The sequence below is a fragment of the Passer domesticus genome, chromosome 10 (genome assembly GCF_036417665.1).
Source record: "Passer domesticus isolate bPasDom1 chromosome 10, bPasDom1.hap1, whole genome shotgun sequence".
In the NCBI taxonomy this organism is placed as follows: Eukaryota; Metazoa; Chordata; class Aves; order Passeriformes; family Passeridae; genus Passer; species Passer domesticus.
Window position 1 is genome coordinate 26,817,569 of NC_087483.1, and position 538,727 is coordinate 27,356,295.

Consider the following 538,727-nt stretch of genomic DNA (forward strand, 5'->3'; position numbering starts at 1 on the left):
GTTGCCAGTAGATTTTAGCAACATAGTAAACAATTTCACACAATATTCAGAATCAGAAAGGATTGGGGTTAGATCAGTTTGCCCTCTCTTGATTCCTGCCGAAGCTCGAGCCTCAGATACACTGGTAAATAAAATGCATGCACAATACACATTAATTTGAATGCTCATACTGTGCATATTTATCATAAACATATTTCTTTAATGAAGGGAAACCTTTTTAAAAACTGCAAATTATTTTCAGCTTGTTACAGGTTATTCCTACTTGAAGTAAAACAGTGAATTAATTCCTAAGCTTCTGGGGGAAACAAAATAACTATCAAGCAGTCAGAATCCTTTTTATTCTATTTTTGTCTTAATGACCGTAGAAGGTGAAATAGTAATGAGTGGATCTTTCAAACTGCATTTCATACTAAAATAAAGATGTGAATTACCTTTACATATGGAGAGGAACATCCCACCCATATAACCTATTCCTAATACATTTTTTTTTCTCTGTAATTAGAGAAACTATTCTGACAAAAGGTAAAAAAGGGGAGGGGAAAAACACCAATCCTGGCAGCAATGTTTCCTCTCTCCATTCTTCCTCCCTAAGTGAAGATAAATAACCATCTGGATCATTGTACTGCCTTTGTGACAGGTGGTACTCAGTTATGTTTCTCATTTGATTGGAAAGTGGTAATGGCTCTTTAGCAGCTCTTTCTTTTGCTAATATACTTCGCCTGAAATAATTTACTCTTAAGTTAATTCATTTGAAATATGATCCAAAAAGATTCATTGTTATTGGGACGCATTCTTCAATTGCAACATAATCTCTTTTTTTTTTCTATTCAAATTAGAAAAAAAGTACTCTAATAATTGTTTCACTAATATAACTTCTCACATTGTTCAGCCAAAAGAAGTAATGCCAATGAAATATGTCTGTGTCCACAGCCCAATCCTACAACTCCTATGACACAGGGAGACAATCTGTGTTAGTAACGAGCACCAAATATTTGTTACTTTCTTAATTTTCCCCAAAATGGATCCTCTACCAAAGATCATTAATTTTGTGGTATTCTGACTCTAAGCTAGGCCTCTGACTTTTGCTATAAGGTCAATATTAGAAAATACTATTTTAAAATCTAAACTAAAATCAAGATGTGTTAGAAACTCTTAAAATAATACACATAATTAATCATTATATTAGTTTACTAATTATTAAGATAGCTACTCTTTCTACTCTTATTTTTCAAGTGAAATAAATTCCTCAGACATATCATCCATCTAATCCTGCTTTGTAAATAAAATATGTTGAATCAGGCCCTGATTAGTCACTGACCTAAATAATCCTTCAAAAAGATTAAGCTATCTTAATTTAAAACCTGCAAGGGGATACAATATATTGTTTTTTCTCAGTTACTCTAACAGCAAACTATAACTAGACATGTATCTTTCAGATGTAAGACAACATTTATCTAAATTAAGCTTCAAGTGGTTGGAATTTCCCACAAGTCTTACTTTGAGGCCAAGAAGTCCTCTTGCATGAGGAATGGTTTCCTTATATAGATAAGGACTGTGTAAATATTTCTCTTCCTTTATGGTGCTTCTGATTATCTGTTCCTAATCCTCTGCACCACTGTCATGGCTCCTCTGAAGTTTCCAGTTTGCAGGGAACACCACAACATTACAAAACTTGCCCTACAGTGTAGCATTAGGAAGCCAGACCATCTGCCTTTGACCTCTGGATCATCCCTGTTTTCCACTTCATGAACCAGGATTGTTCCCTTGAGCACTGCACTGCGAGGAGAGCCCCTGACTGGGCACCTGCAGGGTCAGAAGATGGCTCTGGGGAGAGATGGAGGAGGCTGGCTGCAGTTTGGTTTGTTTGCAACACCTGAAATTTGCAAGTACATACTCTAGTAAATGCTACAAAGCATTATATCTACTTTCAGCTTTTAAATCCTAGTCATGTTCTTTGTCTGGTGCTTGCCTTAGACTGTAATCACTTCAGCAGAGAATTTATCAGCCTCCATAGCAGAGCAGACTGATCATGTGGCCTTACTGTGGTTGAGCCAAAGGCACAAAACTTTGGACAGAAGCTTTTCTGTAGGTATTCGTGAAGCCATAGAAATAACTATATCCAATTCTTGAACAGTAATATTTTGCACAAATACCTTAGACACCAAAGCTATGTGTGTTAGTCCCAGAAGCAGAAGCACTAAGCTGTGTCATGCTGTACCCATTTTTCTCATTACATCTTGGGTAAAATGCATTGTCCCAGCTGCTGGGATTTTCAACTTTGTCTTGAACTGCAGGCAACTGAAGAGATTGTTTGCAACACTACTTCAACTAAATCAATTACTCCTGGCAGAAAAACCACACACCTCCTCAGGTTTTCCAAATACAAAGTTCATTCAAATCACTTCAACTCTAAATAGAGAAAAAGGAGAGAGGAAAAAAACTGCATGGAAAATTATCTTTTAATTACAATTTTGAAAACAAAGCTACAAAAATTACAAATATTTCCATAAAAGTCCCAGTCTAGACTGCATATAACCCTGAAGTTTCTCAGTAAATCAAAACAGTGCCACAGGTAATTTATGGAGCTGACAATCTAACTCCCTTTCTATCCATCACTTTTGATAGGAACCCAAACTGGTATCATGGAGTTTGCTTAGCAGGTAAGATCATTTTCTCCTCTTTTGGGAGCATCTCTGAGATACCAAATAAAATTGAATGAACTTTACTTACTATAATTTCTAAGCACACATTCATTACACCCTAAGCAGCCTTTTTGCCATACACAAGATTTTAAAAACAAATACTTCAGGAACTGTATCACAGGACAATTGTTCATTGTAAGCATGATTTACTGTTTTCATTATTTGCAGTGCTGTACTAGATTTTCACATAAACTAGATCCACATGTAGTGCATTACTAATAAAGATGACAGTGTTTGCTTTAAAAACGCTTCTTTTGTTTCAAAATACCACCTTTATCAGTTTTGCTGCTCTAACCCCCTACATAAAGAGGAAAACCTTTACTGTGTTTATACTGATCTACTAATGAAATAGAAATACATGTCCTCCTTATTTTTCTACATGCTACATTTCCAGACAAAAAAATCTTACCTGAAATCCAGAATCCAGGATCTTGACTGGCTTGCCATTTCACAAGAGCAGCAGCTGGCATAAACTGGCAGAGCTCCAATACAGTCAAATGGGGTTTATGAGATGAAAGTGCATTCCTTACTGAAGTAGCCAACTCAATTCAAAAGCAGGAATTTAAAAAGGAACTATTTGAAAAGAATAGCTACAAAGAAGTAACTATTCTTTTTAAAGATAAATACTGTAAAGCTAAGCTTTTAAATTCCACAAAGTGAACAAATTCATCCATGTTCCCCAGCAGGCAGGTAGTGGGGACACAGAAAGGGAAAACTTCATTGAAAGACTAACCTCACAGAAGCCAGTGATACCAATTCCTTGGTTTTGTAAAAATTTTGCCTCATTAAGAAAACACCTCGGGCGTAAAGAGTAGTGATCAGTGATTAAAAATCTAACTGCAGACAGTTAGTGTGTAAGTGACTCTCATTTCCAGCCAGTCACTTTTGGTGTGGATCCCGTGTCTTATGCTTCAAGTGTTTAACATTGATGACCTCCATGATGGGATAGAATGAGCCCTGCTGAGGCCCATGGAGAGTTCATGGCAAAGTGGAGGAGTGGGCTGACAGAAACCTCATGAAATTTAGTAAGTGCAGAGTCCTGGGATGGGTCAGCTTTATAGGGTGGGTGGGCAAAATCACAGCCAGCAAGCGCAGGAATGGGATTATACCCCTTGGCACTCACAAAGCCACATCTGAAATAAAAATGCTCTGGTTTGGGGCCCCAGTACACAGAGGAAGATCAACAAAATGTCTGTTCAAGTTATATACTTACAGCATTGTCAGACTAAATTTACAAAAACAATATATGTTTTATATACAGGAAAAGGCATTTCTCAGATATAATAACTCACATCTCCCTAAGGTAAACATTTAAGATGATTCATGACCTAGGAGCACCTGTTCCTGTCCAAAGACTTCAAAAGGATTTCACACAAATTTCTCAGATACCTTTAGCCACATTTGAGTCATCTAACACTGTCAGAGTAACCTGCTCTAAGCTGTCCTGCATTACGCATGAAAAAAGAAAAATTACTTACAAAGTAAATAGCAGCATAATATCTGAACTCCAATTGTTTATCCAAATTCGACCAAAGGTAAACACACCAACCGCAGAACTTATGCTTATGATAAGAAGCTTTAAACTCAAGTACCCCTGTGCTTTCCTCCTTGAGATTAATAAATATAATATTAAAATTCTGATTATAAAGAGAAAACTGAGGAGCACTAACATGGCAATATTCATAAATTATTTTTGTGACATTAAAAATATAGATAAAATGGTTTATATGAAGTTTTACTAGAGCAGTAGAGAGCTCCTATCCAAGTTCTGAGAAATCTTATCTATATGTCTATGGACTTCTAAGACAGTGAGTGTAGGGTTTCTGTATCTCATTTATTTATAGGGTATTTAAAAACCATCAATAGATTTTTTTTTTAAAGACAGATGCAATTTAGTACATGCAATGTCTTTACATTTCTGCAAATACCCCATTATTAGTAGATTTGTAGCTGTCAGGACACAGCTGCAAATCCACTCCATAGCCACTGCATTACACCCAGCAATGCTCTAATCTGAGGAGTCATTGCCTGCTCCTAAAAATCATGGCCAATGCGTTGACACAGGTGAAATATTTTACCACCTGCCAGCAGGACCAGAAGCCACCAAAGCTTCCAGAATTCCTCTAATACTCCCACTGCACACATGAAAACACATTAAAGTGAAAGTGTGAGGTTATCAGGACCACCTGAAGCATCAAACATAAATATCACACTGAGACAACTGCACTGTTGCAAACATGCCTTGAGGCACTGCCACATAATTCAGTCTTGGCGCCAGGCTGCATGTGGAGAAAATAGGGATGGACTGATTAAAGCCTTGATCAAAATTATGACATAAACTGTGCTTGACATCTCAAACAGAGACTGTGGGAGGCTAGTATCTAAACTGGCTAAAGGAACAAAGATGGCTTCTTATCTCCAGTGGTTCCCACTCTGACATGTCCATATCAGAAGAAGATCATGGCACAATTTCCCCCCCCCGCCCAGTGTCCTCATTCCCAAAAAGAGGAAACTGCCATGAGGAAGCATGGTATTGCATCACAGGCAAGCTCAGGTCTTGATCCCAGTTACCTCAAGAAGCACTTATAACAGAGAGACTGGAAAGTGCATAGAAGTCAGAGCCTTCTCAGGAAAACAATTGTTTTGCCCTACCCTAAGAATCAATGGTCATCAGGATAATCCTGCAGGTCTCAGCTGTAAGATAGTCACATCTCTAATGTCTGACCTCACACCTGGACCACTTTTGCAAAATCTAAATTTTGCTTGAAGTTTGCTGCCTTTTGCTAGACCTCATGAAAAGAGCATGTGTTCAGCAGGTGAACATTTTGTCTACCACACTGAGAGGTGTTTTCCTTCCATACAGACTTATGTTTCTCAGACCAAGCTACAACTACACGAATCATATTCAGGGTTTGCAGAAGGTTAACATGTTTAGGGGAAGAGCACTTTTTTGTATGCCAGTGCATTGGAGATAGTTTATATTTTACTATATTTCTACAGTTTCAGAAAATATAACTCTATTTCTGTCACTGCAGCACATTCAATCACATCTGATCCACACCTAAATTACTAAGATGGCAGGGGAACTGCAGTAGCACCAAGCACACTGTAAACCATCCCTCTCTGGAGGAATTAGTCTAACTTCCATTTCCCTGATAGCTACCATGACAGCCTAACTGATTAGCAAGTCCCTGTAAGATCTTCCGTGATTATTTATGTTTTGAGATCATTCAAAAGGAGCAAACACAATGAAGATCACTCTAATGCATTTCCACATGATTCTGTAGGTCATCTTCAAAAAACTCCAAAAAATTACTGAAAAGGGTTTTAGCAATTCAACATGAAAGCTTTGATATTTCCTCATTATGAGAAAAATTATAAGGATGTGACAATATGTAATCACATATTGTAATATTTTATTCAATACTGAAGTTGAATAACAAAATTTAAACAGGTTTTCTAATAGATAAAAAGAAAAACTGCTTGTATGACAAAGGTAAATCTAGCCCAAGATACCCTTGTGAGTAATTGTCAAAAGTTCTGCCATTTCTTTTCATTTGTGCGCAAACCCTCGGGTGAGTACATTTTCACCTTAGCTGCTTGCTACTGTTTGTCCAAATCACAAGGCTACCATCAATCAGAAAATAATATAATTTAATGCCTACAGGTAGTAAAAAACAATTTAATGGAAGACATTTTTCTCTCCCTTGTGAAGTGCCTGTAATAAATTGCCCATTTTCCAGGCAGGACAATTCAGGAACATATCACCAGGCTGGTTTAAATACATGAAAACCTTCCACACTGTAGTAAACGCCTGCTGGGGATATTAAATAGAAGGAGGTAAGGAAGATTTTCCAACTACCAATGAATTTGCTGTCAAAGAAGAAAGAGTCCATTATCCAAATTTTATCTGTAGAAAAAGCATGAAGAACTCCAAGACATAGAGATATGGCCACCATCTATGGTCATTTAACACAATCATGATTACATCACAAAGAGCAGCTTGTCTCAATTCCCGAAATGTACTTTGCACAGCTTTTGGTAACTGTGCAAAGCCACAAATCCTAGAGCAAAGAGCTTTAGAGTCATGTCAAAAGGCAATTCCATATTTGTCTGAAAGTCCACATACCGGTGAATTATCTGAAACAAGAGATTCAGAGCTACAAGAATAAGTTGGTTGTGTAACCACAGATGGAGGCCTGACAAGTTCAGAACACTTGACAAAAGGGTCCTTGCAGTAAATCTCATCTGTCATTGCATACAGTCAAGATTATTTTAATAGCTATTTATTTTTATAGATATATGTGTCTATATATACAGATTTTTCTTTCATTACTGAAAATTGCCATAAAAACGTACAATCTTTGCAGTGTATGAATGCAAGAGATCAGATTAACTGTTGTTCTTCCATGGCATTATTATGGGAGGTTTCCAACAGAAAGCATATTGGTCACTGGTTGTGCTTGTGATATTTGCTAATTAGTGGCCAGACACAGCAAAGAAGGTGTCAATGTGCAGCAGGCTCATTCCATACTGCTGAATAAGTTGCAGAATTCTGAAGTCTCATCTTCCCCTATCTCTAACACAGAGCCAGTGAAAAAGTTAACACAAAATATGAGCTGAAAGACCCTGGAGTAAGCTGAAGTTGGTTTACTCTTCCCTGATAAAAATCAGTCCAAGACAGCAATACTTTTTAATTACAAGTCCACCTCAAATTTAGACATAAAGTTAAGGGTTTTTCTCTCAAAGTGTATGTAGTTAATTCTGGAAACTGTTAACTTTTCCAGATGATGCCAGACCTTATCCAGCTGACCCAGTTTCACTTAAATGAAAGAAGTTCTTACCTGCCTCAAAATGGTGTGAAGAAGCAAGGCAGTGCAGCAGGACGCAGATGAAAGGTGACAAAAAGTATTGCATGCCACTAACCATCACTCCCTGCAGACTTAAAATCCTTCTGTAGCTAACAACTATCTGCCAGGTGTGAAGAGAAATGAGGTACCACTCCAATTAGTAATACACAGTCTGATTAGTAACTAAATTAGTAAAGAATGGCACTTGTATACACAAATAAATAACTGAAGTTTGATGGAGTAAGAAAAACAGTAAGATACTGATATTACCGTGTGTCCTGTCCCACTTCAGACAGGATTAGAAGACAAAGCCACTCAGAAATTGATTAAGTGCACTGAGATTAAATAAGTTTGAATGGCTGCAGTGTCACAGGAAAAGATGGAAAAGCAGGAGAGGGATAGAAGCAATTTCTATAGTTAGTTTCCTTTGCCTCTTGAGTTTGGTGCAATCAAGTCACACCTTGAAACAAGACCATCACACTATGCCTAAAACTGATGGTTTTCCCCAGAGTTCCACTTTTAAGCATATATTACAACTGCACCTCCAGAATTTCAGTCAGAGGTGGGAATTTAGTCTTGCTTTCAGCACAGTGATTGAAGTCCATGTGCCAAATCCAGCCCTGCCTTAAGCACCAGTAAAAACTGTCAAACACAAAATGCAGCTGTCTAAGGTCAAGTCCCAGATGTTTTGTTCAAGTAAAGCACAGATGATCTTGACCTCAAGAAAACTGAAGCAACATTCATGTCATGGACTAGTCAAAAAAACAGGGTTCGTACAATAAAAGCAGGAGCTATTTATTTTTGAAGGAAGATTAAAAGCCTTTGATCAAACTGTACCTTTTAAGCAGATCGGAGCTGGGTCTCAGATAACTTTAATTTGTAAAAAAATTTCCCCAGAAACATAGAGTATTGCAAAATATGAATTGTTGATCACAAGTAATTTTTTAAAAAAACATGATGGTTGTTTAACACTACTTACAGCATTAGGCTTTTCTCCATGTTTTCTCTGTGCTAAACAAACTGAGAAATTTTATTTTAATTTCACATTGGTATAGGATTTCCAGAAGAATGGCTTGTTTTTAATATACTGCACCTGCATGAAGCTAAGAATTAAGATCAACATATTTAAAAAAAAAAAAAAAAATTCTTCAGCAGCTCCAAAATGATCCCTTAGCAAAACTTAAGATAAATTTCTCCTCAAAAGTAGTTTGAGAGGTAACATGTATAAGATATGTAGGACATGCCTGTTACAGGGTTGCATCTATAAAACCTCCCTTCCCAGCCATACAAAAATCAGTCTCAGCTGTTACCTAGTCGTTTGCATCCTCCTGATTTAAGACCTGTTTTGGGATACCTTGTGTTGCCGGTGCCGTGGGCTTTAGTGCCACTCAGTGTTCAAATGGCACAACTGCAGCGAGCTGCTCCACCAGGGCACCCAGCAGCTTGATACGAAGAGGAGTGATATTTTACTAATTCACGGAGAATAGCGGGTTTTAGAAAAGAGGCTAATCCCTCATTTGAGCTCCTCTTTAGCCTCAATGCTTCTGTTTAAAAGCCGCAGTGGGATTTTCAGAGGAAATGGGCATTCAGCCTGAAATGGTATGTCATGGCCATGAAAAGTAAAGAAATTGTCAGCAGAGAGTAGGGGAGAGTGAAAGAAGTTTGCAGGACACAGGAGACAAGACAAAGCTAGAGGAAACAAGAAGAGACATTCAGCAAACACATGCAAGGAAGAGAAGGACCAAGTGAACACAGAGAGAATGGGACAATGTAAAAAAGTATTAGAAGTCAGGTAAGCTGTTACTGCTTTGTGGCTCACCTGGGCAAAAACTCATCTTCACCAAAATACATGTCTTAAATTTAACCTAAGAGATGGAAGCAATCCCATATAGCATATTTCTTTATTCTGCCTCTTTCTCCTTCCTGATTCACATTAATTATTTTTGTTATTTTAGGATGGGTATTTTCTTTTTTAAACATTAGAAAACCCTCAGATAATACACTTTTGAAACACCTTGCCAAAACAAGGGCTCTGCTATCAATACCCTTTCTGAATGAAAGGCAATCCAACAACTAGCTGAGAAAAAAAAATTATCAGTTCTATCAACAGTAATTTCCACAAAAACAAATTTCTTACAAGTTTCCATAACATAAATAGAAGTTACAATCAGACAAAAAAATATTTTATCCCAGGCCAATAAATATCCAAAAACTAAAATCATGAACAGAAACTAAATCTGAGTAGGAGTTCCTGCTTATTGCAAAAGAAAAACATTATTTGTCCAAACAAAACAAGATGAAGCTAAGAAATGTCCTGAGAATCAAGCAAGCCAAGGTAACCATAACACACCAGAAACATTTTGCACAGGGATGCTCTGACTGCCCATGGTGGGATGCTGTCACACCCTGCCCTGCCATCCTCACCTGACCTACACGAACACTAATGCTGGCAAGTGGCAAATCACCAAAGGGCTGCACTGTGAGAATTGTTATTTATCACACACAACAGCTAGCATGCAGCATCACAATAAAGACAGTTCCTTTAAGAGATTAAGCCCTCAAAAAAATTACCAATCTCAGAAACATGGAAGAGCCCAAAGTCCCCCTCGGCTGGCCTGAGGACATCACGTGTCTGCCAGAGGAGATGGGCTGCTGCAGTATGGCATCACAAAAGGGTGCTGAAGGAACACAAACTGTTTGAGGCTTGCATTCTCTTTTCTGCTTGAATTTATGTAAAATTTCTAATGAATAGAAGTTAATTAGCTACACTTAAGACTGATATACAACTACAGCCATAGGGAATAAACAGGTTCACCAGCTGCTGTATTACTTTAACTACACTGTAAATTGCTGCATGCTATTAACATGCTCTCCTGGCTTCAATAAAGAAAATCTTATTGAAATCAGTAGCACACATTTCCTATTTCAGTGAGACATTGCAAAATTAAAATGATATGTAGTAAAAACAATATGTGTGAGCCACCTGCTTACTGTATGATAGAATAGATTGGCATAGAATGACAGCTGCTGCACAGCCAACATTTCAGATACTGTACTACCTTGCCAACTGGACTTAAATTCACACACGATTTCCTTGACTAGCACTGAATGAATTTTTGCTGCTATAAATATGCATTGGCAATTGTGATGAATCATCCTGGGTACTAAGGGTCATTGTTAATTCAAATACATCAAGAACCATATCCAGTGCAAAAAGCCTCCAGAACAAATATTGATGAGTCCGGACTGTTTTGGTGACCTACACGTAAAGAACAGGTCTTGACCCACAACAAAGGGTAATGAAGCCTGCAGGGCTTGCTGGATGTTCATAGCACAAAATGCTCAATGTTAAAACCAAAATACTAATCAATCATCACATGGCTCCTCACACTAGCTTGGAATCCATGAGAATTACCATCATCAAGACCTTACAGCCTTATTTAGGCAACTAGATTCACATTCAGAGAGCCTAAACTCCCTAATTTCTTACACTTATCCTAGCCTTTACTGCATCTACATTTTATTTTTAGCCGACTCAAGGCAGGTCTCAGCTCTACCCCTGAGCTGGGCTGTCTGAATCCCTTTTCAGACTCATATGGTTCTCAGCACTGCTCAGTCACAGGAGCTTAGTGAAAGGCAGGCTCCTTGATGTTGCTTCTAATTCCCATTGATTTCAATTAGAGCCATGTGTCTAATTATGTTTGCAGATCCGTTTTTGCTGGTTTTATATTAAGGGGATGCCTAGAAACAATAAACGTTTCTTTTAATCTAACTTTGTCTGCTGGCAGCTGATGTCTCAAGTCAGTGCTGACAGGAGCTCTAACAAGGAATCTTGCATTAGATTCCCCTGATAATAAAATCTTGTTTGCATATATAATTATAAATGCTCTGAGTTGGAATAGGAAATAATTTTATAGGGATTAATATGATTTACAGTTCTACAACAAGCAATAATACAGTAGTGTTCATAAAAGGGCAGGTTTGGGGTAAAATCAGTAATCTATTTCAACCAATTCAAATGCCAATATCCCATCTGCTAAGTCTCTTTATTTTATATCAGTCTGCCATTTTCTCTTAGTGGTAGCATCAATAAACATTGTTGGTAATCATCTGCTTGTGCTCTAATGTGGCATATTCAGTTTCATTGAACAAAGCCAGGCTGAAGATCCCCGAAGGAAAACAAAAGTGAGTTGTTTAGATATGATTCAGACCCATGTCTCTGATTTAAGAATGACTCAAGTTGCATAATCACCAAACCTGAACATAAATAGGTTTTATGATATACAAAGCTAAATGCTAATAACAGCTGCTTTATTTATTCCAAAGAATTATCAGTTAAATGGGGTTCTTTTCTTCATTTTGCCAAATGCAGTGGAACATTTAAAAAAAGCCATTAATTTGAGGAGTTCACTAAAAATAGTATTTTTAGTGTCTGATGATGTATAACAGGATTCCAGCTGGAGAATACTACTTTGGTTTACAAAAGCATTTATTTCTCTTTCCCTGATTTCAGATAGATTTGTTATCCACAGAGACAAAATGCTGAATACCTAAGCCTAGATTCAGGCTCCCCTTAGCTGGCATTTGCCCTAAAATTCCCAAATGCATCTAGCATACTCACAGTCTGCAGCCAGAGATAACCTAAAGCAAGATTACGAAGATGTGCTTTGTTTCTCTGGCACTGTAAAATTACAGTTTGAATACTCTAATTAATCACAGCCATTCATAGTTACAATAGGCCTGATAATCAGTAGTGAAGGGAATTATAATAAGCCACTTACTTTGAGAAACTTGGAGATGATAAGCCCTGGCTTGCACAGTAACTTCAAAGCCTCACAGGTATTGAGTTTCCATCACGATGTTTGGGTTTCTAACAGGAACAAATCAACAACAAACTTGAGTCCTTCAGCCTTAAAAGGCTTATCAGTAAGACAGAGAGGATCTAAAACTGTCCAGTTATGAGAGCAACCTGATACACATCTTAACATAAAGATGGAATACCAGCCTGGAAAGGAACCTTCAGGAATCAGCTATGTTTTTTTGACACTGCTTGCTTCTTCAATCAAACTTCCTCCATTTAAAAAGCAATTTCCAAAAAAATCTGTATTCTCTGATATGAAAATGTTCCCTTACAGATTATTGTCAGGACAGGTAGTTTTTCTCATGGCCCACCAGGCCCTCAACAGACCCATGCTCCTGGAGGATACAGAGCTCAGCACCAGTGAGGAGCAGGAGCTCCAGGGAGGCTGGAGCAGGCTGTAACCTGCCAGTTCTGCCATGAGGACAGACCTTGTAAAAGATTCTCATGCCTGTCAGCTAATACTGCACCCTGCCCTGGCATTGTAATGGAAATGGCTGTGCTTTCTCAAGGCATCTCTGACATGAGACATAAAACCACACATGTTTGTCATTTCTATATTTAACATACCGATGTTGAGCTTGGGGAGGAAAGAATAGCTTCTGCTAACATATATCAGAAATGTCTTTTGAGAGGTGGCATGTGAAACCATACCCCCAGAAAAGATGTCTAGTTACTACTAAAAATTCTGATGCTAGCCCTGCTCTCCCAAATTACTAGAAACTACTTTTCAAAGATAAGACTGCAAAAGTACAAATACTATAAGTTTACAAATTATATTCTTGTACATTTGCACTGTATATTTGCACGGTCACTGATGACAAAAAAAATCCATGACCTCAGCAAAGAACTACTGCTAAGGTATCAAAATCACCTGAATAATCTATTACATTTATTCTTCAAATAATATTATTTGCTGTGGTATTTATAGAGTGACTAACACTTACATGTTAAACAAGCATCTTGTTGTCTAAGATGCTTTTATGCACACATAAAAGACTAGACTAGACTTTTATGCACACATAAAAATAAAAAAAATACCAACCATTGGAAAAAAGCAAATTTATTAGTGACATTCAAGTATTGTTCATACTATGTAATTAATTCTGTAGGTGTGGCTTGACCATATACAACATAATAGACTATTTGGAGCACAGGCACTGGCAAGCCTGCTGCAGTCTCGGCTGGCCTGCTGCCTGGGCTATAAATTTTTTGTGCAAGAAGTAAATTCTGCTTTAGGACATTACTTGGGCCTGAGATTTACTATTCTGCAACATCACCTACACCAATGTCCACACACAATGGCACAGCTGCAGGAAACGGGGCAGCAGAGAGAGCCAGCCTGGCAGCAATCCCCGCCGGAGGGACCGCTGCCGCCCAGGGAGACTCCAGGAGCCACCAAAGGGAATGACAGTTCATGCCAGAAAAACAGCAGCAGCACATTATCCCCATCCTCTCCCTGGTGAAATGAATAGACCATTAGAAGCCAAAAAAGAAATCTATGTTGAGATGCTGCTAACGTTCTAACAAAGTGGCACAAACAAGTTACACCTCTAACAACTCACCTTCTTCCTACTCTAGGTATTTATAGCAATCTCTCAAATTTGACTGATATACCATAGTCTATTAATTGTGCTGATCCCCCCACCCCTCGCCTCCCCAAAAAAAAAGCAGGATAAACAAGGGGCAAAGTGAAAATTTTAAAATAGAATTTCCTCGCCTCAGTTTATTTAAGTTAGATATTTAGGACTGAGCTTATCAAGCCAACTGGTGGGCATCCTGCACATGGCATAACACCTAGCACCAGCTTCCTGCGTGTGCTGAATCATGGCAACTGATTTTACAGGAGCCGGTGCTACATTCATGTACCACAGAACAGAAACAAGCTTTTTATTATTACAGTCTCTTAATTAGTAAGTTGTTAATAAACTGAGTTAAAAACAACAAAACAATTGACTGATTATTAAATGACCTTAGAATAAAATGTGCTGTTACTATACTTGAGCTAGAACAGCTCAAGTAAATATCTCCAAAAGAAAAAGCAAAGTCTTCTATAACAGAAACCAATTTGATATGGAAATGGGTCAACAGTTGCTTAAGATGTAGCACAGTTTTGATTTGATCTGCTATATTTGGACTCTGTAAGAGGCGCTTCCAGTAACATCGGTATTGCTTATACATGAGACTTTTGCATAATCACTGTATGAAGCATTAGAATTCTTCAAACCGAGAATGATTTTCAAAACCATTATATATATATCTATGTTAATAATGTGGATACGACAGTATTTGCTGAAGAAAAAGAACAACTGTTTTCTAAAACAATTAGGATTCATGATGCATTGCTTGGCACACTATTGTTCGAAAGCCCACACGGTCCTTATCCAAAGGAAGCCCAGATGCAGCTATGGGCACCAAGTTATGCTTAGCATTTAGCACAGAATACATGCTGGTCAAACAAGTAGAAATATAGAATAATTGGACATCTATTTGTGTTACAAATTAAATCCTTTTTAATTTGTAGCAAGCTGTTTGGTATATTGTTGCTTTTCAGATATGATCACAATTTGAGTTGTTCTTAAGGAAACAATCAGATTTCATTTTAAGACTTTCAGATTTTTTACTTCCACATATCTCAGCTGTTAGCTTTCTAGTCCACCTTGTTATTTCTGTGGAGCCCCTGGTAAACTTTGTGTCACCAGAAGAACTAATCTGATTTCACTCCTGAAAACTATGAAAGATCATTTCACCATATTTGCTACTGTGTTAGGGAACCTACCCCAGCCAGCAGGGGATGTTCCTTCTTCTTGTCAAGCTTGGCCTCCATTCACACTTGCTACAGATAAAATTGTGTTTCTTCTTCTTTGCCCTTGCATTCTGACCTTGGGAAGAAGAACACACATATGTAATATCTTCCTTTAAGTGCACAGTAAAAGTGCACAGTTCATTTTCTGAAAACAAAGTGCAGCCATTAAATCAGCTATTGCCTCCTACAGAGTGATCAAAGGAATTTGACCTTGCCATAGATGAGGTCCTAGCAGCCCTCACAGCCACAATCTGCTGCTGGGCATGGGTAACCTTATAACCAAGAATTATACTTGACCATTTTCAATTTATCTGTGTGTTTGACTTCGAAAAAGAGCGCATTCAGAAAATATTATCATATGTCATAACATAAGCATATTATCTCTGCAAAGACACAATGAGTTACTGTAGCCATAGTAAGCCAGAGGTTTGCTGAAATCAAAGGGAATTGGGAATGCTAGATCTTCACAGAGACAACAAAATTAAACAAAAATGCACCAGGCTATTTGTCATGAATAATAGTGCCTCTAAAATCAACATGAATTATAATTACATGGGTTACTAACCTTTACAGAGTCCACATGAATATCCATTGGATTCCCGTGTCCATTCAGCATCTTAAATGCCAATAAAGATGATATTCTGGGAACAAAAGTCTCTACAATACGTGTCTCCACCAGGGTACAGCCCACTCTGTTGAAGCATATTTTAACCTAATAATTCCTATAGCATATTGCAATTTTTAGACTAACTGCTATTAGTGAAAACCCAACTATTCAATCCTGTGTCTGGCTCTGTAACAGATGTCATACATATTGTTTAACAAGTAGTTCATGTCTCTTGACACCATTTTGCCACTTGTAAAATAAGAATGCTATGAGATCATTGAATGGTAGACATTATAGAAGTAGAAAGCATTGACTATTATTTGTTGTTTTATTATTATTTAATGTAACATATGGATGCAAAATTCTGGCTTGTTTGACCAGGAAGACAGCCCTATATGTTTAAAATTAAATTAGCATAGAAAAAAATTAAGCAAACAGACTATCTCAAACAGGAAATGAAATAAACAGTATGGAGCTCTTTAAATACATAACAAGTAATCAGCAAAAGGGCTGTGAACGGAACCTGAGTGGGAAGCTTGTGACCAGTGAGGCTGATACTGCTGGAAGCCTGAATGAAAGTTAAAAGGCTCCATGACTAGGCCAGACTATACAGGCAATTAGAAGTGCTGAATGTTGCCAAGGCATCAGGCCAACAAGAATTACAACTCAACAAACTGAATGAAGGAGAGTGGGGGGAGGAAAAAAAAGAAAAAGGAAAAAAAAGGAAAGGCTTTAATTAAATATTTGAGATCTCACAAGGGATGGGGAAAGTGCCAGGTAACTGGAAGATGGTTAACTAAACAGAGGGGGTCTGTTCACTCATTAATGCGTGGGGGAATTTACAAGTGTAACTTCTACTACCATTAATTGGAGCTACAGTAAATGAGTGATGCCAGTGCATACTGGTGGGGCAAGATTCTTGTTACCTAGTTTGGTCTTACCTGGTAAGGGCTCATCGAAGAGTTATGGGATGATTTATGGATCTGAATGAAAAAAGTCACCAAGATAGAACTTGTAGAAATAAAAACTTCTACTACTTTGAGTACAGGGTGGTACTGGAATAATGAGATATTTTCTTAAGAACTTCTCCTAGCAGTGTTTTTTTAGAATTGTGCAAACATTTACTCTACCCTGCACCTTGGAAAACCAAAATAACTGTGCGGGACATGTGTCAGGTTTAGAGTGCATTAAAAATCTTCATTTCTGCAGTTGCTTGTCAGAAGGGTCACCAGTTGGGATGAATTGGTTGTGCCTCTGCTGAAATGAAACAGGGAAATTAAGCCAGCAGGACACTCACCTGCAGAGAAAGAGCCAGAAAAAAGAGCACAGAGGTACTTGTGAAGGGACCCAGCACTGGGGAGGGTGGGGTAAGAACCCCAAGTGTACTCTGTCACCAATGGACCCATTTTAGAAACTCTGTAGATGCAATTACTTCAGGTAAGCTTATATGTATTTTTATGTAGCTCCAAATTCCATGGCTTTGACAAGACCTATCACATGACAAACCTTAAATGCATGTTAGTTGTAATCATTTTGCTGTCCACTGTTCCTCCATTAAATCTGAAGTTTTTTCAAAACAGAATTTTAAACTTCATTGTTCCTATAGCACTACAATGAAGGCAGAAATTACTTACCAGCTAAGCAGAGATTTGTATTTTTTTCAGCCACAATCAAAGAAACTTTGGGGTATGTAAAGTATTCTATATTTTCAGAGCTCATGAATGAAAACGACAAATAAAATTTTAGTAACTCTTTCGGATACATTAAATAGAGAAATAAGGGCCAGGAAGCTCAGGTCATGGTCCTGTGTAGGTTGTTTTGTCACTATTTCTAAGTGAAAAGGAGAAACCATCAGAGTTTCAGGGCATGGCATTTAAAAAGGCAGAATTCAGCATCTGTTCTCCACGTGAGATGGAATGGTTTAGAATACCATGGGATGGTTTAGAATAAGGAATCTATTAAAAAAAATTATTTTAAAAGCCACATTAGAAAGGCTATAAGCCTTCACAGTCTTAATTTACTAATGCTTTACCAGAAAAGCAGTCAGGTAGCCACCTTGATAAGCCCAGTGTTACTTAATCTTGGACTCCTATTTCATTATAGGAATAACAGAGTACAGGAGAGCATTAGAAAAATAAATTTAAATTATTACTACAACCAACAAGGAATGAGAAAGATAGCCATTGAAGTGTTTACAGTGCTTGAAGACAAATTTCCAGTCACCTCCACAGTATTTACCTTACAAAAAGAAGTTGCCAAGAACTATTCACTCTTTTTTTCTTGCCTAACCTCATGGAAATATAGACATCTGTAAAGGACAAAACAGATCCACATTTACGATTGCTATGAAAGAGAGCTTATTTCAAAAGTACATCCTTTATGGCCATAACAGAATTAAATACTAGATAAGTATCAATTTAACTATTATTTTCATACAGAGCTTAAATGCTGACACAAGAGCCAGTCAATCTTACTAGTCAAATCTGATAAATTTCTTAAGATCAAGATGGGAAAAAATGGAAAATTTTCACATTAAGGTGGTGGGCTATATTGTAGCTTAATTTATAATTTCCAGGCGTATAAGGCAAGCATAGACAGACCATATGTCTTTTCTTGGCCTTTAAATGCTCCTATTTTCCACTAGACTTGCCTTTTTCTCCATCTATTGGCAACCATACCATTTGCTATTCAGGTGATTGGCTGTAATGAGCCAACTCCTGTTTCCATATGAATAACCACTTTTTTCCCCAATTACTTAAGCTGCCAGCAAGTCACTGGTGTCATGTTCTTTGATGCAAATCTGACTGTCAATAGAGAACAGGACTACATAAAGGAAGAATTTATGATGATACCTTTAGCTAAATATTTTTTGTAAATGCTATTCAGTTTAGCTTCCAAGGAACATGGGCAGCAATGGTCCACAGTAAGAAGTAAGGATATCTTTAATTGGCTTTGTGCTCCACATGCCCTTGTAATCAGCCTTCCCATATGGTAGTCTGAAATAAATTTATCAATCTCAATTTATGTATTTATGTCACTTTAAAAGGTCCATTTTAGTCAATATCAAAATCTATAAAATGTCACATTTAATTTTAAAATTGTAATTAAAAGAGTTAGAGCACCGAATATATAGTTTGATATTTGCAATTTTTTTAAATAAGCAGATACACAGAAAAGCATGGGAAAGGGGATTTTTCTGAGGCAAACGAACACCAGATATTAACAATACAAGAACTAAATATTAATTTTAACTTACTTTTTTTAAAAGGTCATTTTTTATTAAATCATTCTTAAGTGGGCTTGGATATTTTTTCAGTTAAAGGGAAACAGCTTACATTTTGCAAGCCAGGAGGCCTTTTTCTTGAAATGCACCGTGATAAGTGTGATCATGGGGTAAGGGGCAGATTCCTTGCTAGTGTTGGCACTCCTGACTGCAAGCACCATGTTTGACAGTAAATAGCTACATACTAAACTATTTTCCATTTTACAACTTGCAATATTAAAATTCTAATACAGAACAATAAAAGCAATGTTACCCACTATTCAAAGCTTTTTCCATTTACTGCCTACCTTCAAACCTGTATCATTTCAGGATGCCTCTCCAGATCTCTATCAAGTAGATTTTCCACATGTTGTTCATTTTTTCCAGGTGATTCCAGTTACACACCATTTTAAGCATCTCAGTAATTTTGTGAACACCTGCTTCTGCAATATAGACACCAACAGCCAATCTTAAAAGAAAGACAAATTCAGTACATATTTAAAACTTCTATTGGTCCTACAAACCTCTGATTCAGTTCTGCATGTTTCCAGGTCCCTTTACCTATTGAATAATTAGCTCCTGTAGTAACTTCTTTTGTAACAGCAGGTGTCCTTAACAACCACTGCTCTTTTGTTGAAAGGGTTTCTGGATCCATTTTTTTATCATTGGAAACACAATAACAAATTATTCTTTACATAAGGTTGACAGCACTTATCACAGAGCTGAGACAAAACAAGAAGCCAGCAAAGAGAAGAGAGGTAAAAAGCAAAAATATTTCTTTAACAGTCAGCTAAGAAGTAGATTATCTTTAATTGTGCTCATTTACAAATGGGAAAGGTCCTGTCTAATATCTGTAAGCAAAAAGAGAAAATACATGCTAAGCCTAAAATTCATTAGTGAAATATATTTAGTACCAAATGAAACAAAACAGCAATGTTAAATTCAGTGGGCTTAATTAACCTCAAAAATATAAATATCTTTTTAAGTTTAAAGTTGTTGTTTAATGACAGCCTGGTTTTATTATTATTATTGGGCTAAAACCTGACTTTAGGAGCGCTCATATAAAATCAGAGCAGCTCACAAGTTTCTCAAATTACTCAAGACTAGGACTGGATTAGACTGCACTAATCAGGGTTTTGAATAACACATAAACAAAAATATATGACAGTTGTAATTCATTAACTTTGGTACAGAAGTTAATTAGAATTTGTACAAATAATTTTGATGGTTTTTTCACCAATGCTTTTTCAAAGGTGTCTTAATACTGTTGCCCATTATAACATGTATATACTCAAGCAAATCTGGCTGCCACAAACTCTAAAGGAGCACTGCTGATCAGAACAAGGGCATTTAGGCCCTGGAAGCAACAAAGAGGTGCTGATTTGATTTCCCAAAGTTAGGGTACCTGCCTGCTCTCTGGCTACGTAAATGCTTTCAAATCTTTTAAATTCTAATGGACTAATGCAAGGCACAGACTAGCTGGTGCCTACATTTGAAATCTGCTCTCAAACCTCATTTGCAGATTGGCCAGATGGTCATTAGTGTGGAGGTGTTCTCCAGGCAGACTTGCTTTCAGGGCAGGGTTTTTTAAATTTTGGAGGGGGTTGGGGAAGCAGAAAAGGAAATCTTTTTTGGGGTTTGGATTTTTTTTTTAATTTGGGGGGGAGGGTTGTTGGCTTTTTGTTTTTCAGTTAAGATAGTAACAGCTAGGAAAGGGTGAATAAAAGCTGAGCTACAACAGAATATTCTCTAGTTTGGTGTATTTAAGAAAGTGCTTGCAATTTAATCCAGAGAGACCAATAAACAGAAGACTAAAATAAAAAGGCAGAAGGCTGCAGTGTCAAAGTGCTGTTAAAGTACATGAGAAAAGCAATTCACTTGGGGTTCAATGTAACACTTCTAATAATGAGCTTCCCATATTTAGACACAAGAGATAGCAAACTCAAACCCCCTGGAAAGGATACAATACAGTTATACAACAACATAGCAAACTGTATTTGTTTTGTTATTACTACCTATGCACCCTATGGTTTCTTTAGGGAAGATGATATGATATCTTTATACCATAGTGTGTAAAACAGTCTGAAATCTCTCTTTGACACCAGTAATGCACTAAAATCCTTCCTAAATATTGAAAGACCTCCAACTTGATGCTAGGCTTGATCTTACTCATCACTAAAAAAAATAAATGTTTTGTTACTGCATTTCTCTCTGAGAGGTTTTCAAAATCCTTCCAGTCAGTACATGAGATAGGATACATATTGTCGGGGATAAGTTGTTAAAGTGAATTTGAAATGTGCTTCTCAAAATATCGTTTACACATTTACCAGATGGTAAAATAAACATGTAAATTGTTATCGAGTATACACCAACTTTATACTACAATTTTACCCACTGTAGAAATGGTGTAAAAATGTTGAATATAGTGTTACTTGTTCATTTAATAGTTTATTAACATTTTAAATACATTTGGAGAATAGGTTTGCTTTCAAAGAAAAAAAATACTTACAAAAGCAGCATTTCAAGCCATTAATCAGACCAAATTAATGTACTGACTTCCACATTTATCATTTACCTTATCAATAATATAATTAACATAATTATAATTGGTTTCCAAGTATTTGCATATGCATAAATGTTGCATTTGTTTAATGGTATGGGTTTTAAAAGATAAATTTAAGTTGAACACAGGGCTAAAAAAGGAGTTTTAAGTGTAGCTACCACCATCTTAGTTACATGATATGTGTTTTGGGGTTGTCCTGGATTTGGGCTCAGGTATTGGCCTGAGAGTTGTTGTGGGTCCCCCCCAACTGAGGATATTCTATGATTCTGTGATTCGTAAGTAGCTGCTATTAGACCAACAGATCACTTTGTCACTGGAATTTCCTCTTTCAAGACCCACCCTACACATTCAGAAATAGAAAGATGTGAATACTTTATGTATGACAAATTAGAAGGCGTGTGCTAACAAACCCTCTCTCAAAGAAGACTGAAATGCAACTGTTTAGCAGTAGGCAGGAATTAAAATCTTCAGCTCAAGGACTAACCCTTGTCTTTCTCTAAAATGTGAGGTTACATGCATGTAATCACTAGCTAATGACCCTGATAGAAGACAACAGACAAAGGATTTTGATGGTAGACTGTGGCTTGTACTAGTTATGATTGGTCTCTCCTTTTGTAATTCTATTTCTACCAGCCCAGCTCATCAATTACACTGTGCTATAGCATTTTCTTTCTCACATTTCAGACTCTGCCAGCTCCTTTTTTTAGAAAAAGGATTTTATTATTTTGCTGTGTTAGATTTAGGATCTTTCCTCACCTATGATGACATGTATTGACTCAGCATGTTTTCAGTCTTATGCCCCCAGCAGACTCTGAATTATTTACTGCTTACGTATGAGCATATCAATTAGTCTTCAAAATATCTAATGACTGCTTTGGTCAATCCACAGTAGGGGCTTGGCTTCTCACGCATCTTGTTGGAATTGTTTTTTTCAGAGGCTTTTCACAGCACCTAAATTCAGTCTGACACCAGCCACGAAGCTCCTGTTTACTATTGCATAGTGGCTTTACTATCATATGCCCTCAGCAGTAAGGTGTTATCACATAAATACAAAAGATACATAATTCTCAAAAGTACTAGCACAGAGCTAGCTTAAGAGATAAGTTGACCTTATTAATGAATTTTGGAGGAATGTGCATATCTAACAAATATCCTCTATTAGTAGGTGCCACAACATAAACTCTTAACCGAAATTATCTTTAAATAGTATCACCCCTATACAAGGAACTACCAGAAAAGTGATAGACAGTAGACTTTAACAAACCTGTCTGGTTTTCTGACTCATACTAAGACAGTCTGTAGTTTAAGATTCAGAGGTCAAAACCTGCTCCACACTGGGTGCTTTACCAGTGCTCCAGAAGAATCTTCCAGAGAATGCCAATTGCATGTGAGCAGGTTTTAAACACCACTTGGAACATCCTGCTCTACAGAATCACAGAATCATCAAGGTTGTAAGAAACCTTCAAGATCATCTGCTGCAACCACCAACCCAACGCCACCATAATCACCCCTAAACCATATCCCACATCCAGAATTCCCTTGAACATTTCCAAAAACAATTCCACCACCTCCCTGGGAAACTTATTCCAATGCCTAACCACTCTTCCAGTGATGTTTTTCTTTTCCGATACCTAATCTGGACTTTCCCCAGTACAAAGTAAGGCCATTTCCACTCATCCTTTTGCTTGGGACATGACAAAAGAGGCCAACACCCATCTCACTACCACCTCCTTTCAGGCAGTTGTAGAGAGCAACCTACCTTTTGGATTATACTCTGCAGATGAAGTATTTTGCAAATATAAACAAAAAATTTTGATGATATCGAAAAGACAGCAATAATAAGGGTTTCATATGTTAATAAATTATAATTTAACTTCATTAAATACCCCAGAATCTCTGGAAAGGTCTGGTTTAGAAATCATTCAGAAGATTCAATTCAGGCAGAAACATAAATTCAAACTTGAAGAAATAGTCTAAGTGGGATAGGGAGAAGATGGATGTACATGGACAGGAGGTGTTCAATAGCACACAATTACCAGCATACTTCTATTATGAATTAAGAAAAATATGGGGAAGCTTAAAAGTTTGACTACCAAAATCCCTCATACATTCAAGGCATGCATTGGCTTTGGTGTACACACAGGTACTAGAGACTGAAACACTAAACATGAGAGGGAGCTGCCGAAGAAAGCAATGTCTTCAAAGCCTGAGCCATGGAGAACCAAACACCTCTGCCAACTAACTTCGAAGCAGAGCCTGAGCCAACACTTCTGTAAAGACAGGGTGAGCACTGAAAACTTGTAGCATATGCTGCTATTTACATAACTAATTGTAGCATGCACAGTCAAAAAACAGCCTCTAGCTTTAGCATATACATGCAAAATAATTGATTTTATTATGTACAGAAAATTAGAAGCTGTCAGAAACAAAGCCACTAGTAACAGCCGCGAGGAAGAATTTCGAATTTTCATCGCCTAGATTGCAGAGGCTAGTCTTCACACAGTTGTGAGGTTTACAGCTAGAATATAAATCTAGACAAGATTCTGTGACAGCTGATACCCTATCCAAGCTTTCGGTAAAACTGACATACACACACCATAGACTGATGGTGGAGACACTCAAGAAAAATATTCCCAGTCTCAGACTCGCTGTGGTTTGTCATTGCAGGCATTGTATTACAAGATTAAACTCTGCAGAGGATATTGCAAATATAATAATAACAACCTAATCTTGCACAAAATAAAAATGAAAAGAAATATGATGGCAGGGAATAAAAGCACTAGCTGAATTGCTCCTGAATCTCTGATGAATAATAAGAGGACACCAAGATGGGAAAAATACAGAAAAAAAAAATGCATTACACTGACTATTTTTCTATGGGGGGAAAAAAAAAAAAAAAAAAAAAAACAAAAAATGTGAACCTCAGTGTTTCTCAGGCAAAGCAGCGCATATGTATAACCAAAAAAATATGCATAATAGTTATAGAATGTTCTTCTATCATTCATAAATAATATTATTTGAAACAATATTTAATCCTATAAATTAGTTCTATATTGGCTTAACATGATGCACTTTTCTTGCAATTACAGAGTTGATGACAATTTTTCACAAGTTTAAACATTTTTATAAAATAATAAATTTTAAGTAGGTTATTTTAAGATATCCTCTTGCCAGTAACCTTTTTGAAAATGGTGTTAAAATTCTAAATTTTTTTAGTCAAAAAACTATTGCAAATCAAAGTTAGATCAGCAGAGGCCCCATAAATTATAATGCAACCTCCATAAAAATAGGACTTCACCTGTTACATGCTGTTGAAGAAAAAACTCAGAAACGGATGCTGATTGTACAACTAAAAATGCTAAAAACGTTTTACATTGCAGATTCTTATAAAACATGTCATGTTAAATGTTTTATATGAGATAAACCCTTTACTATCACCAAAAAAGATGTATGTAAATGTAAATTTAGAAGTTTGGGTACAAAAGAGACCAGCCTTGCATGGATCTTCTCCTCTTCAGTAATCCCGAGCAAGGCTTTCCTGGTTTGAGCATCCTCCACAGAAGGAGTTGCAGGAGAAAGCACTCGTCTGCATGCTCTGGTTCTAAACACAGCAAGCCACGGAAGAGCCAGTGAAGTGCCCCCCAGTAAGGAAAAGGATGGTGGAGAGAAAGGCAGGGTCTGGAGCTCCTGGGAAGCTTTGGAGATCGAGCAGGGGAAGGCACCAGAGGCTGCCTGGGGACTACTGATGTACGTGCACCAGCTTGGAGCTCTGCTGCTGCACCGCGCAGGAATTCAGCGATCGCATGCATTATCCTAAACCACTCTGGGAGAGCAGGTTTTGGGTTAGCGATAAGCCCGTCTCCTACCTGCCTGTGAAAGGGATCACCAGCTTCCTGCTGTCCTGCCCTTGCACCCACCAGCCTGGCAGCCTTTCCCATGCAATAGCACCGTCACCATCCAAGTGACTTCAGAGAGCTGAGCTGACAGCAAAACAACCCTCGTGAAAAGGGTTGAGTACACAGAACTACACTTGAAATCTCCTAGATCCTTATCCTGAGGCAACTGTAGATATTAAAACAAAGTCAAAATTAAATATAGCTACTGTTTAGCACATTGTGTATTTAGCACAGGCATTGCCCTTGTCCCTCTATAACTGGGAAATGTGACCGCAGTGACAAAACTGCATTTTAATTACCAGGAGGGAAAAAAAACCCCAAAACCCACAACAGAGAGTACTGCCAAAGCAGAAGAGACTTGGGCCCTGATCCTACAAAGACTTATGTGCATATATACACTAAACTTTACACTGTTACAGGGCAATAATTTGTGTTGTTCCTCCAGTTACACTGTATTTGGAAAATAAACATATACCAGTAATGGACTGCTCTGGGGTTTGGCCTTTTCGGTTACATCTGACTAAATGGCCTGTGGAGCAATATAGTCCTGAAGAAATCTTACCTGCACATGCCATTAAAATAAATTACATTAATTTTTATAGGCCCATATTTTATTTCTGCCATTACATTTCACATTACTTCAGTTTACATTTGCTTATACAAATCAATCCATTTGCAATTTAAAAAAAACACTATTTAAAAGTAATTTTTATTTATACAGTGATGTGAAAGAAGTTATAAGTGAACAGTGTATAGAAATACAGAAACTGAAGCACTGAAATATTTAAAAACACAATACTAAATGTTAACATCAGAGGGTTTTTTAGTATTTAACACAAAGAAAAAATGAGCTACACTAGATAACACTTCAAAGAAGGTGAAAAGGATTTGGGCGTTACAAAATCCTAAACACATAAGAATTTAAATATCTGGTTAACTCCTTTCCACTCAATTTCTGAGCAACACGTTTAAATTGAAATAAGATAGTTGGCCTAAATATTTCCCCCAAAAGAGGGCAAGTTCTTGTATTACACACACCAAACAATTTGCTTTTGATTCAATCATTAAGAAAATTTAATGATCAGAATCAACCTTGAAAATAAGCAGAAGGAAACTTCAATTATTCTTACACTCTAAACAGTGAAAAATAAAAATGTAAGTAGAGTAAGATATCCGTTGATGATTTCATTATTATGTCACCATGGGAGAAACAAATTTGTATATTGGTTTGTATATCAATTAGTACTTGGTCCTGTTCTTTCCACCAAGCAGCACCTGCTTTGGATAGTATCTAAACTACAAGAGGAGACAATCAGATTGTTTCAATACAGAGCAATATTGAACCACTGAAGCCATGTCATTATGAAATGACATAACTATACAACAGATGAGGATTTAATCCATGTTGTTCTGACCTAACTCTGCAACAAATGCCATGCTCAATGCATAACTGAAATAACTGCTCAATAATGTGCCCAAGAATAGTCATTTAGAACCACAAGCAATGGACATTTTTCAGTGAGATTTTCACAGTTTCTAAACACGGGTGACTAAGCCACTTGGAGATTTTTGAAAATGTCCCTACCCTCATCATTCGTGCACGATAGGTTCCATAGGAAAGTCAGGAACCAACAATAGAAATAAAAGCCCTTTACCTCTTCCTCAATACCCTGCACCTAATTCAAGGGAAAGGTTCCGTCTCCTAATGTAAGAGTAAACTGAGCTTCCAGCAGAGAGTTCACACAAAGCTTAAAGTAACACCTATGTACAAACCCCTCGTGTTCTAGAAGTATAGTGGGAAAGCAGTGGCAGTGTGGGGAGAGGGGAGATGCCTCGAGGGTTTGCCGAGGGTGCTGCAGTGCCAGGAGCGGCTCTTTCTCTGTCACTGCACCACAGACCTCAGCTGGTGATGTGCAGGCACCGATCGCAGAGCAAGAGGCAAAGCAGGAGGTGCTCCTGCCAGGCCCTCGAGTGGACTTCCCAGACAATGCAGGATGAGCCACAAATTTCCCCAGGGCCACAGAGCAGCCACCATATTTCTGCAGTGTCTCCAGCAGGAGGTCTGGGACTGAAGGGTGAGAGAGCAACACCGAGCTGGAAGTCAAAAATGTGACATAAAACATTTCCACAAAGGGAAACAAGCTTTAATCAGGGTGTTGATCGATCATAAAATACATATTTTAGCTTGCATTTATGATTTCAGTTTAATTCTTAGTGGGTGGGTGGGTGTCTTCATCTAAACTAGGACACCTTTCAGCAGCATAAAATTTCTCTCAGCTCAAAATATCAATGTTGCTCTTTCACCCTTCAGTCCCAGACCACTATCTGCTTTCTGGATAAACAAAAGCAGCCAATCTGTAACCAAATATGGTTAAAGAAAGAAGCTTACTTACAAAACCGAATTCCATAGCATGGCCCACAGAAACTGACATGACTTTTAGAAAGTTTAATTTATGTGCCAGTGCCATCAGTTTAAAAAAAATTACTCAAACAAGCCAAAAAATTATATTTCAAATGACTGAAGTGGGAGCTTGGATGATGTGCTTTGGTAACTCATCAATGTTTCTACTATATTAAAAAAAAATCAAATTATTAAGTGTATCCTAAATCAGTCAGTCACTTCAAGGTACACGACTATCACAATTATTGAAAAAGGCCTTGATCCTGAAAACATTTATGTCTGTGAATTTTTAGACAAGTGAATAGTCTTTGTAGGACTGACCTCTTACTTTACGTTGTTCACACATATGAACTTGTATGCACGATCAGAGACTAAGGCAGAAATACACATTTACAAGCTATCAACATTTTACCTAAAATGTCTCTTAAAACAGATTCAAAGTCATTACCAGCTGTTTCTTATTTAAAGCTTAGTATCTGTGTAATAGTATAGACAGTTTTACACAGAAATATCTGAAGTTTTTCATCCTGTTTGCCTTCGGTTTAAAAAAAAAAAAAATTGTCCTAAAAAGTCATCTTAAGACCAAGAAGATCATTCATACTCATATCAGCCCCACAGAATTAGAAACACTCCAACTATGAAAAATCACAGTGATAGCATGAATAAAACATCGCTGGTTTTATTGTGTAATATATTTTATAAGGTCAAAAGTTACATCTAATCAGCAATGGCAGCCTTGGATTCTAATGGATTCATAATTATCCTACATCCAAAAAGTAAAATATTACATATGTTCAAAAATTTTAGAGTTAAATATATATATTTCAAAAAATATCTGGCTTTTTCAGACATAAACATTTGAACAAATGGGCTTCAAGGGACCATGCTCTGAAATAAGCAATGCTTTTGTTTGCATTTTCAGATTAATACGCATTCTGATAAAAGCATGAAACGTTACCAGTGAGCTGTGCGCCTCTCCAGACCTACCACAAATATATTATCTGGAAAGAGCTGGGTACTGAATGCAAACAGTCTGCTGCCTTCCCTCTACTTATCACTCTGCTGTTTCAATATTTCTTCTTTGACTTTGCCCCCGTATCTTAGCAAGTGACACATTCCCTACTGAAAACCACATTTATGACAGGTTTTAATACTTGGAATGAAAACTTGTGTCCATTCTGCGCAGAAAGTACCTGGAAAGTGTACTTTCATGCAAAATCCTTTCTTTCTGCTTTTCCCAATACACACACATTCTTTTTTTGTATCACAGAGATTTTAAAATTGTCTTATGCAATTTAAATAAGATTTCCAAAAACAGTAACCTTTTTACAGGGAAAAATCAGAGCATTTCCAGTTGACAAAGTAATTTGTGAGGGCCATGCAAAGCACCTGAAAAAACAGACTGCAATGAAAACCATTTTAGCTATAGCAACAGCACTCACTGCATAATGTTAAAAGGAAAATCATGCAATTAGGTCTCTTATCAGAAAATTCAGATTATGCCATGTGGGGGAATAAAAAAATAAATCATTGTTCACCGCATCTCCCTTGAGCACTACCTAGAGGAGGGGAGTGATGACCAGACAGTGAAAATTAAGAAGAACGTGTCCCACCTTACGCCTATTCTGCCAATCTGTCTCAGTTGTTCTTCTAGCTCCATAGGTTTACATGATTTTTTTCCCCTAATTTTTTCTTTTTTTTTTTCTTTTTTTTTTATGCTGACAAGTAATACAAGACAGATTCTTGCCTTCTTAGGATCTTGCAATCTAGTTTAGACATAGCACGTCAAGTGGTGATGAAAGAAGGTTAGGGTGGGTTTGAAAAGATGAGGATTCCAACAGTAAACGATGCAGAGACATCAGTTTGGTAATGTACACATGTTTTGCATGATTCATTGGACCAAAATGGCCAAAGGAACTTAAAAAGCTGTCAAAGGCATCTTTACCTCTGACCTACCTAGTCATCCATCTGCTTCCTCATACTGTCAATCAAAACCCTCCCATCCTTATCACTATTCTATTACACACATTTTCCACAACCATTTCTCCTCCAGCTCTTAAAAAATATCTTAGCAAACATTTCAATCAGTCATTAAAAACCTTGTTAAAATATGCAATGTGTCATCAAATATGCATAGCGTACTCGTGCAAAATCTGTACAGCGTAAATCACTGTATTACATTTGATATAGTATTAATGTGAAACATCATAGAAAGTATTACCAATAGGAACTTTGAATTACTTTCTACAGATTGAAGCTTGATTTTGTGTTGTATTAAATAAAGAAAGGGCAATTATATGTATTGTTTTACACAATAACTAAATTAAAACCCATTCAACATGCCTAGAATAATAATACAAACTACATTTAAATTTCGTGCAATTAATTGCTGTTCTAACAAATTCATACACGGGGGTTTGCTTCAACTAAACTGCACACGCTTCAATTTAAACATGCCAGGTCAAAACCCGCGCATTCGCTTCTCAGTGAACGCAAACAATTTAACGGGTTGGTAAACAAATGTTTAGCAAATATACAGGTGCACCTCTAAAAATGTTATTCTAAAAATTGTAATAGTAATAAAGTGACCTACCGACAGGAAATAGCCTGTTTAACTTCTGCAGCCCTTATATCTTCCAGTCTCTTGCACAAATAGTTATGGACTTATCCTGTCGAAATAGTTACGGAATAACATCAGCCACTCACGGACAGGAAAGAATTTTGTTCAGACCTGTCACACGTTACGTATTTATTCCAGACCCGCTGGATCACCCCGCCAAATAAAGCCTGGCGGAACCTCCCCGAAGAGCGGTCTGCCCGGGGTGACCGCCGGGCGGGCAGCAGCCCCGGCACGGCGGCGGCACAGGGGAGCGGGCGGGGAGCGCCGCGGCGCCTCGGGCCGCTCCCTCTGCCCTCATGGGGTTCAGCGCAGCGGGACGGGCAAGGGGCGGCTTTTGCTGGCCGAGAGCGGGGAAGGAGGCTCGGGAACATGCCATGGGTTATTTAGGGTGCGGGAAGCCCCGGGGAGGGCGCCGGGACAGCCCCTGACGGCGGCGCTGAGGGGGCAGCTGGGCCCGCGGGAGGCGGAGAGGTGCGGGCGCTGCGCGGGGACAGCGTGCGGCGCCCCGGCCCCCGCCGCCTGCGGAGAGGCGGCCGGGGAAAGGCGCCCACCGCCCGCGCTTCTCCGAGGGGCGGTCCTGGGGACACTGCCCCCACGGCCCCTCTCCGGGTGCGGCCCCGGGGGCCTTGAGCCCGACGGCACCGCGGGGCGGGCACCGCTCCCCGCAGCTGGCACAGGTCGCGGCCGCGCGGCCCCTCGAGGGCGGCCGAGGCGCTGAGGGCGCAGGGCTGCGCTCGGGGCCCGCACCTTGGCGGGGGTGGAGGGGACGGAACGCAGTTGGGGCGCTCAGGTGCCCCCGCCAATACCGCGGCAGGACAGAACACCTCTGACAGCTCCACACCGCGCTTACCCCAGCGCGGAACCAAGAGCAAGCCCGGCCTGCTGCCCCCCAGCCCCTGCGGACTCGGCCCACGCAGGTGCCGGGCCGGAGCCTGTCCTAAAGCCCACAGGTGGCTGTCTCTGAAGGGCACAGAGTCCCGGGAAGGTGGCAGAGGCTGAGGCAGTGCTGCAGGAGTGGGGGCTCGGCTCCCGCGCGTAGGGCGAGCTGCTCCCCAGAAAGGCGGCCCGCCCTGGGGCACTGTGGGCTCCGCCGGGGCAGCCCCCGCCCTGGGAAGGCGAGGGCAGGCTGCGGGCGGGCAGCGTTGCCTCCCTCGCCTCTGCTCCGCCGGCGATGGCACCCCCCGCCCCGCGCCAGGCACCTCTCCCGCCTGCAAAATGCTGTCAGGGTTTTTAAGCGTCAAACACAGGGATAATTATAAACCTCTGAAAACCGACGGGGTTACATCTCCCTCTTTCACCCACTGCAAACCTCCACGCTTGGCCACGCGGTATAAGCGCTGTCCCCTACGCTCTTCCACACCCCCAAAAAAAGGACAAACGCGGGACGAGCGGACCAGCTCCGCCAGGGAGAGCAGGGCGGGACTCTCGCTCCAGAGCCACGCGGCGGCCCGAGAGCGAGCGAGCCCGCCGGCCTCTTCCCCGTGTCCCACCCGATCCCTTGCTTGCAAATCGGCGAAGTGCTTTTTCCAACACGACGTTCACGTTTTGCCAGGTTTATTTTACTTGTTATACACAGACGATACAAACGGGCAAAAACCGAAACATTTCTCAATGGAGCATGTACTGGTATAAATTATTCAGTTCCACAGACGTAACAGAACAAATATAAAAATCACAACATTCGATTTACAGAAGAGTCAAAAATATACACACGTTTATGACCCTGAATTTCTATTAGGAAATTTCCCCGTCGAGTGTAATCTAGACTGAATATTTAGCCCGATGCATATTTCAGTTCGTAATTGTTTTGTTTTTTTTCTTCCATATAAAAATGCGTTAATTGTATAGATTTGCTACTCAAAATTCGAAGACTTATTATTCTGCTTCGCCGGGGAGGGAGTCCTGGAGGGATATTACTTCTCCTTCAATAGTATAATAAGAGGTTTACAAGAATGATCACTCTTACTTTCGATGTGCATTTTATTCCCCAGGAAGTCAGATCTCGGTTAGCTACTTTATGAAAAAGTCAATTCCAAAACTAAATGCAGTAAAATATACAACTCACAACTCATCTTCACTGGACTACACTATGGTTACCAACAATTCAGTCGTCTATATCTTTTTTCTTTTTTTTTTTTTTTTTTTTTTTTTTTAGATTATTCATTACAAAGATTTACAGCAATATAAAGAAAGACGGGGGAGCTGCAAAGAAATTTGAAAATAGTTTGTTAGCATATTTGGCACCTGCAGGGACCAGTAATGGATTTGGCACTTGGGGGCAGGGGAAGGGGGATTCCACAAAAATAATAATATTGCTGATCTCGAGCTATTCCTTTCAAAGAAAAAATAAGAGGCAGTTAATTTTGGTTCCGAAAGGCGTTATGCTCCTTTAATCGACTTTCCTATGAGACGTATTTCTGTTCTTTTGAAGGGAAAGCTGAGCTATTCCTTAGCTGTGTTAGCCCAGGGCACCACGTAATTATTTCATGCGAGGAATTGGAGAGAAAGTGAGAAACCCATTACCCGCTGCTACAGCTATGGACCACTGACATTTCCAGAGGCATTTAGGAAGAGTGTTTACCTGGGGAGGGGCAGGAGGAAGAGGAAGCAAAGAGCGGGGTAAAGAAATTTAAACAGGATCTAAGTTTTGTGACTTAACAATGAAAACAAAACAAAAAAAGAAATCCAAACAAATAAATAAACCGAACCAAAGGAAAGTAATCTGTTACAATAAAATAAATACTATGTACAGGCATTTCACAGGCTGTTTTCCCCACTATTACTGTTTCCCCTAGAATCCATCCGTGGTAAAAGGAAGGAAGCGCTGTACGGTTTGAGAGTCTAAGCATCCTACTGATCAGTGGGTTTCGGTGCGGCAGTGCCCCCCGCGCCCCCGGGGCGCCGCCGGACCGGGCCGGGCCGGGCGGGGAGCGGGGCGGGGAGGCGGCGGCGGCCGCGGCCGCGGCTCAGCTTGCCTGCCTGCCTCCCTGCCGGGCCGGGGCACGGATGGGGCAGCTAGGGGCGGGGGTCAGTGCGCTAACGCGGAGGAGTTATTGTGCAAAAGGACGGCGGGCCGGCGGCCGCGCCTAGCTGTGCGAGTAGAAGCCGTAATAGCCGATGTCCTTGGCGCAGGTCTTTTCGCAGTCCCGCTGGGTAAGCACCTCGCTCTTGAGGGGCGAGGAGCTCTCGGACACCGGGGTGTCCGAGGGAGAGATCCGCCTCCTTTTGGCCTGCTCGTAAATCCCAGAATCGGAGGAGTCGATGGACTTAATAGACGACGGCGTTTCGATCCAGCTGGAGTCGGACAAATCTTTGGGCTTGGAGTCCTCGGCGCCCGGCAAGGGGGACCGCTCGGGGGCCAGGCTCTCCGCCTCCTCCCCCAGGTAGGGGTTGCCCGCGGCCATGCGCGCCGCCGCCGCGCTGTTGGGCCAGCAGGAGAGCACGGAGCCCGACTTGCTGCAGTACTGCGGGGGGCTGCGGGCCCCCCAGCCCGAGGGGTCGGCGTAGTAGCCCAGCGGCCGCCCGGCGCAGCCGGCCGCCTGCAGCGGCAGCGCCTTGACGCCCGCGGCCGCGTAGGACAGCAGCGTGGCCGCGTTGCCGGCGAAGTCGGTGGCCGTGTCGTAGGCGGAGGCGGCGAAGTCGAGGCGGTTGTTGGCGGGGGCGACGAACCAGCGCTGCGGCGAGGGCGCCCCCGGGTCCTCGGCTTGCTGTGGGGAGAGCAGCCCGTTGGTGTGGGGCACGCTGCGGTCGGCGCCGGGCCCGGGGCCGGCTCCTGCCCCGGGATGGAAGCGGGACTTGGCGTAGTTACTCACGAACTGGTCCTGGAGGAAGGAGCCGGCCATGGCGTAGCGGGCCCCGGGCACGATCTGCGAGCGGGGCGAGTCGTTGGGGGAAGGCGTCAGCCGGTCCATGTCGCAGCCCGTGTAGATCCTGCCCAAGAGAAGGGGAGAGAGCTGGGTGTCCGCCGCAGCCCGGCGCCCTCCTCGGCGCGGCACCCGGCCGAACGCGGCCCTCGGGGGACGAACGGGACGGCGCCGTCCCAGCGCGCTCCGGCCCTGCCCGGGAGCCTGAGCTCCTCTCCGGGCTTGGCCTCTGGCATCAGCAGAGGGCCTTTAACGGGGAACAGGAAAGACGGGGGCAAGCATGGAGAACAAATCTTTCGGAACCGGTTGGCCATTCCTTGACGTGGCTGAGATCCCTCTCTCCGGTCCGAACCCTCAACCCAAAAGCGTGGAATCCCGCGCGGTGACACATTGACCGGTCCCACCACACGTGCAACAGGCAGCCAGCCCGGTCATTTGCCGCGAGCAGCATGAGTGGCAGACTACGGAATTCTATCGGCTGTTTAACACTTATTATTGGGAGTCACAGACGAACCATCAACATTTTACTGAGTTTAAATTAAGCTAATCTTTAAACACCTACTGTAGGAAATGTAAAGCCAGACACTTCCAGTGTTCCCTGCTTGGCCTATATATAATTCTCCCATGCTGGGCTGCAATTTGCGATTATAAAAACTTTAATGGATGAATAACTACTATCTGTATTTAATTCAGGCTAAAACTGTGCTTTAATTAACCCTCCACGCCTCCTGGAATTTCTTATCCAAAATAAACTTGGCCCTTAAACAAATCCAACGTGCTAGACAACATTGAAGCTTCCCCCTCCCCCCCGTCTCCTTTCAAGTGACGCCCTATAAAGTTTTTTCCTATCAATAAGAGAAAAGCACTTTTGGCTGGGGCCGGAGGCCTTTCCCAAGGCCGCACATACTCTCGCAGAGCTCCGGGAGAGCAGGCAGGCTCGGCTGCCGCCCTCTGTGGCACCAGGGCCCGCCGCTGCCCTCCCGCTGGCAGACCTGCTCCCCGCCACAGCCTCGGCGACCCCCGACCCTTGGGGAAAGCGACCGTGCCACAAGCTGCTCCCTGGGGAGAGCTGGAGCTCGGCCCCGGCCCATGTCGCAGCTCTGGGCGTCGTTTCCGCCCTTGCCCTGCAAGCCTGCTGCTGGCGGTCCAGCGGAGGGGCTGAAGCAGGCGCTCAAGACACGCACGGGGCGAGGCGCTCGAGGCCAACTGAGGCCGCTCCCGGCCACAGTTTGGAGAGGATAAAGGTTTTCCTCCTCAAAGCCGGGGGCCCGTCCCACAGACCAGAGCTTGCAGCGGGACGGGGGAAATCCCTGCCGTCTGCTCCTCCGGGTGTACGGGCAGCCCTGCGGCCGCCAGCTCCCGCTGCCCCAAGCTGGGCAGGGGGATGCCGGGCGGGCCGTACCCGGGCCAGGGGAAGCCTGCCCGCAGGGCCTGCAGGCCGGGATAGCCCCGTTTTTGTCCCGAGGGCCGCGAAAGGCGGCGGCGGGGGCCGGGTGTTGATGCCGCCCCGGAGCCCGGCCGGAGGGGCAGCAGCCGCCTGCGGCGTGGGCGTCAGGGCAGGGGGGTCAGACCGCTGGGAACGCCTGGAGGCGGACGGGCAGAGGCAGAACAGGGACAAACCGCAATTAAAACTTCCGAGGCTCTAGCTCCACCCAGAAGGGAGAAGGGGGAAAAAAATTCAACCCCGACGAAGAATAAAACGAGACGGAGCCATTTCCCTCCGGACCCCGGCTCTGCGGAGCTCGGAATGATGCAGACCCGGCGGGTTGCCGGGGACCGAGCCCCTGCTGCTCCGGTGCTTCTTTCGGAGCCCTGACGCGCAAGTGAAACGGAAGCTTGGAAAGAGGCGCCAAGATACGTGCCAGGAAAAACCAACAACAAAACCGCCGCAAGTGCCAAAGCGAGATGCGGACTCTGGTGCGGGCAGCGCGGCCCCAGGGCTGCGCAGGGCCTGGCCGCAGGGTCAGCCCCTGCGCGGGAGCGGGCGTGTGCTTCCCTCCCGGAGGGCTCTAGAAAAGCCTGACATTACACATCTCGGTGTGAAATGAGCCAGCCCTCATCCTAAATCTCCCCCCTTTGACATGTGTGTGCAGCCGGCAGAAGGGTAGTAAAAATCCGGTTTACTTACGTGTCATAATTGTCTCGGAATCCTTTTGCGAAAGGGTTGTGATCTATTTTCAGCTGTGTGATCTAGGGAAAGAGAGGAGCAGAGCACACGTTGTGAAAGCCTGAAAAATATACCCCACTGCAGCCAACATGTTTTTAAAGGACCAATCTTTACTCTAGTCAATCATACTGCCTTTAAACCGTGAAAAATCAGCTCTGGCATGCTTATAGACATCACAGTCTAATTTTAAGATTTACGTTGTTGTAAAAAGTACGAAAAAAATCAATATTTAACCCCATATTTTGAGGCTTGTTCATCATTCCTAGTGCATGGGTATGAATATACTGAAATCCAGAAATTAGGCAGAACGTACCGCAGAACGGTAACTAGGAGTTTGCATTTGCATCGAGCAAAATAATTAAAGCGAGAATGTGGACTGAACATATGTCATTTGAAAAGGGGGCACCAGTCTGTAGCAAAGCCAGACCACTCCGAAACGCATCCAGGCATTAACGAGCTTTTAATTTGAGGAAGTTGCTCCGTCACCCCCGGCGCAATCAATGAGGATGTTAATTGATCTTTGCAGACTTAAAGCTTAAGCTAACAGCTTAACAGCTAACTAAGCTGTTTCCGACTGGGAGATAAACGCTGCGGGCCAGCGCCCAGCCCCGGGCGGAGGGGCAGGATCGCGCCCGTCCTGGCGGGGAGGGCGATGCCCCTGCGGGCACCCGGAGGGGGCTCCTGAGGCGAAGACGGCCCGAGAGGCTACGGCCGGCCTCGGCAGGGCCAGGAAGAGCTGGCACAACGTGGGGAACAGGGAGCCCCATCTCCGGGAGCCGCAGACCCGGGGCAGGATGGGCAGAGCCGGGCCATCCCTGCTGGGCTGCCTTACGGGGAGCGGGGGGACCGCGAGGGGAATAAACCAGGGAGATCTTTACATCGGTGTTCTGGTAGGCGGTGACGGCAATGAACTGCGTCTCGGGGAACGTGAATGTCTGCACTCTGCCCGGCTGGTTGGTATCCTCCGTCCCGTCTTCGTTCACCTCCACCACATGCAAGCGAGGTTGGTACTTGTGAAGGGACTGCAAAACCACCATCTGTCAGGCATGGCAAAAGGAGGGAGGGGGACGCGGGGAGAAAAGAAGAAATTAGAGCGAGAAGGACGAGGAGAGCGATGTCCGCTGGCCGCCGCCTCCCCGGGACGGTGGCGGACTTCCCCGGCCGCAGCGGACAGCGGTGTCAGCTCGGGCAACGCGCTCGGGGCCGACGAGGCCCGTGGCAAAATGGAACGGGAGGACTTGCTCACCACCACCCCCCTTTTCACCTAACGACACGATCTAAAAAATAAATACACGTCCTTTCGGAAACGGCATTTTAACTGAAGAAATAAAAATAATTCTGGCAGCGTCTGCGTTCCCCCACTGACCTGCCCGTTGTTGTTTGATGCTCCTTTATTGTTTGTAAGTTTTAGTTTCCCAAAGGAGATTTCCTGACGCATCCAGTGGGCTCCCGTGTTGGGGGAGTCGGGATGCATATACACCCGGTTTCCTAAGCAAAACAACAAAAAACAAAACCACATCACAGTTCTAGCCTGTACCCCGGTTCTGCTGCTACATCCGCACACAAGGGTGAAGAACCCCGTTAAGTGGACAGTATTTTACTGCCAAAACTCCCTTAATTTTAAACGAAAAGGATTTAAACAGCTTTTTCCGAACACCTTTTACTTTCTCCTCCACCCTCCTTTTTTTTTTTCTATTTAAAAAAAATCGTTGGCCCATTTGCGTTTAAGAAGTCGCCAGAGCCAGTCCGCAAAGGCATTAATTAATCATTCTCACCTACATATGTGTCGGAAAAAGTGTTAATTGGAGGAACTTGCCTTGTACATTGGTGTCCGCCTTGCCGCAAGGAACCCATTTGCCTCCCTGAAATCTCCAGTGATTGGGGTCCGCCAAAATTACATCCACAAAAATATTGTAGTGAGCCGTAGGGTCGAGACCAGAAATATTAAAGCTTAGGAAAGGGAACATGCGCCTATAAAAAAAAAAAAAAGGAAAAAAAAGAAAAGGGAAAAAAAAGGAAAAAGAAAGGGAAGAAGGAAAGCAAGCCATCGGCAGCGACAGGCACACGCGGAGCACCCAGCCGTTGTGCTTTATCCTCACGGCTCCCGATAGCGACTGGGAAATAAAAATCAAAAGAAGCCCCCTCCCCGGAGTGCCGAGCTTTCCGCGGGGAAGGGCTGAGTGCCGCGGGCGCGGGAACTTGAGGGCAGGCAGAGAGGGCTGCCCCGGCGGGGACCGGCTCCGGCGGGGACCCGCACCGGAGCTCCCGGAGACCGGGGCAGGGGCCCCGCTGACGGGGGGACGGCTCCGCCGGGGCGGCGGAGGCTCCGGGCGGCTCCCCCGGCGAAGTCCGCGGCTCAGCCCCGACACCCAGAAAGGTCCGCGCGGTGGCTTACCTTCCCTGCTTCGTGATGATCATCTCCGTCTGGTGCCGGTGAAATTTCAGCCAGAGTGGCCTATTGCACAGGTAGACCTGAGCCTTGCCGGGAACCAGCCCCGGCTGGGTGGAGGAGAACTGGTAGAAAGGTGCCCCTTGGTAGGAATGGCCATACTGCTGGGGGTACGGGTAGCCCGCCGTGGGGTAGCCTTGCGGAGAAGAGTTGGACAGGAGGCTGTTATAAGCTCCGTTGGTGATCACAGGATGATGAGCCATGTAGCGGCTGGGGCTGGCGATGGAGAAGGCTGGGTGAGCAGGTCCATGCTGGCTGGGATAAGGGAACATGGTACTAGGAGCAGAGGCAGCAGACTGGGGCTGGCTGGACTGAGAGAGCAGATAGCGATCTGCAGCAGATCCATCGAAACTGTGACGAAGCTCAGAGACCCCGTCCAAGACGGGAGAGAGTTTATTTCTCTGGACGTCCCCTGGTGTGTCCTTGGAGTCAGGAAAATTGTCTGTATCTGACTGATTCGTCATCCCCCTGGTAATTTTTTTCAAAGGTGAACTTCTCTCCAGGTTGTCAGTGGTCGAGATAATGGGATGATCATGCAAGGCAAGCTCAGATCCGCCTGCATGTGGGTAACTGCTGCTCACATTGAGAAATTTCTTGGAGAGCATGATAGAGGGAGAAAGACAATGCTCCAGCTGCATAGCTCTAGCACCACAGTAATAACCCTTCAGTCCCTGGATCTGAAAGGGCTTCCTAGTATCAGAAGCTAGACATCCTGGGACCCACACTAGGCAGAAAGCACTTCATCTACCAAATGCTTCCCAAACGTTTGATTTACTTTTTTTTTTTTTTTTTTTTTTTTTTTTTTTTTTTTTTCCTCCCTTCCCAGGGAGAAGAGATTGGCCAATTGACACTATGCAGCAATCAGGAAAGACTCACTTTTGATCTTGCTGCTTGTGGAGAGGATGAAACGGCTTCTGCCATTGGTTAACCGCTGACAGTAATTTAATTAGATAGACATTAATTAGGATAATCACCTGGCTCCTGGTCGCGACGATCATGGCAAATTGAAGGAGATGATTTTATTGTGAGATAGAAGGAAGGGAAAGGGGGAAGGGAAGAGTGTGTTTGCTGTGAGAGCTCATTATTATGTGACCTTTCTAGCTTTTTTTTTTTTTTTTTTTGACTACGGCTGGAAAATAAATCCGAACCCTGCGATTCCCCAAATATTGCGCGCGTGTACCCCACCTTTGTGCGTCAGGGAGCAGAGCGGGTCCTGGGCGCTTTGGGGAGCGATGGCGAGGGGAGCGCGGGGCTGGGCGGCCGCTGCCCTCAGCTCACCCCCGCGGTTTGTCCCCAGCGGGGCGCAGTCCCTCTCCCCCAGCTCTTCTGAGCGATCCCCGGTGCATCGCCCCCACCCTTCCCACCCGTGCCTGTTTCGCGGGGGAAAATACACCCTCCGTCCCCGCTGACAGTGGCCGCGTATCATCTCTTTTAACTTCTGAAATAATCATAAGCCCCACAGCCGAAGTGCCCTAATGTATTTGCCGCGATGTTTACGGGTTCTTTAGTAAATAAATATTTTATCTGGGAGCCGTAATGCAGGAGATTATCAGCAAAACAGCGTGGAAGGCGTCCACCTCCCCATCCGTCTCCGGATTTCTTTGCTCTCGGTGCCTGCTTTCCCTCAGTGACTCGGTCCCGCGGGCAGCTCTCGGGAGGAGCAGATTTCTGGCAGCACCCTTGCCAGGGGTCGTGGCCCGCCCCGGCCGCGGGGTCGATCGGAGCTGGGAAACCCAAACCTTGATGGCTCTGCGGCAGGAGCCGCCGGCACCCTCTGCCCAGGGGGGTCTCGGCGGGAGCCGCGGCCCGGCTGCGCTGCAGGCGGGCGGGGGCCGCGGGGACTCCCCGGGACCGGGGGCAGCGGCCGAGCCTCGGCTGTGGAGAGCGGGACCCTCCGAGGCGCAAAGACGCGCCTGAAGAGTTGAGGGGGCCCGCTCGCCACCCCGCCTTTGCCAAGCACCAGTCTCAATTTCTCTTCCCAGGGAAGCCTGCCTGAGAGTTTAAAATCACACGGTTTGTTTTTCGGTTTTTTGTGGGCTTGGGTTTTTTTGACCGGGCAGGATCTCTCCTGTTCCAATTTTCTTAATGTTGTTCTCTTCGTGGTTTGGACTTCAGGTATTTTACAGACTGCATCTCGTCCCAGGTGACATCAGCAGCCGGCTTCAAATTTCACTGACAGATAATGCAGCCTGAACCACCACATAATAAAACCGAACCACAGCATAACTGCCTGAAGCCAGCCTGAAACTTTGCAAACTCAAATCCGGAGAAGACTAGAACCAGGATGACTTGACAGAATGTGTATTTCAATGCTCTCAAATCCCGTGGCCATTTATTTTTCTGTTGCTTAACCGTGAGCTACTTTGGTTATTTGGTATTTCATAGATGCCGACATACACACACACACTCTCTGCAAAGAAATTTTTCTAATAAGACAATTTATGAAGCAAAAACCAAGCAGTTCACTGCTCTGCTCGAGTGGTTCAGCGCATGCAACTTTCATACACCACCTTTTTTCAGTGTTAAGAAAACGGTTTCATTATTATCAGTTCTAACTGATGTTTCCAACACTTGTTTCACCAGTGCTCACCCTTCCCTTTCCCTGTTTGCAACAACAGAACAGTAATGGACTTATACAGGCAGGAGATGGACCAAAATGCAGATAAACCCTCGGAAACGCTGCCCTGAATTACAGAGCTACAGCCATATAGATGCAGAGCTGCAATGAATTCAGTGGTATACTGCCAATCACATGGAAGTGCTAATATATGCCAAAAATCTTCAGTGCACAACTCCTAAACTGGTATAATAGGGGGGATATGCAATGGCAGGTGGTGTTACAGAATCGTCATAGAATGGAGTGAGGTTTGCTAATACAATATGCCCGTCCTTCACGCTGACAGGTGACAAGGGGTCATGCTGCTAATGAAGGTCTGCTCCATTGCGGCTGGAGGCTCAGAAGGTGGCTGCTTGAAAATCTCTTTCTTCCTCCAACATCGTATACGGCCTGCTGCTTTTCAGGTTACGGCATACACGCAATTCTTCCAAATCCTCTGTGTAGCTCCTAAAGCGCTGGACAAAAATAAGGAAGGATGCCCCAAAACCCTGCCTTTTTATTATTCATGTAACATCTTGGGAAATGGAAAATTGTGTCTCCAAGTTAAACTGAGGAGTGAATAGAATGCAGGGTACCACAGCACAAGCTTATACTACAGGAGATCTGCGTCTCCAACAGACTCCCTCCAGCTACCCTCTGCAAGATGTACATTTGTCAAAATTAATTTAGAATATGTAAGACTCACTGGTTTGTCTCCCTGCTTACACCAGCCTCTCACGCATGTATACACTGCAGCACTGCGCTAGCTCCTCTCCTGTTCTGCAGTGCCATGTTACCCACGACCTGCCAAACTCTGTCTCCCTCGTGGTGTTACACGTGTGTGTGGGAGTAGAGAGCGGCAGGGATGCAGAGCCCCCCTGGCAGACGAGCCCCAGGGCAGCTCCCTGGATCAGCTCCTGCCCCAGCTCACCCCGGGCGTGCGCACCCGGCAATGCGAGGCCCGAATGCAGCCCTCCTCAACCACCCGCAGGTTTGCAGTGGGAATCTCCAGAAAGAACTCCCATTTAACTACACGCAGGCAAATGTGGTTTGGTATGTCTCCATTTTCCCAGTCTGATATTCCACTGCCTACTGTGGGGGCAGAGGGAAGGCCATAAGGAGGGCAGCTGCAAAAATCTGCATGTTTCCCTCTGAAGTAAGTGCATGCTAAATATACTTTGAGAGAGAGTTAGTCTAAAATAGTAAATTAAAAGGCCTCAATAAGAAATTTCAAACAAAAGAAAAATATTTGAATGGTAAAGTGTAAGTAAATATGGGCATAAGCCAGAAAATAAGAAAATTTAAGGGTTATTTCCTTAGTATGCAAATAAGAAGTCAGTTTTTTAAAAATTATCTTCAACAAGAGATGCAGAGAGTTTTGAAATATTTGCCTGCCACTACTGTTGCTCTTTATTAAAAAAAACCCCAAACCAACAGTAAAGAGAAAACTTCTGCCCAGACAAAAGAATCAAATCAGCCTAAGCAACATCCAACCCTTGAAAAAAAGAACCCTAACGAAAAATTCCAATCAGTCCCTGCCCAAAACCCAGTCACTCCCCAAACCCAGATATTTGGCTTTGCCTGCTTCAAACCAAGCAAACCACTTGCCTTCCTGCAAGTGTTGCCCTCTCCAGTCAGTAGAAATGGTTTTAAATGTCATATTCTAGTTGGGACTCTTTCCACATATTTATATATATGGACATCTCATGTTTGTTCTCTCACAGGAGGGTGGGTTCATGTAACCTAGAACAGCCTCTGTCACTTTAATGTTTATTCTCAGAATACTGCTATTTATGACAGCGCTTGTGAGAGTTCTGTGATTCAGTTATCAGCAACTGAATTAATTTCCCTAAGGTCAGTTGTCTTGTGTAGATATTAGGGTTTGAATAATATTCAAAGGAGGAATTTTCAGCATTTTTGGTTTTGTACATCCTCAGAATTCAGCACTATGATTTTTTGGTTTAATCTCCATGAGAATAACTGGTAGTCAATGGGAGCCAAATTCCAGTAGAGAATTTTTGCTTTGCTAGTAATTAGTACCTCAGTAGTTTTACAGTGAGGGGAAACAAATGTTTACTAATGCTTTTTCTAGTTTGTTAATTTCCACTGTCCTTTCTCAAAAAATACTGTCCAGAACTTAAGACAGATTGGTAAATGTATTTTTATTATGTTGCAACAATCAAAATATATATGTACTACCAATCCCACCCCCCCCCCCCCAAAATATTAAATGAAAACATACTCAATTTTTTCCCACATTGTGTTCTTGAATGCTTTGGAATCTGTGAGGACCCTGACAAAAGAAACTGAAGCAAATGCACAATTAGAGACTGAGAGGTGTTACAATGCTGCACTTACATTGCAAATGAAGTCAGATGTCTCCGTTTAATCAAATAGAGCCTCATCAGTCTCTGTTTTGTATTAGAAACAATAAACAAATAGACACAGAAAGTATCACCAACGGTAAATCAGTTATTTAAATACAACTGTATCCAACATAGCAGCTAAACACTGGACAATGTTTGAGGTCATCAGCACATCCACATGTTCTTCTAAATGACGTTTAGGGTCCTGAAATACAAAGGATACCATGAGAGGAATGACTGAAACACGTCTCTGAAAGACTTAATTTACTTCAAGTCTATTTAAGATGTCTATGAGTTAATAAACACAGGCCAGTAATGCTCCTAAATTTTCCATTCTAGGAAGACTGAGCAAGTAACTGAATTTCCATGAACAAATTTTTTTACTTCATACTAACAGTTAAGTTGAAGATAGGCTTAGGAAGTAAATTTCTATCCAGCATAACAAGAGTAATCATGGCAGCTGCGAGTCAGTTTTAAGGACAACACACAACATGTGTATTTTACTCTACATCTCACTAAGGCCAATATTTTATTCTTAATTCTGGTGCATTGCAATTTGTTTTCAGATCTTTGCAAATGTGTGTTCTAATCCTGTGAAGATCCAAGCATCATCTAACACAGTCTTTGAATAGTTGCACTGACTGCAAAACAATTAGTGTATCCATACCCACAGAAACATGAAACATGAACAATGCCCTGTCAAATGCTCTAAGGAATTGAATGTTAAGCCTGAGTAGTTTTCTGAAAATACATATTTTTACACACTATTACTCAACTGATGTAGGCATTTGTGGGCATCTGCATGCAACAATAAGATTATTTCTGGTTGAAAATCATACCCATGCACTTCAGCTTCACCACTGATATGAAATATTTAATCTCTAAATACTGCAAAAATATCAGGCACACCTCAAAAAGATGTCTAAACTTTATTATAGCATTATTGTAGTTATTTTTGTGTGCAAAGACATTAAAATATAGAAGACAATAATGCATGGGAGTTGTAACTTCTTTAAAGATGGAATTATGTCAAAATGTAATGAACTCATCTAAATTTATATAGAAGAGTGCTACTGAATCTATGTATGCTGCCCTTCTTAAATAACTCCTTTTCAAAGATCAGACAGTTCTCAAATATTTTTTTGGTTCCTAACAAATTATACACCTAATAACATAATATCCCTACTGTAAGTGGCTGCTTGTTTACAAAGCTTTTTATCTAAGTTACATAAAAAACCCCACTTAAAAATTACTTCACTGAACGATTTTTTTAATTTAAAGGAAACTTAAAAATTTCATCAGGAAAAATTTCTTTTCTTTTTGAAGAACTGTATCAAAATAGAGTTTTTTTCACATATGCGTAACAACTAGTGAAGCTTAAGTTCTGTTTGAGATGACATCATAACCCCTAAAATATAACCCTTCTTACATATTTTATATGTATATATTTATGTATGTGTAGGTGTGCATAAACTCCATTGTTCTGAATGCTACAGAAATACATGAGTGACTGAACAATAGTGCAGATGTGTTATGACATTGCTGCTAGAAGCTGACACATAAGAGCAATCCAGAATCTTTTAAATTCTTCTACTGCTGCTAGCAATACAGTAAGTACTGGTTCTTTAAGGACACACTAGGTATTTTAAAAGCTATTTCTTATAGTTTTCATTGCCCTTCTTGAACACAAGTGCTTACAAATTTCCTTTGCTCTCCTCTTGCTCACAAGAGCACATTTCCTCAACCTTTATGTTGAAATCAAATGTAGAAACAGCTTTTTGTCTTTAAAAAGACATTCTATCCTAACGTTGCAAAGGGATGGAATGAATTGAGTGGGTGTTTTGGGTTTCAGCTGTGGTCCTGAACAGTCTTCCTCAAACACCAATACAAAGGAACTCAGCCTACCTGCCAAGTGTGTCTGAGAGCTAAGCACTGACAGTGTGTTCATGAACTGAAGACAGGGGTGAGCTGGCTCTTTACACGATAATGTACATAATAGTGTACAAACACACCACCCTCACCTCTGTTTCCATGATCACCATTTTTTAACTATCTCCACAGTTTGGGTCTCTCTGACTCAGACTTGGATATCTTTATGTCTCTTAGAAGAAGTTAAAACAAATGAAGAAGGAAAAGGGAAAACTACTAAATTTCAACACTGTTCCTCAGCATATAATAAAAACACATATTGAACACGGCTTGCAGATATTCTGCCAATTACCTACTGACAAAGGCCCTGTTCCTTGTACCTCCAACAAAAATTAATTTATTATTTGAAGCATTGAGAATATCATGCATGTAGAACTAAAATCACCTCCGCACATGTAAAAAATTAGTATTTAGAATGAACGAAGCATATCATTCCACCTCACTCTAATTCATCACACCTCACCTGCTTGCCAACATTTTTTATTGCCAGCTGTTCAGGTGTCATCTTATCTTCTTCTTCAACAGCCTGTGAAAGAAACACAGAAAAGGTCAGTGTTTCAGATTTCATTTACTTTTCTCCCAAGCCACAGATTCTCAAAATACAATTCTGTTCCTTAAAAAAAAAAAAAAAGAAAAAGGAAAAAAAAAATCAAACAGCAACACATTTCAGAAAGTCAAAAGGAAAGGTACTTCAGCTTTTCAGCAGACGTTTTAATTACTGAGTGTTAGTGCAAAAGATCAAGGCAAATACTTATTAATGGTTTTATTGTCACATATTTACCAAAATGTTAGTAAGCAAAAATCTTAAATGAGCAGTATCAATAGTTGAAGATAGTTGAAAACAGTTAAAATAATAAAACTGAACAAAACCCAGCATTTCTATACTGTTTCAACTACTGGAGATTTGATCTCAATAAACTACTGTACTGTTTAAAGTCACTTATTTTAATATCTTTTGATACTGTTATGTTGCCTTCAAATACAGTGTCTTCATAAAGTTCATCCACTCACTTAACTAGTGAATGTAATACTGAATTTTAGTTGTAGGGACTACTAAGGAGTTAAAAAAAACCACTTGTTAAGAAATACTAACATGATTATTACTCAGAATGCTTGTTCAGATGTAGTATTTGTAAGAAATATTTCTAAGCGCGTCAGTATTAAAACAGTATAAGCAGGTGTGATTCCTCTTACTTAAAACACCAATAACAAATTTCTTATCTAAACAGAACATTGAATTGGGCTCTGGAATGCATTCTAAATACTTATAGCCTATCTACTAGACTGATACAGAAAAATAACCTTTACTCTGCCACAGTGATCAAACAGTCCTTGACTGACTGAAGGATTGGAACATTTGACTAACTGCTCATTTTGATCTACAGAAATCTTATATTGTTGTCACTAAGTAAAAACACAAAATCACTATGATCACTCACATTTCAAAGCAAAGCATGTAACTAAACACTTTGACAAAAGTTTAGGGCAAAAAGTCTGGTGGCAGTGCCTGAGGAGCTAATCTGATAACGTCCCACAGAAACCATACATAGCTGATTAGTACAAACTACAGTCATTCTGAACCAAGCTTGTGATAATCAATTCTTCTGAAATTAGACAACTAATTCCTTCACTTCATAAACACAGCTACACTTATACTATCATTATGGGATATGAATACCTTGTTATAATTCTTAGCTAATTCTAACATCTCCTTCACTACTGTTTCATTGAGTTTGCAATGTTCACTGTAGTCCTGAAGTGTCAAACCTTCCATCCAACTCTTCTTATGCAAATTTAGCAGCATCTGCAAGACAAAATCTCTTTAGAGCATTCACCACAAAATACTTCCAGAATCCTATGAAGATCTCTTTGACAGGCAACCGATTTATAGTAAGAAGAATATTTTAAAAATTGATCTTACAATGTCAGTGCTTAAATAGAGGAAATACAATGATAAACTACTCTCCTAGAGTAGAAGATAGATTTGCATACTTTTTAAAGATCGAACTTCTTGAATCCTAAATATGAAAACGAGGCATGAAAACATGGGTCACATTTACTTTGACAGGAATACATAGATTTGTTTTCTGTGACTTGTTACTTTTGCTGCAGGTTAAGAATGCACAATTGCCTTGTAGAAGGGCTAAGAGAAAACCGAATACTTTAGCTGCCATACAGTTGAATAGTTGAAGTTTTTGGCCTCTGCCAAATTTGAAAAATATTTTAATGTTTGGATTAAATTCATAAAGTAGTTACAGAGGCTTCATTGATTATCTGATCTGTATGAAAGCAACTGACAGTTATGATAAAACAGACTTTGAAAGTGACCAAAGCATGACTTGTGTGTCTTTGCCTCAAACAGAATGAGCAAGCATAAAAACCACATAAAATGTGCAGAGATTTGATAGTGATAAATGCAGACACTATTACATATATTTGAAAGGTTATTTGACACTTTCATGTCATCTTGAAAGAGCAAAGGAGCAGCTACAATAGTAATTTCTTTATTTTCGTGAATAAAGGAAGTGTATTTTTTTGGATCTCCTGCACACTTGATGACTATAGGGAGGAACCTTTCAGCAAACAGTTTCAGCTTGCCTTCAATTTGTGAACATTTACTAGACATTTCTGAGAACTGGTAATCCCTGTAATTGCTATCACCTGAATAAAAGTACCTGTTTCATCCTCTGTAGAGCTTCCAAGGCAACCTGGCTTTAGAACATGTGAACTGAGTAGAAACTTTGTGTCATAATTTGTGTTAGCAAGATCTTAGCTGTTGACAGAAGGAGTCGTAGGCAAACTGCATATGGACAGTTTAGCTAGGCTATCTTGATTTTAAAATTAAGGTTTGGTGTGATGAGCTCCAAATCTAATACATGAAGTATGTACTTTTCTTACTACAGATGGAGATAACAGATCACCACCATCCTGAGGGGGGTTTGAGATATGTATGAAGCTGCTTTATGAAAGATGTGAGAGAGAGTTGTTACCTCACAGATCAAAGTCTTCCTAACTTGGTCAAGATTATTCTCCTACTTGTAAAGGTAATAACTCACTTATATAAAGCCATTGATGAAAATACACACTTGGAACTTCAGACAAGACTGGATTTGGCCAATTGTTGCATTTGACTGGAAACAATAAGCCCCTGGAAGCCTCATGGACATTTCCTGAGAGAGCTGGTTTTGCTCAATCAGTTACTCTTTTCAGTAACAGTGAGGTCTTGAAAGTCTAATACTGCACTAAAAACAGTTGTGCATTTCACACATTCTTTCCAACTCCTTAATTTGCACACATACTCCTCCACTATTTGAAACTGCATTTTTTCTTGTTACTTGTAACTCAGAAAGTCTGAATTCTGTGATAAAACTATTCTGACCATTTCATCATAAGCTTTGAGATCAATTTACAACCCTAACAAGGCCATGAAAATGCACAGACATATCAGAGAACATACACAGAGGATAGAATCTGGCTTTTCAAGAATTAACTTCTGTAGATGAATGTAAGCTCTTTTTCTTCCTTTTTGTTTTCCTGGTTGAGACTCTCAAGCTACATTTTGCATGTAACCTGAAGAAGTTTGATGCAAAAATAGCAAAAAACATTTGTTGTCAGTAACTCCATAATACTCCTTCTTGTAAATGCAGGACATCTACTGCATTTAATGCAGGACATATACTGCATCTAATACACTACTTCCTGATATTCAGTGATGTCTTGGGGAGTTGCAATCATACCAACTGGAAGCATATTCTGTCAAAGTGATTACAGCAAATAAAACCCCAACATCCCTTGGTTATACATTCCATTTTGGAAAACACAGTTAAAAATTCTCACAGTTTCAGGAATTACAGCCTGTGAAAACTGAAGGCAGATAGTATGTCTTTCAGCTTCATCACTAAAAACTTGAAACTATGTACAAACTTAGGTACAGAGAACAGCACGACAACTTTCCGTAAGGTGGACAGAAATGTTGTCAAACTATTCATATGCTCATTAGAATGTGGTTTTGGTAAGTTTCATCACAATGACTGTTCATTCAAGTGCTTTCTTGAAGAGAAGCCACCTATTGCAGGAGAGTTAAAACAATTACTGAAAGTAACAGCTGTTGAAATCAGAATATTCCACAAAATTTAAATAGTTTGTATAATGCTTGTGGTACTCTGAATTAGAGCTGAAACAATTACCTTCTGTTCTAGTTCATTCTTCCTGTAGTTGATGGTGATGGAATAGTAATGTCTGTTTAGTCCATGGATTAGTGCCTGCAAAATTTAGGGGAGAAACTGAATTAAAATCACCCACCGCTGAAATGAAGAAATATCCGAAGGAGAAAGCTCATTTCAATATAAACATCTTTAAACACCACTCAAATAAAAGAAAAAAACACCAAGAAAAAAACGCAGAGATTACAAGGAGATATGAAGTAAATATACCTGGTTCTATTTCTCTTTTTGTATTCATTAACTGACAGTTATGTTTTCTATTTCTAAACCACAGATTTTTTTTCACACAATAGCAACTATAATAAGAAAAAATGGTAACTGCCTTCAAACATTTGACCGATACATATGCACAAACATATTTCTCTCAAATCCTTCCTCTCTCAATAAATTTGGTTATCACTCCTATTAAAATATTCTGCTACAAACAAAAGACTATTTGCCATCTATTTATTTATAACCACTGTCAACATTCCCAAGTTCATTCTCCAGAGTACAACATGAAGAGGGATTAACTGAAGGAAGCAAAAACCTCAGCTAGACAATGTGTATCAAATTAACCTTAGATATTGAAACTAATTTTATTTTTAAACTATAAATGAAGGAAAAAAACCCACCTTTTTCACTTAGTATTTCAGCACAACAAAATTATCTGTATGAAAGCTGAAAATGTTTTCATACATACATTTTTAAGATTTCTATTGCAAACACATATACAAGGATAAAAAACAACTCGAAAAGTTGCTCGAAAAGCAAGAATTAGCACTTACATAAAACCATTACTTCTGCAACTTACTTTAATTAAATAAGTAAAATACAGGTTTTATTAGCAATAATAGAATTTATAGTTTAAACTATTAACAGTAAGTAATTTCCACTGCCATTTTCTTATCCCACTCAAAGTGACTGCATATGAGGTTTTGGTGTTTGTGTATAAACTCATGTGTAGATATTTAGGAAGTTTTCTCAAGTTCTTAAAATTTGACAAATAGGTTTGCCTTCTCCCACTATCCTCTCCAATTCCTCCCCCCTTCCAAAAACTACCCTTTAAAAGAGTGGGCAAATGTAAAAGGTAAACAACTGCAAAAAAGCTGTTGATAAGGGAACTCAAGAAAAAACAAACACACAAAAAGGGAGTGAAGCCAAGGCATGTACTACTCTGTTCTTCTTCTTCTTGAGATTTTAAGTAATGTCTTGTAATTCCTGTTTCTAGCCCAGCTGAAATCAGTGTTTAGTTTGCTTCTGCCCTTAGCTGGGTCAGAATTTTATTAAGGCTTAAAATAAAAGTAAAACAACACTGCAAGAGCTCTTGCAGCTTTAGGAACAGAGTACCATTTAAAATTATGATTTTTATCATAACAGTGACATTTGCAACAGCTCATTGCCAGCTTGCAAAAAATCAACACAAACAAAAACTATCCATTTTAATAACAGAAACCCGAAATCCCATGGCCAAAATATGCCACGCTGTAGTGACAGTGATCTTAAAATAATGAAGCCGAACAATACTGTAGGGGTTTCCAAGGGAAAGCATTACACATGGTCTAGAAAAGCTCAGTTAGAAAAGCCTTGAAACATGCAAGCATGGGCTTGCCTACATCCAATCAAGAGTATTAGCTGCTTATTTCATACTCATTATTGTTCGCAGTTTTGACCAATTCAAAATTCAAAAGTAAAACACAGCCTCCTGAAACAGACACTCTTTAATTTTAAGATGCCTTAATGCTAGCATTTTTATTAACAGCAAAGAGTTTCAATGTAGTAGCAACAAAAAAAACAACTTATCTTTCACCAGATAGGGTATGGTGGTCTAGGACCTCTCAAAGGATGGCCCTCTCAGAGCACAAATTCAGCCATTATTTCAGTTCTGCTCTGACTAGTGGATGGTCTTTTTCTTGGATGTTTACCTAGCAAAATATTACTTCTATTGTTTAAGTAATGGAAACAAAAGCAGGAACTGGGCTTCATGGTTTCAAGGACACATGCCTTTAGAATACATACTAAGGAGAACAGTTTTTTAAAGGAAAAAACAGTGAGGCAGAAGAATGACGGGGATAAAAGCATTAATCACTCCAGAGTATACTGGAGTGATTAATGCTTAGATAGAAGCTATTTCTCAAAATAGATAGAATAGAAGCTATTTCTCAAAATAAAGGCTTGCTTCAGGCTTGAAACTTTTGTCTCTTTAGTGAAAGTCAACTTCAGAAATCAAACTTTGAATATTTTAGTTTCACAAATGTGTATTCAAAAGAAACATTACAGCAGAAGCCAATCAAGCACCCATTTTATCCATTGAATATCCTCCTCCACCATTTTTTCAGTAAATTACTGCATTACATAAAAATCAGGGATTAATTATTTAAGACACAAGGTTTAATCTAGATTACATAATAAACAAGAACCTCTATAAACTTATAGTAAAAAGAAAAGAGAGAACTTTTTCCATAATTTATTTGTGAGTAACTTGAAGAAAGATGAGATGTTGATAAGCAGCAGTTTTTCAGCAGGACTGAAAACAGCACTTGTCTTGCATCACATGTTATGCCATCGATCGTCACTTTAAAGAGTTTGCATTTCCATAAATTTATACTTCAGTCTTTGCTGTACACATTAAATACATGCATTAACACCTAGGTAGCTAATTTAGGACTCAATTTTAAACCCCTCACATACATATGTCCATTGATGAATCACATCAATTATAAATGCACGTGGAAAAATGCAACAGAGAGAACAATAAATAATTTGTAACCTACTGTTTTAAGTACCTTTCCCAAAAATTGATAAATAAATCTTGCAATTTACAGGACTAGCAGCACTAGGTTTACCTGGATAGATGGCTTGTTTAGGTGACCCAGATTTGAAGTTGTTTGTCGTGGTTCATGTCCTAAGACCATCATATTAGCATTGATCAATCTGAAGGCATCAATAACAACCTGTAAAAACAAGATGTCAAGTCAATTCTTTTTAGAAAATGCAACTAATAGAGCCAAGCAACAGTGGACAAGGCACAATCAACTCTCATCTGTTTTTGGCCTTTATCCAGAAAATCATTTAATTATAATATTAATAAAAAAGAACCTCCTGCTGGCTATGTGATCAGCACACTACACTGCCTTGTATTGTAAGGTGACACCAATTATTACGTTTTCCATGGAACTGTAAGTTTTCTATACATTATATCACCATATAATATTGAATTTTATGTACACTTACTCTAAGCCTCAAAACTATGCATATGTTTGTCACCTAAATCTTATCCAATCAAAATGAATGACAGAGAGAGACTAAAACTGAAAGTGAGCACAAGCTAAGGGACCAAGTCTAAAGCCCAGTCCTGTCACATCAATTATACTACCACAATACTTGAAATGACAACAAAATTATAGCCAGCAAGGAACTTGCCCCATGTATTCCCTTCTAGTCAGATGCTTTTTACTTCTTGTGACTACGAAAGGGTCTATAAACTGTCTGGTGGATTAAAAAGTCCTTGTCAGTGTCATGCTCAGGAGTAAAAAATAGAGTAAAAGAAAACCAAGGTCATTTATGATTTAAAGGTACATGGTAGGCAGTATTCAGTGCTATTTTACTGAAAATAATGTAAACCCATCACTGATTCTTACTCTGTCCTGTGCTGAATTTGTCTATGAAAATTTTTGCAAAGAGAAATTCATGGTCCCATGCAATAAAACTCCCACCCTTGTCCAGAACCTATAGGAGCTGAAACAGACCTAAGAACGTACCAACAGTACACTCAAACCCACTCCTACTGTGTCCTGACCAGCACAGGATTGTAACTGCAAGAATAATTCTTGTTTATGTTCCAGTCTTTTAACTGGCCCAGTGCAGGTACAGCCTTGCACGTCCACTAAAGCAGTACCAGGCAGACTTTGCAGGCATCTTGTCTGCATATGTTTGGAGAGTTATTAGCTTAAATCTCCTTTTAACAGCTTTTCTATAATAATTTTTATTCTTTTCTTCTCTGTAGTATGAGTTGGACAACAGATGCATTTACATGGCTGGTTTGATATTTTGAGGAATTAGACTTGAACCTTGTTTAAGCTGAACAAACAAGAAATCAACCACTGTCACTGAGTCTGCACAGAAAGTGACAGTCTCCCACTTTGTTCCAGCATTTTCCTCTCCATTTACACAAATATTAATAACTAAATAATCTGTAGTTTTTAGGATTAGAAGAAAACACATTGAGGGTTTTCATATGGAAATGAAATTAACTGGCAAGTATTTACAATGAAGAAAAATCATCAGGTGTAAACAGAAAAACCCCACAAACTTATCACCAGTTGTGATTTACTTTTGAGACCCAAGAGAGACAGTGGTGTTGACTGAGTGCCATTAAGGGCTATTGCTTGGTCTCTCAGCTGCTGGCCAGATCCACCTGCACATGCCATGTTTCCAAATTGCTTGCAGAAAACCTTCCAAAAAAGATCTTCTTTATTAACAATGTTCAGTTGTGACCCAATTAAAGTGAGTTACCAGTGATTTTTTTTTCTTGACAACAAAAAACCTACAATTCAGATTTAGAATGCAGCAGAAGTGTGCTATCTGATATCAATGCTACAAAAAAAGGAATTACATTTAGAATAATTCTCAAAAATATCTAAACCAGTTACTATATATCTATACATTCCTTCTCATAACATAAGAAGTAATTGGGTTTTTTTCATTTTTTACAATTTTTCTCTATCTTAGAACACTTGTGACAAGCTTTTGTATGTATTTTTGTACTCCATTTTAACCAGATGCTCTCATTTATCAACATCTGGAAATGCCCAACCATAACAAACAGGCAGTATAAATAAAAAAGTCAAGCAAAGCAAGGCAAAAAAGAACCCCCAAAAAAGCACACCAGCAGTTCTCCAGAGAGTATCTAGATAATGGAAAAAAACCTAAGCAAGCAAAAATGTACCCTGAGGAGGAAGAAATGTGAACTTGGCAGCATACTAGAATGACAAGGAGTTGCTTTATAGCTTATTAACAGCCCCGCTTCTAGACCTGAATTTAACTGAGAACTTCACTAGACAACATTGAGCTTATCCAGAAAGAATGGCATTGTCCAGCATGGATTTGTTTTGGGGCTTGAACCATGTAAAATTTAAAAAATTATTAAACTTTTTTTTACAAGGAAATTCAATATTTTGGTTCGTGTTTTCAAATTAGCTCAATTTCACATTAAAATATGAGAACAAGATCCTGAATTATTTATGAGCGATACTGAATATTGCTCAAACATCTTAATTCTGACCAGAAGTAACTTTCATTATGTTTAGGGTATAAGCTGCATGGGAATACACTGCACTCTCTATCTGTCCTCCTAAAGGAATGACATGCAAGTATTTCCTAAGCAGAATAAACATAAATCTAACAGAAAGCAGTATGAAAAACTGAAATCACAAATACCAAATATTATGCTTTTAAAAGGGATAAAATTACAATTCCTACAATCTCAGAGGGATACAAAAAGTAGATGTGCAAATGCTATTTTTTGTCTTAGTTGCACTCTGATGACCAATGGTAACTAAATACTTTAACTACACTAAGATTAAAGGAATTTGCTGCTATCACTATAGCAACCATCTTAAAGAAACTAACATGCTCAGCAACCTGGAGGCTAAATTTAGACCTAATACACAATAAAAACATAAATAAACAATAAATTCTACGTATTCATTTCTATGAAATGTAGTTGCTTTTTTCATAGTGAGCATAAATCAGTCCTGCCTTTAGAGGATTACATAAAAATAAATAGACTCATTAATGTCCAGTGTACTAATGAGCAATGGGTGAAGTAGGTGTTAATTATGCCACAGTAAGATCCATGAAAAAAGCCCCAGTGAGCACTTGGAGGTGTGTACAAGCTGAAGTATCCTCTCTATATTTGTGTATTTCGAAGTACAGAATGATGCAGACTGATGACAGAAACATGATCACCCCCGATTCTATGATGGAAACTTCAGACACAGTATTTTGAACAAAGAACTTCTAAGGATTAATTAAACCCAGCACGAACCACCATTCCATTGCTTAGATTTTTGTTGTAAAAAGTCAGTATTTCCCAACCAAAAAATTTAAGCTTTCATTGTACTTAAATTATTTATACAATATAATACAGCTTGTACTCTTCTAGTAAAAATTTGTTTCCAAGCTTCATGCTAAATTCCTTTCCTAAAAAGACATTAAAAAGTTAATCAGAAGTCTATGTTATTGGGATGTTTTCCAGAAATTTGAAGGTAATTTTTTTTCAAATGCACTTCCATAGTGCAACTCTTTCACCACTCTGACCATTTAATTTTTCCTTGTGTAAGTGTCTCCAGACTTTTCAGAGGTCATTTCAACAGCAGACAGCTTATAACAAAACCATTAGCAGTTTGGCTAGCTTAAGGAAACCTCTTACTTTCCTTTTTTGTTTATTATCACTGCATGAATCTGCAGCATATGAGAGTTTATAATTTCTCAGGCTTGTTAAATTCATGTTAAAGGTCTGTTTTCTTGTTGAATAAATTTTGTTCATATAATGCTGCCTATTTCATATACTGAGTCTTTAATAGCACCTTTGGTCTATGCGCAACTCACAGATCAAAACAGAGGACTAAAATAGGGGTTGATGATGCTATTTACATGTGTGATTCCTGCTGTCTTCTTGTTAGTAGCTTTAATATAATAGAAGACCTTGTCTGTTTTGTAATTAACACATCTTTACTGGAGAGATATTTGGAAGTGATTGCTGTGAATATACTGGTTAGTAAAATAAACACAATCACACACCACTTTCTGTTATCAGACAAATTTGTGAATTGTACACATTATACTCCAGATCAACAAACTGTGATATAACAGCCAAGTAGAAGACACATTTATATAACCCTTTATTTTTCTGAAAATATGTATTCAATCTGACCTTGCAAATATAATTAGCTTGTGGGATGTGTGGATTTCAGTACCATGGATGCTTTACTAATTGCAGTTCTTGGAAATAGATACTAAATATTTGGAAGCTGCCAATACAAAATAAAAACTGCATCTTTTTGTACATCTGTCTTAGCTTCAAAATGCATAATAATCTAAAAAACAATAACTATACAGTATTTTTTTAGCATTTGCCTGGGGTCAACAGCCCATTCTAGAGTCCATAGAATGTATTTTTAGAAAGAAAATTTGCAATTATGTCCTGTGTAAATTTCAGAACAGCTATAATGAATATGATTAAAATTTACTCACAGTCTAAAATGATCACTGGACACCTCAACTCCTAGACAGACAAAAATCTGGCCTCTTATAGTCTCCACGCAGTTATTAAAAAATAATGGCTTGATGAAAATTTAGGGTATTCAGTAGCCAGACTTTTTAAGCTTCTCTTCAAAGTGTGAATGCCATCACTCTTTAGTTTCTTACTATCAGATACTGATAATACTTGAATATTATCAGTTAATCTAAAACAGTCATCATAACTTTGTGGGGTATTTAAAAAAAATTAATTCAAGAGTACTTTACACACTTGATTCTTAAATCCCTCCAATATTAAATATCCAAATAATAATGAATGAAATAGCTTCATTTTTCAAGTCCCACTATATTTTAGTGGTAAACTTCAGTTAAGCATAAGTCAGCCTTTATTGTTTAAATTTTTTTAAAAATCTAACATCAATATTTTTCCAGTGAAGAATCTATGGCATATGGTGACTATCTTTAAAAATGCATTGTATCCTTGGAATTCAAATAGCGATGTATTGTTTATGAACAAACATACCAGTGCTTAAAGACAACTGCAAAGGACAGAGTGAGGTTCTGCCAGGTGTGGAAAAAGAAGTAATGTCCCATCTAAAATCTCTTTTATCACCTGCAACTGACCTGTTATCAACTGCTTAGTTTGTTTCTAGATTCTTTAAAAATGAAATGGAACACGTGACCAGAGAAGTGCAGCTCAGGTTTATGACCATTTCGTTATTTATGCTGCCATGCACTGTTAGACAGCTACAAGTGAAGAACATCTTCTGTCCCCTGCAAGCCCACAACATAAAAAATTCAAAGAAATCGTACTTTTTATGCCATTTCCAATGAAAAGCACTAAGAACTGAAACTGACTCATGCCAAATGCATATCACTGAATTGCTGTGATTGTGAGTTTGAAGTTTGCAACATGGAAATTATTTATAAAATGTCAATTTTAGCTCTGGAAAACATATTCCTAGGAGTATGTGCATTTTCCTTCTCTATCCTTGGAGAATTATTTACTTGTGGTCAAATCTGCAGTACAACTTCAATATCCATACTGGAAGGGGAAGAGAACTACAGCATAATACATTTATCTTGACAAGTGAGGGCATGCATCCATAACTCCCCTGTAGCTGAGCCACAAGTTTTAAAGCTATATGCTTTAATGAAGATAAATGGACTATTCTACATCCACCACAGCAAAAGGAAATTAAACATTTATTACTTTTCAATTAAGTCTTAAAACTTTCTGTTTTAGGGAACGGCATGAACTCAAGTAACCTATGTAAATGGTTTTGTAGGTAAACATACAGGACTTAATTAAATCATAAGCCCAAAGGATATTACAGAACAAATTTTGGAACATTAGGATTGATACTAACAATTTCAGCACTCCATTAAAAAAATAGGAGGTAAAATATGCAAAATACGTTAATCTGGATATGCATAACCACTCTAGAAAATGTAAGAAAACAGTGGTGCACTGACAGTAATAAAACTATGTAGTTTATGTCTAGGTTTACACAGCCTGAACTGAAAACACCAAGTGATCCACACTGTCATGCAGACACAATTCAGCTCCCACAAATATGATTCTCCAAGCAAAAGAACATCAATCTTTACTGAATCAACAGTGATCAAACCCAGCACAAACATACAACTTCCTTACTCTCCAAACCAGGCTCCTATTGAAACCACAATGTTTCTGTCCAGTCAATGGCAAGAAATAGGACATTACTGTGAGAGTATCTAAATGGGCTTCCCACTGTGCATAATGTCCAGAAATGTACTCTTGATACGTCAATCACAATCACATACTGCAAAGTTATGGTATCCATTTTAGAATTTTTTCATTTACAATACCAAAGTACTAGCAAATCCAGTTCTAACAATGAAAGTTGTTCCAGGTATAAAAGATTCTGACAAAACTGTAGGTATCACATTTTAAAATACATTTTATTCTAAATGCTATCTGTATAATGATTCACAATAAATAGACGTCTATAATGATTCACAATAAGCACATCTCCAAAGTAGTGACAATACAGTCAATTCACTGTTTTGTTTAGTTGTTTTTAACTACTTTCAACTGTGTTACTTATTTTTAACTGTACCCTAAAGACTCATGAATTCACTTGTGTCTAGGGAAGACTAAGTCAAACTAAAGATCAAGACAAGTGCATGAAGTGGGGAGGAGAAGTTAGGTATATTAAAAAAGTCTTGTTAGGTGGCTCCAATCTGCTTACACTTATCACAAGCTTAATTCTTAATGGGCTATTTTAAATTTCAGACATTACACTAGTGTCTCCACACATCTCATTTCAAGGATTGCTCTTTTTCTACCTTTCTACCTAAAAACAAAGCCTCTTTAAATCCGGTGGTTAATTCAAACAAAGAAGGGAAAAAGACAAGTTCAAAGGAAAAATAATAGCACTTTGATAAAAGAGTGCAGGTTTAAAACCATGCAATATTTCAAAAAACTGGTGTAAAACATGCTCAGCTGAAGAAAATCTTATAGCTAGATGGTAATTCAAATATTCAGGAAATTAATTGTTAAATCGCTGTCTGCTATTGGTTTCAGTGTTTTAGACTAACAAGTAATTACCAAATTATGAAACCATTCACACACAAATTTGTCTTCATAAACTGGAAAGATCTGCAGCACAAAAACGGAAGTCACCAATCTGAAACAGTGTAACACACAGGCAATTTAATCTAAACTGGAACATAAAAGTAGCAAAAGAGATCAAAACTACTTGCAAATCACTATTTTTATGGTCAGCATGCAGCAAAATGACTATTATTCTGAAGAGTAAAAAAACTGGAACCAGGTATTAACAAACCTGTAATGCTCATATCCATCAGTAATTATGCAAAGGTTGTCACTTAGATTTACGAGTACCAATAGACAAAAACGGGGAAAGAGGTTGCTAAAGTAAGTCCTCCAGCTCTCCTTAGGGTTTTCATTTTCTATAAGGAGGGTAAAACAAGCATCTATCTTTCTCTCCCTCCAGCATGACAACAGTAACTTTTTTCATACTTCAAAAACTACTAAAATAACAAATGATAAAGTTCAGCACATTTTTTAGTACTTTTTGAATAAAATTCTAAAGATCTCATAAGCTGAACAAAAGAAAGCAATTTTCAACTACCAATAAAAGGAAACTGCATGCACAAAATGGTTTCAGACTACAGCCCACATTCTGACTCTTTGAAGTAAAAAAACCTTTCAATTCCAGAAGAGGTTGCTTGGACCACAGAACAAGGTTCTTCAATGATGTATGTGGCAGGAGACAGTAGTAATCAACTGAAAAGAGCAGCTACTGACAATATGCATAAAAAGGGAAAAAAACAACTGCAAGAAAAATAAAATATTGGAACAGGAATTGGCATAAGGCTGTTGAATCTCAAGACTCAAGTGGAGAAAACACTAAGTGAGATGACCTGAACTTAATGCTGAAACTGTGCTCACCACAAAGTAGGGCTAGATGATCTACAGAGATCAACTAGCATGACTTTGATTTACCAGGCTACCCAAAGGTACATATTTATTTTCTTTTAACATCTGAATGAGTTTAAGATAAGGATAAAGTACCACAGCAAAATCCTCTTATGAATGTGGCAGGATCTGGTTTTAAGCACAAGATTAAGATGCATAGCATATTTATCTGTCTGACGTGACTGAAAGAGAATTTATAAAAAAAGTTACTGCAAAGACAACTATTTTCCTCAGCAGACAATTAAAATAGAATTTTGCCATAAACCAACAGATCTTCCTACAAATACTTCAGACAGTGCCCTGATAGAAAAAAAAATATGGCTTAACAGAAATGAAAGTTTGCTGTATGAGTATGAGATTTTGCTACCAATCCTGCTAAATACCACAAGTGCCAAAAAGTTTCTCAGATGTACAAAATGGACTTCTGACAATTTTGGATATTTTATAGATCCTTATGCAAGCAATTATTAATCAAGGGAAACCAGTTAACTCTCTCAGAAGAACAAAACATTTTAAATGGTGACTTTGTTATAATAAAGATGACAAGTTTAAAACAGGTCAAAAAAGAAAATACCACCTTTTTTTTTTCATTTAACAATACAGTGAGTGCAAGGCAGTAAGTTAATGCCTTTGGAGTTAAAGCTACTATGTTACAGTGGGTTTAGTATAGTTATATTTTCCTTAAGAGGTGATGAACAGCTGCTAAGTTAAGGTCCAAAAAAACACATTTATTTTTAACATTTGGCAAAGGTTTATGGTTCTCTGTACAGACATTTCAAAGTGTATGTTGGAAATAAATATGAAATGTCAATATTTAGCTTTATTCCAGATCTTTAATGAAATTACTGCTTCTGTGAAATATTCTAAATATGTATTACAGCTTCCATTGCACAGACTGGAAAACTGGAGGGGATAAAAGAAAAGTTTATTAGTAAGTATAAAATGAAACAACAGCTAGCCAGGTTGCCCCACTGGCCATATTTCAGCATGTTTACTTTTACTTCATTCAAAGAAAGCAAGCTAAAAAAAAAAAGTCAAAACAAAGCTTTTCCTTTCTGGGTTCTGAGACCACTGATCTTCAGTTAAAACTCACTGCTCTGTTGTAAGTTTATTTTACAGACAACTAGAGCAGTATTAGCCTAAATATTGCAAAATACGGTACACAGTCATGAAAAAACCTAATTTGTGTGCAAGAATATGTATGTAGAGTAGTAAGATCAGTATTTGGAATTACTTGTCCTTCATGTATCCTGCTATATTTATGCAAAAATATCTCAGTCCTAAAATGTTATTAATGCAGTTGGCATTTAATCCACAGATCTATATGAGGGGTTTATTTTTATATAAGGATTTTCTTTTTTTTTTTTTTTTTTGCTCATTGGCTTTAAGACATAAAATGAATGGTTTGGGTTTTTTTTAATTGATGAGAATTACAGGTATATTTATTTTTAAACTGCAATCATACATCCCTGTGCTATGTAGAAAACGTGTATGGAGACAAGGCAGTTAACAAAGAAGTTAACAAGTTTTCATTTTCTACAGTAACAGGGCAAACTGCTTTTTAATGTTTTAGCTAGTCAAGGTGAACCTGAGATTCCTCATCAGAATTCACTGCAACTTCCTGACACATGAAAATAACCTCTGCCCCAGTTATTCTTCACTAGCACAGCCATGACTGCTTCACTGACCATAAACTATGGCAATTTATATGGGCATGGACCTGCCCTGAGGCAGCTTTAAAATTAGCTAATGTGCTATTTTGGGCTTTGCTTTTAAATACATCTAATTTCAGACAAAACATGCCATATTAAAATCTTCTCTACCACATGTTCACTATATTTTTTTTGCCAGACAGTCCTGCTAGTATAAGGTATAATGAGTAATGATCTTGGACTCATGTAGCTAAAGCTGACCAGTATAATGGTTACTACACCAGCAAAATTACCTCTGCAAGTGGCTCTTCATGCTGGCAAATGCAGATACTTTCCTGAAACAGGCTGAGCTCGAGCTCTGCAGCACACAAAGAGGCTCTGGGTGCCTTGGTAAGTTAGCCAGGCACATGAAGCACTGGAACCTCACCTAAGAAACCCCCTTGAACAATAACATATCTGTTCTCTCAGTTCATTGACAATCCAAACACTTTTTAGTGTAAGTGATCTTGCCAACAGGGATCATAAAACTCGAACACATTCCACATCTTCCAAATCAAGAAGTTAATTACAAGTGATATTCATAATTTGGGAGATTCTTTTTATTTCTAAGCTTTAAAGGATGCACTTGCCAGAAACATGACAGATGTAAATTTTTTTTAACATGAAACCTGAGAACGTAATTTAATCTGACTGTAGCAGCTAAAAATGTGTATGAAAAACAAACATTACAAGACTTCCAGTAATCTCAAGTACTGGCAGCAATGCCATAAGAGCAGCTGTAACTGAGAAATGCTTAGATGGACAAAAATTTATTCATATTCAAAATAAATATGCCAAGGATTACTTTATTGAAGATCTCAAAGATCGACAACTATGTCAAACAACAGTGGCAATAAAATTATTATAAAAAGAAGCACTTAGTGAGCAAGTGTGCGGTGTGACTTATTGGGAGACTTTCCTTCTTAATAGATTTAATAGCTACTGAGGTCTAAATTAATTGCTAATAATACTCTTGACAATTATATTTTGACAAAACAAAAAGAATCCTATTTCAACATTTCGACTGCAGTGGGAAAATAAAAGTTCTAAGAAAAATAAGTTAGGAATAATTAAGTGTTCTATTGCATCTTACACTCCCCCCTACCCCAAGACTACCTGTTTTTTCTTTCTTCTCTTAAAGCAATTAAAAAAGGAACAAAATTTATACAGATGTCTAATACCTTCCAAACAACCAGAAGCTAATAATTATTTTTTGCCTGTTACATAAACGTATTTGCTATAAAATTAAGAATTTTAAAAAAAAGAAAAAAACAACTGAAAAAGCAACTGTAGCTTCAGAACATTCTGCTATGAAATTAAGTGAACTCATAGCGTTTGGTATCTTTAATAAGATCTGCCTCACAGGAAATATGCTACTACAGTTTTATAGAAGATGAACACTTTTGAAATATTTATAAATTTACATGAATATCATCCATATATACCATGACGCATTTCAATAATTATTCTACAGTACAATGGGAGTGCATGCTCAAACAAAACACCTCAGCAGTATTTTAAAGCAGTAAACCACCTAGCCAATTTCTGTACGTTCTGTAGTTTTTCTAATCCACTCTCCCTGTGGTTGAGCAAAATCGAATTGCCTCTCACATTTGCAGACAGCTCTGTGAAGGTGATAATAGAGCTGCTCCCTGCTGTCATGAGGCAGGAAATAGGAAAATGGCATATGGGGCTAGAAAGAAATAAAAAGAGAACTAAACAAGAACAAAAGAGATTTCAACAAAGGACAACTATAACCCAATATGCTTTGCAAGTTAAAATCTCTTTTCATAATGATTTAACATACTTAATCATTTATCTGCGCACTTCTCAAAAATTCAAATGCTTGATATCAGCTTCTCTGTAAAGTTTTATTGCCCAAAACATTTGGAATAGAAATTTTAATAAAAATCATCATATGCAATGCCTGCAAATCAACGCATTCTCAGTACCCACATTAAGGGGCTGAACCTATTCCAATCTGTTAGTAATTGATCTCAGAATTTGTAGCCAAAATTTAACATATAAAACAACGTATACTTGGATTATTAGTTGTAAACCTGTTGAGTGACACCTGAATAGCAAAATATTAAGAGAGGATTATGATCGTTTATGTGTACTGATAGTATCAAAGATTTCTAGCCTGTTTAAGGACTACTTATGTAAGCTGCAGAACAAACTGGAAGTGATCTTTTAATTTACAGTGAAATTTTGGTTTTAATTTTTTTTTTTTTTGAGACAGTATGGGCCTCCAAAAATCAAGTACTTATACATATTTACAGTGCTTCTGTATTAAATCTTACTGAAGTACCTTAAATATAAAAAGCAAGCCTACTATACCTTTCCTTTTACACTCTGTATGGGATCCACCACCACAGCAACAGCTCTTTCTGATAAGGCTTCAAAGCTCTGTTGAGTATTGATATCTACACCAGACAACCAACAGCCAAAGCCAGGATGACTGTGATACCAACCAACTACCATCTCAGGTCTGAAACAAAGAGGACATTGAGATTTTTAAAAATATAAACACTTATCACAAGAAGAAACAGGAACATATCAGGGCATAAATTACGATGAGCCTGTGAAAAAACCACCATTAGTAATATTTAAATTACCATAGTATGGTGAAAACATGGACATGAATAAATGCGACAAAAGAGGGCTATCATTAAGGGATACATATTAGCAGTGGTAGATCATGCTTTCAGTTTTTCACCCTGTTACCACACCTTCCCTGAACCAGTTTTTACCCTTTCAGCACTTGAGTAAATATCTACTCTTTAACTCCTTGGCGTCGAAGGTTGAATTTTCACGGCAGAAAGTCCATTTCAGACATGGACAACGGGAACCAACGGTGGGAAAGGATTAAATATCAATTAAACCAGCAGTAGAACTAGGAACTCAGTCAAAAAGCAATTTGCACTGTTCTGTTCAGCTGCTGAGCCTTTTGCTAACATTAATTTTGAAGTTTTTCCCACAGTAAAAGAATTTGAGCAAGCAGACGACAACTGTTGAGAGGTAGGAGTGAAATAAAAATTTGTTTAAATACTAGGATCTTTTGCAAAATTATTTTCCATTTCTTTTCATTAAAATTGCTCATGAGTAACCTACAATTTCAAAAATTTAAAAAATTTTATTTAAAGGGTTAAATTAAAAAATCAATCATTTAAGCAGGTGCTGTGTAGTAATCGCCAATGCTAAACTGAGCAGCATTCTAATCTTTCTGGGTGATAATCAAAGCTGTAGGTTTAACAGGAGTGACAATCTCCTGACAATTGAAATGCATGAGGGGGACTGAATTACATGCTATGCTACTCACCTAATTTTTGGGGCAATTATTTATTTTTAAACATTATTAATGGCCCTTAGATCACAAGTTTTGCAGAAAGGCAGCCGTTTCTTCTAAAAACCATTGAGGGAGTACTTGTGACTGTCAGCCCTCTTTCCAGTGCCTTACCTTCCCGTCTGTTTCAGCATATCCAACATTTTTGCTTGAAATACTGGATCAACTGCCTCCACACTGACACCCTAATTTAAAAGACAGACAAAAATTATAGTAGCTGTACATGAAGCAATATTATTAAAAGACAGAAAAAAATCATAGTAGCTGTACATGAAGCAATATTATCTTTTAACTTGTAACTTCACACAAACAAAAATATTCATAAGCATCTGTTTAAAAAGGCAACCTGAATACTTTAGTACTACATGACAGAACACCCTTAAATGCAAAATGTAATTTTTAGAAATGTATTTCAATGTGATTTTTTAAATGCTGAAAGATTATTCTGAATTGCTATTTAAGTAATCTTTACTATGAATAAACATGATTAAATTGACATAGGAATTCACCTTTTTCTCCTCTGTTTGGTCTGCAAACAGTGGCCTGTTGTTTGTCCCAAGTTCAGCTCTACACGTTTTATTCAAGATAAATATCACATAATGACTTTCTGCAGATTTTTATATTATGCACATGAATAAACTCAGGACAAAAGAATTTGAAAATTTCATTGAGTGCAGCCCTGAGTTGAGACAGGAATTATCCCATGCCTGTTTCAAGAATGTTTAATTCCAGTTACACAAAATAAAGCACCATAAATTCCAATCATGCCCCTTGACTCTTCACCTCTTTAATCTGTTCATAAAATATATATTCTTACTCAAAATTTAAACACTTCTTTTTTTTTTAAATCACAGAACTAACATTTAAGAGACATGCAACTAAGATCTGTTTAAGAGAGCAAGTTTGAAGTATATAGCACCATCACAATTAAGGACATGACACACTTCTAATCAAACTTTTTACATTTTGAATATTTCTGCTGGCTCATAGTATATGAGTTCTGAAAGCTATCAATTCGTAAGTCTTATAAGTCATGTAGTACACTATATATACACAAAAAGGACATAATATCTGCATATATTGCTATAAACATTTAAGTACTAGCCTTCACTCAAAAAGAAGTTTTGACTACATTTCTTTTTACTGAAGCCCTTTAACCATTAGACTTGTTTGTATTATAACTCACAGCTTATACCTTCAGATTGCTTCAATGAGGTAAAGCACAAAAACCTTTTAAAAAATAAATTTACCCTAAGGAAAAAAACAAACAAACAAATAAAATTATCAAGGTCTAGATGTGAAGTACTCACCGTTCCAGACTGTGGCATTGCAAAAACATCAATCACTCTTACAGTATAATCATCAACAAATTCCCCAAGCATCAGACCCATAACTTCCATAGGGACACCAGCACGACCATGCTTCAACATCTGGAATTAAGACCAAATGACACCATATGTTTAACAGAAGGTTAAAATCTGATTTGAGGTAGTTTTTTCAGCCTTTGTTGATCTCTAGCTAATTTGCAACTTGTAGCACTTTTGGAAAATGAAACAAACTATAAAATAGCAAAAACAAACCAAACAAAAGAGAACTAATTAAAATAAGTTTCTCAGGGCTCCAATCAGTATTAATTTGTTTTTAAAATAAGTCTGACCAGCACTTAGGCAACACGAGTCCATTAACTCTGGACTGCTGCCAGGTGCTCTAAGTCCAGCATTATACTCAGACATAGTATGTACACAGAACACTTACTTTCAGCAGTGCAAGTGAAGAGATATAAACCTGTTCCGCTGTATCGACTGCAGGAGCATCTGTTGGTGGCCCCTATAAAAAGAAGAAACAATTACTTTCACGATCATTGTTATTCTGCAATTTCTAAATATTTTCTTTTGTTTTGCATATTGCAAAACTTATAAAAATGCATATGTAATTGTGACTTAATAAGTTAGAGGTAGTTGTTACAAACAAAATAAAAAATTGCATACCCAATCCCCAAACCCTACTTTACAGCACTGTCATTAACATTATTTTGTAATAGGTCACCCAGTCATCATCCTGTCACCCCCCCCACCCCAAACAACACAGTCTAAAGAGCAACCTTATCAGAGCCAGTCAAATATAAAGCAGGCAAGTGTTACACTGGATACAAACCTGTTACAAGCCATTCAGCTAAGAGTCAGATAAGTTTCCATTAGTCAGCCTTGCTGCAATGCTAACCTTCGTCAGCTGTAAAATATGGCCAGTTCTCCAATTAACTATGTGTTTCTTACAGTGGTGTGAATGTAAATGCTGCTGGGCTAGCATGATTAACTGGCACCAACACAAACAGCAATTTCCCTTTGCTTCATCAGCTTTCAGCTAAAGAGGACTTGCAGATAAAGGCTATGGGAGTACTTTGCAGATACACTGGTACAGTGAGAGAAAAAACGGACCTCTGATCCCTAGGTGGAAAAGCTGTGAACAAAATACTTTGCTCTTTGCCTTATGAGTAGTTATTCAAAAATTAGCACAACTGTCCCAGGTGTGAATGATTGGTTGAAACAGGTTCCGTGTACTGTTGAAATTGAAAAACACAGGAGGCAGCAGTTTAAATGTCCCTTTCTTGAGGAACAAGAGAAATATTGCTGTTATATACAGAATTCTACATGAGTGTACCTCGTTACAGCAAATTAACAGCAGATTCATTACTTTATTACCAAATTTCCACTGAAAAGACAGTTCACTTCTACATAAGGTGATGCAAACTTAGAAGGGAAACAAAGCAACTATGGAAAAAAAAAGATACTCCACATCAAGTTAAAAGAGGAAAAATGGTGCCTTTACCAAACACTTTACAGATTTAGAACTTTGATTCCATAGTTATAAGAAAAACTGTGGAAAATAACTTTTGAATAAATTCTTAATTTTTCACTTCAAGTGAAAAAATTCAACATAACATGCATCCACATGACATCAAACAAGATACAGCGATCAACACAAGCCCTTACTTCCTGAAGATAAAACCGAATATTTAAGTAATCAACACAGTTATGGTTTTTTCCCCCTTAAAGTCAATGAATCTATGAGTTCTACATCCAAACTTTGCATTTTGAAACTCACATATATGCATGGATCTGTCAACCATACCCACTTCCTAAAAGTTTCAAACCTCTATTTCCAACTTTAATACTGCTGACCATCATCTCTCAATATCTGCCTTTCCTCACTTCTTACACTCACTCTTCTGCCACTTTGGTCTTTTCATCAGCCATCTTCCAGCAGGTTTCCCTGCTTTTCACCTTCCACAGTATTCTCACCAAAAATCCATTTTTCATCAACCTCACCCCTTCATCAAGTATTTTCCTGGCCTAGCCCCAGACCAAAAGTTAGATGCTCCAGTTGAGAAGTGCTCCTCTAGCACCCACACTGAAACACTCTAAAAGCAGTTCTTCAGAACATTTCCCAGAACCAGATGGACAGAGCACCTGCATCACTTATCCCGATTTTTCTGCAATTAAATTGACTGGCAAAGCTTCAAATGCCCAATCATTTTGCAATGCTGTTCCCATGTTTTTTTTCTCCATAAACATGTCAGTTTACTTTTTAAACTCTATCTCTCCCATTTTAAGTCTATTCACTTAGAAGTGTTCACTTAAAATTTGGAAAGCACAAAGACTCATGTTTCCACTTAATCAGTGCAAAGAAAAAAGCCCAGGTAACCTGAGTTTTAATTTTAAAAGTAACTTTCTAGTTTCTTAACAAAACCCTTTTTCATATGCAGTGCTCTCCCAATTTTCCACCAGTTGTAGACCAGAGATGGTCTGAAGGGAAGATAAAAACAACTAGTAACCTTGTGCTTTAGGAAGAGCCCTAATACCCATGCTGTGATCACCAAATGATTTCTACATTTGTTCCAGATTTTGTTTAACATTTCACTGTAAGCAACCATCCCATTAAACCATTCAATAATTTTTAAAATAAAGACTAGAGTAATAAAAATCTTCCTCAGATTAGCACAAAGAGTTCCATGATTTCTGGAAGGCTAATCTTGCTGTTTGACTGAAAGCAGCTTCTCAAAAATCAGGAGGCTTGAACTCAAGCTTACTCCACAGATTATGGCTCTTGGATGAGCTCTCCTCTATGAAATTTCTAGTGTTTGTTAAAATCACACTGATACCTGTCCTGCACCTGAGGCATTAATCAAAGCTCTGTCCTCTATATAGCTGCCTGTGCCCTCAATTTATAAAAGCTTATTATTCAAAATTTTTCTCATTTTAGAGATCAGTCAGTAGATTCACCATGTACAGGGAGAAAACAAATATTAATACATTTTGTTTCTGTAACAAGGCAAATGAATAGCCTTTAGTTTAACTGAAGGTAGGAACTAAAGCAGGATGTTCCTTATATTTCCTTATGATTTCTATATTCCTTGGAGCATCCAAATGCTCATTTACCTTGATGATGGTGCAGAAGAGGGCATACCCAATATGATACTTCAACAAATCTTTAGGCATTCTATGAGATAAAATAGGAGTTCTTTTCAAAAGTTACGTTGAATTCTCATTGCCAGCACCCACAGTCAACAATCTATTTTCAGCATAGGAAACTCTGCTAATTAATAAAGGAATTCTTCATTGGTGCAAGCCAACTTGCTTAACTTTTGCTATTTTTTTAAAGCCATAGTATCCACTGTGGAGGATTTTACATACTAAATGTGTTTAAATAGATATAAAATTTACTACATTAAGGATTAGGAGGGATCAACAGCATACTTCACTGCTTCATTTTAAGCACATGCAAGACACAGTAAAAATATCAAACATGAGTTTCCACTCTTACCATGCAGTTCAACCAATTTACCTGAACTTGTAAAAATTAGCTAATGGTAGTACACAAGGCAGGTTTGTTAACTCTCAGTCATCTTATAAATACACAGCACATACCAAGTATTTCCTTGGTCATTGATGCTTCTTTGTGTGACCTCACTATCTCCTTTCCATCTGCTCTGTTCTTCTTATAGATTTTAATTACCAGCTAGATTATGGGAAAATTTAAGTCCTCATTGCATCGTACCAATTATGTGTATTAATTTTCATGTTAATATTCCTTCTTTTGTTTTGAATACCAATTACAATGAACTGCTCAAAAGAGTACTGAAATTCAGGAATTCTGAGGAGGAAATAATCTGTAGGTCAAGTTTCACATTATTTTTCTACCAAAGATAAACTGCCAAATATTTGTATTTCTACAGAAAATTCTAAATCAAAGTCCATCAAATTCTTAACATAAAACCTTCAAAGATTTAACAGATAAAGTCAAATAGAACTTCGGTCTTCCAAGTAGTTTTCTTGACTTTAGATAATTTGAAAACAGAGATATTTGGAAACTGGAACCAATATCTTCTATCTCTGATCACCTCCATTTCCACAAATGGCTGATAATGTAACACAGCCCTGGAGTGACAGCCCCAGCTTCCCTGTGTTAGTTACACAGTATGTGGGAGCCACCTCTGAGTTACGTGTTTTGAGATCTCTTTGGCCTGATTCTGGTAGTCTTTCACAAAAGTTTACGCATTTCTTTCATCAAGCAAAGAAGAAGAAAGATTTTATTAGCTAATCTCTACATGGAGGCAAATATTTTACACTGACCCTCCACAGCATGTGCTATTACCACTGTTCATAAACTTCACTGCCTGCCAACTTTAACAAAGAAGCACCAACCTCATGAAGCAGAGCACCAAATTAAATTAACTGGTATCAGGAACCTAGACAAGAAAGTGTTTGCGTCTGCAATGCAAAAGAGCTGTTAGTGTTCTTGGTTACATTATCATATTCAAAGGGCAGCTTTCTCATTGCATAGTTTTGGAAGACTGTCCATCTCACTGCAAAAAAGTGAATATTGCATACCGACAGCTTTATTGGAGTCTTTCTTGGAGAACTAGAGAAAAATTACATTTGGAAAAAGCAAGGAATACTGAACATTATTTTTCCCAACTATGCATGTATAAGCTGGATACAGTAATTATTAAAGAACTGCTGTAAAAAATTGTTGTGTGTTATTGAAAAATTGATGCTTCTTCTGAATCAACTCTATGCTTCCAGTCACTGAAATGATCTGCCTGATGGCCACGTCATAAAGCCAACCAAGCTTCAGGATTGTTTTTGTTTAGAATGGCAGAATTCCAAGTTCAATAATACTTGATAACATTAAGTTATCAAGTATTAAGACCACTATTCAAATTTTTTTTTTTAGTAAGACTTGTAAGGGAAAAATAATTGCATGCAAGTTATGGACAGAAAATTACGTTGTAATATTAAATTATGCTACTATTTTTGTTTCAAATAGTTAAAGAGATGATCCAATATAAAAAGCAGTCCTTTACTTGGGTAACCCTTGTTGACGAAGTGTTAAAGGCATTTGCCATTCTTACAGGATAAAAACTAACGCCTTGAAGTGTTACCTACTCAGGCCTTTTAGCAAATTTGTTAACACTTTTAGGTATATTACTTCACCTTTCTCTTAGTGTGAACTGATATAAATTATTTAGCCAATTTTATTATTAAATGTGAACTAAAGTGTCATTTTAGAGCACTGCTCTTTATTTGTACTATTTTAGATTTATTTAAATAGTTACAGAAAGCAGACTTGATTAATTACACAAGGAACTGAGAAATATTCCACAAATGGATACACTTTCCATTGTTTAAATGTATCTTAAACACTGCCCTGGTTTCATGTTAATAGCAAAAAGATGATTTTGAAATACATCATACCTGTTTCTAAAAAACCCAGTTTTGCAGTAATAAAAATCCAAAGGCAGTGAACTTAAGTGCTGTAAAGCATATCTCAGCTTTAATGCACCAAACAACATATTACTGTGTAAAATAAAAGAATAATTACTACTTCCATTTATTTTTGTACCTGGAACAATTTAAGCATAAACATAGGACACAAGCAAACAATGACTGCTATCATGTTTTATTTCTTTCCCAGTAAGCTAAGAAAGAACCTTTTAATAGTTTAATTTTGTGAGTATTAAACAACTAGTGTGAAAAACAAGCTGCATGTAAACTATTTCTACTGCCTCTGCTTCAATGACTAGCTGAGGCAACCTGTTATAGGAGGTGTTAATTGGCAATAGGAGTACAAGTCAGAAGCATGTTCCCCATCGTCCTAACCCAGCAAGGCTAGGTCATTAAAGTGGAAATGAATTCTTTCATGCCGACTTAACCCTTTCACTACATATTTTCAGCTGTTATATCCAAAGACAATTGAGAAAGATCAGCTAAAAAAAAAAAAAAGACAAAAAGTCCCCTTGGAATACTTTTGAATTTATTCATCCCACAATTTTTCTTCACTACCCCTCTCTACCTCCTCCAGAACAAGTGTTACAGGTAAAGATGACATTTTATTACATAGGTAAAGGGGAGAAAGGCAACTGAGGTATAAACACAATGACAATAATTATAAAATAATAATTTATTATATTAAAAGATACATGGAATGATGAGGCACCTAAAGTGAGCTTAAAGCTGCTATGTTGTGAAGGTAAATTCAACTTCCTGTGTACAACTTAGTACAGTGGGAAAAAACCATTACAAAATACTAGCTGTAGAGAGGACAGACATGAGCAAGTGTGCAAAGGAGGTAGAGGTGTTAATGATATTAAGGCCTTAAAAGTTCACCAGAGTACCACTGCTCTTCTCTACTTTTTGCCAGTAAGTGGTACAACCTGCTGAGATATTGATATAAAGAATAAGAAATTTCTTAGATCAGCACAGTGTTTTTTACACATTGCGAAGCCTAAAAATCTAAGCAGAGTTGGGATTGTGGAACCATTTGCTTCTTGTACTGAGACAATACAGTTCTGGAAATTACCAACTCATGTTCCATCAGTGGAAGTGGCAAAGGGAGTAAGAACCATTGAGATCCCAGAATATCCTAACAACTTTGTCATGACAAGCACTAGAACCATGTATTGCATTTTCTGCAGTACAGGAAGTTAACATGATCAGTCATGACAGAGAAAATTACTGCGGTCATACAAAAATATTAAAAAATCAGTGAGCTCAATAAAAAAGGGGAAAATAGATTACTTTGCATTGTGAATCACACACTAAAATTAGTAGCAATTTGAAATTTTATTGCTATTTTCAAGCTATTACACACACAATTTTGTAGTTAGTTCCACATCAACAGGATTAGATTTTGAAGCTACCATTATGTCTAAACAGTTTGTATGTTTAGGTCCATTTTTATACCAATTATAAACAAGCATGCATAACAGACCACAAAATACTGTAAGTCTCAACAAACAGCCTAGATTTCTCGAAGGATCACATTGTCTTGTTACACCATATGTCAGATGAAATAAAAATTGCAGTAATATGTTTAGTCTCAGAGACTCCAAAATGGAATAGGGATACTAAGGAAGTATTGTGACATCAACTGCTACCTTAAATTGAAAAGTCTCTGAAAAAAAACCCACCTTAACAGGCTAGATAAAAACTATCTCAGTATGTTTTACAAAATTCTGTCTCCTAAAAAAAGTTTACCCAGGTTCACATTTACAACAGAACTCCACGAACAGCAATATAGATGGACTTGAAATATATAACATTTCCCATCTCCCTTCCTCTTCAAAACCAAAATTACAAAACACAGAACTTTGTATAGCTTTGAGCAGTTGGTTCAACGGGTTGGGATCATAAATTTGCCAACACCTCTTTGGTGCAGAGCCAGAATTTTACTGCTTAGCTTTCTGCTTATTTAGGATTTTAGTTTATATAGGGTGGTATTCTGTGGTTTTCTTTTTTAGTGTGTGTGGGGTGGGTTTTAGTTTGGTATTTTGCTATGGTTTTGGTGGAGGGATTGTTTCTGGCTTTTTTGGTTGGTTGGTTGTTTTTTTGCCTGTTTTGGTTTTTGGGTTTTTTTTGTTGGTTTGTTTGTTATTTGATTGTTTTTAACTAAGCAGAACTTCAAACAAAAATAGTCTCTAGTTTAATGAGACACAGAACATTATTATTATTATTATTAGAAATAAATGTTTACTACTCTATATTAACATGAATTCATGATATAAAATTACTTACATATATAACCTTGATACAATTTGCAGTAGTCAGACTTCCCACAATGTTCCCAACACAACTGTTGTATGAAATGGCTGCTTAAGTGTAATCTAGGTCAGTGTTTCATCTATCTCGACCCCATTTAATCTACACATTCATTGAGACCCATAACTCAAAGGGGAAGGTGTGCTGCATTGCTGGTCAATATTCCTTATCAAGCATAAGGACAATTTGGACTGAATGACCTTTAAATGTCCCTTCCAACACAAACCTCTATGATTCTATTACAATGCCATAGAAAAAACCCGTAAGATTAGGGACACAAAAGAAATTCTCAGTAACACTGTACATCATCTTTTTGAAAAGAGCTATTGTTTTTCACAGCCTCAATCTATTGGAAATTAAAATAAAATACAGAGGTCAATTTCATTCCAGAAAAAAGCCAGGACTAACCTGTTATCTACTCCCATCAGCAATACAGAAGTTATCGGGATTTAGAACTGAGAGCCTCAAGGCAGATGATGAGTCAAGCACCTGTAATTTTGTCTGTCTCCTGTACTCTTGTTTCAATGCAGATTTTTAATTACCTTATTCTAAACACAGTTCTGCCAAGAAGGCAGGATAGCCCTCAGCAGGTTCTGCCTAAGCTCACCCTAAAGTACACTTTGTGAAGCAAAGCAGTTCAAGTTATCTCCTCAATATGAAGAAGAATACACTGGGTTCTATATGCCAGTAGGTCCACTGCTGTGAAGAGCTGGTCCTCTGGGTACAGGCAGGTGAACTGGGAGACTCAGTGGCAATACACAGCAAGGTCAGCTGTTTGCAATACTTGAAAAAAAACAACTGACCAGCCAACAGCCACCACCCCCCCCAACCACACCACTGTAACACAAAACCACTTCAAACTTCGTAGAAAAACTTAGAGGACTCTTCTACACAGCAGGAAAAAAAGAGAAACCCTCGCTCAAAGGTGCTGCATAGTAGCATTGCAACATAATATTCAATTGCATGGGATTTCAGAAAGAAGATACAATTTCCAAAAGAAATAAATTCATCACTATAGGGTGGCTGTTTCCTGCTTGCAGAAAGGAACATTACAAGAGAATAGGTGCAACGCCAAATGCACAAAGATATCTCTTCTTTACCCTTTCTTCCCTATGTTCTTTCTCATTATGGCTACACTCATTTCCTTGCCCAAGCTCCTTTGTCTCTTTTGGAGAAAGTCAAAAGTCAGCTGGACTACACTGGCAATTAAATTGAGGAGAGAGAATCTAATTGCCTAATTATTAGAAATACAGAAGTTTAAGATCTGAGGCCAAGAAGAGGCAGCTCAAAATGTTCTCCTGAGTAAAATAGCAGATCAGATCAAACTGTAATGCTCGGACACAATCCACTAACTTTTTTAGTTTTATGTCTGTTTGTGATTAATATGTAACACATATCTGTAGTGCAGCCATCCTACTTTAAGACAGCCTTTATAACACAAATTACACACCAGGTTTAAGTAAAATTATGACTTCTCCTAAACCAGATCTAGGAGGTTTCTCTTTTCCTCTCCCAATTAGCTCCTTAGGAGACAAATCATACAATGACTCAACTGTACTTCAAATGTATGAGAATTATACTCTGCTGTGCCACCCCCAGCAACTTTCAAACAAGCCTAACGTGATCCATGGAGTTACCATTTCCAGCAAAACCAGACCCAGGCCCTACCTGGACCCTAAATCTGATAGGAAGCTTTCATTGAGCAGCCCTGTACTAAAACACTAAGCACTGCAGTAAAACATTCATCCCAGACAGTGAAAGTAAGTGAAACAGCACAGTTTGTTTTCTTCTCCTTAAAACAAAATAATATATTTTGTATATAAAAACTGATGCTGAGACTTTCTGAGGAAGATAATACAGGTAATTAAGTTTTCTGAACTTAAGATTTCATGGTGGATATTTTTAATGGATGAAAAATGTTTGTCATTGAGAATATTTTTTTTATTCCTTAAATGGGTTGACAGCTTCCAGGGAAAAAAAGTAGAACTGGAATAACTCCCCCAAATTGTACACCATCTCATCTACTGGGAATTACATTTGAATACTAGAAATAGTAACATTCTTCATACTTGAGAACTTTGCTGGAAAATGTCTCAGAAGCAATGGCACAGGAACGATGCACAATTTTAAGAGCTATAATACAGACTTATTCCCCTGGCAAAATATTATCAAAAGATGTATCTGAAGCTTCAAATACGTATGAGAAGCAGACAACAGTGTACCACCACAATTCAAACTGCATAAAGCATACATACCCAGGAGACACAGAAAGGAGAAAGCCACACAGCTAAACCAATACTGAGATACCAGAACGCTCTACAGCTTTACAATGAAAAAGGTACTTAATTAAAGACAACACATTTACACCCTTCAAATTAAAACACAAGCTGTTTCAAGAATCAATGAACCAAAATAATTTTCAGTAAGAGGGTAAGGTACTGCAGTTTTTCCTGCTTGGGTTGTTGGCGTGGTTTTGGGTTGTTTTAGGTTTTTTTTTTTGGAGAGGAGGGATGGGGTTGCCTGGGTTTGTTTTGGGTTCAAAGTTTTTTATTGTTGATGGATGCTTTTGTTTACATATGGAAGATGTAAGATGCAAGAAAAAGTCATGTACTCAAATGACACATCAGCTTAATGAAGCACCTCAAGGAAATTTGCATCTAATTCTTAATTGGGAATGATCTACACAGAGCTTGACCCTCCTCTGTCTGCCAGACCTTCCACTCCTCTTTGGAAGCCCCACAAAAGAGTGCACTGTGCTGTCCTCCAACAACCACCCTGACTAGATCAGCACACAAAGCAGAACTTTAGATCAGCAGCAGGTCTCCCAAGCTCCAATGGTGCCACAGATTTACTAAACAGGAAAAGCATGTTCTAAAAACCCCAAGATCCTATGAGGGGAAAAAGGTTCCACAGCACCAAGCAGTGCAGTATTTGAAACCTCCTAATCAAAGTGACAGTTTTCAAGTGCCATTTACAATGCCCTAATCTGGAAACATCCCAGCTAACCCATCTGATCAACTATTTCACAGATGGAAGCACTTGATGGCTAATTGGCAAGTCCATGATTCAAATAAAATAGCTATCTGCACTTCTTTTTCTATATTCCAAGTCAAGGTGTAAACACTCCTTATAAGACACAGGTCAGCTCTCTGTCTCCCCCTCCCTTCCCATTGGAATTTTTCCCCTTCCCCTCTGTCATCAAATATGTTAATTCAAAAATACATAATCAGTTATATTTTATTGTACTAGAACAGTTGTCGGCACTAACAGAGCAGTGTAAATGAATCTTTCAAAAATGTAACAAGCAATGAAAAATTACTTTAAAAGCCTCTTAAAAGTGTTATTATTCCACTGCTTTGTATCACATCTGGATTCAGAAAAACAGACAACATGTGCTAGTGTGGACAAGAACTTGCTGAACTCGAATTACTAGTCTGCAAGTGATGGGGAGAAAAGCTTGGCTACAATTGCACTTAATTTGCTCACACCCTTTGCAGTGGGATTGCCTAATAGAGGCATATGTGGAACTGATTTCACCAGCAAACAATAGTTCAGCATACAAAATGAAGAGGAGTGTTGCTCCAAATTCCTGCCTGCTACATAAGCAGAATGCTTTTACGTACCCCACAAACCTGTTCACTTGTCTGCAGCAAATGTACAATGCAAATCAAAGTACTAAACCACTAGTGAAATTCTGTGGTAGGCAGTATTCCAGAGGGACAAACAGAAAAGAATGATTCAGGAAAGAGAAGACAAGTAGAAAAACTCAACATGACAAGGGGCAGAAGGGGAGAGAGGAGACTATGTAAGTGAAGAACAAGGGCAATGCCAAAATCTCAATTCCCATGAACTACAGGAGTGAAATTGAAGTCCTAAGATTTTCTTTGTGACATCACAACCCTTTCAATCTTTTACATCTTTTCTAAAAGGCTTCATTCATTTATTTATTCATTCATCTTATGCATTTATCACAAGAGCATAAATTGAAGACAAACCAACTTATGAACCAGGTACAACACCAGTTAGGTAAGACACAATTTCTGCATGAAGCAGTGTTCCAAAGGAGGTCACACTTCTGGCACCAAGTTCAAAACTAAACACAGGTACCTTGCTATAACACAGTTAATGACCAACCACACTGTCAGAAAATACTGTGAATGGCTTATGTGATGCCAAAAGTTGTAAGAATCTCTTCCCTTCTCTTCTCTTTTCCACCTCCTGCCCTACTAAGACAGCCCTTTGTCCACCTATGCTTAAAAGAGAAGGAATGCCTCAAGATTTCTAAGTCATATGTCACTGGAAAGAAAGTTTATTGTTGAAGTATCAGTTTAAGATTACTTCCTTAAAGATTTGTTTATTAGCCATTTGAAGACAGGCTTAAGGTAGATGGGATTTAGCACTGACCACCTCTGGACACCTGAAGGCCAATCAACCCCTCAATAGCAACCTGAATGAGGAAGTAAGGAAACAGAACCACAAATTCAGAACAGCAGTTCTCAAGTGTAATACACTACACCAAAAGATTTGAAAAGCATATTGCAAACACACGAATTTGAAGTGCATTTGGGACAACATATCTGAGTTTGGAAATTTAGGAGACCAAGAAAACCTAAATGAGACAATAACCAGAAGAGGTAATTTTGCCAAAGGAAAGAGCCAAGTAACTGCTGCCGAAGAAGCTCAAGCAGGTCACTGAGAAAGAATGCCTTGGCAGAGATCAAACAGGAACTGTGTGCACCAAGCATCTGCCAGTACTTTAACATCACTTACAAAGCAAATCAAACAGACTCTTAGCAGAATTTATGCGATGCATTCCTCTTGCTAAGCAGACCCCAAACTACAAGCAAAAGCAATCTCCAAACTAAGTGATAAAATTACTTTGAAAATGCCTCTTTTTCTACCAGACTATATATACAGATGATTCTTATGCTGGTAATGGCTCAGTCAGATGTTTTTACTATGTTCAACCTTTAAAACAACTGTGACACAGCAATAAGAACAAAAAGCCTTGTACTATTGCTTAAAACACTCTAGTGCAAACAAATGGTAATAATTTTGCTTTCTAGCATTACAAAATACATCCAAGAAATACCTTTCTCCTCTCTTGTATCTCAAGGACACCTGATTCATTCTGGATTATCTCTCAATCACAATTATCATCAACTGATACTCAGAATAGTGTGTTTGAAACACACTATGTGTCCTTTGAAACACACTATTTTAAGGACATTAAAATATTCTATTTGAAAAGCCTTCCTGCTGATTCAATAAACCAAAAGACTACAAATGTAGTCAAGACATCCAGTTCAAGCAGCAACTTGAGTAAAGAGCAGTTCAGTTTTATGCCTTTTTTTAATCCAACATATACTCATCAACTCATTTAAGAGACAATTCCATATTTAAACAAACACAGAGCAGCTTTGCAGGCCAAAGCTACCAGAGGAGTTCAGCAAGCTTCCTCTGAATGTTATGTTCCATTGTCTGCCACAGTTTTCTAGCAAGCTTCAAGTTAAAGATGAAAAATTCAGAAAACAGCAGAGAGTTAACAGTAAATTTGAAAAACAGCTTTGATAAGCGTCAAGTTCAGAGAGGACTAAGAAGTGAAAGCTTGAGAGATTAGACTGCACAGATGTTAAAAAAATGAAGAGTCATGAAGCAGGCTGGCAGCTCAGAGGAACAAGAGAAATAACTGTTTAAGAAAGTGAAACTAAAAATAACTGAGGGCGGCTTGAAGATTCACTAAGAGAACGTGAATAGAATTTTAGCTATAAAAAGGGGAAAAAAATTATGCACCAAAAGTTACAGCTTATTTGGCAAAATATCTAGAGTCTGTAGATCAGCCTAGAATATTTCACCAAATGCTTCAGTATTAAACTACTCCTGTAGTTATAGTTTATGTAGTTATACCGGACATAAACACACTATACACCAACAAAAGAAGCTTTGGGTTTGGCAATTTCAACCATCCCAGAAGAAACCCTGGACACACATCCTGAAGCCCAAGAAATACAGAACTGATTGCTCCAGAACAAGAATCTGGATTCTTGACTTAGAAAGAGACCAGGAGGTAGATGAGGAAACAGAGAAAGGCCAGCTACTGCAGCCAACCAAAGGAGGAAATTACACTGGAGCCCATTCCTTAAGGAAATAATTCTTCCTACAGACCTCAAACAAATACATTCCTAATTATTTTTTCCCCTGTATCCACAGTAATCAGCACAATGTAACAAGATCAACTTGATTTTATTTTTGAAGACTGCTGGCCATGTCAGTTGATCAAGGAAAAAAGCACTAGGACTTGCTGTAGAGGGAGGAGAAGCCATACAATGTGAATAGGTCTCTCACTGGAACAGGACAGCTGCCAGGGAGGCCTTCTTGCTGTGAGTAGTTACAGAAGTGAGATCAATCAACAAGAGGAGACACAATAAAACATACATACAGGTAGCTACAACTACCCACAAGTGATAAACTCAATTCAAATTACCTCTTGAAATTTACATATACTTCAGTATCTTATAATGCCCCATTTACGATGTGATCCAAGAAGTGAAATACGTAATTTATGAAAGAGCAGTGGAAGTGCTTGGCCATTTAGAATAAATACCCTTCATGTTCTGAAATTCCATATTATTGGAAACTGTATTTTTAAAAAATGTATTATGTGTTTCCAGTGCTATTCAATACAAATTTTAAAATGCTCAGACACAAAAAGAAAGGTTTAGAAACATTCTGTAAACTTATGGCCAACACACATACTCATATTTAAAAAAAAAAAGGCCAGGTTATAACAAAGATATGCATACATTTATAAAATCTGAGTCAAAGATTATTACTGTGAACTCTGTTTTTTTGATGCTGTTTTAAAAATATGACAGTATAATAGAAGAAGTACTCCAGAATTTATTCATTTTAAAGAAAAGATTGACAAGCTATATACTAACCTGTCCCAGCCCAGGCATACCTCCTCCCAGTCGCAGAAGTCTATCCATATTTCTAGAAAAACAGAAACAAAGGAAAAATGTTCCCAAGCTCGAAATGTTTACTAAATTGTTATCTATATAATTCACCTTCAGTCACTCAGTATGTCAAAAATATTGGTGGTAATTACAACACAACATCAGACTTCCTGTTAATTAACACCACATATTAATTCAAGAAGCTGTCTTCCATGCTAATTAACAGACTTTGCTTTATTGCTTTGGTTTTGGGTTATCCCCATTTCTGAAGATGAACACTCTTGTCAAACTTCTCAAAACTTTCCCATCAGTCAATTAATTGGGGGATTTTGGTTATTTATGATCAGTACCTACAGCCAGAAAGTTCCTAAAACTTATTAGATATACAATTGAATTTACTTTCATTTGCTCAGAAATCATCAATAAAAATCTTAAAGTAAGGATTTTAGCATCCTCATTAGTAAGTTCCACGCTAATTAACTTACAGCTTGTCAGTTATCATCAAAACTACATGTGAAAGACACTAAGCAGATTATGGATCTCTGAATTAGCATCAAAAGCTTTTTTTTAATGAACTCATTATACTAAAAGAAATACTGTAAAGTAAACATTTAATGTGTATATAGTTAGAAGACTAGTGACAGTACAGTCATTTAATACATTCCCAGTCTTGCATGTGTCACTGCTTTAGTGCAAGATTATTCCAATCAATGAAACGTCTTCCTTAAAAAAAAAAAAAAAAGCATCAGTTTTTGTGTCTTGTAACTTTCAAGGGGGTGATCTTCAGGAATAAAGGCTGCTAAGGTGCCCAACAAAAAAAAATTACACTGCTGTTTCTTCCTCTACAGTTTCTTCACTTTCTGCTGTTGAAAAGACATCTACTATATCATAGTGGATACCTAGGTACAGGTCCTGCTCCAGCTTTTAACAGAACTTTATCATGCTTACTTGGCTTGTTCAACTTCTTAGCTCTATATAACAAAACTTATGGATAAAATAAAAAAAATTCTACTGAACATTAATTTTTAAACAGCTGTTTTCACCAAATCAAGCAATTTCCAAGGCTTCCAGAAACCAGAAAATTTTATTGGCTTATTTTATTTTTGAAATAGAAGATACAGCATCAAAAATTATGGTCTTAATTGGACAAGTTTTAATACAACACAATAAAGCCTGTTTAGGCTTTGAAAGCAATTGAGAACACAAAGTATGATTTCCAAAATACATTCATCCTCCAAGCAGATGTCACATTACACATAAGAGAATTATATACATGATTTCAGATTTATTAATTTAATAGCCTTCTTTTGAAACAATTATGCAAAAGAACTTGAAAAATATATTTGCTTTGTATATGAAAAAACCTTCATGCTGAAGGTAAAGGTCACCATGATTTTCATAATTTCTTCTGATATTTGCTAGAATTTTTACTGGCTAAAGACTAACAAGTTTTATTTCTGTATAAGGTTAAAACAAATAGTTTAAGCTTCTAAAACAAAGAAGCAGCATTTTACTTCCTACTTTAATAACTTCATAGCAATAGCCAAGATACATAGATCAGAAATACCTGCCCTATTTGCTAAATTCACTTTCCCAGTTCAGTGAGCTATCAGACTATTTGTTTAATATATCATTTAATTCACTCTCTTGATTTTGTAGAACCTGCAAATCCAAAAAGTGCAGCCTCACCTAGCAGTAAGTACTTTCTTAAAGCTCCACTGGCAACATATAAATTAAAAAGGAGTTTATTAAAGGGTCAGTGGTTATGCTTCACTTCTTCACTAAGTCATTTTCACCAAGCTTCTTTTTTAGAGGCAAAAACTGCACACAACGTATATGCTTTTCTATCCTGAACTACAATAAATTCCAAACCAAGTTGGAGGATTTCCTTGGAAAGGTTAAGTTGCTGTTTAAAGATATTATGTAAGCATATGTTAAATGGCTTCAATAAAACAGTCACAATGTTACCACAAATTAACGCCAACTACAGTTCATGTTACTCCTCTGTGGTAGATCCTCCTCCATTGAAACCCACCCAATGATTCATCTCCCCTGACACTAAAGAGGGCTAGAGAGTAACTAAGAAGTATATTTAAGCTACTAAAACAATTATTTTAATCCATCATGTTTGCTCGTTTATTTTAAGAAACTTTCAGTCTCTACACTGGTAATCCTAAAACTGGTCGTTCTGACAACTACAGCAACTTCCATAAACTGATGAGGTACATTAGCTATGCACATTTAACAAATAATAAATAAATAACAAAACCTATAAAGTAAGTGAAAAGCAATAGCTCAAACTAATCAATTAATATTTTATTTACACAGTTTATTCCAGTTTCTAACCAAACAGTATAGTACATTTATAAAAGCCATATATTTTGCCATATCAGAGTTGGATTAGACTAAAGTGTTAAACAAACTGACTATTTATCAGCATAACCTTACAACAAAATCTCACTGTATTACAGACACCTAACATTTCCCACAGAACAGTCATTGAACTGATATACTCAAGATTTTCAAGACAGCAGCACAGACAGAAAATCTGCAAAACACAGTTCTAGATGCACTGCAAATTATTTCTAGCTCCATGACATGATTCTGGTTAGAGTTTTGGCAGTTAATGCTTCACTTGCCTATTTGTAACTGAATATGCTTTAGTAGGCTATAGTCCACATGAACCTAAACATGTTTGTTTACTGAGATGCATAAACATCTCAAAAAATTTAAGTTAATGAAATACATTCACCAAAACAGATTTTAATTTTTGTTAACCCATCTAAATATCATTTCAGCCATAAATTCCATTTCTCAAATAATGCTTTTGTAAACCTTAAATAGCTGAAGGGAAATTTTTAGACATTAATGAAACTAATTTTAGCCTTTACAAATAAAACAACTATACATTTCTAACCTGGTGCTCAGCAAGAGGTGCTCACAGAACAAACTTGGCAGCAGCTCTCACTTTTTGTCTGTAAAGATGACACCAGTAGGCCTCTTTCCTGTAGAAGGAAACTGGAAGAAGAAAGGTGGAAACCCAGTAAAATTCAGAAACCATGGCACAGTTAAAAAAGAAATGTTACACTGATAAGCTGCAAAAGGACAAGGCACCGTTGAAGAATAACCCAAAGAATGCTTACTGGCCTTTTTTTTCCCTTTTACCATACAATGTAAAATACCATGATACCATGGTATTTTATAAATACCATGCCATGTCTCACTCAAATATCCATAATACTGCAAGAAGCTTCCAATTTTCTCAAAAATTTTTTAACATTAAATTCTCAAAATATTTTAATAATTAATTTAAGCAATTTAAAGCTAATTGTTAATTTTAAATGCTGTTAGAAAGTGAAACCATGGTCTTTTTTCACTATTTTAGAAGCTCTTGCTGTAGCTAAGATGCCCTAAGCACCAAGGGTAAGAGCAGTCTGTGGGTACAGAAAGCTTTCCTGTTTATTTCTGCAAGAGTGGTTGGTGTGACTGGAAAAGTGACAAAGATTTTTAGGTTTGCCCGAATTCAGGTAGAGAAAGGCTGCTTTACATTCAATTTAGGAGTTAAAATTCATGTTACCCTCCTCCCTGAGAACACTGCCCATTAATTGCCTCTACTCAATCATTCATAGAGCAGTGTTTTGAAACAGATCTGTGAAATGATCTGTGGCTGTGATTTGATAGACTTTTTTTCAATGTCAGTGTTAACATAAGGAGCAATGAGGAAGCTGCTGCTGCTCACCAACTTGATGCTGCTTTCTCAGTACTGCCAGGACAGCCATTTGTGCAGCCCTGCAGCAAACTGAGAGGCTATCAAAAACGCTGGGTTTAACCCTGTTCACTTCTCTTGAGAGGCTTCACGCGGCATCCCAGAAATAGTTGTCTTGGCATAACAGAAAAAGAGGTCTTGGAAAAGCTGATTGCTTGTAACACTAATACAGGCTCCAGAAGACATTTCTGTCAAATCATTCTTTAAGCTAAAGCTGCTCAAAGAATGTCTGTGGGTTTTTGGGGTTTGTTTCAGATTCTGTCAGGGTGGGGAGTTTTTGTTTAGTTTTTTTAGTAACTGAAGCAGTTTAATGAAGACCCTTTTGAAGCTTATCTCAAAGTAGTACAAGAGCAGAGGAGGATGTGTTGACCTTCCCAGAAAGTTGGAAGAGAAAGAGCAAGTCAGAGTTTCTCAGAGCTAACAGGCTGGGGTGGAAATCACTAACAAGCTGAACTGAGAGTTTACTGTCCTTCTGCCAGCTTTGCAGAAGGAAATGATCCAGGAGAGACCAAAAGAGCCAGCAGCACAGGCTACAACAGAACTGCAGCTGCTTCTTCAACTGGGCCTGAGTTATCCACCTTTAGCCACCTGATCATCCAGTGGTCTTGCATTCCCTTCCCCACTTGCTACAAAGATATGAAAGAAACAAATCTCTGTGGGCTTGTTCTGTTCCCCACTAAGGCACAAAAGGTAACCTACAGCCGAGAATCTTACTTCTGCTACAAAGTGCAAAAAGCTGGGCTGATTAGCAACTTCTCTGTTTGTTTTTTTTCCCCTATATTCACGCACACACACACATAGTTACATTATATATAAACATATAAATAAAAGACAGAAAAGTAAACAAACAGTTCACAGTAAATCTCACCTCTTTTCCTTCCGAAGTTGGCAAAAGGTATTTTGATTGTTTCCTTCTGTCTGCAAGGAAGAGTTAACAGTCTCTGTTTAAAGTGTAACTTTAAGGAAGCAAATGTATCAAATAGTTCTGCATCAGAAAAATACAGAAGGACAGTTACAAGAAACTTGGATTTTGGTGCATTGCAGGATTTGGATGAATGCACTCATGACTGAAATCAATATGGTCACTAAAGGCTTAAACAAGAAAATTAAATAGCTTCTCTGTGTATGTATGTCCATGATTGGAAACACCATAACTAAAATAAGCTTGGTCATTGGATGCTATTTAAAAATCCAAACTTGCATCACTGCAATTTTTATTTAATTGTCCTTACCTCAAAAGGGAAAAATAGTTGATATTAATCATGTAGTGAGAGTATACACAGAGCATCTCAAAACTGATCTGAAACCAGAAATTTTAAAACCCACGTCTAATATTTGCTCCTAATAGTACTGTTAGGTAATTGTAATAATTGGAAAGAGTTGTCCATTTGGAGAGCTCTGGTTCACCACTCAGTTGTTCGTTGGTATTTTCTAGTCACTTAAATTTTGACTTTTAATAATGAAAACATTTTTTCTTAGGTAGGAGAGGGATGAAGTTATACAAAAGGATCATGCACAAATGTGTATACACATATAGGTATAAACCAATAGCTACTGTGTTTATACTTGGCATGTTGCAGCATGTATTTTGAAATCAACTTGAAACAGTCTTAAATTACTCTACCTCCTTGCATGAGACACATGAGTTTCACACTACAGTGCACTATTTTTATCTAGCATTAACACTCCACAATGTGATCCCTCAATGAAAGAGGGTTCTCCTGCTTTGGCAACTTTTGAGTTAGTAGAGAAATAAATATCAAAATCAGCTTTGACATGCATAGAAAACAATGGCTACTAAACTGTCCTATTAGTGGAGGGAGTATCAGGCTACACACAGGTGACAGCAATTTACTTTGCAATTTGTACACTGAGAGACTCAATGCAAATAATTTCATCTTCAGTAACTCAGTTTCTCCACCTGAGACATACATAACAAGCTTTGTACAAGCACTTCCACATCTCCTGTTACACACAGCAGATGATCAACAATTTTATCAGAAGTGCTCAGAAGTGGCTCAAGGTTTTTGGTGCAACTGCAACCACTTCAGCTTCACTAGGGATGATAAACAGCTAGAGAGGTAAATCAGCTGAGAAATTGTGCATCGCAGAAAAACATTATTTCACCAAGAAAAAAACCTCACTGCAGTTAAAGGCATCAAACCTAAACATGTGCAAAGGAGGGGAGGGGGTAGGTTAGTCTGCCTATCTTCCTATACATTTTGTATGTAAAGGAGAAAAAAGTAGATGTTACCATCAATTCTAAGTAATCTGTTCATTAAAGCTAGAGTTTAATCATGTCATGCATGAATGCAGTCTCAGTAGTGCAAGTCCAGAGTTACAGGACTCTTGTTTTGCTTCTATAATGTGCTCAGTTCCATAAAGCCAGACCCTGTTTCTGGACCACATAGAAGTCAATCTCAACAGACCCAAGATGGACTAGGTGGTTTGCAGGTCACTTTCCCAGACTCTGCTTTCTGACTTCCAGAAGTACAGCAAACCTAATTCTATTGCTGAGCTGGAGTTACTTCAGTAACACAGATTCAAACAGACTTCTTAAAAACAACTGAAATACATTCACATAAAACTTACAGAAAAGCAAGGATTCATTAACAAGCTGCACCACCATAGAAACCGACAGTATTAATTTTAATTTTATGTAGTACGTGAAGTAATGGCCTTCTCTGAAATCTCCAGAAAGGCAAGCAGACACACAACTACTGTGGAACTATGTAGTAGTCCAGCAAATATTCATCATACCAGCTCTCTGTTATTCAGTGTCCGTGACACCAGCCCTTTCCCACCACCCTAGATGTTACAAGGTACTTACAGGTACCATCAGTTTCAACTCCACAATTTTGTCAGGAGTGAATAACTTCCAAGAAAGCTGACAAACTGATTTATACACTGGCATTACTTAATACTATTTTTACAGTATTCTCTAACTTGTAATGCTGTAAATCATAGTTTTCAAATGAATATCACTGAAATGGCATGTTACAACAGATGATGGAGCACAACATTTCCCATTAAGCTACAGGCTAAACCCTGTCATTCAAAGTCCCACTAAGTGATTCAGAAGCAATTCATATGCTAGCCAATTTTTGAATTTCTTCACAAACAGATATTTTTCACTGTCTCAATATGGTCATGAACAGCAAATGCTCTGCCTCCACAGAATCTTCTTCCAAGTTTAGTCCCCACCTGAGGCATACAGGACACCTTGGACTCCCAGGGCTGACAGCATTTAGATGAACACAAATCTGTCAGACTTTTCAGCTTTCCTAGTACCATTTCAGTTCTATATAGCTTTGAGATACTTTTTAAAAAGAAGTTTTGTGTAAATGTAATTCACAATCCCTGTTGGCTGTTTTTCCACAGTACACCGAAAACAACTGCAACTTTAAGACATGACGCCAGCACACTGTTTACAAGTATCCAACTATATGACACAAATCTGTTACAGAAACATGGCTTAAGTCAGCTGCATACTAGAAATAGCGCTGTTGATTTTTGATTATCGCTCCTTTTCCACTTAATTCTGCTTCCTTCCCCTTCAGGTATCCCAGCCAGAGCTCTGCCTTCACTTCCCTCCGTGCCCTCTAACTTCAGCTGCACTGCCGGGGATCGGGGCAGCGCTGCACTCCGGGAGCAGCAGCGCTGCTGTCCGTGCGGTGCCTCTGACGGGGCACCGAGCACCGCTGCCGCCCGCAGCACGAACCCGCCCGGCGCTGCCGAGCACGGGCGGCCGCTGCGGGCCGGGCCCTGGGGCCCGTGCGGCGCCGAGGCCCGTCCGGCTCCAGCGGCTGGGCCCCCGCCCTGCGCCGCTCCCCGGCCCCTCTCGCCGCCTCACCCCGGCCCGTTCGCAGCTGCCCCCGCTGCCCCGAAGCGCTCGGACTTCCCAGCGGAAAGGCCAGGGCCCAGCGCTCCCCGCCCGGGCCGGTGCCGCCCGCCAGACCCGCCCTGTCCCGTCCCGTCCCGTCCCGCTCCCGCCCGCACCGCCCGCGGCCCTGCCCGGCGCTCGGGCCGACTCCCGGGCCGCGCTCCCGCCGCCGCCGCGCAGAGGCCGCCGCGGGGCCCCTCAGCACCCTGGCGCGGAGGCGGCCGGGCCCTCACCTGGGCCGGAGCCGCTCGGGCCGCGGTGAATCAGCCGGATCTCATTCAAACCGAGCCCTTCCCGGTTCACAGGGCACCGGCAGCGGCTTCCGGCCCCGCGGCCGGCGGGGAGGAGCTTCTGAGAGTGGAGACCTCCGCAGGGGCGCGGCCTCGGCGTGGAACGGGCCCCAGTGGAACGGATTAAACTGCTGTACTGTAAAGTGCTGTAGGTTAACTTTGTCCCTTTGCAGCCGAATGTCACCAGTGCTGAAACAACGACACGATAGGATGGGAGAAGAACCAACAACTGAGTCATTAAATCAGTAAAAGAATGATTACCGTAATAGGAACAGTATTACAAGCACTCCTCTCAAAAATTGTATTATAGAAAATAAGAGTATTTAGAGAAGAGAAATATGAGTGACCATATGTGTAAAACCAGCACAAGCAGAAATGGAAAAGCATAGAAATTGTGGCCCAACAAAAATAACAGGGACATAATCACATAAAAGCATGGATGCTGATGAATGGTGCAAACTTTTCTGGTGCAAAGAAAGAAGCACATTGGAATTTCTATTATCCTTATGTTAACCCCGGAGCAAAAACTGTGGTAAATTAGAAGAGGAAAACACAAAGCCAAAGGAGTACATTACCAGACAGCCCGTGAACAAGTTAGGGATCTCAGTACCCCGTATGAACTTATTAGGCCTAACGCAATAAAAGTTCTTCGAAGTTGATTTATACATAGTTACTGAAATACTGCAAGTCTTTCAGAAAGTATTGGGACAGCTTAAGAACCTATACAGGCAGTTTATTAGGACTCTATACAGTTTCTGCCATGAATGACCAAGAAGAGTGTCATGGTTTATTTGAAATCTCCTTTAAACACCAAGAATTTAATATTAGAAGATGATCAACATTTTCTTCTCACAGATCAACTACATGAAGCCTGTGAAAAGGTACTAAGTTGTAAATTATATGGGAATAACCTCAGACAGCTATAGTCACCACTTCCACAACACTGCAGCAGACACAGATATCTTAGTTTTTTATACCATGAAGTATAAAATTAATCCCAAGAAAGAGAAAAGGAATTACCTTTTCTTGAGGAATTAGCTTATGATATTCTGCTTTTTTAAGAGGGGCAACATTTTTGAAAAACAAAATAATTTTCTCTTCCATTTTGTTTTCAGGCTAGGCTGAGGGAATCTCAGGAGTCAGAATTTCCAAAAGATTCTTAAAAAACTAAAGGTTTCAAATGTGGTTTAAATTGTGGGTCAGTAATTTCTTTCTCACGTTACTAATGCAAAACCTATTAGTGTAATTTATTGGTGCACTCATGGCCAAATTACTCAGAAACAAAGAGTAAAACCTGTGTGTGTCTGTCTGTATGTATATGTTTATCTGGGTATGCTTGTCTCAAACAGAAGAAATCTTGCACCCTGCCCCTGGCAAACCTTAGCTCCTATAGCTTAGCTCCTTGAGACTGTATTTTGAGATTTGTGCATGTCTTGATGCTCTCAGAAGTCATTATAATTATGTGGTCAAAGATTTTTCTTTTGGATTAAATTAATGGGGTGAAGTATTGATTCAGTGAATTGAAATGCATTATGTATTTTGCTGGTTTGTGCCATGATTTTGAGAGCAATCCTTTTATTCCTCCATGTTCACGAGCATTCTGACACCTTAAGGAGCAATACCCATTATGTTTGGGTTCTCACTCTGCAGTTATGTGTCTATAAGGTACCCTGCATTTCTGAAAAAAAGAAAGAAACACAAATATTTATTTGTGAAAAGTAAGCATTTCTCTGGGTTGATGTGTACAATAAGGAAAAACAACATAGTTAAAGCTTTATATTATGCCTATACCCACTGACTTAAATGAGCAATGGCATTTCAAACCATTTGAAGATTTGGCCCTTCTTTGAAATACAAAGTGAAACAGACTTTCATTGTTATTCCTAATTACATTTCAAGTCATAGTATTGACTTTTTAAATATATACATTTATTGAAATTTTATAAATAAATATAGTTACAGAAAAAGAAAAAAATGAGAAAATAGGAGAAATATTTACACTAGAAAGTATAGTGAATTAATTGGATATATAGAGGCAGTATCATGATTGGAACTTATGACAGATGGTATTTTATATTTTTATATAAAAAGATATATTCTTAATCGTATATGTCAAAGAAAAGAGACCATATGTTGTTAAACACTTCCAAATTGTCATTTAATCTGAAGGGCACTCTCTCGCCTGCTACCGAATCCCTCATTGTTTTGGTCTAACCAGTGCTAATCTATAGAAGATTTTATTTATTGATTTGCAGTAATGCAATGCAAGAAAATGTTCGAGGTTTGTTCCCTTTTTTCTTACTTGAATGGCTCTCATAAGTGGTAAAAACTAGCTTTGATTGGACCCTTACATTTTTCCTGGTTTCCCCATGGTAATCTATCCTTATTTGTAGGGAAGTGATCAACAGAGATCAGACTTGCTTAAAGAGCACATCATTTTTTTCCTATCTCCTGGTATATAATTTTCCCTTCATATCTGTTTGTAATTGGATTAAAGCAGCAATATTTCTGAGGCTCTGTAATTAAATAATGCAATTTTACATGGCTAAGTGGTAAAATTTAATGGTGTGTAGAATGTGAAGAATGCACTGAGAGATTGGACACAATTTTCTGGCAAATCATTTATGTAGAGAGTGCTGTTTGTTCTAGGACAGGAGGAATTCTCCAGGACTGAGTTATAATATTAAAAAAACCTCAAAATCATCAACACCAAAAACCCCAAACAAACCCAACAGAAGATACAGTTTCAGAAAGCCTGGTGTTAGTGTACCTGATGCACTGTGGGTTAAGCAAAATATTGGACTTGTGGATATTTTTGTTTACTGTGTTTAAACATGTAGAGCAAAGCATGGGAAATGATTATACTTCAAGGAGTACAAGAGCTGGCATTATGTTTGTGAGAGGGTAATAGAGCCAGAATCACACTATTTTATTGATTGATTTAGAATTACGTTTGGTAGTTATACACTGAAAAAGTAATGAAGGAATAATAGCATTTTAAACTGCAGCCTTTCACCCTGGGAATGGACTGGAACTCTGTCTTGGCAAACCTGTAATGGGGAAATGGTTTCTTCTGTTATCCTTGGCAAGCACTCACTCTGTTAGAAGTGCTGATGGTGACCTCTGTGACATCCCCAACAGCTTGTACAATGCTTGATCAACTCCTTGCTGCATGCAGAGTAATAGCAAGTCTTGTCACAAACAATGAATAAAATTTTACAGGATTAGTTAAAGATAGTATATGAGGGAGATTACTTTTTTTAGACTCCTCAACAATTCTACAATCAGCTGCAGAAGGCTGTTAGAAGCTCAAAAGAGGCTTCATTAATCATGAAACATATGATTATTGAAAACCTGCAAACAAAACTATTTGCATCTCTTTCAGAGCACAGACCTGCCCATTAAAGTATGACAAGTAAAAAGTCATTTTGAGTGAGAAGAATGGTAACAATGTATTTGGATATAATCCATCCCAGTTAAGAAGGGAGAGGATATTAGGAAAGCAAACATTCCTTACAGCAAGCCATAAACAGCCCCAGCCCCCCTCCACTTGGTGCCAAAAGATCTTGTTTATATTGGAAATTTCACCAACCACAAGTTTCACAGGCAGTCCTAAAGGAAACTGGACTTTTGTCTTTTTAAGTCTATATAAAGTGATGGCTGAGTTGTGAGAACTATCTACAAACCATCTGGAGAAGATAAGGCCAAGAAAAAAATCAGTCTTGATGGAAATGCTTGTGTTGGGGGTGTCTATGGAAAATTTTTATGAGGAAACAGAGAAGTGGGTTTGTGTCCTTGGCAATTGCAAAGGTGCTACTCTGTGAGAGACAGTTTATTTAAATAACTGTGTAGAAGACTGTAAATTGAAAACTGTAAATTAAGAGAAAGGTGGTATGTAAAGTGGACTTGCTGTGGGTTTTTTTCTGGATTGCTGTGGGATGGAACAATACTACATGTTTTTTCCCCTCCCTTTTATTCAGTGGGAGACTTTCCCCTTATTTGTGACACAATAAAAGTTAATTTTGTGCTTCCTTTAGTACTTAAGATATTTCTAATTTGGCTGAAACATTACTTTTATAGAATTGCTGTGTAATTGGTATAATACTTCTCACCAATTTCAGGTAGTGAGAGCCAAACAACAAAGACAATTTCAATTATTTCTGTGGTTATGTCTGTGTTAGGGAGTAGTACAGACTAGAAGGAGTAAATGTGTGGGACTAAATTGATATGATACATTTTTGTTAGCATTTTCTACTTTGGACAGCTCTACTTGTATCCCAAGGATGAATGCCCATTTGCCACCAAATTGTATCAAGCATGTTTCTGCTCTGCCATTTTTCTATGAGAGAATCTACTTCCAGCACTCCCAAACTTTGGTTTGCTGCTTTGAGGGTTTTGTTTTAAAGGCACACTCTGGATGCAAACTTAAACAATCATGTGGATACATGATACATATAATCTTTTTTTTTTTTACAAGAATTAACCAACAATGTGTAAAGATAACATGGCAGAAAGCTGGAGAAGAGTGAAATAAAATTGAAGAAGGTGAAGTCCTCCACACTGCTACACATGGCATGCCCAAAGCTCTGGGTATATACAATATGTTCTATGGAGAGCCTGAGGGACCTGTAAACTGCTAGATAAAAACCCATTCAGTGAATATTTTGATCCTCACAAGAATGTCACTTGGGAAAGGCACATTTTTTACAAGAAACCAGCTGCCAGATGAGACCATTGACCATTGTTAAGATCTTTAAAATAAAGCCAAGTAATGTGAATTGGAGCAGTTAACAGATGGATGAATTACTTGTGATATAAGTGATAACCAAGTCAAAGCAAGGTGAGAAAAGGACTTGACATTGCAAAGAACAGCGGATATTTGCAGGGCTAGTAAAGACTGCTTCCCAAATAAAAGTGTTAGCTAGTGGTGAAAGAACTGGAGTGTATCTAATTAAAAATGCATACCAAAGCATAAAGAGAGAATACAAGGGTAAACAAATGGCAGAGACCAGACTTGTTTTCAATAGATGTAAAATCAATCACAACATGGTGAAAAGGTCCTACACAAGAGGTTCGGTGTCCTGTATACAATGAAAGCAGCCATTTTGCCAAAATTAAATTGCTTTCGACTCAACTTATAAAGATCTGCCTGAGGAAAGCTATCTGTGACTGTGCTGCTGGAGGATGTAACAGATGACAATGGTGATTACAATGGCTGATTTAAAGGATAGTAGGGTTGATGCTATTCTATAAAATCAGATTTTCTGCTGGGCCAGAACATTTACTTTTGAAATTACCTCATAAACAGGATTGCAATTTGCAGATTTTGAAAATTCTCTGATGATACAAAAGTAATGAAGAATTCCTAAATAGCTTCATTCCACAGAGTTCTACATAAATCAATCTATACAGATTACATTACTCTACTAATCACAGAGATATAGCAGAGAATAAAGTATTTGCAGTTTTGGTGCCTTTACAAAATGAAATGTGTTCATAATTTGTAATTTACCCTGTTACTCGGGATGTGAGAAACCTGGACTCTCTATTTAAATAGAAACTGGAGGTGACTACAAAATAATGTATCTAATTTCGACATTAAATTTGTGACTTCTATATAGTCTCCAGAATTATGAAAGTTATCAGTCAGATATATTGACTCTTCTCTTCAGGATGGTTTTAGTTCTTGCAGCCCCTCAAGATACACACCATGGTATTTTTTCCTCTGTCTCTTTTTTCTGTCATCCTTTGTAGAATTCTCTACTGTCCTTATAAACATTAAATCATTATGGAGGCCAGTTATATTTGGAATTTTTCTGACATAATACAAATTATTAATAGCTAGCTAAGATTAACTAGATATTTCTCCTCCTTGATTGGCTTAGAAAAGTAGCTATTTTATTGATTAAACCTATATGTCATACTTCAGCCAGTGCAGCTTTTTGGAGAATGAGGCATCGGTAGAAGGAAAAGGAAAATAAAATGTAACTTAATTGTTTTTTGGCTGTGCACAGTCTGTGGAGTTGTGATCATGCCTTTTTCTTCGTGTTGATCACAGAAAAAATACTAGAAGTAGATAGAAAAGATTAGTTTCATTCTTGTAGTGCCCAAATTTTTAGAAATGTAATTCTTCTTGACTTTATTACACTGAATCTACAAACACTGAGAGAAATATAATTTGGATAGGCACAGTACTTGCAAATGCCAATAAACTGTTCAGGTAAGGCTATATCCTTATTTTAGTTATATTGGCTATGTGCCATAAATAAATACAGTAGTGATTTCTCATCTCACTAGCTTACTTGATTCTGTTGATTAAAGGCTATAAATTGACTTTAATTATATGTTGTAACAGTTGGTATTTGGAGACCTAAATATTTGGGTCCATGTGGTGCAGTTTTAGTCTCCATTGTAGAAGGGATCTGGAGAAGGTTTTAGTACTGCCCAGATTTCTAATTTCAACTTCGTTTTTTTTCTTTTTTTAATTAATATGCCTCCAGGGTTTTTTATTCATTTAGGGTCATGGTTCTTTTAGTTTGACTACTAAACACTTTTTTTTCTCTCTTATTCCAGGTCCAGAGATCATTTCTAGCACCAATTGAACCTTTTCTCTGCAAAGGTAGGATGTGAAAAATGCAATGCATTCCAGATTTTTTTTTGCTAAGATGATCGAAGAGTGAGACATTTTATCCATGCAGAAAAGGTGGATGCAAATATTACACTTGCATACGCTATTGCTTTATAAAATGATTTACAAATTTTTTTTTAATTCCTGAGAACTGATGAGGCAACTGTCAGTATCAGGTGCTTATTGATTTGTTGGCATCATTGATTTGTTCTTTGAATACTTTATTAAATTAAATTTAGTTAAATTAACTTTTAAAAATGAAATTTAAACTTTATTTTACTTCACTATTTAATATTTAGTTACTCTGCTAAAAAGAGTAAATACGATTCCCTTGTTTATGCTTCCTGTTTAACTCTTAATTTCCACAGCACTGTCTAAGTTAATATATTTTGTTTCATGGATAAAAATTAGTCTAAATTCAGGTAAGAACAATCTTCAAGGCATAAGTAAATACAAAAGCTTTTTGTAATTCAATAAAAATATTAATGAATAATAAATAAGGAAAAAGGAGTATTCACTAGGTCTTATAAACTGTTGTATTGCTGGTATTTAGGTTGCTGGGTTATTAATGTAATCCAATACACATTTTTTAATTTTGAAGAAAGTGGATTTGAATTATTATAGTAGAGAAATATCGTAAATTGTCTTGAGACCACCAATTTTTCTACCTACCTGATTAAGTCAATGTAACTGGTTTAATACCCCAGATCACTTAATCCAATTACATGAATGGCCAGTTACTGAAGTCCAAGAAACTACTTCAGGATCTGCTATCTAGTTTTAGTCACATTCAAACTTGATACTAGCCCAAACCTTAAAGTTTGCTTTCTTCTTTTATTTCCATCTATTTATGTCAGTATACGGCAGTAGTTTTCAGTCTCTTTTGAGTTGGGAAGTCATAAAAATTTCAGTGGACAAGGAATTGCATGGAAACATAGTTTGAGGACAAAGAACACTCCACAGACACTTTTTTAGCATAGTCCACAGGTCACAAAGTTAACATCAGCACTTTAAAAATTCTTTGGAGTATTTGACTAGTTTGCATGTATGTTTAATATATCCTGAAATATAATATGATTATTTATATGGCATATTTGCAGTAGGGAATTTGGGGTGGAATAAATGTAGTGGTGATGATCTTGATAATCTTTTTGTAATAGCAATTATACTCCCTAGTAACTACCTCATGCCACAGAACCTTATACTACTTTTGTGTATTTTAGGAGCTTGGAGTTTTTGAGTAGTGTTTGTATACTTAAAACTTACACTGTTGTCCTTTTGTGGTACCTTTCTCAGTATTAGTCCAACAAGCCAATACAATTGTCTGCTCCTTTCAGCTTAATTTTACACTCATTATTGAGAACCTTTACTTTCTCCACAAAAGTTAGATATAGAAATTAATTAAATTACACATTTCCAGTTTACCTGAAAAATATGTTTAAACAAGAGCCATAATCTCCTCTAGCTAACAATGACATATATATTTACTATTTATATTTATAACAATTTATATTTTCAGGAACTGTGGATAGCCTCTAAAAAATCATCAATCCTTTGTTGCATATTTCTTTATGAGCACAGATGCTTACAACGTCTATCGAGTGACTATAAATAACATCATTTTTAATTAGAAATGCGCTGATTTAAAACTGCCTGCTCATCTTAGCTCCATCTTTCAGGTAACTGGAGCTGCTAATTACTTTCAAAAACCCAGGTCAAATGGTCAGTGTCTGAATTCATTAACCACTCAGCAAAATAGCTCTCTGCCTCTAAAAAAGAGGAAAACTTTACAAATATTTTTAAAGGTCAAATATTGTGCTCCACTTTACCCATTGACTTTGTTCTCGGTAATAGATCTGGGATTTTGTAGTAGCAGTAATACACAAATAGTTAATATTGTTTAAATAAGTGGTAGGTAAACCAGCTCTGTTCCTTTGTAATGGAAGACAGCAAAATATACTGTTAATGGTGTACATAAGCAGTAACCTTTTAAGATCTCCATCCGTCTGAAAAACATTCAAATCCAATTTTCCAAACTTTCTTCATGCAATCTTTTATGGTTTTATTTCTCAAGTAAGTAAGAGAAAAATAATTACCAGTAATGATCATCACATATAGACTATCACATAATGTGTTCAAATAAGCATTAAAATTTTGTCTAAAGCTCAGGTGTTTAAAATAATTTCTTCTGACCACCTGTGTGGGACTCAATTTTTAAGGGAATGTTTTCTACTTTTAATTTTTGAGAAAACAGCTTGAAGCTGTCATAACTTTTATTTTGCTGGCAATATGGAAATTGTCCATTCTAGATCTTATACTTTTATGTGACTGATATTGTTATGCACACAAATATTTAAGGAACAATTTTATAAATGCAAGCCATTCTAACTGTCTTGAAGCATAAGAATAGGGTCTCTCACTGTGTGAAAACTAATTGAAAATACTTTTGATATTGCAATAAGTTTTCAAACAACCATTATACTTAAAGCTGGTGAGCTATTTACATTACCAATGTGGTATAGGCCTTTAATTTTGTGGTGCTTCTTTCATGTCTTCATCTCCTGAACATTTGTTAAACTTTCTTCACTGCTTACCAGTAAAGTTCTAGCTAGTTTAGATACTTCTCTTGTAATTGAAACTTGATTTCAGATATACTGGGCTGATGTGGATTATATTCATGTCATCAATACAATAATGTAAGGTCTGCTTGTGTGTAGTTATTATTATGTGCTGTTATGACGTAGTTAAGTTTTGTTTCTCATTGGTTCTAACATTTTTACTACACAAATAGAAAAAAACCTTAATATCAAGTCTTTCTTGTGACAGAAGAAGGAGCTATCTCTTATATTTTGAATGAAGTGGTATTTTTATGAAGGAAGAATGCACTCTACCTAAATTTGGACATTCAGATATTTTGCCTTTTGAGGTCTTTTTCATTTTAGTGTAGTTGATGAAGGAGGGTGCTTTTTTTCCCCCAGAAGCTGAGTGCTAAATATACTCTTTCCTAGAGCTTACTGAAGAACAATAGTTTTGGGTTTTTTTGTACATTGACTGATGCCAGTAGGAGGGGAAGGCATTTATTATTACACAGTATTGCACACAAATTTATTTCATGTTTTCATGAAGTATATATTTACATTTCTTTAAAATAAATGGTTCAGGTACATCCTCAAACACAAGGAAATTCTGTGAACAATGCTATATTTCCCCTCTGAATTACAAATGTATTCTATGTGACTGAAGCCATCCTTGTATAAATTATTCTACAATGCCCAAGGAACAAAAATCTTAGAATCATTTAGGTTGGAGAAGACCCCTAATATCGAATCCAACAGTTAACCTAACACCTTCAACCCTAAACCATGTCCTCAAGTGCTACATCAACATGATTTTTCATCAGTGATTCCACCAATGCCCTGGGCATCCTATTTCAGTGCTTGGCCACGCTTTCAATGATGACATTTTCAATGATGATATTTTCCCAATATCCAGTCTAAACCCTCCTTGGCATAACATGAGACCCGTGTTTGGTCGTATTGGTCTATATTTGGTCACTCTTGGTGTTTTAAAACTCAGGCATTCCAGAGTGGCATGATCATGTCAGCTGACAGTCCTCTTATTTTAGACCAGAAGTGCCACCACCTTTCAGAAGAGCACACAGTAAAGGTCTTGATTTTAAATGGTCATCAAAATTTTATGGCATTTGGTGTAGTAGCTGAACACAAAATTCTGCTTTAGTTAATTCTTCATCTAATTCATTATTAGGTTATTTGTAATTTCAACTAACAGCAAGAAGAACTTCTTGGATAAATTTTCCTTTTTGTTCGTTAATCTATTGCAAATAATGGCTGTTGGACAAGTGTGCATCTATATAGACAAAACCATCCATCTATGGAACAGCATGTAAAAAAACCCAAATTATCTTCAATTTGGATTTTTAAAAAAAGAGATTGCAAATTCACTAGTATTTATTACCATTTACATTAAATATCTATGCTAGCTGCATGCATTTGTTCTGCAAATGTTGGTGGAAAATAAGGCCATGCATATTCCTACAACAAAGCTGTTCATTGTATAATTTAGTTTTTAGCTGACTCTGAACTTACTGCAGGTGAAAATAAGATGATCCAGATCTGTCAGCACTGATATACATGTAGGTGGTTCCATTATTATAATTTGTGAAAAGCTCACAAGCTGTCTTTGTGAGGGTGCTTATATAGAGTAATGTATTAAAAAGAGCCAAGATGTTCTACCTTATGATGGCATTGCAGTTGTGCAGTTTGTGTAAAGTAATCAAGTCTTTCTAAAACACACATGAAAAGTATTTGAAGAGGAAAATTGATTAATATTCTTATATGGTTATGTGTGTAATGGTATGGTTATATGTGTAACTTCATACTTTAAGAAAGAATTTCCTGCTTTTTATGGGACAGATATGTTCCAATCAAATGAACTGATAAGTATTTATAAACTAGATGCTCTTTTCATGAGTTGTGAGTACTACAAGAATAACACCACTATTCTTATAGAGAACATAGATGTTAGAACTGCCCCTCTCTTGAATGAAGAGTTGTTGCATTAATACTGGTAAAATTGCTGAACTTTCTCCACTGTTTTGAGAAGACCACCCTGCTTTTTTCCATATTTTCTTAAATTTTGCTTTCTATTTTTGTTTAAATTTCCAGTGATGAGCTTGTATATGATGTGTAACAGGTATTATAACCAGTCTGCAACTGATGAAAATAATTTATTGGGAGGAAAAATTACTTCAAATATCTACTTCTAATAAGCTTATTAAAACATTCTTAATGTATAAAAATAAAATAATATAATGTAGCTGGATATAATCCAGTACTTTATAAGATGAATTTCAGTCCTCCCTCCTTCCTCTCCTCCATGTTCAGAACAGTAGCAAAATGATGTTATGAAGTTTTATTGAGACTGGCTGATATACTTAGAAATAAATAGAGGAGCTTTTGGGCTCATGGTGATTTCATAAATAATTCAGCTTCACTTAGTTTCAGTGAGCAAAAAGAAAGAAAAATTCTGAAATTACACCAATTTAAGATTGTGCTCTTGTAAGTCAGTAGGTATGTAATTTTGGAGCTCTCTGTGGGATCCACATATGAATCTATGTTTGAGCTTAAATAATAGAAAATTACCAGCTCTATGATGCAATAATTTTTTATGAGAAAAGAGTGAGCTCACCTAAAATCTGCTAATCCTGTGAATGCTTGACTATATTCTCTACTTCAGTCACATGATTACGGACAGCTTTGGAAGAATAGAGCAGTCCTAATCTGAAGAAATCATTTGATGGGCACTTGAACAAGCAGGGTATTCCATCTCATACGAAATGAAGGGCAAAAGTGTATTTTATCTATCCCTGAAAACAAAATTCCTGCCCTGAAGCATAGTCAACTATGTAAAAAATGAAGTATTGTGCGGCCCACTTTATCTATTGGAAATCTGAGCATAGGAACCATCAAATTTTTGTACAAGTAGCAGCTCTGCTTTTCTCTTCTTAAGTTCTGGCCAGTGTGCCATTTTTGAAATATTCAAACAAAGAAACCACAAACCGCTAGTCACACCACAATACCAGCTTGTGTTTACATTTTCAGCTCTCCAGATCATGATCCTATTGAGTGCACATAGAGCGAGTGCGTGTACACGCGCCCATCCACCATCAGGAGAAACGAAACTGTAAACACAAGCTGGTATTTTGGTGGGGGCACACTAATATGGCGGTTGGTGGGGTCGGAAGGTGGAGGGTGAATTATGGATCCAGAATTTCCTTGTATTTTTAAGTCAGGCTGCTTGCAGTATCTGCTTTTCAAAGTGAAATGTTTGGTTGTTTTATAAGACTAAGGCCTAGTTTCATTAATTCTGGAACTTGAAGGATGATGGATGAAAGCGCTAATGCATGACAGATTTAACTGGACAACGACTTACAAACTGCATTACAGGGAGTCCTGGTTGCTTGAGTGGAGGGTGGGCAAGAGTGATCTCACAGTTATTACCATTTATGGAATTCTTTGCTGAACTAACTAGTGAATCATCTTGCTTAATATTAAACGAAACATTGGAGACATTGTTAAAAATAATGTGGTGAGACCAAAGTGACTAAATTTGCAGAATAAGATACATATTTGAATATAAACTCTTAAAATATAGAGCACTTGATGGGTAAACTGAGGAAATGAAACATATTCAATTAGACACCTCTCAGAACTTCTACATTTTATTTGTTGCTTAATTTAAATATGCCTGCAAGTCCCTAAACTTTTTTTTTTTTTTAGTCAATGAAGTGGTATTATTTAATTAAAACTAGAATGCCTCAAAAAAGTTTTTATCTGGAGAATACTTGTTTTTGCTGCTGACAGATCAGCTGTTGCCATTAATCTTTATGGAATTCTCCATTTGTGGCTATCTGAAGTTGACAGGTCTTCCTTCCTGGCCATTTGCAGCCGCTTTCGCTTGTCTGCTCCTCCAAGAAGAGAATTGCTGAAAAAGTTAGATTGCTGTTTTGAGAAAACAGGATGCTGGAATGCACGATCAAGTCATGGCCTTAAGGAATAGAGAGAGACAAGAATAAAAGGGAGACTGTTGTCTTCAGAAGGAAAATAATCTCCCTCTAAAATCTAAACAGTTCAATAGCTTCTCCCAGTGTGAAAACAGCATGGCCTAATTTTCAGTCCTGCTCTTGTATTAGCACGTTGTGTTAACAACAGCCTTTCTGAGCTCACTATTTTACGTGCTATGTGTTGTTCTATCCTCCATAGCAGACATTCTAAAGAACTACTAATTAAATCACAATCACAGATACTAAAATAGTTCCCATATAAACTAATTGAAAATTTAAATCTTAATAAAATGCAGACATAATATTTTTATCTCAAAAGCCATAAATCCATATTTTAGCTGCAAATTTGATTGCTTAGCACACAATGCCCATATTTATCTGATCCTTAAAAAAAAACAAAGTATGTTAGAGGGAACAACACAGTACTGAAAAAAAACATATCATAAGCTTTGTTGTGAACTGTCTACACTTTATAGAAATTACATAACATCTTTGTTCTTAGTACAAGTCTGGTTAAATAGAGTAGAAGAAGACTGTGTACCTGCACTTAAAGAACTTCTGAAATTTGATATGTATGTATTTTGAGCATTTGAAATTACTAACTGAGGAAGACTAAATATAATAATTTCTTATCCTTACAATAATGTGATCATTTTGGAACAATGATATTCAGAAGACTGTAATTCAACCACAAGGTCTGGAAAGGTACCACAAAGCTTTGAAAAAAAATTAAACATCAGGCTGCTTAATGCAATTAAGTAAGTCTGAAACTGAGATTTATTATCTACCCCTTTAGATAGTTCACAGAATATCAGAGAGAGATTAGAGAAAGAGCCAAAAAGGGACACATTTTCATTCCTACTGCTGTCACACCTGTACTATTAAATCACTGATATTTTTTAAAGGTAAGCTTTAAGTTGTTTGTGTGAAAAATCATGTTTTGATTTGATTTAATGGAAACTGAGATTCTCAATGAAATCCATCACACAATATTGAGAAATTTTCAGTAAAATCATGATGGTTAGCAAACAGTTGAAAACTTAGTGAACTAAAGCTGAAGTGGAATGACTTGGTAGGTGGTGGGAGGTTTCATCTCACACTCTTACCTGAATAAATGGATAATCTATTGTTTTAGCAAGGTTTTTGGTGTGGGGTTGTTTTTTTTTTTTGGTTTGGGTTTTTTTACATTGAGATCCTTGTTCTTTCATGCTGAGAGGCAACAAGATATGCCCATCTAGACTTGCTACTTGTTTCTGTGGACCTTTTATCTCACTCTCTATTCATGGTCAGGAAACTCATCCAACAGCAAGAAAGAACTAATGTTTCAAAAAAGCTGCATAGCCTCAAAGATGAAAAGTTTGTTCTTTGGTTGGGCAGAGCAGTAGAGCTGGAGTGGTTGTTTCTCCCACATCAGCCTGAGTATGATGAGTGGGTCTTTCTGTGCCATGTCCCACTGAGCTCCATCAGGCAACCCATCAGTACTGCAAGGAGATGTAGTTATGAGAGATCTGCTCAGTGTTTTTCCCAGACCTTATGAGAAAATTAGTTAGCAAGAAGTGATGAATACAAATACTGGTAATGTTTCTCCCATAAGCATTTTTCTAGTGGTAGGTTTTTTACTACATTTTCCTCTAAAATTTTCTTACTATGAAATCTTGTTTATCCCATCCATAATCTTCTGATTTACGAATTAATAAATTTTTCTTTCAAAAATCCTAAATTATTATGGTGTCATATGAATGAACATTAGCCTAAAACATTAGTACAGCTGAAATAGTAACTATAACTGCATAGCCATTAGTATTAAGTAGTTGCAGTCCTGTCTTGTAAGGTTCTGTTTCAATACAGAGGAGAAAAAAAATAAATTAGGAAGATTCCATTTCTGAATGCCACATCTGAGGAAACTGGCTGAGATCAGTCACTCTTTAATTCTGGTTTAAAATGCACAGAGATAAAAAACCTAATACTCAGCTAATAGGAAGATAATTCCTAGAACTGATATGCAATTGAATGATTGGTGTAAATAGGAACAGTGTAGCCAGATCCCACTTGTACACACTTCTAACTTCTGTCAACATGCTGCTATGACAGTTTTGCTTTAGTTATTAATATTAACAATTATTAGCATAATTTTAAAGTGTCAAACAATGGATTGTTTTTCAGATTTACTATATATATGTGTGTTGCATATATTTTGATGCAATGTAAAGAAGAAAATTGCTTCAAAGTTTTATCTCTTTACATAATTTCAAATTTTATATTAAAATTAAACAGCAGTACTGAAAACATTAATGAAGTATTTAAATAATATATAGTAAATAGTTTCATAATGTATAAACTGATTTTAACATGATACCATGCAATAAAATATTACTTCCTGAATTTTTTAAATGGAAAATTTATTCCAGAGAGAGCTATTCTTTTAAAAGGCATTTACTGACATTTCAAAGTAATGTGATACATATTTACACATAGTAAAGAGTAAAAAACTTTTAAAATGCATAGCTTTGCTTTTACAGTCCAATGTTTTTAAAATATTCTTTGAAGGGTCAGATTAAATCTTGCATAGGTAAAACTCAGTTCAGCATCGAGTATAATCAACTGGTAGACTCACGTGTTGTATGCCAAGTGGCTGAAAATACATTACATGAAGTTTCTATTACTATTACTATCACTGTAAATGATGTGCTTGTTGGGTTTCTTTTTCTTGGAGGAGGAGTATGAAATGACTCGCCTTATGTTTGTTTTGAGGAAGTTCCTTCAGAATTAGATCTTATTTACAGTAAATCCAAGCCTGTGGTTCCACTGAAGCTGAAGCCAATCTAAATGTTGATTGCTGCAAACCCTACTTTTGGCCATATGTTACCACCGCTTTCCCTTGAGCTCTCTTTGCTGTGCTCTTCTCCAGCATTTTCACTGGCACCTTCATTCATCTGACTTTAAACTGAATGTCTTGTTGCTCAGGGGCTTTCTTCTAGTATAGCAAAGTATATTTTATAAGATTTTTTTTATGTCTCTTTGACTTCTCTGTGGAGTCAAATTATTACCTCTGCCAGGGAGGATGGAGCCCGGTTTGGGAACAAAACAGAAGCTGGATAATTTCTTTTTATAGTGGATTGATTTTAGACCAGCCTAGTTGTATTGTCAGGCTTCACCCTGAATAGAATTCTGCCATGAAACATCTCATCTCTGTGGGAAGGCAGTGGGGGGACAGTGGCCTCCATACTCGGATGCAAGAGAGAAGCCAGAAACACTTGGCTCAAAGCACAGTGGCAGCTCAGATGCAGAGCAGTTCAAAGTGTCATGAAACTGCACCTTTAACTAATGAAATTGTATAGTTGGCTCCATCATGCAAAGGATATGTTAGATTTTAATTTAAAACAATGTCGTGTTTATAATTAAGCAGAAATTGTGTAGTAATGTTTAAATGTATTAATTTAGGATGGCACATTAGAACAATTTGAAATCAGTTGTAACATTATTCAGTTTTTAAATTATTGTACAATAATTGCTATTATTATAAATAATGTTTTGTAAATATTTAAGAATGGAAATCTGAGCCTGCTTTCCTTCAAATCCATGGAAGTTCTGTTTCCCAGAGAAGGATTAGACATACTCACAAATTCCCTAAAACTCATGAGTGACAGCGTGTTAGTGTGGACACCTAACTATATGTTATAGCAGTATATCCCCTCAGATTCTAAACATTTAGGTCTTCCATCAAAGCTGTCCTCTTATTTAAGAATGTCCTGTTATTGCATCAATTGTTCCTAGACTAACAGTGCTTCTAAAGTGATACACAGAGCCTTTTAAAATTTTGATAATTAAAGACTTATTTCCAAAGTATGGCAAGAAATAGAAAAGTCGCTAGCTTAAATAGTATCGTATTAGATGTGCGGTATTTAATCATTTAAATTATCCTTAAGCATTGTATCTAAATAGTATTAATGAGGTTAATATCCATAAGAAGGCAGATTTAGAATCTCATTGCTAAAACTGGTCAAATAATTCATAATGAATTATTCACCTTGTTTTTTTCATGAACTCTTGGTGAACAGATTGTGATTTTCTCAGAAGGATTAATTATTCAAAGTTATTCACCAAAAAACTTAATAGTTCTTGGGCTCAGTTTCTTGGTGAGCAATATATTGTGAACATCTGACCAGCTCCAGTATTTCAGATAACACAAAAGCGGATTTTTCCTGCTGTGACCTTTCCCGATCAGTCAAGGACCCTCTGAGATGAAATGTTTATGATACCTTTTTTCTCATACCGTATATGGAACTGTCCCTTTAAATCTGACAAACAGTACCAGTCTTACAACTAATACAATATTGTTCTTGCCTTTCAGTTACTAAGTACTGTATGCTGTATTATGCCTTTACCTAATTTTCCATTACTTATTCTTGGAGGGTTGATTAATTGTCAGTTATATATTGTATGGATGATGTGGGTTTATATATTGAAAGTGTTCTTACAATTATTGCTGAAAATGTTCTGTACAAGTGAATAATATTGCAAATTGCTTATACAAACCAAGTGAATTAATTTTAATGTTTTAATATTATATAATCTAATTTGCTTAGTATTCGGGGGACATTTTTTCCCCACCTGTAGTGGTTTATATCCATAGGCACATTGTTTTCTTCATCTCTTAAATATGGAAGTTATCAATCTCCACTGTGATCTCTTCACTTTCTGCAAAGGCATCTTCAGTGAAATGGCTAGAATTGCTGGAATAGCTACAGGTTAGCCAGGGTTAGTAAGGTTTTGCAAATATTATTTAGAAATGCTGGTTCTGTCCCCTGAATTACTTTCGTGTATAGTTTTCTTTCTTTTTCTTTCTTTCTTTCTTTCTTTCTTTCTTTCTTTCTTTCTTTCTTTCTTTCTTTCTTTCTTTCTTTCTTTCTTTCTTTCTTTCTTTCTTTCTTTCTTTCTTTCTTTCCTTTCTTTCTTTTTTCTTTCTTTTCTTTCTTTTTCATCTCTCTCTCTTTCACAGGAAAAATCCAATTCTGATTTACTCTGTCTCACTGAAGAGCAACACAGCCTTTGGAGAAGGCAATATTCTAGAGAATGCCTTGTGGCTCTTCTTTTACAGAATTCTCCCATAATTTTTTCTTTTGCTTTAACTTTAATAAGCAATTTAGTCTACAGTGTTCAAATCACATCCTTCAAGTGCAACAATATAGCATCACCTTTTAACATTAAAGACTATATTAGTAAAATGTTTAAATATTGTAAGAAAAGCAAAAGGAATAAAACAAAGTCTTTTGCATTGGTCTCTCAAACTGAATGGAAATAGACAGCATAAGAGCCTGCTGGCTTTGTGACTCTTCTTTTACCATCATATTTAAGAGACTTCTTTTCTTCTTCAATCTTTGCTCTTCACAGCTTCTCTTTAGTAATGTCTGGAGAATGCATTTGTAAAAGTGCATCCGATTTTCTCCTGCCCCTAAGAACAGCTGTAAAAGTTGAAGGATTGCTTTCTGCAGCACAAAATTGATACAGCACAAAAATTTGATGGACAAAGTTCTGAAATTCACTGCGCATTTCTTTATTTCCTATTGTCTCAGGACCATGGAAAATAGTCCAATAATGAAATATTAGAATTCTTAAAGTGAAAAGCTGTTCAATTGACATTAAAACTGGTTTCTTATAGTTCTGTTTCCTGTATTGCCCTAGCCACTCCCCTCTCTTCAGTATCCCAAGTGATCCTTAGGTTAGTTCTATATCCTAAGACCTCCAAGACATGTCCTGTTCCTTTAATGGAACATCCCCAGAATGTTTCTGGCTATTCCCTTAACCTCTAGTTTTGAATTCTGGCCTGCTAGCTAGGAAAGAGACATCACATGGTGAGGCAGGTCCAGCAGCTTGTGTAGGTTTTTTGATCAACCAACTGCTGCCTGATAAAGGTTGGCTTCTTTATACCTTTCACATAGTAGTAACAAAGCTTGTTCTTATTTACAAAAATGAAAAAAAATAATGTGTTACCTTAACATGTATTTTTCAGTCAAATTGTTTGAACTTTGGTAACAAATTAAAAAATTTTCAAGCACAGGCCATAAACCCACTTTTTCCTTTTTTGTCTGGAGATGAGAATTAAAAAAAAACAAAACCAAACTTGCAACATTGTCTCCTCAAATGAGATAAATGAACATATAAAAGTGTATGAGCAGAGTACTCAGAATTTTTTTTTTAATTCCTCTTTGCGCGGTTGTGTGTGTGTGTATCCGATGCAAATGTTCCCAGATATCAATTATGTGGAAACCATACCCAAAGTTGAGAGAGAGAGGTTGTGTTCTGCAAGCCCAGATGTCAGCAAACTCTCAAAGCAGTGCATGCAGTTGTACAGCACCACATGTTTTCCAGTATGCAGTTTTAATTAAGTGAACGCAGGATGGAGGTCCAAACCCTCTTCTCCTTAATAATGAAAATAACCATATTCTTTTTGTTCTGAATTTCCTGGATACAGTAGACTAACATGACACTGTAAATATCAGAATTATTTTGATTAGGTTATGCATTAAGGTTTGAAATTATGTGTTCAGTGTTATCTATGCCTTGTGTTTTAAATTTAGCTGATGAATGAGATTTATGCTAACATTAAAACAAGTAGCAAAGGATTTGTGTGAAGGCAAAATTTTTTATTTATATATACACAAACATATATATTCATGTAAAGTTGAAGGCCATTCTTTATTCAAACTGAAACTTGAAAAGCAAATTATTTCATGGGAGAAAGTATTGGGTCCTATTATATTTTTTATAAACTTTGGCATAGTGGCATGGGTTAATAGTAGGAAGCTTTAAAACAAACTAAAGCACTTTTGAAAGATGACTGTTCTATGAATTTGTGAGACACTGGAGAAAATAAAGGAGTGAATTGACAAAGGTGTTGCAATCTGGAAAAAGACATCACAAATGACAATCCAAACAAGCAGGGAGATGGTAATCCATCTGAATGTAAATACTGCTTGATGGATATCCTACACGCGGATTTTCCTGTCTGTGTCCGATTGAATTTATATTTTAGTCAAGCTAGTCTTCTAGTCTTCCTTTTGCTGTAGTCGACTTCAGGTGAGGATTTGTATCGTTCTGCTTTTTGGAACCTTGGTATTTCAGGGCAAATCGTCCTTCTCGAAGATCTGACTTTTTAAGGATCTGTGAATATAAATGGGTATATTTTCCAGTTCCTGCTGAAAACCAGAACGGATGGATCTTTCATAGCCCCGCTTTCCTCTAAGTTGTGTGCGATGTTGATTTGATAACGGAAGAGAAGAATTAGCGTCTAAATCTGAACGTACATTCCTTGTCGGAATGCCCGGGCGCAGCTTGGCGAGCCGCGGAGGATCTGTCTGGAAAGGAGGGACGGAGGGAGGGCTGCCCGCAGGGACGGAGGGAGGCGCAGGCGGGCGCGGGGCTGCGGCGGGGCCGGATCCGCGCGCCTCGAGCGGCGCCGCTCGCGGCTCCTTCGGCAGCGCCCGCCGGGCCGCGCCGGAGCCGGCGGAGCCGAGCGCCGAGTTCCCGCTGCCGCGGGAATTACCGAGCCCGGGAACGGAGAGGGATCAGGACGGGAGCGCCGGCGGCCGCGGGAAAAGGCGGCAGAAGTGGCGGTGCTCGGAGGCAGGCTCCCGCCGCACGGCAGGCGCCGCACGAACCGCGCCACGCAAATCCCTTCCTGAGGCTCCTGCCTCTGGAGAGGAGCAAACTTTCTGGCCTGCCTTCGTGGAGAATCCTAATCCTAAAGACGCTGAGATATTTAATCGTGAAAATAAGACTATTAAGAATTCACAGATTATCGAAAACATCAGTTAATCACCCCACGCCTGTCCTAGAAGAGACAGACAGACGCTGGGGAAAGCGCTGGGGACGGGCTGGTGTGAAATGCAGCAGCCTTGCAAAGTCTTTCCAGCTCCAGCCTGCTATTACAAGAAAAGGATCATGTGAGGATCCTTTGAAAGGCAATGTTCTGACTTAAGCAAGCAACTGCATTAATTGGAAGTCTTGTATTCATACATGCTGGGCTAAATAAAGCAAGCTGGTTTGCTGCGGCAGCCTGGGGAAAATATATAAAACTAATCCTTCAATTACTTTGTCGCTGATTAGAGTATCCATAACAAATGTAAGATCCCATGTAGCACAGGACATCTTTTCAACCAACAGGACAATCGTCCTAAACAAAAACCAAAACGACCTAACTTTTTGGGACGGTTTTTTTTGACATTTGGTGGGGGGCGGAAGGCAGCACGAATCGCCACGATTTCCTGCTTTCGAGAGTTGCAGCTACAAGGTATCCCTTTTTTTTTTTTTTTTTTTAAATCCCCTGAAGTTAACTTTCATGATGGAGAAAAACTCGGCAGGACAACAAAGCTTTGATCTTTGTGTGAAGAAAGAAAGTAATAGAGTGAAAGTCTCTCCAGAGGGTAATTATTCTTTGGCCGCTCAGGCAAGAAGTTCCCTGTCACTCTTAAGGTTAATATTAAGGTAGCTCGGCTATACTTTCCCATATTAAAAAAAAAAAAAAAAAAAAAAAAAAAACCAAAAAAAAACAACCCTCCCCAGAATGTTATACTATTAATTGCCAATTTGCATATGTGTGCAGCTGCTGTTTTGGCTCCGATCTTCCATCCGATAAGCTTGCTGGAGGTATCACAGAGCACTTGGCAGCTTTCCTATTTGAAAAGAAAGCCTTCCTAACTACAGAACAGCTGATAGTCTATCAGTGATAGACCCTGATGGCGTGAATTACAATTACACTACTTTTCACACTAAATCTGGGTGATAGCTACTTGGAAAGAAGTTTCATCATTTTTTACCACAAACTGGAAAAAGAATTACATGGTCATGCTGTGCTTTTAAAGGCAGTTTGGTTCACTTTTGTCTATTTAACACCTAATTCCGAGGAGTCCATAGGCATCTGGAGATCTGAACGTCGCGTAATGAATTCACTGTTTAGATGGGAGATTTTTTAAATCTACCTCAAATTACATTTATTAACAAGGAGAGCAGGAAGTGTTAGAGTTGTTAGACGCTTCATTTATTAAATAATTTGTGGATATTTTCAGTTGTCATATCCAGAGTCATGGGGGTTTACTTGTTTTTTAATTAGCAATTCCAAAACAATGCTACCACAATTTAACAATTCATCACGTAATCTGGGGCTGTTCAGTTCAGCCACTAATGCTAGATAATTCAGATTGTTATTTTGATCTGTTGATAACTCATTTTGTTGTGATAAGAGAACTGCTGCCTTGAAATTAAATGGCATGTTTTCCTATGGACCTTGTTGCGACCTAGAAACCAACTATATAATCTTTGTCTACCTATTTCTTAACATTATGCCTGGTATAGCAAAGCAATAGTAATTTTAAAATGTCGCTTATTTGTTTTCTCACTTCATGATTAGTCTTTATTTTGCATTAATGTGTTTTCATATACCACTGTGGAGGAGGAGGAGGTGGGGAGAAATGCAAGTGTCAAAGTAAATTTAATTGTACAAGTAAGTAACCCACACTGATGCCGAGGTCATGATGTCTAAACTTTTTCCTTTATATGTCAGAAAGTTAATTTAGTGAGGTGCTACCTTGATAGTAAAATGTAGCTGCTTAAATATCTTATAAAGGCATGGTGGAAAGCCTGACTCCTGACGTAGCTAACCTAACAGAAAATAGACTTTGTTTTCCTTTTTTAGTTTCTTGCTTTATTAGATTTCTCACTCTCACAGATTATCCAAAAACTACCCATTGATTGATCGCCCGTAGAGCTGCATTTGGTGTAAAGAAAAACTTCACAGCTTTATTGGCTCCCAGGAGACAAAACAAACATAACAAGATATTCGTATTAATACAAACAATGCAACAAATGAGAAAACCATCACATTTAAATAAGATGGTAAAATCAGTCCAGTGTACATCCCAGCCTCTGATATAGCAGACATGGCAGTTCAACTGTTCACCAGTGCTCTCAGGCACGGGTCCCTCTGGGAGTTGTGTTATTGCTTACAGCATCTCATCACCACAAACAGTTAACCTCAGGAAATGCCACCGAGTAAAACTTTCAGAACTCAGTTGAATGGAATTTCACTGCAGCTTCACAACTGTAAATGTAAAGGTTGAGATTAGTCTATGTCTTCAAAAAATATTTTGAACGAGGGTTTTTTTTTTTTTGGTACTTTTTGTGTATGCTTGGACCTGGAATCTGTTGCCTATTTATTTTAGGTCATCATATATCTGATCTTAATAAAGCATTTATTTTGGGAAGAGAAAGTGTGAAGATTCAAACTTTCTGCCATTTTTTCTGAAGACAAAGAAAGGGATGTGTCCCTTTAGCCTAGGCTAAAAAAAACAACCCAATGAACAGTTTTATTTTTAAAGAAAGAAACTTTCCCTCCCAGCACAAATACACCCACGCGTGCCACGAATATTTTTTTCAAAGGAAAGCTAATGCCCTCTTAGCTTCAGTACCAGTTTTCAGAAAGGTACCAGTTCTGAGGAAAGCAAGCTGGCAAGTTCATTCTCGGTGTTCTTTCCTCCAGAGTCTTCATCAGAAGATGCTACCAGCTTGTTTGTTACAGAGTAACATTTTCTTCACAGTTTCTTATAATAACTATTTTAATAGAAAAGTCACTTAGGCCCAGTGGGAAATATGGACCTTCTGAAATGCAGTGGGAGTCTTATAATCCTTCTCATCTTGCTACCCTCACGCAAAGGCTAGGAAATTTATTTTCTGCCATTCTGGTGATAGCCTTTTCTGGTGATCTCTGTGATGGGCTACTAAATCAAAGTGAAGCTGGACTTGGTGGCCGTGTGATTCTTTTGAGGCCCATAAGAGATCTGACAGGTCTGAGAATCACATCACTTTCCAGGTCTTGCATCCATTTTCCACTGGATAGTGAGGTCGAAAAAGGCTGAGGGGACTGCCTTTTCATTCTGTGTTTATAGTGTTCAACGGGCATTTCTTGGCATTCCTGCTATTCTACAGGAAAGAAAAAACAAGACTAACTTATAAATTGTTGCTGCTGTTGCACCCGTCACGTTTCAGTGGGTTTGTGAGCTTGCATGCATGACTGCAGGCTCTCTGCCAATGACATCTATGTTGGTCTTTTTGCACACTTGACCATCGATCACCCCACACGCTCACGACAACAGAGCTTTGTGTGGAAGATCAGGGGTTGTCTGTGTGGGTCCCGTTTAGATCCCCTCTTTCATGGGTAGGTCAGTGAGACACATAAAGGAGCAACACATACATACTTAAATAATAAAATTTAAAAAGTAGAACTGAACTGACTTTAAAAGAATTTGTGAAGCATAAAGAATTTTCTTCTCCTAGAGGAGGCATTCACAGGTTACTACACATCTTCAAAGAGTTGCACTTGCAGTCATGGTGTATAATGCCAAGTTATTACTACACAAAGTAAATTTTAAAATGATGACTCTTAATTTCTTGCTAAGGTGTAGGAAGATATTTCATAACCAAGTGATATAACATTTCGTATTACTTTCCAGCTGTGTATTCTCAATATTACTTGCTTGAAATGCCTGTGTCTGTGCACAGAATTATATGGACTAAAAACTTTGAAAAAAGGCAGGGTGTAGTGTGCTGAAAGAGATTTCAGAAATGATACATAGGAATGAGATGAAGTACGGTAGAAGTGTAGCAGAAGTAAATTAAAGGTAGGAGTAAACCTGCTGTTCCTCTTCCCTGGGCAGAAGGAGGTCTAAACCTCAGCAGCTTTATTCTGGAAGATTTTTATCATTCTTTGAATACTTAGGGACACTAAACTCCCTGAATAAAGAAATCAGATTAATCCATTCTAATTAGGGATATTCCTGTTGCTGCTGTCTTGTATCACTTGAGGCAACTGGGAATCTATAAGTAACAAGCTTATTTGATTTGTATTAACTGCAGTTAAATGGACACATGGATAAGAACTCTATTAAAAAATCAGTGTATGCGATTTTGGCTGCTGAGTCTCTGTGGGCTTTCACATCTCGGATGGCATGGAGCCCGAGGTTTCTCTCCCGTGATCCTATTGAGCTTGGACGTGGCTTTTTCTACGCCCCCACCCTTATGTCCAGAGTTATGTACATGTTTCCACATATTAAAAATGCAGTCTATACTGCTCAGATTTACAACGCTAATCCTCTCCAGACGTATCCATCACCAGGTCTATGTACACTCTGAACAGTACCATTCCAGCCAGCTAGTTCCTCTGGGCTGGTTCTGTACTGGCAGAGAACTTGCATAAAACTACAGTGATATTTTTTCCTGCTCACTTCTCTTCTGTACCTCCTCCTACAATTGCTGTAATCCCTTTAACCCCACAGAAACCTCCAACACTCTACTGTTGATAAATTGGTAGGTCGGATGGCCTTTCACCTGCTTGTCACCGCTGGAAAAGTGCTAATGGACATTTGTAGATAGGATTGTGACCTGACCAGAGGCTCAGTTTCTGCTGTGCAGGCATGGGCTTGTCACACAAAGCCTCTATTCCATACCCTGTCTGTCCGTATACTCTTTTGCATACACACTGACCCCAGGAATAGTTTCTGTGTTTTTTTCAGGTCAAATGTTATAAGCAGATGTTCTTATTAGAACATCTTATAGTCCATGAGCTCAAGGACTTGTTTCATTCTGTTATCCTGTGTATGTGGAGTAACCCCTGTACAGACTTGTGATAGTGAGAAGGGAAGTTGATCAACTAAAACCAAACAAACAATAACCCACAACAAACTACATCCCTCCCCAAAAAGAAAAAAAGCCCAAACCAAAAAATGAACCACAACCATTATTTGTCACTCCTTGCTGGCAGTCAATTATAAAGAAGAAACTTTGAAAGACTGCATGTCAGCAAGGACAGGAGGGGCAGCAGTGCAGATGCACTGCCTGGGTTCATCCATCATTACCTAGCAAATGAGCCGACTAGCTTGTGGGCAGGTACAGAAGCCCTGGCAGGCAAGCAAGAGAAGAGATTATTTTTGCACATCTTCTGTGAATCTCCAGGGAATTCAGTGGCGTTCCTTATCTCAAAAGCTTGTAATTAAGAGGATGGCATCTTTGGGCTAGAGAATTCCGGAGAAAATCATTTTCACAGTACCTAGAGGGCTCGATGTTGTGCTTGATGACAGATGGGAAACCTTTATGAAGGCTCCATAACCTCTTGCCCTCAGAGACTGTACTTTTGACACTGCAGAAATTGGGAGGATATAGATGTTTTTACTCGGGTGATCGTGTGGTGATTTTTTAAAACAACGAGTCATTTATTAAAGTATTTTAATGAACTATACAAACAGTGAAAACCTGGCAAAGCTTGTGTCATTGCTGAAAGCGAAAACATAACTATTAACTATAGAGTGTTTTTTGCTTATGGAGACTTTTCTGTTGCACGCAAATAAGATATAGGAAAAGACTAGCAGACAGAATTTCATGTTTCATCTTTTCAGAGCGTGACCTCAGGAGTGTCATGCCACTTCCATTAATCCTTTTCTCAACTTAAAGATCCCTGTGAATATGAATAAAGTTGTACTTTAAAAACGAAAGAAAGAGAGAAAGAGAAAACAAAACTCATTCACATTCCGAGTCTGCTTTCTGTCTCACACGTATTACATTTCACAAAACAGATAGAAACAATAGAGCTTATTAAGAAAAACTTGTTTTGAATGGCAAATTAAGCATAATGAAAATACACACGTTTTTACAAGTAGTTATTTTTTACACCAATTGAATATTTTAAACCTTTTTAAACTATGTACTTGTCTCTGCAAAATGTTTTTCTTTTAGCTCATTTGCACCATATCACCCTGCTATATATTTTTATTTAAAATTTTAATTTGGTCAGTTCAGAAACCTGGATAAGCACAGTACCTTGTCTGCGGCCAGGCAGTAACCAATAGGGATGCCCTACCCTGGATATTTATGAGCAATATCAGTGCTGGTTTCTGGGCTGAACAGGCTGATGCATGGATTGCTCCACATTATGGCTTCTTAGGCAGGGAAAAACTTATTATAGCAGAGAAAATATCTTGGCATTCATTTTTGATCCAAATACCTTTTTAGTGCCGTGTAAATCATCAAAATAGATATACAGTTTGTTTTCAACTTGAAAAATTATATGAAATGAAGAAACAATCCAAGAATCTTTTAATGAAAAGTAAACTTGACCTAATGAAAACTTATCTCTGCTTTTTATCCTTACGTACAAATGTATTGGTTTGGCACGACCTGGTTTTTGGTAGTAGGGGCCACAAACAAACCACAACTATAGTAAAAAAAAAAAATACAGACAATAGCAAACCAAGTTTTTATCTCCATCCCCCATATCTCTAAATTCAGAAGCACAAAAAAAAAGGGTGCAGAGTTTATCTCAAATTTTGCTTTATACTGTAAATGTCTTCCTAATATGCACAAACTTATGCATCTAGTATATAAAATCTCTTAAAACATAAAGGACTCAAATATAGAGCATTAAGGTGGACTGCATTTTTCTATTTCTTAGGTATTACAGCGATCTGGGAATTTATTTTTACAGCCTGAGATGTCAGTATGCCACAGAAGCATGAAAATCTCACCATCTGTATGCTCATGGACAATCTCATCAAGTACACTCAACGACAGACTTAGAATAACAAAATTTAAACGCTATTACTACCGCCTAGCTGTACATGCACTCAAATCTACTTTAAATAGCATTCAACCTGAGTTATCATGCTGCTTACCTCAGGCCTAAACCAGTTTATTCCCTTTCAGTGTTTTCCTATTCCCATGAATCCTGCTGTAAACCAGACACATGCTATTTGAAATAACATTTGTTTAATTAAATGTGAGGTTACACACAGACTTACATCATTTAATTTGGCCAAGTGCTGATCCATAACCCAGTGAAGGTTCAGGAGTCGAGCAACGGCTTCACCTGGCAGTTTACCTAATGTGCTGGGCAATGTCCTTCTGGATACGTGTTTCTTGTCAGTGCCAGAAAGCAAGGATATGTTTTAGTTGGAACTCTGTTACAACAGACACTACATAGTTTAGATTAACTCCTTTCAGTAGTACAGCATCAATGTGTTATTGCCTTAACATAAAACATACAGATTATGTAAATCTGTAATAAATACTATTTTGAAGTGTATAGTAATCAAAAATCTTTCAGGGCAGGATGGAATGGAAACTGAGAAATATTGGAGAGTAAACATTCCAACGCTCATTCCTCTGCTTCTCCCTGGCAGAGTGGAGCACTTACTGTAGCTGGGCTGTTAATGCTCCAGCCCCGGGGCTTGCCCTGGGAGTCTTGCAGAGCATGGACTTCCCGGGAAAGCTAGGGCCAAAGAGATCCCTCAGAAAGCGTTTCTGCTGTCTCTGCAGACCCTGTTGCACTGTTTGTGGAAAGGAACGGTGGTTCCTGGTCTGAGAGAAGGCCAGACCTTTCAGTGCCTCCTCACAAGGCGCACACTGTGTACACGCAGAGTCATTCAGGCTTGCAAGGCCAAGCAATCCGAGAGGCAAAAGGCAGCGGTGAAGAGAGGCCACTTGCTTACTGCATGTTTTAGCATTCCGGTCTCTAGTTCCCGTGCAGAGCTGAGAGGGCAATGGAGCCCCTGGAGTCCATCAGTAATTGGCACAGCTCTGCACTTCCCTCATCTCGGCGGCCTGGTCTGGGGTGCGGCAATAGATTGTCTCTCACTGGGCAACCTGCTGGCTGCCGGCTGTGGCCTGGCCTGCGGCGGGGCGGGCACAGCCGGGAGGTCAGCCCGCAGCGCCCGCGGCGCTCGCACCAAGAGCTCCTCGCCTCTGCCCCTTGCGGGGAGCGCACTGACGGGCTACTGCCAGCCCGGGCGCCGAGGGCGAGGTCTGCAATCTACCACTGATACCCAGCAGCCTGCTAGGTCCCCCGGTGCCGCCAGCCCCGCTGCGCGGCCCGCGGGAGCTCTCTCTGGGTTACCACCTATGCCGGGTGCGGTGCGGGCTGCTGCGGAGGGGCCGGGTAGCGTTGGGCTTGCCATGCGGCCAGCGAGAAGGAGGGATCGCGGCAGGCAGGCAGGCGGAGGGAAGGAAGGAAGGAGGCCGGGCTGATTAGCATGCAGCAGCGCTCGCAAGCCCGGCTCCATTGTTTTAACACCTCCCCTCTCCTCCGCGCCAATCTGTCACCGTTCAGCAGGCGAACGCTGCTGCCTCGAATGCTGCTCTTCTCAAATGAGACGGATAATTAGCTGCCCCGCACGAATGGCGCACTCTTCTCACCCCTGATTGCTATCACCTTCTTGCTCCTGGCAGTTTTGACACCTCGTAATCAGCCTGCTGCTTTTTCTCTTTTCTTTCCCTATTTCTGATTTTTTTCTCCCCCTTCCTTCTTTTTTTTTATTTTTTTCCTTTTTTTTTCCTTTTTTTTTTTTAATGCAATCCCAGTTGCCATTTGGATTGAGACTCCTCTGTTGAGTTAACCTTGTATGATTGCGGGGGAAAGGGGAATGTACCGTAGGGAGGGGAAGAAATCGCCTCCTCTGAGTCTCATCTGCTGAGAGAACCATGGGGTGGGGGTAGCAGCATCTCGGCTTGATCCTCCAGTGCTTTTGTTCGTAAGGGGTAACAGCCTCTCCTGAGCATCCTCTGAATTAATATTATCTCGGATGGGGAAGGATGTGTTGAGCGTGTTGTGTGTTGAGCGACTCCTCCGCTCAGTTAATGGAGAAAAGACTGCATTTCTCTTGTCTGGTTAGATATAGCCATACGGGGAAGGGATTTTAAAAGCAAGTTCACAAGGCCAGGAAGCTCCCTCTTCCTCCCGGTAGGCAGGGGAAGGAAGGTAACTTCCTCAGCTTCTTAGGGCGAATTCACGTTTTCATGGGAGTCGGAAGAGAGATCTCATTGGAGTGCGAGATCGGAGAGGGAACTTCTTTCCTTCTGATTCTAGAGAAATAAGAAATCTCAGTTAATGCTCTGGTGATTTCTGCGAGATTTTTAAAAAACAGAGGACTCGTGGAATCTGTCATAGGAGCGTTTTCCTCTCCTCTAACAAGCACTGACAGTCTAATTACTGGAGCTACGAGCAGCTGTCGAGTTAGCCGGAGAGACAGAGGAGCTACATGTGTTCTACCCGGCCGCCGGCACCGAGCCCTCGCAGCAGGCTGAGGCAGCCGCCCCGCCGCAGTGTCCCTCAGAGAGCTCCCGATAGGAAACGGGAGCAGTTTGTTTCCCTGCGAGCGCTGCCTGTGAGCGCGGGGGGTTCACGCGTCGCGCACCGTCAGCGCGGGGCGGGGTGACAAGGAACTCGTACGGGAGCCCTGAAACTGCTCCAGCCCCGGGGCTGCCCTGGCGAGGGCTCCGCTGGCCCTGGCAGAGCTGGAATTCGGTAGAACACCTTGGCACGAGTTTGCGGCTCTTTCTGTCCTCTCAAGTTCCTTCCACCATATTTATGATTTTTAATGACATCCTACTTCCCATTTGGATTCAACCTCCTCTGCCGGGTTGAGCTTGTGTAGAAGAGGGAGGGAAGGGGAGGAATACTGAGCCTCCTCTGGTGAGTGTAATAAAGCAGATGTCCCTGCTGGCAGCAGCAGCCGCCTCCAGGAAAGCTGTATAAGGGGGGCCCGTTCAGGGACCGCGCTCGCCTCCCACTTCGAGTCGCTCACAACTGCTTAGCGTGAGATTTATTTATTTATTTATTTATTGTTTATTTAAAAACTAAACTAGTGCTCCTCGCAGTGGTCTGATCGGCGAGCCTATCTGGATGCCCTCAGGCAGCAACAGTTTTACGCACGCAGGATTAAACAGCTTCCTAAAACGCAGCACTAGGCAGGAGCCCTCACAGTGGGAGCTGGATGGGTTCTGCCGGTCGACGAGGCTTTGGTCAACCGCGTTCCCCCACCTCCCGCCGCGCCCTGGCCGCGGCGGGCCCCAGGCTGCCTCCAGCAACAAAGAGCCGTGTCCCCGCGCGGGGACCGGGCTGGGCGCAGCGCTCCCGGCTCTGCCAGCTCAAGGGCTCCTGGGGAACCGCATCCACGCGCGGGGGCGGCGGGGAGGGAAACAGATGACTTTATTTTCTTCAAAGGTGACTCGCAGTTTGTGCCTCTCTTAAGAACGCGAGCTTCTGAGCTCGAATTTCACGGCTGAGAGGACGAGTCGGTGCTGTGCGTCGGGCTGGCTGGAGATGCGCGAGTCCCCTTCTCTCCTCCCAAGGCTGGAACTTGTGCCTCTCCCGGGCACCACCCCCAGCCGTGCTCTCCGGGGAGGTGCTTCGCACTCCGCACGGCCGAACATCGCCTCTGCAGCGCTGCGCACCGGCACGGCTTAGAGCTCCGAAGAGTAACAAACTCTTCCTCCAGGTCATGGAGCAGACGTGCACTGTACAGTGCTGTTTATTACAGTACACTCTGCTGACAGCCCGTCACAACCATGACATGTTTAAAATAGAGAAAATAATTGCAGAAAAATCCACTTCTAAAAATTACGCAGGTGTTAATTCTTCCAGAAATTTGTCACCTGCAAACAAATCTTTAAAAAGAAAAGGTGTTGTGCTTTGCAGCTATGAAAATATTAATGCTAATTATCAATATCAGGGCTAAACTCTATATTCAGTTCAAATGCAAAAGGCAAGCACCCTTTATCATTAATTTAAAATACTTGGCAACAACCCTATTTTTAAATTTTATATCAGTAAATCCAGAAAATGTGCAAACTTTATCAGACTTCAATATTTCAACTAAACACAGATTTTAATTGTATTGAGAAAGCCACTATATTCAGGTTAAAAAAAATTCACAGAGATTTGGGTGATTAGGTTTTCTGCTTTCCTTTCTAGTCTGTATCAGACTTGGGCAATCCATCATAGCAGACCAGAAGGGAAGGCAAATAATCTTCGGTATTATTAATTTTGGGGAAATTTTAACCTTTTCTATCCTTCATATTAATATAACCTATTCCCTGAAAGCATTTTTAGTAATTATTAATGCTATAAAGGTACATGAACACAATAATTATTTTTTTATAACATGTAACAGATATTCATAAAATCATTACTGTTCCATTTTGACAAAAGGGTCATTTATATGTTACTTTTGATTACTTGCTTTAGTAAAAAACTCATCTGGGAAAGTCAACTATTCATTTATGTTTCTAGTGAACAAGCCTGTCATAATTCTGGCACACCTGGATTCAGTTATTAATTGATAATTTTACAAGAATATGAATTAAGAGGTTCATTATTTGGAAATTATACAATAGAAATTAAAAGTGAGGGCCTATTTCTCTTCCTGTTTACTTCAGGGAGATCATAATCACATCACTGGATATTGTCAAAAAAATCCTAGCATTACACCAAATTTTGCCAGCCAGATTAAGGTAATAATCCTGCAAGTCTACATTCATAAATACAGTCACAACTTCAGACCTGTTTAGGCAAATATTAATTGGGAAAAAAAAAGTATTTGACATCACTCTCAAAGTTAATAGTGAAGCATAATAAGCAGTAATGTGAATTACAGTACTGAGTGACTTAGTTTCATTTTGCCTTGTCAAAAGACAACTAAAAATGTGCTTATTTGACAAACAATTTCAGTCATGAGTTCTTGTTACAAGAAGTCTTAATTCTTAAACTCTTATCATATCTATTGAATAAGAAAAAAGTATAAATGTATGCAAAACAGTGAACCATTGAATTCTCATACATTAAGACTGTACTTTAAAGTGGGAATTGAGATGCCGAAGAAAATCTTCCTTAGATGTTAGAGATGGTGGGAAAACTTCTCGACAGAATTCACATATTCCACACTGATTCAGTTCAGAGTCTGCATGTGCTTGTGCCAGCAAATCATTGTCTTGAGGCTGCCAAATGGGCTAAAAGAAACAGAAAATTATTATTGCTGAGGTTTACATTATGCTGTAGTTTATATTTATACTAAAAAAAAATACCTGCCTCTTTAAATTAGGATTCCTTTACACCTGCCTGGACAGAGACATTAACTAGAGAGTTCTCATTTAAGAAAAGCAAGATAGGACTTCGGGTTTTTTTTTAAAGTTCTATAAACACACTATCCTTGCAAATATTCAAAAATACCTTGGTATCTATTAACGATAAACATTGCTATGAACAGAAGTCTGTAATATCAGTCTGGTACATACTAAAGCTTGTCTTTAACTGCATTTCAGTATTTTACTGTAGAAATCATAGTATACAATAGCCATTTAGCAGAAATGAGAAAATACATTTTTACCTTAGAATAAAATGTTTCTTGTACAGAGTTAATATGATTAATATTTTACTTCCACTCTTATTCACATATAACTTGTTTGCAGTTTAATTCCAAAATTACTACCATGTCAAGGCTTAAGGTACTTATTTGCTCTGGCTGCCTTTTAGTATAAATGTGTCACAAATAATCTTGTTTGGGATCCCTCCTGCCATGACGGTGTCAAACTCACTGGGACCATGTGAATATCTATCCATGCATTCAGGCAATTCTATAAACTACATTGTATTTGGTTCGGCAGCTGCACTGCTTTTGGTCCCTGAGCTAGTTAGTTTCAAGCTAGCAAGTTTATTCAACACAGGAATTCAAGGCACTTAAGCCCAGAGTCTAAGTATACACTATACCAACAAGGAATCAAAAAGTCTTCTATCAGTTTTCAAAGTTAAAACTTAAGTTTCATAACTTTAGTATTAGCAACACAAGATCAAATAGTTACATTATATGGCCAGGACAACCAGGTTGTGAGTAAAACGAAAACCAAATGCATCCTGTTGTGAGTACAAAGTAGAAAGAATGGCAGCAAGCTGCTATGAGCTCTATGTGGGGATGGAGCTTAGAAGAGAGTGTGCCCTACAGGGTTTTTTTGGCTCAGTTTTTTCCTCTTGCTTCACTCATACATGGGAAGGAAGGCAAGGAAGAATACAAAGTCATTTCTTTAGAAGTTTTAAATTTCTTGATACTGATACCCAAGATTTTTAATTTTCAATTCTTCTTTAAATTTCATCATGCCAAATAGAATCTATTGTTTATTTCTCCCACAGAAATCCACTGTACAACTAAGCTGACTTTCACAGCGGTTAAACCTTCTGTTTAAACCACCCTGAACTTCTTGGGAGTCAATTTCCTGCCCATTCTGTATTTAAACAGTGTTTGGCTTATCACATAGCAATAGCAGACTTACTGTCTTTCATTATGGTCAGCAATCCATATAATTAAATTGACTAATTAGTAATTAAGTGCAATCACACCACTTTTTTCAGCTCAAAGAGTCTACTTATTGTATGTTGCTGGTGTAAATTGCATATTAAATCTATCTAGACACTGACACACTTAAACAAGTTAACACACTTAAACACACTACATAAATGTGTTTAGAATTATTTGTTTCTGATATGATGTAAAGTACCATTTGAAAAAAAGATAAAATAGTATTGTAAAAACTATTTGTCATCTTGGAAACATAAGAAGGGGAGGTACCTATCCAGCAACCCACACACGGAGGCACTTAACTTCCATTTTTTGAGTGCTAAGCTTGTGCTTAATATCCTTGCCAGAACAGGGATCTATTTAAGCAGACAATCCATTTCAAAAACATTAATACTGAGATTAATAGACTACTGAATTGCTTTTAAAATCATGAACATACTTAGAAGTATTTTTGGTGGAAACAACTCCCTCAAACTGCAAATACCAATAAACATGTGCATCTATATGAAAGTCTCAGCTAAATGTAGTCTGTAAAATCCTAGGTTCACTAATATCCATGTTTATTTTAATCCACTGCTCTTTTCAGTCACGTTTTTTTTTTAAAGTTACATTCTAAGAAAACAGTACTGAGTTTTTAGATTTAGTATCCACATAGAAGGAAAGAGCTAAATTTATTACACCAACTGAGAGCAGTTCCAAGAACTTGCTGTTGCCAAATCTATTGCATTTATGGGGTTTTCCATTTTATAAGTTAACATATGTAGTAAATACTTGAAAGTTTTATCTACACAAGGAAAAAAAAAGAGGTATACAATTCTCTCCTTTTTGGTTTTTCCTTCATTTTTGGAAGGGATGATAGAAGCTGTAAGCAGCATAACCACCCCCTAGAAAGGTGGTAAAAATACTAAGAACAAGTTTATACATAAATTTTGCTAAGGTTAACACAGTGAAAAGGGCATGTATACAAGTAACTTAAAAAATTACTCTTTTAATCTACATATATATTATCTGTGACCAAATCTTTAGCAAAATTTACAGTCAGAAAAATCCTCTAGAGCTGAGTCCAATTAATTGTGAAAAATGCTTAAAACCTAGTTTGAAAGCAGCTGAATAAAGGTGATGGATATTTAAATATACTGCTATACACAGATGTACATTTAATGGATTCTAATGTAATACTGGCTTGTATCAAACAAACTTCTGAATAAGAAATAACATTTTAATCAATGCAGTGCTATTGTAGATATGACTTTCAAATACTACGCTGTTCACCATTAGCTTTCTTTTTCTCTGCATGCTAGCATTAATACATTTTTCTCCACAAAACAGATCATTCACATTTTAAATGCTGGCTCCAAATTAATTTCTTTATTTTGCAGAAATACCAATGGTCAAAAGCTTACTGCTATTCAACCACTGTTCTGTACTTTTTAAGCTGCAAACTCCCCTATCAATTTATAACCATATACCAGCTGTTTCTCTTGCTGTAATGTACAATGCAGGGTGCCATCTATTGAAAAATGAATACACAGACTAACTAGTAAAAGAACAGGCTGGAGAGGGAATTAAAAAAAAGAGGATAGTAACAAGCAATGGAGTGAATTCTTTGCAGTTCCACAGGAATTCTACTAGCAGTAAAATAAATGTGGTAATTTGTTTAATTTAGTCACCACTTTAACTGGGCACCCAATGAAAAATACAATAAAAACTGTAATTAATAAGTTGGTAAAGAATTGAGATCTCTTACATTACAAATAGATATTTAAAATAACTTTTGAAAAAATCAAGCTTATAGCAGCAATCTTTCAATGCTTTAAAATTTTCACTCGAAAGGTGGTTTGCAATAGAAAATTAAACTAGGCTGAGTAAATTTTAGGAGAAGAAAACATTAAAGCTATAATGGCCTACAACACTTTCTAAATGCTCGTTCTGCAGGTCATGCAGTGACCAAAAGGAGAGGTAAAGCTCTTCTGCTGCATGTACCTTATCATTAGGAAAGAACATAAATTTCATCCATCTAAATGGTAAAAATAGGTGAATTCCACCCTCACAGAATTCCGAATTATCACTATTTGCTTGTTCTTTAAAATTTGTCCTTTCACAAGGTACCAGACAACCCACAGAAATAAAAAACCAAACAAACACAAAATCAGTCTATAAAGCTCCACAATTTTGCCATCTTTCATCTGAGATAGGATGATACACAAAATAAGCAAAGTATTCAGAGACATGAGTGTCCTAACATGCCAGTATATTTTACTGCATTACAGCTACTGGGCCTTGTTTTCAGAAGCTCTCATGGACTTCAGGCTGTAATTGAAATTTAAGCCCAAATTACATACATAAACCTAAAATAAACTATTTTAGCAATCTTTCCTTCATTCAAAAAAATAATTATGTTTTTTTCCTACAATCTCAAAAATTTAAGCTTCTTAGAGCAGAGGAATAGGGTGTTGTTGATACCTCAGATTGAGACAAAAAGTAGCTTTTTTTCATAGTGGAAGTATTTATCTGTTTAGCTTTTTAATTGGTTCATTTTTCCAATTGTCTGCTGTAGATGAAAAACAATTAAAACAAATGTGTGCCCTATACAGCTGAGATCAAGGGTAGAAAGAAAGCAATCTAGGGGGCAATTTAGGATTAATGACAGCTTTGAAATAGATATAGAAGCAATTAATATCTAGATGAAGTGAAATTTGTAAAAACATCCAGTGCTTATGTCTGCTTATATTCCTGATGTTTCACTGGAAAAGCATCTTGAACACATTCTGCAGTATTAAGAAGAAGAAATGACATGAGATATTGCCTTAAAAAAAGACTGATCAGCTTCCTTAGAGAATATATTAATCCAGTCTCAAAGATCTTTGCAAAAGGTGTGTCTGAACCATTGCCATTTTTTGAAATGTAGAATAGTTATAGAAAGATACCTGATGAGGACCTCTGACGGTTGTTCCAGCAGCTTCTAAAGAAAAAATTACTTCAGGTACACCCTGGTTTGTGTGCTTAGGTACAAATGTGAAACCACTGTCTGTTGTTTTTAAACATGGTTTGTCACAGATATTTTCTATGGGCATCTTTGCATGATCTGAGGGGTTTGTTTTGTCAACAGTAGTTAAACTTTGTAAAGCTGAGGTCATGAGATCAATGCCATGAGCTTCAAATGAGTTAGGTTCCAATTTACTGAGGTTAACAGCACGGTCTCTGTGCTCCAGGTTAAAATGATGATCTTGAAGCATGTTTTCAGATATAGCAGTACAAGGAATTGCTGGTTTTTCCTGAGTGCTCTGCAAGAAAGCAGAGTCATTGTCTGTAGGTGGAAACTTGACATTAAATTTAGAAAGTGATTCTACAGAGTTGTTGTCCTCATCTTGGCCCACTCCTCTTGGTGTGATAGATGTGATGCATGATGCACCTCTATTTATATCCTTTATAACCCGAGGCTTAAAAAGCTCTTCTGCTTGTTCATCAGTTTTATCTGTGCACTGTATCGGCATGGAAAACTGTATTTCTGTGAAGAAAGAATGAAGAAAATATTAAATAGTCCACTTAAATATAGTTATTAAAAATGTGGTGTTGGTGTACTTTTTTTGTCTTCCTTCCCTGTTTTTTAAACTTCTATTTTCTCTTTAAAATCAGATTGAGTTGTAGTTCTCTTTCACAAACATTAGTTCTGACACAAAATCTATCAGAACAGAAATAAAAGGAAATACTTCCAGTAATTATATTTCTCTTTGATTTATGGCTATAAACATTTTCATTTTATTGAAAATTATGTTGTCCCATACTCTTAACACATACTTGCATATTCACTGAAGTGTTCTGGCAGAAATAGAAGCTGGAACCCAAATCACTTCACACAGTGCCAAGAACATGCTAGGCACCATGAGCACGATTTTAGAAGGTATTCAGGTACCCAACTCCCACTGGTTTCCAAATTAGTTAAATATTTAAACTGAATAGCTATTCAGAAATGGGACCCTGTTTTCCCTTTGTTTGAAGAATTCACCCTTCATTTTTGGCAATATTTAATAAAAATGGTAATGGTTACTCCTAACCAGGTGAGAGAATAACTTCAGTAAAAACTGTACAGCAGCCTTCTGACAGTGGAACATGGAAGTAACAAATCAAACTTTAAATCTGTATAGCTTTTGTCATGTATATCTTTATACACAGTTGATTTAAGCACTTCTTTTATTATCTATATGGCTTACATCACGTATGGCTTTTCACACAGTTGAGTTAGGCACTTTGTTGGGAATCAAAACCATTCTTGTAATGTAAGTTGCCAAGCACACTTCTTCCAAAATTCCCACCCCCAAATAATGAAGTTATTAGAATACAATCAGACTACCACAATACAGTTCAGACAGGGCAATTTGAAGCAACGAGATATCTGTTAGCACTTCATGTAACAAAACTTCAGTAATGGATGACCTAAATTAAAATCAAGTTCTGAAATCAACATCTTTTGCTTCAGCTATGTGCATTTGGCAGGTGTTTATTGAAATCACTTAATAAGAGTCTGATCCTACTATTAAGAAAAGTTAGTAGAGAATACCCATAGTACCTTACATTGCATTAAAGGTAAGCATTAGCAGAACTGGACATTCAGGATTTCTTAGTTTCAAAAAAACCTATGTCTATGTCCTATGTCTTCAGGAAGTGTTGGATTAAGCTCTTGTCCCATATAAGAAAACAGTATTTAAAAGTCTGCACAAGGAAGTCTAGAAAATAAGTCCTCTGCCTCTCCTCAGTCCTGCAGTTTTGCTCTAACAGATATGGGGCTAGAGGCATTCACAGCAGACATCTTTTGAACTGACAGCTAAATTAAAAGTAAGCAAGTGCTGTCATTCACACAGTATGATGGGATATCACATGTAGTAAGTGCCTGCCTCTCACTCCAAGGGACAAAACAATTACAAGAGCCATTGATGTGATGACTGTCTTTTATAGCATGTGATTTGGAGCATTCGTCATAGAATGCCAAAACTGGCGGTGCGTTTTCTTGGTGAAATACTGAGCACCATGTGAACAGACTTGAAAAAGGCAGATGGTAAACAGTGGAAGTACTTCTATGTATGTGTAATTTGCAGTATTTTCAAATATAAAGCAAAGCTTTCAAACAGTTGAATCACAATAAGAGCTTAAGTATGATATTACCAGTTTCAGGTTCTGGCTTTATCTTAAATATACTCAGTTGGTCTGTTTGTTCTCTGGCTAGCATACATATTCGACGACACTCTTCTTTCATGTCCTGGAAAATAGTCTCCAGATTCTCTCTGGAAAATCAAAATTGTAAATTAAAGAGTCAACCAATTCAGCTTGTTGTGACCTTTAATCTAGTCACACCCACAAACGAGAGAAAAACAATAGTATAAGCTACTTTTCTTGGATATCTTGTTCCTCAACATATGTATACATATTTTTGTTCCCCTCAGTAAAAGCAAGCAGAAAAAGGAAAAGAAAATGTTGTCAAAGAGTTGCTTAGTCATATCATACACATATATTTTTGAACACAGGAACTGACCCTGCAAGGACCACCCCCAAAAATCCAGCCTTTCAGTTCTTTCAGTCTTTCAGGTATTTTGTAGAAGAGTTTCCACCTCAGTTCTAGGGAAAATAAAATGCTGCCACTATGAACATTAATTGTTTGCTGTCATTGCCAGTGCACTTGAGACTGCAGAAGAAGGAATACACAAGCATTTGTTACAGCTCTTTTCTTCTCTGTTTACCTGGCATTTTGGGGAGGAGTTTGTGAACTCATTCCCTCTGGTTTCATACAATATGATATAACTTTTCTTTTTATTCTGAGACTTTTACTGTATTATATCTTTTCCACAATATCATATGGGAATCTGATATTTAGTTATCTGCAGTGAGAATGGTAAAAATTGTTCATGCTGGTGTGAGTTTATTTCCTCAAACGCACTCTTATTTAGCTACTGATGCATCCATAAAATTCCACTGTGAAATTTTAATAAACTTGCTGAGTAATTTATATTCTTAAGCACAATATAATGGATTTTATAAATGAACTTCAAAGATGAAAAAGTGAAGTTGGATTTGCGTTCTTTGTTGTATCTTTTCATCAGAAGATCTCAAAAGGAATTTTTCTTTAATCCAGTGAATTACTTTCTTTTTTATTGCTTATTCATACAGCAATCTGTGTTCCTACTTCAGTTGTGTTTCTCTTTCTGACAAATAGACACAAATGTCTATTTGTATCTCGTCTATTTGAAAAAAAGATCTACAGAAGTAGTTAAAATTATTACTGTTAACACATTCTCATGATCTTCCAGATGTTTTAATAAATAAGAAATAAAAACAAATTAAAGTTTCTATTCAGAAGTTTAAAATATAGCTATGATTAGATGAAGCAGTCTTAATTTGCTAGACATTTGTGATACTATAATCTTACTAGTGTAAGATTACCAGCAATCTTACCAGTCACATACCTCTTTCCAAGAAAACAGTAAAGTAAGGAAGCTATTTGAGAGCAGAGGGACAGAAGACAGGTAAAGGTTTTTAATTTTTAAAATATAAATTGAAAAGACAAGTCTTTCTCACATTACAGTCTTATTTCCTCTCTTTCTTATAATAAAAGAGTAGTGAGCCAGAGTAAAGATCCACGTGGTTCACCTAGCCTATGTATGGGAGTGGTCAATAGCAGATGCCTAGGCAAGAGAATAAGAAGAAAGCAAGAAATTGATACTTTCCCCTAATACTCCCCTAACCTCACCTTAGAGAATCTTCTATTTGACCCCAGCAAAGTTGTTAAAAGTGGCATTACTGGCTACCCTATGAAAAATATAAACCTTTGTTCAATATTTTTCTGAAATCACTGGCAGAAGAGGAAATCTACTGCTTTTGATGCCTTGGTCATAGCAGGGGCTTGCTGCCTTCAACTTACAGATAAACTTGGTTTCAAACTATCTCATTTGGGATGGATCAGGCCAAGAATTATTTCTTCATGCTGCCTATCAGAGTGTTTCCTGGCAGCACAGCAGGCTCCTGTGCTGCCATCAGTTAATCCATAATGGCTGCACATTCCTGTCCAGAAGTTAATGCAAGGCAGTGAATCATTATCCAAACCCCAGCATTAACATCCACTGCCGTTTCCCAGAGTTCAACCTCCTGCTGAAGCCAGTGGATATCTTCCTCCCTCCCAGCTTAGCCCTCCATACTTGTAAAGCCCCAGCTATGAGTCCACATAGTTGTTGGCTCTATTATCTCCCTGCATTAGCTCTTTGACCTTTGATGCTGCCCCCTCCCGACTCCGTGCCCAGCCAGTTCTTAAGGTACTGTGTAGAAAAGAGGGCAATAGCTGGCCTTACTTAATTGCAGAAAAGTCAAAAGCAGATTTGAAAAATGCTGCGGAAGTATTTACCTTTCAGGTGAAATACCAGAGATCCCTAGAGATAATTCAGGCTTATCTGGAACAACTTTCTTACTTTTCACCTTGAAGTAAAATATGAAAATATTGAGCACGTTAGCATATTAATTTTGCGCTTCACCTTGATAAGAATAAAAACGTCATGGGGTCCTTCACCTAGTCCTGTTGAAAGCTCTCAAAGCATTGTCAAAATTACAAAAGCAGTTTGTGTGAAATTGCTAGTTCCTTTTAGGTTAACTTATTAACTCAGTGTGGCATTTCTCTGCTCATACTCCCTTGAAAGGGAACTAGTTCTAAGAATATTGCTTGATTGTAATTAGTTTTCAGTCATGTATAAGGTAAGATTCTGTCTTTTGTATAAGCTTGTTACCCAGCTATTTTACCTCTTAAAAATCAATTTATTCACTGAAAATTTCAATGAACACATCGGAAGCTAATATGTCAGGCGTTCTAGCAGTTTTTAAAATAAGTTATTAACTTTGACTACCACCGTGTGGTTCACTCCAGTATTACATAGTTTTACATCTGCCAGGCATTAAGGGAAGTTTTCATAATAACCAGTCACTAAGCTGCAGTTCCACTAGAGCTGCATTACCAGATGGCCTGAGTAGTTCATATGTGCTCCAAGTCAGACACGAACTTGAGCACGCCTGCCAAATCAGCTGATTTCAAAGATGTGTAAGCTTAGAAATCTGTATAAGCTGATCCATTGCCTATAAACAGAGGCAGGTCTTACCTATAAGGCTGAAGTGCAGCTGCAGCCCCTGTAAATGCGTTTGAGCTGCCTTACACCCAGCAACACAGGATACAAGTCCTTGCCACAGTAAACTAAGCAATGCTTAGGAGGTCTAATAGCAACAAGTTCTGTGTTGCTGTGCTCTTATGTTTACCTGTGTTCACTTTAAATTCCGTAGCTAATATGTAAATACATGGTTAGATTCACATCAATGACTGCACTCTAGCTATCCCACAAGGACAGAATAGCACCCTGGATGCTATTCTGTAACAAAAATAGGGTGACATAAATATGAAAAAATCAAGTCAGTTTTGGTGAAAACTTCCAACTGAAAATTATAAACCAGAAATGCTAATCTGGAATTTTGACAAATATGAAAATTTTCAATACATACCATAAAATAGTTAACATACCAACAAACCAGTAAGTATTTAATGGTGTTCCCTATGTGCTTTGTATAATTCAACAATTTCCTAGTATGATGACATTTAAAATAAATTTATCAGAATAATTAGTATGAATTCCAAACATTTCATGTTTGAAAGAAGTAATAATTTACAAATGTTTGTCTTTTTTATTTTATCTCTACTTGGTTTCTTATCTTACCTCCCTTTTATATGTTGGTGTCTGTATACCCTTTTGTGCTTCATTTAATTCTTGCAATTTGCTTTCCAGATTTCTTATTTTATCATCTTGATTGGAAATAATAGATAAAAGCTTCCTTTCCTTTTGATTGCTTTTGTCCTCAAGTTGCTTCAATTTCATGCTCTCACTGTCTAACTGTTCCTAAAAAATAATTTTAGAAACACCAGTACAATTAATAAATTTGAGGCTTGTGGAATATCACTCTTCAGCAGTCTATAATAAGCTAAATGTAGGTTTTGCATCATAAGTAAGGGTCAGTCTTGTTTATTACATTAATAATTTTCAATTGATAGTGAAGATCTTCTTCTACCACTACACATAGCTGTAATTCATCATAGGTGATTACTCAAAACAACTGTATCTTTATTAAAGTCATATTAGTGTTTATACAAAATAAAGACACTTTCTTGGTGCACTTACTATATAATTTACATCAACATTTTATGTATAATATTTTGCATATATAATACATAAAATAGTATTTAATTAATTTTAATCTTATACCATTTTGACCATGGTGATAATTCCGCAAATTGAGCAAATCCAAGAACACAATCCACACAATCACAGAATACTAGAATCTCTCCAAATAGAAGGGACCCATAAGGATCATTGAGTCCAACTCCCTGCTCCTTGCAGGACTACCTAAACCTAAACCACAGAGCTAAGAGCATTGTCCAGACACTTCGAATTGTGAGAGGCTCAGTGCCACAACAGCTCCCCGGGAGAGCCTGTTCCAGTGACCAACCACAGTCTCAGTGAAGGACCCTCTCCTAATGCCCAACGTGAGCTTCCCCTGATGTGACTTCATTCCATGTCCTTGTGTCCTGTCACTGCTGAGGAGAGGAGAGGAGAGGAGAGGAGAGGAGAGGAGAGGAGAGGAGAGGAGAGGAGAGGAGAGGAGAGGAGAGGAGAGGAGAGGAGAGGAGAGGAGAGGAGAGGAGAGGAGAGGAGAGGAGAGGAGAGGAGAGGAGAGGAGAGGAGAGGAGAGGAGAGGAGAGGAGAGGAGAGGAGAGGAGAGGAGAGGAGAGGAGCTCCCCATCCACCGCAGCCCTTGAGGGAGTTGTCAACTGCAATGAGATCACCCCTGAGCCTTCTCTTTTCCAGGCTCAACAAACAAGTGACCTCAGCTGCTCCTCCTAATTCTTGCCTTCAAAACTTTTCACCTTCTTGGTCACCCTCCTCTGGACACACTCCAATAGTTTGATGTCTTTTTTTGTGGCACCCAAAACAGCACACAGTGCTTGAGGTGGGGCTACAGCATTGCAGAGCAGAGCAGACAATCCCATCCGTGCCTGGCTGGCGATGTTGTGCCTGATGACCCCCGGGACACAGCTGGGCCTTTTGGCTGCCAAGGCACACTGTGGACTCCTATCAACTTGCCATCAACCCAAACTGCAGGTCTCTTTCTGTAGGGCTGCTCTCCAGCCTCTCATCTTCCAATCTTTATATATAACCAGGATTGTATTGCAAATATTTCAGTCCTATAAAGATTTGTGGAATAAACAGCCCTGGCTGCTCTCACTTTGATGATCCATCTAGTAATTCATGGAACTTTTAACTATGTGGGATTTTTGTGGGATAAAGAAGAAAATAACAAACAATTTTAATATGCTCAAAGATAGTAGCTGCAAAAATGTTCAAGAAACAACTAACAGTTAAAAACTGCTACTATGAAAACCTTATGGTTGTTAGTTTATGAAATCTAGGGAACTGTCTCAAGTGTCACAGAAAGTGTTCCCAAGCCCCATGATTGTCTCTGCAAGAGAATTAAGCCCAAAGGGTTAACTCAAAGAAGAATGTAAGTGAATACAGTCTGTAGACAGGTAGGGTAAGCTGAAGAGGAAAGGAGCAATTAAGTGCTTTTCCAAGATCTTTTGTTTTATTTACAAATGGAATTTACATAGGGTGAGGTTGTGCATTTGGAGATCAGGTGTCTAGGGGCTACCCTACCCTCCTAGACAAAGACAGCCATGCAGGGATAGGTCCAGAGCTGGTTTACCAAGACACCAGCTGCCTAAGCAGGGATGTGTGTACATGCAGCTGACACAACTGTTTAGCCTCAAAAAGTTATACCAGCTGACAAAAAAAAAAAACCTGCAGAAAAATCACTTTGAAGGCCTTGGTTTATAGTCTCAATTGCAACTTTGAATAGCAAATCTACAACAAGAGCTTCAATGCAACTCCAGACTTGGGTGACATCTTAAAGATCCAGATTAAGCCGCTTCTGCTCAGTGACTTCAAAACATTGTCTAAAAATGGCATGTTTCAATCCCAGCAAAACTCTTTAATCCTAACTCTACTACGATTTTCTGACAAGTCAAATTCAATTTCCCATTTAAATAAAAGGTAAAGGGATACAGCTTCTCCTGTGTTTTCCTTCATCATTGTTTGCTGGAAATCCAAACACCTAGGAAAAAGCTTTCATCAAAGATAGCACTTGCCCTTGAGGAACAATTGCATCTTAAGGACAGTATAATAACTCACTGAGCCTGTGATACAGCATAATTTATCTCTTAGAGACTATTACAGCTCCAATTCACATGTGGGCTTTCAAAGGCTCTCAGATAACTGGAGACCCTGCAGTAGTGGCCAGTAGTTGTCCTCCATTTCTTCTACATCTGCAGGAAGTGAGGACACAATTTAAGCAAGCAGGGGAAAAAGCCACATGAGAAGAGCCATGCAACTTGTTACAGTGAAGATGTATCAGTACACGCTGATGGAAATCATCACTCCTATGCACCATAAAGATACCAGGAAAAACACTGGAAAAACATTTACACCTTTAGGGAACTTTCAATAATACAGCTCTTCATAGCCTGATGTTCTTAAGAGTTTCCAATACTGTGCCTGGCAGTTTGCAATGATGTGGTAACCCTTCTAAACTGGCTGAAGATTACAAAGCTAATGCTTGATAAACTTCACAAACTTTATAAATTTCATAAATATGTCACACAGGTCATACCTGCTCAGTTAAGTAGTTGGCCACACAATGGATCTTTTAAGCATGCTGGTATTAGCTGTCAGCAAAGTGGTCACGTATGTATTATGAACAGACCAGTATCTTTTCTTTTGCAGAAGCTTTATAGGATCAGAGGATAACCAAAACTGGAAGGGACTTCCAGGATTCTCTAGCTTCTAATCAAATCAGGGTCAGTTACAATATCTGATCAGGTTACTCAGTTTAGCCTTGAATTTCCCAAGGATGAAGACTGCACTTTTCCCATGCTTGGCTGTTCTCATGGTGAAATGTTTTACCCTATGTTCAGCCTGAACCTTTCCTGTTTCATCTTCCCATTGTCTCTTATACTCCTGCCTTAAGTTTTAGCTTTCATATTTTCCAGATTCTGCACTGCATGAGTAACTCTGAACTTCATATAAAATGTTAGCAAGTTCTCTTCACAGTTTTGTTAGACAAAACAATCCTTTTCCAGCTTGAGAACCAAGGACACCATTGCAGCTTCAGGCCCAAAAAGTGTAAACAATGGCGAACTGAGGAGAGCAATCTGGGAGGATAGGACTTCATAACCTGAAGCTGTAATTGGACAATTAACCCAAATATGTAAAAGTGGGAAAACTCATGGCGAGGGTCCATCTTGGGTGGAGCCATGGCTGGGCTCTTGTATTAGCTGCCCTGAAGCCACCTTTTCTCCAGGCTGGACAGGAGCAGTTTTTACACCTTCTCATGGGATATGTACTCTAGCCCCCAGTTAGCTCAGTGGGCTTCTGCTGAACTCACAGTAGTTTGTGAATGTTTTTCCTGTACTGGAGGTCCCTAAGCCAAATGTATTATTCCAGATGTGGTCCAGTGAATGCTGAATAGAGGGAGACAGTCACTTCCCTGGCTGTGCTAGCTGTGCTCCTGTTAATACAACACAGGGAGCTGTTGCCCTTCTTTTCTGTCAGGACATGCTGCTGGCTCATGCTCAGCTTGCTGTCTAACACAATCCCAGCTCTTTTCCAGCAGAGCTGCTCCGCAGCCAGTCAGCCCCCAGACTGTACTGCAGCAAAGGCAGGACCCTTTATTTTTCCCTGAAGTGTGCTATAATGGCCTGTTTCAGTGGCTTCCTAAAACAAATAAATGGTCAGGTAGTTTCAAGGAAAAACACAATTTAACTGATGAACTAGAAGTGGTCTCAGGGAATATTAACTGTGACTTTTAACAGCTTTCCCACAAACTCTTCTGTTATTGGGTAGAGAGAGATTAAACAGATGAAGCAATAGGAGAAAAGGATATCAATACCAGAATTTCTTATATCTTATATTAGGGTCTAATCCTACTGCATACATTGTACCAGCAGCAAAGAACAGCTAAATGCACAATATTATCAGCCAGCAAAAAAAATCAAGTACAGCTTTCTTTGCATTAAAGATAGGAAACAAAGTGACACCAGCAAAGCTGGTATGGACTGGAACGTGGAAATCCACAAGACTGCTGCAGTAGCTGCTCTTACGTCCTGCACAAAAAAGCTAAACATTTATTGCAGGACAAAGAGTTTTGTATAACATTTGTATCATTCATTCCTGATACACCGTTTCTTCCTCCTTTTCATAGCACAAGACACTCTTGACAAACAAATTCCAGACAGTGTTTAATACTGAGGTTCTTGAACCAGCAAAATGGGATCATAAGCATGGGATCATAAACTCAACAGGAGTTGACTTTAGCTTCATGTCTTACTGAGTTCACAAGGATTCTGATGTCTGACTGTACTAAAAAGTAGAAGCTTGAATTGTCTCATCTCTAAGGTGTTTAGTTTGCTGCACAGCTTTGGCTCTGAGACAGTGGCTGGATCCCAGGTCTTTCTACTTAATAAAGTTTAGCCAGGGTCTCAAAACTAGGCAGCAATACAGGCACCTTTGGTCTTCTCAAGAAGAGGGCTGAAAAATTCTGGTAATGTTGTATATAGTTGGGTACTGACCACCAAGTCAATCTGGCCTGCTCACTTCTTTCAGTGGAGACAAATGTGAAGCATTTTATGACACACAGGCAACAGACTTTGGTAACAGCATATAAAATACACATGTATGGCCACCTACTAGAAAACAAAGAAAAGATAGCTCCTCCCTCATTTTAAACCTCTAAAATTCAAGCTCTAATCATGCAACTATTCCAATCAATTCAGGATTTCTATTAACTTTACTGCAGGACAGAATACAATCCCTGAAAAATCCCCCTGGACTTTGCAAATGACAGTTTCAAAAGGTTACAATAAACCCAAGCATCTTATGCCATGGGAGAGACTCTGAATTTCAAGGACAGCATAGAGGACAATGGCTGTAGGAATAATTTCTCTGGTTTAGAGCAGATTGTGGATAGAATATGATTAGAAAAATACAGGCTTTCAAATAGAATATTCAAACTTCCAAATTTCAATACCTGAAAACGCCAATACTTTATTGAATTACGTACAAGAAAACTATACTAGGTCAGTGACAGGATGGTGGATTTTCAGTTTAAGAGATGTCAAAATATGACATCTGGGGGAAAAAAGTACAAGAAAACAGGAGACATTCATGATATATCTGTTAATAAATTCCCAGATCTTCTTAGTAATAGTTTCCATCTATTTATTAACTCTCAACAGATGTCTCTTCCACGGAGTTGTCCAATTTTCCCTTGAAGCATGAATTCCACTGGCTTACTGTGGGTTTTTTTTTAATTCAATAAAATAACTTGGGTAGAGACATTGCTGTATATCTTCCCTCGTAGCCATGAATTGCATGGCCAAGACACAGCCAGAGCTAGTGCAAGTGTGTGTGCCTCTGCTGTGCTGTCTGGACATTTTTGTATCACTCTTGCCAGATCAGTGCAAGTTTACTAGACACAATACCAAACATTAGGGTCCTCCTTGCATTGGAAGGATGGTGCAAATATATCCATGTGCCTCTGCAGAAGGCACTCTTTGTCCAGTCAAATATACTTTCTCAAGCTCCATGCTTTTCCCCAGTAACAGGAACAGAGAATAGGCTGGGTCAACCCAACTTTGCACAGGTTTAAATCTCTACACATTCCCTCTAAAAAGACCTTATTTGAATAGCAATGTGCCTGACTTATATAGTTCATTCTGCATGGAGGTATTTCAGAAATATTTCTGTTTGTGAAATAGAAGAAGCCAAATCCCAATGAAACACCTGTTGCTGAGAGTTAACTGCAGAAATGGGCTACACAAAACAAATAGGCAGATAAAGAAAATAACCTACATTCCATTAGGAAAATAGCTCCAGAAAGAATGATTCCAGCTTCTCACACGCTGCCTATAATCTCCTCTAGAGATCACATTATTTCAGTGTTTCCCCATAAGATGAGCAGGTAACACAGCTTCCTTTCATTCCTAACTCATTATATGACTAAGTTGCTTAAAACTATTGCTCTTCAGTAAGCATTCAGAAAGAAGACCATGAAATACTAGACTTGGTCAGATCTTCATGTGCAACCATAAGATATAATTTTTATCCAGCTCAAGACAGCAAACTGCAAAAATATGCAAAGATGTTCCATCAAAGAATTAACCATTCAGATGTGTTTTAATCCAAGTAAGTGCAAAGATTAGGAAAGAAATGACATCTTATAATCACAGATTCTGGTGTAGAAAAATTATATAAAGACTTTAAATAGAAAAGAAGTGTATATAAATATTTGCTGACAGTATGTTTAAAGTGTTTGCAAAGGCTTAGACTCTTATATCCTTAGATATAAGGAATCTTAAAAGATTCCTTCAGGATAACTAAGCAAGCACCAGTAATCCAATGAAATTACTTTTGGATCTAATGGAATTGCATTTCTGATAAAAAACGTGTTTCTGTGAATTTATCACAGCTAATTTGTTTGTAGCTTAGGAAATAAATCCTGAAATTGATTCTTTTTAATTCTAATGCCTGATTTCTCACAAGGGCCTTTTTACAACCCTTACGAAGTCTCTGCTATAGAGCTATGGAGATTCACATTCTAAAATAAGAGACTTTATGTTACAACAACTCCCAAAAACCACAGTGAGATGATTTACAATAAGAACAATGCAACATTGTGCATTTCTGTCACTGTCTTTTCTCAATATGTAAAATCCATTCAAGGCATTTCCCAGCTATTCTGGGCTATTACTTTATTCTCATTCCTGTTACACTCAACAGGCTGTAGTGAAAATCTTAATGTTACTTCAATGAGGAGAGGCAGAAGACACATCATCTTAACACTGGCTATTTACAAAACCCAAACAAATCAGCATCTCTGGAGCAATGGATCATTCACTTCCTACTCCACAACTTTTCGAGTGCAGATTCTCCATTTCTTGCAAAAATATAGAGACTGTTTGCAATGTGAAATGCTCTTGTAAGAACGAAAAAGTCCTTTTATGGGTTTTGGCAAGTTAAGAAATAAAAAATCAACTAAGTTCCTGCTTTATGATCAAAACTGTTCTAGAGAGCTTGATGGCCTAACAGGGAATTCCCTGGGAAGTAACAAAGACAATGCTTAGTTCACCTAAACAGGCTGCAGTGGCACAATGCTCATGCACTTCATGTGTGTGGCATCTTATCTTCTTTCTGCCAGGGCCAGGATTAATGTGTGAGATGGTATTTCTTGTTCTGTTCAAAGGCACCTGTAAAAATCTCACTTATCTTTTAGGTTCTCACAGCACAAAAGTGAACTGACTGAAGGTGACATACCTTTAGGAGTTTTTCTCTTTGTTTTGCTATGTTCAGTTTTTCAGAGAGCTGCCTGAAAGGTAAGTTGGATGTTTCAATGTCTTCATGCACCAGAATGTAAGGATGCGCATTGCCTTAAATTAAAAAAAAAAAAAAGCCACTACTATCGCTGCATTTTTCACAGTCAGCTTCTAAGTAAAAGCAAAATTAAAAGAAGCTAGACTTATATTAACTTCTTTATGTTCTTTGAGAAAGCCTTCATATTAAACAAGCAAGAAACGCTAAATTCTGTGCTTAGAGACAATGCAAGACTAAATCGGCAATAAAGAAATGTACATGTACTCTTAGAAATAAAAGTCAGCCACTTTGCTAGTATTTATGAAAACCAGGAGTGTTAGGCTAGTGTGAATAAATATTTAATGAGCATGGCAGATTAACACATGGTTACTTTGACTCTTTTCTCTTATTTGTGTAATACAGTCAAACAGTGAAAAATTATCCATCAATGACTATTTGATCTGAAAGAGAACTACCTGCTTACAAAGTTCTGGTTATGCAGTAAGATTAGCAGCACAAGACTCATCTAACATAAAAGACATATAATCATAGCAGTCACATCTAGAACAACCTGAGTGTAAAAATAATTATGTAACAATTTTTAAAAAATGTAGCAAATTATTTGAACCCATATTTTCATAACTTTTATTGGCTTCAGTGTAAGCAGATTCTACCTCTATAGAAAATCTCACCATTTCTTGAAGAGGATAAAGAGAGACCCCAGAAGTGTTGAATTTTATAAATAGATCTTGAAACGGCACATTTGTGTTAACTCTCACATTCACAGGAAAGTATGATACTCATTTGAAATATGTATATTGTAAAAACTGAAGCAACAAAGTCAGAACTATTCATCAGTGCAACACAGCATAAAAAGCAATCATGTGCAAACGGGAGTACATACCTCTATTAGCATTCAGAGCAGCCAACTGTGATTTCAGTTTTGCAATAATGCTGTTTTGAAGCTCTATCTTTTCCTGCTGTTCACGTATTTGCTGCATGTAGTTTTCTGTCTGCAAATATAATTTAATTAGCATTAATCTTATTCTGTTTTGACTAGGGGTCTCCTATTTGGCATATAAAAAGCAGCTCTGATTTTTAAAGATAACAGTAGTTGTGGTTGTCTGTGTAAAAACCTTTGGCAAGTCCATCTTTTTGGGACTGTACTGATTAGAAAAGGTATTATAGGAAATAATCCCTGAGTTTTAATAACTCTTTCAGCTGTGGCAGTTGTAAAGGGTAACTTTTAAGTTAGGATTCTTCATTTACAGATGTAGAATACATGGAGCTCAAATTAAAATTTTAGTATTCTTCAGAATGCTTGTCAGTTTATCTATAGAAAAAAGTAATTTCCCCCCCATATTTTCTAACAAATAATATAAAAATAGGCATTTTAAAAGGTAGATTTTAAATGGAAAACAACAACATTACTCCATACAACAGAAACTCCGTAAACAGTTTTGCCTATGAACAGTTTTGTACATTTCTTTGAATGTAGTGGACTAGTTTTTCTAACCTACATAATGGGGCTGGGGAGGAAGGCGTCCTTTGTCTTCAATACTACAACTCATGCTATAAACAGGCCACTGCTTGTATTTCACCAAATGGTAAATTTTGCTAGACAGTCCATTAATTGAATGAATGGCCAGGTGGCAAGAAGATGCTAATATTCAGAACTATTATTTCATTGGCGCATGCCTAATGTTGCAATTACAGCAGTGCTAAAGACAAGCAAGAAAACTTGTGAAATTCCAACAAGAAAACTTTCAGGAATGCACTGAATTTTTCTGAAATTGGGAATATGTCTATTACTGAAGAGGTCACCACCTGCTACCATCTGGGACAAGACTCAGCATTGTTTTCATGTCTATTCATAGTTTAGCCATAGTGTAATCTAATTCTCAAATCTCAGCCACATTTAAATTCTATACCCTCCTACTGTCCGCTGTGTTTGTCTGTAAAGCAGGCAGGAAAAAAATCTACAAGCAAAATTGATTTTGAAAGGCCAGGTAGTTGTACTATGAGAAGATTTTTTTGTTGTGTTTAAAAAAAAAAAAAAGTGATCAAAGAGCAGTACACTCCAGCAGCTATAAGAGACCTCATGAAGCAGAAAAATCACTGAGAACCAAATTGAAAATGTACAACAGCAATGTCTTGTCAACACTTCTGTACAGAGCACAGACATGACAGCTAAAACAGACAGAAGAGAAGATGCTTTTGACAGCCAGTGTGCACAAATTATTCCTTGAGTCAGATGGCAGCAACAAGTTACCAACTAGAAGATCTGCATGACAACCAACCATCCATCTGTATCAAACACCATCTGGCCGAGATGACTCTGGCTTCTGTGTGCTTGACATGGCTCCCAGCTCTAGAGACTGGCAAAACAAGTGGCCTATCGGTAACTTAAGTAGTAAACTGTTAACAACAGCATGGTGGACAATCCAACAGTGTGTGGAGGCCACACAATGAACAGAGGAAGTTACTAGAGTAAAGCACTGTACAAAGGTCATTCAAATAACAGAGGAGTTAGGTTCAAAAAAAGCAACATAAATATTAAAACTCAAGTAATTTTAGTATCAACTCTTGAAAAAATACTTTTGTTCTCTTTTGAAATCATAAAATTCAACTACTGAAAGTTTGATTAGGACAAAGATTTAAACTGTTAGTAATCCTCTATGAAAGGCTTTAAATTTTACATTTCTGAACCATTAAAAATGCAGAGAGCAATCTTGCAAGCATTTAGTTCACTTAGCACTGATGATCTCACACTTCTCTGGCTTTCTTGCGTAGACCTTGGAAGGACTGTCTCATCTTGTACTCGATGCCTTGTTTCTTGGTCAGAAGATTCTTTCATGTAGTTTTAGATTATTCAGGAGTACTAACTTAACTGGCTTTCCTTCAAATAGTTAATAGCTCACCCTAAGAGACAGAATTTAAAAGATCCCTAAACATTCTAAAATGTCTTCCCTTTGGTTAATTAGTTGTAATTTCAGCACAAAAATCACACTACTTATGCTTGTTATGTAAAGAGACCTCTACAGATTTACACCAGCACTGCTGCAAGTCTATGAATAGAGACAGACTGTACAGTGGATGATTGCACACATGACTGACTTGAAATGTGTTTGTTCTGTGATGCCTTGGCTAGTTTATTTTGCCATGCAAGGAGATGGCAAGATTTGGCCCAGATATCAGAATATTCTCTATTAGATCCTTCCCTGCTTCCTATTCTATTACTGCTCCGTAACTTGACATGGAATATGGTTTATTGGCCCCTGAGGTAAGTCCCAGCCGAGCAGCTCTCTTGAGTATCAGAAAGTCCTGTAGAAATGAAAACATTCAAGCCTGCCTGTAACAGAGGTGCCATTGCTGGGCAGAATAGGCATGATAAAAAGGCTGACAAAGCTCAAACCTAACAGCTTTGAAATATGCTGTCCTACTTGAGAAGTTCTAGAGGAGTTTAACTGAACTAACGTTTTCTGCAACAGACTAACTAAAACTTCAAAGGTGCTTCTTACTGGTCAGAATGACTCCAGAAACTTTCTGTTACTTCATTAAAGAATAAATGTACTGGTTATTTTTAAAAGAGGAATACTTATTCTAGCAACTTTCAGGTATATTTGTCACAAAGCTTGTTTAATTTAAGCTATTTACATTAATAATATAAACAATTAATTTTCAAGAATGTAAATTAAATTCCAAAAAGTATTTTGTTAAAGTTAGGAAAATTTTATATATACATCTTTGCTGTGTTTACAATAGAAGAATTCATTAATCCTCCAAAACAGATAACACTTTTCCAACATTTAAAACCATCAAAAATAGAAAAAAAAAAAAAAGTGTCAAAAACCAGAAACCCACCCACTAAATTCAAACCCTTATGAGTTACTTTGCAGTGTACTGACATGGTTTCATAATGGCAATTTCCAACTTTAACAGATGCACTAAAGTGTGCATAGCTAAAGTGAAACTGGTATCTACATGTACTACCATCCTCCATGGGAAGGATGGCTTTAAAGATAGAATTCAGCTTCCAACACCTACTTTTTGCTGTAGTTCTTTCACGGCATGGTCCCTATCCATGCATGCTTGTCGATAGGCTTCGTACGCTTTGTTAAGCTGCTCTCCAATGTTTTTGTCCATAATTCCCAATGTTGTTTCATCACTGGAAAGATGGTCAAGTTAACAGACCTGAAAAGTAATCAGACGGAAAAAGAGAGAACCCTAAGAAATGGCAGTATATAACTAAAAACATATATACCATGACTTGTACCACTGTTGTATTCAACTGTTACGTGCAGTATGTTTAACCATTAACAGCATAGCTCTGTTCACCTCAACATTTAATTTTATGTCCAGGGATAGGTTTAAACAAAAGACAAACAAAAGCAGCTTAACTCTTAATCCAATTCTGGGTGTATAGAATGTGTAAATGTATCTGCAGTGAGAGTGTTTAAGACTAAGACTTAAAATTGGTGCAGATTACCAGTTACCAGATTTTATGTGATTTCCATAAGTTTAATGTTTGCATAATTGTGAAATAAAGACAGCATTAATGACCAAAGCTAAACTCAGCTTTTGGAATTGTGTGGAAAAATCATGCTATGAAAAGCCAGTGAGCCAGTGTCTAGAGACAGAGTCCTGCAACTTGATTAGAATAAAGGGAGGAAGAGAGTCCTTGGGGCACACACCGGTGGGATTTTCTCTCTTGAGGTTTTGGAGGGTACAGCCTCATTTTATCCTGAACTCCCAGCTGCACATTGCCCTCTTCCTTACCCCACTGGCTGAGGTACTAGGAAGGCACTGCCTTCCCGAATTCCCTACCACATATTCCCCCTTGAACCTGTCATTTTAACCCGAAGTTCAGAAACTCAGGCTTGTAAGGACCCATTTGTCTGTTTCAGGAGTCAAACTGTCTGGGCTGTGCAACAAACTTGCTGCTTGAAGTTGGCAAAGACATTAAGATCAATTTCAAAGGCCTTGACAACGATACCCTCTCCCACGGAATTGTTTGTAAAGACTTTAGCACACATCTTTCCCATCAGCATTAAGAAATAAAAGATAAAAACTCAGTTAGGTTGAGTTTTAATCAAACCTATCCTATTCTGTGCCAAATTTGAAAATGTCAACAGAAGCTACCCTAAGATAGAGTTAAAACATCTTTTCTCTAAAAATCAGTGATACCAACCAATACAAATTATCAAGACCTGGACCTTTTCACACAATATTATGAACTTTTTACGCTTTGTGCACAATTTCAGTAACAACTCCCAAAACTACAGCTCATGAACTTTGACACATAAGACTAGAACACTATTAAATGTCTACTCCCATTTCAAGAACTTTGCAAACACAGGTCATTTGCTTCTATAGTAATATATGATACTAATTTTAAGAACAAAATTTAGCATAATAAAAGTACAGTAGAGAACAAGTTAGTGTAGTCTCAACCCCCACCCCACAGCAAAAAAAAAATAGCAATTTCATCTCTCCTGGTATTTAAAGCAGTGTGGACTGCCACTATCATCTCTCACTATCTCCTGGGATTAGGGATACCCCACAAACAATACTAAAGAAAGTCACATGTGGATAAGCCCAGCAAGAAGAGTATAAGGGTAATTTGCCTTGGACACTGCTCAAAATTCTGAAGATCGCAGCTTGAAAATTTTGGTCATGTTTCCTTGCTTTTGAATATATTCCCTATCATAGGGTTTGAATACAGAAATGTGGCCTGACTTTTCTAGAAGGTTCAACAGAGTACCGTATGGACATCACACTTTTTTCTCCTGCAAATTTTATTTTACCTATATGTTCCTACAGGAAAAGCAATTGTATCTCACCTCTGGCATGGCTGTACTTCAATAGCAGCAAAGTGAATTCTTTAACTACTTGGAATTTTTAAGGGATCCTTTGATGTCATAAAAGTTACTGATATCCAAGTTTACAAGTTTTGCATAAAAGGCCTACATTGTTTCACATGAAAGGCTTTGTTTGTTTTGCGTTGTTTTCCTAAACACCAGTTCAGCAGTTTATAATCCCCGACAGTGCATAGTGTCTCAAAGCATTGTTAGTAACACAGGCTATATCATCCACCTCCTTCCTCCCCCAAATGGTATCCCTTCAATAAATGGAATATTCATGCTGGAGCACACCTTTAACTGAATGGGTAGGTTTCCTTTTCAGATGAAGGACTGTACTGTGTAGCTCAATGAATAAAATCAGATCTGCCTTCAGGGACAGGTGCTAAACTGCAGAGGGCATTGTTATAGCTAAAAGTGACTGAAAGTGTATTATCACAATCTTTAAAAGCATGTGAAATTTGCATCAGTATTGATTTTGCATTCTTCTGAAATCCTCCACTGTTAACAACTTACCTAGTAAATGGCATGTCCTGTACATATGAAACAACTTCAAAAACTGAGTGCAATGGGATCTATGAAAATACGTTCAGCTTCTGATGGAGAGAATAGGGCTCCAGCTCCATGTGACTCACAGTTCACAGAAAATGAAGGTTTTAATTTCATTCATGCAAACTCAAACCTTCATTTGAACAGCAGTATTTTAAACTTACACCTAACTTCCAGCCTTTTCGTCATTCATTGTGACTGGAAACATTAACAAACTGTTTCTGTCATTTGGATGCATGGTATCAAAAGTAACTGATCCAACAGGCAGAACTGTAGCATAGTGCCTGATTTTCTACTTTGTATGGAAAAATAACTTACGTAGCTCCCTAAAATTCAGACTCAGTGCAAAGAAAGGTCAATGAAAGTCATTACTAGTGATAATTTAAGATGGCACTGTAACTAGAAGAATTGGTCCTTTATTTGCCCCATACCCTAGACATTTTTCTTTGACATTACCCTTCCCTTTCTTCCAGCCTGAGCAACCTTTCTGTAAACTGTATCTGTAAATCAATCCAGTTTAAAACTAAACACTAAATGTATTTTTGCTGCATTAGTTTTAATGCAGGTCAGATCCACAGACCACTTCAAATGGCACGATAACACAAGGAAGTCTGCACAGGGACAGAAATCTGCAATAAGCACACAGAACTGTGTTCAACAGCAGCACTGGCTTTGAATTGTAACATGAAGTCACAGTTGTGTAACAGTGTCACAAGTCTGCACTGAGGACAGGCCGGCCTTCCCCCATCTCTGGCCATGCATTTTTGCTGCTTACCCGTACCCTATCAGTACTTCTATGCTACACAGTTGATTATGCCAAAATAGCTCCCTACTTCCTCAAAAAAGCAACAACAAACCCCCTAAAAAAACCAACCTCGGAATTAAAACTGGAGCTAGCTCACTGCAAGGCTGCTGGAGCACTACTACCAGCACAAGGAGGCAGTGGGAACATGCGACTAGCCGTGGGCAGGACTGCCGCAGTCTAGATTTAGATTGGATTAAACTACTCTGTAGTCACACCCCGGGTTGCCTGCTGCTGGAATAAATAACTGCTTCTTATGTTATCTGTCTCATATCCAGAACTCCTTGCAGTTAGAAAAACTGGCTCATTTTCCTGCTTCTCCTCCATAGGCATCAATATTTATCAGGGAATTTGCCAACTGTTCCTTGTCACTTACCCTTCTCCCTGCATCCAATGAGGAGGAAAAAACTCCCTCCCAACAGCCCTAAAAAACCCCCCAAAAACCAACAAACCAAAAAACCCCAACCCAAATATCCCCGCTATTTTAATCAGTTATGATTAGTTATGCTGTATCCAAACGGCAGCTGGAACATAATTCAGCTCAAAGCTGACAATCCTGATATTTAACAACTTAGACTGTGGATATTCATTAGATCCTAAAGACTTTCACAATCATTAACAGCAACATGTAGTCACCAGAAATGCAGCACTACAAAATGCTGCATTTATTCTAACAGGGACAGAATTAGAGGAAGAGGTTAGTTACAGAGGTTGTCCTGCACCTGTGAGTGCTATGCTGCTACAGCTATGGCAATGACAACTGGAATTTCATATTTGAGTAAAGACTTATACACTGGATAGCCACTGGGTACAGCTAATGTTGTAAGACAAACTTCTAAGTAAACAACAAATGAAACCTGCAGATTATATTAAAATACTTGCTTAAAATCAGAAACATTTTGCTGATGTAGGTGGTGGGAAGAAAAGAAGTAGTAATATGCATTTTCTTAGTCAAATGCCAAAAAAACTCCAACACAAAGATTAGCAACATATTTCTGCAGCAATCCCAGCTCACAGCTCACTAGAGTTTTCATACTAGTTTTCATACTGCCTCAAAAACCACCTTAAATTATGAAAGAAAAGTTTTAGCTAATCATGTGTATATGCACATTAATTCATATTACACTTTCCTACCTCTCATAGTTTCATGAGAGATGAGAACACAGGTGCCATCCAATCAAAAGTACTTCTCTATATATTTCTGCTTTCAAAACAGATTTTTCGATGGCTATATTTTCTAAGTTACACTGCCATCATCTTGGGAACTGGAAGCCTGTTGAGGTAATCATTTGTAAGAGACTGAGAGCTCATTGAACTTTTTTGTGTTTTGTTTCTTCCCTTGTTTTTTAATGAGTACACACAATTCCGGCTTTGCCCGACGGCGGGGTTAACACCGCAGGAGCCCCTATGGCACAGCAGCGCTGGAGCTGGGCAGCCCCCGTGCGCTCAGGGCTCGGGACGGCGATTCCCGGAGCGCTGCGGTTCGCTCCCCCCGTGCGCTGCCGCTGCCCGCGGGGGCAGCCGCCTCTTCCTGCTCCTGCGCTCGCCGCCCGGGCCATCGGCTCCCGAGCGAGCCGCTGATCCCGTCCCCAGATTCCCCGCTCCCGGAGCGCCTCCGCACCCAAAGGACGCGCCCCCGGCCCCGCTCCCGAGCCGGGCCGAGCGGCGCCGAGGGGGAAGCGGCACCCCCGGGAGAGGAGGGCGGAAGCGCGGCCCGGGAGCCCCGGCTCGGGATGCCCTGGTCCGAACTGCGGCCCCGGGCCGAGCCCGCCGCTCCCGCGGGAGCGCCAGGGCGCGGGTTTCCAAAGCGACTCAGACTTACGAGCGCCTCACGGAGCCCGCGGTCGCTCCCGGCACAGGGCGCTCGCTCCTGCCTGGGCGCCTTAACCCAGGAACCAGAACCGACTTCCTGCCGTGCCTCTCCCCGCCCTGTGACGGGGCGCTGCCCGGGGCAGGGCAGGGCAGGGCAGCGGCCGCCGGAGCCGCCGGCTCGCGCGGGGATGGCACCTTCCTCGTCCCCGAGGATGGGAGCCTGTCCGCTCGCCTCCGGCTGTCCGGCAGTGCCTCTTCTGTCTGGCTGCAGAAGACCCCTCAAGCAGCCTCTGTGCTGCTCCCGACGTCCACAGCCCTTTCCTACTTCTCTCTTCCCGTGACTTAGAGTATTTGTAAATAACAATAGTTACATTTGTAACGTACTTTTCATGCTCAGGGTAGTTTCTCTCTGAAGGGTCTGTTGTAGGTTACTGCAGAGGCATTTCTCTGCCTGCGTTTATTTCATGCAGGTGATGAATACTATAGGTAAGAATATAATGGAAATACACAGTTTTAATTTTGCTACTACTACAAGCCCTTCTCTCTTTAGGTCACATGTATAAGTACAACTTTCTTGACGGTGTGTAGGAGGATGGGAGCTGATGGAAGAACATGAGGCATTTGCTGCATACTTGCGCAGGATACCATCACAGAGCCAGCGGCACAAAAGCACTACATATTTTGAATTAATCTCAGCTGTTTCTGAACCCCAGTGAACATACCATACCCATGCAGCCGAGCTGTGGTGTTTCTTCCAGGGCAGAGCTTTCAGTTTTGCACGCTCACAGATCAGAACTTGCGTTCCAGCTATTACAACCTCTTGCATTCCATCTATTACCACCTACCTATCCTGGGTGCCTGCCCTTGGAAGCTTGGAAACTGAGCTCAAACACAGCCACAGAAAAAGTAGCCAGGTGTTGCTTTCTGTGCTCTTTTGAAGATTATATCTCTTATAATTTATCCTTCCTGCAAAGACTTCAACAACTCTTTTGGTCTGTTTTGGCCTGCACTAAGGCTAAAGAGACTTAAAGGCAGATAACTTAATGAGCCTAAAAATATACTTCCTGTTTGGCCATTTTTAAGAACCTCAGGTAAGGTCCTAATGAACTATTGAGATTCAGAGAGTTTGCTCTTTTAGCACATTTGCAAGAAAGGGGAATTCAATTTCCTTTTTTGTAGACAGTGCTTGAGATGTCCAAGTTAAGGTTTCATTCAACAGAGTCTTAAAAAAAATAAAATAGGGTGTAGGCAAAAAAATGTTTCTCCTTTTATTGTTTCTCTTTTAATTCTACATGTTACATTTTTAGTTGGTTTTGGCAAGCATTTATGCACTTAAAATAATAATGGATATCTCAGCTGAAATGTAACCTGCATTTCTTAAATTCAGATCAATAAATGCAATATAATTGAACTGCTGCTGTATTTAAAATGGATAATGTGCAGAAAAGTACAAGTGGGTGTTGTCTGTTGATAAACACGCCTCAACTAAAATTATGGCTACCTGAATTCAAATAGCCATAACATGTATACCACCTCTGAAATACTATCATTGCATGTTAGTTGTTTTAGGGGGGAAAACTGTTTATTTGATTCTAGGAATGCACTTAATGTAAATTTGCCATGAAGATCTCAAACTCAGCAACTCAAAACTGGCAACTGTCTACAAACATGACTTTTCAAATTACATGCATTAATATCTTAGTGCTTTATCAGTAACATTCTCTCACAGTGAAGCACAGAAGAAGCTGGTTTTTCCTCTCCATTCTTTAGTGCCTTCTTTCTTTACATTTCCTCCCCCAATACAATAATGTATATTTTACAAGCTTTACAGAAATCCATCTTGATAATCTTAGAGACCTCAAACCTTTTAATAAATTAAATAGAAGAAAAGAAAAATACCCATGAAAATAGTACAAAATCTCTATTTCATAGCTAACTTGATCTCTGATCTTTTAGAGCATTTTATGCTCTACAGTCAATTACTAAATTACTTTTTCTCCTTTTCTTCCTCATCTTGCTTTCTTTTTCTTTGTTTTCTGCTTCTTCCTCTTCTGTTGCTGTACTCCCTTCCCTACAGCTATTCCAGGAACAGCTTTCTGTATTTCTGCCCCACATCAGTATTTCACATTTTGATGTCATTGTCAAGGCAGGATTGCTTTCCTATATGTAGTCCTCACAAGATAGCTGGAAAGAGGCAGCACATATCAGTGTATTTAAAAATGATTTAGGATTTTAGGAATCTACCGATCTTAAAAACAGTTGCAAACCACTTATCTGGGGTTTGGGAGTAGTGGCACAGGGCTTCTTATATTTTAATATTTTATTTCCCTTTGTGTTCAGAGTCAGAGAAAGTCTTAGTTTGACTACTTATGCTTAGAAACTTAGAGTGAGGGGGTTTTGTTTGGGTTTTTTTGTTTGTTTTTTCTTGGTAATTGGGAATTAACAAGTTGATAGTTTTTTCATCTTGAAAATTCGAGTGTGTGCTCAGTGGGTCAAACAGCCTATTTAAATACTTACATAATCTATATGCAGTTTGCTGGTTTACGTTACTTCTGAAATGGTATTTTAACAGGAGTTTTCCTCAGTCTGTGCTGAAGTGTTAACGCTGTGCTCGTTGGTTACACTGCGCTGAGGTCTGGGGAGGAACTCACTGCTTTCGGGAGAGGCTGCTGCTGGAGCAGCTGGCAAAGGGCTGTAGTTCACCAAAGGTTTCATCTGATTCCTTTTTATGATTCTCTAAGCTTATAAATGCAAATTGGCTTCTGCTAGAAAGAGGTTAAAATGTTTGTTGCAAGTTTTTAATGTAGCCGTTCGTTCAGACGCTAGGTGGCTCACGTCAGATGTTAAACCTTTTCCAGAACTCAGAGACTGTGGTCCCAAAGGAGTGTGCTGGGTCCTGAAAGAGTCTCTGTTGCTCTGGGGTGTTTCACCGTTCTTTTAATCTGTCGCTTCTTTAGCAGAATAAAAGGCATGTTTTGATCTTGAAATGCCTTTCCTGGTCAGAAATTGAGAACTGTGGATTAATTTTGACCAAATGTTGTCGTTCCTTAGTGTGCAGGAAGTTGAGGCTGATTATTTTTTTCCCAACATCAAGAATAGTAGTTGGTGAGCCTGTGTAAACCTTAGTATGTAATTTTCCCAGACAAAGTTAGTTTCTGAGTTCCAGAAACTAAAAGATATTTGATTAAAATGCAGACATATAGATTTGGAGCACTATAAGCAACATAAAAGTTATGTCATATACTTTTTGATGTATCTGAATGCTGAAGCTGATAAGTCTAATTTGCTCATTGTCTTTGCAAAGTATAGGAACAAAAGATTTGGATTTTCTTTTCTCATCTCTTTGGTAACACTATAAGCAATCTTTACGTTGCTGGGGGAGTATCAACAGGATTATGAAATGTGGTTTTGTGCTTCTTATGACTAATATTAGCTGGGAACTTCCACTGAGAAATACCCAACTGAAGAACTTCCTTAAATGCAACAGCGTGCAGAAAGTCATTCTCTGAAACAGAGACCTTATCAGAAACAGCCTGCAAACCGGTTTTGGACCCAGTGCAACATTCTTTATTTCTGTAAGTGATGTCAATGATTTCTGGAGGCTCCCTACCCTGGAGAAAGGTTACCCTGCATGAAAAAGGAGCAGTGCATGAACAGGCAACCCTGCATGCGTGGGAACAGTTAATATACAGAGCAACTGTTGGGTCAAATGTAATACATACTTTTTAATATGTTGTGAAGAAAAAGCCTATGATGATAATGACACCAAAAGAAAGTCGCAACAGCTTTGGGAAACAAATGCCATTCCTCTGTATAGAATATAACCTGTGTTACATATAGAGGGAGTAAAAGATGGGGAGTGTAATACTTCTTTGAGAAGAATTGCCAATCCACTGGTTCTTAGTTTAGTTAAGCTCCAAATAACCTTTATTAGAGAGACCCTTAAGCTCTGTTTTATTTTAGTTGTGTGTCTCCCCACTTCCCCTCAAACCACTGAAACTTAGTTCTGTAGAGCAATGTAGGAAAAACACCTTGAAAAATTCATGTACTAGCATGAGCGTCCTTTTGCCATAGAGGCAAATATTCAGGAAATTTAACATATAATTATTAATTCCCTAGATCTGTCAATGTGAAAAAGTGAGATATTATGGTATCAACTAGATTATATAGGTCTTTTTTCTTTGTCCCATGCTAAAATTCACTAAATCTTGATAGCTCATTTGTATAGAACTATATTATATACAGTATCTAATATAAGAAAATATGATTGATAAGCAGAGCCTTTGCATTTATTGAATGTTTCTTGATCCCAAACCTCTATTTAGGTTTTCAGTGTGGAGTAAGAGTAGAAGAAAGGAAGAAAGTAGAATTCAAATACATCAAGGAAGATGTATTTGAATTGAAACATTTAATTTCTGGAATCTTATGACCTCTTTTCCTCTTCTACAAAAAGGGGAGCTGTGTCATGCAGCAAGACCACATATTCCACAGTATTATTTTTGTTTCTGTAGTGTCATAGAATTCCACAGTTTGGGAAGGAGGAGACAGCTGTTGATGCAAAGTCATTACATTAATGGACCTGTGTTAGTATACCTCTGGAATTTCTTGTCAGAACTGTTCAGGATGTGAAAATTTTGGTTCAGGGGGAGATTGGACAAGTAAATACTTGAGAGATTCAATGCGGGAAACTAAAGAGACAGGCTCCATCAATCTCAGGAAGTTCTCTGACCTGAAAATATCTGGCAGCTGGGAGAAGACTCTGAGGAAGTATTACATATGCTTGCCCTGTTCTCATTCTTCCCAGGGCATTGATTTCTAGCCACTGCTGAAGAGAAGATGGGTCTGAACCAATGTGGCATATGTTCTTACGTTAATGACTTCATGCTGATACAAATGTGTAGGAATTTCTCTACATTAAACAACCTCCTGTAAAAGACTGTATTCTGTAGAAGTATAGGGAACATTACTATTGCAGAAGCCCCAGAAGATCATGGAAAATCCATTCAGAATTATTTCTTAATGTTTTGAGAATACCCATTTGAAAGATAGAACCTTTGGGCAAGTTTTTAAAAGATATTTTATCTGGTTTCTCTCAAATAAGCTGTGCATAATTTGATTGCGTTTCTAGTTGAATTATGATGACCAACAAATTGGCTGCATAATATCATTGTAATCGCTCACAAGGCTTAACAGAAGGTGTGTCTGTGTAAATAGATAGGTGACCTTCTTCTCCTGTGTAACCTTTTAACAAAACCACCGTACTGAAAAAAAGTTTTTGGAGTTATTTTTTTCTTTTCTTTTTTTTGGTGATATAGTTATTCTAACTCCTTGTTTTAATTTTTAAGTCTTTGTATAAATGAAAAGGTGGTTTTGTGACTTCAACAAAGCACTTTTCCTGATTCTTACAATCTTTCTATGAGAGTTTGGTGGATCTAAACTCGACTACTTAGAGTGGCAAGACAAAATAAGAATCTCAGATAAATGTTTTTGTAAGTCTTAAAATGTACCATTGCAACGAAGTTCTACAACTGAATAAAGAAAAAAAAAACCAAAAAAGCCCAACAAAAAAACCCAAAAAAACCCTAAACCAAAACAAAATAAAAATAAAAATAAATAAAATTGAGCAGTCAGGCTGCTCAAGTTTTAACTAAAATTTCTTGATATCTGCATGCACCAAGCAGAAATCAGCAGCTGTGCCTGCTGAATTTAGTGGTAAATCTTTCCCAACTTTAAGCAAAGAAAGCTTGAAGCCATGTGCTGTGTAGCTCATCGTGTTTTAACACTGTGCTGGGTTGAATAAAGTCTCATCATCTGTGAAGCTAAGAGGAGTTAATGATAATAAAAATTCAGACCAGCTTCTTTCAAATGATATTTGTTCTTACCATGCTGTAAACAGGAATATATGTACAAAACATAAAGAAAAAAAATATTCATTGTGTGTTGTCAGTTCTAATACAGAAATTACATCAATGGTAATAACTCTGACTTTCTGGATGAGCTGTCACACTTCAAGATTTATTCCCGGTGAAGTAGGGAGAGAAACACATGATCAATGGGTTTGGGCCTTTTTGCATAATTAGTGGCAAAACGCATGTGCACACACACATGCACACACTCACTTTGTCTGGCACAGCTTCAGTCTTCTGATACATCAGCTGCTAAGACATTTTCCTATCTGTAGCTGCTTCCTCTGAGTGAAAACACACCTGCTCTTCTAGCATTGTATCCCCTTATTGTTGGCTTTCTGGAAGCAAAAGATGTAAGAGAATTTTGGCTTGTAGCAGAGATCTGAATTAGAATAGGATAATTCCAGTCTTATAAAAGCAATTTTACATTAATTTGTATTTATTAATTACCAATTTACTTCTTTAGATACATACCAAGGGTCTAGAATGACATGTTCAAAATGGCATTTTGCTCATATTTTTTTCTTCCTTTTTATAATTTGAAAATACTCTTATTTGAACAGGTTTTGGCCATTTTGGCAACTCTTAATATGAAGCATAAAACCAGGAAAGATAAAATCGTGCATTTCAGGTTAGTAAGAGTAAGAAAATGGGAGTAAGAAAATGAAGTACCAAAGGTCCTTCTTCCCTGGTGCTTGGCCTTACCTTTCTGTTGACAGCTGTCTCTAAATCTCTCTTTTAAAAGATGTGACCAACACTATGGCCTCGAACTTAAAGAAGTGTTCTCAAGTTTTTTCTCCGAATTCTTCAGAAGCAATGGACAGATAAAGTATTGTTCTAGCACTCCCACCCCTCACACACTTGTATCTTCCAACCCGTCTCTTCCTACTTTGTTGACAGATGGTAGAGTAGCTAAAGAAATCAGAAAAGGAGTTTATGGTTATGGTACCAGTGGCTTTCACGGAGGCTGCTACAGCCTCTGGTACATAACTTTGCTACACAGAATGTAGAGCTTGCTGAAAAGCAGTGTTTTAAGTATAGCTGCTGTCTCTGGGTAATACTCTGTAGCTCTGAATCCTTTCTAGTCACATCTCCTGAAGATGAGAATTAGATTTTGCATGGACTAATTGGGAGAGATCACAGAGACTATATTTCTCTCTTGGCTACAACAATCTTTGGGTTCCAGTCTCCTTTTAACAATGTTTACATGTTTTTTGGCACAGTAGGCAGTAGGTCATTCCCACTTTTCTGCTTTTGACAATCAGTTTTACTGACTGATTTTCTGCTTTACTGGTGCCTAGAACAGCCCTCTGAAGATGCCATCCTTGCCAAAGGCAGCATCAGCTTTACCTAAACCATTTCTAACATATGTTTGCCTGTTTGGAAGATCTATATTGGTGATAAAGATTTCACAGCCTCCCAAGGGACCTTCTGTTCTTTCTTACAGATTTTTTTTCTAAATCTCTAATTATTCTTCAGTTGAACCACATTTTCCACAAGGTACAATGAACAAACTGGACAACAAGATCCAGATGACTTTCCACCATAGTTTTCAACAAATACTTGCTGACTGTTTTATATCTGTAAAGCGGGACAAAACCTTAAGTTTTTAAGGAAACTTGTTTGATTATTTGCTCCAGTATTTTTCTCAGGAAGAAAGGCAGAACAGTATGTAATTTCCTGATTTCTTCTGTTCTCCGCTCTTAAAGATAAACATGACATCTGTCCTTTTTCATTCTTTTAGAAGCTCATCTGTTCTCCACAAGTTCTCAAAGATTGTTGTTAATGGCTCCAAAATGTCTTTATTCTGTACTCTAAGTATCCTGAAAGGAATTTGTTCGAGCTCAGCTGGTTTGAAAATATTTTGTCTAAGTTATTGTCCTGTCCTGTGTTCTCTTTCCTTGTCTCTGAGACTTTTTAGCCAGCTGATTGAGGCTGACCCTTCTAGTGAAGAAAAATAAAAAAGGTATGAACTTTTTGGACATCATCTCTAATAATATTTTTTCTCCACTGACTAGCAGATCTCCATTTTCTTTGTCTTTCTTTTTCTATGAATGTATTAGAGGAATACATCCTTTTTCTGCATTGCTATTTATCCCACTTTGACTTTTCTGATTTTGCCATTTTTTGCATTCTTTTACACTCATTGGTAACTTTATTGAGCTTAATTTACCTAGAAAAATCTTATCTTATTGTTACTCAGCATGTTGGGATTTTTTGAAGTGTATTTCTTGCTTTGTTCCTAGCATTAGGGTGGTTTGTTTTATCTCCTCTTTTTCTAAAGGAGATGGAAAATCTCTTAAACTCCTTCATTTATTTTTTTCAAGGATCATGATATCTAAATACTAGGTTTAGAAGCTAAAATGTCTGTGTAGATATAGTCCTGACTGACTTGCCAGAAATCACACTGTGCATTTATGTTAGAGATAGTTCTGAATCATAGAAATGCCTTGCTCATATCAGTGACTTCTGATTCCCACTTAATTTTTGATCTTATTAAAACAGGATTATTTGGTTATTGTCTGATTTCTGTAGGTTTATTTTATGCTAGCGAATTTCCTTATTTACCAGTTCTTCTTTGTGTGCCCTTCATTGTCCTTGATTATTTCTACATTGTTTTGTGGCACAAAAAAAAAAGAATTAACGAAAGAAAAAAAGTTTCAGTATGTATTTTTCCCATCTGGTTAGTCCAGCACTCTTCTTAATTAGTAAAATGCCATCCTGTCAGATTCTCTCCTGCCAGGAAGTCATTCAGCTCTGAAATCACTTCTTCACCTCCATCGTATATTTTAACATTTGAAAAAAGCAAAAGTCTAAGATATTGTATTCTTCCTTACAGCAGAAAAAGCAAGATTAACTATAGCAATGCTAATTAAGTGTAGTTTAGGATTAATTTGTATTTAAACAAGGCCTCATGGGATTTCAGAACGTGTACTCAGAATGTAATAAAATATGTAACAGCACTTCTCAATTAATATTCCTTCATTTGGGAACAATGAAAAGCAGCAAAACAGGTACAACCTCTTCCTTACTCTTCCCCAGAGTTTATTCAATGCCCATTCTACTTTCCCGAGTCCAAAGGTCAACTCCTTCTTAGTTTTGGGCAATACCAGGCTGGATCAAGAATAATTTTACTCCCTTTCTTGAGTATTAAACCTCTTTTTTCACTATAAAGCCACTTACAGACAATGTGTTGTGTATTAACTCATAACCCAAACGTCTGGCTATAGCAACTGTGTTGCATAGACATGATTATTCTGTTTCTTTTCCATCGTGTCAAGAGAAATGCAGCATTAAAAAAATTAATGTATGGTTAAAATATTTTATTTTTAAAATTATTGTAATTTCAATAAAAATATTTAAATCAGTCAATAAAATCATACTGGTTATAGACAACAAGGTAAATAAATGTTAAAAGAGCATTCTTTCAGAAGAAAAAAAAGGACAGTCTCAAGGAGAAACCTAGACCACATCTGTATTCAAAATAGCTAAAAATATAACTAAACACATTTGAATAGTTTGTAAGCAATTAGGAAACAGGAAAAGACCACAAAGTTACAAAACTTCATAAAATTCCAATTTTAGGTGGAATTTGCTGTAGAGGAATTAAATAGAATAGAATAGAATAATGCATAGAATGATGCAAATTTATATAATTTTAAAGTAGATTATAGCATTTTTCTATATTTTTATATTTTTTGGCAACTGCTATATAATATATAATGTTTCTTTTCATTTCTGTGGGAATTTTTCCTTTTATGTGGAAATAATCTGAAAATAACTGTCATCAGTAATTGCACCTACTGGGTATTTCTCCCAGAACATTTCTCCTGTATTTTGACTCCTCTCTAGTGGGGGCTTTACTATGTTTTCTGGACAGCTGGCAGATGTGTTTAGGCCAGCTTTAAATACAGTGGAGCAGAAGTAGGAAAGGTAAAGTGAACGACTCAGAAAATCTTCTGTGCATAAAACTTACTTCCTTAGGCATCAATTTCTAGTTGCTGTAGGGATCTCTGAATCAATTAGGGATTTTTGCTCTGAAGGAACTTTTACTTTTGTGGAAGAAAGCAAGGGGAAAAGAGATGATTGTCTCAAAACCACTAAAGGTAATCAGTTCTGTAGATGTGACTGTTCCAAGGTGTGAGGAAGCTGGGTAAGATCATTCTATATACCAGGTTTTAGGTTTTACCACTAGTATCTTAGCAGAATGAAAGCAATTGTGGTTTTTGTTCCGTAGGTTAGATTGTGAAAATTGGTGTTAATTGAATGATACACATTCTTGAGTGAAGGCCATATCCATAGTATGAGCCAGGCTAAAATGTTATGCAAATGAAATGCAAAATGTAATGCTAGATCAACATAATTCTTATTTATGCTTCTACCCCAGCTAAAGAAACAGAAGACACCTAGGCATCACTTTTGTAGTTAAGCAAAGCTTTCTTCTTGTTTCCAGCAGCATACCGTGTAAGATGTCAGCATTTCAGCCAGTAGGCAGAGACTCAGTGAATAATCCTCAGTTCCTGAAGCTCCCCGTAGCATGCTTGCACTCTTTTCTTGTACTGGAGTCACTCCAAAAAATAAGTATATCAAAGCCAGTATTTAAAACATGGAAACAACACCCCCCCAACTGGTTTTTATTAATCACTGTCTCTTTGGACAGCATTTTGCTTCCCTAAGTGTTTGTCAGATTTGTGCCCCAGGCATGCATACTTGAGAAATAGAATTTTATTTGGGTATTAAATAACATAATACATCTAATTAGTAATAAGCTGCTTTTTCTGACAGAACATAAGACTTATTAAACATGACTGTTGGGTTCATTCAGTGTCTAAACAGGACCTTGCTGCAAATCCCAGTCTACTTAAGCAGACATGCAGTAAAATGCCATGGGTAGTACCTCATCATATCATTAGGAATAATGATAATAAACAGTGATAATGACTCGCTTGGCCACTTTTATATTAAAAAAAAATGAGAGGATATATCTCAATACAGGAAAAACCAGCAGTTGATGAGAGGTTAATATGGATATATAATATAATGAAAAAAGTTAATTATGGAGAGATGTCAGACAGCAGTTATTTCATCTATAATAGTAGTATTTTCTTACATTACAAATACAGCTTTCTCTCCTATTCCTACCTTTGGTGACCAATTAATATGCAAAGAGTATCTTAGGAAGAGTACTCTATATTGGGATTTTTTTGCCAACAAAGCTGGGCGATGCTAGGTAAAGCTTTCTTTCTTTCAGCATGCATTGGTATTTCTTTGTTCTTTTTCCATTAGAATCACTTCCATTCCTTCTAGATCCTTCTGTCGTCATCCTCTGCTGTCTCTGCATGTCTTATAAGAGTTTCTCAGTTTTTTGCTCTGCCTTTACCCAGACTCCACCAACTCTCTCTAACTCAGCCATTCCTTCCTATTCTGCTTCTTGTACCTCAGAAACCCCCTAGCCTTTAAATGGTATGGCTACTGCAACTTCTCTGATTTTTCAACCTGAAGAAGCTGTGATTGTTGTTGGCTTTAAGCTCTTCCTAAAGTGTGGCTGCAGTTGTAATAAGACAAATTCTATTTGCCAAGATGCTATCTTGCTCTTGACTATTAAAATAACAAAGCACACTGGATTGTGGAAAATAAAAGAGAATATGTTAAAGCAGATTCTAGAAGTGATAGAAAGTAAAGAGAGGACATGGGTTCTAGCCTGCATAGCACTCATTACTTCTCTGGCCATCTTTGCATTTTCTGTGTAGTGCAAATTTTTCACTGTCAGATCTCACTGTCTTTACAACTTACAGTTCTGACTGAACCTTTAAATGCACTCAGCATTCAGAATATTCTAGATGGGGGTTTGAACCAAATTGTTGTTCAAAATGAATTGATTTGAAAGCAAATATCTGTTTACAGTTTTTCAATGTTTGAGAGCCATAGGGTAATGAATATACAATTATTATAGTATCAAATTTATTTATTTTACCTAATTTACTTATTTTAGCAGATTTCTTTGTCTTTTTTATCTCTATCCCTATTTCATTTTGACATCTGACTGTCTTTAGCAGTAGGGTAATGTTAAAAATAACCCAAACAGACAGCTTGGCTAAGGGCTTCTAGAAAAGAAAAAGTTACTTGAAGTTTGGGGGGGGGGTGGAATTAATTTAGAAAAAAATTACATTTACCTTAAGCTTTTCCAGTTCTTCTTGGATTTTTCTTCTGTGCTTCAGGTTGCATTTCCCTGTTATTTTTAAATTTTTTCTTGCTAATCCTTGAGGATGAGCATGCATACATTGCTAGTAAGTAAGTATTCATGTCTACATGAATAATGCAAAGGATATAAATAGGCTCCTGGAAAATACAAAAGCACTAAAAGATTAGAAATGCTGTTAAATAGAAAAGGTGTTTTTGGAAATTATTAATAGTGTTGTCCTTTTATGATCTTAATTTTCATAATTTTTGTGTGTATATCATAAAACAGCATGATTCATTAAATGCCTAGTTTGGCATTTGAGTTCATCATATGTTTCTGAATATCAAAACAATAGACATACTACCTCAACGGTTTTTTTTTCTTATAATAGCCTTTTAACAGAAGATTACAGATGGTGCATCTTGATTGCTCACAAATTTCAGGTTTGTAGTTTTCAAAATAATTGTCTTATATAATGGATTTCAAGACTTTGTGTTAGATCATTGAGACAGTAGTGAACTTCTAGATGAAACCCGAAGTTATTAAAATGTAAGGAATAATACTGAGTACTTAAGTTTTATCTGTGGATGGTATTCTCAGATTAATCAGATTTTCCATCAATACAATCTTGAAACTTGGATTGTCTCTTGGTCATTCGTAGTGTCACATAATTACCATTCACATTCTGGCAATTTTCTCTTGGCAACTCAAGCACAAAAAGACAGTGTACAGCAGGCATGAACATGGACAGGCTATCAAAAAGGAATATGGGAGCATTGCTTGGGCATGCAAGGATGGAGTTAGGAAGACCAGAGCTAGAGCTGGAGCTGAAACTGAAAGGAATGTGGGCAGCAAAAAAAGCTGAACAAGCTTGTGAGGGTACACTGGCAGCAGATGGAAGACCTCAGAAAATGGTTCCCCTTGATGAATGGGGCAGGCAATCTAATACTGAGGATGAAGGCTGACACCAAGGATGTCTTGTTTCTGTCTTCATTGGCAAAGTCTGCTCTCAGGCCTCACAGATCTCTGTTCCCAGCAGCAAAGTTCATGGGAGAAAGCTGCTGTCCATAACAGACAACTGAATCAGAATCAGCTTGAGAAATGGGGCATGTGTTAAGGATTTATGTGGTGTTGCTAAGGGTGTTGGTTGGTTTTCCTCAGTATAAGGTGTTTCTAAAAAATAATTTGAAAAGTTATGATTATTAAGGAAAATTCCTGATGACTAGTGAAAAAGACAAATACTATGCCTGTCTTCTGAAAAGGCAAGGAGGAGAATCTGCTAAACTGCAGACTTGTATTCCTACCTGAAGTATAGGAATGAAGTATTTACAAACACATAATTGCTAAAAAGATAGGATGGTGTGATCTAGGCAATACATTTTCATAAGACTTTTTTATTACACTTTCATAAATAGATTTGGACTCTTGATTTCCTTCCTGTCATACTTCTTCTTGCAAAAATTATTTTGAAAATATTTCTACATGACAACTGAGTCTTTTCCATGGAATATTGATGGCAAGGACTACAAACGAAATACTATTAGGTGTGCATCAGCTTGCATATAACTTGACCTTTGAATTATGGATTCAATTCCTGACCTTGTTCAGTCAATCACTTGCTTGGTCTAGAAGCAAGCTGATTTAAATTTGGAATTTGGCCTAATATTAACAAAGCAGTGCTAGCAAGGAGAGAGAGTAGGTTTTTTTTTGGTTTTAAATGAGTTCCATTTTACCTTCTGCTTAAGAGATGACCGACCCTTGTCTATGTTGTCTCCTTTTCTGTATTCCTCTTTTTCACCAGTCACAGATGGATAGACTGGTACCTGCAACCTCAGTTTATCTTTCTTTGCTTTTGGCAACAATCTGTGAGATTTTTCATCAGAGCTAAGATAGCCATGGACTTGCTAAGGTGCCTTATAGTGAGTATCACATTACCGAGCTTGATAATGTCTTAAATTAAAACTTTCTTTTAAAATCTTTGAACTGATATTCTAAATTTCTCAAAACCAGGTAATTCTTACCAAAGGGCTTTATTATTGCTCCCTGACAAAAGCAGACAGTCAGTGTTTTGAGACCTATTATGATTACATGAAGAAGTTCATTAATGGTTGAGAATGTTTTTGGATTCTTTGTTTTGTTTTCTGGTCAGGTAATACAAAGTCTTTTTCAGTACCTAGTTTATGAATAAACAACAACAGACAGTTTGTTAATAGTTTCTCTGTCTGACTTTCCAGTTAGTCCTGCTGCCCGAGGGAGCTGCTTTGACTCCCTTCTAAGGTCTAGCACGTGACTGTCTCATGCTTTGCCCTTTTAAAATTTGCAGCCACTCCAAAGAGGAACCTTGGCTTAGAGCATCACTGTTTATCAGATCTGTGTACAATCTAGTGCCATTTGTTTCCATGATAGTTTCTAGCTGTCTCATTAAAATGTTTCTTCCAATTAGGATAACCAAGAATTACCTGACTCTAATTAGGTTTCTGTTTGCTTGCAGATCAAACAGAGACTTGATGGCTTAATGGTTTCCAGTATAAATATATCCTAAACATTTCTAGTGCGTAGAAATGTACATAGATTCCACTTGCTCACAACAAAAACAGAAGCTCTCTATTCCTCTTCACTTCTTCTGTTTTCTTTTTTTTTTCAACTCTTTAACTTAATATACAACAGCAGATGGGTATAATCCCTGTTTTGTACCACACCCTGTCTTGATGCTTACTACATTTTCTGCTCGCTTTTCCTCCTATACCCAGTGTACCAGCATCAATGATGACAACTTCTTTACCTGGGTGCACTTTGAAAGGAAGCTCTGTGGTTTATTCACAAGGGAATGAAAGCAATCTGAACATTCTGTTCATTATTTGCCATAGACTTTCTGACCCACTCAAAAATAGGTATTATTTTACCAAGTTCCTCCATCATTGCTGTCATCTGACCTGTACTTTTTGTACTAGCAGGGGAACCTCCAGGCAGATCAGTAAATCAGGCTTTGTGATTTGCTCAGGTCTTTTTGCCCTGCACCAGTGAAGACTACTCAAAAGACTCCATTAACACTGTGCTGTAAATCAATGTCCAAGCTAGTGATTGACTTCACAAGATATCTGATGAAGGTGTAAATTTATTGTGTGATAAGTTTGCCTGCTAGGTGCAATCTCTTGGTGACTGACTAAGCTGCTTTTGAAAACACTTCCTTTACATTCATGAAGCCTCAGTTTCATCTATTAGATATTAATTATTCTATAGAGAGAAATTTAGAAAAATCTAAATCAGTTTGGAATTTCTCTTCAGTACAGCAATTTGTCTTATCATTTTATATGTTTACATTTAGAGAACTTTTTTGTTATTTGCAGATACCTTTCTATACACATTATAATACAGGCTGGAGATTTCACTGGGAAGCCAGGTTTGTGGGTATATGCTGAAAGGAATTCTGCAGGAAGAGGTGCAATAGCATGAAAATATCCAAACATAATTGCACAAAGATAATTATTAGTACACAAAAGTTTTACTATAAACCATGGATTTTATAAGGAGCTAACATATTTGTTCCATAGCTATAAGTACCTTTATTTCTATAGTTTGAATGGGAAAAAGAAGCTAACATCTTGAACACAAAAAACACAAACAAACAACAAAAAATGCCCCAAACCCAGGAAGAGCAAAAGGAACTGAAGTCCTGTAACATATGATAAAGAAAAGAATCTGTGTCTGACAAAAGGAGTGAAGATAACAAATCATACGTGGTTTGGTGAAAATCAAGTTTCATATGGTCAGGGTCCCTTTTTTTCCCAGTGATGTGTTCAGGTCAGGCCAAAATAACTACATTTCTTGGCATTTCACTTGGTATAACAAAATGCTACAGGATCTCCCCCCTTTTCTCCCATAGCACACTTACTAGATTAGTCCAAATTCCTTTACTCAAATCTGGTAGTTCTGGCATATGGGCTACCAGCTGCCCACAAAACCGTGGTTATCTTCATTTTACAACAGGAAGAAAGCCTTTTTAGTGAAACACTACACATATATTTTATAGCATGCCTATTTTTATTTGAGTTTCTTTCCTCTCTTATCTCTCAACACATTTAGATTTCAGATCATGAGTTTTGAATTGTTTTGAACTAAACAAAACAGAAATGTCTTTGCAGCAATATGCTGCAGCTTTAAGTGTCATATTCTGACCTACAATAGAGGTAGGAGGAGAGCACCATACCTATCCTATAGCTTTCATCTCAGGCAACCAGGGATGCTTCTCAAACACTGAGTGAGGAGAGGTAAAGTCAGGAAAAGCTGGCTTCTTCAGTGATGACCATCCACAGAGTCACTTAGAAGCCCATTACCATTTCCAGAGTGTACCAAAGAGAATAAATAATTTTAATACATTTCCAGTCTTCCAGGACTGGAGAAATCACTCAGTACAGATATAAAACTGTAAAGCTCTGGGTTCTTTGGTAGTGTGAGGCTCTCATTTGTGTTACGGGTATAAAACTTTTAGTTACATTTCCTGTTCAGAGACCATTTAAAGTTTCAGAATGGCAGACAGGAGGTTTTTTAGCCTTACAATGAGAAGTAAAAAGCAGCAGTACAACACTCACTAACAGTTTTTGTATTTTTTACTGAAATAGCAACTATTGAAATGTCAATATCTATTCTTTAGATTTGTTCATCTGCATCTCCACAAGCCATGGATGTCCCTGGCCTCTTTTTTTTAAAATCAGATGGCAGCCACAACTGCTTTTTCATATGTTCTGTATTTATAAATTTTACAAATATTTTAAAAGGATCTCATGCACAGTGTGATCAGTTAAAACATTTACATCAATCCCCCCCTATTTCCCCCCCTATTTTCCCCCCAGTTTCCCCTATTTTTTTAGGGGAAATATATTAGGAAATATATTCTCCCCTGCCCACCATTTTAGGCAAATAGAAAGAAACCATTTTTCCTTAACTAATAAATTCTTATAATTTTTTAATCTGTAGTTCTGTGAGAGATATTTTGCAGGAAATTATTCTCTAGATATCAGATCTTTAGAGATACATGGGCTGGAAATTAAGAACAGAACTGATAAAGTAAACTCTCAGGTTCCTATTTTCTTCTCCTGGGGCAGGAATATTGATGAAGCAGACCTAGCCAAAAAGATGAGATACGATGATGAGAAAAGATGCACCTCTGTAGCATTATATTTACAATCAGAGGGTTGTTTAGGTTAGAAGACACCTCTGAAGATTATTTAGCCCAACGTCATGCTCAAAAAAGAGTTAAATTCAAGGCTGAATGCAGTTCATGAGGAACTCACCCATCCATCTAAGTTCCAAAAATCTCAAAAAAGTGGCAAGTCCTGAACTTCTCTGAGCAGCAATGCTGCATTGCTTTTCCAAATGTCCTTGTTAACACAGCCTGTGTCCCCACTAATGCACAGCTGCTGACTCGTGTTCCATGTGCTCAGCAGGATCCCAGATCCTTTCCTGCAGAGATGCTGTTGGTCTCATGTTCTTTCTCCCCTCTGCTCCCAACTTCTCCCTTCCTTTCCCAATAACATTTCAGGCATTTGTTTGGTTGTTGGGTTTTTTTTGGTAAGATCTATGGGTTCTGTAAATACAAACCTATTCTCTATGCCCTTTCTTTTCTATAAAACATGCTGTTCAGCCTGTGGGGTTGTGAAAGTATACAAGGCCTTTGCATTAGTTTTCCCTTGGAGAAGCTGCTGATCTGAAAGAGCTCAGCCACTTCCCTGAAGATTGAATGAAAGCCCTCATGTCCTCATGCAGAATTTCAGAAAAGTTCTGCAGATGTAAAACTTATGTTTTATTTGAGATGTTAGCACTATTTAGATAGATTCCAAAAATTGTCCTTGGCTTCATCTCTCACAATTCACCATGTATGTATTTTGTATATGTAGTTTCTAGAGGTTAAGAGGTTAAGGTTTAGATTATTCTCAGAAACTACACAGGAAATACATGCAGCATACCAATAAAACCTTGAAAACAGATTTACTTATGGATTGTATAATGGGGACAGTGAAAACATTATAGGAATAAGGGAGTTTCATGTTGAAGTGGTAGCAAAGGAGCAGAAAGGTTATTGAACTAATTGTATAATAAGTTATTAAAAGAACTGCTATGGTGACAGATGGAAATAAACACTGCTGCATGAATAATAATCATGTTTTTCCCTACCCAGAGATCAACTGTAGACGTTCTGTCTGAATTAATTTTCCTTTAAGTTAAGAGAAAAAATAAACAGAAAACAAAAGAATTAACTCCCTACATATATGTCCTCTGTAATGCACTGTAATACAATTTTCTGTCAAAAATGGAGGCTATCCTTGAGTACAAGACATTTAGAAATGTATGTGTGTAAGACATGAAAAGCAGTGACCAATAACATACCTCATTGTATCAGTAAGAATTCAGACAGTAACTGCAGCTAAAAACCCTACAAAAACAACCCAAACAAAAAACAAATGCAAAAGTTGTCCAAAAAACAGTATAGTCCATCACAATAAATTAATTACAAAAAACAGATGTACATTCTGCATAGAAATAATGGTCATATGAAAATAGAAACCACATTCTGATACCTTTATGTATACTAATACTCCTCTCTGCATAAATAAATTACTCTTCATTTTTTTTCTTCCTGTCTTCATATTTTCTTCAAATCAAAGTAAAATTTTCAGGTCAGTCAGTAATGTTTTCAGTGTATTTGTACAGTGCGTGAACTCTCACAGTCTAAGACCTCTGGTGTACTGTCACAGCAGAGATACGAACTGAAGCAGTAATCATGTAACAAAGCAGGGGGTAATTTTGTAGTTTTTATGTAAGTGTAATTCCCATTGGTTTTGCGATAAGTTTTGAATATCTTATGAATACAGGATTAGAGAGGTGGTACTTCAAATCTATGTGTCAGCTTTGTTTTCCAGCAGCCAAGGTTTGTCTGTTGCCTATTTCAAAGTAGGGCCTCTTATATTTTCCATTTTGCAAAGCACTAAGCATAGTCTTTGGCCTAAATAAATTATGAGTTTGAAAATAGAAATATCCCTCAGGCCTTGACTTTCAGACCCATGCACTGATGTCGTTTGTATTGCTAGGTGGTTCAACTCTGATTTGTTATGTTTTTAAGCATGTTGAGTTAAATACTTGAAACTATTTTAGTTTCTGAATCTCACAAAGGTAGTCCTGTTGCAAAACCCAGGTATTTTATATACCCAGGGCTCTGAAACAATTCTGTCTTTGCTAAGCAATTAGCACAATTTTCCTGAAGTGTAGTATATGACAGGTACACTTGTAAACATACCTTAAGATGACCTTTTTATTGCTAAATTGTGAATGGAGCTGCAATTCCATATACATTTATTATCTGTATGTAATAGTCATTACTATGGCACTCATATTTTAATATTTCTGCTGACAATACCAGCTATTTGAATTTGCTATGAAAATTTTGTCACAAGTCTAACTTGCAGTCAGCTGTAGGTGTGTACTCAAATGTACAAGACAAGTTCAAGTTAGGCAAAAGAGTTTTTTGAAAGCACAACAAACACAGAAGCTTCCCCAATCTTTCTGTCCCAGTGTGCAGATTCCCATGGGCTCCACTTTCAGGTTGAGGGTAGCAAGTGATTGAGGGTCTTTCAGAGATATGACTGAACAATAGTCACCTATTAGAAACTGAGGTGAGGATACCTCTGGGGGCAGATTAAAGGAGAGCTGAACCCAGAATGTGTAGGTGACTCAGGTGAGATTTAGCACTGTGTTCAACACCAGCTGGGACCTGGTCACTAAACTGAGAATTAGGCGCTGAATAAGTATAAATTGAGTATTCATCTTGCACAAGTCTTGCTCTTCAATCTAAGTTTTGTTCAGAAGGCAGCAGGGAGGTCTGACAGTGCAAGGTTCAAATGCTGTATTTTTTACTTGGTAGCTCTTATTGCTGTGAGATTTTCAGAAGAAAAAAAAGCAGTCTGTCTTTAAGAAGATTCAGTTAGGTAGCCCAAAAGAAATTTGTGGGTACTTTTTATAGATATTTAGGCATGCTAGAGATGTAATGCTGAGAAACCGAGAGCTTAGATAGTCACACTGTCATCACAGGCTATAAATAATATTTCTTTTTTTTTTAATAGGAAGAGTTTTCATTGCCATCTAGCACCAGGATAAAATTTCCATGTGACCCTGCTAAAACCACTTTTTCTTCCTGATCTTTCTTTTCTTCTGCTTTTCCTTTGACTAATGCTTCATGCTTGAGCTCTTTATTTAATTTAGATAGATAAATCTTCAGTAGCAAATAATTCACTCTGAACTACAATATTCTATTTACAGCACATACAAATGATGAATAATAGTATCATGTCTCAATGAACAACAGACTTCTAGTTTGTACACAGAGTGCAAATGAGTTTTTATCTAGATTTTGTATTCATATCAAAGGGAAGAAATAGACTTTTTGATCTACTTTACAAAGTAAAGAGAGAAATCTCCTGCACCTGCAATAGCTCTAGAAAAGAAAATATTCTGGTCTGGCTTCAACTACTGTGAGCAAACCCTTGACTATAGCTTTGAGTGGTGGGACATCAGTATACTCCTTTGGAAAATCCCAAAGACATATATTTTGACCCCTTAAAAATGTAATATAGGAAACACATATATTTTAAAGGTAGCTCTGATGATCTTCAGGCACATAGAAACTCAAGAGAAGGTTGAGCTATAAGCAGTTAATCAATTTGTTGAGGGTATTTTGTTTGTTTTATGTGTCTGTGAGTGTGAGCTCCAGGGAGGAAGAAACCAGCAGAGAACAACAACTTGATGACCACCATGATTTCTGTTAAAAAACTGTGATCCCTTGACATCCTGTAGACACATTTGACACCCACCCATTTTAGGATTATCCCACATTTAGCACTGCTACTTTCTTCAGTTGCTTAAGCCTCCCATTGCTATTTTCTGCACAATGCAAAATTGTGTATCTGTAAAGGCACTGTGACTTGAGTGATCTATTTGCAATTAAAGTAGAACTATAATGCATTTTCCCCACCTCCCACGTGCCTATTTTTACCACTTTTCTTGTTCTGACTCACAGAAGATGTGAAGGGAAGTGCTGAGGCCTTGCCTAACATTCAGTGTCCCAGGAAACCACTGCCCTCCTACTCAGTTTGCCTCTGCACAGGCAGTACTGTGTGAGCAAGCTGCTGCCATCGCGTGCTGAGCACCAGAGAGTGACTGCAGCCAGGATCCAACTCCAAAGAGCAGCATTGCTGCTGATCCTGATGTTTATGCTAACATATTGCATCTATTAGGTAGCTTGCAGAGAGCTCTAAGAACTGCAGACTGGGGGAAATGTTCTTACTGTATACAGATGTCCCAATGGCAATCACAGCAGCTGGGACACTGGGACACAGTTCGAACCTAAAACAATGAAGAAAGGGACAACACGCTTACATAAGTGCAAAGGAGAAAGGTTGTTTAAAAATCTGTGTATCTTTCCTTTTGAGGTGTTTTTGTCCCCCACTATGTTAGAAGTTCAAAGTTCCTAAATTTCAAAGTTCCTCAAAGAAACCTTTCTTTCTCCCTTACCGTCCCAAGAACTTATACTTTACTTCTATGTTTTTCTCTACAAACACTGAAAAAAAGAAGCAGTCCTATAGATTAGGGACCTATGTGCAGGTCATCTTCTCCCAGAGAAATGCTCTTGTCTCTAGTCTTAAGTCAGGTTCTTGCTTATAAGTTTCTTTTCTGGCTCCTAGAAACTTGTAGTCAGCAGGATCATATCTGTGCTCAAAACTCACAGTGAGTCAGCAGAAGTAAAATTGGTCTGAAGAAAAGCTCCCAGAGAGAAAGACTCACTGTATTGGTTAGTTTCTGATTTCCCCTCAGTCCTGAGCCTGGAATCTGAACTCTGACTTTCTAATCTTTTAGCCTTGATTCCGACTGGAATCATCCTGCCTTGATCTGTTTAATTTCTGCCTGCTCCTTATCTTGGGGTCTTCTGGTTGACTGAACTAACTTCTGCATATCTTTTTGCTTTTTCCATTTGGATCAATGAATGTGGGCACTCCGGTGCACAAACTGGGCTCTATATTTGTCCTTAGAAGTTCCTGGCTTTGAGCTGTTGTTTGTGGTTTGCATTTGCACGAAAAATCCAGCCCAGGCCCAGCCATGCAGGTATTGTCAGAGTCTGCAGTTGGTAACAGCTGAGCACCCAGGCTTTGTAGTGCTGGAGTCATTCTGTAGACAGGGGTCAAAAGTCTTCTGTATCCACATACCAACACAGCAAAAGTGTGTCTTCAGGTAAATATTTTTATAAAACTCTTATAGAGTCTTCCAAATCAGTAAGTCCCTCTTATCAACCCAATATATAGTCACGCTACAATAATTTCAGGCAACTTGAAAAGTGTATGAAAAAATATTGACTACTTCAAGCTATTAACACTTTAAAGACCAACTTTATGAAAATGGGGTGAACTATATCCAAAAATTGCCATTTCTTTAAAGTATGCCAACAGATTCAAAATACAAAAACAACTAGCTAAGAATGCCCTGTATTAGAGGATGTTTTTGATCAGCTAAGCTATATTATAATGTGAAAAATTTTAAAATTAAAATAATATTATTTGCAACATATATGGTATAAATAATGAACTTCAATGTTTTTTTCTATTTTCTTAATTTTACAATTAAATCTCATTGATGTAATGTCCAGTTTCTGTATTTACAGAGCATAAAGTGTACCAAGTATGCAATGTTTTTATCTCACTGAATGATGAATACTAACACCCACATTAAGCTGCAAATCTATTCTGCTACTTGACAAAGTAAACCAGGATCACTGTGTCCCAATAGTTCCTGCTGAAAAGTGGAAAAGTGCAGTTTTTTGAAAGTGAAGTTTGGAAACTATGGTCACTTTTTGGCAGAAGAGAATAATGTCCTGGAAATGGCTGGTGCAGGAAAGGACTATGTCAATTTATACAGGCAGATTTTGAAATATAGGGTCTGGTGTTTGGCACTGTTCTTTAAAGATATTCTGGCAGGTTTAAATATTTGAATACATCTCAATCTAGATATAATTTTTTAAAAATTTAGAAATCATCTATATGTGTGCTTATTCTGGCATCATGGCTTTTTATGATGACCAGGCTAACATCCCCACAAAATGACTATGTTGTAGGCCAGTGCAATTGACCTGAGATAAGCAAGCACATTTCCTTTGTGTTTAGTGTGGTCATATTTCTCTTATGATGTTTCTGGTTCATTAAAACACCTACTATAATTGTGAATTTTAAGGAAGAAAATACTGGATGAAAAATTGAATGAAAAAGGATGCAACAGCTGGAATAAGTGGGAGAATTGAGAACTGGAGAAGAAAACTTAATGAGATTAGCAGAAAAGGAAAACTTGAGAGTAGGAAATGGGGTGGGAAGTGATCCACAGAAAAATTTTATACTGAGTATTGTGTTTCTTAATGGATAAAATATGCTGTCAAAATTTTTGCTCACAAATTATAGGGTTTTCCTCTTTGCGTTTACATGGGGGGTGAAGGTCACACTGATTCCTTTCCTGATTTGTTTTTAAGTGTATTGCTCAAAATCACTATAAAGCGTTGAAAAGAAGTTCAGAGCTTACTTATAATAAATACAAGTCACAGTCTTCTTATGGTTTTTGGTATCAATGATTCTTTAAAATTTTTGAGATTGATGAGGCTCAAGTAAACTTTTCTTCTCTGCAATTGCAAAGAAGTTGGATCAAAATGCTGTTCCAACTTATGAGATTTAAATCTTAATTATTAGTGGACATGCAATTAATATAAATTGCAATATTCACACTAAAATTTAAATATTTTAAATAATATAATTTGCTTATATCTGTCAGGACTTAATGTCCTATGTGCTACCCTTTTGAATAAATTATTTTTTTTCCTGTATATTTTATCTTTGACATACACAAATATAAAAAAAAGAACAAACAATTTACAATGGAGATTATGGTTGCAGAATACAGCTTTCTGTTCTTATTTTGTATATTAACAACCTTCTAAGCTTTGCAAAGAATCACCCTGAGTCAGATTTTAGCAGAGAAATAAATAAACCCAAAATGTCCCCACACCTAATCTTTCAAAGCAGTATGAAGGACATAGCTGTTATGTGTCAATATTTCAAAATTGCTTTGGTCTGGAATGGTTCAAATCCATGATGTCCAAGTCAATAAAGTACAGAGTGCCTTTCTCTTGATTCCCTTCAATACTAAAGTCTAAGTGTCGCTTTTTCAGTGTAACTATACTAAAAGAATAACCAGCAGAGAGCCCACCTTTTCATTTGTCAACAGAGTGACCTGAATTTTGCGGAGCTAGCTGTCCTACTTGCCTCTGGAATTCAACAAAAATAACTGCAATTAATATTTTTCTGCCATATGCCATTGTACAGTAGCAGATGATTCTATTATTACCTTATTTAAAATTAGTTTTTTTAATTTATGATCTTTTATAAAGTAAAAACATTTTTCATGGCTGGCAGGAGGTATATAAACAAATGCATGAAGACCAGTTGCGTTCAATTTTAAGACTTGGTAACTCAGATAATTATGCAGAAGTAATTAATTCAAAATCTGTTTATCAACAGTAGTCTGTAGCTGCAGCATTTCATCCCAGAGGCATTAACAAAGGCTTATCACCTGCTTTCTTGTTGGATTTTATCTCCAAGGCAAATCAATAGGCAGAATATGGGAAAAAATGCCATTTCCACAACTAACAGTTAACAAAACTTACAAGAACTTTTAATATCTACTACAAATTAATTTTCCTGGCTTAAATTAATATGAATTCTAAATGGAAATGGGATGTGCAAACCAACAACATTTATGCTTCTAATGCATACAAAGGCTATGTGAAAATGAGTTCTGAAATACAAAGAAATATTTAAAGAATTAAAATAATTATTTAAGTTATAATTTGTTATTCTCAGTAAATATTCCCTGTGAACTTGTAAGAGTTATGGGTGAATGAAATCTACCTGTTGAGGAACTGTGCTGATGCAATTTGGTTTATTACTCTGTTATTTCTGTTCTTTCATGTATTTTTTATACTATGCTTTGAAGACCAGGTTTTTATTCCCTACTACTTGTATTCATATAGAAATGTTAAATACCAAAGGTAGAAGTTTTGCTTTGAAAGAGTGTTGTTTCACATTTTTGTCCAAGTTTGTAGTATATTCTAATATGGGAATAGCTTGATATCTAGTACTTAGTGTGTAAGGTCTCGACTATTCATCCAAGAAAATGTAGTTCTGAACCTGAGAGGTTTGTATTTCTGTTCATCAGTATATCTAAAACTTTATTATATGAAAAAATATTTAAATCCAGATTTTTATAGATCTAAACTGCAGAATAGAAAAGTAAGCTGACTTCAAGATGTGCTCATGGAGTCTCTTCGTTCCCAATTTCTTTCTAAATACTAAAGTCTGATTAAACCAGTAGCTATGACTACATAAGTACAACAGTTTCTTGTAGAATCCATAGACAAAATCCTGTTCCCAGTGCAATCAGTTACATAAAGCGATTCCAGCATGACTCAGATACCTACAAAATGTAACTGTCATGATCCTGCAGATATTCATACACTCTATTTACATACATATAAAATTAGTCATATACCTAAATATTGACAAGGTTTGAGTCACTGTCAAAAGGCTATTGTGATGATTTTTTAAAAATAATAAAATCTTTCTCTACTTTTTACACCTGTTGGTAACTGCTTGTTAATAACTTTCCCTTTTTTTGGACTTCCAAAAATTCTTCCACTCTCAAGAGATCAGGGCTTATATGTGTTTACTAACAAAATTGTGTCCTGGGGTATATTTCTGTTAATATTGCTGATCATATTTAAACAAAGTTTTGAAGTAAAATATAATTTTTTAATCAGTGTTTTTTAGTTTTTGATCAGTAGTGTAGAAGAAAGTCTGACTCAAGGAGGCACAAATACTGACTACTGGATTTTGCTGCAGGTGTGAAGCACATTCCCTTTTCAGAAAAGCTACATTTACTTACATACTAGCCATACGTTTAAAATGTATGGAGCAAGGCAAAGCTAGAATTATACACTGTGATCAGTATAGCATAACATACAATAAATTCAGCAACAAAGAAATGAGAGAGTTCCAAAAGGACATTGTATTGCCTGCTCACAGGAAATTATAGGTAAAGAGAAGTGACAGTCAAGGGTTAAATTACGAAATTTTGCAATTTATTTCTCATCATTTATGAGATTGTTAAATGTCAGAAAGTGGACTTTTTTTTCACTATCAGTATAAAACTGAACATACTGTGAGACATAAGGTAGCAGGTGTCTTGGCTCTAAACTATCAAGTCTGTGGGCATTCTGTTATAACAGGTGCTCCAAAAATTTGAACAGATTTTAACAAGAGCTGTATGGGCTTTTTAATTAGCCTGGTTACTCAGCATGTGGAGAAAGCACTAGGTATGTGCTTAAAACACCATTGTATCTTGCAAACAAATGTTTCACATACCCATAGTCATTCTTTTGCTTGTTATCTTAAAATTCCTTTCTATCTGATGCTAGGATTTGATTCTGGTATTCATTTTTCCTATAATATGTATCCTACCTGAAAAGAATCATCATACTAAAAAAAAGTGTTGAATAACATATATTCTCCCATTTGGAAGGAAGCATTTAGAAACTTGGATTTACCTGATACTTAGCTGTGATTTTACTTGGCATTACAGAGCTATGAGAAGGCACACAGAAAAGAAATTCTGTGTTCTGAATCTCTCAGTTTTAACTGCAAAGTATCTTCACTTTCAGTAGTGCTTTTCCAATTATTATTAAGTATATCACAAGATTTTTTAGAAGAGACAATGCAATAAACTGGAAAATAAAAAAAAGAGAAAGCTTTGATTTAACAATCATTATGACTGATTAGGTATGATTTGATAGATACAATTTGAGAAATCCATATAAATGCATGACTATAGCCTGTAACATAAAAATAGTCTCATATAATTTCTTTTGTGTAATAGTGTTATTTCAAAAAAGTAAGCCAAAGAATATCACGTTAGAGGGGGAAGAAAAAAGAAACAAAGTGGTGGCTTACATAAGATTTTTGTGTGAACTGTCATGTAGTGAAATCTAAGATTTTAATTTATAGATAACTTTATTTTCATATGAAATTATTTTACTAGCTGTGCTTGTGATACTGACATTAGTATCTGTGGCTGGTATTTATCTAGAGATCTTTGCATCTATAATGACTTTGTTATAAAGTTTAGTATTGCACATCTTAAGTTACAGAAATAAGGGGCTTATTTTTTTAAACTCAGAAGAGATTGTTGAGAAATTATGTGGAGGATTTCACACTTGAAACGTTTGTGTCAAAATATCTTTAACCGCTTGGCCTAAGATTAAAAATACCAAGACACATTTTGATCCATGTAAAATGCACGCTTTAAAAAGGGTGCTTAATTTAAAAAACGCTTATATCTGCATTTTTAAAGGAACTTCTCTTACATAAATTAATGTAAGAAATATACATTTTATGATTTCACTACGAATTCATCTTCTTTCTTTATGCTATTACTTATTTGCTCAGCAGTAATATACACAATTATAGTCAATAATCACTTATTGCCTGAAATAATAATTACTTATACTCTCACCATACTTTTTAAAATTTAGAAATGCCAACCAATTTACAAGCTTGATGGAAGAGAAAGATGGATATGTATTTCTGCCATAAATGAAAGGAGCACTTACTCCTGTAGATGGTATTTTGCAAACCTAATGGTGAAAACACACCAGAAAAAGTGATGGTATTTTTTAGCCACCCAAAATCCCTATAGATTTTGTAATTTGCTTTCTACTGAAGGATAAGACCCTTGCCATTGCATTTCTGTAAGGTAACAAGGATAAGAAATGCAGATTACAGTAGTGCCTATTACCATTGCAGCTGAGACTGTGGCTTGAGCATTGGTTGCCTTGGGCACTCAGACCAGTTTGATTTCTGCCTGCACCAGTTCCCCACACCAGCTCCTTCTGTGTAACCATCTCTTGGTTGTGCAAATGGAGTTGCTTGCGGAGTATAAGGCAAATGGTTTTTTGGGGTTTTTTTTTTTTGAAAGTAGATGTATTAAGCCAATAACACTAGTAAATTTAATGTATTATCAAAATGTGGTCTCATTTATTGTGAAAATATAACCTACATACAAATTAAGTCTGCTGGGGCTGCAGCAATTCTGAAAAGAATTATATTCTGAAATGGCAGATCTAGAGAAGATGACTCTGTTAGAGAGACTTTGAAGGGGTAGTAACTTAGAAAAAGTAGTCTTCCTCCTTATCACCATTTTTTCCTCAAGTAAGCAATGTCTTTTCAGTCTTTCAAGTGCTAGAGAAGAGTGACCACTTTAGCCTGATTTTCTAGACTCATCATCATGTTACCTGAGTAATCATGCACATGGAGATTAGAAGCATTATCCCTGGTGGGTGATTTGCATTACTGAAGCACCCTGTAGGAAAATATGTAATGAGATTCAGGTAGCAGTGGAAGAAAAATACAACAAATGAAATTGTAGGAAGATGTCAATATAAAATTAGAAATCATTACAGCAATAGTGAGTAATGAGGGCTAAGAGATGAAAACATATGGAATTGCAGCAACCTATTTCTAAATTTCAGAGGGCTAGTCAGTTAATGATCAGAACTAGAAATTGCCATTTTTTAGATATCCAGTTAAAATAAAAAGAATCCCGTATATCAAAACTTCGCTATGCTTTAATGCAATACTTACTTTGCAAATGTGTAAGATCTAATTGGATTGTTTGCATTAAGATAGAAGCTAGGTGCAAGTGATGAGTAAAATGTTGGAAGGTGATGATTACATTTTTAAGCCTTTCAGGTATTTATATTAGGTATAAATATATATCTTAAAGTAAATATAGGGAATATGTGCAGAATACAACGCATGTTAAGGATTTCATCTGTAAGGCAAGATTTGAGAAAGGCTTCAGCCTTTATAAGTTTGTCATTGGAGTAGTTAGGGCAGATACAATTATGTAATAAAAACTATAAGGCTGTGTGCCCCATCTATGTAGCTAGAAATCTAGATAAACTATTTGCCAATATAAATTCTGTGTATGTCAATTCCATTAACTAATATTAAAAACATTACAACTGTAAAACCTTATGAAGATTTAGGACCAAGTCATGCTTCTTATTGATATTAATAGTTTCAACAGTTTATATTAAGCACAGAAGAGCAATATGGAATTAAATTAAGACATTCATTTAAATATTTGGAGGATTACAGTCCTTTAATAAGCTCTTGAAAATAGAACTAAAACTTAGCTGATTGGGTAAGACCATGCTGTGTTCAAATAAAAGTTAATAACTCCATAGATCACTGGTAGAGGTATTAAATGATGTGCTTCACAGTTACCATTTTTTATTTCCCACAGAATTTTACTATCTCACTGACTTTTCCTTTTCAGGGACACATCATATAGACTTTCTAGAATGTGCCCAATTTTAGTAAATGTCAGCCTAGAAATGAATTTTACAGAAAAAGCTGTGATTGTGAAGTGCAGAAAAAAATAATGAAAAATGAAGAGTTAAACGCTAATTACAGTTTATGTTTTTAACATTCATTTTGGCAGTTCTCACTATCTTTTATTGTGCAGTGTCTGAGGTCAATTAGGATTCGGTTGATCTTGGAGTCGGTTGACAATGCTGTTTATAATTAGATAGAGGAAAGGGAAAAGGTTGATGTTTTCTCTCTCTTCCTCATTAGGGCTGGCTGACTGAGCCAATTTTATTGCTATCTTAAAGGCAGTTAAAAAGGTCATGTGACTGTTTCCTAAATGAATTGTTTTGCAAAATACTGTTGTCTTTGTACGGACACTCCATCTTTAGGATGGATAAATGGTTGTTATTAAAATTTTTAAGTATGCAATTCATCACTCTGATAGACAAAGAAAAGCATGTGAATTATTTTACCTTTCATACTGTAATCAAGAAACTGTAAGGATTCAAATTTTAAATCACTGTGTACAGTTTTGCAGAACCTGAACTAAAGGGATCACAGTATCAACCTCAAATTTAGCCTCAAATTGTAATCTTTAAGAGCTATTAAACAGCACTTTCCATAAAGTAATACAACTAATATGAATGTTTTAAAGCCAGACCTTTAAAATACTTGCCTTTTTGCTGCTTGATGGTTTATTTAATAAACATTCATGGTAGCATAAAAATATTGAATATACTTTGCAAAATTCTAAGAAAAAGCAGTTAGCAGTAGAATTGATGTATATTGTAACAGCCTTGAAACTAATTTTTAAAGTTGGCTGTGCCTAATGCAGTTATATAATGTAAGTAATCTTAATTCATTAATGTCTTTGTTATTTTAGACATAATTCTTCTGTTAATACTGCAATATTTGTTTCATGTTTAGTGCAACACTGACTCCACTAATACTAAATTAAGTGTGAAATGGATATTACTTTTCAGAAAATTTAGTACAATGATTTAATAATGTTTTTACTTTAGTAATTCTTTTTGATAATAAGTAATGAATATGTATTTATAGAATGGAATGTAAGTTGTAACATACATTATAATCATACTAATAGAAGATAACAGACAGCAACCCTCTAGTTCAATAATTTGAAATTAATGTAAATTGACATTTGAGAGTTCTTGGTTGAAAAAAAGGAAAAAAGCAACAAAAGATAAAAGAAAGAAGAAACTGTAAATGAAACATGAGAGGGAAAGTCCCAACAGTTCTAATTAAAGATATTTCAATGTTAGAACTGCAGCATCCACCCACATGTCATTCTTGCATGACATGTAACAGAAGATCACCAGTTCTGTCTTCCTTGTACAAAATATTTTTTCCTATAATTGTTTATCAATAACAGAAAAGTGAGAGTTTTTGCATAATCGGATTCATAAATTGTACAGAAAAGCAGTCATTATAATAAATCTGCCTGTAACCAAAAAGTGATTGTTAAAGTAACTTTCAAGAAATGCTGCCAGCTATGTATTAGCCAGTATTTTACTGCCTGCATTGCTTTCTTTCATCAAGCAGGAGATAAAGGAGCAGCCTGGAGAAGGTGACTAGCTCATTGCATATGTAAAAAAAGTAAAATGCGTGTTTCCTTTATTTCACTTGGAGGACAGAAGTGAAAACAAAAAGCCAAGCATATTCATGACAGTGGCAGATGGTGCCAACCTTGCACAGCTATTTTCTTTGATTATTGGCTACTTATACTTTTAAAAACGTGAGACAAAGCCAGAAAGCTGTGGTTCTAGAAGAAGATAATGAAATCACACTGACATAGGTCATTGTCCTGAATATAATCCAAATTTGTTTTAGATTTCTATAGAATTTTCCCAGATTTCTCCTTCTACTTTGCCTAAAATGAATACAGATCTCATTAATATTCACATAATATTGGACAGAATTTGTGATTAGGTGGAATATTTTTCCCTGTGGCATTTTAGAAAATATTTAATTATTATAGTCTTTAAGAACTGCCTTTTTCTGTTCAAAGAATAATATTAACTCACAATAGTCAGTATTTTATTAGTTTAATCACTGTCAAATGAATTATGAATATCCAGTTCTGAAAACTACACTTACTGTGCCAAATCATATGAAACAACTTTGAAAAAAAATAAATGCTGGATTCAGAATAGAGGCATATTTCAAAGTCTCTGAGTAAACGTCAGGAGGTTTTTGAGTACTTTTATTTCTTTTCTTAGTTCTCAAAAGATTCTGTGTAGTATGGTCACAGTTAAGCGCATGTTTAATGAAAATAAAAGCTACGGCCAAGTTAGAATGAAAGAGACAGGAAAGTGTACCAAGACCCCATTTATGATTATTGATTCTAAGACCTTTTCAAGCAAGAAGATCCAAAGGGGAAATGAACACCTTTTCCACCAAGTGAATGAATCACACTGCTTTTACAAAGGATGTAGAGAATGAATAAGAGAGTTTAGGACCCAAACACTGAGACCAAATGAGCTTTTTCCTCATGAGAATGTGACCAGTCATGCTCCTCTTAAAGAGTAGATTTCCTCTGCCAGCAGTAGAAGAAAAGTCAAGCAAACATGAATGGATACTGAGCTCAGAGGGAGCCCCCACTAGCAAAGAAAGAAGTATCACTGTTGTTTCCAGAGCAGAAGGAATACAATATACAAATTAGGTTAGTCTAGTAATGAGGGCAAAAGAGATTTTTATTGCCATGTAAAGCCATTTGGATTTGTAATTCTTGTGTCTGAAGCAGTGCTTTACTGCTTACCACCTGTAGACCCGTATGCTTGTGCTGATGTGACTGTGTTACAAAGGAGACCCTTTGTGAAGAGAAACATCAGGCCACAGAACTTATGATCCTTTAATATTTGTTTCAAATAACTATTGCAAAATTGGAAAATCTGTGAGATGTTTGTGTTTCAGTCTTAACCATTTGCTGGTTTTGCTCATATGAGTGAAACATATGGGGTCTTGTAAGTGATACGGTTTCTTGATAAGTGATAAGCTTGTACCATGCCTTGCATCATCTTCTAAAAAATACCTCTGTTGTAACAATTCTAGCTTTAATAATTCCAATTTACTTCTTATTATGAAAAATACAGCAATGAACTTTTAATATATGACAAAGACCTTTGTGCTACTCTCTTTCCTCAAAGTGTCATTGGAATACCTGTAATAGATCTTCAGCATGCCAAAAAAAATGTAATCAGGGATTCAGTTTCATATTCTGGGAGAGGGCTGTACTCTAACTTAGCGCTGTCCCTTGTTCCTCAACTGTTAGCACTCTCAGTTATGGTCAGTGGCATCTTCCCAAAGCAGGAGCATACAGGGGATAATTTTGCTCAAGTTGCCCTTGCTGTCCTACTGCTACAGCCTTGTCTGTAGGGGGTTGCTGGTCTTTGATGGCACAGCAGAGAATGTGGGTATGAATCCTCCGTGCTTCGCAGTCTTTGATGTAGTGAAAGAGCACAGGTAGTGCTGATTCCTGGATAATCAGAAAAGGTTAGCACTACCTGTTCACTATGGGATTTTGTTGTTGTTTACCATCACTGCAGTCCACTTTAGACAATGCAATTGAAAACAAATGCATTCCTTTTGAAAATTAATATCCTGCACTAAACAAATAGATGTATGTGTGCAAAGGTAGAATACATTAGAATTGCCAGAAAACCTTGATATCAAATCTGCCAGTCTTCCCATCCCCAGCCTGTACAACGTGTGCTTGACTGAGATGGAAAAGGCAAGATAGGTGACAGACCAGACACACAGAAACACAAATATATGTTTTAAAAGCAAGCACACAGGTAAATCTTTAAACTGTCAGGTGCCTGGTGCATTTTTCTGCAGATTCTTTAAGTTAGTAATTTAATTCCTGCTTTTTTGGTTTATTTGCTTGTGTTATATATTTTTTTATGTTTATCTTGTCCATCTTTTTTCATATGTGATTGTACAAAGGCCAGCAAAGTGAGATGAAGGAAGCTTTTAAAACATTTTTTATATATAGGGTTTGGCCTGGTTTATAACACATTCTTCCTGAGCAAAATTATCAAATAGCTGTCCCTCAGCTATTAAATTTAAAAGGGATGGAATATCCACGGAGCTACTGAAAACTGAAAATCTGAAATATCATAGGGAAATAAACATTTTTGTATAATAATTATTAAATTTTACTGAAGACTTCCAGAGATTACATTGTGGAATAGAAGGCATTACTTTTGAGATCTGCTGATGAAAAAATATGTAGATTTAGAATCATTTTTATTGAAGAGGATGAGATAAAAAGCATGATGTTCCACAATCCCTAAATAGTGAGGTGGTGAAAATAGATATATTCACTGAATATATACATATGTATCTGAATATATATACTCTCTATATCGAATATATTCAGTGAATATATTATATATTCACTATCTAAAGTAATTGAAGAACAATTACTTTATATTAGACAGCACATGATGAAGCACATTTGCTGGGCCTGCAATTACATTTTTGAGTCATTCAAGTTCTTGCTAACTTGCATAAGTAAAAAAATTGCAAACTTTGACTCTGAATTTTTGATGACCTCTGGTTAATGTCAACTTTATGGTAATTAGCAGTGTCTCTGGATAGTAAACATATGCAGTCTATTTCCTTGAATCACACTAGATATGAGTACATAGTACTGGATGTTGGGAAACAGTCCACAGTCCATAACACTGATAATGTCCATAATATGGTGGATACAATTAATAAGCCTCATCCGAAGAGCCATTTTTTTCTTTTCAAACAATATAGTGGATCTACGCAAAAAATAAAAATTAACAGAAGTTTTTATGTGTTAAAACCAGAGCCAGTTGGCTGCCTTAGTTAGGGTGACAAAATGCCAGCAAACCCAAAATCTTCACTTGCTTTGAAGACCTCATGCTGAATGAGAAGCTGTTGTTGAGATACAGATACTCTTTGCAAGTATATTCATTTTCTTCTTTCTGGACTCACAAGAGAACAGAAAATTTAAGCAATAAATGACGCCTGTCCCTTTGAGATCAGAAAAGCTCAGAATGTGCATACTTTGAAGAACTGAAGTCGATCAAAATGAAGCATCCAAGCTATGAAACTGTAGAGAGATTTGACTCTATGAAATTCAGATTTCACTGAAAACTACACCAGATATTTCCTACTGCAGAAAGTAATATGAAACTTCTTTATAGTGAGCTCTCTGCTATTCAGCAGGATGCTCTGCAAAGTGGTTGATGAGGCTGTCGCCTGTAGCCCTTGATGGATAGTTAATGTAAAACTCACCAAGTATTTCTCAACATGCCCTCCAAGCCATTTTTGCTGAATATGGATGTTCAGAAGTTCAAATGTAGCCAGCACGGGAAAAGATTTCTTTATTATGCACAACTGTGCCCTGGGTCAGAATAAAAGAAATAAGTGATTGTTCTTCGTAACTTGGCATGCAAGAGTATTGCCAAAATTATATATTGTTGCCTGTATGTGTTAACTATAGTTATCTCTGTAAATAGAGCTGTACTTTTTCTGCAACAGGGATTTATTCTAATACTTTTATACTTTTCTTTCCTTAGCGGTATAATAACTACTGTGCCATATATATAGAAATTACTCCCAAGAATGTAACAAGCAGGATTCACACATTTAAATGATTTTTTTTTAAAGCTGAACTGTTTCCAAATTCTTCTATCCAAGCATCACTTAAGAAACTGTTTGTTCAGTTCAGTTTCATCTCTGCAGCTGCCAAACCACTTCAGTTCTGCCAGCTCTGCTCTCTGATTGCAAAATAAAGGGTGGTCACTTCACAGTGTATGCAAGAAATATTTTAATTTTGTGAAAATTATGACATTTAAGAAAATTTTTTCAATAGTAAATTGTTAGGCTATCCTGCTACTTGCCTATTTAAGAAAACCGAAAAAGAATCGTTTGCATTCACTTCTCCATACTTCCCTATAACATTAGTGAAAATAGTGTACCGGGTTTACGTTTTCTAAGACTGAACTTTGCTGCAGCTTACATTCAAAAATATTTTTGTAGTATAATAGCCTGTCAAAACAAATCTGTTTTCTTCATTTTTTGTGTATGCAGAAGGGTCCTTTTTGTCAATCTCTAAAGATAACAAAGCTTTTCTTCTTTTCTTTTTGTTTCCTTTTTTTTTCTCCTTGAAATCAAAGGATGTGTGAAAAATGCATCAAGTAACCCCTTATTGTTATGAAAAGTGCTGCTACATAAATGCATTAATTATTTTCATAGCTCATGTCTGAAAGTCAGAGTCCCCTGTGTCCATACAGTGAATGGAAACACAAAGACACAGAACATAGGAACCTGCAACCTGTTTTTTTGAGAGGCAATGCAGATAATCACCTGGCTGTAATATTTTGAAACATACATATTTTAAATTTTCAGAAAAGTAATCTCAACAGTTTGCTAGTCTCTAAGTAAAGAGTCCCCATTTGATGTAAAATGTATAAATACATCATATTAATTTTAATCTGAAACGTAATTTAAAGCAAAACAGAGAAGGGAAAAAATTGTAAGTTGCTTACTGATAATTTTCTTAAGTTCCAAGCAGTTTTCTTCTCAGGAAAATAATTTGCCTTAGCTGAAGAAGAAATAAAAGTGTATTTAGAAATAAAGAATGAATAGAATGTTTGAATTCGGTTTTTTACAAGCTTTTCTTTCTTTTGATAATAAAAAAAAGAGTTTAAATTGTGATAGAAAAGATTTGTTAGAAATGAAAAAATACAAGGACATGAATCTCTGAAATATAGAATCAAGAAGAAAGGAACTTACTGTGTTTCTTTTTAACGGAACAAATGTAACAGTGAGAACTGTTACAGAATTCAGATTTTTCCTGTGGCAGGCATTTTATCTTATTCAGAGTATTGTTTCTATGAGATTGTGTTCTGTGTTTTTCCCATGCTGACCTGTATTTTGCTTGGTGGGAAAGCTCTGCTCAGAGTGATTCACTGTGGGGTGAGGAATCACTTTGAGGGCTGCTTTTTGTTCACCTTGCATTATCACTGTGAAGTGCTAACACTGGCTGTAAGGCAATACCAATCATAACAGTAGTGTGTTGCACCCACTTTCTACTTAGTAAGTATTGTAATTTACATTAATTTTGAATTAGATCCAATAGGAATAAAATTCTAGAAATAGGAATTGCACATTTTCACCGAGAATATTTTTGAGAGGTACAGGCAGTTTATTTTTCTTCCTATAAGGCTCTTAACTAGTAGTTGATATATTTACAGATACTGAGACTCAAAAAAAATTCTACCATGCCTCTTAGATGGGTTATTATGTAAACATTAGCATTTGTTTGTCAAATAGTATTTTTGCATATACTTGTGCAGACCCACTGAACTGAATATATGCACAGAGATATGTCCTCTAGCAAATTGTTAACCTAGAGGAATATATCCTTTGCATCACAGCTTCATGCCAATCGCCACTTCAGTAAACACTGCCACATCACGATGACTGTTCTCCAGGAATTAGCAATGAGTTTGTTTATAATCAAGTTTATCAATATTTATAAAGTACTGTACTTAAGGGGATAATATATTGATAAAATACAGTTCTGAAATGCATTACATTTCCACATTATATTTAATGGCTAAAAATACATGTAGTGGGTGTGGAGTAATAGGGGCCATACCCCGCCCCCACAAACAGTTTCTTTATCACCCCATCTGCTACCCCAAATGCTAACGCTCAGGAACACCACTGCTTTGCAGCATGTTTTATTATTCAAGCCTTAGTGGGAGGAGAGCTGCAGAGAGAAAGTGTTAACTGCAGAGAAAGGGAGGGTCAAAGCAAGACCCAGAATAAGCTATATTGCTCCACTAATGCCAGGACAGTGGCACAAACTTCCGCTGGACCTGAACCGGCTACTAAGTACCATTAGATTAGATTGAAACCTGCTAGAAAAAAAGGAACAGTGAGAAGGAGGTCTAAACACATTTGTGAAAGAATTAATAAAGAGGCTAAAGGTATTTACGTAGGCAGGGAACATATGGAAGAGGAACAAGGCAGACTTTGAGAAGAAATTATTTAGCTTCATTAAAAAAAAAAACAACAAACCCAAACTAAAAAAAAGCAAAAAAACAGAACAAAGGAAGGCTAGGAAAAAAAAATAGAAACTTTACAATGTTTTTGTACTGCCTTTCTATTTTTCCAAAAGAAAGCAGGAGGTTGAGGCCTGATCAGAAAGAAGTCAAGCAAATATTCCTTTTTCTTTGGATCGGGTACTTTGGAAAGAAAGAAATGCTGCTAAATAAATATGAAATCCTGATGAGTGTTAATGGGGTTTAGGAGACAAAGCGTCCAGTTTGAAGCACTTATTGGCGATGTCTACACTATCACCACTTGCCAAAAACATTTCCATCATTGTGCAATGGTTGAGATTTATAGCTGACTTCCCGCATTTTAATCTAACCCAGCTCAGAGCAGGTGAGAAGCTGGCTGAATGCAACTCATTGAGATGATTTTGGGGATGACAGGATTGTTCATAAATGTAAGTTAAATTGAATAAGCAATTTCATTAAAAAAACCCAAAAAAACAGTTGCAGAAAAGGCAAAGGAAAGGGAGAACACAGAGTGGTGTTTTTAATATATTCTAAATTTTAAAAACAGTTTTTTTATCTCAGTGTTACCCCTGAAAAATTGGTCCATTTTTAATTTAAAAAAATCATTAAAATGGAAGAATTCTAAAATGTTTTGGTTTAGGACAATTGAATTTTTTCAGGACAACACAAAATTAATTTTGTCTCTTGTTATGTGATTCATATGTCAATCTGTAAATTCCATTATTTATAGAGCTCTCAACTAGGTAATACACTTCTAACCAAAATGACTAGCCAGTACGTGGGTCTCATTGACATCTCTCTATTTGAATGTGAAGTTCACCATATGAATCATGATTGTTTGTTTGTTTGTTTTTTTTTAAATCCATTGATTTACAATGATTACAGAAATATCTTTCTAGAATTTAGTATTTTCATATTCCCAGTCGCAATCCTAACAGCATTCCCTGAACAGACACTCTGTATTTTGACTGCTGGTTTGCCATGGTAATTTTGTTATTTGCCATGGTAAGTTTATTTATTTTGGTTTTTATTTCCCTTTGTTGTTGTTGTTTTTGTTTGTTTGTTTAGTCAACTGATTTGTTTCAGATTTTGGGTTTGGTTGTTTTCTCCTGGTTTTAGACATTATATAGTTGTTTATGTTTATAGGCTAGACTGACCTTTGTGCTAAAATGTACAGCATATACCATATGCATGCACCAGTATATCCAAAGGTTCACTGAAAGAAAGCTAGTTCCCAACCTTACAGTGATGGTTCATCAGTTTGGGATGGTGTGGAATTAAAGTATCATACTGGAAGATATATTTTCTTGTATGTAGTTCTGCTCCTGTAAAAGTGTTGGAGTGTCAGTCCCAGATGATGAAGAGTCAAGGTAATGGTCTATTTCTACTGCACTCAAAGAGAACTCAAGTAAAATAAATGACTTACATGTAGAAAACCCACAGATCAGTATTAGAAAATATGGAAGGTTGTGTCTTGATATTCAACTGAATAGTGTCCTGTTAATTCATTTGTGCCTCAGAGCCTTTCAAGTTTTCTGGCACTGGGTAATCAAAGCCTAGTATAATCAAATTGGTTTTCAAATTTCCAGGCCAAAAGATTCCATGCAGTATATTCAGCAGTGATCCTTTATGAGGTACTATAAAAAACCAAATTCTGCTTTATCTGTGTGCCCTTTCCTCAAGAAAATTTATGCTCTCTTGCTGGTTGAAATGTGTTAGCTGACACTCTTCTTCACCAGAAAAGGCTTGGACTGACTCATGATCAAGGATGGGATATCTTATATTGGAATGGCTGCAGTAGTTCCCTACCCACACTGCAGGAACAGTTCAGACTCTGATGTAACAGCTACAGAATTGCAAATAAGAGCTTGGCATTTGTGTAATAAACTTTAGCAGTTCAACTACTGCCTTGTGAGAAGTGGAGCCAGCTCTGTAGTCAGAGTAGGAATCTCTAAGAGAAGCAAGAAAAAGAGGGCTGCGAAACACTGAAACTGCCTCAACTTAAACCATCCCCACTTGTAAATCAGATCCCTGTGGTGTCTTGACCTTTGTGATGTGTATCCAGCAGGACACTGGAATGAAAGATAGTGCAGTATGACTTACATTCTATTATTTCTTGGATGAATTGGGGGTGGTAGTGGTAGGAACAACTAGCAACTAACAACTTAACTTTATACACTAATATTGCATATGGCTAGTCTGAGATTCCAAGTCCAATGGAAAATAAGTTTGGCACTATAGGGAAACAGTTCTTGTAGTTACAAAATTAAGGCAAATAGTAGCACATTGTCTCAGAGAACCCTGGTATGATTTTACAGAAAAAGGAATGAATATTAAGGGACACATTTTTAAGTATGGCACAAATACAGTTTTTCAAAATGTCAGAATCATGCACCAAAGACCTGAATAATGGCAGACAATGACTAGAAAGAAGAAATGCCTCCCTGGTTACCTGGAATACTTAAGCATAACATGCCTAGCTCAGTAGGGAAGGACTGAGGCTCAACAAATTGTCTGCTGTCTAATTGTCTCTTGGCTCAGCTTGGAAAATGCAAATAGAACTAGACTGCAAAAACTGGTTCAAAAAGCCCTAACAGGATATCAAGCATTAAGCAGTATACAGCAGATGGTAGAAGATTTTTAAAAAGCAGTCTTCCTTAAGTTCACAATAGTCTAGGGAGTTAGAAAATGGCAGGTGGAGCAGGAACTATAACAGGTTATGAATTGTCAATAATTTCATTTTCAGTGGCAATGAAACTGCTCTTGAAATCACCAAAAGGTTATAGAGATACACTGTAACTGGATGGTAAATACCTCAAGTGACAACTGACACAAAGATGTAACAACTAGAAGAACTACAGAGTTACAAAGTAATATTCTGAATTAACAGTTAAAAACTAAGGCGGAATTATTTCTGGTCAGTCCCAAAAATCTTGGCTATAGATGCTCTTAAAGAATGCACAAAACAAACACAGGCTATAAATAAAGACAATTAAGCACCTAAATACTTAGCATTTAATTACAGAGCATCACTATCACCGGTGTTCTTCAGTACTATACAAAGCACAAAAAAGTATGCCTCAAAATACTTGTAGTTTATAATCAAAATAGATGCTACAGCATGGAAATAAACAGTGTAGTGATAGGAGGCTGCATTTGAAGAGTGCATAGTGATGCAGAGGGCATAAGTGCACAGAAACACTTCTGTGTTTTTATCTGCACTGGATTGATATTTTATTTACCTCTTCTGACTCTTTCTCTCTCTAATAGAATACTAAGAAAAGTAGAGGCATGACTCTCAATAGCGTACTAGGTGTAAAAATAAACAATTCCTCAGAGCAAATAATAACTTTTAAAACATTTTCCTGCCCCCCTTATCCTTTCATTATGATAGGCAACAGTCTATGTCCCCTATACTTCAAGTTAGGCATCCGGTCTTTAGTAGAATTGACCTACTGACAGCAGAACTTGATAAAAAAAGAAAATTAAATGAGTGTTGTCAACTGATAAAAAACAAGTGCAGGATATTTTACAGTTTCAAGGAAATGTAGAAGAAAATTAGAATGCAGTTATCTCAGGTGGTCTGCATTTGGATAGCCTGGAAGAGTGGCACCAAAGACAGATGTGGATTTTTTCTCAGCACTAACTACAAAACATTATTATGACTATTTTAATACTAATAGTGTTAACTCTTCCATTCCTGAATCATTTACCAGATGCAATCATTACAGTACCACTTCATAACTGTTGAACTTACTTGTTATGTGCTAATGTTTCATTCCTCTTAAATGACGACTTACAAAAATACTGCAGGAGCCCACAGAATGTCCAAAAGCAGAAAGGCACAAGGAACAACCTCAGAATCAAACAAAAAATTGCTGCTTTCAGATGTAATTTCCAGACTTCTAAACAGCTCATTAATCTCTGATATCTGCTTATCATTATATTGTTTTTCCACTGCAACAGAAGTCTGATAGCTACAAACTTGCCTTCCCCACTCAGAACTTCTTATAAGGACTAGTTTAACTATTGATGGCAAAGCCTACCAGTTAGAAGTCAATTTGGGACGTTAAAAAAAAACCAAGCAAAACTGAACAGCTGATAAGGAATAATTTCACTAAACTCTAGCCTAGAGGAACAAGCCTGTGAAGAGACCACAGCCACAGAAAGTGTAAGAGTCCAAAGGTGGTTTTTCAACCTTCATTTGAAATAGCTGATAATTTGGGCAAAATTCTTTTAAGTCGGAAGAATCTGTACTGCAGCAACCTCACCATAAAAGGAAAAGCACAAGTTATTAATCCTACTTGTGCTTTCTTGCTGATAACTCAACGCAGAGGAAAAGATGTTTCTATTTAGGAAGCAAAGTCTTTCCTGCCCAAGGGACTTGGCAGGGAATAGGTGACAGGCCATGTCAGTGCAGAGAAAATTTTAGGTAATTCCTTTTTATACCCGTAGTTTTCTGTCCTTTCCACAATATGGTGACATTCTTAAAGATCACTTGGTGGGTGCCCTTAAAGCCCACTTTTGTATATGACTGTGTATATATATATATATGTATATATATGTGTATTTATACACACACATGTAAGCATGTGCAAATATGTATTTGTTAGATGTCTTGACTCCCCAAAAATTGTGGAAGAAAACCAAGGTGCTTGAATTTAGTGGGTGGAAAGTGGCTTAGAAATAGGACAGTTTACCAAATTATGGTGGTCCCATCCCACAGAATGTTGTCCTTTCTTTGCAAGCTGTATAAATTCAGCCCTCAGCTACATTTTCAACTTCAATTCCTTGTCACATTTCTCATTTCTGTCTCTCTGCTCAGCCAATGACAGCAGTGCCAATCCTCCAGTTGTTAAATCTATCTGAAAGCTTCCCCCCTCCTACTTTATATCACCCTCAAAGTGATTTTTGCAGTCTCTCCTCCAGAAAGAGTGAATTTGAACACAAAGACAGAATATTTGAGCCAACGAGAGAAGTAAAAAGAGAATCCTTGAAGTCTTTTCTTTAACTCATGTTATCCTATGCACATTACAGGAAGGAGAATGTCCCTTTAAATAGTTTGGGAGCCCTCTAGTGATTCTTCCTGTCTTTCACTGAAGAAATTATGAGATCCTCCCCCATTCCAATGCAGGTAGAGTGGAGAGGCCTTTCTACATCGATGATGGACCCAGTGTTTGTCATCCCATGAAGCCACTGTTAGTTCTGCAAATCCTTAACATGGCACAGAAAACCCGAATAACATGCTTTCCTTTCTTCAGTCATCCCTCTTTGTCCATTTTATTCATAATTAAAATTCTTGTTTTGTAAAGCTGGAATATCTGGAAGATCAGCAACTTAAATCTTGGCAGAATTTTGCCTTGGTTTGTGAAGGACCTTCAGGGCAGAGCCCCACGTACATGTGTGCTAGTGTGTGCTGCAAACCCTTCATTCTGAGCTGTCAAGTACATAAGAGTGTAAATCCTGAGCCTTCAGATTATGGTGAGAGGTGAACCTTTTGCTATTCTGCCATTACAAACCATAAGCTCTTATAAAATATATTTTTAGGAGTCCTATTGAATCGCACAGTATGTAGCATAATGTAATCAATACAAGAAGCTGCATATAAATAATCTGTTTGGATTCTCACACATTTTAAGATGAGAGAGGGCACCATTCCCAGCAGTACTCCCCCCTCCCTCAGAGTTCACACCTTTTATGGGGGAAAATGATTGTAAAGTATTCATTTAAGCCAATAACCAAAGCTTATGTTATTCATTTCTCAGTGATATACATAGTGCTCTTTTTGTATACTATTAACTGTGGACATATGTTTTTCATTTGACTATGTTACTTACACACACAATTCTTTTAAAAAATATGTAAAATATAACAGCTGCTGTAAAAAAAATATTTTTAGATCTCTGAAGTGCCTAACGAGCTGCAGCACACAACAAAAATGGCTTGGTCTTTATAATTTGCCCATTGTAACATACCGTGGAAGAGTTTAATCTGTTTGGTCATCTCCATGGAAGAAGGCAAATTGTCAGCCCTAATATGACAATGTGCTTCTCGGGTGTATTCCTTGGCTGTAACAGCAAGGTCTTGATCATTCACTGCATCAAAGAAATGATACAAACAATGGATCAGCCAACTTTTAAAACAGCAGTATAAAAGCAATTGTAAAGACACCAGCTGTATCATCTGAGCTCTGCTTTGACATTGCTGTTTTCTGAAGGCATAAATATACCTATTTCCTGCCAGTGCAAGTGAGAGATTAAGGGTAAATATAGAAAACTTAAAGTTTGCTTTGGATTAGAACTTTTTCTTTATGAATTATTGAATAAATCAAATATCCTTGGTTCTTATCCCAACAGAGTGTGATGATTGCTAGCTTGAAAAAATGTAGCAAGAGCAAACTTTGGCAAGAATGAAGCATTATAATGTGATGTCTACAGAGATTTAGAGATGGGGAGGATTATCAGTTACAGGCTGATATGCTATCAATATTGGTAGGAGACATTTAAACTGTAATTCTACCTAGATTAAGGTACTTAAAAAGGATGTTAGTGGATTGAAAACAACCTGTGCCACCTCTTTTAAGGGAATAATTTCACCATGGTTTAATACATAGGTGCAGATTATTCCATGGCAACACATCTGACTGCCACCATGTGAGGGAATGGCAAGTATGGAAAAATGCCAAAACTGAATGACTTTTTCCTTCTCTTCCAGTTGATAAGACAGGAAAACTAAGATGCTTTTTTGAAATCAGTCATGTGGTATCTGGAGAATAGGATGAGAAAACAAAATCTTTTTTATGAAGATCCCAATCATACAGTGGCAGAGAACATACTGGGGAGGAGTCTGCTCTCAGAAGAGCTCTGACATTCTCAGCAGGAATTGCAGAACCATTTTGCAAATTTTCTGCTGCAATCTGCCAGGGAGCCATGGTCATCATTTACACCACCTTGCATCACCCAAGTTAAATGTCTAGACATTGTTCCTTATTTCTTTGTTTCTCCTACATTTTTGTTGCTTTAATCTTGATGTTTCCAAAATATTAAGTCCAATATATTCAAAGAAGTCTGGGTGTTCAAAGCTGGGTAGAAAATGTCATTGAAGCACTTCTATTCTGCTTCAAAAGTGTCCAGGGTGTACAAAGTGGCTGACACAAGGTTCTTGAAGTACTTCCAGGAAGAAGCAGTAGGTTGTCCATCTGGCTTTCCAGTGCTTTTCAAAGTGCTGGTTGTACAGCAACACATTTACAGCATTAACTTTAAAATTTTTGATTTGTAGCCTATTGCAAAGCTTTTGCTTAGTTTGATGTGAATGCCAAACATTCCATAGGTAGTTAACTAACTGCTCCCATAGACTGATTCTGATGTTGCCCTAGAAGTGGTGCAGTAAATCACTTCTAATTTTTAGACTGGATTTATGCCTAGGGAAACATATTGATCATACTGAGAATATTTATTGAGAATATTTATCTGTGTACATATTGAGAGTATTTATCTGAAAGAATAGGTCTCTCTTTTTGAATTTTTCATGTTGCTTTTTTCAATAGAAGTAACTGTCTGTAGAGTTGTCCTCAAAATAAGTCATGGTACCTCTGGGGTAATAATAATGATCTTTTGTGTCTGAGAATTTAGATGCTCCATGTCTTCATAAAATTGTGTCTTACTTTAGATGTAACAGTGTTTTCACTGTCAGATTCTCCACTATTTCATCAGGAACTACAGGTATGCAATACAGTTAGCTAATCCAAGTTTCCTTGAAAATGCTATCTTAAGAAAAATTTCACTTATTGTTACTATGTTAATTTCATTCTGGACACTGCATAATCAGACAGGGCAGTTCTTCACATTGGCTGATTCAGTGGGTGTCAGTACATGGCTGTCAGAACAGGCTATGTTCAAAGATTTAAGTTTTAAGGATTGAAAATGAAGGGAATGCAGGTTCCTCAGGGAATGTCAGCAGTCTGCAATTAACCACAGTACAGATAGTCCCAAACTAGTGCTGAGCAGCCTACAAACTGACCGGCTGCATTAGCACGATTTTTCACATCAGTAAAATCTTTGACTCCCAGTCGTAAGTCCTGGCTGCAGCTGTGCCATGGTGATACAGATATATTGCTTTGCTTCCAGAGCAGGATCTGCTGTGCTCTGTTGTGTAGGAGTCGCTGAACTCTAGTGTGGCTTCTAGCTGATGGAAAGTCATCTGTGATCCTGAATTTTGTGTGAGCAAATTTTGCAATTGCAACTGTTCTTGAATCTGTACCTACAGATTTGTTGGGTTTTTTATCATCTCAAAAGCCTGAAAGAATGGTAGATCAACTTGATTTCAATACCAAACACACAAGTTCTAGCAGTGTCACTCAACCAGATTCCCTTACAAGATAGAGATGAAGATGAGGGAAAGCTGGCCATATTTGAACTTGAGAAAAGCATCACTTCTAAAGGAGTTTTAAAATTTTTCAGTGATTAAAAAGAAAGCCCAGGAAGGTCTGACTAGCAAGGGTAAATGTTGATTCACTATAGTTCAAAGGAATGATTTTATTACTTCTCATTTCTATAACTTTTCTTTTTTCTTTTATTTTCTTCCAATATCATCAAATCACGGAATGTTTTGATTTGGGTTGGAAGGGACCTTAAAGATGATCTTGTTTCAATGTGTCTTACGAAAGAGCACATGACTTGTCTGCTGGATTTCCTTAGTAGGTAAATATATGAAAATTTCTGAATCTCAGTCAGTTTTCCTCCACCTTTAAACCCTCAGGAAGTTATAGTAATACCCAAACCCACAAGTCCAAAATATTTTTACTTTTGAACTGACATACTCGAAGAAGAATAGATGTTGTGTCAATTTGTATGATTCATTTTGAAGTAAGGTCCTGATACATCACTGAGGTTTGGAGACTACCTTAGGGTGAATAGCAATACATTTTAGTTCTGTGAACCAGAGTATTAGACCTGTACCAACTGATCAGCTCTGTGTATTATTTTAACATGTAAAGCCACAACTTATTTGCTGCTTGTTTCCTTACCTAAGCTATTGCAGTTGTGATCCACTGACAGTGTCCTATCTGGAAATTTTCTTAATGGGGGTGGCTGGAAGGGTACTTTACATCTCCAACATTTGGTTTGTTCACGTGTTGCTTGAGCTATGACTATGTGCATTTGGGTGCCTATGTACTGATATGGGTTTTTTTTGTCCCCTCATATCTTTACATCACTGATGTGCAAGGTTGAGCAATGAAAGTAGACTATTGTGTGGGGCTTTGCATTTGATGTGCCAGTTATTTAATAGCTTACTCTTAAGACTATTGAGGGCACTTAGAGATTTAGGCAGGCACTTTTATGTCACACAGAAGCAAGTTCTCATTTCACTCATAATCAGAAACCTCATGCTGGTCAGTACTGTGTTTACTACATGTTGTTATTTTACAACTAATCAGTGAAAATGGAAACAATTTAAACAATGAAAGTTCAATCCAATGCACTGATCTATAATATTTGTCTCTTGGTCTTTTCTGAAAAACTTTCAGCCCTGTTCATATACAGCAAAGATTTATTCAGAATTGCTGTTTCTAAAACAAATCTTCTGGCTGATGCAAAAGTTAAGAAAAGACCATGAGAGAAGACAAGGAAACTTTAAATGAATTATCTCATTTTTCAGCAGAGAATATTGGATTGAGCTATGCATTGCCAGAATTAGGTAATATTACCAGACACAGGTCTTTACAAATGCTTTGATAATATGCTTCCCTCTCACATGCCACCTACATTAGAAACAGGAAAATATATTTTTAGTCACTACTTCAGAATATTGTAATCTTTTTATGCTAGCAGAATAATATCTTATGAGCTCTGATTTTGCCAAATTTATATAAACTGAACTGGCTGGCAGTGACTTACTTTCTTTATTAATTACACTGACATTCCCTTCTTCTAGCTGAATAAGTAAATAACATAACCAAGAGGTGTCTTGATGAACAATTGAGACATCAGAAGTATATGGTCAGCTTCCTTTTTCATCCACAGATTAACCAAACTTCATTACTCAAGAAAAGATACGTTGATGCAAGATAAAGCTAATGGACTATATTAAAATTTTCTTCTCAAATATTTTGTACATGTCTTAAGGTTAAACTTTTTTATGGTAGATTGAGGTTAATTGCAGCACAAATTATTCAGGCTTTATACAAAGCAGAGTGATGGCATGAGCACAGCTCTGAGTTTAATTTACTGGGCAGTGCCTTGCTTGGTCTTGACAACACATTGGCAAGGTCCTATGGTCTTTGGCTCTGACCTGACTCCTCCTTTGTTTTGGGATACAACCATTAATGTGATGCATTTCCTAGATCACAAGGAGAACAAATTCTCTTTCTCTTCCTATTCTGCTGCACAATGGTGTTAGTATCATTCCTCAGTGCTATCAGTCTTTCCTTTTCTTATTCCATTTCAAAATGTCTTTACTGAAAGCTGATCCAAAGAGAAAGGTCATATATAGCAACTGTCTGAGACACATCTCACAAACACAGTGCAGAAAGACTCTTCCAAGTCCTGTCCAACTGAGCGGGGAAAAAGTTTGCTCTCATTTATACTGACTGTCATGAATACCTGAGAATTATTAAAGCACAGCACAAGCCAATATTTTCTTGGTTCCATCTCCTGCTGGTGGTGAAAAATACACATGCATTTTCTCTGCATGTATAACCTCACTCCCAAGGCTGCTTTTAGAGCTTTTGCACTGTTACAAATGCTACAAATGTCAAAAATGCTACAACGTATTTCTTACATGAAAATCAGGTCTGTTATGGACAACTTCTCATACAATACTGATTCATTTGTACTAGATCACTCATTAAAGTTTGAATGATTAATTTTCATTCCTGCACCTTTTTCTCCATATATTGATGCATTGTAATTGGTATGAAAGTTCAGCCAGTGAAACACAAAACTTGCAAGATTTCAAGTCTGCATTAAAAAGCAGAATTTAAACAATTTTAACTGCCAGACATGTCTGATTACTATATTCCAAATATTCATACCTCTCTCATAAATATATAGATTTTCACATTTTTTAATAAGTGAATGAAAATACCTTTTGGGAAATAAAGTGATATGTTTTAAAGGCATTTGTTTACTTTTTCTGTAAGCTCCTGAGATGGCTAACATACTAGTTGTTAATCACACCATCTGTTCGAGCACTGTTTGACTAAATGAATCAATTCATACTTTTTCTTCTTAAAGCAGTTTTTTACAGAACAATATGTTTGTGTCTATTACCCCATCATTTGGCAATGTGATATGAGATATTTTAATTTTCCTATTTATTGTGCAAGGATTTTCAATCTCCAAATATTTTTTTTTAAATATGCATACAGCACAGAAAAGCTGTGTCTATTGATTTCTGCAGCATTGCAAACAGTGGAAAAATCTGTTCCATTCTGCTGTCAAATTTCAACCATCTGATTATATTTAAATGAGTTATTTCAACATGTTTCATTTAAATGACCGTCACTCCAGCGATTCCTCCTGCGTACCGAAGATGGCAGTGATGCACAACCTACCCACCTTCGAGGAGCTCGCTCACATTCTTGGTACTGGTTCCAGGAGTCAGCAAATTAAGGGCGAAATACTCTGCAAATTGGAATGGAAACCTTTTGTGGTCTTCCTGTGTCTCAGTTGTCTCTGATCAGCTTACATTCACAGCATTCCAATCGAGATTCTGGCTGAATATGGAAACTGGACCTTGAAGTAAACATAAACCCAAACTTAGAATGACTGTAACCAAGCTGTTTTAAAATTTGTGTTTATATGCACTTCCTAGCTCCAACTGAAAGAAAAAATCATCAGTTTCTGTGCATGATATCTTGGTCATTCCTGAAATGTCTTATTAAAGGCATTGAGTGACTATGGGTCATTTCTAATTCCTCTAAAGTTTTGCACAAATATGCTGGGATACATTCCTGGTTTTAGTTTACCTTAAACTAATGTTTTGTAGATTTAGAGGAGGAATGCTGGGCTGAGCACCAGGGGGACTCTGACAATTAAAAAAATAGTTTCTAAAAAAAACCCAAAACAATGACTGTTGCCTCACTGGTAGTACAAATGAAATGAAAATGAGTAACAAAATACCGTAAGTATCATATAACAAATAATCCTGAAGCAAAAATGGCTGAATGATTTCCTAATATCATGTACTCAACATATCTTTATACTGCAATGGAATCAGAGTGAACAATGGTTCCTAAAATCTATGTGCTATTTACATGGTCAGCCAAGAAACAGTAAGTCATCTTCCTCACTGTTGTGATGCCAGTGTCCAGAGAGTTTGCTTTTTAGGAACAGTAACTGTGTTCTCAGTTAATATATAGTTAGTAAATATATATTAAAGATAAAAATTGTTCAAAATTTTTTTTCTCATTCATATGCTATTTTCCAATCTAAGCCTTATTTGTGTAAATTCATGTACAGTTAGGTTGCCAGGCCAGACTAGTTTCTGAAGGATTGCATGCTAGAATAGAAAACCATTTATTAAGTAATGAAAAATAATGCCAAGGTGGTCTTAATAGAGTCTTCATCCTCCCTTGGTTTGTCTGGTTTTCTTAATTGAGCATTTGGGAGTTTTTTTGTCAATAACATAGAAATAAACTGAAAGAGTGGATGTGACTGTGAATGAGGTATCAAAATTTATATTATAATCAGTAATTACAAATTATAATCAGTATTGTGTTGTGCCAGTGGAACACTGTTGTCTCTCTGGATCATAAATAGAGCAGAAGTCTGTCAGTAACGCAGGCATCAAACAGGTGTATATATTGAGGAGTAGGTTCATGGCCTTGAACTGCACTGAATGTGAGCTGCAAGCCAGTGAAAGGTATGCAACAACACATGTATTGTTTTCTCAGATGTCCTAGTAAGATGATAAGCTGCTGAATTATTTTGTACAAGGTGGAGATTTTGTATTTAATTTTACTTACTAGCTAGCATTAGTCTGCTCTGAACGTGTTGCATGAATCGTTGTGAGGTGACTCCTCTGAGAAAATGGATTATTTCATAAGCCGACATTCTTTCACCCTTCAAACCCCTTCTCAAATCTAAATATTTAGCATTTAGCAAATATGATTCACTGTGTTGCTTTGAATGACAAAGCTTATTTGACAATGGAGGGGCCCATCCTTTCAGTGAGAGGCCACACATCTTCCTTTAGGTCTTCAGTTCGAACCAGCCACTGTTCATTCCAGTTTTGGTAGTATTAATGCATAATGGCATTTATTTCATGTCAGTGATTTATTCTGCTGGAGACATGTTACTCTCGCTATTGGTGATGAAGGCATTTCATGTCTTCCCCATTCCTAATGGCTCATCTGCAAAAGTACAGTTAGGAAGGAGGAAGGGAGGGGACAGGAAGGATGGCCATACACTTTGTAGGTCTCTGGGGGATAAAGGCAGTTTCTGTGGTTCACTTGTGCTCTTGAGGTCACCAATATCTTATCAAGTATATGAAAGTTAGCACAGAGGGCAATACAGAGACTAAAGTTCAGGTTCCAGTTTTAAAGACATAGGGAAGTCATATTAGGAATATCTCCCTTGAATTCCAATCCTTCTCCTTCAGAGATATATGTAAACTACATCCAAGTATTTTAATTGGTCTGTGTTATATTTTACTTATCTGATTATATAAACCTTGACTTTTGATTTTTCAAGTTTTTTTTCAAAATTATGTGTCCTCTCCATTTAAGGGGTTATGGCTTTTTACAGTATACTTTTAAACGTGGGTGTAAAGCAAAATTAGTAAGTCATTTGTCACATCAGATCACATCAGATCACTGAGAAGCTCATCCTGAGCTAAAGTATCAGGATGAAGCTGCTCCTACACTGCTTTATCTGGTTAATTAAAAAGGCTATCTAGGGAGTTAATGTCAACTTGAATAATGATGCTGCCTTTCTGTACATATTAGAATTCTCCTTGAAAAATCTAGTAAATAGCATTGCCATGTTGAGACTGGAGATTTTATTCAGGAGGTAGATTAAGCCTGCCATTTTGAAAGGGAAAGATATATGGTTTTCTTTAAAACAGGGGCGATTCTCCTGAGACAATTAAATTTACCTTCTTTACATTAGTAATCTGACAAATTTGACTTACTTGCCATTTGTATCTATTTGTGATTTTCTTCTTCACTGGATGGGGCTTTTCCTTAAGACTGCTAAATGTTCTTGATCTTTTTGACTGTGTAGCATTTAAAACTATCAAATCTTGCAAGCATAAAATCTTTCATAATGTAACCTGATCTCCTTAATCCTTTATATGCTATGAGCTGACTTTGTGCAGTCCTTAGTCATATGGTTGATTGCTAACTCACAAATAAATCCCAGAAATCTCTGTGGAAACATTTTTGTAAATGCATGTAAATTGAAAGTAGGTAATATGTCATGTTTTGTATGTGAAAAAAAAAAGTGAGTTGTTACTCTTTTATGCAGAAGGTCTCCTTTAGGTTTCTTACAGATCTTTTCTAAAGATTTTGCAATAATGGATTATTTTCTCTCTAAAATGTTGATTTTATTGGGATAGAAATTTTGAGTCTATTAAATTATTTTAAAAGCTTTTCAAGAATTTTAATTATACAATGGCACGACTTTACTGAAAACTGGATTGTACTAAATGACAATTTAATTATTTTGCTTTTTGCAAATAAAGGAAAAAATTAAAGTGAGCAACTTAAAAAAAAAGAAACAAGGGTCAAAATGAGATCTTGAAAATTTGGAGGAGTTTGAACTATTTAATATTTTTGCAAGATTACTTGATTTGGCTGTCTATTACTGTCAAGTTAGAAACTAAACTATGTCTGATAATGTATGTCAATAATATTTCATTTGTATTGAGTATATAACTCTTTGGTAATAACTATTGTCATATAGATAATAACTATTTTTCAATATGTTTCCTTCGAGTGTTTTACTGTTGCTGACTGGAAAAAGGAGACAAAAGTGAAAATACCATCTAACTGATCATAATGAAGGACAGCAAAGGAATCTTTAAATTTTTGAGGCTGTGTCTGTACTGAAAGCTAGATTGTAAAAGTCTATTTTATTACACTTCCTCCAAATCTTTCAATTACAGACTTTGGAAGTCTGTGTAATTTATTTCCAATATTGGTGCAATAGCATAAGGTGTAAGGAAAGGTGTTTGCTCTGAAGGATGCTGTGGGAGGGATGGAGAGCCTGGTGGCAGGAAGATAATAGAGTCAAATTGAAATTTATAAATTTCTCAATGATATTTTGATATTTTAGGCTCTGGAACATTAAAAAAAAGTGTTGTTGTGGTTGTTATTATTATTATTGTGTCTTGCCCTGCCTGTTCATCCCATGTGAAAGAGGCAATACTTTTTGGTAAATAGGAAAATTTGAATCCCAAAATAAAGAAGTAATTTTATAGAAGATATCCTGAACCTGTTTTGGCAAAAAGGTTGCACCTTTGCTGTCCACTAATAGCAGAAAGAGATTTTTATGAGTTTTAATATTATTGCTCCAAAGAATCATTTTATATCAGATCCTCTCTACCAGACATCACACTCAGAAAATAACTCACAGGTGCAATGATCTCTAAATGAGTGTGCTTATGCTATTTCCAGCATCATGCTGCTAATTCATTACATGTCTTCCCCCCTACCTCTGCTGGTGCTTCGATGATAAACTAAAGGTGTTTAAATTATGTTTAGGGCAGATTAGAGGGGAATAAGATGAGAAGAAGTAAGAAAGGAGAAGATGAATGAGATGGTCCAACACTGATGAAAATGCTTTGTCAGTTAGGTCCATCTGATGCCTGATCCTCAGGCCATACATACTCTGCTCTTTACTGAATCACATATTTGTTCATTTTATACCATTCCCTGTGCTTTTCCTCCCACAATTGCCTTTGTCTGTGGTAGTAGAAACATTCTAGCACCTTTACAGTCTCTAAGTTCCGGTGTTCTCCTATTTTGTTAGAAATTCTTGATGTATTTTGGAAGAGAGAAGATTCAATAAAAATCAAGTCTTAACTGCTTGATACATTTGCTACAGACATTGTTAATTCCATAGACTTATTTTCATAACAAAAGGGCTATGCAGAGATTTTTTTTCATTCACTTGCTTTTTCCTGGATTAGTTTGCAGGTAAATGTTTTCTTTATCCTTCTACAGGACCTCTAAAAATAAAATCTTTTGTACATTTTATTTAAATACTGTAAAAATATTTCATTTGTAATTTAAATTGATTACATCTCAAAGCAGAGACTAAAAGGAAATAATGATGGCAGGCAGACCTGTTTACAAAAACACTGCAAATGTGGTGATGCATTATTCAAGGACAAACATTTCCGTCATGCATTGCAAGGACCTGATAAATTCCTGGATACTGTCATACTACTGCAATAACAGTGTAGTAGAATTTAATCTCTCTTTGTTTCCCTTCCTTTGGTGTCCCTAATGTCTTTCTTTATTCATTTATGTAGAAATGAAATCTCTTGTGGACTCAGCATAACGCCCCCTCCCCATTTTCAGACCAATTTGCCAGCAGTTCCTAAGCATTTCAGTGGCTCCTGTGCAGGAAATGCAGCAGTGAGACTCATCCGGGCTAGGCTGCACAGGAAGGCTTTTGATCCTTCTAGACTCTGCCACTCTACACAAGAGTGAAGACAAAAATAATGCTTCGGAAGCATGACAAACAAGGATGTTTGGGAGCAGGTATTGCAGTAAATAGTTGTCATTGTGTGGTTCTCCTAACAAAGACTTCGGCATAAAAGGTGAGATGTATGACCATGGAATCCTCATTTAGGATGAAGGCAAACCCAGCTCCACTGGACTTCAAGGCACAGCAACACCACTGCCATGATCACCCATGGCTGTTGGCTTCTCTGTTATCAAGCTGAGTGTTATTGTGAAATGTGATGTCACATGCCATTTCAGGCACTGCTTCAACATTCTCTCTTTTCCTATAAAACTCTGACTAATCTGCTTTTATGTAGAGAATTGAATGGAGAGGGACTAACAGTTTCCCACATACTTACTGAAAGCTTCTCCTGTGGGGTTTATATGGTCTGTAGAAAATGGACATGAAATTCCACTTAGTTATAATTCTGCATTGTAAGAGCAATATCCTCTAAGTCTTGTTCAGCCAGACATTTTGATAAGTCCTTCTTCAAAGGATAACCTAGAAATGGGGGTGTACCTACACTCAGGGTATATGAATATAAATTACAGATGCCAAAGCACTGTTTTCTAGAGTAAAAGATGCATGTATTATTTATTTTTTATTTTGTGCTTACTTCAGTTGTTTTCATAATAAGTGTTTCTAGCTTTACAACACAGAATATAACCTCTGAATGAGTTTTAAGAGCATATATTTTTGCTTCTGTTCTTTTCAAAGCAAGAAGTTATGGCAAGGCAGTCTCATATTATTACATCCTCTCAAGGGGCTTAAGTAAAAAAAGTCTATGAAGCATTGCACTAAATCACCAGTCAATGAGGCCACTCACAGTACATAAACCTAACTGTGTTCATAAGTCTTTTCTGGGTCAGGGCAAAGAATGTATTCACTTGCCAGTACTGCCTTCAAGACAACTTAGCAAACAAAAGATTCAAGCACAACAAGAAAAGCATCATTCTTACGAAGACACTTGACATTCCCTGAAGCATCCACACCCCAAAAAATCAGTCCACACCTGTAAAGCAGACTAAACTGAAAGCAGTTTAAATATGTTCAAGTGAGAGAAGTTCAAATATTTGCAAATATTAAGCAATTGTTCTATGTACTTCTAATTCATCTGATTGTATTAAACTTGAATACACAAAGGTCTCTCAGTATCACTGGGAAAGCTGAAAACTTGATAAGCTCTGAAACTTGCTATGTTCACTGAAAATGTGTAACTGTACATTCAATAGGCCTGTAGTAATGCTAAAGATGTTATCTTTTCATACTTCAGCTTCCTTAGGCTTCATACACAGTGTAATTAACCCCCAGTTGAGAGCAACCTCTTGTTCATTCAATACATGAATCCTCCCAGTGCAGCTAACATACCAAGTTATGTTTGTGTTAAGAGAGTTTGTATATTGTTACAAAATGTTATTGCTTTGGCCAGGTATTTGTACTACAGATTATACAAATTGGGAAAAATAATCTGTGTGTCAATGTTCCTAAGTTACACATTGAAGTCTAAAAGATACATTAAAATTTGATTTGTAATGGAAGTGTTGATTGTAAAGAAAGACACTTAAATGGCTACTTCTCTGACATTTGAAAGTAACTATAAAACTTAATCTGTTTTCGTAGACCATTCCATACATTCAACTTGACAACTGTAATTTTTTGTACCCTATTTTAACTATTGACCTCAAGTTGTATGTTCTTGCAACACTTAGAATGCTTTTTTTTTTTCTTGGTCTGATGGTTTCTTTTCTATTCACATTGTGTTTCCACTTGATTCTTTCCCAATTAACTGTGACACAAGAATTCATGTTTATACATAGGTGGTGAGAAAAGTTCATCTAGTGTGACAGAATTAGTATTTAGTTTTGTTCTAGGTTCATCTTTATAATTCTGCTCTCATGACCTTCTATGCCCAGCAGCTGTGCCTATTGAGCCAAGTCCTATGTCTGCCTCTCTGGGGAATATTGACAAACACATACAAACAGAAGACATTTGAATAACATTAGAAAAATATCCCTGCAACATTTATACATGTATTGTTGGAGACGTGCTTGTGGTTCCAGACTGGTTCCTACATTATTTTGTACATAAAACTACATTTCTCCGTGCAGTATTTCAATATTTAATATCTTGGATAAAACAAAATATTTTTTTCCTCTGGGTGGTTAGGTATTCCATTTATCTTCCTTCAAGCTGAAGACAAAAAGAAGCATGAGATTGCTTAGTCACCATACATTATTTATAGAAAGGTGAATGAATGCTGTTTAAAGTTGTATGTGAATATGGTCACTTATTAGTAAGTTTTCTGCTACTTTTTAATTTAATACCACTTTCTTCTAATGCTGATGTAAAAATTCATTTACTGATGGGCAATGACCACATAATTTAATAGGAATATAGAAATACCTAAATTAATTTTAAAGCTGTAAATCTGTGCATAGCCAGTTAGTTTGGGCAACATGAGAGATAGATCTGTGCGTGTTTCTCTGACAAGGTGCAAGTAGTAGTTAATCTATATGTAAACCTGAATTTCCCAGAAGAAGAAATGGGTAACCTTGGCTATAATCACAGTTTGTTTAGGGGAAGGTAAACTAACTAATCACTGTTCTTGGAGAATGCTTTAATGGAAAAAAGAGTATTAATTTGATTCTCCGAGAGTCGTTCAGGTTTTAGTTAACACAGGGGCTATCTGGATAATAATGTAGTATTAATCATTAGGTTATACACCAGAGCTTCCAGACATTTAATGCCTGGGGTTGGAATGTGGTTCAGATAATGTCACTTCAAAAGCAAATACCATTTGCCTGCTTGAGCAAAAGGAGGGTGTATATTACTGAGTGGCAGCACAGGTCCAAGGAGACTTGGTCAGGCAACAGAATAACTGAAAACCTGACAAATTTTGCTCTAAACCACTTGTGTTTTCATTCCATGGCCTGTAAGGAAGGACAACTTTGTTCACAGTTTTTCATTTTGTATTTTTCCAGGGATGGGCCGTGTACCATCTCTCTGGGCAACCTGTGTCAGGGTTTTATCACCCTCATTGTAAAAAGCTAGGTCTTTGAACAACCTGATCTAATTGAAGATGGCCCTGCTCATTGCAGGAGGTTGAAATAGATGACCTGTTAATGTCCCTTCCAACCCAAAATATTCTATGATACTGTGAGTATAAAACTCTCCCAGGAAATTTGTGGCAAAAAAATTCCTCTGTTCTAGTGTGTCACTGGAGATTTCCATTCCAAATGTCAAATATTGTTGACAGTTATTGAGTTCCTATTCAACTTACCTCTCAAAAATATTCTTATTAATCTTTTCTAAAACTCTGAAAAAAAAGTCTAATATGAGGTGCTTCTGGCATGTGTAAAGAACAAAGAAAACTAGGCTACATTCCTTATGGGTTTTTTATTGGTTGGCTGCTTTACAGAGCTATTCCACAGGGTGAGATAAAGGAGGCCACACAAAATTGACACAGATTAGAGATTAAAGTGATAGACCATTACAACGGTTGTAAGCAACTTTTGTAGCATTTTGTAATATCTCTTTATCTTCCTCATATTTGCTGTTTAAAATCTCACAGAATTCTTGAAATTTACATTAATGAAAACATATCTGTTCTTCAGCAACAATAGCATTATGTCTCCACAAGTCACAAGGAAATTAAAACCCATACATTCAAAATAATATGCAAGTAAAAGCTGCATTTTAAATTGTATTGCTACATAATTATTCTGTTTACAGTCTTCCCTACAGCTTTTCTCACAGAAAAATGTAGATTTGGAATGTAACTAGAATAAAAATGCCAGAAAGCTTTGGCAAGATGATGGTTGCTGCATACTTAGGGATATTGCATGGAGAAAGAAATGTGTTTGTAATTAGAGAAACACAGAACAGTTCTGATTACATCTAAGAAAAGCTAAAGAGAATAGCTTTCTGAAGGACAGACCATGCAAGCTTAAGTGGATGAAAACTTAGCTTTACACTAAAGTAGTTAAAGGAAATACACAGCTCCTCACTGAGCTGGTTCAGCAGACCAGCTATTTCAGAGTCTTTTATTATATATTTCTATATTGTTCCTCAATTAAGACATACACATCATTTGTCCTGCAAATTTCAAAAAATTTCATGAGTTTTCTCTTAAAATCTCTGAGTAAAGGTTACCAAAATCCAGAAAAACATTCTGCTGAAGATAGTAGTAATCTTTCTACTGAAGTCAATGGTCACTAAACAGACAAAATTGACTATATTTTGTTTTTAGAAGTGTCCAAATACTGTCCGATTTTGAGAAATATTTAAATGGGAAGTAAAGGGCTGCTGTGTCTTCTGACTAGATTTTTGTATCTACCTGACCTTTGCTATCCAGGCACTTCTAAAATGTATCACTTCAAGAGTATTTTAAAACATTCAGTCTGACTAGTAAATGTTGGACTCTTCAGTCTCACACACTTAGACCATGCGATCAAAAAATTTTTCAAGCTAAACTGGTGAGCTTGGAGAGCTAAAGCTAAACTTAGATCTGCTGAGCTAACAAAGACACAGGAATAACTACACAAACATTAGCTCTGCTCATAACAAGTTCTGATTGAGGGAAGCTGATCAATTGCCTTTTATATCTGACCAGCAGGCACATTACAGGGAACTTGAGACAGCACAGAAATCTGCATTTTGAGATGGTTTGAGAAAGGTGAAGCTTCTGAGTGAGCTTCTTGTAGCATTCTCTGCTTTGATGCGAGACCATGTCTTCATGGCACACAGCACTGACCAATGTGGTACTGCAGTTTAACGTAGCATGAGCAGCCAGGTTTCATCAAAGCACTGTTATTCTCTGTAAGTGCCCGGAGAGCTTTAAGCCTTTGACTTTTCAAAATGTAGTAGTCAGATCTGACCTCTTCCAGTTCTGATGTTTCTAACAATTGTCTTATGAATTTCACATCCAATTCATAAGAGTAGTGACCAAAAAGATTCTAAGCCCTTTGTCTATGGTACTTAAGAGTCTCACTTGTTGAATGTGCAAATAATTGTAATAATTACTTTTATAAAGCATGAATGAGGCAATGGAGAGTGGAGATATTTCAGTTAAAAAAACAATAACAACAACAACAAAAGAATTTAATAAAGCCAATGTTCTTAAACAGGTCTATGTTAACACCTGTAGCATCTCTAGAATTTTAATTCATGTGCATAAGAAAACCAAATCCCATCATCTTTATTTACATCCAGAAGAAACTTTCCAGAGCAAATGGTTGCAGTAATTGAAAGGGAACAAGACTGAAGTCCTTATGCAACACAGGTGTTTAGTTTGTATGTTTTTTGAAATCAAGCAAGTATTTCTGCCCCTGGAACAAACTATATCTAAAACAAGGTCTTGAACAGCTACTTTTCTTATCTCTTTGAAGCATACTATCTCTCAATAGCATACCTAAAAGGACACACCAATCCTAGATATTAGATCCTCAAATTTTCTATGCATTCTTAGGTGGACCTCATCTATATAAGTCATTCTTACTACAAATTAAGGATGTACACATTGGTATTTGGTACCAAACCTGCAATCATGTTTGCTAACCACAAAAAGAAACTTTTTCTTCACATGAGAAATTTGCCCTAAGTCCTTTGCAGCAAGTCATGGTGTGTCAGCATACAATCACAAGAGAAAGCTGCTGTTCCTCAGGATTACTTCTTTAAAACATTCTAGGATTCTCCTCTTGCACAACATACATTTATTTCTTTTTGCAATGTATCCAGTGCTGTTGGACACAGATTGTTCCTGGTTATCCACCTCTAAAGGAGAGTCAGGGATGTAAACACAGCCCTCATACTGCTGTACTGAGTGCTGCAAACCAGACCAAATCTGGGGGACTGTTGTAGCTTAATCTGTAAATTGACAGAGTCTTGTTGGACTCTGTGTTGTCATAATTTATCTTTGCAAAAACATTTGTTGTTTTTTTGAGGGTTAACTGTACATATTACATGTTAATACTTTTCTCATTCTGTAAGATCCCTAATATTTGTTGTTGCAATTGTCACTATGTGATATAAAGATCAATTGGTATAAAGATATTTCTCAACAGTTGTAATTACTTTAAAGGATATACTGCAGGGCATTTGTCTGGAAGCATTTAAAAGCTAATATAAACTCATCATTTATTTTAATCAGTCATACTTGCTTCTTTTTCTTAGTGCTTTTCTTCTGTTTTAGTTTTTTGAACCTGAATTGTCAATAACAACTTTTGATTTTTCCTCTTGTTTTCTCTTCATGGATCAAATCTTTTTGATCTTTCAAGGTTTTCAAGCAATGTTCTGACATGCACTCAAAATCTCTTTATATCACAGTCTTCCTAAATTTCTTTTGTTCTTGATTCAAGTATAAACAGATATGTTCCCTTTAGTTATTTACAATATACTTAAAAATAACTTCATGTGAGTGTAGCTAGTATATACAATTTTTCTTCTCCCCCAGATCTTCACAAACTGCAACAGGGCCCACAGTTTACTGAGATCTGAGTTGACAGAAGTCCAGATTTAAATCTCAGATATATGAAGAGGAGTATAATTTAAATTAAAATCAAACTGTTGTTCTGTGATTAGAATGTTCTGATTTTCAAATTCATAAGACTTGTTGACATAATGACTAAAAGGCATAGTACTTTTCAAAGCATTTATTCACTTCATTATATACTTTTTAATTTTGAATTATTTTTGATATTGTAAGTTAATACATGCATAAAAGCAAACTATTCAGCCAGTTGAAATGTCTATTGCTATCATTATTCAGAAAAAAGAATACTCACCACTGCACTTAATAGACATTTTTCTGAATAAAAGACAGAAAAAAAATCTTTTTTATTGCAACTTGTAAAATCTTGGAGTCTAGTCCTTAAATTTTCCCTCACTTGCAAGAGTGAGTTCTGAGAATTTAAATTGCATCAAACTGAAGGATGCTGCAGAAACAAGTGCCTCCATGTTTCTTTGGTGCTATAGAACAAAAATCAAAACATTGGCTCTAAATATTTCTTTGTAACAAGGTTTAGTGTTGATTAAATATTTGTGCTGTTCAATAGCAGTTCTGTAGAAGCAGGCTCCATGCTGAAAAACTCACTGAAGTGCAAGGCAGAGTCTTATTGTTGTGAAGCATTGTTAAATTCTGCTTATGTGTGAGAAGGCATGGAGCAGTATGTACTGAAGCCCCATTTCTTAGAGAAAGATAAGATTTATTTTCACTAAGGACTTCTTAATTTGGAAATAGTCTATGAACAAAACCAAATCTGGTGTGTGAGCTTTTCACATTATTTCCACTCTCTGGATATACTTCTTTGCTTAGAGAAGTCCTGTGCAGTCTGTTTCTGCAGTAGGCACTATGCTCCCAGCCATGACTTACTGCTGGCCAGATCACAGTCCACAGTCCTTGATACAGACCAAGGAAGGAAAATACATTTTAGCATGGAAATGTCAAGAAAAGCTGTACTGTTTTACTCATTTATGACCTTTATTATAGCCTTAGATTTGAAAAATCTTTTAAAATTCTTACCCACATGCTCTGGCTTTTTGTAGTAAAGCAAATGTTTGTGCTGCTGCTCAACATAATCCCCTTTTCCTTTCTCCCACGTCTGCTACTGACCAGGCCTTTTCTTCACTGTGATGCGAGTGCTTAGTTTGAAAAGACACAACATGTTTAAGACTAGAAGATGTCATTGTTATTAAAACATTTTACTCAGCCTCAAAAGCAGGGTTTAGGAATCTTCAGATTTCTTCAGTGATTTTGGGCAGCTGAATGAATGCCTCCAAGCTTTGGTCTCCTAATTGTAAAAGTGAATAATTATAACATTTAATTTTAAGAGAAAATTTTTGTTGCTTATTTTGATGGAAAGATTTTTTTAATACTAGGAAATAATATTATCTCATGAATCTTCCACATACTGCAAAGAATGAAAATATTTTTTAAAGTAAGAATTCTGTCTCAAAATTATTTAAAATTAAATCATATATGAACTGCTGTCTTTGGGGTTTGAGTGTGCTGCACCTTCTTCTGTTTCAGTGTTTGTGGAAAGTGGAATAGTAAAGCAGTTGTATAAAAAGTACTAAAGCTTTCCTGCTGTGCCAAAGAGCTCTCCTTGCTGTCATGTTCACTTGGAAGGCCATGTCTGGAGGGAAAACTTATTAAGTCTTGTCTGTGTACAGAAGCTTCTATTGCTTTAATTATATAAATCACATTTCTATGACATGTATAAACACTGTGCTGTGCTGTATCTTGGCAGGCACATGTTATTCAATTTGCTTCCAAGATTTCAGGTTGCTGAACATCACATATTGCATGTCCCAAATACAATGGAAAAAACAAAGGCAAAATAATCCAACCACCTCCCCACCTCCATAGGCACTGAACTGGGGCATATTTGGCTCTAGGATTTCTGGGATTTTCTTAACACTTTGTCAAGGGAAGTAGCCTTAAAAGTTGATTCAAAGGAGAGGTTGTCAACCTAAACAAGCATGTAAAGAAGTGGCTTATCTTGTCAACAAACTTTTTTGGAGAAGATCTTACCATGCACCTTCTTGTTTCAGTCTAATGAAGGAGAACACCACAGATCCTTTGAATTAATTACTCCTGCTTCCAGTGGAGTTGTTTATACAGCAGAATAGACATCCAGTGAGTTGTTCAGAAATAGTTATGCTATGAAGATGTGACCAGTTGCAAAAGATGGGAGGACAAAAGGTCACTTGATTTCTATCAGTCTGAACAGTTGTGTTGATAACAAACATTCTGTACACATACAGGATGGCCAGAAATGGCTGCAGAGTTTCTATATGAAACTATGTGAGCAACCTTTTCTGTCTTCCATGACAGAACAAGCTTTCAGAGGAACCAACATCAGCATAAAAGGGGTGAGACTGCACGCCTGCCTCCAGGCACAGCTGGTGCATTGCAAACCAGTTTGATTTCAGATGTCAGCTGGCTGGGTATGGCAGTGGTGGTAGATGTTAGTGGACTGAAGCTGGCCAGTTTAGAGTACACTGTGATGTGCTATAAACAACATCTAACTTCAGGGAAGATGTACAAATACACTAGAATCAAACTCAACTGCACTTCTACTTCCCTTTCTTATGTGGGAGGTCTGTGTGACATGAAGGGAGCACTTGTAGGTCATCCAAGATTACAGGTATATGGATATGTGGTGAGGTATGAGAAAATCTCATGGTACAAACCAGGGCAAGCCAGTGCTTTGTTTTCTCCCAGTAGTGCATATGCAGAGTACCTTATTGCCTGTGGTTGTATGGATGGCAAGTGAGGATGGCAAGTGAGGATTGTGTCTGGACCTTTCTGTTAAAAATTGATAGCTCCTGAACTGGCTGCAGAATGTGGAGAGTAGGAAACTGCAATAAATAAACACTTGTATTATGGAGGAAAAAAGGAAAAGTAGCTGATAAGCCAGTGCCTTGATATCATAGTGTCATATTACCACATGGTACATATTCCTTTGTTGGAACTTGTTGTTTTCTTAACACCCATTGCAGTTAATTGTAGTTGGAAGGAAATATCATCAGAGTCTGCATACAGCTATGGGAAATGGAATGGCTTTTATTTATTGTAGATAGTTTGCAGGTTTGAGTTGTGCCCTACCTCAAAGTTGTTTTAATTTTAAGATATTTTTGTCCCAATTCAACAGAAATACTGAAATACAGATGCATGAAAAAGCTGTTTTTAATTTTGTTTAGTGACAGGTTTTACATTGTTTTAATTGATTGTTAAGGCTAAATTCTGTGCATTTGAAATAAGGCCTATATTTTCTATGAGGAGCTTTAACCTCTTCCAGTTTAATATCACATAGCAAACTCCAGCCTTCTAAAGACATGCCTAATTTACGGTCATGATTAACTTTTTTTTTGTTCTTTGCCACAGTACCTGCAGGAGCTGAGAGCTGGAAGGAATGTTCTAATCATTGATTAAATATCTTGCTGCTTCTTATTCTTCTTTCTTTCTTGTTTGTACTTTAAACTCCCACACGCATAAACAAACAACCCAACCAACCAACAACAGCAAAACAAAAAAACACCCCAAGCTTTCCAAGGAGAAAATATAAATATAATGATTTTCAGGGAAATGCATCTATTGTAAATGCAAATTCTTCCTTGTATTAAAAGTGCCACTTTTAATACGCAAATGCACAGAAAGGACTTATACATCTCAGCATCAAGACTGAAGCACACACAAGACTAGACAATTGCTTTTTCAAACCCATAGGATTGTCATTTGACACTATGTACAGAGGACATTTACAAATTAAATCCCTTATCATTCTAGACCTTTTCTTAAACATTTTTAGCTCGTACAACAGCATCTGGTTTAAAACAGGAAACAGGCTTATAGCTAAATTACTTTTGCACATAAATATTTAAACTCTATATACTGAAATGTGACACCACAAGTTATCGCTTCCCGGTATGCAACCTCTTATGCTCTGGTTTACTTTAGCAGATATAAAATATCATAGAGACATGATAAATGTAAAGTCCTTCTCAGAAAACAAAATAAGTTGTAAAATCACTTTGGAATGCTATATTTTAGTTTTCAGTATTTCTGATTTCATGGACTTTTCATGTTTTGGGGATGTTTGTTTTTTTCCAAAGGTAATCTGCCTTCACATTTACTTAAAATTTGACCTAGTCTGCTCCCTCTTCCAACAGAGGGATATTTGCTGTAGATTTCAGCTGACAATCTCTATTACAGGAATATATAATCAAATAGTGTAAATTCTCTTCATTCCTAGGATATCTACAAGCTTTAGGAGATAGATTAAGCAGAAAATTTAGTTACATTATCCTGGAACTCAGTGCTGGGCAGGAAGAGTTATAGCATGTAAGTAAAGCAATCACACTCGTAATTAATATGTTTACTATATTAATGACCTTTTCTTTTAATGCCTCTTAGTTGTGCATCCTTACCCCAATATTATATTTGTAGTCTTCTTCAGAATATGGACTACATATATCTGCTGTTCTATTTACTCTCCTTCCGGCTGGCCCATTTCAGGTAAATAACCTGGGATCTTCTACTACCTTTCCACTGGTCTCAAATGGATTTCTGTCTCACACAGGACTTTGCAGTTGGTAGTAGCAGATGTGGTAGAAACCAGTTTGAAAGCATGCAAAGTCTTACAGATATCAGGCCCCACAGGCTGATTCTGACAGACTTTGGCATGTCTGAGGAGATCACCAGGGAATCACTTCAGGTTAATCTTGATGAAGGCTTTAGTGATGAATAATTTGAGAAGTCAATTTTGTACCTGTTCAGCACAGAAGAGATTTTGTGTACTACATTCTTTTTCATGAATGTTTAAGTTGCATAAAGAGTTGCAGCCCTGCCATTGAAACATTCCTGAGACAGATATACCTCAGATAAGAAAATGATTGAGAACAGTTGTTCACAAACTGAGTGGGCTGCTTGAAAGGAAGCAAAGGAAAAATGAGAGGAGAGGCATGGACAGCTTGGAGGAGGTTGTACACACGCAGCATCTGAGGCTGAGGGCATGGGAGGGGCCCAGTGCACCAGGAGCAGAGTCAGCTCAGACAGACAAGGACTCTCAGCTCTGAGCAGCTTTACTCAGAGATGGTTTTCCATTCCAGCTTACTTAGACTCAGTCCAACCTGCCTGCCATGGACCTAGGAGAGATGGAAGTTATGGAAAAAAATAATTTATCTTTCTAGCACAGCTAGAAGACATGACCAGAAAAGAAAGTCAGGGAGAGCACCTAAAGATGTCATAGTCAGGAAAGGGGATTCTGATAAAAATTCCATCAATTTCCAGAGTGCTTTGCAGCTATCAACTTGCAGTTTCAATTTAACTAGTTTTAGCTTAAGTGTAAGTATTTTTAGGAGACATATTTCCTTTCTGCTGTTTCTAAAAAGCATCACTTATATAATCTAGGGAATGCACATACAAAAGCTTTGTACATCTAAGCACATTGAAAGCAGCAAGTATGGATGGACATGCAAAGGTTACAACATAGTGTCTCGATATTCTTATATTCTGACAAAAAGTCTAAGAGATTTATTCAAAACTCTGTGAAGGATGTACTGGGTGTTTTGATCATAAATGATAGCCTTACTTTGAACAATAATAACATTTTATCAGTCGTGAGGAAAAAGTATTCTGAAAAAAATAATGCTGTCTTGATTTTTTTCTCAATAAAAGCCAGTGATGATTGTGGTCATATTGATTTGATTCTTAGCACAGCACAGCTTTGAACCAAATTTGGAAAAGAAGTAATAATTTCATGAAATTTTCACTGAAAAGATAAAATATTTTCAATTGTTCTGTGGATTTTATTCAGACAAAACTAGCATTGGAGTAAAAAATTACTAACTGGGCTTACCTGTGATGAAAAAACTTCTTTTGGATACATAAATCACTAAGTAGAATATTTTAAAATTATATTTATTTTTATCCTCCATGGGGAGCTTGTATGTCTAACAACATAAGAGAAGAAAGAATTCAGTCTCACAGCTAATTGTTTTATATTTTTCCACTAAATTTTAGCACATTGGAGCTTGAACACTGCCCTTTTCTTGCTCCACAGTGGTCAGATGATCAGGATTAATTTGCTGTGACCTATTTGTTTTGACCTTACTATGACCTTTAAGATTTTTTATCCCTTTTCCTGACACTGTCTGTCATCTACCTTGGGCAGACAAGTATAACTTCAAAGCACTGTTCTGTAGGATACTTAGTTTTATAGCATAGTCTTTCATTCCAGCACATAAAAGATCATTTGCCTATAAACATTGTTGATGAAAATAGGAGTAAAATGAGTCTTTTTTTAAGCTTCCCAGGTTGTGTCTTGGAAGAATGTTACAAAATGAATAAAATAGGAGGCCCACACACTTTCAACTATCTAAGTCTATTATTTAGTTTAATTCCTGTAGGAATATTTGCAGAAGAACCCTAGTATATTTGACATAAAGAATATCCATTGTGTTGTATTTTGAGAGACTGGGCTTAATACAGTTCTTACTGTGTTTAAAGATGTTTGACTTTTTACAAGGTTTTCACACTTCTGTTGGAATGTTTAATCCATCTCTGATTATTACATATGAGCCAGAGGTATCAAACCAATGAGTTCATATCTGGCTCAGGCACTTACATGTTTTCCAGATTGGGTTTGACCTGTAATTTTTTCCTCTCTCATCTCTAATGATCCCACATGCACTTTACAGGGCTACTCTGACCACTCTGTTTGCACCTATTAATTACATCTAGAATTGAGCATTTTCCAGGGGATACCAATTGACAGAATGATTTTTCTTTCCTTTCACCATGGCAGGTGACAGTCTAACTTCTGCAGGCTCCATATTGCTTGCTTAATATTCAAAAGAAGCCCATGGTTCCTATTCAAGAGCAACAGAACTTAGAACTTCGTATTTCTAGTGAGGGAGATTCCTAAATTTCCAGTGAGCTGTGATATTCTAACATCCCAAATTGTTGGTCTCAAAAGTGTCATATTGCATGGAGAGAAGAGCTATTTTGCAAGAATAATGAGAAAATGGCAGTGCCCTAGCAACTTGATGTCTTATTTGTTCCAGTTTTCTAAACCAGAATCACAATGGTATAACACACCAACTCTTAAAAACACCATCTCGGGACCATGATTAATGCAGTTGTCCCAGATCCGTGCAGACAAGATTTTTGGGCAGACACGGGCAAAGTATCTCCCATGCTCCCTCATGCAGTCCCTTACCTCACCACAAACCCTTACTGACTTGTTCTATTCATCTCTTTAGTGAGCTGTAGATTAGAGGTCTTAGTCTAAAATTCCTATTTGTCTCACAAGATGTCCTGGCTGTACCATGAATATAGGAACATCGTCTTGGGTCCCAGAGCAGCAGAATATTTAAGCATATGCTTAGCTGTAAGCACATGTTTTAAGTTCCAAGAAAGTAAGAATCTAATCATGTGTTGAATCTGAGCCAGAAAATACAGCACAAGGCATGTGTAAGTAAGTGCAAACAGTTTGCTCAGGTTTTAGGGGTATGTTGAATTATTTTTTTTTTATCGGAAATGCCGTATAAACAGAGCCAGACTAAGTTTTGGGCATGGATAATCAGAACAATCTGCAAAGGCTTCCCGTCTGTGGCTAATGGGATGTTTCTCCAAGCTTTGTCACCATGGCAAATACTTTTTAATACACAAACATTTGCTGCATTGAAAATCCACCCACTCTTGTTGAAAGATGGCCAGGTTTTGTAAAATTGCATTCCAACTACCCTGCTGATTTTTAAGATAAGCCCTTTCAGTTAACATTCCATGTGTCTAACAAAAGATGTGTGAAAAGCACAGTTTATAAGAACACACATGGAATCTTTACAGTTTCACTGTTCTTTAAGGAGAAAATGAAGTTAAAAAGTCTTCTCATATGTACATGCATGCAAGCATGCAAACAGGGTTTTATTCACTGTTTTTTCTTCTCCTTTCCTTCCCAACCCTCAAAGGGACAAGCCAGTAACTCCATGCCAAGTTTCCATCTAAACTTGACTTCCCAGTTCTGGCAGGCATTCTGTGAACATGTCGTGTATTAATGAGAGATTAGTCTTTGAGGTTTCTTAGTCTTCACTGAGTGAAATGCATATGCTAGGTAATGAGGGATCTATTTAGCTTTTCAAAATAATTGCTCTTAGCTTTTCTTCTTGCTTAATTATGAATATAAAGTAGAGTAATAATGAATTGGTGATGTTCTTAAGCACAACACAAATAAAATCTAGATGGTTTTCCTTGCACTATGGCTCTAGGAAGAATGGTCTGTCCAGCTTTCATTTTCAGTGCCATATGGGTCTTTGATACCAGTAGGAAAGGTCCAATCACTTACATGAGAGTTACATTTAAGGAGAGACTTCAGGGGACATTTGTGGGAAGATATGAGCCATAGCAGTCCCAGGGGAAGAAAACTTGCATTTTGGAAACTTGTGTGAAGACTTGCAAGCTTTTAACTTGGTCAAGAAAAGAGAAAAAAAGGAGGGGGGGGGGGAAGGAAGGAAGAGGAAAGAGGGAATAGGAAAAAAGGAAAGGAATCAGATTACTTTCCACTAATTCAAAACCATTCCATTTTATTCTTCAGGCCTACACAGGAAATATTTTTCTGAAGTTTGGTTGTTTGGGGGTTTTTTTGGCTATGACCCTTTTATGCTTTTTTGCAAAATCCCCTGGCAGTTTCTTACTGGGTATGTTATTCTTCTGCCCTTTCAAAAAGTATTTACTTCAGATTTGACTAAAGGGTAAGTCTCCCTTAATGTTATCTTGCTAAACATGAGATAATCTGGTGCAGGCCCATTCACATTCAAATGCTTCATACTTCCTTCGCCAAAAAAAAAAAATTACTAAGGCATTGAAGGTACTGATCCTTACATGGTAAGCTTCTTCAAATTTCCACAAAAATACCTTCATAAAATTCCTGGAAAATCTCCAAGTGAAGATGCCACATGGATGTAAACATAAATCCACACAGTCCTTGGATATGGTACTTGTTATCTTCATTCTTTTGAAGTATTATCAGAAATGTCTCAAACAGAAATGATAATAAATTACCCTGCTCACCCTATGAGGTCACTCCATGAGTTCATACTACACAGGAAATATAATTTGGAAGCCTAACACCCAGTTTTTAAGACCAATGTAATTTAAATATTTAAAGGAAGCATGACATTATATTTATAAATGTATATGGTTTCAGATCCATTGGTTTGAGATCTATATTCACTGAAAGGAAAAGAAATCAAAATTTCACTTGAAAATGTGGGAATGTGTTCATAACTAACACCGTGTTCTCACATTTGGCCTGAGTAAAAGTCGACATGGTCTAGCAGTGATTTTTTTAAAAACTTCTTCTCTGGGTGGTTTTACTACAAAGTGTTTTTAGTAAACTTGTAATTCCAACAGCTGAGGCTGCTTTTTGGCAACCATGGCAGAGAGAGATTTGTTCATAAAACAAATATTCTCCCCTGGGTGTGCTACTTCATAGATGCCAGTTATAGTGTGTCCCTCAGGCTCTAGGACCTCTCTTTACTCTTCTGGGCTTCTTAGTGGCCCATTCACTGCTCTTTTTGCTGCTGCCAGGACAGTGCCTTCAACAGAGTTACTCCATATGATTTCAGCATCTATAAATTACCCACTGCACTGAGGAGGAAAGAGAAGAGTGGAGCTGTGCAAGTGATAAAAATAGAGGATGTTTTGAATTAAACATATTCTGGAGCAGAAAAATATGTGCTGTCCAGCCAGGTCAGAACACAAAGATGCTGATTCAGAGCCAATTTAAGGAAAATGAAAGATTCTTGCTAAAACTAGCAGGCTTTGGATGAAAACCTAAATATGGTGGGAATAAATTAATTCAGTCTGATCACACAGATGAACCAGGAATAGGAATATACCCACTCTGGGCTCAATTTTAGCCAAAGCTTTAGTGGCAGAAATTATTTCAAATGAAAAAATGTGCCTTTATGGGGAAAAGCTGATGCTCTAGATAACATAATTTAAAATATTATGAATTACTTTACAGGTCAAGTATGAATTTATGAATATTGTCTAAATATCTTAAGGTAGATTGCAAAATGTCCATGCATTATCTTGGTGTGGGCAGGCTGGTTGTTGTGGCTAAATTGTGTATTACAGGTCAAGTATGAATTTATGAATATTGTCTAAATATCTTAAGGTAGATTGCAAAATGTCCATGCATTATCTTGGTGTGGGCAGGCTGGTTGTTGTGGCTAAATTGTGTATTAAAGCTTGTGAGACATTCCCAATTCAGGATGGAGATTCCTTTCAAGAGAAAGAATATAAAATTGTAACAGGAAGCAAGTCACTGTGAAATATCGAAGGCTTTTAAAATATTTAAATAACATTAGCACTCTGCTGAAATACTCATTTCCTAATTGCATTGCACACAAAATCTTGGTCTTACTAAGGCCTCCAATAAATTGAAAGCAGACTGAAACAAGCTTTCATACAAGAAACATCTGGTTATTTGAGTTTCCTTCTTTTAATACTAATTTTAACAACTCCCAAACGTGGATAGAAATACTACCTTATACTTTTGTTTAAAGTTCATTTCCTGTCCCTGGGATATTCGCTGACCTTTTAATACTGGCCATTTTGCTTTCCACTTTCTTATTCCTATTCCCATTGACTTCATTCCATTCTTGACCTCTCTTCCCCTCAAGAAAATTAAATGCAGTCCAAAACACGTTGGACACCAATTAGTTTTACAGCTCGTCTTACCTCCCCTCCTACAGCATTCTTCAGTTCATTGAGTCCACTCCGCTTTTATACTTTCAGTTTTCACAAAACTCATAGTCCCATTGCAAAATAAACACTGCTGGCATGAAATTAAAGTATTTTTGTCTGCTGTTCTCCTCCTGCTAATCAATATCAACAAAAATCGATCACTAGACACACAGAAAAATCTGATTAACTTTTACCTGTTTTTTTGTAAAAAACTCTGCTTTCTCTTTTTGTAGCTATAAATATGACAGAGGTTTTTGGCACTTCATAAAAATAAATCTCAACTAAACAAAAATTCAGAATAAAACTTTAAAAATATTTTTATATATAAATTTTGTGTAGTTAAATTTACTTGCTTTACTTTTAATTATTGAGGTGTTGAAACAGGAACATCATACTTTCATCTGTTGTGAGAAAATATAGTCTCTCTTGTAATTTAAAAGGATACTATTAAATAAAAACACCTAAAATACAAACACAAAATCCCACTTGTATTTCAAGCTATTATTTAAAAATTAGACATATTTTGCACTCTTGCACTGTTACCCTGCTACAAATCTGCTGTTTCAGTGTGGTTATCAGCAGGATTTTGCTTAATGAATCCTATTGGTGTACCCTCGATTCAGCGAGGCACCGTCTGAGCACAGACACAGAAAGATTCAGAACATTGTTGTTTGGATGGAAACCATTTCTCAGCTCCTGACAAAGCTTTTCCAAAATAGAAGATATGCAGGCATTTATTTAGGTAACTTTCTGAAGTACATTTAGTGACAATCTGGCTGTTAGGCAAACTATTGCAGACAAAATGCCTGCTATTTTGTTTTTCTTTATGCAGCCACAGGTCTTTTGAGCTATCCATCAAAATTTCCCCTTCAGATTTGCAAGACTGGACATGAAGCACATATACATGTGAACTGTGTCATATTTTTAGGAGTATACTTTATGTGTTACATTCTGTATATATTTATGAATATATATAATACGCCTTTATATATGTGCAATAATATTTCTGTCTAGAAATAGTGATGGCCTTTTTTAAAATCTCTCTTGTTAATGATACTTGACAACAGTCCTGCATGAGAGCTTATAGCTAGCCTGAAGCAACCTGCTTTTGGTAAGACAAAAAAAGCCCCTACAGAACTGTCAGTCATTGTAGTTCTTAAAACTTCTCATTAAACTGAAAAAGTTAATGATATGCACTTTGAAGTTTTTATTTATTTATAAGTATATGATGTTCAGTTACTTAGACTGATCTGCAGAGGAAAACCAAGAGTTCCCTCTTCTCTCTTAAAAAAAATGATCCTTCATTTGGCTGTAAATAAATCTTATCACTGTGAGCCAGAGAACATAGCTTTCATTGATTTATTTGCTTTTTTAGCCATCTAAGCACTCATATCTTAACCATAGATTATTCAGGATCTTTCAGTATTGCTCACAGAATAAACTTTTCTTTGTCCACACTTGCAAGAACATTCTTTGACTCTTCAAATGAGGTATTAGATCAATATGTTTCTGTTTGATATAATCTTTGCAGCAAAAAACCAACCTGCTAAAACAAAAGTGAACTCTATGTAGTAGCGTTCCCAGTTTTATGGGTATTTTAATTTGCTTTTACTATCAATGTTCTTAGTGTCAACCTAAGAACTATAACTCACGTGATTTTTTAAATCTGCCTTTTAACTTTATAGGCAAATATTGGTTTAATGGGTGAACCCTAGGGTTTAGTAAACAAGTAATAAGCATAAGGCACTGGTGGTATATATTTCTGATAGACACTACTCCCATTTTTGGTTTTTTGTTCTACCTATGATACACTATTTTGACCTCACAATTTCCACTTTCTAAATATTCTGATACATTAATGAAAAATCTGACTGAAATTCATACTAACAGACATCTGAAATTCAGAAGATATATTTCATAATGGTATGCTTAAGGCAAAAAAATAATAAGTATTAAGAAAAATATCACTTTCACTGTAACATGGCTTAGTCTTCTCCTCTCCAAAACACACAGAACTCAGGTTTTGTGTGTACAATGCAATAGCTCCTTCGCTGTCAATATGCTGATTTGTGATACCTATGGCTCTGCTCACACATTGTTAGGCAAAATGAAATGTTTTAATGAGATGCAAGCTTCAAAGGAAAATTGAAGTGGTGAGAATTATGCACAGAGAAGGAAGAACATGCCTCAAGAAAGTGTCAGAGCACCACATGCAAATGTTATTTACCTTTGGGGCATACAGACGGTTATAACCATATTAACGCTCTCTGTGATCCTAACAGCACTTCTGTACTTTTGAATATAGAATTAATTTGACATAGATAATCATGTCCTAGGAGAGGATTATAATCACCTCTCTTTCTAAAAGCTTGCAAAATCCTCCTAATATTGTGCAGAAGTCTAATGGTGACTTGTGATTCTGCCTAGGCACATTTTCATGTCAGAATGTTATCCACATTTCTCTAAAATACGTGCTATAGCCACACCGTTTCTGACTCCTCAGGGCAGTGGATGGTGGGATAACTCAGCAATGCAACACAAGAAAATATGAAAATTAATGTGGGGGAAAGTAATCTGTGCTGACTTTATTGCAGGGTGAGAAGCATGGCAGGGAAGAAGGCTCATCTCTCTGCTAGACTCAAGAATGTATCATGTACCAGGTTCCCTTTCAGGGTTGCACAGTTAATCCATAACCCAGATAATCCCCTACTGGTAATTGAGAGCTGGTTATATTTGGTGACTTTCTACACCACTGACAGTACTACAGCTCTTTTCCGCATCCTGAAATGTACCTTTCATGCTCTTGAGAAAGTCATGGGCTCATAAACATCTCAAAACATGAATGGTAAAGATAAAATCTGCAAAAAATGTGAATACACTGTCCTAGGATAGAAAAGATTTGAATGAACAGTAGACTCTCTGTATTCCCTGTGTTCACAAAGAAGGAAAGAAAGAAAGAATTTTTTTTTTTTTTTTCAAAAATTGGGCTCCCAAAAACTAGTCTGTTGTGGAATGAAATTATACTTTAGTAGACAGAACAACATTTCTGTACTCAAATGGTAGGTAAATTCCATCAGATTACATTTTTTTGGTGAATAAATGGGAAAAGTGTGACTATGAAAAATGTAAGAGAATGTATGTGTAGGTACACAGTTTGTGGTAATTGGGAGTGGGGCTCGTCCCCAATACAGCTGTGCTGGACAGGTGAACAGCTTTGAAGGTAATGAGCCATGGAGTGCCAGGGTGTGCTGACCTTGCAAAAAGGTAGAGAGGGGACACAGGTACAATGCATCAACATGGGGGTATAAAAGATTGGGCTGGAGAACAGGGAGGGCAGGTGTTTAAAACCTTCTGGAGTGGTGTTGTGCTGTATGGGCTGAGGCTTTCTGGTGTGGTATGGTGATACTCTGTGCATTGTGGCTGTCTCAACTACGGCATGTGCTGTGACATGTATGTACGTTTTGAACTCCTTCATTGTATTTCTTAAAGAATATGTTAGGGAAAAAACCCTGAAGTGGCAATTGTATTAGATAGAGTTCAAAGAAATCCCCATAATTCTTCTTTAAGTATTTTGTGTTGAACTCCAAAAGTGGAGAATGGGGTTCTTATTATGTGGTCTCTTTTTATGGTTGAGTTTTTTGCACAGATATAGCAGTTAGAATTAAGCTCTCCCCCCTTGACTTTGAAAAATTAGGATGAATTCCAAAAATATTAAATTAAGCCTGAACTTCAGCATGGGGGTTTCAGTCCAGGATTAGCTGCTTATTCATATTAGCTCTTTATTTTCACAGTAATTTTCTTTTTCTATTTGAATTACTCACTCTGTTAGTTTACTTTCCAGATACTTTACACTTTCATTGCATGCTACTTTAAATTTTCCTTCCATCTAGAGATTACCTATGTTACATGAATCATCCATTGGTCTGGGGTGCAAAGCTGTATGTGAACCAATTTAGCCTAAATGGAGTGTGGCTAGAAAGGGGAGAGTTCAGTGGAGGCTGCTTCTCATTGCTGGGCTCCTGTCATGTCCTGTGGCATCAGTGTCCCAGGTAGATGTTGTGCAGGTCTGAGCACCTGAACTGCAATCACACTTGGGACACTCACTGTAGTCCCAAGGGTTAAGGAGTTAAAATCCTCTCCTTGATGGCAGCCTCTATGCATTTGTTATTCCAACCTCCTTAGGCACTGCTTGTCTTGTGGGTGTAGTGTAGTAATAGCCTCATGTCCCATAATACCCCCACTTTATAGAGAGATACCACTTTGGTTTTCATGTCTCACAGTCCTGCAGCCAGTCTTCCTAGCTCATATATCCAAGTTCTGAGGGAGAAGGCAGTAGAATTTAGGGGTTTTTTTATGTGATAATGCAGTTGGAGAAGCAAGTAGAACAGGAAAAAAGTATTTTGATATGCAGTTTTTGAGAACCAGAAGCTTCACAGAGAAGTGTTATCCATCTCACCTTCCTTCTCAGCAGCGCTAAGAATGTTCTGGCAATATTTTAATTGTTGGAAAAATACAGTTCTGTTGAAATCAAACTGTTTCACATGAATATCTCCTTTTAAAAAAAGCTACCCAAGAAAAATACAAAATATATTTGAAGTCTAAGTCTGTATTTCTGTGAGATTTTAATGTCAAACCCAAACTGACAGCATGAAAACAAATGTGTGACCATGCCAGAAACAAATGTATTCAGCTTTCATTTCAAAATAAGTCTTATTATCTTGGCTTGAAGTTAATTTTTATATATGCCTGACTAACTTGGTGGATAGGAATTTTGCCTGAGAATGTACAAAAATATGTTCCCAAATTATATTAATTATTTAAAGTAAAGAATACTTAGTTTACCATTCATATATAAGCCCGTTTTTACTAGAAACCTGTGCATGTATTGGAACATTTTCAAAATATCTGTAAAAAAATGGAGGGGACATGTGAGTGACAAATGTTAATGCAATGATGCACGGGGCTGCAGAACTTATGGCTGTCACCATTTGGCACTAAGGATGCTCTATGCCTCTCCACAGTGTTTATCACAAACCCCTTAAGAAGCATCACCACAAAATTTTTCTGGCTTTTCATGGAACTGCACTTTTAAAAAGAGTGCTTGGACAATGAGATTTATCTAACGTTTTCTTCCGGTTGAGGAGAGCTTGGATTTTACATGTACGAACCAAAACAGATGAGGAAAGATGGAGATGGTTAATTTGTAGAAGACAGAGTCATAGCTAGTTGCTGAAAACCATGTTTAGAGAAGATACTGGAGGACTTCAGTCTGTGTTTAGGAAAAGATACTTGAAATGCAATAGCAAACAACAGTTGACTTCATGATTAGAAAGGGAACACAAGTTTCTAATGAGAGGTTCACAGGATTTAGCAAAAGGGATTCTAACTAAGTGATAAATTAAGGTTAACACTAATACATGCATGATCTTTCATGCATTCAGAAATTTGCATGGATTTCTGAGCCCTATGAAGCACGATATAGGCAACACACTTGTTACATATAGCCTTTAATTTAAACACAGGAAACAAGGGTCCCAAAAACTGAGGTTTAGAAGGTTTGGGGTTGCCTTGTGAGTATTCAAGCCATTTTGCATTCAGAATGCTCCAACTCTAGCTCTCATCAATTGGGGATAACGTTGCTTAGTGCTTTACAATCCTGACTGAAGAACAGTACAGTAATATAAAAAGCTGATCTCCTTCCTTAAGTTCACATATAAATAACATATTTGGTAAATGTGATTTGAAAAACATCATAGGTATTTGATAAATTAAGTTGTCAAGCTCTCTTAGAATTGCACAGTCATTAATTTAACAATACTCTTTGAGAAGATCTAATGAAAAACATTTCCATAATCCTGTTGGATTTGTTTTTATTTGCTATGATGTTTTTATTTACTATGATGAACATATATGAAATAATATAGCCTTTTGTTTTGCAAGATGTCATGTTGAAGGGGAAAAATCCCCATTTCAAACTGACAGAAAGGAGGCAAAATAAGGCCTCTTATTGAGATGGATAAATAAGAGTTTATAGCCTTTGCCATGCATTTTGTGGTTCAGTTACAGCAATCCCTGAACACTGTGGTGGATTGTTCCATCATTTTCAACTGTACTGTGCAACTAGAGCATAGATTTTTGAAGTGTTTTACCATCATTTAACAGAAGAAAAGTTCCATATTCAGGTTTCCCAAAACCAGCAATCTCTGCTGATTCCAGGATGTGCTTAATACTGGCACTGTGGCTAAGAAAAATCTTAATAGCTAAAAGTATCTTACAAGCTAACATGCCATGTAAGAGTTCCACTTTTCTAGAAGAATACTTTCCTACACTTGAGTAGAAAGTTGCATAATTATCTTAGGTGGTTGAACATGACATTAAAGGAGAAGGTGGGCGAGATTGTCTTCTGAAAGCTTGGATGAGAGAATGGAAATGTGCTTCACGATAATGAGTATGAGCACTGCAGTGTTACCTCAGGTCACTGCTGACACATATGAGCACATCAACCAGTTTCCTTAAAGTGTGAACCCTAAATTTATATCAACGTTACTTTAGATGTACTGTGTTCACCTGTGCATTTCACTGGGATTTCTGCAAACATATGCCATGTACTCTGAGAAGGATAGTGACCCACATTTTAAAGAAGTTTTCTACATTTCTTTTGCCAGTAAAATTCTTGAATAGGTTCTGTGTTCCTCTGGGCATGCAGGGTTTAGCTGAGGGAAGGTGCTGCCCTGCTGTTCAGACAGCCCAGCCCACGTTCTGACTGCACCAGATCACATCAAATGAAACCTCCTTGGAACTGGCTAACTTGAGGTGAAGTGACTGTAATGCAAATCATAGTTTATGGCTAGGCAGAGCCACACCAAAATAAGGAGATGGATTTACTTTGAAATGAAAACATATTCTAAATTCTTGCATGAATGTGATTTTCTCTTGAGAAAAATTAGCCATGCTGACTCCAAATGATTCAATGGTGTGTACTGTATCTATGACATGAAATTGTGTGTTTATAACTGTTCACTGCAGCATTGAGGATACTGGCAATGGGCAAACACAATTTTTAGGATAAAATCAGGCTTGCAAAATCACTTCACTTACATTTATGGTATGTTATTTAAAAAATCAGAAACTCAAGGGGGACAAAAAGTCTAATTTTTCCTTGTAGTCTCTAGGGCTTATTGTTTCTTTACTGATTAAAATGTTTCAATATTTAAAATATTAATTTTTTTCATTAATAAATATTTTAATGTACTAATTAAATATAGTAATATAACATTTTACTAAATATGATCTAAGAAGTATCATGTCATATATTGACTTTCAACCTATGCTGTTTTGTCTCTGTAACAGCTTTAAGGTTACCTTTTAAGGTACCTTTTCATATAAAATACATCAGCACTTATGTTTTCATTATTGAAGGCTTTTAAACAATTGGAATAGCTGTCACATGGTTTTTTTTTTATACTGTTATTCATTTTACTCAAATTTACAAACCTAAGTTTTATGGAAATTAAATATATGTAAATCAGTAAAATATTCTAGATTCACACAAAGAACATACAAACTTCCCTGTGTATATTTCAAACATCACATCAAAAGCAGAAGTTATTGGTTCCTTCTTGCCAGCCTGTAGTCTGCCTCTGGCTATTGCCTGTGTATTCCTTCTCCAAGAAATCACAAGGCAGAAGCTTCTCTTCTTCATGTACCTTATCCACCTTGATTATGTTATTCAACATACAACCATTAACTTCAGGATATTAACCAAGCCTGGTACCTATGTTAAGCCAGATTTAATTTATTTCTGAAGTAATTAATAATCTTAGTTGTAACTATTATTAGAACAGTCAGGAATGCATGAATGCAAATTTTGAAGATTTCCAGCAAACAAATCTGCGATTTTTATAACCATGCACAGTATCCACAAAACATCTTCAAAATGTGAAAGTTATTTTCTCCTTACCTTTTTTTTTTTTTTGACCGGGTGGCACAAATTTGTATGTTTAGCTGTAACTGCTTGAGTACATTCCACAGATGTTTGCTGATAGGGAGCGTCTCCTATGGCAAGCATCTGATTGTAAATGTGAACAGTCTGAATCACAAGAATCCCTGAAAGATAATGGCTTTTATGTCACATAAATTTGGAGGTTAGTTCCCAAACTCTTCTAGAAGTTCAGCACTAGAGATTTTTTCATACCCAGCCCCTTTTAGAATAAAGGGCCCCAAATAGCTAGGCTGAATTCCTTGCTCAATGAACCTACAAGAAAACTTGTGGAGCAATGGAATTAAAAGATTAAACCACAAGCCACTTGTACTAAGTCTTTAAAATACTTAAGAAGCATAGAATTTACATAGTAACTGAGTCTGGAGACTCGCTTGCTTTTGGAGAATTCTGAGACTTTTGGGTTTTCTTCCTGCCTGGTCTGGCCTCTTTACTGCTGTGTGGCTGTTCACATCTGGTTATGTCACAAAAGAACAAGTCAAAAGATAAGATTACAACTGAGTAACCTTTATTTGTTTGGGGGGAGGCGGTGTTTAACTGCTTCTTAATTAGAGAGAAAATCCCCTTTATTGTTAAACCACAGGGTAAAAATTGGAAACAGCAGTATCACATGATCACAGTACTCTCACTCACATAACTGCCTTAAGTCTTTCATAAATTTCAGACATGGAACAGTACACATGGCAGTCGTAAGAGACAGAGGGATTTGATACCACATGCATTTAAATGTCTGCAACAAGGTTGCTCTGAGAGTTTAAATATTAAATACTGACAAGACTGAATTTTTACCATTCACTCCTGTTTGTGGCTTCACACCCCTTATTTCAGTGACCCAGGGCAGGGAAAAATATCTGTATTGAAACACTGCAGGAGATAAGTATTTTTCCCTGTATAAACTACAAATATAATCTATAGGCAGATTAGTGGTTTGGCACATGTATGAGGACATGAGTCATATTATTCTGTGGATGCCTTTCAGGTTGTCTTCAGAGTGTAAACTATTTAGATTTTAAATTTTGATTCTATAAGCTGTGCCTTCCTTATAGGCTTGGTGTCCTGTTTCTATTCAGTTAATAGGAGGGTGAGAGGGAAGGGAAGCTACTGTTTCCAGCAAGGACTGTCTGGGATTTCCCTTCTCCAACCAGGAATAGGAAGCTGCCTGTCAGGGAGCTAGGATAACACATTTTGCCAGTGAAACAAATAGAAAGGAGGAGCAGTTAACAGTGGTAGGATCCTGCAGTGCTAATGATTAGCTGTAGGCAAGTTTAGTGCTTCTAGAAGATCTGAATGAGTAATAATAATGATGCAGTCATCGAAGCTGTGCCCATGGCTGGTGCTTGCAGACAGTGCTGATCAGGAATCACTTGGAGCAGGTAGAAATTGCCCCAGGATCCGTATGGAGCCTATTTTAGTCTGCTTCCAAGAAAGCAAGAGACCTCTGTGTGCCAGAGCAGACACTGTAAACTTGGTACACATAGGAAAGCATTAACATAGAAAGCATTAACAGAAAATCTGCAGCTGAAATTGTGTATTCAGCTGTAGATATCATGCTTGTAGAAAGATGGTGACCAGTCAGTGTCTAGAGGTGAGCAAGGAGGTTCTCAGGTCTTAGAAACATGAGCTAAAAGGTGAACCAGAAAAACCTGAAGTTATTTGTCCAGAGAAAAGAAAGAAAAGAAATTTGGTAACACTGTAACCAATACAAAGTTGCTGTGAAGGACAATTAGAATCTATTCCCACATTCATGAAGGGCAGTACAAGTAATGATCTGCAGATTATATGTCAGCATTCAATTATTTATTTTAATAATAAAGATAAGTAAGGTCAGGAAGATAAAGCTTGGCCATATAGTGGAATCCCCTTTAGTAGTTAGAAAAGGATCTGTCAGAAATGATGTAAGGATAGTTTATTCTGTCTCTGGGCAGTGCAGTAGCTTTGATGGTCTCAACGTCTTACTCAGCCCTTGAATTCTTTGAAGTTCTCAGGTTCTATCTGATAAGTGTTTGGTGAATATTAACAAGCACTGAAGTGCAGCTGATGTAAACTGTCAGGCAAGCAAAAAAAGATACCATGAGGGTAGTATGTGATTTGTCTCATCTTCTGGCTTTAGTAAGAAGGTATGGAAGTGATGATGGGAGGAATGAATTTCCGTGTGTAACGCTCAAATCACACATAGCATATCTGTTTTTCAAACAGATTAAAAATTCTAGCATTAATCATCATACACAATTGAAAATAATCTGATAGCTTGAACGGATTTTAATAATATGGCTTAAATATATTAAGGATGCAGAATTCTGAGTTGCAAATTCAAAATGCTTTTATCTACAAAACTTTTTAAACTATATAAATGATGGGGTTTTTTTGTATTTTTTTTTCCTGAGAATACAATCTTTTAGCATTCCTTCTGCAATGGAATTACTTGGAAGACAAAAAATGTCATAATGATATTACCTTGAATTTTTATTAATTTCTTTACATAGCTATTCAGAAAAAACCACAGTCAATACATAATCTATCATTAAATTCAGCAGTTTTGCTTTATACAAAAGTTGATATCCTTCATCAAATGACCCTGATGTGCTTTGTATACTTAGAAAAACCTTCTAATCTGTGTTTGCAATTCTCAAACATAAAGATTGCATCTTTGATTTTGCTAGCATTGGTATTTGAAAGTATAATCAACACAGAAATGCTCAGGTTTGACAAGTGGTATAAGATTTCAGTAAACAGGTCTTTTCTCAGAGACATATTGGAAACAGATAATATTAAGGGAAATTTTACTGCCTGGAACCCTGATCTTCAAAGAGAGTATTAGTAGAGACTGAAATCAGAATGGACATTAAGGGTAATAAATGCAAATAAGACTTCAGTGCAGGCTCAAAGATACAATAAAATTATGGAAATATACGCAATATACTTACTCTTCAGTAAGTGAAAAACATAAAATACTTTGGGGTGGAAGGTTGTATAAATATAAACTTATTGTTAAATTAATATAAGGAGTTAGGTGTAATACTTTGGTAATATTTAAATGGAAAATTCTGATTTATCAGAAGTAACATGCTTTGGGAAAACTTTCAAGTACTTTTAGCTTCTTCAGAGAGAAAATACTTTTAAGAATTTACATTAATTTCATTCCAGCTATTTCAAAACAGAACATTTTGAAACTATCTTACATTGTTTTGCCTACTAGACACAATATTAAGACAGTCACATTGATATGGAGTATTTAGTTTAATCTAAAGTACTTTGTGTACTTTCTTGTCATGGGATATTTATGATATTTGTATTTTTTGTATGCATTTGCATTACAATATTTTTCTTTAAACACTTGTAAGAGTTTAGAGCCTATGATATTTCCCCTAAAGAAAGAAAGTCAAGTCTAAGATGAGTGTTTTAGAGTATTTTTCTTTAACGGTATTAAAAATAAGTCCTATAGTAAGATTAAATTATAAAATCTATCAACTTCTAAAAAAAAATCTCTAATCTTACAATTTTTAAGGTTACAATATCAACTGGAAACAAATAGAATGTGAGTTCAAGAAGCACATGAGTCAAATGTGCAAATAGCTTTGGATACATACTTTTCACATACCTTAGAAAATTATTGGGATTCTGGCAGCTGGCATTTTTCTACCTTATTGTAAAATGTATCTGATGACATATATTTTTCCCATGAAGTTAAAGCATAACAGAATTTTACATTCGGTGACCACCGACAAATCTACTTTTAAAGATGTAGGTTAGACTGAGTGCATGAGCAGCCTAACCCTGATCATGTGTGCTCAGAAAGTGCAGCAGCAGTTTCATTCTGGAGGATATAGAAGGTTCCCTTGCAGAGACAGAGGTATGAAGACAGTATGATAAAAGTGAGAAAAAAAGAGAATCTTAAATACACTCATATATTTCAGTTATAGTAAATACCATGGAATAAAAATTTCACTTCATGAGCCTCAACTTTTTTCTAGTCTCACCTCCTCTTCAGTGACTGTCCTCAAAATATTTCAAAATCCATTTCAATTCTGCTTTCCAGTACTCCAGGTGTAGAGTTTGGATGAGAAGCAGACAGGGAGTGTAAAGAATGCTGTATCACTTGCTGGCTCTTTAGCTACACATCTGTATATCAGCAAAAATGGGGAACTGGATGCTGATACCACCAAGAACATTTCTGGTTTTGACACTGGAAATTAAATAATAGCTTAATAAGAATTGAAGTTGCCAGGAAGATTCCTGCCCCTCTCAAAACTACAGAGTTCAGCAAAACTCACATTTTTAAACGTGTTTGGAATATCTCAATCTTGGTTCTTACTTCTTGCATTAAGATACTTAAATCAATCTAGGACAAGCTATCATCATATTTGTTATTAGGTGATACACCCCATCCAAACAGAGCTGTTCTCACTACACGGAACTACTGCACCACATGGATGCTACATATGCTGTGTGCCTTGTATGTTGGAAATTTTACAACCCCTTTGCCTTTACAAAGGGGATCCCATATTTCTGACTTTACCACATATTAGTTTTTCCTATATATAAACAGAACAGTGGCTAATACCACAGTTGTGTTTTGTTTTTGCCTTAACTCTACACCTCCTATCTTTCCAAGCTCTGAGTTTGGCTAAATATGATGTTTCCAAAGTATAATAGTGGGAAATTTGTATTGTCACAACATGTTACTTTTCAAGATATTTACTGGAAGAAAAGGGAATGTTCCTCCTGCTTTGATATGTAGAGTGAGTGTGCAGAGCAAGAGGAAGTTGATTTTTCTCTCTGTGACATTTCAGTTAATACAAGGAATGCAAGTTAATTCCTCTGGATTGAAACTAAACTGCAAGGTGCACAATAGGAACATATCTAATACACTCCAGCTGCAAAAGGACTTTCAGTTAAGGGGTCTCCACTACAGATAGTCCGAAGGAAAAAAAAAAAGGAAAAAAAGGATAATAAGGAAAATATATAATGGAAACTTCAGATCTCCCCAGTCCCAACTTCCCAACTATTTGACTCTTCACTGTTTGACCACAGTATTTGCTGTTCTAAACATAGTCAGAGAAAATCTACTGCCTAGGTAAATGGTGGTCCCCTGAGTTGAGGTTTTGAGGTTTGAGGTATGATTTAAAACTGCAGCCAGTACAAGGAAATTACTGTTGAAGGCAAATAGAGTTTTAAAGGATTGACCCAAATCTCATTAAAGCTGCTGGATGATTCAATCAATTTTGTGGAGTTTTGCACTAGATCTAGAAGCTCCAGGTCTTGCTGCCTGCTGTTTGCTGATAGCATTCAATTCTTTCAGAAAAACAGAAAGAACCCAGTAGAGCAACTTCTTCATATGAATCAGTGAAGTCGGCAGAGAATGTGGTCATAACTCTTACTCACACATTGTTTTATTTAACGGGATATGAGTGAAGATTAATATATATTCCCTCATGCAGGGGAACATATAGCTTGAAAACATCTGAAAAAGTGAAGTAATTCTCAAGAATTCCCAGAAGACCTATTGGAAATGACTGATTTTGACTTAAAAGAATTACTTCTAAGATAAAACCAAGTGGTTTGGAATAAGTATATCTGCTATGCCAAATATTTACTTATTAAGATTCATATTTACTCATTAAGATTCTTTCTTTTTCACAATTTATCAGCATCCTACAATAAGAGTTCATAAAAATAAGTGAATATTCGTTTTGAAAGGCAAGACATTTTGAATAAAATATCATTGTTTTTTCACTTCTATATAAGAAATATTTTAAAATTTGAATGTACATATCTGTGTATCTCAAACTGTTAGAGTTAGAATGCTCAGTTGTTTACAGTGTATCTGAAAAGAAATTGGATGTTTTGATATTAAAGTGTCTTCATAGCACATTCTCTAGTAAGTCTTTGTTGCCATCATTTAGATAAGTTCTGAGAACGTGATGAAGAAAACGAGTAAAAAACTCTATCTAGAGTCATGTACCTTTTTTCATCTTATTTAGGAAGAGCAGGACTTTCCAGACATTTACCAAGTTAATCCAGATAATTAGCCCAATCCCTGACTTCACATTCTCATTGCTGGGGAGGCATACACCTTTGTCTACTTGGGTTTTCAAGCAAACAAAGAAAGTCCGATTTTTCCTGAATTAAGAAGGCAAGTGAACTGCAGACGTAACTGAAGAACTTGTCCTGTTTTCTGCTCTGAAAAAATCTCAACAGAGACGCTCTTCTGTCTTCAGAAACAGGAATTCTTGAGCCAAATGAATCCTCTTCATTTTTTTCCCCACCTTTTAAGCTCCCTCATTTTCCCCTTGTTGTATATCTTCATCTTTGTCCTTAACTAAAGATCATCCCTTTAACAGCTCTTCATGATCGCTCTCACAGAGGGCCTTGCTGTCCGCAAGGATTTAGCTTGGCTTTTGCTTACTCCCCTGCCTGGTCTCCCAGTCCCAGCTCAAGAGCAGAATGGAAATTCCATCATTTTGGAACCATTTCTTGAGAGCTTTTTCTCTCTGCTCCGGAGTTCCACCTCTGAGGTGGCATTTCTAACAGCTGGAACCTACAGAGTTTGATGGGCAATGACCTTGCTTTCATCTACTGCTGAGCTGAGAAGTCTTCTCATGGCAGAGGGTTGGGGTAGTCTCGCCAGAGCACTAGGTTTCGCGATCAATTATGATCAGTCAGCAATCCATCCTTGCCAGCTCTGTATTTTCAAGCTTTTTGTAGACTCCTGTAAGCATCGTTACATTGATTAGCCTTTAACTATGCATTAAATTGTCATTGTAAGCTTTGGCCAGGAACTTTAGAAAAACAAGGGTGCTGCCAAAGTGTATATATGAAGTGTTTGTGTACCAGAGAGTTCTCTTGGTGATAATGAGGCCATGTGTAGTTGGTTGTTTAGCATAAGCATTCACTTTTTGGTTCAGTGCCAAGATCCCATGGATCCTAGTTATTTCTATAATGTCATTTATCTATTTTCTAATTATACGGGCCCACTCTTTTAAACTTTTTCACTTCCCAATAACTAGCAGAAGCACTGTGCTACAGAGCATTGCTTATAATGAATTAAAAACTGTACCTGCGTATTTTCCTTTCCTCCATACATTGCTGGATTTCACAATTCTGACTTCCTCTGGTTGTGCCTCTGTAGTCAATAGATATAATAGAAGGGACATAATATTAGAGTTTGGCTATTTTCCCTATTTCTAGGGTGTTTTATAGTTATTCATATTATCATGAAGTAGAAAATAATTACATTTAAGATAATTTATCATTTCGGTCCAAAAGTTGGTTTCAATTAAATTAGTGGTAGAAGTTCCCCTGATTTAGTGAGATAATAATCAGGATTTATTTAACATAAGGCCTTGAATTTGTGATTTCTTGGATTTTGCATGTGTTTTTGTTCTTTCCAGTAAGGCAACATATTCCTCCTTTTTTTGTTGCTGTTGGCACACCTTGGAAGTAAGGAAAAGTAACACAGTAACTAATTTTCATCCAAATAATCTACTGCACCTCTTTAACAATAATCTTTTACCATTTCTAAGAAATAGTTGCAAAATGGTAAATTACGCAGCAGCCCCCAAAGACAGGAAGGCAGAAAATGTTCTGCTTTGCAGGAATCCTAATGCATTCCAATGTCTTAGTGATCTGTACAAATTAAATTTAACTATCTGTGCCTGTAAAGGACAGCTCTCTTACAAAATTCACGAGGAGTTAATTCTTCCAAAATATTTCCAGCAAAACCTTTGTCATATAAAGATGTTTCATGTATAGAAAACATTAGTCATAAGGTTTCAGTAATGCTGAATTACATAAAAGTTTTAATACATTTCAAAAAAGTGGTAAGGACGCATTGAAAGCATGAGCACCAGCAGCTGGCAGAAAACCTGATAGAATGTTCAGCTTACTGAATTAAAGGTCCTAATTTCACCCAGCTTGATTAGCTGTGTAATATCTTCATGCTTCCTATATAATTAATCAAGAAGTAGCTTTCTTTCAGTGAGGATCCATGGCAAATATTCATTTGACTGCTTGAGTTTCCTAGTGGAAGAAATTTTCACTCTAAAGAAATTGTGTGTATCAAGTTTGGTTAAAAACACTCCCATGTTTCCTAAGGGTTCAGATCCCTGGAAGTAAAACTTAAGTCTTACAACCACTGAAAGTGTGTTTGCAAGTTTTTTCCTTGGTTGATTTTTTTTAAAACAGGACTGCAGCTGTACCAGAGGATTCTGAGAACTATTTCAGAACAACTGAGCTTATTTAACAGATATACCTATTTTATGAACCTTCTTTTGAAGTCATCATATGTTGTTACCAATGTTATGGTTCTTCATTATTGTTGTAACTAATTCCCTCTTTTCCCATGAAGAAAGTGAAGCAGTATGATCCTGCCTTCTTTTCATATCATTATGATGTTTTGCTACAAAACCCCTCTTTAGTGCTTTTTTTGTTGTTGTTGTTTTTTGTTATGTAGTGATTAGTGTAAGGAAGAGTTTATCTTTTGATTCTGCTACAAGACTTCCTTTTGGAGAAGAGAGAGGGAAGGTATGATGATGAGGGAAGGAAAGCAGACAGCAAAATAAAGGATGATAATTCTCTCAGAACCCATTTTGGTATCTAGTGGTGTGAGGGTGGCTGTGAAGCAGAGCACAGCACACTGGCACTTCAGATGTCATGCCAAAAGTTACATTAACTTACAGCATTACAGACTGAAAACACATCTGCTTTATTTCAGTGCAGTAGGATAAATGATTCTGTCTCCTCTCAGCTCCCTCTGAGCGGGGTGCTTCAGTTTGTGGATCTCAGATGTGACAGTATCACTAGTTGTTTTTATCTCTGCTTTGTATTTTCAAATGTCATGTCAGACCAAAAATGGTATTCAAAATATGTGTAAAATATGTGCACTAAGTTTTACTAATCAGGAAACCTTGTAACTGTAAATAACAAGCATGGGCAAGTGATCAAATCTTTATTAGATCTCTTTTTCAAGAAATAATTTGAAGTAACAAGTAGGAAATGCAGTAGAAATCTGCACCGTGATGAGAAACACAGCTACAGAGAGTCAGCAATCTGATTGTACTCTCATAAAGTTGCTAAATATTGCAGAAGAATATAGATTTGTTAATTTTTTATCTACCTTTTTTTTTTAAAAAAGTTTGATTTATCACTCAAGAAGAAAAAGAGAGTGTTTTGGAAGAATGCTAAACTGCAGTTTAAAAGAAATTAAAGAAAAAAATAGCAAAGTACCTAGCTATTAGGTCCTTCTTCTCTGTGTCTAGGACTGGGAGACTTTGTTTTGCTTCAAAATTAGTTTTGTTCTTTGTTACAGACTTTGTTCTTCTGTTTATATTCCTGCATGGAGCTGTCTCCTTCAGTCAAAAGACTTATCAAAATTTCTTGCCTGTGGTTATCCTATAAATTATGTGGCAATATTGGAGGGAAAATGAATCAAGACCTGTACAAACTCTTCCTTTTCTTGCAGAATACCCTCTTCCTTCTGGCTTAGAAAACCCTCTGCCTGAGGCATCACCATGGCATGTCTCATGTCTGACTGCAAAAAGTTTTTTGATTTGTTAGATCTGTTAGATTCAGAAAAAGACAGGGAAATTTCTTGAGGATAGCTTCTCTTTACACAGAGCCTGTCTCTCAGCTTTAACAGGTTTCCTAAATAAATAGCAGCAGATATTAAGCTGGTGATTATGAAAGGAGTGATATGTCGGTGGACATATCCAGGTTGGCTGTGCAAGTGAAGGCCCAAATGGGCCAGATGTTTTCCATCATGGCACACTCTCAAACTGCTGTTCTCATGCCTGAACAAACCCACACACCAAGCAGTAATCATGCCTTGATTTCTGTTCTAATGCACATTGCAGCATGAAATAAGTTACATTCCATCTTGTTGACACAGCATGGTTCAGCTGCTGGTGTGGCAAGTTGTTTCTTCACTGAAGCTGAGCTAAGAAATGTCTGCCTTTGTTAGACAGATTATCTTATTACTGTTTTCTTGGCAGTCCCTCACAATGGTACTTGTATGGCACCATGAGAAAGTGAAAATCCAGAGCACTGCAAGTACATTAACAAAACAAATCACAAACATAGATACATTTCCAGAAAGTTATTTTGGGACAGAATTCAGGGACAAGAACATCTGTTTAGTAAAAATAGGGTAAACTTTACGTGACTACATTCAGCTTCCTCAGTATCAGAAGAAACAGAACTGTCACAGGTCAGTTACACCCCCTGGACAGTGAAAAAAGGGCACTCTACAGACATCCTCCTCAAACATAACTCCTTATCCTTGTTTTTACTTTTATGTACTTTCTAGTCTAACTTGGCTTAGCTGACTTGGGTTTCTTAATACCTGTAGCTTAAACAGGTGGGAGCAATCAACCCACGTGGCTAGTTTGGCTACCATTCTTTTTCTGCTTTTGGCCCCAAAATTCAGTGTTCTTTTCTATATGTCAGCTTCAAGAGAAGCTGAAGAATACTCTGTATCTGTTAAACATATATAACCTAAGAGTTTAGGCACTTCCAAAAGATCAAAACAATAATTTGAGCCTCCTCAGGCTAAAGAAGCACTGAGATTTTTATTTTCTGGCCAAATTCTCTAGCTGTTTGCTACACCACATTAAAAAAAGTCTCCTTTCTGCTTCTCCTTTTTGAATAAGTGGGTGGAGGTTTTTGAAGAGAAAAAGCATTTGGGGTAACCATTTGACCCTTTTTCGATTAATTTCTGCTGCAGTATTGCAGTTTTATCAAAGGTAATGATAAGATGGACGTTAAGAACCTTTTCGCTTGTGTATCAGTTGTCTTATACAAGTTCATATGATTGTCTTCTGTGAAGTACATTGGAGAGAGGCTGAAAATCTTGGAGTTCTGTAAACAACCTGCACTACAAGTTACTGTTTTCTAGACCATGCAAGACAGATGCAGTATAACTCAAACATGAAGGGGAAATTTATGAGTTTTGGTTTTCTTCTCTTGCTGGTGTTTAGAACTGAATCTTTACAGTGGTAACGTTATAAGTGAGCATACCTGTGAGGACTGAGGTTTTTTTGACTGTAATGACAAAATGTATTGCTAATGGGGCTAGAAAGTAGCTGATACTTCTATTTGAGTAACTGGTAACAGGCTTTGGCACCTGAGACTCCTGGCTTTACTCGTACCTGGAGAAACGATCTTCATTTTCTGTTTGCATCGTCCTCCTTTTGTTGCTGCTGTTGTGAGGGTAAGAAATTTTCAGGGAGGATAGCAATCTGCCAATGTCTAGTACAACCCATTCCTGTATAAAATTAAAATGGAAAAGTAAGGGAAGCAGAGGTTGCTTCGGGGATGGAGAGTGGGGAATACATGGCATAAGAAGTCTGAGGTGGGATTGAGAAATCGGAGGGGATCCCAGTTCAGGGTATGGTGAGAAAGTGAAAGAGCCCCTTTACAGAGCCCTTAACCTCTATTGAAGCATTTCAACCCATCTGCTATGAAATCTCCTCAGTGCTCATCACTCTTCAAAAGTACCTTGCCTCCCTCATTCCCCCACCCACATTCCACCACCTGCTTCCATGTCTTCTCTTAAAGAGTACAGAAGTCTGATGCAATTAAATCCAACTGGTGCAGAAGTTTCAGCCTGAGTAGTGTACACACATGGATCAGATTTCTGGATCATGGCCTAAGGCTGAAACTGTAGCCAAATATTTCCTGTTTTACGTGAGACCCTGCAGCACATGGCTGTGTCCTGGAACAGTGCATTACTTGGCAATGTTGCAAGTCATGTTTCTCTTTAAAACTAATTTTCGTCTATGAAATATCCATTGGAAATGGTATTTGCTTTTGAGTGGCTGATGAATTGCACTAGAGAGGACTGATGGTAATCCTGTTTGGCTTTGCGTTCTTCATTTTACTTTGGAAAGAATGTAAGAGAGACACTACACTTCCATTACTGCTGTTTTTCATCTGGTATTTCTGTGTTGGTGAACAATCCAGAAATGGCTTATTCCATTTTACTATTTACTGCAAGTGTACTACACACACTGGGATTCAGACAAGTGCCCTGAATTTGTGTAAAACAGCTCAAGAAATTTGGAGTGTGAAGGATGCTGAAGGAATCCTTACTGCATTCAAGAATGGGCTATATAATGACTTTTCATTATGTGTATTGGTTTCAAATACCTTTAGATCTTGGATATTTTTTTATCTTAGCCTGTGCATTTTAATTTGTTCAATAAAATTGTTGTATGCCAAAGCAACATCTCTCCTCTACTTGATTTACTGTAGCCTTTGAAGATATCACTTTGTGTATTCAATTGTTTGGGCCATTATAGCCTAGAATTTCTTTTTGTCTGTGAAACGACGGAAAAAAAAACATGTGCTTTGTAGACAGGGGAAAAATAGTATGTAGGACAGCAATGAGGTAGGTCCAATTTCTACAGCACTCTTCTGTTGTCTTTGTGCATGGTCACATAAGGTAGGTGGGGCTGCTGAGAGAGGAGTCCAGACTTGGAAAGTGAAGACCACTGGAATCACTCTGAAGGACTTTTTTAATCCAGTGCAGCCAATTTATGCAGTGACCCAGTGAGGTCATTTTAATATGAAGACTGATTGGAAAAACTAAGGAGATGGAAATGAAAGACAAGCAAGCCATAGCTATTTGCAATTTTGTAACCTTTTCCCTTAAATAACCTTACAGGAAGCTTTTCATCTAAGTGTGGTTACTTTATGGGATTACCCACATAAGAGAAAGAAATCAGTAGCCAGCTGGCTCATCAGAAACCCCCGATGATGTAAATAAAAAGAAGGTTTCCCCAGACATCTTGCACTGGAAATATATCTGGACTTGTAAAAATCTCCATAATTACCTAAAATTTCACAAACAAATGACCTTAGTTTGTCAGTTGCAGCTTGTCAGCTTTATGTCCCCTTTGTATGTAAAAATCTGTGTTAATGCCACTGCCAGTCATTAGTGTTTTACTGCTCTTTGTTTTGTTACATTACCCAGTGTGTTTGAACTCCACCAGGCTCAGCATTTAATCAAAAAGCCTGTGTGTCTGTAGTGCTCTGAGAACTGCTGGCATACAGTTGGGAAAGACCATGTTACATAATTTTTGAGAACGGATTTATTGCAGATTTACTGTTTTTTTTCTAAGTGAAGCACTGAAATTAAGCAATCCACACACAGTTATTTTGGTACTGGTTCTGAAGAGACATGATGTTACATTTATTTATAAATTACAAAGAATTTTCTGATTTATTATTTGTTTTTGTTGAAATGAAAATGATTTGAGGGGAAAGTAGGATATTAGGAATTATTAAAACCAAAAAGATAAGTTAATTTAACAATATAATTACCTTCTTTAAATCTGGAAATACATATATGAAGAACGATCTTTGTTTTCAAATTCGTAAGCAATATAAACAGGGCCAATAAATATAACAAATTATAATTTTGTATTTGTCAGGATTAATTCCATTGACACTCATTACACACATAATTCTGGTATCTAAGAGTTTGTCCTATAATATTCTTCAAGCAATTTAACTGCAGGAAAGTTGTAAACTCTGTAGGGTTTAAAATTTTATTTATATAATCATATGATAAAAATTACTTGTCAAATTAGCTCAGAAAACTTTGCAACTGTTTGGCTAGAATTAAAATTGAGGGCACTTGAACACTCTAAGTACAAGTTTGGTGCTTTAGGGTTATCAGCCCAAGCTTATGAGGGGAGATAACTTCTTCTTAGTAGAACAAACTTTCCTGATCTTTTCCCACTTGAAAAGAGAGGAAAAGAAAATATCCCAGAGACTAGAAAGGAAGGCTGTAGATGCGAGGATTTCTTCCTCAAGTTCCCAGTCTGGCCTCTAAACAAACCCAAAGAAGATTAATTCCAGGAGCAGAAAATACCTGAAAATTCTTTTTGAATCAAAAGCAACAGAATTAATACATTTACACTCTCAAACAATGCACTTTGTTCACCCTATCATATCAGGTAATAAAGCTCAGTTTGTTTATGGAATCCAAAACTCTATGGTTCTGGACCCTGGCTAAGTCAAACTTCGAATTGTGCTTGAGTTAAAATCAGATTTGGATCACTATCCTTTCAGGAATGTACATCTTTAAATAGATTTCAGATTCCTGTGGCTAGATTCCCCAGACTAAATGCACTGCCCTTGGCAAAAGACTTGAAAATGGAAAAGGAAGTGAGAGCTTTAAAGCTTTTGTGGCTCTCTGCTCTCCAAGCTGGCTGAAGTCCATCCAGTTCCAAGTCAGTGTGCTCAGATGCCCCTGGCCTCCAGGAATTATTCTGGCAGTCAGCAACTCATGCAGGCAAAAAGGCAAGAGCTACTTACTTTTCTGTCTGAGAAAGAGGCAGGAGAGGCAGACTTGAGCTAGGATCCTGGCCTGCTGCCTAAAAATTACCTTCTTCTAGAATGGTAAAAACCATTAAGAATCTTTTTGTATTCAGAGTAGATTAATACTACCATTAGGAAAAAGATCTTACTGTAAACTGAACACAACTTTGCATGAGGCTTATGAAGAAATTTGAAGGGGCAAAGGATCAGCTGGAGGATTTGGAAATGAACAGATCAGGTTGAGGATGATGGACATTGTTTAAAACTGATGTTAGTGTAGTTGACAGTAATAATATGTTGCTTATAACTTAATGTGCAGAGACCTACAGCTGATGTTTGACAAAGAAATGCTGGATTATGTGCTTGATTTTGAATGCCTTGGTTTCTAGGAGCAACTAAGAGGACAGATGCTTAAATGTGTTGAACACAAAGGCACTGTAAGTTAATGAAAGTTCTCCTTGTGTGAACCTATGAGCAGCAAGGCCCCCAGGGTCTAAAGTTTAAAATGAAGTGGCATCACATTGAAAAATCTCACCCCACCTGTCTCAGTATCTCTGTTTATAAAGTAAATATTTTTAGATAGCTATATACTTCCATATAGGTTATATAAACTTACAGTTGTATTTGAAGATACTTCAGTTAACTGCAAAGGAGAACTAAAAATATTGTAAGTGACCACTACCACAAGTGTTTTACTGATGTCTACTAAGCTGACAAAAAATTGTGTGGTTTACTGTGTACCAGCTGTAACCAACATGTAAGTGCACTGTTTATTGTCCAAATTTAGGTGTAGAATCTTTTAATGAATCCTAGAACCCTTTTAGCAGAAGAGAGAAAAAGGAATAAGACACAGCCTAAGACTACCCACTGATTTATAGAGACTGAAACAAAGACATAAATCCTTTTTAGTGAAAATCTGTATATGCATTGACACAGAAGTTTCTCAACATTTTAGTACATGTATCTTCATAGAAGTAAAAAAAAAAAAAAAGAGGTTAACAAAGTAGTAATGTTAGAATTAAAAAAAAAAAAAAGAATGAGCTAGTCAGAGACACAATTATTTCTCTGTCCTTCACAGGCAGAATATGGACACTGAAAAACAATCTTGAATCAAGCAAAGCATCTTCAGTCAGATCCATATTTGCCCGCACATTTTTTTTCTTTAAATTTGATCTGTTCTTGGATTTATCTTTTCAAGGGATTTTAAAATGTTTGAACCATGATTTGAAAACACAGAAGAGTCAATAACTAAGTAAATGTCTTCTTGTGGTGGATATAATTTTTCTTGAAGGTTAAAGCCCAAAGCACTATGATTTGTAAGTTAAATTCCTCCCTATTTTTGATATGCTTCCAATTTATTAGCTGGATTTTCAGCAGCAATGGCTAACAGACTTTCAAAATAGGGTTATGGGTACATAAACCAAGAAATAAAATACAGCTTCTCTTTAAAAACACTTTTAAAATATTTTTTTCTAAATTTAGAATATCAGGTTCCTACATTTCATTCTTCAGAGCAGAAGGGTTAACCAAATGTTGCAGACAGGTCATTATGAAATGTTTTCCTCTCTCCAGAAGGATGATTTTTTTGCACCATGCAGTGCATTGTGCAATGTTCCGTTGCACTTTCTGTGGCTAGGGGACCTCGTGTTGAGTGGGAGGTCATGAAAATTCTTCTTTGCTCTCTGGTGATTTCATCAAGTAGGATCCATTCTGCCAAAACTGAAATGGCTCCTGTTCGAGATTTCCCACAAATCAAAATGCATATGGAGGGGTTTTTTTTACTTATTTCTGTTGTAGAGTAGTTATTTTCCTTCTGAATTATGCCTTTTTTCCCTCTTTGGTGGTGATGTGTTTCAGCTCATGTTCTCCTGTCTAGTGATCTCAGTTTATTCCAACTCAGCTACCATCTGCAACATGTTCAGCATCTGCATGCATCTTTTTCCAACCTGGCTGTAGGAACACAAGATCATAGAGAGGGAACTACAGGCTTTGGGCCCCTGCCCAGAGCAACAGAGCTGGCCCAGCCATCACATTGTGTAGACAGAGGGATCTGAGTGCCTGCAGTGGCTGTCACTTCAGAGCTTGCAGTGTGAGCTGATCCACCCTCAAACGCCACACAGGGAAATGCCAGTGTGAATTACTGCTTACTGTTATTTCCAAAACATGCTTAGGTCCCATTAACACTCTCTCAACTCTTGCTCATTAGAACAAAATTGATTTTATCAGGGAAAGGATCACAAAGCCTCTCAAACCACAGTTTTATGTGCTCCTTTAATATCGAGTTTATTAAAGCCATGTTATCAAATGAAACTTTTAAAATAGACTTACCAGCTATTTGTGCCAACATTGATTCCAAAATTAATTTTCATAGTTGAAGCATATGTCCCAAAAGTAATTGGGAATTTTGGAAACAGCACTACAAAACCAGTGGGCTTTGCAAGTCCGATTTGACTATATGTTATATAAATTCATGCTCTCCGCATTCAAATCCCCTGTGCAGTTTGAGTTCTACCAGCAAAAATCAGCATTGCTCTGCTGGTTTCTTCAGAGTTACACGGGCTTATTGCCATTGAACCTCACATCTGGGGAAGTTTAGATAATTAGCTAATATAAGTCACTTTGGATCTTCGAGAGCTTTGTTGTAAACTGATGGACATCTTTCATTGCTGCTTCAGACTCTGGTTATTGTTAAAATTTAAGAAAATAGCAGCATAGTTGGATAAAATGTTCCAGCCACTGTGGTTAGATAAAAGGTAGGAGAATAGAGACAAGTGGTGAAGGTAATCTGGCCCCTAAGGAGTTACAGCTGTGCTAATTATCAAACATTAAGAACAAGCCTGCTCTTAATAGGCCACAGCTAGATCTTTTCTTTCTTTCTTTCTTTCTTTCTTTCTTTCTTTCTTTCTTTCTTTCTTTCTTTCTTTCTTTCTTTCTTTCTTTCTTTCTTTCTTTCTTTCTTTCTTTCTTTCTTTCTTTCTTTCTTTCTTTCTTTCTTTCTTTCTTTCTTTCTTTCTTTCTTTCTTTCTTTCTTTCTTTCTTTCTTTCTTTCTTTCTTTCTTTCTTTCTTTCTTTCTTTCTTTCTTTCTTTCTTTCTTTCTTTCTTTCTTTCTTTCTTTCTTTCTTTCTTTCTTTCTTTCTTTCTTTCTTTCTTTCTTTCTTTCTTTCTTTCTTTCTTTCTTTCTTTCTTTCTTTCTTTCTTTCTTTCTGCCTAGAACAAAACTCAGCAGCTCAGCTAGAACTGTCCCTGCTTTCTGTTCTCTATTTTTCATATCCTACTTTAATTTACTGAATTCTGTGGTAAAGCTAAATTGAAGTAAGGCACTTGTCATGTTGCTACCTCGACTCACTGTGTAGCTCATCTTTGTGGAAGTCACAAGCAATTGTTTTGCAAGATCTGATTCCTGCACTTGCAATTCTCACCTTACAGTGAGATAATGTTCCCAGACTGTCAGTATTCACACATAACACCTCAGGGCCTTTTCCCCCTATTACATCACACAATGGAGATTGCCTACTGCAAGATTGCTCTCTCTCACAAGTCACTATTCTCTCTCTGCACTAAAGGAAGTATTTGTTTAAAAGCTGCTTTCCCCACTCAAAACTTCTTCCACTGAACTGGAGAGAGTAACAAGTGCAGAAAATCACTTACTTGAAGTGCAACGAATAGTGAAAAAGACAATCTAGAACACAAGGAATGACAAGTGCTGTCTTACTTTCTTATACCACTAACTTACTCTTTAAGAGCATCTTCTTCAAGAATCGTTACACATATCTATAACAACCATATCAACCCGATCCTATCATCTTGTTGGATTAATTCTTGGAATTCCCCCAAGCAGCGGGAGAAAACAGCACAGCGATGCTTCTACACTTTCACATTTGTAATGATTTTTCTTACATTTTCTCTGAAAGGTACATTTCCAAATTCAAAAATATACATTCTGTACACTTAATGTTCTCATGACAGTTATTATAAACAGAAAGCATGAGGAATAATTGCCCCTTATTTATGCAAATCTGACATACAGCAATCGTTGCCAATTGATGAGCAATAGTTAATGTGACATCAACTTGTGTTTTAAAAACATTCACTTCTGGATTCTTATACCAGGATCCTGTCTTATTTATAGTTGATCTGCTTGCTACCCAGATACCAATATTTTGAGGTGGGATTTTATCCAATTTCTTTTACTCAAAATAATGAAAAAAATTAAAAATAGTATGTTATACTTTCCATTATAAACTAGAGTTGCTGAAGCATGAAGGGATTTTATTTGTAAAGTTCAATCATATACTTTTATCAAATACAAACTATAATAATGGAATGTTCCCATAAATGTCAGCACTTTATCATCCTTAACACTCAAAATCCCTTAAAGAAAAAATAAAATGAAGAACGCGAAGACAAATGTTGAGCTTAGCCAGATGTGAATTTGCAGTTAGCATTTTATGGACCAAATACCATTTGAACAGAACAGTAGAGAAAACATTTTAAGATATTGTTATTTAAATGAAATAAAATATTTATGCAGGCGAATTTCTGTGGAATACAAAAGCAAGCTTTCATCAAGTCCTGTTGCCTGTTTTGCTCAGCTCAGTATTATGGTGAGTGAATCTATGTGAGTCATAGAGCAGGAGCTTTATACATGTTTAGCTATGTGGGTGGATCCTCACACTGATGTGGACTTGCCATAGCCAGCTGTCAGTGTAAGTTGTGCAGTAATCACTGATAAACTCAAAACCACAATATTCCTAGCATGCCTTGCTGGGTAGAGCCTGAATCTCATCACTGCAGTACACAGGTCCCCTTCTTAAAGACATACAAAGTGTTTTAGAAATAATCTCACAGTACTGAAGACCTGCAGTTCAAGGTAAACTGATTACAGATATTTTTTTACCTGTAGGCAAAGCCAGGTATCCAACCTGCCTCTTCTAGCCCACTCCCATCTCACAAGCACTTATCTGTATTTGGTGTTTTTAAAAACATGACTTCATGGTGGTCTGAATGTAAGCTGGGATATTTGTGAGTCAAAACTCTGCTCAGATGCTGTTTGTACTGTAGGAGAACATCAGCTGCTTTAGCCTGGGTGAGAAGTTACTGTTGAAAAGACAGTCTGTGTAAATGATTTGTATATTTTTAGACTCGAGACAGGCTGGGTCAGGTGATACTGGCATCTATTAAGTTACAGAGGTTTTCCTCGTATTATTTGCTAATGTATTCTCAGATCCTTCCTGTTTGTTTGTTTGTTTGTTTGTTTTCTTCTATTTTTTCCTTCAGTTGTTCTTCCTCTGTGTTATCTGCACCAGTAAAAATAAACTTCCTGTATTTTCTCTTATCTGCTACTAATGCAAATCTCTTTTCCTCTTACCCAATCTGTATTTCCTTTTCTATTTTCCTTGCTCTTAGATTTCAAAGTTCTTTCTTCTTTTTCTTATTATTTAAAGTATTTTAATAGACTTTTTAATAGACTTTTTAAAAGTCTTTGTCTACCATCTCCATATCGCTGCTATGAACCCTTTCTGCAATTCAGAATGGATAATGAGATTATTTCAAATGTTGAGCTGCTTTTTCTTCCCATCTATGCCCACTTTACCCTTTATTTAGTGTGAGCAGGTGGCACTTACTCAATAAATCATAGGAGAGAATCTGCAGAATGGCTGTCAGGGTGCACACAGAAAACTGTTGTCAGTTCTTGGCAGTGTGCTGAATATATATGCAGTCGGCAGTTACCAATACAAAGGCACATTTCAAAAAAAAAAAAAACCCACCCCAAAATTCCAAAGGTAAGTAAAAGTGTTCTTGGGTTCCAGTCCTATTTTCAGCTGTCAAAACTACACTTTCAGTAATGAATCCCAAGTTAACACCAGCCTCAGCCCGAGCTATGTTCCACTGAGGTTTGTCCTACTGAGATTTTGCCAGGGGCTCCTTTCCTGCACGCAGAGCATGGTGGGCACAGCTCCCTTCCCAGCCCTCAGCAGTTGCTCCACAGATGGGTTCTGACTGTGCAGGAGGTCCAGCCAGAAGAAAGTGCTTCTCAGAAGGGCAACACACCTGCACAGAGCTCCGTGGTTTTCTGCTTCCAGGCAGCCAACTCCTTCCCAGCTAGCCAGTTTAGATAGAGCTTGGGTTCTTCTGCTTGACAGCACAGAGCTCTGCATAAACCAGGAAAGCCAAGGTGCATTTTAGCTTCCTCCACTGACACCTTCTCCAAGCCCTGGATTCCATGGGATGGATGTCGAGGTGCTTTAGCCAGAAGGCAGCCAGGGCACAGTCACAGCTGCACATCCAGGGACTCTGGGCACCGAGGGGGGGCTGCAGCCTCTTCAGCAGCCGCGGTACTGACAGGAGTCCTCAGAGTGAACAGCCTCCTCCTAGTATTCAGACACAGATCTCCAGAGGATACTATTCCTGCCTTTAAAGGTATGAAGAGCCATCAAGTATCTTAAATAAGCATTGTCAAGATTTTTTACCTACTCAAATAACTAACGTTGGGTATTTTTGGTTACTACTTGCAGAAAGTTTCTTTTAATCACAAATGCATGCAAAGACCCAAACCTCGTAACAGTGACTTCAGTGGCACTCCTAAACCAAGCTGTATGTGCATACTCTTTCCAACACAAGCACTCGAGGCACTGTTTACTGTGGGGCACAAGTAATGTTGGTTTTACTTTCTTTTGACAACTGAACTTTGTGTGTTATTTAAATCAGGGAAAGGAAAATGTATTTCCCCATATCCTTGTTTTATGTAGAGGAAACACTGTTAAAAGAACTGGTCTTTGGAGGTAAGAACAGTTCTTTGAAGTGTTTCAATAAAAAAAAGGAAAATGGTGGGGCCCTGGGAGGACCCACATATAATATGATTCTGATCTGTGCATTTGACTGTTGAAATTTATTGTACCTAGCAATGCTACCTGGTGCTTGGGGCCACAAAAAAAATAAACACAAAAAAAAAAACCCCACAAAACCCAAACAACCCAGCTAGTAAAAAAAAAAAAAAAAAAAAACAAAACAAAAAAACCCCAAAAACCAGCTTATTTCCTCAGCAAAACAGGCCTAAAGGAACCAGTCACTTCAGTGCTGTTCTGCCTGTGCAGGTCTCCTGGGGGTAGACACTTATCCTATGTCTCTGCCCTCATATTGGAAGATACACGTAGGAAATCTCCTCTCCAGCCATAACTGTGACTGTCACAGCAATTCTGTCTCTTGAAATAGGTACTTTGTGGATAGTGCTGCAGGGAGGTTTGTGAAAGACAGCTGCTGTACAACATGGTCTCCTGTTTTTTAGTGTATTAGCATATTTCCTACTCTGACAACATACACTCTGTAAAGATATAAAGAAATGTAGAAATGACAGTAATGAGCAAGCTATTGCTAATCATACTGAACCTCATGCTGTAATTAGAGACGTCAGTGTAAGACTTTGCTGTTGTCATTTGCCAGTGACTGCACTCAAACCATGGGTTTTTTTCTGTGTGCTTGGGTCCTATGAGAAGCACGTTCCAGTAACGGCAACTGAATAACAGAGCTGGTATTCAGCATGTGACAGTTCAAGATGATTTTTCTTTACTGTTTTGTGAGTTTATAGCAATGAACATCATGCATCAGCCTCATGTAAACTGGTGACATTTAATCTGTTTTAATACATTTATATATTGCAGATATAGTCTGTCAATTTAGTCTGGGCAGAATTATTACATTTCTCATAAGATAATAATGATTTCTGTATTAGCTACTCAATTTTATTATTGTGAGACATCTTTTTAAGGATCAAGGCCAAAACCACAATTATTACTTCTTCTTATCAACATTCAGCTTTCACAGGCAATTACAGCTTATGCATATTTTATAACAAGTATTTGGAACACATGCTGATTATGTAGTATTTTCTCAATGCCTTGTAATATCCAAGACTGCTTATGGCAGTATTCAGTATTGTGGGATCTTACAGTATGAAAGAACCCTTTTCCCTTTACTAACTTTCATAAACCAGCATTTTTTGCCTGACTCTGCTATATCTTGTTTGTTTCAATTATTAAACATGAAAAAAGAATATTCTTTCTTACTTTTCCTATCTCCCTGAAGACATTGCTTACTATGTGGTAACAGTACTGCTGCAGAGGAAAGCCATGTGGAAAGATACCTGAAATCCCTCCAGTATTCCAAACATGTAGCCTGCCTCTGTTAATGACCAGTTCCAGGTATTTTGGTGAAACGAGGAGGAAGTAATAGGAAAAGAATCTTCATCTTGATTTTCAACAGATAACTAGCAGGCAGTTTTTGTTTTGTGCAGTAATGCATTTGTACATCTTAGAACAGCATGGCCCCTTTGAACTTATCCCATCTAATCCTCATTTTTTGTTTCTATATAAATCCCTGGGTTTTTTCAGCAGTGCTCAGAATATGTTCCACAAACTGTGAGATAGAAGTACGTCTACAAGGTGTGCCATGTGAGACTCAGCATCTGAGGTAGCTGAGGACCCACGTGGTACCCACTCCCCACTGCCATCTTTCAATCCTGAACCATCTCTTGGAAACTAAAATTAGGGTTGTATGGTCTTATGCTAATCTCCAACTGTGCCTCAGTCAAAGATTTCTCTGTATCAGGGAATGCACATCTGCCCCTTTAAATCTTTCTGGGGTTTTTTTTTGTGCTGTCTCAGCAATGTTCAACAGAATGAACTGGAGCCAAGAACTTGGATCAGGATGTGCAATTGAGCTTTGAATTCTGCTATGCGTTCAGCTTTAATAGTAACTCAAGGCTGAGGGTTCCACAGCTTAATCATAGAATTCATTGTCAGTCATCATGAAGATCAGTAACTTAATTAGATTCTAGCCAAGCCCAGGAAGCATTTTAAAAGTGTCAGTGATTTTTGAGAAGGTTTTATTTAAGAAGCAATAGTTTTTCAAGGAAAGCTTTTCAGAACTTTCATTTATCTTTATCCAAATTACGTTTAATGTTCCACTTTCTTCTTATGAATGTTCAGCTTAATATTAATATAGGTAAATGGGGGAAATCTGAGTACAAATGAAGACGTTTTATTACTCAGGCACATTGTGTTTTGTGTGTTCTTTCCTACTACTTTCAGGGGGGCAGGCACCAAACCCTGATCCCTCAAAGGGAAAAGTTTTCAGGGACTTAGAAGGAAGTTTCCCAAAACTTAATTTACATTACAGAGCTGTACATCAGTTACAAAAATCTTAGAGATGGATAAAGGAAACCACTCAGTCAAACACCTATGTGTTCACATAAATGTCATAAAACTTCATTTTCTGGCATATGGTTTTCAAATTCAGTTACTCCACAGAAGTTTATGGCAATATATTTTTGCTCATCATGTGTTCTGTGGGAGTTTTCCTACACAGTATTTTAGAACTTTAAATGTTCACAGTCTCCCATGAAAATGCTTCTTTTAAGACTGAAGTTTACTACGCTATCAAGGAAAGCAAGAACTCTAGCAGACAAAATCTCCTGAATTCCTTTTTAACTCGAGAGAAATCTCCAAATAGATGGAAAACATCTTCAAAATTTAAGCAGAAAATTTGCCCTGTCAATTGAGTTGCAATCTCTCATCTAACTTTTAAGGAGATATCTTAAGTAAATCTGTAACAACTACAAAATTATAGCTTTGGAACTTTGTACTTCTTTCACACTGCACAAGGACTATGACTTTCTGTAAGTGCAGAGTTTGGGGTAATTGTGAGTGGGGCTGTGGCCCAGCCTCATCCCCCGTGGGTGCAGCTGTGAGCAGCAGGTGAGCAGCACTGACAGCAATGAGCCCTGGAGTGCCCAGGGGCACTGACCAACCACCAAAGGGAGCAGAGGCACACAGGGGCAGTGCATCAACATGAGGGTGATAAAAGGTTGGGCTAAAGAACAAGGAAGGCAGGTGCCTACAACCTTCTGAAGTGGAATAATGGTTTTCTGTATGGGCAGATGCTTGGAGCCTTCTGATGAGGTATGGTGTTATTCTGTATGGGCTGAAGCCTTCTGATGTTGTATGGTGGCACTCCGTCTATTGTGGCCATCTCAACTGCAACATGTGCTGTGGCCTATGCTGTGACAACTTTACATATAAGGAACGTTCTGTAATTAACTTTTTTTGGCATGGATTCCAAAGGGCAGAATTTCTGTATCTCTATTATGCTGGTGTTCTCCTGACACATGTGGTTAATTTCACAATGAGATTATGTGGCTTTTCCCCTAACTTGTATTTTGACATATGTGGTACAATTGAATCAACTTCCTGGTGAAAACCAGCAGCTGGAATGCTGATGTGTTTGTTGCTTGCAGGGTTGTGGGAATGCAGCCACAGCCATTCCAGTTTATCATGGCAATACACAATTCTGAAAAGGTGCATATCACCAATATGCCCCAGAAACAACTTTTCTCCTCTGAAATGCTCACTGTGAAAAGGAGTATATGTATTTATTAATTCATTGTCAAAGGAGTAGATTTAGAATCTGTCTAAATTAAAGCATAGCTTACAGTCTCTTGTGAATAACTGAATAACTTGGTTCAATGTCAGGTCACTGTGGAACATGGATTGTAACAGGAATATATAAAAGCTCTGAAGGGAGCAAAGAGACTTTATTCTGGAATGGTGAACATCGTTACCAGAGTAACATAAACCTTGTGTGTTTTCACAAGGAAATGAGTCACTTGTTTCTGTTGGCTGGAACTCTGTTTTCTTTTAATTTCATATTTTAGCTGCCTAATATAGTTTGAAAGAACCTGAGGATTGCAGTCTTTGGACTAAGATACCTTGTTAAGTAAAGCAGAGTAGAAGGGTAGCATGCTAATTGCACAGAATCAAGAAAAATTGACAGTAAATAGGATATTCTTACATGTATGGAGGAAGCCTTTATCCTTTTCAAGGACAGTTCTGTGAACTGTTTACATGGTTGTGAAAAGAAGACTCATTTCCACGTGTGTTGTGTGTTCAGCTGTGTACTTCTGTCTGTGCCTTATGTTCTTTGTGCAGCTGATTTGCAGGTCCCTCCTTGCAGCCACGAGTCCCACAGTTAACTTAAGGACATAAGCCTTATTTGCCCTAAATGAAGAGACTGTATTAATGTTAAAGCTGTTAGTTTAGAGCCATATGAATAGTGAGGCAATATTTCCTTTCCTTGGACCAACAACTCATAACCAGTAAGATTCTTCTCTATTTTCCTGGTGTTAAGGCAGCACTGAGCATTCTCACTGAGAATTCTCGCAGAGTGTCACCCTTTCGTGCTGAAGCGTCCTCACGAGACTTAGTATCAGCACAGCTCATTCCTAAAACACTTTCTATTTTCTCTTCTTTCAGCTCCAAGCTGTGGAGATTGTGCCAAGCAAAATAAGTAATACAGACTGTTTGAGCAATTCTCAGCTACACTGGAGTGTCTGAAGGAACATAGCTGGCTGCTCCAACATAGGCTACTTTATCCTGTATGTAATTTGGGCAGAAACTCCATATAGCTCTCTTCACTACTACAGCCTTAAATGGAAGTAATATATTCAGTGAAGAATTAAAGTATGTTATGATTTTTTTGATGGCATAGATTTATATACATAAATACTGCACACCTGTGCATGCATACACGATGGTTGAGACACAGGGGCAATTTTAATTCCATGTTGCACGTGTGTATTGGTGTCACAGATAATAACATGTTTATTGCGTCATAAATTCAAACAGAGCAAATGCTTGTTCTCTATGGTAAAGATTACTCAAAATGCAATGGTTTATGCTCAGATGGAAACACTGAAGAGATGCTTAATTTGTGCTACTCCAAAACCAATGTATGCATGCATGTTCCAACTCACCTGAGAAGCTCTAAAACATTTCTTAATTAAATATTGAAGGATATTTTTTGATAACCTAATGAAAACAAAAGCAAACATTATGAAGTTGTTTCAGTGAGGTGCAAAGGAGAAATTAAGAACATAACTGAAATTTAAAGGTCATGTACTGTGATTGACTCAGGAGAAAAAAAGAGCCTGGCCCAAATAACACCTTGCATTAAGAGTTTAGACAAGGGTAGTTAGGACTTTCTGGGCATTTAAAAAATGCTCTAAATCCCCAAAGGCACTGAAAATTATATTCAGATATACATATATATATATATAAATATAACTGAAGTAATTTGGTGACTGCATTATTAAAACTCCTGCTTATTTTGAGGTATATTATGCAGAGTAATTAGGGATGAGTTATAAAAAAGTGCACAGAAAGCAAAATATTTACAATACATAAAGCTTCTTTCCTTGCCAAAAAGTGGTTTAGCTTATGAAAATTGATAGAGAAACAAACAAAGGAAATAGCTTATATACTTGTGCTGGAGAGTGGCCTTCTCTAACAAAGGGTGACCACTGATGGATGATGGTGTTGGAGAGCAACGTTAGCTTGCAGTCTTGGTGAAACATGTAACTACTAATTTCAATGTCTCTTCCACTCAATGGCTCTGACCTACCTGATCAGTCAATTTACCTAAGCATTTTGACAGCTGTAGGCTTTAGAGAGTGTGTGAGTACCTTAAAAAGAAGATAGATGTGCTATAAATTTAAACCAGGGTTTTACTATTTGTTCTCCCATTCTCTTCTGTTCAGACAGGTGGAGGAATGTGGTGAGTGCATCTTCATGAGTGTTGTTATGCTGCTATTGATATATGCCCAACATTTTTATTGTCTCTTCTAGTCACAGATTTTCACATTTGTAATGAATCTTTTCTTGTTTCTGAGGGACACTTCTGTGGAAATCCACAGAAATATGGAATCTGTTCTTATAACATGGTCAAATAGTTCCTTTGACCATTTCAAAATAATATGTCCAAAGTTCTTCAGATATCAAGATCGGAATCTTGGATGTAGCAGGGATTCAGTGAGGGGGAATTTTGCTAGATGGGTATTCAGATGTTGGAAACATTGAATAAAAATAAATTAGAATAAATACTATCATTTATAATTATGTTTAGAATCAAATAATATTTGCAAGCCTTGTTTTATGAAGTGAAAACCCTAAAAAAGAGATCTTACAGGTTTCCCTGAAATGTCCAGAGAAGATTTTTGGCCCTGGGTCACAGCTGTCCTACCTACATCTGCTCAGTGTTCCTTATAAGTTTTACAGGAGTGATGACTGATGAACACTGAGAAGAGAAATCTGTAAGAAATCTTGGATTATCTCTGTACTGGTTTTCTTTCAATATTTGTTCCTTTTGAGGGTGATGAAGATATAAGAGTTCTATCAGTATTTCTTTTTGGTGGTGGTGGGTGGGCTATTTCCTTTTAATTTAGTAACTGCAGCCCTAAAATAGAAGGGTCATTCTATATAGTATCTATCATGGTTTTTTAGCCATTAGAAAAAGAAATAAAAAATTTAGCAAAACTTCAGCCCAGTGCTGGTGCCTATACAAAGCACCATTTAATCTGAAAGCACTTTAGTATAATATATTACAGTAAAACAATATGGAAGATGTTATAAGCATTTGCCTGCATTCACACATCTATTTATCTAGTTATTTTATTAGTAGCATCATAATACCCTGGCTATTTAATCACAGACTAGGTGTTCCCTTTGTAATTTCACCATTTTGTTATAGTATTCTCAATACAACACCATGTATTCTCAATACAACAATATCTGCTCTAGAAGCCCAACATGCAAGCAAAAGGTGGAATCACAAACAGATAAAGAAAGATGGAGCAGGAAAGAACTGTAATAGGAATGACAGAGGCTCCAGCACTCTCTTTTAGGTAATCCTGATAGTGCAGGACTGGGCTAAGAGCAAGCAGACCCAGAGCATACCAGCTGTGTGACTTTGGGATATTATGGTTCATCACCCTCAGTTTGGGACATGAAATTGAGGCACTCTCAGGTTCTTTCCCATCCTGTTCTCAGTCATGTTCTTCATGGGATACCACTTCCTCAGAAGTGTGTTGCTACAGTTTCCCTACTATCAGCTGATAAAACTCCAAGTTAAAACTTGATTTTCACAAGCTGCTTCCTTCAAAATATTGCCAGGCTTGAAATATTCCACAGAGTGAAATTTTAAGTAGCCCTGCAAAAGGAACTGATAAAACCTTGCCAAGTTTCAAACTTATTGACAGTTTCTTCCATCCTTACTGGAAACTGAAGCTCACACTGTGCAATAACTTCTTCATGGTCTGTACTGAGAACTAGCTTTGGTTCTGGTGAGTAGTACAACTACCTCAGACGATGCCATCTCTCAACATCATGCCTCACCCTCTACAGCTTACCCTTTCTAAAAACCTGAGTAAACTCTCCAAGTATAAATTATTGTTTGGACTACCTAAACTAAGAGTTTTCACTGATAAAATAATCCAGCTGTCAAATAGGAGGAAAATCCACAACTTCAAGCAAGGTAGTCTTTAGGAAAATCAAAAAGTCGCTGTAGAGAGTTTCACTTTTTCACAGCAGGAAACTCTCTTCTTTTTTCTAAGTCATATTTTTCGAGGACATACAAAAAATAGGTAAATGCAGCTTTCAGATGGAGCCTGGACTAAATAATTTGTCAAAAAAATTATATGAAGAACCACGGTATGTTCCATCTAATCAGCCCTTTGTGAATAAAAAGTAATTCTTCCTGTATATCTACACATCACTTTTGCATAGAGCTAAGCAATTACTCTCAATCATCTTAAAGGCTGGTATGTGTTTGTAGAATATGTTCCTATGATGATTAGTCTTTTATGAGATTGAATGATGACTTGAAAATCAAGGAAGTGTTAAATTAATAAGTCTCCCTTCTATGCTGTCATAAGTCTACAACTGTGTAGTTGGCACATACAATACTTCTGTTTTCTGAGAAAATCTGCAATTTGATGGTCAAATGACAATGAGCAATGTGGGTATCTTTTTCCTTTCCATGAGATTTAGATTTCTGTCTTTGTAGTATGGAATGCAATGTAAGAGTAGCTATCAACTGGCATTTGAATAACAAGTCAGTATAAAATATGTGGTTTTAATTTCCACTCAGGATAAGCTACTGGATAAATTACATCAGCTTTTAAACCCAGGCAGGATTTAGCTTGTCGTCTGCATACTTAGGTCTGCAGTATTAAGTAAAGGGTTCCTGTGAAAATCAGGAGAGAATATTAATTTATCATTTTAGCTCTGTCATGTTTTAAACTGGTAGTTTTGAAAAGGAGGGAAGAAAAGATATTGTTGGTAAATTTTTCAGTAAAATGAACTGATATGGGAATGAAGGGTTTCCTTTTTAGCTCCTGAGAATAGGTATGGAGTAAATATGGACAATGCTGTGCAAAGCCTGGTCTGCACTTACAGAACTGGGAAGCAGCTTGTTGTCTCTGTCATATAATGGGCCTTCCAGGCAAATAGAAGTCAGTCTTTCAGACCATGTCTAAGGCAAAATAGTGTTGTGAATGAGGTTCCTAAGTCATAAATTCATGTTGCACTCAGTAACAAAATGTTGAATTATTTAAAAAAATTAAGATGTCATTAGAGTGTAATTCTTCATTTATGCATAGTACATTTTACTTCCATGAAATTATAAAAATATCAATTAAGTAACCATTATACTTTGAGAGAAAGGAAAATAATACCATTCAAAAGTAATATATAAATCTGGCACACAGATATAAATGCTGATATGTAAGTACTTGGAACCACTCAATTTAATTTAGTTTCTGACTTTACAGAATAAATTAGGATATGTAAATCTGATATTTATCTGTAAATATCAAGTAGTCTTACATACCTATATTTGTTATTCACATTCTCTTATGCGAGAGTTTCAAATGCCCTAAGGATTTATGATGCATCTGGGCCTTGAATTTTAATCTTAATTTGTAAATTATATGACTTGAGATGAATTGGATGTTTTACACCTCCCTTGCTATATATTTTTTCTTTGCCAAACTCAAGGCAATTGAGCCAACTCAGTCCAGGAAGAAAGATGACAGGTGGTGCTGTGCCCCCTCTGCTGAGCCCTCCTGCTTTCTGATTGTATCAGTTATGGGATTGTAGCTAATACCATTTCAGAGTAATTTTGCTGCCCCATGTAAAAAAATCAGTTTCTGTTCAGAATGAATGTTAGGTCTTTTTGCTTGCCACTTGATTGCATGATGAGGATGAGTATTTTTTGTCTTTCCATGCAGTACAAATGTTAGACTTTTTATAAAATCTCCTTATTCTGTTCATGTTCAACCTCTGTACAAATTTATGAAATGTTTTATACCCTGAACTTTTTAACTTGATCCCTTAGACAGGCTTGACTGACTAAGGGTGAGTTGTTAGGATTTCTTTATCATGGTGAAATCCACCATTGTTCATTTCAGTGGTTCTTCATCAGATAATGAAGTACTAACCACAGTCTAAAATGGGATAGTTGAAGCACTGGGCTATCAATCTTATATGGTATGGCAAACCCTATGTTCTACATCTGTACACTTTTCAGTGTGGAAATGAATTGTTTGGTACCATGCTCCTTCTGTGTCATTATGCATGTACTTGTTGGGTAAAATGCTGATTTCCACTGACACAGAAGATGGCTTTGCTAATTAGTTTTGCTAATTAATTTGGCATATCACATATTGGATATTCCCCTGTTCTTGGACGGGACTGGATTATATGTTTGTAGCTTTCTAAAACATTACAGCATTATATAGTTCCCAAACAGATTTGAAGCTGCCTGCTGTCCTCAGTGACTTATCAGTGACCTCACTTGTAGGCTGTCAGAGAAAGAACAGAGCAAGAACTGCAGGTGAGAGCACTCTGTTTGAGAAAGATATAGCTTACTGGTTTGGTAAATTTGCTCAGGAGGGACTGGTTCCACAAGAAGGCTGGGCTTAAATGGGACTGAATATTTACTTTTGTGGAGATGTTGAAAAAGCTAAAGAATAGGTACTGATAGCTCCTACCCTTGCCAAGGCTTTCAGGTGGAAATAGCATCTAGATAGTTTTCTTAAAGAGGGAAACTATTCCCCTTTCAAACAGCCCATATTTTGTAGCCTGGGTTTATACCGGAAATTATTTTTATTTTGTTACAATTTTTTTAGAAATAAGCGTGAGGCAGCTAATAATTAGATTTCAAAAAGGAAGCACTAATGAAAATGAGCAGCTATGGTAGTCCTTGTGTGCTTCATATTTTCAGGAAGAGTCGGAGCAATGCTGCAGTAATTAATACTGAAGTTTGTCAAGAACCACAATTCTTGGGATGCCTGCAGATCAGCCCTGCAAGGGTTTCCTGCAGAGAGGGATATTTTGAGCATTTCCCAGTCGCAGCAACAGTTTGTTCCTGTGCTGGAGAGAATGCTTTGGCCTTCCTTGCTCCAAAGGAAGAAAATACCTGTTGCAAGTCAGCCTCCAAGTGTTCTCCCTGTTCACTACTTGGCATGTTTTTTTTAACCCAAGACCAATGGCAGTGGATGCTAATGAGTCTGGCTGTGAACCTGGGGATGAAGGTTCTTAAGATAATTTTTACTGGGGCTGGTCTGGATGTTATCCCTGGGCAGTGGAGGAGGGGAGGAAGGAAGGCAAACTGCTGGGAACACCCCATACTGGGGTCTAACACCATCCCAGAGGATCACCAGATTTTTATGAAAGGACTCTTTTGTAGTCCTCTTAGGAGCAACACAAACACTTTCAGAAGCAAAATGCAAGCCAGTGAAGCAATTTTGAACCGGGACTTACAGAAGTGTAACTACTGATCCCAGGGTACCTTATCTCACTCTGCATCAGCTGAATGGAATTAATTTATTATGCTTGTTTTTCATGGAACATATTTCAAATCTTAGTTGAGGAATACATTGCCTTTTAATTGCTTGTAGCTTTTAGAATGCATCTTCTTTTTATATTTATACAATGTCTCATTGCCAGTGCTATGGACTTACTTGGGAAAGCTCACATCACAAATATCAAAGGACACATTTAATAACTCTTTTGATATTCGACCTGAAATGTTTTTTGTTACCCCAATACAGCAAGGCTTCTTTATTGGCCTGTCAGCATTCCAAGAACTGCATTTATGTGAAAGATTATGTCATAAAAAATGTATGCAACAGCTCTGTTCTAGGAATGTGAATTCTAAATAGCAATGTGCTATAGCTGCAGTATTAGAAAGCATTTTCTTAAGAAAATGGGGGTTTTTTTCATTTCATGCAAGAAGCTTTCTCAACAGTTCGGAAAAGAGGGTATCTACCAGGTATTTTTCTCTATCCTTTTCAAGTAACTGTTCAAGACTAAGTGTAAGTGTTAAACATTGCTAGGTTCATGCACTTGAAGAGCCCCCTAGGGTTAGATTCTAAAGCCCTTTCATGGCCTTTATACTCATAAATAAGGGATTTGCTGCATTTTAAAGCATATCAGATCACAGGGGAAGTTTAAATTAGCATTCACTCCAAGGAGAACAGGGTCTCCAACCCATGTTAGTGCTCCCCTCTTGGGTACATGCAAAGATTGAAATGAGAGGCTTTCCAGACACCGGGCATTTCCCTCCTGTTCTCTGTCCCATTTTGCTCCTTCTGAACTGCTAAGCAGCAAGATAAATGCTGGAGGAAATCTGCTATATTGCTAGAAATGAGCTTTATGTTACTGCAGCTATACCACATGGGTGTATTTTATCAATTTGTGTAATAGCTTGATGGCAACCAATGACAAAGCTGTTTAGGTGTTCAAATCCAGCTCTCAATTAGCAGCTGTAACAATAATCCATCCTAGCAGCTATTAACAGCCAGTAATGGGATGTACATTTACAACCCGAGACTGAAGAAGTAATGATTATCTCTGGATGTCCTGTTTTGGAAAACATAGTGGGTTCTTCTCATTCTTGCAATTTTTCTTCCAAGGATCTTATTGGTATGCAGTTGGAATAAAGCATGCATTAGGGTGTGTCTGACAAAAATATTTGGAGCTGAAATTTTCAGTGGCTGCATGGTGAGGCACAGAGTTTAGAACTTAGACTTGTAAATGTTTTCACCCAAACCAAATTTTCAGACATCCAGTTTAAGTGACTAATGCAGCTGAGAAGATTTGCCAGCCTATGCATTTATGACTGTACAATTCAGATATTGTTTTGGAAATATTTACATTAGTGGGTAAGTACAATGAGAGTAAGAAGATAAAAAAGCCTTTGCAGTGCTCTGCAATCTGTGCTCCTCTGAGCACAAGCCCACCCAGACTGCAGTGGGGGGGATGCTGTGTAGGCAACCAACACAAGGTTGTGCTGCAGAGCATCAGCTTAGCTGAGGCTTTCTCTTTGGTGGAATGTTCTGAGGTTTTGTGTTTGGGCATCTCTAATTCATATGGAGAAAGACAAGAACATGAATAGATTGAATCTTGCAGATACTGATTTTCTGCTTTCTTCTTGTCTCTAGATATCAGCAATGATTTACGGGCTTTTATAGCACTTTTTTCTGTGACTCTCTGTACCTGGAAATTGGTAAAGCCAAGCTCTGACACAAATCAGATATTCATGTACCTGCCCGGTGATTGGGAATTTTTTGCATGGCTCTCAAAGTTCAGGCGTCTCCTTTATAAAACATGGTAAAGCTGAGGGCTTTGCACAGGACATTCAACCCCCAAAAGTGAAAACTGGTGCTTTTGCTCCAAGATGATAAAGTTAAGGAAATTAACAGCAGAACTAGAAAATAATTATTCCAGACTGTGTCACTGAAATAGCAATCTCCTTCTCCTGATCTGAGTTTTGTTGTTACTTTGTTTTCCCCAGTGATGAGTTTCGTATAATCCAACCTGAGTTCTCTACTGCCATGAAGCAAATATCACAAACAGTTGGTTCATTGCTGTGATAACAGAAAATCTTATTCCTACTTAAGCTGCTGCAATACAACTTCTTCATGCGATGTTTGGGAGAAACTTCAAAGCTGCTTTTTGTCCATAAAGGAGAGGAATTCTCCTTCCTTTGTACCAACAAAAAGGGGGGAAATGGTTTTGTATGATGGCTTCTCCTTTAATGTCTAACTAAGAAAAGTGATTGCTGTTATTTAGGTAATTGGGCAACTTATAAAACATTGTTGAGAACAGTAATCTGAACAATGGACTACGTCAAAAGAGATATTGCAAGAGCAATAAATTATGAATTAAACAGAAAATGCTTGAGTGCTGAGAGTTGGAGGTTAGCCTTGGAATATTAATTAAAATGATAAAAGGTGACATTCTGAAGAAACAACGAAGTCTATTGGAACAGAATAATTACCAGTACAACCCTGCTGAAGATCTATGAGTCACAAAGGCTACATTTGGCTCACTGAGTTAAATGCTGAATCACTACTTTGGGAGACAGATCTGTCCCTGTTTCACCAGGTGCAATTAAAAAACTCAAGGCAAGAAGATGCCTTGTCATTCTGTAATAATGACTTTTCTTTCAGCACTTAAAAGGATTGAGATAGTATTGTACACAAGCGTGAGGGGGAAGGGCTTATTTTTATTGGGTTATCTTGTTTTTCCATTTCCAGTAGGAGAAAAAAATCTGTGGAATGGCTGTTTTCTTTTAAGGCAAGTTTTACAGGTTATTGGTCCTGTGTGTTTATTCTTTATCCAGTATATTGAGGATAATTAAAAAAAAAATTGTACTCTTTTCATTTTGATTTTGTCGTTATTTTTACAGAACCCACAAAACATCCACAGAAAGAACTTCCTGATCGCGATCAGCTCTGTGTTGATGCTAGCACATCTCCACAGTAATCAGTCTGTTACAATTAACAAGCCATTCTTCTTTGCTTTTCTCTTACAATTGCCTCGTGATAAGGACAAAGGAACAAAAGTGTGGAAAGAAGCACAACCAGAATAATTTCTTGGTAGGAAATAGTGTTAGGTAAGGATTTGCATACACTTTCAAAATGCAAAAATATTTTGCACTGTGCTGTTAATGTGCAAGGAGGAAAAAGCAGTGTTCTCTGACTACAGTAAGGTTAGAGGGCTAAGCTTCAAACTCTTTCTTGGAAAGCTGGTCCTGATATCACTCCATCCCATTACAGGATATTTGCCACTTCCTATGTGAAAGTGTGTATTCAACTGTCCCTCCTCTGGCACACACCCAAAAACTCTATCCAGAGCCCTATTCAGGGTTAGTCTAGTGTAAAATGGGTCAATTTAACAGACTTTAATTGGATCAGTTTTCAACCATGGGTAACAAATATGGGTCTCTTCTTTTTTCACTTAACTCTAATTGCTACTTTCCATGTACTACATGCCGGCATCGAATGCTGAAGTACAAAGCTGTTGCTGTAAACCAAGCACCTCATTCTGAAAAGGGAGACCTAAATGATTTCTCAGTAGAAAGCACAGAAAAGCATTCAACAGTGAGTTACTTAGTTCTTAAAAAGATTAATTTCTACTTACATTGATCTCTATAAAAACAGAATTCTCTTCTCTCAGCTACTTTTTAAAGCCTCTCATTAATTTAAGCCTACAAAGTCCTTGCTGTTAGAAAAGGAGAATGGCTGAAAGATTGCTGATTATCCACTTTAGGATGACTCATTCAGTATGAGCAACTGTGAATCATGAACAAACTACCTACAGGCAGTACCAATAAGACTTAATATCTTCCATGTTACTGGATGCTTCTAATGTTTCACTTTAGTGTTGCTTTCTTCTTAAAAGCTCAAAGTCTTACAATATTGTATTGAAGAATTACCAGTTTAAAAGTTGCACTGAAATATTTATAATCAGTTACCATTGCATGGGCTCTAGCCAATCTTTTCAGATTCTGGTGAATGTAACTTCAAACAGGTCTAAAATTAAAAGGAAAAATGTAAAGGTTTGTCCATGGCCATGTACTGTTATTACTGTGTATGTGGGTCACTACAAGGTTGAAGTTTGTGATGCACTGCTCAGCTGCTTCAGCTGGCACAGTCACTAGCAGGATGCTCCACTGGACAGTGCAGGGACAGCCAAGGGTGGGAGAGTATCTCAGTAGGATTTACAGATGTTGCTAAAAAGAGAGAATTGTGAGATTTTAAAACATTTGGGTTCATACTAACTCCAGCATGCAGCATCCAATAATGGGTGACAGTCAGAACAGCAAACACAGATACTTGACTTCTACTGCTATTCCAGTCTCTTTGTTCCATTGTGATGTACTATGGCACTCAAATCTACCTATTTTCTCATCCTAGCCTTCATCTTCTTCCTGAGAGAGACCTGTTTTTTCCTAGTGTTGCTTCCTGGCATTAGTCCCACAGAACTGCATATCATTCTGAGTTCTTTTGCCTCACTTCTCCCTTTTCAGTTTCTTCATTCTTATTTTTGGTCTGGTTTCTTCTGCATCTTCCTTCAAATCTTTATTTACTCTGCCTCATCATCTCCCCTTCAGGTCTCATTTTCAGCCTTCACCTGACATTGAGCCTAGCTCACCGGAGGTCTCAGTCTATTTGTCCAGTCAGTCTTATCTCAATATTCTAACTGGATGTATAAGATGAGGGCTGTTACCAAACATGTCTGAGCTGTTCTATTGCTCTCCAGTTTTCAGCTTGCTTACTGAAGCAGTCCTTTTTGGGTCAGTTCTACCTTGAGGTCATTCTCTCCCAGTCAACCAATTCCCAGGCATCCTCTATTCATCTTAAAAAGTTTTTGACCCTAACACCATCAGTCTTTCTATTTATTTCCATTTAACCACTCAGTCTCAGTATCACCAGATTCCTTCCTCTGGATTTCTTCCCTCTTTACCTCCCTATGCTCTCTGGTATTCTGCCTGCATTTGTATCCTGCAGCTCCTTGTGCACGTTGTGAGTGCCAATGGGACAGTCTTGGAGAAGGCAGCCCACCTTACAAAGATACTTCCTCAAGGATGCCTCTCCTGCTCTATACCCAGCTCAATTCTTACAATTCTCAGCCTATCCTCTGCTAGCTCAAGAGTTTCCTCAAATGAGCAGGACAACCAGGAGCAGGCTCTGTGAATTCTCTGAGACTTCTCAGGTGGTCCTGGAGCACACAGGATAAAACCTCAGTGGATGTGTTTGCAGTGCAGGTGTGACTGCTCTGGCATTTGTGCTCTGCACAAAGCACACAGGGAGGGTGTCAGGAGCACTCCACTGCTTGTGCAGGAGCAGCCACGCAGAGCCCCCGTACCCACAGGAGCTGGGGACACACAGGTGACCACTTCTCAAATACTTTGTATGGTTTTAGCTAAATAAAACTAAATACTTTATTCTAGGGAAACTTCATTAAGTAAAAGTTGAGATTTCTTTTTATGTACCTGTTTGTTTAATTAGTGAAATTATTAATTTGAAATGTTCTCATCTCTGCTGGCATAGCAAACACTTTTTTTAGTAGATGTGTGTTCAGAACATGAAAGGCAAGAGAGAGCACAGAGAAGACTATTAGGAAAAATAACTTCCTATGGTCAGACATGTTTTGCTCTACTTCTGGAGAAAATCAATTTCCCTTCATAAATTGGTATGGCTTCCTGTATGCTGTGTTTTGAACACATACTCCCTGAACAACTTATGTTGCCAGTGGTCCTTTATGTAAGGATTCCTAGATCAATCCTAAATGCTGCTTGTGTATAGCCAAGCACTACCTGATAACTAAACACTTTGTTTCTGATAGTGCCCTTTTAATGAGCTGCAGGTGCCACAAACTTCATGTTCCCTTTAGTGCTTTATTGCTTACTAGATGCAGTAAAACAGTTGGCACACTGTAAATTATCAAGTGGTAATTATATTCATGGCCTCAATACAAGAAGAAAATCCACTGTTAAGAACATATTTCTTCCAAAATGTGGTAATGAGATGTGTTGCACCTCCTAAGAAGAGCTTGCAGGGTGACTCTCTATTTAGAATACTGCAATCACAGTTCTATTTTCGGCCAGCGTCTCCATGGTCAGAACGGAGAGTGACTCTGTACTCCCAAACATGTATTCCTCATTCACTATAGAATTTAATTTTTACTCATCCACTAATAGAAGGTAGTTCCGTGGTTAAAACTGGAAAGACGTGATATTTATTTACCAAAAAGGTATCAATGTGAATTTTTCATATGATCTGATTTTTAAAGGTTGAGCTGTGAGCTACAACAACTTGAGGGCTTAGCCAGGCTATTCTAGTAGTTTTCCACTGTTCCAAATATCTCCTGTATGTAAAGACTCCATGACAGCCACCTCTCAAACGGTAATAGTGTCTCTGAATAGCATAGGATGCTTCCTATCTCTAATGGGCTGCTTTAATATACCAGTCATATAATGATGCTCATCAGTACAAAGTACCACTGCAAGGTCAATGAATGTTAATATGTTTCCTGCAACAGAACCTTGAAGAATAATATAATCCCCTCCTCCTCTCTAACTAAGATAATTCCAGGCTGAGTACTGTTCTACAGCAAAATAAATTAAGTAATACTGGAGTGGCTATGCTGACAGTGATTTTGTAAGAAAAATAATCCCATCTTAGAATTCTCCTCAAGTGTTATAATAATTATTAATCTTTAATGGTTTGTGTAATCTGTGAAAATTCTGTAGTAATTGTAAACAACTAGGATAATTAGGGAGCAATATTCACAGAAGATTTAATTTAAATAATTTCAGTTTTAATATTTAGAACCTTTCTCCAGGCTCTACCCAAGCAAACAGGTGCATGGAGTAAATGTAATAGTCACACCATGAGAGAGCTGCAATAGATTCTGGCCCTGTCATTAAAGAAATTGGAGTTTTAATAACATTTATTTATATTTTTAAGCTACTGTGTGTTATACCATTCTTTAAAAGAAATTATCTGCTTTCTTGTTATTTCTTAGGTATTTTTTCTTGCTTTTTGGAAAAATACCAATGTACACTGAAAATGAAAGTTAGTCTTTCACATGCAGACACTAAATCACTAAACATTTAAAGCTGTATTTGGTGTGCCTCTATTTAGGACACTATGTGAAAAATAAGTTCTTAACAGGCGCCTCAAGCAGATTAATTTTAATGTATGATTCTTTAATTCACTATTGTCTCCAAAAGTTCTTCAGCAAAGAAAAAAGGTTTTCTGAATATTCTGACCTGTTTTCTTTCACAGCTAACTTAGCCACCTGTCATATTTGTAGCAGATAATTAATTTCAGAGCATACAATTAGTCTAGCTCAGAATAGTCTTTGCAGCATACTACCTTCTTATTATTTCTTTATCATGCTTCCCAGCCCATTGACTCATTACTTCTGTTACTACATTTATATTTTACTCTTGGGTGAATCCACAAAATAATAAAATGATAAGATAACAGACTGACACTGCTCATTATGTATTGTAATAACCATAATAAGAGGGATAATCACATCACGCTTATATTTCATGCATACTTCATTGCCTTAAACTCTGGCCTGTACTCATTGATGATTCACGGGGTTTTTTTTTCTTGGTGTTTGCTAGAAGAACTTAATCTTAAAGAAAAAATACATTAAAGAGTAATGGACAATTTATTTGATAATGTAAGGGTAAAATCATGATAAATAGGTATTTGAAAACACTTCTAAAAATAATGTCTTTATTTAAAATTATATTTCGTCATTAAGATGATAGACAAATTAATAAAAATCTGGTTTGCTTCATAGCATATATTACAGATACAAAGGAACTCTCATGAGAACAAAAAATGCATAAACCATAGTGTACTGCTTTTTCCTCAATACATAATTCATACATGCAAATGTTCTGCAGATATTTCACTATAAATATAATTAATTGCTGCAGATTCACAGATGAGGCCGTGTGACTGTGCATGCACACAGTGCCAGCCACACTCATTTATGCTGATTTCAGGCTAGAGACTCCTGTGACAAGCATAATAGGTAAAGAGGGGGGAAAAAATCAGCATTTAGAGACACACAGCATCATGCACTACCATGTAGACAGTTCCTTCCAGAGATGACAGCATTTCCACCAAGAATCTGATGAAAGTGGTCTGAGGTAAAAAAGGAAAGGTCTCTCATATTAATAAATGTATGTACAGAGTAACATTGCATAACATTACCATAATGCAGCTTGGTTGAATTTATTCTATTGTCACTCAGCAATTATCTCTTTATGCTGTTGCTGATTCTAATCATTGTGAAAACTGAAAATGGATGTAAAAAGTTGTAATGGTGATGTTTTAAGTAGCTTTTCAAGGTAGAAGCTTTGTTGCTTTTCTTATGGAAGATTTTGTTATCAAATTGTACAGAAATTTTAACCATAGTCTTGAAAAGCAGGGAATTCAGGTTGATAAATAAAAACATAGGGGTCATTCTGAAAATTCCAAGCAGGGAGGAGCAGTTTGGTTTTAGAGGAGGGAAACAGATGCAGGAGATGATCTAATAGGCCTCTCCTTTTCTGTAGTATGGGATTTCATCACTGATAGTACAAAGCAGCTGTTGCCACAAAGAAAAAAATAGATTATGTAGTAAATATTTTAGTGTTATTTCAAAATTTTAGTATCAACATTATCTGAATATTAATTAATATTACATTTAATCATATTTTTTCTAAAAATTCAGTAAGACCAGACACTGAGAAAGAAATGAAAAATTCTGATCTAGATTTTCAAATTCCTACTTAACATTTTGTCAAGGAAAAAAAAAAAAGGAAAGAGAAAACCAGAAGATTCCATTTAGTGATTTATTTCCTATAGCATAATCAGGTGAAAAGGATATACTCTGAAATGTCATTACAATTACTTAATCAATTTACTTATTTGAACAGGCTGTTGAGTTCACAGTCCTTAAAATCAAAATAAACACCTTGATTTTTAAAAATCTGACTACCAAAGGCCTCCAATGCCTCCAGCAGGAAATCCATTAATCCCTTCTGAATATTAATGCCTTCTCATAAATATTTAGAGATCATACGTTACCACCTGGAATGTCTAACAAAACTCCAAATTTCATGTCAGTGTCTAAAGATTCATACCTAAATACATTCCTAGAGTGAACTTTTGGAGTTTTTGATTGCTGTGCTCCGTCTCATCCATTTCTGTGACATAAAGTTTACAAGAATTCTTGGATTTATCTCTCCACTTGTCTTCTATAATGTTCAGCTAATACCTTCAGCCTTGCTTTCTATACCTTTTCTAGTTAACTTGATGGCTTAATTTAATTTCTTAAAATTATCTTATTTATTTTACTTGGAGATGGGTTTGGTATGCTAGCACAAGCTTCAGTTTCTTCTGTTTTGGTATTACCCACTAAATATCTGTTCAGAACACGCTGTCTGCATCTTTAGCAGCTTATGCACAGTTTCCCAAAAGAAAATAGGACATGGATTCAGTGCTCTGCTTACACTGACACTTCTGATATATGTTTTAGAAGAAAACTCCTGGTTTTGTGAGTTGTTACTTAAAGCCAAAAAAATTTTAATTATTTCCCTATATATATACACCATAAATGGTACAAAAAGATTCCAAAACAAATCTCTTTTTTTTCTAGGAAATCAATGTAAATTTTTTTGTCAGGTTGTCTTCTTCAACGTGCTTCCCTGAAAGAAAAAGGGGAGGAAAAAAAACCCTTAAAATTTTTTATAGAATAAAATCCTACCCATTATTCTTCAACACTCAAAAGCTTATTGCAAGTGAAGATTTGTGGGAACATTTTTGTCCAGCCATATCTCTGTTCTTGCTATAAAAAGTTGTTATTACCATCTTTCCTTGCAAATTGACATGCTTTTCTTGTACATCCTTTGAAAAGCAACAATACTTGCTCTTCTACCTTTACCAAGATTGCAGAATTTGTAGACCCATTATCTCAAAAGATTTCTTAAGAACTGCATAATTATTCCCATCTTGTTCTCTATTTTTTCAGATCTTTAAGTATCTCAATGAAAAAGAAATCCATCCCATATATAAGTTCGAATGGCCTTTCTCTTGTACAAGCTAGCGTTAGAACGTAATCAGAAATCCACCCTGCCTTTGATTATCATTTTGTTTTCTCTGGTTACTGCAGATCTCATTAAGATTCTAAGATCTCTCTCATCCTTTATAAACAGCATAACTAAGATACTGTAGCTAAGAATATTTGCAAAAAGTTGAGGAATGAATGAGAAGAAATATTTTTTAAAAGAAGATCAATCTATCTTTTTCGAATGGGGATTCATCAATTTGCTCTATCAAATAGTTACTGCAGAGCAACCAATGGAGATGTGGAAAAATTCTCCTCTGGAGGCACATATGCTTGCAGAACCCACAGCAAACACAAGACCAAATGGCAGAATTAAAAAGATTCACCGATCTAAATCCTATTCAGAGAGATGCTAGAACTAACTTGCTCAAAGAGTACTTTTTTTTCAGTTTGACTTCATCAGTTGAGCTTGTTGCTGGGTTATGCTGAAGCTGAGCTATTGCACTGAATTAAAATAAATGTGGTAACTAGCAACAGGGGTTCATTGTCATGAGGCTGCTCTAAGACCTGTCTTTGTATTTACAGAGAATAATTCATAGCATCACTATTCACTTATGAGAATTTACCATGGTCTATATAATAGCTATGTTCAGTACAGCTACTGTTGTTTAATAATGTACTTGAGTTGTCATGGACCCACCACAAACTCAAAGGCTAGTTAGGAGGATCAGCACTGATCCCATCATTCTTGGTGTTTGGTACCAATGCTGGCAAGAAACTTTTTCTCTGAAGAGCCTTTACATGCCTTTCTAAGAGCTTGGGTGTCATCCAGAAACAATGCTCTGAAGTTGCACATTGTGTGCATCCTCTAGTAATTCTCAACCCTGGCGCTGAAATTGTGGAAGATTTCTTGAAATTTTAGGCAGAAAGGCAGAAATCTCACCCATTAAATTCTAGCAGGTTTTGTGAAAATTAGATTAATAAAAAGGGAGAAGGAAAGAGACACCAAGCAGTGCCCCCAGGAAGGGAGAGGCTACATGAAAAGCTCAGCAGTGATCAGTGTTGTCACACTGTCACCAGTCAATCAGCTAAAGTTGCCTGGCCTGCAATCACTTCTTGACTAGGAACCAGTGGCTGGATCTGCTGCCTCTGGCTGAAGCAGTAGATGGAGGCAGAGGAGTGCTGTGGAGGTGCTGCAGGGAATGAGAGTGGCTGGGACCACAGTAGGAACTGGCTTTGTCACAGGACATGTGCAGCCATAAGGGACATGAAGTTGGGTAGCTGGTGATGAGAGGTTTCCAATGCACCAACACACAGGTAATCAAATTTTGGTGGGTGTGCTGTTCAGGGAATACTTTGAATTTTATTTTGATTTTGCTCAAATATATGCAATAAGGAAATTGCTTTGAAAAACTTCTGTTTTGCCCACTTTCTTTTTATCTTACCACTCTCAATTCTTCTGCTTTGCAGGAAGACAGATTTTATTTGTTTTCTATTCTATCTGTATAGAGATCTGTGAACAAGTTGATGTGGACATAATGGCTTCAATTTTTCCTACATTAATGAATTTATGTTTGGATCTGCCCCATGTATGAAAGCATGTATGCCTGCTTTCCTAGTGTGCTGCAAATCCTGCTCTGCTCCAGGGCCTTTGGGAAGTGCTTTACAAAGGAAGCTGTCACTGCACAGTTTGAGTGCTGTAAGCTGTTAGTAAGGAAGTAGTGAACCAAGGACAGCTGTAACAGGAGAACACGTATTTTGCAGCTTGAATGAAGAGGCAGAGGAGCATTAAAAAGTTTATGCCCTCAATGTCACTCATTCTCATTTATCTCACATGTTCTGATGTGGACACACCAACTTTGAGTTATTCTGGATTTTGCCTTCAAGCAAAGCCAAGGTGAAGTACTTTCCAGCATGGAATGCTCACATGCTGTTGAAAGGGCTCTCCACAGCTCTAAAGAGATCCACACCTCATACCTATAAGGTTTTTCACCACTGAAGAGCTGTTACAAGCTAAAAAGTAAGAAAGAAATAAAAGTAAGTAACGTTTTAGCAGAAATTTATCTCCCTTCTTGAGAGTGTAGGTGCACTGTCCATGTTCAGAAAGATTCAGGTGTGGTGAATGAATCGTTATAATTAATTCTTATATATTATCGTTGAATTGTGTTTAAAATTTCTAGTGGGCTGGTTGAGATAATGCTATGGAGAATGATTGACATTTCATCCTATCAGCTCTTCATCTGCTCCTACTCCTGTGAGGATGCCTGGGAATATTTTTTTGTTGAAAGAAAGCATACCACAGAGTCAGTCATTTTTCCCCTCCATCTATGTAGTTCTCTCATGACCAAGTGGAGATATTAATTTTTATCTCCAACAAAATGTGATGAAGGCATTAATTTTAAACAGATGGAATATATGTAGATTGAGCTTCCCTATTGTTCTCTACTTTTACCTTCCCTGTTTATACCATCTGTTCTGGGTCTGTGTTAGTTTAGATTGTAATCCTTTTGAAGAAAGAAATAAAGCATCTTATACAAAGCATAATTAATATGTAGCAAATAATAATGACAATGTAACTGGGAGATCACTTAGTTCCTTACTATTATCATACCCTGGCTGTTTTTATTAATGTTTCCCTTGTAATGTGCATAGTTCTGGATTCTTTTTGCTAAGGCCAATTATTTAAAGCATGTTTTCTGCTAAAATATTTACAAGACAAGTATTTATCTGCTGTTTCACAGTTTAATGCATGACACTATTGAAATTAAGGGGAAACACATTAATTCAGGGTAGACTTGTGTTAGACTTTTTAAAAAGCATTCTAAGTTTATGCTTTCTTTATACTCGGAGACTTTCACTTTTTTTTTTCTTTTGTGTGTTAGTATTTATAATGGCCTGAGACTTCTTGGGCTTTGCTGGCATTGGGACTGGCAGCACCAAAATACCCTGATAAGGGCTGTTTTGTGCAATACTTCCTGCCTTGCCAAAGGCCGGAAGTGCTAACACCCTTGCAGAAATTTCCCAAGTTTCATGGTCCAGAGCTGTTCAACAAAGACACTGAGCTTTCTGGATGCTGAATGCTAACTGATCTGGGGTTTTTTTATGTTTGCCTACCATTAGCACTGTGCCTAAAATGATGCCAGTTTGTCCTTTTGAATTGGTGGCTGTCCTTGGAGGCTAAACTCCTGTGCTTATTTATTCCTTAGTGGGACAACCACAGTTCTCCAGCTTCTTTGCAATTTTTGTCGAATGCATCCCAATTAATGGATAATTAAAATGGATAAATTTCCTGGAATAACCATGAAATAAGCATCTTGGGAAGTCACAGTTTACGCTGAGTTTGCTAACTCTTTATGGTGTGACTGAGGTGGGTCACTTGCAAGCAAGTTAGGGTGAGACACTGTTCAGAATCTTCCACAAGTGTAAAACAGAACTGTCAAACATGATGGTTTGCAAAGAAAATTGCTTCTGTGCAACTCTCTTTTCTCTCTCTCTTTTTTTTTCTTTTTTTGTGTACAAATATTTCCACTTGCTGTGAGTGCACAGCTACTGAGAAAAGAATAAACATCTCAAGAGACTTTTTTAAAGGAAGAAACAGGTTATAAGAATTTGGAAGTCCATAGCAAATTATTACTGTGAACACCAGTGCTGAGTAAAAATGTTCATCCATAAGACTTAGATAGGGGCCTGATGGAGTTCTATGCTATGCACAATGCAGGACAATCCAGTGTTTTAGAGTAGTGCTTTTTTACCTTTGTGTGTAAGACAAGACTTGATAGTGAGATCATTATATAATTTATCTGAGAGCACATATTGCAACTTCTTTTTGTAACCCAACAAAAGTGTTTCGTATCTCCGCCTGAGAGAGGGACAGGTCTAATTTAGGTGGTTTTTTGTTTGTGAGCATGTTTAAGTGCAAAGGGAAAGGAAAGATTCATAGGTATCAAGCTTGAAAGGGAAAACAGTTCTTTCTCAATAAGGTCTGCCCCTATGCCCACCTTTTTCATCTATACCTTTCAGAAACCAAACTCTGGAGAGAAAAGAGCCTGCTGCTATTCTTCTTGGAGACGGGAGTCAATACAGCAACACAGCAGACTGTAAAAACAAAGTGACATAGAGGAAATAAAACCTTTTTTTTCCCCATCCTGTGTGAGCTTAGGTGCATTTAAAAAACCAGCTTGCTGGGATCCTGTGTTCCATCTTCACGGTTGTCAGTCTATTCCCAGAGGGATGGAGTCAAAAGTCTACCACATCTGCTTCCTCTTTTTGAATAAGCTCTTTACAAATTGTCTGCTTAGGCCAGTTTTCTAGATAAAAGTGGCACCTTATTCATTCATTTGTTTCATAAATTGTAAGCATCTATTATTTTTAAGATCCAAAGAATCATAGCATATGTGACCCCTTATGTCTGATTCCTCAACCATTTTAATTAATCTAATAGGAAAGGATTTGAGAGAGGGACATAAACAGGGGCAAGGACAGCAGCATGGAAAGAGTTGTGCAAGTAAAAGTAACTGGGTGACACTCACACCCATGAAAAGGACTATTCATAAGAATTGGCTCATCAGACACAAGGCAAGGCCAAATGACCCATGTTAAAAGATGTGTAATGCTTACCTCTTAGCAATAAAATAAATGTTGTTCATGAGAAGATATTATCCTTCCTGAGCAATTTTCTCAGCTACCTGAATATACAGAGGGATGGAAAAATTGAGACATAAAAACTGACACCTGGATTTGAATCATACCATGATTGAGTGGCAGACTGAAGAAAGGTCATTATGAAGGTCTTGTCTGTGTGCAACTGTGACTAAAGCCATGTCTTACCTTTGACAAACTGAAGAGGCTGAGCTGAAATGTAAAACCAAATATCAACGTTCTTCATGTAGACATGTAATTTCTTTTCGTTTTAACTACGCTGTTTTGAAGAAAGGTTCCTCCCTGTTTGGAAGCCTTTTATTTATGCCTACAAGAATACCCACCACACACACACAAATGTACTTAACTGCTCCCAGCTGAGTTGGTTCATATATATGTTTTGCAAAAGGACTTTATATTGAGCATATGTTTTCTAGGAATGTCTTCACCTCTTTATCCTGCTAAGTTGAATTGTCTTACTATATCATGCTGAGAACATACTTGAAAGAAAAGAAAGAAAAAAAATTGAAATGGAAAGGACAATGCAACCTCTCCATTGATTTAACAATCTATATTTTAAAAAATATATGGTTTTTTTTCCTTTTACTGGTTGCAAGAATCCATGCACTGTATTAAGAACTGACAGCTGTGGTTAAAATCTTGTATAAATATGTTTAACAGAACTAAGGAAATTTGCCATGTATTTTTAAATACTCCTGTGAACATATCATCAACAAGTATTCATTTCAGTTATTTTAATTATTCAAATCTTCAGTTCTCTCAGATTAATTTTACTTCCTTTGTGGGTGTTTTGAATGCATAATTGGATTCTGAGACAGGGAAAATGTCCAGGGCTGGTAAGAAAATGCACAATCAGTAGTTAAAGAAACTAGTGTTGAATGTATTATATGTGGTGACCATGGTTAAAACAAATAGTATTAAAAAAAAGAAAAGGGAGAAGGGCTTTCAGCATGGTCTGCTGTCTCTCTCTCTTTAAATACAAATGAGAAATAAAGAACAAAACCTATTTTATTTTATTTAGCATTCAGAATGATATTGTTGTGTCCTTGCCCATGGCAGAAGGGTTGGAAATAGGTATTTAAGGTCCCTTCCACCCAAACCATTCTCTGTTTCTTCTGTGGGATGGCCAAAATCCGGAATGCTCACAGGGATAGGAAACACCGGCTCTTGGAGCCAGGCACGAGCGGAGCCGTGGGACCTGCGGGCTGCTCCCGGCCGCGAGGAGCACCTGGCGGCACGGAGGCTTCCAGACTCGGAGCCGGCGTTCCCCGGTACCCAGCCCAGGTGCCGCGGCCCTCAGCCGGTACCGAGCCCAGGTGCCGCAGCCGGTACCGAGCCCAGGTGCCGCGGCCCTCAGCCGGTACCGAGCCCAGGTGCCGCAGCCGGTGCCCAGCCCAGGTGCCGCAGCCCTCAGCCGGGGCCGAGCCCAGGTGCCGCGGCCCTCAGCCGGTGCCCAGCCCAGGTGCCGCAGCCGGTGCCCAGCCCAGGTGCCGCGGCCCTCAGCCGGTGCCCAGCCGAGGAGCCGCGGCCCTCAGCCGGGGCCGAGCCCCCCGCGCTTCCCGCCCGGCCCGCGGCGCCAGGGGGCGCTGTGCCCGGGCCCGGCCCGAGCCCGGCTCACGGCCCGGCCCGAGGCACCGCCGGCCCCTCAGGAACTGCTGCCCCCAGCATCTGCTGAGCTGCAAGGGACCCACAGGGATCATCAACTCCCTGCCCTGCGCTGCAGCGTGGCCAGGAGCCGCACCGTGTGCCCCAGAGCGTTGTCCGAACGCTTCTGAACTCCGCCAGGCCGCACTAGTGACCGCTTCCCTGGGCAGCCTGTCCCAGTGCTTTTTCTCATATCCAACCAAAACCTGCCCTTGTGCAGCTTTTCCCTCGGGTCTGTCACTGTCACCGCTCAGTGCCTGTCCCTCCTCTCGCCCTTGTGAAGAAGCTGCAGGCTGTGATGAGGTCTGAGGATCCAGCGTTGCCCGCATGTTGTTCTGTCCAAGGCGCTGCTGCTCCTGCCTGGCAGGGCTGGCCCACGCACAGAACCGTGTGTGATACTCTGGAAATTCTGCCCTACAGCTCTGGTCACACATGCTGGCGTTCCTTACGTTTTGTAGGGAGTTTAAGGTTGTAAATTAACTAGAAATTACAATAAATGAAACCTATAAAACCTTTGTGAATCCCTAATATATTTGATAAGCCGCTCTTAAAGTATGAAAATCTGAAACTATGAATTCTAAAGATGACGGCAAGGTTTATCAAATACTTGCTAGTCTCTAAGTCCTCTGAGAAAAAGTTGTTAACGTTCTTTATTGCTAGAGATGTGTTGATTACAGCTCAGACTTTGCCTTGTTTATTTACAGTTTTTAGGTCCCCTTGGAACATATGTTTGGAGATTTAATGTCTTTGTGTCTTCCCTAGTGAAAATGGAAGCAAAAATACTTTATATACATCAAATTATTTTTAAAAAGCATCAAAACTCATAAAATGATGCAATAAATACTGCTAGCATCTGATAGAAATATTATCCCACAATCAGAGAGTACTTTCATAAGTTTCTCAGTGGATTAAAGCCCCAGAGATTAGAACTGCAAATGCAATGTTTTTGTTTGGGTACCTTTCCACCAAAATAAATACACATTGGTTTATAAAGAGTTGTTGTGAAACACGAGAATTGGTAAGGTTTTTAAATGGTATGAACATTTTGCTGTCTATCTGAAACACTTTTTTGGTACAACAATGTTTCTGACAGACATGAAATCCAATCCTAAGGAAGGGAAGAACTTCTTAATAAGTCTTATTAAGATAAGATTCATAATTTGGGAGACAAGACAGATATGAAACAGTTAGACCTGCAGATGAGAGTTCAAAGGTTTTTTTAGTGCATTCAATTATTTGTGTTAGAAACAACAAAACTGGAGAACTAGCTTTGGAATCAGAAAATCCAAAATTATGGGTTTTTTGGTGTTTTTTTTTTTTTGTTTGTTTGGTTGGTTTTTTTTGGTGGTGGTGGTTTTTTTCCCCCCTAATATATATTGTTATTTTATTTCTATTGTTTGCAACAAAAATTATGTCCTTTATAATCTTGTAACAGTCACATAGACCTTTGTCATCCCAGTTTTATGTCTGTGAATGCACTAAAAAATAGTTTCAGAAAAGTATTGTGAAGATTAATCAAAAAAATTAAACTTTCTTTTTTTTTTGCGTGGTAGGAAAAACCCCATATTTGTTCCAAATTATCTATAAATGTTTATAACCAATGGTTTGAATTCCATCAGAACCAACCATGGCTGGTTGGTCAAACTGGTAAAAAGACACCCACAATTATTCTTATTATACTGCAGCCAAAGCAGGCTGGCCTTGGTGTTTAAGGACAAAGGGGAGGAATGGAAAATTCTGCCCCGAAACTGAGATGAGAAAACTGGAAGGGAATGTCTTAATGAAAGAATTGTAGCTGGTCAATATTTTATAGAGGTACAATTACTCTGTTCCTTGTTCATCTGCTCGCACAGTGAAGAGAGATTATTGCCAGAGAGACTCCAGGATAGTTAGGAACTGCATGGGATGGAAGTTTCTGATAAATAATATATTAATAGAAGTGGGATTCTTAACTACTTCCACCCTAGAGTGAACATAGTCGTGTAATACAACTCACTTGTGGCACCAGTGAGAAGACTATTTGCATAAAACATGTATTAAATAGATCTATAGAACTGGACCAACAAGAGGTGCCTCACAAGGTTTTATGAAGAATGCTGGAAAAAACCAAATGGCTTTTAGTGTGCAATCATCTCTGTTAGCTGGGCTTCTTGGGGTAAACCAGAATATAGAAAATATAGAAAATATAGAAAATGGGGCACTTATGTGGATACTCTCAGACTTATCTAAACATGATGAAAAGGTTATCACCCAAATTCATGGTGATATGTTTAGCTGCACACACAACCTGTTTTCATGAGCAGTCTGGAGGAATCTTTTGTGGGCGTCCATTGCCAATAGTGGAAGCATTGCCGGGTGCACATGAAACCATGAAAGGGGAGGTTCTAATGCAGAATATGCTAAATGCCCGCATGTTAGTGCCAGTTAAATACTTCACTTGCACAATCTTAGAGTGCTGTATAGCCCTGTAGATTTTCAGAAGTGAATTACGGTGCCTGCAGCTGTCAGGAGCAGCTGAGCCAGTGCAGTGCATGGCTCAGCTGTAAGGATAAACAAGGGCACGCTACATTCAGCAGTGCTCCAGGGAAATGCTCTTACACCAGGACAGCTACTGTAAAAGTACAGAATTGTAGTCACTCCATTGAAATAAATATTTAAGAATTTGCTGAAAGGGTTAATAGCCACTAAAGCTAGAGAGCTGATTTAATTGATGACAACAATCAAGTGCTTTTCATCTTGGTGGCCCATGAACAATGGCCGTTTATTTAGCCTTTGTGCTTGAGTGTGGCCTAGTGCGACCTAAATTGAAGAGTCTTTCATTTGTGTTGCAAAGCAGTCAAGGCCCTGCGATGGGGCTAAGGGTGGCATTACAACAAGGAGGTTTTGCAAGTAATTGGAATAGTGTGTGTTGAAAGCAAGAAGTTTTGGTGGATAGCTTAAACCCCACTGCATTTCTGTAGCCCTAACGTGCTGACTGAGGATGTAAAATAGATTCTTGGTTTGTTAACATTTGTATGTGAATTGGGACGCAGTACCTGGTTTCTCTGTATTCACAACGGATGCACCGCCGCTGCTTCCATTTGCTTTAGTCCTTTCATGTGAATCGAATTCGGCAGATTCTTTTAGCGAGTGATTGTGGTGCCCTGTGCAGGCAAAGAATGGGGTGAATGTTTGACACAGTTTGCAAACAGAAGTAAGGCACAGGGTAATTTAGCGACTTGCTCACCCTCTCACCCACATGCTGTGGTACATCTGGTTTCGAAGAAAGATCTCCCAAAACTCAAGCTAGATCTTAACTAGAAAAAAAAGGTCTTGTTCAAATATCCCTGACTGTGGCACAGTAGTAACGATTTCAGCACAAACATGTGCTGAGCTCTTTCTGCTCAGACCACAAATGCAAAGACCACAAATGCGAAGACCACAAATGGTGCAGAGGACAGAACCTCGGTTCCTGAAGTGAGATGGTTTAAATACATTTGCCTCCCATTCTGCATTGTATTTGACTTTTTCTGCCCTAGGGTAGAACTCCTGATGTTTAAGTTAATCTCTACAACATGAATGGGATTTCTCTTACAACATTGTTGGAGTCAGTGCATAACCTGTGATTGGGTTCAACTGAGTCGCCCTAAAACTCCTCTGAATGGCAGCACATACAGCACTTCTCAGGCATTTGCAGCAAGAAGCCAACTGTGTTTTCATCCTATTTTAATCACTCCTGAGCAGTTAGAGAATATCCATGATAAAGTAGTAATGTAAAGGAAAAACGCCTAGAATTTAATAGAATTTAATATGGTTTCATTAATACTCAGTGAACTCTGGCCATAGACAAAATTATGGAGTACTGTTTTCCTTAACATTTTGTAGGAATTCAGCTTTTTACTCTTTTGTTTATCTACTTGCTTCCAGAACACACCTCAGTGTTTATCTTCCTTCTTAATGTGGTGCATAAATGAGGGAAGCATTTTAAACCTTGTGAGTATTTAGTCATGATGACAGGAGTTGGTACCACCATACAGCATAAACTGTTTCAATGTAAAAGTTTTTATGTGCCCTTGCAATTAACATAAAATAAGTAATTAAATCCAAACCCTTCCATTAGTATGAGAAGTTAAGAAATTAGTAATTTGGTTTAAAGTTTCATTTGCAATGAAATCCTCTCTGTATTGCACAACTTGCATTCATATTACTAAATTGACTGAATAATCAACATATTAAAAAGACAGAAGCAGAGATTGCCTTGTGTGATGAGAAATTTAATTTTTTTTTGACCCAAGAATTCTTAATTCATTAATTCAATAAACACCTTAACTATAATTTTTTTAAAAAATGCTCTAAAACTCATGTAAATGATTCTAATAAAATAATTATATCTTCTAACCTTTTTTAGTAAAAACTGAGTATTATTTTCAAACTCTCAGCTATCATCACTGGGATCACTGCACTCTAAAGTTTGCAGTATTAAGTTGCAGGCTTGCGTTTTAAATTAAATGGTAAATATTAAACTATGAATTTTGAACTTCTTTAATGTCAGCTTCACAGATATTCCAATGGAAGAAGATCTTTAATTAGAAAATATTCTGGTTGCAAATGGAACCAAATTGGTTTCATCATTACATTAACAGTGACACATCTTTGGGGATGAGATTAATCTTTAGAGCAAAAGACTTTGTTTGAGAAAGTTCTCAGTCTTTGCAAGGAGAGACTGGGAAGGAACTTGGAGATCAGCTTTAGCTGTTACGGTTGAAATCAAATACTCTCTTAGCCAGATTTGCTCTTTCATCACTTCCAGGAGCTGTTGTGGCAGAGTGCATTGCTGCTTCTCTTGCTGGCACCCATCAGCCATTACCTATAACTTGACACAGTTAAGCTGGAGACTGTTGCAGTTGTAAGTGCTGGAACGATATAGGCTGCATTTCCCTTCTCCTCATTTCCTGAAGGTTTTTTTTTCTGGATGCTTCTCTCCTCATTCAGGATTGCACAATGTACTTTTGACAACCACAGTTGCTGTTTACATGAAAATGGATTCTAGGAAAACACTCTTAATTTCCAGATGTCTTCAGTATAATGTTTTCTTTCAGATCTCATTCTTTCTTTCTCCTCAGGAAAATCCCCACAAAGTGCATCATCAGTCTTTATTTCTTCTTTTTCCTTTTTTTTTTTTTTAAAGGAAACTAAGTGTACTAGCACCCGTAACCTGTCAGTTTATGAGAGGCCAGCACCACATTCTTTGTAGTTCAACCAAGAACTTCAGACCACAATTTGGCAGTTCTCAAAGCAGTCTACAACAGTATTCTCACGTATCTGGGCTGTAGTAACACATTTCCCCATGAAGTTCTGAAGCTTAATGCCTGCTGTCCTCTGACAACGCACTACCCTGGAGCCATATTACCTGGCATTCTTTGGAGCTAATTGCAGCCTGTATGCTTTTTCCACTGCATAAATGCCAGTAAACAGAAGACAGCTGATTTTAGCCATGGCCATTTCAGCCTCTCCAGATGCACATTCTTAACCCCCTCAAATACCTGATATTTCTGTTCTGTTCAGCTTTCCCCTAACTTTAATCTTTGTCCCTCTCACAGAAGACATTACCAGCTCTTATGTTTTTTGTGTTTCTCCTTGTTTTCATAGTCATTCTAGCCGTGTGCTGACAAACAAAAAACCACCCCAAAACAATACAAACAAACCCCCAAACGTAACCAAAACTCAAAAACTCCCATGCCTTTTCTGAAGAAAACGCCTTCTCCTAAAGACGCCACTAATCCTTTAATCTGTGTAGACTGCAAAGTGTGTACAATTCTCTTCCCTGGAAAGAAAAAAAAACCCCAAACTTTTAAAGTGATCTTAATAGCTGGCAAGGAGAACTGCAATGTCATTTGCGTAATTGTCCTCTGCTCAGCTGGAATTTGGAAGACTATCTGCAGTTACCTCTCATTGCTCAGCCTGCAGCAGGGATTCATGGCTGCACCAAGGCTGCCTTTGCTATCACCCTGGGATGCCTGTACATCCTTCAAGTTTTTAATATTTCTTTCTGCTATTATCACATTTAGTTTGGCTGATGTTAATAAAACCAGGAGTTTTGGTGGGCCTTATATACATGTTTTATTAATCAAACAGTGCCGCAATACAAAAATGATTGTGATTAGTGTGACAAAGAAATGGCATCTGCTTAATGCTCTGAGGATCAGCTTATCTTTGGGTTGAAAAGAGATGGATTTGTCAGAAGTAAACCCACTGGACTTTTTTACACACAACAGTAGAGCATAGTATGCAGCTGGTCCCTACTTCTAACGTTCAGGAAACCAGCTTTCTCAGAGAAAATATTCAAGTGAAAAAATATAGCTATTACTGCCTATAACAGGAATGTTTCCTGTTGGAGAACTCAGCACCACTGGCTGAAGTGCAAATTTAAGAACGTTCAATGGGCCAGACAGAGAATTTGGTCTGGCTTTGTGGTTGCTGCTCTGTAAACTGATTTTAGCACTGCAGTCTCTTCTGCTCCGGCAGATAAATGCACCCTGTACCGTCAAGAGGAATTGAAGCCAAATTTGGTTTTCCAAAATTGTACCCAGTTTTTCCCTACAGCTTGTGCCCTGCACCACTGCTCAGCAGCGGGATGCACAAAAGAGGGAAGGCGATAACAAAGCACAACCAGGCTAATTAGGTCAGAGCCGAGCCGGGCACGATGCGGCCACTGCAGCCCTCCTCCTCCTGTCCTCCAGAACGTGGAAAGCCTGCGCTCCGCTCCCGCCGGGCACCGCAGCTTTCCCGGGCGCTGGAGCGGCCCTCGGGCCGAGCGGCGCCGCTCGCCGCCCCCCGCCCCGGGGCTGCCCCGCCGCGGGGCCACGGCTGGGGCTCGCCCCGGGCGCCGAGCGGGGCTAAGCGCCTCCCCTCGCCCCCGTCCCCCGCCCCTCCGCCAGCCCTGCCCCGCCGCCTGGCACCGCCGCGCCGGCCCCGAGCGCTCCCCGCGCCGCCGCTCCGCTGCCGCTGCTGCTCGGCCCGGCCGGGCGGGGACTTGGCAGGAACTCCCGGGCAGAGAGCGAGAGTGCCTGCCCCCGCTCCGCTGTGGCTTTTGGGTGGAGGAAGGTCTGAGCTCGGCCGAGGAGCAGCAGCAGCCGCCGCCGCCGGAAAGGAAGAGGCAGGAGGGGAGAGAGACACGGAGAGGCGGCTGGAGCCCCCCAAAGTACCCCCCCATCCCTGCACTGCAGGCTACATTTCCAGCTTCATGGGCAAAGTGTGGAAACAGCAGATGTACCCCCAGTACACCACCTACTACTACCCCCAGTATCTGCAGGCGAAGGTAGGGTCCGGCACGCCGGGCGGCGCGGCGGGTCTGGGGCTGGCCCCGCTCCGGGCGGCCGGGCAGGGCCGAGCCGGGCGGGAGCTCCGCGGCTGGGGCACGGCCCGGGGGAGGCGGTCAGGTTGCACCGGGGGACGGAGACAGGAAAGAGCCGGCAGCCCCTTCCTGCCGCCCGCCGCCGCCCCGGGAGCCCCCGCCGGGCTTCCACCGCTTCTCCTCGCTCCCGACCGTGCAGTCTCCGACCTGACTCCCCTCTCGCCTTTCCCCTCCCGCTGTCGGTCCCTCCTCTTCCCCAGGGCTCTCGGCGTGTCTCCTCCTTCCCAACCACGTCCTCGGCCACCCCGCCGCAGAGCGGAGCGCTGCGGGCCGCGCTCCCGCTGCCTTCGCCCAGCGCAGCCCCGGAACGCGGGCAGAGGAGCCGAAGTTCGGGCGGCCGGGGCTGCCATGGCCGTGCCTCGGCCGCGGCGGGGGTGCTGTGACATCCCGAGGGGTGGCAGGGCGCGCTTACTGCTGCGGTGGGGATGGCCGTAATTCCCATTAAATACGGGCATTGGGGAAGCTGGCGGATTCGGGTGGATACTCATTGTCTGTGGAGTCGGACCTTTGTGAGCTGGCAGCTCACAGTTTTCAAACTGGATTAAAAAACGCATTCAGGGTCCAGGTCGTGATGATTAATGTTGTACACGGGTAGCTGCTGTTTGCGGGGATATTGATGTTAGTAGTTCTTGCGGTGGAGGATCTCCACCTTTTTCCCTTTCTCCTTCAAGTCTTTAAGGGCAGCCAGCCCCACTGCTCTAGAAGCATCATGCTGCAAACTGGCAGATGCAGAGGTGGTTGCATCAGCTGTCTGGAACATTTAGCATAAGCCTTTCCAACCACCAGTGACACTCCTCACAAATCAAAACAGACCCATATGAGGCTTCCATGTGTGAACTTTTTTTAGAGGTTATTACTGTGGTGTGGGTTTGGTTGTGATTTTTTTTTAAATTTATTTATTTTTTTTTTGCTATTGAACTGTCTTGCCTCTTTGGCAATGACAGGAAAGAATTCCCTTCTCTTTATCTGCACACTTGATAGGCTCTTCTTTTTATTGTGTTTGTGTTACTGTATTGTGAAATGTATTTTAGACTGCTTGGCTGAAAAATAAATTCCATTTGACAGTCATGAGACATTTTACAAGGCAGCAATGAGGAGGCTTTGAAATGTGCTTTCATATTTACAGAAATTGATAGAAATGTGACTAAGGTCTTTAGGTGATTTGAAATGACTAATCTGTTAAATGTGTAATCGACATCAGCCTAAAGATGGACAGACTATAGCCATTTAAAGGTTTAGCTGCAGAGTAATCACTGCAGTAACTGTTTACATATGTATTTAATATATATATGTGTGTGCATATATTTAATGCATTATTTTAAAGAAAGGTGGAATGCCTAAAGGACAGCCTTTTGCATCACTTAGCTGTAAGACAATATGTACATTCTCAAATGAAACAAATGTCTTTATTCAGAAACTTTTACCCTCATGGTTTTGTGTGGCAATTGTAAGTTACAAACCAAGTACATAACATAGAATATATATAAAGCAGTATCACTTGACTGTTTTGACCTGTAAATAATTGAAGAGGGAGATAAACTCTGATAGCTTATAGAAGTTAATAAAGAATGATCCAAGAAATCCATGATCCTATGAGAAAACAGGATGGACCGTCTTTTGAAAATGTTTCCTGTACAGATAATTTAATATTGATTTGTATTACAGTCAATGACATCTTCAAGCTGCCTTGCAGTCTTTGCTATAAAATTATACAGCCTGAAATTACATTGCTCTGTTTCAGCAGAGAGAACACAGAGCCATTTGACCTACACATATGAAATGAAATATCTGAGATCCAGTGAAAGTTTCATGTTTTCAGAGACCTTTATTTTACAAAAGAAATAAAAGAAAAATTGGTGTCTTGGTATAGGTACAGGGACCAGTGACTGTAGGTTTTGGTACTCAGGTATGCAGAATCCAGTAACAAAAGCAATTTTCCCACTATGGATCCCCTCTGGACATGTAGAAATATTCATTTAATTAATAATTTTTAGCTGTACTGTTCTTTGGGCCCTAAAACAGCTCACTGTCCACTCTTTCAGTAATTCTGGAGAAATCTTTGGGTTTTGTTAAACGCAAATGATAGTAGAAGTGAATTGTTTTTGCTGGATGAATGATGGGTAATAGTAGGTGATTATACTGGAGGAGGTAGGGAAATCTCCTGAACCAGAAGTTCTGCTTCTCATCTTATCCTTTTTAAAATAATGATGGAAAATCTGCTGACTAATAATCTGCAAATCAGTAACTAGGAAGTGACAGGAATTTCTTGAAGATGGATTTTTCTGTGGAGCACTCAGAAATACTCTTTAGGTAAATTGCATACATTCCTAATGGCTCTTTGGGTTAAAATGTTGATGTGGTCAACTATTTTAATTGATATTAATATGTTACAGATTTTAAAAAACAGGTTTTTTATTTGACTGTTATGATTTTCACAGTCTTATTCGTGAAGTATTCAAGCTGGTTCAGTGATATATTCTGTGAGGAAATATAAACATTTGCTGTGATTCAGCACCTCCCTCCCTCTAATCTTAGGGAGCTCAGCATCAAAAGAGATTAGTGAAACTATGGACTTAAATGAAAAGAGCAAAATTAACATTGGAAGACTTTAAAAATGAAATATTATTATGGCAAGGAAAACAGTTTGAAATGGCTTTAAGTTGAAGCTTGTAAAACCTTCATTTTTAGGACAGTTTTTACTCTGGAATGATATACTTGACATACCTGCTAAATTTTGTGTCTTCTAATGAGTGTATGTTTTAGGACAGTTCCTGAATTGCAGCATTGTACAGCTTGTCAGAGAGCATCAAAAATGTTTTCCAAGTTCAATGGATGTTTCTAATGGTTTAGGTGCTTTCTTTAACCATATTTCTGTAACATTGCTTTTCAAATTTCAGTTCAGTTGTATCTAGTTTCCATACTCGAAGCTTTACTTATAGTTGAGAGATTTTTTTATTTCACTGTTTTGGAAAATTATTGTCGTTAAGATACATGTGTTCTACCAGTGCTTAAAGGCCAGTCTGTCCAGGAGTAAAATCTGGCTGTGCCAGGCAAAGTATTTTAATATTTAACAAGATAGAGTACACATAAACAAATACAAATGTGTAGAGACATGTTTAGGCTACAATCTGTTTGCTTTGGTCAAGTAAGAAATAAAAGTGAGTCTGTGTTTTGTTTTCCATATTGAATGGAATTCAGGGTCACAATGCACACAACAGTTTACAACTAAATTGGATAACTACCTGTATTACTGGTATTTCTTGAGAGAGTAATGTGACAATATGAGTAATTCCACCAGCAGTCTTCTGTATCATAAAGGAAAGCTCTTTGTGTAAGAGAGGGTTTGTGGAAGATGGCAACATTTTCTATAGATAGCATGGCTTATCTAAAGTGTAAGCATTCAGTAGTCGTAGGTAATACCTGTGTGATACTTGAATTCTAGTTATTTTGTATGGTATTAGGTAACAAACCCTAGAACTAATGAAGTCTTGTGAATCTTGCGAAATTATCTTCAAGTGGACTTTGAACTTTATAATTTGGTAGGTGCAAAACTGCTGCTTTGGCAGCTCTGAGAAGAGCCAATATTTCTAGAAGTTGTGTGGGTTTGTAGGCAGGACTGTAGATTGATATAAACTGTAGTGAGCAGGCAGATTCTGCCATGTCAAAACCTTGTTCTCAGGTTGATGAGAGCAAACTTTAAAATGGGAACACTTAACTTTTATCCAAGCCTGTTGATGGCAGAGTAAGAAGGAAATCAGTTAACAGTATTAAACCAAGTAGACATTAAATTGTCTTATTAGCAGACACTGGATAAGCTGCAGTTTAGTGTCAGTATATGAAATTAGTAGACCGATGTAGAACATTCAGCTTCTAAAGCAGAAGAAGGACCTGCTAATTGTTTGCTGGTAATATGTACCTTGGCGCTGCATTCAGACCAAGCACAGGTCTGTCACCCTTTAAAAAGTTTCAGTAGCTTATGAGCTGATTTTAATCAGTATCAATGATTACTAATTCTTACCAGTTTAGTTACGTTTATTCCATATGCACTAAAACTGCAAAATCTGTACATAGTAAAAGATAAGCTTACAGTAAAGCAGAGTATGCATGTTTATAAGGTTGGACAGAAGTAATTTGCACATTTTATATTCTGGAAAGTTGTTTTTATTGTCCCTAGTTGTGATCTCTGTGGTTCTTGACTGAGCTTTGAAATTCACAGAAGTAAAAGCACAGGTTAGTTGCAGGCAAGCTTTTTGTCTCCACACAGTTACCTGATCCCATTATCCTCCCAGCTTCTTGAATGTGTTCCCTCCCATTCCAGACACGCTGGAGGTTTATTGAGCAACTATGCAGAGAATTCCTTCCAAAAACGTACTATACTGTGGAAGGGAAAGAATTGTAAAAATATTCCAATTTAAAAAAAAAAAAAATTTGAGCATTTTGGTGGTAAGATAATCCCTCTGACTTTATAGAATTATTTCAGAGGATGGAAAGTAGAAATAAAGAGTATTACCTAGAAAGAGCATTTTCTCTTCTTCCAAACATTCCAGTCCAAAACTGAGAACGTCTGTTTACACCTATACATCAGACCAGTAACTTCTCATCACTGGTCACAATGATTGTTCTACTTAATTGTTCCAGCCAGCTTGTTTTGTGAGAGGAATCTCTCAGTCCCAGTTATAGCTCCTTTGAACTTCTAAAGTTTGGTTCAGGTAGTCTGTGATGAACTAGAAATATGCCCTTCATGCAGTATTTCTAGAAACTCTTGCTGGAATAATGCTTATATATGCAAAAGCCTCTCTAGAAATGGGTTGAGCAAAGTGTTCATATCATGTATTTTCGTGTACATCATTGTAACTCTCTAAACAACTCTGATAAAGAAACATGAACTGTAGAAACACTTGACACCACCATCGTCTGTAAGACTGGCTTCATTGACGTCAACAGGAGTTTTGCCTTCCATTTCAGATAAGCAACATTTACTAGAACCTTGATTTATTGTTGGGTTATGTTGATCATGCTTATTTTGGAGGTGATTTGCGATGCCCTGATGGTCATAATCTTCACTTCAGAGGAGCAAAAGTTAGGGAGTGCAACTTAGACACTGTGTGATCAGGGCTGGAATCCAGGAAAAGCAGCAATGGCATCCATAAGGTGTGTTAATTTTGTGTTTTTCTCCTAGGGACTCTGTTAAAAACTTTTTAAAAAGTCACAACTTTCCTTCGTGAATCCAACTTCCTTATAGAGAGGGATGGTATATATATATATATATATATATATGCACAAACTGAATTTGCAAATGACAAAGCTAAAAAATTTTTTTATTCACTGAATCAATGGTGGAGATTACAGGTTCTTATTAGCTTTGTAGTTTCCAGAAGTTTGAGACTAAACTCATCCCTAGAGTACCCCATGCTTGCAGCTTAATTTGATACTGTGTGATTTGCGTCATTTAACAAATGTCAGCAAAATCTCGGTCCCTCTTTGTGATTCTGTAGTAACTTTATTGCAGACATATGAGCAGATCCTGAGTCTGATGGTCTTATGGGACTGACTTCAACAGAAAAGTGATAAACCTATATATGACTTGAAATAGTCTTGAGACATTTATTCAGTGCTGTTCTCCTTTTGTATTTTGATTGTTAACCCCCTCCAGGCACCAGGTTTGTGAATGTGAAGTTTATAACCAGTAGGTAGGCAACAGCTGTAAGAAGCCAGAATTATACAATGTCTGATTTGTGCTGGTGTATTTTCTAGCTTTACCCTCAGCACAGGATCCCAAGGCAGCCATGAAAGGTGTGCAATAAGTTTGTGTGGGGAGAAGCTAATTTTCTTTGAATAAAACAGTTCTTTAAAGTATGGGTTTTTTTTCAAAACTCAGCTGGTACTCTTCATAATGATAGTAGGTTTTTTTCCTCATTACTTTTAAATCAGAATTGAGCATGCTATATACTTCTAAGTACTTTGTTTCTAGTTAGAGGATAAGTGTCTAGGTCTCAGTCTCAAGGATGAAATTTCCTTAGTAAATTTCTGAGCTTCCACTCAGTGTTGAAAGAATGAAGAAAAGGTAGGCCAAATTATTCATGTGTTCCTATGAAGAATAATACAATGTAGTAAAGCATTGTTTTCTAAATCTATTTTTCTATAAAACAATACCTTTAAGAAATATATGGGTTTTTTTAGTATATACATCAAAAAAACTCCTTGGACACAATTTTTCATCTACTTTGAAGTCCAAGTAGCAAGGTTTGAGCTATTAATGTTGATAGTAGATACATCACTCAGAAAGGTAATTGAGGCTACTAACACATGCTCCTAATGAAAGAAATGTGATTGTGATAGCAGTAAAGAAGTTTCAACACAGGTGTAGTAATAAATGGGAAAGTATATCTTGGTACAGTTACGTATTTCCGTTTCAGTCTTCCATAATCAAGAGCAATTAACAATGGTTTTAAAAATAAGTTGTTTTTTATTAAATTATGCTTTTCGTTTGGAAATAGTCCCTTGAAGATGTATGCTCAGATTTAGCTAAAGTGACATACTTGTTTTCTGTTCAATTGTATAGACGTTGTGTCCTGTGCAAAGTAGTATTTATTCACAACTATTTCTGCTGGAAAAACTCCTGCTTTGCTAAAAAAGTGAAAAATTTTGAAAAAGCATATTGATAAAAATCTGTTCTATTTGAGTTTAATTCCCTTCAGTCAAAACAGACACAAAACAGATTCAGGTCGTATCTACTGTGGTTAAATAGATGATAATTATTTTCTGACTTCATACATCTTCCTAGTCTTCCTCAGCTGAAAATACAAAGATCTGTGTTGAAATGTTATTTCAGTAAGTTCTAAGCTGAATTATGTTATCTCAGAATTGAGGAAGTCAAAGAGCTTGGACATGGGTAGGTATAAGCAGATTCAGGACTCACTTGTTCCATGGTAGCTTTTGGGGCACTATGTTGTTGTGCATAGTCTGAGATTGTAAGAGCACATTTCGTCTCAGTTGCTCCAGCTTGCCGAAAACATTTCAACATATATTTAAGCTAAGTGTTTGAAATCTCATGTAAGGCCTGTGAGAAATGCTTCAGAGTCATTCCAGGTAGATACAGAACTTACTGATACAGGAAGGAAGACAAAATGTTCGGTGTGACTCTTGTGCCTTGAGAGGGAAGTATTGAGGTTTTCTAGAAAGGTAGAGTGAACAGGCTTCACTTTGTGGGTTTTACAACAGGTTAAGAAGTGAATTCCTGTGCTTGTCTCTTGGCAACACACACTGACACAATTTCCACAGCAGTTTATAGGCTGTGGTAGTATCTGTGACCTCTTCTATCCCTCAGGCCATAGCTACAGAATCACTTTAATTTTACATAACTATGCACAGCAGCCAAAAAGGGCAGTCTTGTCTTCCCCCATTGCTCCCAACAACCCATTCTTCCCCCTGTGCTGGCCCTAGCATTTGTATGATTGGTCAGTGAGCTGAATCAAGAAACCAGCCTGGCTGAAAACTAAGCCCAAACCCCCCAGCTGCAGCACCTTTTTACAGTGGAGCAACTAATGAGATACAAAGAAGTTTGAGATTTGCATGGCTATGGGTGAAGTTGTCTCCAAAAGAAGTCCACCCCCTTGGGTCTCACTTTTGTCTCACTCAGTGAGAGCTCTTCTGGATAAGAGGTTTTCTGGGGCCTTGGCCAACAGGGCTGCTGATTACATATAAATTTGCTGATTACACATAAATGCAGATAGCTGTTAACTTTTTTTTCCCTCTTTTTTATCTTCTTCTTCTTTTTTTTTTTAATTGTGTTAGATGTTGGTGCACTAAGTGTTAAAAAACCTTTTGAGTCTGACTTTCATTCTTAGGACCAATGATTGTGGAGGTAAGTGTGAAATAATTTGCTGAGAGGGCTTAAGTTAGGTGTAGGCCTGGGAGGAAAGAAAGAATCAAATGTAAATGAAACTTCCAGAGGCCTTGTAGCATAGTGTTACATCTAACTTTCCATTTTCAGCACAGTGCAACATTGATATTTTATTTCATTCTGGGGAAAGAGGGGAGAAGGCTGGCACTTCAAATTAGCAGCAGCTGCAGAATTAAGACAAGGGTGTTAGTGACTCATTTGGAAAAGTACTAGCTAAAACATTCTGTCTCCTAGAAAAAACATTAAAGAAGGGTTTATGATACAAACTTTGAATTTTGTGAATAGTGTTAGTGACCCTCTGGTTTCCTCTGGATAGCTTTCCTGATTAGTGACCATTTGCTTTTGACTATTGCTCATGAAAGTGAGGAGAATACACGGGGACATTTTGGAGGGGGAAACATGGCTCCTATCAGGGTCAAAGACTCCAGAGTGCCTCTTACTTCCTTTGACCCAGTCAGTTGTCCAAAAGCTCAGATTATTATTGTCCCAGGTAGCTGGAAAAAGGGCTAGATGTCGTAGTTTCTGTGATGCGTTTGAATAAATGACAGAGTAGTCAAACTCCAGTTTCCCCAAAGACAGGAAACTTGGATCATAGGAGCAGTTTCTTTGTTCTCACTTCCAAATTTCTTTCCCCAATTCACTATTTTCACTGTTCAGGCCTTTTACTGGACTGTATTCACAGTGTTTCTATTTAGGTTGTTCTCTACTCTTTCCACGTCTGTATTTGGATGAGGGTTTTTTCCTTTCTCTGATGAATATGGGTATTTCCCTGTTTTATGCCCAGGTCCTACAAATGGCTCTATTTAGAAGAGCAGGCTATTTTAAGAAGAGAAGGCTAAGGGGAGATCTAATTGCTGTCTAAATGTATCTAATAAGAATGCATTGAAAAAGTGGAGACACACTTCTTTGAGATGCATGGGGATAGAATCACAGGATACCAGGAGCTCTCTAAATCAGCCTTCTGCTCAAATCAGTTTTATCTAGAAGATCAGACTAGGTTGCTTAGAGCATTATTCGGTCTGTTCTAGAAAGTCTCCAAGGATGGAGATGCCCAGCCTCTCAGCACAGCCTGTTTCAATGCTAGCTATTCTTGTAGTGGGTTTTTTTTTTCCTTATTTGCAGTCTGGACCTCTCTTTTTTCAACTAAGGCTCATTAACTTATCCTCACACCATGGACCACTGTAAGAATCTGGCCCCTTCTCCTTGATAACCTCCTCACAAATTTCCATTCTCTGAAAGGAAAGCTGCTATTATCTCCCACCAAAGCCTCCATTTCTCCAGCCTGAACAAACCCATCTCCTTCAGCTTTCCACAAAATAGGTGATCCAGCCCCCAGCTGTCTTGACAGTCCTGGACTGAACTCGCTCTGGCTTATCAGTGCTGTTTACTGGGGGCTCAGAACTGCACTTGGGATTGTGAATGGAGCCTTTCAAATGGGAGCAGTCGCCTCCCTTTGTGAATGCAGCCCAGCAGGAACAGCAGAGCACGCTGCTGGCTTATGCTTGGCTGGCTGTGTGCCACAGCCCCCAGGTCTGTTCCAGCAGAGCTGCTCCTCAGCCAGTCACTTCTCAGCTGACATAATTTCAAGGGACTCTTCCTTTACAGGTGCAGAACTTTGCACTTCTCTGAGGTAAAAATATTAAACACACCAGTCCCAGTATAGCAACTGGTAGTGCTCCACTTGGTCCAGGCATGACATTCAGTGCCCTCCCCTGGTCTACAGAGCTGGTGGTTTTATCAGAGAGGGGAATAGGCAATAGGGTGCAACACAGTGGACACAAGTTAGGACATAAGGAAACTGTCATGAGATATGATTTTTTTTTTTCACCAAAAGTATGACCTGAAGGTACTGATAGAGGTTCTGGAATCTCTTGGAGATGGTAGAAAACTCAGCTGGACAAGGTGCTGAGCAATCTGCTCTTGCAGGGAAGTTGGACTGTATGACCTGCAGTTGTCCTTCCCAAACTGGTGTGTGATTCTGTAAGGCTGGCCCTGGTAGCCATCCATCAGCATAAGAGGCTCTAAATAAACTGTTCCTTCCATACTCCATCCTTGTAAGCTGTGCTATGGAATTTGGAAAGGAAAGGTGTAGAAGGAAATCCCTTTTTCTGTTTAACAGACCATGCATTATACAAATATGCAAATAACATTTCAATAATCATAAATCATGCAAATTCCCTTATCCCATTTTAGCACATAACTTGTTTAAGCTGCTTAAAATTTGAAGGTTTAGGCTTGTCTATTTATTTTTCTCCTAGCAGAAGATTATAGTGCTACAAAATCATGATGTAAATTGTGACAGACTTGTATACATTCTTATACCAAACCACTTTTTTAGGCTGGCATTTCTTGTTCCTGCCTCAAATCTGAATGTGTTGATAAGTTTTTGTCTGGAGCATGGATTAAAAATTAAATAAAACGATAATTAACCCCCAAATCTTGTCTTTTTCCAAGCAGACGTTATACAGAGGTACAGCAGAATACTGAGGAAGGCAGTATTCTTTCTAGTAGAAAAAATTGGAAGAATTTATATGTCCCTATTGCTTTTCACTAACAGTTCTGCTGTATTTCACATGACTTTTCTTCCCAATTACAGTAAGTTCATCAGCTGCAGGAGCTATGGATACGTGCAAGGCTTCCAAAGCCACCCACCCAACTCCTTTAGCTCTCACTGCTTTTATTAGCACTTCTTTCCAGTGTCTTTTATACACTCTTCCCCCAGATTTTCTAGGGATTTTCAATGGCAGGTATAATAATAGGAACTCACATGTTCCCAAATTCTGGAGTTAATCTTAAAATGCTGCTTTTACTAGATCTTAAAAAATAAAATCACAGCTATGGTTGTCAACCAGATTGGTGATGAGAAAAACATGTAAAACCTACCAAATGTCAGTTCATTTTTACTCTGCTAACTAAACTGTTCATAGTTGTCCATTAATTCTGAAAATAAGGTTTCTTGTTAGGTGCCAGAATATAAATTTAGGGACCCAACACTGGATTAAGTTGGCCCTAAGATGACTTTCATTGCCAGAAAGTCAAAGATAGCAGCATTATCACTGCAAGTCATTATAACAGAAAAGAAGTTACCAGTTGAATACTTCTTTATTTTTCCTTTGTCCTGGAGTGTTTGCCTTGATGGTGACTGGGCTATCCAAATATTAAAAAAAAAAAAAGTGCAGATTTTTCAAAAAATATAGAACTGGGGAAAAAATGAAGATACATTTGTGTATTGGAGTTGTTTTTGGTCTTAGGAATTTTAGATGCTATTCTTGGAATTTTATTTAGTTGAGGGCCTGGGATCAGGGAGAAGTGTTACCAAGCATGTAATACTTACATGCTGAGTAGCTATGCTACTTTCTGGGAGAAATAGCAAAATACCACAGTAAAAATGAAAGAGAATGACAAAAGTTTACTTTGCCATGTTGCCTCCAGAAGACGCAGAAAAGCAACTATGCATATTTTATATTTGTTGCCCCTTTCCTTCTTTTAAAATTGAAAGTGGAATTCTATGTCAGATGAATAATTTAATAATGATTAAATGAATAATAGATACCTTTTTATTCATATGAAGTATAATGGGTCATTTTCCATGCTTACTTACACTCTAGTCAGCTCTGTCAAGGTTAGTGTAAATGGCTCTCTTTTACTGATGTTTATATGAAGTTTAGAAATGTGTATATGCTGAACAGCAGACTCCTGGCATTTCTGTGGCACACCTTTTAAAAGTAGGAGTTTTTCTGAGTGCTGTCTTCCAAAATGTGTTCTGTCCTCCTCATTGATGGAGACTGTGCTACTGTTGTCATCCAGGGAGGATGCTGCACATCCCAGTGCTCTGGTGGTGGTTGTATACACGCATTTTCAAAATGTGTTGGATATGTAGACTAGCTTAGATTTACCTACCAGTTGTTTAAAAATATTCATGGTTGGTTCAATTTCCTTGATTGACTAGTTACTGTTATTGTTTGATCTTTGAAAGTGTGGTGCCTCCTCTGCAGGACAGCCAGTGCCTCAAGTAATTTAGATATCGGGCAACTAGTGAAGCATGGATGTGCATGTATTATTTATAAAATACTCTGGGTTGCTGTCTGTGTAATGAAGGCATTCATGTGTAAATGGGCACTAGTTTGTGATTTTTTTCATAAATTAGGACCTCAGTCCTTCTCTTGACACTGATACTGAGCTCCATGTGTTCTTTAATTTAAATATCCCTGAAATTTAGTCTTTGCAGAAAAATCATGCACCAGAATCTTCCTTTTATGTCAAGAAATAATAAACATAATCTTAAGTTGAATATTTATTTTATTGCAGCCCCCCATGTTTCAGTTTAAATGATCTGGAAAATCTCCAGACTGTACCAGACAGCCTGTAGCTTTAAAGCAGAGTTCAGGAGCCTCTGGATGTCTTGGAGACAGAGGAAAGAAGGCTCACAAGTATCAGCGGTTGTGTACAAATTTGAGCAACTCTGGCTTGCCTAATTATTGGAGGGTGTTGGGAGACTGAGTTGGGATTTCTGGGAGTAGGAAGCTGAGAGCTATGTCTGGGAGTGACAAATGTTTCACAGTTTTAGTGAGAATCTTTTGATAATTTATACTTACAGGAATAACATCTGGAAAAGAGGAAAGGAAATCATGTCTTGGAATGTCACTGAGATAACAGCAGAGAAGTAGTCTGGGTTCTGTAGTTTTACTTAGTGTTGGCCTCATGGAAGTGACCTTTAGAACTACTCACTGTTAGTCCTTGCTGCCACGTTGAGGCCCAGGCCACCTGGTCTTGAGAGTGGTGGTTCCTTGGGACGGTTCCAGTTTGATTTCTCTCCCCCCAGCACTGAGCTTGTCTCTGGAAGTGGCTTAAATAGGCACTGAAAAGCTGGCTGTAGTCCTGTCTCTTGAGCCTTGTGTAGTTGTTTGAGATGGGAAAAAAGGAAAAGGTAACTGAAAAGTATGAAGCCAAATAGAGGGAAAATATAAGGAAAACTAATTTTGAAAGAGGAAAATTGCTGCAGGGAACAGATAAGGGAAAATAATAAGTGAAAAGAGCAGAGGAGGGCAGAAGCCAAATTCAGCGGAGAGGCTGTGGCATGTTTGCCAGAGCATGGCACAAGAAGACACCTCCAGCTGCCAGGCCATCCATGGGGAGTTGCATCTCCAACAAAAGGAGATGGAAGGCAGTATTCTGCAAGACCTCAGTTTGGGGACTGCTAAAGTTCAACAAGAATAAAAGGTTACTTTACAAAAACAAAGGATGATTTTGGGGAACAGACAGATGAGACCTCTGGGTAAGGCCTTGTTTTATACAGATTGTGAGAGGACAAAAGGTGCTCCTGGGGCAAATGTGACAATTATCTTTGCCCCTTATCTGCTGCAGTCCTGTTGTGATGCTGGATATAAAGAACTAAACAGTTTGTGTTTCTTTTTACTTCTTGTAGTTTATAAATTTGTTTTCTTGTTACACGGAAACTAGAGTAAATGCAAAAACTTCCTGAACACTCTCTCAAGTCACATGGTGGTGTTGCAATTCTTTTTGCTATTTTATATGTTCATAAATTCTCTTACCCTGATAGGCATGGCATGAATCTGAATCCAAGAAAATATACAGTATAGCAAAGACTAAATGGAGTTAGTATCCACTTAGCACATAGAATATCACTGCTTCTAGCATAAGTGCCTAAACAGAAAAGAAATCCAGAAGGCTCTCATCTCAATATGAAAGATCAGCAGAGTATGCATGGGGAATAGAGCTCAGTTGAAATGATGCAATTTATCAGTCAGAGTGAAACTTAGAACTTACAGTAACATATTATTTTGTCTTTAGACTTCGTGAATAGAGAGACATTTTTCATTGCTCATTTGTGCTGTTTGTACTATGCCAGAACCCTTATGTGCCCAAACACCCTGCTCTGGTCATGTGTCAGTCAGCTCAAGGCTAAGGTCCATCACTGCAGCTGAAGAGATCCCCTGTTTGGGATAGAAATAAGATTCTAGCCTGCTTTGGTGAGCAGAGAGGTGGGCTTTGTGTTTAAATTAAGATCACTTGGAGGAAAAAGTGGGACCAAGAGCAGGTTAGAAGTGCTCAAGTCATCACTGCAGAATAGCATTTGTAGTTTCTATAACTGAAATAGAATGATCTGTATATTTCAATTCAATTTATGTGAAGTGGCCAGAATTAGTGTGTGTTATGGCCTTTGGTGGTGGTGGAGATCATGATACTCTAAAGGAGTGGCACAGAGTTTTATTTTATGTCACAGTCTACCCTTGTGGAGCAACAGAGCTCACAAAAGGGCTTTGGTTTTATGGAGGAGTTGCAAATAATGCAGAGTGATTTTGCACTTTGAGTGCAAAATGCTGTCCTGAAGCTATAGCTACATCCAAACAAGAAAAAATCCTTTTTGTTTTGTTCAGGTTTAACGACTCTGTTCTGTGGCTTTTGGTTTTCTTTCCTTTGGATGTTGGTTTTGGTTTTTTGTTTTTTATTTTTTTTTTAACCACAGATTATATTGGGGATGTTAACACTCAAAAATGATAAAATCTTAAGAGTTTTGCAGCATGTAGTTTCATCCTGCATCTCTCTTGTGTGCAGTCATCCCCTGAGAAAATGACATTTGGCATCTGCTTCCTCCTGCCTCTGTCAGCAGGGATCCTTGAGCGGTGACTGCTGCATTAGGGCACTGGTGGAAGGCCAGGTATAAAGATTTGTTAGGCATTCTGCAAAATTTATCCCCAAATACTTTCAAGGGTACAGAGCTTTCTTCTTGAAAAAAATAGGGCCATTGTACAAAATACCTTAATCCACTTTCAAAGCCAGCTAAACAAGAAAAGGAAATCTGCAAGGTGATTGCCTTGTCACAGCGTTACTTGTAGATGTTGTTAAATTTAAATCTGTTAAAGGATGCACGAGGTTTCTGTTCCTGGTTCTTTCCAGGACGAAGCCTTAAAGGTTTGATGATACTGAAGTAAAGACACTGGAGTCTTAGAGAATAAAAGGTGTCAATGATGCAGAATATTGATGCTAACAAGATTTAGAGTTGTCTGCACTTAAAAATATAATGAATTTATATGGAAATGCTTTTCTGGAATTATTGAGCATATTAAGTTCCCATATAGATATACATGTATCTACCCATCCCTATCCAGGGTTATTTCAGACTAGTTCTGGTAATTTTCCAAACGTAAGTCGTTTCCAAATGACTTAATTAAGCTGACTCAGTGTGCTAAACTTGTGTCACCTAAAACTCTATTAACTATATTGTCCTCTAATTAATGATTTTAATAGTTTTAATTATATTACTAAATCCAGTAATAGCAGAAGTAAATAAATGCACAATGAATATTTATTCACTTCACTAAGTGAGCATTTTGCCTGCCTGCAGTATTTGGGACTGGGCTGCAGAGCACTTGGCAGAACACAGGTGAGATTTCTCTGCATGCTTTTTGATGTCCCTTTTCTTGAGAATTATAAGTACTGAAATTACACAGGTATCTTGGATTTAATTTTAAATTGAAAGGTTTCTACGTTGTGCAGTAGCGCAAAACACAAGTAATTACATGAATGTATCATAACTATATTAACACATTTAATTAAATACCAGGAGTTTTAGAAGTAAAAAGTTATGTTGTGCAGAGGAATGAATATGAAGTTGCTTAGCTTTATAAAAGCCACCTTTACTATGATGCATATGTAGACGTACGTATATTTAATTTAAATACAGTAAGTGTTGGCTTGAGAGACCAGCTCTGCTCAGTTGTAGCCCTCCAATTAAAATTGGAGGGGAATGGAGTTAAATAAGTAATGCCGAGTAGAATCTGACGCTAAATACAGAAAAAACTCAGTTGCAGTGTGCAGCATGTTCTACTTTTGTGACTCTTACAGACTTCAAAGAGAATTGTACATTTGCATCCCAGGGCAGAAATTGGCCGTGTGCTTGGAAGCATGAAATCTCTCAAGGTAATACTTCATAACTATGGAATGTATCCCATGACTGATATGTAGCTAAGAACTGAGAATCAAGTTACACATTAGGAATACTTGAAATTAAATATTTTTCTAGTTAAAGAGAGCATTATGCTGGGTAAACAATCTATGTTTTCTTTTTCCAGAGACACATCAGAGCATGAATATATGAAACATTTAAATATGTATATTTGTATTTCCTGGTCTTTAATGGATTTTATTAATAATTCTTTAAGAAAAAAAGGATTTTTTTCCTTGAGTTAGTTTATTAGAGTTTTATGTTTGATTCTTGAAGTACCTACTTTTAATTTTTTTTTACATTCTTCTTTTTTTTTTCATTCCAATTAAGTTTGGAATTTCTGATTTTAGGCAATTAATTTCCAAACATACCAACTTGTTTCAGCAAGGAAGGAGCAAATATCCCTAAAATCTTATTAGCATCTGCACAAAAACATTCACTAAGGCACTGTCAGTGGTCTTTTATGAAAAAAAAATTAACAAGAACAAAAAATAAATTGGTGAACTTTGTTGCATCTAAGATGTGCAATACTTTACTGGCTTTTTATTCTCACAGTGACCCAGACCCTTGCAGCTACAAGGGAGCTGTTTCATCCTCAAGTGGATGCTCTTTCTGTAGTGTCAACTGCTCACTCTTCCTGAATCCATTCCCAGTACAAGCTGAAGCCCCATACTGGGCAGATTTAATGAGGGCTGTTGGACCCCTTCTGTCTTGTGTTCTTCCCACAATACTCCTGCCTTCCTACAGTGTTGTTGTGCCAGGGAAGGTGATGATCATGATTTTGGCTAAACAGCTCTTCACAGTTGGGGAGACCCTTCTGTGTTGTCTTTGAGCGATGTAAGAAATTGCTGAGGATCCAACCAAACCTTCAGAAAGCAATAAAAGAGGAGGTTTATTTGAAATGAAATGCAGAGTAAAGGAAAAGCAGATTTTCTTGTATTTGTTCTTTTGTTCGATGTTCTGTTCCTGTGAGCCCAGGTGGGTTGTCTCTGGAAGGTGTGGCAAACTGGAAGGTACTTGGCAATTGATGCAGTTCGTTGTTCCTTCCTCGTTGTCCCCTTGGAGCAGGCTGGCATCCACTGCACGGTGTGAGGGCTCAGGGGGCTTTCGTGCCTCAGGGAAACCCAGGGCACAAAGTGCCCTTGGGAATAAGCAAAAAGGGGTAGTCAAAGTGTTTTGTGTGATAATCCTTGGGTTTCAGGTAGCCTATTACTTTTTTTAAAACTTTGTTGCATTCTGTGAGTTCAATATCCTGTGACTAATGGGTACTATTAGGGAAATCTCCCATGTTCGGAGATAATGTCAGGCTCATCGCAGACCTGATAAAGAGCAATGCAACACATTAATCTCATTGTCAGAAGACCTATATGTGCATCTCAGCTGCAACAGAGGTGGTATTTTTTGCTAATACTTTCTTTCTGTCAGTTTTAACAACCTCTGCATCAGAACTCGTAAAATGCTTAATCATGAAAACAGCATTTGGAACTTATTAATGTAGTTAAGACTATTCACATGATTAAAAATCTGAAGTTCTATCTGACCTTTGCAGATCAAGTCTGAAGTGTTTTGCCTGTCTTTACCAGAGCTCTGAATTGCTTAGATTCTGACAAGCACATAGATTAAAATGTTGATGTGCTGTACTTTGTGTAAGTTTTTAGAAATATATAGTTGGGGCTGGATAAATACTATACTGATTTTTCTGTTACTTTGCAAAATAAAAGCTATTTACAAAAAATAAAATGCAGCAGCACTTATATAATAGAAACTTGGAACACTGTAAATTGTGTTCTTTCAGCAATAAATGAACTTTCTTCTTAAATTAAACTGAAGTTCAGGAATGCAGTGTTCTTTGTCTCATAATTGTCTGCCTACACACACTCAGTCTGCACTTCGAACAACTCGCCACTGAAGAAGCACATGTCCTGTATTTTAGGTCTCAGATGTATATTTTTGTAGTTGAAAATGTCTTTACATTAACAAAAATAACTTCATAATGATTATACATTAGAGCTAATGGTGCCAGTTTTACATTATTATGTGCATACATACTTGTTAGAACATGAATTATATTTTCAGAGTAACCATACCTTTCATAGAACTTTTAAGTATTTTTCACTCCATTAAAGTCTTCAACACCATGTTTGTTGAATATGCACTTTTTTCCTTACTAATCTAGTATTTCCATTTGTCAGACAGTGATGAATATGTTCTCCAGACAAACTAACAAAAGACAATAGATCAGTTCTCCATCCAGGAAAACAACATGATGTAAACAGAATATTAGACAAGGGCTTTAGAGGACAACCTGTCAATCTGTAAAAGCAAAAGGTCAGCCTGGTATGATGCCTCTTAACTGTGCTTCAGAAGAGGTAAATAAAAAACTATAAAGAAAAGTAACTGTCATTAAAAGCTAAGCCTAAAAAGCACAAGCTTCATTATCGTGCTGATCTGGATGAACCTTAAACAATGTTTACAGTAAGGTTTGGAGAGTTGCCTAGCACTGGTGTATACACAATTAAACAACATAGCTGAACTTTTCTTTCATGTCAGCATACTGCTAAAAAGACCTCCATTGTACTCATATGATAGTCATTCTTGGAACTTACAACATAAACAGGAGGAGAGAACATTGACGTGTAATTCAATCCCATGGTGGTTGAGTGCATTGAGGGGCACGACTGCATTTTCACCTGTACAGCTTAAGGAGTAAATTATATATACAAAATAATGGTGAGGGTGTAGCAAAACCTGAACTCGGTTCGGACACGTGAACGTGTACCTGAATTTGGGAGTTGCAAGTATGGACTAATAGTTATTTAACATATTGCAAAATTAATTCTGATTGGTTTGGGTACCCTTATTTCTGTGACTAAGGAGCATCCATATACTCATCCTTGCTTTGGTATAGCAACCCATGAAAGGCAAACACAAATTACTGAGGGAATAAAGGACAGCCACAGTAACAAGGCAGTTGCTAGACTTTGAAAGTGGATAATCTGAATTGTTACTGCAGTTCAGCGTGTCACAGAAATACTTGTGTTTCACGTTATATATAACACTAGGAATTTCCAGAATCACCAGTATTATTTTATATTTTTTCTAGTTATCTTGAATTTTTTATTTCATAATAAATTATTTTGGATAGTTTTGCATACGTATACTTCATAATAGTTCTTGTATTGCTTGCAACTAATGTTGTTTTTTCAGTTTTTCATTAACTGGCCACCCTCAGTTCCTATTAAGTTGTTTATTTTTATGTACCTGAAAGAACATTTTTAATGAAAAACTTCATATTAATGCATGTATGTAAAATGGAAGGTAAAGTAGGATATTAATTTAAAAGTACAGTAAGTAATGTAAATTGTTGACTTATTTGTACAACAATTAATGAGATTGTGTGCAGTTAATGACACTACCGAAAAATGGACATTAATTGAATGGTATATAAAAAATATTATCCATATCCAGAAGAGAACAGTTCAAAGCTCACAAAGAAGTTTTAAACATAAATCACAGAATCACAGAATGGGTCCGTTTGGAAGGGACCAGAGTAGGTAGTTTGCTCCAACCTCCCTGTTTAAGTGGGGCCATCCCAGAGCACATGGCACAGGATTGTATCCAGACAGTTCTGCAATATCTCCAGTGAGGGACACTCCACAGCCTCTCTGGGCAACCTGTTCCAGTGCTCAGTCACTGCACAGTAAAGTTCTTCCTCATGTTCAGGTGAAACTTCCTGTGCACCAATTTCTGCCCTTTGCCTTTTGTCCTGTTGGTTGGTACCAGTGAGCAGGGTCTGGGCCAACCTCTTGTCACCCTCTCTTCAGACAAGGACAGACATTGATGAGGTCCACTCTCAGTTGTCTCTTTTGGAAGGTCCCCCAGCTGTTCTTCATAAGAGAGATGCTCCAGTCCTTTAATTATCTTCATAGTCCTCTGCTGGACCTGCTCCAGGAGCTCCATGTCTCTCTTTTCCTGATAAGCCTGGAAGAGGACACAGCACTCCAGATGTGCCTCACCAGGACTGAGCAGAGGGGCAGGATCAGCTCCTCTGTCCTGCTGGCAATGCTCTTCCCAAAGCACGCCAGGATCCTGTTGGCCTTCTTGGCCACAAGGGCACTGCTGCCTCAGGGACAGCTTCCTGTCCACCAGGATCCCCAGGTCCTTCTCCATAGAGTCCTTCCCAGCAGGTTGGCTCCCAGCCTGTGCTGGGGTTATTTCTCTCCAGGTGCAGGAGCCTGCATTTGTTTCAAATATATTATATTTTCTTTCAAAAACCCTTTTTCTTAATCATCACCTCTTGACCTTTGCATTCTGTTGGAATAGTACTAATCCTGTGCAATTTCAGATAATCACAACACTCACTCATCAGAGATGAAAACAGGTTTTTGTGTTATTTGCAGACTTGAAATTAAGGTGTTTAACCTATACATTCTTTTCACTTTCACTGAGCTGTTTTTACTGCTCATTGACCAAAAATTACTCACACTGCTGTCTGAAATTGCAGTTTATTACAGTTGTGATAGAATAATTATATTCTACTCTATACTAGAGCTAATAATAAGAGGAAAAATAATCATTTTATGTTGTTGAGACCCTCAGTCCCTCAGTGGTGAATAACTTTCAGTTTTCAAAAAAAGGCTTCTCATTTATCCAGACAAATACTCAACTGGAGGACACTGACATGCCAGTATTATTGCTTTAAAAAATCAGAATTTAGGAGTAGTGCATGGACTCTTGTGGGAGAAGTAGATAAAAAAATTTCATTAGCAATCCTGTGGCATGTTTGCTAACAGCATTAGAAAGTGCTCCTCAAGCAGCCCAATCAAGAAGTGAATGTATGGGGACTTTATTACCTTTGAAGTATATTTTCTCAAATTACTGTCCTTTGAATTAGGCCTTTCTGTCAGATGTAATCATGTTATATTGGCAGCTGTTGCCGGTACCTTTTCCTCATATTTTTTAATACAAAAAAAGTTCCTTCAGTATCTAATGAGTTCTTTCTTTTTAAATTAGATGGCTTTTTTTTTAATATTCTATGAAGCCAAAGAAAGGTCCTGGCTTGCAAAGTCAAGTGAATATCTTGGTGGTCTAGGTGTAAAAATTGATGAACAGCCACTGGGTAGACCAAGAGGGGAATTCACCATTTGCTGGTACACAGCTTTGTGCCTGCAGGTGTGAACAAGCTCCCTCTGGGGACACCCTGGGTTTATACAGTGGCTGGTACTCAGGTGTGCAAGAATCATAGCAAAAGGAAATGCCAGACATAAAGCACGTGGCTGCTGCACATCAGTGAAGTCAAATCTGTGTCCACTGGTAGAGACTTTTCCCTGTGGGCTTTGGTGAAATTTTTGTTGCTATTGGTAACATCACCCATATTAACTTGAATGCCCAGCTAATGGAGAGGGGAAAACTCCAAAAGCTGTTAGAGTTCACTTTCAGTTGCAACTATCACATTTCCTTTTAGACTGTAAGAATATCGTGCTACACAGCATGTCTTGTGGTTGTAAAGAATTCTGCCTTAATAAAATTTTAATGTTTGCTAATATAAATCTACCTTCTTGTCACTGGCAGCATATTATTTTCTTCTAATAATGGCATGCATTTGTAGCTACTCCCTCTGTGTACTGGTATCAACAGTCCTGGTGCAGATCAGGGATTGTCACTGCTTCCATGATAAATTTGTATTTACTACAGCCAGAGCGTATTTAATTTGTCATGTTAATTCATAAACTGGGACTTTGCTCAAAACTGTTTATAGAAAACAATTTATACAAAATATTCTTCACTGATTTTTTTTTTAATATTAAGAGGAAGCTACCATCTTATTTGAATGTTGGCATTTCTCAACAGTGACTTAGCTTTTTAAAGTGCCTCACCAGGACTGAGCAGACGGGCATGATATGATATGATATTTCAAAATGTGGGCCAAAAGTCTTTATACTTCAATAATATGACTGGATTAATTTTCCAAGGCATTCACTCAAACATTAGTAAAATAAGTGTTAAAATAAATATTAAAAGATAAAATAGAAATAAAATACATCTTCTGGTAAATATTTTCTGGATTTAACTCGTAGTGCTTTAAGGTGCTACAGAATGATGAGGTCCTATTTACTTACCAAAAATAGGCCTGAAACGATACATGAGAAATGCCCAAGTATTGCACTGTTCCCTGTCCAGTTTCACAACTGTTGTGATTATCTCATTAGATCCGATACATCCACTTGCTGTACATTCATATCAAGATCATGTCAGCTACACAAATCATTATTTCAGTGGAGTTAATAGTCCTGTGTTGCACTCTGGAAATTCAGTGATATATGTTCACTTTTTTCATTGTTTCCAGGGAAGGATAACTTGAACTTGTAGACCTTTCTGCCCAACACACCCAGACATGCAGGTTTAATTTTGTCCAAGTATTCTTTATTTGCTCAGTCCCCAACTGCTGATGTGATTGGTAATAGATAAATGAAGAATCCAGATACAAATCATACAATAGGCTTCTCTTCTAGTGATCCCCATAAAATCGTGATGCTTAACCTATAAATTGTTTGAATAGTTTGGGGTTTTCTTTTAAGATAAATTCTAAGTACAAATTGCTGGAATGTTGCTGTTGTGAATTGTTACTGAAATGTATCGAATTTAGATTTCTTCATCAATTTTTTCTGAAAATTGTTGGTGTTGATTTTTTCACGACACAAGAAGCATGACAAAAAAGGCACGAGCCAGTTCAATTTGTAGACATTAAAATATTACAAACCACTGTAATCCATCAAGCTAATTATGGTATTAAAAATTGACATCTCCAGACTTCATACTTCCTTTTTTAACTTCTGCACAATGACAGAAATGGATGTGGCGTACATGTGAAGCAACATGAATTTGCAGTCAGAAAAGAGAACTATTAACTATTAACAATGGAGTTAATAAACCTCCATGGATGCAGTCCTGAAGGACTTTATGTGTCCTATTGTACAGCACTGGAATTACTCATAGTAGTAGGGATTTGTTCTGGGACTTTACAGGGTTGCCACCCAACCATTTTGTGGCTCCCAAGATATGCAGAGCTTTTATAAAACACAGAAGAGCTGAAGAGCATAGGGAAAGTACTTCTTTATATGTAGCCAGGACATGCAGGTCTTATGGTGCCATCGCATTTTAAACAGAACTCTCCAGTGCTTTCACTAGCAAGTTGTACTTGAGAATTGATGGCAAGAATATGACCCCGGTGTGGTGTGTGCTTGCAGGCTGAGCGGTGGTGGGAGGCCAGCTGTGGAATGTGGGAAAGTGGCTGAACTGCTGAAGTCATGCAGGGAATGTTAAATGTGTCTCCAGCTGGCAGGGAGCTGTGGCTGAAACACAAGCTCCAGGTTCTGGGTATTGCCGAGTGTTCCCGGCACCCTCGGCTCCTGCTGCCCTCAGCATGGCGCTGATACAAGTCGCAGATGGATTGAGAAGAAAATTAGATGCTTGTCGCCTTTTAGGGGAGTTTTAATGGCAAATGGAGTGAGGCAGTGAAGGCTGAAAGTTTCTTATTATGAACTAAGTGTTATGGTAGCACAACCAGTGAGAAGTGTGGTCCAGAAAAGTTAATGCTGCAAAGAAAAAGTGCTCTCATATTTTTCTTTTAATCCTTGGGATATGGTTCTCTTAGAGAAAATGCAATTCACCTCTCTTTAACAACCCCCTAAATTCGGGGGTGGGGGGAGTGGCGGGGTGTGTGTTCTCCTGCAGCTTAGCCAACCCATTCCTGCTTCACAGTAAAAGCACCAGAGGCAGGGACTGCCACCTACCTGCATGGCAAAGGGCAGAGCAGGAGTCTGTGGGAGATGTGATGCAGCTTGTCTAGGTGGGCAGTTAGAACTTCCTCATGTCCCCCAGTATTCCTCGATCAGCAGAGCAGCTTCTGGGAATACCCCTAAGGGATACCCCTAAGGGACATCTGCAAGTATTTTCACATTATTTTTTTTTATCATGATGATATCATTTTGCATCAGCCCAGAGCCAATGGGAAAATATGCTGGGACAAATCCTGCCAAGGTGCCAGTGAGGTGGCTGCTGGCCCAGGTGCACATGCTGTGTAATTCCAGGTCTGCAGGGAGAAGTCTATGTAGATAATACCCTGTGTTGTCCAAAGGTATACAGAGAGAATGGCAGGAAAGCTCAGAGGCAGCAACCGTGTTACGAATAACATAGAAATTTAGAGTACCATCTATTAAATATTATTAAATCAACAGTAGAAAATTGCTTATTACAAACCGCAGTATTTTACTGCCCAGCCATGCAAGTGCCTAGCAACAGTCCTCCTCTGGAAATTCCATGTTGCCTTCCTAAGGTTAATTTTCCTAACAAGATTACAATTTCAAATCATCAAGAGAAAGCACTGATGGGCTCTTTTTCAGCTTTTGCTTAGCTAAAGGCTCCACCCAAGTGACTCTGGTCATAAGATATTTTCTTCTGTTGCAGTCATAACTCAGGATGTGTCACAAATGCCATTAACATTGAAAAAGACACAGACTGAGCCTCCTTATTTTTAATCCTGACCACAAGCCTCTTGACTCTGGATCAGTAACAGAATGGAGAAACATGAGAAAAAAGCCCTTTTAAACTATTCCTATGCAAGCAATAATTTAAGGGGGTTTAGGGATTAATTCTGGTGAATCTGGCACATATGTCAAATAGTACTTTCCCCATCTAAACATACCCTCCTTGCCCTGCCTCTCCCTACTGACACACTTCTGTGGAGGCAGCAAGGGGACAGCTCCCCATGTCTCTGCTGTTCCTGGAAGAGTTTGGCACTGCCGCTCAAATTTGCCTTGCTTGATCATATAGCATCATCAGCACTGCCTCTTGGAGGAAGGTGTCCCCACCTTGGTGACTACCTAGGAACAGAGAGGAAAGTGTGCTGTGGGCAGTGTGAGAGAGCAGTGCCTCTGGGACAGGCATAGAGCCTCACTGAAGAGAATCTGCTAGGGGCAGGGGTAAGGACACAGCAGCCAAGGGAGCACAGGAGAGCAGCAACAGAAAGAATAGCTTGCAAGCACATGGAAGCTCACTTTCCAGCCTCCTCCTCCTCAGTCTGTGCTATGGGAATAAAATTCTTCTCACAGTCAGGAGTCGGAGTGCCTGAAAAGTAATTCTAGTGGTGCAGGAGACTGAGGAAATGTTGGGGGAAAGTTTTGCTGAGCTGAGATACCACGTGCTGTATTTGGAGCAGCTGAGGCTCAAGCATTCCCTTCTGCTCACTCTGCCAGACAAGCATTTTTGGCAGAAGAGCAAAAAGGACACCTGGAGGCAGCAATACCTCAAATTACTAGAGGCAGGCTTGCTCATCCGCCAAAGCCCAACTTGTAGTAAGAACATTCACTGCTCTCCAGTAGTCAACAGAGTCGTTGCTGTATGGTATCAATAGAAGCAGCTGGTGCAAGTAGAGGGTCTAAAGGAGATGAACAGCAGACGAACATTAAGTGCTCGTAATTTGTGCTCCAAGGTCTGCAGCTCAGTTCAGATCAGTATCCTGTAACACAGAAGATACATTGTAAAGCTAAAGCTGTGTTTTCAAATGTGTTCTTTTGTAGCAGTACCAACTTTGAGCATCCCTCTTTGTCTCCAGACATTCTTTCTCCCCACATTACCCCATCAACAATGCCAGCAGAGCTGTTAGTGGGGCCATACAATGAAATAGATCTGGGAACCAGTCCAGGTTAAAAATAAACAGCAAAAATGAATACTAGGAATAAGCAGGATAAGGGGGAAATGTTTATGCTAGCATTGTTGCTGAAAGAAATTCAAGAAACTTTGCACTAGTGAATTCTCATTTATTATTGGAGAAAATGACTGATGATGTGCAAAGTAAAATGTGAGATTGCTGTCCTGGCAGTCTGAGAAAAACAGTCACTATTATTATTTACCTTTATATCTTATAAAAGGGATTATATTAATGTGAGTTACTACTGATTTATTACATAAATGTTATTGCCATATAGAACACTGCCTAGAGTCAGGCACTTCTGTAAACTGTAAATAAAAAATGTTACTTTTATAGTACAGTAGAGGAAAAAGTAATTGTGAAACTCAAACTAGAATTAGGAGGTTTCTAGATAAAATCCTGTGCCATAGTATTAGAATATTTCAATCCTAGATTTTGTAGTATTTGGTATAAAATAAACCAACTGTCATGATAAAAGTTAAATATATAAAAACACATATTTATTTTTATAATTACAAATGAAATGAGGAAATTAATTTAATCTCAAAGTGTGGAAGTAGGGGGGAAATGAACAACCTTTTCTGAGTAAACAATGACTGCTGCTTACAGAATAAGGAAATAATCAAATCAGTCACTCTGTTCTTACTGGTGAAGCCATCTTCATATCACAGGACAGGAAAAAGTTCATAAAGTGAAAATGGAATGAGGAAAGCATGTAATATTTAGGGAGAAATCAGACTTGCAGAGGTGAAGATGTATTTGTAAATAGGTCTTTTCCTTCATCTAAATAGTGCACTGTACTTCAATCTGCAGTTAAAGAAAGGAGAGCAGAGCAGCGAACAACCGGTGCACAGATGGTGAGATAGTGGCTGTGTGGTGGAGCAGGGGTACAGGCACAGGTCTTTCCACACCCAGGAGCTTTGCCAACCTCTTCTAACATCCCAACACCTCGAAGAAACCCGTGCCTTAAAGTATGAGTCTGTTAATTAGTTTCAAACATAACCATATCTTATCTGTCTGGGGTTTATAAAGTGGTTCAAAAGACTGGATAGTTGGAAGGGCTGTCATTTATCTGATAAGGCAAGAACTATCTGAAGAATTTTTTGAGTTGCTGGAATTTGGAAACTGGGAGTGAAAGGCAATGCATTTGGAGTCCATGGAATATATTAGTTCACCTGAAATGTATCATTTTTAGAGATTTCAATGCAACACTAAGTTAACAGCATTCTGCTTCAGGTTGAATTAATTGTTTCTTTGCCCCAATTAATTTTTAAGATTTTTAAAGGAAGCAAAGATCCTTTTGAAATAATATATTTACCTATTTAATAAGAAAAAGTTCAGAATGAAGTAAAAGGTTTTATTGTCATTAACTGTTGTGAGGTTTGTTGTTTTTGCTGCATGGTGTTTATCCCTGGTACTGATGGAGAGATTAGCTCAGATTGGTTGTGTTTTGTCTCTGGACTCTCCTTGTGAATCCATCTTCCAGATCAAATGCCTCCTTGTATATTTAAAACTCTGTCCTTACTTCCATGCCTGATTTATGGAAGATAGGGGTAAACCCTCTATCTTCTTCCTGACTAATAAAAGGGTTGATTGAACCCTTATTGCTGTAAGATAAATAATTTTTAATCAAGTCCTGCCTCTGTGACCTGCTCTCTATACTTTTGCTTTTCACAGATTGTGCAACTAACTAGAGAAAAAATTATATGGTTTCTGAGAGTTCACTTATTTTACATCTGGAAAATTGTCTCACTATTTATAATGCTCAAGATTTTAGAATGAGAGTGTAGTTAGTTTATAAAGACGTGGATGATTTTGACATGCCTTTATTGAAAAACATCTTTGTTTCTCCCAAACATACCTAATTTCTAATCTGATGCCTTTACTACTTTACTGTCTAAAGGCATGGTAGCCAGCAGGAAGGGGACAAAGTTGTCAGTGTTCCATGGCTGTTTGTTGATGATGTGAAATGAGATGCTGGTCCCAGCCTGTGTTTGTTGTACTTACAGAGGCCGCTGTCTCAGTTGTCACCCTTCCTCAAACACTCAGCAGAGTCAGAAAAGGGAGCTGCACACTCATTCTTTTTGAAGGCAAACTTCCAAAAGCAGGTTTGAAGTAAATCCACAGGGCAGATGGGGAAGCTTCGTCTCCCACTGCCCATATTAAAAAATGTGATCTAGGCATTTCCAGAGCTATTAAACGTTTAAGGCAGAAAAGGAAGGATTTGATGTTAACTTCAGGAAGAATTTAAGTTTTAACTTTGGGATTAATGTCTTAATCAAAATTTAAGCAAGTCCTTAACTGCTAAAAACCAAACCTTTTGAGATTTAATATGAAAATCATGCCATGCTAGCTGTAGTGCAATAACTGACGGCCCAGGCCAGATGCAGATCACTTTTTCTGTAATTGCCTTAGCACCAAACTTTAAGATTTCAAAGGCAACAAGTAGGATCACATTCAGTGGAAAAAAAAAATAATTACAGAATTGTGTTACCAGGTAGGTTTTAAGAACATAAAGAGGCTGGGAATAATAGTAACAGACTGCTTCCTGTGCTCCTGGTGCTCAGGAATGATCCACTGCAGCTAACTTGGGAGCTATTGGTAATAGCTCATGGTTATTTCATATTTAGTCAAGCAAGTTTAAGGCTAGAGGACATTTATGTTCTGGCCCTTGTCAGTGAGGTTGAGTATGGCATGGATGAGCAAAAGATCTTATTGTGAAGGTGTTAAGATACTGAGTTCTCAACTGGATGCTGTGTTTGTGAACAGGCTTTTAAAAATGAATGCACTAATGGGGAAAAGTCTTTAAACCTTGCTGTCTTCTGTTTATGCTTGAGAATAGCTCCCTAAAATGGTTACAGATGTTCCACCATCTGTAAATGAAAAGTTTAGTAATAATAATAACATGACTAAATAATAAATATGAATAGTAATAATAGTGTTGAGAGGCTTCATTATTTGTGCAATGCTTCAGGAATGAAAAATGTTAAATAAATCCAATTAGTAATTAAAATTTGTGCATGTAATAGAAAAATGTGCCAAGTGACTTAGATTGGAAAGCAGTTAGTCAAAAATTAGCCTCTTTAGTCTGTTCTTTGTGGAAAGATGAAACCCAGGATTGTTATTTTGTACACTGTGAAAACTGAGTAAGAATTAATGGCTGTTTTATAATTCATTGACAACACACCACATTCATTAGCGTGCATTTAGGAAACTACGATATTCCCATGTATATATGTCATATATAATTATTAAAGAGAACTTGTATCAAATAATATACTGATTATGTATATTGATAACTTAATGTTTATATAAATAATATATTGTAATGTATTTTTTTTAAAATGTGTTTATATATTTGACTGCTGCATGCAAGTACGACTTCTCTAAAGCACAACTTCTAGTTGCATGTTAAGATGTGACATTTCAAATACTCAGAAAACAAAGTGCTGTCTGACAGACCAGACAACAGGCTTGAAAAACTTTGTACTTGAAAATAATGGATTCAGGAAATACCTTGTGCCTGACCCCAGCAACAATCTCTTCCTCCCTAAGAGTGATCTGTGTGTTCTGTGCTGCACAGTAATGGCAAACACACAGGCTGGAGGGAGGGGGGGCATGGAGAAAGAATCTGTAGCTAATGCAAATGTCTCCTTTTTGTATGGATCCATGTCGCCATTTTTGCTTACATGGGGCAAAGTTGTTTACTTCTGTCAGGGAAGCTCTGCATTCTGCAACTGAAGGCACCATTTTATTCTCAAAGAATAGGCAAATGCATCCTAAAGTTGCCTAGGATAGCAGCCACAGCAGGATAATATTTTAAAACAAATCTGTCTCTGCTATTCAGCCACCATTTTCAAATCAGTATTGAATTATTTCCATAATTCTCCTCCTCTCTGACCTGACTTCTATGCTTTATGACCAACTGAGAAAGGAATCTATCCATAGATCTAGAGAGTCAGCACTATTTCTAGGAATTTGGAAGAATGGGATACTGTGGAGTTGTTTTATCTCTAGGATTAGTTTTATCTATTGATATACCTCTGAAAGTAGAAAAGAATAAATAAACATGTGTTTAAAAAACCCTAATGATTTGTGTTGGTGGACACCCCTTCCACCTCCCTGTGGGGGTGGAACCAAGTATAGAAGAAAACAAGGAATGTCCTTGTTACTGCTTGCTGATCATCATGAGTTTTCTGTGTTTTCCTAACCAGGACAGACAGGGGCTGTTACTCTTCATAGCCTTGCCCCTCATGGAAGTATTTCTAGCAAAACAAAGTGGACATAAGGTGTCTGTTACCCAGAGCCTTCAAATAAATCTAAATCAAATCTTCTGTAGTCTTCTAACACTGGAATAAATAATTACCCAGAGCATGGGGAATTCATGAGTCCGGTCCCACTTCCTCTCCATCCCAGACTACCTGCTTGTCATCCATATTCCAGTAATGGATAGCTTGGGTAGAATGCAAATAATCAGGACAAGAGGTTGTTCCAATAATACTCAAGACAGAAGAAAGTCTAGCAGCAGGGCCACCTTCTGGAACATTGCAGTCCCTAAATTGTCCTTTTAGTTAAAACGCTTTTGTACTTCCAAAGAAATAAATCCTGACTCTGTGTTTGGAAGAATGGTACTGCAACTGTGTAATTCCCTATTACAGGTAGAGAAAGTTCTGATTTGCTTTCTTGTTGCAAGGCTGGCCTGTCAACATGATGTCTGGTTCTCTTGGCTAAACTAAAAATCTGAATTGGTCCAGATATATATATATATATATATATATATATATGTTATTTTTTGTCAGTCAGATGCTTGCTTAGATCAGATCTAGTCCCCATTATGAATGTTTGCAAGCTTCAAATGCAGACTTTTCTGTCTGATGACAGCCTCCATGTTTCTATTTCCATATTTCATAAAGCCGTTATCTATTTCATAATATTTAGCCATTATCTATTTCACAATATTTGCAGTAGCCTGCCAGATCAATTCAGCAAGGTAGACAGAAAAATGTCACTTTTCCCTATGTGCCTGTCACATTTTCTCCCCTTATTTTCCCAGTTAAAACCTGCAGTAATGAAACATAAATAAGATAACAAATCACTACTGTTTTTATTTTCTTGTATATTAGCTCTATAATATTTTAGATTCTTCTGTTTACTCAGCTCTGCAGTGCAAAGAACTTTTCCCTGTCCCACCTGAAGATGTGTCATGTTTGCCATGTTGACTACTGAGGTTTTAAGACACTACAGTGAGGATTAGGTGACAGCAATCAGGGTGCTGTGCATTCTGCTATAATCACAAGAAGAGTGGTATTCACATTCTTCATACGGCTAATACCTGTTTTGTGCACTATTTTTACGTTCATATTTATGTGAAGAATTATGTAGCTATCAAGAACTAGGGTCAGAAAAAGCATTGAAACATCATTCCACCTAGTGGCTCTCTTGACCCTCACTAAACCAGTGCTTGTCCAACAACTATTGATTGCATGTTTCAGTAACATTTTATTTAGATGTTATTTCTTCATAGTAGGTCTTGTTTCTGAAGTACTCCAAGTATTCTATGCTCTCTGCTGTTATAATCAAAAGCAGTATTGAGAAGAAGGCTAACTGCATCTCCCAAATGTTGTATGAGTCAACTATTTAAAAAAGAATTGGCATAAAGATCAAGATTCCAAACAGGTAACATGAAACAGGGGCAAAACTATCCAACTCTTTGGATCATGCTCCAAGTGTACAAGCAGAATGCTTTGAAATTAATAGTAATAACTAATATTGGATCAAATAAAACCTCAAAGTACATAAAATCTTATTTAAATTCCAAGAGTAAAAAAAAAGTTGATAGAATATATGCAATGGCAGGTTTTTTACAAATGTTCAAATAAGAACAGAGAACTAACAGTAGATAAGGAACAACCAAAGCTCTAATGTCATAGTATTAATGCCTCCTTTTTCATTGGTAGGTTCAAAATAGCTTTAAAGTATGATCCCAGGATTATCAGTGTGTATTCCACTGAGAGAGGAATGAATTCACAGTAGAGGAATTAAAAAGTGGCAGAAGCAGAACAGAACCTATATAGCTCTTGCATCCTGTTGTGGTGTAAAGGGTTAAAGACCCCTTTACCACAAGTGCCCTTTTTTGATAGAGCGTTCAAGAGGACGAACTTAAAACTATGAAGTTTTACATTGGCTTTGGAAACTTGGATATTTGTACTGTAGTTCTTTTGTTGAAAGAAAGTAAGTTCAAAATTAGTGCAGTTTGGAATCTAAGCAGTAGTATGCTGTAATGGTGGGATAACTGATACACAGTTAAAAATATAAAGGATATTCCAAACATACTAGCAATGTGTTACTGAAGTTTTAAGCAAATGAGTAACAATATGGATTTCAGTGGATGCAGAAGTAAATGTGTTGTCAAACTTCATATGAATGTCTGTCTATTATCACAAATAGGGCCTTTTTACTGCTCAAATGTAGGTCTCAAGCTTTTGTGCAAAGTGGTTTTCTCTTCCTTTCCTTTCTTCTAGGAACTGTATTTCCTAAGGAAAAATGTTAAATAGGCAAAGAAGAAACTTGTGATGTTCTTAGTTCAATGCAAAACACATCTCTTCTGCATAAACCAGACTCTGTCAAGGGGCTGTAGAGCACTTTGGACGGATGGAAGTTAACTGACAAAAGCATCCCAGGACTGTACCCATCTCTACAGCTTTTTGAGCTGATGCCCACGAGCTGCTTCATTCCTGCAAATTGTGTAGAACCCTAGAGCCATAGCATGGAGAATCATAGGGACCCCTTCATTTAGCTTCATCTAGAGCTCAATTTATCCCCACTGGATTCACAGATAAAAAGTCTGATGGTTTGAGCAAAACCAAAATTTATTCCCTATTACTGCACATCAGCAGGAAAGCCTCATTAGGGTCAGAAAAAGGGTTTTTGTGATATACACATTACACTTGTGCATGTGGACGTGTACCTGCCTTTCAGACTGAGTATACTCATAGAAAATATTTTAGGGGGAGTTTTGACTTCCATGCTATTTCTTAAGTGCGTTATGAAGCGGTGAGTTTATATAAATACTGCGTAACAGTGATAGCCTCCAAACTTCAGGGTTGCTTTATATATTGCGGTGACTCAGGGAGGCTGTTGGCAACGGAGCGGCAGCTCTGCAGCACCGGGGGCTGTGGGCGGGCGGTGGAGTCTTCTAAATACATCACATACAAACTTTCCGAAAAAGTCAAAACGCGATTTGAATTGAATACAGTTTTATTCCTCCTGCCGTGGGGTTTTGGGGCTCCCTCTAGCGGGGAATTTTAGCATTAGGAGCTTTTCTTCGGGGCTTGTTCTGCTCGGAGAGTTCCAGAGCTGAAAGACAAGATGGCTGCGAGCGCCTCTGGGGCCGGAGCTCCTCCCGCGCTTCGGGCCGGGCTGTTGCCGTGAAGTTAAGAGAAAAGTTAACATCCGCTATGCCCCAACGCCACGGCTCTGGCAGGGCTCGCTCCAAGGGAGCGACCGCGGCCTTTGCTCCAGCCGGTGCTTCTCAGGGCGCTGCAGGGCTGTTTCCCCGGGCCCCGGGGTGTTTCCCGCCGCCGGCGGTGAGGGGGCGGCGCGGCCCGAGCCCGCCCCGGGCCGTGTGGGCCGCGCCCCGCGCTCGCCGGCCCGCGGCGGGAGGCTGAGGCCGCCTGTTAACTGCAGATTTTAAAAGTCTTTACTCCTATTGTAATGAAAACCGTTTATTATTAAAATGGGAAGCGTTTTAGGGACCTCCCTTACTCTCGATTGCTTCAGAGGAAATATTTTGTTGTACAAAGGACAGGATTTTTTTTTTTCATTCCCCCCCCCCGTTTTTTAGTCTGTTACTTCCCGCTTCTCTTGTGTCAAAGCAGGCGAGTCAGAGATGAAAATGGATTATTACTGTGCATTTATACCAGTCTTAATTTTTAGTTTCCTTAGTACATTTTTTTGAGATTATGTTAATATTGCTTTTAATTATGCTTTTTAAAATTAATGCGTTTGATACTTATTTGACCAGATAGTGCCCTGCTAAAGCTGGCATTGCGCGGGGAGTGTGTGCTTGTCATCCGAGATGTGTGTAAAACACCCGGGGAGTTCCTGCAAGGAGAAATGGTCGTCTGGGCTGCTGAATACTGAATCCAGCAGTTATCTTAGCTGCAAAAGTAATTAACTTTGATTATTTTTCTTCTTATTATACTGGCACAAAATGAGAGTGGGAAAATATCACTGAAACAATTAAAACTGGCAGCAAAAAATAAGAGGGCTTTTTTTCCTTCCCATACCTCCAGCATAGTTACATTTATAACTGAGTATGTGTCTCTTGTGGTCTCGATTACATCCTGTGTTTTTAGCTGGCAGCGTTTCCTCTGCAGAGGCCCTGTTCTGTATGCCAGCATACATTTCTGTGTATATTAAAAGAACAGAATCAAGATGAAATAGTAAATGAAACTAAATCCCCCCACCCCCCGAAAAGTGAGGGTTTGATACTAATGCTTGGCACAAAATAAAAAGAGGTGTATCTACCGTCATGTTTCTTTTTCTAAAAGCAGGGAGTCTTCTAGCTTTGTGTTGTCAAAGAAGATGGAGCAATTAGTTTAAGTCATCAAATGTGTTCCACAGACCTCTCCCATTCTTTAGTATTTAAATATTTGAAGTCTGTATTTTTTTCAGTAGTGTTTTCTGAAAATGGAGCTTGGCTGCAAGTCCTCACCTACAGAAACATCTCTTTTCAGTTTGCATTGAAGCATTTTTGGAACAGTGAGCTCTGCTAACAGCTGTGTTCAATCTTGAGTAAAATCACTTCCTGAAAAAAGTGAAATTAAACTTAATATACAAGCTTGCTTGGAATATAATACCATGGAGTTAGGGAACTTTGTGATTATGAAACTGAATCCTTTCACCCTGCTGAGGTAATTTCTTGTAAATTGTACACTATGGAAATCTTTAATCAATGTCAATGTTTTTAAAGCTAAAATTCATACGATTTGAATGTGCTTTTTATTTCCCCTCACACAGAGAGTTTGGTGGGTTTGCTTGTTTTATGTTTTAAAAAGAATTTTCTGCTGTGGTTGTATGAGGTAGGAGAAGAGTTAGGGCACATAGAATGGCACTGTTACCTGCCCTAAGTGTTTGGCACCGTAATTCAGGTCATGAAAAGCATAGGACTGATCAAAAAAGAGAAAGATGCATCTGATTCTGTAAAAAAACCCAATTACAAATCAGACTGTTCTTCAGTTTAATACTGCAGTGTTACACAGAAGAGATGGGAGAGGTTTAGTACTTTTTAATGCATTTAACATGAAATATGAGATTCTTGATATATTTTTGCTGTGATTCAAAGGTAGAATTTGAGCTCACCTGCGTATTGGTGAGCATCACCCTTGTGGTATAGACTGAAACCATGGAATAATGCTCAGCTCACAGCCAGACTTAGGCCCTTGAGACTGAACCCCACCTTTTGGAGACCACACTGCTCAAGGCACAGGAACTTCAAGAGGCAAAACAGAACGAAAAGCATCCATGAACTGAAGCAACGTGTTAGAGTTGTTGACACAAGTCTATTGTTCATGAGACTTCATGATCCAGGGCCTTAAAAACGAGACCAAAAAGACAAGTCACCAAACCCAAACTGCTCAATTGTTTTTAATTAGAGGAATGGAATTTTTGAATCCTTACAAGGGCTGAGCAGCTGAGTCTGTCATTGAGACACTCCAGTAAAACCGTGCCCTAACTGTGCCTAATTCTGTGGGTACCTAAGGACCAAAATACACTCTGAGTGTGTTTCTGCATTCAGTAGTTTGGAAACAGAATGGAAAAGATTCAAATGTGATTTTCTTATATTTGTGGTGAATGCCATAGCCACAGGCTACAGAGTTTATTCCTCTTCTTCCTTACTAGCATTACTGCATTACTTTATATAAATCTGTGGCCATGTTGATAGCAGAAATTGAGAGAGATCCATTCCTGGGTGTTCAAGGCAGCAGGCGCTAGAATGGGGTGTGAGTGCTGGCTCCAGGTTGAATTTGGAACTCCTCTTTCAATGGGGTATTCCAAATGTTTGTTTCTTCTGCAGCTCCTCGCATGTATGGTTTTCTTCAGAAGCATGAGTGGTTTCTGTTCCCTTTCCCTTCACTCATGGCATGAGTAACCTGAGGGCATACCTTGGAGCAGGAAATTCCAGGAGGGGGAAGGCCGCCTCCTATGTGTTACAATAGCCAAGTGACTGACAAAGTGCCATTTGACTTCTCATGCTGTCAGCTTTAAAGAGAAGCCATCCTGTCAGCAGAGTGTTGCTTTAAAATCAAATTTCACTTCCTAATTTACCGGGATACAACAAGAAAAAAGACAGTTTACAAAATATTGTAAAATCTTACCTGGTGTGAATGTGGTGGGGTTGTGTTACTGCTTTACATGCTGTTTTACATTATGTTGGATTATCTGAATTCTTCTGTGAAAAACATAGGTATAAATTGCAGTCCAAATATTTGTACAAAAAATACCCATTGGAAATTTTATTTTAATGCAAATAAAAATAATTGCTATCACCCCAACTGAGTTCAGTCATAGTGCTTAAGGAACCAGAGGCTATTCCTTAGGGCTTTGGTTGACTTATGGTTGGAACACCATATTTGGGTTGGATTTCTTGTAAAATGTACAATGCATCCTCATCTGCTGGGTGATAAAGCCCTCTTGGGAACAGAATTATTTTTTTCTTAGCACTGTTGCTCTTTATTTTATCCAAATTCTTGTAACTAAAATTAACATTTAGACCACCCCAACCATTCCTTTTCGTTTTGCCACCAACAAAAGAGCATTTTTTTCATTCCTGGTCCAGATTGTTAAGATGCCCCTGAGGACCTTTGTTTACAGTGTCTTCTCATTCTTTTTTTTTCCTTGACATTCTCCCCTCCCTCCAGCAGTGAGATACTAATTAAAGAGAGGACACAGTGACCCTGGGTTGTTTAGAAGTCACAGGGGAGTGGTGGTGGCACAATGACAAAACCATCCCTGCAGGAAGTAATCAGGCTGAAGACCCAGCACAATAGTCACTTCTATCACCTGAAAAACCCCTTCAATTTGGAGATCCATCCCAGAAGCAGATTTCTTTTCCCTTTAATATAGCATCTTCATTACAAACAGAGCCTCCATATCTCTGCGTGTCAGTCTGTTTAACTGGGTTATTATACAAGTATTGGTTTTCTTAAACAATTACTGAAAAATATTTCTCTTGATAGAGTTTGTAAAGTAAAAGCAATGTTAAGAATAGTATGTTAGAATGCATCATCACATTTATGTTTAATTTCAAGGAAAAAGCAGTTGGTTATCTTTATAACACCCAGCAGGATTATGGTCTTATCTAGTATACAGGAATTTTGCACTTTTATGATGACTATTATTACTTAATTACTAGCTCATCGAGACTTGCGGTGTTTTACGAGCACCTAGCACCAGAGAAATCCAGGATTCATTCCCCACTGGGTTTTGTAAACGGGACCAAAAAGTCATTTTGTATTGACACCTGTGAAAACAAGATTTCTGTTTACCCAGAGCACTCAGCCGCAGGGCATTTCCAGTGTAAGGTGAAGGCTGGGCCCTGCCGAGCTCTGCGGGCAGAGCCATGGAGGCTCTGGTGGAATGTTAGTGCAGCCAGTCAGAGACATCAGCAGGCTCTAGGCTTAGCCCTCAGTCTTCAGCGTTATCTCTACTCTCTTATCTTGTACCGTTAAAGAATCCAGCTGATTTCAGTAGCTCTCCACTTGGGCTGGCCTGCAAATCAGATTGCAGCACTGAAGTTAGCAACATGATACCCATCATTCCATTACATGGAAAAAAAATCCCACTGTCTGCAAGCTGGGTCAGACTGCAGACAACATGCACTTTAAAATGCATAATTAAGGGATTTTTTGATTTTTATTCTTATGGATTTTTTTTCCGATTAAAATAAAAATTATCTAGGAGAAACATTTAGAAGAGTCCTGCATGAGGCAGAGAAGAGAACACCATTGTGTCTTATTTCACAGCCTGAACTGATCAGTGTCTTAAAAATAATCTTTTAACTGAGGTTTTGTCTGTTTGGTTTTTTAACTAAGTATTCTTGGAGGTATGGTGATACCTGGAATAATTACAAGTTTTTAGTGTGCCTATTTCACTGAGCATCAATCTCTGCAATAACATTGATCAATTAAACATTGTTTCTTTAGCCCAATTTAAAGTTTTAAGGTAATTCAGGTATGGTAGACATGGATCCACTGGGTCAGTCAGTTCCACGTATCTAACACGCCTTTCACTTTTGAGTTAAGCTGTGTAAGAAATGTAAGGGAAAAAAAAGGCAGTATATATGTATTTACAATTATTTTGTAAAATTTTTGATTGTACCAGTCAAAACCATCCTGATCAAATACAAGGTTTTCTCTAAGAGTATCTGTATTCTAGATAGTAGGCACCAGAATTTTGATAACATTTGTTCTGTAAACTTTTTTCCTTCTTACTTTTTAATGACTTATTGATGCCTCAAAAATTAAGGTGCTGTCTGTTTCGATTGGCTCTTGCATCTTGGTCTTGCATCTTCAGGAAGGCACTATGCCCCAGTACCTAAACCATCCTGGAAAACAGATTGTGTCCCTCCCTGCAGTGACTCCGTGACCCTTCGCACCTACCCGCAGTGTGAGCTGGCTGTGTAACAAGAGACCCACAAAGTTATTACTGTGTCTGGGCAGCAGGAAAGAGCTAAGAGTATCGAATACTATCAAAACCTAACACTGACCAGATCGGTGCCTGCTGGGACTGTTTGGCTCTGCAGATGTGGCCCAGGTCCCAGGTCAGGCAGGAGCCCACACCAGCTGCCCTGCTGCTGCTGAGGCAGAGGGCACAGTGCAGGGCTTACACTGTGGAGGCAGCGTGGTACCTGGAGCCCGCCTGGAGCTCCTCGCAGCTGCCTGCCCTGGTCCTGCTCGCTGAATGCCGGCAGAGTCACGGCTCTGCAGCCAGGCGGGGTTTCTGGCACTGCTCAAGGAGCACATCCACTGTCGCTGATGCAGCAGGCACTGGCCTGGGTAGAGCAGGGGTGACCAGCATCCTCCCAGGTGCTGGCTTTTGGCTGTCTGGGCATTTGGACCATTTGTGGGAGGCAAAGACAGGCGTGAATGTAGTGACTGCCCATAGGAAAGAGCCTGCTTAAAATGGGAACATTGGCCTTTTGGGCACCACCAGGAACTGTGAGGTTGGAGTAGAAGGGAGGCAAAAATGTACTAAAAAGTGCATCCATTTGGGTAATCTGTTTCAGAGCAGGACAGATGTTTGAGATGATGATGAGGCACAGCTATTGCTGGACTAAAGTTGTCACCTTTCAAAAACTTGGGAGAAAGATGACATAGAGTTTGTTTTTAAAGTAACCTTTACCAAGGAGAGCTCATTTGTGCCAAGTTTTCACTGCATCATATCTTGAAGCTCATGCAGCTTTAATCCAACACAGAGTTTACTTGAACTTCATTTAATATCTCAGGGAATTACAGCATCATTGATTCCAACCAAAATGTGCCAGCCAGTGTTCTTGATATTGCTGTTGCTTATTGCACTGCCCATTTGACTGGATTGTTATTGTTCAGATTCCTTTCTGGTTTTGTAATGGCTGCATTTCACATTAAAATTCAATGGTTTAATTAAGGAAATGACTGAATAGGAAGTTACTGTAACCATTATTTCAGCTGTTGAAGAAAGATTTGCCCTGCACGTGAGGAAATTTGTGAACCTAAGCTTTTTGTTAAATGTGCAACATCTCCACATTATTTTTGAAACCACTGATATTCAGATTGATGAATCACACCCATTTTCCTTCCCTTTCTGGAGATTTATTAGTTTGTTTCCAAGTGCATAGTATACCACATCATCTTTCACTGAAGCATGGTTTTAAACAAGAGATTATTTCATTTACAAGTTTGAGATTTGAAGACAAAACTGAGGACATTCTGTGTTTGAAACGTCTCTCAAAATGAGAACATTTTATATGCAGCTACGTAAACCCCCGAGTAACTGCTTGCTTTCAGTTTTGAGCCTGGTCAGGGCTCTGCAGTCAGACTGCATCTTGATGTTGCTGTTCCCTTGGCAGTTGGGTGGGATTTAGAAGTTCTGCCTCTTTTCCCAAATGTAGCCAATCCTGTTGCATTACAGCGGCTCTGCATGAGAACATTGGGGAAACTTATATATGGATATCTACAGATGTAAACTGTATCAGTTTTCTTTTCCACTTCATAGCACACCCACACAGAGCAGTTGATTCAGTCCCGCTAAGGAGTGTGGCAATGTCTGCTTTGATGGGTGGAATAAGTGTCTGGCGTGGTTGTGCAGAGGGAATGCTATGGCAGGAAGAGACATCTATTAAATCAGGTCTGCTACAAATGAAGTCTCAGTGAAGAAAAGGAGCTCACATCTGTTCAAGTAGCCCCAAGTCCCCATTCTGCCAAACGGTGTTTATTGGTTTGATCAGCTACCAAATAATTGCAGTGGTACATTACATTTACTACAGTAAATAGTATTAAGCACTATCTGTCTTCAGAAGCCTGGAGTTTCTCAGCTTGAAGAGGCAGGGTTTCCTCTCCCCCCCTACCCCCCCATGTTTACTTTATAGTTTACAGTTCAAGAAAGAAGCAAGAAGGAGGAGTAGTCCAGCACAAACTGAGATCTGTAGGTAGATACCATAAAATAATTTCCATTGTAGGGTGAGCTGCCTAGCAAGCAATCGACAGTGCCAGTCAAGAAGTATTGGTGGTTAATGAGGGGCACGTTGCCTGGCTGGTTTAGTATTTTAACAAAAGAAGTTCTAACAAAGTTTTGATTCAACTCGAATTTTATCAGGCAAACATAATGGGAAATCAGTATTTAGAAAATTTTAAATATTTAAACCAACTGTAGTTAAGGAATCTGAAATATAGATTATAAGAGGATGTACTATTTTAAATGGCAATGTTATGGTAATACATTCTAGAATTAACCTTTTAGTTAATTTAAGACTGCCTTTTGTTTTGTTAAAAAATTAAAGGTCGTCTACAGTGGTGACATTTTAAAGACTTTACCTGATTTTTTTAGTGGAAATAAACAGATTTTTTCTGTATCCTATGATGACATTGGTAAAAACTACAGCAAGGAAGCCCAACATAAGTTGTTATTTATGATGCTGCTTAGGCTGATTTATGGCCAGGTATTACATATTTTGATACAAAATATGTAATATTATTGTTTTGTTTTTTTTTTTTTAACAAAGATGCAAACTGGGCTTTATTTTGCAGTTTAAGAAATTTTTATCTCAAATACTCAGCTTCTCCTATTTTTCTTTTTCATTCTATGAGAATGAATAAAGCAAAATCTGGTCAAATCTGCTTGTGAAACTAAGGCTTAGCCCACTGAGTATAGTCACCAAGGGATTCATGCAGCTCTCTTGTCTTTTTTTCACTCTGGCTTAGATCCTGCAAAATCATGTGCCTACATGATTTACACCCATGAACTGTCATATTGTATGTCATCACTAGGAAAAAAAGGTTTATTCTATCTCAAGTTACCAAATACTGAATCAGATTTAAGAAAGTCAAAGACCTTATAGTCTCAGAAAAAGTTAGAAGTTAGTTACCGGTGGCAGGAGCAGTTGAAGTTAGTATTACAATATCAGGATTTATCTTTACTCATATCTCCTGTCATTACATTTGTAGTTGATTTCAGAGCACTCCTTTTTCTCTGGGTAATGTAATTTCCATATATGCACACACAGAAGTTAATGGTGTGCTTACACAGTCTGAGGCACTGTTGGGAACAACCCTTCTGCAGAATGAAGTAGCAACTTTAGTGGAAATATAATGAATAAGGGGATTAAAATGGAAGCATTTAGGCATATTTAGATTTTCAACTTTCATGTATTTTAAGTAATGTCTGTAATTCTGATGAAAATTCTTCTTGAGTTGTGAAACAGTGGGCTCTACTCAGAAAACAATCTAAAATTCCTTGGATGCAAAATGTATTTTTTCACTTAGTGCAGAATGTGATTTATATAACATCTCAGCTGACATGATCTGACATGTTTTTATGAATTCCTTTGCAAGGCAAAAGTGCCTCTAGTTGCAATTTATAGTAATGAGACTGTCTGCTGTAGAGTAACTGATTACAATGGAGGTATAAGAAGCAGGCATGTTTGCCTTTCCAACTCATTACCCATTCCTTGCTTCTCAAGTACCTAAGCCCGTGTTCTGGAGCAGTGGTATCTGTGGGTCTCCAAAAGCATTCTGTTTGTCCAAACACAGTTTTGTGTACTTCTCCAAATATAGTCAGATGGAATTTTGGACTGGAGTTCAGCTAATTGGGTTGAATACTATATCTGACAGATAAATTTGAAAAATACAACAAAGCTCCATCTGTAAACAAATTATGTAAACAAACATTTACAAGAAAACTTCTCAATGGTCTTTAGAATAGTGAGTGGTAAATTGGGTCTTAGGGTCAAAAGCAATATTATGATAGTGCCCAGTTGTCTTCATTATGTACTTATGGATTATATTAGGGGACAAATGGAGCAGGTCCTGAAGTGGGCAGTTGTGGTTTTGATGGATAAATAGCAAAAGCCTCATGTGTATGCATGGGCATATATCCACAGATTCATGTTAAAATATTATTGAGAAAATTATCCAAATCTAAGTCCTGCTAGAGTAAGATCATCTTATTTCCTCCTGGTAAGTACTCATAGAAAGTTCCTGTAGCCATTTGCTGAAGTAATTTTTGTCTTAGAGCCGCATTCAGCAAACACAGCTGGGAGTTTTGCTCTTCTGAGAAATGAGTGTAGCAAGCTGTACTTGCAAGCACGGAAACATTGTGAAGATCTGGCCCCTGGGGAGCTTAGTGCAAAATTCTTTTTGAACATCCCAGAATGGAGAAAATCCTGACTATGCAGAGGCTCTGACAGAAGCTGCAATAGTGGAAGATAGGGGGAGGAGTTGCCAGGGCAGTGAAGAACTTCAAAGACCACTGGAACTAGGGGCGAAAGTTCAGCCTAATTCTTGTGTTATCTGAACTCGCTCACCCACCTCTCTTACAGCGCATCTGCATGACACCTCTGGGTCTGGTTGTTGCAATAACTTCACTTTTCTGGAATATGACTGGAAATGTATTCTAAAAAAAATGGCTGTTGTTTGGTTGAAAATGTTTTGAGTGAAATTCCATGAGGGAGGCCTAGACTGAGTGAAGCCACCCAGCCTGCTCCCAGGAGGGACACACACCTTCCCACCTTGCCTTCCCCCAGCTGTGTGCCCCTGCCACTTAAGCTGTGAGGGTCTTGTTAGACACCTCAGTGACCCAACTCAACTCCCTGCCATGGCAGAAAGAAAAGCTGCTGGGCTAGTGACTTGAATCAGTAAGCAAAAGGAAGAATGGATTAAGCAAAGGGCTCATAGCCATAAAGCTAGAGCAGGAGGGGGGAAAGGAATAGAAGCTTTCTTCCTTTTCAGCATCTCTGAGCATTAAATATATTAAGGAATAAACTCAGTAAATCACAGAAGCACAGTGAAAGTGCTTTCATTCTGGGTGAAATCTGGGACTTGCTGGTAAATCTATTGATCAGACCAGGATTTCATTTCAGGTTTTATCTTTGATTTATGTGCATTGATATTCGTGAGCAGACCTTTGAAATATGGTTGGGCAGTGTCTGATAAATACTTTGAATCCAACTCAAGAGAATGTGTTGAAAACAACTCTAAGAATCTATTTACCTAAATAAATGTAAAACTTAATTATGATGCAATAAAATATTTTCCCACCATGATTTGTGCTGCTGCCAGCCCATGACACTTAGTATGGAACATTAGTAAATAAGTCTATGAGTTACTCCCTGAAATAAATTGTCCTAGCCATCTTGATTAATTTACTGATTACTGAACATAAATATTCAGATCATATCTGAATATAAATTACAGAAACTCAAATGCTTATGAAGACACAGACTGGGGGTAGCAATGCAGTTGGTTGCTAGTTTAGCTCAGAGCAGAAGTGGCAAAACCCCCTGTTTGCAGCTGATGGATAGGCAGCGTGTCAGAAGATGGCTTTGGTGTTCAGCTGCTTCTTTTCACCTGTCTGTGGTGCATCAGCCACACCCTACACCTTCAGGATCCTATAGCCCTTAGGGGAAGGGCTGCCTCAGCAGGAGCTGCACCCTTCTTTCACCTCTGAGGGTGGGCTCTGCAGGTTACGGGGCTGTGGGGAACCTACCAATGGCAATGCTGAGTGCCCTGATGGTGGAGGTCTTTCATTGCCACGAGCCAGATGACCTTTATGAGCACTGAATTTACATAGGAGGAAGAATTTTCTTGTTCTGAAGATGTATCTGTTGATCACTTTGTTCTGTGCTATGTTGATGTTGTGGAGGTGCTGCAGATGTAGCAAGTACACAATTTCAAAATTCAGAGGGGTAGAGCATATACTTTTAAAGGAAAAATACAATTTACAGCTTTTTTGGCAGACCGAAATACATAATGCCTCTTAGAAATGTAAGCTATTCCAGGTACTTCAGGAACTATTCTATCAAGTTTTATGTGGATGTTTTTATTTTAAAGATATTGAAAATGAGATAAGATTAAGGCTCATTATTGAACGTTTGCTTAACTTCTGACACGACTTTGTTTCTTCACTTTGTACTCTAAATTAGGTCATTAAAATCAGATTGTGCATTATAAACAAACATGTTTGTATTTATAGGTGATTAGAAAACAAACACAGAGGGTAAAGGCTATAATTTTGAAACAGATAAAATTTATATGCCTCTTAGAAATCTATATGTAAATTAGTTTCTCACACTCCAGCTGAGATCATGTAAGTGGACCCCAGAGAGCTGGTACAGTGTTGATGGTGTACTCAGGGGAGCTGGAGCACTGTAAAGACATTTGCAGGTCAGAAATGAGGTTAATTGACAGGGAAATGTGTGAGGACAGGAAAAATTTGCACAGTGCTTGTCAGTGGGTAGGGCTGTCAGTTCTTCCCTTGGCTACTAGTATTTGTCGAACAAACATGACAGGACTTAATGTCAGGGAAAGGGGAAAAAAAACAAGAGTCATCTTAGGACAACAACTTTGGAAAGAGTGGTGTTTTGTGGTTTTGTCCCAAGGTACCCACATGTATGCACCTACTGTACACAGTCCCCCGTCTGCCTCGTTGCTGCTGCTGGTGAGCCTGCTGCCTGCAGCAGAGCTTTGCAGAACAGGACCTGCTCTGGCTTTCCTCGGGTATTCCTCAAGCCCATGCTTGAGTGTGCGAGCCTGATTTTGCACTACTGATGACAACTCCATCTTTTTGATGTATCATATCATACATGACTTTCTCTGTCCTCTTCCTTTTTTTCCATGTGTGTTATGATTCCTGCCTGCTCCTCTTGGCATTAGTACCAAATTTGCTTACAATGCAAATAGTGCCTGTTTCATTCATGGATTCAGAATGTATGTCCCTATTTTTAGATGTGCAAAGACCAGGCAAGAGGCTGATTTTTTTTTTTTCCTATTGCAGCAGTGCACTGATAAATCTGAAGCTATTCCTTGGCCTTAGATTAAAAAAAAAAACAAAAAACCACCCATAAAAAACCAACACACAAAAGAAAATAAATTATGTCTGGCTGATTTGTGGTCACACCTTCCACTCTATTATTGTGCAGTGATTTCTTTTCATTGTCATTAACTGTTCTCAATCCAAACAAATTTTAATTGTAGGAGTCTTTAAATTTCTTTCTTATTTCTAAAATTCTCATGAATAGTAAGCATTCAAGCCTGGTCAATATGGTGAACAATGTCACAGCAAAAATGCCACAGCACATCAAAATTGAACATACTGTGGCTAGAAAGAGCATTTTTTCTGGTTAAAAAACTGGAATATATGACCCTGCTTTAGAACCTCGCAAAGTGAAATTTAGAAAAAATGTTTGTGTATTTCCAGATTTTGCTTCTTTTATTAATATTTGTATTAAAATGTTAATATGTAAATATATAAAAATCAAATAGCTGCATGGAGTAATTGTTTTCTAGAAAATACTTGGTGAATATTTTTGCTTTCTTTTTCTATTGTTCCATAAATTTATCCTGCACAACATGTAAAAATGCACAATCAAAAAAGCATGTCAAAACAGCAAGCTATTCTTAGTAGTCTCTCTTAAAAAAGAAATATTATCCAATATAATGTTGATGAACTTTCTACATAGTTAATAACAAAACAGAAAAAGCAATATGCTTTGTCATTTTGGACAGACTTTATTATTTTATTCTATAATATATTCGGCAGCTGTTCACACACTTCGACTGCTTTATAGTTTCAAACAAGTGTCTGGCAACATTATCAGGCTAATAGCAGAAATGAGATCTTTAAGAGTCATTTCACTTCATTCCACAAATGAGGATTGGATTTTGTCTTGTGTTTTCATTACTGATTATGAGCAACCTCCTTACATTTCTCTTACATAGTAATCCTTTACAGTAATTATGTTTCATACTTGTGCTTCCCAGAATATACAGGGTATATTTAGGAAGGGCATTTGTTTGACAGTGGAAGTGCTTCTATAAAGAAGTATCTTGTCCTGTCTCTCAAATAATAAATAGTGCTTTCCATAATATAAAATGCTGGCATGGCATTAGCAGGAGATTGTGTTGCTCACTATGTTCATATTCTTAATACCAGTCATCAGTGAAGGAATGGCAACAATTATGTATAATTGTGCAATTTATATTAAGTGTCTTTCCAAGAACGTTTAAGGAAGCATGGAAGGAATGAAGAGCAAGCCAAAATGAATAGGAGTCAAAGCATGTCACTGGAGGTACAACCCCAGTGTCTGCAGCAGATGCATTCTGTGAGCACTGCAGGGAGCACAGGACTCTTCTTGTTTCACAGTGAGCTGTTGCATTTAAGGGAAAAACCTTAGCAGTAGAGATGATGGGAAAATCAGAGACAGGTTGGAGGACTCCCAGAGAGAATGAGCTGATGCATTCAGATAAAAAAAAAATGTTACAGTGACTGTGCACAGATATTTCATAATGAGTGATAATACGACTTTGTTTTTTTTAATATTCTAGTGTAGAGTGTAAGTAATTGGGTACTTTGGTACCAGTATTTGAAATGGTACAGCTGGAAAAGATTATTTGTTTTCCCTTTTCAGATAATCATGGAGATTTTTTTCTTATTGTTGAATATATTCATGTGAGTATTTTGAAGACTGCATTTTTAAACAGCAGCTTCTCATTGTGTATGCAATGCCTCACTCTTAGGAGATCATATACTTCTGCAGAAGTCATTGTTTCATAATAATTTTAGTTTTTTAATAAAAAAGAAAATTTACAGAAGATTTTCTAAAGAAAGTATTTGGGATGTTCAAAACATTACTATGTCCCATTTCTACTGACCTCTCCTCATCCTCACTTAGCTAGATTTCTTTCATACCTGCATTCTGGGAATACTTAAATAAAAACAATTAATTATGAGATAATTTATCTCTGAGGGAGCTTCCCATGTAACAAAGTTTACTCTGTTGCTTTGGTTGTTAGAAATTCTTTTCATGCTTTCAGTTCTCGTAGATGAATTAAAGCCAAAAATTAAAATTCTACTTCTGTATGATACTCAGCTTCACGTATCCCTTTATTAACACTTTACAGGAAATGTTTAATATCTCTCAAATATCTCAAAGTTCAGCCCTGCATTCTGTTTCCCTGGCTTGCATAGGGTATTTAAAAGTATTTTTGCATTGTTGTGGCTCAGCTTCCTGCCTACTCTGGTTTTTGTCTTTCTCCATATGACCACGTGTGGTGCGAGGATGGATGCTCAGGGAACTCAACAGTGTGGCAACAGTCTCCTCAGTACCTCAAGGTGGGGAAATGAGCTGCCCACAGTCACTTTTCCACTAGTGGGTCTTCAGAAGGCCCTGAAGTGGTCAGGAGAGCAGAGTTGTAAGGAAATTCAGGAGATCCAGTCTGGACTCACAGGGGTTTGCAATAGTCTATAAGTTTCCCATTTAAAGCAGATCCAGGGCTGAGAGACCATCTGCCCTGCAGAGGCACTGAATGCCCTCAGGGGAAATAGCTACTTTGGTTGAATTTTGAGATAAGTAAGGGAAGCCATGAATTTGATTTAGAGCAGAAATGGTAAAGTAGCAGCTTGAATGCGTAGAACTGTTTTTAAAATAATGGCTTGGTTTTGCCAGTCTACTGTTTGTTAAGATTGATAAGCATTACTGGAAAGATTCTTGAGTACTTTCAGTGGTCTCCAGGTTTCCAGACAAGTCTTTCTTTCTGTATTTATAAACATTTCTCTGCAAACCTGCAAGCTAACAAAACAGAACATGTAAATTGCTACATTGTATTTCTGAAATGCACCAGAGCTGCTCATAAGTTTTCCTTTTTTTTCCTGAATAAGCAACTCTAGGTAATTTAAAGAAGCTCTGAATGATTTATAGAGGAGCCACTCTTAGACCCTGTGGTCACCTTTTTCCCTTAGGATCAAAAGGAATTGCTCATTTATAACTGCAAGCAGCAATATGGCCTGGCTACCTGCAAGTCTGTTCACACCTGTTGTATGCAATTAATAACAAAGTCCTTGAAAATATGATTTTTATTACCATATTTGCATACGTTTTACAGATTAGGCATCTCAGTTTTGGCATTGCTACGTCAGTAAGACTGAGACTGTTCTTTGCAAACAAGGCATGCTTTTTGCATCTCAGAAAATATGTAGGAAAACTGTTGTCAGTACTTGAACTGATATATCACTGCACAAGTACTGAAAAGTCCGGGCACTTATCTTGAGCTTTATAAACATAATCTCAAGTACAGGGTTTTACAGAGAAATAATTTTGCCTATGTTCGGGAGTAAGAGCAAAGCAGCTTTTCCATATGAGCATAGCTGCAGATTGGAAGGGACCTCAGGGGATGTCTAGTCCAACCTCCAGCCCAAAGCAGCATCAGCAAAATGATCAGGTCAGGTTGCTTTGGGCTGTTTGCATTCTGGTCTTGGAAATGCGCAGGAATGGAGAGTGCACAGCCTCTCAGAGCAATGTCTGTCTGTCCTGATGTCCAGTCAGAAACTTGCTTGTTTCAATTTAGCTCTGCTGTCCCTTTCTCTCCAGACACACTGCTGTAAGGAGTCTGGCTCTGTGTTCTGGTAACATTGTCAATTTATTGGAAGGCAGCTATTTCCCTGTTTGAGACAAAAATGGAGACAGATTAATCAAGCCTTTTAAAAACAAGAGATAATGTTGATAGGCACATTAGCACTTAGGAAATTATATCAAGTTTTCTTCCCAGAAAATTATATAATGAGTTTTTCCTTAACAAAAATAAATAATAAGATACTATTAGATTGTGATCTAATAGATGTTTACAGTATTATATTTGTTGTTATGTGTTTTCCTAATATGTTAGGAAAGAGAGTACTAGTAACTGAGAGAAATGGGCCACGTACTGAATCTAAGAGAGGAAAATCATGTCCAAATCACAGGAAGCCTTGGGACGTGTGACAGCAGAAAGAGCAAGACAGCAGCATTTCAGAGACTGCTTTGGAATATTCTGGAGAGCCTTCCCTGGTATGACAGTGACTGAGACCCAATCGAGCATACAGTGTTTACATCCCTCCAGCCTCTTCCCTGGGGGGTGGGGCAGGAAGAGGAGAGGAGAGGGAAGGAAGCAAGGGATGATTGATGGTTTTTGAAAAGCTTTTCCCTGCGAGGGGAAGGTGTGGTCACTATACACATCTCCAGCTAACAAAGCCTCCCGTAGGTGGAGCAGACTTAAGCTTTGTCACCCCTTTCGGGTGACTGCAACACTGTCCAGAAAATATTTTTCTTGTTTTTCAGTTAAGAATAGAAATCTGAGCAGGAGAAGTAGCCTGTCACTGTTCCAGTTTGTACTGCTTTAAGACAGTTCTCCAGCACTGAGTCTGATTGTGACATCTGTGACCAAGGGTTCTGAAATAAGTCAGATCGACTGCTGTGTGTGGCACATCTCAGGAAGGCATGAGCACACAGCTACATTTCTGTCAAATCAAGCCACAGGTAGATGAATGTATTAAGCCAATATAATCCAGTACTGCTGCCAAAACAAGCACTCACATCCACCCTCTTGCCCCTGCCTATTTTTGCTCCCTGCTACCTCCTCCATTACATTAGCACGAGCAGCAGCACAGCCACATGCTGAACCCAACAAAGGAAATGATCTGGAAAAAAATTAACCTCATCAGAGAGAAAAAAACAAAAGGTTTCACCCAGAATCAGTTGCTAAACTGTTGCTTTTTCAGCATTGATGCCAATTGATGTTGTTGTGAAGCAGGCATGAGGCCTTAACCAGGCCAGGGAGTCTGAATTTATCCTAGCATTAAGCCTCTGGCATTAGCTTTATGCCAGCAGTGGGAATACGAATGTTCCAGGATCCAACATGAAGTTAGGGTAGTACAGACAGACAGTACCTGACCTGACATAAAGTCTGCTGGTACAAACTTATTCCATCAAATAATTTCCAGTGCCAGTGATCACCATGTGGCTGCAGTGCTTTTCATCCAATACTAGTAGACCTTAAACTTGTGTTATCAAATTGAGGCCAAATGGAATGAGATACGTTTTAGGACTTGAAAGAGAGAAAAAAGGAAAGTTATGCAGAATGTAGTTCTGCCAAGTGTTGATGCTTTCCTATTGTTTGCTGTTTTCAGATGGACTTTGATCTATAGTAGAAATATATTAGGATACCGAAATACTTAGAGATTATTTCTAGGGAAGTCAGTAATTGAAGATTGTATGTTTTTGTAAATACTAGCATTTTCAGTTGTTATTTGGCTTTTCAGTAATGAACTACCTGGCAATTTTCTGTTTCTCCCCAGCTGTTTCCTATGGCCATGTTGGGGTGTATGGGATCGGGGCCACCGTATTGTCAGAAAGAGGAAGAGAAACCAAAAGGTGCCTGATGATGCATGTCCGTGGCAGAAGTTCTTCTACAGTGTCACTGATCAGTCAGTGGCCTGACAGAGCTGTAGCTCTGGACTTTCTTAGAAACTAGATTGTCAACATCAGTGGGTAATGTAAATATAGTAATGTAAACAGTGCAGAGTACCAGGAGTGAAGTTGGGGACTCCTTGCCTCCCTATGTCCCTGTTTCAGAGCCTAAGAACTGTAACGTTTCCTAGGCCTAAATTTCGCGAAGAAACTTAAGAATTTCCCCTCGCTTCCCAAAGCTGCCTTGAGGCACTGCAGAGGGCTGTGACCGGATGTTCCTCCCCCCTCCCCATCCCTAGTCAAGAAAAACTTAGGAGAGTTAAAGGGCGCAGTGTTTGTCGCCTGGGAGCGCTCAGCCCCGCGGTCGGGGGGTGCCCGAGCCGCGGCTGTCCCCGCAGCGGCCGGGGCTCCGCGGGCTGTCCCGCTGCGGCCGCTCGGGGGCCGGGACCCCGCCGGGCGCGCCCCGCGGCGGAATGCGCGGCACGCGGGCCCGCCGCCCCCCCGCGCCCCTCTCCGGCGCAACCATTGCGCGGCGCGGGGGGGTCCGCGCCCGCCGCCCCGCTCCGCGCCCCGCCTGGCGCCGCGCCCCGCTCCGCGCCCCCCTCCCCGCGCGGGACGGGACGGGGCGGGGCGGGGCGCGAGCTCCGCGCCCGCTCCGCGCCTCCCCGCCGCGGCTCGGCGCTTCCCCGCCCGCCCCCTCCCTCTGCTGGGCGGTGGTTGAGGCCGGCGGGAGGTGGGGCCGGGCTGGGCCGGGCCGGGCCGGGCTGGGCTGGGCTAGGCTGGGGCAGCCGGCGGCGGTCAGCGGGGGCCCGTGGATGGCAGCCTGGGCGGCCGCCGCGGGGTAGGGTCGACGCGGAGCGGGGCCGGACCGGGCAGGGCGGAGGCCGAGCGGAGGGTTCGAGGAGCCGCAGCCGGCGGAGAAGGCACGGAGGCGGAGAGCGCCCTGCAGCCCCGCCGCGCCGCAGCCCGGCGGCCGCCAAAGTTGCTCCCCATCCCGAGGGGGAGCGGGGGATCAGGCGGGGCGATGATCTTCCCCAGCAGCAACAGCAGCGCGGCCGGCGGCGGGCGGACCCCCTATCGGAAGCAGGTGAGGGAGGGAAGTGTGCCTTTGTGGCACCCCCGCGTCCCCCCCGCAGCCCCGAGGTGCTGGGGGAGGAGTGGGGAGAGGGGTGGCGACTGGCGTGAGTTGCGGCTTGCAGCCTGCTCGCTTCTCGAGAGCTGGGATTTTAAAAAAGAAACTCTTTTCTCCTTTTTATTTTTTTTTTTAAATCTCCTCTGAAGAGCCGCGCCGTGACCTTGGCGAGTGGCGGGGCGGCCGCCGCCGGGTCACCTTCGCGGGGCGTGCGGGGCGGTGCGGGGCGGCCGCCGGGGGCCGGGCGGGTGCCGGCCCCGCCGGGCTCGGCAACAGGTTAGAGAGGACCCGGTGTCGCAACAGCGAAACTTGGGGCTGGATGTTTTTCACTCGCGGTGAAATGAGCGAGGGGAATCCGGCGCATTTTTTCTTTCAAACAACCCTCCAGAAAACCTCCGCCGCCCTTCGGGTGCGCCCAGCTCCCCCCGAGGGGGGCACAGGGGGACCCTGTGACATTTTATGGGCAGAGTGATCTCTTTGATAAGCTCGGAGCACTCGCGTCTATGGAGCTGTACTGAAAGAGGTATTTCTTTGTTTGTTTGTTTAGTCGCTGGAAATAAAATATTTGAAATAGTTGCGTTACAACCTTGCTGGGCCGTTTGTCTTTGGCTGCACTTTTTACGCACACAAGATGCAATGTTGGTATTAATCGTACATTATTTACTGCTTAGTGTGTTATTTTTCATTGACTCTTCGACTAAATTTTAAAAAAGGAACAAAAAAACCTCACATTTCACGTTAATGGGAAGGCATGCTCTGTGTGTCTGCCAGAGGGTAAATGGAGTAGAGGTCACTGACAAGCTGCCGGCTTGACAAAGCATGCCAAAAATACTATGGCAGGCTTCTTTCCAGGTGAGAAAAAAATCCTTCCGTGTCTGCTGCACTTAGTAGCTGAAACGAGTAATTTGACAGGTTCAGTCAGCAATACTGGGGAAGTTCGTCCCATTTTGCTTGGGGTCAGAATGCATTAAGGGTAGAAATAGGAAATCAGATATCACTGCTGCGTGCAGTGAAGGGTTTCATATAAGTTATGAGGACACAGGCTTGGAAATTTTGAACTCTTGGTGCATTGTTGGGGTGACACATGGTCTGTGTAGCTGACCTGCTTGACAGTGAAAGTTGGACTCATATTTTCTTGAAGCTGAAGTCAAAATTGCTATTTCCTTTCTCCTCCCTGTTATTTTATAGAAATATCTTTTTGATAAGAATCACTGGTGTGTTATCTCAGCAGCGCTCTGCAGATGCTGCCCAGCAGTGCATGGAGTTATCTTTGCATCTTGTAGTCAAAGTGTTCAAGTCCATACATAACAAAACATGCTTATTGTGTGCGCTGGTTTTGGTTTGTTGTTAATAAATGTCCTGGATACGCCCATGCTGATCATCTTGTCTGGTGCTCCTGCATACTTTATAAATGAAGCCAGTGCATCAGATACTATTTCGTGCTCTCCCTGAGAGGACCATTAATCAAGGAAGGCCCCTTGTGTGGCTGTGCAGGGTGTCGGGAGCGGGGCAGGGTGTTGGCAGGAGCCGAGGGCAGTGGGGCCAGGCCTCGTGCTGGCAGGGCTGTGTTTTATGTGCGGATGTGAGTTTGCCTGCTGCTCTGGAGCAGGCTGATAAGATGCTCTTCTTTTCACAGTGCACTCCTTAGATTCAAAGAGCTAAAAGGGCCGACTGAATCAGAAAAACAAACAGACCCTTTTTCCCCAATAGGCAGAGAAAGAAATGAATGCAGGGGTATTATGTGGGCTTAAGACCCTTGGTACCAAAGGTTTCTTTTGTTAGTGTGTAGCTATTCTCTGCTCTAAACACTTCCTACATAAGGAGCCGGGGTCTGTCCTTTTCTGCAGTTAAGTCCGTGGAAAACGCCTATTAGCTTCATTCATGTAGACTCACGTCGATTAGCCATTGGCTTTCTGATCTCCCTTTCACTCAGACTTCACCTGCAGGGGTGAGCTGATGTCAAACAGTGCTAAGAGTACTGCAAGCCTAATTTTTCAACCCTTGATAATTAAGAAAAGTTGAGATGGAGTCTCTGTGTGCTCTGTGTAACCGATATTCAGACAATTGCATTGTAGTTGAGCTTTAGCCTGAGACGCTGGGTACTGTTAGTGTAGGAAAAGTTCTCAACCAATGTCTCTAAAAGGAGTAACTGGATTTCCTATGCTAACAGTGTGTCATATGTGAAACTGAAACAATTTCAAGTAACTTATCAGGGAAGTTAAAATCTTTTGAGCAGCTTGTATGTCTCTGTTGGTATTTTAATACATATCAGAATAATAAAAGAGCACTTCATGTTTAGTATTATCCTGTTTCATTTTTAAGCATTTATAGCAGATTCAGTTGAAAAAATGAGTGATTCACTGATAAAAGGCAAAGTGACACTGACCTGATTTATTTTTAAGACATTGTAATATAATGTGAATTTCTACCTTAATTTAAAACATTGACAAAATGCCATATAGGTAGAGTAGGTTCAGATCTTTACCCATACTCTCTTTTTGTTTTCCCAAATAACTATGTTTTGTTTTGTAAACAAATGTGTGCCTATAATATTATGTTTGTTACCTGTTGTATCTACACTATGCAACTCTGGCATGTAGGAGCGAGTCAACAATTTCAGGTCAGATTTGACTGGCCTGATCATCTTCTCTGTTCTAGAGTACTTGTAAAAATACTAAAATGTGGTCTCTGCTCAAAAGAATTTCCTGCATTATGGAGAGACAGGCATATTAAAAATACTCTTACCAGGCTTAAAATTGAGATGTTGCTTATATGAGGGACAGCTCATCTGAGAACTTATTTGAAATGCAGGTGTAGATCTTGTTAAAGAATGAAAGCCACGCGATATCTGCAATAATAACCTATCACAACACTCATAGCCATACATCCTGTCTGAAAAAGGTGTAAGCTAAGACTTTTGCTATCAAGGTTATTCGAGCTATTGTAAAGAATGCACATGTGTGCATCTGTAATGAAAAGGAAAGAGAATGACATACAATACACTGCTTAATACAGGCTTTTTTAGCTCTTGGTCTGTTGAGAACAAGATGATTCTCTGTCCCTCCTCCCACTTTTGTCATTCTCATGTAAATCGGGAGGCGCTCCTCTGAAGTAAATATTTCTACACTCTGTAAAATTATCGTAAATGGAAAATTAGGCTTTCTCCTGCCATCTGCTCCTTGAATCTACAGAGCTACTCCAGCTATTTGATTAGGGATTTTAAATCGCTTTGTGTGGGGAGGTTCCTCTGCTCTCAGGTTTCTTGAAGAGGAAGCCAGAAGCAGCTCTGGAGGCCTGGGAAGGAGACGAGTGCAGGGTCCTACCAGCGCAGCCTGGCTGCTCAGCCCAGTGTCTGTGCCTTTTAACAGCTTTGCCCAGTAAGGGTGATTCTTGTTGCGTTTTGATGAGTGTAATGTTTGTCTTGCCAGCATGAGGAGATTTACATAGTTTGCTGCTTTTGAGAAGATTAACTGGGTGTAGCTGCACGTGAGGAATTTAACACCGATTTGAAATTTGGCCTGCTTGTGGAGGGACAGACAAAGCTTTGGATCAATCTTTTCATATTGCTCTGTTAAGTGTTGTGTCACAGATTAGGTTTTCTAAAAGTTGAAGGTTAAGGTTGGTTCCTAAGGACAGTTAAATGGAGAAAGCTTTTGCCAATCTCAGGCTAAAAACATAGATTAGCCTTTCACTCTGTCTATGGGTTTAACCTATCAAGAAGCTACACCTGTAATCCTACTTTAGGATTTCCCAGTTGGCGCTGTGTGTGGTGTCTGTGTGTGTGAGAAGGAACCTCATTAAATTCGCAAGACCTGGGCCTGGTCATAGCTGAGAACATGCAGCTCCACGGAGCAGTCTGTGCCCAGAGGGATGTGACACAACACCTCCTGTGTGTAGGGATGGTGCTGCCTAAGATGGAGCAGATAGCTGTGGTTACAGAAATACACGGGATTAGTTTCTTTTTGTTTCTTTCTCTCAGAAGTATGAGAATTGTAATTTTGTATCGCTGGCTTGAGGTGACAGACTATTTCCCTTTGCATTGTATACAATGTTAAAGGATTTACCTAGGTTTCACAGAACTGAGCTCCTATATTAGGTACCAGCTACTTTAATTTTTTAAGTGCATCTATAAGATTGTTTGTGAAGTTCTGCTTTATTCTCAAGAGAGCAAAACTACTCAGTCAGTGAGTTTCTAAACATGTACCAAAATGTGAATGAAAGAAATAAAAGGAAACACCTTATCTTGTTCAGGCATGATCTTATAGATTATAAAAAGTGATATAATTGTCTTATCTGTATTTGGCAATTTGAAGTTTTTGTTTAGTATTTCTAACAGGGTGAACAATATATTTTTGTCTCTTTGGAAGTGTTATTGTTTAAAGTATGTGTCTTTGCCATTTAGTTTCACATGGAAGGGAAGATAGAAGTCTGTGTCTTGAACATCTGCTGTTTTGTTTTGGGTTCATTTTTTTTTTTTCCCCTGAAACTTCCAACTGTTAAAAAAATTGCTTGAGTTAACACATTTCAGAAGAGTTAGATCCTTTAAACTGTAACTGCTGGCAGGGAGGAGAGGGGAAGGAAGGAAGGGAGTGGAAAATCCTTTCCTGCAAGCTTGAGATGGCTCCTAAAACATCCGCACAGTGCTGCAACCAAGTAAATAAAAATAATGATCATTTGACATTGTAACCATTTTTGGTGAGCTTTTTTACCCCCCTTGTAAATGTGTGGTTGAAATTGACCTTTGCTTGTTGCACGAGGCGGTGTATAAGAAAAGAAATCAATGGAGACTAGGAACCTCTAGTGCATTTCGTTCATGCATCTGTTTCCAACTTCTTATGATGTTTTTCTCCTTTTCCACAGCCAGTTGTTTTAAAACATCTTATTTGGGGGGCAATGTGAAGGCTTATAAATCTGTAATCTTAATGAAGAGGTGCATGGAGATGTTTTGATCCTGGAAGAAGTGTTTTTGAGAAGTATTTCAAAAAGCCAGCAGAAGCATATTTGAAAGTTCTTGATCCTTGTTGAAGTAATTGTGAGTTATTTTGCATGTGTTTCAGAATTGCAGTGTACTGTGGTAATTATAACAGCCCTGCAGAAGCCACTGTATTTGCAGCTTGCTGATGCAACAGGAAAAGGAAGGGATGAGTTAGAAATAGAGGAGAAACAAGGAGGGGAACCATGGATTAGATAAGCACAAGCCTCCTAACCCAGCAACTTAGGAAACATACACACAACAAAAAAATCATGTGCTGTAAGGGCTGGTTACTGTGATTAGCACAGCTTTAGCTGTTTCCCTCAAGAGACTGCAGTTAAAGCAGTGTAGCTGCAGCTGTGTATTGACTCACAAAGTAGTTTTAAACTGCAGTTGAAGTAATTGAATGCTGGTGAGAGATTGCTTTAAACAAATTGAGGATTACCTAGGTTTGTGGCAGTTTAAGTTGGTTTATTTCTAGGAATCTAAGTTTTGTAACTTTTATGTAAATTGATTTTTAACAGTAAAACTCTGTACCAATTATAAGACTTAACCTGTGTTCTAAGATGTGTTGACTTAAAAATTATCTAGCAAGTATTTTGAAGTCTTAGAAGCTCTTCAAAACAAAAATATAGCTGCAACATTTAAACAATGTCTTTTTTGGAATTTATGATGTAGCATAAGGATATATCAGCTCTAGGGTCTGTTGCAAAATAATAGCTGACAACTACAGAAATGTATAAATACATAATAATATCATTTATAATAATACCTTTTTGTTCATATGTCCTCATAAAAGTCATGCCGCATGCTTAACTATAATTGTTTAGGAAATCACTCATGTGTGTCTTATTTGTTTAAAGTATTCTGCTCTTGAAAAATGATGTGTCAAATAGAGTGGATATTTAGAATTTACTTGTTTGATAAAATTGTAGAATTTTGTGAGGTTGCAGTGGAAACAAGCAACACATTGTTCTGCAGAGCCTCATTTGGGCTTAATTTTCTTTTGTTGAAGAACAGCAGAAGCACCAGGACAGGGTGAGCATCAGACTTAGTCTTGTGGGATACTTACCTGCTTGTGAAATGAAATGCTTCTTTACTGCACCTAAATATGTGTAACTTTATTTCACCATTTCACTGTTTCTTTACAGTGTCTCTTATTGGCAATGGCACTTTCACACCTTATTATGTGAGTTTTTTTCTGCTTAGATGAGAAGGGGATTTATTTCTTTCCTTACCTTCTATTGTTTTCTCAGATCAGAATCTCCTCTACCATATGGTGCTTTGTTCAATAAAGTGGAAACATGAGTCCTTTGGTTAACTACAGCTCATATATTCTGTCATTTGGGTGCTACAGCATAACAATGTTAGAATTCAGTCCTTTAGGATATTCAAGGTAGGTGTATGGCACTTCCATTTTTACTGTGCTTGAGCAGTGAAATCTAAGGATTCAGGTGGGAATTTGGATAAGCATTACAAGGGAGCTTTTCTCAGGATTGTTTGTCACCACAGGGCACTTCTCATGCCTGTGGTCTTACCAGCTCCCAGGAAGGCTGCTGCAACTTGGTGAAGGATTATTCAGTTATCTTTGAAAATCTGAAGCAGTGTTCACAGATTCTTGGCTACTCTGAGGTGGTTCACAATCCTGCTTTAAGGCTTACTTGACCCACAGAAAATTTATCAGGTTGTGCTTGTGCCACTGCAACAATCCAAAATTACTCCAAACACTGGGCAGGCAAGGGTAAAATCAAATGCAGATTTGATTTTAAAAGTAAAAATACAGAATTCTTAAAATGGAGAAATGGAATAAAACCCCAAACCATATAGTAGTACAGGAGCTGGAGGTTTCCTTTACCTTACATGCAGGCATGTGGCACAGTACCTGCAGTCTTCTCAGGGAAACTGGTTATTGTCCTCCAACAACCAGTCACCTCAAGTTGTGTTCAGAGAGGAGACTGATGTAAGGCTCTGTATTTCTCTGTATTTTATTTATGCTTAACCCACTTGAGGGGTAAGGGGTAGATATTGCTTTTTATTTTCTAAGTTGGTGATGCCTCTTTCAAGACCATAGGTTGTTTTTTCCTGCTTTGGAAGCAGTGATGTCTCTTGAGCATCCCCAGGCACAATGCTGCCCAGCCCAGGCTTTGGAGTGCTCTTCAAGTGAGCACTAAAGAGGTGGTTGGTGTGTTGCAAAGGAGATCCCATGTATGAAATTATAAAGGAATTCAAGTCTTGTGGTGTTTTTCTTTCTGTTCTGCCTGTGTGTACAATTTGCTAATAAACTTTAAACAGTTGTGCAGCAGATGTTTTGCTGGGCTACTATGGGAGTGAGGGAGACCCTGTCACTCCAGCTGCTGCAGGTGACTGGCAGGTGGGTGTCACCTGTGTGCCCACCTTTGAGCACAGCCACAGTGACCCATTTGGAACTGTTTGTATTGCCACATGCGTGTGTGCTGTTCTGGCTTAGCTTAGCTAGTCACTTAGCCAAGGCTTTAAATAACCTATTACAACACGAAACTCTTTGAAGTATGTAGTGTAGAAGTAACACGCAGTACAAGTCTGTGTTAACTCGGCCCCCTGTGGCTGTGCTGTGGGAGAGGAGGGACACGGTGGCTGTGCCATGCCCTGGCCAGGGACTTGCCTCCTGCGAGCCCGGGAAAGCAGCAGCCACACTGCATAAACCCAGGCTTTGGCCGAGCTGGCACACATTTCCAGGGATTTCTGTCTGTGTGAAAGCAACCACCAGCAGACAAGATCCTTTGAAGTGTTTAGTGGTCTGTCTTCCAGATAAGTTCAAGAAGAGTTTAAAATTCTGGGTCTGAGTTTTAAGACTCTTGCTTATGCCAGCTCATATTTACATAGCCGGTGGTGCCACTGCATGGGGTGAGGCTGCTGACATCAAAAAGTGCTTATTGAGACAGAGAACCAGAATACTTCTGAATTTCCCCTATGAGAAACCTGAGTAGTTGGTATATCATGGGGTTAGTGTTAAACTCTCATTCAGAATCAAATGGTATTTAAATTGCTTTAATATTATTCCACCAATCTGTTTGGTTTGCATGTTCCTTATTATGTTAGTACTTGTGCTTATTTTAAAATGCTTCTGTGTAATTTGAAAAAAATATTTGACACAGATATTATATATGATTGCTTATCTACTAGCCTTTGAAGCAGGGGCATTTCATTTAGCATTCCAGAAGATATATTTCTGAATGCTACTTGTGAGAAGCACTTATCAAAACTGGGGTTTAATAAAAGTGTTTCACTTAAACAAAAATATAAATTATAAGATATCTTTATGGTCTTAGGGTGTCAATGCCTCCAATGCATACATATCCATGTAAATATTCCAGAATTAGGGGTGTTTTTTGAGATGAGAGAACCAGTTATGTCCTGCAGTATTAAGGAGCTATAGAATACATTTGAATTCTTCAGTAATTTTAATGGTGAAGAATACTAAGATGTAATTCAGTATATAGAATTTCAGCTGGTTAAAGCTGCTAGTGATACCTAGAACACACTGTAGCATCAGTAGAAGAATGCAGAGGCTTTTTAGTTTTTGGTGTTTTTTTTTTTTTTTTTTTTTTTTTTTTTTTTTTTAAGTGCTCTAAGAGCTGCCTCCATTCCCAGATACAATATTCTATAATGCTGTGGAGGCTAGTGCAAGATGGAAATGGTTAAGGAAGTCATTGTTTCAGCATTAGAACAATATTTTAATTGCTGTAGTGACAAAATCATGTTCACTTTGGAAGCAGACTTTGTCAGATTGCCAGCAAATATAATGTTCTTAGATCTCTCAGGTGTGGAGTGTCACAGTCTCAGTCAGTAAGGGCTACAGACTGGTCTAGTCATTGTAAAAGGCGCTCTGGATTTCCATCTAATTGTTCTTTGTGTATTCTGGTAAGTTGTTGAGAATTCCCTGCTCTGAGGCTCCTGACAATTTGGTGCTTTCTGATTTACAGTTTCTGTTGCTGCTTTATTATTGTTTTAATGCTTTATTATTAATGTGGGGGTTGGATTTCAGTACATTAGATGATGTAAAGAAACATCTAGCCTATCTGTGTGTCTTATCCTTCTGTCAAAAGACACTATTTTGGTGTGACACTTCTCTGTTGACCCTCTTTCAAAATGCCTGAATCCATCTCCACCTTCTTCATTTCCCGAAATAAATGCGGTGTTGTCATTGTCCTGGGTAATAGTAGAAGTCCCAGGTCAGCCACACCTATAAAGGCTACTCATAAGGATTAAGATGGTGACCTGAGGTTCAAAATGGTCCTGCCACTGATATTTTGGATAATCTTAACTAAATTATTAAGGTTTGACTCTTCAAAAGGTACTTGCTAATATTAGTTTCCTACATCTCAGATTTTGCACAGAAATATACTAACAAGTGGTTCAAATACTACAGCAATTAGGACTAAATATCTTGAAAAAATATTTATATACACTTGCATACCTGTATAGAAGTCTATGTTTTCTGTCCTCTGAAGCTCAGGATAGAAGAGATTGTTTAGAATGATAGAACTGTGTTCAAATTCTGCCTGTCGTGTACTGTGTAAGTGGTTTCTTGATGGTCTATGAGAACATTCATCTGAATGCTGTTATTGCTATTTCAGATAATTAGCAATGGCCAAGTTCATTTTGGCATGAAACTGGTCTGTTGAAACTATGTAGAACTCTACTTTTGAAGGTTGGTTTACTGTTAGCAATAGGTAAGTTTATTTCTAAGTAGATGTTTGTTGGGCAGAAAGGCAGTCAACCATGAAAATATCACTGAGAACAGGAATAACTCCCTGAAGTTCAGTGGCTAAGATTTTACAGAATTTAATCTACTTATCTTTAGTGGTTTTATGTCCTTATCTTTCCTATGAAATGAACTTCCTTAGGCTTAGGGGGTTTCCCCCCTTTTTTTTTTTTTCCTTCTTTTTTTTTTTAACTGGGAAGTCTTTATTCCACTATTCTCTTGTCTCATTTAAATTTTGAAGTGAAATTAAGTTGCATAAGTTCAAAATTCAAATAATTGGGGTTTTTGTGTTTGTTTGTTTTGGGTTTTATGTTATTTTTATTTTTTAATGGAAATGCAAAACACGGCCATTCAATTTATGGTGACTTTTGTAGTGAAGCAATGCTGATGTACAAGATTATTAGTGTAAAACATCCACCCGTTGTGCAGATGGATAAGCTGCAAAGGTAGAATTACTGCTAAGAAAAGTGCAGCTGAACGTACTTATTGAAAATGTGATTCCTTGAAATTGTCCATAGTAAGACAAACCTGAAAGCAGTTGCTAAGCACTGGGGTTGTGCAGTTAGCAGAGGCAAGTGATTAATTTGTCTTAAAAAGTTAGCCAATGGCTGGGCAGATTCCCTTTCACTGCAGCATTTTAAAGTTAATTATCAATTCCAGATGTACTTATTAGAAGTATCTTCCTTCATCTATAACTTTCTGATGTGTTCAGCAGTATGATTCCCCAGCTGAGTTCTTGTACCAAGGGTAAGAACATGACTGTTAAAATGGTAGATGAGTTGTGCTCTGTGCCCAAATGAAGTGGTTTATTCCTGACAAGTGTTTGTCATCTATCCATACATAGCCCCAGACATGGTTCAAGCCACGTGTCCCTTCACCACCCAGAGGTGGAGGCTGTCTCCCACAGGAGCTGCAGCTGTTGTGCCAGCTGTGCTGGTGCCTGGCCTGCAGGCAGCAGGGGTTTCTGAACCCTTTGGTGGCCACTGGAGCCCTCCTTGGATCATCTCTGCTTGTAGCAGTAGCTGCTCACACGCCTGAGTCAGACTGCTACCTGCACTGCCACGACCAGTTCTGCCTGGCAGTTGAATTTCTCATATATTATTAATGTTGTGTTAGTAGTACGTCTGGAAGCTTTCCTAGGTGTTATCTAATTCTTGTGTTTTTCATTTCAGAATTGACAATGATTCATTGTGCAGTCAGACATTCCCCCAGCAGCTATTTGGATGCACCAAGGCATGGCATCCTGCATTTGCTTAGCATACAGCTGCTAAATCTTTGTAACTGATCTTCAGAACTAAGTTTCTGGGTGTAAAAGGGATTGTTCATTATCATACACTGTGAAGTCACAAACATTTTAGTTTTAGAATGTCATATCATGTGGCTTGACTTTCTGACATCTGAATTATATTCTTAACCACTTAAAATCACTTTTATCTCAGAATTCAAAATCTGAGTTTAAAACTGCATGAGTTAGAACAGTAGCTTGCAAAAGAAAAAAAAAGTTTTGTTTCTTAGTTCAAATCAAGAGTGAAATTTTAAATTAGAAGACAATATGTGAGAAATTGATGAGGGCTGTGGAAGTGACTTACAACAACTCTTCTGTTTGTATGATTCAATATAAATTACTACTATCAAGAAAAACAGGATATTATAAATATAATATAGCATGGGTTTTTTTAAATTGCGTGCCTGAGATTTTGGACAAAATTCATTTGTAAAAAGTCAGCAGTCAGAAAGTATTTGATCTAATAAGTGATAAGTATCTACCAAAAAATCATCCTTTAAAGAATGAGAAAAGACTGACTTGGGTTTATTTCAGATAAGGCTGTAAGTAAAATCTGACCCTAAAGCCAGAGCAGCATTGCTGCCTGTGGTATGTACAGAGGATTTCACTTACTTTTAGCAGATCAGTTTGTGCATGCTGCTTGTTGCCTTACTTGTAAGACTCAGCCAGAGGTACTGCATGTGTTTGCTGCAGTTCTCTTACTTCGTGTATGAAAAACCAACGTTGGTTTAGTTCTGGACTGTTTGACAGCCTAATGCTGTTTTGTTACCACTTCTATGAGTCAGGACCATTGGTAAATTAAGCAGTCTGAGCTTCCTTTCTCTTGTGTTTTTTTTTTTAAAAAAAATATTTAATCTCCTTGTTCTTTTGATGAGAAAGGGGGAGACACCAGGAGGAAGAGCAAGCAGCCACAGGGGCAAGGATGCTGCTTTTTGGAGTAATGCCAGCCTAAGCTATTCCTTGAACTGCCCTCTTGGTCTGTGGCTCCACAATTGCCTCCATTGCACTTGGATCTTTTCAGCCAAACTGAGGGAAAGGTTGTCTTGAAAGTTGAGCTGCTGGCAAGACCAGCAAAGCCATCTTTGTACTTTATTTGATACTGTACCAAAGCCATTTTATCAGACCAGCAGATCTAACCACCCTTTTTTGACATCCCTGTACAACTTTTCACTATCTGCATATCCTAGATATCTCAGAAAGTGCTATTTCTACTTGAAAACTTATCAGGAGTTGAATTTCCATGTTAACGTATCCAGTCAGTACTGTTTGAAAGATTTCAGCTTTCCATGCTGTTCTTAGTTGACCTGGTGCTACATTCAGGCCATCAAAGGTCAGTGCAGGCAAGTAATCCCTGATGTGCAGCTAGGCATCTACTGGGGAGTTCCACCAGAAGTTACCTCCCCTTGGAAATCTTGCTCTTATTTTTGTGGATGAATCTTCAGTTTTAATTAAAAGCCTACCTTTACAACTTTGAGAATTTCATCCTACTGAAGGAATACCATTTTCCTTATTCATAAGGAGAAGCAGACTGCGATCTATAAAAGTAGGCTCATGTGCTGGATTTTCCTATGCTGATTTTAGCAAACTCTTTTCTACGTTTCATCAAGTCCCAGATTTGTTGTGTTCACAGTATTGTAGTGAATTGCCTTAATGTATGAAAGAGTTCCTTCTCCTCTGTGCACCCTTGATCACTTGCGTTTAGGAAAATGTTTGCATTTTTCATAACTTTGCATAAAGAGCATTACATTTACTAATTGGTTAGATTCTCTTACTACTGCTACTACTTCTAGTTTAAATGTGTCATACTCATATTTTCTAGGGCTTAAAATTCAAAAGAGTTCTTGAGGTCTTGAATGTTCAGCAACTTTGTGCTTTAAACAGGCCTAAAATCAGCTTCTCTAGGCCACGGATGCCCAAACTGGCTTTCATTAAACAACAGAATGGTTTTGCTAGAAATAGCCTGGATCTGTTGAGACTGGTGCTGAGCAAATGCTAACAAACCCTGCTTGATCCAAGCTGAATGGGAATAAATAGTATTTGTATTATACTAAGCATTGTGTTCTGGAGTACCCTAGTCCCAGTTCCCTGAAATGATGCTGGAAAAGTGATCACTTCATTAAGCATTCTGGTAATGAAGCAAGCGATTTTTGTATTACTGTAGTATCTAAAATTCTCCTTTAAAAATGAAGCAATGCTTCCTTTTCACTATTGTGCATAAAAATTGTCTATCGTGAGAGAGAAAAGTGAGTCAAGAGGGCAGAGCCACTGAGTACTGGGAGACAAGAAGGATGTACTGATGGGAAATGTGAGCAGAAAATGCTTCCCTCTAACTTCTAAGAAGCTAAACCAATCCTACAAGTAGGTTAGGATTTTGGAGATATCTAAAGAAAAAAATTTTTATTTCTTACCTTTTCCAGAATAAAATTGTCTAAGTGTCAACATTTTCCTAGTATTCTTTTTAGCAGATGGTTTCAAGATAGAAGCTCATAAAGGCTTGCAGAAGAAAGAAAAATTAGGTGGCAGTGTCTTACTCCATAGTGTTCAAACAGCCTGTAGTTTAATTTAAGATTTGAATATCAGATACACAGATCTAAAATAATGTATGTAGAACTGCTTTATGTGTGTATACTTGAACACACACTTTCAGGGGCAAAGGGGTAACAAATGAGAGAAACTGTGTATATTTCCTGCTGTTTGCCAAGCTGTGTTTTCTGCTGCTAGTGTTTCCTGATCAACTGGGAATGTCTTGAATTGTCTGTACTATCTTAGCAGCATTTTCTGTCTAATAGCAGCCGCAGGAAAGGTGGTGTTAGATATCTGTCTGAACTGTTCACTGGTTGGGTGAGCTGTTCTTGTTTCCATCTTTCCCAAGAGTTAAACATAGCTGCTTTCGTCATGCTAAACTGATTGTAATTTGTCCTTTTGTGCCTGTTCATGGGTGTAAATCTCTATGTGCTACATAGGATAAAGTTGTACAAATTGTTCTGGGCATGACAGACCAGTGACAGACCACTCCTTTTTTCCTGAAGAGCGTAGGGTATCCTGTGTGTGACTGTATTACATCATACACCTGGAGAAAATGCGCTTTTAATGTCAGCTATGCTGGATGTGCTGTAGTGAACATATGGCCAAAAAGGTTGGATGTGGTGGGCTTTAGTATGGTTCTCTAGTGGTGCAGGAACATCTCTCAGAAATGTCAAAAGTAGCATGGTGTCCACTGGCCCCAGAAATTTGGAAGCAGTTGTCCTCAGTGCTGCCTGCAAACAGATTTTTCTCAGCTCTTACTTTAAATCACTTCTGCTGGGTATAAGGCAAACTTACAGCACTGCAGTGTTCATTGCCTACCATGAGAGGAGACATTAGACCTTGTCTGTTCTGGAGGTGTCATTGTGTGTGTAACTGCACTGATACAGTTGAACTAATGAACATCTTTGGTAAATCTGCTGCTGTGTGCCACCCTCGCTGCAGGCGCTGCAGCCAGGAGCCCGTATGGAGGCCACGCTCCCCTCCCAAATGGGAAATGATGCAGCAGGCAAACGTTTCAGAAGCAATGAAGTTAGCTCCAGCTCTTTTCTAATGAGATTTGAGCTTCTACGTTTCATTCTAGGAAAGCATGTAGAGTGTTGGGGGTCATTTAGGAGACTTTGGGAATGTCATTGGCAGTCTCATACGTGCTACACGCAGTCTCATTACAATCCAAAGAAAATTGGTTTGCGTGTTGTGGCATGCAGAGCATGCAGAGTTTGCTCCCTGGTGCTCTGTAGAAAAGCCCTGTGTAGAGTAGTTTTGCCAACACTATACACTGCTGTCTTCTGGTCTGTCTGTTCTATGCAATGTTGAAATTTATAAAGCTTCTGGACAGATTTTCAGCTTGTGCAAATGAATGCAGAACCACTGGATGCGAGTGGAACTAGGCCGATATGTGCAAGTGCTGAAAACTGGCAACTCCTTATGTAATGAGTCTGGTGGTTTAAAAAGTTTCTACTGATCCTGCTCATATTCTAGAACTGTATTGCTCTTTTAATAATACCTGGCTGCTTCTGTGCAGTTTAGTGGCTTTGCCACGGAGGAGAATCACATTTATGGAGGTGTGGTCACTCTCCCATTGCAAATTACAAGTTCAGTGTCAGACTGTGTGTGTGTGTATATATATATATATATATATATATAATAAATATTTAAATAACAAATATATATATATATAATGTTTGTATACATACACTACTTGCAGCAACACAGTCTCGTACATGGACTCCGTGAATGTCAAAATGCCATGACAAATCAGCACAAACTCCTAGCTGAAGTTTAGTTGATAGTCACTTCAGCCTTTGCTGAACTAATTGTAACAGTATCTTGTGCTTCCCTTTTTCTTGACTGTAAAAGGCAGTGGGGTATGAAGCCTGATGAATTTGATGCTGTTAGTATTTCTTGAATTTGGTATGTACTTTCCTGGTTATACCTGAGACTCGCTTTAATCCTTTACCAGCAACACTGTGCATGTTCTGTTTCAGTGTGTTGATTACAATGACTTGTATCTGCTGCATTTTATCATATTGCAGAATATAAAAACTGTAAGGACACTTCTTGAAATTTCAGAAGTGAGGAGCAAAAAGATTAATGGAACTTTCAATCTAGCACAGGTCATGCTGACCTCAATTCTGTGGCAAATGCTGTGAAAGACTATGGAAATAATTGCAGTGGGGTAACGAGGAACGACAGTGATGCTCTGAGTATGCTTTCCTTTTCTTCAGCTCATGGAGGAGTCATTTATTCCCATGGAAAGTGATGCAAGATGCTGTTCTCACTGATATTGGTTCAATTGTTACTTGACATCGGCACATAACAAGCTGCTGAGCAGCAGAATTGGACCTTCTTGGTATCAAAATTGCAGTAACCTTTGTGTTGCACTCAGGCAGTGTATCTACACCAGCTTGTTCTTTCCAGAATACGTTCGTTAGGCCTGGAGACACTTAGAAAAGGAAAAAACATTTGCAAAGTGAATAGGAATATCTAAAATGATCTGTACTTTGAAGTATGAATTGTGCAGCTTGAAGAGGCTTTTCATGGGGGCATTCAGATTCTTTCTTGATGATGAAGTCTTATAAAAGTGGCTTTTTCTACCCTTTTTTGTTTGATGTGCCACCTTTCCAACAGCTAGAGATGCTGGCTGTGGTGAAGAGGGTGTGGTCCCTCAGGGAAATGAAGATTTAGGAATGCAGAAGAAAATACCAGAGGCAGCTGCCTCATCTGTTCCATCGATGTTGTCAAAGGAAGCAGCAGGAATAGACTGGGCCACCTATTAAATACTTGTGTAATGGCCTTACCAGGAAGAAAATACATTCTCTTCTTTGGAGTGGAACAGAGGGATTCACAGTAACAGTGCTGCTGCTAGGCTGGGTGCAGTATGTTGCCCATAAGGATTCAGCAATCATAGACAAAGGGATTCTGATAGGAGTTGACTCCCTCATGCACGGTCGGGCACAAGTTCTTTAATTTATTTAACTTGAATAAACAGAAAATGACATAGCGGATCCCATGTGAGCCAAAAGAGCCATCTGTGGTCTAACCCTGTGACAAACAGTATAGCAATAATTCCAATGCCACCAACAATGTGGAGTTTGCCAGAAAAGCAGATGCTTCTTTTGACATGCATCTTCAGTGCGGTGCCATTCCTATCCTATAATTGCTGTCTATGGAGGGAGGGTGGATAGGATAGCCAGATGAGCAGAATGGTGGCATTGTAGTTTTTGGGGGAAAAGCCAACAGTTTGGAAAATAATAAAAGAGGACAAAGAAGTATAAAAATAATTTTTTAAAAGCTGCAAAATTCTTCTGTGTGCATTATGAAAGCAGTGACGCTTTTTAAGTAAGAGACAATACTTGCATGGATTTGTCAGAAATCTAAAGTCTAATACAATATGGAAGAAGAAGAAATAATACTTCAGAAACTTCTGTGCAGAGTTTTAAACTGTTTTTTTAAAAAAACTTTTATTTCTCTATTATTTTAAAGAACTAAAGAAAGGCCAAACATTCTTAATGTACTTTTTTGTTTTTTTGCTGTACTGTCAGATTTTGTAATACAGATATTCAGGCAGTTCTTGAATAAGCCAAGGTGTCTGTATATATACTCCGCTACTTTTTAACCAGTTTTATGAGATACGCAGACTTAGCAGGATTAATCTCCAAAATACAGTGATGGATGGCATCCCTAATAGTTAGTTAAAAAATGGCATATTTACTGCTTTATGAAATTAAAAATGTAGCTACCTACAACCAGAAAAGGTATCCATTTTAAACATCACAAGCAGAAGCTCTTGAAAGCAACATGTTTTTGATCACATTGAAAATTGTCCATGGCCCTGTTTGTTGGCACTGGAAGTAAAAGTTCACAACAGATAATGACAAAAGAAATTGAACAGCAGTAGAACTGGGGATTAGCATTCTTCTAATGAGAGCCTGTCCTCTGAACAGAAGTAACTGCCTTATGTGGTGCAGGAGTCTCACTGCCAGAGCTTAGTTTTGTGGGATTTACTTAGAGAAATGGTTGCCTGCTCTCTTGTATTTTCCTACAAGAGAGCCAAAAAATGTCCAGGATAAAGCCATGTCTCTCATTTTCCATACATTTAAGTCCCACTTCTTCCATTATACTGTAAGTGCAGTCAGAGAATACTATTATTTAATTTCAGATCTTAGTGCGCTGACATCTGAAGACATTTTAAATGGAGGCGGTGAGTAGAAGTTTCCTGTTTAATAAATGCTAAAGCAGAGTTCTATTTACAATGTGAAGGGACCACTATGAACCTCTTAATGCTTATGATGAGCTTATTGAGTAATTTTTTTTACTTTAATTCCATGAGTACTGTCCTCTGAGCTGCCATTGAAGTGCTTGTGAGCTGTATGTGATTTGCAGGCTATGGTGTGACCATCTGTGATCTAGTCTAAACTACTGTGTGACCCAGGAGTTTCTAAGTTAATTGCTGTTTCAGGTGAAGCATTTCTCCTATAACGGGTATCTTGACCATTTCCTGTTGTGGAGAACCTTGTAAGATTTTATACCCTGCTATTAACATGTACTAAGAGATATGTAATGCAAGAGAGGAATTTTTTATTATTTGGATTGAGTGTCATGTATTGGACTTGCTACCTTTCAGGTGCTTACATAAGCCATCATATGCAAGCTACACCTCTCTGAAAATGGATGTGTTTTCTTTTAATTGTAATTTGAATCCTCAGGCTGGAACAAAAACTTCAACATAGTCTAGATATTCAGTACTCTGTTCTTTCTGGATCCTGAGCAAAAGCCTTGGCTGGTTTCACTGAAAAAAATAGGCCTGTGTATTACTAGAATCAAGAAGGAAGTTGGCAATGAATTTTTTTGTGTCTGCTGCTCAGTGAAGGGCTAACCACAAAAACATATACATGCGTTTTAGTCTGTCTGGTAGATCTTAGCACTATGCTCTCTTTCTTTGGATACTTCAGCATCTTGACTTTCTTTTCAGAGTCTTTAAATGGGGCCTAGCTGTTGGATTGCTGCTTGTTGATATTTCAGACATTTAAGTCTTTTGCTTTATGTGTGCCTATAATTCTGTCATGGCTAGGGCATGGTACCAAGGTATTGTTTCAGAGGATTGTCCAGGAAATCCAGGTATAAAACAGAGAGGGAAGAGAGACGCTGTGATTCATGATGAGCAGGTGGAAGGGGAAAGGGAGGGTTCATGACATCTGGAAAGGAACAGGATATAGCCCAGTTCAGCACTCCCCTTGCTTTCCTTTGGGATAGCTTTTGTGCTGTGGTGTGGTTAGGTTTGTGTATTTTGCACTTTTTATTTGTCTCTGAACTAGGGGAATCAGTTAGTGGAGCACCAAAAAATCCCTGACAAGGGATAAAGTCAATGGAGTAAGTGAGTTCCTGGGAACTATGAAGCTTTTTCATTTATCACTGAGAATCTAGAAGAGCTCCCTGAACCAGAAGCAGTGTCTTGCCCCCATTGCTTACTTTATTGTTACCATCTTGTCTGCCAACTCCAAGTTAGAAAGCCTTTTTTCTTGAGTAATAACAATAAAAAAATCTCCACACCCTATTCTTGCAGAAAAAAATCCGTTCAAAGCATCAGTGTGGGTTTTGTCATATACTTCAATGTGGCCAGGATAATGCTCACACTTCTTCAAGTGTCTTCATAGAAAAGATATAGATAGATTTTTGAGCTTGCTTTCATTGCTAGCAGGAGATTGCTGTTGAATTAAGCTTTAAATGTGTAATTTAAATAATACTGGTTCAATTTCTTGTCAAAATATGAAAATGTGACATTTTATAGCAAGCTGGAATGGTTTACTTCAATACTTTCTGGTTTAGTAATTGTTGCTTTCTGGTGAGAACAGGTTTAGTCCTGCTATGTTGCCATAAGATCTGAGGAGAGGAAGCAAACAGGCCAGTAGGGAATGAGCTTGTGTTATAATCAGGTGAGTCTGGAGGTGAAATTGTTAGGAGCATCTGAGCCATGACTGGGGGTTTGTGCTAGACATCGTCTTGTTTCATTGCTGGCAGAGCTATTCTTCATGAAGATATTTTAAAAAGAAGGCTGCTAGAAGTACATTACTCACTCATGCATTTCTGTATTTCAAGAAAGGGCTTCTTCAAATGGCTCAGAAAAAGTGTATTAACTGCTTCCCTGGATTTTGCCAGAAACATTTTTCTTACTGACGAATTGGTTCAAATTAGTGAAAGTACAACAAAGTAGAAAGAGAATGTTAACTAAAAACAAATATAAGAGTGAAAATAACTTTTTAAAATATCTTTATAGATGTATGGTGATATCCACCTGCAGTTTTTTTTTCCTTTTAATATGAAAAAGACTGTAATCTGTATTTAGAAAAACAGTTTTCATAGGACTTGGCTGTAACATACAGGCAAGAAAAAAGGTATAACCCTATATCTTGTAAAGCTCCTCTTAAAACTTATCTATTAAGGCAAGGGGGCTTCCCTATTCAGTGTGATATGTTTTTTTCCTTGATTACTTAATTTTCAGCCTATTTATTGCAGCCCATCATTGCTGTAATCCCAACTGTAGTATTCTGGGCATAGTCCTTTCACACCAAGATATGGAACATCTAGAGCGGTTTGTTTGGGAGAAACACAGGGCTGGGTCTCCAGGTGCTCCTGGTCTGCCTGTGACGTTTTGTAACAGGCAGAGTCTTTGCCCGATGCCTGCCTCCACCCTCAGGGTCCCACATCTTATCCCAGTAGTTATTTCTGCTCTGTGTAGCTGAACCACTAACACCTGTCATCACCAGGTAAAGGAAGATGGAACAGGCTTGCATCCTGGGTATGCAAATAACTCTGATCACAAAATGCAGTATCCATAGTTTCTGCCTTGTGCAGTTCACCAGCCCTTTCTGGAATAGTCCTGTTGGCTCTTACAGTGTTGCTATGAGATCATGCTTTTTACCCATGCAAGGAGAAGTTAATAAAGGAGAAAAAGGGGGCAGGTATCAGTATTTTTCCTGCCTGAGGAGATTTTCAGCAGAAGTCTGGAGCTTCTGAGATACTCTTTATACTGGTGTCATGCTGAAAATGCTTCAATTTGGTTGTTGAATCTTCCTGTGACAAGTGCTTGCAGATTTAAAGAAGAGCAGTTGGAGAAGCTACCCTAAGGCAGGAGATGTGAGTAAAGCAGCAGCAAAGCTTTCAGTTTCTACTGGTTGACTCATGTCCACTGAGAATTGAACTTGGAGAGGCCTCCAGAAATTCAGTTTTGCTTGCTGTAATGTTTCAGACATGATGAGGAAAAACATGAAACAGAATAGTGCAGGACACTCAAAATGGCATCTCAGCTGCAGCTGTCACTTTGCTGGCTTAGAGTAAGTGATCAAGGTTTAATGTTTCCTTATTTAAAGAAAGGTAATAAAGCAACTGTCTTCATCCATGAACACTCATTTCTGTTAAACACTTGGAGTTCTTCTTTCTGCAAGGGACATGATTTAATTCCAAATGAGTTCCTATTTCCTAAGCTGTTGAAGTGTCTTGCTTCACTAGCTATAGCATCTTCTATTCTCCTGAACCTGTGCTTTCATTGTACATGTAAAGTTTTCTCTAACCTAGAGAGTTAGGTAGATTAATAAATAAACAAGCAATGCCCAATTTAACAAAAAATAAATCCAGATTCAATACTTTTTCTCGCTGTTGCACACATCCACAGAAAATGTATGGTCATTTTTATATCAGTGCCATTATTTGAAGGTGTTGCTTTCAAAATCAGGGAGGTTAGGCAAAGTCAGGCTGGGTAGGCAGGTGCTTGTAGCTTAATTACCTGAGCAAAGCTAGGGAAACACTGCTGATGAAATTTTGATATTATGAGATGATCCAAGTAGGAATTCTGGCTAAATCTGATAGTTAATGTAGGCTGCAATTTGTGGTTTGAATTTAAAGTAGACGTGTGAGAACTTTGTTGTTAAAAGTCATGGTACTTTTCCCATTAGGAATTTGGCTGAGTGTTTAAACTCATAATTAAATGCTAGCATGTTATATAACTTTATATGTATATTTTATTGCACAAAGTTAGAAACTTGAAAGGAGTGCTACAGTAGTGATCATACTCTGTTTTGGGACAATGACTTGGAGTCATTGTCCAAGTTATCATCTGCTCATTGAAGTTCTGTTGGAATTCTGTAGTCTGAAGGCAGCAGGGATCAGTATCTCTCAACCCCCACGTCAAAGGAATTTCACAGAGTTATTCCATTTTGATTTGGTGTCTTTTTTTTAAATCTGTTGACAGCAAAGAAATTCTTCTGTTCCTAGGTAGACAAAATCCTGCTCTGACTTATTTGCAGTCCTTAAGCATGGAATGGTTTATAAGAAAGACAGGAATGGCACCTATGAGTGTATTCTCCAGCTAGTTTTCAGTACTTGCAGTTATTCCCATTTGGGATTTATAGTGAGAATGAAACACAGGCAGACATTCTCCTTGTTCTAAGGGGACTGTTCAGTCACTGAGCTTTTTGTTTTCCTAATAAAACCTGTGGTTTTCCCATTGCTGTGGTGGGGCTGTGGAGGGCTGGAGGGAAGGTCCTCAGAGAGCAGGCTCCTCACAGCTGGCTCCAGAATGGGCTGGGGAGATCATAGAGCAGATGGGCTGATTATTCTGTCACTGGCCCTTTTTTGCTTAGATGTTTGTTGAAGATGACAGGAAGGAAACTGCTGTGTAAAAAGAATGATCGCTAATTACCTCTTGGAGTGAAAACTAAGGAGGAAATGGCAAACCAGTGTGACAATGGTGTTTCTTGTGAACAGGAATGTTGTCACAAGAAATAATGTTTTATTGCTAATATTCATTCCTCATATTCTTGAGTTCTGTGTTTTAATTTAAGCTGAAATGATTATGAAGAAAAATTAATAAATGTATTTTTGTTTATGTTGCAATATTGCAAATTATTGCGAGGTCCATATAGTAAAAGCTTAAGAACAGCTTTTGGTAGGAATATTTAGCAGAAGCTACAGTTTTTAAACAAAAACTTTTGAAATTTGATTTCAGGTTTTAGACAGAGCACTCAGTTAAGTTTTGTGAAAGCTGTTTCTAAACAAACAACCCCAAAGTTTGGCCAGGTCTCCTCTGCAGAATGTCTTGCCAGCAGAGCACTGTGTATCAGCCAGGGGTGTGGAAAAAAGTCATACATCCCGGCTGACATCAATGTGTTGGCGAAAGCCCAGGTGTGGATGCAGCTGTGCAGGCAGAAGAGAGCTTTTATCGGCTTGGCTGGTGTTGTTTGGGGAGGTGATGCAACTGCGCCAGCAGACAAACTCTTCTCCAGCAGACAAACTCTCAAACTCTTCTCCTGGCCCAAACTGGCAGTGTAGGAGGCTCCTCCAGCGCGGTCACGGCGTCACGGCTGCACTGCCAACCAACCCTTTGCAGCAAGAGCAACTGGAAAAAAAGGCCCCTTTGAACAACAGAGGGACCTCTATAATTTAGTTTTTATAAGTAGTCGTCGATGAGGAACAGAGCGGAAAAAGTGATTCAGATTTTAAAATTAAAGTTTTAATGTAAAAAACGTGGTTTAGTTGTATGGCTTTAAGATGTCACTGTCCCTTTAACGGCTGGCTGTCGTTGGGTTGCAGGCTTTGAGAGCCGCAGGACACCCAGCACATGTGTTTTGTAAAGCCTTTAAGGCTTGTGAAGGTACGAGTCTCTCTGGAAGCACTGAAAAACCTTCTGTCTATAAACTTAGGAAGACAGCTATAGTCCCATTTACATTCCCATCATGTTTGAATGTGACCACTGGCACTAGAACATCTTCATGTTTAAATAGAAGTTTAAATTTCTCAGAATGGAGTGTTTATGTTTTACAGACAGACACAATTAGGATTCCTGCTCTCTCTACGCACAGACACACATTTTCCTCTCCTGCCTTTGGCCAGCTGGTGACAAGATTTTGCAAAACTCCAGTTCTTCATAACACAGAAAAAAAAAAATATTTTAAGGGAAAAACACTGTAAGAAATAAAAGCAAAACCAAACCAAAGATACTGAAAAACTTAATAGAGGCTCTTAGCCTTCCATTGTAATTTAGAAATAAACGAGTTTAGATGAGGACAGGTATGTGTATGTTGAGTTTTCTGGCAGCTATACGTGCACGTTTTGAAACCGTAAACAGAGCAGTTTTGCTTTTGATCACTGTTTGCATTTTGAGAACTTCACTGAAGGATTTTTGAAGAGAATTTCACTGTGCCAGACTAACTTTGTTCTGTTGTGAAAATGTTTTGAAACTAGTTGCTCTGTCATTCTGCATTGCTTGTAACCCTAAAAATAATTGCCTGGCGTTACTGGAAGAAGAGTGGTCTGACAGACTGACTTGTGCTGCTATTGTTAAAATCCGTCAATGTTTCCATTGCAAACTTGGAAGGGAGCATTTAATCTTTTTCCCTGGAAGAAATTCTAGATCAGTACTTCAAATCTCTTCCAAAATATTTATATTTGGAATTGATGTTTCTAAAAATCTCTATTAAAAACAAAAAAAACCCCTCTAACCCTATGGCAATGAAATATTGCTACTCAGTTTTGAAATGCTAAATGATCAGAAATGTATTTCATTATTTCTTGTAATTTTCAGTTCAATTAAATTGGGCAGCAAAAATATTTCTGCTTATCAATGTTGATTTTATAGCAACTCTTGCAGTTGGCTGTTCCAGGCCATTATAGCTGCATAATAAACTTTGCAACATGCCAAATTGGAAGATTTCAAAACCTTCCTAGGGAAACACAAAAAGAAACACATAATTACCATAAAGTATCTGATATAAGACATGCCTTTGTACTTTTCTCCCACTCACACTTCCATTCCAATTTCTTGAGGTTATCTCCAAAATAGTTTCGCTTTTCTTGTGTGTAGTTTCATGGGTGCTTTAAACAGAGCTAAACTCTAATCATTTCCTCTCTGTCTCTGCATTCCTGCTCCCTGCCTTGTGACAGCCAAAGTCACTTGTGCGTAGTGCAAAGCCCACATGTGGTGTACCAGATCAGGGAAAATAATTTTTTGGTTCAGTTTGTGGCCATACAACTGTCTGTACTAATCCAAGGAAGAGGGTGGCACTAGGGTGGGAACAAGTGAGTCTACATTGACATCTCACTTTATATTCCATTTTCTTTTTTTCCTCTCCTGTGCCTTTCCTCTTTATTCATGGGGCAGTTCTTTGCTATGAGTTTGTGGTGGAAGCACAGGCTTTTGCAGGAAAGGAGCGACATGCAGCCACTTTGTCAGTGAAAACTGTGTAGTCACAAGATATTTACAAGCATCTTCAGTTCTTTGGTATACTTTTTAAAGTATTCCTCTCTTAACCACAGACAGGTTCATAGTACTTTTTATACAGTGCCCTGCTATTCTTCTCTTAATGCAAATGATTTCTCTACGCAGATTTCCTCTAGGATGTTTTTATGTTCCATTGGGGTCTGATTTTAAGAGTAATAGCATTAGATACTTTGAGGAGTAGGTAGAAGTACTTCTGTGATTTTCTCCTTTTGAAACTTGAATTTTTTACCATTATATAGAGCCTTTTTCTTGATAATTGTGAAGTAATCCACAAATATGGAGACAGCAGTATGAAAGTTCTCCCAAGGCACACCATTCATTTAAAGTCTTTTCCTTAAGCTATCTGTGCTTCTTCTCTATCTCTAAAAAAATAATAGCAATATTGTGTGATGTACTAAAAACCAAACGAGATAGAAAAGAGGCTCCTCATAATTTTTGTATTTTTTGATAGATTAAAGAAAGAGCATGGTCTTTGTGTCTGCCACAATTTGACATGTCAAACAGTCATAGTGATATAAACTTTGTACCTGCTGGAACCTAGAGGAACAGTAGTTCCTATTTCATTTTCACATGAGATGACACAATGAAGAGTGATAAAATCCTTTGAGTAATATTCAGTGGAAGTTATATATAATTTGACCCTGTGTCATGCATCAAGTGGTGGTTGGCAATATCAGGATGTGCCTGTGAATCCTGTCCCAAATGTGGTGTGAAAGCAGTTGTATTTAAAATCTGTGGGTAATTAGGAACAGGTTGAACAGAGTGCTCCACATGGTAACCAGGCTGCTGTGGGCTGAGCTGATGTGCATGCTGTGATTGTACCTGTACTTTACTCTAACCTGCTTTTTCCTTTGCAGCAGTCCATTGTACCAGCCCACCCAATGGCTCCTCCTAGTCCCAGCACCACCAGCAGTAATAACAACAGTAGTAGCAGCAGCAACTCAGGATGGGATCAATTAAGTAAAACTAACCTTTACATCAGAGCACTGCCTCCAAACACCACTGATCAGGACCTGGTAAAACTATGCCAACCGTAAGTACTACATTTAAATGTAAATTATAATTTCGTGCCTTAAAAGCTTGTATTAGGTACCCAAGATGAGTGTTTGGATTATGAGGGGAGAAAACCAGATACATAAACAAACAGCCTCATGCTGTGATATGGTGGCAGGTTTCAACTTTGTTGGCAATCAGAAGGAAAAGATTGTTTGATGCTTTGGAGAAGGAAAGAAAGTGAGAATACAGTGGTGAACTGAAGCAACCCACTGCTTTCGTAAAAGCTGTGATTACCCATTGGGTTGTTGAAATCACAGATAAAATGAATACCTAAGTATGAAACTTGCTATTGAGAGCCTGCAGAGAGGGTCTCCTCTGTTCACTGCTAAGATAATCTGTTGCTACAAACTTGAGTAATTGTTCTGAATCACTGTAAACTACAATGTGCATTTGAAGGCTTATCCTAGTTTCAGACTAATTTATGGCTGTACTTTGCACAGTTATTTTTATGATTAGAAATAGCTAGTCCATGTAACAAGCCTGTCTAGTGCCTGAAGTTCTGGGTAGACTTGGTTTAGCAGAGGGCTTTTAGGCAATGTTGTTAACCTAAGACTTTTTTTTGCTTAAGAGAGTTGTTTGTTCTGTTTTTTTAATTTTTACAGCAGCATGTGCCTCATACTTTCAAATATGGGTTATGTGTCAAAAGACTGTGCAGTTGGGTTGTTTATACACTGTTTAAAATCACCTGCTTTAAATGTTTTACTGGATTTTTAAAGTGTCTTAGTACTTCTGAAATTCATAGTGCACTTTCTGGATTATTTTAAAATCAAAAGTACTCAACTGAATTTTCAATACTACATGTAGGAAAACATCCATATCTGTCTATTTTGGATGAAGACGTATTAAGATTTGTATTTAATGCTACTGCTGAAATTTAAAAAATAATTTTATGTTCCATTTAGCAGATAAATTAATAAGAGTATACAAAAACAGAGCACAACACAAGTAGAAAAATTGATAACAAAACCTGTAAATTTTGGATCCAAGGTATGTGAGGTACCTTTGGTTTTGAATATTGCAAAAAATCGGATACCTAATTTATAGAGATTTTCTTTTTTTAATTTTAAAGAAATTGGACTTTCAGGGTAGTAGTCACATAGAAATTATCGTAGTATTATAATAAAAACAGCTTTCTCTCAGATCTTTAAAGAAAAAAAGTTATATTTGCTCATTTCTCCAACAGCAAATTAAATCCTTGTGTTTTGCAGAGAAGAGAATAGATAATCAATCTTCGAAAAGGCTTGTTGATAAATTCAGCATTTTTACAGCTTCCCATGTGACAATGACCTCTTGTAACTTGAATTTTAGCTGCAAATGTACGTTTTACAGAAGTGGATTTTTCCTTCCCGTTTTTGTCTTTTGAACTGATGAAGAAACCTTGTCCTGTGCACTCATGTTATGTTAGGACAGAGCCGTGAGGTTATTTTGCACTGGAACCACCCCAGTAGCCACTATTTGTGCAGTGGTTACTATAGCTCCTTAATCTCTTTCTGAAGACATTTTGGTTTGCACAGTCTCAGATGTCATTTATGCATGAACAATATTTTCTAGCCTAGGAAAAAATATCTTCAATAATTTGCTGTAACTGGTCCCCTTCCTCTTAATTAGCCAAAGATTCCAATTTTGTTGTTGCTGTTCAATATATAATTGTAGTTGGAATAGCATGAATTGTATAAATAAAGAACAGGCAAAAACTTCAGCCATGAACTTGTTAAATCAATTCTGATGTGAATTTACATACGTGGAAGGTTATGACATTTATTCCTGTGAGATATTTCCCTCCTAAGGATTTTACCTTAGGAAAGGAGCTTGTCTCAAAATTCTCCATTTCTGCTGAGGAAGGAAGTGAGATGCCCAGAAACTTTAGTTTGGACAACATAATCCCTGAACAACTAACTGGATTTGGCAGTAAGATAGAAATGGCAGCTCTCTCCCTGTTCACCAAAGCTCAGTAATCCACTTTTGTAGACCATGGGAAGTTTCAGATACAAACCTTCTCTTTCTTGTAAATCTGCCTAAGCTTCTAGGAAGTAGAAGGGAAGATATTTTTGAATGTGAATCTGCCATGTTCATTGTTTAAGCTGAGATAGTACAAAATAAATGGAAAATAGAATCTTGGACACACAGAAGTCAATGAAGAGACTGTTGTTTACTCCAGGTCTCTGAAATAATTTTTTTTTATCTTTCTCCAAATTCCAAAGATTTTACTGAGAGGCTTTTAGAGTTATTTTAGCTCCTTTTCTCCATATAGATTGGGTCTTGCTATCCTAAGAAGGTGTCCACTGCAGTGCTTGATGCTATGAATGGATAGAAAGGCTGCTCTGCATTTTGTAGAAATGATCTTGCTAGCTGGCAATAAGTAGCTTTTGGTGGATGTACATAAAAAGGTCACTGGCTTGTTTTGTGTCTTTTGGCTGATGTCAGACAAGACAGAGAAACACCTGTGGGTTGAGGAAATCTGGTTGAAGAATATCATTGTCATTGCAAGTACCAGAAACATCCCATCTACAGAGATTTTTCCTTCTGATCATCATGGATTTGTATCATATATACTCTACTGAAAAGTTGTTTTCAGTGATGGTTATGATAGAGAAAGATTGCTTTTGACAGAATCCCTCAGAATACAAGCTCAAATAATCTACAGAATTCTTTGGTGGGGATTGTTATACTGTGACTTCTATTTGATTTAGTCAGGATTTGCTTTAGTTCTTGTCATGACAGCAGTACTCATCTGGCCATGTTTTTACTTTGCTTAATTCTTTTTGGTGAATCACTAGAAAAACCCCTTATCAATTATGGAAGTGTTGGGCTTGCTCTCCTGTTGTAGCACAGCTGTGAAGTATTTATGAACACAGTGAATAAACGTTCACCAGCTTTGTGGAAAAGTATTTTCCTGGCAAGAACACAGTTTGCCAGTATACGTGTCTACAAATCTGTCTCCACCTTCAACTGATTGGTCCTTTCTGTTTTTCTATTAGGTGAAGCTCTTTTCCTCTTTTTCTGGTTGAAAAGAGCACATTATGTTTTTGTTGTGAGGTCTTGGGAGCACGGCTGTTTTTCAGAGCATATTTCTGGCTTTTGTGTGGGAACTGAAGCTGCCATGTTTCTGAATAGTTCATTCAATCTTGAGCCTGCTACTCCAGTTCTGCATTGAGAAACCAAATTTCTTCATATCAGTTATGCCAGAGGCAGAAGACTGGGGAGGGCTAAAGTAGGTATTGTTTGTCACAAAGATGTCATAACAGTCAGCCCAGAACCAGAGGAGTGTCGGGGGGACATGATGTGAGTCAGTCCTGACCACAAGAGCTTCCCATCCAGTATGTGGGAGTAGGCAAAGCAATCAATGCAGTGGCCCACAGATCCTGTCTTTTCTGTGGGAGGCTGGACAGGAGCAATCATCTGAACAGGACAGGAGCAGAGGACAGGAGCCAGTGAGGTTTGGGAAAGCCTGCAGGAAGTGCCTGCCTCTGCTGTGTGGTTTCTTTTCACAACCATAGAGTGCCATTACATGGGATCTGCTGCACTGGGCAGGCCTCTGCCATGAAGAGCTGGTTTGACAGGGTTGCTGAAGCAGTGTTTACTTCAGCCATGCCTAAATTGCATTCCCTTCTCCTGGTGTGGATATCAGTACTTGATATGCTTTCTTCAGCTCTTCAGATGGGTTTTGAATATATTATTTAGGCTTTAACTATACTTTCTTGTTTGGTGATGCTTAGTCATTTATTTTAACTTTTTGACGATACAAGATTAAATCCATTCCAGTTATTCACTGAAATTGTTGAGCCTGCTTATCTGATTAAGGACTTACGTGATTGGGTCTTAGCAGATTCAGTCAGGAGTTTGTAACTTGCTTTGACATGTTTTCTAGGTGCTTTCCAGACTCTCACTAAGCACTGTGCTTTGCTGAGGATGACCTTTATGCTGAAGCCACATGGTTCCAAAGCCCTGTACTTTCCACTGTCTAGCTTATGATTTACTTGCTGGCCTGCAGCAGCATTGTGTCTGTGTAATGCTGTTTCTTCGGAAACCTCCTTTTGTGAAATGTACATCATTAAATGAGGATGATGTAGCAGACTCTTCATCCTCCTGACAATCCTCAGTCCCTGGGTGAGATTTTGAGCTTTGAGGCTTAACACAAGTCTCCTCTGTTCAGTTCAGCCTGCTCAGCCCACCCTTTGGTATTTTCCCTTCCAGGCTGTTTTCTCATACTGTGCTGCTTGTATCAAGCTGTTTGTAGTCTATATGATATTCTTGAAATCGCTTTTTCCTCGGGACAGTTTCACTTAGTTGGCCTTCCCCCTTAAGTTATCACTGTAGGGTCATATTGTGGGTTTTTAATGGGATTGCATTCAGGAAAGCAGCTGCTTTAAGATAACAAAATATAGAATTGCCACAGCAGGCCATTGTTCTGTGTCAGGATGGTCTGCACACAGAGCAGAACCTTGCAGTGGCTGCCTTTGCATATGTGCATTCTGAAATCACCTCTCTTGTTGAGAGAGTAATTTAAGGATTCCTTGATAAATACTCAGCCTCATGAACACAGGCATAGCTAAAACAGCTGGCAGGCTAATGCTTTTCTTGAAACATATGACCCAGATGTGATATACAGCTTTGTTTCCAAAAAATGCTTAGTTATATACTCCAATATTTCCCTGTTTTGAGACAAGATAGCTTGAAAGTTGTTTCAATTCCCTGTTCTTAGTAAAAGACGTATTTTCATTGTCATGTGACTTTCATTAACATATTAATGTTTCCATGTTCTTTGTTGTGTAATTGTGACCTCTCCTATGTTGCCATTTCTTGTCTCCTTCAAACATACTTAGGACTGAAAAGAGGTGAACTGGAGCTCAGACATTTACTGTAGCAGGGAGCTGGCACCACTGTGGTCACTTAAGATCAAGAAATTTGTTAATTTTACTCAGTATACCTCATTAGAAAAAAAAAAAAGGCTGGACTCGAGAAAACAGTCTGAACATCTCTTGCATTTAACTCCTTGGGAGAGTGATCTGGGCAGATCATTGCTGCTTAGAAATGTTATAAAAGAAAAGTTATAGCACGTGAACACAACCCCTTTAGATAAATGGTGTGGCTAAGGGGAAGTGGAATGGAAGTTTTCAAAGCTAACTTCTCCAATTCTCTTTAAAGTATTTTCTCTTTATTCCTTTTTCCTTTTTTCTCAGTTTTTTCTTGCATTTTTCTTTCATTTTTATGGTTTGCTGGCTGCAGTGAGGTATTGCATTCATAATTATGTGGAATATGATTTCATGTCATATAATTAAATGTGATACATCAGTGTCTCTGTTCCCTTTGAGAACAGTATTAATACTGATTATATTGTAGCAGGAGCCTATCTGTTGTTCTACCTTTTTAGGGTAGAAAGAAGCCCTCTGCAAATTTCTTTTTTTCAGAGTTACGTGTGCATTTTTAAAAACAGTATGATTTCATACATATGTGAATAAATAACACCAGGTTTACAAAATAACGTTTGGTTCTAGGAGGAGATAGATTCCTTTGTGATTGAGCAGTATGTGATTTGTACTGTTCAGCTCGATTGTACAATGCCAGCATCATGTTTTTTCTTTATTCCCTGTTCAGGGTGTGTGGTGTGGTAGGGGTTTGTGTTACCTGCAGCAGGTTTTCTTTAATTGCACTTTTCACTCAGTTATGCTCTTCAGAGGGTAGTGAAGGTGTGCTCCTTGGATGCAATTCATTGATTGTGCCAGTTGCTTGTGCAGTGGTGTGGAACACAGTAGAGAAACACCCACAGGAACCCTGGGACCTGATTTAGCTCATCTCCACTGGTTTCTGCCCAGCTGATGCACCCAGTTTCTCAACCAGACAGACTGTCAGAGGGGAGTGGCCTGCCATTGTGGTGTGTAAACCGGCTCTGCTGGCTTCTCTCTGAGCTGGCGATCTTCTGAGAGGTTGCTGTCAAAAATATGTATCCCATTTCTACAGCTGAAAAGAAATAGAATTCGTTATTGTATGTTCCTTTTGCCAGATGCACCAGAGAGATGTAGGCCTGATATGGAGGCTGAAATGCTCCTTTTTGTCAGGGCTTGACTGCCACAACAAGTAGTGAGGCTTTTGCTTTTTATGGCATGGGAACTGCAATTGGCCTGGAGGTGTGATGTTTGGTTTAAATCGTCATTTCTTTTATTGTTTAGCAATGGATTTCAGCAGTCATGTCATGAGGTGTCAGCCTGGCATGATGTGAAGGAAGACTCTCTATCTTCCCCTCAATATCTGGACTTTAATTAGCTAGAAATAAAATTCAGACAGCTTTACATTCATGATCAAATGAAACCTACACTGTAATTCTCTTTGAGAAGTTCCAGGGTGTTTTTTTGCAGTAATGCTTTCATGTAGAATGTTATTAGGGACCCATAGATATTTTCAGGGAAATTGTAGCTGAGAGAAAAGTAAAAAAGTTGTCCTATCCTCCAGATGCAGTCTCTTGACGTGCCTCAAATTTAAAACTAATATAGTTTTAATTTTTTCTCTCCATTTTTTTATTAAGCAAAGATTGTGGTTTTTTAAAGTAAGTATTTCATTTAGCCTAACTTAAAAGCAGTTCCCCTGAGCACATTGTTTAAAAAACAAGTAATCCGAATACAGACGTGCAAAGGAGAACTCTGTGTTTGCCCTGTGCTCGCAGATGTGGAGATCCAGTGATTGCAAAACTCCCTGTCCCCTGGGAGATGAGAGTTTTGTTGCAGTGTGGGGCCAGAGGAATGGTGATCCCATGGAATTTCCTTGAGGAAGTGGGGGCGAGGGAGGAGAGGAGAGTGGAAGGAATGTTTCAGCTGCAGCTGCTTGTAAAAGAAGCACTAGGAAAACAGATTTGGTAAAAGTTACCACCACTGAAGATCTCTTCTTGGAAAACAAAAGCTGATTTGGTAGTGCAGGGCTGGGTATTTGTTGTGCAGAGATGCAACCACAGAGCTGCAGGAAAGAAATGTCCAGTGGCAGCTGTTGGAATGTCTTTGATCAGGGTCCCAGTCCCCAGCTCCCCAATGGCAGGGACCTGACGCAGATGGGAAGTGATATTCACTGGAATAACCAGTAATTCAAGAACATTTTGAAGGGGATAGTTTAATTCCAGTGGACTACTAAAAATGTTAACAAGTACTAATCAAGCTTTGTGGTGGGTTCCATGATGCCAAAAACTGTCCCTTGTGTCAGAGACCTCTTAGGCAGGCATCTCGGTCAGAAACCAGCCCAGAATTGAATCAGCTTAGAGCCCAAGTTGGTTTTGGCCTCATTGTGCTTACATCAAGCTTGTCCTTTTCTTCAGGAAACCATTCAGCACAGAAATCAGGATCAGTATTTGCAAGCAGACTCTTTTATCCAATGTCCAAAATCTCATGTGGTTTCACATAACTTGTAGAAATCTTGTGAAGTATTAAATTTGTTTGCTAAGGATTCATTCTGCTTAGCTCTGATTTCTGTAATGCTAACTCCTTGAAATTAAAAACTGAGCCATCTGATGTTGACATGTTATAAGGCCACTCATTTTTTGACAGCCTTTTAACTTTTTTTTACCCACGTTATTGCCAAGCTACATTTAGGGTTGACAAAAACCCTAAACACTTTGCAACCCACATAATAAATATTCATATTTACCTGCAGAATGAAAGCAATAGCAAATATTGGTAAACTGGTTTGATATAATTAATTTAATTCAGATCCTGCTACCTCCAATGAAATGTGTAAATGAGGAAATAGAGAAAACAGTGTTTATCTTTAAAAAAACCTCCACAGAATGTTAAGCCTTGATCCTCAACTTTTTTCCCCACAACTTCTAAAATTTTACCCTGTTTTGACATACAGAAAATGTCAGCTGCCTCAGTTCAGTTTTAGCAGTTGCCTTACTCAAGGCTTAGACAAACTCTGTAGAAAATTAAATCATTAAAGAGTTACTGAGAGAAGAATTAGCATTTCATCATATAAATGTCTGATCATTGTAGATAGATGTGCTGTCAAATTTTAATTTGAATGTTGATATTGTTATGATACATGGACATACAGCAAAAAAACCACCAAGGAAAACTCAAAAAGAGAAGAGGTCGATTTGGGGTCTGTTTTGACACTGTTACTAGTGCAAATATTCTACTTGGAATAACCTGTGTGAGTTGGGTTAATCATTTGCTGAATCAATTTCAGTGGAAAAAATATGTTCTGATTTGTACTCCTATCCTGTGCCTTACATGTCTATTTCTTTTCTTACTTATTTTACCAGAAGAGGAAAATTAACCACCAAAATGTGTGTAACTTCACTTTTAGTTATAAATAATTAAATTTAATTAACTAATAATTTTGGCCATCTTTACCAAAATATGTTAGCCTAAAATGTGTGTTCTTCTTAAATGCTTGTTTTCCATATTCTGTGCAGTTGTGTAATTTTATATATTATCTTTAGAAGACAGAGTTTGAGTCAGTATTTTTTACTAGAAAAACATTGTGGGCTTAGGTTTCACACATTATTAATATTTCTAATCCTAGTGCTGCTTTTTGGCTTATGTGTAGTCACTAATAAGCTTTCACAAGTCTTCTCAAAGTATCAACAATTATTCTGTTGCATTAATAAGGACTTTAATGTCTGAGTGAATACAGTGGTGAAATAAGTGTTATGTTAATAAAAGATATAAAATTGTAAGAAAAGAGCTTCATACAGGGTACGTGATAAACAGATACATGAGAAACCTCAGATCTTTTATTTTCAAATTCTTAATGTCAGAAATAAATCTAAAGACTTGAAAAAGATCCAAACTATTTGCTTCTGGTTTCAAGGACTTTGCTGAAAGGGTAACTGAGGAGGTTTTGGAGCCCAGAGATGGGCACAGTTTTATAGTTCAGTATATAATTTCATTTAGTGTATATATCAAAGCCCAAAAGGACTGCTGTGCTCACAAACAGAAATGCTTCCCCATGCCCCAGAGATGATGGCAAGCTTGACTGAAGCTGTCTGTGTGCAGTGTGCTCCCAGAGGCCTGATCCTGGAAAGCCCAGAGCACCCAGGACCCACCACTCCTGCTGCCAGCAAGGGTTGGAAACCACTCCCTGCTCCAGGGTGTGCAGGGAGGATTTATCTGGTGGGGAGGGCTGAGCTTTCAGCTACAAAAGCACCGAGTGCCAGATGAACTCCATGATGTCTGGTTCTTTTGGCATTGTGGTTTCTTCTTCTTTTCAACCTGTAGCTGTGCAGTACCTCAGGCAGAAATCTCCCCTGTGTTAAGCCTGAATGCCTTGGCTGGGTTGTGAAGAAGACATTTGGCAGAGAGAAGAGATACTTTTTCCCTTCAAGGCCTGAGGGTATCAGCATGGTGGGGTATCCAGGCGAGCTGATGCAGCAGTGTGCATTTCCTTTCCCTCATTGCTCTTTGTGATACTGTTGATCTGGAAAGTACTCCGTAAATCATTTGCCTTTCCTCCCCCTCCTCCCTAGAGATCCTGTATTCAAACTCTTACATTTCCCATACTTGAAGCTACATGTTTTTTATTGTATGGAAGGCTTTGCCTTAGTTTTATTGCTAAGGCTTACTCGTTGCCAAAAGCCTGTGTGCTACATTTTGAAGATCTCAAATAATGAGAGGGAAAGTCTTGCTATTTGTTCCTTTTTCTCTGTGACAGTTTACAGGGCTTCCACATTTCAGAACAGAGGTACAGTACTAGCAGTGAAGGACTGTTAAGCCAGGACTGCTGCTGAAAAGTCCATCATTATACAAAGGCCTCAGCATGAATGTACTTTTTAAATGTAAATTAGGATCAATTATTTTTGAACATCTTCCAAATATTCAGTTATGACATTTTAAAAATACACAAGGACATGTCCCAGTCCTCTGTTCTTCCCAAGTGAATTGCATATTACTTTGTTCCATGGGAAATTCTGAAGGTTTTTCCACCCATTTTATTTATTTCTTAATTAATTATATATTTGTTAATTCTCTTTGAAGTCTAGGACACTCACTCTGAATTATGCAGTTTCACAAATGTCATCAAATATTTTTAAAAGAGTGGCCCTCCCAGGAAGAGGGGACAGCTCTGACTGCCACTGATAACTGTTTCCCATCTAACACTTGAGCTGAGGTCGAGGTGATAATCTGAGGAGCACAGACTCGCTGGTTTGGATGTAGTTGAAAGGTGAGCTGAAGCAAAACTTGACTTTTAAGGGTAACTGGTTACTGAAGAGTTTCCTAGTGGTGGATATAGGTTTTGGGAACATTTTTCATGTCTGTATCTCATGGGATTTTAAAACCCCATAGTTTAATTAGAAACAGAGCACAGTACATCTAAATATATAGCTGTGAAGCCAGATGCTCAATTCTTTAGAATGTTATATTAATATACTAATAGAAACTCTACTGAAAAGGGCATACACTGCTATTTAAAGCACCACAACAAAATTAGTTATTTTTTTGCCATGAAAAAGGGGAAATTAATTTCTCTTTCTCTCTGTGAAGATTTTCAAGTCCTTGTGATAGAAGATATCTGAGTGCCTTTAGGGTGTCTTAGATTTGCTCATCATTTTCTGGTAGTTACCATACCTTGTTTTGTCCTTTTCATAAGTGAGACATGGGGAAGCGGCTGAAAGTGCAGAGAAAAGAGTAAATTTTTTGGAATTTTGTATTGTAATCAAGGGGAAGTGTTTCTAAGGGCAGTGTTTTCTTCTGCTCACTAGTGTCTTTTCCAAACTTTCACTTTTTTCAGGGGGAGAGAATTTACAAGAAATTTTGTTTTTCCTCAAGAATTTTGCTGGATTTGTATTTGGATCTGTGTCACTGGTGTTCTGCCTTCTTTAGGACTCAATACTTCTGATCATGCTTGTGCCAAAGATATTTAACAGATCTTGAGTTCAACTTCTTCAATGGTGGAGGAAATGTGAGGCTGTTTCACTCAAGTTGCTTTCCCCTAGTGGTAGAGGTCAGCATTTGGCTATGACAGTTCTTTATTTTTTTGGCAGGCAGTTCTCTGACATTCCTGTTGCTGAGATCATTCTCACTAGGCTTTCAGAAGAACATCTGACTGGGGTTCAAATTCTTCACCTTCTGCTGTTGTGACCATATAGTAGGTTATAGGAGAGGTTTCGCTCCTTGCCATTAATAATTAATTTGTTTCTAGATACCTTTTGTTAACACTAAGATCTGTTAATTTGTGGTTTCTTCCTTTCATTGTGATTTGATTCCATGTTAAGGGTGTGGATTCTTTTAATCCCAAAGATAATTTAAGGGAATAAAAGTATCATTAAATTACTGCAGTCTGAGTCATACTTGGTCTGTGAGTTTATTTCCCTGGCCTTCCCACACAGCGTTTCCGATATGCAGTGAGCTGAGGGTGTGCAGGAAAGACTTTAGAGTGACCTAGATGCTATTTAACTCTTTACTGGGGGTGGGTCTCTGACGTTGGGTATAGCCTTTGCCTCTTTCCATTCTCAGTCCTTTCCAGTGTGATAATTGTATCCATTATATTTCCCTGCCTCTGAGTGGTTTTCGTATCAAGTATTTTAAGGTTTCTACTTGAATTGCTTTAAGCGTCTTGTGTAATTAAATTTATTGGAAAAATTAGAAAACTAACTTTTTAAAACCTGAAGTGTAGGCATGGAGAGTCATCCTCATAAGTTACAGCTTCTTTCCTGTAGTACGTTGTCACTTCTAAGAGAAAAGCTTGTTCTGCTGCCCTCTTGCAGGCAAAGAAATAGTCATCTCAGGCTCTCTGAGACAAAAAGGTCTGTAAAGCCCAGGAACACTGTGATCATGTCATGCAAGCTTCTTGCTGGCATATAATGTTGAATCTGTTCAAGAAAGGTGATGATATGGATTGACTTTACTGACTTTGGGCTTGCCTGTCAACTTTGCAATCATGCAGTGTTTGATTGATTTTTCTTGACTCTGTGTAATAATGTGGTTTTTGACTAGTTCCTTCTGTGGCTGCTGATGTTCTGGGTTTGTTAAACTCCCACAGATGCTCCTTTTAAGAAACTTTTGACTGTGTATCTTATTCTGCTTCATGTATTTTCCATCCAGGTTTGCAGTTGACATAGCAAACTGGAGGATCCTAATTTTCTCTGAGCCCAGCTGACTCCCCCCTTTGCACAAATGCTTTTGGGTTGAGTTTTCCCTGCTAGGCCAGGATTAACCTCTATCATCTGTGTACTTCACTGTGAAGCCCAGTGATCCAAGTGCTTCCTTAGGCACAGTGCCAAAAGTGCAGTCTGGGACACTGGACTTAGCCTTCCATGATGGTATTTACATGGTCATTATGCAAAAGTCACTGGAGATGAGGGGCTGGGGATCACATGAGGTTCAGCCAGCTCTGTGTGCTCTGCAGGGCAGTCTGGTGGTGCCCGGGGCGTGGGACTGCAGCCCTGGCTGCAGCTCAGGGCTCAGTGGGCTGATGGTGCCATGCTTCCAGGGGGCTTCCCTTGTCCTGGGCTGCGGCAGTGATGGGATCTGAACAGGTTCATGAGATTTTTAAAGAAAAGGGTGCATTTAAGCTACCAAAAGCAGATTTCCATGTAAGTATCTATTACATACTCTTTGCAAAACGGCAGAAATCAAGCCCTGCCTCCTGCTTTCTTCAGTCAATATTCAAAAGATCATCTAAGCAGTGTGAAACTGAGGTGTCACAGAATATGACCTTGACGCATCAGCCACAGAGGTTGCACTTTAGATTTTGTGTTACAGCTTGTGATTGCTCATCTATCTAAAATTTGGCAACAGATGGATACTATTTTTTTTTAATGCATAACACTCCTCTATCCCTGTCTCAGCACTTAATGCTACTGCAGGCATCTTTTCAACAGAGCTGTGCAGTTACAATCAATAATATGTGAGCTGATGTTTCTGCTCAATAACATACAGGCACTTAAATGCCCTTCTGAAGTATATTGACCCCTGGAGAGAACTACTTTAGTACAACCATCTTCCCTATTGAAATGGAGTTATTTGCTATTCAGCACAGCTGGGACTTGAGACTACAGAAGCAGATTCAAATAGAGATAAAGTCTACATGCCGTGCTATTAAGGGGACAAGGCATCTGGAAGGCTTAGCAGTGATTTTGAGTAATTTGTCCATTTAGCTCTGGTCTAATAAGATTGACATTAAGTTACCAGAAATTAAAGGAGTTTGTACTTTATTTATTGTAGTGTCTTCATTACAAGGTGTTAATCCCAGTGTACAATAGCTGTTGAAAGCAGGATGCTACTATGAGTATTTCATAGAAGAACCACTTTAAAATGCAGTGCAGAGAAACTGGAATTTATTTGAATGTATTGGGACTTTCCCTCTCCGGCCTTCCAGACAGAAGAGAGGCAGTCAACACTTTCTGAGATGGGGTGTTAAATTAGTGCAAGATAGAGGTAAGGACAAACAGTTATCTTTAGGTATAGTGTACTTGAACCCAGCAGGCCTAATCTTGGAAATCCTGTTGGCTTTTCAGTTGCCCTAATGTTACAAAACCAGAAGGAAAGCATACACAATACGTTGGTGTATTTAAAAAAAGTTATCAATACTAGGCATTATAGCAGTAAGAAAACATCTTAAGTGCAAGAAAAAACATTATGTATGCATGTACACATAAGTGTATGTATTTTTTATATACTAAATTTTCACAAAATATGAAGTGGTTTTTTGTAGTTCAGAGTTGCCAGATAGATCAGGGCTTGGGAAATGGGGTGTGGTTGAAAGTGCCCTTTTATGGCAGTCCTCAATCTTACGCTTTTCTAGACTGATGGCTTCCTTGAGGCATCATCTGTTTAAACTGAGAGTGTAAGACTTGGTTAGCAACCTTCACCAGAAATGAAATTGATATGCAAGAATAAATTAAAGAGTAATCTTCTGCAAGTGTGTAGGCTTGTGGTATTAATAGGTGTTTGCCTATCTATCCAGAGAGGAGGTAATCTCACACTAGCTAAGCCTGTAGCCAAATGATAAAATAACTTTGATTTATATTGTTCTGACTAAGCAAGAGAAAAAAAGTATTGGGAACTGTAGATAAATGATTTTGTTTTCCCTTTGCCTTTTCCTTAATTCTCTCCCACAAGAAAAAGAAATATGCTTAGGAATAGCCAAAATAATGGGCAATGCATCATATGCTGACAGTGACTGAATTTGGCTTCCTTGGATGGAGGAGGAGGAATTGAAAAATAAAAGGTCTTCAGGTAGAGAGACTCATTTATGTTCCCAAGCTGATCTCTACTGTTTAACAGAGGGAAGAGGAAAGAGTTATGAATAACAAGAACTACTCTGTTATGTCTTCATAGTTTTATTCTTTCAAGCGGTTAGTGTAGGCTCTGCAAAATCAGTGAGGCTGAAATTTGCCAAGATTTATGGTTGAGTGTGGAAGTACTGCTGTACTTTCAGATTAAAACAATGAGCAGTGGTAAATCAATACCTGCACATCTGCAGACCTGCCATGAGCTCGGCTTATAAATACATATTAGCATTCATCTGGGTTAATTTCTCATCCTCCCACATCATTGTCCTTAGTAGTGATCATTTCTCAGTATAAAGAAAAGGATAAAAAAATCACTAGACAGCTTTGTGATTTGAACCTTTTTGGTACTTTCTTGTTATGCTTGCAAATGAAATATTCTTTAAAAAAAGGCTGTATCTTTTGTGCCCATGTGAAACCCTATGCTCTCATGTCTTTTATATTCTTTCTGGGAGCCACAGAAACTATGATAATTTATTTGTAAATAATAATATTGTTTCAAGCTTTCAGTTGAGTGCAAAATGCAGATTTTTTTTCAGTACATAATTTGTATCCATTCTGTAGCACTAGGGTAAGAAAGCAACAGGGTGAGACCATTTGCTTTCTTAAAATAACATAGTTTTGTTCTTCCATCTTGTAACAGCAGGAAACTGTAACCTCTTCCCATATACTTGAATAGCCTTGTCAGTAGTTGCACATGCAAATTGCTGCAGAAAATGTAGATGATGCTGTGTTTTCTTAAGTAAGAGTGATGGTAATACTAAAAAGGGAGTTAGCCAACAATTCCAAGTATCTTTTAATTGAATAATCTTTTTTTTTCTTTTTTTTTTTTTTTCTTTTTGTAAAGTCAGGGTTCTCCAGAACTACTGAACTGCATACTGGACAGTAGAGATTAGGAAGTGCAGCCTGCTTTGTGAGGCAAACATGGAGAAGCAGGCTCCTTGATTTTTTTTGTGTGATGTAGCATTACTGGCACCTTCTTGTTTGGATCATCTTAATGCATGTTAGTTGATTTATGATAATTTATGATAATTCTGAGATTTATTGTTTGACTATCTGAATAACTGCAAACTATTTTCATACAAAGGATCCTCAGTTCCGTGTCTTATGGCAAAACATTCTGTAATGCTTTGAGTGGAAGAGCACTTCACATAAATTATAATATTCTATATTAGAAACAGAATAGTAGCAAATTAGTTTCTAAACCATTCTATCTGATTTGTACACGTCGCTGCATATTTAAATATTTTTCTCAAAGGAACAATGCTACATAAGGAAAACCAGAGTGGTCTTTCATTCTCATTGGTTAACAAACTCGATAGATCTTTGGCAGGAAACAGCACTTTTAATGTCAACCAGCAATTGTGTCCCTGCAAACAGATGTTTGAAAACCATAACTCTGCATAGTTTACACATTTAAAAATACTTCATATGTGTGTTTTTAAATGGGTAAAGAGAAAAATCTTCTAAAAGTGTAGGCAATAATTAGTTAGGAAAAATCACTTTAGTTTTGGTGTGCTATTGATTTCATAAACTGTGAAGATTATAATAAACAATTTCCTTTTCTGAAAGAATAGACGTTTGTTTTAATGCATGACTTTGATTTTTATTTTCTTTTTCTGTCATTTAGAAGTAAGCAAGCTATGATTACTTAGACAATACTTGCACTTCAAAGTGTGTCAAAGAGGCAAATCTGTTTGTGTTTCTGATAGGTTATTTATCCTGCTTAACCTATAAACTGTAAAGTAACAAGGCTACTGAACTGACAGATAGCCTAGCAGATGGTTCAGAGATTATGCAAAATCACCTCAGCTTGTCAGAAGTCAGGTTGGGTTACTGCAGGGGCAGAGGCGACAAGAACCACAGAACAGGATCATTTTTCACAATTTGTTGCTTGAAATTCCATTTTTCTTCACAGCGTGTGACATCTTGTGTCTACAGTTAAAACAGCTATGCAATCAACAAATTTAGGACCAGCATGTTTGTATTCTGGCTTTTATAAGAGTGATTAGGTTGATGAAAATCTTTAGGCGTCTGTGAAATATGAAAGCTGATCTCCAGTGCAGAGCAAGAGGTCAACTCTGCCACTTTAGCTGCTATTGCCCTCTAATGTTTCAGTGTCTGGAGTTGTTGTCTCTCCCTACCATAATGTTGAGCTGCATTCTCTTGTTAGCCTATGGAAGATGAAATGGAAATTAGGTACCATATGTTTAATAGTAAAAATCATGTTGCAGCTGAGCAAGGATAGGCCAAAATTGAGGGCTTTGACAAAAATCTCTCCCTGAAGAGAGGGTGATTATTAATTAAAGCTCTGCCAAGTGTCTGAATTCACATCCTCCGTGGAGCAGCTGAGACTGCAGATACTGATAAACTTGTTAGAGCCTAGAATAGAAATTGCAGGTTCATCCTTCAGAATTTGCCTTTTTCTTATCTTTAAATTAAAACAAAAAGAGCCCCCAACACCCTAACGTAAAGATTTTTATACTCGCCATTTTAAAATCTCTTTTTAAATTGATTGTGTTTTTTCTTAGAGTAACATCAGCACAATTCTTCTTGATGCCTGACAGGGCATAATACGAGAGCCTTCCCCTCCAACTCCAAAAGCTTTTTGCTAGGAGTGATTGTGCATGTGTGTGTGTGTGCATACTGAATGGATTATTTTTAATTTCCACCCTCCCCCCCCATGACTGTATCATCATAGTACTGTAGTATAACCACTTTTTCACATATTGCAACATTCTTAACCTTATAAAGTAAAACTAAATAAACATGTCCTTACATATTTGTTGATTTAAGATTGACAGAGAACACACCTCTGCAAACAGCTGTTGAAAGTCTGTTCATGAAGACCCTAGAAAGCCACATACAGCTTTAGTGTCAGCTGTAATATTTCTGAAATGTTTAAAATGCCCAGAGACATAAAAAGGCAAAGTCTTCCTCAGCTGTGCAGGATGATGTGCAGTGGGTCTTGCTTAAAGATGTTATGCAGTGGTTCTTGCTTTTAAAATAATCAATTTGTTGTGCAACAAGGATCATATTAATTGAAAAACCTTGGGAAGATGTAATAAAAATAGCTGTAGGATGCTAACGGGACTCTTTCCTGTTGAATTTCAGTCAGCTTCTAAGGAATGGATAGAGGTTATTCACATCTCTACAAAGCAAGTGCAGAAGGAAGCAAACATTTCCTGATTCTAAAAACATGTCTTCCCTGTCCCCACAGCTTATCTTTGTCTGAACCAGGAAATAACTACTCTTGGCAAAAACAAATTGGGTAACTGAAAAATAATAATTTCCAAAATCTTTTTTTGTGTGTCACTGTCTATTAGGATTTTGAATTCCTGATTATTTTTAGTTCTAAGGAACATTAACATTTGTGTAGAGCCTGTACACTGCACGCCAAATACCTATTCATAAAATACTGCTTTTTATCTGTTGAAATCAATATTGTCCAAGAAACTTACAATGCATTTGTTCACACTTTACCAAATTGTGTGTGTCCATTGTGCAAAGCATCTGGTCCTGTGAGGACAGACAACAGTAGGAGATCAGAAAATATCTGGGCTTGCATCTGATTTTGCTGCTCTTGATTACTTCTCAGAGAAATCTGGAACTTAGAATTGTAACCTTGTGAGACTGAAGAACAGATTATTTGTACCAAAATAATAGTAGTTTGCACTGTGGAGATGTTGGTAGTGGCATTGGTAATGATGATGACATGCACTGATTCTTATTGGAAAGAGAAATGAAATTAAAAAGAAGAGTTAAACGTAGACATCTTGTGAAAAAAGCTTTGCTGATCTTATTAAAGAGTTTACAGCAGTATATAAGAATAGTCATTTGTCGGTAAAGGCAAGGTTGGCAAGGTTCCTAGGAGCCTAGGGTGTTTTGGGTTTTTTAGTTGGGCGATCTTTATTCCGGTGGGTTTTTTTAATACCCCTATCTCAAAAGTAGTCTTTACATTAATGGAGAAAATGTAATTTTTGTAATTTTGTAAAGACAAAACAGTAGTTGGCTTTTATAATAATAAATTCTAATTTATTTGGAGGTATTATTTATCTCCCAAATAAAATAATAATAAATGGAAAGGAGAACTATTTGGATTTTTGGGTATTTCGAAAATACCATCTTTCCTCTGAAGTACAGAGAGTCAAAGGGACAATTATTAAGAAAGGAAGGAACTAGCTTTATGTCAAAACCACATGATCATTTAACACCCTGTCATCAAAAGAACACTTTAATTTAGGTACTCAAGTAAGTTCTGTTTTGCATATAGTGAAAAATATGGTCTAATGTGTGAAAAAGAGCACATCTGGTGGCATTGGTTAACCCAGTGGTTGAATATCTGAAACTAGGAAAGGAAACTTAACCAAATAAATTAGCCAAATCTATAACAATTTTGAAACACAACTCATACTAGAATAAAGCTAGAATTAGAATATCCATGCACATTAGCTTGGAAAATAAAAATATGAAAGTATAACTGCAACTTTTTATATAATGTTTTATTATGCACTTAAAGTGATTGGTCCAGCTTTTGGTGGTAGATGCTTATTATGTTCTGGTAGAAAACCTTTAGCTGCATGATGGCCTTGAAGCAACTGAGTATTCCAAAGAGTTGCTCAAAGAACAGTGTGTCTTCCAACAACAGAAAACAAAACACGGACAAAATGTTCTCAGCAATGTTTCCTTCTGAACGACAGCATAGATGTGGTGAAGAAGAATTTAAAAATGGAAACCATATGGTTTGATTCTGTTCTTAAAACTCAGTCTTCTGCTGGATTGAATAAATTTCTTTATCAAGTTTTTGTAAGAAACATTTACCCATAACGAAAGAGTGGGATCAGAGTTGTCTACACAAGGACTAGTAGTGTTGTATTGACAACTATTATCAGAAATTTGCCATACTGAAAAATTGAAAATTTGATACGTAGAGAAACAAAAACTCCCTGTGTTTTTCTAAGCTTAAAAGGTACCAAGAGCTTAAGGTTCAGTACACCGCTTTCCCAAAATACAGCAGAGAGTTGGAGGTATGGGAGCCAGATAAAACTTTTTATGCTTGGGTTTTGGATCCAGGAGAAAAGATTGATGGGGCTGGTCATGTTCCCTTGGCTGTGCTGTTGGCTTAGAAATGCCCTGAACATGGGAAGACCAGCGAGGAACAGGAGCGAGCTGTAGCAAGTCAGCTCTTGCTGACAACTCTCTTGGCTCTTTTTCTCAGACCCAAGGAATTTTCTTGCTCCTTCTGCACCAGGTGTTAGAGAGGAACTGGGGACTCCAGCAGGGGTTAGGCCTTCCCATGGGCTGTTAGGGTTTTCCTCATCAGGTCTCAACTGAGATGAATGTAATGGCTTCCACCCCACAAGCAGGGTGGATGGTGGTGTGGGCCTGGCTAGGAAGACCATCAGTTGCATATAAATGTTTTGAGTCACAGTGTTCAAAACAGAGTACTCTGTGTTTGGGGAGGTGAGGCTCTGAAAATTTGCACATCACTGATTTGCCGAAGTCCATGTTTGTTGTGTGCATTGATTTGAGGTCATACTGAAAGACAGCATGATTTCATTTCAAACAACAATTTGCTGCTTTTAGAGTACATGCAAGGTACCCACTGACCATGCTGTGTCGTGAATAAGTATCTTGAGTAAGAAATATCTTTTTGGGTTTTGCTGTTATCTCTTTTATTTTTAAAGCTAAGCAGGCCCACCTGCTTTTTCTTTTTAGTGTTACAATTAATGTATATTAATTGCTTATGAAGTATTTCCTTTTGCATTTTCATCTAGTTACTTCCCTAGTCAAAATTACAATTTATTTTTATGTGAATGTATTCAGCAGCTACATTTCATTTTAGGATTGATTGATCTGTTCTCATGTGACACTTCTTGCCAGATCTGCCTCTCTTCAGTCTTTGAGTCACCTGGTGAGAATATTGGCCCCCTGTCAGAATATTTTGTCTTCAGCCAGATTCTCTTTCCTTTCACAATTCTACCTTAGAGTTAATTCATGTACTTGGAGCCACTTAGAAGTTATGAAATCCGTGTCTGGTTTTACCGCACAATTCTGGATCTTAAAAATAAGAGCATTCCATGAAGGGCAGTGATAAGATTCTAAGATGTAAAAATTAATCTAGAACAAACACGAAAGATATGCAGCATTTCTGTATATCAGAGGAGTTTTGACAGCACTACAGTAATGCAAACTGTAACAGCAGGATCTCTAGGAATGTTCTTTCATAGCTGGACTGGACTTAAGTAAAGGGAGATCACTGTTCATCTTCAACACAAAGTTCTGGACGGTTCAGCATGGAGGACATAAGCAGCATTTAAAGGCAAGGACTTTCCATGGTAGCAGAAATCCTTCTGGCATATTTTTGTCCAAGTCAACATCTTGTGCTAGAGAAATCCTTCACAGCAAAAGCTGGAAGACAGGTTGAAAGTACTGCAAAGGGAAGCACTGTAAGCATGGTGGTATGAGGTATATTACATTATGTTGTGGACACAGATTTGAACAATTCATTCCAGACAAACCTTATCAAGCCTCTTGCTGCCTGTTCTTACTGTACCTCCCCTAATGCACACACAGATAAGTTCTTTCAACACTCAAAACCGCACTTGGGGCAGAGACTTCAAGCTACTTCATTCTCCATTCTTTGTCATGCTCATGATGGCATCTTTTCATGCTCACATTTCCACATATGTTCATCATACTGCCAGATGTACAAAGGGAGAAAAATAAATAGCGGTTCAGGTTGATTCATGTATTTGGTTTTCTAAAGACCCTTTTCTTTCAGCATTGTGGAGGTTGCCAAAATTAGGCTTCAGAGATGTTTTAAATGTCAAATGTATCCCTAGCCATTTGCAGTGAATCTGTCAGGATGATTGTTTGCACTGGTTTTGACCATGTTGCTGAAAAATATGATTTAAAAAATTATGTGGTGGTGCTTCACTTCAAGTCTTCCACTTCAAAAGCATGTAAGACAAAGGTATAGTGCAGTGTTTGACATTCCTATTGCCTGGCAGTAGATTTTGGGGCAGCATGAGCCAGGTGAGGGTTATTTTTTCATTTCTGCGCTGTGAGGATGTAATTAGTAGTAGTAAACATTATCCTGTTAAACAGCTGTACTGTATTTTTTCCTAGCTTGGCTTTGAACATGTTTCTTCTTTGTCTTCTGTCCAGCCAGACATTTGGATTGGTGTTCTGTACCACAGCTGTATCTCATACATTGGGTCACAGGCAGTTACTGAGCCCTGTCAATCCCATACCCAGTGCACCCTGGCAATTATTTACCTGCCTCTTACCCAAGCCCTCTCTTTCTCAATGTGTGAGTTGATATTGGTATAAGTGCTGTATAGAAAAGAGATGCAAAGCTCAAAACATCTTTCCATTTCCAAACATAATTCAGACTGAAGAATGTTAATAGAACTCAAAAAGAAAAAAGGGAACTCTATTGCTGTTGAACATGAGTTTGATGTTATTTTGGGGAGAAAAATAACTTGCTTAATAAGAAATGCCTTGTTGCTTGTCACTAGCCAGATTAGCAGTTATTTCTAAAGACTATTACATAATTTAAAAGAAAGCATGTTTTAAAAACTGTTTCAACTGAGAGGGCATGAGCAAACACCAGTTGCCTATAGAAGTGATTCTGCCAGCCATGGAACAGTGCTCTACTGTAGGTACAAAATCTCACCAAGCATGCAGTAAGGCTGTGGAGCAGGAGAGAAACCTCAGCAAGTGCCTTAGAGAACTAGAAGTACATAGGTTTTGAGAGGAGTTAGAATCTTCAGGCAAGCCCTAACATCATAGACAGCTTTGGAATACAAATTTTCTCATACTTGCTATAATCTTTTTTGTAAGCAGGCCACACATACCAGTTTGCGTAATGAGTGATGTATTTTAGAGCTCGTTGATTTCTGCAGGATCTTGATATCAGTTGCACCCAATAAATGAGCAGATGAAGACAGGAGCTTGTGTTAAAAGCAGGACTGTAGAATGCAAGGGGAAGAAAAGTTTTCACAATGGTTGTAATTTGAAGGAAGCACTTGGGAGAAACTACAAGGAGTAATTCCCCTAGTATCAGATCACATGCTGGGAACAGGAGGGGGTGCATCCTGCTGGCCGGGCTCAGGGTGGGTGAACTGCTTTTCTGTGCCTCATGACATGAGTGGAGAACAACTCATACATGAGGGAAAATCGTAGGAGAAATCCTGGCGATAGCTGCTATTGTTATACAGGTTCCCAGTTTGTTCCTAGACTCACACTGCTGAAATTTCTTGGCAGCCTTCCATGGTGCCTGGTTCTTTGCAAGAGCGTGCTATATAGGACAGTGCCATAAATCACTAAGCCATCTTTGCACAGTGGAAGGTAGTCCATGAAGTTTCTGCAAAGAACAGATGTGCAGAGACCTGTTCATGGGCTGGTGAGCATCAGCAGCATGGGCTGGAGCAGTCCAAGGCAGCCTCCAGCCTGCTGGCCAGGTCACTGTGCTCACAGAAATACCCAGGGCTGTGGCTCTTCACCACCACCACTTTCTGCACTTTCAGGAACTGACACAGTAGCAGAGACAAGATCATCCTTCAGGGATTTTTCCCCACAAAAGGTTATGTAGCTCTTCACTTTAAGAAGCTTTAGGGAGCAGGATATGGAGAATGCTGGCTGTTAAATGTTGTGCTGGGTACAAGCATCCTGAGCAGTTTGCCTCTCTCATTTATAGCATGTGCTTTTGCTCTGCACTCAGAAAAATTCTGGAGAAAGCTTGAGAAGTTTTGATTTATGGACAATAAAGCTTCCTGAATGGAATGACATATTTGGAAAATAAGTGGTATGAATAAGGAAGTACCTGCTCCAACTATTATGCACAATTTCTATTGCTTTATTACAGCTTCTAAAATGGTACATTCAGGTATGCACTGATTTTCACTGATGTTTGTATGTTTTTAGGCTATAGATGGATAGTTCTATTTTGTATCAGTGTAGATGCTCACAATTTCAGATAAAAGAAGGAAGCACCAACCTCATCGATTGTGTCCTGGGTTTACTCCCTTGCAATTATTTGAAGCCATCCAATAACTATTGCATAAACAGCAGAGTCTTGAAACTGGTCACAAAGAGTGATAGCTCTACTGAAAGGTGTATTTAAATGCTCTTTGTGGGGAAAGTACTTTGTGAATAGGGTTTGCCTTTGAATAACTATCACTTTGCAAGTGAACAGTTAACTGAGTACTCTTAATCAACTAAGCTTAATTTCTTAGCCTTCTAATATACTTTGAAGAATTTTTAAGACTAATACAGCTACTGCAGAAATGGAATTAGGTCTTTTGACATAGTATGTTTTGAAATTATACTCACTCTGTTGAAGTTCTGTTTAGTAGGTAAGATGACAAAAGTTCATTTTTCCCCAAATTCCCCTTTCGTATACTGATAACACTTCTCATAATTCTGGGTTCTTGTACAGTGATAAAGAGCCTCTTACCAATAGAGGCTCAGTGCATAGGTATACCTGTTAGTGTAATAAGTTACATTATATTCTCAAGCCAAAGCAAACTCCTTTTGCATCATTTTTCTCTTCCATGCTCAGGGCACCCTAACAAGTGTCATTGACAACCAAACAGAGGGAATGTGGGAAGGAGCTTGGGAAACCTGTGCTCCATATACAGGCCAAGAGAATTGCTGGTTTTAAATTGAAAGTGGGATTTTTATTCCAAGGAAAATTGCAAGCAGGAACAAATTCTACTCTAAAAATGATCAAGATACCTAATTCTGATAAACTTTTCAGATTGCTTCAGAAACAGTCATTGTTCTTATACGTGGGATTGCTGTCCCAAGCTTAGTTGCTGAGATCTCTGTGTGCTCAACTTTGGGGTGCATAGCAGACTGGGCTTACCCGGTACTGAGAAGCTGAGAAACTGGCAATAAGAAAAAGAAACTTGAAACTTTCCTGAGGGATGTTTTTGTTTTAGTTGAAATTGCTTATATTTACAGAAATGTACAGATTTTTTTTGCCGACTTTGTTGATCAGCTTTCATGAGTCTTCCACTTGTCACATTCCAGAACAGAATGATATTAAATCAGATGTAATATTTTTGTGTTTGTCAGTTGGGGTCTTACTGGGATTTTCTCTCTCTCTCTCTTTTTTCTCTTTCCATACTGTGCTAGCAAGCAAGCCTACCACTGACAAGGCAATTGGTCTGCTTTAACTGGTCTATGCACTGAGAGAGTCCCAGCTTATATCTATAACATGTTGTCTTATACATACCAGGACTTTAACTGCCTGGAATTCTTTTCTATAAAGCACTGTTTTCTGGCTCATTCTGTGGTGCCACTGAGAATAGTGAACAAGATTGTGCTTGAAATTGTTGATTTCTTTGTCACTTCCATCTATGTATGGGTTTGCATTCCATAATTATAGTCTATATAAATTGTTTCATTTTGCATAGAGCAAAGGGTACTAGGATATAAAATAAAGTGATTTGTGTGTTTGTTATAAGAGGATGTTCTTTTCTCAATTTCCTTACACATGTATAATACATTTTAGGTATGGGAAAATTGTATCCACGAAGGCTATTTTGGACAAGACTACAAACAAATGCAAAGGTATGTTTATTTTCCTTTATACTGTGTTCCTCTGAAAGCCATAACTGAATCTATGAAGTGTGTTAATGTTGTATTTTAAGTTCATTTTACCTTTGTTGGTTTGGTTTGGGTTTTTTTTTCCCATTCTTGCTCTTAAGTGAGTTTTATTCTTGCTGGTGGTTGGTGTATTCAGTGCATTTGCCTCCAGTGGAGCTGGCAGGCAGCCGGTGTCGGTGGTGCAGCCAAGCCAGAGTGGAGCTGACATGCACAGTGCTGGCTGGCAGCTCGTCTCTATTTTAAAAACAAAAATGGAGTTAAAAGCAGCTTTTCCCTTTTTGCCTGGAGAAACTGGGGAAGCTTGCAGATGACCATTCAACTAAACTAAACATCTTAAAAAATTACACATTGTGGAAATAAGCTCCATTGATTAGTGTAGCTTGAAGCAGCACTTAATTACATGTTCCAGTACTCTAATTGTGTTTTGTTATATTCTATTGAATGTATTGGGAGCAAAGAGAGGGTTCATTTTCAATGAAGTAATTGCAGCTGGAAAAAAAAATTAGAAGTCTTCTAGATAAGCAGAATATATCAGTTCATGGATTTTCACCACTCACTGCAATTGCAGCGATTCAGATCCCAGCATGATTGTGGTGGGAGAAGGTGTGGTGGCAAGACACCAAAATAGCAGATTTCAGACTTTAATTTTTTACAACGAAGGGAATATTTCCTAAGCAAAGTGAAATATTAAGTCAGCTGATTGAGCAGTGCTAATAAACATAATGCCCATGAACAAGCAGAACGCTGATAGGCAGAGGGAGGAGAGTTTATCATTAATTAAGACAAAGCTTTTGTGCAGAACTTGAAAGCAGTGCAGAGACATAGCTGCTCAATTCCCCATCTTAAGCAAATTGAAGAGGAACTGACAGTTCAGAAACTGAAATGTTTAGAAATTTTTTTCCTAGCTTGTATGCAGATGTCGTTGTGACTAGGAAAGGGGAGATGCCCTTTTCAATTATTTTAATTAGTTAATGCCTATGATTGCACTTACCGGATTTAGCCTGTCCATTCTGTCAGTTCCTGAAGTGTTCAGTAGTCCTTTCAGAGATACAGAAATTCTCAGATTAATTCTTAAAGAGATTTAAGATGGCTTTTTCAATACAGAATTTAAATCTCACTGATGAAAAGCAGTAGCTAGCAGCCTGTTGTGACAGTACACTGCAAGGTAAGGCTCCAGAGAAGCTCTCTGCGTGTCGCTGAAATTGCAGTGGGAACATAAATAGGCAGAATGTAAATATCTAACTGGAATTTAACCAAAAGATTGACAGAATCTCTGGCTTTTGCCAAAAAACACGCCATAGGGTTTAAACTAACTGGAACAACAAGCAATTGAGTTTCTACATCATCTGGAAGGTGGCAAAGCCAGCTTTGGTGGCATGCTTGGTGTCAGTATGTAACTTTGTCTGTATTGCACCCTGCAGCGTGTTGGTGATAACCCAGGCTGCCATGGGTGTGGAGAGCTAGTTTGGGGTATGGCAAGTTAGTCTTGCCTTGGCAGCACAAAACTTGATATGAACTAATTCACTTTGTTTCATGTCAGGATTTAACAATCCTCACCGCCACGTGTTACACGAAACAATATGCTGCTTTCTTCAGCTTCTTGGCAGCATAAATAGGCTTGCACTGATGTACAAGGATGCTTGAGTTGTTTTTCCTGAGTTAAGAGCTTTAAAGCGTGTTCTCTCATAACATTAGACAACCTTTTCTCAGTATAGATATATTGTAAGAGGATTGTAATACATTTTGAAGAAATATTTCCATTTTTTACTCCTCCAGAGGTTATTTAATTGTTGGGTTTTTTTGTTTTCTTTTACCCCACCTTTAACTTTGGAAAGGGATTTTATTAATACTTGGACAGCTCACTGGTGGAAAAGAGTGGGATTGAAAAATGCATAATGAGGTTTGCAATAGCATCTAGTGGAAGTAGCTTCCAAACTCTGACTGCCTCTTGGTGAGCCTTGAGCCTCCAATTCCCAGGCTGGATTAAAAATCCCAGCCTGTAAGGTCAGTGTCTGTTAAGGCCAGGGTATATTGCAATTTGGACATCCTGGAATCCCTTAGTTCCATGTTCTTGTTCAGAATAAGAAAAGCTGTTATTGCAAATATATAGAATTTGTTTCAATTGATGTTGAACTTATTCTCATATTTAAAGATTGCATATATGGCATAGAATATGCTTTCAGACCAGTTTTTCACATTCTTTCAATAATAGGAAAAACCATTTGGTTTCACTGAAGGTGGGTTTTCACTCACTTTTAAATTTAACTGTCTTTTATGTATATACAGTGAGATAAGTAATTTACCAAAAAAAGGGTTAGATGTGTGTTCTTCAAACTAAATTCCTCTCCCAATTTTGAATAAACAAAAAGTAACTTACAGACTTACTTGTCATTTATTCAAACTGCAATAAGAATTTACTTCAGAAAAATTAACACATGATGCTTTATTTGGTGATCTCTGAAATAATCTGCTGTTTGAAGTTACACACCAGATAATACAAAGCAAAGCACTGTACTGCTTGTTAACAGTTTGGCCAAAATTCTTATAATGAGTGGACATGGAAATGGATTTGTTCCACTAGGGCAGATTCAAGGTTCAACCAGTTCAAGGTTCAAGAACTTTGTTAGGTTTTTAGGGGGGGACACTGCATGACGACCTGGAGTACAAATTGTCCCTCTTAAACAACAAGAAAACTGTATTCAATAACCATGCCAGTAGCATAACTGTTGGCTGTGAAATGTTTGTTTGTAAGCTGGTTGCTGTCTTGTTAACAAAATGATGTTTTCTCTTTCAGGTTATGGTTTTGTTGACTTTGACAGCCCAGCAGCTGCTCAGAAGGCAGTTTCTGCTTTAAAGGCCAGTGGAGTCCAAGCACAGATGGCAAAGGTGAGTTAACATAACCAGCTAATTCTTGCAGGGGGTTGTGAAGGTGAACAAGCTTGTACAACAAGGGCAGTGTGGAGTTTCCAGCTGCAGGGCTCTTTACTGAGAGCACAGTCCTCAAACCATGTGATTATTAAGGTAATAAAATGAAGAGTTTTGTCTGCCATATCCCAAATAATCTCAACTAATTAAATAAAGCATGAAATTGTAAAGTCTCCAAACTGATCTCATTGCATTTATCAATTTATTCTTTTCCATTGGCTTCATCAAACAAAAGTTGAGCAATGGTTTGTAAAAACTACAGCAGGCTTAATGAATTGATTTACAGCACAAAGGTATGAAAGGTTTAATAGATTCTGTTTCTTGCTGAGGTTAGAAGCCTTGTGATTTAGGGATTATTTTTAAGTATACCATGGCAAAATTTAACCTTTGGACTATTTTTCAGCCCTTCTAGTATATTTTCTGCTAATATAAGTCAAATTTGAATCTGAGCATTCATGATAGATACTTTGAAGTTCTTAGCCAGCTCTTGGCTGACCTATTTTTGTATCAAGGCAAATCCAGGAATTATTAAAAAAGAGAATGAAAGCTATCTTCTTTTTCTCTAATTTTTAATGAACCTTGCCTCTGAACCAGCTTATTAGCCAGATGTGATCTTCAGACCATCTTCAGTGCTCTTTTATGAAAATAAGAAGATGATATTTTAGTAATGATACCATCTGCATTCTTGTTGGGTCAGATGGCCTGGCTCCAAAAGAGAGCCATAAACACCTCTACAAATTTGTTAACTAAAGAAAATATTACCAGTATAATCTGTTGATAGGATTCTGGTACCTCTTTAAGCAAATTTGTTTTTAGTTTGAAAATTATATACTAATTTTAAAAACCTAAAATCTGGTAATCTCAGAGGCTCTTTTATTAAAGTAGTCTGCTAAAAATCTAGCAAATCTTTTATAGTTATCCACTAGGTACAGATTTTTTTCAGATGAGATATTTTCCACAGCTTCTCAGCTAAAGAGAACAGTTAAGCTAACAACATAAATGTCTTTGGATGAATTCCAGGGCAACAAAATGGAAACCATATGTTTCATACTTAATGCGTGTTTCATTACAGCCATGACACAAACATACATGCTTACTGGAAAACACTTGGATTTTTTCCCTTTTACGAGGTTTTATGTATGCTTAATAAAGGCCATTTATTAAATCTTTAGGTTTCAGGTGATCACTTTAAAATATATCCCAGATTTTTCAAAGTTCTGTCTGCCGTCTTATGAATATGATATCTAGGTAGGAGGGGCAAAAAGAGATTTTGAAATAATGTAAATTCATTTTCTTAATGAACTTTGATGTCTGATTTAATTGTTTTCTTGAGTAGATGGAGAAGCTCTAATAATTAACTATAGTAACCTAATGAATAGTTTCTTAATCTCTTTTATAGTATATATTTCTGACTCATTTCCTCTGACAGTTGCAAGATCGGTAATATTTATTTTTGTTAACATTAATGAAATAATGTACATCAAAATATCCCAAAGATTTGGGTATTTTTCTGACCCTGTGTCAAGCTTGATGACCTGTGGGAAACCTGTAACTATGAGTTTTGCATTCCAGTGAAACTTGTTCTGCTTCTTAACATAGAGAGAATGTTTTAAATTATTAAAAAGACCAACCCCAAAACCAGCCCAATGAACAGTACCACAACAAACAGTCACTAGTGACTATGAGTTTGAGTGCTTTGATTTTTGTCTGTTTTGAGCCATTGGATTTTTCCCCCACCCTGGGCAATGCTGCTCTTTTTGTCTGAAAAATCCTAACTCTACTTAGATGCTTCAAACTGGGAATGGCCAGTCACAGTTGCTTGGGCAAGATTTGCAAATCCCACCCTTCACGTGCAAAACAGTATAAAAGTTTGTGGTTTTGTGTTTAGTATTTTATCCTTTTCCATGTGACCACCTGTGCCGTGGGTGGGGGTCCTGCACTGACACTGCTTCAGACTTAAGCCTGAGTGTCCCAGAGAAGGATTTGAGGAGTTTCCTGCCTTTCTGGGCAACTGATTTCCTTACTGACCGCCACAGCTGCTGCAGTTTCAAAGAGGAAATCCATGCCTGTTGGGGTGATTGATCCATGGGAAGGTGTCGTAATTACTCTGTGCCCAGGGTGTGAGGAGCAGCACCGTTCCTCAGTGCTCTCACCCTCCCAGACATGGTTCCTGACCCACAGCAGCTGAACAGGGAGGAAAATGTTCTTGCTGGAGCCACGTTCTGACTCTGGCTGCCATAAAGTCCTTTTTGCAGTGTCCTGCTCTAGGACAGTGAGATAAAAACTACTCACGTCAGCAAGTTCATTTGTAAATCCTACTTTAGTGGAAGTGGTTCTGATTTTTATATATTAAAATTTTTGCTGTTTTGTAGAGGTAACTTCAAATTACAGTTATATTGTTTTTAAAAATATTAAGTAGTGAATTACATTATGATTATGATTATGACTATGATGATGAGGAGGATGATGATGATGATTATTGTTATTATTTCCTATCCATGGGGTAAAATCATGCTGCATTTAGCAGTCTGCTTCCAAGTTGATCTGACTTGAAAAAAATCCCACTTGCTATGTTTTGCTACTGATTCCTTTTAATTTATCAAAATTTATTTTCTTAGAGTATGTTCTTGCAGAAGTGATTATATCCAAAGAATCATAAGTTCAAAAGCTGTGATTTTGTAGAGCTGTGCAGTCTTAGGTAAGATTAGTAGTACTATTGAAAAGCTCTGACAATTTTGTTTGTTAAAAAAGTTGTGGTTGCTGTCAGAGTGATTCTTCTGAGAACTCTCTTCTCTTCCCACCACCCCACAAGTAAAAGTGAGGTAACTCTAGGTTTCTACATTATTGAGAGCAGGCAGAAAGGGACTTTGTGTATAGGAAGATAGATGCACTCAGAAAATGAGCTATATATTGGTATTTGAATGGAAATTTAAAATGCTGAGACTGTGTAAGGATGTTTTAGAAATGGTGAGGTGTAAATGCTATGGAGATGTCAGACTCCTAAATTCTCATAGGCTTTTGACTTTGAGGTTAACATAAAGCATCCAAATCACTGCTCAGACCAAGTTTTGTCTCATCAAATGGTGTTAACTGAATTCAACTGTAGCTACTGAAGCAACTGTTTCAAGTGGAAAGTTGACTAATTCTTACTTTCTGGATATAAACTAATGTATAAACATAAAAGGTAAAAAAGAGCTACTAAGTAAGAATGGTTAATAAAAACCACATTGCTTCTCATCTGTCTAGCAAACTTAAGACAGGAAGAGATTCATTGTGTTTGCAGCCCAGATAAAGTCAGCAAGAGTACATCTAAATTATACTGACAGCAATGTAGAACTGCACAAGCCAGCTAGAATACCATTGTGGCTCTGCCAGCTCAGACTTCACTGAGTGTTAACTCCTTCCTGGCCTGGCAGAGACATTTGTACAACCAGATTGTCCATCTCCTGGTAGGTTGACAGATTTCTGAGATAATAATGAAAGCCTTATATCTACATAAGGAATTACTGCCACTTTTTGCAAAGAGCTTCCAGTGTACTTTAGGCATCACAAGTGTTAATGGACTTTCTCACAATTGAACTTCAACCATGTGTTTAAAATCAGTGTAGTATGTAAAATTATTTGGGCCATCCAAGTCCAACACAGCTGTGATGGACTCAATGACCCTGATGCTCTGCATTTTGTTGTTGAAGACCTTGTCTTCTCCTGTCTCTTCAATTCTCTCTCTCCTGAGATTGTAGCTCTTCTATATGTACACCTTCACTGTAAGATACTCAAGATAATTTATGACTTAAATGGTTCATATTCAATATTTTTCGGTTTCTGTTTTCCTGGGGTTTTTTTTCCCATGGAAGCACAACCCCTAGAAAATATATGCTACTTACAATAGAAGCCATGAAAGTAGTCCACGGGCATGGAAGATTTCTGTGGTCAGTGAGACTTGTTAATTTGAGCCAAGGAATGCTGTTCTATGTACTAATGTGCATTTTTGTGGGAAGACTCACTGTTTATCCATTCAAAGATTTCCCCAGAGTTGCACATTTTTAGGACTTAGGACTTCAGATTCATAATGTTACAATTTCCTCCTCCTTAAAGTGTTCGCTTCCGCTGACACAATGAAGTGTGGTCCTGCTTATTTGTATTAGCTCTCACATTAAGTTATCACTAAATACTTTCAAATATTTTTAGCTTGTGCAAAAAATTAGGGCAAACTTAACAATTGTTTCTTGTTTGAATAACAGTATGCTGACAATGTAAAGAATGTTCTCCCATCACATATTGATTTCTATAATTCTTAAGACAGAATTTGTGTTTTCTGGAGTGGTCTACAGGCCCTCAAAGCGTCAGATCAAATTCTGAAACTTGTTATGTGGGGGTGGGTTTTAGCTTAGGATGAATATGAGCCCATTGTCTGGGTTCATGTTGATCCTCTGGAGTGCAGAGATGACCTGAATTTACAATCTTAATATTTTTCACTCATGGTTACTAAGGCAGAATTGTGATGTATTCTCCAGTGCAGGTAGTTTTATCTTTCTTTCCTAAGCTCTTACACTTTAAACTTTCTCTAGGTGACTTTTTTCCCAAGTGTATTTGGAAAAGATGAATAGTCATATCATATAAAGTGTGAACTCCGGGAGGGAAAAGCTGCTTAGCTGCTTGTCCTCATCTCTGTAACAGAAATCAAGGCTTTTCCACAGATAATAAGCATAATGTATTGAAGGCAGCTCTTCCTTTATGTCTCTGATGAAGAAGATGGTTATAATTGAGCAAAATGAGAAACAGATAACTTTTTTGAAGTTCAGTAATGTATTGCTTATAGTGCTTGTCTTCACTGTGACAACCTTCTGGAGAATTAAATCAGTTTTCATTCCTACAGAGCAAAGTAAGAAAAGTAGTTTAGGTTACCATGGTATCTAGCACACTCAATCTAACTGGAGAAGGTAGGTATGTTGCAATTTTTTTATTCTGCATCTGGACTTCGGAATGCCAAAGAACAGATGACAGGCAAACTGTCTCTCAGGCAGATTTCTACAGATTTCTACAGCAGTTTTTAGCAACTGTCTTGAAAAGTTTTCTTTCTACCTAGTTTGTACTACTTTTTGAAGGTAATAGTATTAAATCTTACTGTAACAGATTTTAAATTAATATTTTAAATTTTTCTCCTTATAATCATAAAAGTTCTTAAAAGTAATTATAAAATAAATTGAAGGTAAGCCAAATTTTGCTTACCTGGGCACCACATGACTGTCACTTCAGGAATTGCAAGTGCACTAAATAGACAGCTAACAAACACTTGCCTTGAGTAAAGAGCTTCAACCCACAAAAGTCTTATCTCAGTTGCTAAGTTGTGCTTGGCTTGTTCTGACAAGGGTCTGATGCCTTCTTTTGAGCTGTGGTGGGCTCACTCAGGGCTCCCAGGGAGCACCTTCCTGTCCTTCTAGCAAAGGGAAAGCAAAAATCACTGAGAAATACAAAAGGAATGTATTAATGAAGTGATAGATCACAAAGCTTATTGCAGTTAAATTCTTTTTCTTAATACAGATGTGCCTGTAAAAATAAATTTAAATGCTTAGTGTATTAATCATATGCAGTTCTGGAGAACTAGTGAAGATTATGGTAGTGGTTTTTCCCCTGAATTGTGTTGTTAACAGTCTGTGGTCAGACAGCATTAAAACTGTGGCTAAAACAGACATATTTCAGTGAGACACTGGCCAATTGTGAATTTTGAAGTAGTATCTATACGAAGGCAGACAAGCATTTAATCCCTTCCCTATCAGGGAGAGGATCTTCCTTGCTGTGAGCAGTGCCTAGTCACATGTTTGTGAATGGCTATCTGTTCACTCTGACCTTACACAGAGCAACACAAAACAGATGTCCTTGCCTTTTGCCAAGTTTCTTGCTAGCAATTTAGGAACAATTCCACACGCACAGGGAGGTTTTTGTTGATTTCTTTCAGATGATGGTATAGCACTTCACATTATGTAGGAATCCTGGTTACCTCTTTCTGCAGAAATAAATATTAACAGTTGATCATTCCTGTCATTTTTGATGACATGATCTTTAGGACCTGTTAACTGAGGAAAATCCTGCATGAGATATGAAGACACTCAAATTAAGCAGTTTTCCTAAACTGTATAGAATTCAGAAAAATATATTCAGATTATATGTTAATGGAGGCTTGCTGCCCAAAATTAGAGAACTTCACACTGACTTCAGTAAATCTTTTTGATAATTTCCATTAAATATTGCAAATAATTTCAAGATATTTAAGGTGTATAAGGGGAAAGTGGCTTATACAATTTCATGGATTTTAAGCAGAGGAACACCTACCTTTAAATCCTAAGAATTATTACAGTGTAAAGGCAAGGTTTGAGCTGAGTTGGAATGTATTTTCCCTGGTTTCACTTTTTTTTTTTTCCTTAACTCCAGAAGAGGAATTAAAAACTCAGATATCAAAGGAATTTTTTTTCTCTTCTGAGACAGAATAGTAATAACACTGTGAATTAAGCAGTGGTGAGACAGGTTTTGGTAAAGAAAAAATTCACAGAACTTAAACTCCTGCTTGCCCAAGAGAGAGAGGGATGACTTAAATAATTTTTCTTTCTCCTAACTTTCTGAGTTTTAACTGTTAACCTGTAACCATTTGCCATGACAAAATCTTGTATAAAGGCAAACATCTGTTTGTGCAGTGCCTTCTGTGTAAGATAGCACAGAGACAGAAGGAGAATGCTAGTTGTGGCTGCCGTTTGAAAGTCAGCTTGGAAATTCAGTGTGTTTCAAGGGGAAGGAGCTAACTTGCTGCTTACAATCTCTCAAAATGTACCCAGATATCTGTTTCAAGGTTTAGTAGCCTGCTGGACATGACAGGAGCTGCATGGTGAAATAAGTTATTCAAGGAAGAGAGGATGTGTTTTGCATATTAATTGGTATAAATCTTCCACTGTCAAACTGTATAAAATTCCAAATGCACTCTAGAAAAAGTTCAGTCTTGGTTTGCATCTATGCCAGCAATAGTAAGGGTTGTAAATGAGCCCTTTTGTGAACCAGTGGCAGTCTCTTTCTTTTCTTGAAAAGTGAAGAAGTGAATTAAATTAATCTGTCCTGACCTAGTTGGACTTGATGATCTTTATGGGTCCCTTCCAACTTGAGATATTCTGTGGCTCTGTGATTTATCCTTAGAGCTGAACTGCTGCTGTTCCCCAGGGTGGCCGTGGGTTTGCACCTGCAGTGCAGATGCCACCTCAATGCACTGTGGAATGTGTTTGTTGGCATCTCAACTATTTTGCTGGAAGAATTACAGATGGAAGAAATTTCTAGTTGTATTCCAGGATTTCAGTGAGACATCCTCATCTGTAGGCAGCTTTTTTTCTTTTTGTTTCCCTCCTGTGCCTTCCATCTTTACCAGTTCTAGCTATGGACATGTTTAGAAGTGTCTTCAAACTCCCCTTTGTCTGCTGTGGTCTGTGTGTTCCATCAAAAAATCATACCAGAAGTAACTGAATCCCTGGGAGTATTCAGGCTGAGCTAGACTGATGTGGAGATAGGGTCAGGAAAACAGTGGTAGTTTCCACTCAGCCATTCAGCATGTACCTGACCAAACCCCAGTAATTAATAATGCAAAATACAGATTGTTTCATGGGCCACAAGTAAAATTTTTCCATCACATAATGCTTTCTGTTCAGAGAAAACAATTTCCTTAGAACCATTTCCACAGATGCACTTCTTTTTTTCTCTTTTTTCCCTAGAGCTTTGTAATGTGGGTTAGTGTTGAAGTTGCTAATATTCTTCCAAAGTGCAGCACTGCCTTCCCTAGCAGTAGTGTTACATGATTTTGTGGCAGGAAGTTTTCTCTGGGAGGTGGGTGAGTACAAGCATCTAATGCCCAGCATGTTGAGTGAATGGCAGCAGGTCCTTGTGCCCCTCTTGGCAGGGAAAGTTCATGGTCTCATCCTGAATGCAGTGCCAGGATAGCGTGGGAGTCTGGTAAGCCCTGGGCTGCAACAGGAGCCTGAGAGAAGGGGAGTGTGCTCTACCCACTCAGCTGAACAGGTTCTCTGAGTTTCTGCATTTACTGAATTTCTTTCTCTGTTGGGTGATTCTGAATGTAACCTGTTGGTTGGTTGGTTTTTGTTCTTTTGTTTTTTGTTTGCAGCATGTAAATTACACTGTTACTACTGTGAACAAAATGAGGCCTTTTTTATCTTTCAAATGTTAGAGTTTTTAATGAGAATACTTTTCTGTTATTCTAGAATAAAAACATTAGGAAATAAAATAAAAATATGCAAAAAGTCTGACTTTCCAGCTGATAGACTGTTTTAGATTATTTAGGGAAGTTTTAGGATATTCGCCTGCAATATATTTTACAGCCTATAATAAAAAGTAAAACATCAGAACTTTTCATTTCAAATAATATTTGGAATTTCAGAAAATCTTGCTATGGCTGCAAGTGCAATTTTGTAATGCTAATGCCTGAAACTTCCTTTAAAGCTTTTGCTAATATAACTCATTAAAGAAGGAAGTTAAGCCTACACATCTCAAGGTGCAAAACAAAATTGCCTAATACTATCTAAGTAACAAACCAGTTCTAACACTGTGAAAGCTGTTCTTCATCTCACATTCCTGCCTGAGGAAATTTGAGCTGAATGTCAAGATGTAACTACTGTAATGCTGCCCAGCAATTAATATTAATGGCAGCTATGGCCTCACAGTGAATCCATTTTCTTGTCTTCTCCTTCTGTTGATTTTTCTAATAGGAAAAAGAATTCAGATAAGATAATTTGAACCCCAAACTTGTCTGTGTACTGTGTAGATTCAGTGTTGTTTAGGAAGGGGGATGTCTCTACTAGGTAACAAAAGAAAAATCATACAGGGTAATCAAATGCCATTTATAATGGACCATAAAGGGGCCTATGAGGACAACACTTGGGAAAGGTTGATTTGTAAGGTATGTGGGATTTTGGTGTGGCTGGGAATTACAGTCATACCAGTGGCAGAGGCATGCACATAGGAGGATGAAATGGAAGAACATTTCCCTCCTATAGGACTTTTATTCCAATTTCTTTAAAAACCTCTTTGGAAAACTTCAGAACATTAACTCATTTGAACTGAATGTGAGGCTTGGGGTAAAAATGCAAATAAGTAAAGGTTTTTTCCCCTAGAATTTGCTTCCCCATTTTTAATTTTCACTGTTTTTGGAACATGATAATTCCTTTCTGTGTCTAAAAGGTGTGACCTTTCCCCAAGGCCAAACGCTTCTTTTTCTTTTTTTCTTTTTTCTTTTTTTTTCCCCTCCTAGGAAGAACTAACCCAAACTGAGAGCTGATATCTGAGATACCAAGTTATAAAATTATGCAATAGGCTACTAAAAGTACTGAGATATTATTAATATAGAGGGGGGCTTAAAGACAAATTGCTGCCTGTTCTGCATGAGAGGATATCACCATCCATCCAGTGTAATCACTTTAAGAAATGCTTTAATGGCAGGAGGCAAGTGTTGTGTTTTCATATGGTTTTGTTTTTGTTGTCTGGTTTGATTCAAACTTCTCTGCAAGCCAGTCAGCCCTCTTTTACAGAAGGAAAATACATTGTAGACTATGCCATCAAATATGTTGGGACCAATAATTATGTTAGGACAATGGGCAGAAACTGATGCACAGGGAGTTCCACCAGCAAATGAGGATGAACTTCTTTCCTGTGCAGTGCTTGGGCACTGGAAGAGGTTGCCCGGAGAAACTGTGGAGTGTCCCTCACTGGAGACATCCAGGAACTGTCTGAACCCAATCCTGTGCAATGTGATCTAGGATGACCAGACACGGTCCTCTCCAACCTTACCCATGCTGTGATTCTATGAAAATTGTATATGTAGATCAATAAAATTGATTTCAGATCATATCACTGCTGATGCCAGAAAAGTTCTACTGAATGTGGGCATCCTGCAGAGACTTAAATTTATACCAGGGTGACATCGAAGTTCTGCACAACTTTACGGGCCATGTCACATCAATTTGTGTAGATCAAGAATGTGAAAGAGGTGCTCCCTTGCCACAGCTGGGAAGTGTGTAGACAAGCACTGGAAATCATCAATTTCAACAAAAAACGTTTCTTTGAGGTGTCATTTCATGGCACATACATAGATAACACAAAGTAGTGATAGCCTAAGTTCAGGGGAATGGCAAAAATGTGGCTGCATTTTTCTCCTCCCTAATTGCTCATCTCCTGGCTGCCCTCCTCTCTCATTTTGTCTGTTCCTAGAGAATGTGTTTGGAAGACCTTTGTATTGTTTGAATGTATAACGTAAAAGTTTGGTGAAAAGTCAAAAATGCTCATGTGTGGAAGGCAATGACAGTGTCCCACTTGCTTCTATATCACTCTATTATTTTGGTATTATTATGGCAATGTACATATTCTTAAATCCATTTTCTCATTTTTCCTTCCTATTATTTTCCAATTGTCATCCCAGTCTTTTCTCTTCTTAATTTACATGTAACTTTCTTAGTGCTTTCTACCATTCTTGCATTTCTTGTCTGCTAATTTCTTTCCTTTATCTCATTTTTACTTTTTTTTTCCTTTGAGAAAAATTCAAAACATGGAGTTTTAACATGGACTATAAACTGGTCAATTATTCACCTTTATCTCTACTTAAAAATGTTTGTGTCAGCAGTAATAGGATAAAGGGAATATTTTCAGGAATGCTGCAGGCAGTGGCAGAAGATGGAGGTCACTAATACTAGAAAGAGCAGCCTTTACAAAGGGCCTGAGAAGCAAAAATCTGCGCCAGAATTCATATGCAATTGTTTGTTTTAAATTCAAAATGTAAGTGGCACCAACAATAACAATTGGTTTTAATTCTCTTTCAGCAACAAGAACAAGACCCGACTAACTTATACATTTCCAATCTGCCTCTTTCAATGGATGAGCAGGAGCTTGAGAACATGCTGAAGCCCTTTGGGCAGGTGATCTCCACCAGGATACTGCGGGACTCGAGCGGGACAAGCCGTGGTGTTGGCTTTGCAAGGTACCTCGGGGCTGTTAGCCATGCTGGCAGCCTTCTTCCTTTGTTTGGATTAAAAATGCAAGAATAGGTGGAAAAGGCAGAAATTACGGAAATTGTAAAGTCTGTAAAGAAAAGGAAGATTGAAATGGAGTTGTCCAGCAGGGTTTTGTGAATTCTTCCTTTGGTAGAGCTGTGTCTCATCTTGCTTAGATGGCTAAATCTAAATTTATTGCTCTTACTGGACAATTATCTGCAGTAAGAATTCACTCTAAACCACTTCCTTCCCTTTTCTGTACTTCTCCTTTCTCCTCTATCCCTGAGCCAGTAAGCAAGGGTTACGTGATGCTTCAGAGACTTCTCCTGTGACTTTTCTGGCTTGTGAAGTTTGAATCACAGGCAGCAGACCAGAAGGAAGAACCTTCTCCACCCCCAGACTTTTTTTTTCTGTTTTTCTTCATTAGTTCCTTGGAGAAAATGAACTCATCATTGCCCTTTGAACATCAGCCCTTTGAATTTTCAGGCTCATTAACATGATGTCAACTGGGAAAGAAAATATTTTTATTCACTTACAGTAAATCTCATCTTAAAATATTTGTGTGCTAAGTCAAATATCTCACCCAAATCAACAAGAACAAATATTTTCCATAAATTAGTAAATACCTCCTAAATATTCTGTCCATATGAATCTACTTTTTTCTCTAGTTAATATAGTTACTTTTTTTGGGATCTCTTAATCAAAGTTTTTTCTGTGCTTACTTATTTATGTAAGTCCTGTTTTAAACCTAGTATAACAATCAAAATTTAGAGGCTTTAAATTGATGGTTTCTATTATCAAAAATAAAAACATGCTTCAAGCAAAGAATTGGTATTCTTAAAATATAAAATCTCTGTGAAATCAAATTTCAGCAATTCAGATGTTCAGCCAGTATTACAATAGCTCTGTATTTGAACAAATATCAGAATCTAAAATTAGTGCACTGAAAAGGACTGAACAAATTTATCTCCTAATGTGACCAAAATTTTTAGGGATTTGTTTTCCCATGAGTTGGCTGGGGGATATTTCATGGCACTGTGATTTTTATTTTTCTTTTCTTTAAATCTCTCCCCCCACCAGCCTGCTGACCCCCAGCTTCATATGCTTGTTGAACTATCAATTTTCAAGAAGGTATAACAAAGGGAAAAAAAAATAAGAAATAATAAAACAATAGTCACTATTTGAGGGGAAAACAAGCGAGTTTGGGCTTTGATAAAATTTCTTCCTGTCCCCTTTAAAAAAATGGACAAGTGAGGTGAAATTAACTGGGCATTTCAATTTCATTAATATATATGTGTTTTATATGGAGCTTTCACTTTTTGGTACTGTGAAGGTTGGAATCCACTAACACCCACTATAAAATTCAGTTGGCGTTTTGCTTTCATTCAGTCTCTTCTCCATAAACTTGTTTACCACCTCTACCTTGAATCAGTGGTATGGTAGGAAATGTGGTAGGATATATTTTTTTAATGTAGCTGGAAGTGTTCTAGAATCATATGCAAAAGTCAAAAAGACTTGTGTGTATCCAGAACCTCATTTGTATTGAAGAAATTAAAATAGAATAGTTTTAAAGTGCTTTCTCAATGTTTCTCTATTATGCATTTTGTGTTTTATATATACGTGAGTGAAGTTATTTTTATGTAAGCGTTCATTTGTGTATATAAATATAATATACATAAGTTATAGGATAAGTATTGCTTCTATAGCTAATTAGAACTTCTTTCCTTCTACAAGGTGAATATTTTTCTTGTATTGGAAAATTCTTAGATAATTAATTAAAGTTAAAATTTTCCGAGAAACCTGTAGACATTAAATAAATATTTTAATTTCTTGCCTTTGGGAAACTTTTATTAGGTTAATAGGGAGTAATGTATTTTATCAAGTCCAGACTTGAGTCTGAAACTAAATTATATTGTTTGTTTCATGTGAGACGAAAAAAAAAAATTAGATTTCTTTGATGTAGATCCAATAATCCAGAACTTCTGAAAACTCTCTAAGAGGTATTTTTGGAATCATTAGGAAAATCTCTTGTCCAGTCTGGCTTTTTGGTGATACTTGTTGTTATCTATGCTTGTATTTTGTCAGCCTGTGCAGAAAGGATATCAGAATTAAAAAGATACCAAGACTTAGGAATTTTTAGCCCTGGTTGTTTGCTGCTGGGGCTTAATTTGTGGATATGAATTACAGAACTTAATGAGAAAATGAAAAGAAATTATCTGTTCAACATTAACCAAACATCATCTTGCAGGCAGCTACAAAAAAGTTCTTTTAAAAGACATTTTGTAGTAATTGCACATCTGAGTCGTTCAGTGTGACTGAGTCCAAGGTGACAGTCAGGGCTGGCACATCCTCACTGCAGGTGAGCTGTCCCAGGCCAGCAGGGGCTCTCCAGCCCTCTGCCCAGTCTGTTAGGTCTGGCTCTGACAGCATGAGTGCACAAACCTGCTCAGGATTTTGGATACATTCTCAGTAGCCATCACAGCTATGCTGGTATTGGCTCCTGTTTGGAACTTGGAGACAATTAAATAAGAGCCAGGTGCATCATTTAGTGGAGATGATGTGTATAAGCTAAAAGCTGCCAAGTCAGTTTGGGTCATGCAGTCAGGCAGGTTTATATTTGAGTTTATTACCCTTAAACTGTACAGACAGCTCTGAATCCTCTCTTAAGAGTGACATTAACCTTTGCTGCATGCAGCATGGACACTAAGGATTCAATTATGAATGGTAGTGAGTCAGTCCTTCTGCTTCTTTCAAGATAAGAGAGGTACTTGAGGCAGCTTGGACAGCTACAGTATAATTTCTGAGTAAATAAGAGTATTATTTTCAGTTTGGCACTGGCTTTGGTCTCACAGTGCATAAAATGTTAATTGAGCTTGGCTTTACCTTTCTGAAGGTTTGTGTTCTTAGAAAACATCTTCTCCATTGTTCACACATGGGAAAGCAAGCCAGAGCAGTGAAGAGAGGAAAGGCAAGAAATGCGATTTGAGAAAAAGCAAGAAATGTGCTTAAAAAAAAATCACAAACATGGGAATCTGGTTGAGTGTTTAATTTATGTAAATTATTCTTTATTTTCAAAGGATGGAGTCAACAGAAAAATGTGAAGCAGTGATTGCTCATTTTAATGGAAAATTCATAAAGACACCAGCAGGAGTTTCTGGTATGTTGCATATATTTCTTACAAGATGTATGAATGGGTTAGTGCTTACATGGTGGAAGCCTGTTACACTGATTGTTGTATCTGGCTTCTCATTTAGAGGCAGGCTTATTAAAATTAAACTCTGTCTTTTTGGATGGCTGTGATGCTTGCTTGGAACACAGTATATCGCTTTTCTGTTGTAAACCTTTTCTGGGAATCTAGTAGTGTTCTCTCCTAGCAGAGAAACAAGCAGCTAAGATGCCAGCTATGTACAAATTTACATCCCATGTAATCTCAATTGAAGTGGGGAAATAAATATCTATCTGAATAGAATATTTGGCTGCTTTTCCATGGACAAGGCTTTTTTCAGAGGCAAAAATGGGCTGGTTTTGTCATCTGTTGATGATTTTTGAAGCATTTTAAAAAAAATATTTGCTTAGAAAAAATGGAGTCTGCAATAGCGCCTGGCATGATCATTCACTCTCAAGTCAGTGTAGATTTTAAAATCCTTCAGGAAAATGGAAGGAGGTCAGCATAGAATGCTGCTTCTAGAAATATTGTGCAAGGCAGAATTCAGAGAAGGCTTAGTAAAATTTTGTTGTCACACCAAGTTCCTCATCAGTTTGTCTGCTTTGTCAGCACTGTTTCTAAGAGACAGAATGTATATTCCATGAGTACTGAAAAATGAGGAGAGGAAATTCAATGCTGCTGAGTAAAATAGAAAGTAAAGAGGACAATAAAGAAGGAAAGAATACATGCCTGACATTCCAGGCAGCTTTCAGTAGGCATTTTATTGAGAATCCCAAGTGGGAATTTTACAAATTACAGTGTTGATGTGGTTGGGGAAGCTGCCTTTATCCCACTGGTGAAATGTTCTGTGCAGCCAGACCCTGTCACTGAGGAGGAGGAAAGTAGCCCTCGGCAGGCAGACAAGAATGTAGCTTGTTTAGAAAGCTCCAAACATGCCTCATCCCTGAAAGATTGCTCCAGTTTGAGGCAGTCTGTGCTGCTGTAAGGATGGAAAATGCTTCAGAGCACAGGAAACCACTCCCTTCAGCAAAACTAATCTAATGCAGTATTTCGACTTCCCTAGCCTTGCTTTTGCAGACCCTTTGCACAGGCATTAATTGCGGATGTTATTATTTAGTTAAAACTTTGTTACAAAGCTTTGGTAAATGTAAGCACATTGTTGCATTTGTTACTTTAGTAACATTATAATTTCTTCTTTGTTACATTTAGTAAAAATGTTACAGCTTCTGTAGAAACAGACAGTAATGACACTAAAGAACTGCAACAGAAGCTCCTATTGGTGCTTTTTAGTTTGTTAATTTTTATTTTCACTTGCATTCTCTTGTTCTCAATGAATGAGCCATCAAGCATGTCATTGCTAATCATGCTCTGTCTCCAGTGGGTCTTTGCTGAAGCTGGAGTTGCACCCTTTACATGATGAGGTTGAACTAGGTTGAAATAAAAGCTTGCTGCATGGAATTGTAGGAATGATTTTTGCAGTCTGAAGGAAACATTTAACATCAAAATATGGTGAGTTAGGGACAAGAAATTTGCAGAGAACTGTCAATTTTCTGGAACTGGAAGCTAAACAGGGGTCTCAAGATATAATCCACATCACAGGCTTGAACTTCTAGTACTTACTTTGCAAAGCAGCAGTCCAGGCTCTCTGTCTAGAAGTAAAGAAAGACACAGCTCCAGAGACTGTCCTTGCTGTTACAAAGGGTATCTAGCTCAGTCACTCAGAAATAGATAACTCCAAATGTTTGAAAGTCAGATGGGTCTCACCTTCCGTGATACTGAAAATGAGACAAATAATCAGGTTCATAAGGGTCTTGTGAGAACCTTGGTTTTTAAAGACCCTCAAGTTTGTTGTACAGGCCACAGCCTCAGCTCTGTTTATGTGCCGGTGCAGTAAAGTTTCATTTCTCCTTGCAAAGGCTTTTATGGGGATCAAATTCTTCCCGGAGTTCCGTACCACATAGCAAGCACCTGACCAATAATGCAGCCTTATTAGAGAATTCAGCTTATGCATAATAGTATACTGCAGTCTGCCAAAACCTGGGGTGGGGTCATGAGGCAGTTGTGATTTTGGACTGCCTGCAGAGAGAAAACTGGATGACAGTAGGAAAGCTCTTGAACAAGCAAAGATTAGGAAACTGTTTTGAAATAGATTAGCGACCATTGGGATTATAAAGGATCAACTTCAAACACATGCAAAACAAAATCATAAAACCAGATCTATGTTTAAATTAAAACATTGTGTCCTAGAAACTTGGCTAAAATCAGCAAAGGGAGCTGGCTCTAAAAACACTGTTATCAGGATGAAGAGGGTAGGAGAGATGGGCCTGTAATGAAATAGGTGTGGGAGGAAGAACATTTGTTCAACAAAAATATGCTTTCGTAATGCAGCTTTGTTATTTTAACTAAGTTTGGGCTTAAATGGAAGAATGGGTTAAACAGTTATAGAAAGCATAAGTGAAACCTCCTCTGGAGCATGAGAAGACACAATGAATAAAACCTCAAGAATCTGGGAAGGCCAGGGATTAACACAGGGTGGTGTCAAAAGTGTCAGCTCCAGAGTTAGGTGAGTGACTGGGCATTGATTATGCTAAGCAAGCTAAACCCAGCTAACCCCTGGCTATTCAGGCTTTATTTAACTTAGTGAAATATATTCAGTATTTAGTGTGTCCTTGTTTGTCTTCAGTAAAGAAGAAGAAAGGTTGGCTCAGATTGCAATTTCAAATGCACTGCAAGTTGGTATAACCTAAAACTCCTAGAAGTGATGTGTTAGTTTCACTATTTGTTGTTGGGCTTTGATATTGTATTAGCTGGTTGTGTTTTATGGACTATCACTTCCTCTCCATTTTGTCACTGAAAACCAAACTTAGAATTTTAATTTTTGTACTTTTATTATCTTCTCAACGAAGATATATAACTATTATATGATTGTTATAATTTTTAAGTAACTTTTGCACTTAGTTTCACTCTCCTCCTTAAAGAACAATTGTTTTCAGTGAAGAATGTAATATTTAAACTTTTCTAGTCTCCTGCGAAATGTATGACGTGAATTGGAGGAAACAGACCAGACTGGTATCAAGAGCCAGGAGCCAGCAGAGGAGCAGTGAGAGCAGAGCAGCAGCATACTTAGCCTTCCTCCTCTAAAGATTATACTCACTGTTCACTGGCTTTTAGTCTTGTGTTGGATTCATAGTGATTGTAGAAATTATCTTCTGGGCAAAATCTTGAAAGGCATCTCCTCCCTATCACAGTAGCCTGTAGCTGTGTGGTGATACATGAGAATAGTTATATAAAAAATTACCTGAAGCAGCTGTGCTGTGGAATATGTAAGGTATGTGTAAGTCTGAGTGTATTTGTCTCTGTTATGTATAAAATGAGAAATATGGAAGTTTAAAAGTTACAGAAGTTTCATGCCTGTTCTATAGGCTTTATAGATTATTTAGTATTTCTTTTACTGGTAAAGAACTTAGGTGATTTGGGTTTAATGGGTGTAAGGTAAAGAGCATTTTTGCTGAGCAGCCCATGCCATTTTTACTTCAGTAATGGCTGGTTATGGTGATGATGCAAAAATCAAAAATTTTCCATGACCCACCCCTCTCTTCCCACTTAGGATAAAGAGATTGGTTGCTCAGATGCTCTTTTAGGGGAGAAAACTGAGTGTGTAGAAGCCCTGCTGCTGCCTGTGTTCTTGACTAGACTGGGAAGAGGTCCACCAGGGATAATGCACACTGTGGTTTGAAATGATCTGGCCTTGGACATCTTGTTAGCGTGGGGAGGAGTGAAAATGGAGCCCTGAAGTAGCTGTGTTCTGTCAGTCATATTCTAGTGTTTCCTAGTTTCTTACCTTTACAAAGTATCCAGCACTGAAGATCTCTAGTGAATTTAAGCTGCTTGACCAAAAATTCAATTTTTCTTTCAATTATCTTTCACAAATCATTTAGAAAAAACACATGGACCGCAGCCTGAAAACCACTGCTACAGGGTATCAAGGGCTGACAGTGCTGATGTTACTCCTGGCTGTCACACTGAAGGCAGAGGAACAAAAATTTCATTCTTTTGATCAAGACCCTGAGATTAGTTTAGCTGGGCAGAACGTGGTGCTGAGGTACCAGGAATGTAGGTTTGATCCCTGTATGGGCCATTCACTTAAGATTTGGACCTGGAAGGGACCCACAAGGATCATCAACTCTGAATATTTTCTGAAATCTGAGAATTAGAGGTTTTACTGGTCTAACTGTCATAATTTGCAATTGCTGCTTAGTTTTAAGAAGTGACATAGGATTAGAAGAGAAAAATGCTTCTTAAAACCACTCAAAATATGCTTCTGTCACAAATTATTAAACCTTGTATAAATTATTAAAGCAGTGTAATCCTGAGCATTATGTTTAAGTGAAGACTAGGATGGTGAAGAATAATACTGAATTTGTCTTTAAACATATAAAGCTACCCTGATCTTGGGTTACACAATTTCTTTTTCTAGTTCCCACAGCTTTGGCAAAAGTTTCTAGCTGTGTACAGGCTTGCTCTACCATTAAAGTGATGTTTTACTGTCAGAATTCATTAAGTCCCATATGCTTTGTACTAGAAAATAAGCAATGAATGTCTCTAAAAGATGGAGTTTAATTGAAAACTGTATTAAAGTATTTTTTAACTGTTTTGTTGTATTTTTCAGTAACTGAAAGTAGGGTTTATTGAAAAGTTGGTAAAATTAGCCACGTTAAGTCAAGGGTGCAAACTGAAGGTCCAACAAAGAACAGCAGTTTTGTTTTTGCATTTATAGTATCACCTGGTACAAATTTGGGTAGACACTGAACACAGACAAACTGAATTCTAATCTACAGATGTGTGCAAAGTGTCTACAACAAGGAAGAATTTACTGGACTAATATTACATTCACATCTTTCTTCTGTAAAACATTAGCCCTAGAGGAGAGTGATTCAGGGCAGGAGGAGATGGTCAGCACTTTCCACAGCCAGGTTCTAAAGCCCTGACCTGATGTTGAAGGCCAGGAAAGTTTGTGGTTACAGATCCCCTCAGCAGCTGCAGCTCGACAGGCACCTGCAAACCACTGGCAGGGCTGGTTTGCACTGGCTGTCAGAAGAGTGGGCATGTGACAGGTGGTGTCCTAGCTGCCAAAGCTTAACTCCACTGTAAGTTGTAGCCTTTTACATCAGGTACCTCTCAGCTGTGAATGCAACTCTGAATATTTGTACTCTGCCTTTGTCTTGCACATACAGACAAGTCACTGAATGATTAATGATCTGCTTCATCTCTGGGCCTGCATAGTTCCCAGCAATTAAACAATAAAAATGACTCTCCCTTCCTTCCTGTACTAAAAAAGATTGCTTAACTGGTCTGTGGGACTTGTGAGAGCTTTTGTTCAAATATGTATCTGTCACATGTATGCACTTATATGCAAGAGAGAGAATGTGTTGCATATTTGTGAAAACCATGAGAAAAAGTAAGCTGAGGAAATAAGGTTCAGATTTAATTTTGAAGAGAGTAAGGTTTATGTTCCTTCTGTGGTAGGAGGGAGATCAGTAGGTCGAGGTAAACCCAAGAAGGTTTATCTGTTTCTTGTGAGCCTCCCTCTGGTGACCATCAGTCATTGTGGTGGTGCAGGAATGAACACGGTGTTTTTCAGGTCATGTGTATGGAAGAGCAGCCCAAAATTGCAGTTGGGCTTCCCTCTGGAGCTGTCCCCACTGTCAGCATTCAGATCTTGAAGCAGAATCAGGGAAGGCAAATGCTGTACAGCCTGCTCACAGGAGTGCTCTATTAAAGAGATGGTCTGCATGGGTTTTTTTGTGTGAGTTGGAGCGTTCCCAGCATTTGGCACCTTTGATGGGTGCAGTGAGGAGGAAAGGAAGGTGGAAGGTCAGAGAAACAAGGGTTCCCGTGGCTGGATCTGTGTTCAGGAAGATGGAGCACTAACCTCTAGTAGGTCACAAATGGATAGCTTTTTAAATGTTTGGGTTTCTTCATTGATGCAGGATCTGGATATTATGTATACAAAATCCTGGGATAATTCTGGCTCCATTTTTTTCTTCCTCTTTAAATTTGTCAGAGAATTTTTAGAATGCAATACAGAAAATGTTTAGTCATCTAAAATGTAGCTGGTTTGAGTTACCTACTGACAAAAAATTCAGATTTATTCTTAAAATAGGTTTTTATGAACATTTTATTCAAAAAGTTGGACAGGTTTACTCTGCTTTTTCTTTTTTTTTTAAGAAAAGATCTTTATGTTGAGACGATGGGAAATGCAAGTACAAATTAGGCTTTCAAAAAAGTTTTTTATAATTCATTGTAGGGATTTTTAATGAAAGCATAATGCAGCTTTAAATAAAGCATTTACTACCTGTGAGTGCTATGATACAGAATGTCAGGGCCAGAAATCTTTTTCTGATGTTTTTCTGTTCTGTTCTCATGCCAGAGAAATTGAATTTTGAAATTAAATTTTGATTTTTCATCCAAAATTTTATAGTGCATATTTTGGAGTCACATACACTCCTCACAAAAGATTTTTTTTTAGATAGTGTAAAAGTAGACAAAGATATTCAACTTGGGGAAGAGCTTTTTTTCATTTAAGGCTGTTAACTTTAGTATTTGGACCTCCTCTCTCAGAGAATGGATTTTTGTTTTCCACACTGTGTAAAACCAATAAAAATTGTTTCAGACCAGAACCTGAGAAATTTAGCCATATTGGCTAACATATTCTGAGATTACCTCCTATTATTTCAGCAGAACTGTATGCGGACTACAATGCTGTGTGCTGTGACCAAGGTTATTAGATAGTGCTTTTATAAAACAACATCAAACCATCCATCACCATATTGATATTGTACCTTTTTGCTCCACATACCTTAAAACAGAAGCTGCTCATAATAGAAGAGCCCAAAGCAAATCTCAGTTTTGGTAATGCCAGAAATGCCCTCAGAAATACAAGGTTTTGAAGACAATATTTTCCAGTTTGTCTCCTACTGTTAGGTTTCTGTTATTTCCTTGTTCATTTACTCCATCATCCATGGGTCTTCTGTATTTTTCCAGTGTCATTCGCCTAACCTTTTCCTAGTTTATTTTATGATTAGAGGTTTTTAATTACCATTCTCTGAAGGATAATACATTTTAAATTTATTCGGTTGTCATGTTTAATGTTATAGTCTGACACTCTGTATAACAGCACCCAGGTAGGGGAGGTCCAGGTCTCTGACCTGTGTGGTCAGTGCTGGAGATGAGACAGGGAACCACACACCAGTTCTGTCTCCTTTTTTATAGAGAAGGCTGTCAAAAGATGTGTCATGCAGGAAGTGGATATTTTTCCAGTAGAAACAGAGCTAGTGTTTTAGGTGTAACCTCCAAAGCCAGGGATGACTGGGCCATTAATGTTTGTTTTGTGCCAAAGTTTTAAAAGTCAAGCTCTTTGCGAGGTTACGCATCCCTGAGGTTTTCAGTACTGATCATCTTTTGCAAATGCAGACAGGGTGAAGAGACATCAGCACTCACCATGGTTATATTAATAGATTTTGTTGAAAATTTTTCTTAGGGTTGTTTTTTTGCAGGTGGCCTTCCCACCCCATGTGTTTACTCTGCATTTGGAAACTTGTATGTTTTCAGGTCCAGCCATGTCTCATGAAGATGTTTCCAAACAGAGTGACTGGAGGAGTGTCATGGTAAAGCTCAGACAGCTCATGTGTCAGGAATTATTGGCAGAGAAGCATTTACATCCAAGTCATAGCAGTGCTTCCACCCTGTGATTAGGGAGGGTGTGGTGTGATGCAGCAGAGCTGTGCTTCAGCCATAGGTACTTGGAAATGTGGAAACTAAGAACAGGGAAAGAAAGAATGCTATGGAAACCTTTCTTTGCTTCAATTCTGACATTAAAAATGGAGGTCATGATCAGGATTGTATTAGGAAAAATAATAATAACAATAACAAGAAAAAATCATAAGGTATGGTGATGCTGTTTCATAGCAGTATGCAAAGAAAAACCCCCAAAAGGACAATATTGAAGAATTTCTGGTTGCATTGGGTGTTCTTTATAGAGCAGAGATAAAATGGGAATGGACAATTGTGGCATTTTCTCAGTGCAAGGCATAAAGGTGATGAGTAAAACACTTTTGGGACATTACTGAAACCTCCAAGGGGTGGGGAGAATGTATTACAGACCTTTGGCCAGCTTTTTTCTCCATCCTCCTTAGATATACTTCCAAAGAGACAAAGCTCAGAATTCAGATGGCAGTTCTTGTTGAACCCAGACCAAGAGACGTACTCAGGATATACAGACCATGTTTCCTTCCAGCAGGTTTTACAGCAGTAGTTTAAAATCAAATTGATAAGGCATTCCAGATGCTCTGTGTGTGGCAGCTGTCTTTGTGCTATGCTGAACAGCTGTTGATGGTGTAGTACAGTTCTGTGTTATTTAAGTGTCATATTTGGAATAAAACTTAAAACCATACCTCATTTGGAGAGTTGAACACCTCTGTATCAATGCTATTTCAACTAATTTTTCTTCTTTCTTCCCAGTTCCTGCAGAACCTTTATTGTGCAAGTTTGCTGATGGAGGGCAGAAGAAGAGGCAGAATCAGAATAAATACATACAGAATGGAAGAGCATGGCACAGAGAAGGCGAGGTGAGACTTGTAAGTCCTCCCTTCAAGCTTCAGTGTGGGTGTGCAATAATGAATACTTAGGAAAATGATAGGCATTGAGACTTCTTGGCTTGGGTCTTTGGCATATTAAAAATGTGCAAGCAGCTCTGACCTGACAGTTTGTGTCTCTATAAAAAAATACTTAACCATGTCTTTCTTCTGAGGAGAAAAGGCAAAATGTGAAACACCGAGTCCTATCTCATTGAACAATAAAATCTCCTTCAACTTGGTCATAATATAAACTTCAGCTTTCTCATATTATTAAACTACCAGAAACATAACTGTGCTTACATGCAGAAATAATCCTTTGATCTATGCAACACTAAAATGCACATCACTTTCACAAGATTAAAATGGTATACCAGTGCCATGCAGCATTATTATTTTTAGTCAACAGTTGTTTTAAACTTTAATGTTCAAGATGATAGCTTCATAGACTTACTGGACTAGCAGGCCTAGACACCACATTTATATTACACAGGAAAATTCAAATGTGCCTTCTGAAAAACTGCATTCCCCATTGAATCTTATAGGTCATATATTTTAGGCAACACCCTAACATAAACATCTGCATGCCCTGAATCTCAAACACACATGCACTTTTAGCAAGGTATTTAATAGATTGTGTTTTGTTCCTCATAATGGGAAATGGAAACTTGTATTCACAAACAGTGTTGCTGATTTGCTTCACTCTATAATTACTTCTGTCAATTAACCTTTCCCTAAGTTTTGGTAACAAATTATTTGGTAACAAATTTGGTAACAAATTATTTCAATACAAATTTTCAGTTTAAAATGAGACAACTAAAGAAAGAATAAGAGAAATAATTTACAATTAAAATTAATTTTGTCCACTCTTTCTTTTCCACTTTTTTTTAAAGGCTGGAATGACACTCACATATGATCCAACCACAGCTGCTTTACAGAATGGGTATGTTGAGTAATGGCACGCTAAGAAAAAAATATGTTTGCATTATGAAAGATGCACAGAACTAGCATTTAATAAATATTTCTGCATTTTCTAGATTTTATCCATCACCCTACAGTATTACAGCAAACAGAATGATCACTCAGACATCTATTACGCCATATATTGCTTCTCCAGTTTCTACATACCAGGTTTGTATTTAGAGCTTGGTAGCTGAAATGGTTCATTGGAGCTTATGTTTATTTATCAATTGTTACATCTGGTTTTATGAAGTCTCCAATAATGCTACACTTTAATGAAGTGGCCTCCTTGCACTGTACAGAATGGAAGTGACAGCCTGAAAATCTGAGTGTGTGTTTCAGAAAGCACTGTGCTTTAGTGAGACCCTGGTGTCTTGCAAAAGCAAGTCTCCAACTTGTGCTGATGGCTGAGGGAGTTGTAGCCACTTCTGCATTTCACAGGAGATTTTTCATTCTCTCTCAGTCAAATTCTTTTCATGTCACCAGTATATCTGAAGTAATTATTTTTTATTTAAAGCCTTATTGGATTAATTAAATTCATTTTTAAAGATGTTTTTTTCATGCATTTTGAGCTTTTCTCTGTTTTTTTTTTTTTTTTTTTCTCAGAAAGCCCAACACAATGGGCTTATGTAGCTGTACTAAGAAGGATATAGAAACATTCTTGACATTAGACAAGGAAATTTGAAAAAAAGAGCTCCGAGCTCAAATTACTTTAGGATTCAAATTCAGTGTTTTTGTATTAGGAGTAAAGCATTTAATAGCCTAGGACAGTATTTCTAAACCAAAGGCTACTTTATTTTGAATAAAGTAAATAAACAAATAAATAAAATAAATAATAAAAATTAAAAGAAAAATTAAATATAAATTGTGGGCATTTTTGGTCCAAAGCTTTCTGAAGAGGGATTTTGATAGGTGCCATCTTGAGTCCTCATAAGGGATATTGATATACAATTCAACACATTGGGAAATTATATGGAACAGTTTTATCACTTTGATATAGATCTCTTAGGAGTCCTCAATTTTAGGGCATCATACATTTAAGATTACAAGCAACTTGCTTTAAATACAACTAGTATGGAAGTCCCAGATGTGTTCTCTGTAATTACTACTTGAGACATGCCAATTATGGCAGCATACTGTAAATAAATGATGGGCTGTTTTTTGGCATTTTACTGTTTAACACATAGATGGAGTAAGCAGCAGTGATTCAGGTCATAAATAACCCAAACTAATTAAATTTAGAGAATTCTTACCTCTGTGTGTCAGGGGAAGAAGAGGCTGTTTGCCTTCTAGTGAGAGAGACAGGCTGAGCTTTCTGATGTGCTCTGAGTGTGAATGGGTGTGTAAAGGAGAGGAGCAAGGCTGACAGAGGCACTGTGGGCCATTTCATCAGCTGCCTCCTGCAGAAATGTCCATGTAGCCTTCAATTCCAAGTGAGGAGGATGAGGAAGAATTGTCTAATATTAGTCTGGAGATCTAATGCCATCTTGCATGAGCAAAGTATTGTGTAGGAGTTAAAACAGTGTTCTGTGGTGTGAAGGGCAGCTGGATTATTTTTATATTAATTTCTGAGGTAACTTATGCAACACAATGTTTACTCTCAGCAGACAGTGCTAGACTGTGTTTTTCAGTATACTGAATCATTCTGCTTGCTACTGCATTACCTCAGAAATTACAGTAAGTTCTTACCCAGGAAAATATTTCAGCAAAATTAACTGCTATTCTTTATTAAAATATAAATTATTTATCAATATACGACTCTCTGATATTCAGAATCCAAGTAAAAATTGGAAGTTGGCATGGAAACATACTACTTAGCAATATGGTATTATTTTTTTGGGCTTATTGAGATAGACAGACCACAATCCATTATGTTTCCAGAAATGTAGTTACCAGTATTTCAATATACATGGCATGGAGCTTAAATTATTGTGGATGGAGTTATTAATATCATTATGCTTGAAGTGACACAGTAATTGGAATTGAAAATTAAATTGAAGTATTCTGTACTGGGGAGGAAGGAGGTTCGTGGCCAGAAGAGTTTCACAATTTGAGTATTAGTCACATCTTCATTACTGATCCCTTCTCACTGAAACCTGCAGCTTTCTGTCTTCTACACAATAGGACGTATCACACAAGCAAAGGTTTTGTTGTTTTGTTTTTTTTTCCTTTGAGGCATGGTATAACCTGCTGCTAGATTTATTCCTATTCAGGTAAACAAATTTAATAAAGTTTTGGCTAGTGTTTGTTCCTGCAACCCCAAATACCCAAATGACTGTGCTGAGCCAGGAACTATCACAGTGTAGATTAGCCAAAGCTTTAGTCAGGCTGTACCGGTATTTTTGCCATTAAGATATCGCCTGAGGAAAGGGAGTGTTCCAGTCTTTTCCATTCCATTTTTGAACTCCTGTTTGCTCTTTTCCTGACTGAAAAAGAAAAAAAAGACAAAACCCAACTCCGGTTTGAAACTAAATACCAAAAAGAGGCAAGAAACATTTCCATCTTCCAGAAAATACCTCACCTGGATTTTTTTCAAGGCTGTGTGTTTACCTGTCCTGTTTTCAGGACTCTGGGGATGATGGCAGAGGCATTTAAAAGGCTTTAAGTGTCCAGCAGGAGTGGTGAGCTTGCTCTGTGTGCGGTGCAGGTCAGATTCCTGCCTTACCCAACACACCTACACCAGGTGGGGAGGAAACATTTTTGTCCTTACCTTTAGTATTTCTTGCACACTTTTTCAGAGAGCTGTTGCAACCAGCTCTTTTTCACAACATAACCTTTACTCTCTCTTTTTATATTTCACTTTGTCATGCAAAGTTAGGCATTCTACTGCAATTGAAGTATTTGGGCCATCACCTATTTTGGAGAGAAAGTATTCTTGTTGCAAGAGTAGGGACTCTCATCAGAACCTCCTCCTCTTCCTGTGCTTTGGCAATAACACACCACAATGTCTCAGAGAACAGTACTCCTAAATCTTCTTTTTCCTGGAACAAGATTACAGCAGAATTCCTGATTTGTTTTTTCAGTTGTGAAAATACAATAATTTATTTTAATCAGATCACATTAGAAGGCAAATGATGCTATACTTTCTGAGGTCCCAATTACTTTTCCACAAAGGAATTTCTGAGAGAGAAGGAGCATCCTTTTTCAATTTAGCAGAAATCTGCCATTCATCTATTTGATCCCTTTCACTGTACATGATATTTCTGAAACCTGCACTAAAAACATTGTCTTCTGTTCTGAAAGGTGTATGTGATATATGGTCTCCAAATATTCTCTCTGATTTACAGGTTACAATTAATACATTTTTCACAGAAATCAATGTTGTTCCACAGAGGGACTAATTGGGTTAAAAAGTCAATAAATAAGGGAGGAGGCATGTTAACATGATTTAAGTTATTACTATATCTAAGTTGGAGTAATGTGTAAAATGAAAAATAAAATGCCAATTTTGTTCTAGGTTCAGAGTCCTTCTTGGATGCAGCCTCAACCATATATAATGCAGCACCCAGTAAGTTGTTATGCTTCTCCATTGTTGTGTTTATTTATTATATAATCACTTTACATACTTTAAACCACAGGACGTATGCCAATTCCTGCCCAATTACTTCCATGGATCAAAATGAAAAGCAAAACAAAGACAGTAACCTGAAATGGGGCCTTGTTTTATTAGGGAAAAAAAAAAAAGAAAGCTACCTTCAGAATATCAGTGTGATGAGGGGTATTAGAGAAAACTTCCAAGAGGCAACTTAGTGGTGTTGGGTTTTTTTTATTTTATTTTACTTGAAATAGCACTTTGCAAATGCCAAATGCTTTACATACTGTCTACCTTTCAGGAGCTGAAATTGGGGACCCAGTGTTTTAGAATAGGTCTACAATAGTTCAGACTGGATAATTTGTGAAAGACAGATGGATGTAGTGATATGAATGACATTATGGGCACTCACTTGAGAAAACCTGCATAGCTTGTTCTGGCTTCACCACTCATGAGTAATGCTGGTCTCCCTACACTTCTGGCTGTGGCATCTGCACCAGACTGTCAGCATTCTAATCTCTGCTCTCCTGTGATATTTTGCTTCTTGTCTATGTCATTTGCCAATTAAATACCATTACATCTGAGACCTACTGGGTTTCTTGAGATGAGCATTACTAATAATAAGAGGCACTTGAATACATGCACTCCCATAGTTAACAAACAGGTCTGTTTCCAGATGCAGAAAGGATATGGACTTTAATTAACCTCTCCATGCATATTAGAGAATGTAAATCTTCGTGGCAGAACATTTTCTTCTTGGGCATGTAGAGAAAGTGATGGTGAACCAGAACACCCTCTCACACACTTAATTGCTGCTGTATTTGTGGTTTTTGATGTTAAATACACATACACAGAGTAGGTTTTAACTTCCTTCTCTAGCAACACAGATTTTCATAAAACAACATCCTGCAAATAATGCAGTGAAAGACAGAAGTTGATATGTTACAATGGTGTATTAGTTTAGGTGTATTAGTTTCACAGGTACACAAGATGAGATTTCAGAGTTGAAAATAAAGACCTAGATTCTAGACTGAAGTTTAGTTTTGGCCTGTGCAAAGACAGGTGCTGTCTTGCTCATTTGCTTTTCAGAGAAGCCTGCAGTCTACAGACAGGAAATTCTTTCAGTGTTTGATGTGCCTGTGACTCATTTCATCTACACTGATCACATGGTTGTTTTTCCAAGTATATTTCATACTTTTTTTTCTTTTTTTTTCTTTTTTTTTCATTTTAAGGATTAGTTATTGATTCAAAATACTTGCTTTCAGTACACTGCAATTATTTCTGTTCATTTTGAGCCTCCATTAATTTTGGTCAACACTTTCTGCAAGCATAAGTCATACAAAGTATTTGAAAATGTGTTTTTATGGAACATGATTGGTAAAATGAAATTTCTTGATAATCTTCCATTTCAGTTAACGCTGAAAACCTGTGTGCTGTCCACATTTAGCAATCTAAAGTGTTTAGAAGTTTAGAGTATAATTTTTATGAACCTAACAAAATGGTACAGAAGCAATAGAAATGTCATCAAGAGCAGCTGGTATTTAGACAAAGAATCAGCATTGCTAAGTCACTCTTCTGAAATGTGTGTGCTATTGAAAGCAGCCACTAACTAGGGCAGCTGTCTCGTGTGTGAACATCGTGTGTGATGGGTAGGAACTCAAATGTTCCTCCTCCAAAGCCACCATTCCTAAAGATGAGATAAAAGTTTCTTCCTGAAGCATGAAATTCCAGAGCTTAAGCTAAGTGAATCTGTACCAGGTAACGTGCAAATTTTTGCTTTCAAGTCAGCATCTGGTTAAACTCATATTTTCCAAAGCATTTTCAGCAGGTCTCTCAAGTGTATTGCACATCAGTTGAATGTCCAACAGGAAGTCAAAGCAGGTCTTCTACCTTGAGCATCTACAGATGCTCAAATAAAATATTCAGAATGCCCCAGACTTGCTTTTCGACTCAGTGCCTGGGATTAAGGACTGTTCTTGTGGTACATCCCCTCAGAAGGACAGCCCATAGTTAGACTGTCAAATCAAAAATTAAATCTGAGTGCTGCAACCATTTCTTTGTTTCTGTGTTTTAACAGGGTGCTGTTCTGACTCCCTCCATGGACCACACCATGTCACTACAGCCTGCATCAATGATAAGCCCTCTGACACAGCAGATGAGTCACCTTTCATTAGGCAGTACTGGAACAGTATGTAGCAATTTGATACCAAATATAACTTACCAAGTAGAAAATACTGCATGTAGATCACAGTATCCCTGTGCAGCTTGCATGTGGGAAAAAGTAATCCTGTAAGTCATTTTATGTCCAGTTAATTATTAGGAACTGTCTCCATTTTAAAATTATATTCAGCAGCTTCAGTCCATTAGCTGATCAGAAATTGGAAATCAGTAAATAAAAATAGACCAAAACAAATAAAAGGCATCCAGGAGGTAACTTCAGGGTTGCATCCAAAATATTAAAAATACATAGTTTTTCTCTTTATATTCCTTTCTGCAACTCTAATCTCTTGAAGTGTGGAACAGAAGTTAAATCAGAAGAGATTCAGACTTGCCTCTAAACTTCAAGACTTTTCAGACCAGATGGGGTTAAAAAAAGAAAAAAGAAAATATGTGACTGGGGTTAAAAGAGAAGGAAAAGTCCTTTATATAATCTTTGAATTCTAAATCTAAATTTTCTCAAAATAAATAAATTACTTTTCTGGAAAGCTTGTTGATTTCAGACACAAAAGTCTTCCTCTCATGTATATTCCTTTAAAGAAGCAGTCAATATCTGTTAAGTAATACCATGACAGGTATTTTGAATACTTTTATATTGGGCTCTCACTCAATGTAATGATCTCTGTCTCTCTAGTACATGCCAGCCACAACAGCTATGCAAGGAGCCTACATCCCCCAGTACACACATGTCCAGACAGCAGCAGTTCCTGTTGAGGTCAGTATATTTTATAAAAGACCAGAGATAAGAAATATTAATACAATTTTTTTTCTAGGAAAATGAGTGCTCAAAGGCAAATATTGTAACTGTGAATGTACTGTGAATGTCACATGTATTAAAATTATGAAATTTCATTATTCTCAACTAAAGAATTACCTGTACTTATGGCAGTATATACTCAGAGCAATCTGCTCTATGAGCATAGCTCAGGCAAACTCTGTGTTTAGTCAAACATAACACCAATAGGAACAAGTCAGGGAATGTACTGTAGTTTTGATCTTTCACTTAGTTTACCTGTGTACAGAATTATCTGCCAGCAGACCTTGATTGTAGCTTTGTGCAAAGAATCCTGATTTGGCCCTGGCATCTCAGGATACTGTGCATGTTTGTCTAATAAATGTCTCCATCAAACAGGAATTTATTTCTTTCATTGGAGAGAGCATAAGTAAGATAAATAATTTATCTACTACTTTGGCTTACCTTACAGCCTTTCATAGGTCAGTACCACTTTAACAGAGGAGCTAGACAAGGCATGCTGCAGCTCATGTATTCACAATGAGTGCCAGACAGTCTCTTCCAGAGCCTGTAAGAAAAAAAACATTTTGTATCAAAGTCTGTTTGTCCAGAAACTCCAGAATTTGTTTGATTCATTTTGGTGCATCTGCCCATGTGGATCAGAGAAGTTCTTTTGGTAATTACCTGATTGCTCTGTCTGCCAGAGCACTCTCAGCTGAATTAATTGCCTGGTTTCTGGGGAGCCTGGTGCAAAGTCCCATCTACAATTCTTTGTGTTGCCTAGTGCTAACCCCATCACAGTACTCATAGTGTTTGTGTGGTAAGTAGATCTCATTCTTCTCCCTCCCCTTCAAAAGGAGAGGGACAGAATGCTCTTTTACATCTACAGATAGAAAATATTCTAGAAGTTATTTCCTCTCTCTGTTTATTTCTATAATGTCAAAAGTTTGAGGGGTTTTTTTTCATTATCATCAAAGCGTTTGAGGAAGTACAAAGTTTGTATGATCATTTAATTCGTGTTTGCTGAAATATTCATCGAGGTAAAGTTAACACCTCAGATTTAGAATGCCTCACTTGAGAAATGTGATGAAGATTTTAGATTTGAAGACTGTTAATTGCATGAGTCAAGTGGAAATACAGATTGCAGGTAATGCTGCTTGATTTTGTGTCTCATGGCTTGTCTTCCTTTTTATTTGCAGGAAGCCAGTGGTCAGCAGCAGGTTACAGTAGAGACATCCAGTGACCATTCTCCATATACGTATCAGCAAAATAAGTAACTGTGAGGTAGGGGCTCATCCTGTCTCATGAAAGATGTGAATTCCAAGATGCTTTATTTCATAATTTACAGTACTCTGTATTGAACTTTTTTTTAATGTCATATAAATAATACTGATGATACCATCTGGGGACAGTGAAGTTGATTTGAACTTGGCCAGAGTCAAAAGCCAGGGAAGGAAACCTGGGATCCAGAAATGAATTAATAAATTCTGAGTAATATTTTTAAAATAATTTCTCTATACCATAACTGGATTATGTTGGCTTTTAATTTGTTCATTTTAGCAGCGTGCTGTATACAGAAAACAATGGATTAATGCAAAAATACAGGAATCAAAATGCTAAAGGGAACTGTACTGATAGACATACCATGCCTAGTTTTGTGGTACATGTAAGATTAGCAGCAGGTTGGTGGTTGACTTACAGACCACAGGCAGGGAGGCAGTCTGGTAGAAATCCTTGCTGACCTTTTCTCCTGAAGACTTCCCAGCTGATCCTTTTTTCTAGAAAAAAAGCAGTTTGGTCCAGAGTTTTGTCAATTTGTTTTTAATCCAAGTCCTCATTTGGCTTTAATTCCAGAGTTTTACTTTCATACTCCAGGTTTCCTCTAGTTCTGCTTGCATGGCCTTTTTGACTAGCAAATCATTAGTTTTACCTGAACTTACTTAATACAGAATTGTTTTGCTTTCTGTACATTTCCGTCCTAAGAATGCTACTTGCACTAACTGTTCCCTTTTCCATAATCCATGTTTTAAAGTTCTGGAATTTAGTACTAGTTTTTTTTTTTTCTTTTTTTTTTTTAGTGCTTTGTAAGCCAGGCAACTTGGCTACATAATTTTTTACATCACATTTTCTAAGACCTCACACTGAAAAATTCCATTCATCTGCAATAATGTGCTGGAGGCCATGTTAGAAGGGTTTTGCTACAGCCCTTGTGGCATTTATTTGATACTGAAAAACCAAAATCAGTTATGTGCTACCATTGTGTGATATCTCTCTAAAATGTATTGATCCAACAAAACACACATTTTGGCATTAGCTTTGATCCTGCAGGTCAGTTGTGCTGTTTGACAGCAGTGCTCTCATCCCCATTACTGGCATAAGAGCTTCTTATGTGGAAAGATAGCAACAAACCAATGGGGAAACTTGGCAAACTCAAGCGACGGCAGAGCCTGCGTAGCACAGCGTGTGACCTGTGTTATTCCTGTAGTCGGGCCAAATGCTGGCATCTAGAGGAAGCCCACATCCTTGATTTGCTTCCAGGGCAGGCAGAAAGCAAAGCCACAGGCTCTTCTCGTTATCCATCTCCTGGTGTTAAATTCATGACTCCTGCACGTTTCCCATGCCAAGGCTGTTGCCTGGTGTTAACCGCTTTTCACGGAATTATTTGTTTTGCCTTAAGTCTTCCCTGTGGGCATGTAAAACCTCCTCACCAACAGAGATCTGTGGTAGCCAGCGAAGCGTAATCCTGCATGTCACATCCCCATCCTGCCTCTCTCTCCCAGCCTGTCAGTATCTTTCCCCATAGACTGAGGCCAGGCAGGAGGAACAGCCTTAAGTCTCCTGAAAGGATGAGTTGTTGTTGCCATCTGAGACACGTTTTTGTATTGATGACTCTTTGTAGAATTCCAAGCTCTGTGAGCAATTCTGTGTGTTTGCTGTAAGTCAGTTCTTCACTTATTTTATTCTTCAGAGAGGCACTGTTACCTGTATTTATATGCAGTGGGAGCAAGTGAAATCTGTGTCAGCAGAGGCTGTAGCAGTGGGCACATGGGGAAGGTTAATATTACCCAGCTGATTTCAGCCTCAGAGCATGGCATTTGGTATTTCTGTCCCTGGAGCATGCTGGCACTTGTCTTGTTTCAGACAGGTGAAGGGGAGGGAATCGACAGTTATTTCGTGCCCTAAATACAGGGAACACTGCAGTCTCTTCATTGTTGTGGCTTTGTCACTGTTGTCAAGCTGAAACTTCTTTCTAAATGCACACGCAGCACTTTTGGGAATGTCCTACTGAAAGTCAGTACCCATATTCCCATAATTCAAGGGGTAAATTACAACTAGCACATTTGCATGAGTGGATGCAGTAAATCAGAAATACACAGTGTTTTTCCTCTGGCAGCTACATTTAATAACTTTATAGCTTCTTTTCAAAAAGTTGCTCCTATGTGAAAAATAGTCAAAAGGACTTGAAAAAAACCCCAAACCTGTTTTATATGCACCTACAAATGTACAAGCCTTAAAATACCAAACTTTGCCTTGCTTTGAAAAATTAAAAAATTGTCTAAACTTTCTTGTCATTAGCTGGGTATTTTTTTAAACCCATGTGGCAACATAAGCTAGTACATTAAGAAGTCTGCCTTCAAATTTGATGGGCCCTGACTTGCTGTTCAGTATTGCCATCAGGGAGGCACAGTAGCTGTGTCTGTCTTGCTGCCGTACGTAGCCTCGTTGAGGCTGCACCTAAAGAAAGTTATTGTTCCTTTTCCAGAGCCTTGGAGGTGGCACAAGACTAGCACGTTCAACCACTTTTGGTCAATTAAAAGGAACAACAACAAGAAAACAGCAAAGAAGGGAAGAGCTTTGAGTGCAGCCTCACGGTTCCCCCATGGGAGCTCTGTGTGCAGTTCTTAGGGAGAGAGGGGGAAATGCAGCACGGGCTCTGTCCTGGTGGAGAGCCTTATCCTGGCAAGGGCCAAGCACCTGCAGTGCTGCCTGTGCTACTGCCCAGGTTTATACTCAGATTCATTTAGTCTTCTCACAGCTGTCTAAAATAGGAAATTAGTTTGTTTTGTGGACAGCTATGTTAGAAAAAAAGGTGTGTGATTGTAACTCTGCTCTAGCTCTGACCTTTCTGTGTTACAGATGTCCAGTGTTGACCTGGCCTGGAGAAGGGTGCAAAGGCTGAAACAATCATGGATTTTACTGATCAATTGTGCTTTAGGAATTATTGACAGTTTTGCACAGGTTCTTGAAAATGTTATTTATAATGAAATCAACTAAAACTATTTTTGCTATAAGTTCTATAAGGTGCATAAGAAAAACCTTAAATTCATCTAGTAGCTGTTCCCATGAACAGGTTTATTTTAGTAAAAAAAAAAGTTTTTATCAAGTGTTATGACGCAAAAAAAAAAAAACCTTCAAATTTCTGGGTATGCACAGATGACCACGAAGACTTATTCACGTGCATGACAGAATTTGTGTTTTGGTTTATTTTTATTTTGTTTGTTTCTTTTTATCTTTTTTTTTTTTTGTATGAAATGAATTTTCTGAAGTTTAAAATAGTAAAACATCTAAGATGATGTTCTGTGCTTGCAGTGTGTGAGTGTTGCTTTAGTGCAGTGTTGCAGTTATAGTGTCTGGTCTCTTAGCTTTCTGTTTTTCTTTTAATGTAGTGTGAAGTGTCTTATCCTTTTCTATAAATTCCAATTTGCCTTAAATCTTTCAATGCTGTAGCTGTTTCAGTAAGTAGTCCAAACTAATGGTGTAGAATGCTTTGACCAAATGAGCTGGTCTATTATGCCTTGTAAAACAGCAGCATAGGGCTTTTAAAGGTAGTCAATAAAAATTGCTGAAAATTTGGCTTTTTTAATGTGTAGTAAGTGTTTTTAATGATTTTTTTCACATAATATGTAAGGTAGTGAAATGCAAGAGGGGAAAAAATGTTTTGTGTGAAACACATTTTCTGACTGGGGAAATTTTAATAGTATAAATTGTTTGTAAGGCCATATGCCAATAGTTCCCTCTGGTAGTTTGAATGATTTAGGAACTCTGCTGTATGATGCAATGTAAAATCTTTTTTTGCCTTTTTTCAGAAACTAACTTGATGTTCTAGTTTTAGCATAGGTAGAGTAGGGAGTTTGGGGTGGAGATATCACCGAATGTTTTGTCCTTCCTTTATACTAATGATAGTGCTTTAGGATGAGGATTGTGCTGAGAGGTAGCAAACAGAAAAGTTGCTATTACAGCAAAATGGCAAAAGCTAAAGGACTCGTTTTCAAACATATGCTGAGATTTAAGTAGAAACATAATTGATTGGGTACTAGCTCTCTATAGTAGGTAAATAAAAATAAAAAGACTTGGCACTTTTAAAAGGTAACTTTACCAAAGAACAAAGAGCCAGTAACCAATAATTCTGATTTGTCTCAGCATTGCGTCTTCTGTACTCTTTATTTTTGCCGGACCAGTTTGCGGTTAAGAGAATGTGCCTTTTTTGTACATTTGCATTTAGGTTTTATAATTTTAATTGATGTATGGACACAAAAGCATGAAGGAAGACTTGGATCCAAGCAGTGCCACACTTTACATCATCACTACAAGTGTTAAGTGTAAAGAAAACCAATTTTGAAACTATGAAATTCCTGATTCATAAATACACAGTTATTTGTACTTCACATATTAGATAATTCACTGCTACTAAAGCTTTTTATTACAATTGCATATGTTTTAAATTGAATGATAAATTAAGTTGTCTTCCAAAACTGTGTACTTCTCTGGTCAGCTGTATATGATCAGTTATCTACCTCAAAGTTTATTTCCTTTTGTATTGGGACAGGTTGCTGGCCCTCCCTGTTTCCACAGACCAAATCATCCTAGCTCGGGAGCTAGGGCTAAGCAGTTGTTTCTTTCAAGTATTTTTTAGTTTTTAAATTTTGTGTGAGTATTGGAGTATAGATGTCGGTGACATTTCATAGTTTCAAAAGTAAATTGCTGCTCTGAGAAGTGTAGATTCTAGTGAAATGCATAGTCATAAGAGATGTGTTTTTGTTTTTTCTTTTTTTAAAAAGTTGTGGTATTATTGGTTCTATGCTCCCTGGAATATTACTGCTTTGTAAAAGTCCAGACTTCCTGCAGCACCTTGCCTGTATTTGGTAACTTTCCAAACCTGGATCTCTCACTACTTGCTATTTTTGCATTAATTAAAAACTGCAGTATGATAGCTCTGTTAGAGGGAGGGAAGAGTTGCTGCCAGAAATGTCTGAACTAAGTGCCATACTCATTGTCTGGGTAAGATTTGGGAAATTTAACCTCTGTACATAAAGAAATAATCAGTTACTTAAACATCACATAGTAGACAGCCATTAAATTATAAAAAATTAATTTATGAAGAAAGACCTTTTGTACAGATTGAAAAAAAAAAAAGATTTTCATAGAGATATCTATATGATCAAGAGAGTTAATTTTTTATTTTTGTTTTACTAGTGCCACAAACTTGCCAGTGGTAACTTATTTGTCCGGTTCAAGATAACTCTGTAGTTTTGTTTCCTAGGACTTGTTGTTAAACGCCAAAAGACATTTTTGAACTGTAAATTTGATTAGATTGTTAGCTTTTTCTGTTTTATTTCTTTGAAAACTTTTGAATAAAAAAGATCCAAAAAAACGAAAATGCATCGTCTTTTTCCTTCAGACCTTTCTTTATTTGGGGAAAACCCGAACAGGTTATGGTAAAACTTCTGCATTTATTTTGAGATGTTTGGAATTGCTTTCTGCATGACAGCCTGGGGTTTTTTCTCCTCTGTCTTTCGTCAAAACCAAATTTTAACTCTTTCACACCACACTATGAAGTCATAATTCTTTCAAACAAAACAGGAAAAGATGTATGAAAAATACATGATGGGATGTGAGATTTGGATGCAAGAACTCCGTTCCGCTGTGTGTCAGCCCGCACAGGGAGTTGTGTGTACCAGGCTTGTGTGCTGTGCCTGTAAATGCCATTTTCCTGAGGTAAGGCTGGAGGTGGAGGGTCACTTTGGTAGCTCATGGCACAGGACCACTGCCTTCAAATGCTTTCGCCTCCCCACGTGTGCTGACATTGGCTGGAATACCCAGTTCTGGAGGGCAGAGATGACACTGCACTGGGATTCAAGAGATCTCCAGTGCTGGCCTTCCAGCTGCCATCTTTAAGCCCTGCATTTCTTTAAAGGTGATTTCTGATTTTATTATCCTTTTGGCAGCACTGCTGGTGGCGTGTGTCAGTAGAGGACTGCTCTGACCAAAGTAAGGCTTGGGAAGGCAAGAGGGGAAAATTCAAACTATTGTATCTGCTCAGACAAACGCTTTACCAGCTGCATGCTCTGACTTGGCTTTGGATTGATGTGTGTGGCAGGAGGGTGGCTCTGGCCCAGCCTTGGGGTGTGCCTAGCGGCACAGAGCAGGGCTGGAGGATCCAGACAGCTCCTGCTCTTTGCTGTGGGAGCTGGATAGGCAAAGGGGAGGCTCACTGACCCAAGGGCTCTGCCAGCACTGTGGCAGACCAGGCAGCCTGCTGGGGATGGCAGGTGGGGGCATGCTGCTGGCAGTGCACAGCCTGAGCTTTCAATCATGCAGTACTCGTGCAAGATATTGAGAATAAACGTGCTTCCAGTGGAGCTGGCAAAGCAAGTCACCCGAGGAATGGGAAACTTGATTTACAGTTGCTTATGCAATGAAGACATCCTTAACAATTATAGCACTAATTCAGGGGAATGGCCTGAAGCTGTGTCAGAGGAGGTTTAGGTTGGATATTAGAAAAAGGTTCTTCACCCAGAGTGTGGCTGGGCACTGGAGCAGGCTCCCTAGGAAGTGGCCACAGCACCAGCCTGACAGAGTTCAGGAAGCGTTTGGACAATGCTCTTGGGCACATGGTGTGACTCTTGGAAATGGTCCTGTGCAGGGTGGGGAGTTGGACTCAGTGATCCATGTGGGTCCCTCCCAAATCAGCATATTCCATGATAAATGGAGATAAAAAAAAATCATACTGTGCTACTAAATACTCATTCCTGTAACTAAAAAAAATACCATTTAGCCATTTGGGAGGTCATTTAAATATTGGCCCAGTATGTTGCCTGTCCCAAATGCAACACATGAGAAGATGAATACAGAAAAGTTTAAAAGGGTTTTGTTACATTATTCATGTTCATCACCATACTGAATTAATCTCAGATTAATAAGTATACTTTTTAAATTAAGTATGAATACCCCTCGCAAGTGCTGTTTGTAAATAGAATAATACAGGCTGGAAATATTTTTTGCTCTTATCTCTCTATTTGCTTTTCTAATTATTCCTATGATAAACTTAGCTCTCTTCATATATTTGATAAGAATGAGTGTTTTTTTCAGGTTAGTGTCTTTTGCCTGATCTAATAAGGACAACCTTATTAGTGTGTCATGCCTATCAGGTAATATGCAGTAATACAATGTCTTTACATAATATACTTTTATTGTATATAATAAAAATCATTACCAACTAGTTTGCTCAACATTGACTCAATCCTGTCTCATACAACCTGTTTTGAACCCTACTTGCAAACGTGCTGTTAATAATGTTTTTACCTGTTAACAAATATGGGTATCAGATTCATGTGGGATGATTGTGTACCAATATAAATGTTTTGTGCAAGATCATGCACTGATCCTGTTGTTTTTTGGTTGTTAATGATTACAAAGTAGCCTTTCTTTAGGCACTGAACATATTTTTTTTATCTTTCTCGGTTTTCTAAATTAGCTACTCTGGGCAGGTGCAAGACAAGTGCAAGCAATGCATTAACAAGGAGCATAACCAAGTACTGTTGAGAAACTGAGCCTTGCTAATGACTGCATCTATTGGGCTAGAGCAGAGTAAGTCAAAGTGGTTTAAAGCACTTTGCTGGTACTGTGTGTTAGCTGTTCAGGGGAAAAAATTAGTAAGTGCTGTTCTGCTCTCCCCTTCTAGATTTAATTTATGCCATGGAACCTCCACCATACCAGACAGTCATGATAGACCTAATCTTCCACAGAAACATTGTATCAGAAATTCATTTTATGTGCCAGGATATTTGGATGGGTTTGTACTCCTACTCCTCCTGTGCACACTTCACTGCACTTGTTCCTTTTGCTGTAGTCAACCGCTCCAAAATTTTTTGTGAACTTCCACATGTGTTGGAATAAGATAATCTGTCCTGTCCAGCAGTGCCTTCTTCTGAAAGCCAGTGTGTTTGGTGGCATTTAAGACGTGTTACCTTCCAAACGCTTGCCACACTGACGTACTCTTTCAACTGTGAAAGATCATCTGTATCCTTCCCCCGCCAACAAATTCTGGCTTTGATTAACCCAAACAAATCTGAGGCTTTTGGCTTTCAGACTCAGTCCATTAATTCTCTCCAGAATAGGGGTTAGGATATACAAAACCTATTCTGTTTGGCAACTTCTCTTTCAGTGACTAAGAAAAGCCAAGCTGATGTCAGAACAGCAAAGATTTACCGTGCAGTGATCAGAGGGAGGGTGTAAAAGCCTGCATGTGGAATGAGTCAGTCTTTCCTTTTCAGGACAGCTCTAACCACATCTACCATCTGACAAATCTGTGCAGCCCACTTCTGTAGTAAAGAAGAAATTGTATCACAGACAAATACTACTGGGGTGTTTTTCCATGTCCAAGAAGAAAGGCCAGCTTCTCCACAGGCAAGCCTGAACTGTTTAAGTTATCTTGCCTTTTTCAACACTATCCCCTCACGCAGTATCTACATCAGTGGTGTTCTGAATTCTGTTGTATTATGTTGGTCTCCCTTCAGCTGAATAAACTGACCTCTTTTGACAGCTTCACTGCAATACAAAGGGATTTTTGGAGCGCTGAAGGAATGAAGGTATGTGGCACCCTAAAGGCTTCCCGCATGCACCCCACAGGTGTTTGGGTCAACCTGCTCAGGCAGCTTTCTGAGAAGGGTCATTGGTTTCAGAGCCCCACATGCAAGTGTTAGCAAGGGGAATAATATTTGTAAAATGGTTTCTGCACATGCACTCTGCTGGTTTTAACAAAGTCATCTGCAGTAGAAATTTTCCCAAGTATTTTAACCACCTGAAATTTACACACAGGGATGATGGTTTTAAGCAATGTCTGTGAAGCACTTAAGGGTAATGGAATAAAGCAATGATTAAACAAGCCCAAGAGAAAATTTACTAGTAAGTGTTATGTTTTGATAAATAGTTTTAGCTTTTTCCAAGTACAAATAGAAAATTACCTTTCCTTTATGTGTTTCAGCCTTTTCCCAATGGGAAATACTTTCATACCAATGAGAAAACACTGCTAAATATTTTTGCTTCTTTTCTTTTTTTCTTTTTTTTTTCTTTTGCCTTCCAGTGAATGTTAAAAAACCCAAAAATGTATTTACAGGCATTTGTTACCAGCTTGTTTTGGCATCAATTTGTTCTGTTATTTTTAGCCAGTCTTGCAGATAATCTTTAAGAAGAATATACATAACTAGGCACGTGAAGCAGTTATTTATTGACCAGCCCACTGAAAAGAAAGAATTTCACAAGCCATTGGGCTGAGGATGACTCTGCTCACCCAGCAAGGCAGCAGCAGTGGCTTTGCTGGCCATGCAGAAATTGGGCAGGAAGGGAAGGGGTCAGTCCCTGCAGCTCCCAGGAGCAGACCCACAACATTGCCACATTTCTATCTTCTGCCAAGCTCCATCAGGACCCCTGGCATGGGTGCCTTGCCCCGAGCAATGGACTGACCTGATGCTTCCTGACTTGCCTTGCTCTTTTCTTCCTTTAGATTTTATACCCTTTCCACATTGCTGCTTTCCCTCCTAAACCCTTGAGCTCCCAGAAGTCCTGTCCCACTAGCTCTACCTCTGTCTATAATTTTACCTTTCTTATCTCTCCAGACTTTCTCACAGCTTTTTTTCCAGCACTCTGAGCAAGGTTACACAGCTGGGCTGGATCAGAGTTGGGCCCTCATGTGCAGGGAGCTGTGGAGAGGGAAGGGAGGCACAGGACAGGGGCTGCAGTAAGGGCTGACATAGTCCAGGTCTTTCTTGAGTCAGGAAAATATTCCACTGCAGTTGGAAGAAAGGGTATTCAAAGAGCTCCAAGTGTTGCTGTCATTGCCAGAACACAATGAAAACTAGATTTCAAACAGCTCTAAGAGGCCAGTGCTGCTCAGTAGAATGAAATGCTCCAGAAGTTAGCAGCTGCATGGACCGTCAGTTCCTGACCTCCTTCAGCCCTGCTCTCATCACTTTCCATGCTTCAACAAGATCCAGCTGCCAGCAGGCAGAGGGTTGTGACGTGAGTGGGGAGGAGGCAGCTCACAGGCTGCACAGCCAAAGGCCTTTTGCCACTTGTGCGTTCAAGCAAGTCACTGCCCTGAGCTGCAGAAGTTATGGAACAAAGCCAGCAGTAGGGAAGTAAGCTTGTGCATAACAGTGGGAACGTTTAGGGTTTGTTTCTAGGTAAACTGTTCATATTTAAGAGTGGTCTAGCTCTGTCTTTGCCGTGGTGTCTCTAGAAACAGCAAGCCTTACCCTCTATTCTAGGGTGAATTTTGTACAACAGAATTGAAAATCCAGATTTCAGTTATTAAAAGGAAACAAAAAAACCTTAGGCAGTTACAGAAATTTCTCTCCTCAAAAGTATTTTGCGGATGGAACTAGCCAGCCGTCTCTGGAAAAACAGTTCAGGACAAGCCATACCATTCCGTGTGTTACAGCCCACATATGCACAGCTCCTCTCTGCCAAGGGGGATCATCTGATCAGCCCTGCATGCGTGCTGCTGCCCTGCTGCAAGCCTGCAGCTCATTTCCTAAGCAGTGCTGTGCTACAGCAGCGAAGCCAGCTGTTGGGCTGCCCTGGTTGAGCTGGACTCACGAGGGTGCAGAGCCCGGGCTCCGAGGGATGCTCTGTGCCATTGTCGGGCTCTCCCCGCCGCTGCCGCCTTGGGCTGCGGGTGCTGTGCGAGGAGCAGAGCGGGCACAGCCTCCCACAGCCGCTGGTCTTACCCAGAGCTTAAACACGCCCGGTGCAGCCACCAGAGGGCATCGGGATAAACAGAAATTGTCACAAAAGGTAAACACCCATCCATAGCGCGTCGTTATGGAGCGTTTATTTACCTGTTATTAAAAGCAAAACCTCTTCCGGCCTTTGCACAATACAATGCAAGTGCTCGCATTTCTCCTTTCTCACATCTCAGAAGGTGTTTTCAGTCCTCGTTAAGATAACAATAGGGTTGTCTTGATTAGAGGAAAATAAAAACTAGGGGTTTTTGGTTAATGAAACACTTAAGGATACCTTCAGTGCACAGCAAGCAAGGGGGAGGAGAAAATAAAAGAATCTAATAGAAAGCACAATGTCACCTGAAACACAAGTGCTCCATGCAAGATCTGGGAGAATTGGTAAGTAGCTTGTAAGTGACAGACAAACACAAAAGGAGACAAACAGCAAGGGAATTCTGGAGAAGTCAAGCAGCCTACAAAGGTTCAACCCTGACCAGAGTTAGAAATCTTTTTCCCGTTAACTCAAAGCCTGTCTATTTTCACATACTCTTGGGAGAATCTGTTTTGTTATTGCTATATCTTTATGAGAGCCATGATAATTGAAAGTATATTCATTCCAAACGCAGTGTAAAACAAACAAATACCTTCTCAGGAAGCAGATAAAGCTGTGAAAGTAAATTGGTGTCTTGGAGGTTAAATGAAAAATCTGTACTACAAAGCAAAATTATTCTAAGTATTTAAAATTATATAGAAGATGCAGCTCATTTTTTGGCAAAGTTCATTCAAGAAAACCTGTCAGTGATCACTAAAGAGGGCTTCTTACATATCAGTCCAGATGACTAATACAGATGTGGCAAGTGGGTGAAGTGGCCCAAAAAAATAGATATTTTTTCTGCTTGTCTCTATCTGTACAGCTTGAATCTAATGCACAATTAACCATAATCCACAGAGGATAGCTAGTGCTTCAGTTAGTGCTTCTGATCGTAGAAGCTTTTTGCAGGATCCCTTTTGGTCAGGGAGAATCATGTTGCCAATGCATTTCAGATTATTGTGTTCCCTCTGGTTCTGCTGCACACAGCCTTGCAATTCATCAGCAGTGCCTGAGGGCTGGTCAGTGGCTCTGACCTGCACAGACTTGCTCTTAGATGTGGACTACAAGAAGCATTTGTTAATCTCTGCCAGGGATTTTGTCAGTCTTCAAAGTAATTAGATGATTCACTTCTGGACCAGGCCAGATTGCTGTATCAGGCACAATAAAAGACCCAAAGAGCAATCAGAACAAGTAGAAGAGTTCACAGACAGTCATGAATAAAAATACTGTAAGTCTGGAAATATAAAGTATTTCTGTTTTGCATGCACCCTAGCTTTAGGCTAAGCAGTGCACAGACACAGACTTGAATTTCTGGAAAAAGATCTGATCCAGGCATGTGTTTGCAATTTTTGAGGATTTTTTTTTTTAATGTTGAATGAGGGCTGAGGAGGAAAAGACAAAATTTCCACCCCCTCCCCCCACCCCCAATCAGTTTCAGACCTGAAAACATTCCTTTCCTGTGTGTGGCTTTGGAAATTTTTGTTTTGTTTGGGGGGTTCTTAATTTTTTTTTTCTTTGCAGTCTCAAGTACTTGTGATTATCTTCTTTTGGCATCCAGCTCAATGTCAGCATGACTATGTTTGTCACAGGTTTTATATGCTGCTGCAAGCAGGACTCAAATTAGGATTGGTGTGACCAAAGGACAATAGCTCTGCCAACAAGACAGACTTTTTTTGATCTAGCTAGCAGATGCTCTGCTAGCGTCTCTCACTTTTTTGCCTCTCTCTTGCTAGAGGACTGGAACCAGCCTGTCGGTGCGATCGTACTCGCGGGAGCTACAACTGTTTGCACAAGATCTGAGCCTAGCCTAATACCCGCCTCAATAACTGCTTCAGCAGCTACTTGTGAAGGCTCTGGTGGTAAATTCCATTTAATATATCGTAACTTTAAAGCAGAGATTTTTCCAGAAATGGCTGCTCTTTTTATAGAGGCTATTTTGCACTCTAGTGGATTATTTTAGACAGTAAAAAATTGTTCCTGTGTATCTTTGGTCATTAATGACTTGCAAGACTAGTATTGCAGGAGGAGGAGGAGGCTAGAAAGAGAACCTGATGAGGTTCAAACCTTCAATTCTGTTTTGTTCCCCTCCCCTGTTACTTGACAGGAGTTTTGAAAGGAGAAGAACTAACAGACATATGAAAGACCTGGCAGAAAATATTGGACCAGCTTTCCAGGTGTCACTGAGGGGCAGCAGGTCCAGAGGTGTCTCTCCCGTCCAGACTTAAGAAGATCTCAACTGGCTTTAGCTTTTCATGCAAGCCTGAAGGCTACTGACTGCCAGTCATCCTGACAAGGTGATGACTAATGGGGCAATTAACTCCCTCCCCTAACTTGCTGTCTGTCATGGCAAAAGGAAATAAGAACATTTTTCCCTAAGGAAACAGGTTGGCAAACGGGTTTGGGTCTGTTAAAGCTTTAGTGTTAATGAAATTACATATTAACAAAATATCAAAAAGTTGTTCCAATGAAGAGCAGGTTCAAGCCCATACTGTCTGCTTTGTAAATTACTTTTTAATTCATGTTCACGTGTTGAAAAATTCCCTTTATAGTCAACCTGCAATTCCACAGGAGTAAACTGCAGAATTGATGTAGAGTACTAAAGGAGAAAGATACAGTTTTACATTCTCCACTTCATACAGTAACAGCTTTTCACAGTGTAATTAGTTGATTTGTGTAAAATGAGTTTAAAAGTAGCAGGCATCAGTAATTTGTTTCCATCTCTTTCAGAATGTTGTTTTCTGTTTATAGACCAAAACTGATGCGCATCTGACTGGTTGTTACTTACTATCACCAAAATCCAGCTTCAAATCATTAAAGCTGATGCTTGCAGAGGTGCCCTGTATCTCTGATGGGTTGATATTTGTACCCATAGAATTATAAAATGTTACTTCCAGACCTGCAGACGTGCCCAGAGCACAACGGTCAGTTTGTGATACATCTTTGCTGCTGAATTTCAGAGCTCAAACTGCCTTTATATGGGCAAGTCAAATTTTTTCCTTAGTTCACACCTTTTAGGGAACAAGTTTTAGTATGGATCTCAGCAGAACTTCCTGAAAGAGAAAGGGAAAGGAGTCACCACTACTGAACTAGCCTGCTCTTTATGGTGACCAAGAAGCAGCCAGACTATAATCCAAGAGCCACTGTGCAAAGCTACATGACTAATCTCTATTTTCATTGTGTGGCTGGTGCAGGAAGGAGGATGTAGCACAACAGTCAATTTATTGGGAGAACAATGTAGTCATTCATCAGGGCATTATTCTGAAATAATTTAAATGACAGTAGAGCAGCCCACTCTTGACTAAAGAAAATACAAGTCATTCAAATTCCATATCTAATAAGGAAATTGTTCCACTGACTTAGTGGTTGGCATAAATTACATGTAGCTAATATGTTCCTGTTGCAGACCCTGAGGACTCTTTGTTTATGCTAAATGTGAATATATTTTAGCACATGAATTACTATCCTCCTGCTTGCTTCTTGGGCGCCTCCAGAATAAGTAATACGTTGGCAAAACTTTGCCATTTGTCAGCCAGCAGTCTGGTAGCACATTTGCTCGTCAATCTAATTTTAACCTTTTCTCATACGAGCACTTGGTATTTCATGTAAATCAAGCAGACAGTCTGTCATTCAATAGGATACTATCTTCATAGTCTTCTGAAGTGTGTGCTCTATTGTATGTGCTCGTTATTAAGTAGCAGAGGTAAAGTAAAACTAATGTATTACTTCTGGTTTCTTAATGCCAGAATGCCAGGAATCTCTTTATTACCACAATAGAGACAAATGATATGTCTGCCAGAGGTTCTGGACAATGGGCCTGGTAATGCATTCAGCACTTTCTGAATTGAAAGGTCTGTCCTGAATGGTAAGTAGTGCAATACATCATTATAGGCTTCAGAGCACATATTCTAGGTCTGTTCCTGCTATCACTCTAATTTGCAGTTAATAATATTAAAAAGTATGTTCAACTGATGAATTAAAAAAAAATTTTAAAACAATTTCCCTGTGATTCCAACAAATGTCTTAATAAAATATGATGCTGGCTGCAAAAGAGAATATAATTCATCATGAAATGCATATAAATTAGTTAATGATAATTTATTTTCATAATTTGCATAAAGAACATGAAAGGTTTTGTGGTATATCTTTTACCTTGTAAGGTTTTTCAGAAATTGATTTGGCTAGGAAAATAGTATATATGAAATTTAGCTGTTTTGTCAGTGTTGCTCTACTATTCCTGAATTTAATATCTTTGATTTTTTTAAAACATGAGTGCTCATTTATGAAGACTTAGTAGTAATAATAATAAATAAATAAATAAATAAATAAATAATAATTCTAGCTTATTCAGATATTTTGCTGCATTAAGAATGCTTAAAAAATTACAGCATTGCAATGAAATTATCTGTGGTGTTGTTAATAATTCAGTCCTGCATGAGACCTGTAACCATTTATTGCATGGTACAATAGTTACCAGTTTTATTAATTATGAATATCATATTCTGATCTAAATTTTCCTTGCTGATACTTTGAGTCTATTAGCACTACATTACATTTCACTCCACTCAGGCTTATGACTGATAGAATCAAACTCGTGTATTTACTGCTGAGCTGTGTTCTGAGCAGTGATTTCTGGTGCTGTGTTTGGCCTGGGGCAGACCCTGAGTGGTGCCTGCCTTTGTCCCCAGCAGTCCCCTCCCCAGACAGCAAAGCTCATCCCCTCCTGAAGCCTCACAAAGTCCCTTCTCAGTCCATCCCCACTGTCATGCCCCCTCGCCAGCAACTTCTGTGTAAAATTTACCTCTTCTATAGAATTAATTTGCCTGTGTTGAATTTCTGGGTATGAGTTGTATAAATACATATGATATTTGTTCAATTTCTACCACAAAGTTCTGTTTCTGATTGAAGCCACACTGTAATAGAAGTAAAAAACATATAAAGTGCTTCCATCACTACCTTCAGCATATTTTATAACTACAAATCAAGTGAAGGCATCATTTGTCTTCAGGATGTAAAGTGATATAACCTAACTTAGCACTTGTTTGACCAAAAGGTTTAACCAAAATTAAGTAAATATCTTCAAGGACATAGGCCTGAGGTTTTGGCCTTGAATAAACATATCTCAGATTAATCTGTCCCATAAAATATTCAGATATTTCTATTACTTAATTTCATATAAAAAGGTATAATGGATTTTATTCTCCCTGCTTTGATAAAGTTCTCACATGGGAGTTTGTTTGTTTCTGTATCTCTGTGTTTTATGCCAGGCAGCTGCATTTTTTGCTCTCAGGGATGCATCTAGGCAAATTTAATACAGTCAGTGAGGTAGATTGTCTTAGGCAATGACAGCATTTAATTTCACTGAGCCTCTCAAAAATAATTTTACATGTGGTTTTGTTCATGTCATGTCTGCTCCTCTGGTTTACCACCACTGTTCTTGCAGCTGTGAGTTTTACCAGTTTTACCCAGTTCAAGAAAGTGTATATTACCAATAAATGTTTGCTCTGAAGAAAAGTAGTGAATTTCTGGGAATTAAGGGAGTCTGCATTTTATTGCAGTCAAAATATGTTCTGGTCTTACTTATTGTAAGACTTATTGTTTGTACATTAAGGCACACATAGCTGTATTTAACAAACATCTTTGTCTTCATATTTTCCACTCTCGATCCTTAGGGATTACTGAAGAAATAATCAATCACGGGGACTTGAAATTACAGAATTATGTGTGGGATGTATCCAGCCACAGATTTTTATTTAAGAAGGAAATTGATTTTTAATTCTGTCTCTGTATGAAGAAAAAAATAAAAATGAAAATTATGGTAATGAGTTGCTACAACTGCAGACAACTTGGGTAATATTTTTTCCTGGAGTACATATCTAAGTACAAATTCAGTTCTAGTTATTAGCAATATATTCCTCCAGGTATCAAGGCCAAAATCCAGCCATGTTTTTTGGAAGGTGTGCAATAGGCAAGCACAATGGGGAAGAGTTTTGTCTTTCTCTTTTTATGTGATTTTTTTACATTTGATAGAGAAGTTTTATTGCTGTTTACTATTAGCAAGCCATTCTGTAGCTATTTATATTCCATTTCAGCACATCCACAGGTCTGCAGCATGGGCAGAGTCAGCACAGGGTGCTCTTGCCTCCCCACCCATGTGCACGAGCCCAAAGGGCTGTGCCCCAGCCAGGCATGTGAGACAGGGTGGAAAGGAGCTGCTTATCTTTTCTTTGGGTCTTGAAGAGATGGGCTGGTGGCTTTATTTGCTGCTGTAGGTAGAGGGAAAAGTGTCAGTACTGGTGGTGAGGGGTCCTCAGCTGGGACCCGTGGGTCTGCCCCATGTCACAGCAGCCTGGCCAGGGGAAGGGGCTGGTGGCCTCCTGAGCCCTCTGTGCCACTGCAGGGTGCCTCAGGCACTGCAGCTTCCAGCCCCACTCCAAGAAGTGCCATTTCCCTCCCTCTTCACAGGTTTCTCTAATTCTCAGCTAGGTGCATTCCTAAGACAATATTAGATCCTCATCTCATTTCTGGCTACTTTTTATGTCTTTTCTCTTTTCTTACAGTGCTCCCTCAGCTCCTTAACTACTGCCCAGGGAAATGATGTGAACACTGGGCTGCCTCTGCTCTTTATGCCTGGCTTCCCACCCAGCTCCTTAGAAGAGTGTTACAGCTGCTTGCTGCTCTGATTTGTAACCCAGCTGGCACTGGTGCTTCCTTGTGCATTCCCTAAGGTAATTCTGCCTCCCTGCCATTTCTGCTTTTGTCTGGGGCTTGTCTGGGATTCCTCTGTTCTCTATCCCAAACTAATTGTATTTTGCTGCTCAGATCAAAGAACCTGGTTTTATGTCTATCAAGATAGACATACAATGCAGTTTATGAGGAATAAGCTCCGTTGGGAAGTGTGAAAGCAGGTGCCTGTGAGGTGGAAGCACTGCCCTGCAGAAAGAAGAGACATTAGGATTATAACAGATACAAAACTTCAACATTATTGTTCAAAATAATGGTTTAATTATTCCAGTGTGTTGTGTGTCCCTGTGCTAAGAGGGCCTTTATTTCTTCCCTCTGAAATGGGAAAAGAAAGTGGTTGCTTAAATCCCTATTGATGTACAGCACATGAATTCCAGTTTTGATTTTATGAACAGCCTCTATCATCCTGTCTTGTCTGGACTGCCTCATTCTCATTGTACTGTGGGGTTAGACACACTGTCACCATTCCTATAAATAGCCTGCTTGGTTATGAAGGACCAGTAGTGTTTCCTCTGGGAAGAACAGCATTTTGACTAATGGCCTCTTAGGCCAGTGTTTGTCAGACTTTCTATAGGAGATAGGATTTGGAGAGTAGAATGTCTGCTAAAGAAAGGCACTAATCAAAGTGTTAATGTTTGAAACACAGACACTTGGTGAGTCTGGAGAATCCACAGAGAAAACTGAAGTTTGAAGGAGCAGGATGGTGGTGTGCTTTTAAAACAGAGGCTTGACTTCAGGCTGGTGAGAAGCAAGGCAGCTGCCATGTGGAAAAAGAGAAGCTCTGATCCTGCAGAAAGCTGGGCTGCAGTGCAAGGATGTCTGCAGTGCCAGGGAGTCTGCTCTGCACACGAGACATGTTCCCTGGGGAGCAGCAGGTAAGGCAAGACGTTTTTCTGTAAATTTTTGGAGCGAATGAGGAAGTACCTGTGTGCAGAAAGCCTTGTGTTTCAGGTCTTTAGCTGTTAGTAAGACCTTTTGAGTGTGGAGAGCACAGGCAGGCAAAACACCTCAGAGCTGGTTTAGTAAAGATGGAGGTTTTTAAACTTGTGGATGGAGTGAGGATCCCTGGTTTTAAGGATACAGACAATTTAAGCTGTGTGACCCTGTTCTGTGAACAAATGCCTTGGGGACACCAAGGAGAACATGCACCCTGCTGGCCACGCAGTGAGGGAAGTTCTATTGGCAGCGCGAGAGGTCACACACAACAAGGATCTGAATGACAGGTAGCAAGGCTTGGTGGCTCTCTTCTCCTGACTGTTAAAAGAAACAAATGCCAAGATATTTGAGGGGTTTTCTTACAACTAGCAACCGATCTGGAATTCAGATGCCATGTTCTACAGCCTGGGCAGATTCCAAGGGTGCATTGAATCGACAGCAGCACCCTTTGTGCAGGGCAACTCTGTATGCCCTGCTGCAAGAAGAGAAACAGAGCACTGCATTCAGGGATGTGACTAACTTCTCCTGAAGAGCGAAGAAAGCTCCACGCTTGCCAGTTATCTCTTCAGTGCGTTTCCTCAGTTGTGGCTGGGGCCATCTGATGAGTGTTTCCCTTTCGCTCCCAGCGCGGCGCAGTCTGTCTGCTGTCAGCAGTTAATGAAGTCGCTCGCAAGACGCCATCCCCTGGGGAAAAGCAGGGCTGTGAATAGTCCTGTTACTTGCATCTCTGGCTGCAGTGCTCTCAGCGCTGCTTTTGCTGTGCCACCAGCTCTGATGATTGTGCCACTTCTGAGCAATGGTCTTTCACTCTGGAGCTGCTGCTATTCCCAATGCCAAAAGCGGTGCCTTTCCTTCTGGCAGAGCTCAGTGAGTGCCTCTGTGCTGCCCCAGTGACAGGCACAGGTTCTGAGATACCACAGGCTTACCAAGGATGTGCAGAAAGTGAGTGAGTAAATTTATTGCAGCAAGTGCTTTTAATAATAGTCCTTAGTGAACGTCATTGTCAGATGCCTCATCAATGCACATCCTACAGCAAGAAGGAAAAAACAAAGGTTTTTTCAGAGGACAAGGTTATTTCCATGCTTCTGAAATAGAAAGGCAAGCTGTTAATCTGATGAAAACATCATCTCTTTGCCCAGCTAAGCTTACATGTCTAGGTGTGATTAAGCTTGTGTTTAAAAGGAGTTGTGTGCTGGTCTAGACAGAGGTGAGCTATAAAAGAAGCAAAATCAGCAAAAAAAAAAGAGATAAAGAATGGTGATTCATGATGACATATTGCTCAAAGTATGTAAGATCGTGTAAATACTTATCATGCTGTGTAGGGCATACAATCATTATTTGTGCAAGTAAAGCCAAAAGACTATTCAATGCACTTTAATGACTATGTTTGCAATCTAGCCACAATAACTTTGCAGCTGAACACCTTTGCAAGAAAATTTAGCTAACAATGCCAACAAATGGTGAAAAAGGGAAAAACTAATTAAGGCAGCATTCACTTTGAACATTCCCTGTTCTCTCTTCAGAAGATGTCAGGGGAAAATTATTTTAAAAGGTTTTGTTTCATATACACTGTTTATTATTTTATATCAGAGTTGATGGTCTTAAAAGGCTCCCCCAAACCAAGCTGTTAAATTTTAATTCTCAAAAAGTTATAATGAGGTTTTCAACAAAATGAAAATTAAGATCTTTCTGCATTGTGATCCAAATGTCTGAATCATTCCTACATGAGCAGAGTTATAGTTGTTATTGCATATGAACCTTTGCTCAGGTGCCTCATCCTCCTGCTTATATAAAACCAGAACAAAAACCAGCTCCTTGTTACTCATACTTTTCATACTAATTCTGGTTGGCTGAATTAGTTTAAGTGATTCATGACCTATGTTAAAATTTAACACAGCCTTTAATGTGTTTGGCCTGACACATGGTTCCTTATAATATTGATATGTTTCACCAACCAAGCAATCTGCATCAGCATGCTGAAGCACGCCTTGAGGGGAAAATGGTACAGTAGTCCTGATCTACTTCTCTGCCAAAGCTTTAATTAAACATTCATGCTATCAGTTAATAGTGAAGGAGCTTGGGGAAATGCATGAGATGCTGGTCCTGTCATTAACAATATTTCTTTCTGAAAGTTTAGGAAGATAGGAATATGCCTCATAAATCTGTGACCTGGTTAGCATCTCAATGGTATTGATGATCTGTAATGATCTGTCTTGCTCTCTGGTATGTTATACATAAGAAAACACAAATCCATATGATTTGCTGTATTTAACACTTTTTTTAAAGTAGCACCCAAAGCAGATAGAGCTTAGCAGAGCAGAACTGGAGTAGTGGTGCTCTGGCAGTGGATCTCATCCGTTTCCTGGGGTACAGAGTTGTGAACCCAGGGATAGGCATCTCCTTAGGGTTTGTTTCCCATTGCTGGGACCCAGACAGCCTGAAGGCTGGCAAGGCAATCCTCAGCCTTCTGCAGGCCACTTGTGTGGGAGGTAGAGCCTGGTCCAAATGAGGTTTCATTTAGCACTAGCTGCCCCTGAAATGAGGCTCTGCCAGATTACTTAGTGATGGCACTTGTATGATAAAGCCTTCTGGCTGTGTCTGCAGAGGTGTCTTATGAGGATCATGGAGAGATTGGTTTTTCTTCACTCGGTGTAACTGTCTGGGGGTAGAGAATACAAATGCTGCCATTTCCCCCCAGGGCAGAAAACCTGCTTGGAATGATGAACCTTGGCATCCTTAGAAGATGCTTCTTTCCTTCTTGAAACCATGCTAGCAGCAATTAATCTCATCCAACAGCGGTGGATATTACAACCACAGCCAATATCTCAAATGGTTGTTTAAAATCAGCTCCAGCAAGCTTTGCTCCCTTTCTGACCCTTTCCTGGCTTCCACATCTCTTGTGCTTGGCTGTCCTCCACCCAGGCTTTCAGGCTCAGATTTGGAAATCCCCTGCTCCTGACAGTGGACTGTTATTTTTCTGGCAATATTTACCTGCCATCCTTGTGGAATTGAGTCAAGGCCTCTGTGGTGCCTGTGCTGTTATTCAGTGTGAATAGACATTGTAAACAGATAGAGATTGTCAGATTTCTGCCACAAGAACTGCACTGAGGAATTTCCTCAGCCAGGAAGGCTGCCCAGGCTGGAGCTTGTGAAGTTTTGTCTGACCCTGAGCCTGGATTTGTTCTAGTTGTAAGAGGAGAGAAGCTACTTCTGAGGAACCACCTTCCTCAAGCTTCATTATAACAACAGAAGCAGCACAAAACCATGTTCATGAAGAAAATTATGCACCCTAAAAAACATGAACTTAGAACAATGTCAGCAAAAGGCCAAGTCTTAAAAAAATTAGTTAATATGCAAGTTCAGAAGCACGAGCTAAATCAAACTGTCATTGCTCAACCCACAAACACAGCAAATAAACTTAAGAGGGGATTTTGAAGCAGCAGAAAAGTAGAGAAAAACACTCCTTTTAAAGCGGTCAGGACAAATCAGATGGTAACATATGAGAGCATAAACATCAGTTCAGGATGAAGGAAAAACAGGCTTCATTACTCCCCTTGAGCAAACTGATGATAGAGGAGACCTAGTAAAAATGAATGTTTTTATCAGTAGTGTGATGCACAGGCATCGTGAGCAGCTGTGTGTCAGCACAGCCTGAATAAATAACTGCAATGGTTTTGTTTATTTCTCTGTTTGCTTAAAACTGTGAATATTGATCAAATTTTACAAAATTAGACAGAAAATGGTGACATCATGAGAACGTGACAAATAGGCACTTTCCACAAGTGCTGACACTATTAGATAATCTAAAATCAAATTTTTCCCATGACTTTTGACTGTTACTTCATGTACCCATCTTGTCTAATCTTCATATTAATATGACACAGGCAGAAGAAAGTGTTTCTGTTTTCCCTACATGCAGGAAAGTTGACGCACTACACAGCTGGAGGGGACCTTGCCTGGCTTTGTAGTGTAGAAAGAAAATGTGCTCTGGAGCATCTGATACACCTGAGTTAGGAACCAGTTTGCTCTTGACTGTATCTATGGAAATTGCAGAGTGAGGCACCTCCTGTGTGTCAGCCCATGCCCTGTGTCTGCTGCTCCCTGGAGGTTTGATTGTTGCCATATCCATGACTTGCCATGGTGCTGGGAGCAAACCAGTGTTTGACCTGTTTGAATTTTTTCTTGTTTCTCTATGTTGCTCTCAGACATTGCCCAGCACAATTTTTCTGATCTTAGAGGGCACTCAGATGCCTCTTCCAGATTAATGTTAACTCCTTGACCTCTTTACCTTTTTCTTGTACTGCTTTAAAATTTTGTAGTGTTCCTTTGGTAGTTTGACACTCAAATGTCTCTATTGATTAGGGTGGACAGGGTCTTGCTCTAACTGAGAAAATCCCATCCACCAGATCAGCATCTTACTATAAATCAAAAGAAAAATAATGGTGGAAAGAATCACATCATAACTGACTGAATAAATAACTGACAGCTATGAGTCAGTGTCTGCATTTCTTCCCTAACACAACACTACATGGTAGACTGGTTTTGAATAGGTCTTGTCCCATAATTTCAGGTAATGATTAACTCCTAATGACTAAAACATCTCCAGGAGCACTGATGAGACATTTCACAAAGCTACTCAAGTTCAAAGTATATTCAAGCTTTCACTTTAGCACTTTCATGCAAAAATACTTATTTTAACATAAGCTATTTTAAAACTGCCTCATAAATATAAGTTCAGCAGTACTATTGGAGAATAGTTTTAAGCTAAAATGATTGTATTCCAGGAAAATACACACACAGTATGTGCATGCAGTTTATTATTTATTCCATTTGTAAAACAGAAGCCGTTTTAGTGCCACTGGCAGTGCAATCATTTATGGGATGAAATATAAGTGTACCAGATCACATTGTAGGATAAAAGACTAAAGGAATGAGCAGTGGAAAGAACAAAAACCAGAGGAAATCTGTGTGAGTAGGTTTGTCCTGAAGGAAAATCTCCCACTGCAGGGTTTCATTCCTGAAGAGGGTGTGTTAAAGCATGCAAGATAATAAAGAGCAGCAGATGTCTTAAGAATTGGTGTTATGAGGAATGTTGTAAGGAATTTAGCTTTTGAGAAGAAGGAGGATTTTAACACAAACTGGATGAACTCTGTTGGAGCAAACATGGCATTGATTTTCTGGAACCAAGATTGCTGTAATTGGTATCATTATAACAGATCATGTAGTAAGTTACAAAATAACAGATGATAACAACATATACATATATATACACACACAAACACATCCGTATAATAAGTGAAAAAATTCTGAGAAATAGGAGAGGATGTTGGGGGACACTCATAAGTAATTTTGATGCCTGGTTCTGAAAAGCAGAGCGTGGTGAATAAGTTAGGGAGAAAGAAATATCAGATGGGAGAAAAATGGACAGGAAAAAGAAACACTGACACGTGTGGGAATGCGGTGTGTGTGGCCTGGGTGTTAGGAACAAAAAGGATGTGACACTTTAAAAATAATTTGCACATTATCTAGAAGACAAGCCGAGATGTTTGTGTACAAAACATGCAAAGGCAGGCTAGAGCTGCAGGATCCAGGATGACCCCAAATCTTCCACAGTTAGTGAAGGATGGTGGATGGGTGACCTCTGACTGAAACACACTTAAACTAATGTGCAGTCTTTTAAGAAAACTAGAAATAAAACCAGAGAGAGGTGGCCTGGGCAGAATGGAATCTGTCAAGATAAATGTCTTCTGAAGGGCCACTGAGGAGCAGCCTTTTACAGCGAGGTCTAACTCAGACTGCAAGCATGAGACACAAGCTCCCAAGCATTGCCTCACTGTGGGAGATTTTAACTCGTCAGAAATAGAGTGTAAAGCAAATGTTGCTGATAACAGTAGAGCCAGTTATTCCAGGGTGTAAAAGCTGGCAGATTTCATCAGCAAGCAGTCACTGGGCTGCCATGATGCTATTCTAGGTGATCTTTGTTAGGTAGTGATGACATAGAGCAGCTGGTTGTAGAAAATAACCTAGCTAAAGTTATCCCAACTTGGTTAAATTGAAAATAAATGAAAGAATGAATAGGCCTGTTGGTTTCTCAAAATTTGTCCTTGTGAAGTATTGTACCTAAAGAAATTAGTTAGTGGTATTCATTGGATGAAGGCTCCAAACCTATTAAATAATAATTAAAAATCTGTAATTTGTACTGTGAGGAGACAATGAAGAGTGCTAGCACCTTACAAATCCTTAAAAAAGAAATAAAAATATTAGGAGTTAGCAAAGAGAGTGAAAGCCCCCACCATACCAGATCATCAGTGAAAATGGTATTTTGGGAACCTGGAAGTGGAGGGTGCAGTCAGATCTGTCAAGTTTGCAGACATGCCATCTGTAACAATATTTGAAAAAGTGAAAGTTTCTCCTATCACACAAGTAAAAGGGAGTCTGGTAGGTGGCAAGTACTCTCTCCCTGGTAGAGATTAAAGACTGTGAAGGTACTGCCCAAATCAAACAAATTCTCTTTCTTTTTTTTTCTGTAAATATAATGGTCCAGATCTTGGAGAAAAATGGAAGAATCTGTAGAAATAAAAGCTAATGTTTATCAACTTGAAAAATTTATAAACAAGGTGCAGTAGGCCCATAGTGAAGTGGTGTTTTTTATCCATCCTAAATTGCTCAAAGAAGAAAAAATAAATTTTCAGGTGAAGGATCAAGTTTTGCTTTAAAGACCTCCAAAAACAAAGGAGAGAGAAAAGGCAGAGGAAAAAGAAACCTGACATCTACAGCTTCATCAATTAACTTTAGTAATCTGGAAATTTTTGTATGCATTTTGCAAGAAATAATAAACAATTGCATGAAGACAAAATACAGAAAACTATGAAGGAACAGAGACCTGGAGGTGGTCAGGTAGAATTTAATAGTGCAAGTGCTGGATCACACCCAGACTGAGGTAGAAATTATTTCTGTTGTAAATTGTGGTGGGCTGGTTGGGTAAGAGGAAGGCCATAATGTCTTGGTCAGTCATAGAAGGATCCTGAGAGAACTGAGGTGGAGCCATGGGAAAAGCCACAATGGTCCTCCTTAGGAATCATGTAGGAGATTTAGAGAAGGGATACCTGAGTGCAAACACCATTGTAGGAGGCTTCTCTGGCCAGACTCCTCTGGGCGCTGGGAACAGTCTGTCAGCCATAATTAGGAAAGTACATTGAAGGAAACGCAGAAAAGCAGCACTGGACAAAACAAAGAATGAGGGATATACAATTGCTCTCTATAAATACATCAAGGGGAGGAGAAAGAAGGGCAGGGCAAATACTAGGGAGGAAAGAAGCTATTTTAGTTGCCAGACAATGTTGTCATTAAAATAAATGGATATATATTGAAAGTTAGTCCATCCAGGCTGGAGCTGAGGCAGTTTCCAGTCATGAGAAGAATGAGGTCTCTGAAACAGTCTTCTAGTAAGAGTTACAGGGGCAAACCACTGTAGGTGTGGGTATCACAGTAAAATGGAAGTTATTTGCTTGCAAATTGGATGATACAATTCACGTAGCTCTTGTATAAAGGTGAGTAGAGCCACTTTCTCTTTGCCTCTCTGCCAGAGAGTCAAGCACTCTGACAAGACTTATGATGGATTTCCATAAGTTTATTGAGACAGCTGTGTAAGGTGAAAGGACAATTTTCAGTATCTGTAAGAACCTTTGCAGTGTTGTGCCCTCTCCCTTTTATTACTGTGGCAATAATATTTTTTAAAATTTCTGTTGATTTATTGGTTCTGATAGAAAGCATGATTCCATGGCCTGTGTCATACTGACATGCTACAAAATGTTAAGAATTAACTTTTTTTAAAGATCGGTTTAAAATTTTGATAAATCTATTTGTTAAGTGTCAAACTAGAGCACAACAAACATGAGATAAGAAGGATAAGGTATCAGTGGATCTAATGTTATTGACAGCATTTACATGATTGATGATTTTGAACTCTTGGAAAATATTGTTAGAGAAAATCTGCTCTGCCTTATTCTTTTGGTATTACTCAGCAAAATACTTGGAATTGATTTAGTTTGATTTTATTTTTATTTAGAGGTGGCTCTATTTACATATTCCTAGTGTTGCATGGGTTTATTAGATATTTAATATTGGCAGTCTGACCAGTACTTTAAGAATTGTAGAAGCAGTAATCATTCTGTATAATATTGTTTTTCCAATGTTCCTGTTTGCATGTGAGCAGACACTGTTGGTTTAAATTTCCTTCCTGCTTTCAGAAGAAACACATAAGAATAAGGCAAGATTTATAAAGTACAGTAATAATTGACACTGATAAAGATATTTCAAATGATTGCTGACACTTCAGAAGCTTGTTACCAAGCTTATAACTAAAACCATGGAAGTAATGTTCTGTTTAATGTGAGGGATGGAATTTGAAAAAAGGATGCAAACAAAATTATGATTCTAATATAAGTGAATAGTTTTACAAAGACGTGAATATCTCCAAAGGTTTTTATATAAGTCACAAAGCAAAATATTGTTAAAAGGTAATATCAGTGTCACCTTTTTCCCAAGTGAGTTTGACAGTGCTCATTTTCCTCCTCCAGAGGAGCATAGTAGCCATAAGATGGCAGCACTCTGCACAAAAGGCTTCTGAAGCCATAAATTCTGCTCTTTTCCCAAAAAGAGACAGCAGCTGCTGGCAGGGACAAGTGGTCTGAGCACTGGGTAATTCTGTAAATGGACCCAAAATGAATAGCTCCAGGAGGCTTCAGAAACGGAGCAGCTTTCATGCAGTACCTGAGCCCACTTTCCTCACTATTTAGCAGCTGCTTGGGTGCTAGGCTAAGCACTCTGTTTTGGTTATTCTAAAATGACCTTATTCCAAACCCTGTGTTTTAACACAGCACTATACCTCTGGAAGCCTAAGCACAGGAAAGTCAGCCGTAAAATTATCTTCCGCGTGTAAAACCAGAGCAGAATCACTTTTTTCAAGTGATTTAATCCCAGCTCCACAGTTTAGAATTAACATATGGGTGGTCAGGCCTGAAGACATTGTGTTTACCCAACCTTACAGACTTTTCCAAAAGCAAGCCTGGCCTGCTGCAGGGCTGGGATACAGGGTGCCTTTCCCTTGGTGCTGTTGCAACAGCAAGGCATCACCTTGTCCCTTCTGTGATGGGGCCTGCTCCATCCAATTCAAACCAGGGCTGATTTGAATCTAGCATTAAGCTGAACAAAGTAAGTTATGAAAATCTCTTCAGCTAAAATGCAGGGGTCTGAGGAGCTGTGGAGTCAGTGCTCAGTGTAGTTCCCATCCCCAGCATGATCACCCACCTGCACTGAGCTTGCTCTGCTGTCTCTGCTCCACATTCTTATAGTGTAGGGAAAGAAAGGCATGCCGTGTAACCAAGAAAAGCAAACACAAACCAAGGGAGATTTGATGGGATATGTGGAAATCCCTGGCATAATTTGAGTGTTGTGGACTGGTTGGCAGTCCCACTGCATTTTCCTACGAATTCCACCTGAGCCCTTCTGCAGTTCAGAGGTCTGATTATTCTCTTTGAGCGTGAGTGTGTTTTCAAATCTGAAAAGCAAACAAATCTTTCACGTTGCTCACCCATGCAAAAAAAAAAAAAAAAAAACAAACACCTGAGAACAAAGGTTTCCTCACACCCTTGGCTGGAACCAGCCAGGTCAGAGCTGTGGGCAAGGTGAATACAAGTTCAAAATACCCTGAGTTTCCTGCCTGCTGCTCACTGTACAGTAGGAAAGTAGTCCTTCCTCCTTCGTCCCCTGCCCCTCTGCTTGTTCAGAGACAGATTGGTGACTTCATTCCCTGCCCTCCTCTAACAGCAGCACACTGCTCCGGAAACAAGAGGAGACCAGAGCATGAGTCACAACCTGAGTCACCACTTCCCAACACCTTGTTTTGCTCAGAGCTGGAGGGGAAAATTCATCTCCTCTCTGTGATTCTCAGTCTCCTATGACTCTCCAGAAGAGGCTACAGACACTCTCCCTCTTCTTCCAAAACTGCACTCCATGGTGTGAGCCATGCTTGCAAACAGCACCTGGTGGGTAGGAGAGACCACATCTCACTGGGCTCTGTGGCAGTGTTTTATTGGTATATTAGTGCATGCTAATATCATATCCTAATGGGATATGGTATTAGCACACACCAAGACACAGGAACTGGAATAAAGCAGCTCCATCACGGTATGTTCAGATCTTTGCTTTCAGCAAACTCCAGGTCATTCATACAGGACTCAAATGCTTACAGCAGTTTTTTTGAATGGATGTCATTTTCTGTTGGAGCAATACCCATATCCCACCAAGATGATTAATAAAGAAAGAGAGAGCAGATGTATCAATTAAAAAACAAAAGCAGCAAAATAATTAAAGAAGGAAAAGTTTCTGATTTTGCTGATTTGTTACTTTCACCTTCACTGTGAATTTCCCCATTAATACAACTGTTTGTTAGGGATTGTTTCTTCCTCTTGAAATGTTTCTGCCAGCTCTCCCTGAAGCATTGTCAGATCTATACTGCAGCAGAGACAGAGAAAGAGACAGGACAGTCCTTGTAGAGTCTGTGCAGTACTTGTGTGTGGTTTCTGTCTGTGCTGGACTGGTCTGTGTGCAGAGCTCTCCCACCACTGTGTGGATACTCACATCATCTCCAGCTCCGTAAAGATGAATCAAAGTTTCAAGCTTAGAAACTTTTTTTCAGCCTTCATTGTTTAGCTAACTGATGAAACTGATGTTTCAGGCATTCTCTGAAACATCTGCCATTGCTGTTCTTTGGAACTGGGTCTATCAGGCTGCTGGGGCATATATTTCTGTGCAGACTTTCCAAAGAAAATGCTTTCCATTTCTGCTGGCCCAAGAGTATGGAAGCACTTGACTATGCACCTATGGAACATATGTCTTCTTTGGGAGAGGAGTGTTTTAACCTTTAGGCCTTTGTAGAATCTTCACTGACTACCTTTCAGGTTAAAAAGTTGACTGAAATCTTAAAGTCTACTTTGATTCCCTGCTAGAGATTGTCAGAAGCTTTGAGGATTTGATTGGGAAGTCAACCAGACAGAGAATAAAGTCACCAGGTGATTCAAGTACAAAGCAACCTGCCTCTGACCAAGGGAGTGCAGCCCTTTACCTCTCCCAGATGCATTGAGGGGTAGGAAAAGGGTGGGGAGAAGGAGGCTCTACCTCACAAACTTCAGAAAGCTTTTCTGAAGGGCAGGAAGTGCCTCCCTGCACTTTTGTAAATATTGAGAATCATCTCAGCTGGGGGGCATTCAGACTTTAAATTGTTCCATATTTTTCTAGCCTTTCAGAGAGTGAGTGTATGACTAGATCACTGGGAATTAAGAGCTGGCTTTTGTGTGAAGCTGAGAGGTCAAGGCTATATTTGTGCCAGGAATGGAGGGAAGACTTGCATTGTCCAGCATTGCCTACACTGAGCGATACACAGCTGTTTTCTCTTCTGATGTGTCATTTACAAACGGTAACTCTGATTTAATAGAGACCAGAATTTGCTCAAAAATGATATAGTGGCTGATGCAAACAATCATAATTGTGTTCTTTCTGTACTATAAACTTCCTTTTTGTTGTATCTCATTGAATCAATGCCTTTAATTTGGGTGGGTGATGCAAGACTGTGTTAAAAACCTTATGAAGAATGGGAACCCTGTTGTCGAATCAAGTAATGTCATGACCCCAAAGCATTTTACACATCCTTCCCACATCAGCATGGCTACTCCAGACTGAAATTCTACTCTTCTAGTGATAATTAAAGCAAATAAAGCATTGATCTAGTAGAGGAACTTCCTGGTCAACTTACCTTTCATTTTCACAGGTCATGTTTCAAAACAAGAATCATCTGTCTGCTTCCTGTCTAGGTATTCTTACCTTGCCCAAGGTTTCCTCTTGGTGAACACTGTCTCTCTTTCAGAACCTCTCTTAGGCTCCTGCTCTCTATTTTTTTTATCTTGTCTCTTTTTATTGTTGTTTATTCTGCTACTTTCTTTTCCTTCTCTGCTCTCTCCAGACAATCCAGGGAGATCTAATAGATCTCTTAATAATCGAATAGATCCATAATAATTTGCAGAATCTTAGCAATTTTTTTCAGGAAAGGCTTAATTCAGATAGTCTTTGGCAGCCACCTCACTCAGAGGCAGGCACTTAGCCTCCAGCCATGCTATTCTTGCCAAGCCCTATTTAAAATATTACCTCACAAACAAACAGGGAACTGATAATATCAAACAGAATTTGTAAGTTTTGTGTAGGCTGTATTACTAATTCTCTCTCCACTTCGAAGTTTGATATCTTGAATCCAAGAATAAGTGTTTGCTAATTGCCAGCTGTTCAGCTGGCTGGTCCTTAGTTTGAGACACTGCTGGTAGCTGAAGCACTGCCACCGAGCCCTGTGCTTGGAAGTGCTGCAGTTACCAGGGGCCAGTAGCCTGTGAGAGCTACAAGGTGACCTTCTACACTGAAAGAGAAAGCACTGGGTTCTGGGGGGCTGCAAGGCTGTAGGCATAGTAACAATCTTAAAGGACACATACACAAGTGTCAGACCTGGGGAAGTAGGATATCTGAGTGGCGTATTACAGGAGGATGTTTTTCTTAGCAAGAGCAAACACTTTTTGTTGATTCCACTTCTTGTTGACCTTGTGTAATTACATAGAGTGTTCTCACAGAGTTGTGTCTTCACAAACTGAGGGAACATAATCTAGTCAATGCTTTTTTCATGCCACAGAAAATTGCTGTAGCTGAGCAAGTGCCTTGCAAAGGGCACTCTGAGGGACAGAGAGCAGTTGAAGGAGATTTAGGAATGTTGTTGTAAATAGAAATGTTAAGATATGGTTCCATAACAGCCTAAGCTGCGCTAAATTTGGCCTAACATATTCTCACCTTTCCTGCCAGTTCTGCCTTGAACGCTGGACTGGGCAGCCACAGGGTTTAAGGGACAAAACCAAATGAAAACCAGCCCTCCACCTTCCCCACAGAAGGTGATTGGGTTTGGGTTGGATCAGTTTGAAACACAGCGTGTTTGGACATGAGCGATGACTATTGAGAGCAAAGGGGTGGGAACACAAGGGCAGAGCAAAGGTAGTCCTGATGTAATCCAGCGTGAGTTGCTATTGAAACTGCCCACAGTCTGTGTAAATACTAGTAAAATTGGATGTGCCTGGGAATATTTCCAGGCACTAGAATGAGATTGCCTATGCTATTAGACTGTTAAAATGCTCCCTGGCATGAATTTGACCTGTTCCAATCAACACTCACTGCAAACAATTTCTGGGCACAACTTGGTTGCTAGAATGGTCCCAAAAGGTACTTTGCAATCATAAACTCGAGTCTTTCTGTGCCAGTTGGCCTCAATGCCAAGGAATGTTTCAGGCATGTTGAATTTAACCAATACAGACCCATCCCTACTTTGACTATTGCAAATCCTTATGAAAAGACAGGACTCGTCTTGAAAAAATGATTTTTAAAACAGATAATAGTAGAGCATAAAAGATGGGAAGACATGAAATCCAGAAATAAGGAATTTTATTTCCTTTTAATAAGATGGTAAGAAATAAGTATTTTGCATTAATTTCAGACTGGGAAGGTGACGGAGAGATAGCAATAACTTGTTATGCAGTTGTTTCTGTGCTGCAGAATATTCGGCACTTATTAGGCAGAGTTAAGGCTGACATGATTTTTTTTTCAAGCCAGTTGCTGTACTGGGAATAAAAGTATTCCTCCTTCTATATATTAAAAGAATCTACAACTGCAGCATTTCTCTTTCAGTTTGGAATGTTAATAAAATCAATGTACTTGGTATCTTGAGGTACTAAAGCAAAGTCCTCAGTTTTAATCTGTTATTAGTTTGGGGGTTTTTTCCTTCACAATTGCCTTTATGAGTTTCCCTCCACATCAGGAAATCTGAAAAACTGGAATTTTTTCTTCTCTCCAGGTATACTCACTCGGCAATCATAATGATCCATCTCCCCTCGGGGCGCAATTAAAGGTGTTATTTTGGAGGAGCTTTACGAGGGTTGTTGTACAGCACAAACGCGGTCTCCGGGCTGGGTTGCTCTAGGACCCAGAGTGACTGGGACTGACAGAAATCCTCACCTGAATGAATTTTCCCCGCATGCCTTATAAGGAGTCCAGGAAAACAAGGAAGTGATAACCATGTTCACGTTACTGTGTGCACAGCTTGTCCTCTCTACCTGCCCAGGTAGCCCTTGTTTTCACTTTTGTTCATGGTGCGTCCCGCTGGGGTTGAAGTTTCCTCGCGATCCGGTGTACGTGACATCTGAAAACATACTCTCCAGGAATGCATGGTTTTTACGACATTCTACCTTTATGCAGACGATAATTAACAAGCTATTATTTTTTTGTCATGCAGCCAGCACTGAAAACGAATGGGGATTGAATTGCTTTGCCTCTGTTTCCTATTTCTGCAAAGAAATAACTATGTGCAAGGTAAGGCTCAGGGGCAGGGAGATCCCTTTCAAAACCATTTTGCATTGTTTCTTGATTGAAGTTGACATGAAATAGCTTTCTGCCTTCTATATATAATCTTTCCTTTCTATTTAATGACTTTTTTTGACAGACTGCTGTAGGGCTGCATTGCCAATTCATCTAAAATTTCGTGGTCATTACATAGCACAACAGGTTTGAAAGAGACAGACATTTGAGCAATTTTGTTTTCACTAATCACAGTTTGATCTGCTAAGAATCTTTCATATTATACGTATGGTTGAGTGTTTCTCTGGTAGTTACACAATGGACAAAAATGGTATCAAGTATCTACAGAGCTCAGTGAAGCAATATTAAGCATACAGAGTGAGCATAAATCTGTTCTTTTAATGTCCCTTTCTTTGTGGGAAATGACTTACCTACACCATACCAGAAACACATGTAACGCTCTATCAGGTGCACTGGAGAGAACAAGTTAACATGTTCTGAGTGAATGCCACCCATAAAGCACGCAAAAGGAGGTATGTTAATTGCCAGCAATTCTGAGGTTTTAATCTTTATTGGAGAGTTAATCTTTTACCAATAGAACTACTGCTAAGAAGAAATTTTATCAGTAATCCTAAATATGGCTAAATATGTGCATTTTTCACCACCCACTTTCTCTAAATGACAAGTTTCTTCATAAATTGAATGATTCAGCATATTATTAACAGCCTTTTATCTTCTTGGATTTAAATTCAGGGACCTGTTCTCAGGAAAGCACAGTGACTTGTGAAGATTGTTTGCTTTCCGGACCACACTGCGCTTGGTGTTTGCAAGAGGTAGAGTGATAAAAAAAAAATTTCAAAGTAAGACTTGAAGTCTTTGTAGTCACTCCGAGTGACGATGAAGTATTGACTTAATTGGGTCAGCCCAGGGTTTTGTAATGCATGCAGAGCTTAGTGAAGCCTTCCTGGGGAGCAGAAGTGGAATTTAATCTACTCTACGTGGTCTGTTATTCATAGGATTGTTGTTAGGAGGTTTGTTTGTTTCTTTGTTTGTTTGTTTTCTTGTTTGAAAAAACCATGAAAACATCAAGCTTCCAAATCTCAGGCAGAAATAGAAGTGTTATTAGGGGTCTCAGGTCATCAGCCCGAGGGCTGGCTCACCCTCAGCACTGATGCTGTAGCACCAGACACAAAGTCAGAAGCCAGACTGTATCTTACAGATTACCTGCCAAGCCAGACAGCATAAACAGAAGGTTTGCAGGTATCAACAGTGTAGAAGTTTGCAGATGTAAAACTTCCATATAGAAATTATTAATCTGTGGTTGATTTTAAGTATGACAATAATGTTGGCTTTATAATTTGTATGATATAGATGTGTTTTGGCTAAAACATTGGACTTTAAAAATATATTTGGATTTTTTTTTTGTTTCCTATACCTTTGTTTCAGATTTTCAGTGCAACTCTGGGGAAATGACCTCACATTTCTGCTTTTAAAACTGTCTCCCATAAATGGTGCTAAATACCATCTCCCCACTTCACAGTAAATATTCTAGCTCTTAGTTCATTAGCATTAACAAGATAGTCAGCTATCGCAACAAAAACTTGACAGAAATACTAGAGAAATAAAGTCCCCTTCATTTTAGTTTCTGGATTGCACCTTTGCTGCTAGTAGTTTTTGTTGGTTTTGGGTACAGCAATATGACACAGCATGGGACTAAAATACTCTTTATGAAATGGCTCAGAAAGAAAAAACTGCATGTTTAAAAAAAAATCTAAAAAGACTAAGTCTTTTGCCATTTGCAAAATACATTACCATGGAGGTCAAAAAGACCCCACATTTGTGTGTTTGCAGTAGTTTTTATATTTGTACTATAAAACAGGATTTTGTTGAAATTGGATCACATAATTTTGACTACTGCTATGTATTTTCAGGGGAAAAAAGAGCCAAATATAATTTATTGATTTAAAAAACCCAAAACCAAGCAAAAAAAAACCTGTGGAACTATTGAAAATGTCACTGTAGTAAACATGATTTTTCTTCTTTGTTCTTAAGCTCATTCATTTCTTTGTTAGAAAACAGCAGATCAAGCATGCAAAAGGCATAAGAGCTTTAGTGTCAGAGCAAACAAAGGCACCTCCAAGGAAACCACTGTTTTCTGTAGGATAAGAACACACTTTAATTGTGTGTAATTGTATTTGCAATTTGAGGTTGTCTCTTCACACATTTTGAAAAGTTACAAACTGTGCAGCTAAAGGAGACGATATGGATCTCCCTGCAAGAGGTTTATAATGGTACATGTAATTTATGTGTGGTGTATTCAAGAAGCAGTGAGTGAGAGTTTTGCCTGGGCAAAGGCATCAGGTTCAGTCTGTAGAATAATAAACCACTGTTCCCAGCAGGTGCCTCAACACTTCCACCAAAATATATAAGATTCCTGACAATTTTCAGGCATGAAGGGTGATATTTTGGTGGAAAAAAAAGGTCATAGTTCTGTTTTTAATAGGTATAAAGTAAACCTGTTTTGTTTTGCATGGAAAGTTTTTCAGTGACTGAATTTAGAGAACAATGGTGGCTTAATGGCTGATCCATGGGTTGCTTGTCCAGCCCTAGGAGAAAAGAGCAGATGCATGGTGTGGGCCCATGACCGTCTGCCAGGAACTGAATGTTTCAGAGCTGATTCTGCCAGGCATTGCCCAGGTTTTGTTCAAAAGGGCTTGCAGGCCAGAGCAGTTTCCAGGACACACCTGACTGATTTTGAGAATCTTAACTCTAGACATAGCTCTGGGAAATGGTAATAAGGCACAGAAGCCTCCTTGTAAAAGTAACCATTAACTTCACCACCATGTGAGGTTAGAACCTACCCTGTAGCAGTGCTGTGGAAAGGAATGCATATCAATGCTCTGAACTGAGTAATGACAATAAAGTCTGAGATATCCAATTGATCTCTATAGGCTTTTGATTTTCTCTGGCTGGTAGGTGATCAAGGAGGATGCTGTGCCAAATGTAGGTGTGGGGATGCTGAGAGCACCAGTGGTGCTGAGGAACAGTGGGGACAGGCTGTGGTCACTGCTGGGCACCAGGCAGAGGAACAAGGACTTGAGGCCTGCTTCAATGAACAGGTTAAATGAGAGCTGAGGAGAAAGTGTGGGTCAGGAAAAAAGAACCAGTACCTACAACCTGTTTGTCACAAGTTGTCCAGGAGTTTGTTATCAGCAAGACCTCTTCTTTTATTGAATTACATGCTTCAATCAGCAGTTCTAAACTGTATAGGAAAGACTGATAAATTTGTGGCACAATCCTGTGGTAGAAAAACCAGTGGCTCAGAGGGGCTTTGTGTTACCATTCCCAGTACTGTGAGAAGCCAAATGCAGTGAGTGGCACAATTCCCATTCCCCAACAATAGAGCAGTTTCTCCCAGGATAACAAGCTGGTGTAAGTTACATCAATTATACACCTGTGTGACATGACCCATGAAGGGCAAATTTGGGTTTCTGTGCCACCTATATCTAGTTCTGCACTAGTTTGCACAAATTTGCACCTTTGTTTCCATTCCCTGAGTTGAACTGACCTTTGGTGGGGCAGGTGCTTGTGGCTAGTCAGTAAAAACATTTAACTCATCCCTTCCTTCTCCTGTTTGCATTAGAATTACACAGACTCGTCTGGAATTCATGGGAGGTGTGATACCCTGGAAAATCTTTTGTCCAAAGGATGCCAGCTGAATTTAATTGAGTTTCCCATTTCAGAAGTAGAAATTCACAGAAATGATCCCCTAACTGCATCATCCCAGAAGAACAGTTCTGATGTCACACAGATTTCTCCCCAGAAACTAACTCTGAGGCTGCGACCAGGTAGGTCACAGATCATAGGTTTATTTCAGACAGTGTGATGAACTGAAACTTCTTGGATTGAACAATCTCAAAAATATCTTGACAGAATAAAGATGAAAACCTATGTTGAGTCCAAAATTATCTGTTGACTCATCGCATGAAAACTAGGTTCAACTGTGTTCAGAATATTTTCAGAAGTGCTGGGTACATCATAAAAAAAAAGAATATATATTTTTAATTTCTCTCTTCTCTTGCCAGTGAGGTGGCAGGGAGAGAATGAAAGCCCCTGGCTCCTCCCCAGCCGAGTTCCTATGCCTCTCCCCTGCTGGTTTGACAGAGTATCTCAGAGGTGACATAAACTCTTGCTTTGAGGATTTACAAGATACCAGTGATATTTATGGTAGCATTCCAGAACCACCTTGGGGACCTTCAGATGTGATTTTTTTCCTGGAGAAAATTTGGAATAAAAAAAAGTAAGAGACATCCAGTTAGGTCAGGTCATAGAGCTGGAACTGAGAATAAAATCTCTGTGAACACTTTGACTTTGTTTAAATTTTTAAAGCATATGATAGGACCCCAAAGTGCTACCTCTAGTTTTAATTAGCTTCATATCTAAATTTTCTAAAGCTGCATACTGCTGAAAAGATGTTTTGATATTTTTTCAAATGATACCAATCAGTTTTATTCTGTGCTTAAGGCATTACTGAAGAACTGTTTAAAAAAAAAACCCCAAACATTAGAACTGCTTTAATTTTTCAGACCCTTCTTTGAGATTTTTTGTTGACAGACAATCTGAAATATTTTTGTTAGTGTTACTGGTGGTTTAAAATACCAGATAATTGTCACCATATTGAAGTTTATGAAGAAATTTGCATTGGTCCTGTTTTCTGCACAGAAATGCTGATATGTATCCCACTTTCCCATGACCTGAATAGGACATGAAGAAACAATACAGATCAAGGTTCGCCAGACTGAAGATTATCCAATTGATCTCTACTACCTCATGGATCTTTCAGCTTCCATGGATGATGATCTGAATACAATCAAAGAACTGGGTTCAACTCTTTCCAAAGAGATGTCAAAATTGACAAGCAACTTTAGACTGGGGTTTGGATCTTTTGTTGAAAAACCAGTTTCACCATTTATCAAAACTACAGCTGCAGAAATAAACAACCCTTGCAGGTAGGCAGGGAAAGTCCCAACATCTGTTTGCATGCCAACACCGTCATAATCTTTAGGCTAAAATTAATTTCATCAGCTTCACTGGAAACTCTCCCCTCTTCCAGCTGTAAATGAGTCTGTTTGTGGAAGAAGGTTTGGTTCTCCTAGTTTCACCTTCCAATCATCCTTCTCTTGAGTCTTAAGTTATTAGGATAGTTATTGGGATTGACTCTGCTTTTTAACTTTTCCTGCTAGTTACAAATGTGTTTAATATGTTAACAAAAAGGTGTGTGGCATGTAGTTTTGTATTTTTCTTTAATTTCTTTCATTTTCTAGAATATATTAAAGAATTTTATGAACTATACTAAGGAGTTGTAAACTCAAACCCACCACAGAATACCAGTTTCATTTAGCCATCAGTGCTGTTCTCCTGCTTTTTCCCCCCCTTAAGGTATAGCAATCTCCCCAGCCCCTGGCTGCCCGAGCCCTCAGCTGACCTGTGTGGGAGAAGCTGGGCTCTGCAGCCTGGAGCAGGACTGCAGCACCCTGCTGGTTGTCTCTGAGTGCCATTAAGGAGCTACAGATCCCAACGTGCTTCCAAAGAGGAGATCAAGGCACAGCAGGAGGCATGGCAAGGGCTGCATGTTGGCAACTGGCTGAATTGCTCTGCTCCAGGAGGCATTTCCCAGCCTTTATGCAGATTTTTTCCATTGCCCAAGACACTGAATGCTCTTTAATTATCTTAGGTTTTTCACTAATTCCTCTCAAGCAGAGACAAGAGACAGAAGACCAAAACTAATCCAGGCAGCCCTCTGAAGCAGCCGTTTCTGTGATTTTTCACTCTCCATTATCCACAAGCTGTCTCACTTTTCTTGCAGAAGTGTACCATACGAGTGCTTACCCACCTTTGGATATAAAAATGTTTTGCCACTAACAAATGATGCTGAAAAATTCAACGAAATTGTGAAAGGACAGCGAATTTCTGCTAATATAGACACTCCAGAGGGAGGATTTGATGCAATTATGCAGGCAGCTGTTTGCAAGGTAATTGAAACTTCTAGGTACAATATTATTCCACATATTATCTCTTCTGTATTATACGTTGGTATTTCAAAGTGACAAATTATTTTTCAAAAATTTTAACATAAATCAAGAGCCTCATTAAATTTGTGTGAAAATACTTTTGGCTGTTAAAGAAAAACACGCATATTGCAATATTTTAGTCTAAGTCTCCTTTTAATTGCCAGGGACAAATAAGCCCAAATATGAATATAATGACTGTGTCTGTTTTTCTGTTTAAATATTTTTTATCAACTATGTTTAGAGTAGTAAGCAGATTGACATGAACATGGCCAACCCATGTTATTAAACACAGGGATGGTGAAACAAAATGTTAGCCAAAGACAATGGAATGAAAATCATCTCCTAGGAGATGTGTTGTCTTTGATATTTAGTAGAATGAAGCCGTTCATTTATTTTGAGACATCATTCTCCAAATATTTTGCTGGTTTTCTATGTTGTGATGCAATATAGCTTGCTAAACTGATGTGTTTTAAATGACAGGAAAAAATTGGCTGGAGGAATGATTCTCTACATTTGCTGGTGTTTGTGAGTGACGCTGATTCCCATTTTGGGATGGACAGTAAACTGGCAGGGATTGTTATTCCTAATGATGGGAACTGTCATTTGGACCACAATAATGAATATTCCATGTCAACTGTTCAGGTAATTACCGACAAATTTTGTACACTCTCACATTCTGGAAATTTAAAGACTAACACAACTTAGAAAATTAGTGAATTATACTTTTAGCATTAAAATGTGTGAAAGCTAGGGAATCCAGATATTTCATACAATCTATTTTATTTGTAACTGCCTGTTTCAATAAAGAGAGAACAGTGTGTTTATATGGAATTAAGATAGATTATAGCTAAGAAAAAAGAAAGAAAAAATACGATTTCCACAACAGGAAAGCCCATGGAATTAGGCTAAATAGTATTTCCTTCTGCAGGGAAGGCAAGATTTGCATTAATTATGTTCCCTGAAAGGGTGTGAATTCAGGACCAGCTCAGGAATTTGCAGGACACTATTTCTGTAGAGAACTTGCCAGTTTAGGATTTAGTGTTCAAAAATACTGAATATTTACACTATGGTGTTCATTGTAGGACAAACACCATTGTTCTGGTGCAGTGTAGTTCTTTGGATTAAATATGTGTGTATAACACAGACGCTACTGAGCCAAAGCCCCCACTATGGAATCTGGCTCTGTACTTTTCACCAAGGGGTTTCCTTAAAAACAACATGAGGAAATTATATGCACTATCTTTTATTTTGTATACGTGTATTCCTAATTAAAATTTATACTACACTGAGAACAAAGTGGTCATTATGATCACTTGAATGTGTCTTTCATGGGAGACAGGAACTGAAAGCCTGAAGAAACAGATTTATGTGCCTCTCTTTTGTTTGTTTGCAGGAGTATCCTACAATTGGACAATTAATTGACAAACTCGTGCAAAACAATGTTCTATTAATTTTTGCTGTAACAAATGAGCAAGTTCACACATACGAGGTGAGCAAACTGTAATGTTCAGCTTGTCAGTGAAATGAAAGTTTTGGTGTTTCACTTCTCTTGAAAATCTTCAGTGTTAGAGATTCTGTAGTCTCCCTCAAAAACCCTTCCATTTATCCTTTTAGGTGGAAAGATTCTCCCCAAATATCTTATCTCAAATCTACTTGAACTCACTTCTAATTACATCAGATACCAATACTGACTATTGCTATTTATAACTGAGTTCTCAGGGACAAGCTTACATTAAAATTACTGTGAGGACTTAAAAAGCACCTCTTTAAATAGACTTGATAGATTCCATTAGTCTTAAGTGCAGTGTTCAGACTGTCAAATATATATTTTGTATTTCTAGCCATGCATAATCCCCAACGATTTAGCCAAAAATAATTCAGTCATGTAATATTTTTGATCCTCTTCAACTGAATTTTGAGTTTATCCACTTATATATGTATTATTGTCTAACACAAATCTTAGGGGTGGCACAAGCACAGAACACCTATGCTTGTAACAGAGCTTGTGTGCTTTTGAACCTTCCATGTACCTAAAAAGCTACAGCACAGTAACCTCAAGAGAAGAGAGAAAATTCTCTACACTGAGCCCTGATAATTGGAGATTATTTTGTAAAGGATTTTTTTTTTTGAAAAAAGATATTTTCTAATACTTTCGTGTATGTTTAACATCTAGCATCATTAGTCTTAGCTGAATATTGGCCAAGCATCAAGGGATGCTTTCATTCTATAAAAACTATCCACTCAAAAAGCATCTGTGAATATGGCAATAGTAATGATATTTTAACAAAGCTTAATTTGGTACAAAAGAAAACACTGCTCTTTAAGCTTTCATGAAGTAATTGCTACTATTGCTGGTATTATTTGTTTTCAAGCGAAATTCTTTAAAAATGTATTCAAACTTAGATAAGGGAAAAACTCCATCTTTAGTCCTGACTATGCAGCATTTCTTTTGAAAAAAACCTTACTCTTTTTGGACTAATTATTTCTTTTTATATCACAGGAGAAATAGTTTGAAAATTAGGGTTTCAGGCTGTATTGCACTACTGAAAATTTGACTAAAAATACTTTAGTCTCCACACTCATACAAAATTTCAAATTATTTTAATATATTTGGCATGGCATGCTATTTATGATGAAAATTCTTCTATCATTTACACTGCTAAAATATAGACATAACCCCACTGAGTTCAAATGCATAATTGTCAAATTTCTTTTACATGAAACAGAGTATCCCTATAAAATGGCAGTTCACCTTTTAATGAATATTTGCCAAAGGACTAAATCCCATCATATCCTTTAGATGTTTTGCAATAGCAGCACACAAAAAAGATGAGGCATTTGCCTGCCTCATCTTGGCAATGGTTGAACAGAAATATTTGCTAAGAAGTGAGGTTTAACCAATGGCCTGGAAACACACACTCGGCCTGGGCTTGAAATACCATCCTTGTATCACCATGCAGAAAATTTTTGATCCTAGAGGAGAGATCAACCAAAGTGTTCAGAGCAGCACATCCCTGCTGTTTGTTTTGCATACCACAGATTAAAGGGGACTGTATTTTAAATCAGTTTCTCTCAGAAGGCCCACATGTACCAAACACAGAGTTTCAATATTCCAAGAATACTTGAGAAGGCACTAATCACAGGAGGAGTCAGGAATGCAAAGTCACCAGCTGTAACATAAAATGCAGTTAATCCCACTGATTTACAATAGCACCAGAAATCTAATGAATGATAACTATTCCATACATAATACATAAAATAATCACAGAGCTTTTGGAGATATGAAGGATAAGAAGGATATAAGAGTATCAAATTATCCATATTTATTAATAGTTCTCTGCATATTTCCCTTTTATTTAAAATAACAGCATTAATATGATAATGTGTAAAGAAAAACTAGCACTACAATGCTTTTTTTTAAAAAGATGACATTGTTTTCAAAAGGCATGGGTTAAAACAGGGGAAGTTCACGTAGTTAACAATTAGGTAAGAAAATTTTAATTCACAGTATTTCAAATCTAGCTGTCAGATATCATGTTAGTGTCAGAGTGCAATTTAATGCAAAACCAAAAGACAACTTATCACTGAAATAAGTTGCTAAATTGGTACTGTATTATTCACAGAAATTCAACATACAATCCATCAGAGCCACAGAGCACTGAGATACATGTGCAAAGATAAAAAAGTGACTGCAGCTGCTGAGTGTAGGGTCCAAGATTCTTGAGCAGTGCAACGACAGTAGAGGAGCTGAATCTGTTTCTGGATATTTTTATTAAAGAGAAATGTAGCTGTTGATGAAACATATCTTCCCTCTAAATTTGAAAAATTAGAGCTTAAAAGATACCATAGTATCAAACTTCCAATCACACACAGGTGATTCAACAATATATCTTCAATGAATTTTAAATGAAACCAGCTCTTCTCCATCTGACTTTTTCATTAAGACACGTGCAATGGAGACTGCAAGAATCCTTGAAAATATTACTGTTATTTATTTCACTTGGCTTCAGTCTACTTGGTTTTCTTGTCAGCTCCTCCATTTTTGCTTTGGATTTTTTGTTTTGTTGGAGGGGGGATTTTTGTTTGTTTGGTGGGGGTTTTTTTTGGTTTTAGGGTGGGGTTTTTTTTCTTTCTTTGGGTTTGGGGTTTTTTTTTAGATGGTGGCCCCTTGGTACCTAGACTTCTGTTGTGCTTTAAATTAATCTTTTATATTTCCAGAATTATGCAAAGCTTATTCCTGGTGCTACCGTTGGACGACTACAGAAGGATTCTGGAAATATTCTCCAATTGATCATTGCTGCATATCAGGTACGATGGGTACAATGCAGCGTCTTCCTTCATATTTACATGTTTGACTTTGGTTTGCAGTTTGGTAAAAAGGTGTGTCTTTGATTCCCTTTTTGAACGGATTCCTTTTATGAAACTGAATGATTACATCATTTTTTATGCTAGGTGCTGACCTTAACAGGAAAAGTGTTCACTCTGAGGATTAAGTAAGCACAGAAACAAAATTCCTATAACCTTCTGTCAATCCTTAGTTCTGCTGGAATGCTGAATTTAAATCAGTATGTAATTTGCATTGCCTTCTTCATATTCCTGTATTTTACACCTACTCTTAAGCCTTCTTTAATATTCAGGTCTCTCAGTTCCACATCTCAACAGGGACTGAAGTTGGTAGCTGCCACCAGAGCAGACAAACAATTGCTTTGCAGGAATATCTGGGGAAAAAGACCACTATTCTGTGCTCAGTGCTCTTCTCTGCTTTAGCAATTTGATGCTGCCTCTGTGAGGCTGTTCTGAGGTTTTCAAAAAGAGCAATATGGGAGCAACAGGGGTTTGTTTAGGTAATGCCAGGATTTGAACGGGTTTGTTTAAGTAATAAAAAGAAATACTTTAATTATGTCAGGAACATAAACACAGCACTGCTCTTCAGAGCTTTGTTTGTAAAATGCATCCTGGGTGCCTAGCTCTCTTCTGTCAGAGGAATGGTTTTAGGCAGTTGTACAGATCTTTGCACAGACACATCAACTTATAAATACGCTGATATCCCATCGATTTTTCTGTTCCGTCTCTGCCCATTTTTGTTAAAAACCTGCTCTACCAGTTGTCTACAATGACAAATAACCCTTTGCAAATAGCTTCTGTTTCTTTCCTTACTTTTTTTTCTGCTCTTCTTTCTATCACCTGGATAAGATAGTCATCACTGTGCCAAAATTACTTTGGTCTTAGTGATAAGAAGGAAACCAAATTCTTCTAACTCTTATAAAAGCAATGAAGACAATGCAAATTCTGAATTACGACTTTTTAAAATGAAATGCAAAATACCAGGAATTTCTCCATTTTATGGAAAATTACAAGGAGAGAACTTCAGGGTTAATCTTATGAGTGTACAAATTTTAATAAATAAAGATGAGGAAATTTTCTTATGAGCAAAGATATTGCTTAACTTTGAGTGGCAATGGAATTTCACTTCTGGATTCCAACCTGCTCCTAGTCACATCTGGTTCCTATCAGCATTTTTTCAAGCTGGCACTCTAATGTATAGACACAGGTTCCTACATTTAATAGCTGAAATACCATGTTGTTGTCAGTAAGTAATGGAAAAAAGCACACAAAAATTTTCCCAGTGCTGTGTCCTGGTGTTTTTGCTGTAACATAAGTTGCCTCACTGGAATATTGAAGATGTGAGGCGTGAATCCTTGCCTCTTCTCCTTAGCATCTGCTAATGTTCCTATGGCCTATGATTTTTTCCCTACTCTCCTTTTTGAGCCTGCTGATATTTTTGGCTTCTGTTGCCTTCTATGACAAGGAGGGGTTCAGTTCCACTGTCTCAAGGCACAATTTTCTTATTCCTATTTTAACTTACTTCTAATGTTTTAAATTTTCACTGAGTACACCCTAGCTCCCGAGTTACAGGGTTTGGTGAATAACAGCTCTGCATTCACCTTATCTTTGTGTTTTCATTCTTTCATTATATTGTGTCACTGAGACACCTTCCACACACCAATCTTCCCTCCAAACTAGAGTCCCAGTCCTTTAAGTCTCTCCCTGGCTGCTCCATCCCCATGGTAACTTTATCTGACCATCTGTTTACCCCCCCTGACTCTCATGAGTGCCTCCTGAGATGTGGAGCCCACAAGAGCTTGCAGTACACAGTGAGGGCACACTGGGGTTTATACAGAGGCACAGCCATGTCCTCTGCCTTGTCCCCAGCCTCCTGGCTCTGTTGGCTTTTTAGCTGCTGCATGCTTTGAGCAGAGCAGGTCCCAGAGCTGGCAGGGGTGACCATGATGCAGCTCCTGAGCTGTTTGGGCTGATCCCGTTCTCGTCTGTTCCACGGGCAGGGTCTGGAGGAGCTCTGAGCTCGCTGCCCTGCAGCAGTGGCAGGGAGGTGGCTGCAGGAAGGCTGCTCCTGCCTTTGGGCCATAACTTGTCACAACCTCATCCAGGCACAGCATGTCTGGACCACGCACCAGACATGGTGCAGAGCTGCACGTATGTTCTTAAAGTCCCACATGTCTTTCTAGATGGAAGAAGTGTGCAAGCTGCAACATGTCACACTCAAAATTTCCCAAAGTCCATTTTATTACACTTAACCTTAAAGGTTAACAATCTTATTGTTTTGTGATTGAAAAGTCTTCCAAGCAGGAAGCACAAAATACCCCTTTATTTGACAGGAGTAAAGGTATCTGAATTTTTTTGGACTGTGAAGAAGGAAATTACAGGAGACCTACAATTAAAAATCACATGCAAAACAGAACTAATACTACTTTTGTTAGAAACTTTTCATTATACACTCAGAAGTTCAATTCAATGTCCTGTGTCTCTGCTTCTTCACTCACAAGAAAAGAAATAAATAACTTTTTGCCCCCTGGGAGTAGAGTTAGGCTAAATCTTTTAACACTTTTAAAGTCGTCTTGAGTGTTTACTTGCTGTGCAAACACAAGGTTTGCTAATGCCATTCACCATGTGTTGCCATATAAAAGCTTCAGAGAGGAAGTAAGCAAGTTAAGAAAGTCTGAGCTGTCAAAATATTTGTTGAAAGGAGTTCTCGTGTTCTTTCCAAGTATGGTTTATTTTCTTCTGTAAGCATATTTCTGCCTGCTTTGTTTAGCATTGAATTCTGCACAACTTCGTGTTGCAGAGCTGTAGGCTAAAATGCTGTGTGACAGATAGCAGGCAGTTTGACTAAAGCCATTCCAAGAACTTAAAATTTCAGAAAAATTCCCCCTTTTCCCCCCAGTTTTTTGTACCTGCACTTACACAAGAATGAGAACAAATAAATAATGTATTAGAAAGGACAGATAACAGACGGGCACAAGTATTTAGCACTTCTTTGTCTGTTGTTCCATTTAGAAAACTTTTTGAACTACAAATGTTTCTCTGTGAATGGCTTAAAGATGCTATATTAAAACATGATTAGAAATACTCACATATATTAGGATTTAAAAACCTTGAATTTATTACAGTTTGTGTTCACTTTCACTGCTGTAAGATGAACAATTTGACCTCTCACAACAGCAAGACACATTAAAATGATAGAACACAGACTCCAGAATTCAAAGTATTACAATTTGGTGTTCAGCAGCATTTAATTTTCTCTCATAGTTGCACTCTGTTTGCACATTGTAATTTTACAGTTAGTGGAGAGGGACTATTGGTGATACACCCTGCAACATAAGCACATGCCCACAGACACAGCTTTACCCAGAGATTTGCTGTTTTGGGTCCTTTTGGGAGAGCCCAGCTATGACAAACAAATTATTATTGACAACTCTGCATTGTTTCAATAGTGACACAACCACCTACCTCCAATTAAAGGGAAATGGAAATTTGGACATATCCAAACTTACCAGCATTACAAACCTGATGCCCAGGGCACAATTTTACAACCCTAAGACAAATTTCCTGGGAATCCAGAACATGTACGTAGGACAGGGAGTTGTCTGTGCAGGTTTATACTTATTCTGTTTTCACTTTGATTTACCCCACCAGACCTTTACTCCATTGAGTCATCCTGCTACCTTGAGTAGAATGACTCACTGAAGTAAGGTCAGCAAGTTCTCTGTGCTCTGATTGAAGGGCAGGGGGTATTTTGCAAGCAATTAAACTTCTGTGAGCACAAAGTCAAGTCAGTGAGATGTTTTCTCAGCAGTTGCTGAGGTACTTTTGAAAAAATTCCATTTACTGGATCCACAGACTAATGAAGTCATAGGGAATTTCCCCATGGCCTGTGATAGGCTTTGGATTAAGGTTGTGTAAGCAAAGTTGCTATAAAATATTATAAAGACTTAAAATGTATGTAGCTAGTATAAGCAATTTCAGAAAGACAGTTTGTGACTCACAAAATTGAAGTTTGATGAACAAATTGATTTAAATAATGGGGATGTTGTTGAATACAGGTTAAAATAGCACAAACAGCTCATGAAGCAGGAATTTCCATTGTGAGAAGAAAGGAAGGGAGGGAGCAATATTGACACAGTTTGGCTAATCAGGAAAAGCCCAAACCTAGCAATGCAATCAGGGACACAAATCCGCTCCTCAAAAAGTCCAGACCTGAAACCTGCATCAGTCAGCAGAGTTATGAAAGGTGATTGAATAAAACATTGAATGTGTTCTCCTGGAAGGGCAGGAAATAAACCCTGTGATAGCAGATATTAAAGTGATACCAGCACTGCTTTCCACTGAAAGCTGGGCCTGTCAGCGTTTGCTTTATTTCGCTCGTTTCCCATTTTTCTTGCAATAGAGGGTTCTGCAAACAAAGTGCCAAAGCACGAGTGTGCTCCTGTGTAAGTCAGGATAAATTACAGACCACGTTCCTCAGACGTGGAGCAGTGGCAGCACATGGTAGTGTTATCACTCCATTAATCTCACATTTATTTCCTTGAAGGAGCTGAGGTCTGAGGTTGAATTGGAGATCCTGGGAGAGACGGAAGGGCTCAATCTCTCCTTCACGGCCATCTGTAACAATGGGACCTTTTCTCCACATCAGAGGAAATGCTCTCATGTGAAAGTGGGAAATACAGTAAGTGAAGAAATTCTCCAAAGACATGAAGTTCATATAATTTAGGACACCAGGGTAGAGTTTGCTCTTTAGTAAATGATCTTCCTCCAGACAAGTCACCAAAAAGCAGGTGGTATCTGTGACCCTCTTGCTCTGTCCTCTGCATGCACTTCTTGAGCGCCCTGCAGAGTTCCCTGTGCTCCCAGCAGCCCCTTTCTCTCTTCCAGGTCTCTTTCAATGTGACTGTTAGTCTCTCTTCTTGTGAGAAGACCAGAAGGCTTATCAAGATAAAACCCGTGGGGCTCAGCGACGTGCTGGAGATGGAAATTCTCCCCCTCTGCAGCTGCGCCTGCCAGGCCAAGGCCGAGGAGAAGAGCCCGAAGTGCAGCCAAGGGAAAGGCTCGCTGGAGTGCGGGGTGTGCGTGTGCAGCCCCGGGTACGTGGGGCCGCGCTGCGAGTGCCACGAGAGCTCCCTGGGCTCCAGCTCCTGCCGGGGCCCGGCCGAGCAGAGCTCCTGCAGCGGGAGAGGCGACTGCTACTGCGGGCAGTGCCTGTGCCACCCGTCCCCCTACGGGAAGGTCTACGGGCCCCGCTGCGAGTGCAATGACTTCTCCTGCGTCCGGCACCGCGGCCTGCAGTGCGCAGGTACGGCCCTCGGTGCTGCTGCTGCTGGGGCCCACTCAGGGCTTTGTGGGCTCACCCTTGGCTGGGGGCTTGGGAATCTGTATTGTCATCATGTGTTTGGTCATTTGTATTTTCAGCATTTCGGTCGCGATCAATTCCGTATAAAGAATTGCCAGTTATGAATGGTCTTGCGACTTAAATTAGTCTCAGCTATGCCGTCATAAATCAGAAGTATTTACAAATTAGGTCGTGTGCTGCCAGGAGACAAGATCTGCATGGAGGGCTCCGGTAAAGAGAATAGAGCTGCACTGGCTTACAGCCAGGATAAGGAAAAATCTGATCTTCTGACTTAAAACTGAAGATTGTGGGAGGGAAAGGAAGATGTTAGGAAGAAGAGTTGGAGAGCAAAATATTTTCTGTTAAAGAGAATAATTTTCATATTCTTTCATATTCATCCTTCATATTCTTTTTGAATTATCAGTGACTGATTTGAAGTATAATAAATGTTTTTCCAGGCAATGGTGACTGTGACTGTGGGGAATGCAGGTGCCACAGCGGATGGACTGGTGAATACTGTAATTGCACAACTGACACCAGCACCTGCATTGCTGAGGATGGGACACTGTGCAGTGGGAGAGGTGAATGCATCTGTGGGACGTGTGCTTGCACCCATCCAGGGGCTTCAGGCCAAACGTGTGAAAAATGTCCTCTCTGCGGTGACCCCTGCAGTTCCAGATGGTAATGGTGGTGGCTTTAAACCTCTGATGTTTATATCACCCAGGTATCTATTTCCTATACTGCCTCAGCAGTGTGTTTACTGCCATGTCTGTAAACTAGATTTACAGACCAGAACCCAAGAGCTTCTTTGTCCTTTGAGGTGGGTAGTCACAACTCATATATCAACCATCCATGATCATTGCTCTTGCACAAAAGGACTTTATGTGAAACAATTAAGTCAACTTTAAGAAGTACAGGTAAAATTTTACACTTCCACTGCTGTCCCTGGCTGTACAACTAATAGAATGGTGGCCTTGTCTGACCCCTCTATGGCCTCACAGAAAAATTTGGCATTTGTATTACCATTCTTATACATATGAATAAGGTCATGTTGTCCACTCAAGCTTCACACATTCACAAATTCATAGTCCAAATTCGGTTAAGCTTGGTGAAATTAAAAAGGTGGAAGTACAACAAACTAGATAATAGTCTGGGAATGAATAATTTGGTAGCTGTATGTCATGTATAGGTTGATGATAAATTGATTGTAAATGGTGAAATGTCTTCTGTCCACTGAGCATCCTCAATTTATGTAGCTTTCCTGCTGTGATGCAAGGTGTCTGCTATGGTGCATGACAGAAAAAGCAAGCAAAAATACTCAGGTTGTCAAGATGACCACTCTAAGTACACCATTGCTTGTGCATGTATTACATGAGCTCTTGTAGGGCCAAATGGAGCAGTCTTCAGCAGAAATTTAAGCTAGAAGTTGGATTAGACTTCACAGAACACATGTTATTAATGACCCTGGCTTTGCTTTCTGAGTGCTGAACAGTTTAGGCTGCATGGTTCATGATGATTTCCTGTCTTCTTATTTTTTGCCAACACTGCATTTTCATACCTGTCACTGCAGTCTACAGTGAATCTGAGTGAAAAGCTATTCTATGATGTGATTAATTCATCAATCTCTTCCTGTTAGTGCTAAATTTGCCCTAAGAAAACTGAGCCTTTCAGTATGTTCAAAGAGAATTTCTGCATGCAACTGCTCTAAACAAAAAGGACAATGCTGCTGCTTTGCTCTGCCCAGTTTGTCAAAGAACAAGAAATATAAAGTTACATGATAGGCATTTCATTAACCCGTTTAAACATGTATATTCTATACAGTGTTGGATCTTTTCTTTACGTTTCAGTGTCTTCCCATGCTGAAACACAGGGCACAAAAAGCCAAGAGAGAGAACCCTGGGAGTACCTGGGAGGGTAACTGAGAGAGCTGAAAGACCAGGTCAGAGGGGGTGGAGATCAATGGCAAGGCAGCTGAGAAAGAGAGTGTAGCATGAGAAACATGGAGAATATGACAAAACCACCACCAATACGGAATTTATCTCCATGAGATAGAGGCTATCCCATTACCCACTCACTTTTACTATTCACCATTTCCAGAGTGAGGGATAAACTGAAGATAAACTCAGCAGCCTCAGCTTTATTCCCATGGTTATATGTAACTCAATGCAACAGGAGATAGCCAGGGTTTTTTATGTTTTGTTGCAGTTCTCCTTTTTCCTTTCTTTTTTCCTCTTCTCTTCTCTCTTCTCTTCTTCACTCCTTTTTTTTCTCTTTTTTTTAATGAAGTCAGTCCTTCAGGCTGCTTCTCAGAGTCCCAGCCACTCAATTTGGCTGAAACTATTTGTGAAAAATTAGCAAACATGTTGTCCATCAGAAATGTTCATATATGAATTAGGTTTGTTGTTTTATTTTCCATTAATAGATCCTGGATTTATTAAAATCTCATTAAATTTACAGAGAGATTCTGTTTTTAAATAGTACTTCAATAATTTCCACCACTGAATAAAAAAATAATTTTCCTGTATGTTTCATTAGTATGAATAGGATCTAAGTAATTCCTGAGACAAGTAAACATATTCAAGAGACAACTGTTGAGACACCTGGAAAGTGTTTTAATGCATTATTCAATAGACTTGCAACAAAGGCAAACTCATAGTAGGTGCCTGAGCTTGATCTCTTTGAAGTCAATTTCAGATATTGTTCATCTGATAGGAATTCCTTCAGCTGGTATTTAGTGTGAGAATATTTACTGTTCAGATTTTTTTTTTTAATTTTTGAAGAGGAATGTTACATGTGAGTAACCACATGTCTGATAGACCTACATGAATAATGTTGCCTGGGGTTCTATCTGGTAGCTAACAAACTGGGAGAGAATAGAGGACAAGACAGAGCTTATCCACAATACCTTTATTCAGGTGGAGTTTTTTTTCCTTTGGTTTTGTTAGGAATTTTTTTGTGGCAGTACCTATCATATTCCTGAGAACTGTATCCATAGCAGAAGACCTTTTATTTAGCTGCTTTTCAAAATGCAGATGCACACATGCTGGCTTTTGTATTGTTGCTTTGTGGCAGGCAGAGATTGATGAGCTGCTGAATTATTTTCCACAGGAGCTGTGTGGAATGTCACTTGGCTTCTGATGACAAGTCACTGGGAGATTGCAGTGAAAAATGCAAATTGGTAGATGCAACTGTCAGCATGGCAAAGGGTTGGTATACTCAATCTTCCTTTCTTGTGTGTGTGTGATTAGCAGGAGGTTCCACTTTCAGTAATTTTATATTTGAAAAGTAGCCTTGTTTTTCTGCTGTGGAATTATATTATGGGTCATAAGGGAATTACTGTCTGTCTATGGCTCTTCTGAGGCAAGTAGGAAATGCAGAACAGGGCTGGTATAACCCTTCCAGGTAATTAACTCATTGGATCATGCCTATTTTCTAAGTAGTTTATGCAGGAAAGTGTAGAATTTAATAGATACCAGTCCCTGCATATCAGTGATAGATGAAATTTCCTGCGTTTGTTATGCCTGTACCACGAGTTCTAGCAGGGCTTCTTGAGCCTTACAAATACAAAACCTGACTCCAGTCCTCAGGCAGATTCGTGATTACAGCTGGTGACTAAACACAGCCATTTAACCTGTGGCAAAAAACATTTCTTGTATTCTAAAAGGCCAAGAACATCTTTCAGCTGTTTGCTTTGATTCAATAGTGCCCTGCATCAATGGAAATTTCTGGAATAGGAATTAATCTTGAGTAAAATAGTACTATCAGGAAAAAATCCAACAAACCACACCACAACCAAAAAACCCCAAACCAAACCTTTAAATCAAAAAAGTGCAATTTTTTTTTTTTTTCTGTAAAGGAAGGTGCCTGCTCAGCAGGCAACCTGTATTTATTCCAGTGGCAATTCTAGTCCCAGTTCTATTGCAATTGTTAAGTAAGGCAGGACATAGGCTAGTTATGTCCACATCCCAGACGTACCATAAGCATTAAATAAGATAAATGTAAGAATGAAGATGAATCCTCATTCATTCATTCATGTGTGCATGTCTAAGGTTTGTATCTGCAAGCTCCTGGAAGCCTATCCAGAGCTGTGTGCATGCAGTAATGTCACTGGTGTGCATCCTTCCAGCAAGGTCACACCTTTTGTTTTTGATGGCAGTACTTCAGTATATATTTATAAATAGAAAAATATCTTTACAGGCTTAAAAGACATATAAGCACTTGTATTGTATGTCTTCAGTTAGCTTCAGATTGCTTTTGTAAGATGGAAGATATTTGTAGCTAGGAATATAAAAAATATTATACTTTTAAATATAATGAATGCTAATCAAGAGCAGAATCAGCTTTTTATATGGTTCTGTTCACGTATAGAGAGTCACATATATGACCATGACAATATCATCTGCTATTCCAGCATATTTCCTTGTTTTCCTGTCCTGTGCTTCCCTGATTGAGACTCTCATCTACTTCTTTAGACTCAAAATTTATTTACAGCAGTTGCTGCAACCTTCATGTTCCCATCCAGATCCCTCAAAATAGAAAAAAAAGAAGCAGCTGTTTCAAACAGTTTCATCTGAAATGCTTGGGTGGCCTCATCAAGAAGTCCTGAAAGAAAAAACTAACCTTTAAAATAATAGCTAAAATATAATCATAGAATAAAAACTATTATCTGAACAAAACCCACCAATCTGAAAGTGGTAAAACTAGCACACCACATAATATTTAAGACAGATTATTGAGCAACTTAATGGGGTAGTATACTTCTTTCTGGTTTATGTTTTAGTTTTTTTAATGTTTCAAGGCTTTTGTGGAAAGAAAAAAGTAAAAGCTCTAGGTTAAATAAAACATTAACACTTCAAAAATTTTGTTTCTCTTTTGCACATGGATGTTGCAACACAATGACTGGAAATGTGAAGCAACAAAAAAGCGTGGGCTTTACATTTTCCTGTTTCCTGAGAGAGCCAGTTTTAGGCTGTGACTCGTGCCTTTCACCTCCCTGCTTTGGTTCTGGGTTTGCCAGGGGTTTCTTCTGCTCCCCACCAGCAGGTGAGGTTAGCCCAGGCATGACCTGGCATGGGATGCCCAGCAGCTCTGCAGGTGCTGATGGCTTCACATCTGCTGGGCTGATCTCTGCAGCAGGCACCACTTCCAAACTTCTATCTTCATTCCCTTTTAATCCTTGAACATTTAAATTAGGCTAATCACCCATTTGTCACATAGGTGTGGGAGAAGCTCTTGTTGCTCTACTCACTACACAACAGGAACCAAAACTCCTAAAAGGCATCTCCTGCCAGCACCCAGCCAGAGTGCACCAGGCTGCTCCTGCCACGAGCCCAGCAGAGCAGGGACAGTTATACTTTCCTTGGAGAACCGACGTTTTTCCTACCCCATAGTGCTGACACCTCACAAATTCCCAGTGCAGCAGCAAAGTGGAGGCTGAATAAACCTCTATGTCAGCACTGTTATGAGTCAGAGTGAGGTGAACTCTGCTCAAAAAAAGCATTTTGTTGAGCAAAAGGCAAACACAAAAGGGCATAATGACATTTAAATTTACAGTCAACATTTTTGGTGTTGAATCTTTTATAAATGTATCTGCTGTGAAACAGTCTTTCATGCTTTGAGTCTCCTGCTTGCCACTGTTACCCGATTTCTCCTCCAGGGTGACTCCAGTTATTTCAAATACAATTTAAATCACCAGAATTAAGCTGAAGAAGAGTGTGACGATTCACTGCAGAATGCAGAAGATTACACAGATGTAAATTACAGGGATTTACCTACCTAGGCAAATTTTTATGCTGATGAGCTGCAAATAACATATGCAATGGTCTCTCTTTAGTGATCCCTCATTCTAAAAATAATATCAGGGAAATAAAAATGCTAACCAGAAGCTGGTTTCTGAATAGCTTGAACTGGCATTTTTGCTTTCATTTCTACATCATTGCACATAATCAGTATTCTACTCCCCTTGCTTTCAAATTATGACATTAAACAAAAATTATCACGTAAAAATAACTAATCTATGTGCAGTTACTGCCTTCTAAATTATATTTGGTATATGTTTGCAAGTTTTTCTCTATTTTCAGGATAGCTAACAACTATCCTTGTCCATTTTTTTTCCTCTTGCAAGTTAGTATTTTGAGTCTGCTTGCTTAAAAGTGTTGGGAAAGTACAAACATTGCAAAACTTTTGACAGTATTACTGGAACTGTGACATGCCAGCAAGAGCCATAAGTCTGCAGTTCATGGCCCTTCTAACAAAGCCAGATCTTGTTAAATCAGTAGGTCTAGGCTGCCTGTCCCCTTGGTAGATAACACAAGGTGCTGCCACCAAGGGCCAGCAACAGGTTAAACACAAGGATCAAATCAAGAGCAGGTTTCCATTAAAATCCAACCAGCTAGGATTCTCTTTATAACAAGCAGAGAAAAGGACTGGAGGGTAGTCTATAGTTCCATCTTTTCTATGGTGTTTAATAGTATTTTCTGAAAGACCAAGTCTTATGATAATAAGCAATATGGTGAAGAAAAACTAGAGCAAGCATTTTTTTTAAATGTAGTGTAGATTTTAAAAAATTCTCTATTCTTGTCTGATTTCTAATCAATTACTCTTCATATTAAAGTTTGAGGATTTTAAGATTTTTAGCACAATTGTTTATGAAATTTCATTACGAGTTTTGAAAGGGTAGAAAATAATGGTCAGTGACAATTATTTTAAAGAAATATTTGAGAAGCCTACTGTTTTTCCTTCTTCTAAAAATAAATCCTATGAAGTTTGACTAAAAGATATTGAAAAGCATACCTAGATTTCCAGTGACATCTCAAATCATGGACTGTATGAACATATAAACATTTAGCCCCAGAGGTATTATTGCACACAGGTATAGAGTATTTTTTCCTCTGTAAAATGTTATATTATAAATGTTACACTCCAGACATTTCTGGCTCTGCGCTTGTACTCTCACTTTTTGATTGCTTATTTGCTTTATATTGTCCCTCAAAGTCAGTTTCTTTCTGTCTCTCTGTTCCCTTTGAATGAGTTTTTCTCAACTCCCCAGTTAGGAAAAACCTGGAAGGAAAAAATTGATTAAATTTTTGTGCAATCAACAGCAAGTGGACGGATGAATAAATGGGGTCAGACTGTCATCTCAGGTCACTTTATTTGCTTCTTCCAGAATCCCATTACAAAAATCTCAGATTCTGTTATTAATCTTTATTATTCTGTGGTTAATCTTTATTTACTGTTACTCTTGTAACAGTGCTGGACACACAGTGACCTTTGAGGGGCCTGTGGTGTAGGAAATGAATGGCAGCCCTTTTAACAGCACCCACAGCTGCTTGATGTACATATATCTACTCTGAAACATGACCTACAGGTGGCAGGAGTAGCTGCAAACCAAAGGAACATACTTTGTTCCACTGGTTACTTTGTCCCATAATTTGGGGCTATTACATTTCCTGGACAGCTGCCAGTTAAGAGTTTTGGGAGCCTTTCCAATTCATTGAAATTCACAGTACACGAAAGTAACAAGGTGCACTAGATGGTCAGTGCAGATTGACAACATCTGGATCAGTTCTTTGGAAATATAAGTGAAAAATCAGAAACTAAATAAAATTGGGATTGGAAGAAAAGCTGTTAAATTTAGTAGAAATTCTGACAGTATTTCTGCTTTGTCTTTCACTCTTCACCATCTGCAGACAAGGCTGTGACAAACATGATGCCAGCAGTCTCTCTGGTTATTAAAGGTTAAATTTCATTTGATCTGATGAATTACTTTTTCCCTTCCCTCTGCAGATTATTCAGAGGATAAATCCATTTCCTGCTCTTTGCAGGGGGAAAATGAATGTATAACCACATTTCTACTGGCTGTGGATGAACAGGGAAGGACAGTCATTCACAACATAGAACGGAAAGGTAAGCAGTGAATATTGGCTTTTGTAGGTGAAATCTGATTTAAAACCACAGACAAGGTTAGCAATCTAGAAGCAGAGCTCTTTGAAGCAGAACATCTCCTCCTTGTGTTTGTAGCTCTTCTCTGCCCAGCCAAACAGCTCCTCAAGCACTTATTTAATGCAGTGGTAACATAAATACTTGGTCTCTCATGAAAAATGGGCAGAATGATCCTTGGGCTGTAAGAATAAGTTAATTTTTTCAATAGCTTGTGCAGTTCTAAGAGGATGATACCAAACATCATTTGCATTATGTGATAAAACTATAACTCACTTTGAAATTATATATACAAAGGTGCTTGTAACAAAGGTAGTACTAAAGAAGCACACCTCTTAACCTACATCCCTAAATCCCTAAGATTCAAGAATTTAAAGGTAAGATTTTATCTTTATTAAATACTTTATTATGGATTTTAATTATATTTGACAAAAAAAAAAAGGAGAAGAAATATCTTCTTTTCACTGACCTCTGTGAGTTCATTGACCTCTGTGTAATGGCCCTCCCACAACACCAGAATGACCAGTTTCACTGTCATCTGCTGTTCTGCTCCTGGACCTTAAAATGTGAACTGGGATGACACCCCAAGAAATTCTCTAGGAATAGAATTTCATTCAGGAAACTGAAGTCTATATGGCACCGGTAGCCAGAACAGCAGCCCAGGGCTCAAAACAGAGCCCCTCAGAATTAGTTAACTGAGGCCATCAAGCAAAAACAGAATGTGAAATACAATCATGTAAGACAAAGCAGACTGAAATAAATTTTTTAATGTTCTGAAACCATGGTTCAGGAGAAAATTTTGTAAAATAGTAGTGTTCACCAACTTTCATAGACAGTACTTTCTAATATTAAAGTAATCAAACTTCTTTGGGATTTGGTGAAGCAAAAAGTTCAGTTTTAATTCTGACCCTCAGAAATATTTTATTGTAAAATTTATTGCAGAATTTGAAATGCAAAATTCCTTCCAACTGCACAGTCCAACACTTTCAACAAATCTGAAGGAATTTTTTCCTTATTGTTTTCATGAGAGAAATGCCATTTCTTCTATTTTATCAGTATCTTTGGTGACTTTACCCTGATATAGATCTCATGCAAATCTTTTCTTCTGCAACCCACTGAATATCAGTTAATTGAACTAGAGCTCCAGCCATAATATTGTAAAATTCATAATTTTGTCAACTCAGCCCTGTTTTTTATAATTATATCGAAACAGATTTAAAATCAATTTTCTGACTTTTCTCTTCAGAATCTGTGTCTGTATCCAGCAAGCAGCTGCTAATTGTCATGATAAAAGAAAAGTGGAATAAGTTAGCAAATAATTTTTAAAACATATTAATGCAATATTTTTCAGCTGGTTTCACAAAGTCTTTAGCAAGCTAACAGGAGAAAAATAACATGAACTTGAAGAAAAAGGTGTGTCCAGCTCATGGTAAATGAGAATCTCAGCACATCTCTTGACTGTTTTTAATTGCCTAGAATTTATTAATTAGTTATTCACAGTCATAACTGTTTTTGTTTCCACAGATTGTGCACAGCACCCAAATATCCCAATGATAGTGGTGGGTGTCACCCTTGCTATTCTTCTCATTGGCATTGTTTTACTTTGTATATGGAAATTATTGGTGTCACTTCAAGACCGAAAAGAGGTGGCCAAGTTTGAAGCAGAAAAATCAAAAGTTAAATGGCAAACGGTATGTGAAATACATTGATTTTGTACAAGGTTCTTTAGTTTGATTGCATGATGCACAACTGCCTTTAAAATTCTGCATCTTGATTTTGTTCTCTTAAATGGATAGATTTTGCTGGTAGGTTTTTGCCACATTTACTATTCTATAAAGTGAAATCATGATTATTTAATGGATGAAAATTATCTAGGGTTTCATCTCCTGGTTTAATTTCTTCCACATGTAAGAATGTGTAGATAATTGTTTTTCTATTAATAGTTTCAAATTATTAGCCAGTCTTCCATTAATCCTAACAATGCTGTTGTCTGCCTGTATGATTATCCAAGGTTTAGCCCTCTGCCTGTTTAGAGCTGTTTAGGAAAGGGAGGTTGTTCCTGGCCTCTGTCACGACCCAAGCCCACTCCCACTGAGCAGAAGTGAATGGAACTGTCCCAAATGCAGGGGAAAGGACAGAGAAATCCAGGCCTCCTTTTCTTTCTATAACTCTGGGCACCTAAAGTAAGCTTGCATCACATGTTCCCTTTTCTTCTTTCTTTTCTGGCCTTGACTTTTTTGCCCTTTTGCAAAAGCTTTAGGGCTTCTGAGGATCTTTTCAAAAAAAGCATGTTGAGTAAGCATTTCTGGCGGGTGTCAGGAGGACAGACAATGTGCTCACACAGCTCCACTCTCCTACAAAGTCCTGTGATTGCAACTTTTTCCAAGAATGGACACTGTCAGCCTTTCAGCTTTTGACCTGGGGAAAATCACTAACTTACAGGCAAGGCCACCTGGGAATGTTTTCTTGGTCCTTCAGGAGAGCTAGGTATGGTAAGATGGAAGGGAAGGATACAGTTGATAGAAGCATTTTAATTTTATTTTCTGTCACAAGAGGAAAGGATAGGAAGTGATTGGTGAGAGGCCAGGATGAAAAGCTCAGGTGAGACTTGCCCTTCTCCCAGCACACAGTGGGTAGTGTATGTGACAAGAGGACAATGACAAGTCACACCTGAGTGCTGAGACACTGGTTTTATAAAGGTCTAACTGCCAAATTTGATACACAAATATTATGGGACACATTTGACGAGGTATTGTTTGATGGTGTGCATTACTTTAATCTGGGAGGCATGAAGTGAAGGGAAGCATGTTCCTGAGCCCAGGATGGTTTGTGCTGCCTGAATTCAGATCAATCTGGACTTCAGTGGCTTGAAACACAACTGAGATACCAAAAGCTATTCTGGTGTCCTCAAAGATACATTACTTCTAGACAAATATTGTGTGACCCCCATTTAATCTGGTTTTGTTTGGGTTTTTTGTTTGTTTGTTTGTTTGTTTTGTTTTTGTTTTTAGGAAACAAATCCACTGTACAGAGGCTCAACCACCACTTTTAAAAATGTGACTTACAAGAACCAAGATATACATAAAAGACCCATGGCTGCAGACTTCTATTAGCACCTGTAACACTACAAACTTAGTTTCACTGGCAGGAAATCTAAATCTAAACATGTTTCTTCTCAGCTGATTATGTGATATTTGTTTACAAGTTGCAGTGGTATAACCATTCAGTTAGAGAATATATGTCTTGTGTTGGGACAAATAAAGATAACATATTAGTAGTAAGGGTTAGTAGAAATATTTTTTAAATGACCCTTTATTGTTACAGCCCCCATCTTTTTAAAAATGGTATCATCAATAATTTTAATTTTGTCATTAATACTGAGGATTCTAAATTATAATGTAAGCTTATTCTTTGTTAAATTAGATATATATAGTGAACTTTATACTATTTTGTCTATACACACAATCCCATAAATTAGTGTTTAGGAATGTATTTGTACCAGTCTATTTGGTGGGCTGGTTTAAATGTAGAAAATATTTTGGATTTTTAACGAACGCAGTTTAAACTACTGAGGATTGAGCTTTCTCATATCACCTGTGTGACTGAATAGTTTCTCACCAGAAAAAAAGTAGTGATATTGCCTGTCTTCTGTAAATGTAAGTTATACAGAAACATTTCTTCTCTAATTCTTCTTTATTATCCTGTTTCTCTGTTTCTTTTCCTTGTTGCTCTTTGATGTTCTTTAAGGACCTAGGCCCCGGGATTATCTCAGGGAAAGTTAATCAAGCCAATCAAGCCTTATTCACTTGCAGTTGTTTTCTGCTCCAGACACAGACTGCTTTTATTCTTCTTTTAAATTCTAGTAAAAAGGATACAGAGAAAAAGATAAATATTTGTAAATTAGAGACCCCAGTAGACACACGTTTAAACCAGAGGATTAACAGAACTCCATTTCACCATTTACATCCTGTAAATGATTTGGGTGCTCATAATACACCTCACATGCTGGGCCATCACACAAAGTGGCTCAGGAGCCCTTTTCATGCAGAAATGTTCACACAAAAGGTTTATTACCACACACAAAGACAGTACTTTTTTGTTAATATGTCCATAGTTGTGAGGTTCTTTCAATGCCCAGCAGCCAAACTGCTTATTCTTGTGCATAATAACATATTCAGTTCTTTTGGGCTATGTTGTTTGGATTTGAGTTTGGTTTGGCTTTTTCTCCCTCAAACTAAACAACAAAAAGATCTATGGATTTCATTTAATATTCATTTCCATTATGTTAATGAGGAATTTTAAATCTCCATTTTAGCTAATTACAAATGAATTGCAATTTTTAATTGTAATCTGTTAGCATGCACAGCACTGGATAAAGAAAGTATAAAAGCACCTAACATGCTGCCATAGAAAAATTACAACATTGGACTACTTTCAGGTAACAATAATGAAATTTATTTTTTAATATAAGTTTTCAGTTGCATTTATTACTACTCTGAAACAGATGGTCAAAATGTACATATGAAGGTACTTAGAAATGAAGACTTAGAAATCAAAGGTACTTTGGCACTGTTACAAATGATCACATACATTCCCGAAGGTACATAGGGAGTTTGATCTGAAAAAGTATTGATCTGAATGTATTTGATCTGAAAAAGTTGATGTCCATTTTGTAATAAATATTTACCAAGTCTGTGCAACTTCAGTCTCCATATGCTCCACAATTTCTGGAATTGAGACTGGTATATTAGCTAGCTCTGACCCATGCCTGTTTTAGGGCCTGATCCAAAGCCTACTGGAGTCAATGGCTACAGATGTTGATCTAGTTTCAGTGAAACTATTAGTTTTGGTTTACAAAGATTGTTTTGTTTAAACAAACTGGGTAATACTGTCTATTAGTGAATTAGAACCTATATACATCTATCTGTGCAAAAAGAAATAGTATCAGATGCCTTTGGAAAGAAGGTGATGCTAGAACCACCAAAATTATAGCAGTGCAATGGAAATGTTGGCTGTGATTAAACTGGAACAGATTCACACCTGTGTTCTGGTATTCCTGCATATCTCATAGTGGAAACTGCACAGATAAAGGCTCACATCTGTGGCCCTTCTAACCACTGCACTCCCACAGATGTCAGTTCAAGTTACATGGGGGACCAAATCCTGTTTCCCTGGCACATGGATAAACTTATGGCATGCAAAGCTGACCCCTGATTCTGCTCAGATTTCACTTGGGTGAGGGTTGCCTAAGGGTCTAGGGAAATCTGGATTTCACCCATGTAGATTATCTGTTACTCTTTTATTTCTCATGTAGAAGTCATCAAATTATAAACTTTCTCTGAAAGAAATTAAAATATTTTTATTACCTTTCAAGTAATAAAAATCTATACTGTTTATTAAATGCCTTTTAAGTTCTGAGATCTGATTTTGCTGCTCACTATTAGGGCTGAAAGCCTTTCTCCTGTAGGCTGCCCATTTCAATATTCCAGCATATCTCAGCCTTCAAAAATTAATGTGGTGTTTGCATTTCATAACAAATGCTTGGTGCTCTACATTCCCTGTTCCTACAGGAGATCTCATTTCACAAACCTTCTCACCCTCTTCCCATCACTTGTCTTCTGATCATCAGCAGAGATCCAACTTGTTATGTTTACCACCCAATTTCTCCTCCTAACAATCTCTCTAAATTATCAAAGATGTACAGGAGCCAGGCAGGATGATTTTCAATTTCCCTGCTGTGACTGACTGTACTATAAATTTTCTGTGCACCTTCCAATTTGTCAGGATGGAAATCACTCAAACAATTAAGAATCCATCAGAGGAGAAAATAGAAGGACTTGGTGAGGAAGGTTTGTATTATTGGGAGATATCAACTCAACTCATACATATAAACCATATTTAACAGCATTAATTTAGATCATAAATTTTGACTAAACTCGCAGATTTCAAGAACTTTGAAGATCTCCCTTGGCATTCACCCTAGAAACAAGAGGATATTCATCCCTTTTTGTTAACTATATAATTTTCATCTTGTAGAATTTGTATCAAAGTTCATAATTTTTCCTTTTTAACATTTTTTTTTCCTCACCAAGCTATGAGTATGTGGTAAGTGGGATGAAAAAGTCTTTGTGCTGTTTTCACAAACACTGTTTTGACCTGAGGCTGGACCTTGAGAGTTGCCAAAACATTTTTAACAGTAACACTTCTATTAACTAATGAGTTAAATTGAATAAAAGAATAATCATCAGCAATTTTATGTTATTTGTATATTTCATACACCCTATAGAATAGTAATTTCAGTAATGTATGTTAAATGTATAATTTTTTATTTGATTAATAAAAGGTGCATGATAATTTGTATTGTAAATGTCCAGATTGCATTCAAGTTTGTTTTGTAATGTAACTAGTGGGTAATGAGCCTGGGATACAAGATTTGGGTGTCAAGTGCAATACTCTCCATGCCTCATCTGCCTTTATGTAGAAGTTCAAGTTTGTTTTGCAGTGTGTTTAACAGAGTAATTGTCCCCAAAACTTATTACACACAATCTAAAAATAAAAAGAGACAAATTTTAGCTTCTTCTATTTGAAAGAAACCAGTAAATCATTCAATTGTTTATGTAAAAATGAGTTATTTGACCTTGAATAAAGATTGTAAAATTGAATAATTTTTTAATAAGGTTATTTTTTTCATTCTTCATTTTCCATTTTGGCTTGTGTTGTTATCGCTGTTTTCATGTGTTTTCACAAATCTTAGAAGCTTGTTCATGTTTTGGCATACCTTAGAAATTATTTTCCTCCCCCCTTTAAAAGACATCACATGAAATTTAATGTCTAGATTTTTTCATTTGCGATCCTTTTACTTTTCGAGGAAATGACTTGATGGATGAATGTTGCAAGCAGCCTATTTCTGGAGCACTGATTGATGACATATGTCATTCTTTCTTTCCTTAGAACTAGATGATCTTTAAGTTCTCTTCCAGCCCAAACCATTCTATGATTCTTTCGTACAGATTCCTAAATAGCTCAAGTTACTTAAAGCTAAAGATCCACCCATTCTGTCAGGGTAATAGCAGCAATATCTTTTTGGAAATACACAGCAAAGTGCATATTTTCTCTTTAGCCCTTTCCTGAATGCTAGTTCATAAATCCTCAGATATGAGACTGACTCTATATCTGATTTACCAGAAAGCAAAATATTGAAAATAACAAAAAAAAAAAAAAAAAAAAATCTGTCTTCTCATTTTTATTGAATACAAAGTAAGGTATCTAACACAAGGATTATTTCACCTGAGAAGAAATTGGTTAAAGAAAGAGGCAAACTAAAATTTCTTTGGGTTTCCTCATGCATATATTCTCTAATGAACACAGTAAGTAATTTATATTAGCTGTGGGATTTTGAAGTCTAATTTTGGAGCATGTAAGCACGGCTGAGAAAACATGATCAGCTCTTGTGGGAAGGAGTGTACAAGGTGCAAAGGCACACCCTCTCACAACCTGTGAAATCATGTCAGCACTGAGCAAACATTATGCCCTAGAATTTCTGCAAGCATATATATTTGTTCCAAGTGTTACACCCAGTCAAGTTTTTTCCAGCTAGACTGATAGTTAGTTGTTAGTAGTTGTCTGTTCTTCCTGAGTTGTTCAGAGTCTTGTAGTAAATCTAGAGTGTAATATTAATAGCTTCATTTTGGGAACACATTAGGCATTATTTTGGTGGCAAATCTTTGCAAAAACTACTTCATTATTCTATTGATTTCACAGGAACAGTACTAACAAGAATGGCAAAAAAATGACTGTGTTACATTGAAGGATGAATGACACAGAGGTACGGTTTTGCCAAGGATCTCAAATGGAAAGGATAAGGTGAAGAAAGTCTTTGAGAAACAAAGAGGGATGGGCCAGAGCTGCCATTTATGTTTTATTGCAAGTATTTAAATATTGGATTTTTTTTCCCTTAATACCCTAGCAAATGAACTACATGAATATCTGCTTACTATTAAATTCGATATAACTGCCAATCAAGAGCCAGTCTGACATGCTAGATTTATAGTGAAATTTCTACCTATTACTAAATTATATACTACAGCAAACTATTCTATACTTGTGCCAAGTCTGCTTGGCACAAGTCTACTGGGGGAAGAGGGATGGTGAGCTTGGAAAGGTAAGGGTTTGCCTGGGGATGGCTCATGTGGCACAGTAAGAGACACATAGGCAGCAACTCTTTCCATTTCATGCCTGTGAAAGAGCAGCTGCTATTTAGCAATATTGAAAAGCATAAACTCATAGTAATGCTCTTGTCACCTTTTAAAGTTTTTCACTTAGAAAAGTAAGTCTCTAGCCTGAAGCTAACCTGCTAACATATAAAACTAAGAAGTTACATTTAGGGAAAAACCCCCCACATTCTGACTAATGAACATAAAACTGGCAATTTACAACTGGGGATTTGACCTAACCTGAAGCTAGCCATTACGGGCTGCTCTGTAAGGTCATGTTAACCAGTGTGAGCTGACAGGGACAGAAACTGCAGAGCTTGGTGTCTGCAGCAGTTACCTGGGAGCATGGGAGACAGGAGTGGTGTGACAGAAACACACAGGTGGGGCTGCAGGAAGGAAAAAGAGTGTCACTGGTCATGGTTGGGAAGGGTGAGAGGAGGTAGGGAAGCAGTGCCTGTAGTGACCATACCCATTTGTAACATGACTGGAAGAGCTGATAAATGAGAGTAGTTCTGTCTCTGGGGTAAGAAGAAAAACTTATAAGGGAAAGGGAAGGTGAATCTGCTTCTCAGCCTAGGGTTAGGGTTATACCCAGGGTTAGGGTTCAGAAAGCCACAAAGCCCAGAGCTCCAAGCACACTGCAGCTGCAAAAGGCATGCCAAGGGGAACACAGACTGTCAGAACATGGCTCATTCCACAGCTCTCTGCTTAGCACCAGCCTCAGCCCAAGGCTGCTGGGGAGTGGATCCAGGATGCCTAGGAACTGTCCTTTTTCAGATCCAAATAAGATGTTGGAAAGTCCTCCAAAAAAGATGGAATTGTGGCTTGCTGGTCACTGCTAATGAAAGGAATTTGGGGCCTTCTTTTTCTTCCTAGGTGTTCTCTGGTTTGTTACTCCCACTCTGGCTGATCGGGGAAAAAATGCAACCTGTCTTCAGACTCCAGATTATGAGCAGAAATTACTGTGTAAGGAGGTGCTGAACACATGACAAACTGGATCTGTGTGTGTGCCTTGCAAAAGCAATGGGTTTGTAAGCAAATTGAATTAGTGTGAATTTAATGATGCCTTTATTTGTGGGTGCAGGTCATGAACATGAACTGGATTCATATCTTTGCATAGATCTCACACAGAAGGTGAAGTCTAAGAAAAGATAGGGGAAGGAATAAACATTTCTGTAGAGTACCTAAATAGCAAAGGCAGATCAGCTCAAACAAGTGCATATGTGTGTATATATCTATATATAAATATAAAACTAAATATACATACGTACATGTGTATGCACACACAAAGAAAAGGAAGAGAACAGGCTATTAACAAAGAGATGAAGAAAAAAATATTTACAGAAAGTGAGTTCCAGAGAGAAAATAAAATAAAGAAGCCAATCAATACAGCAAATGCTTTAAAGAAGACAGACAAAGCTTCAAACCTGAACCCCTCCATCCCCAAAAACTGGAAAATTATACCATTTAATGAGCAAGGTATTATTAACTGCCATTGAGTTTACTTCAGAAAATGTTGCCAGTCATGTTGGTTCTACAAGCCATTATTCCAGCCAAGAATTCTTATTATTGTAAATTAATAAGTATACCTTAGCTGCAAATAGCCAGATCAGGATGCACTAGAAATTATTTACCTACTTGGTGAGAATAAAATAGATTGAGGACAGTAAAAAACTGTTTAGTCAAAGAGAAGGAAGTCAACAGCAAGTAAAAATAGCAAGGAAAACCACTTAGAATTAATTAAGTTGCTAATTTGCATTTAGCAAAATATTTACAAAAATACTTTGATAAAATAATTACTAGGAATACATAATTAGAATGTGATTACTTTGATCTTGCTGAAGTCAGCAGAAAAATCCAGTTGAAGTGGGACTCCTTCCCGCAGCAGCCTCATTTTTGCTCTCTGGCACTATTATTTTTAAATGTTCTGTCATGAACAGAGCTGAATTTCTCAGTGTGACCCAGCAAGAGAGTCCTTTCCTGGAGCTCAGTATTCAAAGCAGTGGCCAAACAGTTCTGAAGAGATGTAGGCAGGTCTCAATGGCCAGATTTTCATAAATGGCTCATAACAAGCTTCTCTCACAGAATCTGAAAATTTCAGAAGGCTGCAGCTTTCCTGAGAAGAGGTGCACCACAGCCTCCTGAGAGTTACAGCCCTTCTGCCTTGGAGTCAGATCACTCCTAGACCAGCTTCTGCAGCAGTATTTCCTGCTGTTTGTTCTGTCAGCCACTTTTATCATTTGTTAAATGATAAAACTTATCTACTTCTTTCTAAGTGTTTATTTTCTCTTGCTTCTCAAGTCCTTCCTCTACCAACCAACACAAAGAAGTTTCCCCAAGCCCAGAGGTTTCTCTTTTCCATCCTTGTATCATGATTGAAGTAGACATGGGGGAAGTCTCAATTCCAGCGCTGCATTTATTTTTTTTACACTTGTGTACATGTTTATATACTTACTTGTCTGCTATGCATAAAGAACACACAAAACCATGCTTTTTGCAGATTAAAAGCAAACGGTCCTGTGGATTCCCATAAAGTTACTCTATTTTTAGCCAAGAGGTTCTGCTTTTGACTTTCTGCAAGACTGAAACTCAGCCCAAGGGGGGCAGCTCTTGTAAATATTCCACTGAAAAGAGAGATGAACAAAATGGAAGACGGCAATTCTTTTTCCCCATGCCAAAACATAAAATGACTTCGAGGTCGAAGCTGACCTAGCAAAAAGCACAAGTCTTCCACGTGGGGTCTGGGACAGTTCAGGTACAGGACAGCGAACCTGGGAACACGGAGTGTGCTGACGGTGGCCTCCCACCGCCGATGTCTCCATGTGCTTTCTGGTTCTTTTTAAGATAAAAGTACTTGGGGTACAGGCGACAGAAAGTAGGTGTTTTCAGATGGCAAATAAGGTTATTAGAGAGTATTTGGTCCATGTGAACGCACAGCTCTGACGCAGGCAGACGGCCCCAGCCGCACGGGCGGCATTTCCCCGCAGCCCCACGGGGGGAGCCGGCCCTCCCCTCCCCGACCGCCGGGGTGGGATCGGCGCTCTGCCCTCCCCGGGGCAGGGCCGGCGGCTCCGCTCCCGGCGCCGAGCGGAGCGGGGCGGCAGCGGCGGGCGCAGCGCCGGGGCCATGCCGGCCGTGCGGCTGCGGCTCCGGGCCGGCTGCCCCCTGCTCCTGCTCCTCCTGCTCCTCCTGCTGCTGCTGCTGCTGCCGGGCGGCCGCGGCGCCGCCGCCCTCGGCCGGGACGCGGTGCCTTCCCTGCGGAGTGAGTCACGCCTCGGGGTGGCCCGGGGGTGGGGAGCGGAGCGGAGCGGAGCGGCGGGCCCCGGGCACAGCCCTTGCCCCGGCGTGCCGAGCCTGCCGCCGTGCGGGCCCGCCGAGCCCCGGCGAGCCCCGGCGGCTCCGAGCGCTCCGGGACGAGCGGCCGGGGCTGCCCCGCCGGCTCTGCTTCGCGTCCTCACTGCTTCTTATTCCGCTGCCCATCGGAGTGCTCCGTGCACCCGGGGAGATTAGCGGTAGTTTTATTCTCATTTCCAGTAAATCTCAGTTACTTTCTGTGTTATCACATAAGCAGTTCTCTCTGCTTTTTTGGAGGGAAGGAAATGGGAGGTAAGGAGGAAGGAAATGAAGCTATCTTGTTCGCCTAGTTTTGTTACAGCCGTTTATTCCCGATTAGCTGTGTTGAGCCCAAGTAAACAGGAACTTGGAGGTACTGGTCAGCATTTAGCTCTTCATCTGGGGCTGAACATAAGCTCCTGGCTTCTCTTCTAGGAATGCGTTTCCTTTCACCTTGTCCTTGGGTGGAGGGGCATGGATGTAGAGAAGTGGATCTGTTCTAAAGACTGCCCTTCACCCATTCAGTTTCTAAAGCATAGATTACCTCCTTTCCTCTTGGAGTCTCTGGGGCACAGGGTTCCATTGCAGCTCTTCAGCTGCAGGACTTTGGGCACAGACCTCTCCCTGACACCAGGAGCTTTCTAACAAAACCCATCTGAGTGAGCAGCTGTAAAATGAATGATGTAGGCTTGCAAGCTCAGAAGAGGTGAACCTGGAGGCATTCCCAGGCTTGATGTTCCTCCAGTTATCTCATTGCCCCAGCTGAAGACAGAGCTGAGCTGGAGCTCCTGGAGCTGTCACTGAGCCTGCCATCTCTCATGTCTTGCTTCTGCAGTGAGCTGGCTGTTTCCTGGCAGTCTTCAGGCAAGCAAGCACAGCCACAGCTCTCTTGCCAATTTTCTATGTGGGGAATGGAAACCACATTTGGAAGGGGGCTCAAGAATTATGGTCTGGCTGTTTTTGGACAAGTTGCCCCAGAATGAAAAAGGGACGTTATTCACAGAGATCATCCAGATGGGTGGTTTGTGTACACTGGGAAAGAACCTTATCTTTTCTCAGCAGTTACTGCAACTCTTAAGGGCCTTACAGATAAAGGCTTTCAAAGGTTGAGAATCCTTCACCTCTGGGTTGTGGTCTTGCTCCCCTCACCCCAGGAAGGTGCTGTATGGGAGATGCTGTGTGCTGTGGATATAGGTGAACTTTGTTAAACTCACAATCTATGTGTGGATCCGAGTATCCTGGTGAATTAACCTCATTAATCAGAGTTTACTAGTGCTAACATCCCAGTTTTTAGTTACCTAGCAAATTAACAGTGTATTTTCTGGTCAGCAAAGATAAGACTGCTGTTGAAAAGACATACCCATAGTATGAGAGGCAGAAACTCTTTCTGGCCATGTAAATAGAGACACCTGTGTTGCCCCTGGGGGATTGGGTTGGATAAGAAGGGTGAAACCAGTGTGAACTGCAAAACCTCACTGGCTTTCACCTGCTGCCAGTCAGAAGGGCTTGCTCCTGCTCCATCAGACTGCCAATCTCTATGGCCATGGGGGAAACAGCCACTGTTAGCAGTGCCACCTCTCTGTAAGTCATAAGGTGTTTTATGCAGAATCTGTAACCAAAACCTCTCCATAATCCATATCCTCTCTGCTCTGCCTGTTGCATGCTTGTTATATTCTTGAGCTGATGTCCTGTGTGCTTGTTAAACAACACTGTCATGGTGCTGCTTGAAACACCTTTCTTTTTTAGGGCCACACCTAAGCTCTATGCACTAAACTCAGACACAGCATCTGAATGGTCCTCTGCATCTCATATTTCATTTGTGGGCTATGTCAATTTGAGAGGGACTTTTTATTGTCATAGTTAGTGCTTCAGTATGCTAGGTTTAGTGAATTACAGAAACTTGAAAGTATGCAGGGCAGAAATTATCACTGTAAAATTTGAAGGCAAAATGGAAGTGCTGCTCAGGTTCTCAACACATAATCTCCCGAGGCATAAAATAAATATCTCACATATAATGTGAACAGAACTCCTTGGGTTGTTTACCTTTGGATTTCTGGGTGAATCACGTAGCTGAGCTGTTGCAGGCTTACTTTTTGCTGATTTTCAGTTCCTCAGCTGCCCTCTTTTTTTTTTCAGTCTATATGATCAGTTAAACTTTTGCTCCCAAGACATTAAACAGCTGACTTTTTTCACATACTTACAACATGATGTCACATATTTCAGTGAATTTCTGTGTGATTCCAAAAAATCTGGGATGTCAGGCTAGCCCCACAACATCTGCTCTTGTGGAGGGTAGTCACAGATGGCTGAACAGTATGTATCAAATAGGAAAGGCATGGTGGCACTTGGCCACCAGTTCCAATGGTACAGATAAATCCTGCTATTTCTGTGTCCTATTGACAGTGCAACTTATTTTCTTTCTTTGTAGTTGCAGAGTAGAGAATGAATATGGCAATGTCAGTCTTAAAATATTTGGCATTTACTTTAATTGCACTCTCCAATCTACATTGGGAATATTTTCACAGTATACAGCATGACTTGTATTACTTAAACCTTTGCTTCATTACTGCACTGTCTTGGTGACCAGTGGCTTTTTTCTTTAAACATGACTGATGTTTTTGGGCACCTCTTGTTTTTGTTTGAGGTTATTTTTGGCTACCCAACTTGAGAAGTATTACTTGGTTGTATTTTTGTGAGCTTGCACGTAGTTCACATGTTTAGAAAAATCAGCTGGCAGTAAAATTAGACTAGTACTCCTTAGTTTTTTTGAGTGTCTAATGGACATTTTCAGTTTTCTTCCTAAATAGCTGCAATTAAAACGTTTGTCTTTTAATACTGTTTAATCAATTTCAGTATTCTACAGACTGAAAGTTTGTTGTGTTTTCTTCCCCTTACAGATAAAGGGATATTTATTATCCAGAGTGAAAATTCCAGCTTGTGCATTAAAGTGGACAGAGCTGGCCTTGTTCTGGAAGACTGCAGTCAGCTCTCAGAAAAGATGCTGTGGAAATGGGCATCCAACCGTCGTCTTTTCAACATAGGCAGCAGCACCTGTCTGGGGCTGAACATCAGCAAACCAGAGCAGCCCCTAACTATGCTTGAATGTGATTCAACTCAGTACTCATTGTGGTGGAACTGTGATGGAAAAGCATTAGTTGGTGTATCAGAGTTCAAATTAGCAGTTGAAAACAGTAAATATATTGTGGCCAAAAAAAAATCTGCTTCTCAATGGAAACAGTATATGTCCTATGATGAAGACCTTTGTGAACACCCATTTCAAGGTAAGAATAAAACTTGGCCATAGAAGCGTAGATAGGAAAAGTTTCAGAAGTTCTGTTGGAGGGAGATCAGGTGCTTATGATCCCTTCCAGTCTCTAGTGTGGTTTGGGCCTCAAAGTTTGTGGGGTTTTTCATGTGCAGTGGTTGAGATGATCACACAATTGTGTGTGTAATCTTTTGTTAAATTGACCCCCAAACCCACCAGTATTCTTGCAAACCAGGAAATGCTTATTTCAAACCACCTTTAAATTAAAAGGGTTACTAAGGATTTGCTGTTGCCTGTCCTGCAGCTTCCATTATCAGATAAACCCAGAGAGAGATAAGAAAGGATTTGGAGTTCCTGTCACTGAAAATCAGATTGTGTATGGACCAGTGTCTGCAATGTTCAGCACCTGGACTCTGAACAAGCCAAACTTTGAAACAGAGATCAGAAGTTTGATAAGTCCTGCTGAACAACCAGTGAAGGTGTAGGAATGTACATCATGATCCAGGTCTGAAGACCTGAACAGTTTTCTGTGTTTAAGGACTAAGATAAACCCACCGACTTCAAACAGCAACAGACAGCCTGTACCTTTACCCTTTCCTCAGCATTTCTGTAAGAGGGAGAGACCTGGTGTTTGCACACTGTCTCAGACTGAAGTTGTTGATTTCCCCACTTGAACTGGGTGTTTGGGTTCCAGATCTGGTCTTAGTGGTTTCTCCTGTAGATGTAGCTCAGCCTCTGCTCTCACCAAACTCCTTCTTTGGAACTTGTGATAACTGGGAAAATACTACAGTGCCCAACCTATTTTCTAAAACTTAAGGGAATTCATACTTAAGACCAGATGGAAAAATATATAAATCCATGAAAAGTCATACACATTTGCCATGTACACACAGCGAGATGAAAGTAGATGTGGTTTAGCCCTATTACAGCAACATCTCAGAGAGGTGAGGAGAGGATCAGCATTAGGCAGGTACTTCTAGCCTAGTTTTAGGACCAAAGTATTGAATAGTGTTGGCAAAATCTCTTTCAGGTTCTGTTTTCTACCTTCTACCACTACTCATGCACATGCAAAGGCAGCCCAGCCTGTTAGTCCACCAAGCAAGGGGTGTGAGGGATAGCTACCTTCAAAATAATAAATATATACATATATATATATGTAACTGTGGTAAGAGGTCTGTAGCAATTGAATTTGGTTTCTTGCCAGGACTAAGATAATCCCTCCATGGCTGGTAGCATTGTAGCAGGCAGACAGAAAAGCAATCCTGATTTATTTTTTGACCTGTTCCATGTATTTTCTATTCATTCACATCAGAAGGGGATTTACAATGTGTAAACTGCTCTTTTATATGTGCACAGCCAGCCATTAACTCTGGAAACCTCTAGGAACCTGGCAGTAAGTATTGATTCTGTAGTTGAAGGACTTTAGTCTTAAAGCTGTCAATGTGGAATCTTTGATAAACAATTTCATTCAAAGAGTGATTGTGGTTCTTTGACCTTTTTGAGAAGCTCTGAGGTTTAGGAAACACTCACTAAGGTAAAGCTGTTACAGCTTTCAGTTGCACTGGATTCTCTCAATATTTTGGTCCTCAAAGCACAATAGGAAAATATTTAAATATTTTGTAAGGCATTGATTGTGGCAACAGATATATGGAGCATCAAGACTTTAGCTATGTTATTATTCTCTACAGGATAAAAACTTCTTTTTAAAAGTCTATTTAGTATTCCTTTGTGTTGTACATTTCCATTCCCAAGGAATGATAAAGAGATTGGAAAACACATTAGAAATCCGCTTTATAAAGAGTGGGAGAAGCAGGAGAATAATGTTAAATTACTTATCTGTCATAGACTAATAAATAAGTAGAATTTGCATCTGAGTGTATACTGATTTAACTAATTGTTGTTTCATGTGGTTGTTCTGAAATGTAGATGCTGACTTTGTGTTAATTGATCACATTTTGGGGTCTGTGGTTTTGTTTGGGATTTTTTTTGTTAAGGGAGTAAGTTACAAGAATGTGCCTCAGTGACAAATTTCATAAATTATTTCCACATTCTATTTACTGAAATTATGCTGCTCACACTTGTAATGCTCTCATCAATTTTAAATTAAAATTTAAAAGCCACTTTAGACATTTTATTTTTATCACTGCTGCTAAATACAGGAATAATGACATACGGGGGCAAAAAATTTTTTTGTGGTCTGCATTCTTTTAATCTCCGCATTTTTTTTTTTCCAGAAACATACACCTTGCTTGGAAATTCTTTTGGTTTCCCATGCGTTTTTCCATTTAAATATAACAACAAGTGGTATCATGAATGTACCAGAGATGGAAAGGAATTTGAGTGGTGTGCCACAACAACTCACTATGAACAAGAGGAAAAATGGGGGTTTTGCCCAAATGCTGGTAAGATGTTGCTTGTCTTCTCTCTCCCCCCTCCAAAAGTTTGTTCTTTATTAGTAATACTAGATACAGTCTGATTTTGGATTACTTCCCTTCTGTTAGAAGGGAATGTCTTTTTAAAAAGCTGGGTTTACTCAAGGGAGACTTGAATAAATTTGTTATAGTTCATCATTTGACCTTTGAGACTCAAAGTCCTCATCACAACAGCAAGACCAGCAGAAGGACCTTATTCTGTGCAGCCCACTGACCTTACCCTGCAGCCAAAGCCCTCTGTCCTAGTGATACACAGGCAGCTGGTGTGGAACACATAACCTAAGGGCTGCTCTTGCAAAGTCACCTTCTGCTTTGGACTGCCTTGCATCTGGCATATTCCTTTTCTTCTGTGCACTGCTTGGATATGCCTTGGGCCTAAAATACTAAAAAGCAATAGCTTTAAAAATTCTTGCTGTTGAAAAGATTTTGGGTGTATAATGTTTGTGAATATTTCAGCTTCTTGTGTAAGTAAGCAAAATAGTGTCTTCTGTCAGTAGAAGTGGTTTGGAAAAGCCTTTCCTGCTCAAGCTACATTTTAGATTTCTGTTCAAAGCATCTTAAAAACAGCTGTAAATGTGTCTCTGTAGTGAGTATTTCTGGGCAGCCGTTAAAATAGATAGTATTTGTAGCCTTGCTTATCCTTTTTAATTATAGGAAGTTTATTCTTTTGAGTACAAGGTCCAAGGAGATCCAGTGAGTGTTGCCACAAGTTGGGTGAGGTGTTCACAGTTTGTATATTTCAATGTTCGGCTTTCGAAACAAATGATTAGCCAGAATAAATTAAAATGTAGCTGTGTTGGCTTCAAGAGAGTTGTGAAAATCACCACCAGCTGCGGACCAGCTCCTGAGTGTTTTATCAACCATACGAAATTTGAAGCAACATTTTATTTCATTAGTGCCCTATTTCCCTGTTTGTGTTAACAAAGTAACAGAAAAGACAATCATAACCGTGCTTCCATTGGGATACTGCTGTCATTAATTAATTAAATTGTTCAAGGTGTTGTGTTTCTGATTGGTTTGGAGTCTTGGGCAGCTGGTGACAAATCTGTTTCTGAGTAGAGAGTGGCTGTGACATCTTTTGGAAGAAGAACCCCAAGACACACATCTGCTACCAGTTCAACCTGGCGTCCGTGCTGAGCTGGCGCGAGGCTCGGGCTGCCTGCCAGCTGCAAGGAGGGGACCTGCTCAGTGTCACCAGCCCCGACGAGCAGGACTACATAAGTAACTTAAGCAGTGAGTAGACATTGCTCTGGGGACCTTGTAGGAAACCTGTAGTTAGATTTTCTCCTTACCTTGCAAAGGGATAAGCTTTGGAGCCTAATACCCTGTGTGATGTCTCTCTCATTGCTGCTTTGGGGCTGTGTCGTGTCACACACCTCAGCAGAGCTGTTTGAAAGAGCAAGGATGAAGGTAAGTCCCCACCTTAATAAACTGAAGTGCAGAAGTGTTGGTGTTACATGAGGGTGTCATTTTCTCCATTCTCCCTCCCCACAGAGATTCCCATTCATCTTGAAGCTGTGGTTAGGGAGAGTGTTTGTGTACTTTGGAGAATTATACATGTGTTTACCTCCTCTGCAGTGTACCTTGGTGTCCCTTTCTCCTGCTAAATTTTCCTTGTAAGCTAGACTTCACTAAATGGGAATGATAGGAATATTTCTGCAGGCTTAAAGTAAATGTCCAGTATGGAAAAAATACCGGCTCTATAAATATATGTTACTCCTTCTCTGACAAGCAATTTGCTTTTCCCCTTGGAGCAAATGTCTCAAACTGTGCAGAGCCTTCTGAAAGCGAGGATTTAATGGATGTTTTAGTGTGAGTGGAGAAAATCAAGTGGAGGAATGGGTGGTGGAGCTCTGATGCAAAGGTTGCCTCAGATTTCTTGTTCATTGCTTCCCACTATTGCTGGTTTTCAATTGAAGTATATAAGCTAACAGGAAGTTTTTAAAATTATTTCATTGGCTTTTTGATATGCCTGCAAGGCTGTAAAGGTTTCTGAAAGTTGTTTGGTTTATGAAAAGCTGAAACAGGCCAATGTTTATGTAAACAGGCTAGCATTTATGTAGCTGCTTGTTTTAAATTTAACTTCTAAGGTCAGCAACAACTTGTGCAGGAAGGGTTTGCAGAATGAGTGGCTTTTGAAGAATTTCAGGTTTCTGAGTTTATTCCTTTTCATCTCTGTGTTGATTAACCAAGTAACTGACTTTTTCTAAGGACAGAAAAAAAAGCCAACCAGCCTGAACTTTCTGAAGACTGCTTTGAAGTTTTGTTTTATTCAAATTGTAACAAGTCAGGACAGCAGGTCTATGCCTATAGATATTTTAAAGCTTGGGGAAAGCAAGCAGTATTACTTTGTTTATTTTTTCTGTTTCAGGTCAGTTAAATTCCACAGACATGATGCTGTGGATGGGCCTGAATCGCCTGGATGAAGATGCTGGCTGGCAGTGGTCAGATGGAACACCACTCATGTTTGTGAACTGGAGAGCAAGTACTTGATGTTCCTTTTGCATATGTTATAGCCCCATAATTATATGCTGTCTATATCTGCAGCTTGGTACAGCACTGCTGTTCCCACAGCTATGTTTGAAAGTTGGATTAAGTTAATGACTGCGCGTTTTTTTGGTAGAAGTATTTATTCATATTCACAAACTGAAAGCCTTTCTATGGATATAACATCAAGTGAGACCTATCTCTTCAAAGCATGAATGATCTAGTAATTTTGTACTTTTAAATATGTTTTGAGGTTCCAGTTGCATTTTGAAACTGTAGCTACGTTCATGGAGAAAAGGAGTTTCAATTTGTTTATGTTAACAAGCTAATTACCATTAGCATATTAACGTGAGTTTAGTGACTTGGTTTGCTAAATTTTGAAGTCTGTCCACCAGCAATTATAGACACTTGAGCTTGTTTCAGCCTCTCATCTGAGAGCAGCAGCCAAGGAGGCATTGCCACACACTTAGTTCATGGTAAATGTTCAACTGCCCATAGTACTAGCATAATTACTAAAAACTTGGGTATGCAGGGATGATTATACATTAATTGAAGTAGTTGCAGAGAACCTTAAAAAAACATTTTACAACTAAGAACTGATTTATAATTTTGTGCTTCTCAAAAATGTGTCTGCAGATGTCTCTGATAACCGTTATAAAGAAAATCATTGTGCGGTGATTAATCCAAGATTAAAGTATGGCTGGAACAGTTATCTGTGTGAATCTGGATTGCCTTTTGTATGCAAAAAATATTTAAATAAGACAGAGCATGAAACACTGGGTAAGTGTCTCAGTGTTACTGTATCCTATTTGTGGGTGTGCAAGGCGAGAAAGAGAAGCCACCTGGCTAAAAAGTCAGCAGAACAGGGTCACAGCTGCACTGAATGTGTGGGTTTGCTAGTTTAAGTTGAACACAACTTACTTTAACTGATGTAATAACAATTTCTTCTGTTTAAATTCAGTCTTTGAAAACATGTTAAGAGCCTTAGAAAAAACAATTTTAATACAAAAAATATTTACTTAATTCCTTAAACCATCAGTATGCTCATTCCCTTTTATATTATAATAGCAGCCACACTTAAGAGTTGCAAAATAGGTTTTCAGTGTGAATGGAATTAACCAGTGGCACACAGAGAAGAAAGCTGTATAAATGCAGCACAAAATTTGCAGGGTTTTTTATGATATGCTATGTTTTTGATATGCCAAAAAAGTGTTGTACATATCATTCAAGTGTTTATACAATGAGTATAGGATATATAGAGCGTAGAATGTCTCAGGCTCCTGTTCTGTGAGGAAGTTAAAAACAGGGTTTAGTTTACTCTAACATAAATTTTTGGTTTTGTAACAGCTACTTACATGAGTTTAGCTCCTTCCTGGTAACTTAATGTTTAGCAGCTTGTTTCAGATAGTGAGGAAAGACTATCCAAACTTTCTGTAAGTAATGCATCTGAAAAAGCTTTATCTGTCTTTGAACCAGGTTCAGAGGTAATAAGGGAGATAAACTGTGTTTTAAACTGAATTAGTGTTTGCACTAGTCCAGCAGCCTGAATGGTTCAATCATCAAATAAAGTGGAAGAAATTTCAGTTTGCTTGGTAGGTGATGATCCGTAGAGCAGGTGTTTTGGCCTCCTTAAGTCATCTTGGAAAACTCTGTTTTCAGCATTTTAAGGTTAAAACAATATCTCTGAATGTGTTATGAACATTGCGTAAGCTTGGCAATTCTGTCTAATGTATATGAACCTTTGTGTGCTCACTTGAAGATACATGGCAGTATCATGCCACTCGTTGTGACGCTGGCTGGTACCCACACAATCGCAACTGCTACAGACTGCATGAAGAGCAGAAGAGCTGGAACGATGCTTCTCTCTCATGCCAGAGTGAAAACAGCAGGCTCATCAGTTTATCCTCCATGGCAGATGAAGAGCTGCTCCTTAACTTGCTTGAAAGTGGTGAGTTTGGGGAGTTTCAGTGTGCAGGTGTTTCTTGAAACGTTTTGTGATGCTCTTTTGTGCAGCTCTTTAACTTGTTACCATCTAAGCACTATATTACGTTACACACCCAAATGATGTTGGCAAAAAAGAAATCACGTTGCATGCCCATTCTAGGAGTCTTAAAAATGCATAGTCACCTTTTCCAATAACCATTCTTAAAATAAAGATATGACTCCACAAAGCAGACACAGTGAGGCCATAGTAAACATGCTAGCTTTTGTCTTTTCCTGCTCTTGCCTGGTTCCTTGCAAACTGTTGCAAAATATACTAGAGCTGTGCTTAGAAGCAAAACCAATCCAGTGTGTCTTTGGCTTGCAAGCTGGCCTGATCCACACTGCAAAATTGCTGCTGTTACTACGAGGGCAGAGTCCCCTTTGATGCCAGCAGGGTGTATCAAAGCAGTTCTGCTAGTTCACGTTGTCCTGAGAGGCAGCACAATTACACAAGGAACTTAATGAACAAGACCTCTTTGATGCAGCAATGCATTTGTTGTCATAACAGCAGCAAAGAAAAGTGAGTGTTTTCTGCCTGCCGCTCACACCAGTGTGCTGACAGAGCTGCACAGTTTGGTTTTGAGTTTTTCTTGCAGAGCTGGAGCAGTGTCATGTGGAGATTTGGAGATTAACTTCCATCATCTTCCTCACCTCTTTTAAGACCCTCCATACATAACAAATACCGTTATTTACAGGATGCTGTAATGTATATATGTAACTGTTCTCAACTCGAATTCAGCTTCAGTCTGCTGCTTCTCTCCAGCCTGCTTCAGGCTTCTCTTCAGGAGAAAGGCTTACATGCCTGAAAGCCTGAGTGCTTTTTCCCCTGTAGTAGCTGGTAAAATAAGACTTTACATCCAAATTCAAGCCTTGTCTCTCCTTTATCTGTCAGATACTGGCTACAACTGTGCTCTCACTGCACCCTATAACTCTAAGAGAAACCTAAAGCTGAGTGTGCCATGGAAAATTATATGAAGAAATATTTCACTCCCATGACAGTTTTTCTTCCCCATACACTTCAAGAAAGTGCATATGCTCTTAATTTGTATTTTTTTTAGGATTTTAAAGCATATTATCATGTATGTTGATTCTGTTTTTGAAGTTATTTAGCTTTCAAGAGCAGTAGAACATAGTCTCATCAGTAAGTTTTCCTAAAGTTTATACGGCTTTTATTTTTTTCCTGAAAGAATGACATTCCTATAAAAATCCCATTAATAACTTTTAATGATGGTGTCATGTTAGAGGAAAAACAGGTTTTATCAACTTCACCATTAAAATCTGAACTCACTTATTCTTTTACAGAAAATGTAACAGAGACATGGATTGGATTATACAGTAATAACACCCCTGTTCTTTTTGAGTGGTCAGATAGCACCCCAGTAAAATTCTCTAACTGGCACAGACAAGAACCCAATACCTTTCAAAGAACAGGACAACTCTGTGTTTCGGCACAAGGACCTGTAAGTTTTCTTTTTAAAAGAATTAGGCACTTTTGTTTTAGATCATAGTAATTTTATTTCTTGCTGTGCAAACTTTTTTAAACCATGACCTGGAGCATGACTTTGTTTTTGATTCGTAATGTATTCATGTTATGATAAATGCAGTACAGCCTTTAGAAACCAATGCATTCTTCAGTACTGATGCACAGAAAATCACAGATTTTGAGCTTACTTTCAATAAAAAGTACTACATATATAAAGCCTGGCAAATGGAAGAAAACAAGTATGAGTGGGTATTTTGATAAAGTAATTTAAAATTCAAGTAGTGTGTATCATAATTTATGATGCATAAGTTCTTGTCTTGAAAGTTTCAAATTTATGTTTTGAAAAACTTTCAGCTGTGCCTGTATTATCTTTGTGTAAATGTCTATAAATTTTATGGAGTATCTTTCAAAACAGTAGTCTAGGTCTAAAAGAAATATAGAAGTTGATAGCAGGAGATTGATACCAGATGAGTTAAGGGTTGTAAAACAGGAAAGGATGTTAAAACAACACTGTCCTGTCTTGTTGGTATTCATGGCAGTGTCTATTCTTTTGTAAAGTGGTCACGCATTTACTTTACTTTTGCAATTAACATAACTTAAAACTAACCAATACATGGCTTGCATAAGTAGCACTATAATTTAATTTTTTTTTGCAAAGTATGTTTTGTCTGAGTGTGAAAACTGTATCAAGAGTTTCTGTTGTCTCTACAGTAGTGGGTCCAGGTTGCAGTCTTTAACTTAAGGGGAAAACCAAGACAATTACAATGACTGGGAAAACTCTGTTCCTACTGGAAACAGAAAATAGGACTTTGGAACAATGGGGGGTTTTAGATTCCAAAATTGTATTTTACTCAGTTTGCAAGTGTAAACAAACAAATGAAAATGTAAAATACAGAGGAAAAGTAGGTGTGAGATAAAATTTTTCAAGCCTTATTTTTGGTATATGTCCAGTGTGTACAGATGTGTGAAAATTCTATGATACCATGTTTGTAATATCTTAAGTAAGGACTGTTCAAATACAGAGATTAATCTCACAAAGATCTGTGATAGCTAGAAAGAAAATTGCTCTGGCATGGCCATGGTGTTAGTTAATTAAGATGCTTTACATCCTGAAGACTGAGTGAAAGAGACAAACCCATTTGTATGATTGATTTTGGATGTCCTGCTGACAGTGTTGGTAGAAATAAATGAACCATCTAAGGATAAGTAAATGGAGTGATAAAAAATACTTTTTTTTGGTGAAGAATTAAAAGAGGAAGAGAGAGTGTGATCTAATGTTTGTATAGATATACATGAGAATATGTGTATATATGGAATATACTCTCTTTTATTCCTTAGGAAGGACATTGGAGGATTAAAAAATGTGAAGACAAATCTTACTATATCTGCAAAAAAGCAGGGGAATTTAATAGTGTCTCTCCAGAACTGGAATCAAATTGTCCAGAGGTATGTGGGTTTGTGGTTGTTTTAGAACTATATTAATGACACAGAATTATATAGGTAACCTCTAAATACAGCTACAGAACATATGGATGCAAATAGATAATTTTAGGTCTTCATATTAAAGACGTGGCATGTTTTTCTTGGAAAAATCACATTGTTTACTTTAAAAGTATGTAAACTAAATTTCAATGTAAAATTAAAAGCCTTTCATGGCTTGTTGTTTCATCAGTGATTGTGACCCAAGTTCCTATTTCTTTCTAGATCAAAAGTGAAGCCCTTTTGTCCACCATCTGTGCAAATAATGGCTGTTATATGATGCCTCATCCCACACATGGTTTTCATACATTGAAATGGAATGTCAGGGTGAAAACCTACCGGTTTCATTGACATGGAGGGTGAACTCTTCCACTTATACATTTGCTTTCAGACACAAATGGGAAGGAGCACAGATGTCTAACTAGGAGATTGAATCATATTTTCAGACATTTAGGCTCTGTGTTCTGGTAGTAAAAGGAAGCGTGTTAAAATATGACCTTAGTTTGTTCCTTTTCATAGTGTGGAAAGAGGAAACTTGTTGAATTTCTGTTATATTCAAAACTGTGGAGGAAAAAAAATCTCCCTTTTCTAAGATGCTTTATTATTTACCTCATTGTTTTCCTTTTTTTCATTTCCTGTCTTGTTTCTTGGGAAATGAAGAAATGCAACCAGTTCAGCTGAATTTTAAGAAGGTTGAAGCTGAACTGTTTGGAGTCAGATGCAGTCTTTTTCCAGATGTAGTGTCCAGATCCAGAGTTCTTGTCATACCATTATGGACATTACTGCTTGATTCCAGCTTAACATTTCCAAAAGTTTAGGGTGACTGCATTTATTTTATTTGGACCAATGTATTTTGTCACTCAAGAATTTTGTGTGTTGTTAGCCTAAGAAAGGTTTGTCACAATCCTGACTGGGTGAAAAATGTGCAGAGCATCGAGGTTTTCTTGACAAGCTGTAGTCATCGGTTTGAGAGTACTTCAACTTCTTCTTAATCCCTTGCCCCTCAGGATTAAGTCTTGAGATATTGAGCCACTGGTCATAAGTATTTAGACCCACTCCAGCAACTTCTACTCAGGATAAATTTCTGCTTCTTGGTGTTTCACACCCTGTAAAAACATTTGCTGAACCCTCTTACAGTCCCTTGGCTATGATCCTTTTCTTTTTAATGTGAAAAAAGTTACATTCAGTTGATCTAAAGATTAAGAGAGTGTATTATCTCTTTATCCTCTTGCTTATTTAAAACAGTTAATCATAAATCCAAGCAGTTTTGCTGCAGGAACTCATGCCAGCAGAACTTATGCCTGTCCAGGTGGTGTCTTTTGGACACCCTGGGGTGAATGAAGTAAAAGACTAATAATGAGATGAAATGAGGCAGGCTGACTGTGGGCACAGTGTTCTGGCTCATCTGATATCCACATTTTCAGTGACCTTGAGGGTGACTGCTCTTCAACCATGGTAGGAAAGGAAAGATCTATCGGGATGCCAGGGATCATCAGACAAAAGGGGGCCAAGTTTTTAACAACTATACAATAATTAACAATCTATAAAATAATGTTCATTTCTTTTAAGGGATGGGAAAGACATGGTGGATATTGTTACAAAATCGACAGTACCCCTCGAAGTTTTGAACATGCTTCCAGTGGTTATTTCTGCCCACCTGCACTTGTGTCAGTAACAAACAGGTAGTTAATCCTATTAGACAGTGTGAAGATACCTCTAACAAGAGCTATTCTAACTTTATAAAGTGTTGCATGGCAAAACATATCACCATTGTGAAATAATAATTGCTTGGGAGGTGAGCATAATTACTAACATCGGCTAAAATCAAAGCTGTGCTTTGCCTTACTTTTTAATTGAAAAGAAATTTAGTAAAAGGCAACTGTTAGGCTAATAAACACTTGTAGCGATGTGCACACTTGGGCATGCAGAAATTATTTCTGCAGGGGTATGTAACATCTTTAAGAAACTTTATTGGTGAACTTGGAGGGTGTACGGAAAAATAAAAATATTTTTATAGTTTAAAAAATACAAAATTTTAATCCAAATCAATTAATGTTTTATAAATGTTTCTATTTATGTATTTATTTTTTGTGGTTTCTCAGCAAATAGGGTAAGAGAGTAAATGTTTGAAAGCATTTGTCGCTGTTTTCCCATGCCTTATTCTTATTTGCCTTTATTCCAGCTTTAGCAAGAACTTTCTCCTCTACAGATGTCCAGATGCTTGGGTTTTCCCTGCTCCCTTTGTTATTTACCCTTTATGCTGGCTTTCCATTAAAGTTTGACATGCTAAGAGATAAAAGACATTGATACTTTAACTGCTGCATATTTATTGTTAAAAACCAAAACCTAAATAACAAAAAAAATCCAACCCCAAACCCCAAAAATACAAGGAGGAAACATCTGCTCCCTTTAGACCAGGGGAAGTAACCCCCAGCAATCAGATAAATAGTAGGTGGGTATTTTAGGAAACCACTGGCTACCCTGCATAAGGATTTACATCAGTGGGAATTTGCTCTGCCCAGTGGCTCCAGGACTGAGCACAGGGTGTGCAGCACTGAGCTGTAGTGTGACGAATATTCAGGGGGAATAAGGGACAAGTTCTTGCAGCTGAGCATGGGCAGCCCAAGTGTGGCAGGGAGCTGAGGGCATGCTGCACATCACTAGAATCATGTCATCTGTCTGTTTCTGCTTTTTTTATTTTTTCACTTCTCAGTGTAGCCATCACTAATTATGATGTTATTTCCCAGTTCCAGTTAGACCGGTAGCAAGGAGTAGCAAAAGCATGTTAATTTAGTGGTCTTGTTAAATTACTGCTGGGGTTTGTTGTTCTGGAGTGAAAACTGCAAAAACTTTCCAGTTACTGATCCTAAAATATTCATTAAATTGTAGAAGAAGGAGGGTAGAAATAAAAAGAGGGCATGCAGAGGAAATGAAAATAAATACAGGTTCTGAGTCACTGACAGTGTTACAGATACTGTAACACTGATCACATTGCTGCATTCCATTTTTTTGCATTAATGTCATCCTTATATTTAGCCATCCTTTCCAGAGTTTGTGTAACAATTATGTCAGAACTAATTGCATTTAAGTGAGAATTGGATTACTATATGCAGCAGTTATAACTTGCAAAAAGGTGTGTATCTCTCACATAACTTCAGTGAAGAAATCAAAGAAGAAAAAAGTGACTCTTGGTAGTCAGTTCAGCTGGTGCTTCAGGTCTGGTTTCTTAGTGCTGGTTTGTGTGTCTGCTGGTTTCAGTAGGACACTTCTGTGCAGAGATTTTTCTTTTCTTTCTTCTGGAGCCTTTTCAGACCCCACTAACATTTTTCCTTCATACATGGAGTTTCGTGTTTTAATTTGTGCGTCATTAATGCATTCTGTCTTTACATCTTGCAATTCAAGCATTGAGGTTATAAGATCTGATTCTAGTGTTTCTTTTCTGTGCTCAAGTGCTGAAAAAATAAGGAAAATTGTGGTTTGTGCTACAGACTTGTGCCTAAAGTTCCCCACAGCATTCTGTAAAAAAATTAAGTACTTCCATTATATCATTCTCTTCTGAGAAAATTTAAATAATGTCATGAGAGCTATTCAGTGAAATACCAATTTACCTGTATTATTCTAAAACCTTTGTTGTGATTATTTTATTAAGGTTTGAACAAGCTTTTATCAACAGCATGATCCGCAGCATGGCAGAATCTGAGAGCGCTTACTTTTGGATAGGATTGCAAGACCTTAACAACACAGGAGAATACTTTTGGCTCAGTACAGCAGGCAAGAATCGCTCTGTGAGCTACACAAACTGGAACAAGTACCAGCCACGTGAGTAGCATGCTGGTGAAAAATGCAAAGGCTTGGAAATGGAAACTGGGAGGGTGCTCACTCCTCCACAGCACCAGTGGCTTAGCAGGGACTGAAGAGTCCCAGTCCTTTCCTCCCTGCCTGGCCAAGAGGGCAGAGAGATAAATTTACATCTGCTGTTGGCTCTATAACCTGAAGCTGCCCACAGTCAGGCCCTCCTTACAGACACAGCTAATCCCTGAAATTCTTATTTTCCCATGAGGTGTTTTGCATACATTCCTTTATGAACTATAATACATTTGTTGCATAAATCAGGTTTTTTAAAGAATGTCAAGAACCAAACTTGATGCTTTCCATACATTTCTTCGTGAGTTTTTCAAGGTCTTCCTGAAACTCCCAGCAAAAGATCCTAGAAAATCATTAATTTCATTCAGTAACAGTTTGAAATTGGCATTCTATATGAAAAATAGGCCAGAGTTTGCCAGAAACATTTCTGTGAGTAACAGTGTGGAGATTTCTAATTCCTCTTCTTCCCCTTTAGTTTGATCTTGTTTGTTTCATAGTAATTCTTAGGAAAATATTCCTAGGGAAAAAAAAAAGAAAATATGAAACAGTTGTTCAACCTTTGAAGTATAAACCACCAAGCAATACCTGAAAACAGAGACATATTTATAAAGATGCTCCGTTTCATTAGTGGCTCTCTGATTTGGACTCTTTGCATTTACTGTTTTACTACTGCATTTTGCAAAAGTAATGTTTTTAATTGCATTTCTTCTCCTGCATTTTTTGAGAGGAACTGTTTGTCCTGGTTCATTTTACAAGCTCAAGCCAGCCAAGAGAGGCTTATAAATTGGCTGCTGACCAAAGAATTTGCTAGTTTTGTAAGTTCATTAAGGTTTTATCCAGAAACCCATGTTAATAAAACAGCAACTTGACCAAAGAAATCATGAAATTCAGATGTTTTATTCTGACATTCAGCACTTACTCCCATGTCTAGGTCATTCTGGAGGATGTGTGGCTATGCGAGGGGAGCACCCTGTTGGTTACTGGGAGGTGAAAAGCTGCGAGAATTTCAAAGCAATGTCATTGTGCAAGCAAAAAGTCAATTCTTATGAAGAACCTGAACTTACTTTTCAGAAATATTCGAGTTCCTGCTATTTTGGATGGGAGTCAGAACCTAATCTGCTCAACTGCTACAAGGTACATGTCATACTTGCTTTGAGTTTTTCTGACTCTATATCGGCTTAAGGATATGCTGTTCCTAAAACACTTTTGATGAGGCATTATTTCTTTCACTCGACAAACACAAATTTCCCGTTACCGTCCTGTACTGCATTTAAAAGTGAGAGAAAGTAACAAGAATCAGAGCTATGCTTGAAATATACCTGGCTTTAGTTTGGAAAAACTATAACTAATATTTGATTTTTATGGGTTTCTGAAAAAGCTGCTCTCTAAAATGAACTACATTTATGACAAAGTTTATTTTATTGCAGATATTTCACAATGAAAAAGTTCTGATGAGAAGAACATGGGATGAAGCAGAAGCGTTATGTCAAGATTTTGGAGCCCATCTTGCTAGTTTTAGCCACATCTATGAAGAGACATTTTTAAACAATTTATTATATACCATTTTTGATAGGTAAATATATCTTTAACATTAACAAGATTTATCATAATCATACTAACCTACAATTGATGTTTTGCCATCCTCTTTACTAGTGTCCAAAAAAGTCCGTACTCTAATGTGAACTAAAAAATGGGTGAGATGCATCAGCAGCATCACAATGTGATTCATTTTGAAGATGAGCTTTGTGGTAAATGTTGAGCAGCTGTTGTTGTCAAGGTGGTGTTTTTGTGAATTAACATTCCTCGTTGAAATGGAGGTTCTACCATTTTAATCCTATTTTAAATGTTTTCATCTTGTAAAACATAATCTAACATTTTAGTAGGAAAGCAAATTTTACTTCAGGGATACTAAAAAGTTAAGAAATGTATTATGGAATGATATATTGAATTCAAGAAGAAATTAATATTAATATGTGTATTTGTACTATTAAAAATTATTTCTGAAATGGCTAAGGAAAAAGTGCATGAGAAATGTTATTTTCTTTGTTTCTGTTATAGAACAGAAGAGAGACAGTTCTGGATTGGATTTAATAAAAGAAGTGCACTTTCTGGAGGGACGTGGCAGTGGTCTGACAGAACACCTGTAACTATCTGTTTCCTCTGTATTTCAGTAACCTTTCAAGTCACAGCTGAGCATATGTTGAACTGAGGCAAAGGCTTTCAGATGTGGGCAACTGCTGTTAATCATATAAAAAAGTTGTTAGGTTTCATAGCTATTCACTTATTTTTATGAAGAAGAAGTCTGATAGTTGGACAGGACTTTGGGAGAACATGACTATGGACCCTATTATTTGTATTTTACCATCATAATTTAGGCAGTCCTCTAGTTGTTGCTTCGCTGTTCCTGTTGTACACACATGTCTAAACCATTCCCTTTTCTCCATGATGAGGTTTTTAAATGCCTCATCTCAGGCTGTCAGTGAAAGAGAATCAATGTGCTGTTTTCAGGTTGTATCTTCATTTTTGGAGGACAAGTATCTTGAAGATGACTCAAGAAACTGTGGTGTGTTCAAAGTAAACAGAACAGTCTTTCCAGCACACTGCAAAGAAAAGCGTGAATGGATATGCAAAATACCAAAAGGTAGAATGTTAATTATCATGCACTGGCTGTTATACACATTACTTGCAATTTAGTAGAGACAAGACAAAATATCTAAAAGTCTCCTTTTTAGCAACCTCTGGAGTTCTCACTGGTCTTCTGCATGAAATCATGGCAAAGCCAAATGGGTTATTCCACTTAGGTTTGTTGTCCAGTTAACAGATCTAATGTGAACAGTCAATTTAAAAACATACAGCAAGATTACCAGTTAATTGGAAATACCCATTCAAAGTCGTTATTCATAAAAACGACTGTAAATGTTTTTTAGTGAGCACAGCAATTATTTTTATTCCACTTTAAGGTTTATCTCCTTTTTATCCCTGAACAAGAATAGCAATATTCTTAATGATTTTTCGTTTGTACTTTTTTTTTTAGGTGTCAAACCAATGAGTCCAGTTTGGTACACAGCTGGTATGAAAATATTTTCTTTTTCTCATTTTGAAACAATATCACTTGGAAATACAATTTAAGCTTTTGTTAAAAATAAAATAACAAAAATATTCTATGTTGAAAATGTACAGTAAGGAACTCTGTAGGATCTATTTGTTACAGATCAAATCTGCCACTGTTGTTTAGGAACACCAGAGCATCAGATACTGCTCTTGATATTACTGCAGTCTCAGGGGATAGAGTATCATGAAAAAAACCAAAGTCATACTCCATTTTATGTCACCACAAATTGATATGTTAAATATGGTTCTGCTGTTCTTAGTGGCATATTTGTCCTCTGACATGTGGTTGCAGGCAGGCCATGGGGGTAAAAAAAGTTGAGACCTGAAATGAGTTTTTTACCCCTGCACACCACTGACTCTTTTTCTCATTTTCTAGAACTGCCCTGGTCATATTATCAAGGAGCAGAATATCTTTTCCATGTCAGCCCTGCAGAGTGGGAAACCTGTAAGTTTGTCTGTGGCTGGCTTCGTGGTGAATTGGCAATAATAAATTCTTCTGGTGAACAAACCTTTATTCAGAATAAAATAAGGAAGGTAAGAACTAGCACCCCTTTTAAAAAATAAACCTTTAGGTGGTAACTGGCTATTTTCTGCTGTATCTTTCAGAGAATCTGTCCTCTGTTATTCCAGGTAGAATCCAAAGGACATTTTACTTTAGAAATAATGTTCTTGCTGTCTTCATTTCCCATATCTCTCCCTGAAGCCCTATTTTGCTTAAGAAGCCAATAACATTTCAAATGTGCAGAACCAGCTCTCTTATTGAGCATGTTGATCAATCTGCCTTAAAAGACCCAAGAGGAGCAAAAGCCAGATTCCTATCCCAAAGCTGGGAAAGTAATTGGGGGCAAAGAGAAAAGTGTGTTTCGTGTGTGGTGTACATCCCTCTCTGCTTCTTCCTCTCTGCCCACTCCTCCCTGGCCAAGAGCAGCTGTCATGGTTCCTCCTTGTGACAATGGATTTTTATATGGGAAAAAAAAAGACATTTTCCTCTAAATTTCCTCCTCAGGTTTACAGCAGAAATTCTCTAAAACCTTTCTCATGTAACAAACAGCTTTGAAAGTGAGAAATAGCTTCACAAGCAGATGAATTCCCAGGAAATTGAGCCTGTTTCCTTTTAGGTGTTCTCAGTAAAACCAAAATAATGACAATTTTAAAAATTATTGCAAATATTCTGTCTGCCTCACTGAAAACAAAATTCTGCTGCGGTAATGTAAAGGGATATTGTAGTGTAATCTTTAAAATAACATCTAGTTCTGGGTAGAAAAGCTCTTGGCCCACAGTTATTGTGTACAGCCCTTCTCTGTTTTTAATTTGTAACAGAAACATAAAAGAATTATGTTGTATTAATATGGAGTCTCTCAGTTTGCAAGGAATTATGTATAATTTTAATCTCCTATTTAAGTAATTTCATATTAAAGCATGATGAAATAGATTTAAACCAATAGATCATGGCAGAAAAAGTTTGAAATGAAAAGCAACATAACTGGCTATGCTGTCTTGTCTTCTTCCACATCTACCAGAGGCTGTAATGAGATGTAATTACTACATTATCTAACTCTGAATGTTTATTACTTAAAAAAAAATATCAATTGTGTCTATATATATATATATATATATATTTCCAACTTAAGAGCACTTAAAATGGAGAAACAGATTTCTGCTTTAAAGTAATGTTTACTTACATGTGATCTTTTAAAACTGGATTGATCATTAAAATTAGTGGGTGTTTCAAAAGTTTATGAGCAGTCTGCAATGAAAAAGCCAAGTTTAGTCTCTTTATACTGGAAATCAGCTTAACTTCCTAAGAGTTTTGTCTCAAAATACAACATATACAGCTATTTTAAAGCTTGCTGGGCTTGGCTGTGCTTCCTCAGCATAGCCACATTTGTCCCTGAGTGATTGTAGCTATTTTCCTGTGGAAGTAGGAGTAAGTATGGCAATCACTAAAATAATACTCAGCAGTCCAAATAGACTTTGCATGTGTCATTTGAGAACTTGGTTAAAATTCCTTAGCGTGGAATTTGGAATCACATTTTTCACTATTTCTTTAAAAACTGTAGTATGTAGCCGGAGTGCTGTGATTAGAAAACCTAAACTCAGGGGCCAGGCAATACCAAATCAGAGAGCATTCCAGAGTCTTTTGTCAGAAATGTGTTTTTCTTCATTTGATATTGCTAAATAAGATGTGAGCTGGAGAAAGCCTAACTGTAACTCAAAGGACAGTGTGGAAGCACAACACAGGCTGGACTTCAGATCTTCCTGACAAAAAAAAAAGCACCTTACAGATACAGGGTGGCTTCTCTAGTGTCCTGCACATTCAGAACTTTTTGTTTTTTCTTCTTCCAAAAGCCCCCAAACTGTGATTGAGTGGCTAACCCTGAAGTGAAACCAATTCATAGCTGAAACTAGAATCAATTCAACAAAGCAATAACACGTGGCTGTTGGAATTATATTATTTCCGTGGCTTTTCAATAACACTTGCCCTTTTAGAAGCAAAGGTCTAGCTCCTTTCATGAGAACAGCAATCAATCTGGAAAGCATCTCTAGAATACTCTGGTATGAACCATACGAAGTTAGTAAATGTTCAGAAAGCATTTTGGAAACATTGAGGATCAGCACTGTATTACTGCTTAAAGGAAATATTTGCTATTGTTTCATTTTAGGAATTGGGGAAAACAAATTATGGTCTAACATGACAGTCTTTTCAAATCAGATAGGCTGTAAATTCCTAATAACTGTAAATTCCTAGGTTACAGAAGACACATCGGCAATCCTGTGGAAATATGGGAGCTAAATCATGCTCCACTCAAGTGAATAATCCCACTGAAGTTACATGAATTAACATGGGCAGGATTTAGCACTTGTTCTTCCCATTGGAACCCAGTGGAGATGCTACCTGAATACACATCTGACTTTAGGAGTTTGTTAATGCATTGGTAGAAGGGAAACAACATCTAAACACAACTAAACATTTCTTTTATAGCTGTCGACTAGTGATGTTCACTGGTGGATTGGACTGCACGCAGAAAACCTCAGTGATGAGTTTCGGTAAGAACTCGTGTGTGCCACAGTGCTGTGAGGTGTGCTTGGCATGCCCTGTCCCCCTGTGATGGGCCAAAGCAGTTTGGTGACTGTGTGGGACAGTCAATTTCAATTCTCATGTAAATATCATTCAGGGTAATATTGCTCTTGTTTTATCTCCACATTGCAGTATTCCTTCTGACATTTGTAAAATACATTTATATTGACCTTGGTCACAGTGGTTTTTTGTTTACTTTCTCCCTTGCATCTCCTTTTGAACCCTTTAATGGAAGGTGCAATTTTAGGTAAGGATAGGAAAAAGTGAAACTTCGTTCTTAATGTTTCTGTGCAGCTGGAGAGATGAATCACCAGTAACATACCAGAACTGGGATGAAGGGAGGGAAAGAGATCTGCAGAGACCAGGGAAAAGATGTGGCTTCATTTCATCACAAACAGGTTTCTTTTATATTTCCTTTTGATGCAGTAATTGTAACTTGATTCTGTTGTTGGCCAAACAACAGAATATTTTTTTTTCATTGCTTTTGAGAAATGCAGTCCATGTTAAAATCCTGTTCCATGGTTATAATTTTCATGACTGCTTCTATGATTAAGGAAAGAATAGTGAAATATCATTAACATGCTCAAAGACCAGGTTTTAAAAGTATATTAATAGTTACAGCTCTCTAATGTCAAAATACAAATATTCCAGTGATATTGATACCTCAGTATTAATGGGCTTTTATGTAGAAGAGCAGTAGTGTTAATGCATTGCTGGTGTTCATAGTTTTCTCACAACCAAATGACCCACATAGACATAGCAACAATTTTTCCTACATCTATAAACTGTTTTTCTATCAGCACATGACTTTAAGTACTCGGGTTTCTACCTTATTTTTGATCCCACAGCCAATGTACTGAGGGATTTTTGGGTGCCATAATTCTGGTGCTAGCCTTTCAATCATGGCAAAAGTTCAATATTTCATTAGGGTATTAAAAAAAGAGTCACAGTACTGCTGGTTTAGTGACTTCTATCATTTTACACTGTCTGTTTTCTGATGATCTGCAAGTCATATGATAAAGCAAACAGGTCAGGTTCCAAGGAAAATAAAAATAGCCAGCTTTGTATTTGTGAGAAGAGCTGAAAAAGATTAATGCAGCTGTAGTCTTGTAATCCCAGGCTGGAAAGTCAATACTGAAGAAACATAAAACCTTTTTTTTCACACATATTTGTTGGGTTTTGGTTCATGACTTTTAAATGTTAGAGTTTGCCATTCCATTATTTAGTATCAGGTAAAAGGAAGAGATGCCCACCCTCCCCTCTCAGCTAGCCAAAGGTGGGAGCTGGCCAAAAATTTGTTGAGTTTCCTGAAAAGTGTGTTTTCCTCCTAAGCAGATCAGCATTTCATATCACCTGGATCTTGCCAAAAATTTTCAATGTAAGGAAGTCAAACTATTTTATCTGGAAGGCATCTTTTTTTTTTTTTTTCTTATTTTTTTAAAAAAAGTGGTTTTATAGTCATATGTTATTTGACTCGGTGTAGAGGAACTGGTTTTACTTGATAAAACTAAACTGGAAATAAAAGGATGTGCCCATGAACCATCAAATCCACTGTAATGCAGTATGTTCAAATTGTATGTATTTGATGTAGAATCTCTTGTTATTCAAATGCTAAACAATATCTAAGCTATCTAAGAAAAAAACCCGTTCCAATTTTCAAACCAACATTGAACTGTGATTTTTCTTTTTGCTCAGGACTCTGGGGTGATGAAAACTGTACTGTTTCTCTTCCCTGCATTTGTAAACGTAAAATTCCAAAGAAGATAGAGAAAGAGATTCCAAAAGACCCGAACCAACAAGGAGCATGTCCCAAAGGCTGGTTGCACTTTGGATTCAAAGTAAAACTTTTTTTTTTCTGCTGTTTCACTGTTCAAAATGCATTCCATACCTAGGACAGAAATCGTACTTAAGGATTACTTAATATTTGAAGATTTTATTGTTTTTTTTAAAAGAGAGCTCTTAGGTTTATAACCACTGACATGGTAACACCAAGATTTATTGCTGTTAAGTAGCTGTCCACACTTTAAGAAGCTGTCTTAACAAGGCATTAAAAAATTTACTTTAGTTTCAAGGAGTAAATACTCATATATGCAAAAGCTATGCAATTGTATTTGTCCCTTTGCCATAAAAAGCCTGCTCCATCCTCTCTTTTCCACAAATGACAATTCCAAGTGTCTTTTATGATCTCAAAAGAGGTCTCTAACCTCTTGATGTGCTAAATGGATCCCTAATTATTGCTGTCCTCTGAAACATGGTGTTTCAAATGGGCTTCATTAAAGGTAATTATAAGCCAAAGTGAATTTTCAATTGAGGGTCAAAAGGTAACTGTCTCATCTGGCTTCTCTTAAATGCCCAAGTTCCTTATTAGCAGCCTGCATTGAGGTGGCTGAATTTATCCCAGTGCTCACTGTAGTGACTGCAGGGATAAATTTAACCTCAATTGTTTGCCTTGAAACAACTGATTTGAATGCAGTCCAGATCACAGCTGAAAACTAACACTGAGCATGCTGGAGATGTCCATGGCAGGACAGAAACCAGTGAAATATTTAACATTCAGTAACAGCATGTGAAATGTTTTAGTGACCACTCTTAGTGATTGATAAATGGCTGGAGGAAAGCAAACAAAGCAAGTGTGTTTGTTTGGTTTTGTTTTTTGAAACAGTGCTTTTTAATACAAATTCCAAAGGATCCAGAACATCTGAGAAACTGGTACTCTGCACAGGAATTCTGCAGTAACTATGATGGGTCACTTGCTATCCTGGAAGATGAACTGGAGCAAGGTAGAGTGCTGGAAATATTGTTAAATAAGTAACACATCATCTTCATTAGGATGCTGTAGTAAAGTTTAATCTTGGATACAGATTTAGGAAAGAAGATTGTTCAGCTCTTACCCATGGTTCCACTGCTTTAAACACATTAAAGTTTCTTAGTTTGCCAAAATTTAAAGGTTCGCTGAGATATATGACAGGTACATTTAAGGAATAATTGCAAATTCTTTTGTGTTTAACATGCTTTAAAAATACTCCCAAAAATGGAATACCCATTTAAAAATTTTCAATTTAAAATTTCTACCTTATTATCTAATTTTTATTAGATAATAAGTAATTCAATAGTACTTAAAATCTTATCTGTAGTATAGCACCAGGCTGGAACTGTCAGAGAAATAAATGCCAGCAAATTTGGAAATACTTATGAACCTGATTAATAAAAAACCTGTAGTTGAATTTCACACACACTTGTAAAATCACTTATTTGGATGTTGAGAAATCTCTTCAGCTATCTTAAGTTGAGAAACCTTCAACCAAAATTGGGAAAAGCTTCTTCAGTTGGACTGTGTTGTGGTGGGACTGATGTTTTTAGCTAATGGACTAGATCCTAACCCAATTGCAATTAATCGATTTAACTGAATTTATGGTTAGATAATGCTGAAGTGCCCCTCATTCTTATTTGCTAGTAACTGTGTAACATCATGGATTGGAAATTATTTTTTAAAATGCTTTAGTGTGTTGCGAGGGGCTTCATCTATGCCTAAATCTAACTGATTTATTTTATTTCTGTTTCATTTAATAGCTTTCATAACAATGAATCTATATGGGTGGAAAACAAGTGTTTGGATTGGTTTCCAGAGTGACGATTATGAAAAATGGTTGAATGAAAATCCTCAGATGTATTCCAACTGGTCACCGGTTGAACTAGTGGATGTGAGTATTTTCAGGGGGGTTGTGACAGTGAGAAGTTGGTTTTATCCCTAAAAATTGTGACTTCCATAAGACAGGGCCAAAGTTGTTACAGCAGTTTAGGCTGCTGTTAATTTTTGCAGCTTCTAAGAACTGTGGGCACAGATTTACGGGCACAACTAGAAACAGCAAACATGCACCATTGAGACAGAGATTCACATAATTTGTGGCTCTACTCACATTCTCTTGCAGCTGGTTTTAAGCAGCAAAGTTGGAATCATGTGGTTAATATTACATGCTTGGTCTGAGCAAAGCTTAGGAACAAGATTATTAATTTCCTAGTTTAATACATTGTTTTACAACATGTTGGTCCCAATTGGGGTTAGCATTTTGGTTTGTTCACTGAAAGCTTTTGACTTTTTAATTATGAGGGTTTTTTATTGTTTCAAATTGTATTTATGGCACTGTTCATTGTTCTACCAAAATGTTTGTTATAAAGACTTTGAAATAATTATTCTCTTAAATTTAATTTAATAATTATGTATTGTTTTACATGGTGTATATTTAAATTAATATAAGGTTCTGTGTTGGTTGCAGAGACAGCATTTTAACATTCAAGATCAACTTCCACTGTGTACATTGGTATCAAATAACCCTAATTTTTATTTTACGGGAAAATGGTACTTAGAAAACTGTCAGAAAAATTATGGGTTTGTCTGCCAAAAGACTCAGGGTAAGGTTTTGTCTTGCTTTGCTTCTGTTCTCTTTTTTTACTATATGGAATTTGTCTTACTTTGTTTTTATCTAGAAGCAACTTTTTATAAGTATCTCCAAAACAGGGAACATAAAAGATTTCTAAGACAGTTTGCTGTTTAGACAGACTAGCTCTACACTATTTAATAAATCCGTAGCTGGGATGTAGAAGTAACTGCTAAAAAACATTCTGTATTAACTGTTCCTCCTAACTTTGAGCATTCTGTAGTGTATCTTTGAATTAGAAATAGAGATGAAATTTCATATTTTCTCTCATGGCTACAGACTAACCACAAAAGGCTAAACTGAGGGTGATTTTGATGAAAATACGATTTAGTGTGGGGTTGTAACTTGCAATGTTAGATCAGAAGAGACCCTAGCAAATACATTTTTCTGAACAATGTGGACCCAACTGGCTTATTGAATAGAGCTTGGCTTCTGTTTTCTAGTACCACACTTCTTTAATTCTAGTACCATAAAGTTCCCATGCCAAAAAACATGAAGTGTTTGGGAGGAACACGTTTCGTTGTGTTTGGGAGGAACATGTTTTGTTGTGTTTGGGGGAGCACGGCTCGTTGTGTTTGGGGGAACACGGTTTGTTGTGTTTCCTCAAGCCACATTCTGGTGCTGCCTCTGGGCTGGGGGCCGTGGGCAGCTCTGGAGCCCCTGCCAGGGCAGCCCCTCTGCCAGCAGGACACTGCCAGGACACGGCACCCGAACAGGGCAGCAGCACATTGGTGACCCTGAGGTGAAGGGAGGCTGGCATCTGAGCCTGTGGGGAGTCTCCTTGGCAGCTGCCTCTGCTGCAGGGGTGGTTTTGTATGGCTCAGCTCTATGTTGTATGATCACCCCTACATTTAACTCTAAAATGCAGAGACGACACTGCTGCTGCTGCCTGGGAGGGGAGGCACGGGCATCTGGGAAGCAGAACAAGTTCCAGCTTTGGACAGTGCTTACATGTCACTCATAGCTGGATTTTCCTTCATTTATTGGGAACCACAGTTGTGGGATGGGCTGGAGTGATCCTGTACACAGTGCAGATGAAATAAATGTGTGCTTTCCTGCTGGTTTGTTTCAGTTACATCCCAAACGTTTGTATTTCAACCCCTTGCTGCTGCTTGAGACAGATGGAGGAGGGGTGGAAAGGCAGAAAGGAAAACAGCTGTCTTATGGTGGCGGGGATTCTGGCGAGGGTTTGGACTGCAGTGGGTGCCCAGGATCCTACCCACGTTTCTCAGCTGTGTCACTGAAAGTCAGGAATAAAACTCTCCAACACTGTAATTTCAGTGTTAGAAAGCTGCATTATTTTATTTTGGAGCCAGGCATGCAGGGAAGATCTCCTCCTATTCCATGCCCTGCAGCCAGCCAACAGACTAGTTGAAATCTGTGAAACTTATACATATTCATTATATTTTCCCAAACTCATACATATATGCTAAATGTTCTGTGAATTCTTTTGCATATTTAAATGACTTCTTGGAGCTTATATTACACTGGATTAGAGATGGAGTCTTTTGAGGGTCTCTGGTGGCCATTTGGGGAACATCCCATTCCTCTAATTATCCTTTTTTGGTCATAGACCTCCAAAAATTTTATTTTCATGGAATGAATCCCAGTGATGTGGGCTGGTCAAGGTATACCTTCATATATCAGATGGCCACTTGCCCATAAGCACTGTCAGTTAAAGCTAAGGGAACTCACAAGGTTCAAATGCTATTTGTTACAATTGAAGATTTTCCCAGCAGGGCAGTGGATCTGAACGTGGCCCATGGGCCTGGCTGTAATTCAGCTCAGCACTGCCCCATGCATAGCAGAGTGCTCCTGGACCATCCTGACTCCCAGTGGGACACCCATGGCACTGTCCCAAACTATCAGGCAGTTCAGTTTGCTAATTCAGAAAAAAACTTACATATATTTTTCTCACTTCCTGCTTTATTTATTTATTTTTGTGAAATTACTGTCATTTTCTGCAGCTTTTTACAGGCTGTGTCAGCTTTGTGCAGGATCAGGCGAACACCAGACTAAGGAATTTGCAGCAGGAAGAGCAGGGAAGCAAGGAAGAGAGTAGTGAGAGAGCCTCTTGCTGGCAGTAGTGAACTGCTAAATTTGCTCAAGTGTCCAAACAGATGTGTCAGTTCCTGGAAAGATGAGCTGGTGCTTTGCTTCTGCCATCCTGCTGCATTCCATTTCCCCTTTTTTGAATTATTTTCTGAAGGAGACTGAAATGAAAGAAAGCAGCAGTGGATTTGAACTGAGCTCTCTTTTTCTAAATTTCACAATGCCTTCCTAAAACCAAGGCATTTTCAATTGTTTAATTTGTTTGTAACGATAGTTCATATTTTTTTAGAAGCTGCTCAGCTGTGATCAAGCTGTCTGTTTTAAAATAAGTTTTTTTTCTTTCCTGTTTGTAACAGACACATCCAGACATTTTGTCAATGCATCCGACATGTATCCTGTGCCAGATACTTTAGAGTATGGAAACAGAGTGTACAAACTAATAAGTGGGAATTTCACATGGTCTTCAGCGTTGCAAGCCTGCATGGCAAACAGTGCAGAGCTGGTGAGCATTACAGACCAGTACCACCAGGCCTTCCTCACCATCATCATCAACCGCCTGGGATACAGCCACTGGATCGGCCTCTTCACTTCCGACGTACGTAGGAGGCTCAGGGTGTGATGCTGCAAAGGAGATTTTCCAGTCGCAAGCTAGTGAGCTTGATTTGAAGTCACAGAAAGTTTGCATCTAGAGATGAAACCCAGGAAAATATGAGCCTTAAACTTTCTGTTCCTTTTTTTTTTTCCTTTTAACATAATATGTACATCCAGTGACAGCCAGTTTGGCATAAAGACTACTGAAAATGAAAAGCCACAGATACCTTTTAAAAACATGGGGAAAAAATCTCTTGTAATGTTGACATTGAAATTTCATTGTTTCATCATAGTAGCCCAATGGCCCAAATAACTGCTTGCTGAAAACAGAAATTAGATGTAGTTTGTCAGATCCAAAAAGGGTGTTAGGAGGATCCCTGGCTCTGCCTTTTGTTGATCCTTGCTGGGCCTTTAGAAAGTTAAGACATTCTGTAATTCTGGTGAGCATGCCACCAAAAGAAGATTAACTTGTGGGATGCTAAATTATATTCGAAAAATAACCTGAAATTTGTTTTGGCAGAACGGGCTTAACTTTGAATGGTCAGATGGGACCAGGTCTTTGTTTACCTTCTGGGAAGACGACGAGTCCCAGGCCCTTGGCAGCTGTGTTTACATGGATACTTCAGGGCACTGGAAAAGTGCCAATTGTGAACAACCTCTGCAAGGAGCAGTTTGCCATGTGCCACCTAGTAAGTCACTCAAGGTTTATATTAAATCTTTGCCTCTGCAAGTGTGTGTACTGACAGTGGAAATATGTGAAAGGAGGTTAATTGGTTAGAGGTTAAGCAATGTTAAGCAAGGCTGAATATTACTTAAAACTGAAGTGTATTTCTCTTTATTTCCTATTTTTGAAACCATTTTTTTCCAATAAAATGTTGGCCATCAGGTCTGATCTGTAGGAGAATGGAAATAGAACTTTCGTAATAGAAAAGAAACATGAAAATTACCTACTCTGTCTCTTCAGAGAACACTATATTATCTGTGAAAAATGAGGATTGTTAATGACCTAGCTTGGATGGAAATAAATCCAGTTGGCTGAAATTAACTGTGGGATGGGAGAAGGGAAGCATTTAGAGCAAGGTGAAAAATTTATCATATCTTTGCTGATGAACACACCAAAGATTGTGCAATTTTTTTTAGTAAAGAATATTTTTCCGTATCCTAAAACATGTTGTGTTTCCTGCAATGCTGTCACTCACCTGAGCTTCAGTTAAATCCAGAATTCAGGTCTGGAACTCCATTCAGTGCCAGACTGCAGGGTCTTGTGGCAGCATCCAATTCTTGCAATCGTTCCTGTTCAGTGGTGTTGGTCACTTGGGCCCCTGGCTAGCTCATGCACTATCATTTATTGTCCTGATGCTGCTGTTGTGATCCAGCAAGGTTTTTTATCAGAAGTAAAACCAGCTGTACTCATTTAATACAAATATATGCAACTGCTAGATTTTCACTTTGAAAAAATAGAGGCATAACACAATAACATGCTATTAGCATTACTCCAAAACAGTGTGTGGAATGTTATATTAATGTGTATTTTGTTGTGCCAATAAAGCTGTGCTGTTACTTCTATCACAGAAAAGAAACTCAATGCCTACAAAGGCTTATGTTCAGAAAAAACTGTACCCTGGATCAAATTCAAAAACAGTTGCTACAGCTTTTCCACAGTTCTTCAGGGCATGAGTTTTGATACAGCATATGAGGTCTGCAAAAATCAAGGTAAGTGATTATTTTGTAGCTACCAAATGTCATTGTGATATCTTAAATCAATATTTATTTTCTGAAATGACTGAAATCATGGCATATGTTTTCTCTGTTTCAAGATAACGATAGTGGAACTCATAAGCCAACTATGAAATTGGAGGCAGCACACATCAAAACAATGTTCCTTTCCTTGTGAAAATACAAAAAAACATAGCATGAACATTTTTCCCTTCAAATTTGTTTTAAAGTCATGTGAGAACAGTTTGGTATCTGCTTGAGCATTTTCACAATTATTATAAATGTAAGAACTTATAATGTATAACCAGACTTTTCAAGCTCTGTAATTAAAACTCATAATGTTAACTTTTTGAAATACAATGTTAAATTTTAATGGCATGGATTGCTTGAAAATTTGTTCTGTGTTTAATTTAAAGGATCAAATCTTCTCACTATTCAAGATGAAGATGAAAATGCCTTCATTTTGGAAGAATTACACAGTTTTGGTTATTCTGTACAAATGGTTTGGTTGAACATTCTGCTTGTTACAGACAGTAAGTTTGGGGAAGAATAGAACTGCATATAAGAATCTGGTTTGGGTTTTGGTTATTTTTCAAAAACCATTTTCAATAACCATTTTTCAAAACACTTTGGTCTGTTGAGATTTTTTTTCACTGATTTGTGCCTGTTTATGATGTAGTAAAAACAGTGAGGCTTTCTGCAATGGTTACCAGTATTCTGAATTCTCAATATGCATACATGCATGTAAATACCTTCTTTTGCTTCTTAAAAATACACTACACACTGTCTTCTGTTTTAGCTACATAGGATGTTTATAAATCCTTCAGGAAAAAAAAAAGTAATACAATGGCCAAACAGACAAAATTCTGGTGTTCTGTAATACTGTGTTTTTCATGTGAAGGTAAATCTGACTGAAACAGAAACATTTCTCAAAATACTATTCTGTTTTGTAATAATTTTCTATTTTGGCCCATAGATGAGACAGTCTCCTGGTTTGATGGTTCTCCTTTAAATTATTCTAACTGGGGCATCAGAGAGCCTGAATTTGATAATCTCAAAGGGAATTTCTGCATCAGTCTGAGGACCACAGATGGAGTCTGGCAATTATCTCCATGCAGAGAAAAAAAGGGTTTTGTATGTAAAATGGATGCAGGTATGTGTTTCCATAAAAGAAGGCAATTCTGTACAAATAACCATTGTTTTACTTGTCCCTGGTTGCTTGCTTACTTCATGTCAATTTTCATTTCATTAATTCTGTCCCTTGGCATTGGGGAAAAAAGTACCTCTAAAAGCCCTGAGCAGCTGGGGTGACCTCTGTTTGGGGAACCCAGGCAGCCACTGCCAGCTGCAGGAGCCTTCCTGTGACATCAGGGTGGCCTCCACAGCCCCCACGGGGAGGGCAGGTCCAGCCTGGGAGAGCTGTGCAGGCACCACAGCAGTAGGAATGTGGGTCTGTGAGAGAGCTCAAGTGTTTCCAGAGCTCACACAAAATCCCTCAGTCACTGCTGGTTCCACTAACCAGGCTGATCTGTGCATGGTTCTGTTCATGAATTTGTACTTTAAAAAGTAGGTACATACTGCTGCTCATCCTTGCACAAATGCCAATTAATATATTGCACAAATTAAAGGGATTTTAAATAGCATACTAGATTATGTTTAACTTGGCCAGTTGGAATAACATTGACACGAGTCAAATTAAACAAAGAACAGCTTATTCTTGTTGGTTTTAGGTAGATTGTCTTCTCAGTATTCATTTTAAAGTGAATATAAATAATAACATTTGTGGGTCATTTTGTGACTGTTCTGGATTTTATTTCAGATATTGATACAACAGAATCCTCTGAAAAAGGTAAACTCTGTACTTTTTTTTAATAAGGAGTAATACACATTTTGAGCTGATATTTTGTGAGACAATATTTTTTCACTGTTAAACCTGTAATTTGAAATTTGATGTGACATATAAGGAATAGCAATGCTTTCCTTAAAAGAGCTATATGTTTATATTTCAAATTACTTATAACTGTAGCTATATTTGCTTAATAACAATTTCTGTTCTTCCCTTTCAGCATCGTACAGTGGGCTTGTAGCTCTGGCTGTTCTTGTGACATTGGTGATGTTGGCTGCCATTTCCCTTTTCCTGTGGTGCCTGCACAAAGAGAATAACCAACTCTTCCGCAGGATACTGTGGGTCAGAAATGCCTATTTGCCACAGATCAATGCTGATAGTCCAGCTTTGGAAGAAAGCATCCTCATTTCTGACTTTGAGAGAAGTGAGAACAATTAATTGATCAGAAGTAGCAAGTGGTCTTTTCTTCTGTGTGAAACTTCACAGCCTACAGTGGTTTTCTCATTCTGGGAGTTCCTCGGAGTGCCCATATCCCGAGGAGCCCTCATGGCCATCAGTATCAATGCTGGAGGAGCCCCCTACCCTGGAGAGCTTTTGCTTTGTGGCAGGATGAGGTGAAGATGCAAGGCAGAACCATGGAGAAATTTTCTTCTCTGGGACAAGCCAGGAATTGAAAATATTCACAGACCATAAACATCCAACCATTCACTTGGAGCAGACATGTTTGAGGTCCCAGAGCAGTGGACATTTTCATGCAGCTTTTTCCTTTGGGAATGTTTGGGCCTGTGTGTTTTGGTTTTATACTTTGCAGAACCTGCTTATGAGCTGGCATTAAAATTTGGCCTTGAATTTAGGAACTCTGAAATATATTCCAAGGATTATGGAGAAGACCTTTTTTATTTTCCTGGCGAAATGAACAGTTATTTTTCAGACAAAGATTCTTGCCACATTGATTTCCAAGCTTGCAGGGAGATGAAGTCACTGTTGACATGGGACTGCCAGAGTTTTGCCTGTGATGCCTAGTCCATGTTATAAAATAAATTCGTCTAGAGATATAATGGCACATGGGCTTTGTCATCTGAATGTATTGCATTCATTTGAGATGCATCCAGCATCCTATTAAAGATTTACCTATGTCATCTCTCACCTAGATTATTTCAGACATGGAATCCCATCAGCCTTCATTAAAAATATTTTTGGGCAATATCTGTTTGAAGAAAAAACCCCTGTTATAAATCTTTCTGAAGGTATGGAACCAATGGCCTTACTGTTCATCTGCAGTGTTCCTGTGAGCAGTATTCATGGGCGCTCTGCTGAGAGCCTGCTCTCCAAAGCTGGGGTGACGTCAGGGAGCCACATTGCTGTTCCCTAAGGGTGCTGGTCCTCTCATCCCGTGTAGCAGGTGCTTTCCCTTTCAGTGTTCATGCCAAGGTGCTAAGGAAGAAGGTGAATTTTGCTGACCCCTTGCTCTGCTGATGGTTGTGAGTTAGCCAGCTCAGGTCTCTGTGCTGTCTCAGTTGCAGCAGCCCAGGACAGAAATGTTTACTCTCCCTGGGATTCCCACCAATCCAACCAAGTCCTCCACACACCTCGTTGAAAACCCCTGGGAGCTTTTTAATTTTTTTTATTTTTTATTGCAGTATGGAAAAACACATGCTTAGCGATGGTTGCTTCACAATGGGTTTAGCGTTGTTTCTGCCATCTCTAAAAGCTGCTGCAAATTGCTGTATTTGTTGTTCTATTTCTCAGTTTCCCTATTTTAAGGTAACTCATTCTAAAAGTTTTGCAAGAGCCCTGAGAGAGAGGTATGTTCTTCAGACTTAAGCAAGCAGCTAAGGCCAAATGAAATGTTTTTACACAATATTTGTGCACGTGCACAGGAATGTATGACCTCCTTTAACCTAGATTTTACATGGCCAAAAATTGCCTGTTCATGCCATAATTGTGCGTAGGGCTATTTTTAAAAATTATTTCATACATAGAATATTTCTGTGCTGGTTTGCAGAACTGGTTTACTCTTTTTGATGACTTCTAAGGTTGTAGCTATCACAAGTTCTTAATCTGAAATTTTTCTATCATATAAAATATAAATAGCTTTTCTGTGTACATTCTGTCTAGCAGTTTGACCCCATACATTAGTCATCAGTAATATTTTTAAAGTTTTGATTTAGTCCTCTAGATTTATCTATCAGACTGTTTTTATTTGCAATCCATTATTTGAGTTTGTGGACTGTAACTTTTGAGTACAATTGCCAGATAATCTGTTGTTTATATATTTTAATTGTGATAGCTTTTTACCACCAAAAGAAAAGAAAGCTTATGACCTCTTCTTTCCCCATGACTATTTCACCTATTCAGACAAAAGCCAGTGCAACTTCTACCAATAAACCCCTTTCATCACATTCACTGAGAAGTGTGTAAATGCTGCCTGTTTACAGTACAGCAAGCAGAGTGGCTTGCAGGGTGTTTTTTGTTTGCAGGACTAACTTGTGTCATCTCTGAGGACATGTGTTTATTGGGCTACAGTGCTGGTGATAGTTATACAGACTCTGGTCAGATTTTGATGTGGTTAATGAAGTATTTTTTTCACAAAACTTGACATAGATGTTTTATCAATTTTCCTTGAGGTATGTTTTATTCCTTAAAATATATCTGAAGAGCAATGGCATAATCAATAAACCTAACCTCAAAATAGTGATTGTTGATTAATGCTGATGTAGATAAGCTTGTATTAAAGAAAAAAAAGTTCAAGCAGTGTTTTCTTCCTACTTTGAAACGGTTCTGAAGGAACAGACCCTTAGATTATTTTTTTTTTACATCTTTCATCATTCAAATTTTTTAAAACTGCAGATATTATTCACTCAAGAATGTAATCAATGATTATTTTCTAGTCTTCCTTCTGGATCTTGTTATAAATGGCTTTCAATTGTTTTCCCTTAATCAGAGGTCTCCTATATGGTTTCTGATCAGAGTATGTGGTGACTGTGGTTTTGTTGCTGACCTTGATGACATTGGCAGTGAGATTCACTGTATTATTTCAACTGGAAAATTAAAATGTGACTAACAGTTGTCTGCTGTAATTTGTTGTGAATCTTTCCCAGATTTACTAAGAAGAGAGGCTTTAGTGTCTCATAAGAGCGGTGCCCAGGATTTGCCCTGGCTCATCCTGTGTGAGGACAGCTGGCTCCAGCCTCCTTTCAGGCTGTGGGACTGGACTAGACCTGGGCACTGCCCACCATCTCCACACGCAGGGTGGTCTGAGTGTTTCCCAGGGCATGGATGAGGATGCCCGAGAACGTGTGTGCAAGAGGTGCTGGAAGGAGGTGGGATCCAGAGCACCAACAGCAAGAACGGTGGATGGAATCATGGCATTAATTTACAGATATTCTCCCAGCCTACTGCCTGTTTCCTGCAGTAGTGAGCTGAGGCCACCAGGGTTGAGTGGTGGGCTGGAGGAAATTTCCTTCTGAATTGTAGGAAATTTCCTTCTGAATTGTAGAGAGTGTGTTGTGTGGGAGCCTATTTGTATCCTCCACAAATGAGGTAGAGGTATATGGGCTGCAGCACAGCCGCTTCCATGGATAGCACCACTGTGGTTTGTGTGTTCAAGGGCTGGGTTCAACAGGGCCTGAATAGGCCAGTGAATGTTGTGGGGTTTTTGCCATGTTATGTTCTTTCAGTGTTCATACCCAAAGTGAAGTGTTACAGCTTTTCACATCACATCTTTCTTGGGTGATGGAAGGGTATCCCCATCAGAGATGGGTAGATTCAGGACAAACTTACCTGCCAGATATTGGGGTTTGTCAAATCTCCACCTGCTTGTCTTTGCAGATGCCATTCCAGGACAAAATTTACCTCCTGGTCCCTTTAGCAATCCTTGCAGCATGTCTCTGAGGAAAAGATCTGTTCAGTGCAGCTGCCTCACCCCAGGTGGACACAAGTCTGTGATGGGAACATTTGTATGCTGGTGATGCCCAGCATGGCAGGACACAGCAAAGGGTGGTTGTGGCACAAGGTTTTAAGTGGGCAGCATAACTCCTCAGCAAAGTCCTTTCTGGCTGTTCTTCTCTGGGGCACTGCCCTTGCTTGTGCAGGGATTCCTCCTCCTTCCTGCTCTGCTGCCTCTGCTACCTTTGCACACACACACTTTTGTAGCTGGGGCATGACGAAGGAGCCACAGGCTGTTTGAAATTTTTGCTGTACAGCCCAGAGGGACCATAGGGAAAAATAGTGGGTTTGCATGCTCTGTTGACACTTGACCAGCTCTGGTTCCCATTGCACAAATTCCCATTTAATTTAACCCCCTGCGTTTTTCTTTCATCGTGTTACCTCCCTCAGTGTAGAAACAGGCATCCTCAGTCTCTTGTAATAATAAACCCACTGTAATGAAAACCATGGCACACACTTCCTCCAGGGCATTTGCTTGGTTAAAAGCTAAATTGCATGTATTCAGCTGGGCTCTAAATCCTCAGCTCAACAAAAAAACCAACAAAAAAAAACCACCAAAAAAATCCACAAAAAAATAGAGGCCTCTACTTGAGCTATGATATTTCCTTTGGCAGCTGGTGGAATGTTGGTTTTAAACCTCTGCAGGCCAGCAGTGATATCTTACAGTCTGGTGCAGCCCTGATGCACATGTGTGAGTAACCATCAGGAGCAAACCCACAGGCGTCCTTGTGTTCTGAGATGGAATGATTGAAGATGGATCGTGGTGCTTGGAAACACAGCCAGTCTCGGTTTGGCCAGTAGATGGTAGTGGTACACACAGAGCTGACAAAACGAGCTGTGCAAGAGAAAATGTCACAGAGATCTGCTCTGGGTCCTTTAGAAGTTCAGTTAAACAAGCAGCAAAACTCCCAAATCACAGGACAGCAAACAGCAGTGTGGGTTCCGAGCCCTGGCCACAACCTTACAAAGCTGGGTTCAGAAGGTTTTCCGAGTCTCAGTGTTCATTCTCAACCACTTTAATGAGATACATCGATGTGTTTGGAAAGGGAAAATGCAAGTCCTTACATTGGTGTGAGGGCTTTTCATTTCTCTGGTGAGTAAAGTGAAAATCCAGTCAGGTTCCTTAATAAATAAGCATATCTTTGTGGTATATTTTGATTCTGGTGCCTTTCATGGAAAGGCAATTCAGTGAAAATGCTTCAGCCATGTATCTCTCTGGATTTATTTTAATATTTTATTTCTTGGCTGTATCAGTACAGGCATTTGCTTACTACGTTTCAGGGGAAATGAAAAATTAAGACATAGAAATGACTGCATAAATAATCATTCCACTGCACTGTTGAAAGTAGATTTATTTTCTCCTTCTCCCAATTTATTCTCTAAGTTGCCCAAAGCATAAGAGTTCCTGATCCATTTCTATATCCATATACCTTTATGCATCGCAGTGACTCCCAACCACAATTGTTCCCAAAAGTGCACAGCTGGGAAACAGCAAAAATACTTCTGCTACCTTATCCTACCTTTCTCTTAACCTCAGCCTAAAGACAAAATTTCTACTGTGATTCTCAGAAAAATATGCTTGAAAACATTTTCTTTTAGTAAGCACAACATCTAAAGTTGTAGATACAAAATATCTTGAAATGCAGAGTGGGCCAAAAGTTCCTCTCCTCTGCATGCTAGCAGGAAAATAGGAAAGCCTGACTTTCTGAACCATGCACAGAAAGGCACAAAACTAACAGCCTGCTACCTACAGAGGTGGATGGCCAGCAGCAGTGGTGGTTGTCACTGGGTGCATGAAGGGTGACCAACACCGCTGTGTGGACCAGGAAAATGCAATAGCTGGGTCAGTGTCTCAGAAAACAAGGGAGAACAATAACATCCCTGTATATTTTCAGATTTTTTAGATGGATGCTCATCTTTAGAAAGTAAAAGTTTGCATTTATTTTGTACCAAAAAATCCTTTTTTATTTTTTATTAACTGAAAACTGAAAATTATCCCATCAAATCTGTTCCTCTTCTGCAGCTATTTATTCAGGTCATTTGTTCTAAGTCATGATCTCAGGCCTTTGATCCCAGCCATAACCTGATTAAATCTTCTTTGCCGCTTATTTCTGCCATAAACCTTGTGTGCATTGTAGATGAGAAGCCCCTGGAAAGTCCCCACAAAGCTGAGAACAGACAGACTCCACCTCATCAGCAGCTTTGGGCTGCGTTGCTTCCTGACGCTGGATTTGGGATATCATCTCAGAGCTTGATGCTTCCAGGTTCACTGAGGTATGCAAGCAGAATCCCTAACATTGGATATTGCCAATAAATTGGAGTACAAAGACTTTTAATTTAAAGTAAAAGAATATTCTAAGTCATGTAAGGCTTCATTTGTTATGGTCTCAATCCAAATTTGCTCAATCTATATTAGTTTCTTTTGGTACTTACTCTTCATGCTAGCAGGCTTACCTCTTATGTACCTAAAGGTTCACCTCTATGTATCTAAAGGTTCACATGACCCAGGAATGATATTTCTGGTGTTTAATATTCAGGAACACCAGGATTCTTTCCGAAAAGGTAAGAAGGTAAAATTTCTGCTGCTGCCCTGTTAGTCATGTGGGATGAAAATTATGTTGAGGGGCAAAATGAATTACTTTAACTATTGTTTCAAAAGTACATCTTAAAGATGGAATTATACGTATGGGATAGATCATGGCTATAAGAGGTGTGAGCTACCATTCAGTTAAATGTGAAAATGCATCAGAACAGCACTGTGAGGCTTTCTATCTGGAAAGAACAGATATTCAGAATACCTACAGAAACAGTGGCTACTTTACCCTTTAAAATTCTTGTAGAACAAATAGCAGAGTGGCTCTTCCCCTCTCACCATATCCAGGAACACAGCTGATGTAGCCTTTATCCCTGCAGGCTCCTGGAGTGCCTGTCTCGCTGACATGGCACCTCTGGAACATACACACCATGTGTCAGGGTGTAGTTAAGTTATGGAAGAAGGAAGAAAGCCAGTGTGGGCTCTTTTCTGCATCTTGTCCTTAACCATCCACCCCCCCTAACCTTCCAGAATCTAGTCTGGGTTGAGGATGTGGTCTTTCATTATTGCCATGTATAAGTAAATTTGCTTAATTCTTGTCCAATTGAAAGAATCTAAAGGTGAAGTTGGATGAGTCTCAGCTGCTCTTACAGGTTGATCAACCACTTGCTCTGATGTAGCACAAAGAAAACCCTCATGGAAGGAAAGATGAAATTAAGAGCCTTTCACTGGTGAAAGCAAAAGTATAAAGAGAACAGGAAACAGTTATTCTTGTTGTTTGGGAAGACTAGAATGAGAATTAAGTGACTGAACCACAGCAGGAAATACTTGGTAGGTAACTGTGGGGATAGCTGGGCTGACGTGAGGCAGCCAATGCAAGTGGTAGGGTCAGCGTGGACTGTTGCATTCAATAACAGTGATTTAGAAATAAACAAATCAATCCACCACAGCTGCTGGGGATTTGATTCACAGCACTGCTGGATGGCTCTTTCAGGTCACCCTGGGTAAAGATGAGTAAGCCTGACCTGAAAATGTTAGTTTGTATATGTGTGTGGGACTGCTGATGCATCATCCCTCTGCCTTCTAGCCCAAAGCTACCTTCCAGCTTTCTGACCCACACAAGTATTCAGCAGCCAGAATTCAGGATCTCTGGGCACAAATTCCATGCAACTGGGACATAAGAAACAGCTCTGCTTAAATTTGTGTTTTCCCTCTGGACAGAAGAAGTTGTTTCAAAATTAGTGAAGCTGAATCATCCAATTCATCTACTACATCAGCTAGTGGGACATAGGCACCTGACTTGTCCTGGGTACCTAAAATCCAAATCCAGGGTAAAGGATGTGAAGGTCCAGAATCATTACATAAAGAGCACAAAAATAGAAGGATATATGCAAAAATAGAAAACTTTTTTCTTTTGTTTCTTTGACACTCCTTTTGGGTGTGTGTTTGTTGGTTTTAGCCCTTGAAGTCACAGACCCAGATGATAGGATGCCTGATGATTACTCGGGCAGTACTTCGAGGATGTTTCTGTGATGCACCTTTGGGTGGCCCCATTGCCCCCGTGGGTCTGGAGCTGGACCCCAGGTGGGCACAGCCTGTGGGAGAAGCAGCAGCCCTCCCTGCTATGCAGGAGGCAGTAATGTCAGAAACTCCCCTTTCTTCCTCTTGTGTAACATGGTAGTGGAAACATCAACTTCCTGCACAGCAACTGCCTGGTTTAAAGCACTGAGATCTGACTGACTGACAGGACAGCTTTTGGCAGGCTTACAAATATCTGTTCCTAACTCCATGTGGATCTGCTGAAGTAGATCTGTGTCCAAATCTGGTTCAAGAGCTGTGGGATACACTGCAAAGCCCATGATGCTTAAAGCAAAACCATGAGCTATGAGAAAGGGCAGGAATGGTTGACCCCAGTTCTACCAGGATCATAAAAAAAATTTAAAAATTTCCTTTTTGAAATTTGATGCATTTAACCCATTTAGATAACAATCTCAAAATTAAGAAAATTATTTCTGATGTGGACATTCTTGTCTTTTTAGAAAAGATATTTAAACAGAGCCCTAACACAGCTTGGAGGTTTTCTGTCTCCCTCTTGGGACAGAGGAACATTCATGGGATGCTGAAAAAAGCTAAAAATCTCATACTGGAGCATGTTCCCAAATATAAGGACACCCAGTACAGATGCAGAACTTAACCAAAGGTGCACAGTGCTATGTCAGGGTCAGTGTTTATTGTTTTTATGATTGTGTTTTTAAGCAGTCATTCTTTTGATCCATACTAACTGCTGGTCAGGGAAAGAAAAATAAAGCTTACACAGAAAATAACAAAATATTCTGGCTGGAGGCCAAAACTTCACAAGAGAATACTGAAGCCTAATATGTTTTGTTTGACGTCTTTGTTTCTGATAGATGTTGACTGAATTCAGGAGGATGACGGCACTTTGAACAAAACCAGCTGGGTAAGTCAGTTTGCTAATTATTAACTCTCAAGGGAAGAGACTGGATTGGAAATGTGCATTCCAAACATTCTGGGAAAATATAAAACCTAATGTAGATCTCTTTGGAAAATAAATACTTTGTGACTGTGGTTTGTATTTTTAGGGGGGAGGGAGGAGACAGTTTGTGATATATGACTGAATTTCTCAAAATGGGTAATAATTCAGGCTTAGACTTCTTTTCTGCCTCTAGTAGGACTCAATAGTCCTGAGACTGAAACATTAAGGAATGACTACAGGGAATGAAGAGATGTACATTTATTGTGATAGAAATGACAGGGAAGGGGGGGGAAAGGCTGTTGTCAGCCTCTTGACCATTTTTCAACAAGAAAAGGGGGGGGTGGTTAAAAACTGTTAAGCAGAAAAAAGTGTCAAATTTCATACTGTGCCTTACAAAATATTATTCAGAAGCTATTGTGATAAATATTCAGACACCCAAATGTAAAAATAAAATCCTGAAAAGTAAGAAAAATATTATAATAGTCTTAAACAGTAGACTCTGTTGTGACATATTTATATCTCATTCTATCCAGATGCTCTAATCCTTCCTCTGTAACCTGGCCAGAGATGGCTGTATAGCAAGTACAGGGGTTTTCTTTCCTCCATTTCAGGAGTTCTAGGAGTAAAAGAAGAGTTAGATATGAGTACTACACCAAAATTCAGTGCAGTTCAGTGCTTAACTAGTGCCAGTCTTAGCTAAAATTATAGCCTGACATGGAAACAGAAAAAATATAGTAAGGGGGGCAGGGAATTGAATCCTGGTAGAAACATAAAACAACTAAAGATCAAAGATTAAAAGAAATTTAGGAATAATTTTTACAATTTGCTTAACATTGGAGCTATTTTCCTGCTTGGCATGTTGGTTGCAGCACAGAGACATCCCCTGTTACAAGTAAGTGCCAAAATAGATGTAGTAGGATGCATTATTGTTTAAAACAAATAGGTCCTATGGGATGCTGAACTGATTTTTGTTTTCTTCCTGATAGTTCAGTGTAATACCATTAGGTGTCAGTTAAAGAAATACCTTAGTGTAGAGAATCTTTTTGAAGTTAAACTCCTTGACAATTAGTTTGACATCATAACTGTGAATATTTTTGCCTTTTTAATGTTGTACTCTCTCCAGCAGAGAAAGTGGTAGATAGCAAAGTACCTTCTAAACTTGTTCATTCTCTGACTATTTGCAGTTCTTTAGTTGCTTTGGTATTTGATGTGTGTACTGACAGATGTTACAGATGATGAACTGGAGTAATTATGGAGAGTGCCATTTCCAGAGTGCTGCAACAGCCCACTGTCCCTCCAAGGACTGATTTAAAATTGCAACTGGTTATGTAAAGTGAACACTTGGAGTATTTTTGACAGAAAGCTAATTAAATTTGTGTGTCCCAGAGTGACCACGAATGAGAGTCCTAGTTTGTTACCACACACTTCAGGATTGGAGGGAAAATCCACACATTTGCACAAGAATTAATGCAAAAGGGACCCAGCCTTGACTGAGTGTCATCTGTATGAGATGCCTTCAGTTGTGGGTCCTGCTGCTTTCATCCTGCCTGTGTGAGAGTAAGAACAGGCCTCCAGCCAAGTAAACAAACCCAAGAGGTGGAATATTCAGGATGATTAGGCATTCTCTGCTGTTTCTTTGCTTGGGTAGGTACAATGCTAGTAAGTAGCCAAGAGACAGGAGTGGTTAGTCATTGAGTCCATGAATAAACCAGATTTTATATCTCTGTTTCACAGAAAAACTGGACTAAGTGAAAGGAAAACAGTGCCTTTTACTGTTGAGCTGTTTGTTGGCAGGTACGTGTAAAAGAATTTGCCCAATGCCAGGAGTAGGGCAGCAGGTCCAGGCTTTGTTTCCAGGCTTCACTATTACTGTGTCATGTTGGCCAACTCACCTGGATTTTGCTTTGAGTTTTCCACATATAAAATGGAGAAAAAAAACCTTATTCTTTGGCAATGCTCTTTTGAGAAAGATTGCCAAGTACCACGCAAGCTGCAAAACCAAGACTGTTACTAAAGGGAAACCCCCTTGCAGCAACAGTGTGAAGTACCTCATTCCATCACTGTTTCCAGTCTGCTTCCAAGGCCAGACAGATATATTTTGTCAGAAAATTGTTGGTAAAATCTAATTTTTGAAGGTTTTTTTCCCAACTAAACTTGAAGTAACTTTAGTTCTAAATTCAGGCTAATAATTGCTAATAGCAATATCAGGAAGGGGCTAAAATGGTGGTGTAAAGAAATGGATAAATTAAGTCTATTTTCAGTTATGTGTTGGGTTAAAAAATTGAGACTATCACCTGTACTTTTTTATTAGCATTCTTATGGTGTTATGTTACAGCATTAGCAATCTGTCAAAATCCATGGTACTGTTTATAAAAATAAATTAATGGAAGACAAAGTGATCTCTAGCACTATTTGTGTTTGCTCATGCTTTGTTTTCATGTCCAACACTTGTGTTGGAACTTGTTTTGTTAGAATAATAAAATATACTTGGACTTGGAATCTCACTAACCTTTGCTTTTAAAGTCAAGACTCTTGGCTTCCCTTTTGCTTGTTTCTAATTTGCCGTGTCTGTCACGTCCTCTCTTGCAGGGCTCATGGTTATAAAAGTGTGAGGGAGTAAAGGTTAAAGATATATACTAGGTTTAATGAATACGGTTATTCTTGCCATAAGGATTGACTTTTGAATTTAGTGTTTGGTTCATCCTATTTTTAAAGTAGGATCTCAGTTGCGTTCCGTATTTGTGCCTGAGTTAAAGTTAAAATCAGTACACTTTTAGCACTCTATCTCTCTGAAGACTTCAGGTTGTCAGCTCAAGGGCTAGATTTGTAAAGGAAACACAGTCCAGCCACCGGACTTTATACCAACAAGTAAATATTCAACAGATCACAATGAGAACAGGAGTGAGACTCTGCTCCACTAGTAGCAGTACTTTTTCATGGGGAAAGAGAATAGGGATACATAAATTTCACTTTGTACTCTAGTAAATATTTTAGTGCTTTGAATGAAGTGCATCAACTCCATAGGAAACACTGAGCACTTACTTTAGCTTGGTAGTTATTGAATTAATCTGGATCAATGTGGATTCAGGTTCAGAAAAAGGGATTGCATTTGACTTTTCAGTAGCAAACATGTTCAAACTGTTTTTGTGATTAAAAAGGGGACAACAGCATTTTCTCTTTAACTGTCTGGGAACTTTCCTAGGGCACCAGCTCCCTGACAGTTAAGAGAACAGTGAGGAGCTGAATAGCTCTGCATTTCTGCAATGTCTGGATATCTGCAAGTGTATTGGTAGAAAAAGGGAGACTAGAGAAAATGTGAGCCTGTGGCTGAGTGGGGTTTTGGTAACACAGGATGCAGACAAGTCAGAGATAGTCACTGCCTGGTTCACCAGTCTGTAGGATTTGTTTTCAAAAATCCCAGGACCCTGAGACCAGTGGGAGCATCTGGAGCAATGCAGGCTTATCCTCATCAGAGTACATCAAAACATTTCAAGAAACTAGACACAAGTCTGTGGGACCCAGAAGGCTGCATCCACAAGTGCTGAGGGAGCTGGCAGATGTCATTGCAAAGCCAGTCTCATGTATCTTTGAAAGGTCACAGTGATCAGAGGAGGACTAGAAATTCAGTGCAGATGCCATAGCTTGCTTCAAGATATGAGAGAAGAGGGAGGATGTGGAGAACTATGGGCCAGTCAGCCTTGTCTCAATACCCAGAGAAGTGTTAGAGCAAATAATTCTAGAAAATATTTCATAATACATTAAGGACATGGAGATGGTTTGGAATAATCAATATGGATATATGAGGGGGAAAATTATGCCTGATCAGCCTGATAGCCTTCTGTGATTAAATGACTAGCTTGGTAGACAAGGAGAGAGCAGAGGATGTTAATCGTCTTAACTTCAGAAAGGCTTTCATCACTGGCTGTATCCTCATTAACCAGCTGCTGACTAGATAAGTAGATAGTGAAGTGGATTGAAAACAGGCTCCAATGCCAGGCTCAAGAGATTATAATCAGTGGTGCAAAATCCAGCTGGAGACCAGTCACTAGTGATGTACTCTTGAGGTCAATACTGGGGCCAATACTGTTGAACACCCTCATTAATGATCCTGGATGATAGAACAAGTACACCCTCAGCAAGTTTGACTTAAAGACCGGGAGGAGTGGCTGATACACCAGATGGTTCTGCTGTTGTTCAGAGGAATCTTGGCAAGCTGGATGTATCAGTTGAGAGGAATCTCGTGGAATGTAACAAAGGGAAAGGCCAAATCCTGCACTTTCTGAGTAATGTCCTCACTCACATTACTAGGGGCTGAGGACCAACTGTCTGGGCAAGAAATTATCTGGGAGCCCTGGTGAAACCAGCTTGAACATGTGCCAACAGTATGCTGTGTCCTTCTGGCACAGCTGGCCAAAATATTCTGGGCTGCATTAGGAACATTGCCAGTAGGTTGAGGCAGGTGATAATTTCTCCCTACTTGGCATTAAGACACATCTGGAGTGCTAGATATCCATATCTGGATTTCCCAGTGTAGGAAAAATATGGTTTCACTGGACTGAATCCAGCAAAGAGAGCCACAAAGATGATTATGGGACTGGAGTGTTTGTCATAAGGAGTGGCTGAGAGCTGGAGGAGAGAAGCCTCAGGGAGATCTTATCAATGTATCTAAAGATCTAAAGTTAGGGAGAATAAAGAGGATGAAGCGAGACTCTTCTCAATTCAGTGAAAGAACAAGAGGCAATAGGCACAAACTGATCCATAGGATATTTTTTTAACAACAACAAAAAAAAAGGTGGGTTATTTTTTTGCTATTGTGGCCATCAGAGAGATGTCCAGAGACATTGTGGAGTCTTCATCCATGGGGATATTCCAAAATGCAAGTGGCACCAACCCACGGCAATCTGCTCTAAGCAAGAGGGTGCACTAAATGATCTCTTCAGATCCTGTGACTCTTTGACTTAGGTACTTTAATTAATTTCAACAGCATCTGAGTATTTCTACCAGGTTCACTGTTTATAGAGATTTCTGCTGCTTCCCAAGTTTTGCAGTTTTGGATGCTGATGGGACTTAAATTGTGGGCCACACATTCCTGCTGGGTCATTTAAATACTGCCTGTGCTAGATCCAGCCCAGTTTGAATGGTCAAACTGTTTCAGTTTGAAATAAAACCAAATCTTAAGAAACTTATAGACTTCATAGGATGAAGTGACGCTGCTTAATAGAATATATATAAAAATAGATGGCTTAGTACTACGGGCATATTACTGCCTCCAAAAAAGAACAAGAAATGTCTACGCATTCGTTAAAGTAACAGGACTATTTAGGTATGCATCAATTAAATAGATCACTAATTAGAAATCTACACACACTTCATTACTGTGAACTCTTGTTTGGTTTTTGGTTGTTTTGGTTGTGTTGGTTTTTTGTGATTTTGTGATTTATTTGGGTATATTGAGAATTAAGACACATACAAATCAAAAAGTGATAATAGTACTGTTTAGGTATTTTGCTGAATATGCAGGGTTACTATAATTTTCTTTTTCTCTTTTTAACATTTAAAAATATAACTAGAGTTACTCATACAGCATTGTAAATTATGTCTTCCAGAAACTGCCACAGAGAGCAGTATTACTCTTTGACAGCCTCAGGAAAGGAAAGAGAGTGGGCTTTGCTTTTGCAAAGCCAGGAGCAGGCTCAGCTTGGAAACAACTAATGATCTCTACAATAGAAATA

At 38.3% G+C, this 538,727-nt stretch overlaps 6 protein-coding genes and 1 long non-coding RNA gene across 32 annotated transcripts; 3 read left to right on the forward strand and 4 right to left on the reverse strand.

The window, feature by feature from the left end:
- Positions 1-32,102: 32,102 nt before the first annotated feature.
- On the reverse strand, positions 32,103-40,128 carry TBR1 (T-box brain transcription factor 1). 2 transcript variants are annotated; one of them, XM_064434715.1, is made up of 7 exons: positions 38,991-39,875; positions 38,412-38,566; positions 37,962-38,083; positions 37,474-37,632; positions 36,557-36,618; positions 34,378-34,495; positions 32,103-34,272 (listed from the first exon to the last, which is right to left on the reverse strand). In XM_064434715.1, exons 1-7 carry the CDS (start codon positions 39,680-39,682, stop codon positions 33,652-33,654), a joined length of 1,929 nt encoding a protein of 642 aa, XP_064290785.1. In that variant the 5' UTR covers positions 39,683-39,875; the 3' UTR covers positions 32,103-33,651. The 2 variants fall into 2 exon arrangements, with proteins under 2 accessions (XP_064290785.1, XP_064290784.1); XM_064434714.1 differs by having other exon boundaries at positions 32,103-34,495; positions 38,991-40,128.
- Positions 40,129-43,783: 3,655 nt separating this feature from the next.
- PSMD14 (proteasome 26S subunit, non-ATPase 14) lies at positions 43,784-89,998 on the reverse strand. 7 transcript variants are annotated; one of them, XM_064434735.1, is made up of 13 exons: positions 89,861-89,998; positions 86,613-86,662; positions 84,896-84,983; positions 81,964-82,015; positions 67,680-67,751; positions 67,235-67,354; positions 66,039-66,109; positions 64,919-65,069; positions 52,984-53,091; positions 50,123-50,197; positions 47,614-47,739; positions 46,399-46,461; positions 43,784-44,211 (listed from the first exon to the last, which is right to left on the reverse strand). In XM_064434735.1, exons 4-13 carry the CDS (start codon positions 82,009-82,011, stop codon positions 44,113-44,115), a joined length of 933 nt encoding a protein of 310 aa, XP_064290805.1. In that variant the 5' UTR covers positions 82,012-82,015; positions 84,896-84,983; positions 86,613-86,662; positions 89,861-89,998; the 3' UTR covers positions 43,784-44,112. The 7 variants fall into 7 exon arrangements, with proteins under 7 accessions (XP_064290805.1, XP_064290803.1, XP_064290807.1 ...); XM_064434733.1 differs by having other exon boundaries at positions 84,896-84,996; XM_064434737.1 differs by lacking the exon at positions 89,861-89,998 and adding an exon at positions 89,237-89,367.
- A 104-nt stretch (positions 89,999-90,102) lies between these two features.
- RBMS1 (RNA binding motif single stranded interacting protein 1) lies at positions 90,103-427,184 on the forward strand. Of its 8 annotated transcripts, none has more exons than XM_064434723.1 (15): positions 90,103-90,798; positions 96,491-96,536; positions 362,527-362,702; positions 387,463-387,521; positions 390,352-390,443; positions 401,339-401,496; positions 404,587-404,666; positions 413,196-413,311; positions 414,202-414,251; positions 414,346-414,439; positions 417,726-417,776; positions 419,878-419,988; positions 420,652-420,732; positions 421,950-422,034; positions 424,888-427,184. In XM_064434723.1, exons 3-14 carry the CDS (start codon positions 362,551-362,553, stop codon positions 422,025-422,027), a joined length of 1,122 nt encoding a protein of 373 aa, XP_064290793.1. In that variant the 5' UTR covers positions 90,103-90,798; positions 96,491-96,536; positions 362,527-362,550; the 3' UTR covers positions 422,028-422,034; positions 424,888-427,184. The 8 variants fall into 8 exon arrangements, with proteins under 8 accessions (XP_064290793.1, XP_064290786.1, XP_064290787.1 ...); XM_064434724.1 differs by lacking the exons at positions 90,103-90,798; positions 96,491-96,536 and adding exons at positions 334,629-334,808; positions 335,627-335,702; XM_064434716.1 differs by lacking the exons at positions 90,103-90,798; positions 96,491-96,536 and adding an exon at positions 284,706-285,088.
- TANK (TRAF family member associated NFKB activator) lies at positions 116,423-149,939 on the reverse strand. 8 transcript variants are annotated; one of them, XM_064434728.1, is made up of 11 exons: positions 149,802-149,939; positions 149,114-149,252; positions 144,815-144,961; positions 141,672-141,780; positions 140,732-140,844; positions 133,028-133,207; positions 131,680-131,750; positions 129,453-129,571; positions 127,220-127,800; positions 122,784-122,952; positions 116,423-120,027 (listed from the first exon to the last, which is right to left on the reverse strand). In XM_064434728.1, exons 3-10 carry the CDS (start codon positions 144,911-144,913, stop codon positions 122,785-122,787), a joined length of 1,440 nt encoding a protein of 479 aa, XP_064290798.1. In that variant the 5' UTR covers positions 144,914-144,961; positions 149,114-149,252; positions 149,802-149,939; the 3' UTR covers positions 116,423-120,027; position 122,784. The 8 variants fall into 8 exon arrangements, with proteins under 8 accessions (XP_064290798.1, XP_064290797.1, XP_064290795.1 ...); XM_064434727.1 differs by lacking the exon at positions 116,423-120,027 and adding an exon at positions 121,143-121,611; XM_064434725.1 differs by lacking the exon at positions 116,423-120,027 and having other exon boundaries at positions 121,143-122,952.
- A 9,391-nt stretch (positions 427,185-436,575) lies between the features above and the next one.
- Positions 436,576-485,281, forward strand: ITGB6 (integrin subunit beta 6). 4 transcript variants are annotated; one of them, XM_064434748.1, is made up of 18 exons: positions 436,576-436,705; positions 439,401-439,568; positions 440,231-440,459; positions 454,895-454,971; positions 455,710-455,789; positions 458,600-458,804; positions 459,719-459,965; positions 460,823-460,988; positions 461,508-461,669; positions 462,421-462,516; positions 465,246-465,335; positions 469,918-470,052; positions 470,259-470,676; positions 471,171-471,393; positions 473,821-473,918; positions 478,498-478,617; positions 480,175-480,341; positions 481,662-485,281. In XM_064434748.1, exons 4-18 carry the CDS (start codon positions 454,911-454,913, stop codon positions 481,761-481,763), a joined length of 2,370 nt encoding a protein of 789 aa, XP_064290818.1. In that variant the 5' UTR covers positions 436,576-436,705; positions 439,401-439,568; positions 440,231-440,459; positions 454,895-454,910; the 3' UTR covers positions 481,764-485,281. The 4 variants fall into 4 exon arrangements, with proteins under 4 accessions (XP_064290818.1, XP_064290819.1, XP_064290817.1 ...); XM_064434747.1 differs by lacking the exons at positions 436,576-436,705; positions 439,401-439,568; positions 440,231-440,459 and adding an exon at positions 454,477-454,723; XM_064434746.1 differs by lacking the exons at positions 436,576-436,705; positions 439,401-439,568; positions 440,231-440,459 and adding an exon at positions 454,478-454,790.
- Positions 485,282-489,965: 4,684 nt separating this feature from the next.
- Positions 489,966-527,100, forward strand: PLA2R1 (phospholipase A2 receptor 1). Of its 2 annotated transcripts, none has more exons than XM_064434744.1 (30): positions 489,966-490,125; positions 493,094-493,477; positions 495,696-495,863; positions 496,953-497,126; positions 498,265-498,378; positions 499,017-499,160; positions 500,140-500,328; positions 501,666-501,823; positions 503,185-503,292; positions 504,895-505,007; positions 506,975-507,144; positions 508,121-508,323; positions 508,617-508,762; positions 509,248-509,332; positions 509,698-509,830; positions 510,224-510,259; positions 510,677-510,834; positions 513,284-513,348; positions 513,674-513,777; positions 515,075-515,217; positions 516,042-516,159; positions 516,950-517,080; positions 517,654-517,789; positions 520,224-520,462; positions 520,979-521,147; positions 522,031-522,171; positions 522,591-522,707; positions 523,151-523,327; positions 523,994-524,023; positions 524,241-527,100. In XM_064434744.1, the coding sequence occupies exons 1-30, from the start codon at positions 489,990-489,992 to the stop codon at positions 524,456-524,458; spliced, it is 4,407 nt and encodes a 1,468-aa protein (XP_064290814.1). In that variant the 5' UTR covers positions 489,966-489,989; the 3' UTR covers positions 524,459-527,100. The 2 variants fall into 2 exon arrangements, with proteins under 2 accessions (XP_064290814.1, XP_064290815.1); XM_064434745.1 differs by lacking the exon at positions 489,966-490,125 and adding an exon at positions 491,622-491,777.
- LOC135308973 (uncharacterized) lies at positions 520,456-523,502 on the reverse strand. The gene is made up of 3 exons (XR_010369331.1): positions 523,458-523,502; positions 521,658-521,905; positions 520,456-520,552 (listed from the first exon to the last, which is right to left on the reverse strand). It is a non-coding gene; the product is annotated as an uncharacterized LOC135308973 (long non-coding RNA).
- Positions 527,101-538,727: the final 11,627 nt, after the last annotated feature.

Coding starts and splice junctions, on each gene's coding strand:
- TANK (XM_064434728.1), bottom strand. CDS start 144,913: ATGGACAAAAACATTGGAGAGCAGCTTAACAAAGCGTACGAAGCCTAT. Junction 141,781..144,814: donor TGAAAGAACTACAGCAAAAA/GTAGGTGTTGGA, acceptor TTATATTTGCAG/ACAGAAAACTACATGCAGCA. Junction 129,572..131,679: donor TCTGGTATTTCACCTGAAAG/GTAAATACTTCC, acceptor TTGATTTTCCAG/AGAGAATCTGGAGACTATTT.
- PLA2R1 (XM_064434744.1), top strand. CDS start 489,990: ATGCCGGCCGTGCGGCTGCGGCTCCGGGCCGGCTGCCCCCTGCTCCTG. Junction 499,161..500,139: donor GACAGAGCATGAAACACTGG/GTAAGTGTCTCA, acceptor GCTCACTTGAAG/ATACATGGCAGTATCATGCC. Junction 503,293..504,894: donor TGGAATCAAATTGTCCAGAG/GTATGTGGGTTT, acceptor ATTTCTTTTAAG/GGATGGGAAAGACATGGTGG.
- ITGB6 (XM_064434748.1), top strand. CDS start 454,911: ATGGGGATTGAATTGCTTTGCCTCTGTTTCCTATTTCTGCAAAGAAAT. Junction 454,972..455,709: donor AAGAAATAACTATGTGCAAG/GTAAGGCTCAGG, acceptor ATTTAAATTCAG/GGACCTGTTCTCAGGAAAGC. Junction 461,670..462,420: donor ATTCCATGTCAACTGTTCAG/GTAATTACCGAC, acceptor GTTTGTTTGCAG/GAGTATCCTACAATTGGACA.
- PSMD14 (XM_064434738.1), bottom strand. CDS start 82,011: ATGGATAGACTTCTGCGACTGGGAGGAGGTATGCCTGGGCTGGGACAG. Junction 67,355..67,679: donor CTTCACTTGCACTGCTGAAA/GTAAGTGTTCTG, acceptor TCTTAATTCCAG/ATGTTGAAGCATGGTCGTGC. Junction 65,070..66,038: donor ATGCTGAAACAGACGGGAAG/GTAAGGCACTGG, acceptor TCTTTGTTTCAG/ACCTGAGATGGTAGTTGGTT.
- RBMS1 (XM_064434716.1), top strand. CDS start 285,014: ATGGGCAAAGTGTGGAAACAGCAGATGTACCCCCAGTACACCACCTAC. Junction 401,497..404,586: donor CGTGGTGTTGGCTTTGCAAG/GTACCTCGGGGC, acceptor TTATTTTCAAAG/GATGGAGTCAACAGAAAAAT. Junction 413,312..414,201: donor GAGAAGGCGAGGTGAGACTT/GTAAGTCCTCCC, acceptor TTTTTTTTAAAG/GCTGGAATGACACTCACATA.
- TBR1 (XM_064434714.1), bottom strand. CDS start 39,682: ATGCAGCTGGAGCATTGTCTTTCTCCCTCTATCATGCTCTCCAAGAAA. Junction 38,567..38,990: donor ATCATCACGAAGCAGGGAAG/GTAAGCCACCGC, acceptor TTTTTTTTATAG/GCGCATGTTCCCTTTCCTAA. Junction 38,084..38,411: donor GGCGGACACCAATGTACAAG/GCAAGTTCCTCC, acceptor TGTTTTGCTTAG/GAAACCGGGTGTATATGCAT.